The following is a 485,965-nucleotide window of genomic DNA, read 5'->3' on the forward strand; positions in this document are numbered from 1 at the left end:
CCTGGAAACATCCGTGAGAGGTCAATGCAAGTCCGTAGTGACAGATTTAGGTGTAAACGTCTGCGGCGACACTGTCATATTGAAAATAACGTGTATACGTGTAATGGGATTCTATACCCTGATTTAAAAGGATAAAGTAGACCTATAAATACAGACCTGAAAAAACGTCCACGCTATATTACTGAGTGAAAAATACAGATCACTATTAATAGCATAACCCCATCTTTGGAAAGAAATGGAAAAATGTCTTCTGCTGAGTATTTTCTAGAAACTCACGTGAAAATCTGGGTCTAGGGATGCCTGGGTGGCTCAGTCAGTTAAGCATCTGCCTTTGGCTCAGGTCATGATCCCGGGGTCCTGGGATCAAGTCCTGTATCAGGCTCCTTGCTCAGCGGGGAGTCTGCTTCTCCCTCTCCCTCTGCTTCTCCCCCTGCCTGTGCTCTTTCTCTGACAAATAAATAAATAAAATTTTTAACCCCCCCAAAAAAACCCTAAAACTAAAACTAAATAAATAAATAAAGCTGAGTCTAGATAAACTGGGCAGGATTTGAGGAGACTATGCCCCAACCTGGTAACTGGTTAGAATGGGGTAGGGGCGGGGGACAGGAGGGTGGGCAAAATGGAAATTTTCACTTCTTACTGTATAATTTGGGGTGGAATTTGGGGTGACTTTTGAACTATTTTTTTCCTGGTTTTGAGCATTAAGGAAAAAAACCAGGGACACTTAGCTCAGGCCCCCATGAGCAGTTCTGAGAGGGTGTGTGTCCAGGAGGGGCAGGGGATGGGCCCAGAAGGCACCCCTGTGGGAGCCCAGATCTCCGTCACTCTGCAGGACTGACAAAGGACTCTGGGTCCTGCCTACTCTGGAGAGCAGGCAGTGGGAGCCAGTTCCATGTGGGACCCTGGCTGCTCCAAGGCCCCCACGGAGGGTGGGCCAGGTGGTCCTCGGAGTCAAGAGTCCTGGATGGGAACAGGGGCTCCATGCCCCACTCTATCCTCTGACTCCTGACAGTCACTGGACCCTTTCTGCCTCAGTTTCCCTATCTTAAATGGGAATGAGTATACACAAAAAGAACCCCACTACATAAAAATATATATCAATTTTAAAAGTGAGATGCACACAAAGAAAAAAAACTAGGATATCTTCCAGAATATTCTTAGTGGTTCTCTCGGGAGCAGGACTAGGGGTGATATTTCTTTCCTCCTTTCCTTGTTTCCAACGACGAACATTGAATCCATGGTATCATTTTTCAACTGCCTAACTCCTAAGGTTAATGCTTTGGAAACATGTGTCCGGGGCTCTGCAAATGGGGGGTGGGGAGGGAGAGGGGAGAGTGAGCAGGCCAAACCGAAACAGCCACACATTTCCCTCGCCAGGGATGGAGAGCGTCTGGGCAATCTCTCTCCCCAGGCAGGCATGGCAGGAACACCGGCCCACGCGCCCCACGCTTCAGCAGCTGCTGCAGATCATGGCCTTGAGAGAGGACTGGCAGCCAAAGAGTATGGGACTGGGTCCTCAGGAGTTTGTTTCTGAGCTTCCCCAGGTCCCTCGTGCAGTGGCCGCATGACCATCTATCCAAGCCTGTGTCCACATTCACGGGCAGACTGGCAACCCGGACCAGAGCCCAAGTCCTCCTGGCGTACCTGCCTGCGGTGGGAACGGCGGGCCCGGAGAAGTGTTTGCGGAAGGAACGCACGATCCCTCTCCGTCATCTGTTCCTGAGGGCTGATGCAGCTTGCCAAGGTTGTTTGAGATCCTTCAGCCTGTGAAGGACCGAACCCAGGCCTGAGCCGGCGTGTGTGCTGGACCCTGTACCCCATATCGGATTCAGTGCTGACACTCGAGGGGTGAGCACTGTTATCGTCTGTTTTACAGGTGGGGAAACCAGGGCTCAGGAAGACGAGGTTGTTTGTCCAAAGTCACACAGCAAGGGAGAGGCCAAGTCAGACACTACCCCAGGTCCTCTGGCTTGGTGTCTATTGGACCATCCCAGAAAAGGTCGGTGATTTGCCCAAGGTCACATAGCTGGGGGTCAGACCTAATCCAGAACCAAGCCATCTGCTTCCTTACCAGAAAGTGGGCCCAGGCCTAGCAAGGTGAATATAAGTCCAAAATCCCCACAAAATCAACTCAGAACTACAGGACCGGGTATCGTGGCTTGACTGAGAACGTAAGAAAAGGTTAAAGGGCTCGAACTGGCATCAACTCTGTTTGGTCAGTAGTGTGAGGTGGCTTCTGGATGGGCTCCGTGGCTGCATTCACAGGAGCATGGTATGCAGAGCAAAGGAGGTGGCAGAAGCTCTCTGGCCCTCATCTCCCGTAACACCAGGTGGGCTGGGCACAGTTCCGGACACCAGCTCTTAAGAGAGGCATTGATAGGAACATGTCGGGGGGGGGGGCGTGGCGAGCAAAGGGATGTAATAGATCAGATAAAGAGCAATAAGTGGGACCAGGACGTGTTCAAGGGGATGTCAGGGATCCACAGGGAACTCAGGCTCCGACTTACACCGGGATCTTTGGGGGAAAGAGTGCAGGCTGCGCAGAGGACAGAGCAGCACCAATTTGCAGAAGGTGCAGGTTTCAGCTCAAAACAAGAAGTTCTTATCACATCAGAAGAGCCCCGTGAGGGGCGCCTGGGTGGCACAGCGGTTAAGCGTCTGCCTTCGGCTCAGGGCGTGATCCCGGCGCTATGGGATCGAGCCCTACATCGGGCTCCTCTGCTATGAGCCTGCTTCTTCCTCTCCCACTCCCCCTGCTTGTGTTCCCTCTCTCGCTGGCTGTCTCTATCTCTGTCAAATAAATAAATAAAATCCTTAAAAAAAAAAAAAAAGAAGAAGAAGAGCCCCGTGATGGCGGCGTGCGCTCTGTGCAAGGGGTGGAGCTCCTGTCACCGCCACGGATGAAGCACGGGACAGATGTCCGGGCTGAGTGGGGGAGTCTGTGTCTCACTGTCAGCTGACCCAGAGGCTCAGAACTCCTGACTCAGGCGAAGTCCTGGCAACGCTCCAGGGGGCAGTCAATACAGCGTCCTCCTCTGCCACGACCCTGCATCATCAGCTCTGACCTCGCTGTCATCTCTTTTGGCCAGGCAGTCAGAGTGGTCACATCGAGCCTGTCCCCGCTCAAGAGCTTGTCCCCGCTCAACCTTCAATGGCTTCCTCATCCCTGAGCAAACGCAACTCTTCCCTGCCTTCCCAGGCAAGCAGAACCTGGCTGCTGCCCCGCCCCCCTTCCTGGCTCACTCAGCTCCACACCCTGGATTCTTTTCTCGGGCTGAAATTCACAAAACACAGGCTCAGTCATTTCCAAGTGCACACGTCAGTGGCATTTAGCGCATTCACAAGTTGTGCACCCATCACCCCTATGCAGTTCCAAAACACTTCCATCACCACGGAGGGAAGCCCCACACCCATGAAGCAGTCCCTCCCTCTGCCCCACCTCATCCCTGCGATCTGCCGATCTGCCGTCTTCATGGATTTGCCTAGCCTGGATGTTTCAGAAAAATGGAATCTTATACTTGTGACATTTTGTGACGGACCTCTTGCGCTTAGCGTAATTTTTTTGAGGTTCATCCATGTTGCAGCATATATGACAGCTTCGCTCCTCTTCACGGCTAATATTCCAATGAAACCAGCCTCCTTCAGCTCCTGGAGGACGCCATGCTTTTCCTCATCTCCAGGCTTTGCAGAGACTGCTTGCTTTGCCTGAAACTCTCTTTTTCCCACAATCACCTGATGAACTTCTATTCTTTCTTTTTCTTTCTTTCTTTCTTTCTTTCTTTCTTTCTTTCCTTCTTTCTTTCCTTCTTTCTTTCTTTCTTTCTTTCTTTCTTTCTTTCTTTCTTTCTTTCTTTCTTTCTAGATTTTATTTTTAAGTAATCTCTGCACCCAACATAGGGCTCGAACTCACCACCCTAAGATCTAGAGTCACATGTTCCACTGACTGACCCAGCCAGGAGCCCCTTTATGTTTCTTTCTTGACTCCCAGGATAAACAAGGTCCCTCTCCCAGGTGTCCTGAGAGCACCTGTCCTCTTTCACAGGCAACTGCTGGCTCTTCTTCTTTTTTAATTTGGTCGATTTTGCTGCCGGTGTATCTCCCCCACCAGCTTGGAAACCCCATGTGGGCAGGGCCTAGGCCTTTCTTGCTCGTCACTGTGAACTCTGTGACTAGTATAATACCTGGCATTTTCCAGGTGCTCTGAGATTTTTTTCTTCATTAAATGAATGAGCAAATGCTTTTGTTAAGCACCTACTAGCAACTAAAAATTTTATATACATCGGATTTTCCTAGAGCCAAGGCAGTAGTGGCCAGAGTTGTCATCCAATAACTTTCTAGGTTTTTGCTGCCCAATTCTGCATCCTTTTCAGCCCCTCTGGGTTTAGGGGTCTGGAGTGTGCCCCTCCCTAGGGTCTTATGTGGAAGCTTATGTGGATAAGATAGTTTAGCCTGCTGATGGGGCACTTCAGGCATCATTACTGTGAGCAGCTCTATAAGGTCACTCTTGCCCCCGCCTGACTCTTCCCGGTCCCCTGTCCCAGTGCCTGTGCACCAGGCTGAGCGTGAGGTTTCAGATTAAGGGCCCCGTTTCTCAAGGGTTAGCCCGGCAACTGTTGTGTTCTTGTGTCCTCTTGTGGTCAGTCCCGGGATAGCAAGTGCCGGTTTCCTTGCCATCCGGATGCTATGCTACAACTGGCCGCCAGAGGGCAGGCTTCTCAACACTAACCCACATACTACTTCCCACATACAGCCCCAGCTTTTAAAAAGTAGATTATTTTTCAACAGCTTTATTGAGCTATAATTCCTATGCTGTAAACACTTCACCCATTCAAAGCATACCATTCAGTATTTTTAGTATACTCATACAGGTGTGCAACTGAAGTCAAATTTTGGAACACTTTCATGGCTTCAAAATAAATCACCCGTCCCTTAATTGTCACTTCCTCCATTCCCACCCCACCCCCAGACCTAGGCAACCACTGATCTGCTATCTCTATAGATTTGTCCATTCTGGACATTTCATATACACACTATCATCCGGTATATGCTCTTTGTGACTGGCTTCTGTCAGCACAATGTTTTCAAAGTTCATCCACGGTGTAGCATGGATTAGAACTTCATTCCTCTTTACCGTAAAATCATCTTCTACTGCATGGATATACCACATTTTACTTATGCATTCATGAGCCGATGAACATTCAGACTGTTGCTACTCTCGGCTATTATGAGTAATGCTGTTGTGAACGTTTGTGCACGGATTTTTATGTTGAGTACGTATCTTCATTTCTCTTGGGTATATATACTTAGGAGTGGGGTTGTTTCTCTCTCCGTTTAACAATTTCGGAAAGCGCCAGAGTTTTTCCCACAGCAGCTGTGCCATTTTGCATTCCCGCCCGCAGCGGATAGTGAGGGTTCCAAGTGTTCCACGTCCCTGCCAACACTGGTTTTTATTACAGCCATCCCGGTGGGTGCAAAGTGGTGGCCCTATGCATACTTTTCCAAAACAAACATTTTGAAATGCTCTCTTGCAATTTTCAAATTAGATGCATCGATTAGAGGTTTTCAAACTTGTGTTGGGACACCTCGACAGTCTTAAGAATTACTAAGGACCAAAATGCCTATTAATTCATCTAAAAATAACAATAATCCTATGCACGTAATAGGTTTCTTACAAAGAAACCAAAATATTTTTATGAAATAGATCCAAAATATATGTATGAAAAATGAACATACTTTTACCAAAACTGTCTGCATTTCCACAACGTCCAACAAATTTAGTAAGAAAAGTGGCAGTGTTCTTCACTTTTGGAAATCTCTTTAATGACTATATTAATAGAAGACTGCTGGATCCTTGTAGCTGCTTTTGCACTGTCCGTTGTGATATGTTCTGATTGAAGAAAATCTGCCCTCACAGATATGTAGCTGGAAAAGAGAGGAGTGGTTTTAATAGCCTTTTCCACAATTGTGGGTATTCCTCTTTGATAGGACACCAGAACTCAACAAGTGGCAGTTTCTTTCTTTCTTTTTTTTTTTTTTAATTAAGCTTTTGTTTATTTATTTGACAGAGAGAGAGCACAAGCAGGGGGGAGCAGCAGGCAGAGGGAGAAGGAGAAGCTGGACTCTCCCCGTTGAGCAGAGGGCTCCATGCGGGGCTTGATTCCAGGACCCTGAGATCATGACCTGAGCTGAAAGCGGACACTTAGCCAACTGAGCCACCCCGGCGCCCCAAGTGGTAGTTTCTTAAAGATTAGTTGCAATGTGGAATCTGAAACTACATCCATGAATATTTCATACACTCTTATTTTTTTAAAGACTTATTTCTCTTTTTGAGAGAGAGAGAGAGAGAGAGAGAGAGAGAGAGAATGCAAGGGGAGAGGGGCAGAGGGAGAGGGAGAGAGAGAATCCCCAAGCAGACTCCCCGCTGAGAACAGAGTTCAACACGGGGCTCCATCCCAGGCCCCTGAGATCAGGACCTGAGCTGAAACCAGGAGCAGGTAGCTTAACCGACTGAGCACCCGGGAGCCCCAGTACACTTAGTTTAAAATGCATGGGTCTATCTTGGACTTGAAATGGATCTTTTAGCTAGGTATGATCTTGCAGTATCATGCATCCATCATTTGGAAATTGTTGGTTTGCTGAATGGTGTAGGTCTTCCAGAAGAGAACCCATCACAAAACAACGTAAAAAAATCACATCTGTTAACATCTCCGCTCATCTCATCAGAAAACTTTTTAAATATTAGCAAGCTGTCAAGTTCACGGTGGTAGATACAAGTCTTCCAAAATTCTAACTTCTGCTTCACAGCTCAGATTCATTGACAACAAATGTGGTCAACTCTTTCTCCTCCCTTTTGAAAAACTGCCTGCCAGATAGCAAAGTCTGAATGCCCACAGTTTGTCTGTCGGTTGCTCTTTCAGGTAAAAATGGTGTTCTGTGGACCAAGAGGCTGGTTTGCCTCCAACTCAGATAAGTTCACAAGTGCAGTTCCCCACAGCCAGCCATGTAGGACCGGCCAAGCACTCTAGATACACGGCCGATCTCATCACACAGAATGTTAGAAGTCGGGTACTCGAGGGCTGAGACTCAGCGAAATTGATCATTTGTACTATTTCACCAAGGACACCCTTAAATGATGCTGGCATTTTTTGTCGCTGTGAGTATGTGTCTCTGCAGGATACCGTGGCGACCTCTCCAGTTTGGGGCCACTGTTTTGCTTCCTGCTGAGGTTCCAGCAGTTTCACCTGCCATGGCTTCCGCATCACCAAATGTCCTCGTGGTGAGAAAGGCAGTTTCTTAGTACCATCCCGATAGGGTCTCAGGGACTTCACTATAAAATATTCTGCACAGATCATCAAACTTATCTATCTATCTATCTATCTATCTATCTATAATTTATAAAAAAACAGTCTAATGCCCCTACTAATATGTAAAGGAAAAAGAAAGTCATTTATAATCACATATAAATTCATGTGCATCTCAATAGGTGAACACCCAGCAAACCCTTCCAGCAGTCGCAAGGTGAAGCGGGCGGCCGCCACACGCTCACGCCACGTGAAGCACATCACACACGCCCGGCTACAAGTACAGGCGGCTTTAAGGATCCAGTTTTGGGACTTGAATCCCAGGAGATGGCGCTGTCAGAGCTGTGATTTTCTGAACTGGCTAAGACTGCTAGTAGCATTGCCCCGAACAAAGTAGAGTCTTCCATCAATTTGCATTCTCAGAGTAGGACTCAAAAGGTGCAAAATACCTTGTATTTAAGGGCGAAATGGAATTTGGATTTTTCTCCTGACATGAATATCGGAAGGGACCCGTGAAAATCAGGAGAGGATTCTGGAAACAATTTTTCTGTTTCAGGGGCAGCGCTGAGCAGTGTAGGCTCAGCCCTCCCACCTTGCCCCAAATACCCGTAGCCCTGCCTCAGATCCAACCCCAGGGCCCTGAGGACCTGCTCTGCACCCAGAGTGTCTCAGTCCTTCGGGGCTGTTAACAACGTACCCGGAGTGGGGGGCTTATGAACAACAGAAACTTATTTCTCACAGTCCTGGAGGCTGGGAGCTCGAGATCAGGGAGCCAGCATGGTCGGTTCGGCAGAGGACCCTCTTCCAAGATGCAGATCGTCGACTCCCACTGCATCCTCACATGGTGGAAAAAGAGCAAGGGGGCTCTTTGGGGTCCCTTTCATAAGAGCATTAGCTCCATTCATGAGGGCTCCACCCTGATGACCCTCTTACCTCTCAAAGGTCCCAACTCCTCATGTCATCACATTGGGGGTTAGGATTTCAACATACGAATTTGGGGTGGACACAAACATTCAGTCCATCACGAGGGTGACTGAGGCCGGACGGGGGCCGTGGGGAGTCCCCCAGCCAGCAGCCCGGAAATTCAGGCTGGCTGCCTTGGTAACATCTGCTGTGTCCACAGCCCTGGGCTGGCCCCACGGGGAGGGAGCTGGCCTGGCGCTGGGTGCTTGCTGGGGAATCCAGGCACATCTGCTGAACAGCATCTGTACGAGCTTATCCGCAAGAAGCTGTGGAATGTCAGGGCCTCGAAGGACCTGGATAGCCAGGGAGATAGCAGGGAATGGAGCCCTTCCAAACTCCCAAACTGCTCCTGTCCTCAAGGTGGCCTCCCCCAGGTCCAGCCTCATCTCATCAGGGCCCTGCATGTACCATATTCTCCCTCTCCTCCGGGCCTTTGTCCCTGCTATTCCCTCTGCCCCCAAACCCTTTCCCACCTGCTGCACTGGCCTGGTAACTCACCCACCAGGTCTCACCTTAGATACTGCCTCCTCCAGGAAGCCCTCTTTGACCCTCCTAAGTCTGGATCAAGTGCCCTGTAGTCACCCATCAGAGTATTTATCTTTCACTCTCCCTATCAATGGGTCTGTCTCCCCACTAGAGCTGTGAACTCACAGAGGGCAGGACAGGGCTAGTTCTCTCTTTGTTTCCCCACAGGCCTGACACAGGGCTGGTGGCTGTGGTTAATAATATGTAGGGAATGACGCATGAGGCCAATGAATGGAGTAAGGTGGAAGGTGTGGCTGACCCCACTGAATCTGGAGGGAATTGGGGGGGGGGGGCAGGGAGATAGGAGCTGTGGAAAGTGGCATGGGCAGCCCAGAGAACAAGGTCATGTGTGTTTGGGGGGCTATGGGAGACTCAGATGGCCACCACAGGCCCCCTTTCTGGGAGGGCAATGGCCCAGTGTTCTGGCGTCCAGCTCCTGGCCAGCACAAAGCGGCCTTCTTGCCACGAGGTCAGAGTCCTGGGGCAGGCCTCATTACTATTTCCAGCACTAATATAAAATTCCTGAGCTTCTCTGACTCCTTTATTTTAGGGATGAATTTGAAAGGGAGACCCAATGAAGGGGTGACTGGGCCAGGAAGGCAGCAGGTTGGTGGCAGGGCCTCTGAGCAGGAGAGAGGTGGGGAGGGGGCGGAATTCGGGCCTCCCGCCTCCTTCCTCTCTCTGGTAGAAGGTGCCAAGTGCCGGGCCCGTTCTCAGCACTTCTGCAGGCCTCGCGTTAGCCCCATTTCACAGACCAGGAGGCTGAGGCCCAGGGAAAAGGGAGATACTTTCCCCAGGGGTCGCAGGCAGCGGAGCTTGGCAGAGAGCATACCTGCTCTAGGGTAAGGAGCTCCGGATAATTCCTGCGGAGCTGGGAGTGGGGGTGGCTTCTGGGAAGAGGTGGCCCCAAAGGATGGACGGGGGGAGGGGTGTGCGTGCGCGCGCGCTCTCGTGCGTACGTTCGTGAAATCAGTAAACACTCTGGAAAGGGGTGAAGTGACGAGTGAGTCCTCGGCAGGGGCCCGAGCGCTCGCCGCGCTTCCCGAGCGTCTCCGGGCTGCGTGGGCGCCGCGGTGTGGACGCGCGCAGGACTCAGCGCTGGGTCCCCGCCCCGCGCTCTTTGCGCCGCGGGGCCTCCCGGGGCCGCCCCGCCCCTCCCGCAGGGTCGGCCGTGAACGTGAAAGAGCTCGGCGCGTGCTTTTGGATCCTCTTTCGCTTCTCCTTCTTGGGGAACCTACAGCCGGGTCCGCTGGGATTGCAGGAAACTGCGTTTCGAAAGGGGATGAGGACTTGGGCGCGGGACGGTTTGCGCAAGCAAAGAGAGGGGGTGAGGGGTGTCTGCGGAGCGGCCCGGTCCGACGGCGGGGGAAGCTTCCCTGAGAGCCCCCGCCCCAGCCCCTGCCCCCCGGCGACGTGCCCTAGGAAAGTCGGGGTAACGCTTACTGCGGGGGTCGGGGGGAGGCACGGGGAAAGCCTCGTCTTCCTCCTGGGCTCGGTGGCGTGCCCCGTGTATTGAGGGTTCGGCCGTGCATTGGAGCCCAGGGATTTTCCGTCTCTGTGTTTTGTTCTGCAATCACATTATTTTTAAAATATTCAACCAATTAAAGTTGTAGAAGTGAAATTCCAACTCTAATTTTCTTCTTTCTTCCTTCTTCCTTTCTTCCTCTCAACAAATTTCCCTCCCTCCCTCTCTCTCTCTCTCTCTCTTTTTTTTTTTCTTTTTTTCTCTCCTTTCTCTTTCTCTATTGGTCTCTCTTTTAACAAATATTTCCTGAGGCCCCATCATGTGCTAGGGGATGTTCTGGGCTCCAGAGGTGTTGGAGAATAGACACGGTTCCTGCTTCTGGGAGCAGCTTACCGTGTAGTGAAAGCAGGTTAACAAACGGGAAAACACATAAATGCGTAACTACAAATTGTAGTAAGGATTCTGAAGGTGTGATGTGCACCGAATTTTTTTGCATGCGTAAACATGCATACAATTTGGTATATTGCACATATGTAGGCTTTTTTGGGTTTTGTTGTGTTTTTTTTTTTAGACTTTATTTATTTTTAGAGAGAGAATGTGCACGAGTGGGGGCTGGGGCGAATGGAGAAGGGGAGAATCTCCAGCAGACTCCCCAGGCTGAGCTCGGAGCAGGAAGCGGGGCTCCATCCCTCCACCCCAAGATCATGACCGGGGCGAGATGGAGAGTCCGCTGCTTAACGGACTGAGCTACCCACGCACTCCATATGTAGGCTTTTTTTTTTTTTTTTTTTTTTTAACACAAGGATCATATACAGTACTGGCTGTTCGGTACTTCTTTTTCTCACTTAAAAATGCATGGTGGGAAATTTTCCCAATTGGCACATGCAGGCTACCTTGTTATTTTTGGTGGCAGCGTACTATTCTGATCCATAGTTGTAGAATGTTATACCAAAGACTTGCCAGGGATTCTTGGAGATCCCGTGGTCCCAGGAGCCGCCTCAGGGGGGTGGCTGGAGAGGGGACTGAGTGGGGTTTGTGGTTGGCCTCTTTTTAGGCAGAGCAGCCCTCCTTGGATGTGTGTCCTCTACCCTGTCTGCATATAAGGCATCTGGCAGCTTTTTAAAGCATTGAATCAGGATCTCCAGGGTGGGCACGGGGAATGGGTGTATTCTTTTTTTTTTTTTTTTTTAAAGCGTTCCTCAGATTTGTCTAAAGTGCAGCCAGGATTGAGAAGCACTGTACTATCATGGGGTGGGGTTGGAGGTGGTCCACATGAAGAAGTTGAAAGCCCGTGACCTCAAACGAGGAAGGATATGAGGCCCTCCCAGCAGGTTAAGAGCAAAGCAGAAGTGGGGTGGGAACTCTTGCTGCCCACTCCAGGGCTCTGTCACTCAGATCACCTTTTCTGCAAATTTCCGGTGTTTCCCTTTTTGCAAAATTCTCTGTCTCCGGATTCAGAGATTGCAGGGTAAAGATGGGTATGTTTTCCTTCCTCTTTTTAATTAAGATTTATATTACTATTCCAATTATGAAGGCAATAAAGCTCTAATGAAGAAATAAGAATCAAGAGATGTACATAGTAGGCAATTCACAAAAGAAATCCAAAGGATGCATGAACGTGTGACGAGGAGTCCCAGCAAGATGAAGAGACAAACCAACCAACAAGGGACGTCTTCCCACGCACACCATGGCGAAGGTGAACGGGGAGAAGTGGGCACTCCCCTTAAAATCCTACCCATGCAATCTTCTAGAGGGGTTTTGGCAATACAGATTAAAAACATTAAGTGGCGCCTGGGTAGCGCAGTCGTTAAGCGTCTGCCTTCGGCTCAGGGCGTGATCCTGGCATTATGGGATCGAGCCCCACATCAGGCTCTTCCACTATGAGCCTGCTCCTTCCTCTCCCACTCCCCCTGCGTGTGCTCCCTCTCTCGCTAGCTGTCTCTCTCTCTGTCACATGAATAAATAAAATCTTTTAAAAAAAACATTAAAAAATACATTCTGTGTGCCCTAGCAAGTCCACTTCTAGGAAAAATCCATGTGCAAAGATATATGTAAAATATGTTATTTGTTGTGATTAAAATAATTGGAAACAGCATGATCCAGAAATAAAGGATTTGTGGCAAAAATAAATTATTCTGCATCCCACTGTGCAACATTCAACAGTCATCAAAAAGGATGAGTCTGGGGGTGCCTGGCTGGCTCAGTCGGTAGAGCACGTGACTCTTGATCTTGGGATCGTGAGTTCGAGCCCCACTATAGGCATGGAGTCTGCTTAAAAAAAAAGTTGAAAAAAAGTTGAATAAAAGGGTGAGTCTGATCTGTGGACGTTGATTTGGAGAAATGGGTATGTTACATGAAAAACCAAGCTTCAAATGGTGTGTGGCTATCGTTCCATTTTTGCATAAAAGTAAATACGTGTGAATTCGTGTATGTATGCGTATGTATAATTGTGTACATATGTACATGTATGAATATATACGTGTGTCTGCGCATGTGGACGTGTGTGTAGGTATGTGTATGTATGAGTATGCGTGTGTTTGTATCCGTGTGTGTGTAGGTGACTAAGGATATTAACAGGAGTTAGCTCTGAGCAGTAGAATTCTAGATTTCCTTTGTACTTTCATACATATATATTGTTAAAAAAATTTTACCAACAGAATGTATAATTTTAGAATCAGAAACATGTCTAAAATATTTTCCTTTTTTAAAAAAAATTACAAGGAATACAAAGTTATTAGAGAAAACTCAGAAAAGCAGAATAAAGAACCCAAGTTCCCCTTGGTTCTATCCCACAAAGACTGTTGCAGGACCACGTTAGCTCATTTGCTTCTGTTTTTTTTTTCCTGTGTCTTTTTTAGGGTATCTGTTGTCACTTGGCATTAAAAATTTCACATCCTGTTTCGTCTCCTTCTTGCATTTTAATGCAAGCATGTGGCCCACAATGCAAAGGCCTCCTCCAGGCCCCAGTTAGCGCCGGTGCAATATTCTAGAACTGTCCTGATTTTCTTAATCCTTTCCTTCCCGTCAGAGGTTGGGCTCATCTCGGACCTTCAGCTGTCATGACTGACACTGTAATGAGCTTCTTTGTCACCATGCTTTTCTGCCTCTGAGCTTCGGGTCAATTCGCGGCAGTTGAATTCGTGGGCTACAGGGAAGGAACACTCTTTAAGTCCTCGGCGCTCATTGCCAACGTGCTCTCTGAAAGGGTGGGCCTGTCTCCGCGACACCAGCCATGCATGGGCCCACCTCAAGAGGCAATTTTCTATTTCATTTTCGAGTAAGACCATTTCCTTTTCTGAATCCTTGCCCTGCAAACTCCGTTTTCCCCACCTCTGTCCTCCCTCCCTGTGGTTTAGTGGACAGAGCGGGTACTGTGGGTTCAGATCGTGACTGACCCTGTGAGTGGCTGTGTGACCTGGGGAAGTCGCTTGACCTCGCTGGGCCTCTATATTCTTCCTCTAGTTCCTGTCTTCCATCCCGTGTAGCTGGAAAGATAAAGCACTTGACCTTGGAAATTGTTATTCTCTGGGACAGCACCAAACCTTTTCCTCCAAGTTTCCCCCAGGGATCTGGCTGGAGAGGCTCCCCTGCTTTGTGAAGGCTGTGTCCTGGTGCCTTCCCTAGCGATTGTTCTCCTGGAGACCTTCCTCTCCTGGGAGAAAGAGCAGGGGCTTGTCGGCTCCCAGGAGGTTTTGTCTTTCCCTTTCTTGCAAATCAGTCTAGAGAAGCTGCATGTGACCTTCTTCCTCCCTGGCCTGCCCAGAGACCACAAGGTTCTTACTGAAGATTCAGGGAAACAGCCCCAGAACCCCTGGGTTCATTCACTCGTTCAGGCATGCATGCATTCATTCATTAGCCCATCATTTAGTCACATATTCCACGAGGGTTGATGGAGGCCTCCTCCTGGATGCCTGCCCTGATGCACCCTGAGAAATGCCATGGAGGGGAGGGGCCGAAGCCCCAGTTCTCTGCTCTGTAGAGTGACACGTTGAGGGAAGCAGGGTGGGACTCTCACAGGCTTCCCGCGGCCCTTTCCATCAAGTGCAGACTGCTTCAGCTTGCAGAGCTCTGCGGGATCCAGCCCTCCTCCACCAGACGGATGCCTGGGCTTCCTGGAACCTTGGCTTGGAAGGCTCCCATGCTCTGCCCTCTTTTCCAGGCTCTTACTTATCCTTGGGTCCCAGCTTAGATCTACCTTCTCCCAGATCCCTTCTAGGACTGTCCAACGTCAGATTGGGTGGCTCCCACGTGTTTCCAGGGCAGCCCCTCCCTTTAAATCTGACCACGCATTCTATGACCTTTGTCCCTTCTCTTGTGAGTCACCCCATCAGACTATAACCTCTTGAGGGCAGGGATTCTGTCTCTCTTATTGAACCGTGTATCTACTTTATCCAAAACAATGCTCAGCATAGAACAGGAGGGTGTATGGAGAATTAGGGCCACGTGAAGTGTAGCCCTCTGAAAGGTGCAGCCCTCAAGCATGCTGGTGGGAGCCCAGGGGGGTAGGATGATGATAGGACGTTTCCTGGAAGAAGTGGGACATGAACTGGCTTCACAGACTGAGCAGGGGTCAGGAGAGCAGAGGGGAGGAAAGGCATTCTGGGTAAAAGAAATGGCACTAGCAGAGACAAGATGGCGGCATGGCATGATAGGTGTAGGGCATCCCCTTGGCTGGATGGAGGGCTTGGACGGGGAGTGAGTGGGAAAGGTGGGCATTGCAGGTTGTGGGCACAGGGGCTGAAAGTGAAGGGGGCACTCTGGAGAGCAGTGAGGGACAAGGGGAGAAGAATTGAGTGTTGACTGCCAGGGAGACGGTTTGGCCCTGGTCCTGTGGGCAGTAGAGAGACAGCAAGAATTACTGAGCCATAAAGTAGCAGCAGAGCGTGGTGGTGTGAGGTATGATGGACCCAGCTCTGTACAATCAGCCTGGAGACCTGGGTTCAGCCCCGTCTGCCCCTAGCTCTCTGGCCCGGCAAATCTTTTCCGTTTCTCCAAGACTCATTTAGTCAACAAAAAATCTTGAGCTCCTTCACGTCAGACACGGTTCTGAGCCCTTGGAATTCAGTGACAGTCACAGCAGACCCAGCTCTGTTCTCACAGAGCTTCCAGTTTTCACAACTGTAAAGCCTGCAGTGAGGATTGTGCCATGAGCGTGGATGACGACTAATAAAATTGTTCCCTAATGTCTGTTTAAACAAACAAACAAAGAAAAAAAATGAGGGGCGCCTGGGTGGCTCAGTCGGTGAAGCGTCTGCCTTCGGCTCAGATCATGATCCCAGGGTCCTGTGGGGCTCCCTGCTCAGCAGTGATCTGCTTCTCCCTCCCCCTCTGCCCCTCTTCCCTCTGCTCATACTCTCTTGCTATCTCTCTCAAATAAATAAGTGAAATCTTTAAAAAAAAAAAGATGACAGATTTCGACTATATGGTCTTGGTAGTAGGAGATGGGATGGCCTATGTGAAGCCATTTGTGGTGGCTACAGAGGTGACAGTGAAGATGACTGTGGCCTCTGAGATGTAGGGAGTCCCCAGAGATGGGGTGGGAGGTGGGCAGGGTGGAGACAATGCATGAGAAGGTCATCTCTTGGTCCGCATGGGACTTCGGTGAGAATCTCTTGAAGGCGGGGCTCCCCCATACCGCCCTTCTGACATCCAGCGCTCGCCTGTAGTGTGCATGATGGCGGAGCCTTAGCAAAGGCGGTGGAGGGAATCATTTAATCTGTGTTAACACCAGCCCACGGCTGCTTCCCAGCCCAGGAAGAAGGCCTCCCTTATCTTTCAGTGAGTCTTGTTGTCCCTAAACCCAGATAAAGTGTTTCAGAGATAGGGAGAGAACAATGAGGATTATTGCTGAAGGAAGCACAGCCCTGGGCAGAGACTGGCTTCCTTCTGGCGGCCTCAGGACCCACCCCCAAGTCCTTCCAGAACGTCGTCGCTGGGCAAGGCCTGGCTTCCTAGGGAGTCAACCACCTCCCTGGCCTTCCAGGGAATGTAACGTATCTGCTACCCAAACTTGATGCAAACTATCCCACCTCACCTCTGTCTTTCTAGAGCCCCATCCGCAGAGACCCCTGTTCTATCCTGTTAAAAATCCAGAGGTGACAGTGCTCACCTGGTGACCAGGGAAAGGTGAGAGGTCAAGCTGCCTGGAGCTGGCTGTGGGCCAACGGGGCAGAGAGTTGTAGAAATGTATTTGTCTTCCTTACATTTTTCTTCCCGGTTCTCCACAAAATTTTCCCAACTGACTATGCTTGTGAGAATCATTTAAAGACGACATTTTTCATTGACAAGATGTGTAAATAAATGGGTAAAGAAATGAAAATATAAGGGGTATGGATTGTTCCCACATCATGGGGGCTGAGATTTGGGGCTTAGTGCCTGGCACATAGTAGGGGCTCAACGTGTTGGTTGAGTGAGCGACAGGGTGGCATAATGGGTCCCTCCTTTCTCGCCGCCACCCATCTGTCCACGAAGCACTTACTGAGGATTCCCATGCTCTGGGAGCTCGCGATCCAGGCATGCCCGGGCTCCCAGGCCGGAGGGGGAGGCAGCAGGTGTAGGCACTGGAGCCCAACCGAGGAGTGCCACATATATGGGGAGTGTGCTCTCCGGTGGAAGTGAGGAAGGTCTCAGAAAACTGGGTAATGCTGGAGCTGGGTCGTGAAGGGCGGGTAAGCAGTTTGTCAGACTCGGGACAGCGTGCAGACGTTCCGGGTCATGGACTCACATTCTTTTCTCCTTCATTTATTCACTCGCTTATCATCCTTCAAATAATGCTTGTCTGTGGCCCCAACTGGATCCAAACCATCACTGCTTCGCCTCTGCTTCTGGAGAGCACCTACTATGTGCCAGGCCCTGACTCAGTGGCTGGAGATCTGGCAAGATTGTCTCTGCCTCTCTGACACTTACATACAAATACGCTGGTGGAAAGTAAACATACGCTACAACTCCAAAGGTAAGGCCAAGAGAAAAGTGCCAACAGGTGACAGGGTGAGTGTGGAAGCCATTTTGGTTGGGGTGGTCAGTGAGCAAACTCCAGCATGAGCGTCTGGGGGAGGAATGCTCTAGGCAGAGAGGAGGACAGAGGGCAACCCCCTCCCAGATGGGAATAAGCTGGGTGTGTTGGAGGAAGAACAGCAACAAAAAACCACTGGAGAATTTTTTTTTTAAGATTTTATTTATTTATTTGACAGAGAGAGAGACAGCCAGCGAGAGAGGGAACACAAGCAGGGGGAGTGGGAGAGGAAGAAGCAGGCTCCCAGCAGAGCAGGGGCTTGATCCCAGGACCTCGGGATCATGCCCTGAGCTGAAGGCAGACGCTTAATGACTGAGCCACCCAGGCATCCCCAACCACTGGAGAATTTTGAGCAGATAGACGGACAGTATGATCGGATGGATATTTTAAAAGATTGCTTTAACAAGACGACGATCACCCTTTTTCCTAACAGGCACTCTTTAAAACACATTTGAAGGATGTGCCTGGCTGGCTCAGTCAGAAGCACATGCAACTCTTAATCTCAGGGTTGTAGGTTCAAGCCCCATGTTGGGTGTAGAGCTTAACACACACACACAAAACACTTTGAAACTTTTTATACCATAAATTAAAAAAAATTTAAACTTGCAAGTGATGCATTTTGTCACTTGCTATATATTGTAGATGTTTTTAAAATATCTTTTCAGGGGCACCTGGGTGGCTCAGTCAGTGAAGCGTCTGCCTTCAGCTCAGGTCAGGATCCCAGGGTTCTGGGATCGAGCACTGCTTCAGGCTCCCCGCTCAGTGGGGAGCCTGCTTCTCCCCCTGCCTGCTGCTCCCCCTGCTTGGGCTTTCATTCTCCCAGATAGATAAATAAAATCTTTAAAAATAAAGAAATAAATAAATAATCTCTGGAAATGTAAAAAACTGCTGTTGTAACTAACTCCTAAACATTTATGACTTACGTGTGAATTCAGGGGAGAATTTGAATTTCTTCATATAATTTATCCTTACTAAAACTTTCCACCCCTAAATGTAACTTTTGGATCAAAATGATCTTCCTTCTGAACAAGTAACAGATTGGCCCCAACTCCTGGTCCTTGGAATGTTTAAAGCTCAAACAGACTTCCCTTTTTAAATTCAAATAAGGTGCATGCCCATGACTGCCTCTTCGCTTCGGAGCTCCACAGTGGACTCCACAGGGCAGTGCTCCACAGAAGACTCGGTCGGGTGTGGGGTGAGGAGTGGGAGAAGGGTGTCCAGGAATTGGGACTTGAGAGAGCAGGACACATGGATCCCAGCCGAGTGGATGCCCTTGCGTTTGCCAGGATCGGGGGCACAAATGCTTTAAGATGCTGTCACTTTCGTGACATCTACACAGATGTACCCACATTCCTGGCATGGATGATGGAGAGCAGGGGGACAAGGGAGGGAACTGGGAGACCCCCAAGGCCACAGAAACCATCCCGTGAGTGAGTGCAAGGCGGCCTGGATTAGGGTGGTACCGTGAAGGTGGTGAGCCGTGGTTGAGTTCAGGAAATAGCAGGCTCCCTCCAGGTAACAGAGCCTGGCACACTTCTTTGGAAAGGTGACCGGTCCCAGGCCTGGTACAAGGAGCAGAGGTCTAGGGACTGAAGGCCTGATCCCACCACTAAGCGCTGTGTGACCTTGACACTTGACAAGTCACTTAACCTCTCTGGGGATCATTTGTCAAGTTGGCCCAGCCTTGCCTCACTGTCAGGGAGCTGTAAAGCTGGGACCAAGGGAGGTGGGCTTTGGAAGGGCCGGCATGCTGGCTTCCTGAGAGACTCCGCTGTCAGACTCAGCCTCGGACTAACCCTGCTTTGTACCTTCAAGGCTTGGGGTCTCAAAGATTCAAGGTGCTCAGGACCGGTGACTCAGGACCCCAGCTTGGCCGTCGCACCTGGTACTCTTTGAGCTTCCCACAGCCCTAGCTTACCACTCAAGGGCATTTCCTTAATCAGTAATATTGCTCAATTATGATCTGAATGGTCCAATTTATAAGGCAGGGGACAGGCAGAAAGGAAAGAGCTGTCAACAGGCCCCAGGATCTCAGCCCTGTTCAACCTGTTCCTCCCCCACAGAAGCACCTCTGGCCTCAGTTTCCCCTCTTTAGGCCCTGCTCTGTGCCAGGCTGACCTCTGAAGGCATGCTCCTGAGGTTCTAATGGGGAGACTGTAGACCCACAAGGTATCCAAAGCCCTACTATGTGCAAAGCCTGGCTGCCCATGGGGGCTGCAGGACTAGGAAGCCCCCTCTCCCCCGCCAACACACACACAGAGGCACATACTGTCCAGGGTAAGGAACAGTTTTCGAAACCCAGTGCTAGCAAGAGTTTTGGCAAGCTTCCAGATAGGGTGTGTGTGTGTGTGTGTGTGTGTGTGTGTGTGTGTGTGTGTGTGTTGCAGCAGTGGGGAAATTCAGGTACAGGAGCCTGAATGGCATAGTGCACGCCGGCCTGAGAACTGAGATTCTAGGTCTGAATCCCTTATCTTCTGGGGTGTGACCTTGGGCAAGGCTCTCAACCTCTCCAAGTGACTGGTTCCCCATTGGTACAAGAGAGGCAATAATCTAGATTGGTCTCGAGATCGCAAAGGGCCCTTTCAGCTCCGATGGTTTCTGTTTTACTTTCCTAGGTCACACGACTGTGTGCTACTCCCTGCTGGGATGGAGTTTTCCCAGGAGAGGGACTTCAGTTTCTCTTTCCTATCAGGTGTGGGACCCCCTGCCCAATGGGTCCCTAACCCCCATGTTGACTGACCCTCTAACCCACGATAAAACTGGGGACCCTAGTTGGGTGGGGTGACCAGATATTCCCGATCGCTTTCACAAGTGTCCTGGTCAGACAGATAGCCTCGCCTCTGTTGTCCTGCCCGCCACTCCCTTGCAGTGTATTCAATAAACTTCAGCCTCCTTAAAAACAAAATGTATCCTGGTCAGGATGATACCTCGATACATCCACTGTAGGTGGTAGGACCCACCCACAGCTCACCTTTGAAGGCCCACAGAAGGCTAGACTCCAGCGTCATCCTGAATGAGGAAGGGAAATTGAGGGAGTAATGCCAGATCAGCTGACTCATGGGGCACCCATCCCCCAGCACACCTGTGGGTCCTGATCCACCCACTCAAAGCCTTTTCCAGAAATACCAGCTGTGACCGGCCGAGGCACATGGCAGCTTCCCACCTTGCTGTGAGGCCTGGTATCTGTAAACTTCCAGATCCAAGCTTGATAATCACTCCTCTTTCCTTAGGCAAGATTCCTTAGGCTCTCGAGATTAAATAAAATCCCAAATTAATTTTTTGTTAGCAGATTAGACCTAGGGCAAAGTCCAAAGCACTGGAAAAAGAATTGTTCGGGGAGTCAGGAAACTGGGGTTCTGCCATAGCTGTAGAGCCCCTTACTGGATGACCTTGGAGGAATCACTCGTTCCTCTGGGCCTCAGTTTCCCCTTCTGTACAAGAAGACCATTGCCCTAGGGGGCTCTCTGAGGAATTGTAAATTCTATTTTAACAGGTTTTGGTGTCTCAGGGCAGGGTCTCCTCAGCCTGCCTTGTGCCTGCCACACACACAAGGGTCTGCTGAGCCTCTTGCTGATGGTCAGAGGCCAGAAACCCAAGGGAAAGGTAGTTTTGATTGTCTCTCATTTTCTGGAAGTGGTGACACTAGACCAAGATCTGTGGCTTAGTATGACCCCAGGCCTCCTCAGCAACCCAGATGCAGACAGTTTTATGGAGGGCTGAGCCCTGTGGCCAGACGTCCTACCCAAGCATGTGACCCAGACAGCTGCAGGCTGAGGCTTACAGTGAAGTTTCCCAAGGCTGTGACTCCCTGTGGGGGCCTGGAGGCCCAGGACGCCCAGGGTGGGTGTGAAGAGGGCCGTGGAGGGGCTGCATTTGTCCCAGGAGGGTAGGCACTGATCTTTCCAGGCCCTGTAAGTGAGGCCTTGCCTAAAGCGAGTGAAGGTCCCTTGCCTTTCTATAGTTCTCAGATGAGGTTTTTATGAAGCCTTAGAAGAAAAGGATTTTTACTTCCTTCTTTGTGCTTTTCCACATTTTCTCAATTATCGACTGCACATATACTGCTTTGGTAATCAGGAAAGAAAGCCAGACAGACAGCCAGCGAGAGAGGGAACACAGCAGGGGAGTGGGAGAGGAAGAAGCAGGCTCCCAGCGGAGGAGCCCGATGTGGGACTCGATCCTGGAACGCTGGGATCACGCTTTAACGACTGCGCTACCCAGGCGCCCCCCACCTGGTACTCTTTGAGCTTCCCACAGCCCTAGCTTACCACTCAAGGGCATTTCCTTAATCAGTAATATTGCTCAATTATGATCTGAATGGTCCAATTTATAAGGTTTTTAGTGCCATTCCTGACGCCATCAGCACCCTCTGCTTTGCTCATTTCAGGATTTGTTCTAGGGAGCCCAGCACTGGGTGGTGGACAGGACATGGGCTTGAGAGTCAGACAGACCTGGGCTGAAAGGCTGGCCCCACCATTTCCCAACTGTGTCCTTGGACGAGTCACCCACATTTTCGGTGCCCCAGTTTCCTTCTAAAATGAGAATAGGGGCGCCTGGGTGGCTCAGTCAATTAAGCCCCTGACTCTTGATTTCGGCTTGGGTCATGATCTCAGGGTCGTGAGATGGAGCCTCAGGTCAGGGTCTGGGCTCAGTGGCGAGTCGGCTTGGTGTTCTCTCTCCCTCTCCTCCTTCCTTCCATCCCCCTGCTCTCTCTCTCTCTCTCAAATAAATAAACAAATCTTAAAAAAAAATAAAATGGGAATAATAATAGCCGTCAATCTTAATGAGCATTTAGCAGGTGCCAGTCACTGCTCTAACCACATTACATGTATTTACTCATTTGATCCTCACGTCTCTGTAAGGAAGGCACTGCTATTAACTCTATTTTACAAATGAGGAAGTGGAACACAGTGAGCTCAATGTCTTGCCCGGGTCATCCGCTAGTTCATGGTGGAGTTGGGATTGAGCCCAGGCCGTCCAACCTCAGGGCCTGGAGGATCCTGACCTCCTAGCCACATGGGCTTGTAGGCCACGGAAGTTTCTGTGAGACGGAGTGTGCAGAGGGCACAGAGCCCTGCACGCGATAGGGTCACAGGCCCTCCTCTCCCTCCTTCCAGGGTCAGACAGAGTCCATGCGAATGTCCAGCCTCCTGGGGGTCTCCGACTACTGGGGGAGCACTGGTCTTCTGAGCCACTGTGTCACCGCAGGGGTCCAGACCTGGATGGGGCCTGGACGGCCTGTACCCCAGCCTCTCACCATCCCACCGTCCCATCGGTGATGGCGACAGCACAGCCAGGGAGGCAAGGCCCTGCAGCTCAGTTGTGATGGGCAGGAAGCAGGAACCAGGTCTCCTGAGCCCTACCAGGGGGCTTTCTCTGGGCCACAGCCTTCTAGACCAGGAAAAGCCCCTTGGGGAAGCAGGGGGTAGGCTCCCACCATCTTGAATCTGGCTGTAGTCAGAGGCTCTCTTACCCCCTGCTGGGCTGACTGGGATGGGGGATGGGGGAGCTGCGGGAGCACCTGCAGTGTGTAGACAGAGCAGAGGAAGTGAGAAAGCCTGCTGAGCAGCAGCTGGCAGGGCAGGGTTGGTGGCAGTGGGCTGGGGACTTCTCCTTCCCTTGGCATTGACATCCCCAGCCACTCCAGCAACTGCAGACCCCTAGCCCTGCCACCAGCACGGGCAGGGGTGGGGTGAGGTGGTGGTGACCATGGTGATGGGGCTGTGGGGTCAGTACATCTGGGGGGATTGTTGCTTTAAGTACGGGGAGGATCCAAAACCGTGGGGGCAGATATTGGCCCATCTGTGCGGGAAGGGGTGGGGGACAACATGCAGGCTCTGGGGCAGTTTCCCCACTTTCTTCGTTCACTTGAGGAAGCCTCCTCCTCTCGCTCTTAGTAAGTAATAAGGAAGCAAAACCCCACACCATCCCCCACGTGTAACATCCCCCTGCTCCTAGCTCTGTCTGCGCAGTGCTGACGCGGGCCAGGCCTGTGTGGGATGCTTCACGTGCCCCCTCTCATCCCATTCTCACAGCAGTCCTGGCATGCGGCTGCATCCATTCTCCCCATTTTCTGGATGAGGACACTGAGGCTTGTCCAGGCTCTCACGGTTGGGAGAGCAAGTGATGGAGCTGGGACTTGGACCTTGGTGTCTCTTCTCCTGGACATTTTAGAGCCAAGATTGTTTAGGCTTTTTTTTTTTTTTTCCTTTTAAAGGAAAATATTTTCTTAAACAATTAAAAGATATTTTTACAAAACAGCTTGAAGATATAATTCACCTACCATATAATTTACATGTTATGGTACATAACGTGTATGGTATACAATATCTGGTGTATCATATAATTCACCGGCTGGTAGTATAGACACAGAGCTGCACAACCGTCGTCACCGTCACCAGCTCTAGAGCAGTTTCAGGACATCGTTACTTGCCAAAGAGAGCCTGCTCTCCTTAGCTCTCATCCCCAATTCTCCCATCCTCTTCAGTCTCTGGCTATCACCGACCTCTGTGGATTTGCTTACTCTGGACATTTCCTGCAAAGGGAGCCATATAATACGTATGGTTTTAGGACTGGCCTTTTTCGACTGGCTGCTTTCACTTGGCCTGATGTTTTCGAAGCTCATCCATGTTGTAGCCCGTGTCCGTGGTTCCTTCCTTCTTATCGTTGAGTCACAGCATGCTGTATGGACGTACCACAAGGTGTTCACCCATCCAGCAGGCAGTGGCATTGGCGTCGTTCCCTCTTTGGGGCTATTATGAATAACGCTGCGACGAACACATGCGTGCACATTTTTGGGTGGACCTATGTTTTCAGTTCCTGCAGGTGTATCCCTAGGATCACATAGTAACTGTTTAAAATTTGGAGGACCTGCCAGCCTGTCTTCCGCCGCGGCTGCACCACTTCACATTCCCACCAGCAGAGTAAGAGGGTTCCGATTTCCCCACATCCTCCCCAACACTGGTTACTATCTATCTTTTTGGTAATACAACCCTCCTAATGAGTGTGTGAGGGCATCGCAGTGTGGTTTTGATTTCCGTTTCCCTGACGACTCATGATGTTGAGCTTCTTTTCTCATCACTAATGACATTGACCACTTTTTATAATAGTTTTCATCTTCTTTCTTTATGTTTTAAGAATATTTATTTATTTATTTTGGGGGGAAGGGGCAGAGGGAGAGAATCTCAAGACCCCAAATGGGCTCCATCTCACAACCCATGGGACCATGACCCCAGCCAAAATCTCTAGTGCGACCCTCAGCCAACTGAGCCACCCAGGCGCTCTGATCTTTGTTTTTTTAAGATGGACCCGAGCACCTGGCGGGCTCAGTCAGTAGAGCGTGGGACTGTTGATCTCCGGGTTGTGTGTTCAAGCACCATGTTGGGTGTGAAGTATACTTAAAAAAAAACAAACAAACACCTATTTTTTTTAAAAATAGGAAATGCGTTTATGTGGTTTCTCAATGAATTCTAAAGGAGGTTTAGTAAAAAATTTCCACTCCACTTGCCCTGAATTCCTCCAGAGATATTCTATGCAAATATGAAAAATGCGGACAAACTGTCTTTTCTTTACACAAATGGAGCCTATTAAACAACTTCTCTGTACTTCAATTTTCCACTTATATCATTCCTGATTTCAACATTGCTTTAGTGCCACCGGAACCATTGGAGATCCCAGTGCATCTGCAGGACCGTGAGCCTTTAATTTTCTTTGGGGGCAAATCAGGATCAAGCCCTTCGTCAGGCTCCCTGCTCAGCGGGGACTCTGCTTCTCCCTCTCCCTCTGCTTCTCCCCTGCTCATACTCTCTCTCTCTCTCTCTTGCTCGCTCACCTCTCTTTCAAATAAAAAAAAAATCTTTTTAAAAAGCACATTAAAAAGTCTTAAAAACTAAATTAATAGACTTCATTTTCTAGAGCAGTGGAGTTTCTAGAAACTCGAGCCCATAATAGAGTTCCCATATGCCCCTTCCCTCCCCTCCCACTTTCCCCACTATTACTGTCCTGCATTCCTGTGGTACCTTCGTTACAATGAATGAACAGATATTGATACACTATTATTAACTAAAGTCCGCAGTTTACATCAGGGTTCACTCTCTGCGGTGCCCTTTTAACAAATGCAGAATGTCACATATCCACCATTACAGTATCTTACAGAATAGGTTTACTGCCCTCAAAAGCCTCTGTGTTCCACCTTTCATCCCCCACCCCCCACTTCCCCCAGCCACCACGAACCTTTCTACTGTTGCTCTAGTTTTGTGTGACAAGGCTTTGAAAGGGAAGCCCTCCCTGTTCAAGTCCTGCTCCCAGCTCCAGGGAGGGGCTAGACCCCCCTCAAAGGCTGGGGTGGGGGCCTGCTGAGAACTGTCAATGACAAAACTGAAACAATTTAATAATGAGTCCGATGTCCTTTATTCAAGAGAAAACAGTGCAGGGATTGGGCAGCAACAGTGCCTCGCAAGCAGCGGAACTCCCTTCCGGAGGGATTTGGGAGAAGAGCTGGTTTTCTAGACTTAAAAGGGACAAAGAGGAAACAGGGCATGATTGGCTGGGAGGTTGGGATTTCTTTCTAAAGCTGGCAGATCCTGTTTCCTAGGATACAGAAAGCTAGCTAAAGTGGAGCTGGAGGCCCACGACTGGTGTATGTTTCCCCCACAGGTGTTTCCCATAAGGGCAGGCTGATTTAGGTTTCAATTTGTGACTTAGGCCTCCCTTTTGTGGGTTGCAATATATACGAAGTAACTTTATCAGAACTGACCTTGGAGAGCCTCTGAAGGAGTCAGGCACTGCACGGGGGTCCCCTTGGTGAAGGATTCTGGTCTCAAATTTATTTATTTATTTACAATTTTATTTAAGATTTTATTTATTTATTTATTTGTCAGAGAGAGAGAGAGCGCGCACAAGCAGAGGGAGCAGCAGGCAGAGGGAGAAGCAGACTCCCCACTGAACAGGATGCTTGATGTGGGGCTCGGGGTGGGATCATGACCTGAGCCGAAGGCAGATGCTGAACTGACTGAGCCAGCCAGGCGTCCCTCGGGTCTCAAATTTAAAAGTGTCATTACCAAGCATACCTTTGTGATCCTCCGTGGAGACGAGGGGAGAAGAGATTGCTCAGAAATTGCCAGCCCTGTCTCCTCTCAGAAAAGGGGGGTGTTCACCCATCTGAATCTCTACCCAGATTGCCAACTTCGAGGACAGAAAGACATCTGTGCTGTCATACAGTTGAATTTGTGCTTGAAAAGGCAAATTTGACCTTGAAACAGGCTTACGCCTCCCAGAGTCACAAGGATTCCTTCTGTGGGCACGGCTTTCTCCAACTGGTTGCACAGTGTCACAGTCTTGACGTTACGGTGGTCCGAGGGTCTTGGTCCACCTGGCCAAGTGAGAAGTTTAATATTTTCAGGGCCCAGAGTTGATGAGGGTCATGAACAAACTCATGCGTCTGATCGACAAACCAGACCAACAGTCTTCACCTTGAGAAATCGCCCTGTTACCTGAATGCGATCATCTCGCCGGCTGAGCAGCTCGTTCTCCTCTGCCGTCAGGCCGGTCGGGCAGGTTACCAAGTCTGCCCGGGGCGTGTGGCGCCTGAACATGGAAGGGTGGTTGCTTGATGGCATCAGGCCCTGACAGCCCTGCTGCATCTCTGTAGTTGGCGTCTGCCGGCCCTGGACGGGAACATGAGCGCTCTAGCCAAGGCACTCCGGGCAATTCTGGGCATTCTCCGCGGAGGCAGTGTGGCCTGGGCTTGAATCCTGGTTCTGCCGGAATCAGGGATATCCTAGGCAAGTCAGCCTCCCGAGACTCAGTTTCTCTATCTGTGAAATGGGCACAATTAATTTCTGATTTAAAGATTTGAGATCACGGATATAGACTGGTCAGTAGAGAGCCTGGGATATTACAGGCGGTCTATTAATGCCAGCTATTGTTGTTACTGCTATTACTCTCTAATGTCGGTTTGCCTTTTTGATTCTTCTCTCCCTCCCCTGCTAAACTCCAAGTTCCTTAGGAAGATTACTTTTTTTCTTTTTAGATTTATTTATGTATTTATTTGAGGGGGGGGGGAGAGAGAGAGAGAGAGTGCTCAGGGGGAGGGGCAGAGAGAGGCTACTTTGCACTGAGCATGGGGCTCGATCCCATGACCCTGAGATCATGACCTGAGCCGAAACCAAGAGTCCGGAGCTCAGCCGACTGAGTCACCCAGGCACCCTAGGAAGCTTTACTTTTTAAAGATAAGCTCTTGTAGTCAATTTGATAATAGCCCAGTTCTTGCTTTCCCTTTCAGGTTCAGAAACTACTCCGTCTAATCTCATCCTTGCTGTTGTTCACTCTCCAAGCCTGGCCCAGAGCAAGGGCCCAGGGTGCGCTAGAAGCTGGAGGAGGGAAAGGATGCCTGAGGCTAGTGGGGGCAGGGAGCGTCCCTGGAGGTGGAAGCAGCAGGTCCTTGAAATAAAAGGGAGGCTTTGGTGGGTGCTCAGCACGGAGAGATTAAGCTGGTAAATCGAGAGGGCTGGAATTTCAGAGAGCTGGTTCTGGTCCCAGTTCTGTTATTTCCTGGCCGTGTGACTGGCTAAGTCACTTCCTCTCTTTGGGTTTACTCAAGTTCTCATTCTGTATTCACTGATGGATGGCAGAGGTCTGAGAACCTCCTGAAAACAGTGCAAAATGTTGTGTCTGAGCGCTTTTTGGCCGAGTGTTCACGGCTCTCAGCAGATTCTCCAAAGGCTGTGACCTCACAGATGTGCGGATTTTTCTTCCAGTGACTCAGCACTCCTCGTGGGCTCTGCTGCCCACTGCTGACTCACCGGCACCAGCTCTTAGCAGCCCTGTCTGAGATCCCCAAGAGAGCATCTGATTGGCTCTGCCAGGCACAGGGAACCATGAGGACACCTGTGGGCAGAGTTCTGGGGCCTGGCCCTGTCCTGGGGGCTCGCCAGCCTCCAGAATAGACTGGCTGCCTGGGACTGTGCTCAGCCCCAGCCCAGAGGGTGGCAAGGCCTCGAGGTTCCCAATGTGACTCTGGCTTCCGCAGAGGGGGTAAGATAACATCGGGCCCCTTGTGAGGCCTTTCCATTCAGCCTGGGTCTTTCCATTCAGTGTCCTCAGCCCCTAGTCCAGTGCTTGGTAAACGCTAGGTGCTCCATAAAGACACTGCTTAACCACCACGAAGACGGGTACTTGACAAGCAAAGGACAGTGGGAGCAGTGAGGAAGGGGATCTTGGCTGTCTCCTAAACCATAGGAAAGGCTTCCCTCTGCGAGTATCATCTTAACTGGGTTATGAAGGTTAAATGAAAGTTCACTAGGGCAAACAATCTGAGGTAGGGAAGGGCCAAAGAGTTGTGAAACTGCCTGGCTTATTTAGGCCGCCATGAGAGTGGGGCAGTGGCTGGAACCATGGGGTGGAGGGAGGTGGAGGGAATGAGATTGCACAGATGGGGTGGGGCAAGGCCTTGCCTTCTGAAAGGAAATGTCAGCGTAGGAGGAGACATCAGACGCAGGGATGGAATAGTGGTGCAGTGTACAACCAGATCTTCCTTTCAGGGCTAAGGAAGTCAGCTCTCTGCTGCCTGGAGGGCTGCCTGCTGGGGTCTCCCAGCCGCGCACTCACCTCAGTCTGCTCAGGCTGCTGTAACACGATGCCACAGACTGGGGGTCTTAACAGACATTCATTTGCTCACCGTTCTGGAGGCTGGAAGTCTAAAATCCAGGTTTCTGCTAATATGATTTCTATTTTTTGTTTTAATTTTACTTATTTCTTTGGCAGAGAGAGAGAGACAGCCAGCGAGAGAGGGAACACAAGCAGGGGGAGTGGGAGAGGAAGAAGCAGGCTTCCAGCGGAGGAGCCTGATGCGGGGCTCCATTCCAGAACGATGGGATCATGCCCTGAGCCGAAGGCAGACGCTTAACGACTGAGCCACCCAGGCACCCCATCTGGTGGGAGCTCTCCTCCTGCTTTCTCACTGTCTCCTCACATGGTCTTTCTTCAGTGCGTGCAGGGGAGAGTGGGGGTGAGGGGTGCAGGAGCAAGCTCTCCAGTGTCTCTTATAAGGACAACAATCCTATAGGATCAGGGCCCCACCCTTACAACCTCATTAATCTTAATTACTTCCTCAGAGGCCCCAAATCCAAATACAGCCACACTGGGGGGGAGGGTTAGGCTTCAATATTTTAATATATGAATTTTGTGTGTGCGTGTGGGGCAGACACAAACATTCAGTGCATAATAGCTCCTCTTCAGGACTTGCCCTCGGTCAAACAGAACTCCTGGCTCAAGGTTACCCCTCTCCCGGGGGCAGTATTACGTTGAGGTATAAGGGCCGTTCCCCTTGCTTCAGTTGAGGACGATTCAATATGGGGTAGGCTGAGGGCTCTGTTGCAGTCACTGCCCTTTGATTTCCCCCTCTGCCCCAGCTTGCTGCCTTACTGCCTCAGAAGTGCGATCCTGAGAGCATGCCCCAGTAAACTTCGGCCCATGTATCTCCATGTCAGAGAGTGTGTCCCAGGGGACCCCAGCTGTGACGGATGGCAAAAGCAGGTGGAGTACTGAGTTGAGGAGGCTTTGGAGGTCACATTCTAGTAGTGATTCCTCCATGTGAAGAAGTGGGCATTGGGGGGGGGGGACACCTGCATGGCTCAGTCGGTTAAGCGTCTGCCTTCGGCTCAGGTCATGATCCCAGGGTCCTGGGATGGAGTCCCACACATTGAGCTCCCTGCTCAGAGGGGAGTCTGCTTCTCCCTCTCCCTCTCCCTCTGCCACTCCCCCTGCTTGTGCTCTCTCTCTCTCCCTCCCTCTCTAATAAATTAACTCTCAAAAAAAAAAAAAAAAGAAGTGGGCATGGGGACCATGGACTGAATGGTCAGCATCCCTGAGGGGTGGTGCTGTGTCACTGATGCCAAGGGGGGGGGAGTCGTAGGAAGGAGAAACAGACCAACAGTGTCAGAGCCCGAAGGGAATGAGAGGGGGGACCTTCCAAGTAGGAATTTACAATCTGATTTCAGAAAGCCATTCGGTGGAGGGCTGGGCTGGGTTAGAGTTAGGCCGGAGGGAGAGCCCGGGACATGGTGAGTGTAGGCGACTGTTTCAAAGAGCAGCGGAGGGGAGGTGAGAAAAAGCACAGAGCTGAAGTGAAAATCAGGAGCGAGAAAAGATTTCTTTTGGATGGGAGAGCCTTGGGTGTACTTGTAATCCGAGGATGAAGGGTCAGTGGCAAGGCGGGAGACTGAAGATAGAAAAAAGGAAAGCACCCTGATGGAGCAAAGTGCTAGAGAGGTGACATTAAAAATATGGAACAATTGCTAAGGCACAGGTGAGGAACAAGAATGAGGTCACAGGAGCTGATCGGCAAAAGCATAGGAGGGCTTAGCAGCTAATGTTTGGCCTCCTACAGAGAAGAAAAGGCATTTCCTCCTCCGAGATAGAAGGAAAAGGTAAATTGGAAATGAGCATGAAGCTAAAGATGAGGTATGGGCTTGAGCATCACTGAGGAGATCTAGAATGTAACAGAAACTTGAGACAAAGAAAGCTTAAACAAGATATGGGTGTGTTTACATAAATAAAGTTTGGAGGTGGACCGCATAGAGCAGCTGTAATCACCAAGCAGCGAGGCTCTTATCTTGTTGCTTTGTCATCCTTACGAGGGCTTCCACCTCAGGGTCCATGATGGACTCTTGGGCTCCTGCCGTCATGTCTGCAATCCAGGTAGCATGAAGAAGAAAGGAGTTTGTAGCCAGGACTGGCATTTCACTGGTACAAATCAGTAGAGCTTTTTCAGTAGTAAAATTATTATTTTTTTTTAAAGATTTTATTTATTCGACAGAGATAGAGACAGCCAGCGAGAGAGGGAACACAAGCAGGGGGAGTGGGAGAGGAAGAAGCAGGCTCATAGCGGAGGAGCCTGATGTGGGGCTCGATCCCATAACACCGGGATCACGCCCTGAGCCGAAGGCAGACGCTTAACCGCTGTGCCACCCAGGCGCCCCGTCAGTAGTAAAATTATTGAAATACTTCTCCACCAGCTGGTAATAGCTGATGACTCCCTCATGCCCACCTCCCTGTCCCCCCAACTCATCCCCTGGCTCAGCTGGGACTTTTCATGGCATTCCCCCAGCACTCTGGCCAGATGTGGCGTATCCATTGTTAAATATTTGCACTGGATGTGACTCTTCAAGAACAGTACCTAGAATTCAAAAAATGGGCACTTGTGCTTTTATCACATTGGCCAGAATCCTATGGTTGCAAGGGAGGTTGGGAAATGTAGTCTTTATTCTGGGTGGCCATGCACCTCGCCAGAAATGGGGGGGCGGGGTAGTTGACTACTAACTATCAAAATCAAGGAAAAAGAGCCGAAGGATACTAGGAGACAATAGCAGGCTCGACCACATGGGAGGGCTCTGTAGGTACCCAGTAGCACAGAGGGCTTGTGAGCCTAGCTGGAATGGTTGATTCTGCAGCCAGTATCTCAGGTGGGGATAGAAGAGAAGAAATCAGAGGCTGGGAATTGGTGGGTGGGTGGGTGACTGAAGTGTGAGGGGGAGAGGGGTGCCTGGGAAGGGCTGATATCTGAGCGGCTGCCTGAGGGGTCCAGAACAGGCAGAAAAGCAAAAGCAGGCAGGGGAGGCTGAAGGCTGCAGGTCTTGATGAGGGAGAGGCTGGAGGAAGAGAAGCCTGACGTGGTTGTTTGAGACACAGACGCGGTGGCGCAGGAGGCTTCCAGGGCAGGATGAGGTTCCATGGTGGCTGTTTGGGGAGCCGAGTGGGTGAGCTGGGCCTTCATGGCGGATGCCTCTGTTAAATCGGCTGTCTTGGCCATGGACCCTTTCAGGGGTAGAAACAGTAACAGATGGAAGCCCTCTGGGGCCGAAAGTGGAATCCAGGTGGATCTGGCAGGTGGGGGTCTTGACAGATCTCAGGCACTGAAAGTGGGGCCTCATGAGGAATTGAGACCCAGAACTGGAAAAACCATCGGGATCGCTGCTGAGATTTCCAGTATGGCTCACATTTCTGAGGAAAAAGATCTTTTCAGTTTCCTGAAAACTTGAGCTCAAAGGAGGGAGGAAATGAAGGGGATTTTCTTTTCTCTTTAAAATTTTCCCGTAATCTTTTTCTTTAAAAAATTGAGTAACACATGGACATCGAAATGAGTGAGGTAGTGCAGAGATGAGTTAATCCCAGTCAGCAGGCTCTCTTCCCACCTCCGATTCTCTGTTCCTTTCCTCACCAAAAGTCCTTCGTTTCAAAGGGAGAAGGGCAGGAGGGCCTCACTGCCTCACTGCCCCTGGGCACGCCTGGACCGGGGGACCTGAAGCTCCCTCGCCCGCTCTGCATTGCCCTCTGGGAAGTCAGTGGCAGGGCTTGAGGTGGACCACGGGGCTTGGACCCTGCTCTGCCGGTATCTTCCTGGAACCCACTGCCCTCCGAGGCCTGTTGCGTACCAGTGCTTGCTCCTTCTATCTCCTGTTTCAAACGCACTTCACGTATCAGTGTTTTGTCCAGGCCAGCTTCCTTAGTTAGCCATCATTGTTCAGCATTTGGGATCTTTCCAGTATCCACTGTTATAAAGGGTCCTTCTGTGACTAGTTTGGATAAAACATTTCTTAGTTCTGGATTATTTCCCGGAAGAGGGGGCTATACAGCTAGGAATGGTACTGCAGGGTCAAAGGGTCCAAACAGTCCCATAGCTCTTTGTTGCCTGTGCACAGATGGCTCAGAAGGTATTTTAAGAGATTTAAGCATCTACTGACTTGGTAAAAAAGAACAATAATCTGCTTACTGTTTTTTATATTCTTCATTACAATTCTGTCCTTACAGGGAGGGAGATGGATGCAGGATCATATTTTTGTGTTCCAGGCATGCAAATGAAGGTAACGAAAATGCATCTCAAAAACATTGACTTATCCCTCTGGTTATGAGAAAGGGGGATATTAAAAAAGAGTTGTGGTTGGTTCACTCTGTCATTAAGCAGCTCTGAGAGCTCAGTAACTCCACCAAAGTGAGAGCATATGATCGGAAGGTCTCTAAGCTTCCTTTTGGCGTGGAGTCTTGTCATTTCTGTATGGCACACAGGGATGCTTTGCTGGAGGTGAGAGACAGGGCTGTGTCCTTGAGCCCCACTTCCCCTGCGTTTATCTGGCTATTGGGGGTGATTGGCCCTGTGCTTGTGCCTGGACCGAGGAAGCCTGCAACTGGGGCAGCCACGCAACCATTTGGCCACGGAGGCCAACCAATGAGGCATCCAGTTTAGATCAAATCTTTTCCCAACTTTGCTCAGCCCTCTCACATCGCCCACTGCGGTGCACACTTCCCCATCACCCACTGTGGTGCATACTTCCCTGTCAGCTCCCCAGTGGGAAGTAAGAACCACAGTGTGGGGGTAGCGGTGGAGGAGGCCTACCAAAAGCTCTGAGAACTGTCTGTGGCCGGTTCCAGTTCCTAAAGGAGGAGTACACATTGTTGGAGGCAGATGGAACCCTGGGTTTGCCCCTCTCTGGTGAGGCGTGACCTTAGATAAATGTCTTTCCCTTTCCTGGTCCCCACTTCCGCTTTGGTATAATGATGGAATGGGACTAACTGACCTTTAAGGACCTGCCTGCCCTAATAGGCTGACATTTCCCTCCTATCTTCCCTTGGACTAGGAGGTACTTGTCCCTTGGGAGAGGGCAAAGGTGGGGTGAGACCTCTGCTCAGAACCAGACTGGGTCAGCCACAGGTAGAGGGCAAGTGGTTTGGTGTGGGCCACCCAGGCCTTTCTTATTCTGGAATGAGATGAAGGTTGAGGGCTGCACAGTGTGGGGCCACTTCCTTCTCCAACAAGGCCTCTGGCTGGTGCACAGCCAGGTTCTCAGATTCCAGCTTCACTTCTCCAGTGGCCGAGGCACTTCTTATTCTTCCCCATCTTGCCCTCCCCTTTGTCCAAACCCAGGACAAACCATGGTAGGACCTCGGGAGGGACTGTATTTAATACTGAAAACTTGTCTGAGGAGAAGCGGTTGTGGATATGAAATGTTAACAAGGGAAATCAGGGCCCAGAGTGAAGCTACACGCTGGCCCTAACTAGGTAACCACATATTCGTCATTTAGGAGACAATGTGGGCAGGGCGGTGGGCTTGAATAATGACCTTGAGAACTTAGATCAAGTCGTTAACCTTTCTGAGTTTGGATTCTCACCTGAAAAATGGAATAGAAATAATAATAGAATATTATTTCTATATAATTTCTATAATAACAGAAAATGGTAACTCAGAAAAAATGTGAGGCTTAAAAGATTATTAATACATATAAAATCTCTAATGTTGACTTATTCAATTACTAGTTTTCTTTTTGGACGACCTCTCCTCTTCCACCACACGTTTTTCCCCTCCCCGCCCATTCCCCCCCGTTCCCGTCCTCTCCCATTCACCGCGCCCCGCCCGCATCGCGTGCTCTCCTCCTCTCTCCTCGCCGCCTCCAGTCGCGCAGGCGCCCTGAGCCGCGCTGAGTCAGGCCGCGGGGAGAGCTCAGGCAGGCCTGGCCGGGGCGGAGTTTGCGCCTGCGCGGTGCACAGCTTCGGGGCGGGGCAGGTTTATAGCCGCAGAGGATCAGCTGACGCTCTGCATTGCAGACTGCGGAGTCGGGCGTCGCCATGTACACTCTCTTCCTCCTGGCCAGCCTTCTGGGCGCGGGTAAGCCCTGAGACCCCCCCCTAGTCTGGGGAAGGGGTTCCCCGCAGAACGCGGCCCACCGGACCTGGAGCAGTCCCGGGCGTCGCCCCTCGCTCCCCGTTGGGGTTGACGAGGGGCGCTTAGTGCGCAGGCGCGCGCGCAGCGCAGATACCTGCGGGGCGAAGGGGCTGTGGGAGGAGGCTGGGAGACTGGCCGCCTAGAAGCCCCCGGGCTGGCAGCTCAGGGCTGGGGTCGGGGCGAGTGGGCTAAGAGGGCGGGACTGGAGGAGTAGCGTTTCCCTCCGGGTTCGAATTGGTGCCGCCCCAGGCCTCTCAACATCTATGGGGGTGGGCCTGTAGGATGACCCCTCCTGCACCTGTGTTGTGCTTGTGCGGGGCGCACGTGATCGAGATGGACTGGAGCCCCATCCTAAGGGACACATTTTGGCTCTTGGCCTCAGTTGCCCTAGTTTTTAAGAAGGTTGAAGTTGCAGGAAGCACATAAGTATGTCATCTCTGTTGATGTTTATCTTTACCTGTATATTTACTCTTGATCCTACATCTTGAAGATAATACAGGGTTTTGTGCGGATAATTTTGCAGTGAAGTTCACGTTTCATCTCCTTTAAAAGGTCTTGCACAGCCGCTGGCCCGTTTTAGCCGCGGCCTTTATCTTGGGGGAAAATGTAAGTACGTGAGAAGCTGTGCACAGGAGTATTCTTACACTTGTTTGTTGCCCTGAAATAATAATGATGGCTATTAAAGTCGTTGCGGGCTATGAAGGCAACGGTTGGGAGCCAGCTGCATTGCCTTCCTGGAATTAGAAGGATCCCTCCTGCCCTCCCCATGTTACTGTGACCTTTCTCAGTTACTGTGCCCCAAACTCATGTCTTCACATCTTAAACCTCTTTTAAGTCATCATGGTAAAGGAAAATGAGTGAAGTTGAGTACTTATCAAACTTCTCTCGTTTTATAGTCGTGGAGCCAAATTTTAATTTCTATGCGGAGAGGATCCCAAGTCTGGGTTTTTTCAGGCGTTACAGCTTACTGAAAGGGAATAAACCGGATCGTTAGGGCCAGCCTGAGTTTATTTTTCTAGTTAACTGTAATTAGGGGCTAGCTTCCATTCTATTATGCAGCTATTCAGATTTTGATAATTAGTAATAAAGTGGATGGTGGGGTTGATGGAAAACCAAAGATACAGGCTACTTATAGGTGAAATAGATTTAAGATGTTTTTCTCATGTTAGAGCACCTCCCAAGAATGTGTCTTGACCTTAAACCACGCTCTTAAACTTGTTTTACTTGTATGCTGTGAAAGGTGATCTGCTTATAAACATTTTCGTTTTATAGTCAATGAAGAAAGTATTTCTCACTGGAGTTGATACTACTTGCTAGTCCATGGTCTATAGGATAAACTATTACTAGTCTCTAAATTTTCTGCACTGGTTGAGAACAATTTTTTATCCCTATCAAACAGTTGTTCTTATTGGCAGTGAGTCACTCCTCACAAGACCCTTAGGAATTCTGAATCACTCAGATCACCGGAAGGGGACTTGTTTCTTTTGAAGTGTAAAATCCTCCCGTGGTTTATTTGGAAGTACGGTTAACCAGAATATTGGGTTAACAAAGGGACCCTCTTCCCTTCCCTGAACACTTGAGTAAGTGGGAGTATGTTACAATTATAGGCCTTGTTCTAGCCTTGATACCGAGTTTGTTAGTGAACTTGCGTAGTGCCTGCAGCTGTCCTCTGCTCTCTGGGACGTGCTTCGAACTTGCCATTCCAGCATGGTACTGCCGTAGTACAGAGTGTCATCCTGAACCTAGAGATGCTTTGTTGTGTGTTTTAGTGACATCCTGGTGATTATAGAGACACTTGGTTTTGAGGGTTTTTGTGTTTTTGTTTTTTGGTTCATCCAGTGGTCCCTCCCTTTTCCCCACCTGATAAAGAAAGCAAAGTAATGGTATACTGAGAAAAATTGGAGGGCATCTAATCTAAACTCTTAAGGAATGAAGACACCGATGTGCCTCCAGAAGTGACTCTCCCAAATCACAGGCTGTTTACCGGGGAAGGCAGGATCAGAAACCAGGACTCCTGACTGTGCTTGCTCTTTCCATAGCCTTCCATCAACACTTAGCTTTTACAAACTGACTGGGTTGTAATTTATATACTGAAAACATACACTTTTTAAATGTACAGCTTGATGAGTTATCAAGAGTGAACGTTAACCACTGTAAGCAGCCCCCAGAGTCAAGGAACAGAGAGCATTAGTAGCCTCCAGAAGCCCCTGTGCCTCCCCCATTCACTACCCTGTTACACCTGCCCCAAAGGACACCACTTTGTTAGCTTCTAGCACTGCAGATGTAATAATAACTGTTTGTGAACTTTCTGCAAATGGAATCATTTGGTAAGGGCATACTGTTGGGTGACTCCTCTCACGGAAAAAGGCAGTGCCGGTGTTAATGAGGTGATACATGTAAAGCATGTGGCGTGGTTCCTGGGATGTAGTATGTGCTCGGTGAAGCTTAGGGGCCCTGTTACTGTCACTTGTGCGGTGGCTAACAAGTGAGTGCTGTGTGCCCAACAGTGAGGCAGGTAGGCTCTCTGGGGATGCTAGAATATATTACATATACACATATATTCATTTGATAGCTTATTTTTATGATGATTCAATACATGGATTTACGGCGCAGCCTTCTGAATATCAGCAGAACTTCCGTTCTCACCTGACAGGAGTTTTGGATAAATCCCATTTCTCAATTTTCAATCAATAATCAGTTTTATTCTGAAAGCATTAATGTAATTCACGAAGGGTTTATTTGTATAAACCAATCACAGATTTAGTAAGTGCTTGAATTGCAGTTGATAAGTTGTATCCAGTACATTTTTTATGAGTGGTTCTCTGAGTGGAAGTATATTGGGTTGAGTGGTGTGGATTTTTCTAGATCGGGGGAAAGAGAAGTTGTTCCTCCATTTTCTTGGTTTGTGAAACTGGGATGGTCAGGCTGGGGCTTGACTAGATGGGGAAGAGGGAGGATGGACAGGGTGCTGCTGACCGGGGAAAGCACCTAAGGAGGCATGGGAAGCTCTCTAAGCCAAGACCATGCCACTTGAGCAAGTGTGTGCCACAGACAGTCTTCTAGTATTCTGGGCATTCTAGATTACTGGATGCCAGGCTCAAAGCCTTGCTTTCTGGCTCCTATTTGGTTCTGCCACCAGGAAGGATTAGATTTTCTTTAAATCAGCAGAAGGGAATACTGATTATTTTACCATGCCTTTTTCTTTTCCCCCCTCAATAATTTTAAAATAATGGTGAAAAATACAGTGATTGGGATGAAGAATTTGGTTGTTGCAGAAGTACTAGTTGCTTTACTTTGTTGTTGTTCTGTGAAGTTCAGAAAATAGCTAGAATTATGTCCTTGAGTAATAATTATGTACCGAAAAATAATGTGTAGACTCCATGTTTTCTTTTGCAATTTGTAATTATAATGGGATTGAGAGGAAACTGGAAAAGAATTTTATCATGTCGCTGAGAGCTGTGGGCAAGTTACAGTGTCCTTTCCATCTGCAAAATAGGGTTACTGATCATTCCTATCTAATAAGGTTGCTGTGAAGCTTTTTAGTATTTTGCTGTACAGAGGGCGTAGGTAGCAGGTACTGTAAGGTTGGCTGCTGTACCACAAATAAAAACTGTCATGTCTGTCGGCGTCCTTGTTGTATCTGCACAAGTGACTCTCCTCTGCCCTTGACTTTGTGATATCTCTTAACTTCTTTCATTTCAAAAATCTTAAATTTAATAAAAGCATTACATTGACTTATAAGTGTGTGCACTGTTTGTAATTACTGGGTCAAGAAAACCAAACCAGGATAGGCAGTCAGCAGTTAGGAGGGGGTGGGAGTCAACTCTAGTTAGCCAGACTTGGTTTCGGATGAGATCAGCCTTTATCAGCAGCCTAGCAGATCAGGGCCACGTCCTGGTAATCTGAGTTATTCCTATTCTGGGGCTGTTGTTACTAACCGTGGTACCTGTTTTAAGTCCCCTCATCTGGTTTCTCCATCCAGAAATGGGGGTGAACTGTTGAGATAATGGCTGCACACAGTGAACAAGTCCAAGAGTGTAAAAATTAGGGCAAAAGTGTATTTCCTTCCCACCACTGTCCCCCAGGCCTTTCCCAGAGACAGCCTGGTACCAGTTCCTTTGGGAGCCTTCCAGAGAAACATATAATTGACAGTGTGTGGGATATCCCCCTTCTCTCTTTTTTTTTTTAAACCGCAAATGGTGGCATATTACACCAGCTTGGTCTTTTTTCACACATTGTAGACCTCCAAAAAAGTGGAAGAATAATTATATTGAGCACCCATGTATGCAGTACCCAGTTAAGAAACAGGGCCTAACATGGATGTGAGGGCGATCTGGCCACGACATCTGTTACCCCATTGATCTCCACGGTTGATTCGGCTGATCTGGCTGGCTAGGCGGGTGTCCCCTCCCTCACTGCTCCATGTGTGTCCCTCCCGAAGCTGCGCGCTCGGTCGAAGAGGACAACCTTCCCCGATAGAGGAGGACCGTTCTTCAGTCAAGGGTATACGAGTAGCTGCGCTCCCCTACTGGAACCTCCAAACAGGCTCTCAAGAAACAGGGCCTAACAAGCCCCCCTCCCTTTGTAAATAACCACCTTCCTGGGCTTGGTGTTTATCATTCCTCTGCAGGTCTTTATCCTCTCAAACATGGAAGTGTGACCTTCTGTGTATGCTGTTACATTGGGTATTTTTTTTTCCTTAATTTTTATTCATTTAGTTGCCAGAGAGCAATGGGGGAGGGGGAGAGAGAAGAGGAGAGGGGGGAGCTCGAGGTCCTGTGCACAAGCAGTGGGAGCTGCAGGCAGAGGGAGAAGCAGGCTCCCTGCTGAGCAAGGAGCCTGATGCAGGACTTGATCCTGGGATCAGGACCCAAGCGAAAGGCAGATGCTTAACTGACTGAGCCACCCAGGCATCCCTTGTATTGGGTATTTTGTGCAAATATTGTGTGTATTCTTGGGTTAATTTTTTTCTTTTGGCTAGTGAGGTTCATTGATGTCCATAACGTGTAGATCTTTTCACTGTAGTATAGTATTTCGTTTATGTCCGACTTCGTTGCTAGGCATTTAGATTATTTCTAGCTTTGTTTTTCTCTTAAACTGCTTCTATTCAGTTCTTGTGCACATGAACAGACCTTTCTCTAGGGGGTATACCTAGGAATGGACTTGCTAAGCTGTAGACTGTAAACTTTGCCATTTTTATAAAAGAGTGAATAGGTTTGCATTCTTCTTTAATTTATACCTTAGAGGCCATTTCATGCCTAGTACGGATAGATCTGTCTTTTAAAATTTGGAATAATTTGAGATTTACAGAAAAATTGAAAAGATAGTGTGGTGAGTTCCTGTATACCCTTCTCCCAGCTTCCTGTACTGTTAACTCTTGTATATCCACTGTATATTTGCCAAAAGTAAGGAGTGAACATCGGGACAGTGTTGTTAACTACACTGCAAACTTGATGGGGCCTTTACCAATGTTCCCACTGATCTCATGTTTCTGTTCCGGGATCGAGTCCAGGGTTCCACATTGCATTTAGTTGTGGTGTCTTAATCTCCTCCCACCTCCCAGCTGTTGAAAAAACAGTCGCAGAGGATTTCATTGTATGCATGTATCAGTTTAGTTAACCTCATCGATGGACATCTTTTTTTTTTTTTTCCAGAAAAAGTGCTGTGAATCCTAATGACACTTCTAAATTTTAAAATTTAATCCTGGCCATATTTGGACAGCACTGCTTTTGAAAAGGAAGTATTTACTTTAAGGGGGATTTCATAAATTAGATTGAAGGCGATACTATAGAAAGTTCTTTTGGCCAGTCTTCGGGGTGACACTTACTACAGTAAAGAAAAAAAAAACTTCCTTTACCAGTGGTGATGGGGTGCTGTCCTGCAAGTGTAGGCATCGATACCAGAGGGTCACATGGCCTCCTGTCTCACAAGGATTAAAACCCAAGGTTTGTCTTGCAGGGTTGCATGTTATCTGGCTTTTGGCTGCCTTTCAGAGCTCTTCTCCCTCTTCCTCCCATTTCCAGCCTCTGGTGCCCTGTTTATCCTCCGAGCCTTTGCATTCTGTGTGCCACCTGTCTGGAACATTTTCCTCCTGAGATGATCCCCGTGCATTCCTCCCTCCACTCAGTTGTCTGCTCCGTTGTTGCCTCATCCGAATTCCCCACTGCTCCATCTAAATGGCCATGCTGTCCTGCCCTAGTCTTGTTCTTCATTTGACTTGGCCTCATGTGTCTTCATAGCACTCACCGCTACCTGACATTCTGTGCTATGTGTATTTGCAGTTGGTCTGTCTGCAGTGTGTGTGTGACTGTGCTCGGCCCCTACTAGGCGCTCAGTGTTGCTAAATGGTGGTGTGAGGTGCTGCCAAGTGGACTTCAGCCCAGGCAGATTACTGTGCCTGAAACTTCAGTGTGGATAGTGCCAAGTCTTTATCACAAATAAAAAAAACATTGTATTTACTGAAAGCCGTTTTAAGATTTTGTGTCTTGGAGTTGACAAATCGGCAGTGACTTTGAGCTCAGGTGAAGTGTCGACCATTATAATAGTTTCTACATCCAGATTAGAGGGACCCATAAGACTGTTGGAGAGGGTTTTCTGTAGGCGGTAGAGACATTAGGAGTCTAACAGAACTTAGATACTCTGGTGGCTGTGATTTGTGGTGAATCTGAAAAGGGAACCAGCTATAATTTGAGAAGTTATTTCCCTTCCGTTGGGTTTCACAAATTGGCTCTTCGTAAATGGTGGCTCTAAAGCTTTTTCGTCTCCCCATCCTTATATACTCATGAGTTGAGGGACCCCAAAGAGCTTTTGTTGATGTGGGCCCTAGCTATTGATATTTACCATCTTATCAGTTAAGCTGACAATTTAAAAAATAATCTTTTAGAAATGGTAAGCATTACATAATTTTAGTGAAAAATAACGTTTCTTAAACACGGACATATTAAGTGAGAAGAATGGCTTGTTTGACATTTTTGCAGTTTTTCTAACACCTGGCTGGATTGTCTGCTGTGTCTGCATGCGGTGTGCTGCTGTGTCACGTGCCATATGCCTCTGGAAAAACTCCACCGCACATGTCGGACTGAATAAGTGAAAAAGGCAGCTAATGCCTTGGTATTACTATTATGAGAATTTTGACCTCCTGGATGCCCTGAAGGAATCTCCGGGACCTTCAGGGTTCTCTGGATCACACTTTGAGAACCACTGGTTATATAGCTGCTTTGCAGGAGCTACAGGCATCATAATTACCACTTACTTGAGAGTTTGTGTATCCAGTACTGTTCTGAGTGCTTTTTGCTTCACATTGGTTTAATCCTCACAACAGCCCTCTGAGGTGAGAGCAGCGGAATCAGAATGCTGGGGCATCCTGATATCCTGCCCTAATCTGTGCCGTGGTCTGAAGTTTAGATCTTGGCATTTCAAATGAAGGGCTGTATTCCTTTTATTGACGAAGGTGAGTCAGAAGTGCCATACATAGTTGACATATTTACACGTATCTGAAACTTTCTAATGATCCTGTGGGACAGGCCCAGAGCACTGTACTTCTGTATTAGTGGGGTTTGCATGAGATCCTTTTTTAGCATACTATTGCCTTCTCCAGGTGTGCTGAGACCACCCAGCCTGTTAGCAGGGATGGGGTAGAACCCATGGTGGCTTCTAGGTGACTGAGTTGACTTTGCAGCACCTGGGCCGGGACTAGGACTGTTGACGTCTGCCTGGACCTGTTCACCTGACTGGACCCTGGGCAGTCCGGCCAGGGGTTCATTTCTTCATGGTCCAGTTGTGGCGGCATCCTGTCTAAGGTGATTGAAGTTCATCTCTGATCACCACCTGATAGGTTGACACTCAGAAGAAGAGCTTTCTTTGTAGCAGTTTATGTTGCATTGAAGTGCTCTTGAATGAACTAGATAGGAATTTCTCTTCCCCAAATTAATTATGCCACATTGCATCACTCTTGTGCAAGGTTTGAGGATTGCACTCTTGTCCCTTGGTGTTTCAGTTGATTGCACAAGCCGATTTGCCTGACCACTCTCTTGCCTTCTCCACGTAGATCAGTTTTTTGTCCTTTTTTTTTTTTTTTTAAATATTTTATTTATTTGTCAGAGAGAGAGAGCGCACAAGCAGGGAGTGCGGCAGGCCGAGGGAGAAGCAGGAGCCCGATGTGCGATTCGATCCTAGGACCCTGGGATCATAACCTGAGCTGAAGGCAGACCCTCAACTGACCGAGCCACCCAGGTGTCCCGATCAGTTTTTTGTCCTGGAATGATCTTACTTGTGAGAAAAATTAAGGAGCAAGAGGAGGGAAAAATTGAGGGAGAGGAGAAACAGGGAAGAACCTTTGTCTTAGATAACAGAACTAATAGCTTATTGGGGCCAGAGGTGATGGGATGTCAGCCAGGCGAGCTCCAGAACTTTATCGCTATAGTTTCCTTTTGTGATAAGAGGAATTTTTGGACCTTACTTCCTTCAGATCAAGGCAGACCTTGGAGCATATGCTATTCTGAATGATGAAATGGGCAGTGTTTTTATTTGGCTCCGCAGAATGCTTCCCAAAACAGGATCCTCTAAAGAGGAGACAGGTGCTCCTTGCCGTAGAAGCCAGCTTTTGGATGGAGCAGTCAGTGTTGAGTGGATTGCTTTAATTTCCTGCAGGACCCAAGAACCTGAGTTCTGAGAAATGTCTTGAGTGCAGGGAGCCTGAGGTATTTGCTGCCCCTCCCCGGGGCTTAGCCTCTCCTGGTTTCCTAGCAGCCTGCCTGTTGCCATGGTGCTCCATTTCCCAGGCGGCAGATCCGTTGCCCGGTGGAATGTCTCCTCGGATCACTGGTGCTGCGAAGCTGCTTGCATTTTCTGTTACCCTTTTTTTGGTAACTAGACTCTGAACAGTATTTAGCATATGTTACCTAAGATATTTACAAGGAAAAACAATGGCTAAAATAATAAGACTGTTTTAACAAATGGAGCATAAGCTACATCTTCTTGGAAAGGTTGTCCCCTTCATTCTGAGAGTGTTTTTGAAAACCTTCGGTGATTAAGTTACGTATGAAGACTTAAAATATCCTTAGTGGAATCCTTTGGGGCTCTTCTGGTGAGTGAGGTAGATGATGAAGCTGGTATTTAGTTAGGCTTAGGTTTGACTGCAGACAACAGAGACCTAGAATAGTTTGGCTTAAATATAATAGAACTGCCCCTGTCCTTCCACAGGAAGTGCAGGAGCCAGACAGTCCAGGGCTAGTGTGGTGGTTCTACTTCCAGAAGCACTGAGAGACTGCATCCTTGAGGTCTAGCCCCTTTCTTCATGAGTGCTAAAGATCCAGCCGTCACGCTTGTCTTTCAAGGCCGGAATGTGGTTTCACGGCCAGACCCCGCTACAAGGGAGACTGGGAAATGTAGTTTTTAAATCTTGGCAGCCATGTGTGTAGCTAAAAATCTGTGCTTCTGCTCCCATGAAGGGAGTGGAGAATGGATATAGGGAACAATTTGTGGTCTCGTAACCAAACCCAAGTTCCTCTCTTGGGTGTGCAACAAAGCCAGTCTCTGAGACATCAGGTTTGCAGCAAGGGAAGCGTTTATTTGAAAGCCAGCCAAACAAGGAGAGGAGAGGGCAAGCCTCAGATCCTCCTCCCTGAAGGGGGACAGAACAAGTTTTATAATCAGGGGTTGAGATTACGTATGTGTATTGATGAAAAGGGTGGGGAAACAGGACTGTTCATGAGGAAAGGTGGAACATGTACGTTGAGCAAGCACGTATGTGACCTCTCCCATGTTCACTTTGGGGTGGGGACGTAAAATTAAAATGAGGCCAAATTGGGGTCCTGCCATCATCATCTTAAGTAGAGGGGCTATGTGGATGCTCTGAGAGCCCCTATAAACTGGATGGGGTTTTGGGCTCCTATCTCAGGTAAGGAATGCAGGGTCTTGCTTGCTCGTAGGCTGAAATCTTATCAGTAACCTTGAGCCCAGGCCTCTGCAGGGACAGCTAGTGGATTTGTTAGTGGGGTCTGAAAAGAAACAACAGCCGATTAGGGAGAAACAGGTCTGTGAAAAAACAAGCTTTAAATCCTCATAGTTTCAGCCTCTTTAACCCTGTAGGATACAGTTTCAGTTTCTGCCATATTGGGCAGTAATAATTGTTCCCTGAAACTGGTGGGTAATGTTTAACTTTTTTCTGATTTGGAAGGTAACATGGGAAGAAATTGTACCACGATAATACAAATCAGAACGTGAACGCTTTCCACTGGTGGTTCTTCCCTCAAGTCCATCATTAACAGTTAGGTGCACAATTAACTGAGCTTTGTAGATACCCGGCACTCTGTCCTTCCTCTGCTTTCTCATTGATTTTCACAGAATTCCCGAGAAAGGGGCGCTCTTTTTTCCATATTTTGCAGGTGATTGTGGCATAAGTAGTTGTCCAGGTCTTGGCATTAATCGCTAGCAGAGCAGGGGTTTCAGTCAGGCCAGTGTTCCCCCCAGCACCCAGGGCAGCCATCATTTTGTCATATTGCCTCCTCGTCCTTCCCGAAAAGGAAAGGTTTGGAGGGGGCTTTTATGAAAAAGGTGGGTTCCAGAAAGAATTTGAACTATGACAACTATATCAGGATTGGAGGCAAAGAAGCCCCTAGCTCCAGTGTCATGAATTATTGAGAGCATTTTGTCTGTGGTGTTGTTAGTGCCTTGCTGGGCCCCTCTCATTCTTGCTCATGCAAACCTCTTGTGTAGCACCTGTGTACATAGTGTCGACTCCTGGGCTTCTGCGTGGAGCCTGTGTTCCACTCTGCGTGACTAGCATTTGGGACATAACTCTTTAGGTCTTTAAGCTGCCAGTGAAGTACTTGATGAAATGCAGAGTAAACAGACACAACAGCCTGGATTCCACTATTTGTGGGAGCACCTGTTTTGGGCAGGAAGTGGATCAGAGAAAGTCCTGCTGTTGCTACTACAGGTGGTGATGAGGATGATGATAGCACTTGACTTCTGTAGTCCTGCCTTGTGTTTTACGAATACTGGTTACTTTTATGAACTTCTAGGAGTACTAGTAATAGGCCCATTTTGCAGATTGGAAGATTGAAGTTGTCAGGTCACCTGACTAGAATTGGTGAGCTGTGATCTGAGCCCTTGACGGTCTGATTTCAAAGCCAGTCTGGTAGGGAGTCGAGATATGTGGATAAATCAAAGTGCCAGAGCGAGGCTGGCAAAGGCGTGATGGCTGAGAGATGTAATCATTCTGGCAGTTGAAAGTGCATAATGATGTCGTCTTGATTCTCAGCAACGTTCCAGTGACCCCAGTAGCTGCATCTTCATTTTACAGATGGAGAGCAAGCTCAGGACAGTGAGTAGCTGAAGGTCATTTATTTGGGTGGGACGTGGAGGCAGATCTTGTTTTGTTTCGCTTTGTTTTTTTTTTCAATTTCCCACATTTGAAAAACATTTACTTTAGATGGTGGGTCACCTACCTTGGAGGTCTCATTTTCCAAGTGCAAGGGTTACTTTCTTTTTGCAAGAGGTCATCACACCTAAAACAACGTGGCTCTAGTGAGCTCTCCCTGCCTTCCAGGCCCACTGAGGTTTTTGTCTAGAGGCAAGAGCTGCCGCAAACCCATTTCTGGTCCAGCTCATGGCCGCCGTTCTTAGTAAAGGAAGATTGCATTACAGCCTCTTTGTTATAAATGACCTACATGTGGGTCCTTTAGAACATGTCTGCTTTCAGGGGCGCCTGGGTGGCACAGCGGTTAAGCGCCTGCCTTCGGCTCAGGGCGTGATCCTGACATTGTGGGATCGAGCCCCACATCAGGCTCCTCCGCTAGGAGCCTGCTTCTTCCTCTCCCACTCCCCCTGCTTGTGTTCCCTCTCTCGCTGGCTGTCTCTATCTCTGTCAAATAAATAAATAAAATCTTAAAAAAAAAAAAAAAAAGAACATGTCTGTTTTCTTTTAGGCCTGGGGAGTAAAAAGGGAACACACTGCACCCATTCCTTTGCTAAGAAAATACAATTGAAGTTCTTGGTCTTAGAAAACAACACAAAGCCTGTCTTTCCTTAATAAAAGGAAACTTGCCCGAAGGGTTTTAGTGTCTCTGAAGGGATGATTTCTGTAATCTCAGTTTACCAGTGTGTTGTCATTGAGGGCTCAAGTGGCAGGCCTTGGAACCCAGAGGGGTAGTGCCTGGTTCGCCCTGAGGAGTGTTTGTGCCTTAACATATTTAATTAGAACTCTCCAAGGGGTCAGGCACATGTTTTCTAAGAACTTTCTTAGAGTTCAGCATATTGCCTCAAAAGAAGGAAGTTGGTGTTTGGGGGCAGAGTGTGGGAGAATGAGAATAGAGATGAAAGCTTTGCTGGGAGCATGTTTCGAGAAACAACTCATCAGAAAGTGGCTTAGGGTAATTTTTATATGTTGGTTATGTATACCCACTGAAAATGTCGTTTGCCTCATTGTTACGGGAGTGAAGATGTGTGGCCCCTAAGAGGGCTTTTAGCGCTGCTCACCACGCAGGATCTCTCACACAGAATTCCTTGTAGGTTGGGCATTTTGTTTCTGTGTGGTTGCTTCTGCTTTTGGAGAGGTCATCATCTGATGAGGCAGCTCACTCCCTCTTTATGACCCTGCGGACGGCCCGTGCCTCGAGCTGTGGTCTGTTTGCCTTGGCCTCTACCCATTGCTCTCAGGTCTGGGTCTGAAACCTCACACAGCAGATCCGCTCCGTTGTGATAGGTGGAAGGCATCCTTTCCCTATGAAGATGGCAGTTTCTCTGAAACACTGTCTCTCCCAGCTGAACACCTCCAGTCTTCTAAGGGTCTCGGGAATGGTGTCACGTGCCCTCACCTTTCCGACCTGCTGTGCTTGGCACTGACTCGGGGAAGCAAAGCAGGTGTGTTCTGCCCTTCCTGAGGCTTGAGCACCACTGCCCCTCCGCGGGCTTGTGTTCACATTTGGTTTTTTTTTATTTTCATTATGATTTTTTTTAGATTTTACTTCTTTATTTGACAGAGAGAGAGAGAGAGAGAGCCCACAAGCAGGGCTCACAGCAGGCAGAGGGAGAGAGAGAAGCAGGCTCCCCGCTGAGCAGAGAGCCTGATGTGGGGAATCCATTCCAGACCCTGGGATCACAACCTGAGCCAAAGGCAGGTGCCCCTCGTGTTTACATTTAAGTTTAACCCTGTGAGTTTCATTTTTCTAGCTGTCCTTTTAGAATCTTTCTGGTAGCTTCTCTTTCATCCCGTTGCTACCACTTTTTGCTTGGAATTTTTGGTATGAGCTTTCCATTCGAGTCAGGTGCCCCATCATCTGAATCCCCCCCCCCCCTTTTCAGTTCTCCCACATCATGCCTGGGTTTTTAAGACCATAGCATGAGCTATTGCCCATGGTGATTTTTCACATAGGGACTAGTGTGCCAGATGAGATCTTCTCATTGGGCCTGAGGTCTGTCATTGCAGCCTGGCTCCTGAGAAGACAAAGATTTCTCTCCTTTGGAATGTTGAGGAATTCCCTTTCCCCCTCTCAGCCAGTCTTTTGTATTTCTGTCTTGCAGGGGCCAGTTCAGATTTCATTTTGAAGAAGCCTCCTCCAGCTGCCCCTGTGCAGCTAGTCTTTTTGCTGCTCCAGGACTTGTCATCGGCCCGTTTCTGTTAACATACCACCATTTCTTCGGGGTCTGTCCCTCCCACCCGTGGAGTCAGAGAGCCCAAGTCTGTCCACTTTTCTCTGCTGCCTGAGCGCAGTGTTCTTGGCCCAGTCAGTGGAGTTTGGTAATCACGCCTTCTTAGTTGTTTTCCCACTTGGGTGGAGAAAACCTATGTTTGCTTTTAGAGCCAGCCTTTAGTCCTCAGCTGGGGTCCCTGGACAGGGGTAGTGTCTGCGAGCTCCCTGAAATGGCGTGAGGGTGTTGTGTATTTAATACATTTTCCAGGAAAAGGATTCGCGTCTCAGAGTGTTCTGATCCCACCGTTTGGTTCCCTCACAGGGCATCAGGTCCTGAAATAAGCCCCTGAGCCGTCCCCGGGTAGCTCACTGGCATCACCCACGCTTGTGTGTCAGCCTCACGTTACGGATCCTGAGGACACACAGTTGTTTCTGTTCATAGACATTGGGTCATTTTAGGATATCAGATTTGTTGTATACCACAGACTATTTTTATAATAGGCACCTTTAAAAATTTGGCTTTAGGTCGGAGGACCATGGGAGTGTCTTACTGAGAATTTAATTTCTAGGAGCTGGGAGTTTAGTTTATTTCCCAGTGTCCATGAAATGTTCTAGATTTGACTTTGAGGATTTCATAGGTCTACCAGCTTGGCCACCATGCATAAATTCCTTTTACTTGTGAAAGTTCTGAGGTGGGCCATGGAGTGACAGTAACTGTTGGGATTGTGGAATGACTTGGGTGTTTGTTAGCTGGACTAACCTCAGATAACCAGCTACCCAAGACTACTTTTAGGCTAGAACAGTTTGGCCAAAGCTGGTAACAAAGTCATTATTGTACGTGATTACTGTTCCAAGTTCCTTGAAGGAGTAAATAAGCTACAAAGTATTCTTGCTTCGTGGGCCTCTGATAGTGCATCCTGTTCCTGAAACTTGATGGATTTTCGTCCTTGTAGCCAATTCGTGACTGGGATGGTTGGAGAAAAACCCCGGATCAAAGTTCTAGTTCACTGTTACTTGTGAGAATGGAGGATGGTGGTCAGGCCTTATGTAGGGAGGGCTGCTCCCTGGCCCTGCCTGTCTCTCTGAATCCTGTCTGGCTCTCATCTGTTGATGTCTAACCTCTTCTGGCTTCCCTTTGTATCTCTGTGCATTCTTTTGCCTAGAGACTCATTTTGTAGCTTCCTGTTATTTTTCCGGCATATTTTCTCCCAATTGGAGGTAGAACCAGTTGGTGTATCTTGGGTGCTTTTCAGGATCCCTAGGGCCCAGTGCATGGAAGGAGCACGGGAGGTGCTGCTGGAACCTGTTGGTTATGTGTGCTGTCTTTGTGGACCCCCCCCCCCCCACTTCCCAGAGCCCTTACCCTTGTGACACAATTGTTGCCCCCTCTCCTTTACCCGGACCTACAGCTCAGGGCTGGCCCCAGCCTCGCTTGGCTACATTACGGGTGCTAAACTTCTGTGAACCATCTGGGGATTAGTATGTACTGTTGAATCTGCTGCATGTTTCCGCCTGGAAACCAGGATCCAAGCCAACGGCTGTTGGAATGTGGCTAGTTCGGCTGCGTTTGTGAAATGGTTATGGATGCGATTTTTGCTGCAAAGGGGCATCGAAGGCAGTAACCTGGGTAGCAGATTAATAATTCATTTGCGGGTGTCCGAAAGGGTGCAGATCATCGGGCTTAAGCTTTCTGCAGACCTGTGACTCAGTCTTTTGTGAGTAGTTTGTGGACTATAGCTTTGGTTAAACAGCTAGTAATGACCGCATTTCATTGCCTTCCCTCTCCTGGAGCGAGAGCACCTACCAGCCTCCACGCTTTGTATACCGCGTGTGTGTTACACGTCTGTGGAATCGCTGCGCCTTCTCGTTGGCTTACAAACTGAAGCGAAGTGCCGCATGACTCCTGAGGTTCTCAGTCTGGTTCATGGGTGGCTGTGGGCTTTCTCCTCAGACTTGGGTCTCGTGTTTCCTTTTCACAGTAGAAGGTGGTTCTGCCCTACTGAGGTGTTGTTGGAGTCGGCCTCCTGCGCCGTCACCCATCTTTGTGTAGCCTGGTGGAATCTGTTGTTTTTTAGCGGAATTGTTGGCTGAGAGATGAGGTGCCAAAGTCAAGGTTACCATAGACCTATTGTAAGAAACATAGGTACTCTTAAGGTAGTTTATAAAATATTTTTAAAGAATTATTCGTATATATCATGACGTTGGGAGTTCAGCCAACCACCTGCTTCGTTCTGTTTTTTGTGCAACTTCTGTATAATTTCATATTCTTGAATTATTTTTCTACGTGACACATAATATTTTTATACTTAACAGCTACGTAATCTTTGTAGTAAGAGTATCGTTTTTTTCCCCCTCTATTTTTGGCCATTCAGGTTACATCTACTTTTATTCTTAGTATTGTGAACTATACTTCATAAATACAGTTATGCATATCATATTTTGCCTCTTGGATTGCTGTATTTCCTTAAAATCTATTTCTAGAAGTGGATTACTTTTTTTTTAAAGTAGGTTCCACACCCAGCATGGAGCTCAATGTGGGGCTTGAACTCACAACCCTGAGATAAGACCTGAGTTGAGATCAAGAGTCGGGATGCTTAATCGACTGAGCCTCCAAGGTGCCCCAGAAGTGGATTACTTTTTTGAAGAGGGTTCCCCCCCCCCCCCAGTTTTTGAAATACATTAATATACTAAGAAGTCCTTACCGGTCACACTTACTGGCCTTACAAATGCATATTTTATGACAAACTTGCCACTTTTCTTCCCCTTGGCTATTTAACTTTCAAAATATGACACCTTCTTGCTGTAACCTGCATTTCTTTGGTCCTAGGGGACTTTGTACCTTTCCTGTGTTTTTCCCTAGTTCCATTTCTGCGCATTGACTTCTGCCCTAGTCCTTTCTTCATTACCACATGCCGCCCCCCCAGTTTTGAGCGGACACGGGTTCACTGGGTGATACAGGAATGGATTATGGAGGGTTTTTTGTTAGACTTGTTTATGAGAACATATTCACAAAGTGAGCTTTACAAAAGGGCTCTTCTACTAGAACATTAAAAATCATTGTTTTTTGTAATAAGAATATGAATCTTGTTTTCCCTCCAGATTCAAAAAACCTGGCTTTGTCATTCTATAGAAGTTAAAATTCTCTCTAACAAAATCTGCCAGTGTTTTCCCATGATTTCTTTTATTCATGGAAGATTTTAAGGTTATAAAGATGAAAAAGCCTGATACTGTTTAACATAGTTCAGGAGGAAAAAAGCAAACCAGGTACTCCCCGCTCCCTCCCAGCCCCGTGACCTAGACTGACTTAGACGGTCACTGAGCTTCTGGACCCAGTGCCGCTGTGTGGTTTGTGTGGCGTGCAGTGCCTGGGCTGGTCCTTCAGCCTGGGTGGCTGAGTGGGGCGGGCCACCTTCTCATGCCGGTGTTTCTCTTAGCTCTGGCCAGCCCTGTCCTAGGCCTGAAGGAATGCACCAGAGGCTCGGCAGTGTGGTGCCAGAACGTGAAGACGGCAGCCGACTGCGGGGCCCTGAAGCACTGCCTGCAGACCGTCTGGAGCAAGCCGACGGTGGTAAGTGCCGTCGGGACCGTACTGATCTCCATATGCCGTCTGTAGCTGTTGCCATTTACAATGCGCTTTCTCTTGCCTCACTTCGTTTGCTCCTCACGGTGACCCTGCGAGGGAGGCAGGACCTGTTGCAGGGTGGATCCGTTTTAGCACAGTGGAAACAGGGTCTCAGAGGTTACCGTTCCATTCCCCCAAGGTCACTGAGTCTCTTGGTGGCAGTGAGGTTGAGGTCCGCCCATGGCCACCTCTGTGTGCACTCCACGCTCCTTCCGGGCCTCTGTGCGCGTCCCACCTCTGTGCTCCAGGTGAGGGACCAGAGGTGTGCAGCTTCCGTTCCTGGGGCTGGGTGCACGGGCACAGCTCTGTCCTTGGTCACTCAAAAAAGTAGATGTTAGGGGCACCTGGGTGGCGCAGTCAGTTAAGCGTCCGACTCTTGGTTTCAGCTCAGGTCATGATCTCAGGGTCATGAGATTGAGCCCTGTGTTGGGCTCTGCACTTGGCACAGTGTCTGCTCGAGTTTCTCTGCTGCTCGTCCCCAGGTGCACGTGTGTTCTCTCTCTCAAATAAATACATCTTAAAAAAAGTAGATGCTAAACTTTTGAAATCCTTCCGTGCTTTTTGGTATTTTCATTCTGCCCTTCTCAGACAAGCAGATCACTGATTCAGACCCTAGAGCTTAGTAGCTATTTAAAATTTTATTTCTAGCTGTAGCCAAACTGGAAAAGATGCTACTGATTTTTTTTCTTTTTCTTTTTTAATATGGAACACTTCACAGATTTGGGTGTCATCCTGGCATCTAAATGGTGTTAACTATAGCATACTAATGTGGGGCTCTAACACTCATGAGGTTACTCTGAGATGACACCGCTCAAATGCAGTCTTCCTGCCACCTGAACCCTCTCGGGAGACGCCTAAGCTTTGCTGGCTGTCCCACCTGACTGCAGAACGTGCGTGGGCTCGCTCTGGGATGTGCCACCTGATCGGGCGGATCCGGTTCCAGGTCTAAAACTCAGTCACTAGCGGCCACTAGTGCTGCTGCGTTAGGAGAACAATTAAAAACCCTGTTCTTCTAGAAATGCTTCTGAGTTTGCTAGATCACTACCCTCTGTGGCCAAAATTACTTTCTGATTTGGTTTCTAATTTGCTTCTCATCTTGTTTTTAATATGGCTTCCTCTTTTCAAATTCAGCATGTGACAAGGGAGGGCTTCAGCTCTTTCTCTTTTGATAGGGCAGCCTCACAGGCTCCTGAATCCGCTAGTAGCCTGACCAGGCCCAGAGGTTCAGATAGATTTCTTTCCATGTAGCTAAGTTACAGGTGTTCCTTCATTTGACTCAGACGTTTTAGTTCCTTCTTTCTTCATAGGTTGAAAATCAGTTGCCCTTGAGAAGGGAGCTTCCCATGGACCTCAAGAAGCAGCTAAAATCTCCATATCCCGGGCCACGTGGGGCGCTGGGTGCCCAGGCTTCTCAGGGACAGGCGTGCTGTCTAAGCTCTGGGGTGGTGACAAATGGCTTCCATGTGAGCATAGCAGCCCCTGGGAGCCAGAAGGTAGATGGAGTGTAGGAGTCAGTGCCAGTGTCCGGCTGGGCTTCTCTGCCTCACCACCTTTTACTCTGTGATAGTGATATTTGGCCCCAGGTGACCGGTTTTCTCGGATTTCTGCTGCTCTGATTTTCACCTTTCCAAGCCTCAGTTTCCTCCTGGAGCTGTTGTGAGCATTAATACATTTGGCCTGTGCCACGTGTGCTGGGGTGTAGAGGGTACAAGAAAAGGGTATCTCTCCCTAGAAGCACAGAGTGTTCTGGTCAGTCCCCCCGATCCTTCTCCCATGGCATCCCTGTGCTTCTCATCTAGGTTAGGGAACCAGAATGTGCCAGTGTGTCTGACATCCCTGGTTAGATAGGCCAGGACAGAGGCCGGGGGGGCTTTTTAGCTGGGTAGGGTGTGCATTACGTCCTGCAAATACAGATCTCTCTCTCTCATGTTCTGTTCTCCTAGAAATCCCTTCCCTGCGACATATGCAAAGATGTCATCACTGCAGCTGGCGACATGCTGAAGGACAATGCCACGGAGGTGAGCCGCCAGGAGTATGTGTGACCACGTGTGAGCAGCGGCCACATGGCCATGTGCATTTGTTCCTTGAAAGAGCTGTCTGTGGCTTTGGGGGTCTCACGAGGGATGGTCTAGGCCCGGGTAGGAAGTAGTTCAGCTCTTGTGAGCCACATACTTTTTCTGTCACCTAGTTTTTTTCTTTTTCCCCCCAAATCCTTAAAAATGTAAAACCCATCCTGAGCCACAGGCTGTACAGAAAGAGCCTGTGGGAGCTAGCTTGCTGTCCCGTCTCGGTGTTTAAGTGCCCAGGTTGGTGGGGGTTTTCATATCGCTGGTCGCTACCTTTAGGTCCGTTCTGGCCCTCTCTGCTCAGAGTTCCCTGTGCCCGTGAGACTGTGGGTCAGAGCAGCTTCATCTGGAGAATGTTTGCTTTTTGCCTCTTGGTGTGATGCAGCCACGGCCAGCCACTAACCCTCTCCCAGGGCTCTTCCCTGAGGCCGCTGTTTGCTGGGAGGTGTGGAGGTCCTCTGCTCTCAGTCGTTTGCAGAGCAGAAGTCCATCCTGACCCAGCCCTTGCCTGTATCCCCTTAGCAAGAGATCCTTGTGTACTTGGAGAAGACCTGTGACTGGCTGCCTAATCCGAACTTGTCTGCCTCGTGCAAGGAAATGGTTGACTCCTACCTCCCAGTCATCCTGGACATGATTAAAGGACAAGTGGTACGTGGTGGAGAATAGACTCTTCTTTTAGGGAACTTCTGGGGCCCAGGGAGGTGCCAGACCAGAACAGTGATTAAAGTGGAAAGTCTTTTCTCAGCAGCTCGCTAGTACAGTTCTGACATCTGAGATGGCTTTGCCCAGCAGACCACTCTGCTTGTAAGTTTCACGGCTGGGGGAGAGCACAGGAAATGGGACCTTGCAGAACACTGAAGGAGTTGTAGACTGCTTCAACATTTACACGTGCCCATTTGCTAACTCATGTCAGATCTTTAGCTCTCCCTTTGAGCATGCATTTCATTTCATTTCTGTGGTTTTTATCCTAAATGGACTGAGCTAGAGGGGTGTTCTGCTTGCATTCTAATAAGCATCTACCGTGCACAAACCATGTGCCACTGCACTGGTTGGCTTTTCAGCCACAAACAAGGAGCTGGGTTTGTGGAATTTGGAAAGACCCTAAGAAAGAAGAGGTGCTCAAAACACAGGGCCAGCAGGGTAGAAGTGTCCTGAGACTGGATGAAGGTTTTAGCGAGGATGGCATGGGTCACACCATGCAAGGCCTTTTCGGCTCTATTTAAGGATTGTAAGTGCAGTAAGAAGTCCTTGGAGGGTTCAAGGGGGAGAAGTGACATTAGAGGTGCCTTCTTTAAAGGGTTTGGTCTAGGTCCCACCAGTTGGGAGTTGGAAGAGGGGAAGCTGGCAGGGCAGTCCATGTGAGATGTGATGGGGCAGCGGAAGGGGACAGGTGCACGTTCTGTTTCAGAGGAGAAATGGGCTGGACCTACTGAGGGAGGGGAGGGACAAAGGGAAGAGTGAGGAATGTCTTCCAAGTCTCTGGCTTGAGCTGCTGGGAGCTGGGTGAGGGAGCCATTTGCTAGAGTGGAGATGGAGGGGGGAGCAGGTCGGGTAGTTTTGTGAGCAGGGCATGCGTATGTGAGGCCAGGAGGTGAGAACAGAGGCTCATTCAGGGGCACTGGGCGGTGGTTTTGTTTCCTCTGGAGAGAGGATTTCCAGCTAGACTTCTTTTCCCACTAGAGCCATCCTGGGGAGGTGTGCTCTGCTCTCAATCTCTGCGAGTCTCTTCAGAAGCACCTGGCAGAGCTGAATCACCAGAAACAGCTCGAGTCCAATAAGATCCCGGAACTGGATGTGGCTGAGGTGGTGGCTCCCTTCATGGCCAACATCCCCCTCCTCCTCTACCCTCAGGACGGCCCCCACAGCGAGCCCCCGCAGAAGGTAAGGCCGCAGGCCCAGCCACTGAGTGCCCCGTTCCTGGTTGGTTTAGAGATGAGACGTGAGAGGGTGTGTGTGTGTGTGTGTGTGTGTGTTCTCACACTGGGGGCTTATTCTTTCATTTGACCCTGCAGTTACCCGAACCATCCTTCAAATGGTTATGCCGTGGAGGTTCTGAAGAACTTGGGATATTTAAAGTATGCAAAGACTCTCTCCATTCCAGTTTTATTGAAATCAATGCCTTATTGATTTTAAGCCTATTGATAATTGTAGAGCCTATAAAGACACAGAACTGGGGCACTTGGTTGGCTCACTCGGTGGGGTGTGTAACTCTTGATCTCAGGGTTGTGAGTTCAGGTGCCACATTGGGTATAGCCATTATTTAAACAGAACAAAACAAAAACCAAACTTTTAAAACAGAACTGTTCAGTAAGTCACTGCCTAGTGCTTTGGTCATGAACATACAAGGACATTTTCTTGGGAGTTTGGATCCTCTTATCTATCATAGGAGTATGCTATGTTTACAGCCTGACACCCCCCCCCCGCCCCCCTTCTCTGTAGGCTGGTGGGGACGTCTGCCAGGACTGCATCCAGATGGTGACGGACATCCAGAATGCTGTAAAGACCAACTCCACCTTTGTCGAGGCCTTGGTGGACCATGCCAAGGCACAGTGTGACCTCCTGGGGCCTGGCCTGGCTGACATGGTAAGCCTTATCTCTCCATGCATGGGAAGGTACACTGGGTCAGGGAGCTTGGGGGACCTAGGAGCGGGGGACCCAAGAAAACTTCAGTTCCCGAGGTACTGTTTTAAGTTACAACCCCAGGGCTTTGAGGAAGAGATGGTTCAAACAACTGTTTTCTTTTTCCACAGAAAGCATCTGGAATAGTTGGTGGGTACTTAAATACTTTGTTGGTTAGTTGAATTTGTATGTGTAAGCAAACACTTGGGATAAGAGTGGAAGGGGACCGCTTTTGTGAGGATTTGTTTTCCTCCCAGTCACTGTATGTGTAAGAACACTAGAATCCTTTATAACCTTGTTTTTAAAATCCTGGCTGTTGTATATTCATAATCCTGAGTGTGCTCTCCCCACAGCCTGTGGGGTTTTCCATGGAAGCTGTGCAAGGACTTGCAGGATGATTCACGTCTTCCTTACCTTGGTGATGTTAGTCCTGCAGGCTAAGAAGCCCATTTTGTTAGTCTCTTAGAGGGTCTCACTTCTTGGACCCTATTCACATTAACTACATGTGTTTGAAATTAACCTGTAAAACCAAAGTACTAGTTTTGTACCTGGCAGCGGAAAAACCTTGGCCAGACTGGATGTAGGGAAGCTGGTTGTAATGACTCCATGGGTCTGGGATCAGAGCAGCCATCTTGGGTAGGAATGGCTGGTTCTGGGAGCTCTGGGTTCTTCTGTTGGCTTCCTCTGGGAGTCTTTTGGCCTCCTCGAAGTATTTTTGTATCTTGCTGTGTTAACTTGGCCTCCCCAGTTCAGCCCTGTCTGAGGGCCGTTACTACCCTTGGCTTTCTCACTGTGGAGGCACCCCAGTGTGGCCAGAACTACTCTGTGAGGGTCTACAGGAATTATCTCGCTGTGGATGAAAATAGATATGCTGAAAATCATCATGACTTGATTCCTCGTGGATTTTAGCTTTATAAGCTTGTCCAGGAATGCATGAGCGGGTTTGAAAAGTCACTTTGGGTTCATAGCGGCATGTCTCATATCCACATTCAGAACTGCTCCTGAGTGGTTACTCTGTGACCTTGGGGCAAGTGTGGGCTGTAAAAGGAGATTGGAGGACCTCTCCTCTAAGGTCCTTTGGGACACATTTTCAAAACACCCTTTGCACACCTTTTCCTATGAGGTATAGGATAAACAAATAGCCATCTTTATCTCGAGATGTTTGTAAGACTGCACTCTTCGAAGCTCTATAGTCACCTGTTGCCGTTGCTGGAAAGGCTGGGTTTTTGGTGTGTGTTTGCAGCAACGAGTGTCACTCACAACCGTTGTCTCTCTCCCCAGTGCAAGAACTACATCAACCAGTATTCTGACGTTGCCGTCCAGATGATGATGCATATGGTAGGTGGCAGGGAAGTTCCCTGTTAGCATTCTTTGCCTTGAACTGTATGATTCCCAGGATTTTGAACATTACATGGTTTAGTCTTCCTTTTCTCCCTTCAGATAATGAATTGGGTCAAAACGAACCTCGTTCGACCAGCAGACTCTCTACCCGCAACTCAGTACCCCCCCCCCCCCACCTTACCTTCCCCAGCCAGGGGACAGGCTGAGGCAGCTCCACCCCCGGGACGGCCCTGTGGCTTCCTGGCGGTTAGTTGGCTTGTGCAAATCGAGCTGGCCATCAGATTTCTAGTATCTGGCTCTTATCCTGGGACTCGTGGGAGTAGTCTGCTCTGGAGCTAGTCCAGGCCTGAGAATGGCTGCGTTGCAGCGTGAGTGTAGGGGTGCAGGGAGCCCCGCCTGCCACAGTTGGTCCTGCACCGCAGCGTCCTTAGCCGTAGTTGCTGCTTGAGCCCACGACTCCTGCACTTGCTTCTGACGCATCTAGCTGGTACGGGCGTCCCTCCGTCGTTAGAGGTAGAAGACCCTGATCGTGCGGTGGGCTGGCCAGCTCCGCGCAGTAAACTGTGGTTCAGAGCAGGGTGGGCTCAAGGAATTCGTACGTTGGGAACGTGCCCTGGCTTCCTGAGATCTAAGCTGCGGGGCTTGAGGGGGGGTGGGTTGCGCTTTTTGTGTCTCCATCCTGCTGGCTTTCTGACTGTGTTGTTGGTTCCCTCACCAGGGGTCAGCAGGCTGTGGCCCACTGCCTGTTCCTGTAGTTTTATTGGTGCGCAGTGATGCCTGTCCCAGTTTGTGCTGCGACGGCAGCGTTGCAGACCTGAGAGCCGACGGGCATGGTGGAAGCCGTACCCTGTGGCCTTGCTGTGACTGCTCAGGGGCTCTGTCCAGACATGAGAGGGCTTATTTGGGATTCTTAGACCGTGCCTTGTTCTAGAAGTACCTCAGAGGCAGCTTACAGAGACACACAGCTAGAGTAGGAAATAAATAAGCCTTTGATTTTGATTTGGTTAAGTGCTTTCTCATAGCTAACTAACAGTTTTCTCACTGTAAAAGATACACTACACAGATGTTTTTTGCAAATATGGAAAATACTTCCCAAATCAAAGATCATTTGCAATTAAAAAAAAAACAGTGAGGTAGTATGGTTATGTGTTATTTCAGACTCTGTAGTTTGCACTGTTTTGCTCATGAACGTATTGGCCATTAAACATCCTTGTAAATGATTTCTAAGCGGCTGCATAATCTGCTGTTTGGGTGGAACATACTTTCTGTTAACCCATCGCTCTGGGTGTTTAGGTTGCTTTGGAATTTGTCTTGGGATCAAAAGCGTGATGAGCCCCCGTACAGTTAGATAGATGTGCGGACCCCTGTTTCTCCCTTAGTACAGATAACTAGAACCGACCTTCCTTCGGCCTTCCAGACTGGCACCTGGCTACCTGGGGTAGTTGCCCTGCAGCCTGGGGAGCAGTGGGTGTGGTTCAGGATCCCTGACCCTTTTGGGTGTATTTTATATTCTGGCACACAGCCCTGATTCGGGCAGCCCCGTGTCCTGTTCCAGTTTGCTGCTTACCATCTCGCAGGCATGTGGGCCTTAGGCTTCTGAGGACGGACAGCTCCTCATCACCTGGCATTTTCTGGGGTCTGCTGGCCAGTGTTCTGAGTATGATTTGGTGTGTCGGGCATGGGGCCTGTGCACACACCAGCTGGACAGTGTGATCTGTCCCTTGGGGGCCAGAAGAACTTTCAGGGCCCCCTGAAGTGGTAGGAACAAGGTAGGTTGCTGATTTGTGACTGCAAGGTTTCCCCTGAACGTCTCGTGATGCACTTACACCTTCGTTAACTGATCGTTGTTGTTTTAATTTTTTCTTAACTGTTGTGTCCTTTCCTTTCTCTTGTTTTCATCTCCGATTTCCTGTTTTTGTTCAACAGCAGGATCAGGTATGTGGTGGGGCATCTGCTTGTAGTAGCGGTCTGCTGCTTGTTGTAGTTGTTTTGCTTTTTTTTTTTTTTTTTTAACAGCATGATCTGTGTTTAATAGGCTGGTGGGGGAGCTTCTGCATCTCTCCCCTGTGACTTAGCACTTGAGGTCCTGGGGGTCTCCTCTCCCCTTCAAGGGGCCAGAAAAGGAAGCCAGCAGGGCCTTGGACTCCAGTTAAAAACCAGCACTCAGCTGGCCATGTGCATGCCAGCAGTGTGATGATGGGGAACCACGGGTGACCCCCGAGATGCCTCGGCCTCCTTAACTGTAGGCCTGACTTCTGGTGGGACACTTTGTTTCTGTCATGACTCGGGGGAGCATTGCATGTCTTTAGTCCTGTTTTTCTTGACCCCAGAAATGCTTCTGCTGCATGAGCAAATCATTTGCAAATAGAGAGCAGACTGTTCCGTCTGTTGGATCCAGAGAGTTGGAAACAATCTCTTGATTTGTGGCTTCTGCCCCTCTGGGTAATGGGGTCCTGCAGCTCCTGGAGCCACATCAGATGGCTCAAGAGCCAGGCCAATGGTGGCATGATACTGGGACCAACCCCCCAGCCCGTACTTACTGAGCCAGCACCCCCTTCTGAGCGCTGGCATCTCTCTGTGGGAGTAACGATTTTTCAAATGTATTGTGAAGTCTAATGGGAGAGGACTTTGGCTGAAATAACCTGAATTTTCACCTGGGCTGCCCCAAGGAGGAAGCAGAACAAAGCTCATCTGAGACAAAGCAGCCACACTCCTCCTGAGTCTTGGTCTTTTTTCTAAAAAGTTTGCTGTGTCTTTGGCCCCATTCTGGTCTTCTCCCCATTCTTAAAGTGTGCCAAAGACAGGCTGTTTAGGATACTTTCAGACTTCCTCCGTCTTAATTCTAGAGACTTCTTGATATTAAGGTGAACAATAGCCATGGTCTAGCTCTCTTGCATTAACAGGTCTCATGTGAGCAGTCCTGTCCTGCTGCTGTGGTTTGGTGGTGGGAGGCAATGGCCGTCAGGCCCAGAGCTAGGCGCTGCTTGCATTTGGTTCCCAGAGTATACAGAGCATGTCTGCTCTTCTCACTCTTGGCCATCGTCATGGTGAAATGGTTAAGATGTCCATCTTACCCAGTTCCCTGTGGTTTGGTGTCTGGACGGGAAAGGGGATCAGTCTGGAGCTTCGGTGACCTGAAAGAATTCATCAGTTGGGGGCATTGGGTTTTTGTGTGTACTGTGTTTGCGCAATTGTAAAAATCAGAATGTGTTTTTTTTTTTTTAAGTCTGCCATTTTTTTCTTAAACAGTCCTGCCACTGAAGGATCTAAGACCTTTGGCTTTCTGTTAGTTTGTGGGCATGGTGGTTCCTCCTCTAGAAAGAACATGCAGCTTATTTCCTACTGAGAGTGAACCAGCTCAGCCACGAAACAGGTCCTAGAACAGAGCAGGGGTCCTCAGAGAGGATGTGATTGCCTGTGAAAGGGAAACAGGTGCCAAAAGCCTCACTTCCCGGGGGTGCTCCCTGGGGTGCTCCCTGGCTGGAGCAGGGACAGCCGTTCTGTCTGCTCTCCCTTCAGAGTTTTGTGTGGCCTCCTCCCCGTGTGAAACTGGTTCATCCGCATTTTCAGGAGTCCCTTTAGTTTTAACATGGAATCTTTGCCTGTTTGGGCAGTCAGACTTGACACTGTGACCAGGGTGCTTCCCCAGCACCCCGACCTTTGTGTGTAGAGAGTGGGACTGGGGGAGGGTGGGTGCGGGCCTGCATCTGACTGCTTTTTCTGTGCCTTCTCAGCAACCCAAGGAGATCTGTGGCCTGGTTGGGTTCTGTGAGCAAGTGAAGGAGATGCCCTTGCAGACGCTGATCCCTGCCAAAGTGGTCTCCGAGAACGTCATCCCTGCCTTGGACCTGGTAGAGCCCATGAAGGTACCTGGTGTCATCGTGTTGCATTGGCCAGGGCTGTGTCATGCCTGGGCCACTCCATGTGTACCACATTCTGTAAGGCACACGCTTTTTTGGTTCCCTGCCTGACTCCTAAAGGTGTTTGAGTTTGAGAACATCCGTTAGTTTGTGGTGTCCCTGTACGAGTGCAGCGTCCCGCTCCCAGCCCTGAGTACGTTTATTCCCTCGGTTACGAACCCGAGTGCTCCACGGGGTCAGCCTCCATTGTAGCATGTCTCCCACCTCCTCGGACACGGTTCTGCCCCCCCGCCCTGCCCACGGTCACTGCAGCGCAAACCTCATGTTCCCAGAACACCCGGGGCTCACGCAGAAGCCTCTCGGTGTGCTGCCTTGCGTGCATGGGGGTGTGTGTGGTTCCCTAGCGCCCTGCACTTGGTAAAGACGCACCGTGTTCCCGTGTCCGTTTCCGTTCAGCACTTGCTACGGGTCTGCCAGGGTTAGAGATCGAGTCCTGAAACTGTTCAGCTGGAGTGGTCAACAGACTTGTCCCGGTGTTCATGTGGCTCCCGGTTTAGTGCTTCAAAGGGCCCAGGCCCTGTGACATCTTACCATGTGGCACACGCACGTGCTTCTTCCAGAACTTCCTGTCACTTGACCTTTAGCCGTCTCGTCTCCGTCTGCTGCCCTCCCTCAGCGTGTGCAGCGTCTGGACCACACAGTTAAGAAGTCAGATGGAGTTGGGGAGGCAGAAGTGCCTCGTTTTGCCAACCGAATTAATAGCCAGAGAAGATGGAGGAGAGTTACAGCTTATATTCTAGCCGCACGGGACTACTTACGTTTAAATAAAATTACACCAAACTTAAAAAAAATTCAGTTTCTCGGTTACCCTGGCACATTTCAAGTGGTCCGAGGACACGTGTGGCCCATGCTGCTCTGCTGGACTGCAGAGATGGAGAATGTTTCTACTGTCACAGAAAGTTCTGTTTAGCAGTACTACTTTATTAAAGGCTGGCTCTAGGAAAGCAACCTCAGGTACTAGTGAGACTTGAAATTCAAGAGCAGGCCTGAAATGTGTTTAAAGCTCTGTCTTGTAAACAGTGGACAGGTAGTGAGTCCTCACTCTGCCCTGCGCCTCCACCCACCTTCCCAAAATGACTCCGGAACGCTGAAATGATGGTGACAGATAAGATACGTTGTGCGGACTGCTCTTTGGGGTCGGGGGATGGTTTCACTGCTCTGTCTTCTGAAGTGTGGATTCCTGGTCTGTCTGTGGGGTTGGGGGTGTGCGGCAGGAGGTAGTGGTGGTAGAGCACTGGGCAAAGGGATGGGTCTTCCGCCATGCAAAACCAGCAGGGACAGGAACTTGCACACTGGGAGGAAGCCACCCTGTGTCCCTTTGTTCTCCTGTCCCTGGCCATAGGGTGTCCCTTCCCCTTTAGAGCAGCAGGACTCGGGTGAGGTGAGGGTCTCAGCATTAAAGTGCCCTCCTGCCCTTCCCACAGAAGGACATGGTCCAGGCGAAGGCTGGGGTTTACTGCGAGGTCTGCGAGTACGTGGTGAAGGAGGTGGTCAAGCTCATTGACAACAACAGGACCGAGGTATGAGCATCTCTAGAATGCTAGTGTTTCCGTTCCCTAGTGGCAGAACCAGCAGAAGAGGGGGGCTTGGCCCTTGCCGGCATTGGACACCAGCCCTGGGAATCCTCACAGCCGCTGGCCACCGGCGGGTGCCTCTGGGCGGGGGTCGGGCTGCTTTCTGGGGAGGAAATAGCACCTTGTTGTGGGCTGGTTTCCTAGTCATGTTCGTATTTTGAGAATCTTCCCCAGCCCTGTCCAGCCTATTCTCTTCTAATAAGGATCGTCTTGTGTTGTGGTTCAGGAAGAAATACTTCACGCTTTGGATAAAGTGTGCTCGAAGTTGCCTACGTCCTTGTCCGAAGAGTGCCAGGAGGTGGTGGACACTTACGGCGCCTCCATCCTGTCGATCCTCCTGCAGGAGGCGAGCCCTGAGCTGGTGTGCGGCATGCTCCACCTGTGCCCCACCCGGGGGCTGCCTGTGCTGCCCGGTGAGCGGGTGAGGGCGTGGCCGGCCGGCCTCTGGGGCTCGGGGTGGGGGGCCTTGCCGGCGCTGAGCCTGTGCTCCTGTGTGTAGTCCGTGTCATTCAGCCGAAGGACGGGGGCTTCTGTGAGGTATGCAAGAAGCTGGTGAGCTATTTGGACCACAACCTGGAGAAAAACAGCACGAAGCAGGAGATCCTGGCTGCTCTCGAGAAAGGCTGCAGCTTCCTGCCTGACCCCTACCAGAAGCAGGTACGCCCTGGGCTGCTTTGGGCCAGAAGGTCAGAATCTGCCTGCGGAGCACAAAGCCTGGGCTAGCTCATTGTGCCGCCCATGGAGGTTTTTCAGGGAAGACTAGCCATTTCTTAGAGGGGTCTGTTGGCTCAAGGAGAGCCGAGGAGGGGGAGTAACAGGAGCAGGTGAGGGGGGAGGCGGAGTGTGGGTGGGTGGGGCATCTGGGAAGGGGTGCCGGGCTGGCAGAGCATGCGTAGTGCCCCTCCTTTTATGCCCCATCTGCTGGGCATGCCTTGACCTGGACCCGTATCCCTGTGTACTTAACAGTGTGACCAGTTTGTGACTGAGTATGAGCCCGTGCTGATAGAAGTCCTGGTGGAGGTGATGGACCCATCCTTCGTGTGCCTGGTGAGCTCCCGGGAGGCGTGTGGCCTGGCTGGTTCTGCATGGGGTGGGGGGGGGTTTACCTCTCAGGTTCTAGCAGAGTCCCTGGGGATGGACTGTGGGAGGACAGGGCTTCCCACAGCACTGATGTTTTGGAAATATATGTCCGAGCTCGAGTTCTGGCTGCTTCTAGAAACTGATAATCTCTGGTTTTGAAAAGGATCAGTAGGGCTGATCTGATTCTTCCCCCTTTTCACCACATAGAAAATTGGAGCCTGCCCCGCAGCCCGTAAGCCTCTTTTGGGAACCGAGAAGTGTGTGTGGGGCCCTAGCTACTGGTGCCAGAACATGGAGGCAGCAACCCAGTGCAACGTGAGTAGCTCGGCAGCTCTTCCACAGGCCTGCCTCGCCAGTCGGGCGGCTGCTGTGACAGTCCTGGGTGAGGGGCCCCGCGGTCGGTGCTGTGCCCAGTCTTCGTGTCAGAGGAGACACGGAGGCCCAGAGAAGCAGCTAGGCCTATTGGTGGCCGCCCAGCAAAGGCAGGAGGACTAACAACATTCTTGCCTTTGAGAAGTGAAGGGTGGGGGTGTTCTTTAGTGTTTTTTGCTTCTGCTTTCTTGTTTTTGCCTTTAGTTTCCATGTGACAGGGTCAGGATCAGATTTGCACAAGGCCACCCTAGAGATTGAACAGGTCCTCCTCTCTCTCGGGTCAGTCTGGGCTGGAGACTGGCCTGAGTCTTCACCCAAGGCCGAGCCGCTGTTCTTGAGTGACGCTGAGACTTGGTGCCTGCCCAGGGCCTGCGGCACTGTCCTGACTGGGCTGCCACCAGCGGTGCCCCACACTGCTTGCTTGGGTGGGGACGTGTGGACTAGTCGGTTAGGTAATGTTCTTTGGCGCAACCTTGTCTTCCTCGAGCGGGTTCCTCCTGACCAGTGGGGCATGACTGCCGGTCCGGGTGAATCAGGTTGGGCCCCTGCAGGGAAGGGGTGGTGATGCCCACCCGGCCGTGTCCAGCTCCTTGCTCCTCTGGCCCCAGCGCACAGCAGTCAGTGGACGAGTAGGTTCCTGCTGCCATCCTGGGTGCCGGGGCCTGTGGGGCCCTTGTTCTCAAGGCCTGAGCTGGTGTGCGCTCTCTTGGCTGAGGAGTTCGCCTCGGGCGCCTCCGTGCCACCTGCGGAGCGCTGGGACCCCGCATGCGAGCAGGGGGAGGGGCCCCGGACCCACCTGCAGGGGCGCACGGCGCTCAGGTGCTTTGCAGCTGCTGTTCTGGCCTCGTGCCTTAGGCGTCCCCGACACTCGGGGGGGTCACCTGCTCCCCAGTTTGAAGGGGGCTGCTGTCAGCTGACTAGGACAGGAGAACGGGTCCCATTTTTGCGTGCCAGGAGTAGAGTTTGTCACGTGAAGACTAAATCCAGCTTCCTCTCTCCTGTCAGGCTGTGGAACATTGCAAACGTCACGTGTGGAACTAGGACGTGTGGAACTAGAAGGGACGTTTCATCTTGGAGAAACTGCAGCATCTTTTCTATTTGTGTGTCTGGGGCAGTGAACACACTGATCTGTTGACTCTGTTATAAAAATAGGTCCCCTTTCCCTCCCTCCCTCTCTCCTCCCCCGTAGCCTTGCTGTCAGTGCGGAAGTGCCTGGCCCGCAGCCGCCACCACGGCTTCACTGTCCCTTTCTTTTGCCTGGACAGGTGGGCACGGACTGTGCGCTGGAGGGCGTTCAGCCTGTGCTTCTGCGGTGGCTCCCTGGAGGTGGCGGCGGGGGGCTCTGGGGGCTGGCGTGCGCCGGAGCTGCTTGACCAAAGGCTCTCCGTCCTCTTGGCCGGGGCCTTGTTCTGAGCCCTCCGCCTGCCCCTAAGCAGGGGCCTCCCCTCTCCTGGGCAGCTCGCTGTCCCGAGAAGGAAAACAAAGGCAGTTCTGTATGAAAGATTAGAGGCTCAGGATAATGAGGCTTTTTAAAACCACGTAGTTCTCACTGGAGGGGAGATTGAGGGAGCAGCTGCTCGGGAGACCTGGGTGCGTCTCGGGTTTGCTATCCCTGGGTCACCCTCCGATTCAGCTTTGGGGTGTCTTTCCTGGTGATGCCTTGGTCGGGGTTCTGTGGGTTTGGGTGGGAGGGGGAGAGCCTGCCTGAATGTCATCTGCTAGCTCCATGGGGAGGTCCCGTGGGCCTGGCTTGTGTGTGTGGACAGCGGTGGCCGCCTCTTGCTTGCTCTGTGTCCGCCTGGCTGCTGAAGCCTTGCTTTGTGCGTCTCTAGTGCTGCCCGGGGACCCCCTTGGCTCCGGGCCTCCCGGCCTCCTCACCTCCAACCCCCATTTCCTAGATGTTCTTTTTGACCTTCGGATAAACGTGGATGAGAAGCTCCTAAGCCTCTGGCTGTCAGAGGGGGTGCTGGGGGTGCTGTCCAGGGGCCTTGGCTGCTGCCCTGCCTCTCCCGTTTAGCCTGCCTCCTCTTCTGTCCCACTTCTAGTTGCCAGGAGACAGCGAGACGTGCAGTTGCTATTAAATGGACTTAATGACTTTTTTTGGTTTGTTTTGCACTAAAGTTTCTGTGATTTAACAATAAAGTCTGTTAACTAGACGTGAGCCTGAGTGCTTCTGTTAACACCTCAGCCAGCGTTTGGTTTCGGAGTAGCTCCGGGGCCGTGAGTGTCCGGTGGTCCTCTGGCCCCTCTTGGCCACAGAAAGCAAGCAGAGTGGCAGAGAGAATCCCGCCTGGCTCCTCTCTGGCCAGCCCACCCCCTTGCCCTAGGCCAACCCCAAGGGTAGTTTACAGGAGCCACGGTGAATTGAATTGCTGTTCAGTGACGCTGAGTTGCTTTTCTTATTTAAAATGCAGACCATTCCAGAAACGTTCAGTGAGTCCCAGTTAAACAAAATCAAGGGGAAAATGTTGAGGGAATAACTTAATTTAAAAAAGGAATACACACAAACACTCTACATTCAGAACCCAAGGGAACACCAGTCCTTTCTCTTTATGAGCTGGACACGTTTGGGAAGCCAGTGGAATGTAGAGAACGCAGTTCGCTGACATTGACCATGTCCATCTGGGGAGTCAGGGCTCACTCACTGCTCCCAGCTGGGTGTCTAGCCGGGGAGGGGATGTGCTAGAAATGCATTGGGACTTGAACTGAAGTCAGGGAGTCAAGGCCAGGTGGGGTATGCCAGCTCTGGGCCTCCCTCCCCTGGTGCTGGGCGCGGGGGAATGGGAGATAGATGGACAGGGATGTGGGAAGGGCCTGCTTGGCCTCTTAGAGCTCAGCCTGGGCTTCTGAGTTCATCCTCAGACTCCTGGGCCCCCAGTGACCCTCCTTACCTTGTCCTTAGATGCTTTTTTTTGTTTGTTTGGTTTTCTTAAAAAAATAACAAATTTTATGAAGGTAGAGGTCAGGTGCTGAATGGGCGTCTGGCAGAAGTGGAATCTGAGCGGCTGGGGCGGGCTCCCCCAGGCCGGCCCGAGGCCGTAGAGTTGGCCTGGGGAGGGGCCCCCACTGTAGTCCTGCTCTGCCCTGCCCTGGGAGGGATGGGGGACAGCAGCGAGGCCCCCCCGTCCGGTCATAGCTCTGTGATCTCCAGGGGGCTCTCAAGGATCACGTCACGGAGCTTGTGCAGGGGTGTGGATTTGGCCGACTCCGTGCGGGCGTTGCGCTCGAAGGCACTGGCTTCCGCGGTGGTCAGGGTCTCCAGTGAGCGACCTAGGCCCTTCTGGTCATCCTCGGGCAGGCTGTTAAGGTCGGTGGCCAGCAGCGTGCCCGTGCTGCCGTGTACCATGTGGATCCCGTCGGGCCCCTTGAGCTCTGCTGGTGGCTTGTGGCGGAAGCGCAGGCTGCCCTGGCCAGGGCTACGCTCCCCCGGCTCGTCCTCCAGCTCCGTCTGGATCAGCTGCAAGAGGCCAGGATCCCCCTGTGGCTCTGGGACCCACCCAGGCTCAAGACCATGCCCAAGGGCTGAGCAGTGGATGGCCCCAGAGTCCCGCCTGCTGTGTCCCTGTTTCCTCCCTACCACACACAGGTAACTGCAGTGAACTCGGGGCTCGTGCTGCAGCAGGCCTCTCAGCTGATGACGGGGTTTCTCCAGCTGAGTACCAAGGGGCACCACGGCCACTTAGGCGGTGCTACAGCTGTGTTCTTAGAATGTGGGCTTCCCAAGAGAATCTGGAGTTTTGTGTATCTGATGATATACAAAGATCCTATGATGCAGTTTTGGTATCTGGGTTTGTTACCGATCTGTCTTCCAGCAAGATCCACTCTGGCCAGGTAGGGAGTGTCCACAGCTGAAGTTGGAGGGGTGACAGGGTATAGTGGAAACTCAGCATGTGGCACTTTCGTCCCGTGTGGAACTGTTAGCTTTGGCCTGTTCCATGTGGGAATTGTTGGCCCAGCTGGAAATCTGGGTTTTTAAATAAAGTCTGAATTTTTAAGGTGTTGACATTAACTGCAGGCAAACAAACCTATTTAGACCCATTTGACCCCGAGCCAGTTTCCTATAGGACATCACTCCTTCAGGGCGTCTTCTGGGGCTCAAGTCTGAGAAACACTCCCCAGCACCCACCCTGGGAAAGCCCACTGCAGAGCCCAGAAAGGACACTTCCTGGATCCCGCCCTGGCTGCTGAACTCCAGACTCTGAGGAGGAGGAGGGGGCTGGGAGAGAGATTGAGGGAGGGAGGGAGGGAGGGAATGAGCACCCCCAGTGCTGGGGCACAGCACACAGCTCCGGGCCCGCCCGGCTACCTCAGAGACCGAGGAGTGGCAGGAGGCGGCTTTTTGCACCATCCGCTGTGCAAAGAGCTTTTTGAGCCGCAGGTAATCCTCCAGGACCACCTTGAGCAGCGAGCCCTGGGGGAGGGAGAGGGTTAACCCCCCACCGAGGCCCTCCCCTGCCTGCCGCAGCCCTCACTCCTGACACTGATGGGGGTGATGGGGGTGATGGGTGAGAGTAGTCTAGGGTACACAGGCTCCTGATCCAAGGCAGAGCCTGGTGACAGGGACCAGCCGGAGCCCACGTGGGCTCCAGGCCACCGCAGGCTGAAGCAGCTCCCTGTCCGCCCAGTGCCCGGGCCCCGCTTTCCGCACGGTCATTCCTGCCTAGTGGAAGGCAGATCAAGCCGAGCCTAGAGGTGGAGAAAGTTGTTCCCTGGGATCCTCCCCCATCCCTGTGTCCTCTGGAGCGAGTCACAGCGCAGTCAGAGGTCTGGGTGCAGGGCCCTGAGGGGGGTGGTGCGGGAGCCCGCAGGGAGGACTCACCTTGATGGGTCCCTCCCGAATGATCTGGCCCAGCTTGGCAATGTTGTCATACTCCTGGATGGCTGCCCGCAGGTATCGGTCATCGTCAGGCTTGGCTGCTGCCGGTTCACGCCCAAAAGTTCCCTGGGGAGAGAACCCGAGCTGGAGCAGACGTAGACTGCACGCACACACGTGTACATACACACGGGGCTATGGCTACAGCCCCCCGCCCCGCAGCTCTGGCCGCGGCTCACGTGGGTGCGGGTGGGGCTGTTCCACAGGTCTGCGATCTCGCTCAGGTTCTCGGGCAGGTCGTCCTCGTGCTCTGCCTGGGCAGCCAGCTCCAGGTTCCGGCAGAAAGGATCCAGCCACACGGGGTTGGCTCTGCGCATGGGGAGTGGGGCAGGGGTGGAGTGAGGAGGGACAGCCTGAATACACAGGTGCCTTGTAGCTTCACCTCTGACCCCTGCCCTTTTCCCTGGCCAGCAAGGGACTGGGGGTTCAGGGTCATGAGAAGGAGGCCCCTTGCCTGTGGCCCTCGGGGTGTACCCTCCCACACTAGGATCCTGCAAGAACCAGGACAGTGTGTCAGTCTGGATCAGCTTTGGTTTAAAGGCCTCACTCTGTACCTGGTATCCAAAGTCTGTGTCCCCTGGAACTGGGGGCCCAGTTAGGTGTGGATCCTAGCTCAGCCAATAGTTTGTGTGTAGAGAAGGGTGACTGCCCCACTAGGGGGCACCCCCACCCCAGGTTTTAGCTAGTCTGGTCCCTCAGAGCTTGAGGGGTGGTAGAGAACCTACTCCAGTTGGGTCCTGGGCAGGCCTCCCCAAAGTGCACCCTGAGGGCTCAGGGACCCCACTCACCCATCGAAGGAATACTTGTTGGTGTTGGGCATGTCCATGATGTCGATGAAACCACGGTTCCCTGGAGGGAGAAGCGCTGGGGCATGGAGGGCAGGGGTGCACCCTGCTGGGCCAGGGGAGCCGAGCCAGCCTTGTGAGGCCTAGGCAGGCGCTCTAGGCCCCTCGAGGCCCCTCCTGCGCTCTCAGCCCCGCCCCCCAGCCCTTGCTCACCTGCTGAGCCAGCCACAATGGCTTTGAGCTTCCTCTTGTGTCTGGAGGGAAGCAGAGAGAGGGGCTGGTGAAGGAGGCTGGACTGGGCTGACGTCTCAGGGCCCTGCCTGCCTCTGTGACCGTCCCAGGAGCGGGGCTGGTCAGCCTATCCCAGGGCAGGGAGTGGGGGTCACTCACACGGTCCTGTAGTACCAGTTCATGAGGATGAAGAGCATGGCCGCCAGGAAGAGGAGAATGGCCAGGACAATGATCGCCATCTGGGGGAGCAGGGCCAGGCATGAGTGGGCGAGAGCGCCCGGGGCAGGGGGGCGGCGGGGCTGCGTGCGCCCAGGACTACCTGCAGGGCAGACATGTCGTCGGGCAGCCGGACAGAGATGGCAGGCTGCACATCCAGGACGTTGTAGTTCCGGAAGAGATTCCGTAGCTGCTCCTTGTTCTCGTCAATCATCTGGATCACCCTGCGCGAGGGGCAGGGGCCTCAGCTCCCCTCAGCCATTCCTTAAGGGCTTGTCCCACGCAGAAAGGTCTGCCGAGCTCCTGCCTCCGCCTCCCAAATTCACTCCCACCAAGCCTTGCAAGATCAAATCCCACCCAGCGAGAAGAGCTTCGTGCCTTACAGGTTCACCACCCCTCACCCAAGATCCTGCTTGCTCCTCACGACTCATGTAACACTCCCATTTTACAGATGGAGAGAGTAAGGCTCAGAGGGATGGAGGACACCCCCAAACTATTCTCTACCAGGCCTGCCCACCTCTGGGGGGAAGCCCCCACACAGCCGGCTTGATTGTGTTATCTGCCTCCTTTGGGGGGTCCCCTCCCCAACTCCAGGGCAGGAAGGTGGGCCGATGGTCTGAGCACAGACCCCACCCACCGGTCCACGTCCAGGATGCGGTTGGTATCGCGGTTCACCACATGGATGAGCAGCTCTGTCTGTGCGAAGTTCACCCGACCCTTCTTGTCCACATGGAACTAGGCGAGAAGGGGCATCATGGGCTGTGACAGGAGCAAGGGATGGGATGGGGAGCCCCTCCTGGCCTGCCCTGCCACTAAACCTGTCACTGCTGAGTGCTCCCCGAGGACCAAGCGTGATGCCAGTCACTTCCCCGCATCGGGCCAGGCACTGTTACTAGCCCCATTTTACAGGTGGTGATACTGAGGGCCAGAGACGCGGAAGGACTTTCCTAAGGCCACGTGGCTTAGGGAATGACTGAGGCGGCACAGACCCCCTTACCGACCCCTCATCTCTCCGTGATGCCCTGTCCCTGTGGCCTGGTCCTCCTCCCCTCAAAGCTGCTAGCCCCAGGGCGGTTCCATGGGGCACCTGCACGTCATCAGTGTTGACAATGGCGCCAGTGATGTTGGAGAGCAGGCCGATGAACTCCTCCTCGAAGCCACGCACGCGGTCGGGGATCTCGTTAATGACGATCTTGACACGCTGGTCGTCCCTCAGGATGTAGATGCCGACGATGGCCGTGTCATTGTGGCCTGCCAGGTCCCGGGCCACGATGTCCACCACAAAGTAGCCAGGGCTGTAGGCCATGAAGAGGTCGAAGGTACGCAGGATGCCATCCACACTCCCTGCAGGAAGAGCCCAGGGGCAGGGGCAGCTCAGGGGCCACCCAGTGCCCCGAATCCCCTGGGGAGGGGCAAGGGCCAGGGCATTTGGACACACTGACGGGAGGCGGCATCTGAGGCCGCAAGTGGCTGCAGGGCCCGGGAGAGAGCAGAGATGACCGAGGAGGGGGGACAGGTGAGTGTGAGTGTTGATCGGAGGGAGCAGTGGCGTTGGCCTCGGCTCGGCTGGTGACGACCCTCAGAGAAGGCAGCCGGTGAGCAGGTACTTCTAGAGATTTTTTAAGTTTTTACTCAAACCCTGCGAGTTCCAACACAGCTGTGGGCTGCACTGACCTAAGGACGATAAGTTTGGGACTCTGTTGTCCCATGCTGGGGGACCAGGGGACACGTCTGAGCCCCCCAGTGACTCTCTCTCACACACACACGCACTTCAGAATTCCACAGCCGCACGAGAGAGACGACGAGAGGTGGTGCGGCGGTCTTCGAAGACCGTAGACCTGGGTTCAAGGTCTGCCACTTTCTAGCTGTGTGACCTTTAGCAAGCTCCGTAGCCTCTCTGTGCCTTAATTTACTAAACGAGGAGCAGTAGCAGATCAGAGGACAAAGGGATGGCGTCTGGTGGTGTGACTGGAGGAGGTGGCCTGTGAATTAGGCTTCAGAGGATGGCTGGAGCGCATCTGAAGGCAGAGGTCAAGGTCAGGATGGTGTTTCAGGAGGTGAAGACTGAGGGCGAAGGCCAATGGCGGGTGGTATTGAAAAGGCTGAAGGAGTGGTGAGGCGTTCAGCTCGGGTGGGCACGGGGCCCTTACAGGTAGTGGGGGCTGTGGAAACAGCAAGACGGACTGGGAGGAAGACCTGGTGAACCTTGAAAGCCAGGCCAAGGAAGGAGTCTAGATTGACTCTAGTAGACAAGAGTGGGGAAGGGGTGGGGTCTAGAAATAAGGTCATGGGACACCCACCAGGACACCTGCTCGAACCTGACCCAAGAGGCTCAGCTGTCCACACGGGCAAATGCACAAGTCAGCGTGCATACCTTCAGGTAACGTGTGCTCCCCAGTGCTCACCACGATGCCTGACCCAGGGGCAGAGAAGTGCGCAAACGGGAAGACAGGTGGACGTGTGGAAAGGAGGATGCGAAGGTGGATGGATGAGTGGACGGGGCAGATGGGTGGATGCGTGGACGAGAGAGGAAGGCTGGATGGATGCTCGGGGGTGCAGACTGACACATGGGTTGATGATAGATGGATGAGAAGATGGAAGGAAGGAAGGAGAAAGTGGGTAGTAGATGGAGAGGTGGAGAGGTGGATCTGGGACTAGAAAGGCAGATGGTGGAAGGGATTAACAAGGGGCTAGCTCTATGGCGGCTGGGTGGCTGGGTGGACAGAAGGATTCGCATGGCTGGCTGGCCAGCTACTCATACCCTGTGGTGCCCACACAGACCCCATCTCCTCCAGACTACAGTCCATGCAGTGACCGAGGTCTCGGGTGGAGGCTCCTACCCATGGTGAAGACCTGTCCCACGTCCTCAGAGTCATTGGCGAGGGCCCGGAAGTAGTGGACGGCCAGGATGCCGTAGAAGACGAGGCTGTTGTTGCCAATGTCTGCATCCAGGGCCAGCACCTGGATCAACTCTGAGCCCACCTTGGCGTCGGTGGCCACTCCTGCGGAACAGGCGGGCGGGTGTCAGCGGCAGGGCAGGGGTCCCCCCGCAGCCCGGCCCCGGGCCCGGCCCCCATACCTGCAGTGTATTCGGCCTTGGTGAAGCGCGGGGGCTGGTCGTTGATGTCTTCCAGCACGACACGCACCTCCTGCAGGGTGAGGTCAGTGACCAGGTCGAGGGCCGGGGAGGGCCCCCGCGGGGGTGTCCAGCTGCGGTTGCTCGAGGCCTTGACGATGAAGGAGAAGACCGCTTCCCGCTCCCGGTCCAGGTCCCGCAGCACCAGCAGGCGCCCGTCAGGCCGCAGAAGGAAGTTCTTCTCTTCGTTGCCGGCTGGGGGCGGGACCAAGGCACGGGGTGAGGGGATGGGGCCGGGGTGGGGCACGGTGGGGTCGTCTCCAGCCCCGGGCCCTAGGGCACCAGCCCCTGCAGGCCCCACCTGCAATGGAGTAGTACACGACGGCGTTGGGGCCCTCGTCCGCGTCCACGGCGCCTGTCACGTTGCCCACGAGGGTGCCGCGTGGAGAGTGCTCGGGCACTGTCAGCAACTGGTACTGGGGGCTGCCTTTCTGCGGGGGGAGGGGGAGGTCACAGGAGGCCAAGGTCGGAGGGCCCTTGCAGTGCCTTTGGCGGGTGCTGAGGGAATTCACTGCCCAGGCCCTGTGCGGTGAGCAGAACTTCTGGAACGTCAAGAAAGCATGGGCTGGGCCTGGCCTGTTCTATGAAGCATCCCGGCCCCTGACCGGATGTTTGAACAAGGGGGCACACTCACAGACATGTGCATGCACTCACACCCCTGCACTCAGCGGTCTCCGGGGAACCTCGCATCCCACGTGCACACGAGAAAACCCCCGCCGAGCCGCAGAGTCTGAGCGGACAGGCGGGGTCAGCCCCAGCTCTGAAGCGGAGCTGAAGTTAGGCTTCCCGCGCTTGTCTGCAATCAGGAGAGCTGCGGCTGCACCAGTCGGGCCTGCGTGCTTTTCTGGCTGCCGCGTGTGCCCTGACAGAGCTGCTCAAGAGACAGTTGTTCTGGGAGGTGCGGGCGACTTCCCGTGCGTCCGGCACACTACGCTGTGTGCACAGGAGAGTGAGCATGTGTGCCTGCAGGCAGGTGAGTCCCTGTGTGGGTGTGGCTGGTGCCCGGGGGCGGGGGTGGGGGGGCTCACTGGAGGCCTCACAAAGAGGGGTTCATTGTCGTCGATGTCCTCCAGGGCCACTTGCAGCGGCTGCATGGTCTCATACGGCACTGGCTGGCCCAGGTCGCTGGCCACCAGGATGAGCTGGGGACAGAGGGACACAGTCAGAGGAGGGCACTCCCGGCGGGGCCAGCTCGCCACCCTGGCAGGCATTCTAGGTGGGGAGGGGGTGGCCCTTGCGCCCGGAGGAAAGCCCCGCCCTCGGCCCCACCCCACGCTCCGGGCCCCGCCCCCTTACGCTGTACAGGGCCTGTTTCTCGCGGTCCAGGCGCTGAGCTGTCTGGATGAGGCCGCTGATGGGGTCGATGGTGAAGTACTCCCAGTCCCGGTTGCCCGCCGTCTTCAGGAAGCTGTAGCGCACGGCCCCATTGAGGCCCTCGTCCTTGTCCGTGGCATAGGCTTCGTATACATTGGAGCGCAGCGGGATCTCCTGCAGGGGGTGGGGGGGTTGGCAGGGAGGCTCCTGGGGCGTCTGAGAGAATCCCAGCTCCCGGGGCCTGGTGGCGCTCTTGTTCTTTGTCCTCACTCAGCAGAATGTCCACGCCACCTTCCAGCGTCCTTAGGAAACGTCTGCCTGCTCAGCTGGACTCGCCTGGAGTCTTGAGCACGAGCTAGAACATTCCTTCACCCCACCCCCACTCCCTGCCCCGAGATGGTCCTGCCTGGTCTCCATCTGTCCTGCCTGGTCTCCATCCACCGTGCTTCAAACTCTCTCAGGGTTATTGCCCTTCCAGGGACTTCCATCCCTTGGGTCCCACTGGAAGGCAGAAGCGGAATTCAGAAGCTGAGGCCACAGCTACCCCTCTGTCCCTGAGTCTGTATTGCTCTCTGCTACCCTAATCACAGGAGCCCTAGGTGTCCCCAGACAACACCGTCTACCCAGTGGGGTACCTGACAATGAGGGACAGGCAGGTAGGGTGACATGGTAGACAGAGACAACAGCTGGGTTCTAGTCTGTTACGAATTCGCCGTGTGACTTGGACATGCACCCCACCTCTCTGGGCCTCAGGCTCCTGATTCCCTTGAGTTAAGTCTGAGATCTCAAGAAATCTCAGGGACATCATATACGGACCCATAATATGGCTGCACAGAGCACAAGGAAAAGAGCACGTTTCTTGGTTTTTACTTGAAAAATTACCAGCTCAGCATAGTTTTACTGTGTATCTCACTGGTCATGACAATGACCAGAAACCCCAAATGGCAGTTGCACCTAATTAAAAGCAAGTACGATGGCACAGCGAGCGTTACTTAACACACGCTGGCGTTGGGGAGACACGGATCTTTCAAAATACGGTGTCTTGTAGGGAAAAACGCAGCAAATGGGGCCTTTGTTGTGGAAAAGAACTAGATTATTAATTTATATCTTGCCTCCTTCCACAAAAAAGATTTGAGATCACTGACAAGAATGTATAAATTATAGCAACAGCGAACAAGTTAAAAAAAAATCAGGGTAAAGAAAAAGAAATGGTTGGCAGGAAAATGGAAACTGAGGGGTGGGGTGCAATGTCTGTGTACTACGTCCCTGCAGGGCCACTCAGCTTGGGCTGGCTGCTCCGAGCTCCCTAGTGGGCAGCGCAAAGAGGACCACTCCCTCATTGACGTGGGCACCAGAAAAAGCAGCTCACAAGGTAGGAGCACAGCGTGTCCTGGTGCTCAGCCCTGGGAGATATGTCTCCTGTGGGACCTCAAAGAGGGGACAGAGTGACAAGGACCCGATGTTGACATTCTGAGAGGTGGAGGCATGCTGAAGTTCGGGGAACAGAGAACAAGTGGGAGACCTCCCCCTCTCCAGGAGACCAGCACCGAGCAGGTCGGGCCTGGGTGCTGAGAGGAAGGAGGGGGCAGGGCAGGAGATAAAAGAGTGCTCCCTGCCTTTACGAGGCAATTTAGAGCAAGGGATGAAAGAAGGATTGAGGAATTCTGGAACCTCAGCCACTTCCCCTTGTTTCTTATTTGGATGCCCATCCCCAATTCCTAGGGCTGGTATCAGCAGGAACAGCAGACAGACGGAAGGAACATGTGTGTTTATTTTGGGACACAAATACGGGGGAAGTGGGTGTCCGGGGAGGCTGCCTTTTTTGGCAGACGTCTAGGAGCAAGAGCGAGGGCATCTACTATTCTTAGTCCCCTTTGCAGATGGAAAGCCACTCAGACAAGTCTCTTTCTCAAGGTCACAGTAGTGACCGTCAGACTTGCGCCCGGGACCTTGTGGTGGCATAGCTCATACTACTCCCCACTCTTCAGGACTGCCCTGTGTGTCACTGAGCAAGTCTGTCTCCCTCTCTGGCCTCAGTTTCCCCACCTTCCCAGTGGGACCCTTTCACTCTTCCAGGAGTGACTGTGGGAGGGAGACGGTGGTGGGCGGGAGGCCTGGGGGACGGCGGTACCTCTCTGATGTGGAGGACGGTGCCGTTGGGCGGGCGCACGAAGACAGGTCGGTTATCGTTGACGTCGATGACCTCCACCAGGAGCATGGTGGTGCCCCAGAGTGGGGGCTGTCCGCCATCCGTGGCCACCACGGTCAGGTTGAACCTCTCGTAGGACTGCAGCGGCCGCTTTGTCGTCACCAGACCTGAGTCCGTGTCCACGTGGAAGGCCTCTGGCAGGCGGGACAGGAGAGCAGGGCCTGGCTCTGGCTGAGATGTCCCTCCCGTCCCTCCTCCTCCTCCTGGCCCGGGGCTGCATGCCGGACCACCTGCTCCTCCCACGCCCAAGGCACCCCGGGTGGGGAGCGGGCTACTTACCCACGCCGGGGCCCTCGAGTGAGTAGGCCAGCTCCCCATTGGGGCCCTCATCCTGGTCTGTGGCCAGCATGGTGATGACTGAGGTGCCCGGCGGCTCATTCTCATACACGCTCGTGCTGAACTGGGGCTTGGAGAACTGGGGCCGGCAGTCGTTGACGTCCAGCACCTGGATCACCACCTGGGGGGGGGAGGTCAAAGGTCAGGAGCTTACTGAGGGGCTGCTTGAGGCAACCCTGTCACACAGGAGTAAGCCCGGGTAGACAGCACCCGCTACTGGAGTCTGACCTCAATTTCTTTACCACCTGCCCCCCCAGTCTCCGTTTCCAGCTGTACACTGGGGACAGGATCTCATCTCTCAGGGGCCGGTAAGGCTCACCCATGATGCACAGCGCCTGGCCCCGGTACATGCTCTCCAGCTAGTCCAGTGGTTACCAGGTGTCTGTGTCTGGGTCCTGAAGCAGGAGCCCTCCCCACCCACCTCCCACTCTGTCCTTTGCTCCTTCCCACCGGAGCCCTCTACAGCTGACTCAAATCTCTGGACCTTAATGCCGGACTGTGATTCCTCCACTCTCAACTTTCCCTCTTGATTGGGATTTGTGTCTGGCTTGGGGCTTGGCTCCCTCGGCTGACCGCTCAGCCCAGGGCGGGGCCTACGGACACACCAGGACGGAGGCTGTCCCTCCCCTGGCTGCGGAGGCCCTGGCGGACCGCGTCCACATGAGAGCCCTTCACAGCTGTGATTTTAAGAACGCTTTTCCGTGCACAAAGCACCTTCCAACTCCCCATCTCCCTGCCTCACCACTGCCTGGGGCAGGAGGCATCTTCCTTGCTGACCCTGCCTCCCACCCACTGCAGAGTTGACAGCTGAGGCTCAGGGGGCTTATACGCCAAATGCAGAGTGCTCAGCCAGGGCAGTCTTAGTCTTCTGACTCCGAATACTGTGCTTTCCCCAGCACAGCAGAGTGATGGGGACGGGATTCAGGTGTGTGAGTGCTCCCAGCCCCTTCCCCTACCTGCTCACAAGACTTCGTCTTTGCCCACCCAGCTGCTCCCCAGCCCCCGTGCTCCAGGAGAGTTTTCCTTGGATGGTTAGGCTATTGTGGGGAGAAATGGCAGGACTGTGTACAGAAAGACGGGACTGGAGGAGGCAGGAACAGGAAGAAGAAAGAAGAAGAAAGCAGAGCCTCAAGGCGTGGGCCTTGGGACAGAAGTGGGGTAGAGCTTAGAAGGTGGCACGTTGGCCTCAGGGGAACCCTGTTGTAGCTAGAGCCTGAAGGGGCCCGGGGCTGGGAACTGGAAACCCCCTTACTGTCCTTTAAGGGACATAAATAAAAATAACCGTGTTACAGTTATGTTTGGTTGCTGGGCTGTGTTTCTTTCACTGGGACACCGTGGGCAGTGGGACCTGTGGAGCCCCAGGCTTTCCTTGGGTTTCACTTGGGTAGGTTTAAACACTGTCTTCGCAGGGGGTTGGCACAAGAGATCTCTCTTAGAGAGTCTCCATCTCCCTAAGCCACCTGCATTTTGACTCACCCAGCTAAGCTCCTGCTGGCTCCTCCTGCCACCATGCCTCCGAGGGGACAGGGAGGCTCTGCCCCCGGTCTGCCGCATTCTCTGGAGGAAACGCTTTGCTTGCTGCCTCCACCATTCCAGTCCTTAGGGTCCCTGGCCCGGGCTGGTGGCCCTTACCTGCACCGAATTTTCTCGACGGTTGCTGGCTATATCCCCAGGGTTGTCTTTGGCCAAGGCCGTCAGAATATAGTGGTCCTTCTTCTCCCGGTCCAGAGAGGACAGCACATAGATGTCACCCTAGGAGGGGGAGGGTGGAATCAGTTCCTTCATCAATCCAGCTGATATTTTTTGAGCATACCCTCTACAGCAGACATTGTTCTAGGCTCTGGAGATGCGCCTCCGAAGAGACAACAGCCCCTACCCCCAGGGAGCTTGGATTCTAGTGGCTCTGCTTGCCCCCATGACTCCCATCCACCCGGAGATGGGATGGACAGCCCAGGCTGGAGCTCGCTACCCGGCCAGGTATAGAGCAGTAGTCTGTAAGTATTTGCTGGTCACAGTGCCAGGCCAGCAGCATGACCGATTGTTCTCACCGAGCAGGAAGCACAGAACCCTGCTGACAGGGCAGAGTGCAGGGGGATGTGGGCAGTGAGGCGGTAGGGGGAGAGTCCAGTCCTGGCCCCGTCCCTGGGGAAGGCCCTGCCTGGCCGCCCGCCCCCAGGCCACCGCGGTCTCTCCCTGCGCGGAAGCGGCAGCTTGGAACCAATTTAGTCATTTCAAATCATCACCCATCCTTTCTCTTGAGTTTCTCCTTTCCCACAAGTCTGAGACCCATGGCAGCGTGGGGAGGCACCCGGGGGGGGGGGGCTTCTTCCCTCCCCGCCCCCAGCACTGATGTAGGGCCACGTATACAGTAGGTGCTCAAACACTGTGCCCACTTTCTGCAGAGCTTCCGATATCTTTTGACGGTTCCAAAAGCAGTTGCATGGACTCGAGTCCAGTTTTCTAGTCTGGTGGGGACACATCTCAGAATTTTTTTTGTCCCACAAAGGCTAGCTCCAAAAGACTCTGGCCACAGAGACAGAAAGGCCACAGTCCACAGGATGTCTGGGACTCTTGCCAGGCTTGCTGACTTGGTGAGAAAAGCTCTGAGACCACAGACGTCCTGATGGCAGGACCCAGAAACTGGGACGACGATACTTGTGGTGACTTCTCAGCCTCTGACCCCGGGCCCTTCCCACCGCCAGTTTGCCTGCTTACCGTGGTGGGGTTGATGGCAAACTTGCCCTCTCCATCCCCGAGGCTGTACTCAATAAGGGCAAAGTTGCCCGAGTCGGCATCCGTGGCGGTGACAGTCAGGATAACCGTGCCCACGGGCGCATCCTCAAAGATGGCTTCCTGGAGCCCAGCAGGCAGTGAGAGAGAGCGGGCTCGGGTCAGTTCTAGCGTCTACACCCCTGCCCTGAAAACTCACCTGGTAGACAACCCAGGGCACCAAGCTGCTCCTGGGGCGGTTAGGCCCGCGGGGCGCAAAGGCTGGCAGGGTAGGGGTGGAAGATGCCCAAAGGCCCCAAGGCCTGGGCACGGGTCCTGACCTGACTTGTTGCCCGGCTGCCCACCTGGTAGGAAGGCTGGTCAAAGATGGGGTTGTTGTCATTGATGTCCACGATCTCCAGGTAGACGGGGATCTCAGCTGCCCGGGGTGGAGAGCCGTTGTCCGAGGCCCTCACGGTGAAGTTGAGCCAGTGCACTTCCTCATAGTCCACCGTCTGGTTGGCAATGACTTTCCCTAAGACACACAGGCACCCACTGCTGGTTTGGCCGCTCCTCACTCATGGAAGCTCTTCAGAGTATAAAGATCTGGAACTCTGAGGGGCAGGGGTCGCCCAGCAGCACTGCCCAGGGGCAGGCAGGCCAGAGGTCTCACAGCAACTGGTATCAGCTCTTCCCCTTCCCGGAGGGGTGAGAAGCTTCTCCCAAGTCAAAGGGATGAGTACCAGCGAGCCCAGGACCGCCTCGGAGAGAGTCTTCCCTTGGCCTTCTCTCTCCCTACGTGAGACTCATAGTGGAAGCCTGGGTGCTAGAGATGCTGGTGGGGTATCCCAGGGGTCCAGTAGACCTCCGAGGGGGCCTCCACCTCACCTGGGACTCGGTATTCTCCTTCCCTGTAGTTTGGGCATCGGGGGGTGACAGCAACGCTGGCCAGATTGGATCTGGCCCAGCCCACCGAGGGGCTAAGGTAGGGCCCCAAATGGAGGGTGACAAGTGGGCCATGGTTCCCTGTGGAGGCTGAGCGGGCGCAGACACGGGTCCCCCAATCCTCTTCTGGCAGATTTCCCACCCACCTGCTGAGGGGTCTTCCAGCTGGACATAGCCTGGGGGCATCAGGTCCAGCACAGTGTAGGTGATCAGCCCATTGAGGCCCTTGTCCGGGTCCACGGCGGCCACAGCAATGAGCGTGGTGCCTGGGGTGGCCCCCTCCATGATCCGCTCTGTGTAGTGGGTGATCCCGAAGGGCTTGAACTGGGGCGTATTGTCATTGACATCCAGGATGTTGACTGTCAGCTTGGCTGGGGTGGAAGCAGGGGGTGAGGGTGATGTGAGGGACACCAATGTGGCTAGGCCTGGCCTTCCTAAGCGTCAGTCAAGCCCGGAAAGGGTGGTGGCCTTTCACTGTCTTCTTGGGACTCCCTGAAGCTCGACCCAACCCTCGCGCGGTGGCATGTGACCTTTTCCTCTGGTCTGGTCACTCACTCTTCCATAGCGGAAGGGGTTTGGGTTCCACCAACTGGTTGAGTGACCTTGGCAGAGCCCCCGGCCCTTACTGTGACTCAGTTTCCCAACCTGTCCAATGAGGTAGGGCTGTGATGGTCTAAGGGTCGAAGACCCTTTCCATGATTCAGCCTTCTACTTCCTGTCTGAGGTGTCCCCTCTATGTAACCTGCCTGGGCCCTTCCCCTCTGAGCAGGGGACATGTAGGCAATGACCAGGTCTGCTCTTCCTTCCTGAAAACTTGGACCTCGGGCCTGTAAAGACAAGCAGCCAATATCTGCCAGGCCTATCTCCCCATCTCAGCAGCTGTCCGTGCCCTCTAGGCAGGGGTGACTGGAGGCCACCCCTTCACTACGCCCCCTCCGCTTCCTGCTCTGCCCACACAAAATCCACTCCTTTAGCAGCCCCTCCCGGTCGTGCCTCAGGCCGCGGGCAGGGCAGCGGCTGGTGCCCGTCTCTGCTCTGGCACCCTCACCCTCCAAAGTGGTGTCCCGGTCCCCACGGACATTCGTGTTTCCTCGAGCTTTCCTCCCTCTGGGCCAACCCCACAGTTTGCTCTTGGATCTGAGGTTCCTGTCACACGTGCCAGCCACACCCTCCTCACTTGCCCTGACCACGGGACTCAGGCCGAAGTCTCCGCTGGCCGGTCAGTTTCTCAATGCCCATCAGCCTCTACGAAGCCTCCTTCCCACTCTGAGCCTTCGAGTTCAAGCTCACACCCAACTCTGGGCTTCCGGACCCCCCGCCGTTGAGCTCTCACCACTGGGACACAGGGCGACCCTGAGCTTCCCTGTAGCGGCCACCCTTCATGCCGTTCGTATAGCTTGACGACTGGCAGCCCCTGCAGTGAGCGGGTCCCGCTGCTCCCTCCCTGGGGCCAGGCCTGTGCTTGCTCCCCATCTGCCCTGACGGGCTCTGAGTAACCCACAGGAGATGCCGGGGGGAGCCTTACCATTTGGCACACTGACAGAGCGCTCTGGTAGGTCACTGGCATTGTCAATCACTGACAGAGTGACCTCATAGGTGGCAACCAGCTCCCGGTTCAGCGGGGACTTCACCATTACGGACCCTGCAGACCAGACTAGGTTCAGTCTGAAGGGAACCCCCTAACATCTGGGCCTCCCGGGGGCTCTCCTGACTAGCTCTCCCAAACTGCACCAAGAGCAATGACCCCAGTAGAACGGGGACTTGCCGGTGACATCTTTGGCTGGGATGAGACCACAGCGACCTGCAAGTTGGGGGCCCCTCGCTGGCCCCTCGCTCGCTGCTTACTAGCCAGGTAAACTTGGGAACATTATTTACCATCTCTGCACCTGTTTCCTCATTTATAAAATGAGGATAATTACAGTCTGTACCGCAGAGCTGTTTTGAGGATTATAACCGTAAAATGAGTTTACATTTGCGAAGGGTTTAGAACTGTGCTTGACACATCGTGCCATGTAATTGCTGGTTTCAAATGCTTATATTCCACAACCCTGTGCGTATTCTGACACTACCGAACCGTATGCTTAAGTATAGCTAACATGGTAAATTTTATGTCGTGTGCATTTGATTACAATTTAAACAGTGCTTGTATTCTAGGGAGACCAAGTTTAAAGGTCAAGGCAGCTAGAAATCCCTGCGGGTGTTCTCTGGAGGGGACAGTGGTGGGGCAGGCTGGGTAGTCAGACCTATCTCTTTGTCTTGATCAAGTGGGGAATGGCAGGGCCTGATTGTGGGAAACGAGCACTGTCCTGTGTTAATACTAGCCAGGAGCTGTTTTCTTTCCTCCTGCCCCCCACCCCCACATCTCCTGCCTGCCCCTGAATCACAGAGGGACCCTCCAGAGGCTTGAGCTTGAACTGGACAGACCTAGTTGGGCCAATCTCAGGGCTGGCTCTGTTGGAGGGCCTGGTGGCCTAACCCTAGGTGAAACTTTCTGTCTCTCTCCGGCTCCCTCTCAGGCAGTGTGGCCTCTGGGATTCCCTTCCCCCTTGGCAGATCCCCTGCTGGGCTTCTGTCTTCCTCGGGTCCCCAGCCATGGGGCAGTCACTTACCCTGGGCCGCTGCCTCCTCCTCCTCCTCCTCTTCCTACTCTCGCTCCCCGTCCCCGAGGTTGGGGAGCGAGGATGGGGAGAGGGTGGCTGCATTCAGTCTGCAAAGGCTGGGCCATGGCCTTGGCCTGGGCCCCACAGGACAGGAAGGGTGGTAGGGGTGTGGTATGGAGGAAGGCAATGGGGTGAAGCAGAGATGAGGTGGGAAGTGACAGAGAAACCGAGCTCAAACCTGCAGGCCTGCCAGCCATGAGGAAGAGAGAAGAGGGTTAACATCGGTTAGTTCAGGGTGCAGAGGGGATGGAGCAGAGCAGGGCATGGGGGACAGTAGGATTCAGAGCAGACCAGGGCAGGTGGTTTGAGCAGGAAGGGAGTGGAAGGGAAGGGGGGCGGTTTAGGAAGCCAGGGGAGCAAGTGGGAGCCCCATTGGATAGGAGAACTCAGGGAGCTGAGGCTCTGGCAAGAAGAAAGGGGAGGAAAGGTAAGCCAAGGGAGGTAGGGAAAGCACGAGGAAGAGGGGGTAGAGAAGACACTGGAAAGAAAAATAGAGAGAAGTGAGTCAGTTGGAGGGAGAACAGAGAAGAGAAAAGTGGTAGAGGCCTCCGTGGAGCATGAAGGGGGGCTGGGCACCGAGCAGCTCTCCACGGTCCCGACCAATCACCGCACAGGAATTCTGCTCACCTGGGGCGTGGCTAACCCTTCTAAATTCTTCTAGTGCTCCCGGTTTTCCTGTCTTCTTTTTTCTTTTGGGCCTCAGGTGCATATTGAGCGAATCATGCTCTCTGGTTTATTGCAGCCTGTGGTCACTGGCACCACTCTTGTTTTATGTATGTATCCGCTCCCTTTTATTCCCATCCTCCTCTCCCCTCTTCTCCCCTGGTCAATCACTGGAATGGACCGAAGTATATTTTTCATTTGAAAGTGTTCCTGAAAATCATGTGTTGTTTCTTGTATGTGTATTTACATTTACACAAATGGGATTGTGAGATGTATCTATCTCCATCCCATTCTATTTCTTACTCTTTCAGTAAATACTTATTGTTAAGGTCCTCCCACATTTCTCAGCGAATCTAATCTATTGCTTCTGACGGCTGCGTCGTGCTCATGGTGTATACCCACCATGTTTTACTCTCCAGTCTCCTAGGGCTGGATGACCAGGTGGCCTCCAACTCCCGCCACCAATAACGTGGCAGGTAACATGGCATATACTGCCATTACTGACCTGAGAATGTCCTTGGGACATACACCCAGGAGCAGAATTACTGAATCGTGGGGTCCGAGTGTACTTTGGATGGTGGAAGCCTACACTCCTACAGTAGTGTGTGAGCGTCCTCATGTCCCCACATCGTCACCGTACTCAATACTGTCCAGCATCTTAATATCTGCTAATTACATACAGAAAACTGATATCTCATTGCTGTTTTACTATGCATTTCCCTGAATAACAATGGTTTTTAGAATTTTGTCATGGCCATATTAGTTTTTCTGTCACTCTTCTGGGCCTTTCAAGAGTATACCTGTAGGGGTCCAGTGTCCCCTCTTGGGACTTTTGGGAAAATGGTAAAACCATCAAGATTGTAATAAGCTGCATAGATCAGGAAAGACAAGCCACACTTGTTTCTTTTGTGATAGTGTAAGAAAATCATCAAGGGTGTATATATATATAAACTTACAGATGACTTAAATGATTAGCATATGCATGAAGAAAGTGTTCATTAGCATATGCATGAAGAAAGTGTTCACCTGGTTATTAAAGAGAGACCTATGAGAACAAGGTATGTTTTCCTATATAATTACAAACATGAAAGCTCTGCAGTATTTAGTACTGGCAAGAGTGTGTGAGGTGGGCGTTCTCACAGAACACTGGTAGAGTGAGGGAATCTGAAAGAGCTGGAGCTGATGAGTGGAGGAGGAGGAGCAAGGAGAAAGGGAAGGAGCCAGGGAAGAGAGGGAAAAGAGAGGGAATAGTGTGGTGCTGGGGGTGGGGGAAGAGAGTAGTAGGAGCAGCTGAGGGAAGGGGAGGAACAGAAAGGAGGATCAGGAAGAAAGCGGAGGCCAGGAGACTGGGGCAGGGAGTCGGGAGTGGGGCGAGAGGGGAGCAGGCCCTTGTACCTGTGTTGATATTCACAGCAAAGGCTTCCTCCTGGTCGGGTACCAGGCGGTCAGTGTCGTCCTTGGCCACGATGCCAATGATGTGGTACTCTAGCTTTGGGTTGAGGTCACGGTCGATGGCGGTGATGTTGGCAATGACGGTGCCTGGCTCCGCCGACTCCAGCACACTCACCGTCTGGATGGGGTTGAGGAACTCGGGGCGGGAGTCATTAATGTCGTCGATAAGGATAGTGATGGTGGCCGTGCCCGAGAGAGGGACGGTGCCCCTGTCGGTGGCCACCACTGTCAGCCTGTAGGATTCCTGCTCCTCCCTGTCGATGGTGGCATTGGCGACACGGATGACCCCAGTGACTGGGTGGATGAGGAAGCGGTCCTGAGCCCCAGCTTCTATTCGGTAGATCAGCTCCCCATTGAGGCCACTGTCCCTGTCCGTGGCTGTGACCTGAAGGACTGAGAATCCTGTGGGGATGGGAAAGGGGAGTGGTTGAGCACAGTGGCCTCTTCCAAACACCTTACACCAGGATACACTTGGTGGTGGTTCCCAAGGGCGCCATCTTGCCAGTCTTACCAGTGATTATCTTTTATGCAATTTGCATGTTTGCAACTTTGTAGGTAACTCTCGTTTTCTTTCACATTTTAGGATTATTTGAGAGATTGAAAAATCTTTAATAATTTAACAATTAGTAATATCTTCTGCAAATTGTCTGCTTTTGACCTTTGTCCACTTACCTGTCAACTTATGTAAATTATGTAATTATGATAATTGGTGACAGATAGCTTTCTCTCTGTTTGTTTGCCTTTCAATATTGGTTGTTACTGTCTGGTGTAAAGAAATCTAACTTAGTATGCATCAAAATTTAATAGTTTTCCCTTTTTGAGTTTTATTTCTCATATGCTTAGAACCTCTTTATCAGAAATCAGAAAAACATTCACCTAAAGTTTCTTCTTTTGTTTGTAAATGTTTCTGTTCTTTTGTATTTTCTCTAGAACATCTTTAGGTTTCATTTTGGTGTCTGTTGTGGGGTGAGAATCTGCACTAAATATTAATAGATATTTTGCACATTAAGCAATTAGTTTTCACAACTGATTTCATTGTTTCCTTATTTTTTTTTTTAAGATTTTTAAGTAATCTCTAAGTCTAATGTGGGGCTCAAACACAGAACCCCAAGAACAAGAGTCCACACTCCACCAACTGAGCCAGCGAGGCCCCCTTGGTTGTTTCCTTAAGCACATAATATTACTTTTCTTAATTTATCCGTGTCCGTTGCTGGGTACTCTGCCCCAGAGGCTCGTGCTCCTATCATGTGGTTTTAAATACGGCAGCTCTGTACCATGTTCTGATACCGGGTAAGGCCAACCTGCCTTAGTTATTACCTTCTATCTCAAACCGTTCTTACTCTCCCAGACGGCCTGTAGAGACAAATACACCCTCCAAATCACACTTGACTTTGATGGGAATCACGTTCATCCCCATTTTGACTTTAAAACAGTCTTTCCGTCCAGGGACATGGATGGAACATATCTTAATAATCTCATTTTACAGATAAACACTGTGGATCAGAGCAGGGAGGTGAGGGCCACCTGGTTTTTCTGACTCCCTCTCCAGTGCTCTCTCTGCCCACCCTACTGCCCTTCTCCCCCCCCCACCCCCCCGCCGGGTGAATTCTGCCTCCAACCTGTGAGGCTCCAATCCCCGTGGACCACCAAGCAGCTCCTGCCTGGGGCCTGGGCCCTGCTTACCTGGCGGGCAGTTTTCTAGCAGGTGGACTGTGAGGGTGGGAGGGCTGAAGGTGGGCCAGTTGTCATTGTCGTCCAGGATGGTGACCAGCAGATCGGCTGTGCCATTGAGCAGCCCGATATCCTCAGCCAGCAGCAGCAGCTCCAGGACCGGGGGTGAGAAGGCCTCCCGGTCAATGATGACACCTGACCTCACTGTCACCATGCCTGGCACCCGGCACCACCAGCCGGGGAGACACAAAGGAAAAAGGGTACAGTGGGGAGACGGGGCAAGAGCCAGCCAGGAGGGGATCGAGAGAGACAGGGGTGAGATAGGGGAAAGATGAAAGAGGAGCGGGGAAGACAACACAGTGACTTTCTTCCCTAAAAGGCTCAACAAGCAGCATTTAGGGAGGGCCCCCGGCGGCCAGTTTCCTGGGATGATCTCTCCCCAGGTACCCTCTGCCGTGCTCCAGAGTCTTGCCTAGGACGAGGGACCCAGGGAGGAGCACTGACTGGCTCGCCAGCGTATCCCTCCCTGTTGTCACCTGTCACCAAGCTGGCCTCCTGTCCAGGACCAGACACGGTCTCTGGGGAACTTTGGATGTGGTCTGAGGATAGACGTTTGACTGCTTCTGTGGACTAGGGGCCTGAGCCTCTGCCCAGGACACGGCGGATGGAGGGAGCGCATTGGGGGGCCCTTTGCCTGGGCGGAGAGCTCATGCACCAGCAGGTCCCTTGGGTTGGCTCCAGGCCTCCTGCTGGTGCCTCCTGCCTGGCGCCAGGGGATTTAGTCCAGCTGCAAAATTGGGTTGTGAGGCATGGGGTCCCCCCGGAGAGCCAGGATCTAGCGCTGAGAAGGGAGGCCCTAGGTCTAGGGGCCGGGAAGCCTGGCGCCAGGCTGGGGGTGCTGGGATGGCACAGAGGCCTCACCGGTGGTGTTGTCGATGTCGAAGAGGCCACTCTGGGAGCCCAGCAGCTTGTAGGTCGCCACGGCGTAGACGTCCAGGTCTGCGTCCAGGGCCAGGATGGGCCCGTTGAGCACCGTGAGGGGGGTCCCTGGGCCAGGGGGAGAGGGGTCACTGCGGGGCCGACCTGGCCCCCTCCCGCCCCCTCCCGCACCCCGGCCCCGGTGAGCCATGGCTGACGATGGATGAGAGGGAGGGAGGTGAGGTGGACGGGGTGGGGAAGCCCCGGGCCGGGCTGCGGCAGCCTTGGCAGACTGACGCAGATGCCTGGGGAGCAGCCTCAAAGCCCTGCTGGGGAGAAAACACAACAGCGGTGAGCAAGCCCCTCCGGCTGGCCTGGAGCGCGCCTGCCTTCCCAGCAGCCTTTGAGGATCACTCCGTGGGAGGGTCGGGGGCTCCCTGAGTGTGTAGGCCCTGTCTAGCTATGCGCGTCCAGCCCAGTCTGTCCACAGGGGTGTTCAAGACGCTCTTTACAGGGCTCTGGCTGCGCCTGGCTAGGAATATGTGACACCCGCATGTGCACAGGACCCCATGTTCATGGTCGTGAGCACACACACAGGTGCACTGGCTGGCCAGGGATCCCCCTGGTTGCGCACCTGTCTGCCGCTGCGAGCGGGCACATGTGCACATGGAGTGCCCTGTGTAGGCCCCTCCCGGCGTACCTGTGTGTGTCTGTGCACACGAGCAAGCCCACACCTGTACCTCGACATCGGCATGTGCTAGCATGTGCGTGTGTGAGCACACACACGGGCGGGATTAAGAGGCAGAGTGGGGGATGCCCAGCCAGAGACCAGGAGCATCGTAGCTCGTGTCTTTCTGAGTTAGAATCCAAGCTTCTGGGGCTGGGGAGGCTGGAGGAGGGGTGAGGGGGCCTCCCAGGAGCACAGTAAAAAGGAGGTTCTGTTCTTCTGGAGACGGTGAGGCTGGTCAGGGTACCTAGTCCAGAGAAGGGGCTGGGCTGGCCTACCTGGGGCGCCTTGGCCCCCCCTCCTCTGATTCTGTGTGCTCCCTGAGCTTCTGGAAGTCTCTAGGATGCCCTGTGCTCCTGGGGTGAGGGAGCAGGGAGGGATGAGCTTACCCCCTTCCTGGATAGTCTTCACGCCTTAATTGTCTCTCTTGGGGGATAATGGGGACCAATTACCACAGCTGTCCACTTTGGGGACCAGTGACTATAGCTGTCTTTCCCAAGCAGACCTATGGCCTCTTTGGTTGGCCTCCAAGAGGTGTGGCAACCTGGGGCCCACCAGCCCTTCAAGAGCTGTGCCCCTTCCTTCCCTCCACATCCTTCTACAGCTGCTGGGTCTCTGGTCAGCCATGCGGTGAGGCCTACCCAGCCAGGCTTCAGCCAGGCCCCTATCCAGCACAAGGAGGTCCTCAGGCATCTGGGGCCCAGGTGGGTCTGGCAGCAGCAGAAGCCCTCAGGTGGCTCTGGCACCTACCGGCGGGAGAGTTCTCCATCACCTCTGCCTGGTAGGTGCTCTCGGTAAAGAGGGGGTGGTTGTCATTCTCGTCTGCCAGAAAGATCAGCAGCAAGTCAAAATCCTGAGGGAGGCACAAGGGAGGGTTCGGTTGTAGGCCATGTTCTAGCAAAACGCTCCCGTGGGAGGAGGGCTGGGAGGGGGGCGGTCGGGGTACAGACGTAGAGGATTAAAAAGCCCACACTCGGGGTCCAGAGACCAGGGTCCAAGTCCCTGCTGTGTTAGCAGCTCACTTGGTGACCTTGGGCAAATCACTCCCCTGACTGGGCCTCAGTTTTGCAGCCTGGTGAATGGGAATCCTGACTCCTTCACAGAGGTATTGTGACGTGAACAGGATGGAGGCAACCAGCCTGTCATCGTGGTCCATCTCCTGGTAAGGAAGGACTTCAGGCAGGAAGACGACTCTTGGTTTTCAGACCCTGCATGCCTGCCTGATACCCCGGTCTGGGCCCAACCGGACTCTCCCCCCGTGCTGTACCTCGTGCCTTGCAAAAAACACAGTGGGGTCCTTATCTTAGAACCTCTCCATGGCCCTGGATGCTATCTGTGTTGCAGAGCTGAGCAAACCAAGGCCCAGAGGCGGGGCGGTTCTCCAGAACCACAGGGCGAGCTGGCAGTGGGTGGGGACCAGCCTCCCAGCTTCCCGACTCCCCCACTCAATGCTGCTGTTCGCGGGCATGTTCAGCAGCACGGGGCCATTGTCACTGATGTCCAGCACCCAAATCCCCACCAGCATCTGAGGCGTGCTGGGGAAGAAGAAGAAGGGATGGGCGCGAGATGGGGCAGGCGAGCGTGACGGGTGGTGAGTGCCCAAGTATCGGTGGTTTGGGGAGCAAAGAGGACAGCTGGTGCTCATTGAGTGTTTGCCACGTGTCAGGCACCGCACTGACGACTGTATATGTATTGGCTCCTTCTAGTCCTTTCCACAACCTTGGGGTAGGGGTGATCTTCATTTTGCAGGAGAGAAGGAAAATGGGGTAGGAGAGAAATCTGCTTGTCAAAGCCACACACCCAGTGACAGGTAGAACTGGGATTTGAACTCGGCACGGGCTCACTCTGAAGCCTACGCATCTAACCCCCAGGCATGCCGCCCACCACCTCCAGTGTGCAGCCCTGCTCCCCCATGTCCTCCGGCCTCACCCTCCTGGCTATGCGTGGGTTCTCTGGGTTGTCCTTCACGGAAATGGTCAGCTTGTACTCTGGGATCCTCTCGCGGTCCAGTGGCCGGTTCACGGTGATGACCCCTGTCTGGGACGTGGAGGGTCGATGAGCTGAGCAGTGACCTGGCCCCCGTGTTGGGCTCTGCTCCACAGACGCCCAACTGCTTCGCCTGCAGCTCAAGCTGTAGCTGTGAATTCTCTCCCTAGATTGCCACAGAGATGGTCTAGAAGGCCATCATGGGCTGGCAGGGTCTTGCCAGGGCAAGAGTGATCCGCCAATGCCTGGGTCTTACTCTCTGGAAGAGGTGGGCCCCCTGAGGACCCTGGGGGCTAGAAGCGGGTAATACTCCAAGAGGACAACGAGGACTTCCTGGTGCATCTTGGTAATAAACCAAAGGGAACTGAGGCTCTGGGCCCATCGCTACACATGGCAAGCTTGGGGGTGATGGGGACCCCCGAGATGGCTCGGCTGGAAATCCATGATTCCATGCTACCCAGAGACTCCCAGGTCCCAGCAGAGGACAGAGACTCTGGGAGGAAAGTGAACCCGAAGACGCCCAGACAGCAGAGCAGGAAGCCTCTAGGGCTGCGTCCTCCCGTTCAGGAGGAGCCCTGGGGCCTCCCTACCGTGGCATTGATGGCGAAGGCCCGCTCTCGGTTGCCTGCAGTGATGTTGAAGGTGAGGAGCGCGTTGCGGCCGCTGTCGGCGTCGCTGGCCAGGATGTGGGCGACGATGCTGGAGACAGGGCTGTTCTCACTGATGGTGATGTTCGCGGGCAAGTTCAGCAGCACGGGGTCGTTGTCATTGATGTCCAGCACCCGAATCCCCACCAGCATCTGGGGCGTGTCAGGGAAGAGGAGGAAGTGATGGGCGTGAGGTGGGGCAGGCGAGCAAGTGGGGAGGGGGGTGATTGACGAAGGAAAGGTGCAGGCGGCCATGGAGAAGGAAGAGGAAGAAGAGGATAATAAAAAAGGCACGAGGATGAAAGTGAGGATAAGAAGCGAGCAGAAAGGGCAGAGAGGCAGAGCGGGGGCAGAGGATGGAGGGGCATGGCAGAGTGACAGGTGCAGGGGCTGGCTGGCTGGGTGGGGAGAGCTCTGAATGGCCATGGCTGCCAGGCCCCAGGGAGCCTCTAGAGGCACTGGCCGGCCTGTTAGGGGCTCTGCAGGTCTGCACTGGCTCCAGGTCAGCCTGGGGCCTCTCTGGGCACAAGAGTGGGCATATAAATAGAAACCTCTATGGAGAGTTGGGGGGGGGGCAGTGAGGGGAAGCCCCTGGAATGGAGCCCCTAGACTCACCGTGGAGCTGAGTGGAGGCACCCCCCTGTCGCGGGCACAGATGGTCAGGTTGTAAAAGGCAATGGTCTCCCGGTCCAACTCCACATCCTTCTGGACCCGCAGCACCCCCTCCACAGGAGAGATCACAAATTCCCCTGGGTGATGCCCAGGGGAGGCTCGAGTGAGCTGGGAATGGCCGGGAGCTGTGGAAAGCCCTGACTTACTCACCAGGGGTGGGGGACAGCTAGGCGCGGGGCCTCCCGTGCCCCTAGCTTCAGATCCTCAGGGAGCCTGCCAGGGGCTGGGCAGGGCAGGAACGAGGGGGACAGATAGCTGCTCGGGGTGCAGGTGCTCAAGGGCCCACTTATACCCTGGCGTGCCCGAGACACCGGTTTAGCTCCCTTCCCTGGGTCACGCGCACGACAGGGACTGACCCTAAGTAAGATGGTTATGTCCAAGAAAGGGGGGGGCCCTTTCTACACAAGCACCCTCTCACCACTCTTGATCAGAAACTGATTAATGAAGGTCTCGGGTGCTTTGTAACGTGCGATTCCTTCCAGATACCACATCTTGGAAAACGGGGCAAGGGCAAAGCTTACCCCCAAGGAACGGTTTGCTAGTGGTGACGCACCAGGGCAGGACAGAGCGGGAGTGACTGAGGGCAGGGAAGCCCCCAGCTGCCCTCCATACAGCCCTGGTCTTGAGCCACAGCTGGTGTGTCAACAGGGTTCTGCCAGGCCCGGGGCCACCTCTTGGCCTTTAGTCAGACCTGACTTCTTTTCTTTGATGTTTTGGAAAGCCCTCAGCTGGCCCTTTGGCTTCAGTGCTTATTTCAGCCTGGCTGAGGGGGCCGGAGGTCTGAGAGTGTCTACAGCACCTCAGATTCTCAGACTGGCCTGGAAGGGGCCTCAGAGACCATGCAGGCCCTCGTGTCCTTTGGAAAATGAATCAAGAGTCTGGAGAAGGGTGACACCTTGTCTGAGCTCTCACAGCAAGTTCATTCCAGAACCAGTGTTCAAATCTGGGGCTCTGGGTCTCAGCCCACTGCATCCACAGGACGGTGGTCTTTCTAGAACCACCATCGGAGCGGACCAGGGCGGGAAGTTAGGGAGAGAAGGGTGAGGACAGGGAGTGGGTGGAATGGAACAGATGGGAGCCCAGGTGGGAAGGAAAAGGGCAGGGAAAGCGAGGGAGGGAGGCGGGGTGGATGTGAGGACGGGGGCTGCCTCTATGCACTCCCCCAGGGACTGGGGCTTCCTTTGCTTTCCGTCTGACACCTGGGGGAAAGGCCCAGAGTGGGGCACTGACTTGCTCGTGGACACCCAGCACACGGGCACGGCAAGGGTGGAGGCCCTAACTGCCCCCGATTTCCTCTGCCTGCTTCTTCCCATCCTACCTCACCGTCCCTGCCCCGGGCCCTGCTGCTCTGGCTACCCAAACAGCCCTTCTGTGGCCCCCGCCCTCAGCTGCACCCTCCCAGAGGGGTAGAAGCTGCTGAAGCAGGATTTCCTGAGCCTGACACTCCAAGGTCTCACAAGAACTGGGGATTCCCTTTCTCGGGGTTTCCCAGCCCTGTCTGGGCCCCTGACCATGTGCGAACAGATGGCTTCCAGCCCTTTCTCCAAAGCCAGCCACCCTCTTGAAGGAAGGAAAGGCTCTGGGGGACTGGGCCCAGGCTAGACCCCCATAAGATCAGCTCGAGGACTGAAGATCGGGGAGTCGGTCAGGCCGAGAACCCCATGACACGTTATCCTCTGCAGCTGGCCCCCAGGGAACTCCCCAGCATTCCACTCCTTTTGGAGATAGGGGTTAAAAACAGAGGCTTTCCATCTGCATCCTGACTTCACTCCCATGTGCCTGTGGGCATGTGACTGAGCTTTGCCTCCATGTCCTCATATGGAAAATGGGCCAAAAAGAGGTGCCGTTGCACAGCGGCGCTGGGACTGGACAAGGTCCGCCTCGCGGGTGCTGGGTCTGTGGCACGTCTTGGTATCGTTAGAGGGACCCAGAAAGGAACCCAGGCAGACCTCTGAAGGAAGTGGGGACTTTCAGGGAGGATAAGGATGGATGAAGGGTCCCAGGAGTGGGCTTGGCCGGAAGGGGCAGCTGGAGGTCCCGAGAAGGCTGAGGTGAGAGGGAGAGGCTCCAGGGGTTAGGGCCTGTTTCCCAACTATTGCTTGACCACGCATCTCCTCTGCAGAGCCGAGTGGGGCTTGCAGGAACCCTGGCGTCCCTGATGTCTCCCTCCCACAGGAGCCCCTCCAGGCTCAGGCTGCCGTGCTGGGAGCTGGGTGGCCCAGAGCACGTGCCTTCCCCTCTGGTGGGTCCGAGCTGGCTCTCCACAGCAAACAGTCCTGATTCGTAGCGTGTCGGGTTTGCAAGTTACCGCCGTGGTGGCACTGAACCTGGAGCGGGGAGCGGAGGCTGCGCCCTGTGGGAGCCAGTCAGGCTCGCCCCCGGGTTGCCCCTCCCTGCCCCCAGTTCCTTCGTCTATCCTGAAATGGGGCCATGCTCCATGATTCTGAAGTTATCTTTGGGCTCTTCCTTCCTGGGGGAAGGGGACCCCAAGCTTCTCTTACTCCTCCGGGCGGAGGGGGGTGCCTCTCAGTCTCCTGGGACGCCCCACGAGACCCTAAATCCCTTCGGCTGTGATCATGTGTCAGTTTCACTGGGACGTTTGGCTCCAGACTCTAAAAGCCATGGCGTGGAGCTGTCTGCAGTTTGCTAGATACAGTGTGAGCCCTGTACCCCAAAGCTGGGGGCAGTGAAGGCCTCTTACGGGGAAGGGGCTCAGTCGCCTGCCCAGCAGCCGCCTCTCAGGGACGCTTCCGTAGCCTTCCGAGCAGGCGCCGGGCCTCCCATGAGACGGTGAAGCCTCTGTGTTTGTGAGAATAACAGAAAGTCCCTTGCTCTGCTGGTTTGGGGAGAGGAAGGCACAGTGCTTGGCCAGAGAAGGGACTTTTGGGGCATGAGAGGGTGGCATGCCAGAATGGATTGACCTCATGGAAGCTCAGGATAGCAGGGCCTCCAAGTCTTGCCCTACAGAAGTGGCGTTTTGGCATCTTGATTGCAAATACAGCCCAAGTTCTGTGTTCTGTCCTCGGACCTCTCGTTTGTCTACTTCCCCGGCAAGGGCCTCTCGTCTCGTGGCTTTGCATATCTCTGGGCTACAGCTCCCCGTTACCTGCCTGCAGCAGAGATCTCCCTCCTGAAGCCCTGGCTTGTGCATCTAACCCCCATCTGACATCTCACACCTCCCTTCCCCTACCTCCCTTCCCCTCTTCCCCCACATCTGCTCCTGCTGCAGCCTCCCCGCCAGCTGACGGTCATGCCCTCTCCCCAGTTGCTCAGACTGAAACCCTGGTGTCATCTTAGACTTTCTCCACATCTAGTAAGTCAGCACATCCTGTTGGTTCCACCTCTGAAACATACCAGAGCTGTCTACCTCACTGTTACCGCCTCCGGCGCGACCAGCCTGGTCCCAGCAACACCGTGTGTAGCCGGGGTGATGGCAACAGGCTCCTACGGTCCCTCCCCATTCCTACTCCTTAACCTCAACGGTCTGTTCTGAGCACAGGAATCAGAGTGGCCCTGGTAACGTCGAAGTCAGATTGCGTACCTCCCATGCTCTAAGCCCTCCTATGGTTCCCCAATCACTCGGAGCCAAAGCTGTGTCCTCCTCATGGTCAGCAAGGCCCAAGAACATCTTAACGACTACCTCTCTGACCTCATCCCTTCCCGCTCCTCCTCTCACTCCACTTCACACCAGCCGCAGGGCCTTTGTGTGCCTCTATGAACAGTCAGGCATGCTCTGGCCTCAGGGCCTTTGCACTTGCTGCTCCCTCTGCCTGGAATAGTCATCCCCACATATCCATATGATCCACTCCTCCTTCCTTCAGGTCTTTGCTCCAATGTCACCTCCCTGGACAGGTCCTCCCTGAGCACCCTATCCAAAATTCCAGCTTTTGCGTGGTACGCCCCATCTCCTGGCTTTATGTCTCTCCATAGCACTTAGCACTCCTGATACACTAATTTATCTACTCAGTCACCTAAGTGAAGCCTGTGTCTTCCCGCTGAGGGCAGGGATCTGTGTCTGTTTTGTACCGTTCCGCATCCTCAGCACCTGGAATACGACTGGCATGTGGTAGGCGCTCAGTAAATACAGAATGATCAAGTGAAAATCAGGATGTTTCACAAAGATCTGGGTCTCTAGCTTTTGTCCTGAAGGTGGGAAGACCTAGCCCCTCTGGGCCTGCATGTTGACACAGCCACACTGGCAGGAGCTGAGTGTGGCCGGCACAGCCCCCACTTCTCCCTACTGTCTTGCCTAGACCCCTTCCCCACGTGTGTACCCGGCCTGATCCTGGCAGGCCTTTGAGTTTGGAATTCTGACTCTGCAGAAATGAGTGGAAACTGACTTGAGGAACCGCTCTGGCCAGGGCCAACCCTGCTCTTCACCCGAGGACCGACACCGAGTAGCTGTGAAGGCTGTTCGTGGCAACAAGCTGTGCAGAGAATCCAGGTGCAGAATGCATCTAGGGGTTCCTGGAGGGTTGGGGCAAGGGTACTCATCCTCCCTCTGCCCTGGAGTCTTTCCTCTGGTATGACACAGGGGAATTTTCTACCTGATTCTCAAAGGGGTCTCTGACCTTCCAAGGCTACCAGTCTCAGATTTCAGAATGTTCTCACATATCCCTGTGAAGAAGCGTGGAGAGAAGAGTATTTCCATCATCTTGTGGGTGGGGGAACTGAGGCCCAGAGAGCGCAAGGCCACGGCTCCTAAGTGGGATGGGGGAGAGGCCCCTAGGTTGTGCTGCCCTCCACGCCCGGCTCAGTCCCCACTCACCCAGAGGGTCTCCATCCACGATGCTGTATTCCACCTGCCCGTTGGGGCCTGAGTCCTGGTCGTGGGCCAGGAAGGTCCACACTCGGGGCCCCGGCTGGCCCTCGGTGACATCAAATGGCCCCTCGTAGTCTCGGGGGAAGGTGGGCACGTTGTCATTGATGTCATTCACGTTCACAAGCACCTGAGATGGTGGACAAGCTTAGCTGGGGCTGCATCCCGGCTAGCCCTGTGCTCAGCCCAGTTCCCTCATCTGTGAAGTGGGTCTGATGATCCTGTCTCATGGTGCTGAGGCAAGAATCCTCAGGGATCATGGATGGGGAGGGCCTTTCAGGCTATGCGTATGGAGAAGTTATTGTCATTGTCAAAGCCTTTTTATGGGCATAAGCATTGTATTATAAATAATAATGCTACAAACTTCTATTTATTGCCACACTATGGTCTCATCTGCTCTGCCCACCCCTGACAAGTCTTTACTCTCTCCCTTTCATGGAAGAGGAGAGCGAAGCTCAGGCAGGCTAACTGACTTGCCTAGAGTCACACAGCTAGGAAGCGGGAGAGCAGGGATATGAGCTTCCGCTGGTTTGACCAGAGTTCGTGCTTTTCCCATGAAGGGGAGGAAGGCATCTATCTGTCTGATAGACGCAGCCACGCAGAGAAGTTCAGTAACCTCCTCGAAGTCACACAGCAAGTTTGGCTGCGTTGCCAAGACCAGGACAGGGCTCTTGGATTTAGGTGTTTCTCCTGGACAATCTTCCCTTTTCCCCTTCCCCATTAGAGCTTTCTGGGCCCTGTCCTCCCCCATGTTGAGGCTATGTCCCACCCACCCACCATGGTGGTAGAGGTGAGGCGCTGAGACAAGATGGGGCACTGGTCCGTGGCAGTGACGATCAGAGTGTAGCGGCCATTGCTAATCTCATAGTCCAGTTCCTTGGTGGCACTGATGACGCCCTGGGGGATAACAGAGGGGACAGGGTGGATTAACGGATAGTGGGTCTGGGGCACCCCGGAGACCAGCTTCTTCATGGGGTACCCTCAGACCACCCCAGGAAGTGTGCTCTGATATCCCGGCCATGATGGGGAGCCCCTGTTGCCATCCCACCTGAGCTTTGCTTCCTCTGCACTGGCTGCCCCCACGCTTTCCTCCCAGACTCCATCTTTGTTCTGCTCCCACCTCCCATGATGTCATTGAAGTCCCTTCCAATCCCCTTAGCCAGCTGAGGCTCCTTCTAAACCCATCAGCTGCTGACCGTGTGCCTGTCGATACGGAAGGTGTTGATGATGTTGCCTGAGACAATGGCGTAGTTAACTGTGCCATTGGGCCCCTCGTCCAGGTCTAGCGCCTGGATGGTGATGAGGCTAGCGTTGATTGTGTCTGGGCCCTCGTCCAGTAAGATCTCGTAGTGGGGCTGCTGGAACACTGGTGCGTTATCATTCTCGTCCACGATGGTCACGTACACGTGAGTGGTGGCCTGTGAAGAAGAGGGTGGTCAAGTTCCTTGGTCAGCTGGCTAGAGGGGTTGAGGTGGAGCTGGCTGGATAGCCTTCTAGGCTGGGATCACTCAATGTGATCCAATAGGGTGAGAGAAAGAAGAATGAGAATGTGGGGAGTCACAGGCTGGTAGGAAAATCACAGAGGTTCCTCCAAAAGCCAAGCTAGGTCACTGTATAGATCCAAGATGGCACTGGTACCACCACAGCTTTGTGTATGCCCATGGCAGACATCACTAATCAATCGTGGCTCTGCTGAGGCTAGATACAGCTCTGTGATCCTTGTCAGCACAGGGATCTAGTGATTCAAATTAGCATATGAGATGAACTCCAGTAACTACTCCCAGCCTATAGCTTTGGTTGGGCCGGGGCCTTATTGACCCTGGGCCTCCTGCCAGAGCACCAAAGGCATGAATGTGGTGTTCTCAGCCTAACACAGTATTAAGCTTCACCCACTGTTCATGTAAATGGAAGAAATACCTATTTTCGGCATTTTTAAAAGGGAAGACATTGGGTTTGGAACAATTTAAATCTGCAGAATTTGTTGAACCATGAAAAATAAAGCTCACAGAACATGACTTGACCGCAACAACATTTTCTGCAACATGTTCTCCTGCAATTGGCCAGTTCTGGCTGATGCTTGGTCTCATCAGACCACATGAAGTATCTAGCCAGTTGGAACTCAGGGATCGGCACTCAAGAACCATAGAGAGATGATGGATGTGGCACTTTACAAGCAGAGTAGATAAATGGGAGAAGGAAATTAGCCCTGTGCTGGTATTCTCTGTCCCTCACACCTCTCCCCTTCCATTCTCTGCTTCTCCACCTGGGAGGACATCCCCTGAGGACCACCTCCTCTGGGCTCCTTTGCCATCTGGCTTCCAGATGGGTTTCACCAACAGGAGGTCCTGGCAGAAGCCAGGAGGAGGGAAGAAAGAGAGGTGGGGCATTTCTTCCATACTCCTTCCTTTCCTTCCTGCAGTTCTGCCAGTGGCTGTGTTTTTCCTGCTGAGTGGCCCTTCTTCCATGGTTCCAGCTCCCACTGGGCTCATGCCACCTCACCTCCTCTTATTGTCCTTTTGGATGCGTGGGTGGTAATGGCTTCCTGCAGTTGCTAGTCTAGGGGTGCTTCACCAGCCCTCCGTGAACAGTCCCCCCATTAAACTCTCTTCGGTGGAGCCCTGAGTGTGCCATCTGTTTCCTGCTAAGACCTTGACTAATACAAGCCATAATTAGTAACTAATATAAGATAATAAGGTTATAATAACCATAAAGATATCTGGGTAGAGAGAATATGACTAGACTATTGCCAAGGCCACAGAAGAGAAAGCAAGTAATACAAAAAGCTGGATGTAGACAGCTTGTGCACATCTTTTTCCTGGGGCTTTGGAACACACCCCGGGTGGCTCTAGAACCACCTGTGGAGGGACAGATGGACAGCAGACCTAGGCCCAAGAAGATTTTCATTGCCCCTGAGGAGGCAATGAGTCCACCGAGCTACAGCTGTGGATCTTGGAGGGTTGGGTGTTCGGTGGTTGCTAACGTTGTTTCCAAAGCAGGTAGGGTTGGCACCCTGGAGAAGGAGCTCTGCGACCTTGCGCATATCACATTTTCTTTTTGGACCTTTTCTGTTAATAAAGAACCTGACTTGATATCTACAGTCCCTTCCAGCTCAACATTCTGGGGTTCTGGTCTACTGTCATCAGTCATGCGGCCTAAATCCCACCACCAGGGAGGGATTCTTTGGAGTCTTAGAATGTCAATGAATCTTTATTAAAACAATAATCACACAGAGAAGGAAAATGTATTATTTTAACATTGTTCAAACTTTTCTACCAGAGAGGGAACTTGTACAAACTCTGAGGAATACTCTGAAGTGTCTGTCTTAAGAAGGAAATATCTTCAAAATCTCTCATGTTATCCTGAAAGCTCATATGAATTTTACCATCTTTTCCATAATGTGTTTGTGTTAGTTTTCATTAAAGATAGTGGCGGGGATTTATGCCAACACACATCTAAATATACAGCTTGTGCACGCGCATGTGTGCGCGCAACCTCCCCTCCCACGTATATAGCAAATGTTACCAGACATAAAGGGAGAGATAGACAGTAATACAATAATAGTACAGGACTTTAATGTCCCACTTACATCAATGGATAGGTCATCCAGACAGAAAATCAACAAAGAAATATTGGCCTTAAACAACACATCAGACCAGATGGACTTAATAGGTATATACAGAACATTTCACCCCCAAACTACAGAATACACATTCTTTTTAAGTGCACATGGAACATTCTCCAGGATGAACCACGAGTTAGGCTATAAAACAAGTCTTCATAAATTCAAGAAGATTGAAATCATACCTTTTCTGACCATGATGGTATGGAACCAGAAATCAATTATAAGAAGAAAACTTCAAAAAACACAAATATATAAAGGCTAAACAACATGTTACTAAACAACCAATGGGTCAAGGAAGAAATCAAAGAGAAAATAAATACCCTGAGATGAATGAAAATGAAAACACAACTTTCTAAAATCTGTGGGGTAAAGCAACAATAGTTCTAAGAGGAAAGTTCATAGTTATACAGGTGTACCTCAAGAAACAAGAGAAAATCCCAAATAAAAAAATTAACTTTATACTAAAGGGACTAGAAAAAGAACAATCAAAGCCCAAAGTTAGTAAAAGGAAGAAATAAAGATCGGAGTGGCAATAAACAAATAAAGACTAAAAAAACAACAGCAAGGTCAATGAAACTAAAAAGCAGAAGCATGTAGCCTTCTGAGACAGAATTATGAAGAAACAGAAAATCTGAATAGACTGATTACAAGTAATAAAATTTAATCAGCAATTATAAAACTCTTCCCCAAACTAAAGTCCAGCACTAGATAGCTTTGCAGGAAAATTCTGCCAAATATTTAAAGAAGAGTTAGTAGTTAACCTTCTCAAATTATTCTAAAAAGTTGAAGAGGAGGGAATGTTTCCAAACTCATTTTATGAGGCCGGGATTACCCTGATACCAAAACCAGGCAAAGATGCCATGAAAAAAGAAAATTACAGGCCAATATCCCTGATGAACATAGATGCAAAAATCCTCAACAATTAGGAAACGGAATTCAACAATACATTAAAAGGATCGCACACCACAATCAAGTAGCATTTATTCCAGGGATGCAAGGATGGTTCAACATCCACAGAGCAATCAACCTGATGCACCACGTTAGCAAAAGGAAGGATAAAAATCATACGATAATCTCAATAGATGCAGAAAGAGCATCTGACAAAATTCAACATCCATTTATGATAAAAATTCTAAACAAAATTGTATAGAAGGAACATACTTCATCACAATAAAGACCATATCTGACAAAACCACAGCTAACATCATCAATGGTGAAAAGCTGAAAGTTCTTCCTCTAAGATTAGAAATAAGACAAGGATGTCCACTCTCACCACCTTTATTCAATATAGTATTGGAAGTCTTAGCCACAGCAATTAGAGAAGAAAAAGAAATAAAAGGCATCCAACTTGGGAAAGGAAGAAGGAAAACTATTATTTGCAGATGACATGCTACTATATATAGAAAACCCTAAAGACTCCACCAAAAAAATTATTAGAACTGAGAAACGAATTCAATAAAGTCATAAGATAAAAAACTGACATACGTGAATTGATTGTTTCTATGTACTAATAAGCTATCAGAAAGACAAATTAAGAAAACAATCCCATTTACAATTACATCAAAAAGAATAAAATACTTGGGAATAACTTTAACCAAGGAAGTAAAACACCTGTATTCTGTAAACTGTAAGACATTAATGAAAGGAATTGAAGATGACGCACAAAAAATGGAAAGATATACCATGCTCATGGATTGTAAGAATTAATATTGTTAAAATGTCTGTAATACCCAAAGGAATCTACAGATTCAATGCGATCCCTATCAAAATACCAAAGGCATTTTTCACAGAACTGGAACAAAGAATCCTAAAATTTGTATGAAACCACAAAAGACCCCAAATAGCCAAAGCAATCATGTAAAAGGACAAAGCTGGCAAGATCATAACCCCTGGTTTCAAACTGTACTACAAAGCTACAGTAATCATTATAGTGTGGTACTGACACAAAAACAGACACACAGATGAACAGAATAAAACAGAGAGTCCAGAAAAAAACCTCAGGCATATATGGTCAATTAATCTATGACAAAGGAGGCAAGATATACAATGGGAAGAAATTTACAATGGATTAAAGACTTGAATGTAAGATTTGAAACCACAAAATTCCTAGAAGAAAACATAAGCAGTGAGCTCTTCGACATCAGTATTAGCAATATATTTTTTTGGCTCACTCTCTTGAGGCAAGGGCAGCAAAGGCTAAAATAAACAAATAGGACTACATCAAACAAAAAAGCTTTTGCATACAAACTATCAACAAAACAAAAAGGCAACTACGAAATGGGAGAAGGTAATTGCAAATCATACATCCAACAAGGGGTTAATATCTAAAAAATATAAAAAACTTACACAACAACCAAATAACCTGAATAAAAAATGTCCAGAGGCCTTGAATAGACATTTTTCCAAAGAAGACACACTGATGGCCAATAGGCACATGAAAAGTGCTCAACATCGCGCACCATCAGGGAAATGCAAAATCAAACCCACGACAAGATATCACCTAATACCTGTCAGTATGGCTCTTATTAAAAAGACACACACGCAAAAATCACAAGTGTTCTCGATCAGTGGTACAGAATAGAAGTCCCAGAAATAAACCCACAATCATATGGTCAATTGGTCTTCGACAAAGCAGGAAAGAATAGTCAGTGGGAAAAAGACAGTCTCCTAGACAAATGGTGTTGGGAAGACTGGAGCGCTACATGCAAAAGAATGAAACTGGATCACTTTCTTATACCAGACACAAAACCAAATTCAAAACAGATGAAAGACCTAAATGTGAGACCTGAACCCATAAAAATCCTAGAAGAGAGCACAGGCAGTAACGTTTTTGACATCAGCTGCAGGAACGTTCTTCCAGCTATGTCCCCTGAGGCAAGAAAAATGAAACCAAAAATAAACTACTGGGATGACATCAAAATAAAAATCTTCTGTACAGGGAAGGAAACAATCAACAAAACTAAAAGGGAACCTATAGAATGGGAGAAGATATTTGCAAATGACATACCTGATAAGGGGTTAGTATCTAAAATATATAAAGAACTTAAACAATTCAACACTCCCCAAATAATCCAGTTAAAAAGTGGGCAGAAGAAGTGAACAGATATTTCTCTGAAGACATCCAGATGGCCAACAGACACGTGGAAAGATGCTCAACATCACTCATCATCAGGGAAATGCAAATCAAAAACCATGATGAGATACCACTTCACACCTGTCGGAGTGCTAAAATACACACACACACACACACACACACACACACACACACACACAAGAAACAAGTGTTGGTGAGGATGTGGAGAAAAAGGAACCACTGTGCATTGCTGGTGGGAATGTAAACTGTGGAAAATAGTATGGAGGTTCCTCAAAAAGTTAAAAATAGAACTACCCTATGATCCAGTAATCACACTACTGGGTATTTACCCCAAAAATACAGAAACACTAATTCCAAGGGATAATGTGCCCGGATGTTTATGGCAGTATTATTTACAGGAGCCAAATTATGGAAGCCCAAGTGTCCATTGATAGATAAACGGATAAAGAAGATGTGGTGTGTGTACACACACACACACACACACACACACACACACACACACACTGGAATATTACTCAGCCATAAAAATGAAATCTGGCCATCGTGAAAACATGGATGGATCTAGAGAATATTATGCTAAGTGAAATAAGTCAGATAAAGAAAGAAAAATGCTGTATGACCTCATTTACATGTAGAATAAAAACACAAATGAACAAACAAAACAAGACAAAACAGAAACAGAAACAGACTTACGGATACAGGAAGCAAACTGTTGGTTACCAGAGTGGGGAGGGGTGGGGGGACAGGTGAAATAGGTGAAGGGGATTAAGGGGTACAAACTTCCACTTGCAAAATCAATAAGCCACGGTGATGAAAAGTACAGCATGGGGGATACAGTCAATAATATTGTAATAACTTTGCATGGTGATAGATGGTGACTAGACTTATCACGGGGATCACTTCACAATGCATAAAATATTGAATCGCTAGGATATCCGCTCAAAACTAGTAGACTATCGTATGTCAATTACATGTCAGTAAAGGGTGGATGCCTCAAATGTTGGAGAAAAGACGACCATCTAGGAAGGCCCCTGTGCTCATTTCATGGCTCCGCACGGTCCTGGATGCAGCTGTGAGCACTCATCTCCCGCCAGGAGCCCCGCATGGAGTCCTCCCGAGACCCCAGAGATGCCAGTAGAGCCTAAGAGTGCTACCTTGCAGGGAACGGGCTTATTCCAGCCTCATAGATGGGAGTCGTGGTGCTGGCGTGTCCCACTGCCCCAGACACCCCGAGGTAGGTCTCACCATCACGCAGGATGCACAGGCTGGGAGAAGGGGCTGCCCCACAGAGCCCCTTCTCTCTACGACCTGGCCTGAGCATGGGAGGGAAAGGCAGGTCTGACTTCCTGTGGCCTCTGCAGTAAGGAGGAAGTTAGGGCTCCAAAGGCCCTCTCAGCTGAGTCCTTCCTGCCCTGGCACTGAGGAAACTGCTTGAGGTTTCTGGACCATGCCCACACCTTGGGCAATGCCTGTGTGTCTCACTCTGAAGCAAACCCAGGAGGTTCACTAGTGGGCAGTGTGGCAGGGAGGAAGGAAGTGGAGGGGAGCACCACTGGGCCCCGCTCAGGTGTTCTAGCCCACTGGGGGAGGGGATGGCTGGGCAGTGGCTTCCCTCCCGAAAATCCCATGCCCTCTTTATCCACCTGCTAGGCCCTGGGGCAGAGGGAGTCTGGTCTCAACGGTGGTCTGGGTGAGGCCCGGTGCTCTAGGGTCTCACCTTTCGGTGACCCCCACCTCACCTCTGTCAGAGGCTGGCCAGGGATGGAAGAGGGCCTGATTTCAGTTGGCTTTCTTCCTTTTGTGGGTGGAAGAGTTCACACTCTGCCTGGGCTGTTTCCCAAAGTCGAGTCACAAGGTCAGGTTCATGATGAAGGACCCAGTTATGTCCTGGCAGTCTCTGGCCCATCTCAGGGGGCCTGGGCCTGGGCCAATGTCTTCTAGTAATAAAAGCATGACGCCCACCTTTCCTCTGTATAGCCTTTCCATCCCAGGAATGAGGACTGAGAGCTCCCAGAGAGCCTCTGATTAGGATGAGGTCACCCCAAATTCCTGGCTACCTTTCAGTTCCACTACCTTGATTCCCAGCCTAGGTGGACTCTGGCTGTCCTCTGTTCTTCAGCCTGGGGTCGCGTGAGCTCAAGACCCCTAGTGGGTCAGCAAAGCCCCTGGAAGCTTCAGTGAGGCTGGGGTAAACAGTACCATGGCTGCACCCCTCCCTTCCTTCCCCTGACCCCTGGCCCTAGCCACCACCACCCCCACTCCTTCATTTAGGAAGCTACTTGCTCACTTATCAGTGTATCCATTCAGGTAACAGTGCTTTAAACACCTTCTCTGTGCCCACTTTTGTGTCAGGGACTCAGAAACCTCAGGCAGGGGCTCTGGTCCCCCCAAAGTGCACAGTCCAGCTCAGGCGGGCAGGTACGCCCAGGTGCAGATCAGCTGGTTGGCCACTTGGGTGTGACAGTGGAAGGGAGTGTGAACAGTGAAGCCTGGAGGGGTGCCTGCTGGGGAAGCTCAGGACCCTTGGTGAAGGGGAAGGACTTGAGCCCTGAGGGAGAGGGGAGGCGGGAGACCCCACCCATGGGCCAGTGCTGGGTGGGTGTGCAAGACTAGAGGACTTGGGGGGGGGTGCATGACTGTCCTGTGGCTATCCAGGGCACAGGGAGCTAGAGAGGGGGCAAAGTGGGAAGTGATGCTGGGGCCTAGCAGGAGAGGAGCCCTGATGGTTTCCTGCGGGATATCTACCAGACGCACGCACGCATGCACGTGCAGGGATGTGCCAAGCCTGTTGTGTATCCCTGCACCTGTGCTCTGTGTGTGTGTGTGTGTGTGTGCGCACAAGGGTTTTGCAGGCTCTGGGTCAATCTGCTCCTACGTGCCTAGCCCTTTACAAAAGTTAGATTTCATTCATTCACTCATTCATTCCACAGCTGGGATGCCTACCACCTACCAGGCCCTGGGCTGGGTTGGAGGATGCTGGAGACAAGTGCTTGCCCCCAGACAACTCAAAGGCTGGTGGGTGAGGTCAGACACCACCTCTGATGCTTGTGCAGCGGCTAAGTTAGAGGCAACACCCTTCTCAGATTGTGCGGCAGTACCAGTCCTCTCCGGAGGGGCCCCGGAGAGAGGAGCAATCAAGCGGAGAGACGGGGACACTTCGGCTGTCGCCCCTACCTAGAGGGCCCGGTGCCCAAGAGTCAGCGGGGAAACCCCTCTCGCGAGCCCTCGGCGAGGCAGTTCCCCCCACGGCCCCCCGGGGGCGCTGCGGGAGAGGGGGGTGGGCCCTGGAGCCGCGGCTCTCGGGCGCCCAAGGCGCGCACTCTCTCGGCACTCACTCAACCGGAGGTTTTCCGGCCAGCTGTGTGCTGCCGCTCCCGGAGCTCCAGGCACTCCCCCTGTGCGCCCGCGGTCCCGCTCCGGCCCCGGGGCTCCAGACGCCGCCACCCCACGGTGACATGGGCGTCCCCCTGGTCCCGGAGGCCGGCGGCCCGCGCTGGGGGCCTGTGCTCCTTGCTCTCTTCCTGGCTGCCTCCCGAGGTAAGGTCGGCAGGAGTCCTGCCCGGGTGCTGGGGAAGCGCACTGGCACAACACGGCGGGGGAGGGGGTCGCAGGGGGAGGGGGGCGCTCCCCTCCGCCTGCCCTGTCTCCTACTTGCTGGGACCGATTGGCAGGGGCCAGCAGCTCTCTGCCAAGTGCCCTGTCTGGGCGGTGGCCCATCTGCATGTTCTGACAGCTGCCCCAGCTGCTGCCTGCCCGACCCTTCCCTGCCCAGAGAGACCCGTGCAGGAGCAGCTGCTGCAGTACAGGAGAGGTGGACATGGTGGGGACAGCCCAGAATTTTCTAGTGGATGCCACGGGCTTTTGACACCTGGGGCATCTCCCTGCCCCTCCCACCTCAGGGCTCCAGGATCTCACTGGGCGCGGGGGGGGGGGGGGGGTGTGGTACGCTCTGTGTCCTGTTCCGTGGTGACACTCCTGGTTGAACCTTGGGGGGCACTGTTCCACTCCCAGATGTGGGCGCCCACCTGGTCCTTATCCTGAGGGTCTGGTTCCTGGCATCCTAGCAAGGCTGCAGCTCGGGGACGGGTGTGGGGTCCCGGGGAGCATGTGGGCCACTTTCCCTGTTCAGCCATGAGCGCCATCTGGGTCCCAGGATAACTTATGGCATCTTTCTGGTCTCGGTTTCCTCAGCCCATGCTCAGAAGCCCTATGCCAAGGAGGCACCACTTTCTTCTTCCAAAGTCCATACTGTCACAACTCCAAGTGGAATCCTGGCCAGGACACAGGGGCTCCCAGTGCAGGGCAGGGAGTGGGGAAGGGCAGAGGCTGGGGTACCCCCAGACTGGCCCCTGGTTCTTGCGTGCCCAGCCCTGGAGCAGCTGGATTTCAAGGGAAGAGGAGGCCAGCAGGCAGCCTGTGAACTACACTTCGTGGGGAGGGCCCAGGGAAAGCTTGAGTCATGCAGGGAGGCAGGGAAGCAGGAGGAAGGTGGGGCGCTTGGCACAAGGATCCAGTGGGTGGGTCAGAAGATGAAAGAAGGGGGAGCACGGGGTAGGAGCAAGAGAAGGGAGTTGAGAGAACCTGGAATATGCCTCAGAAGCAAACTGGGTGCCTGCAGGCAGTGTGTTATCTCAGCGCTCGGGGTCTGGCCTCTGATAAAGAGGACGGAGCCCACACCCACACACAGAGCTGCCTAGCCCTGGCCTGGATTCTCCCAGGATGGGGGAGGCAGTCTCGGCACCAAGGCCATGCTTCGTGACAGGACATGAGTTCCAGAAAGGTCAGGGGATGGTGGCAGGCAGAAAGGCCAGCACGCCCCCACCACAGAGCACCTGCCCTTTCCCCTTCTCCCCAAGTGACCCCGAGAGGCCCTTCTGCTCTCTTACCCCTTCCCCTGCCATCCCCTGGCCAGGCGGCCCTCTGTTCAGCAGCCCTGAGTTGGGAAACAGAGCCCTGGAGAACTAAGGTGCAGGGAACCACCTTGCAGAGTAGCTGGCTGCAGAGAGCCTCGGAGCCGCGCTCCGTAGCGTCGACATAGCCCGAAGCCTTCTTCCCTAGAGGTCTTGGCCACTCTGACAGCTAGGCACTCTGAAGGGCCAGCTCTTCCTGGGCCCAGCTCTTCCTGGGCCCAGCTCAGGGACATGGTTAGGGCTCGAAGCAGCTTGCCACTGAAGGGGGTCAAAGCACTCTCTTAGCTTTGAACTCCTCAGTATTCTTAACTGTGATATGGGCATGCTGGCGAACATCACACTACCCAGGACAGTGTGTAACAAGGGGCTAACAGACGGGAAGTCTGCTCGCAGGCACGGTCAGGAGGGTCTGTGAGTTGGAAAGACTTACTCGCCGGCCTGCTGAGGTGCTGGGTTGCCTTGGGTGGGATTTACGTCTGAGAAGGTGAGATGGAGGTGGCTGGTGTAGGCCTATCTTTTCTAAGCTCCTGAGGCTGGGTCAGCACCAAGGAGAATGGTGGTGGTGAGTCGGCACTCAGGAGGCCAGTAACAGTTGAAGATGCCCCTTTCCTGGGCCCGACTCAGGCTGAGATGGGTGGAGGGGGGGAAGCACCTACAGGGCCAGGCCTAGCAGACCCCAAGGGTGGCAGAGACTCTTCTTCCCCTATAAGCACTCCTAGGACCTGGGGAAGTTCTTGTCCTCACCATGGCCTTATAGGTTGACCCAGGAGGCCCGGACTCTGGGACTAGTGCAAGGAGGTGCACTGAGGCTAGGGAGGGGAGACCCCATCTTCCCTTTCATGGTAAACAGGACTGCAGGGCCTTGTTGAGTAACCCAGTGGCGCAAGCCTCTGATGCAGCAAAGGTCAGCTCTTAGGAAATCCACTATCTTCTGTGCAGAGCCCCCGGGGTGGCCCTTGAGGGCAGCGCACGGGCGTGACGGGGCATCTACCCAGTGCCAGGGATGCCCAGCAATACCAGGGAGTCCCTTGCCCAGCTGGGCTGGTTGTTCCTGTCCCCCACCCTGTTCCATGCAGGGCAAAGTTTCCCTGCCCGGGCCTGACCGTCCTGGGAGTGGTGGCTCAGGTGGGAGGGACAGCGGTGGGAAGCTGAAAGAGGCCACCTTCCTATAAGCATACACATACGGATCTTAGGCTGCAGCCTCGGAGAGGAAGAAGGAAGGAAGGAAGGGCTCCCCGGTGTCTGTCCGGCCTATTGGCACTGAGGCCTTCAACCAGCACTGAGCTTGAGGCCCCCCGTTTTAGGCCAGCTACTCATCCAGAAGCAGCGTGCCTTCACCTGGGCAGGGTGAGCCTGGGATGGGCAGCGCAGCTTTCTGAGGGACCCCTGGGGCCCTTGGCAGCAGCACTGGCAGGCCCAAGGCCTTCCTGATGGCACCCTCTATGGGAAGGGTGATGCAAGGGACCTGGGGTTGTGAGCCTTGCATGCTTCCCCATACAGTCCTGTCCCTTAGCAGTCTGGTCTGGGGGTCGGCAAGGTAGACGTAGGTTCATACCCCAAGATGGCCATTTACGGCCATGGCTTTGGGCAAGTTACTCAGCTTCTCTGAGCAAGTTCCTTCATCTCTACAAGGGGGACGATGATGGCCCCTCCCTCAGGGGGCAGCGGGGAAGAGCCCGTACAACCTCAGCACCCCGCCTGGCACCTGGACGATGATGTGGAGCGTTAAGCTGCTTCTTGGCTTTCTGTGGCCACGTGCCACCGGCCCTCCGTCTAAGTTCTTTGCTGCCTGCAGAGCCGGTGGAGAGCCCGGGGTGTGGGAAGGCACGGACTGATTTCCTTAGGACTGGACTCGAAGAACCCAGAGGTCTGGCCACCTGTTGGTACCTGTTGGCACTTAAAGTGTGACATGTCCACGGAGGTGCCTGTAGATTGTCTCCAAGTTCCCCAGAGATGGGGGACTTTGCAACTTCAAGGCAAGCCCGGCTCGGGGTTTGCTGGTGGAACTGGGATCTTTCTTGCACCGCATCTTTACGTTTCGCCTAGTTGCTCTGGCTGCGCGTTCCCAGAGAGAAAGGCCGTGGCTGTTACGCGCATCCATCGTTCAGCCATGAGCCCGCTGTGCAGACCCGTCCTTTCATGTTCTACATAGGATGCTATTTCCTGCGGGGACCTGCGGTTGAATCGGGGATGGTGAACAGCAGAGGCTATTCACTCCCTGCGGGACCTTGAACGCACATTCTCTCTGAGCCACGGGCAGCCTGGGGGACATGGCCTCCGGCCCGCGGACCGCCCCTTCTGAAGGGCAGCTCCAGCGTAGCGTTCCTGAGCTTCAGCATTCTGCTCATGACCTTTGGGATTTCTGCAGACGCATCTGCCTATCATATGTACTTATTTTTTTCCTCAAATGGACTCATTCTTTTACTTAAGTAAATAGATTTTATAAGGAAACTTTCTATCACTGCCACCGATGGAAAGCCAGTATCATTGCCATAAATAGAACAAAATCATACAAGTACACAATAAGAAAGCCAAATAAGGGTATTAAATTCTAGCTGGAAACTATAGCCTGGGGAAGGCTCTGAGCCTGAAACCTGCTGTCCCTTGTTAAATAAAAGGGCGGGGGGGGGGGAATAAGCTTCTATGTGATTCGATGGCATTTAGTGCCATAAAACTAAAAGTAGAACTGTCTGTGTTATAGTCACCATTGGCTCCTCCCCCCGTCACTGCAGAAGCCAACCCACCACTGTGAAGAGCGATAGCTGGTGGCAGGGGACAGGTCAGCTCTCCCAGAGGAAAAGAAAGAGAGCAGTAGTCCCCATCCTAAGAGGTCAGGGCAGGCTCAGAGGGCCTCTCTGAGCTTCTTCCAGCCCCCAATTCTCCCAGCCCCTGTTGCCTTCCTCAAATAAATACAGTGTCTAAGTAAATACAGTAGCTTCAGCAGGCTCCTCTCTTACGTTGGGGCCAACTAGCTATCTCAGTGATGATGGGGTGGGGGGGAGAGGGAGAGAGAGCGGACAGCAAACTGAGCCCTCATTGGCCAGGCCAGCTGTCCGTCTGCAGGAAGGACATGGGCCCTCCAGTGTGTCCCAGGCTACCTCTACTCTGTCGGCGACTACGGGCTGCCTGCACCGAGGGCAAGGCACAGACTAGAACCTGGACCTGGGGGAAGTCTTCACAGCCCAGAGCCTTGAGGGAAGCCGGCTAGAGCTGGTGTTCTGGGCTGCACACAGTCCCCTTCAGGGAGGGCCTGGGCGAGTCTGGGAGGGAGGCATCCAGAGAAGTATCCACTGGTGGGGCGTCTGGCCAGCTGCCCAGGCCCTCTCCAGGGAGGCGTGCTGGCCGGCAGCCTCCAGCGCCGGCTGCGTGGATGCTTTCCCAAGGTGCTGGAAGTGCTGCTTCCTCCAATAGAGCCTGGCTTCCCCTTCCCAGACTCCCTGGTCTGATGTGAATGGACACTTCCTGCGGGGGCAGGTATCAATAAACACATCTGAGATGCCCTTTGTCCTTGCTGGCCACAGACCCCAGGGGCAGACCTGCCGGCTCCGCCCCTCGCACTGGGGGCACTTCCTGGAACTCAGCACTGGCAGACTCGGTCCTGATTGGTCCTTGACTCTGTTTCCCTCTGTGCTCTGCAGCTTGATAAAGACAGAACTGAGCCTTTCCCTACACCCTCCACAGACTGCCCTGGGGCACAGGACCCGGCAGGGAGCTGGAGACCAGTTCCATGTCTGTCTGGCGCTCCTTCCGAGGGTGAGGTCCTGGCCTCTCGCATCTAACATCGGGCCAGCGACAGCAGATCCGGGACTGTTTGACTGTTTACTTACAACCCCTAGCAGCAGCTGGACAGAGTTCAGCTGTTGGTGGGGCCTCCCAGGCCCGACTAATCAAGCTGGGGCCCCACCTCCAAAGGCTGGGGCGTTGCCTTGGCAACCGTGGGCTAAACTCATGCCCCGTCAGGGAAAATACACAAGCCTCTCCACACCCACACACACACCCATCCCGTGCACACCCACAGGGTTTCACGAGGTGCCTGCTGGGTGGAAAGAGGTGAGGTCATGAAAACAAGCATCCCGAGACGGAGCCAGACAAGAGCCCCTCTCCCCGGTACTGGAACAGAAGCTTCTCCAAGGGGCCGAGCCCACCTTTGGCCGGGGGTCCCACAGGAGCAGGACTAAATTCTGAATGGCCATCCCTTAGAGAACTCTGCACCCCCTTGGCCTCTCTGCCCTGGGCCTGGCTCATGGTAGGACCTCGGTAAATATTTGTGGAATGAAGGAATGGTGTTTTTGGTTTAGGCCTGAGGCAGAGCAAGGATGATTGCCTGGAAGTTGGGGTCAGTTCCCGCTCCACACTGGTGGAGGCTGAGGTGTCAGCCCCACCTGCTTCAGGAGCCGGGGGGCTCTCCTTCCTGCAGTGCTGGTGTGTCCAAGGTATGGGTTTCAGCTCGGCCACATAGGGTTGGGTGGTCTTGGGGAAGTTGCTTGACTTCTGGGTCTGTTCTCTTATCTTTTTTTTTTTAATAGATTTTATTTATTTATGTGACAGAGACAGCCAGCGAGAGAGGGAACACGAGCAGGGGGAGTGGGAGAGGAAGAAGCAGGCTCCTAGCGGAGGAGCCCGATGTGGGGCTTGATCCCAGAACGCCGGGATCACGCCCCGAGCCGAAGGCAGACGCTTAACGACTGCGCCACCCAGGCGCCCCTGTTCTCTCATCTTTAAAATGGGGATGATAATACCTACACCAGGGGTATGAAGTGAGAGGAGTATAAAGTGCTAAGCAAGTCCTGACACGTAAGAGGTGGCCCATTTCGTGCCCCCTTCCTCTGCGTAGGGAAATACAGCCCTGTCCTCCTGCCCCAGGCTCTCAGAGTTGGAAAGGCCTAGGAACATGGGGAGTCTCTTGAGATGAAGAGAGGGAGACACAGGGAAGGATGGGACCTGCCCAAGGGCACACAGCAAGGACGTAGCTACGTGGGGCCTGGGGCCCAGGGATCTGTCTGACCAAGGTTTTAATCCTGAGACCTGGAATTTTCCAGGTTCCTAGCAGTCTTCCTCCAGGGGCTTCTGCCTTTTTACCAGTGACAGGGGGGGCCGGGCCCCAAGAGGAGCACAATGACTGGACCCCCTGGGCACAGGCTCAGGCCCAGGCCCAGGGCCATTTTCCTGTCCCACATGTTCTCGGCCACCCTGGAGCCAAGGGCTTTCCTCCCCACCCACTCCCCAGTCTCTGACAATGACCCAGGTGTCCAAAAGGATCTGTTCCTGACAATAAGCAACATCCTCCTGCTGAATAATTATAAATCCAGCTGTGCTAGATGTATCCCCGATAACACACGTGCATGCGCAGTTGTGGATGGCATGGGGGGCGTGTGTTATTTTCCCCAACTCTGTGCCTTTGAGCATCCTTCCAAGGACAGGCTGTCCTGGGCTTTGACCTGGCTTGAGTCTTAGACACAACAAAGGGGATGTTCCCACCCCCCCTCCCCTGAACCCCCTGCTAGGACAAGATCCTGTGAACCCTTGGTCCACTGCCATCTGGCCCTTTTGCTGAAATCGAACACTGTCCCCCATCCCCCAAACCTGAATCCCACTGCAAGCTTCTCCTTTTTCTAAAAAGGGAAGAGGTCCTCTGGGGTGTGTAGGGTGTTGGGGATTGAGCAATGTTCCCTCCCCATGCCCCCCACCCCCTGCTCTCAGCCCAATTCTGTATCCCACTGTTGGTTTTCAAGGAAATTGCCTCTAGGGCTGAAAATCTCTCCCCAGTGCTGTCCAGGCCATTCTGTGCTCACTGACACCATTGCTTGGACCCTGAGGGCTGGGGCCTGAGACCCTGCTGGCAGCCCCAGGGCTGGTGTCCCACTGGAGGCCCTGCTGCTTGCGCCCACCCTGGTCCGCCCCAGCCACAGGCTGGCCCCAGCTTGGCTACATCTCGGCCCCACCCCGTCTACACCTCTGTCCACTCCGCAGCCCCCAGCCCAACCCAGCTTAGCTCTGTGCTCCACTTCCTGCTTCTGCCTCCACCCCTGCTCCGCCTGTCCCCCCACAGCTACCTCAGACATCGCCCCGGGCCTCTACTGCGCCAGCTCTGCCCCCAGCCCCCAAGGCGTGTGCGATCGGGGCACATGCTGCTGGGTCTGGATCTGGCTCCCAGCCTTGGGTTCTCTGGGGTGGATGTGGGTGGGGAACAGGGAAGACGGGCGCTGGTTGGGTGAGGTGCTGGTAGGACCTGCCACTAGCTGGGGCCTGCTGGGGAAAGGGGGAGCGCCTCCGTCTGCTCTCTGGGTGGGGTTTTGTTCTTCCTGGGAGGGCCTGTGAGGGTCCTTTCCCTGGCGACTCCCCCTCCGTTTACTGGCACATGTAGTTCTGTGGCCACGGCCGCTGCCACACAGGCCTGTGAGGGGAGCCGAAGTCACTTACTGTGATCTTCAGTGAATTATTTAGTGTCTCTGTGCCTCACGTTTTCTCCTCAGTGAGACAGGAATAAAACAACAGCGACCTTATAGCGTCGTTAGACATGCCCCTAAAGGAGTTAGCACAGCACAGGACATAAGCTCTTCCTTCTAGCTCTAACTAGATCTGGCTTGATCTGAAACCCCGCGCTCCAGCTTCCGAGTCCATACCCTCCCTCTGGGGCACTTTAGGAAAATCACTTTCCCCTTCTGGGACTCTACATTTCTGCCTGAAAAGGAGACCAGCATCTTGCCAGGAAGTTGTGAAATCTCTGCTCACCTTGGCAAAGATTTTCCACAGATCTGGGGCTCCCAGACATGGTTCCCTCTCACATGTGGGTACAGTGAATGGAGGGATCTGGTGTGTGTGTGTGTGTGTGTGTGTGTGTGTGTGTGTGTGTGTGTGTGTTCTTTACTTTCTAGGGGCCTAAAACACCACCTTGCAGACATATTCTTTGGGGCCATGACTTTGCTAACCCCCCCACACTAGGCTTTAAATATGCAGGCACTCCAAGATCGGATCCCCAGGTGCTGTCAGTCATTCACACCTTAGTGGGAAAGAGTTTGAAGCTGGCTTCTCCATTCTTTTCTGCAGAACTACTTTCACTCCTAGGAAATGTTTCTGGACTTGCCCAAACGAATGAGCGAGCTGTCTAGCTTCCAGTAGCAAGCACCAACTACTCGCAGAGTAGCTCCAGAGCATTTCATGGAAATTATTTGCAATCCTTGCCTCACCTCTGGCAGGCGGATGTTTTCATTTCTGTTTGACAGTGAGGAGTCCGAGGCTCAGAGTCGAACTGACTCCGAGCTGTTGGACTCCAATGCAGGCTGGTCTGGTTCCGAAGCTACACCAGGCTGCCTTCCTCCTGACTGGGTCCCAGGCTCTAAAGGCAGGGAAGGGGGTGCCTGCAGGAGGAAGTGGCGTTATCTCGATTCGCTCAGTGGCAAGGGAAGAGACGTGCTGGCTCAGATTCTGTGCCCATTTCCAAACTCTCCTTCCCTGCTTACGACAGCCTCTGAAACGCCAATGAAAATTCAAATATCGCCAACGTATAATAACCATAGCTATCTTCCCTACGTCTGTAGAGGGCATGAGAACTCACATCTCGTGTTCTCAGCTTTCCCTCGCTCTGTCCTCTCACAACCATGCATCGTAGGGAATATTTTCTCTCATTGCACATGTGAGGAAGGCGGGGGGCTCCCACAGCTAGATAGGAGCCGGGACTCCAGCCCCAGCATTCTGCTCTTAAGGGCCAGTGCTTGTGGGGGTCAACATGGTTGAGGGCTGGCGCGTTGGGGTAGGTAAAGACGACCAGGGGATGGCTTCGTTTGCTTACTGAAAACAAAATGAACTAGGAAATATTTCTAAGAAGACTCGGTGGCAGCGGGTGCATGGATGAGGTGAACTTTGGCCCCAAGACACTTTGGGTTTTCCTGCTTCCTCACCCCCTGGCCCCATCTACTTGCTGAAGTCTTATCTGTCCATCAACCCCAAAGACACTTGCTCCTTCGAGAGGTCTCCTGACCATCCCCAGGACGGCTATGTCTTCCCTCCTCCAAGTGCCCTTAAGGCTGGCACCAGTCCTCCCTTTAGCCTGTGGGGTTACTTTGTCTACCCAGCTGGGCCAGAGCGCCCAAGGGGGACCCATGTGCTCAGCATCCAGGTGGCATGTAGCACCTGGCACAGGCCTTGAACACAGGTGCTCCATCAGTGCTCACTGATGAGGTGGGAAGGCATGGCCAGCCCAAGGAGTGGGAAGGGCCCAAGGTGCTCATGGCCCCTGAAGGGCGGTCAAGGGCAAAGGGCTGCTGTTCCCAAGTAGTCTTTGTGTGCCTCATCCCGCTGCCCACCGGACGGCACAGGGCGTGGAGGCTGAAAGTGCCAGGGGCCAGTGGTGGGCAGAGAGCCCCAGTGCCTGCCGCAGCGGTGTGGGGAGACAGACACACTGGCTGGGCCTGGTCCGCCGCCTGCCAGAGTCTCTCCTACACCTCGTCCAGCTTCCTGGGAGTCAGGGGAGTCCCTCCCCCGGAGAAGCTCCTCCTCCCACGCGGCCCGGGGTGGAGGCAGGTTCAGGAGCTAACGAAGAAGCTGAGGCCTGGGGAGGTCAGCTGACTAGACTGGGGCCTGTGGCCGGGGAACCCACAGCTTTGGAGCCCCAGGTCAAGGTTCTTCTCACTCTGGGGGAACTGGGAGTCGTTCCGGCTCAGGCAGGTGACCGTCTCTTGTCTCTCTGAACAGGTCTGGTGGCAGCCTTCAAGGTCGCCACGCCGTATTCCCTGTATGTGTGTTCTGAGGGGCAGAACGTCACCCTCACCTGCAGGATCCTGGGCCCCATGGCCAAAGGGCACGACGTGACCTACTACAAGACCTGGTACCGCAGCTCGCGGGGCGAAGTGCAGGTGTGCACGGAGCGCCGGCCCATCCGCAACCTCACGTTCCAGGACCTCCACCTGCACCACAGCGGCCACCAGGCCAACACCAGCCAGGACCTGGCCCAGCGCTACGGGCTGGAATCGGTGTCCGACCACCACGGCAACTTCTCCATCACCATGCGCCACCTGACCGCCCTGGACAGCGGCCTCTACTGCTGCCTGGTGGTGGAGATCAGGCACCACCACTCGGAGCAGAGGGTCCACGGTGCCATGGAGCTGCAGGTGCAGACAGGTGAGGGCCTTCTCTACGGGACAGCCTTGGGCTGCCGTCGCTGTGGGGATGGCGCACGCGCCCGTCTGGAAGCAGGGCAGAGAGGACGGTGTGACTCTGGGGCTTGGTGCTGTGTATTGTGTGGTGTGACCGTGCATGATTCTGTGTTGGGAAGGTGTGTGGTCCCAGGTGGGTGACACGGACACTCCAGGGACATGTGTGGTGAGACGGGGTGGCCACGGGGTGTAGGGCTGCGTATAAATCACTCTGGTCAGTGGGTGTGGTGGAGAGGGGGGTGTACGGGGTTCTGTGTAGTAAGAGAGAGGGTACAAACCTAGGCCGGCAGGTACTGCTCATGACAATATGGCGGCCATGGTATGTGACCTGGGTGTGAGCCGGTGCACGCTTGTGGGGGAAGATGTATGTGTGTGTGTGTGTGTCCAGGTGAGAGTGTGAGGGGCAACAGGCTGGGCAGACGTGTGGGTGCTGGCAGGTATCCACACCCCTGGGGTGAGGTGTGGCAGTGAGCCAGGCACGCCCAGCCATGCGGTGAGAAATGCGTCTGTGTCTACGCGTGTGCCGGCTGCGACAAGCCTCCCTGGCCTCAGGCCCACCTAACGACCCTTCTCTTTGCTCCCACAGATGAAGCGGCATCAGGCCGGTGCATCGCGTACCCACCTTCACCCAGGGAGAGTGAAAGTAAGGCACCGCCCTTTTGGCCCTTCTGGGTTCTCTGTTCTCCTCTGCCCCCATCTTGGACCCAGGCCCCACTCTGAACTCTGACCTCATCACCCTGAGCCCATCGAACCCCCATTCTTCCTCCTCTGCTATTGCCCCTCCCTTTCGCTTCCCCCTTCCCCGGAGCCATTGGGCTGCAGTCCCCAGCCCTCCAAGGCTCGAAGTCCAGGGAAGCTGGATTGGGGGGGGGTGCCCTGGCAGTGGTCTCTGACCAAGTGCCCCCAGGACAGGTGCTGAGCGCCACAGGCTATTTTCCGTGGACGCTGCTCTTGCCCACCAGCCCTCCGCCTCATGGGAAGATTGGCAGACTGTGGGGGGTTCTCTTGGCTTGGACCCACCCGCTTAAAACTTCCTTGTAGCGTGCATGGGGGAGAGAGACTCAGTGAGGGGAAGAGAACTGCGTTTCCTAGAGCTCTTCCTGGGTGCAAGGCATCGTGCTAAGGGTTTGCAAGTACTGGCATCTCCATGCATTCTGTTAAGAACCCCCTGAAGTACACAGCACCGTCTTCACTTCCTACACACGGACGCAGAAGCCCAGAGACGTAACATAACTGCCCAAATTCACACAGCTGGGTTGTGCTCAGTTCGCCTTCTTCCCATCCTGAGGAATGCATAGGGTGGTGGGTGGGTGGCAGTCAGCCCCCTGGTGTTTGCCGCGAGAGGCATCCTGCAGAGGAAGGGGGGCACTGCTCTGAGGGGTGTCTGGGTACTCAGAGGCCAGGGCAGAATGCCCAGTAAAGGGGAGATGGCTCAGGGGTGCCCCATTCTTTGGAGAGGAGAGGGTCTTGGCTTCCAGAGCCTTCTATCCATCAGTATTTACTGGGCCTCTAGTATGGACCAGCCCCTGCCCAGGCCCTGGAGATACAAGAGGGCAGACCTTCCCCCCTGCCCTCCCAGAGCACGAGCACAAAGACTGAAGGCAGGAACGGGAACAGCTAAAACTACAGCCCCAGCCAAAGCCCCGCTCAGAGGTCACGGTGACTTTCTACTCCAACTACTCTGTTTTGAACCAACAAACAGCTTAGCCAGGAATAAAATTAGAACACACATTTCAGTCTGAGCCAGACCCACATGGAACTAAGGAACTCTCTGGTTCGAGCCCCTGCTCCTAACACCACAAACCCGACATGTCGCCTCTGCACCAGGCCACTGCTGTCCTCACTTCCTCCAGCGGCAGCTCCCCGGTGAGCGTGGACGGCCCTGTGTGCAAGCCTCCAGGACGGGGGGGAGCCTCACCTGGCGGGGCCCACGAGTGTTCACTTCCCCATTGCTCCTTCCACTCTGAGCAACCCTCCAGGAGCTCCCAGAGCTCCCTTAGAGACTGTCACCTCTGCCACTGCCCACATGTCACTCGTGGGGAAACCAAGGTGCAGACAGGTGCAGGGATTGCTCCCAGTCTCTCAGCCAGATCGCCTGATTCTCAGCCACAAACCCTGCCCGGGTGCCGAGCTGCCCTCCCCTCTGACAACACCGATTTTCTGAAAATTAGTTGTATGACTTGAAGTCCTGGGGACAGAGACGAGAGGTGCCAGTGGAGACAACAAAGAAACCAGGTACAAAATAGTGAGGGAGCAGAGATTTAGTTCATGTTTCCTGATCTAGACTCTAGAGCAGTAGTTGCTGGAATTAAGCAGAAGTCACCTGAGAAAGCCTAGGAGTCTGGCTGGTAAGAACCCGAGGCTGAGGCAGAACTTTGAACTTGACCGTCAAGAGTGGGTCAGACTTCCCTCGCTGGGCACCTCTGCTCTCAGGTTTTTGACATTTGCCTTCCTCTCCAATTTACAAGGACACGCAGCCTCACTCTGGTCCCTGCTACCCTGAGCTACTGTCCACAGTGACCTGGTTCCCCAAGGGCCAAAGGGATGTGTTTACTTCTATCCTAGCTGTTGAGGGCAGGATGATGACTTAGGTGACCTCTGGAGTCCCTTTCCAGTCCCTTTCCAGACTTGGTTCTGGAGGTCTGGAGACTACAGCTGTGGTGGGGTCTTATCACTAAGGTGGTCATGGTGTCCAATGAAAAGAAACGCAGCTATGCTTTTGGGTGGGGTGTGGGGGTTTGGGCCAGCATTTCCATTCTCTAGGTATCATGGGTCCACTGAGAAGTGGGAGCATGCGTGTGTCTTCCCCACTAAGGGAGACAATCAGTGTTACCCAAGAGGCTGAATCAGGGATCAAAAACTCCAATGCCCCCAAAGCCAGGGACCTGGGGAGGAAGACAGTAGGGAGGGGTGGAGACTGTGGTGAGCAGCCAGCTGCCAGCCTGTAAGTGCAGCTCCAACTGCTATATGTTTGGAGGGGGGCTCGGGGCTGCCAGAGCTACTCCATTTCCTAGCAAAGTCAGAAGTCCAGATCTTATAGAAACTTTCGATTTTAAAATGTTGGCCCCCCTCCCAAAATTACATACAGTGTGCAGGCATGACAGGATGGCAAGCAGATGGCCACAGACAGTGGACACACATCTGTTTTTCTAATGGTTTAGAAACATTTGCCTGGTGACCCCTGTGCTTAGTGGGCCTCAGGGCAGGCTGCTGGGTCCTGTCCTCAGTGCTGCTGACCTTTGGAAAGACCCCAGTCCCTGCTCGCTCTAAGACAGGTGCCTCACAGCCAGCCTTGGTACCTGGCCGGCTAACGATACTTCCAGCGAAGTGGTTCAGAGCTTTTCTGTTCTACCTGCAGCCCCGTCTCCTAATGGTCTCTTTGGGAAGTAAGAGGGTGGCCAGCCTGGGAAATCATCTGAAAGCCCAAGTCAGTCTGAGGTTGGGGGAGGCAGGAGGAGGGGAGAGAGGCTGAGGAAGTTGGTCCCCAAGGAGCCCCCAGTTGCTGAGGGGCTGTGGTTTTTTTCACTGAGCCCAGGGAAGGGAGCTGGGCAGCCTATGTCTGGCAAAGCAACCTCCTTATCCCCCTACAGGATGTTTGGTTTGCTTTCACCCAGCCCCTTCCTGGGGGAACCAGGCAGCCCAACTGAACTCCCTCCTCCCCTCTCTACCTACCTACCTGCCTACCCCCCCCCACCCCCCGCCGCCGCTCCACAGGGTACTGGCAGGCTCTAGACAAGGATGCAATGCTGAGCGGGTTAGGGTGTGGGGGAGCGCCCATCCCAGCCTGCTGTGTAAAGGCCTGGCAGCTGTCTCTGCCAGTGCCTGGTCACCTTCCCCATGAGCCTGGCTCTGGATGGCTGCCAAGCAAGACCCCCCACCCCCTCCTCCCGAGGTGCTGGCTAGCTTGCAGGAAGGGGCGAGGAGCTGTGGCCAGGCTGGGTTCTGCAGAAGAGCCCACAGCTTCTAGGGTGGGTGGGCCCACAGACTGTCCCCAAACTCCTGACTCCGTATCCCGGCCTCAACTCTCAGCCCAGGTTGTAAGGAAACCAAGTACTGACCCCCTAGAGGGGCTGCAGAGGGGGATCTCTGCCTGAGGACAGGAGTCAGGCTGTGAGGGGGACAGGGAGCCACAGTGAGTGAGCACCTAACCTCACTGACTGTGGCTTAGTAGCAGTCCAGAACCCTGCTCTGATGACCAGAATAGAGCACTTTGCAACCCCCTTCTCAGTGCCCACAAGAAGGTCCTATGATGGGGAGTCAGAAATCCTCAAACGTCTGAATTACAGAATGTGTCTGCTTTCACTATTCCACGTCAAAATGCAGCTCTGCTGAGATCTGCAGGGAACCTGCTTTAATGTGGACTCGAACTTGCTTTGTAATTAGCACAGCAACGGTTCCTGTACCAGTGGGTAGGTCTACAGTGCTGTGAACAGTTTGTTCTCTTCCGTGGTATGAACAAACCCCCCGGAAAGCCCATTTACACCATCAAGTTGTTTAGCAATACTGAGATAAAAACAGCCTAGATTCCCGAATACATAGCGCAAAGGCAACACGGAGACCACAGCCCATCCACCTTCCCCAAGCTCCCCGGGGGCCACGGGGACGCAGGGCCAAGGTATCCCAGCCCGGATTTTGTATTTTGGGAAAGGCTGAAATTGGGAAGGAAACGCATTTACGCTGGTTGTGGTTCTGAGGGCACGTCTGTTCCCAGCTAAAGTCCTGGCGTCAGCAGATGGGCTAAAACAAATCAAGCCTGTCATGCCGTTGGTGGCATGGTAAAGCGGCACAGCCTTTGCGGAGGGCAATTAGCAGCCTGAAGAAAACGCACATACTCTTTGGCTCAGCACTTTCACGGCTGGGAGTTTACGTACAGAGGTAGCTGCCTGAGCGAGCGAAGATGTGCACACGAGGAGTTCGCCGCTACGCTCTTAGTTACGTGCAAAAATGGAAGCAATCTGCATGTCTACCAATGGGGGACTGTTTCAATAAATGTCGGGGTGAGCCCCACGACAAAGCCCTAGGCAGAACGAGCTAGCTCTGTGTGACGCACAGAGCTGTCCAAGCCACGCTAAGTAGGAGAAGCGATCGTCGTGAAAAGCACCTGTATGCCGCATACGCAGGGAGCGCATCTGGGCCGCATGCGAGAAAAGCGTGGACAGCGATGATCTCTTTGCAGGGGCCCCGGGTGGAGGAGGAGAAGCAGGAGGAGGAAACTTGTGACTATATTTTAACATATATATATATTTGGAATGTAGAAAGTTTAAAATTTTTAAATGCCAGATACGGATTCACATTTTTCTGGTTCTCACCCACGACTCCCCCCGTGACTTGTATGTGTGAGATCACTTCCAGAAGCTGTGTCCACAGCTAACGGGTCTCTCGGGATGAGTGGGGCCTTGGTTCATTTTGATGTTTTTTCTTTCTTATTGTGGTACAACATCTATAACATAAAACTTGCCATTTCGACCACTGTGAAGTGTGGCATTAACTCTGCTCCCCGTGTGATGCAACCACCCAAACATTTCTCACCACCTGGGTTCCTTTTGACCTTGAGCTTCAGGGCACAGGGTCCGTGAAGGACCTGTTTTCCCTTTCCAGGGAACACCCTGTGGCCCCAGGGCAGCTGAGCGGTCCCTAGAGGGCTGGGATGAAGACCCTGCTCTCTCGTCCGCAGAGCTACCTGTGCTGTAAGCGCCCGGCTCATTTCTGCACGCCCTGGACCCACCGGCACAGGAGGCAGGGGGCTTGCTTTGAAAGGGGCTCCCTGGGCCTTCTGTGCCTCTGCAGGTCACTGAGGGTCTGACTCTGGGGCCTGGGTAAAGCTGGGTCCCTCGGCTGCCTGGACCTTCCCTCTCTGGGCTTCGGTTGCCCCTCAGGCGCAGGAAGGGAACGGAGTCTCACCGCGGCCGTCTCTCTGCCCTTCCAGGTATCACGGCTGCCGCTCTGGCGACGGGCGCCTGCATCGTAGGCATCCTGTGCCTTCCCCTCATCCTGCTCCTGGTCTACAAGCAAAGGCAGGTGGCCTCCAACCGCCGTGAGTATCCCCGCCTGCCTGGGGTGGGTGAGGGTGCGAGTGATCTGCCCCAGCCCCCAGCTCAGCCTCTGGGGTTAGCAAAGGCAAGAGGCAGGCACATTTCCTCTCTGTTCCAGAGATGGGAGCCGCTGTAGTCCCTGCAAGGAGCTGGGCTCAATGGTGGAGATAGGAGGGGACCCAGGTATGCCATTTGGGGGGTCTGAGTGCCTACCAGCCCCAAGTGGTCCTGGCCTGGCACCCAGTAAATATCTGTTGACTAAATGAATGATTGCACGGAGTCGTCCAAGTTGGTGTATAAAAATGCTGCCCCTTGGAAATCTTTGCGGACCTGCTTTAACGTAGGGGTAGGCTTGTTTTGTAACCAGCATCGTCATTGTCGGGACAAAAATGACCTTTGGATTATCAGAACTGGAAGGGATCTTGGAGATAACTTAGTTCAGTTCTTTCAGCATATAGCTGAGAAGCCGAGATTATTACCGGGGTTAAATCATTAACCGAACGTTACATAAGTTAGTAAGTGGCGGAGCGGACACTCATGCTTTTCCCAGGGAATACAACCCCCCCGTATCATCAGAATGCTCACGGCACGAGCGTCCTGGCCACCGACCCCAGTCTGGGAAGGTTGCCGGGCTGGGTCCCGTGCCAAGTTGGTTATATACCTTCTCTCACTGAATCCTCATAACGATGGGACCACTTGGTCCTACAATTGTGCCTCCTTTACAACTGAGCAAACTGAGGCACAGAGAGGTTCAGCAACTCGCCGATGGAACCTCACAGTGAGTCAGCGGCGGAGCCAGGCTTCAAGTCATGGCCACAAACACCATTTCACCCTCCTCTGTGGTACAGAGCCTCTTGCCCTTCCTCTGACCCCACCCCTGAGCCTGGGCTAGCCCGAGTCCTCCAGGAGCAGGAGGGTGGGGAGTCCTCTGCCCTGGCCCTTGCGTCACCTCCCCTGCCTCTTCTCCTCCGGCCAGCTGCAGAAGGTAGTGGAGAGAGGGCTGTTCTGCTGCCAGGTGGCTTTTGGCTCACACCTGATTTCCTCTGGCTGGACTGTCACACCTGGACAGCCCTCTCTCCTGGGGGCCCAGGCTGGAGCCCCCACAGTGGCTCACTCAGGGGCTGTGGTCACCTTTCCCTTACTCTCAGGACATCCACACTCCTTTGGCAAAACCCACCATAGCCTACCTCCAGAAATACCCGAGGTTTGGGGTGGGGTGTGGGGCAGGCAGGTCAAGGGCTTGGAGCAGAAAGAGGAACCCAGGCTCCAGCAGGGAGAGTTGTCAGCATGGAGCTGCCGTGAGCTCGTGCTCATGTGTGCAGTGTTTTCACGGAGGTGAGGAAGAGACGAGGAGGGAGACACACTCAGCTCCCGGTAAAGAGGTACTTCCCAGTAAAGAGCTCCCAGTGCTACACACACCCTCTGAAACGAAACGGACCCCGATTCTGTGACGTGCAGCTGCATACAGCTCCTTATCCCCAAATTAAATATATGCAGCCACAAAAAGTTGCCAATAACTTATCTTCTAATAAAAGTATTTTTGAGGCCAGTCTGCCCACCCCTTCAAAAGAAAAAAGAAGAAGAAGAAGAAGAAGAAAAATGAGTTGTAGGGTCAGAGTCTTTGAGACAGACCCAAGAGATGTTGGGAGAGAAAGCAGGTGCGAAATGGAGAAGGAGGGGCGATTTGGGTCATTTCTTCATCTAGCCTTGCGAGAGGGGCTGCTGCCAGAATTATGGGAGCAGAAGTCACTGGAAAATGTCAGGAGTTCGGCTGCAGGACAGAGGCTGAGCGCCCGGGTGGGGAGGGAGGGGACAGGGAGCGTGTGTCAGGTGCTGCGGGCAGGGCAGGACGCTGGCTCAGAGAGCATGCTCTGGGGGTGAGCCACCCTCGGGGAGGAAGAGGGAGAAAGGGTTGGGAGCACCGAGGCAGGCAGCCTCCTGCAGAGGCTGATGGGTGCGGAAACCAATCTAGTTTTAGATGGAGATTGGGTTCCTCCCCAGCTCTAAAGTGGGGCCAGCCATCCCCCCGCAAGGGGTGGAGAGGATGAGCCCAGGGAATGCTGGGCACCTGCACGAAGCCTGAGGCGCAGAGCCACCCGCTAAACGGTCGCCATGATTCCTCCCGAGAGCAGAGATTTTAGGAACCTTTGTGCAACTTCCCATGTGTTCTGTGTGTGCCCCTCCCGCCCACGTTTCCCCACAGTGATCGTGGTAAAGCTCTTGCAAATGAGACGCGTATGGGGAGCTGCAAGGAAGAGGGAAGTAGCGCCACTGCATCTGGTTGGTGGCCAGTTTGGGGGTGGGGAATCCCAGGAGGGGGGCAGTGTAGCAGCAGTTTGGAGGAGGAGCGGAAAGTGGTGGAATGGCTGAGAAGTAATGGGGTCTCAGGCCCCTAAGGTTCCTCTAAGAGATGTCACTGGTAAAGCCACCCTCTAGGCAATGCGGAGGGTGGGCCAGAGAGGACCAGGAACCCTCCAGTTAGGAACTGAGCTCGCGGCCCTCCCACTCAGTAAATCCTGGCGACAGACCAGAATGTGGCAAATGTCCAAACAGGAAACAGTCAGGCCTTTGGTTGATGCTTAAATCCGGAAGGTCTCACAACACCTAATCGAGCCATAGGAGAAAGCACTGGCTGCCTTTGGCCTCCTGGTGACAAATGCCATCCTTCATACACGTGAAATGCGGCTCGAGTTTCATTTATCACTGGTGAAAACACCAGGCTCACTGAGGCCTTGCCTGCAGGATACATGTTGCCGTGCGGGCCTCCTGGGTCAACAGAAGGGGAATCCAGGGCTGAGCGTGGCCCAGCCTGGACTTGCTCTCCTTCCCTGAAGGGCGTCTGCCAGTGGGGGCAGGGATGTGGTCTAGGGAAGCCTCTCCTTTGTGACCAGCTTCTCTGTCTGTATGTCCCCAGGTGCCCAGGAGCTGGTGCGGATGGACAGGTAAGGCCCATGGAGATCTTCCCGAGAAAAATTCCTGCCGCTGCCGCTGCCCCGGCCCCAACTCCATGCTTGGCAGGCTCTCTCTCTCTCCTTGCCTCTCCCCGGGCCTGTGGCTGTCAGGCAGTGTCTACACTCAGCCCGTAGCTGGACTTAATGCAGAAGAGAGAGGGGTCACTCTTCTCCTGGACTGACTCCCCTTCACCAGAGTCTTTTCCCCTCTGCCCCTGCTGATAAACTTGTCCTGGGACAGGGCTCAGAACACAGACGGCCTCCCAGGTCCTCCCCGGGCCCTGGGTCACCTGCCAGGAAGGAGAGCCGTGCAGGAGGCTCCCTGTACAGCCCCCGGGGCACAACTGCTTAGAAAAGCATCTGCCAGCTGCCACCGAAGCCTACACATCTGTGCTCTCCCTGTACCCCCTCGCCCAGTGGGCTGAGCTCTGACACTGCTGGGATGAGCCTGGCACCTTCCTTCAGGCCTCCATGTCAGCTGGCCAGGGTGGGGCGGGGGGAGGAGGAAGCAGCTGAGCTGGGGACAGACACTGAAACATGCAAAGGAGGATGGCACACCCGGAGCCGCGGTCCCTCCCTGCAGAGCACTCCCAGGAGAAAGCAGTCAGGCCACCGCAGGCCACCAGGGGCTCCGCGTGGGGCAGCGGGCTGGGCATGCGGTGGCCAGGGAAGTGTTTGTTGGCGCGCTCGGGGCAGGAAGCAGACGTGGTGCCCGGCATGGAGGGTGGTCTCAGGAATGCGCCCCGCTCAGGAACTTGGCCTGGTTACCTTTACCAGCAGACCCAGAGCTCCTCTGGGTGTTGGAAAGGGATGCGTTTCTAGCCTGGTCAAAGGAGGTCCTGCCAGTGATCCTGCCAGGATCTGAGTTGGTGGCAGTTGGCTGCGGGGGAGGGGAGGGGTCTCTTTCGAGGCCGTCCCGCTCCTAAGCAGGAAGAGGGAGAGAACTGCCCCTGCAGCTTACTACAAGCTGTGGCCACAGTCGATCCTGATGCCATCAGCTCCACCGACCGGAGGGAAACCTGTCGCAGATTCCTGAATCTGGTGTCCTCAAAGCGTCTCTGACCGCAGGCTTCCCGGCTGCGCCCAGGGCGGAGGCCAAATAATAGCATGCAGCCCTGAGCTCAGGGGAGACGGGAGAGTGCAGGCCACGGCCTTTTCTCTCTGACCCCACTCCTCCCTTCCTGCGGGAAGAGGGTGCTGAGGCCTGGGCTGTGCAGGCAAGGGAGGGGAGGGAAGCAGAGGAGTGGGGCAGGCAGGAGGGCAGAGGCCCAAACCCAGGCAGCAAAACCCACTGAATCAGCTCTCCTCTTCTAGCAACAACATGCAAGGAATCGAAAACCCCGGCTTTGAGGTCTCCCCGTCTTCCCAGGGCATGCCGGAGGCCAAACCCAGGTCTCCGCTGTCCTACATGGCCCAGCGGCAGCCTTCAGAGTCCGGGCGGCACCTGCTGTCCGAGCCCTGCACTCCTCTGTCTCCACCAGGCCCTGGGGATGTCTTCTTTCCAACCCTCGGTGAGTACTTCCCAACAACCCTCAACCTTGGGGCACCACAGCGTGCAAGGTCATGACCTCGCATAGCCTGCAAGGTCATGACCTCCTCGTGGCCTGCGGGGCACCAGCCTCACTCCCCTTCTGAGGCCTTAGAGCCTCCCGGTGTGGGCTCAGGGGATGAAGGACCGAGGAGCGCCACCCCATCCATTCTACTTCTTTGTTTTGCAGACCCCGTGCCTGACTCCCCGAACTCTGAGGCCATCTAGACCGGCTGGGGGCAGCGGCAACTGTGGCTGGGCCTGGGGCAGGTGCATCTGAGGCAGAGCTGGCCCTCTGAGTGGTCCCTTAGCCTTGGCCCTGGTTTCCTCCCTCCTGCTCTGAGCCCAGACTCTGTGAGATACCTCTGATGGCCAGGCCCTCAACTCCTCTGGGTGCTACATGGCAGAAGGGAAAAGGGTCCGCCCAGCCCCTGTCTCAAGGATGGTGGGGTGCTGGGATCCCACCCCAGAGACCTGAACTTCACCAGCTACAAATGCCAAATGGCCTACGTCCTAGAAGCTCAAGAGTTTCCAGCCTATGGCAGCTTTTCTCCCTGGGATGTGAGCTTTGTGACTGGACAGCCCGGATGGGACAAGATGGGCACTGGACAGAACTCCTCTCCCCCTCGCCCCCACCCAGTGCCATCCTCCCAGGCGCGAGACACAGGACCAGCTGTGGCAGACTCTTCCTCGCTGCCGGAGAGCCAGTGCTGGTCTCGCCTGGGGCCGCTCATCTGTCAGACTCCCGCCTGTAGTCTTGGCGCTCTGGGGCTGGGCCTGCCTGCCTGCCCCCGGGGCCGCAGGAGCCTTTCCCAGCGATCCGCTGCCAGCAACCTCTCCCAGTAGCTGTCCTCTGGTTAAGCAAATCTGGGCTGCCACTGCCTGCCCTCTGGTCCCCAGAGTTCACTGGCCAGGGTCCCCGAAACAGGAAGTACACCCCGAGGCACAGTGGCCACTGTGGGCCAACTGGCATCTTGGGCAATGGGGGCCAGGCCAGAGGTTGCATTGCCCGCTGCAGGGCCGGGGGTGGGGGGGGGGAGAGCAGGTGGAGCCTGCTGGGAAGGTGAGTGGAGAGGTTCCACCTCCTGCCCCCTCCCCCCTCTACTGTGCAGCGTGCTCAGTGCAGAAGGCGACCGCATACTGTACTGCCCCAACTGTGACCCTCCCTCCAGTGGAAAGAGGGGTGCTATTAAAAACTCCACGGGCAACACGTGCTAACCCTGTGAGTGGACTGCAGGAGCTGGGGTTTAATCCCTGCTCTGGGAGCCCCCCAGCTCCTCCTCCCCCCCCACCCCCCGCCCCCCGCCCCATCTTTGGTCTTCCATTCCATTTAATCTGTGCCGAGTCTTCACCGACCAGTGACCCTGTCAGGAGGTGTGTCCATAGACGGCTCTGTGGCGCTCTGCTCAGGGACCTCAGCTCCGTCCCCTGCTTCAGGGCCTGTCCCGGATTTGTTTTTATACACCATATGCAAGAGAATCCTTTGTGGAATTTTGATTAAAGAGTTTTAAAACACGGAGAGGACTGGGGGGCCTCTGTGCACGCTGGGGAAGGGGGGCCCGAGAGGGGAAGGGGTGAGTTTGAGCGGGGTAGGGCCCAGGCACTGCACTGAGGAGGGCATTCAGCTGCCAGCAGCGGACGCGGACTCTGCTGAGCTGGGCACCCCGGGGCGCAGAGCCTGGACTTCAGGCCAGCGTAAGGACCCAGCAGGCAGGGAGAACCCTCTGGATGGCCTGGGGAGGGAGAGACAGGAGTTGGGGGTGGAAGAAAGCAGCTCTAGGCTCTCCAGCAGCAGTGAGCCCCCAGGCCTGCGGCTAAAACCAGGGAACCCCCTGGATACACGGCACTGCTTCCAAACTCCCCTGTCAGGCCCAAGGGGATGTCCTGCTGTGTGGGTGTCCTGCTACGCCAGGGGGCAGGGCGGGGCAGGGGCGGGGACAGCTTGAGGAAAGAGCGGGCCTGGGCCTTGAGACTGTGTGGACACCTCTAGTGGCCAGAACACCAAACTCCTGGCTCCTGCTTTGTCCCTGGGGGTCCCTCTTCTATTCCATCTGCTGCGTAGACACTCAGTGCTGCCACAGAAAAACAGTGCCGTTCTAACAGCTCTTGGGGGCCTATGTCAGGGATGGGCAGGGCGACACTTGCTCAGGGATGGGCTGGGCTACCCCTAGGATCGAAGGCAAAGCCTATAGACCAGACCCCTCCCCCATCCCCCAGCTCAGAAAGAGTGCTCCTGCCCTAGGGGGAGGCTGGCCTGGCCCAGCCCTCAGCTTCTGACCTCCAGGCAGATATAATTTCTAAGAATTTGGCTGCCAGACCCCAAGCCCGGCTGCTGCTGTGTGGAGGGCGGGAGGGAGGAGGCCCCAGAGCAGAAAGCCACCACACTTCCTCCCCAGCTTCCTCCTGCATGGCCTCGAGCTCTTCTTCTCTGGACCCTTACAAGTGAACACGTCTCAGCTTCGTGGTTTCCTGTTTTCAGTGAAATTTACTCTGAGCTCCAGGCTCCATCTTCATCCATGACCACACGCTCCGCCCCCAGGGGCCCGAAGGCACCCTCCCTGCCGCTCACGAGCTCATGAGGCGGGGCAGCCTGCAGAGGAGCCCTCCACGCTCGCGTGGGGGTGGCCGGGCCTTTGGAGGCACCTGCCCCGAGGGCTGGTCCCTGTGGGCCCTATAGCTCAGTGCCTGTGGGCCGGGGTGCACAGAACGGAGCAGGGGAGTGGGATCATCGTGCCTGCCTCTAATGGGGCTGGGAGGAACACGGGGCCTCCAGAAAGCCAGCTGCCAGGCAGGGTGGGACTGAGGCAGGAGGCTGATGGGTCATGGCACTGTCTGAGGCCCTCAGGAGGCAATCTGTGCTTTGAGGCACGAAGTAATTGTTAAGAGCTGTATCAGGAATTATAAGGGCCATCATTCCTGTAACGTCCTCCCGATGCCCACGTTTCATAAAGAGAGCCTGCCTTTATTCCCTCCAAGGGAGAGGCTAAGGGAATGGAATGGACGCTCTCTGAACACATGCCATGGGGGCCGCCGGAGATGCTGCTGTCGGATCAGGCTGGCCCTGCCGCGGGGCGTCTGTGACGAGGGGCACTGGGGTAGGTTTGCAGGAACGCGGGGGCCTGCTTCTCAAAAGACCAGCCCTAGGGCCAAGGGGCCGAGGCACTGCCTTCTTTAGGGAATGTTCTGTGGTTAGGGCCCCAGGAAGACGTCGTGGAGAGACGACCTGCAGAGGTGTGGTCACTCTCCACCCCAGCTTGGGCACTGCCCCCCAGAAGGGGCCTTCCCGGGTGTCAGCTAGAGCACCCCAAGGCTGGTCTGACTGTGATTTCTCAGGAAGTCCAGGGGCACGGCAATGGGCAGCAAGGGACTGGGGTTGCCAGCCAGGATGCCAGCGGCAAAGGCCTCTCGAGAAGTAGACGCTCAGAGCCCAGCTTCGCAAGTGTCCCAGCGCACAGAGGGCACCCTGGCCACCCAGCCCTTCCACTGGGCATTCACTGGGTCTGCTTGGCACAGCGCCTCTCTTTCCCGTACAGACGCTATGTCTCCCTAACTATTCTGGGAGCTCCAAAAGGGCGGCGGGTCCAATAACAGCCTGTCCTTTGGACCCGGCTGCAGAGCTGACAACTGGAGCATGGCCATGGGGTGATGGGTTGAACTGGGATGCCAGGGTCCTGCTCTTGGGACCACTCACAGGCCAACCCCCCCCCCCCCGCCTTTCCACCAGCTCTAGTTCTTAGCAGCTCGTGCTTGGTGGGATCTCCCGAAGGGCAGTATGATGAGCTCGTGCAGAGCCTGGGGGGGGGGGGCAGAGGATTCATTCGGTCTCGCAATTCTCATCTGGTGGCATGACTTCCTAAAATGTATGTTGGGAGGGGTTCTGAAGTAGCAATAGAGCTTAATGAGAAAATGCTGCCACCAGCTAGCCCGGGCACACGATGGAGAAGTGGTAGCTCGTGGCCTACCTCTTGGCCTTTTCTGTTACGATACCACGTGTTCCAAAACACACACGTTATTGCTTTTTCGATTCCTCCTCCCCCACCAGAAAACCCTGGGAGGCTTTATGGCGTCCATTTCATGCATAGGAAAACCGAGGCTCCAAAAGACTTGTGTCTTGTGACAACAAGTGAATGTGGAACTGGGACTAAGACCTGGCTCTTCTGCTTCTCAGGCTCGTGCTCCTTCCTCTTCACTGGACTGAATGGCACCAGAGGCCAGACTTAGACCTACTTACAGTACAGACAAGGGCCGGCGGGGGGGGGGGGGGGGGGGGGGGAGGGGCGGTGCACCTGTGCCCACAGGCCCAGGGCTCCATTTCTTTGGCATCGTTCTCATCACTCCCCTTTCTGCCTGGCAACCCTGAAGCACAGGACTCCTGCTGAGCACAGTGGCCTGTGCCCCCCGACTCGCTTACTGTGGGGGAGGGGAAGGGAGAAGCTCTCAGCTGACCACAGAGCCCCACGGTCTCTGGGACGGAGATGTGTGCATGGCATTTGAGCAGCGGCAGGACAACCCTCAAGATGCAGGACAAGGGAAGGATCTGGGTGTCATGCTGGGCCGGAGGAGGCTGGCTTTCTGGGTGTGTGGCCCAGGGAAGGGGCCAGGCTGGGGATTCCTGCGCTTGAGCCAGGGGAAGCAGGCTTCATCCACAGCAGCAGAGGCCACGTTTAATACACAGAAGAGCTCTTGGCCCTACAGATAGGAGGTCCGCTGCCAAGAGCAATGTCCCCAGCTCGCAGACTTTCTCTGGGCTACTGCTGGGCTACTACTCTTGGACCAGCAAGTGGGTGGTGGCGACCTCTGTCCCTCTCCCTGGACAGGTGACTTCTGTAGGTCCCCACCAGCCTGAGATGCCAGAGCTGACTGGCTGGGATTGTCTAACCTGCTGCCTGTGATTTGTGTGGCAGGGAGGCCCCCGGTCAGGCCCCCCCTCTCTCCATCCTCCTGTCAAGGTGCCTCTGTGGCTGGGGCTCAGCTCCTGACCTCCCAGTTGCCTTCCGTCTTTCCTCCCCAGGCCCAGCCCTTCCTCTTGCAGGGGCCTCCCTGATGGCCACTTCGACCCCTCCCCCCAGCCTGGCCTCCCTTGCCTGTGGCCCGGAGCTAGCCAGAGAGCAGAGGCTGCACAATGATTTCCCCTGGCTGGGTGGCACACCATTGTGTGACCGGCCTGGGCTGGCCCGGATGCCCCTTGCTGCACAGCTGTTCCTAGCTCGGGGTGATACAGGGCTGAGAGCTGGGTGGGGACAGGAATGTACAGTTCTCAGGAAATTGGGGGGAGGGGGCCCAGGGTGAAATGAAGAGATAAGAGGGCTCAGATACAAGATTTCTCTTGGTGGCTGAATCCCAGGCCCCTGCTAAGAAAGCTTCACTCCGTAAGTCACAGGCGCAAATGATGTCTTATCCAGAAAACCTTCCCTGGTTCCTGGCTCCAAGTTCCTGGCACTTCATCACATCACAGACTGGCAACTCTCTGTTATGTGGCCATCTCCCCTCTAGTTTGGGGGCTTCTTGAGGGCAGGACTGTACCCAACTCATGTCTGACTTCCGGGCCTCTAGCGTAGGCCAGGCACGTATTTGGTGTTGAACGAAGAAAGGAAGGACTCTTACTTGCCCTTGGGGGTTGGTCCTGTGCCGGTGAGGGCTGGCTTGGGCCAGGCAGATAATTGCAGGCGGAAACAAGAGGATGGTGTGTGGGTCGGCCGGGCATCTCTGGACGGATATGTGCAGGGTGACATCCACCCGTAAGACCATGGCGACCTTTCCTGGCACCTTGGAATGCTGCTCAGGGCTCTGGCTGGTGAAGGAGGGCTTGGAACGACGCTATCCTCGAACACCAACCAGGAAAATCCGCCCAACAGCAGAGAAGGGACCTCCTCTGGTCACCTCTGGCTTGGCCCTCAGTTTTGTGCTTGACCCTGGGGCTGTCTAGAGGGGACAGTCTGATCACTGGAAGCAAATCTTCAAGGATCCAGTGCTCCTTGGAAGCAGATGCCAATCATGGCCGAGCCCTGGCCTCAGGGCCCTCTCTTGCGGCTTGTGCCCTGTCCTCATCCTGGCTCAGCTGTACTGGGAACGGGCGGAGGGGGCCCGTGAGAAAGTAGTGCGATCAGCCCTAGGGCAGGCCCCAGAGATGATGTCACCGGGAGGATATATACACAGAGAGCCGCACTCTTGGCTCTGAATCCTGCCACGGGCCTGAACTGCGCCGCAGCAACTCGAACCCACCCCTGGTGATTGCTCACTCTTAGGCCTTTGTTCAGGTGGTTCAGGGGTCCAGGATATGCTTTGTTGTGCTAATGATGGCTGAGTGACAAGACAGCCTGGTGTCACCTCCTTCGAGAAGCCTTCCCCAAGCCCTTGCTAGCGCTCCTGAATGCAGGCCCATCTGCACGTTGGCCCCTACGCTTGGACAGCCTCACTGCCTTCCCTCCTCGGCTGTGTTTTACCACGGCAGGGACCGACACTGCTTCCTCCCTGGACCCTGGTGCCTGGCACAGAGAGGGCACTCAGGGAACACCCGCTGCCTGAACGAACGGACGGACACCTATGTTCTAGTGCTCAGTTCTCAGCTACTCTCCTGCGGTCACCGCAATTCCTCACCGTCGCACGTCCCTTACGGAAGTCAAATACCAGGGATCTTTCCTCAACCTGAAGAAACAGGAGAACAAGTTGAAAGGATAGATTCTTTTTGACCTGAAAAACGTCTGCTGTAAATCTTTGCCCAGCTGCACCTGACGCTGTTTGTCTGTGTCATGGTGTTACAGCCCAGGAGCCATACACATATTTCCTCAGCGATGGCCTCAGGGAAGCCCAGGCCTGGTCCGAGTCATCTGGAAGGTGCTTTCCGGGGCTCGAGCTGATGATGGCCAGAATGAGGAAGGTAGAGAAAGGGAGATTATACTTCTCACCACCCAACTTCCCATAGTCTTACCAAGGGGCTGGAGAGCCTGAGATCTCCTTCAAGGCGGGGCCAGAATATCAGCGGGGTGGGGCGGGGTGGGGGGTGGGGTGTCTGTCAACAGAAACTCTTTCTGGCCATGGGGACCGGCCCTAAGTTCTGCAGGAACCGCTTGAGTAGTGGCCCACCCATTCCTGGTGGTTAAATGTGGCTGGGGTGATTTCACGTTTCCCCAATTGTCCTTTCTTCTGAAAACCAAAAGGAAGCCATAGGTCACCTCCAACACTCAGGGTCTCAGAATGTCATGGGTGTCACTGACTGCCTCCCGAGGAAACTCTAGAACTGTGGGATGCGGGGGATGGGGGAGCAGGGGTGAGGTCCGTGTGCTCACTGGCCTAGGTCGGGATGGGGAGCAGGAGGACGGCACGTGCTCTCAGTTTCCCACCCCAGATCTAGTCTCTATCCTTCCCTCAACGACAAACTCTGCTTTTGTTTGAGGCGGTGATGTATCTGGCTCCCACGTAATGAGCTAGTCCCGACAATCCTGTCATTTTTTCCAATCTCCCTTGCAGCGAGGGTGCCCCTATGAACATTTTCTGGCCAAAGGCAGAGGTGGAACTTTAGAGAGTAGTTCTGGAAAAACTTTTGCTTTCTTGATAAAGGGGCAGAAATGGCTTGCATAGCTCTTTGTCTTCTTGTTATTTCCTGCCTCATATGCTGACATGATGGCTGGTGCTTTAGCAGCCATTATGCACCATGGGGGAAAGGTCAAGAGGCATTAACTCTGACATCACTGAGTACAAAACCAACATTTGTAATTCTCTCCAGAGGTTTGTTATGTGAATAAAATGCATTCTGATTCATTGATGACTCTAGAGTTAAGTTTCTGTCACTTGTAGCCAAACACATCTCTAAATGCCATTGGTGAGATGACCAGGATGATGCCTTGCCCTGAAGCCGGGTGCAGTTAGGGAGGGATTGTCAAAACAGAGTCCTTCCATGTCACCACAGTAACTGATATCCCAACCTGTTCCCCCCTCAGGTAGTTGTATGTGTCCTGTAAACATGCCTCAGTTTGGCTCACTGGGTGGGAATGGCTGAAATGTTAATGGGGACACTGGCAGCTATGGAGCTGAGGATGCCCAGGGTGTGCCCAGAGCCAGTCCCATCGCCTCAGCATCTCAGAATGTGTTTTCCCGGGATGGGTCAAATTCCACCATCCTCCCCAGAGACACTGCAGATAAACAGCCCAGCCCAGGCCTGCTCTGACCCCACAGTCCATAGTGCTGCTGCCAAAGGGGAGGGTCTAACAGGGTCACCTGTAGAGGGCAAAGGGACAGGGCTGAGACCTTATTTACGATCGGGTTCCCAAGGTGGACAAAGTACAAAAATGTCCCCAATCCTTTACATCTTCCCGTATCCACACTTTTTACAACTCACTTGCAACTTGTTCCTTCAAAAGATAGAGTGTATTTCTCCACACTTTGAACCTGTACTGGTCTTGTGACTTGTTTTGGCCAACAGAATGTGCTAGAAGTAACCTCAGTCCAGTTCCAAGCCTGGACTCAAGAGGCCTTGCATGCTTCCACTGTCTCTCCTGGACCCTTTCTAGCTCCGTATGAACAAGCATGGGCTAGCCTCCTGGAAGAGGAGAGACAGGTGGCCCTGTCACCCCAGCTGAACCCCAACCATCCAATGACCCACAGCTGCCCCTCCCCAACCCCGACACAGGTGGGAGCCCAGCTAAACCAGGTCTCACTGCCACTGGGCAGAGCTGTCGCGAAGTCAATGGTTGTGTTCATGTCTCCATTTGGTTCGGTTTGCAATGCCGAATTACCGCAGCCATACGTAGCTGGAGAGCCATACGTAGCTCTCCTCAGGGCTTACTGAGCACTTCCGCAGACATGAGCTAATTCAACTCCCCAGACACCATCTCATAGGAGATATCATCTCTCTGTACGGATGACGAGACCCACATTCTGAGAGGTTCTGACTTGCCGGCGATCGCACAGCCAGTCTACAGGGCTCCTTACTCCAAATTCCCCACCCTCAGTGTACAATGGCTCCCACCCCAGCCCGTCGCCCCCTGACCATCTCGCCATCCAGTCCTGCAGGCACCTCCTTCTCCAACCTTGCATGTTGCCTTGGGCGGAGGCTCTGGCCATTCAACCACCAGCGGGACCGAGGACATCAGTCCCTTCCAACCAGAACATACCGCGACAGCGTGTCACAGCAACGTGACAGAGGGCAAGAGGCCAGAGAGCACCTCTTCCTATCTGGCATGGAGTGTGGGTGAATGCAGTCTCGTGGGCACACAGCTTGACCAGTGGTGTGGCGGCTGGCCAGGCCCGAAGGGCTAGGCTCACTCTGTACCATCCCATAGAATTGCTGTGTAAGCAAAGAGGGCTGAACAGAGGCTCTGAGCGGCTGTGGGTGCAGGACAACTAGCACGTGAGTTCTGCACACGCGGTCCTCATAAATACACACGCGGGTCCTCCATAAATACTCACAGGCAGACCTTCTAAAGGCACAATAGAGGAGCCATCAAAGATTCTCCCAGGGCACATTCTGCTCCCACCCCTCTTGTTCCCAGCCCCACCCCAGAAGGTGGAGCTGGTCCTTCAAGCACCCTCCCCTCCCTATTACTCACCGACAGGGTGGGGGTGCCTTCGTCCTCCACGGTGACCACCAGGTGGTAGAAACCCTGGCGCTCGCGGTCCGGCGGGGCAGGGCGTGTGGCAATCTCACCACTGATCCGGTCCATGCGGAAGGTCATGTCCTCATTGCCCTCAGTGATATAGTAGGACAGGACGCTGTTGATCCCGACGTCACGGTCGGTGGCTCTCACCTGGACCACAGCAGTACCCCCACCCACGTTCTGCGGGGAGAGCAGGAAAAAGGTCATTCTGGATGCAAAGCCCCCCCAGGGCAAAGGCTAGCACCTGCTCCTGGGAGCCCAAGGGCTTCACTTGGGCCTTTAGAAAGCTTTGCTCTGTCTACTGTGGCGCACCGAGGGGGAGGATGAAGCTGCTGGTGGTGACCATGCTGTGGGCACCCACTACAGGCCGGGCTGCGTGAATTCACCGACGCTTCTCTGGAACCCTATGGGGTAGGCATGACATCATTCCCGTTTACAGATGAGAAAATTGAGGTACAGAGAAAGCATGTATGCCAGTCACACAGCCTGTCAGGGGCAGAGCCCGGGTCTGAATCCTGGGAGCCTGGCCTGAGACCTGGCCTTTAAAGCCCCCTACCACCCTGCTTTCATGGACGTCCAACCAGGTCCGATACCCAGCGGTGCTGCAGCAAAAACTTCCCTCGGGGCTCAGTCTTAAGAATGAATAGTAAATGCTTTGCTTGTTTAAAAGCAGCTCTCCTGGGGATAAATCCCATTTCCCTATCGGTGGTGAAAGGCCACTTCCTTCTTTCTCTCTCCTCTTGTCTCCTCTTCACACCTCCCACAAAAAGATACTGTGTTCCGGGAGCCGGCATTAGGGTGGGAATTGTGAATGAGTGCGCCAGGCCCCCACCTGCCAGACCCGAGAGCCTCGCGGGCCAGACAGACACTTAAAACAGTTGCGTCATGGTCACTCACACCCACTGCCCACCCTGGACATCCAGCTGTACGGACTCGAGAGCTGCCCTCACCTCGTTCACACTGACATTGTACCCAAAAGGGCTCTCGATCACTGGAGGGTTGTCATTGACATCCAGGACGGTCACCTGTAGGATGTGGTCCTTCTTCCGTGGAGGGCTGCCACGGTCGGATGCTACAACCTGGAGGAGGGAGAGGACTGGATTCAGGGCTAAAGGTAGGGGAAGGATCGGGAATATGGAGTCTGAAAGGGCAGTCTGCCCAGTGGGGAGGATCAGGAGGACAGAGAGGCTCGTGGGTCCATACCTGACCCTGTGTGGCCTGCCAGCCCTGGGCTCTCCCCAGGATTTTGCCTTCTGCCCCACCATTTGGAATCTGATTCCGGCGTGCCCAGTCTTTACCTCCTGATCCTACCCCTGACTGTATTCTGGGCTGTGCCAGCCCCTGACCATGACCTGGGCCTGTGACTAGATCCCGGGCTCCTGCCTCTAGCTTCAAACACCTCTGTTCCACGCATGCCTATCTGACCCCTGGCAAATAGAGAGAGCCTCCTATAATCTTTTCAGCAGTGACCTGGAGTTCTCCCCATAGCCTGAGCCTGTCCCTGGGAGCCTGGATGCTTCCTGGGTGCCTGTGGGGCAGCAGAAAGTACTCTCCAGGGTCAGACCCCCGCAGAAAGGCAGCCCTGGGTCCCCCAGAGTCCTCAGGAAATAGGCCAGCCGCAGCAATTCAGCAATAATGGCGGCCTTTGTGACTCCTCACACCTGCGCTTCCTTCCCAGCTAGGCAGAGGCAGCCAGAGAGGGGTTCTCCTGCCCATTGTACAAGAGGGGAAACCAAGGCCCAGAGAGAGTAAACAACTTGCCCAAAGTCACACTGTTTCTGGAAGAGTCAGGGCTCTATCAGCTCTGCCAGGCTTTCTCTCCTGGCTCCTGTGGCAGGGACAGACACCTCTGCTGCTCCCTGCTCTGGGCCCCCTGAGGACCAGTGACACAGGAAGCTGACTGCCAGGCTGTGCCAAGCTCTCTCCTGGTCAACAGAGACCCTAGGGCAGGGCGGTTCCCACCTTGAGGATGTAGTGGTCTAGCTCTTCTCTGTCCAGAGGCCTGGCCACAAACACTTCGCCAACGGAGTCATTGGTGGTGACAATATCAAAGGCCCTAGCGATGTTGCCAGAGGCCAGGGAGAAGACCACCTGTCACGGAGGAGGGAGGGTGAGGGGTGAGAAAGTGGGGAGGACAGGCCACCAGGTCAGGCCAAGGGTCTCTCCCCTGCCCTCCCAGGCCCTCTGCTCAGTAAGGGCATTTGGAAAGGGAACATTAGACACAGAGGTGATGGCACCCTTCAAAACGTGTGCGGCAGGCCCACCGAGGCAGCGCAGGACCTGTGGCAGGTTCCTGGGGGCCTCTTCCAGGTCAGCATTAATGGCCTGGGGGCCAGAAGAGTGGGTGTGAGTCCCACGGCGTGGATGTTTCCCAGCACAGGGGTGGGGAGGTACTGAGACTTCTGGGGGCCCCGCTAGAAGCAGGCCCGAGCCGTAGTGTGACATGGGTTCCACCTGGCCCTCACAGCAGCGGTCAGAGGGAGATGCTCTTTTCAGTTTGCAGACAGGAGGCTCAGAAACATGTGACAACTGGCCTAGGTCACACAGCTTGCAAATGACCAAGAGAATGAAGATTTGAACGTCTGTGCTTCTGACCCCAAAGCCAGCCCCCCCCCAGAGGTGTGCAAGCCATCTTTGCGGGAGCAGAGGCAGAGGGAGACAGGATCTTAAGCAGGCTCCACGCTCGGTGCAGAGTCCAATGTGGACCTTGAGCTCATGACCCTGAGGTCATGACATGAGCCGAAATCAAGAGTGGGCCACTTAAGCAACAGAGCCACCCAGGCGCCCTGAGCAAGCCATTTTTAAATGGTGGAACTTCCTCAAACATACCCCCTGATTCACAGGACAGATTAAAGCAGCAGGAAGACTAGTATCCCCGGTCCTCCTTGTGCGCCGGGTCATCCAAACCCGGCGTGTGTGTGGAGGGAGCACCTCCTGCCGTGGGACAGGCCCCCCAAAGCAGGAGGGAAGAGGAGCAAGTCCTCTCTGAGACCTGGGGCCACATGGGAAGGGCTGGCACACAGGGCTGAGATCCCGAGTGGTTCGTGGCTCTGGTGACGAAGGAGTCAGCGGGAAGGGTGAACCCCTCTGCTTTCAGCTTGCTGTGGGGGGCGGAGCTGTGACCGGCCTTCGGGCTCCATGTTCACTTGACCCAGGCAGGGCCAACAGCCAGCACAGCTCTGCCTCCTCTCCTTGACCACGGACTGGGGTGAGGGCAGGGCGGCGCTGCCTTGGGGCCAGGTGGAGCCTGACTGCCCCTCCTCTGGTGGAGGGAGCCTCCTACCGACAGGGAAGAGCCAGCACTTTTACTTGCTGCCCACCTGCCCGTTGCTGCCAACGTCGGGGTCCCGGGCCTTGACGGTGGCCACCTGCTGGCCCACGGGGCAGTCCTCGGGCACGCTGACGGCCGAGTCGGAGGTGAAGTCAAACTGGGGACTGTTGTCGTTCTCGTCCAGCACCGTGATATAGACCTGGGGGGAAGGCAGCCAGAGACCTACCGCCTCCTTCCGCTTCCTGGCTCCAAACACCAGGCTCCCACCGTGGGCCGACTGGGGCCCAGAGCTCTGCCAGTTCCAGAAAGTCAGCTAGCATTCAGAGCCTGCCTGGGCCGACTGGGACTTTACACGGAGGTGTTGAGGACATTTTTCCTCGCAGTGCGATGGGGGAGGGCTGCACACACTCAAATGCTGGGGTCAGGACAGCAGGGTGGGGGTCTGGGGGGGACTCAGAGGTGGTGGGGCTGAGAGCTGGAAGGCATGGGCCTTGGCTAAAGAGGACAGAGGCTACTCAGCAAAAAAAAAAATCCAGTGAGGAATGCCAGCTTGGCATCGGCAGAGCTTCCTGTTTTTTAAGAGGAACTCAGAATCCAGATTTTCATGAGGAATTACATGGTGATTAATAAAAATTAAAGGAAAAACTTATGTGCCGGCTGGTCAAAACACATCTGGCAGCCAGATCTTGCCCGAAGGCCTCTCCGTCGGTACATCTGGATTAGAGGGACAGAAACGGGGCTTTGGAACAAGAGGGGGCCCTGAGGTAGCCGGGTGGTCCCAGTGGGGAGAGGAGAGGAATCTCCCAATGTCAGATAGAAACTGGAAACTTGCAACTTGCACGCAGACTGAGTATTGTTTTGTGACTGTTGCTTCCAGCCCACGGATGGCCACGAGCCCCTTCAGCTCATCGAGGGGAAGGTTCAGATGGGGTGGGAAGGGCTTGCTCCCACCGCCCTGCCCCAAGCCAGACCTCATCCCCTCCTTCCCTGGGCCTGGGGTACAGGGCTCCCAGGCCTGCCTGCCTGTCTTGGGCATACATAGGCCCCCATGGAGAGCCGGGGGACACCTCCCGGCCACAGAGGAAACCCCCTACGTCCTTCCCCTCCTATCAGGTCTTCCTTCTTCTCCATCCTAGCCACGCCTCCGTATCTTTAGGGAGCTGTCAGAACTGCAGGGCAAGAAGCCCAGGCTTGGAGGCAGGGCCAACTCCCCCATTTACTAGCTGTGTGACTTTGGACAGAATGATTCAACCTCTCTGATTTTCCACTTCCTTAGCTGAAAGTGGGGACAAAACACATATAGCACCAGGATGCTTTGGGGAATGAACGAGCAAACAAGAAGTTCAGGGGTGGTACAGGGTGATCCTCGTCCTGCTTCCTGCCTGGCAGACTGGCATGAGCTCACGTGCCAAGGCTTTGCCCATCCATCATGATTTTGGCCAGGGCGTTCTGCGAAGTCCCAGAGCCCCAGTCTGCTCCCCTGTGAAATGGACTCAGTAATGCCCACCATGCTATTCTCAGGGCAGAACCAAACAAGGCCTCTGTGCTCTGATTCCCCCCAACTCTCTCGCTCCACTCGAGGCTTTGTTCAGGCTTCCTGCACTGTTTCCCACCGCAGAGTGTTTGCATATGCTATTCCCTCTGCCTTTATGCTCTTCCTTCTTGGCTGGGTAAATCCCTATGCTTTCTGAGGATCTCAGCCTGAGTCACTTCCTCAGGGAAGCCCTCCTCGATTTCCTTGACATCTTACTACAGACTCTCTCCTATAGCATACGTTGACTGGTGGGATAATTTAATCAACATCCCTCCGCCGCTGTAGCTTATGTTTGTGAAGGCAGGGGCTATGTCTGACTTTGGTTTCCTGTTGTACCCTGAGCCCAGCCCAGAGCCTGGCACACAGTAAGTGCTTCCTCTAGGATGACCACTGTGATGTTGTCTGTGAGGTGCTCCCAGCAGCAGAGAGTCTGCCTCAGTGAGGGAGAACGAGGGCAGGTGTCAAGGTCTATAGAATTAGATCTGGCTCTCTGTTCCCACCCAGGGCCTCATGGTCCAGATCTGCTTCCCCCAGGCCCCAGAGGCCTGAAGGTATGATGCAAGAGCCTGCCCCCGTCTGCCCCTTCCTGCTGCCTCCCCACCCCTCCCAGGGCCCACGGGGGCTGCCGGGGTCAGGGAGGAGTCAGGTATAGGTGAGCTGTGGTTTGGGGGTTCCGGCCTTGCAGAGGAAATGGTGCCACCTTTAAAAGGCCCCTCAGCCTGCCTCCACCCTAGCACCTCCAACAGTGCCTGGGGCCTACAGGGCTGGTGTTTCTGGGGCAGTGGGCCCTGGGGCCGGGGAGGAAGCCAGGGCAGAGCAAAAAGCCACAGGTCGTGCTTCCTGGAAGACGGTGAAGCGACCGTGGAAGTCCGGGGCCTGCATAGGAGTGTGTGCTTAGGGTGTCCCCCAGCCCGCGTGGGGGAAGGGGGCTGCCTGACTACAGAAGGGCTCTAGCGGCCTTGGTGGGGAGCGTCCTGGCCACCCTGGCTGCTTAGCAGGCTCCGCCTGGCTTCAGGTCCCAGACTCCTCATAAAAATGAGGGGCGAGCTGCAACTGGGCCCATTTTATAGATCAGGCTGCCGAGGCCCAGTGAGAGGGCCCCACTTAACCCGAGCCTCAGCTCCTCTGGCTGGGGTGGCCAGGAGCCGGAGCTGGGAGGTGCGGGACATGGTACCTGGCTAGAGTTCACCACTGAGGGTTCTGCTCACCGGCTGCTGTCTGGGAACACTGGGGAGCCGAGGCGAACCATAGAGCTCACGGCTACTCTTGGCCTCATTACCCCAGGCTGGCCCCGTGGATGGAGGGGGCTTTGGGATACAACTAGTCACAACCAGGGCCACTGGAACTGAGCCCCTCCAGGGAGCAGTGGGGCGGAGAACCCCAAGCAGCTGCATTGGGCTTTTAGCCTGGACAGTGGGTTGGTGTCTGTCTGTCTAGGCTAATGTGATAGCGACCCAGTGGGGAGTGAGAATGTGGCTATAACCAAGGCCGTGGATGAGCTGGACGCCCCATGTGGTCGACAGATGCCCTCAGACCAGACTGGCTGGGGCCTGAGCCCAATACATTGTTAATATTCTCGTTATCCCTGCAGGACGCTCCCCTGGTAGACCCTTCCCTCTGGGGACCACCCCCATTTCGACCCCCAGCCTGAGGTCCCCTGCCTGCCTCTCCCACCTGTCCTACCCTCCTAAGACCCTGGCCCAACACCTCTGGCCTCAGCGGTCATCCTCAAAATTCTCCGAGCACGTGGTTCTGCCCCAGAGTCCTCGAGGGCAGTGACTCACACTGTGCCCAGCATGCCGCAGGCCCCAGCCCCGTGGGCCCCACCTCCCACCTACCGCAACACAGTATGCTCCTTCCCTCAACCCCCAAGAGAAGGCGAGGTTCCCCTTTACAGACGCCACTCCCATCATATGCTCCTTGGGGCCTAGTTTTCAAAGGGCTGCTTATCCGCCATCCCCTGCCAGCTTCAGGCTGCTGGCGTGATCCTCACTTTAGACCCAAGGAAGAGAAGCACAGAGAAGTTGAGCAACTCGCTTGCATCACACAGCAGAGCTGGCATGAAGCCTCCGGGTTCCTTCCATTGTGTGTTCTTCCTCCTCCTTGCTAGGGCCCCTCCCCCGCCACGGGCTGGCAGGAAGAGCAAAGCTGGATCTGGGGAACGTGCCCGAGAGGGGCCGGGACTGGAGTGGTTGAGAAGGGTCTGGAAAGGAACCTGCTGCGGGCCTGTCCATGTGTCTGTCTCCAGGGGAGGCAGGAAGGTGCCTGCCACACAGGGACAGAGCTGGCCCTGGCCACAGCCCACAGTACAGGGGACAGCCCCAGTCCACATGCCACTCACCTTCTGTGGGCAGAGCCGGCAGGATGCCAAGAGAGAGAAAAGGCAAGGGTGCCACTGGTTAGCAGTCTGCAGCTCCCCCAGCCCCCTCCCTGCAGGGCTGTGCTGCGCCCCCCCCCCCCCACAGGTCTGCGGTCTCATCCCCAGCCCGGGCTGCCCGGGAAGGGGTGGCATGACGGCCACAGAACTGTCCTTGGGTGGCCGAAACCCTCACCCACTGCCTGGCCCGTGTGTGGGGTGGCTGGTGAAGATGGATGTTTTGGGGTGCCTTGGGCGGTGATGGGCTCTACCTGTGGGGCTCTCACCCGGGGTCCCACTCACCACAGTGGAGTCCACCTTGGGGCCCCCATCGTCTGCCACCACTGTCAAGGTGTAGAAGTCGCCTTTTTCCCGGTCCACCAGGCCCTTGACCGTGATCACACCCTGCAGGGAGGGGCCCAGATGGGAGAGTGACAACATCGTACCCACAGGGCAGAGGCCGCCCCGCCCCCAAGCAGACACCTCCCTAATCCCCAGCATTCTGCCTACTTTCCCACTTCCACGTCGCTCCCTCTGCCCAGCAGAACATCTCCGCAGAACTCTGTTGGCGCAAATCCTACTTCTTTCTCAAATCCCGCTCAGGTGCCCCCTCACCCGTGTAGGCTGCCTGCTTCCCCAGCCCAGTAAGATTCCTGGTGTTCGGGCCCCAGGGAGTTCCATTACACCTGTATTCTAGCTCTTTCCACATCTTCCCCTGTGGTGCTCGGATGTACATCCCTCATTATTCCCACTTCTCTTCCCAGTCTATGAACTCTTTGGGGGCTGGGAAGGGTCTCATTCATCTTTGGGATCCCAATATTCCCTAGGACAAGACCTGCACGCTTCAGTGATTCACATCTTGCCTATTTCCAAAGAAGGGACTCTGATAAAAGACACACCAAAGCAGAGATGAAAGTACGATCCAGATAGTAGATAAGAGACTAGCTGCTACTTAACTAAGACTAGCTATTCTGACGAAGCAATTTATATCTGAGCTTCCTAACAGCCAAGGTAAAAAGAGAAATGTGATGACTTGCATAGCTCTCATTGTCTAATAACAAGAAGGTAACCAGGTTGCCTAGGTAGAAAGTTTATCTTACCCCCGAATATTGAGAGGGATCATTACAGGGATATTTATCTCAAAGACACTCTGTGACAGAGAGGCCAGTGCCGTGCATATAGATGGAGCTCAAGAAATGTTGGTTAGCTTTAAAAGGACTGTGCTTCCCGCCCCTAAGGAGAGCCCTTGCTGTGCCTGCTCCCAGCCTCCCTCACCGTGACGGAATCTATCTTGAACAGGGCTTTGGCCTGGGCGCTGGTATAGGCGTCGAAGCGGTAGGTGATCTGATTGAGGTTGTCAATGGAGTAGGCCTGGACCCGCATGATCTCAGTGCCCAGTGCCAGGTTCTCCAAGATGGCCGCCTCATAGGAGGTGTTGGAGAACTGCACGGCCTCGTCCAGCTCATTGAGCAGCGTGACGTAGACACTGCAGAAGCCCTGGTTGAAGGGGGGGGCCTGGTCGGTGGCAGACACGTTCATCAGGTAGCTGGTTTTGGTCTCATAGTCCAGGTAATCCACAGTGATGATGAGCCCCGTGCTCTCGTCAATCTCGAACTTCCCCTCCGCACCAGATAGGATGCGGTAATTCACCAGGCCGCCGTCCCCTGCAAGAGGACACAAGAGTGTGCAGTCCCAGATGGGGGTGGGGCTGCCCTGTGGCTTCCCAGGATGCCCACGACACACCTGCTACTGGCCCCAAAGGACTGGGTGAGGGGCCCTGGCTGGCCTGCCCAGTGTGTACTGTCCCCCCACCTCTGGGGGTTGGGTTGTCCCGAGAGACGTGGCAGAGGATGGGGCCAAGGTCCATGTGGACAGCAAGGCCCAACATCACAACCCCTCTGGGGCTTAGCCTTGGCATGAGAGATATGCTGGAGGGACTTAGTTCTGCTTCTGGGGCCTCTAAAGTTAAGCTCAAGTACCAACCCCTCTCCCCACCCCGCCTTGGGTATTTGGACAAGTAGCAGTGGGGAAATTAGGGATCTCTTGTACGGGGGAGCTTTCATCTAGAAAGTGTGAGACAGGGGCAGCACCCTCAGAAGTGGCCAAGACTCTATTTGGTCCCTCCAGCCAAAGGGTGCTAAAACCAGGGACACCTTCCCCCATCCTCCCCACTCCTCCACATCAAATCCCAGGGCCTCGGTACATTCTTCGACCAGGAGCTCAGTTGGGATTCTTTAGCTAAGGTCCATAGACTTCCAGGAGAATGGCCATAAAACCACTCAGGAAATCTCAGACTTTCTTGAAACCATTTGCAAAACTCAGAATGGATGTGTATTCTTCTAGGGAGGGACACATAGCTCTCTAATTTCTCAAAAGGATTCCTGACCCAGAAAAGGCCATGAACCATCGGGCAACAGTGACATAGGTGGCCTGAACTGTATAAATGCACCATGTAAGGCACGGCAAATCTGAGAGTTTTCAGACCGATCTCCCCGTTACCCCATCCTGTGCCTCAATGGGGCTGGGGATGCCGAGAGGGGCTGACGTGAGGGAGGGGCTGGAGCTGGGAAACTGGGAGCAGCTCAGGGAGCCTCTCCAGGGTGGGCAGTGGACCCCTCAGGAAAGAGCTCCTCTTTGGCTGCAACCCCGGCTTGGGGCAGAGGCCCAAATAGCCAGGCCCCATGAAGAGGGCCACCGTGACCTGGCCATGTTCTCCTTTGTTTCGCACTGCTGACTGTCGCTGTCTCTGGGGCTTGGGGTCCTCGGTGAGGGCCGGGCTGCCTTCAGAGCACTCCAGAACACTGCCCCTTGTGAAGCCTGCATGTGTCAGGCCCCGAGCCAGGCCCGCAGGACACGGAGGCACCACTGGCTGGAGGGGCAGGCCTCAGCCAGCTGTGTGACAAGTCCTTTACCTCCCCCAATCCTGCCTGGCCCCCAGCCAAAGGCTAGCCAGGAGCTGCCGACTCCTCCAGTGACCAGACTTTCCAAGCTTGGGACCTCCCCTCTCTCCATCCAGAGATTGGGACAACTCCCCCACTCCAATCCTTCTAGGCCTGGGCATCTGGTGGGGATGCCACCAGGACTGTCCCCAGAGCCCCTCCCCAGCCTGGGAGCTGCCGAATGGGGGAGGCTGTGGCATCCCAAGGATGACGAGCCCCACAGGAGTGGGAGGGACGATTTGTGGAGGGTGACTGCGGAAAGCCGGCCTCACCGGTGTCTCGATCTGTGGCTCGGACTACGATGACTGACGTGCCGACGCCCGCAGTCTCTCTAAGCCCCAGGCGGCTGTACTGCTGCTGTGTGAACACGGGGGCCTCGTCATTGACGTCCTCCACGTACACGATCACCTATAGGAGCCAGACCAGGGGTGGAAGGTCAAGGTGGGGCGGAGACCGGAGAAGTCCCGGGCTGGTGCCTGCATGTGTGGTCACTGCTCTCCTGGGCCAGTGGGGAGCTCCAGATGGTTGGTTAGCATGGCCTCCCACCTTGCACGGTACCGGGCATGGGGCAGGTGCTCGAACGTCACTTGATCTTACTCTTGGCACTGCTACTAACCCTGTGGGAACCTGTGACTAATTAGTGACTCTTTGGGGCCATCAAGTTGCTCAGCCATGAAATAGTAACATATCAGCCTGATAACTCATGCTCTGTGCCACGGCCAGGGTTGTGCGGAAGACAAAACCAGCCAGACTTTGCGAAAGTGCTTTAAAAGGCTGAGGTGACCCCGTTCAACTATCAAAAGCTATCTGGGAGAATAGACACGAAAACGTTCACTCTGATTGCGTCAGAGGACTTCGGCGCTAAGACCCATCTAGATAATCAGGCATGTTCTCTGGGGGCTCTCTCTGCCAGCAGCCAGCCCCCGCGGCTCTTGACGGAGGACTCACCCCACCCCGCCCAGGCTGCTGGAACACACACACACCCAGAGAGCCGGAAGTGCCTGGGAATTATGTCCCCTGGGGCAGCCCTTACCAGTGCCTGACAGGTGTGCAGTGTAAACACTCCCGCTTCCTCAGCCCTGATTGGGTAGTTGGAGAGATTCTCGCCAGAGCTCCCCATGGGGCTGAGTCAAAGTTCCCCCGGCTGCCTTTCCTTCCCTGGTCCCACGCCCCTTCCAGCTTTTCCTGAGGACACTTCCTACTTAGCATCTTCCTATCAACTCTTGTCCCAGGATTTGCTTCTGAGGAGCCTGGCCAAGACAGCGGCTCTATCGGAACTGTGCCATTAGCACCATTTTCACCATTGCTTAGCTGTCCTTTCTTTAAAGAACACATAGGTCTTGCGTAACAGAAGAAAAACAGTTTAAAAGATGTTTATGGAGAGAGACGTATATAGCTAGAGGTCAAGGTTACAGCATGTTTTTGCTACACCACCTGCCCCTGCCCCCTCACATACACACAGGAGCACAGGGAGGGTCTGGCCCAGGGACGCGCAGGACCAGGTCTGTGTCCAGAAGGACCGGGGGGGAGGGGAGGGGGGCACAGACTGTTGGTGCTTAAGGAGCCACAGGGAGGCCCAGGGCCCCTGCCTCTTTTCCCAGATGGGGGGACTGAGGCTCGGGGGCGGGGAGGGACCTACCCAAGGCCTCATGGTAACTGAAGGGGCAGGAAGGAGAGGGGGAACCCTCCTGGTTCTCAGTCCATCGACCCCGACTCCTCTTTGCTCTATGTTGGGGGTGAGCTGGCCTCAGAACAGGAGACCACCTCCTTCCAGGCTGATGGAACCAGGGTCAGCAGGAACTTGCCAGCAGAGGGAAAGCCGCAAATGGAGCGTGGGCAAGAGCGTGCAACACAGACGTCACATGTGCTCACCAGCACTCACGGCGGGCCGCAGCACAGACAATCTGATGGCACTAATGTGGGGTTTCCGATTGATCACCGCCCTTGGGATCAGCCCTGGCTTCTCTCCTGGGCTTATCTGGGAATTTGCTGGAGAAGTGAGGGGACTTCTGTAGCAGAAATGGTGGTCTGACCAGTGGAGGACTTTCGTGGAAGGAGGGGGTAACAGGGGGAGGAGAGGCATATGGGGGTAAAGGTTTCTCTATCTTCCAGCTCTTGGGGTTCCTTGCAGCCCTGTTGCGTCATCACATTTTCATGTCCAGACACCCAGAACCCACTATGCAAACTAAAGTGCCCACCCCAGAGCACAGCTGTTCTACAAGCCGGAACCTTCTAAGTTTGGCTTCACCAAGAACTTGGCTGGGAAGATCCTGGGTGGGGTGGGTGTGGGGGAATTTGCATGGATGAATTTCGGGAACTCTCTTGCTGTAAACAGAAACTAACCATCCATCTTTCAAAACTGTGAGCCTTCCCCTTCCTGAGTCTGCTTGTCCAACTGGCCTCTACTCCAAGGGTTGAGGGGGCACAAACAGGGCCAGTCTGTCAGGATGAGAAGGAGGAGGGGGGTGGCATGGGGCCTGGCCGTGGCCCGTGCTCCGCGGGCCGGCTCCACGCCACTATCCTCTTGTCAGTTTCAGCCTTGTTTTTAGCAGCAGAGACACAGGAGGCATAATGGTGTGTGGTTTGCAAACCTGAGAGACACAGATGTACAGGAAACGCACAGGTCTGCCAAGTTCTTATAAGCGGGAGGGCTCAGCTACTGAGCTCCTGGGCCCCCTGGAGAAGCAGCCCCACTGCCTGTGTCGTGCCATGCCCTCCAGTGGGGACAGGGCAGGAGACGCGTGTGCATGCACATGCATGCTTGCAGGGTGCACGTGAGGCCCCCAGTTTCTAGGAGGGCCTTTCACGCCATGCTCCTGGGCCCTCATCTGTGCTGTCCCTGGTCTCTAAAGCAGGAACTGGAGGACGTGGATGGTCCCCAGAAGCCATTGGCAAGTGATGCTGGGGCAACGCTGGAGTCCCCACACTGTCTTCGGGGAAGTCCCCAAGTTTCTTGGGGTTCAGAGATGTGTGAACTGTGTCCTACAAAGGCTATGAAGCCTCTGCCCTGGGTGCCAGCTCCTAATTTCCCATCTTAAAATGACTCGGGGTGGTAGACAGTGGACTCTGGGCTCTGAAGGGCCTGTATGTGGGGCAGCGGAGTGTAGGGATTGAGAGGGCAGACCTGCGTGGACGGCTTGGGTGTGAAGTCCAGCTCTACCCTTACTGCTATGTGACCCTACACACGGTGGCCAATGCCTCTCTGCTTCAGTCTCCTCCTCTATACAATGGGTATGAAAACAGTGCCTACCTCGTAGGGCTGTTATGAGGGTTAAGTGAGTTCAAGGGCATAAAACACTTAGAAAATGCCTGGCAGAGAGTAATTACCATGTGAGGATTTACTATCCTTCAGGGTTCATGGGGAGAGGAGCAAAGGAGGGTGGGCAAGCAGGTATGCTTCCAGCCCCCTACCCCCACCGACCCGCCCAGCCCGGCTTCCATCTGTTTTATGCTGTATCCTGGCCCACTGCATACCATTTTGTTTCAAAAGGTCTGTGGTTAGGGGCGCCTGGCCGGCTCAGCGGGTGGGGCATGCTGCTCTTGATCTTGGGGTTGTGAGTTCGAGCCCCACGCTGGGTGGGTGGAGAGATTACTTAAAAATAAAATCTTGAGGGAAAATAAAAGTCTGTGGCTAAAAAACGTTTGCAGTCACAAAGTCAAGGCTGATAGGAGCAGGCCCTGGAGAGAGGTGCCCACCTGCTCCTGGGAGGATGGGGAGCACAGGGGCCCCAGGGAGGGCTATAATTAGGAAGCTTAAAGTCTAGGTAGCCAACCCAAGCTACACTGACGTCCGTCCCTCCGTGACCTGACGTGGGCCCCACAAAGAGCGTGCTCTGACGTGGGCACACTCATCAGCAGGTAAGCAAAATTCATGGTCGTGCGGGGGAGCGGGGCGGTGTGGGGATGTCCCGGCGCACATTCAGGTAACTGAGCATGACCTGCCGTCCCCGGGTGCCCCCGAGTCATCCCAAGCAGCCCCAAGGTGTCAACGCCCCAGGGATCTGACCCCCCTCAGCCATCCCGCCCCGGCACATCTCACTCCAAGGGGCAGCTGTAAGGACCCAGCCTGCTCTTTCCATCTCCTTCTGGGGCAAAGCTGAGGGGGTGCCAGCAGGAGATGGGCCAAGGCTGAGTCACCTACTCTCCAGCACCTCCTGTGTGATGATGACCGGGCGGGCTTCTGTTCATTGTTTCCAGCCTGGGGAAAGAGTGGGGTAGAGATGGGGCTGATAAGCAGCTCGCTTTGCTCCACTCAGTCCTGGGTAAAAGTCCCTGCTTGCTCCCCACCCCGGCTTTTCCTATCTTCCTCCTACTCTTCACCTCTGGGGCCTGACTCACTTTCCACCTGGTTCCGGGGAGGGGGCTGTGAGCTGCTGAGTGTGCAGTGGGGGGAGGGTGGGGTGACCTTGAGAGGTTACCTCAGCCAGCCCCTGCCGCTGGGCAGAAGAGTGCCTAAACCAGCCCAGCCAGTAAGCGGATCTGTGTGTCTACTGTTGACCCATCAGGAAGATGAAGGGTTAATTTGATTTCAGCCACATGGGGCAGAGGCGCGAGGTAAGTCTTGGTGGGCAGAGAAGAATACATTTGAGGGACAGCTGGGAGTGGTAACTGGAATATTCTGGGGGCACTTTCAATGGAAAGTGCACTGAAGCGAGACTTGGGAGACCGGGCTCAAGTCCCGGTTCGATCCCCAGCGACCCCTCCGTACTTCAGTTCCCTCATGTGTAAAACCCAGTTGGCACCATCTCTGTCTCCAAGGTCATACTGGTGAGATTTCCTTGTGAATGGCGTGGGTAGGGGGGTTCATTCTGTAAGGACACCTCCCTTAGGACAGACATCGGTATCACTGACCCCCTTCCACATCTGGAGAAACTGAGGCTCAGAGCAAAATGACACGGCCAAGATCCCAGGCTGGGCTTTGGCATCCCCTCCCGCAACCGTAGCCCCAGGTCAGTCAGCACCTAAACCAGTGGTGGCCTGCCCCCTTCGGGCCCCTGCTGGTGGCCGGCTCTGTGCCAGCGGTGGTCTCGGCCCACCTCCGAGGCCGCCGCTGAAGCGTCTGCAGGGCTTCTCATGCTGCTGACCGCTAGACGCAAGCCCCACCCCATCGCCCAGCCTCTTACCCTGACAGAGCTCCGCATGGGGCCCAGGTCATGGTTGTAAGCCTCCACTGTGAGCACATGGGAAGAGTTCCGCTCTCGGTCCAGGGGCCGGGGCCCTCGCATAAGGAGCCCGTTGCTGACGTGGATCCGGAAGTTGTTGCCATGGTTACCTGCGTGGAGGGACAGAGGAGATGCATGGGCTCCGGCCTGGAGGAAGACATAGGGGGCTCATGGCATAGTGGGGGGGGAGAAGTGGGGGTGCCCAGACCCCCAGAATTCTGACCCTGCCCAGAGGTCTTGGGAGCCTGACCGAAGCCCACGATGGCAAGAAGTCATCTGTCTCGTGTTGCCCTGGCCTGCGGGATTTGAGGGAGAGGGCAGGAGCCCACCTTGTAGCCTCCTTATGGGAAGGCTGGGGGTCCCCTGACAGCCCCATACCCACACGTGTCAGGGGATTCAATATTTCAGAAAGATCTGGGGCACCACAAAAAGAGGAGCCAAAACCCAATTCTTTGGGGGGGGGGTTGAATTGAGGGTTTGGGGTATGTCTTTGGGCTAGTCCAGTACCCATTCTGTCATCTTGGGGTAAGAGCACTCTGATTTTCCTTTGGGGATCCAGCCTGCTCCACTCTCAGTCCAGGGGCTTTGTGTCAGGGTGATCTGACCCTGATTCCCAGGGGGGCAGTTCAGCAGATTCTAGTCTCTGGCCAACAGTCATTGGTTCAGGGATGGTCCCACGCGATATGATGGGCCAATGACCATCTCCGGGGGGCTCGCTTCGGGGAGCGGCCCTACCCCAAGGCCCCTCGGTCAGGGTGGTATTCCATATGAAGAACATTAAGAGCATAGCAATCAAATGCAGCACGTTCACTTAAACACCCAACTTGGTGCGAGTGATCGGAGAACGTCCGTTTCCTCCCCTTGCCCACCCGTGCGTATGGCGCTTCGGGCTCCCTTGGCCTCACTGCCCAGACTCCTGGCAGCCTGGAGAAGCCCCGCCACCCTGAGGGCAGGAGCGCCGGCCCTCTCTGTCCTAGGGCAGCCCACTCACCGTGAAGGATGCGGTACCACACACGCCCAAACTCGCCCTCGTCTGCATCTGTGGCTTTCAACTGAGGGAGAACGAGACACGCGGTCACTCCTAGCATTCCACCCCACAGGGAGAGAAGACCGTGTGTGAAGCCCCTTTCCTGCCGCCACACCACCCCCAGCCCACCCGGCACAACCCAGGGTTTCCCACAGAAGCTGGGGGTCTGAGAGAGAAGGACACGTCTGTCTGTCTCGTCTCCCACGAGGACACCCGTTGATGGCAGGGGACCTGCCATCTCTGCTCCTTGATCCTCCGCCAGGGTCCTGGGGAGGATGGGGGAGCAGGTGGAGGATGGCATGGTAGCTCTCCGGATCTGGGCTCGACGAGGTCAGCCCATAGGAACCCACTTTCCTCCTTCAGCCTTTTGAGATCCCCGGAGCCTCATCTGGGGGGCTGGATTGGGTGGCTGCTTCTTGCCCACACTTTCCTGGTCTGAAGCCATTCTGGCCACACTGAGTCCCAGGGGGGCACTGTGTACCATAACAGCCACTTCGCCGAAACCCAGAAATCCCACCTCCCACCGGGTCGCTCTATCTTCAATCACCCACACATTCGCTCCGGTCTGGTTTCAGGCCACTCTCCACCCCGCCCCCCCACCGCCCGTCTTGCTTGGTTGTGCCTCAGGCTCACGCACGGTCTCTGATGGAACTTGGGGGCATGCTGTTCTCACTCAGAGACACTACGCGGTGTTTATCCCTCTTCATACGGAGTCCAGCCTTGAGGCTGCTGGCAGAGTCAAGGTTGGCCCCAAGGCGAGTCCTCTTAAATCAAGAACCGACCACCTACTCTCCCCGCTATACACCTGAAGTGAGTAGAGAGATTGCTCCCCTGGAAGGTGATGCAGGAAGTCTTGACACCGCGTGGCTGGGAAGTCCCAGGGCCTCGGGATCTTGTCTCGATTGGTGGTGAATTGCTTTGTGATGCCCTGGACCCCACACTTCTTCTGGATCTGCCCTCCTCTCACCACCTCTCACTGCGACCCTGTGGTACGCACTGGGGCTGCCATGTTCTTACGGACCATGGCCAGCAGTGACTGGTCCGGGAGAAGGGACCTGATCGAGACTGGGTCAATCTCACCCTTCGCTGCAATTTTGGACCTTGGGCCCAGAGAAAGAGCAAGTCCATCTTCCTACTGGTGAGAACTGAGACTATGTGAGCTCATCTCCTCGCCAGCTCTGCCCCAGCCGCACGGATCTCCTGACTACTTCTTGAATGCTAAGTGCATGCTGTTTCCCCCACTGGCCAGCTCTCCCCCAGGTATCGGCATGCTCACTCTCTCATGTCCTCCAGATCTCTGCTCAAATGCCAGCTTCTCGTCCGGCCTTCCCTGAGCCTTCTCTGTGGAATTGCATTCCCCACTCCAGCACCTAGGCAGTCCCCACCCCCACCAGCTGCTGACATACTGCATCCTTGCTTAGTGTCTATATTCCCACAGAAGACGGGCCTTTGTCCACTGCTATCTCCCCAGTCTCCAGAACAATGGCCCTGGCACTGTGCCCACTGTGTTGTATTTCTGGGGCCTTGGAGGAGTTCCTTGAAGGGGAAGCTGCTCAAGACTTAGGCTCCTCTGCAGGGAGCTGGCTGCTGGGGAGGCTGCGGGGACACGCTGGCTTCCGGGAAGAAAGAAGGCTGGGGGAAGGGCATGCGTGTGTGGGTGTGCGTGTGTGTGTGTGTGGGGGGGTACGTGGGTGTGCGTGCGTGTGTGTGTGTGTGTGTGTGGTGTGGGGAGGGCTGGAAAGCCACCACCTGGAGGGGCTCCAGGAGCCCACCCAAACTATAGGAGCAAGCCATGGCTGTCCCTCAATCCTGTGCTTTCTGCCCTAAGATCTCTCGGACCTTTGAAAATGTCTCTCACCCCTCACTTCTGCAGCCAGACACCTTCAAAGGGCAGGTGCTTTCCTGGGAAGCTGAGGGCAAGCCTGGAAGGTGAGGGGCCCAGAGACGCAGGAGGGGAGGAGGGGCCCGGGGGGTTGCCAGGGCTTCTCCCTCTGCTGCTGGGCTGCAGCCCCTCTCCCCTCTTCCCTCTCCCGGGTAACCCGGAGGCTGGCAGGCACTGAATAGCAAGCCGTTGGCTGCCGACCATACCATTCAGACACCCGATGGGGGAAGGTGAGAGCTGCTGCAGAGACTGGGAAACCCTCCCCATGGCTCCCCAGTGCCTCCACCCTGGCCCCTTCGAGGGCTCCAAGGAGACAGGCTGGAGTGAGGCCCTGGGAGGGCTTGGGAGCGACCAGGCTCCTCTGCATGGCTCCCCTCTCCCTCTGCCCGGTCCAGTTGCCATCCCTACCCTCTTGGCTGTCCCCTCCCCCAAGGCAGGGCCAAAACTCTCCCAGACAAAGCCAGGGCTAGCTGAAGAGTGAGTGAAGACGGCCCGCTCTGCCCGGCCTGGTTGACTGAGGGGCACAGGGCACGGCAGAGTCCAGGGCAGGCTGGGGTCACGGTTGGCACCTGCTGCTCCTTGGCCCTCCCGTGGACAGCTAAGACGACCTTTCTACCCAGCTTGGGACTGCTGAGCGCTGGCTCTGAGGTCAGTGCTCGGGGGACTGCAGGAAAAGCCTTGGTGAAGAAAGTGGGGCCAGACCCTTGCTGGGGTACTCTGGGGAGGATGTGAGTGTGCGCTCAGACCTGGGGAATCCCTCTGCTTTTGTAGAGAGTGGAAACGGCCCAGTGAAGGATAGTGACTAGCTCAAGGCCACACAGCAAGATGTATTCTGAGGCTAGTCCCTCTGCTCCAGCGGGTACTGCACTATGGAGTTCCAAGGAAAGAAAGAAGGTTCTAGACTGAACTTGCTATGTCTAGAGCAGGGCCTGCCAGTGTGCCCTGGGCTTGTGGGCAGGGAGAAGCTTCAACTGCCCTTAAGACTATCCTAGCACTGGTCTGATGGAGGCCTCTTTTCCCTGCAAGCAGCTGGCCCTTGGAGGATCAGAGGGGCTGCAAAGGGACCGGTGTGTTCCAGGGCGGGTGGCTTGATATTTTCAAGCGCTTTAGACTCTCTTGCTTCCGAGAAAACTATGAAAATGCTAATTATAACCTCATTTATCTTTTTATTAAAGTGCTTGCCCAGGGACCGAAGACTGGACCAGCTTTGCTAGCCCGATCGGATCTCCAGATCCATGTGAGGGCCTTGCGATAATATCAGGGCTAACAGGACTGAGACGCCTCCCACTTCTGATTGTCCTTTTCTCACTCCCTGCCAAATACTGTCCAGAGGATGATAGAGGGCCAGTTTTCTCCCTGTGGGAGATGGTGGTGGGCACACCCCATCCCTCTCCATGCTCATATTCAAGGGCGGGCCAACCCACGTATGGCTGCCCAGCCAGAGCGCTTTCTAGGCCCAATGCCTGAAAGGCAGAGGCCGTGGGCAGCTAGACAGGCATCAAAATTTCCAGCTGGGAGCTGGGAGGGGTCGTGTTCTGTCTGGAAACGCTGGAAGGAGTGGTGGCAGGGAATGGGTGGGAGGTGGGGGGGAGTGCCCTGGATGCCCTAGTTGGCTGGGCAGAGGGCGAGGCTGCAGGCAGGAAGGAGGCTGAGCACAGGGAGCCGGGAGTGAGGTCCTGCCGCTGCTGGTGAGTGCCTGGGGTGGGGACGGGGGGCTCCAGGGGGCGGGGGCAGGGTGGCCCCTCGCTGGTCCCCACTGCCTGCTGACACAGACTCTGCAGCCCACGTTCAGAGGCTTGGCATGACTCCGCTGAGCGCCATGCTAGAAACTCAACTGAAAGCTTATTCTAAGCTGCGAGCTGGGGGAGAAGGAGGGCAACTTGCCGTCCCTCATCACAGGAAAGTCTCCAAGGTCAAAGAGAAAGAAATGATGGTTTTTTACTAAGACCCTCTTTGGGACTTCCTGTCCTGTGTCTGTAGAAATCAAAGGTCATCCACGCTGGCCTGCGACTGGAGGTATGCCTGTCTGTTTTGTGTGGCTTGTTCTAGCATTTTAAATATTTGAAAATTCATTTCAAATTTTTGGGGGGTCAAGTTTGTTTACTTTGCAGTATATCCTCCCTCCCCCGCCCCTCTCTTGCTTTAACCAAATTTGAATCAGTTGTCAATATTTAAACATCAGGGACATTTGCCTGAAAAATCCAGATTTCTGGCTTCTCTTGGGAAACTGGAAGGGCTGACCACACCAGGCCAGCGTTTCATCAGCCTGGCCGAGGCACCCCCACCTCTGCGAGGGGGCTCTCTGCGTAGACCTGCCACCAGCCCTCTGTGGTCACACGTTACCTAGTGGTCAGGCTCCATGGGTATTTTCATCTGCAACCCCAGACATATTGAACCGGAAGCTCAGTCGGATTTTCCATCTCCAGAGATGCTCTGCTGAGGTCCCTTTAGTGGAATAGTCATGAGTGATAACAGGTGACTGGTGTCTGGGGGGCGTTTTGAGCCCCACCTTGTCAACTCTGGAGCTCTCTTGGTGGATTATTTCTCACCTGTTCTAGGAGCGGCTCAGTGATCCCAGAGGACTGGGTGCCATAGGGCCAGGAGTCTGGAAACCTGGTTCCGGCCTTTGCTTGGCCATGGCTCACAGTGTGGGTTTGGGCTTGGCCTTCCCTTATTTGGGTCTCGGTTTCCTTACTTGTCATGGGAGCAGGCTGGGCTGCAGTGGGAAGCACTAACAGGAATGCCCAGGGGACCAGGCAGGTGAAATAAGGTGTGTAGTGGACCTGTGGGGGAGTATGGTGATCTGGGGGCCAGATCTGTCTGAAGGGGGCAACTGCTGCTCGGCCTCAGCTACTGGGTGCCAGGCGGCAACTGGCCCTGTGTTGCCATTGTCGAAATTCTGGAATTTCAAGAGAAGCCAGATATCTAGATATTTATGTGAAATAGCTTGGTTTTAAAAGTCTGTGACTTAAAATATTCACAATTAATTGAAATTCATAAAAACACTAGAACGACCGAAGAAACACACCTGTAGGCCACCAGTTTGCAGCCCCGACGTTAGATAATTGTCAGGGTCCTTGCCAGCTGCAGCATCCTGTAACTGATGACTTGTTCCAGGTCAGAGAGCAACCAATTGATGGAGTTGGTTGTATGTTCCCAGGTTTTCAGGTGTAAGACTGTTGTAATTCATGAGAACTGATTTTCCAGGCCAAGAGGCATTACCCTCCCATCTCCTCTGTGGCAGGTGGGCAGGGGATATAGAAGAAAAAGGAGCTGGGTTCAGGCCCAGCTCCATCCCTTTCTGCTGTGTGACCTGAGACGTGTCAACCTCTCTGGTCCTCACTGTTCCACCCTGTAAAATGGCCATGATGCTGTCCGCAGCTCATTGAGCAGCATGCGGCTCCCATCAACGTGCCCTTCCCTTGCCCGCCCTGGGTCCAGCTGCATTGCCTCTGAGCTCCCGTCCCCTTCCTGTTGCAGAAGCCATGAGCACACAGCGTCCCAGCCCCCTCGCCTTCCTCACGGCTCCTGTCACGCCCGGCAGCCCCACAGAGGCAGCTGACCCCCTCCCCATGCTCATCGCCCTCGCCTGCATCTTCCTCCTGCTGGCCAGCTGTCTGCTGTTCATGACCCTCTGCAAACCGGCCGCGCTGGACCCGACCCAGCGCCGGGCTAGGGAGTGCATGCCCCACCACCCCGGGAGCTCCAGCGAGCCGCAGCTCAGGCTCTGGAAGCGCCTGGGCTCTCTGCGCCGCTCCCTTCATAGCTTCCGCCGAGGCAGGCCTGCTCCGCGACGCCCCCTGCCGGGCTGTGATGACGGCCGCGACTGTGACTGCACAGAATCTACCAAGATGTGACCGGGTGGCCCTGCCTGCCTCGGACAGAGCCTGGAACCTGGGGCTGCCGAAGGACGTGGGCCACACGTTCAGCCCCAGTGGTCCCGTGTCCCTGGGCCCGTGGCCTTTCCCAGAGACAGCCCTGGGAGGAGAACCTGGCTCTCTGCGGACCCTCTAGTGGCTGCCGGCTGAAAGACTGCCGGGCCGACTGCGGGGCCAGAGGGGACAACGTGGGGCCCCCAGTACCGCCCTCTGGCAACCAGGCACCAACCACCCCCGGGAAACAATGCCCCTGCTTCTCAACAGAAGTCCCGCTCACCCTCCCAGGTGCCAAAGCCCAGCCTGGATTCCAGTTTGAGCTGCCAAATGGCCAAAGGTTCCCTCCAGTCAAATGAAATACTGTGCCCACATGGGGGGCAAGGTACTGTCTTGCCCTCTGTGCCAACTCAGTGCCCAAGGCAAGAGGAAAGCCAGGGACTCCTCTCCTTGGAATTCCTGGGCCCCACCAGCATTCGCCTAATAATCCCTGGGAGCAGTCAGCACCTTCGTGGTGGGTGAGATGCCTGGGTGCCTCCTGGGAGGAGGGCAAGCAGGAGGCTTCCAACGCTGCCCAGCCAATCGCCATCTTGACAGCCATCTTGGTGGCCCCCCTTGGAGGTGCTGACGTTACAATGGACCAGGAAGGGGCTGAGAATGGGTTAAGGAGCTCCTTGAGATGTCAGGACCCGTGCTGTGTCAGAGTGGAGGGAGGCATTGCCAGAAGCTAGAGGTGATGCCGCCTGGGCTCTGAGGACACGCCATAGTGCTCCTGCCCCACCCAGGGCAGGAGGCATCCTCCCTTTGGGGTAGGAGGGTCCAGACCTCTCCAGGACAGCACCCCAGGTTTGAAGCACACGAGGTCTGCTGAGTTTTTGGCAATTACATCATTGACTGGCTACCTGTCAAAGCAATCCCACCCTAGAGCGGACTTCTCAGCATTCCAAACCCCCAAACTCTACCCAGGGCCGTGGCTGTACATTCTGGGTCCCAGATTTGGAGAACGGACAGAGTGGTTCTGAGCTGTCTACCTCCTGCTCCCAGAGAGTCAGCTTGCCAGGGCCGCCTGGTGCCCTGCCACAGGGCTGCCCCAGCCCCCCTGCTGTGACTCATGGTGCGGCCAGCCAGCCAGGTCTTCTCAAAGAGGGAGCTCCAGCTTTGCCACTTCTTCCCAACCGTTCCAGCTCCAGAACCATCCCTGGTTCCCAACTGCTGGCTAGAGAAAGCCAGAGCTCTCTAGTCTGACGTTCAGTGCCCTGGGAGCTGGCTCCAAACTATCTTTCCAGCCTCACCTTGATCCAAGCCTCCAGACAAACTGAACTTCCTGCCCTCCCCAGGCTGTGGCTTATGCTGCGCAAGGCACCCCCTCCGTGAGGCCACCTTTGCTCCCCGGCTGAAAGCCACCTCCCACCTGGAACCAGCCCTACTCTTTCCATCTCTCAGAGGGAGGGCAGGGATCACTTCCTCTCAGCGGTGTGGGCGACCCACATCTATGTCCCCTCCTTCCTACGGGCCTGGAAGCTTGCACGGAGTGAGACTACGTCCAACCTCTCACGGGACCAGCTCCAGGCACAGAAGTATGAACGTCATCTCCATCTCCAGAGTGAAGGGTGGCCCCACCTCAGTGTGTCCCCACTCCCAAAGCTTAAGGAGTCCTGGGGCGGGGGGCATCTTCTTCCCTCACGTGCCCCTAGACAGAATCTTTGTCTCCGGACATGGTGGTGAGGTGAGGCTCACTGTACCTTCAAAGAGTGAGGTCACCTTGGCCAGAAACTTCCAGGGCCTTGGAGAAGTCACTAATGTCTGAACTTCTCCCTTAGAAATGGGGAGAATCTGGGCTGCCCTGTCTCACTCCTGGGCTCTAGGATTTCAGGCTGTGTCATGTCAGGTAAAGAGAAACCAATTCTTCAGGTTTAGAAAGAGGGGCAGGCCTCATTCCACAGACATTTGTTACCCTCTCCCCTTCCGGCTTGTTAACTTTGTCCTGGTTCCCCTCCCAGGGCCTCCTGACACACCCCAGGATGAATCTGGCCTACAGTCACTGGCCCAGGACTAGGTGCTCTCTTCCTGGAGACCAGGGTTGGGGGCAAGGCTTCCCGGCGGGACTGAAGGAGATGCGAAAGCTGGGGATGGACAGGGGGACCCTCACAGTACTGGCCATACTCCCAGGCATGTCTCCACTTTGGTCCTGGGAGACAGTTGGTTAGTGGGGTGGCCGGTGTGAGGCTAGAGGAGAAGCTGAGCCCCAGAGGAAGCTCAGGGCTTACTCCTTCTGGAACCGGCCCCGGCCTCTGGTACATCCCTGCAGTTTCCTGGACTCTCCGGGCCTCTGGGAGTCAGAACCCTGCTCCCAGCCCATTCCCTGCCAGGCCCCCGGCTCCGACGCAGGGAGCTGGACATGCTTCCAGCCCCTCCCGATCCTGGGAGCCTGCCCCAGTGGACAGGCCCAGATTTGCTGCGTTTGGCTCAGCATCCGCCTCCACAGCTGGCGAAGAGGGTAATCCCGGCCTCCCTGCCCACCCAGAAACGGAGGCATCCAGGGCCAGCTGGGGGAGGGCACCCGAACCTCCTTTTCAGGTCCTCCCCTTTCTCCCTTGGAGACTCATAGCCCTCGCTCCTGCTCCCTGGGCAAAGGAGCTCTTTCTTCTCGTGCCTGTTTACTTCCCAAGAGGGGAGCTTTGGCCAAGGGCCCCATGAAAGCCTCTCTGTTCCGGGCCTCGCTGGGCCCTGGCCATCTCCCCTCACCTCCTTTCGGGAAAATGTGACAGCTCCATCCCCTTGCTGCTTTGAAAGGCCCTCTGGGTGGTGTAGGGGAAGAGGAGAGGGCTTCCTTCTGTTTTTGGGGGGAGCCGGGGTGCTGTCGTAGGCAACAGAAACTAAAGGCCTGCTCTCCCCAGGAGGGAGGACGGCGCCTGGCTACTTCCGGGGCAGCCGCTGGACCCTCTCCTGTTTCCATCCCTCCACGTGGCATCCGGGCCACGATGACACCGAGCCTGTATGCAGCCCTGCCTGCCCCCAGCCCACCAGCTGCCCCAGGGGGCTACGGCCACCTGCCTGCACGATGCTGTGTCCCTCAGGGATGTCCTCGGGGACGCTGGCCTCATAGCTGCTCTGCAGAAAGATGGGCCGGTTGTCGTTCACGTCCAGGACGGTGACAAACACGGTGGCCGTCCCCGTGCGCCGCTTACCTACGGGGCCGTTGTCTGTGGGAGTCGAAGGCGGACGGGTCGTTAGCAGCTGCCTGACGGGCAAATTCCCTGGGCGTGTATCCTGTTCATGCCACCTACTCTGGCCTTTGTGAGGGGTGGCTCTTTCCCTTTTTAGATCGAGAACAGCACTAACAAGGCCTACCATGTCCCAGGCGCTCTTCTAACTCGTTCAGTCCTCACAGGAAGCATGTGCAGTAGGTGCTGTTATTATCAGCCCCACTTTACAGAGAAGGTCACTGAGGCACAAAGCGGTTCCTTGGTGGCCCCCAGAACATAGACCCATGTCAGGTCCCTGGCATCGTCGGAGTGCAAACTCATTAGGAAAAAGTGTCTTTGAAGATGTAACGAAGTTAAGAACCTGGACCTGGGGTATCCCGGACTGTCTGCGTGGGCCACAGACCCAATGACAAGGGTCCGTAAGAGGAAAGGGCAGAAGGAGATTCGATTCAGAGAGAAGGTCATGTTAAGTCAGAGGCACGGACTGGATTTTGCAGGCACGAGCCAAGGAATACTTAGAGCCACCAGAAACTGGAGGGGTCAAGGAGGGGATCCCCTCTAGAGCCCCTCAACAGCAGAATGCAGCCCTGCTGACACCTTAAAATTTGAACTTGTGGCCTCCAGAGCCATGAGGAAATAAATTCCTACTCTTTTAAGCTACCTAGTTTGTGGTAACTTGTTGTAGCTGCCCGAGGAGAAGGAAGCAGGTACGGAGGTCACCAGCCAACGGCTCTCAGGGCCAGGCGGGTGAGACCCGCGGGTGCACACGTGGGAGGGCCGACCCCGACAGGCAGCTCGGCTCTCTCCAGCCCACAGTGGACAGGCAGAGGGTAGACCCAGTGACCCAGTGACACGAGGTCTTCTGATCTCTCCAGAGAAACTGAACATCTGAGCTTCTTCTTCTTCTTTTTTTTTTTTTTTAAGATTTTATTTATTTATTTGACAGAGATAGAGACAGCCAGTGAGAGAGGGAACACAAGCAGGTGGAGTGGGAGAGGAAGAAGCAGGCTCCCAGCAGAGGAGCCTGATGCGGGGCTCGATCCCATAACGCCAGGATCACGCCCTGAGCCGAAGGCAGACGCTTAATGGTTGAGCCACCCAGGTGCCCCTGAACATCTGAGCTTCTACATAAAATCTCCTGGTTTTTCAATGTTCCCAGCTAACTGTCATTCTGTATGAAACAAGATACAGGTCAAACATGCCTACAGGACAGAGTGGGCCTCTGGGCCCTGGGCACTCAGGGACATAAGTCCTGCTCGATTTCTAAGCCTAAGGCGTCCAGGGGTTCTGCGCCTTCGGTTCCCTGCAGGACCCTCCCAGGGCTGGGGATGTGGCTCAGCCCCAGGGGCGGCTGTCAGGTTGCCGTCCCTGGAGGAAGGAGCGTGTGCCCTGTGCTACCTGTCCGGGTGAGGGTGGTCAGCCCAGGGAAGAGTACAGGTAGCTGGCGTTGGCTGCGGAAGAGGGGTGACTCCGTCCTTCTTCCCAGGCCAGCTGACCACATGCTGGGGCACAGTTGCCTCTCCCGCGGTAGGTGATCTTGCCGTCCTAAGCTCCTCTCCAAGCCCAGCCTCCCACTGCCCTGGAGGTCCTGCTTCCTTGGCCCGGCTGAGGACAGTATGCGCTGGCAGGCCCCATCCCAGGCCTGAGCCTGAGTCCTCTCCTCCTGCCAGATGCTTGATGCAGCGGGAATGAGGGGTCTGGGCATGGGTGGGCTGGGAGGGGCTGCTGGCTGGAAAGAGGGAGGCACAGAGAGCTCACTCCCTCTCCCCTGCAGCTTTACTGCAGATGTTGGACTGGGTGCTCCTTGGGGGGGAGGGCACAGGCCTCCTCACACCCTTCTTCCCATCCAGAGCCTTCATGGGCTCCCTACTGCCTAGAGACCAGAGCCCAAGTTGCTGGCCCAATGTTCAGGCCTCTAGGAGCGGGCCCTACCTGACTGCAGCCTCCTCCGACCCAGTGTACGTCACGCCATGAGCCGGCTGCTCACACACACGCACACACATGCACGCATGCACGCACGCACAGCTCTTTCCCACAGCCAGCTCTCTGCCTGGGCTGGCTCCTCTGCCTGAAAGGCCCTCCCCGCTTCTTGACTTACTGAAACCTGACCTGGCCTTCAAGGTGGTGACAGGCAGGTATCTGTCCAGTCCTGGAGAACCCTCTGAGAACCCTACCTTCCTCACTCTGAGGCCTGGGCTTCGGGGCAGGTCTGCCCATCCCCCGGCACCAGAGACAGGCATGTGATTAAGGTCTAACTAGCACATCTCTCCTCCCTTGGCCTAGATGAGGGCTTCAGGGACAGGCTCTGGGGCAGATGAACTCCTTAGAGCTCCTTGGGGGCTTCAGCTGGGAAGACCAGCAAAGAGACAATGCTCTCTCCCTGCTGCTGCTCTTGAACCCAAAAGGATTAAGGCCAGGGCTGCAGCAACCACTGGCCACTCCGTCAGCCAGAGAATGAGGGCAACACACGGAGGCAGAGCTGGCCACTGCGGAGAGACTGAGGCCTCATGGTACCACCCGGGCCCCAAATCCAGTCCTACCTGAAGCTCCATCGCCCTATTGACTGGTTTTGTGAGCCCATATTGCTTAAGGTAGCTTGTTTTAAAACTTGCAACTGAGGGGCGCCTGGGGGGCTCAGTTGTTAAGCGTCTGCCTTCGGCTCAGGTCATGATCCCAGGGTCCTGGGATTGAGCCCCGCATCGGGCTCCCTGCTCCTCTGGGAGCCTGCTTCTTCCTCTCCCGTTCCCCCTGCTGGTGTTCCCTCTCGCTGGCTGTCTCTGTCAAATAAATTAAATCTTAAACAAACAAACAAAAAAAACAATAAAAAAAACTTACAACCGAGACTCCTAACTGATCCAAAGACATTCCCAGCTGCCTCTTCCTCTAAGAAGGCTTTCTTGATCACACCCTTCCCCTAACATGTTTCTACATCCCTTTGTGCCTGATATTCTGGGCTTTCCCCTCCCCCTTTCTGCCTCACTTGGCCTGGTGTTGCAGTGATCTGTCTACACCCCACCATCTGAGCGGCTTGCATGTAGCACTGCAGGCTAAGCCCCCGGCCCGCCAGGGCTCAGTGATACGCTGGATGTCCGGCTGCCCTTTCTCCACTGACGTCAAGACACAGCCTCTGCTCAAGGCCTGGCTCCTGGGGTCAGGCCCGGCTGGCCCTCGAAGGGCACCCCACTAGACTGCCCAGAGCCATGCTGGTGGTGTGCAGGTAGGGTTGGGGCATACCGATGGCCTCCAGGACAAGTGTGTATGCGGCTGTGGTCTCCCGGTCCAGGCTTACTACTGTTCTCACAACGGCGTCACGGTAGCCAACGCTGAACTTCCCATCCACGTTTCCACCTGTGGGCCAAAGACAATGAAGCCTCTGTGAGGAACCAGGGAAAGGGCGGTGGCACCCCAGCTCTGCTCCTGGGCCAGGACATTCCAGGGGTAGTCGGGGAAGAGAAGGCCATGCTGCCCGTTTAGCCCTGCCTGAGGACAGGGTTCAGGGGTTGGGGGTGGGGCTCTGATGAGGGTGTGGCTTGTGTGGGCTCAGGTGGGGGTGCCAAACGCCTGAAATCATAAGGGGTGAACATTCATTAAGCACCTTCTGCATACCAGGCACTTCATGTGGATTCTTCCATCTCATTTGTACTATCATAAGACCACTTCGCAGAGAGGGAAATCAGTCCTTTAGTGAGGCTATGTGTGTTGCCCTGGGTTACAGTCACCTAGTTTGGGTGTAAGACTCCAACCTGGCATTCTGATTCCTGAGCCTGCACCCTTCACTCTGCCGCCTGCCCATCAGGTAGGAGTGTCTGAGCAGTTAACCTGGGTTGAGGCTTTTATAGGTGGCCGGGGACTTTGGGTCAGCTAAGATTTTTCCAGGTCCCTAATCTTGGACTCTCTGAGTGGGGACTCCTGGAGGCTCCATGGAGTGAAGAGTAGGGGCAGGTGGCCAGGGTGGGATGTGGGAGGGTCTCCTCTCCAAGGTGGACAGGAAAGGACTCCATCTGAACTGTGAAGACCCCTCCTCAGCCAGCTGGCAGGCTATGTGGCATTCTGGGCAGCAGAGGGCGCTGAGGCACCGGCCTTGGGCCAGCTTGGTCCAGGACCCTGCTCGGCTCCTTGAAGAATGAGCAAATTAAAATCTAAGAGTCCCAGCTGGGAGGGCTCTCAGCAGGTCAGCAGGAACTGGCCACTTTGGGGTGCTGGGAAATCATCCTGGGAGCTGCCAGGTGCTCTCTTTTCCTTACGGGGTTTGCCCCTGGGGAAAAGCCCTGACCCCTTTGTGGATAGTCTGAAGCACCATTCACATGGACAAAATCTGGATCCTAGGGGGTGGGGGAGAAACTGAGGCACCAGTGGTGCTGGGTGCTGACCCGTGACTGGTCCACGTGGGGGGGGTCTTTTCTTGGAGAAGTGTTGAGGACTAGACTGTGAAGAGGCGGCCTGAGGGTGCTGGGGCTCTTTAGGGAGGAGAGGGAGGGAAAGATCTGGAAAGGAGAGGCTGAGGGCTACTGCAAGCAGGGATGGGCTGTGAAGCTGGGATTCCTTGCTCCAGGGGCAGAGGCGTCAGGGAGACTGGTGCGTGCACTGAATGCATGTGCAGACACCTATGTGCATACAAGCTGGTGGGTAACGAGGCTGCAGGCAGGCCATGGACAGAGAGAAGACCGAGCCAGTAATGTGGCCGAGGGACAGCTAAGGAATGTGAAAGAATTGCCCCCCAGCATCCCAGCATCTCAGGTGTGTCTGGGACTAAAGCATGCTGGGCAACCATTCTAATCCAGGCATGACTAATACACGGCATGTTTACCACCACCTCCCAAGCCTACCGTCACGGCAGATATCACTAATTGATCATGACCCCCCATTCTCCTGTTGAGCCAGGACATGGCCTCATAGGACTTCTCCACAGCTCTCTACTGGGTATTTGTGAGCTAAACCCATTTTATTTAGAAATACTGAAACCATCAGTCTCTAAACAGACAGGAATTCTCATGAGTGAAGGGTCCCTGGGGAAGGACAAGACCACAGTCTTCCAGTCACGGCTTTATCACCTTGACATGAGGGTGGAGGGGGGCAGGGCTCCTCCCCAGGAGTCATGGGCTCTACCTCCCTCCAGACTGAACCTCGGTAAGTTCCCCCAATTTCTGAATAGGTTTGGGCGGCCCCCAGGGAGCCAGGCCAGAGGAGGGTGGCGGCAGGGCACCTGTGATGAAGTAGCTGAGCTCGGCATTGAGGCCCGCATCACTGTCCGTGCAGTTCAGCCAGACCACCCGGAACTCGCGCGGCACGTCCTCGGACACGGACACGTTGTATGTGGCCGGGAAGAAGGTGGGCGTCTCGTCGTTCACGTCCAGCACTGTGGGCAGAGTCAGCGCACGGGGCTAGGCCTGGCTTCTGCTCCAGGGAGCCCGGCGCCAGAGGCGGTGAGTGACACGTCTCGGTGGTGAGCTGAGGGCCCCACGCCTGCCACGGTCAGGGCAGAGGTGACCAGAGCTCCTCAGCCTCCTACGGCCCTGTTCCCCGGGCGGTTCGGCGCTGCTGCAGGCATCCAAGCCAGGAGAGAAAACCCCAGGGCCTCTCTCCAGTACGTGCCTCACAACAAGAGCGGTGAGGACGACGGCGAGGACCGTGACATCTCAGCTCTTCCCCCGCGTCGAGCCTGTGCTAAGTGCTTCCCAGGCAGCACCCCGTGTGCCCCTCCTAACACCCTCAGGAGGCAGGCATTCTTAGACACAGCAGATCGGGGAGGGGACAGGAGCTCAGAGCAGTTGAGTCACTTGTCCAAGTCACATAGCAAGTGGGTGGCAGGGTTGGGGTCTCGGGGAGGCCCACCCCTAGTCTGTCATGAGGTCCCAGGAAAACAGCTGGCTTTGAGGGTTACTCCCACCCCCCTGCAAGAAAAGTTTAATTTCCCTTAAAGATTTGTTTTCTCAGCTGATGGGGCTTGGGACAATCTTCACAGTGAAATGACCTTACGTCCCCACTTTGGCTCCTCGTTGTGATAACACCAGGGGAAATGATGGGCTTGTTTAAGGACCTGGTTTCTGCGGAGGCGTGGAGAAAAAGCTTCTCTGAGAGGACTGAGCACCTCCCTTGCAGTCACTGGCACACAAGCGGGTCCCCACACTGGCACCGGGAACCCACAAGGCAAGCGTGGGACCAACAGATGAGAGAACGCCTGGGCATAGCCTGTGACTAAGGAGGGCACACGGTTGTACGGAGCTAACCCCCACCGGCCCCGAGCCCGCGGAGGCCGGCAGCAGCCAGAGAACAGGCCCCATCTTGCCCGCCACGCTCTGTACTTAATTTCCCTGTGGTTAGTGCTGCCCCTTTGGCAGCAACTTGAGCCAATGTCCCTGCTTTGTCCCAAGGATTAAAGATACGACCAGAACAGAGGAGCAATCCTAAGTGGCCTTGGCCCTGCCCCTCCCCTGCCTGCAGCTAACCCCGAGGGCCCCACCCACCCCTGCGCAAGTCCTCTCTGCTCTTCGCCAGGTTCAAAGACGCTGGGAGGGATCGGGAACCTTGGCAGTGGGTCCAGGCCCCGGGGGGTACTGAAGGCAGTGGCTCGGTGGGGAGAAGGCTCTGCTGGCATTTTGGACTTGGTGGAAGCAAACACTGTGCTGAATGGCATGGTTGAGGAGGTGTCCTCGTTAGCAAGGCACCCTGTGTCCCCATAGACAGGGACAGCAGCAGCGGTCGTGGGCTCCCCAGCCGGCCCGGCACTGCTCCAGGGCCCAAGCGCTCACCGCGTGGTAGGAGGCACCCCCGCCCCTCACCTCGGATGGTGAGCGTGCTGGTGGCGCTCTTGGTGGGTGTGCCCGCATCGCTGGCCACGACGCGCAGCTGGTACTCGGCGATGCGCTCGCGGTCCAGCTCCGCGCTGGTGACCACCGCGCCACTGGTGCTGTTGATGAGGAAGTCCATGCGGGGCATGCCCACCTGCATGCGGTAGGACACCAGCCCGTTCAGGCCCTCGTCCAGGTCGACGGCCACCACCTGACGGAAAGCAGGGGCCACGTGAGGGGTGGGGGCAGGAGGACTTTGCGCCTGAGCAGGACCCCCCCTCCTTCCCACTGACCCACGCTCAGCTCTAGCCAGACACGCCCGCTTCCCTCAGCGCCTTGGGCCAGGCCACTACTGTGCCCAGTGCCCCTCTCCAGATGCTAAGAGCGCAGCACGTCAGAGCTGAAGGCATCCAGATACGTCAGGTGGGACCAGGGGGCGGGGTGGGGAAGGCACTTCCTAGAACGAGAGCCTCGCTCCCCATAGCCTTCCCCTTCAACACCCTGTTCTCCTCCTTGGCAAGCCCCCCCAGTTGGACCCTGGCTGGCTCAGGGCTCCGAACTGCATCGGGTTCTAGCAGGCTTCCTGGCTGCTGGTCAGACAATAAGATGATGGAAAGGCGCAGTGTTTAAGTCACTTGATGATTTATTATTTTGAAAGCGTCGTTCGAGGCCATGTGTAGGCAAGCACCTTCCAGATCCCTACACTGTTCCCATCTGCTCCTCCAGTCCTGAGGAGAGCTCTCCTGACTCAAGACCCTGATACATTGAAAGTTTCACAGAAGATTCAAACCCTTTGAGCAAATGTGAGGAACAGTTAAAATAGAAGCTTTGGATTAGGCCAAGATCTAAAGAGTGAAAGACGTCAAGGTCATCTACTCTAACTCACATCCAACAAGCTGGACAAGAGGGTGTCCACTCAGCTTGAATGCTTTCCAGGATGGGGGGCTCACTACTTCTAATTTACCTGCATACAGTGCTAATTCCTGGAGAAAGTTCTAACACCCATCCAACGGAAATCACTATCCGTCCAGGTTGTGGGGGGGGGGGGGGTTGGGGAATGCATGGCTCCTGTCAGAACCCTCTTCCTGTATCTGAGGACGGTTCCCAAGCTAAATGCTCCAGCTCCTTCAACCGTCTTTCCACGCCTGAGCCAGTTCCTCTGTGAACTCAGAAGCTGCGCTATCTGCACTGTCTCTGAGCCCCTGGAGAACGGGCTGGGAGGGGGGAGCCCATTGCTTCTCTTACCCCCCCCCCCCATTTGGGGACTGCTCCTCAGGGACTGGCTGCAGTTCCCTGGCTTGCAGCTCCCCCTGCTGGGCGTTTGGGAGAATGTCCTGCTGGAGAGATGGCTCCCTGGGACCTTCAAAGACCGCTGCTAATCTCCTCTCACAGATGAAGAAACTGAGGCACAGCAGGCCTGCAGGGCATCGCCAAAGTTACCCACTGTGGCATCCCGACAACCCTGTCTTCTTCGAGTGGGATCAGGCTAAACCTTTGCCACTGGATCCCGCTGTGCCTCAGGTATAAACCCCCACGACAGACACCTGACAACGAGCACGTCAGCCACCCTGGATCTCCCGCAGTCCAAGTACCACCTTGCTGGACATGCGTGTCTGGCTGAATCCCCACGGCACAGCCAGGCAGGTACGAGTAGGAGCCCTATTTCGCAGGTGAGAAAACCGAGGCCCCGTGAGGTTGTTTGCTCTAGGTCACACAGCACACGAGTAGAGGAGCTGGGATCAGCGCTCATGTTGGGTGCGCTCCAAAGCCCATGCTCTTAATCACGAGGGCCTTCCGGCATCTCTAAAGGGCACCATCCTTCCGGAATGAGCCCCTTCAGGGCCTCCTTGACAGAGGGTGATGGAGCAGGAGGCAGAGGGGCCGGGTTCAAGATCAGGCCCTACCTCTTCTTGGCCCCAAGTCTCTTTAAGTCTCCTGCCAAGTGGGGTGAGTACCCCCCCCAGCTGTGTGGAGCTGCCTTGGGGCTGAAGGGAGAGTGACCTGCCTACAGAGGCAGGGCACCTGGGTGACACCCATCAACCTTCTCTGTGTTCTAGAACCAGCTACAGGCTTGGGGTGTTGAGGCTCTTGGGCCAGACTTTCATAATCAGTACCTGCTTGACTTGGCTTCCCAGAATCCTGTCATCTCCCTTGGCACTTTCCCTCCACCATCCAAATTCACCTGTCCTTTAAGACCCAGCTCAAGCCCCTCCTCCTCCAGGAAGCCTTCCATCACATCTCTCAGAGCACTGGCTCTCCAAGCCTGGCACAGACTGTGTCCTGTCTGGTGATCTCGGCTGGCATCCCCTGCTAGGTGCCCAGGGCCTCCTCTGCCCTCTTGTTGGCTGGGTGAGATGAGGTGAGGGAGACAGATCAGGAGCTCAGGCCAGGAAGGGGAAACTCACCTGGTAGACAGAGACCCCGGCTGGAGTGCCTTCCAGCACCTCAGCCACGAAAGGCAGGTTCTGGAAAGTGGGGTCGTTGTCGTTGAGGTCCAAGAGGTTCACAAACACCGTGGCACTGCTCGTGGCTCTCAGAGGGGGACTGCCACCTGGGGGCGCCGGGGAGAGGGAGAGAGGGGTGCAAAAGAGACAGGGAGAAAGGGGAGTGGGGAGAGGGAGGCAGGCTCAGTGACGTTTCATCCCAGGGTTCCCTCCAGGGAGCAGCCCGGGCCTTGCACCCCCAGCCACCCCCACCCCCTGAGGGTACCCTGGGGGCCCCGCCACTGGCAGGTGGGTGTTACCGCATCCTTAGTGATCATGACACAGCCCTCCTGTACCCAGGCCTCAGGACCCAGGGAGGACAAGTCAGCGGGAGAGGCCCCCAGGACCTTGAGAGTCAGGGGCCACCGCCAAGGTGTGTGGGGCTGCGGGGGGCACGTACAGTCGGTGACGGCGATGATAATCTTGCGCATCAGCTCCGCCTCGCGGGGGTCGGGGTTCTCCCGATCCAGCATCACGTGCGTGGTGCGGATCTTGCCCGTGCTGCTGTTGAGGCTGTAGAACTCGTTGGGTGGCTGGATGCTGTACACCAGGGTGCCGTTCTCCCCCAGGTCCGGGTCCACGGCCACCACCTGCCCAGGACGGAGCCCATCCTCCACTGAGCCCGGCGTGCCCGGGCTGCCTGCCCAGGTTGTCTGAGCTCACGCTCCAGTCCCTCCCTCCCTCCGGGCTCCAGTAGGTGGGCTGCTGGGGGATGGGAGGCAGGACGTTCACAGGATGGGTCAGCAGTGGAAGTCTGGAGCTCCTGGGCTTCTTCACCCCCTCAGTCTTACCCTTAGGCCAGGCCCTTTTCCCACTTAAGCGCCAGCCTTCTGATGTGTAGCAGCGGCCCCTGGCACGCACCAGTCTATGGGAAGCGCTCCGCAGCTCACTCAGGCCGGGCCCTCCTGTACGAGTACCCCGGGGAGGGGGCAGCCCCGTGAGGAGATCTACAACGATGTGCATTTCACGCACGAGGCTCAGCGAGGCTCCCAAGGTCTCTTAGCCTGAAGCGGCCCTGCTGTCCCTCCGGAGCCCACCCCACGCTAGCAGCCAGCAGGCCACGCCGTCCACACATGTTCGTGTCACTGCTTTCCAGACATGTGGGGTAACACGTTCGTGGGCTTTGGGAGAAGCAGGGGGTGCCCAGTAGGTCCCTGATCATGGAATTCTTTGGGGATTAGGAATTCTTCGGGAAGCTGGGAAGGGCTGAAGAGGCTGAACCTTTGGCTGAGCTTTGGGAAGACTCTGAAACCCTGGATTTGGGGAACCGGATCCTTCTCAAACCTTCTCTTCCTTCCTTTGAACTCTTCAGGAGGCAATTTGAAAAGAATTAGGCTTCTGTGACACCAGGAATGACAGGGCAGGGGAAGGGAGCCGTGGACAAGCCACCCGGGTTTAGAGGGTAGGTCCCAGCAAGTTGGGGCTGTTGTGGGGCTGGGTGGGGGGGAAGGCTGGAGGAGAGAGGGGGCTGAGTCTCCCTGCCTGAGAAGGGGGAGGTCCTTTAACTCTCCAGGCCCCCCACTTGGCTCCCCACCCATAAGTGCCCTCCTAACCCAGGGCAACGGCCATAACCCCTTCTCTCTCCGTCCCCACGACTGCCAATCTCCCGCTTTGCAGAAAACCTCTCTAGCATGTACCACTCCCAAGGGGAGGCAGAACTCAGGGAGGCACGGGCCAGGCTCAAGGTCACACAGCACGGGCCTTGAGGCTGACCCAGCTCCCACCCTGGAGGCCTCCCAGGGTCCCAGGACGGCAGCAGTACCCGCTCTACAGCTCATCCCTTGTCCTGTGCTGCAGAGCTCACTGTGGCACCAGAGGTGGACAAGATCAATGGCAGGGGGGTGGTGACCGCAGTCCCCAGGGCCGCATCAGGACAGTGTCATTCTTAACTCCAGGATACTCGGCGATGACAGCCTGGCCTCATCAGCCCCTTCATCTTACTTGATGTGGGGCATTTTGTGCTTTGGCAGCAGAATCTGTCCCTCCTCTGGCTTAGTCCCCTGCCGGAGGTGTCTCTGGGGCCACCAGACCAGAACAGACAGATGGGCTGTCCTGGCCGAGGGCCCCCATCTAGCCCCCGGATCTGGAGTGGCCAGGGAGAGAGGCCCGAGCTGGCACTGAGCCCTGAGCCCCACAGGGCCTCCTCCTGCCTCAGAGAGGTGGGAGGGGAGCGGGTGCACCAGGCTGCACCAGGGAGCAGGGGTGCGGGGAAGGCCCGAGGGGCCCTTGCTGTGCTATGGGGCAGGTCACCTTAGTTTCCCCAGTCTCTAAAAGGGGACCCCTGCATTCACAACAGGAGGCGGGGCTCTTAGGCACGTTGGGTGTCACTTCAGCCAGGCAAGTCATTCCACTGTTGGACAAAGGCAACCAGCAAGCCTTGCATTTCTGCAGCGCGTCTCTGGGGGGGGGGGGGGCTTATTCCCATTTTTCCGGATGGGGAAACTGAGGTACAGAGCAGTTAAACGACCTGTTCCTGGCTAGCAGCTTGTTGCTGAACATGCGGAGATCAGTTTTACATGATTGGGGGGGGGGGTTCTCTTCTCTTCCTGCCCCTGAGTGCTAGTGCCCAAGGGTGCCTGGGGTAGCTGCTTCCAAGGGACCCTAGGTGGGGGCTGGTCCCCAGCTTCCACCTCTCGGCCCACTCCCTGGCAGGGTGGGGGCACAGGAGCAGGCTGCCGGCTGTGGCCCCTCCTGCAGGCTCCCCCTCCCGGGGCAACTGTGCAGAGTCTCAGCACTCTCCCTCTTCATTTCCCGTGTCACACTGTCGTTTTTCTCTCTCCCTCTCCCCTCTCTTATTTTGCTGGAGGGCTTTGAAAGGCTCTAAATCAATGCCCATCAGCCAGGTCCTTGAAGGAGCCTGCAGGAGCCAGGAGGGAGGGGTGGGCCAAAATCTCACTTGCAAACGGAGAAGGGCCACGCTGCAAGCTCACAACGGGGCAGGTGCATGCCCTGGGTGCACGGACGTGCATGCCGACACACGCGCGGGGACAGCTCCTAGGGCACCAGGATGCAGGCACACGCTTGTCTACACACAGCTCTCACAAGTCATTGGCATTTGGGAGAGTTGTGGGGCGCACACCCTGATCTCCCTCTGATAAGGAAGACCCGACCTGGCCTGGCAGAGCTGGGGGGCCAGGTAAAGTGAGGAAGAAAGGTGAACAATCCCTCAAGGACTAGCATTTGCCAGTGCTTGAATTCCTACAATGCACCTGGCACTGCGCTAGGCACGGGGGTTCAACAGCAAGCAAGACGGCTCTGATTCCTGCAGGGGAGGCGTGGTGACCACCACTATCACGAATCTATCACTCACCTATCACTCACCGGGTGGCTGGTTAAATACGGACCGTAACTCTATCAGGGGACTTCTACTAGCCCCATTCTCTAGGTAAGAAAATTACAGCACAGAAAGGTGAGGTGACTTGCCTAAGGTCGCAGAGCTGGTAAGGAATGTGTCTGGGATTAGACCCTAGACATTCTGGGACCAGAGGCTGCCCGCTTAATCACTAAGCTACAGTGCGTCAGAATAAGCTAGCAACCTAACAAAGAAATAAACGCAGAGGTGGGATCAGCTCCGGAAGAAACAGTGTAGAGAGCGGGCAGGGCTATGTGAGGCAGGGTGGTCAGGGAGGGCCTCTCCGAAGAAGCGGGATTTTAGGCTGGGACAGGTAGAGGAGAAAGAGGTAGCCCTGGGAAAAGCAGGGGTGGGGGGTAGAGGGAGAGGAATGCTCTGCAGGCAGAGGGAAGGGCTTGTGCAGAGTGTCTCGGGGAGGAAGAGTTTACTGGGTTCCGGAGGCTGAGAGGCCAGCATGCATGGTTGGGGGCACTGAGTGTGGGAAAGGTGGTGGGACAGGTGTCGGAGGTGGGCAGCCCCTATGCAAACATGGCCTCCTCCTTGACGTCACCTCTGGGTCAGCTGCCCCTCCCCAACTCCCTTTCTCCATCTCAGCCACAGCCCCCACTTCACCCAGGGCCACTGCGTGGCCTTAGAAGGCTTCACAGAGCCCCCGTTGGTATTACAGCATACCCACATATAAATGCCTACAAACCATAAAATTTAACCAGATTTTACGACTATTCCTTTTGAAATTATTTCGCCATGACAAATTGGACTAATAGATGGGCTTCTTGATTTCTAGTTTCCTGGCCACCATTCAACATAGCTGGGAATTCCAGAGAATTCTGAAAATTCTTAAGAATTCTAGAAAATCTAACCTACAACTTGTCTTTAAATGCAATGAAATTTTTTCAAACACTAATTGTCATAATATATTTGGCAGATGTTTGATATAACAAGTTCTCATTTTGAGTTCGCCCTTTTCTGTTTGAACTTCTGAGTCACGATATTTTGTTTTCAGGTCTCAGACATGGAAACACTTGGGGGTCCCCACCCTGTAGCCGCCCCACACCAGGGGAGGAACGGCCCTGAGATGCCCTTACTGAGTGGTGGGTTCACATGTCCGTCTCCCTGGAGGTAAAGGAGGGGCATGTCCCTCCGGAAGAACTGTGGCTCTAACACAGGGTGGGATGGGAACCAGTGGTGGGTTCAAGCAGAAAAGTGACAGAAAGCTCCCTGAAAATGGAAGGGAGCCTTGCTGCTCCCTGTACTCCTGAGCTTGGCGGAAACAGGGCCTGGCACACAGCAGGGGCCCACTGAAGTTCTGCTGAGGTTCCTGGAGAGTGACAGCCCTGGGTAGCAGGCCTCCGGCCTCTTGTCCACACCTGCTAATGGCTCAGAAGGCTGTGAGGAAGGCTGGAGACCCACAGAGGGCCACTGGGGACCAGATCCTGGGAAATGCCCAAGGTCAAGTGCAGTCTCAGTCCAGCAAACCTCTTGGTCTGGCAGGTGGATTCTTCAAAAACAGCTGGTGTCCCATGCAGCCATTTTCTCCCAGAGACACCTGTCTCAAGTGACACCCCCCTCAGTTCCTTCTGCAAGGACTTTCACAGAGACATAAAGCAAAGGTAGGAGTTGACCAGAAAGGTGTTCCGAGGTAGGCTCTTTTGGGGTCCCAGAGGGGGAGTTGTCTTGGCTAAACCCCAAGTGCCCACGAGATGGCAGCAGAGAGTACCCACAAGCTCTCGAGCCCTAGAGAGAGCGGAGGAACCAGCCTAAGGTAGTGGTTTCCACACCCGGTCCTTTGCTTGAAAGAATCCTCACCCGGGGCCTTTGAAAACCAGATTCCAGGCCCTACTGGAATCTCTGGGAGAGGACCCACTCCCCAAGTGAAAGTCATTCAGATCTTGAACACGTGGAAAGGAGGACAGGAAGCTCCCTTTGACACTGACATCCTCCCCCTTCTAGACTCTGTCCCTACTGGCTGTGGTTGGTGAGGGGTCGGGGTGGGGAGGCTAGGCCTCACCAGGGTGGGGCAACCTTCCTGAAGAGCTGGATGTGAAATTTTCCCTCCCTTCTCTCATCCCACCCACGTTCTCCAGGTACTCAGGACCTCAGCCACCTGTCAGGACACCCTGAACCAGCAGAGATGGAGGGCTGGGCCGGGTAGTTTCCACATCAGACAGACCCGGGCTCAAGTCCTGACACAACCTCTTACTAGCTCTGGGACCCTGGGCAGACCCCTCAAACTCCAAGACCCAGTTTCCTCCATAGCCCAACGGGAGCCCTGAGTCCACCTGCCCCGTGAGATCGTGATGAGGATGAGAGCAAATGCAGGAGGAGGCCTCGGGCAGTGCCCGGCACACTGCGGCACTCAGTACGTGGGGTTCCCACGGACTATCAGGTTCACGTCTGTCACAGCTGGCTCAGTGGCTCTGGGGCTGGACCCTGGGGAAAAACCACCTCAAATGAAACCAAATGGGGCACAAGGGTGAGGGGAGACGACCTCACACGTGTGAACCCCAGAGCCGATCAAGGGGGGTGCTCAACCCTGGCTTTTCTCATCTTCCCCAGGACGCTGGCTCCAGTCCAGACTCCTGAGACTTTGGCCAAATCTCCCCTGCTCCCCAGTCTGAGTCCTATCCCTGCACACAGCGTACACAGGGGCATGGGCAAACCTGGAATATTCCTGGGCGAACTTCAGACACCCCACTGGGGTGGCCCTGGGGTCTGCCTTTGGGGACAGTAGCGGTGAAGGAAAGGTGGGGGACAGAGCCTACATTGTATGGCTTGAGGAGGTGGCTGGCACCTTGCCAGGGAGGGTGGGGGCACTCCTGTGGGCACAGACGGAGACACAGCCTTGGCAAGTGTGCTTACTAGCTGAACCAGCCCTAGCTGCCTCAGCGCTGTCCCTGAGCTGCTCGCGCTCCCTTTGACAAAGCCTGAAGAAGCCCACTGCCTCTGAGGACCAGGCGAGGGCTTTTCCCCAGCCTCTGACTACCTTCCACTACGCAAGAGAGCTTCCAGAATTCTGCTCCGTGATGCTGGCTCAGAGGGAAACAGGAAGTCCGTCGGTCCCACATGGGCCGGCCCGTAGGGCTCACGCGGGAATGGCAGACACCCCGAGCAGGGCAGCCTGGCAGTTCTGCTGTCCCACCACCACCACTTACCGTGGTCACATCGGAGTCTGGAGGGGTCATCTCCACCAGGTTGATGTAGTAGGGGGCATCCTTCCAGGTGGGGTGGTTGTCATTGATGTCCAGGAGGGTGATGTTCACCTGCAGGGCCACGAGGGACAGAGGGGGAGGAGCCTGGCTGAGCAGTGCGGAGGTGGGGGGACCACGAGAGAGCACACTCTGGGGCCTATGGGACATCTCAGCCAGAATTCCATGGGCTCCACCCACTTTGGGGGCCTCGGGGCAGGCCCTGGGCTTTCTAGCAGCAGAGAGCCAGTTCCCTCCAGGAGGAGACAGTTTAGCAGAGGGATGAATGCCATGACCCCTGAAGTTCTTCCTGTAACCGGGGACATCTCTCAGCCAATCCAGGCTTGGCAGAAGGTGACAGACAGGGTCGGGGACCTGGCAGGATCCCTTGAGATTCCATCAGTCTCAGCCAAGAGCCAAGCAATTTCCCTGCTCACTTGCCACCCAGGTAAATTATTTATAGGGCTCAGAATCCTATTAGCAGCGGTCTCCCAGGATGAAATGGGGTTCTGGGGATTTTTCTGCCAAGTCCCTGGCCAGCCGACACCAACCCCCACCCCTCTGGCAAAGCAAGGATGGGGGACAGCTGCTGTGGGTAGGGTAAGGGCCAGGCAGAGAGGTCAGGGAGGGCTCCTGAGGGAGAGCCAGAGAAGTCAAGTAGGATCAAAGAGGGGAGGTGGCTAGAGGGACTTGTCAGTGGGTCTTCCTACTTCCTCTCCGTAGGTGGCTTCCTGCTTCTCACTGCCCCCTGGACCCCCTATCTCTTCTGCAGCCTAGAGCTCAATCAGGACCCTCAGATATCCTTTCTCTAGCTCCTTATATCTGAGGCACCTTGGTGGGATGGCAAGGCCTTGGATGGGGGTTCTGGGCCTTGATGGGTCCTACTTACTCATGGGAGGGAAACCTAGGCATCATTTCAGCACCAGGTCAGGGGCCCTGCTTCCTGTTCGGATCCACTCCTTCTGGCAGGAATACCTGCTCCTTGTAGGAGCCCCGAGGGAGGGGTCTCTGGAGCTCATCCAGACTTGCCCAGCTGGTCTTTTGGGGACAGGGGAGGAACATTTGTCCCTCCTGGGCCCCCCCATGTCCCAGGTGGGAATGCCTTTCTGCCCCCTAGCTGCAGTGGCCCTAGGGCTGACCTTGGCTGACGGTGAGCTGGGAACTGTCACCCTCACCCCGCTCCCAGTGCATCAGGACACAGGTGCAACCTGCAGATGGGCTGGGGAGCAGCGCCTGGGCGGCAGGTGGGGAGCAGGGGGCACGGGAGGGGTGGGCACTCACAGTGGCAATGCCGGTTTTCTGGTTGTGGCCCACACCCCCGTCCACGGCTCTCACAATGAGGATGTATTCAGACTTGGTCTCACGGTCAAGCAGGGAGGTGGTAGTGATTTCGCCTGCAGGACAGAGGGATGGGGTGGGCCGGGGAGAGGGCAGGGAAGGAAGGAGAGAGTGAGGGACATGGGCACGATGTGGCAGTGTGGGTGCAAGTGTGTCTCCGTGTGTGTGCACATGCTGGGGGTGTGGGGTGGCGCTCTTGAGGGGAGAGAAGGTAGCACGCATGCCCTGGGAACCGGAACCTCCGAGATGGCAATATAACCCCCCGACAGGGAAGCATTTTTGTGTGGGGGACAATGTAGGCGGATGAGAGGGCTAAGAGCTGGGGAATAGGGAGGGAGCAGCCTGGCCTCAAGCTCGGTCACAAAAGACCTCTTTTTCAGACTTCTGACATGATCTTACTGGCGCTGTCACTTGGGACTTGTTACTTAAATCCTCCGTGCCTCAGTTTCCTCATCTGGTCAAAAGGGAAAAGTAATAAGGGGCTGTCGGGGGATTAATCTGGTCGACATCACAGAAGGCTTAGAACGGTGCCTGGCACTGTTTGTTCAGAAAGTCACAGAAAAACAGAGACGACACCAAAATGGATGATGTGTTTTACACACGTTCACACTGGTGACTCATTACTGGGCAAGTCAACCCATAACGCATTCAGAATAGTCATAATTTCCGCAGTGACCTTATAACATGATTCTCTTGCCCTGAGGTGTTTTTTTTTTTTAGTGTATAAGCGAGTTGTTCCATTAACTACAAACATTTAAAACTGACCACTTATCGGTCTGTTTTGGCTTTTCTTTGTATTTTGGTGTAACTGAAACACGGAGGTCCCCCTGGTAGCGTGGAGTGGTGTGCTGGTGTTTGATAACTGGCTCCCCAAAGGAAGCAAAAATAAATAAATAAATAAAGCAAGCATTTGCTGATTTCCATGGTGTTAACAGTCCCACCAGGGCCACTGTAAGTGACTTGATGGCCTGGAACAAGGAGTGGAGGAGATGCTTGAACTTGGCTCTCGGGAGCAGGTGTGAGCCGGTCCCTGCCAGCCTCACACATGGTAGGCAGGCTGTGTACCTTTGACCTGGGCCGTGGCAGAGAGCTATGCTTTGAGGACAGTAAGGCCCAGATCCGAATTCCGATTATGGCCCTTTCTATACGTTTGGCCTTGGAAAAGTTAATTTCTTCGAGCCTCAATTTTCTCATCTGTAAAATGGAGATTAGTATGCCTTCCAACCAGAGCTCTTGTGAGGATTAAATAATTTAATAATCAACAGAGCTATGGGTAAAGCTCCCAGCACACAGAAAACGCTTACTGCCTTCTCCAGACTCTGAGAATTCCCCAAGGCAGGGAGTGGATACCATCCATTATTTTTATCCCCCTTGCCTGAGCTGTGCCTCCTGAGGCAAGTTACTCAACTTCTCTGTGCACGGTTTATTCTACCATAAAATAAGGGAGCTGCACCAGATGGCCTCACATCTCCCTCCCTGCCACTCTGGCCTGTCCCCTGACCTGCGCAGGGCTGAGCGGGGAGCTGGGGGTGGGGACAGGGCCGTGAAGTCACTAAGGCCAGAAACAAAAGACTGGCAAAGGTCGGCCCACCAGGCCATGTTCCTTGCTGGGGAGGTGTCGATTAATTGGCAGGGCGAGGAAGAAATTAATCTCTAAAAAGTTTTAAACATGAACTTGTCGGCATGATAGATGGCTCCTCCTGTCTGGGAAATTAGATCCAATTAAGGCCACCTTTGTGGAGCGGGCCTGGCTAATTTGACCGAGGAGCTCAGAGGAAAACACTTACACCTTCATAGCTGAAGGAGCTGTGTTAAGGCAGCAAGAAAATGTCCATGTCATTATTAAAGGCCCCAGGGTGGAGATGTGGTCCCTGGCTGGGGAGGCAGCCGGGTGCTGAAAGGTCAGCGCGCCCATTACCGGATGTGGGCGGCGGCGTGCTGCTCTAACGTGGCTTATATTATGTAGCGCTTAAAGTCTGGGCTCCGGACTCAGAAGTTCAGGCTCTCCAAGTCCTCGGTCAAGTTACTCAACTTGCGCTATGTACCAATTTCGCCATCTGGAAAATAAGGGCGATGCTGGTACCTGTCTCCGAGTGGCGAAGGCGGTAAACCAGCAGGATGCTGCTCTGAGCACCTGCTCATGGTCATAAATGATATTATTCTGGGCCCCCTGGAAATGCGGGCTCACCGGCAGCAGATACTCCCGAGAGCAGGGAGGAAGGCCCCCATTGTGTCAGGGGTGGAGCGAGAGGCTCAGGACGGCCCTGGACAGGTCTCGCCCTGTACATGTCAGAACCGTCTGCTCCCCTCGCTTCTAGGAAAAGGGGATGAAAGAAAGCCTGAAGGCAGACTTGAACGGTGGGGTGCATGGGTCACAAGAAGACTTAATGCCTCCCCCAGCCACCTGTAGCAGGGCTGGCCAGCGTCCACCAGACCCCTGCTCTCTTTCTCAGGCTAGAATGCCTGCTGCAAAGGGGCTGTCAGGCCAGAAACGACTTTCCCAGGCTGCTTTCTGTCTAGGTGGGGCTATCGCCTGGTTCTGGCCAAGAGGATATGGGCAGAAGTGATGCATGTCACCTCCAGTCCTGGCCTACACATCTCCTTAGACAGCACTCCAGGCTCTCTTCCCCTGCAGTGACCTTGGAGCCACAACATGGAAGGTGCCTGGGTCCCAGAATCACCATGTGCAGGGCGGTCCCCTGAACATGACATTGAATTGCTGGGAATTTCTGTTGTGCTGAGCCACTGAGATTTCAGGGTTGGCCAGCGTGGTACCTTCAGTGCCCTTACCTAATACAGAAATGGGCATTTAGAAGTGGGGGGCCTTGCATGCCCACTAAGTAGACCGGGAACCCTATGAGGGCAGGTCACATCTAATTCCATCCTGTGCCCCAGCACCCGGCACCCGGTGGACAGCAGGCCCCCACTGACACCGAATGAATGTATGAATGAATGTCCAGGGGCCTCCTATTCCTTCCCAGCTTCTGACCTGGGGTCTCTTTTTGCTTTTTTCCTCCCTCTTCCCCCCGAGCTTCTAGGGAGAGAGATCAGGAGGGAGGCACAGAGAGAAAGGAGAAGAAAGCTAAGAGCTCCACTGACTGAGCCGGGGGCCGGGGATAGGAGCCCCTGGTGAAAAAGACCAAAGGGAATGATGAGGAAGACATCACTGTGTCAGCACCTGCTGGGTGCCAGGAACTACTCTTGGAGTGCTCCCTCTAACAACACACGTGCTCCACACTCCACCCCTAACACGACCATCCTTGTTCTGCAGGGGGGAAACCAAGGCATACACTGTGTTAAGAAGAGGAGCCAGGGTTCAAGAAATACGCCTGCAGCTGACGGAGGGGGACATGGAGGCTTGAGGAAAGAGATCCCCCGTGGGGTGGTATGTTAGCCAGCTGTTTGTAAAACGGAACACATTTTAAACATAACAGGCTCTTCACCATTGAAAGGCATCCTTCAGTGGATACATTCATATCCCAATTTTTTTAGGGGGGCGGGTAAGATCACTAATCACACTCAAGGTCATATGTCAGGATGAACCCAGGTGCTCCAAGCCGGCATGCTCCAGACGAGAGCTTCCTGGGAAAGGGAGGGAGAACTTGGCTCCGGGGCGGGGGAGTCGGCCTGAGGTGGGGAGGATGGGGACCACGGGGGCTCACCTGAGCGGGCGTTGATCCGAAACTGGGAGGAGCCCTCCAAGGAGTAGATGATGGACTCCTGACCGTACTCCCGGGAGCGATCCAGGTCCGTGGCGTTCAGGAACAGCACTGTGGCTCCTTCCGGGAGACAAGGGGGGTAATGCTCACCGTAGGCTCGCAGCTTCCGGCCCTGGGAGCAGGCCCTGGGACCTCCTGCTGACCAGGGTCCAGGAGCAGGAAGCCTGCCCCTGGGGCACCCAGGGATGAGAGTGGGCTCAACACCAGAGCTCCCTGGGCTGCATGGGGACAAGGCTCCATGGGAGGGGGTCCCGGAGCCTGGGGTGGATTACACCTGCCACTCTTACCCCCTCCCCCCAGAGAGTGTTCCACTGCTCTCCCCCACTTCCCTCTGGCTGCTCGCCAGAGAAAATACACTCAGATTGAGCAGCTTTGACTCTGAGTCAAAAAGAAACGAAGCCTACATTAAATTATCCCACGTTTATTGTATTCGATTTTGGTCTTGTTTCATCTTGTTCACAAGCGGGAATTTATAAGGGTTTTTATTTTCTCTTTAATGTCTAGTTAAGGCCCTCACCTTCATGTCCATCTCTGTGAAACCCTGGGTCAGGGGACCAGCCTTTCCAGCGGCCTTCGCCGGAGACCCTGAGAGCAGCCTGTCCTGAGGCCACATTTGCTGGGCTGTGGCCTCCAGCTCCCTCCTGTCTCCCACGGCCACCTAACGGCCACACTGAGGAGATTCAATGTGTGGACTTCTAGAGTCATGGCGGCCAGGCTGGAATCCCAGGGGACCTCTGGCAACTAAGCCTCAGCTTCTTCCTCTGTCAAATGGGTCTACCTAGAAAGCCAACTTATGGGGTTGTTGGTGGGGACCCCGGGGGAAAGCATGCAGGGTGCAGGCCCACGGCAGCTCTCACTGAGCCACAGACGGGGGTTACTACTGTGTGGATGAATCAATAGTTCCGTGGGTATCAGGGGCCAGGCAGGGGGCTGTGAGATAGTCAGGTCATTCTGGCTCCTTCCGGGGAGTGTGGGGCCTCCGACTCTCAGTCTTACCCTGAGCAGGGGGACAGGTACATGGGCCCTGATCCACCCTTTATCTAAGCACGAAGTAGAAGAGCATTAAGCGCCGTGGTGAAGGCCTCGCCTACCAGAGGCCGCGGGGACGGTGGGGAATGCAAGGGGTTGCTTCAGCGCTGACCCTCTCCAGGGGATGCTTGACTGGCACAGGGAAGGGTGGGCTGGGCACAGCCTGGCACCCACCCAGGAAGTCGTCAGACACCAGGAAAGTCCCATGGTACCACAGAAGGTCACCCTCCAGATGCAACGATTCCTAATCTGGGGGTTTGCCCCACTGGAATAGTCCACCCTGGATGTGAGGGTGAGCTGTCAGCCTGACCCAAGGACACAGCGGGTCCCCGGGAACACAAATGTGGAGCTGGTGGTCCTGGGTCTGCAAGCTGGGCCCTGCCGCCAGAGACATGGCTGTGAGACAAGTGTCCCCTTCTATTTCTCACATAGGAACATAGGCCAGCCTGGCCTCACAGCACTGTGATTCAGTACTCTGTACACGCTCGCTTAGTCAAGCCCATTCCATCACTGGTCAGTGACCCCTCTCTCCCCTGCTAGACTGCAGCCGAAGGAGAGTGGGGACCCAGTACCCAGCCGAGTGCCTGCACATAGTAGGTGCTCTGTAAACAGTTGCTGGCTGGCGGATAACTGGGCTTGTCATGGGTGTGTCTGCTGGCTTCCTGGCCTAACGGCCTCCCCGCTGGGGCCCGTACCTGCCATGACGTTCTCCACCACCGAGACGAAGTAGGCAGGCCTGCTGAAGGTGGGCGGGTTGTCGTTCTCGTCCTGGATGGAAGGGAAACAGACAGGTTGTTGGAGCCAGGGAGGCCGTCAGGGCTGGTCAGCTGCCCAAGGGGAGGCTGGGTGTGGCTGGCACGGAGGAGCCTCGGCCTTGGCGTACAACCAGAGCCAGGTGGGGTGTCACGGGGGAGGGGGCTGGGTGCTCCCCTGGCTGGGCTACAGTTCGGGGAGGGAGGACAGGCCTTGGGGAGACACGTAAGGGCCAGGAAGATGGAGAAGGAGGGCAGCAGGTGGAGCTGCCTATACTCCCAGCTTCCCTGCTCTCCCGCTGGTCTTCCAGTGCTGCTCCAAACGTACTCTGTTCCATCAGCTCGCCATCCTCCATGCTGGGGGTGCCCACTCGAAACTTCCCTCCCAGCTCCCCAAGATGACGGTGGAAGGTTCTAGGACCCTCCCCACCAGAAGTGAAGGGAGAAAGGAACACCCCGGCCCTGAAGTGTGCAGTGGTGGGCAGACGGGGTCAGGTGGCTCCCAGAGCCCGAATTCCAGGCCCCTCTGCACACATGAGACCATGGCTCCAACACCCACCGGGGCAAACCCTGGCCCACCCTCCCTTCCAGCTCCAACACCTCTGGTTCTTGAGCAGTCCCTCGCCCTGCCTAGCCTCCACCAGAGACCAGGTCCGAGGGACAGTGGCCAGGGGCTGGTGCAGGCCGAGGGGCTGAACCGGCACAGCCTCGGCCTCCTCCTGCTCTCCCTGTTCCTCTGTCTCCCTCTTCTACACTCGGTGCAATTTCTACACCCTTTAAGACTCTGGTCCTCACCCACTGCTTTTTGTGATCAGTCAACATGAATTTCTTCCTGTTTGCCTCTTGGAGGAAGCCCCACTGGCCCCCTGACTCAGAGCCTTCTCCTCTTCCCCTGGAAGCCCTGGGGGTGGCGGCCAACGGGAGTCTCCAGGCTGCAGTGTTCATGGCACGTGTTCTCACAGGGCCTCCTTCCTCATGGACCCAGGAGCTTGTTGAGGAGAAGACTCCCGTAGAAGCCCCCTTTGCTGGTGTTACTTATAGCTGAGCAGCAATGAAAGAGAGGGAGGCACGACAGCTGGCCGTCCACGCCTTGGAACTTTAGAGAATCCCATCCTGCTGGATTGCGGGTGCCCAGAAGGGAATGCTGCTCTTCTCCTTCCCCAGCCTGTCCCCCGGCTCTGGACTGCACACCAGAGCCCCCCGCCTCAGAGAACTGGCAGCATGAAGACTCTACTGACATCCAGGGTCCCGACAGCGTGCCAGGGCATCCCCCTGGTGCAGGTGCGAGGGCCCCATATATGTATATATTTAAGCCTTCTGCTTGGCTGCGCGAGACGGCGCTGAGAATGTCAGTGACAGAGCACGAGGCAGAAACTTATTAGCGGTGATATTTCCCTGGGTCCTGGCACTGCATTCGCTATTAGTTCTAACTCAGCGGCTCCCTCTACAAAAGCTTATTGTTCCCTAATGGGAAATCTACAAACCAAGTTTGACTTCTTTATTAAAAACCAACAAGCAGTGGGTGAACAGGAGTCACCTGGCCCCTTTCACCCGCCCCTTCTTCCTCCAGGAGCCTCGTCGCCCTGATCTGCCTCTCCCCACCCCCAACCTGTGCCGGAAGGGCTGCCATGAACTTCTCATCTCTCATCTTCACTGGGTTTCCCCGCCTCCCCGCCCTCAGTTGAGAGAAAATCCCTTCGGTGGACGGAGGAGGCAGCTTAGCCACGTGACAGCTACTTAAAAATCACCCACGTGCAAAATCAACCCAAAGGCGGTGACCTTTTCAAGTGCGGTCCTTAGACACAAGTGACTACACCATCCCAAAGCCCTGCTCGAGAGATGTTCACTCACAGCCAAGGTGGCACCTGTCTTTGTTGCCAGACCCCTCACCCCCTCCTCCCTGCAGTCAGGGCCAGAGCACACCTGGAGGGAAGCTGGGGGGCCCCTGCTGATCTGCAGGACAGCTTTGAGGGAATTTGAAAAGGACCCTTTCTGCTGGGCTCTGGTAGCTCCAGGCAGAGTGGATCCCCACCCCCACCCACCCCTGCACGTGGAGACCCTGCTGTCTGGATTCAGGGAAGGAGGCAAAGGCTGCTGACCACTCTTTTATCCACAGTGAATGAAGAGTTAGTTTGGCTCCTTGGCCACCCTCCTCCTGCTTGCGCGGGCTCCCCTGGAGAAGCTGAGGCAAAAGGAGAAAGAGGCCCTTTCTGGGTTCCTTCCCTGAGCCACAGGCTGGGAAGCTGGGGTTTGGGGCAGTCCCTGGGTTTCAAGATCCCATCGGGACAGACCTGTGAAGGCCTTGCTACTCCAGGTGTGGTCCCCTGACCTGAAGCATCAACATTGGCTGGAGTTTGTTGGGAACGCGGAGCCTCAGCCCTTGTTAGACTCACTAAATAAGAATGTGCATTTTAAGATCTCCAGGAGATTCACATGAACCTTGAGGTCCACTGGTCTCAATCGCAGGAAGATAGGGATTTCTAAGGCTTCAGGCCTAGGACTGTAGTGGAAAGGATGTGAACTCAGGAATCAGGTCAGGATTCAAATCCTAGCTTACTAGGACTGGAAGCAAATTCAAGTGCCACTTACTAGCCAGTGAGCGAGGAAGGCACTGGGAATCCCGGACCTGCTCTGTTGGCTCATCTGTGGCATGGGATTGGGAGCTACTGTGTAATGTGAAAGCACCTGACATGTTAGTGGCGCTCAAGAAGTTTTAACTTCCATGTGACCAGTTCTGCCTGTCCATCCCTGGGCTGGTGTAGAACACCTCAATTATTTCCCGACACCTCCCCTCTTCTCACCCTCTCCCTCATCCGCTTCCCCCAAACTGAGAGCGAGTTCCTTTCTGGCTGAGTTCTCTGGAATTCCCATGTATAGTGGAGATAGCCTGGAGCACAGATGCTGCCGATGGTATGCACGTCTGTCTTATCAGCTGCGACAACAGCCAACATTACAGGTGCCAAGTGCCACCTGCGTGATCTCACTTAATCCTCACAACGACACCATGACGCAGTACCATGATTATCCCCATTTTGCAGATGAAGAAACTGAGGCTCAGAGAGACAGAGAGTTAAGGACCGCAGGTCACGGAATTAGAGCGTGGCAGAGCCGGGTGTCAAAGCCACACACCTCCAAAACTATGTTCCTTCCTCCATTCTTTGAGGAGGGGGGCAGGTTTCACAGACACCTTTGCATACCTCCCAGCCCTACTGCCGCACCTGGCGCACAGGCAAAAGCCACCGTGCCTGAGCAGAGAACACCAGCTGGTTGACAATGATGGGTGGGTTGCCCGGGCATAGGAGCATGACCAGGACTGGGGCGCTTTGGGGCTGTGTTTAATCAAGATTGCTAAACTAGGGCTGGGGTCTCGTGGAGAAGAATACCAAGACATGGTCATGATTGGCAGGGAATGCACTCTGGTTCTTTGGTGCCCCCCACCTCGGTGCTTCAAAGCGGGGGGCTGTGGATAAAAGGAAGAGTGTTTAGGCTCCCGTGGATCTTCTCTTTCCCAGCCCCCCACTCTCCCCAGCCTCCTACCACTCCCTGAAACCTCCCAGACTCTCCGTCCCTTTGCTGGGTCTTCACAGCCTCACCCTCCAACGCCACCCCTAAATCCTGTTCCCACATGCCCACCTGCAGGGCCCCCCCAGGGCATCACCACCCACCTCGTCACTGCCAGCCCTCCTGTGCAGCAAGCAAGAAAGGTTCCCTGCCCGGACAAGGACTGTCCCACTCGGCAGCTGGCTCTGGAGCCTCTGCTTTGGGCTGAGAGGACGGGGCTTGGTAAAGCCTGGTGTGGGCCGGTGCCAGAGGCTGCTGGTGAAGCCGTGTGGGACAGGAAGGTCACCCAGCACGCCTGCTCTGGAAGGGATTTTCCTGACTGTATGTCAGATCACGGCATATCTCCTAACCTGACAATCTGATCTAATCCTCCTGGAGCCATAACGCCCTAACTCTTCCATCAACACGCATTCACCCGCTCCTGCAGGCAGCAGCCTTTATGAGATGGGGGCGGGGGCGGGGGGCATGCTTGTGCATGCACAGTGGGGAAAGGCCCACTGGTGCCCGGTCGGACCATGCTCTGCATCCTTGGGATCGCGAGGGGCACGGCATGGGGCAAATGAACCAGCGTGGAGATGGAGACCGTGACTGATAATTTCAGACATGGAGAGCACTAACGTGTGCTTGACATTCATGTCAGACAAGCTGTGGTTTGGTTTCAGGCCCCTTTAGATCCTCAGAGGACTGGACAAAGGAAAAGAAAAAAGGAAGAGGGGGATATAGAGAGAGGACAAGACAGAAGAGAGATGACCTCTCCGTAATTCCCTTAAACATCACAAAGTATGGCTCTAAATGAGGGAATCCCACGACATTTCCTCCTGCTTGAGCCCCAGTTCCTGTTCCCCATCAGCAGGCATCCTGAGTCCCCCTAATGAAGTTACAGCAGGATGATGGGGCTCTTCTCACATTCCAGGGCCTGACCTCCCTGGCTGAGCTAGGAGGCAGCTTGGCCGCCGCAGCACTGGCAGAAGTTTGCGGGGTGCAGCCTTTGGGACAGTCTGCTGGGTGACTCCCAGAGCTGCGGGGACAGCCAAGGAGGTAGGGACACAGTCTGACACCACTGGGTTCAGGCAGGGCCCCCAACACTCTGGGAAGCACTCACCACCCCTTATCTTGAAAGGGCAAGACCAGCAGCCCCGAGTACTTACAAACACTTCGATGGTGACGGGGACAGTGCTGTTCAGAGGTGGGTTGCCAGCGTCCTTGGCCATGACTGTCAGGTAAATCAGCCCGTTGGGTATCTGTTCATAATCCAGGGGACGGCTCACGCTGATCACTGAAATGACAGGAACAGGGCCCAAGGCCCCGTATAAGCAGACTTCGGATGTCCATCCAGCCAGGGTCTCCTTTGGGCAGAGAGGGTGTGGTAGGCGCAGGCTGGCCAGCCCTGCCTCCTCCCCCGCCCCTTACTCTGAACTTCTGGAGCCTCATGGTCTGGACTTCGGTTTACTGACAGCCTGATATGTGTGAGGCACAGTGCTGAGCACGGCAAGCGTTGACTATTTTGGTGTGTAAGCACTGCTTGACAGGTGAAGAAACCAAGCTCAGAGAGGCTCAATAACTTGCCCAAAGTCACACAGCTAGCACCTTGATAGAGGTGGGACTTGAGCCTAGGTTTGTCTGAATCCAGAGCCCCGTCTCTTCCCCAGTAGGTGCTATGGCCTGCTTATCTGTCTGTCTGTCTCGCCCACTTATCTGGCCCTCTCCTTCAGTCTGGAAGCTGCTTGGAGGATGGGGTCATGCCTCAGGCTCTCTAGTTTGCTCTCTTACCAATTCTCCCTCCAGATACTCACAGAGTTCACCCACTTACTGCCCAGCCTCAGGGCTGCTGGGGTGATGCCAACAGTGGGGTGCAGATGGCAGCTCCTTCCTCAGTCTCCTGTAGCCGTGCCCGTTCCCTCCCATGGCCTCTGTCCCCTTTACCCTGGGGTTTCCATGCCCATTCCATCCAGCAGCCTGCTCTGGGCACCGCTTAGACCCTTTGGGGGGGACACTCAGGTGCTGCCGACTTTACTGTCAGAACTCTGCTTGAAGGTGGTGAAGACACCTCTACAGCCAGAGGCAGGCAGAGGTGGAGAGGAAGGATTTGGGGGGAGCTGAGAGATGCCCCCCACCCCGAAGTCCCCACCACCCCGAAGTCCCCACCACTGCATGTGCCTGAACCCTCCCACGGATCCTCTCCTGCCTGGGGAGGGAAGGCATATCGGCTCCCGCATGGGGGTCACAGGTGGTCTGCCAGGGCATTACGACAATATGAAATCACCACTTTCTATGCAGAAAATGGAAGCAAAAGCATTGCTTTTGGTGGGTCTAGTCAAGAAGAGGCCAGGCTGTGCCAGTGGGCAAAGACACTTCAGGTCTTTAAAGTGTGTGTGTGTGGGGGGGGCACAGATTTTATAGAGAACATCAGGCTCTAGCCTCTGGAGCCAGGATTGCAATTTCCGTGACCACGTTTCCTTGACCTAACTGTGGGGTACAGGAGGAGGGAGTGCTGGACTCAGAGTCACCCAAAGCGCATCCGTTCTGCCTTGGGGGCACCTAACCCATCTTCAAGCATTCGGGAAGTTTCCCAGAGGAGGGGGTGTCCAAATGAACCCTTAAAGCCAGCCGGAGGTTATCGACTTAAAGGCCAAAGGGAGGCAGAGCAAAGAGACAGGGAGGAGGGGTTTTCCCGGCAGGAGGAACAGACTCTGCAAAGACATGGAAGTGAACCCTAAGGGAGACGGAAGGGCTGAAAGAAGAGGCTGGAGAGGCAACCAAGAGCCAGATCACACGAGTGTCGTCGGACCCCTTTGCTGTATGACCTTGGGCAAGTCACTCCCTGTCTCTGGGCCCTTGTCGCCCCTCATCTGAAAAACAAAGTTGTCTCAAGATCTTGGAGCTGAAGGCTGCTGCTGCTACTCCCTGCCTGGGGTCTGGGGGTCAGGAGTCACAGAGGGCTGGCGGGGCAAGGCGCGGAGTCTGGGACTGCGCCCGGGCCAGGCGGGGAGTGGCCGCCGCCTGCGAGGCAGCTGAAGCCAGCCCAGGGGGTCAGGAAGCACGCTGACAAGCCTCTACCTTATGGACCTGGCCGGGCGGCCTGGGTAAGGACGAGGGGCCCTGCAGACAGTGGAAGCATCAGACGTGGGGCTGCCCACAGCCTGAGACCCAGGAAAGATGGAGCTGATCCTGCAGAAGGGCCATCCCAGGCCTGTGTCGCTCGCCCCAGCTGATGGGCTGTGGGGCAGCTCCCTGGGTCGTCCAGGTGTGTCTGGGAGACAGATGGCCACCCCCCCCCCGCCCAAAGAGAGGCGTGAGCGTGCAGCCCTGCTCTGGCCCGCCGCCCTCCTCCCTGGGCTGAGCCCTCCTCCCCAGCACGCTACCTCCATAGCCCTCGTACACGCTGATGTCAAAGTGGCTGCCGAAGATGGAAGCGCTGACGATGCTGTAGGTAATCTGGTTGTTGGGAGGGGAGTCTTCGTCCGTTGCCTGGAAGCAAGAGTACAGACAGGGCCCGTGAGCCCTCAGAGGCGGGGGCTGGACGAGGGTGGGTGGGAGGGGAGCACTGGCCCCCTCGGGGTCCCTGCTTTGGGTGATCCGGGCCCTCCTTGCCCCTCAGCTGGATGCTGCCCTCTGGCTCCCCGCAGACACACCTCATGTCGGGGTGTGGAGGCAGCATGGGAGTCTAGAAGGTCAGCTGGAGGCCTAGGGGAAAGGGGGAAGGTCGGGGCTTACCCCGAGGACGGAGAGGGTCACCGCCATCCCAGGCACGACCATCTCCTAGACTCTCCCGTCTCAGTTTGAACCCCCCACCCACAGAGACCTTCCCTGACCTCCAGACCAGGTAGGCCCTGTGCTGGGCACCCCGTTAGTCCCTCCGCACCCAACTGTGGCTTCCTGCTCCGTTTCTGCTCGCCTCCCTCAGACCGTCAGCTCTGTGCCAGCAGGAACCTTACACTTCTTGATGGCTGCTGCATACCTACAGTCCAGCACAATCTTTCGCACACAGTAGGTGTCAAATAAATGCACATGGCCTGAATGCAAGGTGGGGGGAATGCCCTGGAATGAGGTCAGAGATCCCTCTTCCCCTTGACGGTCTTCTGGAGTGACTAAATGAATGCACTTCTTTTCAGAGGTCTCTGTTCCCAGAGAGCCTCCTAGGGCATCCCACCACTCTGGTGTACCGGGAGCTGAGTGGGGCGGGACGGCATGGTGGGTGGGTTCTGCCGTCCCTGCTTCCCCCTGTGCCCACTCCTGGTCTCTTGCCTTCATCCCTGCCTCCTTCAGAATCCAGTTCTAAAGGGAGGCTCTGGGTCCTGTCACTCTGGGTGGGCACAGTGGGGGAGGGGAGTGAGGACATCAAGAAGTCTCTGGTCAGAGTTACTATGCATGGGGGTGGGGAACTCACTGCATGAGGACACTGGGAGTGTGGGGTCCCGAGTTCTGGCCCCAGCTCTACTACTCCACTGCCTCCTTGTGCCCTGGGAACTGCCTCTCCCCTCCCATTTCCCCTTCTGGGACATTGGTGGTGCCCCATGGTCTCTGGTTCCTTCTCGCTGGGGCAGTTCCAGATTCCAAGCAGCCACCAAGGGGCCTGGATGGGGGTCCTTCTATGAGATCCTGCTTGGCGTTTGCCAAAGGAGGGGGGGAGGACATCCCTTTGCTGAAGAGTGACCTGAAATTTAAGCTGACCCAGACACTTGCCCCACTCGGTTACCCAGGACACGAGGGAGTGCTCAGAGGCCTGACACAAATCGGGGCTGAATTTTTGGTGGATGGCAGGTTGGCCTCTCTTGTGGCAGTTTCCACAGGGCAGTGGCAGGCCGAGGGTGCAGAGGGGAGCGTGGGAGCGGGGCTGGACTGCAGGATGTCCTGGCATCTTACCCGGAGCCGCACTAGCTGGGTGACGGAAGGCTCATTCTCCCTCAGGGCCCCCACATAGGCATCCTTCTGGAAGGTGGGCACGTTGTCGTTGACGTCCAACACGTTGATCCTGACCCGGCCGGTGGTCTCCTCACCACCCCCGTCCCGGGCGATGACTGTCAAGGTGAAGCGCTGGATGAGCTCATAGTCCAGTCTGGCGATCAGCAGGACGAGTCCTGTGTCCTTGTCCAGAGAGAACCTGTGTCAGGCAGGACGGGGGAGAGAAAGGGACCCTGGGGTGAGGCAGCTCATAGATAAGGCCTGTATTTACCAGCCTGTCCTTGCCCGAGCTGATAAACACAAATGAGGTCAGAAATCTGCCATCTTTTCCCTTGCCCTGAATCAGAAGAGCGCCTATTTCTAACGGGGAGTGGGGTGGGAGGTGGTGGGCGGGGGTGAGGACCACATGGGGGTGGAACAGTCAGGTACTGAGGGGGCAGGAGCAGGTTGATTTCGTCAAAGAGGAAACTCAGGCAGACTGACCCTCCTGCGCCGTGAACAGGAGCTCCTGCCTACCGTAGGCATTTTCATGCTGGGGAACAATGATGGTCAGAATTCTGCCGTCCCCGATGGTTTTGCACCAAAACGTTTTAAGTGGGTGGTAAAGCATGTAGCTAGGGGAGGGCTGGCTGGTCATCTCTCGGGAGAGAGCTCTTGTCTTCTGCTCCAGGGCACAGCCTTGGCTAAGAGCCTGGCAACTGGCTCCTGGGGAGGACCAAGGTCCAGCGAGACCATCCCTCCACCCGTCTCCTCTGAGCAGCCCCTCGGGAGCCTCGCTCGAGTTGGAAGTTGGCACACGTATGCCCGGATCTGGTTCCACAGCTGCCAGCCTCTGAGCCTGAAAGGTCCTGGCTCCAAGACCAGGAAAGAATATGGGAAGAGATAAGAAAACCTAAGTTGATCAGGACAAGGCCGTGTGGACACGGGTGCCCTGAGGCGTAGAGGTGCCCTGTGCATGCCTGCTGCTGCTGGCTCCTGCCTCCCCTCTTGAGGCTCCATCCGGAGTGGCCGAGAATGGCCAGATGCACCTAACAATGTCTGTCTCTTCCTGATCCCTCCCCGGAATGCAAGCCGACAGCCCCTCTCCTCCTCAGCCTGTCGAGCTTCCAGATGCATCAGACACTTCGTTTTTAGAGGCACACCTGCTGTCTGACTTCAACTTGGCTTTTGAACATGTTAAAAATGAGAGGGTTTCGCCTTTGGCTTAACTGAGGACAGGGAAAGAGATGGCCCAGAGCCATGTGCGTGACAGGGCGAGGTGGCACCGGCTGGGCAGTGAGACAAGCCACCCACCCGATGGCCGAGGTACGTGGTGGGCCCTCTCCTGCTGGACGCCATGTGTCCTGGTGGTGAAGACCACGTGCAGAGGCCGGGCCCTAGTGCTTACCAGCTGTGTGACTTTGGGCAAATGACTCAGCCTCTCTGAGTTTCCTCCCCTGCAAAGCGCAGATGATAACAGTGCCCAGTGCTGCGCTCCTCCCGCACTTGTGGGGATGAAATCAGATCACGTGTGGAAAGCTCTGGGCACAGAGCCTGACACACAGCGAGGGTTCCCAGATGCTAGCTGCTGCTCTGGCCTTCGCTGGGCACTGTCACTAGCGTTTCTGAACTGCTTCATTTCCAAAGCTAAAGGCTGTCTTTTGAGGGTCAGAGAAATGATGCCTCAGAGAGTTTGGAGGACTTGACCAAGACTGTGCTACGGCTAGGGCCACGCCAGCAGTGGCGTCCGTGGGTTCTGACTTCCCACTCAGAGCTCTAGCCATGGTGGCATGGCACCCTCCCTGGGCACTGAGAAGTTTCCTGAACCTTGCGAATAGCACAGTGCCACTGCTGGGGTGGGGGTGAGGGTGTGCCGGGGCAGGGTCTTACCGGTCAGGGTCATCACTGAAGAAGTAGTTGACTTCCCCGAAGGTGCCCACGTCATTGTCTGTTGCCTGCAAAGGTGAGAACAAGAAGTCGTTGCTGCCAGACCCAGCAAGCCTCCTGATCTCACCGGAAAATGTCCATGGCCAATCCCTGGTCCTCCCAAGCAACTCCTCTGGCTGAATTTTCTAGAGGTGCGTTGTTCAGTATGGGTGCCCGCAGGCACCAAGCGCTATTAACAGTGGGGAGCACAGTTCTGGAGGATCGGTCTTCCGCCTAGGTCTCTAACCTGGGGAAACCACCCCTTCTGGGCTCCTGTCAGGCAGGCTTATGCTCTGCAGAGGCTCAGAGGACTTGGGGGAGAGGTTTTGGACCTGTGACTTTGGGTCCCAACGTGTAGGTTTGCAAAGTATTGCAAACAAAGGTGGAAGTGGGTTCCACCATCTGGTGGATTCTTCCAGTCCTTCTCTCCTAGTCCCCAAAGCCTCCACATCTGATGTGCTTCCCGATGGGAAAGGCCCTTTGGGGGGGGGGGGGAGGCATTCTAGAGTCCTGCCCCTGACATTCCTTCCACCCTCAGTTTGGTTTGTGAGTCCGGCAAGACCTCTTTTATCCTGTCTGGTCCAGCTTGGCTTCTGCCACTTGCAGTCGAAAGAGACAGGGGAGGGGGAGAGGCCTGCCTTACGCGGATGACAGTGGCAATGACGGTGACCACCACCAGCCTGTCCTGTCGTCCCGCCTTTTACATTTTCAAAGACCATCCATGTTTATCATGACCTCATTTTATCCTCACAACTATCCCACATGATGAGGGAGACAGACGTTTCCACCCATTTCACAGATCACAAAACTGAGGCCCTGACCCCGGTGAGGGCCATTCTAGGTCACAAGCCGGGTTATGAGCAAAGGGAGGCAGAAACAGGGATCCTGACTCCTAGCCTGTGGTTCCTTTTTTCAGGCCATCCCAGTGGGGCCCCGCTCCATCTCCTGCCCTCTCCAGGACAAGGGCAGTTTTCAGCGGAGGTTTGGCTTTTGTGGGTGGGACTTCCGGCTTCGGCCTCATTCTCGGCATGGCCGTAGTCTACAGCGTAGGGAAATGACACCATTCATTCGTTCGCTCGTTCCTTATTAAGCACGCGCTGTGTGCCGGGCACCGGGACTCTGCTCCTTTCCCAGGCCACTCACTGCCCTGGAGCAGCCCGCTGCCACGTGCCAGGAGCAACGGCCTTGGGCTGACCTTGGGGACATCTGCTTTACATTCAGGGCTTCTCCATAAGACTGTGATTGGACAGAGTTTCTGCTAATAAAAATATGTTTCATTACTTTTATTTTTTAGCTTTAGTGAGGTATAATTGACAAATGAAACGGTAACATAGCTGAAGTGTGCGATGTGATGATTTTTTATACGTGTACGCTATAAAAGGATGTCCCCATCGAGTTAATCAACACAACCATCACCTCCCTTATTTACCATTTTTTTTTTTTTTTGCTGAGAACACTTAAGTTCTACTCTCTTAGCAAATTTCAACTCTACAATACAGTGTTAGCAGCCGTAGTCCTCATCTTACACATTAGAGCTTCAGACCTCATTCATCGTACAGCTGACAGTTTATACCCTTTTACCAACCTCTACTTCTCCCGCCCTCCGTATCTTCGTATTAAGTATTTTTTGAGGTTCTCTTTCAAGTTCCTAGATTCTGTGAAATCTATTAAATCCCATGTTATGATACAGCTGAATGTGTGAGAGACGTTTGTGTTCGGTATACTTAGTTGAGGAAGGCAGATAAGTGAATAATAGATTTCTACACCTAAGGATCCAAGGGAAGGGTTCAGATCTCAGTTACCCAGAAAGAAGCCATTTCTGGGGCTGAGGGCAGCCTCTGTGCCAGATTCCCATTCAACGTCCCCACTGTGTGTTCTGGCAGACGGTGTACAGACTTCCGCTCGGCCAGGCTCCGAGTACATGACGGGTTCTTAGGGATGCATATCGAGTAAGTGACAGAGATGACACTGAGCCATGGAACCCACCCTCCTTGGCAGGACTGACTCCCAGACAGACAGACCCTCCCTGGTGCCCTGAGCCACTCCTCACGACCACTGCCATTTACCGAGCAGCTCACACTTGTCACACGTTCTATCTCTGTAACCACCCTACAAGGTAGGGCCTATCATCAGCACCACCTCCAATTTACAGACAAGGAAACTGAGGCACAGAGAAGGTAAAAAGCTCCCCCAAGGCTTCACAGGGATTTGAAGCCAGTGCTGTCTTGCCACGCCCTTGGCCTCGGCGTGTTACTGATTCTGAACCGAGGGGAGAGCTTGCTCTCAGAAGAACTTACACCTGGGGATTCCAGGGGAGAGGAGACAAAGCTCCTCAGAATAAGCCTGCCTCTCTCCTCCCGTTTCAGGGACCAGAGGAGAAGCGGGGAGGAGCCTCTAGTTTCCCTTTCGCCCCACTAATCACCACCACCATGTGTGGCAGTATTCAACTAGAGTAAGGGCAGCTTGGTCTGCTGAAGAACTGACCAGATGCCATCAGGCCCCTGCGTGAGGGGTCAGCGTGGCCTGAAGACCCCAGTTCCAGGCCGGTGTCAACAGCGCAGGTCACTGTGTGACCAAGCATCACCCCCCTCAGGCCTCGGCGTCCTGGTGGGTCAGAGGAAAGGGTCTGGGGGAGCAAGGGAGGCCGGGCTCACCTCCCAGCACACGGTGCCTGGCGCAGGGCCGCTGCTGCAGGAGTGCTTGGAAAAGGAATGAATGAATTCCAGGAAGAAGGGGTGGAGAGATGGGGCAAAGCCAGGGACGAGAGAGGACTAAAGGGGATGGAGCAAAGGGGCTGAGAGAAGGGGCCAGGAATCCGAGAGAGCAGCTAGGAGGTGTGGAGGGGATCAGGAGGAGAGGAAGAGAGGGCTGGGCTATGCAGGAAGTGAGGGGGTTCCTGGCCCCAGGGACAAAGCCCTTCGTATCTGGGTACTCTGTGGAACTGCACTCAGACTATCAGGGCAGGAAGGACCCTGGAGGTCCCCCTTGTCCAGGCCCTTCCACCCTGGGACCTGGAACAGCTGAGGCCCAGGAAAATGAGGTGACAAGATGGGCCAGTCTTCTCTTCCTGGGAGACACTGGCCTCCAAACCCCCAGCCCCAATCGCCACGTCCTCCCCTGGTGGGCTGGGCACGGCCATGGCTCCCACAGTGAGCCCTTTCCTCTGGGGCCTCTCGCTGCCTGCCCACGCCACTGATGCTGACCAGGGAAGATTTGTGAGTCCTTCAGTGCCACCGTCTAATGACCATAGGAAATACGTACGCCCAGTGAAGAGGGGAGGGAGAACTTTCATCTTTCAAATGCACGAAGCAGAATCAGAAGAAGATGAAAAGCTGCTTTTGTGCCCCTGCCAGGGTGGGGACAGCTGGCACTGACACAGAGGGCTCAGGCCAGTGGCAGGGGGCCCAGGTCAAGTGCTCTGGGCCTGGGAGGAGGCAGCAAGTCCCATCACTCGGCGGCTCTGCCAAAGGCCTTCTGGGCTGCTGGGTGCCCTCAGGAGATGGTCCCTTCTCCTCCACACACACTCACGGCCCTGCCCTCTGGCCTCTGCTGTCAGCTCCAGCCTCACCTCTGACCCAGGCCAGCCCATGTGCGGTTCTGGGCCAGGCTGGCACAGCCCATCTGCTCCCTCTGCCTGGACCGATTCCTTCCTCTCCTGCCTGGCTCACCTTCTCTCCTCCCTGGCTCCCCAAGGCTGGGTTAGAGCTTGGCCCTTCGGGAAAGACTCCCAGCCCTGAAGGTGCTGTGGAGAGGAAGCGGTCAGCTGCCGTGTTTCCTCCCACCGGGCTCTGGCTCCCTGGGGACACGGCGGGGTCATGGTGCCTGACGGGAGGGCTCACGCTGTCCTCTGTCCTCTATAGCGACATCTGCATCCACACCTCCACGACATGCATTCACGTACGCGGGTTTCGTTCCGGCCCCCGCCCTGTGAGCTGGGTACTGTTACAGCCCCCTGCTCCTTGCTTTTACCGAACGACCAACGAGGAAGCAGACAGGATCATCAGTAGGAAAGTTGCCCAAGAGCTCACCGCTGCTAAGTGGCAGAGCTGGCCTCCAAATCCCCATGTTTAAAACCATTTAGCACCTCCAGGGCCAAGTGGCCCTTGTGTCGGGCCTGTGACAGCCAAGGTGCCGCTCAGCCACGCTGGCTAGGCCACTGGAGGGCGCTGCTGGGCCTGCCCCCTCTGTTCCTCACGCACTTTTCAATCAGCCTCCTTCATGCCTGCACCACTGAAACGAATCCAGTGCCACACAGACAGCGACCCTTGGGCCCACTTTAGGAAGGAGGGGTTGGGGAGTGAGCAGGGTCTGTGCACAGAGGACACATGTCCTCCTCGTGCCATGAACACCCTCTCTCCTGCCACGTTAGCCATTGGTTTTGACTTCTTGCCCCCGGTCCCTTCTGACCAGTCCTGGTAAGCACTAAAGCGTACCAGCATGTACCTATGGGTTAGATCCTAGTCCTGGGGGATGGCAGTGGGTACGCGGAGATGGCAGAGGGGAGGCCTGCAGTGTAATTCAAGTGCTCATCTGGAACCCTGGTTTGGCGTTGTTTTTAGAATTCTAGGAATGAGTGTCTCTGTTTCCCTGCAGGGTGATGTCCGGGGTCTCATGGGCCGGTCAGATAGCTACAGGGATGGGAGAAGGGGACGGCCCAGCTGGCCAGCTCTCACACCATACCTGGGAATTCTAAGAAATGCCAAGCCAGGGTTCCAGGTGTCCCCTCTGTGGTCTCTGCGTACCTACTCCCATCTCCCAGGGCTAGAATCTTACCCACAGATACACACTGGTACACTTTACTGCTTACTCAGGGGCAAGAAGTCAAAACCAATGGCAAACATCATCTTCCTCTGCTCAAAAACCTTCGGTGGCTCCCCTTTGTTGCGGAATTAAATCCAGACCAGCACCCTGGTGTCGAGGCCTGGCTGGCTTTGGCAGTCTTGTACTCGCCTCTCCATGACGCACCCTCTCTGTTCTGGGTTCTGATGACCTGGTTGTACCTACCCCTTCATTCTGTCACTGCCATCCAAACTCCAGCCCAGCCCTCAGGACCCACCCCAAATGCATGCTCACGGAAGGAGCTCCCTGACTGCTCAATGTTCTTGACCTGAGAGCCCTTGGCTGTACCTCTTTTGTTTTTTTGTTTTTGTTTTTTTTATAAAGATTTTATTTATTTATTTGACAGAGAGAGACAGCCAGTGAGAGAGGGAGCACAAGTAGGGGGAGTGGGAGAGGAAGAAGCAAGCTCCCCGTGGAGCATGGAGCCTGATGGGGGGCTCGATCCCAGAACCCTGGAATCACGCCCTGAGCCGAAGGCAGACGCTTAACGACTGAGCCGCCCAGGGCGCCCCTGGCTGTACCTCTTTTGGAACAGGTGGTGCAATCTGCCATTTCTGAGAACTGCCCGTGTATGCCCCGTGTCCCCCCTTGATAGAGAAGTCTCTAGTTAACTCATTTTTGTATCCTCCGTTGTGTCGGGCACAGGGGTCAAGATCTTTGCCAAATTTAGCAAAATCTGGGATTTCTACTGCCAGTCACTGAGGGCTGGCATGACCTTCCTTCCAGGGGGCTGATGTCTTCCATCAGCAGATACCACAGTGGGCAGGGAGCTGCCAGAGCCAGGCTGTTCAGCTCACCCAGGGGGCGTAGCTGATGTTTTTAAAGCCTCTCCAACGAGTCTCTCAAGCTCTGATGTCCCCCCTGAGCTCTGCAGCCTGAGTAGGGGGACTCAGCAAATGGTGCATGCAGTCAGCCTGCTGGGGCCCACGCAGAGCAGGTGGGAAAGGGCAGCATGGAGTGGGTCTAGAGGGGCAGATGGAGGACACCTGGCACACCACGGAGAACCTTCATGAAGACAATGACCAGATCCTTAGTCGTGTATTCAGTAAACATTTTCTGGGCTTTTCCAATGTGCTAGTGATCGTACCAGGCACTAGAGTCATGGTTATAGGTATGCCAATGCCCTTGCTGGAATGTGACTTACAGATGGGAAGGGGAGAAGATGAGAATGCAGGGGAGAAATAACTAAAGAACTTAATTTCAGACAATGGTAACAACTGTGAGGAGAGTAAAGCAGAATAGGGGCTAGCAGGTGATGGGGCTGCTATTTTAAACTGATGAGTCCTGGGAAAAACCTCTTCCGCCAGGTGTATTTGGGTCTATGGGACAGCCACTGGCTGGACACCAAGAAGCCCTTGGGAGCTCCTGGGGAGAAGGGCCCTACTGCAGGCACGGAGCTCGGAGGTGGCTCACAGCACCAGCCTCCTCTAGCACAAGTGTGTGCAGTTCAGAAAGAGGGGCCCTCACGCAGGGTCAGCAGCTGTCCCCACCACTGGCACGCGGGCAGAGGGTGCGGCTGGGATTGGCTGCTGTCCAGCGCCTGATTTATAAGACATCTTCTCTGATTCTCCCCAACACTGGCATTACCAGCAAAACTAATTCCCTCATTTGGGCCTTTATAATTGCATTGCGAGTGCTTATTTCCGTGATGGACAATGCTGGCAGAAGTGTAATTTTCTTCTGCTGACAAAAAGGAAAAAAATAAATACGCATGGTGGGGGGAATTCCAAAGGTTAAGACAAGGTGAGCCTGCAGTGGGGGAATAGCCAAATTCCCAGACTGGCCAGGCCTGAGTCAGAAATGCCCATCTTTCCCTTGGCTATGGGGCAGGGGGAGGGTAAGATGGTGCCCCTTGCCATCTCCCTTTGAGCACATACTGTGAGCTATGCACTATGCCCAGTGTTTCCCACACCATATTTCCTTCTATCTTCCTGACAGCCCTACCCTGGTGGTGGGGGGATCAGAACCAATGTTATCCCCATTTTACAGACAGAACTGAGGCTCAGAGAGGTCAACCAACAATCAACTTGTTCCAGGTCAAATGGCCAAGGTACAAGATATGAACTCAATTGTGCTCTCATGTGCTATTAACTACTCCCCGCCCCTGTTGGTGGGGCTGGGGGAGAGCTGTCTTCCTGCAGTTGGAGAGCTCAGCCATGAGATCCAGGGTGCCCCTACCAGGTCACTGTCTCTGCCCTCTAGAAGCCAGATGAGTCCCCACAGGCAGACTCCTCCTTGCCATAACGGCTCTGCCCCCGCCTCTGCCTGGAAGGGGTAGGCACCGGCGCCTCTGGCCATGCCCATCAGCAGAGGAAGCAGGGGTCTCTGGCTGTGGTTTCCCTGGAGGCAGGCCCTCAGCCAAGACCCCTGGCCCTCAAATACGGCCCCCCCACCTCTGCCCAAGCTTGGTCTTTCTATGTGCATGTGGCTCAGGACGTAGACTGGGAGAGGCCATGGCCTGCTAAAGGTTGAGGCAGATGGACTGGCTGTGGGCACCCTTCCCAACCCACCCAGGTCTCTTCGCCGAGCACCCTCCGGATACAGTGCTCCCTTTAACTTGTATGCCAGGGCTCTGTGCCCAGCCCAGCTCATCACGACATCTCACGCCCACTCCCAGGACCCACCACGTCACGAGTGGTCAGGTCCTCCCCTCTCCTGGGGCCCTCCCAAGGGCCCCCTTCTGACCCAGCCTATTTTCCTGACAAGCCATCACCATCTCCCACCCTCTTCCATTCATTTGCTCTGGACCAAGGGCCTCCCTTGCTGACACACTGTCCCCATCATGTAAGTCTGCACCTCACTACTGTCCCTCTTAAGAGCCTCACAGAGGCCCATCATGGATGCTGGGCCTTCTGCCCGCTCTGGCCTTCTCCCAGGTCTCCCTCCAAACTGCCACCCACCGGGTGCTGTACTCTGACAGCGCTGACCCCTCCCTGGGGACAGACGCCATCCTCTCTCACGGTCGCAAACAGCCTCCACCCTTCTCTAGAGCCTGAAAGTCCTGTCCTTGCATCTTCTCTCCTCTGGTATCCTCATGCTTCCCCCCACACACACGCCCTCTCTCTCTCTCTTCCTCTCCCTGTGGCTTGGGCAGCCCCCACTATATACCTGTCCTTCTGCCTCCCACAGAAATCTGTCTGACTCAGATGGACCCCATCCCACTACACAATCTCACACACACGTGCACACACTTGCACCCACCCTCAGTCTCGGGCAACCCCCACCCCACCCTGGTTTCAGCCCCTGTGGCCCCTCTACACCCCTTCCCCGCCACCTGCATGCCCTTCCCTGCAGGTTGGCAGCTGGCAGGCACTCACTCAATCACTCCCCAGCAGCGCCCGCACCCCCGTCACGCATGCTCGCCCAGACACCCCGCACGGGGCTTCTGCTCTGAAGCAAGGCGGGCCCAGCTGCCTCCCCAACAGCCCTGGGTCCCAGCGATGGTGGCAGGCGGCGGGCGCCGGCGAGCAGTTCTGCTCCCGTGCACAAATCCGCAGAGAAGGGCACACAGTACAATTTGTTCAGGAAACAATAGCAATGTTTGACATGTCATAAGGATTGATGGAGCAGAAATTTACATGGGAGAATGCATTTTTAAACAGCTCCACGGAGCCCCGGTGCTTTGCTGGTAATGCTTTCCACATTCATCATTCGCTGAGCCTCTCTGAATAACTCCTTAAACTCTGGGAGATTAACTGCACTCTTGCAAGCTCTGGGAGGCTGGTGTGGCCGGCGCGAGGCAGGAGGGACTCCGTGGAAGGAAGCCAGGAGCCCAGAGGCCGGGTGACCTCCACTTGGCCTGATGGGGCCCATGAGGCCTGGTCCTCTTCCATGTTCTCGCGCTCCCACCCACGGTGCTCTGTGAGAGGATTTCGGCTTCTTTCTAGGACACGAGGCAGAAGCAATGGCCGGGAAATATTTAGTCTGCCCCACACTTCTGGGGACATGCTAGGTGTAGCAGTTCCGCTCGTCATCTAAGAAAGAAGCCGGGGCTGACGGGTGAGCACGCGGCGGTGTTAGGTGGGCAGAAAGGTTTGGCTGGAAGCTGCTGCTCTAAGCACTTCCATGGGGGTCCCGCCCGGGGTGGTCGCACTCCTCGGAGAGGAGATGCCAGTAGCTCTAAGGAAAATGCTGTATAGGGGATGAGAAAGGAGTGTTCAAGGTGGACAGGCGTGCCAGGGAGTGAAAACAGGGTGCAGGAGAGATCTCGGGGACACTGTAGATCCTAGGAAGAAAAATATATTCAGGAAAACTCCTGGGTCCTGCTCTTGGCTTTCTGGGCATGCAGGAGGCCTTAGGACAAGAGGGTGCCGCTGGGGAGTCTGGGGACAGAGGCTCAGAGCACATGGGACAGTGGAGTCACTGATGGGAGGGTGAAGTGACAAAAGTGTGGGGGTCCAGCTGGTGGTGGGGAAAGGGAAGAGGGCCTTTCCTGCCTCGTGTCCCATTATGGATCGGGGACGGACAGCCACGACTCCGTTACCCATGGCCATGGCAGACTGACTCACCATGGTGCTGAGTGCACGGAGGTCCTCGGGATCTCTCAACACTGTCTTCCCCACAGCCACTAACAACCAGTAGTTATACCAGTCGTGTTAAAGCCTTGCTGCTAACTCTGCTGGGCTCTCTGCGCCTTGAGGGTCAGGATGCGGTCTCCTTGGGAGGCACCGTAAAACACCAGGCGCCAAGGGCCTCACAAAGGATTTGGGCTAAGTGAGGGGTCATGAAAATACCAACAAAATGGCAGCGTGAGAGCTGGGTTCTGGTCCAGCTTCTGCTGCAACCATCTAGCCACGGGATCCTGAGTAAGACAGCAGGCTTCAGGCCTGGGTGCTACCCGGCCTTCTGACCCACCTGCCTGCTTCCGCTCTGGCACCAGCAGCCCATCCTCCGTCCGAGCCAGACTGACAGTAGGAGACCCCACGGGCCACCTTAGAAGGCTCCCAGGGCCCTGAAGACAATTCCAAACTGCCTGCCATGACCCCTGAGGCGGGCCAGGCTCTGCGGCCTCTGACCTCCTCTCTGAGCCGTCTCTGGATCACTCTGCTCCTGCCACCCGGTCTTCGGGCTCCCGACAGGGCAGGCTTGTCATGCCCGCCTCACAACCTTGCACGCCACGGCCCTGGGCCAACAGGGCTGCTCCTCACCCCCGCGGGCTCAGCTAGCAGGACCCATTTACATCTGGAAAAGCTCTTGCAGCTGCCCATTTGCTGCTGTATGCACTCGGAGCTGGGGTGGTCACGGTGGTCAGTAGTGGTGAGGCCATGGACTTGGACCGGGGTGATCGGGGCCGTGCTGGGAACTGGCTGGACTCAGCTGGGGCAGACGGGCCTGGCTGGTGGCTGGATGCGGTGGGGAGAAGGGCATGGTTTCGGCAGGAATGGTGGGGTGAACGTTCACTGGCTATCTCCTTCCCATAGACTGTAAGCTTTCTGAGGGCAGGACCTGTCTTGTTCAGCACGCATCCCCTGCATCCAGCCCGCGCAAGGCACCCAGGAGGCCATCCACAAAGTAGTGGATGAAGAGATTTTATAGGAAGAAGGACTTACGAGGTCTTCCTACCAGTGACAAGCCAGGAGTCCCTGGTCTGAGTAGATGGACTTCTGAGGAGGCAAGGGCACCAGAAGGATACGATGGGGTCTGGGGGGAAAAGGAGAAAGAGAGGAGGGAGAAGGGGGGAGGAGAGGAGGAAAAGGAAGGAGAGAAGAGGAGTAAGAGAGGAGGGAGAAGGGGGGGAGGAGAGGAAGAAAAGGAAGGAGAGAAGAGGAGGAACCACTACAGAAACATGTACTCTAAGCCTCAGCTGTCTCATCTGTTAAATGGGCCTGATACTAGTACCTGCCTCGCGGGATCGTCGTGAGGGTTAAAGAAGGTGTTGCATGTAAGGGGCTGTAGGTCCCTGCCTGGCAGGGGGAACTGCCTCCAGGGGAGCAGGCATGAGTTTTCTACCCCCAACTCGAACCGCTCTGGGCCAGCTGCAGGTGGGGTGCGGGTGGAGGGGACGGGCGCTCAGCCTGTCAGCCCCCGGCCCAGGTCTGGAGGCGTCTGTCTGTGTGTGTGGGGGAGGAGGGCTGAGGATGGGGCTGACAGGTGCTCTCCGGGTGTGAGGGGTCCCCGGCGTGTTTGTTCTTGCAGACACGGTATTGTTCTTGGGCTCCCTCACCCCCTTCTTTATTTCTCTTTATTTTAAAACCTGGAAATAAAAATTGATGGGGAGCAAATTGCTCTGGCCAGCAGCTCTGTGCTTAAAGGAGTCTCCCTGGGAAAGCAATTACGGGATGTCAGAGGCTGTCAGGGTGGCAGGCAGCTGCCAGCGGCCCAGGGCCTGGGCGGGCCTGGTGGGCCCTGGGCCTCCTGCTGGGGAGATGCAGGAGCTGGCGCCTGGAGGAGGGATGGGGACCCCTCAGAGGCACGGGGATAACCGAGATCGCTGCCTTGCTGAGCGTCACCCGTGGGCCAGGCATTGAGTGAGGAACTTGACACAATCTGTCCCAAATCCTTAAAACCACCAGCGAGATGGGAATCGAGTCCCATTTTACAGATGAGGCAGCTCCAGCCGAAAATAACTAGAACCCCAGTCGCAGCAGCCCCGCCTGGCATAGCCCACATTCCACTTCCACTCCCACCCCGCAAGAGAAGTACTAACGCCGCCCTTGTCCTATGGACATGGAAAGCGCCCAGCCGGTGGAAACTTCCAGCGCCACGCACAGCCCCCTGCTGCTCACCTCTGCCCAGCAGAGGCTGCTTTACTGACAGGACCTGGGCTTCTCTAGGCCTGCAGGCTCTTTTCTCCAGGAAGCAGTTGGCATGTCAGGGTACCCACATCCCCAGAAGCTGCCCTCACGCCGTGGGGGCTGGAGTGGCTGGATCAATACCCCAGCCTCCTTGCCCCAAGGTGGACTGGCTCACCTCTCCCCTCGGATGTCTCGGTGGACAGAACTCCCATAGCCCCCCATGGTACGTGGCTTCACAACGCCCCCATTGGTGACCTCATCTCACTTCCCAGTCCTGGGTTACCTGGGGCCACCTCTCCCAAGTAAACTGCCTGCCCGCGAGTCCTGTCTCAGGGTCTGCGTCTGGGGGAACCAGGCCTGAGACACAGGCTGGGCGAGCCAAACAGTACGTCCCTGTCCTCACAGCTGCCCACGGCTCAGGGTCCCACAGCTGGTCCCTGGCGGAGCTGGGATTTGAACCCTAGTCTGTCTGACATTCACACACACAAAACGAAAAAGAAAAAAAAATTCAGCTCCTAACCCTTCTACACTGCTGTCCATTCCCTTATGCCCTTGGCTTTGAGGAGGACTCAACTGAGTGACTTTAAAAAAAAATCACATCTGACCATCAAAGAAAACTAGGATACAGAAAGCCATTTTCCGGGGATGCAGGAGTGAGGGCAGCTGGCTGCCTGGGGGTGAACGAGACATTCACAATCAGGAGGGACGCAGGGCCTCTCCGGGGCCAGTTATCAAGCTGGGATTGTGTCGTAGAGGATGGGAAGGGGAGGGCGCCGGAGAGAGGTGGGGCCAGACACCAGGGCTGAGCCTCAGTTAAGTGAGACCTTATGTGCAGAGGAGATGGAAGGAGGAAGAAAAGACAGTCTAATCAGCCCCCTGGCGGTGCAGTCAAACCATGGTTCCCCCATTACCGGATCTCACCATACACCCCTGCCCTGCCTATGACCCTCTTCTCCCCTGCCCCTGTGGGATGCAACAGGCAGCTCGAGGTCTCGTGAGAAGGTGGGGAGAGGTACCTGGGCTGGGGCTGGTCCCACCCACACGCCAGGACGTGTCCTTACCCCAAGGTGACTTAGAGCCCGGGTGGCACGCCCCCCATGCCTGCTGCCATTGGCGGGCACTGATTGGGCCAGTGCGTACTGCTCGCTAATGAACCGTATTGACTCCACATTCTCTTGTTGTCTCCCTAAATGGCAAGCCACACATCTGATAGATTAAATACCCACATGATTGCCCGCCTGACATCTCCATCACGCCGCCTGCGGGTCCCTAATGAATTTTACAGCCCCACAACGACAGAAGAAATTAAGGTCAAAGTCCGACGCAGGAACTATAAATCACCGTGGTCTCTGAGACCAGCCGAAGCCTGCAGCCCTAGCCCTCACTCACCTGGGCCAGTTCAGCCCAGGGCTTGATGGCAAGATGGTCACATTCAGTGAGTGCCGGGAGCACTCATGCCTGAGAAGCAGCCCCCACGCACAGACGTTTGGGTTCCCTCTCTCCCCTGCCCACCCCACCTCCAGGAGTCAGAATTCTCTCACACAGGGAGGCTCCCTGATAGGAAAGCAGCGTATCTCCTTTACAAAGACTTGTTTCCCAAGGAGTTCAAAACATGCTGGTTGCACTGTTCTAATAATGTCCCCAGAACAGGAAGAGGGATGAGCAGCATTCGTCCGTTTTGCAGACGGAGAAACTGAGGTTTGCACAGAAGGACTTGCCCAGGGTCATTCAACAAATTGAAGATCTTTATCTTCCAGACCCTACGTTTACAGGTCTTGTTACAAGGGGAGCTTAGAGGAGCCTTTTGTCCTGGTCCTGTCTTGCCTCTGGGTAGGAGGTACCAGCTGCAGGTGGCTGAGCAGGCAGAGGGAGCCCTGGCCTTGGAGTCAGCTTGGACATCGGCCGGTCAAATGCAGTGTGCATCCTGTCAAGCCTCTGGCCCTGCAGTCTCACCAGGCTCCCAGGGAGGGATTCTGTCTCCGTGAGGAGCTGTGTTACTAGAAACAAGGGTTCATGCCTCAGCTCTGCCCCTTCCTCAGGTACGGCCTCAGGCAAACACCTAACTTCTCTGAATCTCAGTGCTCTCATTGATAAAACAGGGAGGCTAATTTCAACCAGGTTGTCATGGGGGGGGGGGTTCAACGTGGTAACGCACATAGCTGCTGAGCTTGGCGCCAGGCAGGCGGTAATAGTACCTGTCCTTTGACACAGACCTGTTCTGTGCCAGGCACTATGCTAAGTTCTGTCTGTGTATTATCTCACTGAAGCCCCACAACAAATCTGTGAGGAACGAACCTCATCACCATTTTGCAGAAGAGAAAACTGACGCACACGAGAGGTAATTCGGCAGAGACTAAACATCCATGCTCCCTTTTTCAAACGAACAAAAATTGTTATTTTTAGGTGGTATGACACTATCTGCCTAAAATACTACATTGGCCAGCTTCCTTTGTAGACAAGCACGGAGAGACAGAACTCTCCAAGTTCTGGCCAAAGAGATGAAAGCAAAAGTTTGCAAGATATTTCTAGGAAGTCTTCTCAAAAGGGAAGGAGAGTATCCTTCTTCATTTCCTTCGTTCTGCAGCTTGAACTATGGATGTGATGGCTGGAGCTCTAGCAACCACCTTGGACCATGAAGATGAGGGCCACATCCTAGAAATGGGGTGGAGAAGAGAGCTTAAAGGAGCCGCCCAAGGCTGCTCACCTCTAAACTGCTTTTACATGGGAGAGAAATACACCTCGATTTTGTTTAAGAAACTATTTGGGGGGGTTTCTATGACTGGCAGCTGTACCAGGTCACTGCTGATACAAGTAACCTATTCACAGTCAGATAGCTCAGAAGTGGCCGAGTCAGGATAAACTTGGGTGGTTTAAGTCTGGAGGTTGGGGTCTTTACCACTCTGCTTCCTATGGTGAGCACTTGAGGCACATGAGATAATATCACCACCACCATCCTCATCCTCATCCTCATTGCATAGTAAAGTAGAGGAGGCTTCTTCTAGAGATGTTCAAACTTGAATTAGTTGGTCACGAAATCAATTTAGTGGGTCATGACTAGCATTTTTTAAAAATGAAATGTGGTGGAATAAAATAGAAATATACTAAGGTGAAAATTATAAGATGTGAGGAAAGAAGTTGAAGACGACACAAACAGAGATAGTCCAGGCTTATAGATTGGAAGAATGAATATTGTTTAATTGTCCATACTACCCAAAGCGATCTATAGATTCAATATAATCCCCATCAAGATTCCAATGGCATTTTCCCCTACAGAACAATCCTAAGACTTACATGGAATCACAAAAGACCCCAAACTGCCAAAGTAATCTTGACAAAAAAAGAACAAAGCTGGAGGCGTCACGTGCCCTGACTTCAAACTGTGTCATAAAGCTATAGTCATTGAAACAGTGAGACACCAGCATAAGAGCAGACACGTAGATCAATGGAACAGACCACAGAACCCAGAAATGAACCCACGCATACATGGTCAAGTAATATTTGACAAGGGAGCCAAGAACACTCAATGGAGAAAAGACAGTCTCTCCAATAAATGGTGCTGGGAAAACTGGACAGCCACACGCAAAAGAATGAAACATTTGAAACCCATAAAATTCCTAGAAGAAAACATAGGTGGTAGGCCCTTTGACACCAGGCGTGGGGATGCCATTTTGGATCTGACTCCAAAAGCAAAGGCAACAGAAGCTAAAATAGATAGACGGCACAGCCTCAGATTACAAAGCTTCTGCGTAGCCAAGGAAGCCACCAACAAAAAGAAAAGGCAACTACTGAATGGGAGAGAATATTTGCAAGTCACAAATCTGGTAAGGGGACAATATCCCAAATATATAAAGAACTCCTGGAAACTCAACAGTAGAAAAAGATCTGATTTAAAAAATGGGCAGAGGACCTGAATAGACGTTCTTCCACGGAAGACATCCAGGTGGCCGACAGACACATGAAAAGGTGCTCAACATCCCGGACCAGCAGGGAGATGCAAATCTGGACCCCGAGGAGCTACCACCTCACTGTCGGAATGGCTATCGTCATAAAGACAAGAAGCAGCACGCGTTGGTGCGGATGTGGAGCAAAGGGAACCCTGGGCACTTTTGGAGAGAACATAAATTGGTGCGGCCACTACGGAAAACAATATGGAGGTTCCCCCCCAAAAAATTAAACATAGAAATACCATATGATCCAGCAATCTGACTTCTGTGTATCTATCAGAAAGAAAAATGAAAACACTAACTCGAAAAGTTACGTGCAGCTCCACGTTCACTGTAGTTTTATTTGCAACAGCCAACGTAGAGAAGCAGCCTAAGTGTCCAGCAAGGGATGGATGGATACAGAAAGCGTGGAGCATGCTTACAACGGATTATCTGGCCATAAAAAAGAAGGAAATCTTGCCATTTGTGACAAGGACGGACCCTGAGGGCATTATGCTAAGTGAATTAAGTCAGAGGAAGCCAAATTCTGAATGATCTCATATGTGGAACGTGGAAACACAAAGACCCTGCTCACAGAGGCGGGGAGGTGGCCAGAGGTGGGGAGTGCTGAGGAGGGCAGAACAGGTGAAGGGGATCAAAAGCTACGCACTTCCAGTTATAAAATAAATAATTCATGAGGACGTAATGCCCAACGTGGCGATTCTAGTTAATCACACTACATGGTACATTTGAAAGTTGCTAAGAGAATAGATCTTAAAAAGTTCTCATAAAAAAAAAAACCCAAACCTAGAATACTAGAGCGTGTCATTATATGTGATAAGGAAGCACTGTTTTTGTTCTAGATACGGAGGTGTGTGTGTGTCCCGAGTATGAAGTTAAAGATAGTGTTTATTACGGATTATAGTAAAAGTTTGAACAACACGAAACCAATAGGCATAGGGACTTTGAGCCCCTCCAGAAAGCAGCTGGCAGGAACCACGGCCTTCATTCCCTCCTATGGATCATGCAGCAAGATTAAGCTACCCCAAGGGCATAGGTCCAGCTCAACTGCTCCCTAAACCTCTGTGGGCCCCCCTCCCCGTTCCCTTAGCCTTTCTCCCCCAGCTGCTCTCTGGACAAACTCTCAGGCCGAGGCCCTGGGGGCTGCTCTGAGCCCAACCCACCGCTGTCGTCCCATCCCAGGGCCCATAACCTTCCCAGCACAGGGCACAGGTGGATTCTGGGCAGGCCGTCGGCTGACTGCATTTATGAACTCATTCTGTCTTGGCCACTCTTACGGCGACCTAATGTCCCTTCGCCCAGGGGCTCCATTTTCTCTGCTCCGGCGTCCTGGGAGCAACTGCTCGAGCAGGAACAATCAGTAGCTAACCTACAGAAGGCGGACTCTGACAGGCAGCGTGCAGGGGGCCGCAGGCTCCGGGCGCGGGGGGCCGGGCTCTCTGGGCGGCAGGCAGTCACATGTTGTTAGCGCGGGGGGCCTTAGAAAGTGTTCAGCACAACCCCTTCATTTTACAGATGAGGACACCAAGGTCCCGGAAGCCAGGGACCTGCTCAAGGTCAGCCGGTAACGGAACAGCTCTGGTGTCCCAGGCCCGCGCCCTGCCATCTGCCCGGACTCTGGAGTATCCCCACTGCAGCAAGAGGCTGGGGCCCAGTGTGTGGGGGGCACTTGATGGAGACCAGCAAACAGGAGAGGGGCCCCGGGGGTGTTGGAGTTGGACAGACCCAGGTGTGAAACCTGGCTTGCGGGCTCACTAGCTGGCCGACCTGGGGCGGGTTCCTGATGTCTCTGGGCGTCCGTTACTGTCAGAAGAGGAGACTAACCTACCACTCAGGGTTTATCATTTGCCAAACTCACAACACCCGCTCACGAGGCCTGGCCTTTCAGTTTCTGGTCAAGGGGCAAAGGTCAGTGGCAGAGCTGCTGTGTTCAAGGATGGGGAATTCTGGAGGTACCAGTTAGGGAAGGTTCAAGGCCTTGACAGGCAGTGGGGCTTTCCATCAATTGCCACAAGTCAAGTAGCTGAGTGACTGAATGACCCAAAATGGTTAGACCTTAAACAAGGTCCAGGGCGATCACTTCAGTGGCGGGGGGTTGGGGGGGGGGGGCGCAACTCTCCATCCTCACACCCACCCTGCCATGAAGGGCTCCTTCCGGAAGTTCTGGATGGTGGTGGGCAGGCGGCAGCCAGCTGTGTGCTCTCTGTCTCTCCTTAGTGCCTGTCCTACTCACCCCATCCTAATTTGGTTTTACGGATATTTAGATCAAAGAGATACACACACACAGCCGAGGAGCACTGAGGCCTGACAGACGGAGGAACCCGACCCGTCAATCACCACAGCCAGCTCCACTTCCTCGGGCACCTGGTAGGCACCGCGGCGGCCCCTCCAACTGGAGATGAACCGAGAGTAGATTAAAGGGGTCCAGAAGTACAGCCTGGACACGCCCCAAATGGGGGAGGGTGTGCCTACAACCTACAAAGGCCGGCCAGCTTGCAAGGGGGGCTGGGGCGACGGGGGTACATGTGTGTGTTTCACCTCCCTCTTCCCCTCCCCAGGCTGCAGATATTCAATTTTCTTTTAAACGGTGGGGAAATTGGAAGAGATTTTGTTCTGTTTAAGCACAGCTGGAGTCTCCGTCTCAAGGGACCGGAGAACAATGAGATCAATTAAGATGCCCGCTGTGAAGGGTGTCAGGAGGGGGTGGGGAGGGATAGCGCCAGGTGGGGGGCGGAGGGGGCTCTTCTCAGGAAGGGGAAGGTGGAAGAGGTGGCCCAGGCCTGTCGGGAAGTCCAGCTTTGGCTCTTCTCTGCTTTGACCTGCCTGTCTCCATTGGGTCTTGCTGATGTACCTGGATGAGGGCCGCTCGTCGGGTCATGTTATCTCCCAGACTTACTAATAATTCATTTTGGCAACTTCTGTCCCCAGCTTTATACGATGATAGAATCAAGTTTGAACGGCTGCTATCAGAAGCAGGGAGAGGGCCACCGTTCTAGAACAGCGTGGAGAGCCCTGGACACTTGGCGTGCAGTAGCTGCTGGTACTAATACCAAAGCCTCGGCTATGCGGGGACCCTGGACCACCGCCTTTCCATACCCTGTCCTGCAGCACTGCCGAGATGGGGATCCTTCTCCCCGTTTTATAGAGGACAAAACTGAAAGCCAGGGAAAGGAAGTTATTAGCCCAAGGCCAACCTGCTGGTAAGAAGCTGAGGCAGGACTCCTTCCCAGTGTCTGTCCACGTCCGTGCTTGCCAAGGTGCAGGCCCCACCTGGCAGTCAGGTGGAAATGAAGATGGATGATGGACCCTGGGGCCTGGGGGGAATGGGGAAGCCATGGCCCAGACCCAAGCAGGAGCACCGCTATCACCTCTCACCTGCCCTGCCAGCCTCCACCCTGGAGCCTTCCACACCCTCGCTCTTCCCCACCCCCATCTCAGCCTATTCCCCACATGGCAACCACAGTGATCCATCAGACTTCTCTGGCTGTCCCCTCCGATGGGCTCCCTGTCCTCGCCCAGTCACCTCCTGACCACCTTGCCTCCACCTACACCCCCAGGCTTTTGTCTCCCGGTCTCTCCCTGCAACTCCCTCAGCCTAGGGCAGCTTTTCCCAAACTCTACCCGCCTCTCCTGTCCTTAAGGCCTCTATCCACTGTCACCTTCTAGGACAGGTCTGTCTCCCCTAACCCCCTGAGAGCACACAGTAACACTGCCACCCCTGGCGCTCCCCGCCGGCCCACTTCTCTTTTTCCCCATGACACTTCTCCCCACTTGACATACTCTGCTTCCTTGTTCATCCTCTATCTCCTGCCCCTGGAATGGACAGGGATGTTTGTCCGTCTTGCTCACTGCCATCATTCTAGGCCCTTGATAAATAGCCACTGAATGCCTCTGGGGGCCCCCTGTGCCTCAGAGAGCATGGAGTCCTGCTTTGGGAGGGACGGTAGGTAAGGCTTCTGCGGTGGAGACGCAGGGGCTCACAGAGGGCATCCAGCTCTGCCCAGCAGCAGCCAAAAAAGCAGGGTCAGCTTCTGTTCGCCTGTCCACAGAGCCAGGCTGAGAGGGGCTGGGTGCATTTCAGCCTTGACCTTGCAACCACATGACCTGATTAGGACAAGGAGGCCCCGGGGGATCCTGGAATCTGGTGGCCATCGTACCTCACAGCCCCCTATCTTTGTTCCTAGGTGAGGGGTCTGCATCCCCAGACTCTGCTTGCCCTAGGGAAGTTTCCAGTGCAGCAGGGAGGAAAGGACACGAGCCACAAAATCCCTGAGTGGTGAGAAGAGCCAGGGAAAAGGAGGTGCAGGGCACACAGGGGAGCTGGGAAGAAGGGTTACTGAACTGGAGCTCTTATGGTTCCAAGACATCTACATTTGTGTAAATGCCTTGACCTTCCTTCCATTGAGAGCTGGGGGTGTCTCCATCCCCTGCCCTTGACGTGAACTTGCTTTGGTGACTCCCTATAACAAGCAGAATTCAGTGTCAAGGACTATGTGAATTTGAGGCTAGGTCAGAAATGGCCACACAGCTTCCACCTGGTTCTCTTGGGACTCTCTTTCCCCAGAGGCCTCCGCTGAGGGTCTCCGGCTCCGAACGCCTGTGTCTGCGATGCCTACCCTGTGGGGAGAGGCCCTGTGTGGGTGCTCGTGACAGTCAGGCTGAGCCAGTCCTTCGGTGGCTCCAGACAAGGGAGAGAGACGCCTCCAGCTGCTGGGGTCACCCCCACACCCGCAGGAACAGAGAAGGGCCCCCTTGCTGAGCTCTGTCCAATTCCTGACCTACCCAACCCATGAGGGTCAGAAAACGGCTGTTGCTTCATGCAGCCAAGTTCGGGTGGTTTCTGATGCCACAGAAACCCAGCTCTGAGGGTCCTCGCTCAGAGCACGCCACAAAGCAAGCCTGAACCTAGCGTGTGCTGAGCGTGGGACCGCACGAAACCAGCAGAGAAGGGCATGCCTGTGGGCTGCTACAGCCAGGACAAGCTCTGTAATTTGCAGGGCCCAGCTCAAGTAAGCACACAGGGCCCCTTGTTCAAAAATTAAGAATTTCAAGACAGTGACAGCAGCACATCAGGCCAAGTACGGGGCCTTCTGAATCCAGGTCCCTGAGCACATGCCCAGGCCGCACGCACACCCTCTGAGTAGGCTGCTGGCCGGGCTCAGCGCTGAGTGCCCTCCCACGCTGTCCCACTCCAATCTCACAGCAGCCCTCCCGGGCAGGACCTCTCAGCGTGCCTCCCCAGGTCGGGGACGACACAGGCTCAGGGGCCTGTCAAGGGCCCATCTCAGCAGAGCTGGGCTTGCACACAGGCTGAAGGGGAAGAGGGCAGCCGGATCAGGGTCCCTGAAGGCCACTCATAATAAAAACCACTGTGGACCACTGTAAGCCCTTGACCCCCACTGGGGTCTCCCAGCAACCTGGCCACGTGTGCTGGGCAGGTGCGACTTTCCTCACCTCATGGGAAGGAAGTCAAACCTGGAGAAGGAGTGGCCAGCCCACAGCAGAACCGGATTCACGACCCTGCCCAAGACATTACCAGTCTCCTAAGGACAGGCTGGGAAAAGCAGCAGGGAGGAGAGAGAGGAACCATGCCTGTCAGCCCCAACAAGGCCACCCTGGAGCCAAGGGGTAGCACTCTGCCCCCAGGCTGAGCAAACTGGGCCCATGCCTACCCAGTCGGGGTGCTTACATGCCTCTCCTTCTTGCTTTGATTTCTATGCCTAGAGAAGAATCCTGTCTTGTCTGACAGTCCATCTTCTGCCCGTTCCTGCTGTGCCCTAGCTCTCTGGAGCAGGGACAGAAGGTCCCGGAGGGCAGTAAGCTCTGCCCTAGGAATAACCTCCTTCCCGGCAGCTGTTCCTTCTCTGCGTCCCTCTCTGATGGAGCTAATAAATCCGGGACATGAGCTCCCTATTGCAGGAGGCTGGGCTGGCTCATTGCATATCCCAGGTACAGCCTCTCTCAGGGGTCTCCCAAATGCCTGCCATAGGCCACCACGATGGAACAGGTATGAGAATGGAGATGGTTTGATACAGGATTTCTTCACTATCAGAATAGCAGCCCAATGATTATATTTGGGATGGGTAGCAATTCAGGAGGGAGAGAGCGAGCTGAATCCTACCCATATCATAGGAATGGAACTCCACCTCCCTACAGAGCACATCCCCCTCTCTATATTTCAGCCACAGGGCCTTTGCACATGCTATTCCCTCTTTGTCCAATGTGCTTCCCTTCCATCACTCACCTGTTAAGGCCTATGCAATTGCTACTTCCTCAAGGAAGCCTTCCCTCACTCCAGTCAAGGTCAGATGTCCTGTTACAGGTTTTCATCCTTCCCTGATCTCTCCATCATGGCAAATAATAAAGATTCATTTCTTAGTATTAACCTCAGCCTTTCCCAGGAGACTGTAAACTTCACGAGGGCAAGACTCACATCACTACAGTCCTCACGGCCACATGCCTAGCATACACTAGGTATTCAAAACACATTTGTTAGATGAATGAATGGTCGGATTGCTTTCTCACTGCCCAGGAAAACTGCTAGGTGCCAGGTTCCAATTGGACAGGCTGCAGAGCTGCCCCAAGCCCAGGAAGAAGACACCCCACCTCCTGCCGCCTGACTCTTGTCAGGGCAGGAGGCAGGATGGGAAGGTGAAAATCAGAGCAGCCAGGGATAGGAGAGGGTGACAAACCACACAGCCTAGAGGATGGGGTGCCACCAGCAGGATACAGGAAGTTTTACGTGTTCACGGACACAGACACGTGTTATATACACACGCCCCTGAGCGCATGGAGCCGCATACACACGTGCGTGTATGGATACGAGAGCACGCCTCCATGGCGCACAGACATGCCCCACAAGCATACCTCATGTGCCCCCCAAACATATGTGGGTGCATGTGCCCCTGCACATCCCTCCCCTGAGTGGTCACCCTTCAGAGGACTGGCTCCGATGTCTGTCCTGCGTCCTCCTGCCTTCCAGCAAGACTCTCCTCATGAAGACAGCGCTGGGCTGCCTTGGGGTCTGTGCTTCCCTAGGCGAAGTGCTCCAGTCTCCCTGACTTGGTCTTCTCATCAGTGAGAGGAGCTCCCCCAGCTCTGACCCTCCAGGGGCTGGGGGACCTACGGAACCGGAAATTCACCTGATGGTGCCAGAGACTCGTGTGTCACCCAGAGATACAAGGCCTGTCCACCGGGTCCTGCAAAGAGCGCTCCCTAGCACCTCTCTTACACCTCAGCTCTGAGCGCTACTGAAAGGACAGGCTCAGCAGTCCAACACAGAACCTTCTGGCCGGGCAGCCACGGTGGCTAAGAGCCTGTGGCTTGGGGTCAGGCGGCTTCTGGTGAATTTCAGCTCAATTGCTTGCTAGCCTGGGGGCCCTGAGCAAGCGGTACAGCACTTAACCTGAGCCTCCGTTTCCTCAACTATAAGACGAGAAGGACTGCTTGTGCGGGGGTTAGAAACCGCGCGTGAGGTGCCGGTTTCCAACCAGGGCTCACCAGGGACACCGCGGAAACGATTACCGCAGTGGCAGCGGCGCCCTCAGAGGTCAGCTCGGGGCGTGACTGCCCAAGGCACGAGGTCTGGAAGGGACTGGGGACACATCTTAGTCCATCTTGTTCATTTTACAGATTAGGTGCAAGAAGAGAAGCAGCTTCTGCCCTAGTCACCCAAGGTTGGCCGGGAGCAGAGGTGCTCAAGGTCAAGCCTCTGCACCCTGGGTCCGCACTCTTGCCCCTCCACCAGTGGGCACCCCTTTTGCTGTAACTGGGGGGCTGTAGGGGCCTCAAAACCTGGGCTGGGGGAGGTCCAGGGAGCGGGGAGGTACAAGGGTCCAGCCCTTCCACCTGGCTGGGAGACCAGGCTGGAGGTGATGGCCCCTCCTCTCCCAGCTTCCCCACCCAGCTTTCAAGCTGCTGCCTCCCTCTAGGATGGGTGGCGAGCCCACAGAACCAGGCCAGGGCCAGGGTGGGGGCTGGGGACGCCCCTCACAGCAGGCTCTGCCCCAGCCATCGGTGCAAATTAAAACATTTTCCTTTTTCTTCATAATTTTTTTTCCTGACACAACTGCCCATGAAACATTTTAATAACATCCTAGAAAAGGTCATGGAGAAGGAATTTCACAGTCCCTGAGCAGGCAGCTATAACTTCAGCTCCTCCTGCAGCAAAGGAGGTGGAAAGAGCAGGCTGACCCCTGGAAATGGCAGGGTGTGGGGGGCGGCCAGGTCAGGCTGGGCAGGGCGCCGGGTGTGGCCACGAAACACTCCCTGCTAGGGCTCTGGAAGCGCCCTGGGGGAGGCTGGGAGAGGATGGTGGGTAAGTAGGGTTGCCCAGGGGATGCCTTCGCCAACATTCACACCTCTTGACAGCAGCCTTGGGGGGCCTCACACCCACTTTGCAGACAAGGAAATGGAGGCCCTCAGAGGCCACGTGGATGGACCAGCACACAGCTGAAGCGAGGAAAGCAGGGCCCACGGTTTCCCCAGAGGTCCTGGGCTCCCGCAGGCACACAGTCCTGGCCCTGGAGCTTATTACTGGGTAAAATGGCCCCTCATATCTGCACAGTCCCACAACCCTGGGGGCAGGGGGTGAGAAGGAGGTGGGCAAGGCTTAGACAGACTCAGGAACTGGAGGCTGACCAAATGAGCCAGCCCTGGGCAGAGACACTCAGGAGGCTAAATGCATCTGTTAAACACCCGGAGAGGAACTGGAGAAGGGGTTGTGGGCAGCAGGCAGGGGTCCATGCAGGCCCAGGAACTCCTCTAGCGCTTGAGAAAACCTGGTTTGAGGACCTGCTCTCCAGTGGTAGCCCCAGAGGAGACTGGGCCTCACGCATTGTCCTTGGCAGCAGCAACTGGCCACCACCAGCCAAGAGGTGTGCCTTCTGACCCTTCACACCCCACCCCTGTTCCCTAGGTTCCGCAAACCTTCCCCAGGGCCACGGGAGCTTGCGACTGCAAAGTGAGACCTCCGTCCCCAGCAAGAATAGCGGGGAGGAATCCCTGGACACCCACCAAGCCTGACACCCAAATTCGTTGCCATGTGGGCCCTGAAGCACAGGTGCTTGGCTGTCCTTCACCCTGATATTTGAAGATAGCTGGGGGGAAGGGGTCCTGCGGACTCACTTTGGGTCCAGAAGGCCAAAGCCTCTGGCACTTGCTCTCTGGCTGGGCCCCTAGAGGCTGCAAGAGGGTCCATGGGGGGGCCCCCAAGCACCAGGTGACTAATTACAAGGAACACCTTGGTGGAAGCCAGGGGGGCCACAGTCTAGGGAAGCAGCGGGGAGGAAAGCAGCCACAGCAGACTTGGTGTTTATGTCTGTTGGCCCGCCTAGCTAAACATCTGTTTGAAGTATTAATAACTGTCAGATGGGAAAGGCCTGGGGCTCAGGACGCCTTCACACCATCTGTCGGTACAGTAAACACACTTCGGAGTAGGGGGCCTGGGATCAGCAGGCAAGGTCTTGGCTTGGAGTAAGGATGGAGCAAGAAATGGAAGCGAGGACCCCGAGGCCCTCAGAATGCGCAGAGAGCTCAACTCCGTCACATTTACTGAGCACCTATACCGGTAAGAGCTGAGCTTGTGTCACACTTTGATTTAAGGGTTTGTGTCCCTTGCCATCAAGAGTACCGACTGATACAAACGGACACTGGGAGGGCCCCCTGTCAAAGGCCCAGCCAAGAGGAGCTGGGGATGGCCAGGCACCCTCAAGGAGCCCATTCTTCCCTGGTGCTTAGAGGGAGGGTGGCCCTCCTCAGAGACGGCTGGCCTCTATCCTGATTAGAGGACACTTCCAGGGCTCCTGGCCCACCTAGGCTCAGTGCCTCTCAGAGACAAGGCAGAAAGCCAGTGTCCTCGGCCCAATCCCCTCCTCCCCGCGGTTGGTCCTCTTTCCACATTGTTGCCCAGACCATGGAAGTCCCATCATAAAGAATCCAGCTGCTTTAATATACAAACACCACAGCTTCTGGGGGCTCAGGAGCACCCCCTTCCCTGACTGCCCAGGTTTCGTGGACCAGTCCCTCTGGCTGCCTCCCCATGGACTTCCCCAGAGCTCGGTGGCCCTGCAGAAGAGCGGGACTCACCAGGACTGTCAGCACAGAGGTCCCCACGGTGACGTTCTCATGCAAGCTGACGTTGTACAGTGGCCGGCTGAAGACGGGCCGGTTGTCGTTCTCGTTGATGAGGGCGATCTTCACCTTGGCATAGCCCACATGGTCAGGCACACTCTCGTTGGCGAAGAGCTGGGTGTGCAGAGCGGGGGATCAGGTGAGCTCTCACATGCTCCCAGAGCCTTGTCCCCCTAAGTCCCCCTGGGGTCTTTGCAGGTCCTAACCCAGAGTTCCTGTCTGAGTCACTGCCCATCCCAGGTGTGTGCTGCTGGGAGTCTCTCCAGCAGTGCTCCGAAGCCAGGGTGGCCATGGATTCTGCTGGGGGCTGGGCTGGCAGGGGCTGGGCAGTGAGGCTCCTTATGGGTTTCGGGGCTGTGCTGCTCATTTCCCAAACACTTCTTTGTCCTCCTTAAAAAGGGGAGGCTCGGCCCAGCCTCTGCCATGGGCTCAGTGGGCTTCCTGGAGTCGGATCCACAGGGGAGGACTGGAGAGAGGCAGAAGGGGGAGTTTAAGGAGAGGGTGTTCCCCTCTGCCTCCCTTGAAACCCTCCCACCCGGCAAAGAAATATTGAGGGGGCCTTACATCAAAATCGTAGCGGTCCACAGTCTCATAGTCCAGGGGGACAGCCACCCGGATGCGAATGTCTGCTTTCCCTTGGACAGAGGTGGGGGAGATGATGAAGTGCTGGGAATTGTTCCCCACCAGGTACACCTCGAACATGCTGTTCAGGCCCTGGGGCAGAACAGAGAAGAAACCAGTCAGAAAGGGCTCAGGAGGCCGAGGGTCCAGAGCAGAGTGGCTTTGGTGGACAGAGAGGAGGGGCAGGGTCCAGAGCAGGGCTTGCCTGCACCCCACCCCAGTGTGGTCTGGCCTCCTCTGGGTCACCCTGGCCTGGCTCTCAGACCCTGCCTCCTCCAGTCTGGGCCCACTGGAAGTCTCCATCAGTCCTTTTTGCCTTTGTTATCCCTTCAGATGCCCCAAATATCCCTTCCAGATGGTTCAATTCACGTCCCACCTTGTGCTCCCTTCCTCAGTCCCAGTGACCTCAACTGGGGGGGGGGGGGGGGATCTGCAGCTGCACGACACAGCAGGGAGACAGGAAAGAGGGCCAGAGGGGAAGGGAAGGGAGAGAAGCAAGTATGTGTCCCAGGCAGGCTTGGGCAGGAGAGGGCATGAAACACAGAGCAGGACACGGCTTCTTCCCCTCCCCAGCCCCCCCCCCCCCCCCGCCGAGGTATCAATCTGGGAGAACACTGGCTTCCTTACACATGGAATGGGAGTAACCCGAGCAGCTGAATGGCAAAGTGAACCCCCGTGGGCCCCACACTGTGGCCAGCTAGTGGTGGCCCGGAGGACACTGGATCCCGGGTAGCTCAGAGCTGCCGTGTCCTCCACGGGCTCTGCTGCGGCCCAGTAGAGGAAATCCACGGTTGCAGGTTGGGGGGTAGTGCACCTCCCTCCCGGTCAGGTGTTTCTGATCATTCTAACAGGGCCCGAGCTCAGAGCCCTCAGACGCCACTTAGCTCGTTCTGACGTAAAGGGTGTGAGGTCTCCATGCTACCCGAGACCTCAGATCCAAAGAGCCGCTGCTGAAGGGGGGGACACGGCTTACGGACTCCCCAGAGTCTGGCCTGCTCAGAGATGGAGTCAACTCCCCCGGGGGGGGTAATTACCCCCAAATAAGCCTCCTTCAACCTAGGCAGACAGGCTTGTGGTTTGTCACCAACCTGTGGAGAGCCTCTCCTGACCCTTTACTGCAGATGCTCACTGGGTGACAGACCTGGGCTGGGAGCACCAGCAGGGAATGTCCTCCTGCCCAGGCTGCTCCCCCGGCCCAGTGCCCAGCACAGCCCCTGTGTGTACGCGTTTCTTTGGAACCGAGGGCTGGCAAAGCATGCCTCTCCTCTTGGTTGCCCAGGGATCCCTTCCAGAACCCGTTCCTGCTGTGAGGGGGGCAGCCAGGCCATCTGGAAGCCTTTCCATGGTCAGAAGGGGATGGTCCTGGCATGGCTGGAAAGGATGCCCCCCCCCCCCACCGTGAAGCCTGAGAGTTCACGAGATTCTTCCAACCCTGGACCTGTCCCACAGGTGGTCGAATACGTTTGGGGAATGAATGCATATTAATGTTTCCATTTACCCCTCACTCTCTTAAATTTTTTCTATTTGTAATTACAAATTGGCAAATCAGGAGCACTGCCAATCTTGGGGTCCAGACCAGCAGCAGGGCCTCCAGAGCCCCCACCCAGATTGGCTCCTGCAGACGGTGCGGGCAGTGCTCCCTCGGCCCTGTCAGCGTGTGGAGTCCTCAGTTCTCCCTGGCATGGAATCCATCCGTCAGACGGAGGCCCAATTAAATGCCCGAAGGGGCACTAATAGCCCAAACCGGCAGAGTGTGACAGCTCTGAGCAGGTGACACGAACACCGCTCCCTCCACCACAGGACCCGGAGGTCCAGAGGCCCGAGGAGGTGGGGGCGGGCTGCCCTCTGGCTGGACAGGTGGAGCAACGGCCCCTCTGCAACCCCTTCCCCATGATGCCCACCATCCTCCCCAGCCCCTGCCCCGCCCGGGCTCACTTACCAAGTTCTGTCAGTGGGAGTCGGTCAGTCAAAGGGTATGGAGACAGAGAAGGAGCCGGAAAGGTACGGAGAGGAGGAAGGAACGGGAAAGAAAAGATGGTGAGATTGGAGGTCCGGGTGAGGGAGAGGGGCTGAGTGGACCCCAGGAGCACACCCTGCTCCAGAGGAACAGCCCCTTTCGTGTCTGATGGGCCCCACACCCAGAGAAAGGAGAGGGAAGCAGAGGACCACGTACACTCCTGGACGCTAGCACTCCGTCCTCACGCAGAGGGAGGTCGGGGAGAGGCGTAGTGCTGGGGGGGGAGGGGGATGGGCCACATCCCTATGTCCTCCCAGGAGCCTAGACCACACCCCTGTAGAAAAGGACCCCAAGCACTGTCAGTTTTTATCTTCCTAACACAGAAAATGGGAAGACGTGATAAATATAGACATGGAAAATTTTCACATAGTTCAAAAGTGTAAAGGGCACACTGCTGTCTCCCTGTCCCAACCACTGGAGAACCTTCTCTGGAGGCCACCACCACACCCCGTCCAGGGGTCTCTTCCCCACCAAATCCACGCAAGTACCATGAGCTCTACGTATCTGTGGCTCCCCTCCCTGACACAAACGGCAGCGCACTACACGCATTGCTCTGGGTGGGGTTTTGTCACTTCGAACCGAGTCTCGGAGATTATCCCGTCAGTGTACAAACAGGGGCCGATATTAACAACAGCACAGCACACAATTACCGGACACCTACTCTTTCCCAGGCACGGTTCAGAAGCAGCACAGAATCATCCTCTGTGGTTACCGTGGAATGCTGGGAGTCCACGAGGCCCCTGAGCGTGCCTCGGGCAGTGTAAACCCACAACAGAGCAGGGACAGTGGGTGCTCAAGAGGCCGCCGGGTTTGAGCAGCTTTTCCTCACCCTGTCGTCTGGGTGATCCTCTTCCCACGGGCCATAGGGTGGAGATGAGGAAACACTGGAGCTTGGAAACCCCTCCAGAGGAGATGGACTTCAGAGAGGTTGAGTGAGTCACCCAAGGTTGCACAGCTTGTTGGCCCCAGAGTGAGGATAAAAGCCCAGGCCAGGGTGCCGTCTAGGTTGACGGAAGCGGGGTCAGGGTGTCCCCCAGTACAGTATGAGTTCCCAGAGCAAAGGGAGGTGGTAACACTGAGCACCCCAGGGTGGAATCTGAGTGAGCACCAGCAGATGAGGCCAAGCCAGGAAGGGTGCCCCAAGAAGGGGAGCTTTGTACTGGTTTAGGAACAAAGGAACAGGAGCTAGAAGAGGAGGGAGTCCGTCTGGAGGAAGTGGTTTTATATGCTGAGCTCTGTCCTTAGCGTGCATCGGAAGGACCTGGATGCTTTGTTAAGCCAGAGGCTGCTGCCCACCGCCAGGACTCCCTGATTTGGGGCCTGTGAATTTCCACTTCTCACAAATTTCAGGTGCTGCCTTCCTTGCCACTGCTGGGCTGGGACCCCCACTGGCCTCAGCAAAGGCATGGAGCCGGAAGGAGGAATTAGTGAGGAGGCAGACAGGGAGCTGATCTGCAAAGGGTGCAAGTGGGGAAGAGCTGGAGAGATTGCTGTGAGAGAAGGAGGCGGGGGGGGGGGGGTCCCATGGCAGGCACGGTCTGGAGGGCTTTGGCACTGTCTTCGTGAGCAACGGGGAGGCACTCTAAGCTCTGAGCACATGGATACTGGTGAAAAGCAGGCAGGTGAACTCGGCAGTGAGTGCGAGTCACACCTGCAGGTGTAGCCTCCTGCCCAGGCTGCACACCGGAGCCACCAGCAGAGCTCTAAAAATCAGACACAAAGACGCCCACGGCCCCTGTGTCAGAACCTGTCGGGGTGGGGCCCAGGCAGCTGCAGGTTTTCCATGCTCGCTAGGGAACCGCACTGTGCAGCTTAGACATCAGTGTGTTGCTTAGACATCAGTAGGGGCAGGTAGGGGCTCGGCGGCACCCACAGGGGTCCAGAGGGGTGAGCCGGGGAGAGGCAGAGCGGGAGTCCTGCATTGGGCCACCCAGCACAATCAGGGAGGGGGTCTTTAAAATATCCCACTGCCTCGGCTGCACCCCAGATGTGGGTGAGCGGGAGGAGACCGGACCTCAGGACCTCGTAACACTCTCCACATTATTCATTGTACTGTGCGTCCAAGGGTGAGAACCACGGAGGCAGAGCGGTGGTTCTCCGAGTGGGGTAAAGGGACAGTAGCTCAGCTTGACCAAAAAAACATCGTTAGAAATGCATATTTTGGGCCACGCCCGGATCTACCCTTCCCAGAAACACCAGGGGCGGGGCGAGCACCCTTCAGCCAGCCCTCCAGGTGTCCTGATGCTCCCTGATGTTTGAGAACCGCCAGGACAGAACAAGGCAAGGCAGGGAGTGAGTCTGAGAACAGGGAAGAACTGGCCATCAAGGAGTGGTGGATGAGCAGCTGGAGAGAGCCCAGTAAACACCTTGTGGGGGGTGCGGGGGTGGGGGCTGGAGCTGCCACTGGTGCCCGGATGGAGGACCAGAGAGAGGGACAGAAGATGTGCCTGGGAATGTGGGGCTGAGCTCAGTGTGGACTCAGCCCCTGTAGCTGGCCGGGCAGGAGCACTGGCCCCTCAGACCCAGTTTCTGGGTCTCAAGGAATGAGGTCCCCATCCTTCTAGATTTGCCATCAGGGGCTGGATGTTCACTCAGGCCTGCTGTCCTGAGACCCCAGGGCAACTTCTGGCTAAGTCCCATTAAATGCTCGGCTTGCCCCTTTCAGAACCTGCCCAGATGGCCAAGTCCTGCTGGGGCTTGGCTTGTGACTGTGAGCCCCTCGGGATGGGATATGTGTGTGAAGTTCACCCAGTTCACTAAAGTGCGGCAAAGCCCTGATTTACTCCAGACAGCTTCTGTTTATGAAGCCCCACTGTGTGCTGCATGTGACTTAACCACAATCTTTACCGACATCACCAGTGAATCCCTTTCCTGGAGAAGGAAAGCCAGGCCCGGGAGGGCAACGCATTCAGGTGTCACAGCTGCCAGAGAAGGATTTGAAGTTGGTCTGTTCTGTCTCCATCGCAGTGTGGGCTCTCAACCAGCCAGCCCTCCAGCCCCTCCCAGGGCACAACAGTGCTTCCAACGCAAGCAAAGAACTGGCCTGAGAGGGCAGGGGTGGGTTCCTCCCCCATTCTCCCAGGGGCAGGAGTGAGGAGGCCCAGGGGAAGGCTCCTCTGCAAGGTCGGGGACCCAGGCAGTTGGAAGGCGAGAGCCTGCCCTCGCTCACTGCCTGGTCCAAGGGAGGGCGGTTCACTGGGGCTGGAAGGGAGGGAGCGGGGCGGGCAGAGGCAGGAGGCCCTCTCGGAGCTGTTGAGGGGCAATTTTGTTGGGAAGGGAGATAAAGAGGAACATCAAAAGGAGTCCCAGTGCGTGTAGAGAGGAGGCCGGTGGATTAAATTCTCTTCCAGCTGGGAGAGGCGATGAGAAGGCTGATAGCCGGCAGCCGGCAGCCGCGGTTCCCCGGAGCCAAGCGGCAGAGCTGCCTTCCCCGCACCAGGCTGGGGCACCAGCAGCGGCCTGCGGGGCTGCGACAGCTCGGCTTTATTTGTTTAGTGGAAGGGGGAAGGACATGGGAGGGAGATCACTCCTCGCTCCCCACTGTGCAGCCAGCATGCTTTGCTCCCGGTGACTGAAGGCTTGCCACCTCCCGCGGAGGGCAGCGAGCTGGTCCCTGGCCCTTCTTATCAGCCGCGGCCAGAAGGGGCTGCCCCCCACCCTCGGCTCGCCTCAACCTTGCCCCCCACCTCCCACTGCTGGAAGTGGGGGGTGGCCTTGGGAGCGGTTGGAGCAGGCACTGCCCAGAAAGGACACCCTTCCTAGTCTCCCTGCAGCTGCCACGGCCAGGGGTCACCTGGCTCCGTGAGGTGACCCAGCCGTGTTTTCCCAACTAGTTGCTGAGAGCTTGGTATGTGCTGGGCCCTCTATAGGGCGCCGGATGCTCACAGCTCTGGGGGGGCCCAGGGCGGCATTTCGTTAAGGACTGCCGGGCACAAGGCCTTTCCCTCCTCCAGCAGACGCAGGTTCAGGCAGGCCCCTGCCCTGGGCTCTCTCAGGGTCTGCCCCTGACTTCTTGTTTTATTTTATTGTTTTAAGATTTTATTTATTTGACTGAGAGAGAGACAGCCAGCGAGAGAGGGAACACAAGCAGGGGGAGTGGGAAAGGAAGAAGCTGGCTCCCAGCAGAGCAGGGAGCCCGATGTGGGCCTCGATCGCAGGACCCTAGGATCACGCCCTGAGCCAAAGGCAGACACTTAACGACTGAGCCACCCAGGCGCCCCTGACTTCCCTTGGTTGTCACCTGGAGGCACTGGCACGTCCCTCCGCAGACGACCTGGTCTCCAAAGGGAGGAAGGTCTGGCCTGGCCCCCAGACTCCTTCCCTGGACCTGAGGCCCGCAAAGGCCTCCTTCATAGCTCTCACTTGGCTCTCCACCCCACCCCCCTCAGGCACCTCCCTGCCAGTTCGGCCCTTGGAGAGGCTCATCTCCCTGCTCTAGGTCAGGGAAGTGGCTGGCTGGGGACCAGTGATGGGATGTGCAGTGGAGAGTGAGGGTCAGGTTGTCACTTTCTAGCTGTATGACCTTGGGCAACGCGCTCCCATTCCTGGCGTCTCAGCTGCTTCATCTGTGAAGTGGGGAGAACAAGGCATACCTGCAGGATTAAAAAGCAGCACCGTCTCTTTGCCCCGTCTTGTTTTGGTGGGTGATATAGGAATTATGTTTTCTTACCTAAGACAGGAGGCTCTCTGATAGGAGCTTCGTGGGTTTTTTTTTGTACCCCAAATGCTAGGGGTACCAACCTCACCTTACCCCGTGAGCTACAATATATCCTGCAAGGGACCTTAATTCCTTTCCACAGAAGAGGAAGGCCCAGGGAAAGGCAGCAAGGCCCAAGGTGGTCTTTATGTTGGGAAGGGTGGGCAGTGTTGGGAAGCAAGACAGAAGAGCCAGGGAGCTCTGTGGGCTAGTGGGCGACCCTTAGCTAAGCTGGGAATGGGGCTGCGGTCTCGAGAGCCCAGATGTGCCCAGAGAGTCAGCACCACCCCCACAGAACAGAAACCGTGTCTAGGACTCAGACCCCGTAACCAGTGACTCCAGGGTGTGGGGCCCTAAGCTTCAGTGGTAGCTCAAAGCACGGCCTCTTGGGGTTGGACCTGACTCCAGAGGGAGGCAACTGCCCTTCTCGGCTGTGTGATTTTGCACAAAAGCTCTTCCCTCTCTGAGCCTCAATCTCCTAATCTGCAAAATGGAAAGAATAAAGCCCCCTGACCACACTCTCACAGGTGAGCTACCAGATCCTGGTCAAGTGCCCATGACTGAGTGTTCGGGAAACAAGAGTTGTTATTCTTGTTCTAGAAGGGAGTGGGGGGAGGGGAGGAGGTGGCCCTGGGGAAGGGCTGATTTCTAGACCTTGGCCAGGAATGAGGGTGGCCAGGGAAGGGCAAAGGCTTGGATGTGTGCAGGGGCGAGTGGACCCCCCCCCAAATGCTGGCCAGGGGCCGTAGGTCTCCCTTCCCCCCTGTGCTCTATTGGTCTCATCCCTGCTATGGAGTGGCAGAAAATCAAAGTCCACTGGAGACAGATTCTTTACCACCCCTTTGTCCAGCCTTTCACTTAATTAACCCAATCAGACATGCCAATGCGGACCTTGGCAGGGGGCAGGCCTCTCGGCACCCCTTCATGTCACTGCTTCTCCCACCTGTCCCCTACCCCTAAGGGGTCCTCTGGCCCTGCTGCTGCCCTGTGGGAGCGTCCCATGCCCAGCACACCAGGCTGCCACCGTGAAGGCAGAGGCCAGAGGGCCACCAGAAGGAGCCGTGCGGTGGCCACTGTCTCCATCCCCTAACTATGCCTCAAGCCCCAGGGACCTTCCAAGTTGCAGAGTCCCGGGGAACTGATGCTGGCACCTCCTTGCAATTCCTGCGTGTAGGACCACCTTCTGTCTCTGTCTCTTCACGTTCCCTCGACCCCACGCCCTGCTCCTGGACACACAGTCCCAACCCAGGGCCCCAGCAAAGGCCATAGCACAGGCTTGGTAGCTCAGCCTTGTCTTTCTCTCCTGCATTCCAAGCTTATCCAGCCCAGAGCCTCAGTTTCTCTGCTTCTCAGGCCTGCATCAGGTGAAGGACGCTGCCCTGGTTTTAGGCTCTCAGCCCACCCACACCCTCCTCCCCAAACTCCTTTGTGGTTTGGGCCCTTCAGCAGTGTGGGCAGGAACCATTTTCCCTGGACGGGCCATTTGTCACTGCGTGACGTCGGCAAGCCCTTCATTCTCTCTGGGCCTCAGTTTCTAGATCTGCAAACCGGGGTGATTCTCTAAGGGCCCTTAATGTCTGCTATGCTCTCTTGGATTGCTTTCCACTCCTACTACTGCTCCAGGCCTCCTCGGCTGCTGCCCTCTCTTCCGCTCCTTTGTGTTTCTTCATCTTTTCCTCCTCTCCTTTCCTCTCCCCTCCTCTTGCCCTGCTCTCCTCTTCTCTCCCTCTTCTCCTTGCTCTTTCTCCCCCCATTCTCTTTTCCATTTCTCCTTTTCTTCCTCCTTTTCCATCACCCCTCCTGTTTCCCCTCCCTCCTTCTCCTCTGCCTCCGCCCCTCTCTCTGCCAGACTCCCCCTCCTCCTCTCCCCAGGTTATCTGCTAAATTCCACACACGCCTGCACAGACGGGGATCAATCCAAGGCTGCCTTGCCTTCAGCTTATCTCTGCTCCAAATGATTGATTTTCCCTCTTTAAGAGTAATTTGCTGGTGAATTCCATGTATTGCAAAAACCCCTGTGAAATCTAATTCAATCCGATCGGCAGCTGGCACTTTGGGGAAAGAATACTAGAGAGCTGTCAATTTCATCGCGCGGACGTGTGTATTATTTTGCTCACAGACGAGGGCACGAGGCAGGCAGGTGCTCCTCACCTGCACGTGCACGCCTCCCCTCCCTCCCTCAGAGGGATCTTGTCGCTGGCCCTGCAGCCAGCCCCAGCTCTTCTGGGAAGTGAATTATAATGTGCTATGGGGTACTTGCATTAAGGTAAATGAGGGACAGGTGCTTTAAAACTGCTTTCCTGATTTGCAGCCCACTGCCCTCGTGCACGTGGGAATCTCACTCGTCCAGAGCCCAGCTACCCCTGACCACCTCTCTTCTGCATTCCAGGCTTGCCTGGCTCAGAGCCTCAGTTTCTCAACATGTATAAGTGTGTGGGTGTGAGGAAAAACCAGGCCACCTCTCAGGCCTGCCCCTAGGTGACCAGCTGTCCCAGTTTGCCTGCGATGTGGGACTTAAATGGGCTAAAACCCAGGCAGTCACAGGCAAACCAGGAGAGCTGGGGTCCAACGCCACGAGGCGTGTCTGAGAGCCCAGCAGGGTAAGTTGTCCCCACTGCACAGGGGTGACCATCATGCACTTGGAATGGAAAATAAGGCTCTGAGCATCTGACACACCAGTCCCAGGGTCGGATAGGTGCTCCCCAAAATCGGCACCACTTCGGGGGCTCCAGCCCTCATGCGGCTCAAACACAGGAGCTGGTCCTCTGCCAGTGAAGATGGCCGCATGGTTGACCAGGGGCTCTTGCTCAGCCCCGGTGACCTTTGCTCTGGGAGGGTCCCATCTTGGAGGGGTCATGGGTGCCACCTATGTTCACCGAATACAGCAGACCTAACTGTGCCTACCCCCAGAGTTGGAACCAACCACTCTGGCCTCATTTCTGTGCCCCAAGTAAATAGCCATTTCTGGTGGGATCCAAATCTTTGGGCTGCCCTGGACCTCTAGGCATCAGACCAATCAGTCCAGGGGTTACTTAGAGAAATGACATGGCTTTAGGGGGATTGGCCAGTAGGCTGGAGGCTCACCTTAATAGTGCTTGTGGGCATGGTCAAAGGGCAAAATTTATGTGGAAGGCCCAGGTGATCTCGGGGATCTTCCCAGGCCACATGGAAATTCATGTGCACAGGACAGGGGGCCATGTAGGATTTATGAGGCCAGGGCTCTGAGCTCTTCATTCCAGGATGACATGTTTCATCCTCTACCCCCAGATCTCAAGGATCCCCCAAGCCAAACCCCCTTCCTCCTTCCTTCCTGCTCTCCTGCAAGGGACCCTGTTTGAAAGGCACATGCCCCAAGTGGAAAGCTCAACAATGGCTTCCTTGTGGTCCTGCCTGCCACCTGCCATGCCTCCCCGCACAGGTGGCCTTTAAGGTCTTCACTTTAAGGTCTACCCTGATCAGAACCTGCCAACTTGGACCTCACCCCCATACCTGGCGTCAACTCCTTCCCTCCCTCACTCCACCAGCAGACCCTGCACTGGAGTTTTGGCTGGGATTGGGGCAAGGGGCCAAAGTGGGGTGTCAGTGCTCTTAGAGGTGCAGGAGAATCCAAAATGCAGGAAAAAAAGGGTGTGCATCCTGGTCTGCCCCAAGCCCAGAACTGTCCCTCCCTTTCCTGTAGGGTCTTGGCTGGGAAGGATCGTGTGGCCTGAGGGGCAGGATGGCTGCAGGAGGGTGAGCCTGGCTGGCCTGGTTGGGGAAGGATGGCATCCAGCCCTCAAAGGGTCTCAGGAGGAGGAGCAGGGGGGTTGGTGCGGAGCTGGGAGCTGGGCTTTGCATCCAGCCACTGCCTGGCTCTGTCTGTTTACCATGCTACAACGATTTCCCTGTTCCCACAGAGAGAGAAATGTGTGGCAAGGCGGAGAAATCTAAATGCCTTATGGAAATTGGGAGGGCACACTGCCGGCCCTAATCACGCCACTTTGCATTCCTCTGCCTTTCTGACTGTGTCCCCCTCCCCAGGCCTCTGGCGGGCGGGGGCAGGGGGCTGAGGAGGGGGTCCCGGGGCCCCGGAACTGGCACGCTCTGTGACCTCAGGCAAACTGCCCTCTCTGGGCTGCTTTTCAAAATGAGAGATCCCTTTGCCTCAGGAGGCCCGGAGGGCAGAGCTCAAGACCGTGTAGAGTCCAGGCACCTGGGTGTCGGGGAGCTGGGAGTGATTCACCTCCCTCCCCCTGCTAGCCCTCTGCCAGGGAGGTCCGCCCAGCTTTGCATCCCCTTGCCATGAACGAAAACATCACAAATGCCCTAGGGGATGGGTGCTGGGCTGGGACAGGGTGCTGGGCTTCAGGCAGATGGGTGATCATGCCTGGGGACAGCCCTGCGTGGCAGCCACTGTGGTCCCAGAAGTCTAACCCCGGGCACAGCTATCCAGGCCTGCAGAGAGCCTCTCCTACTTGACACATTCCACACCTTGCAAGGCACTCACATGGGACACACAACAACTACAGTTGAATGGACAATGGGATACATGCACGAATGAATGGGCTACACGTGTGTTTATCTGTGAATGTGTGGGTGTGAGGAAAAGCCAGAAGACAGAGGCAGGAGGAAGGCTGGGAAGAGGGGCGAGAGAGGATAATCAGACTCAAAGAAAAACAGACAGAAATGGAGGGAGTGGGCAAGGGCAGACGATGGCAGCTCCCATCTTCTTTCCGCCTTCCAGCCTGTACTTCTGGGTTTTTGCCATTCCCGACCCTGGGATTCCAAACCCTAGCTGCATTCCCACCCTACAGACCCTGCATCCAATTCCTGCCCTTTCTGCCATCATCCTCTGTCACTGTCCTCGTTCTCCTGGTGTCCAGATTAATCAACTTAAAGTACAGCTCTGAGAATACCACTCATGCTCAAGAACCATCGATGGCTCCCGCTTGCCTGCTGAATTAGGTCCAAACTCATCTTGTCATTCAAGGCCCTCCAGTCTATCTTTCTGGCTTTATAGGGGGTGCGGTGCGCATGACATACTTGCTGAATGAAATGACAATGGAGAGAAGCATGGTGCTGAGTCCAAAAGCTCACCAGTGCTGCTATTTATGCTGCTACCTTTGACTTCATCTTTTTGGGGGGTGCGTGGGGGGGGGGAGAGGTTGTCAATAATTTAAAATTTTTATAATTAACCTGCAGTGAAATTGACATTTTGAAGTATTCAGTTTTATGAATTTTAACACATGTATAAATTCATGTTACCCCAACACAACCAGTCCCCCAGACTCCCCTGCGCTTACTTTTCTGGTCAACTCCTCTTTTGCCCCTAACCCGTGGTAACCACTGAAGGGTTCTCTGTCACTAAAGTTTTGTCTTTTCAAGGATGTCAAATAATCACACAGAACATAGCCTTTGAGACTGGTTGCTTTCACTTCCTATAATGCCTTTGAGATCACCTGATTCTCACTTCCCCATAGCGGTCTGTTTATTTAAGCCCGCCTGTCCCCAGAGGAGGAGTGAACATCTGCACGGATGCACTGAGCGGGAGGGGCAGTCCCGCATCCCTCTAAGAGGTGAGCCTTCCAGTGCTGGGGGAAGGGCTTTGAAGGCGGGGGAGCAGAGGGTCAAGTGGATTAAAAAAGAAAAAAAGGCCTGGTTGGCCTGCTCTGTCAACGTTAGCGGATTTGGACATTCCCTAATGAGGGCAATTAAGAGTCATTATGCTGAAAGCAGAAAAGTAAACACAGATCCATATGCTAATTGGCAAATATTGCTGCGCCTTACGGCTGGCTGCCTCCTCCCTCTCCTGAGCGCTGTCCCTCTTCCTGCACAGTGCCTGTCCCTGCCAACCCCCCACCACACTCCTGTAGTGCTCCCTCTTGGTCCTCCTCCTCCCTGGGAGGCCGCTCCTTCTCAGTCGCCTTTGCTGGCTCAGCCCCATCTCCCTTCACGTGAACACTGGGGTGCCCCAGCCCCCCTCTTCCGACACCCACACCCCTTGCCTCAGTGAGCCCAGCTGGACCTGTGGCTCTAAATATAGTGCAGTCTCCATGGTGGGCTCCAGAGAGTCAAGGGCTGGGTTTCCAGGATCCGGGTGAGCCAGCTGCGGTCATGCTGGCAGCTTGAGGTCGGTGTGGTAGGAGGATTTCCCCCAGAGAGAATGCCACGTGCTACAAATGAGGGGCCCCCAACCTAGAGCTGCTTGTTGGACACTTAGCACACCCCCTCTGCCTTCTCCATGTCTCCATAAGGATGACCGACAAGCACGTCAAATGTAATGTGTTGAAAGCTAAACTACAGATTCCCCCTCCCCCTCACTAAACATACTGCTTCACTATCTCAGGAAGGAAGGACGCCATGTTTCTAAGTGCTTGGGCCAAACACCTTGTGCAGTCATTGTAACACACACCCCTGAACACACACACACACACACACACACACACACACACACACCAGCAAATCCTTGACTCTCCCTTCAAAATGGGTCCAGGAGCTGACCCCGTCTCACTCCCCAACAGCACTCCCCTTACTGTCCTTACCTCCCAGTGATGGCTCTGCCCTGGGTGGTCTCTCTACCCTGGGCAGCCAGAGCATCCTTTAAAATGATTTTGTGATTAGATTCACCATTGTAACATTTTAAAGAGTATAATTCAGTGGTTTTCAGGATAACTGCAATGTTGTGCAACCGCCACTTCTATACTGTTCCACATGTCCATCATTCTAAAAGGCAACCTTGTACCCAGGAACAATCACGCCGCATTCCCCTCCCCGCAGCCCCTGCAGCCACGAGTCTGCATTCTGTCTCTACGCATTTGCCTACTCCGGACATTTCATACAGATGGCATACAGATGGCATCGTACACTATGTGCCCTTTGTGTTTGGCTTCTTTACCTAGCATAAGGTTTTCTAGGTTCATCCATGCGGTAGCAGGTGTCAGGGCCGCATTACCATCACGGCTGAGTAATATAGTCTGTTGTGGAGCTACCATGTTTTGTTGATGCTCTCAGCAGTGGATGGACACTTGGGTTCTTTTCACGGACTGTCCTTCCAATACTTCAATCTACAAGACCCTCGCTGCCTGCTCACTACCCTTAGGGGACTTCCTGTGTCCTGCCTCCCTCCGGTACACAAGCTGAGCACTGATGGCACAGCTGCCTATCTGACTGCCTCCACCAGCCCCGGGCCTCCCCGCTCCTCCCCAGTCCTCCTGCACCGTGCGCAGGCCACTGCTGCCTACAGCCGTGTGCCTGCCGTGCCCTCTGCCTGAAATGCTCTTCCTCCAAGTGTCCACGTGGCCAAACGCCTCTTCACTGAGGTCTCTCCTAAATGTCACCTCATCAGAGAGGCCTCCTCCGACCCCTCTGCCTCCCCGGGACTCCCCTGAGCCCCTTACCCTGCTTTATTTTCCTCCATGGCTCTGGTTGCCGTCTGCCATAGATTTACTGGTTTCTTCAATTTTCCACTGCTGGAACGGATGCTGCGTGAGGGCGGGACCTTGGCTGCTGCGTTCACTTGTGAACAGTACCTCGAAGAGCATCTGGCATGCAGCAGGTGCTCAACAAGTATTTGTCAACTATATAAACTAATGAATTGATTCCCACCCCGTTCCATGCAAGAGTCCCAGCAGGACATCTCTTACGCTCGCCTGCCCCAGGCCCGCGGGTGCCCGCTACTCTGCGCTCTGCTGGCTGGTGTAGCTATGGCACTGCTCTGACCTCAGAAGAAGGTTTCCTCTAGGCTAGTTTTGCCCACGTGAGAGCAGCAGAGATATCATCTGCCCGTTGACCCTGGACTCAGGGCATGTGTCAAGGACCAAGAAGAGGAAAACCTGCACCTTTTAACCTAGGATATAAACATATGACAACCTTGATTTTGATAATTTAGTCTCACTCTCAATTCCTTTTCAAATCAGATGGGTAACAGATGGGGAAACGAAGGTTTGGAGAGAGAAGAGGGAGTGTCTGCCCTGTGCCTTCCTGGGTAGAGTGACAACACGGTCATGAAACGTTGCCTTGCCATGAAATGCGTCCTGCCCCCGCCGCACCCACCCCTGCACCATTCCCCCTTTGCAGGGGACAGAGTCTGCAGCAGCTCAGGCGAGCAGCGCTGGGTGCTGGCTCTGGGGAGGAGGCTCCGTGCCGCCCTTGGTGGCCCATCCTCACCATCGCTGCCAGCGGGGCTCTGCCGTCCCTAATACTTGTTAATTAGGAAGTTTTACCACCGTGTGCACAGGGATGGGGTTAGGCATGCAGGGACCACTCCCAGCTGGGCTGTGCTTGCCCCTACTCTTCTGAGATGGGGATAAACAAGACACACTGTCTACGGCTGTCAGGGGTGTGATGGGGGTGACAAATGGGGCAGGTGGGAGAGGGTGGAAGGAAGAAATCACGTTCTAGGGTGAGACTGGGCTCACTGGTGCCCACGGTAGAAGGGGCACCGTAGTGGGCATGAAGCCGTCAGGAGGTCCTGGAGAGGAAGAGGATGGAGGATGAAGTGCGTTAGTTCTGCTTCTGATCCCCGCGGGGGTGTTCAGGAAGACCAGGCTCTGCCTTGCAAAGCGTGACTCCTAAGAACAAAATGACTTCCACTACTTTCCATCCTAAGTGGGGGTGGGGTGGGGGAAGGGTCAGCTGCCAGGGAGGGGGGTGAAGGGGTACAACCCCCCACACCCAAGATGAAAGTCCACCTCTAGCTGCGGGAGGGGACTTGGCCCAGCAGGGGAGCAGGCACTGGGGAGGGGAGAGGCTGAGGAATGGGGCTGCCTGCTTTACACCCCTGCCAGGGCTACTGGGCCTGGTGTAAATAGCACGCTAATTAGATTTACGGATGAGACTAAATTAGGAGGTGTCAGAATCACACCGAGGACACCCTCTGGTCCCTTAGGGAGGCTGAGCTTAGCATGCTGGGAGGAATCACACCACGGGACGCAGCCATGCACAGAAAAATCCTAATAATCACCATCGTCATAATAAGAGCCTCAGTGAAGGCAACTGGGGAGAAATAAATAGGAAAAAGAGCAGATGGGGCTGCCCTGCTCCCTCTGGCTTCCCTTCCAGAATGGCTTTGCTTTGAAGTCCACAGATAGTCTCCTGGAGAACCTAAACCTTAGGGAAGAACCCCGGAAATGTGGGCTGAAGACGTGACACAACAGAGGTCCTGCCAACAGACCTCTGCCCACTGCCAGGCCAACAAAGCCGCAGAGCGATGCTCACCGCAGCACCGTGGATTCCAGGTACCAGCTGTGCGGACATGGCTCTGGGCGGACGCTTACCTGGCTGTGCAGCCAGATCACCAGAGAACCTTTTAGAAACAGGAGCAGCCAAGATGGGCACCTTGGCCTGGGGAATGGGGACTGCGGGAAGGCAAGTGCTGACCTCCACTTCTGGATGTGCCTCAACTTGGTTGCTCCCTGGACCAGAGCCCTCACTCCCTACTTCCTCTAGGCTTTGTGTCACTGATGACATCACAAGCTGGGTGAGGGACAGATGTTGGAGGCAGTCTATGTACTTCCTTTATACCCCCCAGGGGATTCAATGGGAGGTGGGTGATTTCCAGCCAGATCGCACTTATGTCCCTAATAGGGGGGAAACAAGAGTCTGGATAACTGGATAATCACACACCCACAGAAAGTGCAAAAACTCACGTCTGCTGCCACGGATGCTGGCAGCCTGCCCCTCCCTCTCTTCCCCATCTCGTCACTACTTCCAGTGTTTGGTTTCTGGTGCAAACTGCTTTGGAAAATAGGGAAATGGAGATCGATGTTCTGGGTCCCATCAGCAGGCAGGGAGAGTTTAGGGCAACGGGGATCACTCCCTGGGGTGGTAGGGGCATATATGTCCTGTGTCTCTACTGTACAGCGGCTGCTAGTGGATGGATATGGGGGGCCCAGTTGAACAGCGGCTTGGAGAATCCAGAGCTAGAAAATGGACCCTCCGTTGAATGTGTGCCATGGAGCCCCCCTGTCCCCGCACCCCCCACCCCACGCTCCAAAAGATGTAAGGCTCAGGATGCGGACTCCACCAACCAGCACACTATCAGCCTTACAGCAAAAGCCCAAGAAGGGAGCTGGGCTAAAGGGTGGTAATTCACGAGCATAGGGATTAAGGAGGGTTTTTCATCTTTTTTTTTTTTTTTTTTGGCACCAAGGACCCCTCTGACAGTCTGGTGAAGCCCATGGAGCACCCTTTCCTAGAATAACATTTTTAATTGCAAAAAAATAAAATACACAGGACCACAGAGTCAACTCACTATGTTGAAACAGAGTTACCAGGTATGTTAAAAGGGTGTTAAAGAATTAGGTGCTTCCTGATGCATTAAACAATAACATTTGGCAGGAGGGTTAACGTATGCTGTAATTTCAAAGTAGTGATAACTGTAAATGGTATGTTGAGATCCCAAGACACTTGAAATGGGATATGAAAATGTCTAAGGTTTCTCTTGGGGTCAAAGCCCCAGGTACTACTAATGTTTGTTTCTATTTTCAGAAATGGAGTACTAACGGTCAGTTACAGGTTAGTGAAAACAAAGATGCAGATTTTCCTCCATCCAGAGTCATGGATGCCTTGGGGAAGCAGTGGGCCCTCACTTCTGGGACTGAAAGGGAGCCTGGCCGAGGCCCCTGGGGCCCACAGCCACAACCATGCAGGGCTGCCTGGGGAGAGAGGCCAGAGAAACCACAGGCTGGACAGACTGAGGAATAAGAACAAACAGGAAAATAAATTTAAATAAATACAAGGTTGCGGGCTGGGCTCCCTGACAGGCCTGGAACACATGTGGAATGGAGAATGAGGGTGACGGATAAAAACAAGGCCCAGATTAGCAGGAGAATGAGAACAACCTCCCCTTCTCACTGCCCCTCCCCCCAATCCCTATAAGTAAACCCAGTATTCTGGAATATGGCTTTTTCTCCCTGTCATTTGCTTTCTTTTATTTATTTATTTGGTGATGTTTTCTCCTTGGGGAGGTGGGTAATTCTGTTGTTTTTTTTTTCCTATGCCCCTCAAACAAATGAATCGTGTCATCTCCTGCCTGAAATAGGAATTAGCTCCTGCCAGATGTGTCCCCGTTCACCTTGCCTTACCTCCCCCCTCGCCCTGCCCACAGCCATGCTGGAGGTGGGAGACCCACCTGCTTGGGTGGGATCAAACCTTCGAGAATGGGGAGCCACAGCTGCAAATGTGGAGCTCCCCAGTGCAAGCCAGGAGCACGGGATTGAGAGTTCAAGGCCAAGCTCTGTGACCCACGGGCTGTGTGACCTTGGGGAAGCCCCTTAACCTCTCTGAAGACTGCCTCCTCTCTGAAGAAACACAGTAATACACCTCTCTCTCTCAGGGTTGGTATAATAAAACTGGTTAAAATTTAAAGAGTGCTTTTTACGGGGCAGGCATGGTTTCAAACACACATATTAACTCATTGAATCCTTGTAACAGCTTTGCGAGATAGGTCCTATCTCTGTCTTCATTTTGCAGATAGGAAAACTGAATCAGAGCGGATAAATCAAGTCCCCTAAGGTGACCAGATCAAAAGCAGCACAGCAGGACTCGAACCCTGGCAGTCTGGCTTCAAAGCGCTCATGTTCCACCATGCCAGCTGCTTCTCTCTCCCTAACCGGTGAAAGGAGGCTCCAGTAACGGCAAATAAGCAAGCACGCGGGCAGGCTGGGAGAGGACAGTGGGGGGACGGGGCCCTCAGCGGTGCCAGGTCCCTCTGCCCAAAGTGGGGAGCAGAGGTGGCCAGAGCAGGGTCGGGAAGGGAGGAGGGGCCCACGCTGGGGGCAGGAAAGAAGGAGGAAGCTCAGGTGGCACCCTCCCCTTCCCACGCAGGTCCTCTTGGACCAAAAGGTTGGCAAAGTCTTCACTGAGACCGACCGGCCCAACCCACGGGTTTCCACAGGTGGACGCTGAGGCACAGAGTGGGGACGTGGCTTGCTGGGAATCGCTCTGTGGGTCAGGAGCAGGATGGGGGTGGGACTTGGCTTTGGGGTTTTCTCTACCACCTCCCCTACACAGTTGGGGTCGGGCTGGTAGCAGAAGGGTTCAGAACCCTGGGCCGATTCTGACAAAGACCAAAGTGGCCACTCCCCTCCTCCTGGGCAGAGTTCTGAAGGCGGTCTCCATTGGACTTTCTGGGTATCCTAATAAGGGGCCTGGGGTTCTTTGGCTTCTTGCCGCCCTGAGAGGAAAATGGCGAAACTGTAGGAGAGCCTCCAGTCTGATGCTGGAGACACTTGCTGGGTGGAGCAGGTGGCTGAGGGGAGGGGGGCTCCCATGCGGCTTTGCTACATTGCCTGCTTCCAGCCTTGCCTCCTGGCAGCCCATTTTCAACACAGCAATCAGAGGGCTCCTTAAGAAAGGCGACTCAGAGCATGTCACCCGCCAGCTCCCCACTGGGCTCGTGGTAACAGAAAACAGCCCGGCCTGGCTCCCGCTGACACTGCCACCTCGCCCCCTACAGCTCTCTCCAGCTCCCCCCACCTCCGACCCATCTCTTTACTGCTCCTTGAAAATGCCCAGCCTTTTCGGGGGACTTCTGGCCTTGCGGGGGAGCATCTGCTGCCAGAATGTTCTCTCTCTGCAGATCGGTGCGGCTGCCTCTTTTACACCTCTTAACCTCAGCTCTAAGGGCACCTGTTTTGGAAGGCCATCTGGAACCGCTGAGTCAAAAATCGTCCCCCATGGCACCCCATCACTCACCCTGTTGATTGACCTCTTGACAATCATTTATTTTTACCTACAGTGGTGTTGGGGCCTAGCCCTCTAGCTTCCCTGCTGGGATGAAACAGAACTCTCGAGGGCAGGGACCACATCTTCAGCACTAATTCCTCAGTGGCGGGCACATAGTAGGCTTGCAAGAATGATCGTTGAGTGAATGCATACATCATCCCCCAGCTGTGTGGATTTCCACAGAGGCCCTCAGAAAGGCCCGGGGGGGCCAGCACATTGACGATGTCTGAAGCCCATTCTCAAATGATTCCAGTTCCCAGAAAGAGCCAGAACCAGGCAGTAGAGGCCTCTCCAGGGGGGATACTGGCGCCCCACTCCCCTGCAAAAATCAAGGACAGCAGGAAACATGTTCTGAGAAGCTGTGCGTCAGAAATGAGACTGAAATGAAGTGGATGAAAGGCCCCCAGCTCCTGAGAAGAAAGGCGCAGGGCGGGTGAGGGGTACTGCCAAATGTCAGCTCTCCGAGTCCGCTGGGCGGGGTCGCGCACCATGCCAAACGGTATTTAAAACCAAAGCCCTTTGCTGGAATTTGTAAAGCAGCGGGCAGGGGCACGGATGATCCGCAGCAGAGGTGGGATGACGAGCACAGAGAATCTACTCGAAGGAGAAGAGTGGATTTTAGGACAACTGAACAGAAACTTGCAGCCATCCTAAGAACGTCACCCCACGCAGGTGGGAAAACAGGACAGGCCAGCTCAGCTCTGGGCAGGACTGGGGGTGCGGAGGGCTGCAGGCTTGGTCGGGCCAGGAAGAGCTGACCGGACTGGAGAAGACACAAAGAACGTGCTGCGGCCAAGGGCGTGGGAGAGGATCCGGTAGGAGTCCAAGTGGGTGAGTGTGCTGCTTATTTCTTGTGGCTTTCCAGAACACGGAGGAAGAGACAGGAGAACGCCCAGCAGCCGGGAGGAGGGGAATGAGGCTGCCGCAGCCTTCAATTCGAGAAACTCTGAGAGGAGTTCCACACCAAGGCTGACTCCTGGGGCCTTTGCCCTGAGATTTTGTTGTTGTTGTTGTGATTTGCATTACAACCATCTATTTGCATCTCAACTGTCATGTAGAGCAAATGGGTTGTTGGTGGTTTCAGCCCATCCTATCCCTTCCTTCTGGGGCTTCTGTGAGTTTTCTGTAGCTGGGCAAAGGAGAAGAAATTACTCAGTGGGACTTGACAATGAGGATGGAGTCCTTGGGAGATAGAAAGGGCTTCTTTCAAGTACCATTGTTGTCTTGCATTTTCCTGCAGAGGCGAGATTCAGCAAGAAACTGGGCAGAATCTTCCGTCTGGTGGGGATGCCAGCATTGCCTAGTTTTTGTGAAGTAGATTAACATCCTTCTTGGGAGTAACTGCCACAAAGTGCTACCCGGGAAGTTAAACTGCTTCCTCTTTCCCTTTGTTTTCCATCTGCACCCTCTGCTGCCCCACTGTGGACTTCTGAAGTCACTGTCTTACACAATCGCAGGGGAACTGAACTTTCGCCCAGGGGCACGGATTGACGATCAAGTTTGGACAAAGCCCTGAGCCACCTCATGGCTACTTTTATCATTCAATCGTGCTTTAATTCAACCAGCACGCATTTCTGCAGTGCCTCCTAGGTGCCAGGCAGAGTGTGAGGCTCCGGGTTACACCGGCGGCAAAGGCAGCCCTGCCCCAGCCCTGCCCCTGCCTGAACCCTTCAGCTGAATCAGGGAGATGGTATGACTGAGGTCATCACGCTAATACCTGCAAAACCACATGCTCTCTGACTCTACCACAAAGTGACTTCACCTCTCTCAGGCTCCTTTCCCTCCTTCAACTCTGCTTGATGAACACATTTTTGCAACACGCCCAGCAAATCCAGCCACCTTCACCCCAGACACAAATCCCAACAGATGTATCCTCCCCTCAGAAAGAGAACCGGAAGAAATGACAGATTTTTAAAATGTCCTTTCACAAAAGATGTCTGATTGCTCTTTGAGGTTCCCTGGTTTTTCCCAGATTCCGGACGTTGGCAACGTGGCTGAACTACTCCACGCTGGGAACCTGGGGCCTGACCCTTGGCACCCAAGCCTGGGCCTTGGCGGCATTTACCCCCTCCAGATCCGGATCCCTCCAAAATTTTGGAGAGTAGAGAAGAGATGGGACACATAAAAAACCAAAACAAAACAAAAATTCCAAAAACAAAAAAACAAAAACAAACAAACAAAAAAACCCAGGGCAATTTAGAAAGCAATTGATTCCTCCCTCTTATTTAGGACTCGGCCCAAGACCACGTCTGGGATGTTTGGGTGCAGCTCTACCAGGACGCTGGGTTGTGACCCAGAGGACCTTAGGGTGGGGAGTCTGGGCTTCTGGGCTGTCTTTCTTCATCAGTAGTTCCCTCTCTGCACCTCACTGTGCCCTGGAGAAGTGGGGCCCTGCAGGGAGGAGGCCAACCCTTTACTGTCAGAGACACTGGCCAACTCCCTGGGGCAAGCAGTGAAATGGTCTCCGGTGGTGTTGGGCACCCCGTCCACAGCGTGGATGCCTATGTCTGGGCGGGGAGTGGCCACTAGAGGCAGGCTGGACCCAGATAGCCCTCAGCCTCCCCGCAGACACTTCCAACAGGCCTTCCAGCAAATTAGGACTGAGTTTAACCCCAAGGAGTCAGAGTGACCCTGAAACCCCCCAACCAGTGGTGGTGAGAAGGCCCTGGGGGTTCTGGCCCTGCTGGTGGGGATGCTCCCTGGACCCATCTGGTTAACATCTGGGTGTGTGCCAGGTACTGTGCTAAGTCCTACAGACTAGAGGTCTGGTCTCCTTCTCTATCCCGTGTTGGCATTCCCTGTGGCAGACCCAAATAGGTAGCTGCTTCCCCATATTCCACAGCCTTCTGGCAGTGAGGTGGGGCCATGTCCCTAGTTCTGGGCAGCAGTCTCAGGATGAAGCATAGAAGAGCTGGTGCTTGCCCCCATAGCTGTCCCCTCCCTCCTGCAGTGACTGATGTGACCTCAGAGCATGCACCTGAGTGACTACAGAGTGGGGTCTCCCTACCCACCTGTGCCAACGAGTAGTAATAAATCTCTGAGCAAGAAATAAACCTCTGTTTCAGGGTTAATTTGTGACTGCAAGAGAAAGATACATTTTCACACAGATGAGCAAAGTGACGCTTAGAAAGGGTCAATGACTCACCGAAGGTCGCGGAGCTAGTGAATGGCAAGGCCGGATTTGAACACAGGCCCCAGCTGATTCCAGAGCTTGGGCCATGAACCACTACACAAGCTGCCTCCCCTCTGGGTTGCCTCCAAAATCGAGCCCCGAGTCCTTGGTTTGGCGTTCAAGGCCCTCACGGCCTGTGTCCCAGCCCACCCTCCCACAAGCCCACTATGTAAACCCTGCTTCCCTCACACGGTACGGCCTGCTCCCTCCTCCTCACGGGTTCCGCCCTCCGGGCCTCTGTGCGCCACTGCCCAACCTGCCAGCCCTCCTGGCTGCCTTTCACCATCTGATTTGTGCCCCAACGCTCAGCCCTGGTCTCCCTTTCAGCATAGAGCTTTTGTTGTCCTCTGGCCCCTTCTTCCCCCTTCCTCAGCCGAGCTCTGGAGCCCTTGCTGCCCGTCGTCACTGGCCTGCATGCGGGGACCAGCGTCTCTGTTCTCTTGGACATTCATCATGGCCTGAAACCAGAGATGGCCCTTTCTCCCCAGGCCCTCACTCACACAGCAGTGTCTAAAGGGGGCGCTGCGCTCCCGGGGGACCAGAGCTGACCCACTGGGGTATGAGAAAATCTTGGAACTTGTTTTTATACCTGTTTATCTCCACCTTTTAAACTTCCCACATTTTTGCACAGGTTTAAAAAGTATCCACTACACGTGTGTAGTCACACTTGGTCCCATGGGCTACACTCCCCCAAGGGACCAAAAATAGCTCCTTGTAAACAGTAGGTGCTCAGTACATACTTCCCTTATCTCAGACAGATAGGTACGAGATGACTTAGCAGGAGGTGGGGGCCCGTGGCTCACGCACGCGCACACACTGTGGGGCTGACCTGCCCCCACGGACCTGCATCCTTGGTGGGGGCAGGGGCTGGCTGGGGCGGACGTGGACGGTGCGCAGTTAGGAGAAGCTGAGGGCAGGCAGACGGGTTGGGTCATGGCAGGACTGCTGGCCAGGTGTGCTGGTGGCTTGCTGAGCAGCCCCAGTAGAGAGGGGCAGGGGGAGCGAGCAGGAAGCCAGGCCTGGAGCAAGGCCAGTGAGGGAGTCCCACACTGTGAGGAGTAATTGCAGAGAAGCCCCTCAGGCTGGAAAACCGAATGGAATTCCTGAGCAGAGTGGACCGGCAGCAGCGGTGGTAATAAATAGAAGTGCTATTAAGGACTGTGGCTGCTGACAGGACTGTGGCTGAGACCGGCAGGGGCATGGGAGGGGCGGGGGGAGGCAGGCTGAGAGGGTCTCCCCAGCAGCATGGAAGCCTGTCCCATCCAGGCCTGGTGGGGCTCGGGCCCCATCCCGGAGCCTCCTCCCTCCTGTCGTTCCGGAGCTCTCCTTCCCTCGCGGCCCATGTCCCTTCATCTTAAGACTGGCCTCAGCCAGGGAGGCCCTGCAGGGGGCTGCAGGCTTCCCGGACCCCCGAAGTCTCCTTGTGGCCTGGGATCCCCTTGAAAGCACTTACGCTACTCACATGGAAAAGGAGTCATTACTACACCAAAAGCAGAACTAAGACTTTTTTCCAAGGTCGTATTTATACAACAGCCTCCAACTTTTAAAATATCTATTTTTTGGTGTAGTTTTATAATGTACATACTAGACCAACAGGAGGGGCATATATTTCTAAACAAATTCCTCAGTAAATCACTAACTGAAGAACTACTCGCTGCAGGCGTGTGCTCCAAGAGTTTTTGCAGGGGTGGGGGGTAGGCTGAGGATTAGAGACTGCTGATTTCTGCAGGGGACGAGGGCCGGCAATGTTTGTTTCTATGTTACAGATGGGTACTTGGAAGCCTAGAGATAGCTTGTATCTTTCCCAGGGTTGGAGGGCCCGGGAAGGGCAGGGGTCTGGACAGGCCACGCGTTCCCAGAACTCACCTCGTCCTTGTCCACCACCTGGATGAAGAGGGGTAGGGCAAAGCCCACCTGTGCGAGCTCGGTGATGGCCACGCTGTATTCAGAGCTGTTGAACTCTGGGGCATTGTCATTGATGTCAATGACCAGGATGTTGAAGGTTGTGGTGACTGTGGCATTGGAGGGGGTGCGGTCATCATTCAGCTCTGTGCCCTGCGGGGAGACGACAAACACCCCAGAGATGAAGGTGGCCATGATCACAATACCATCATTGACCAAGGCTTTCTCAATGCCAGGTCCTGTGCTTTATGCGGATGATCCCATCCCCTCACCACCATCCCGGGAAGAAGATTCTATCGTTAGCGTCCCCATTTTACCTTTGGGGAAACCGAGGCTCAGAGAGGTTAAGTAACTTGCATAAGGACACACAGTCAGAGTAGGTGTCAAACTTAGGCAGTAGGGTTCCAGAACCAAGGGGACAAGGCGGCGTAGTGATGACAAGACAGATTTGGGGGCTCATCAAGGGGCAAAGGGAGACTCCTTATTCAGTTTGGCAGATGATAGAGTGAGGTCAAGAATTTTTATGCTAGCAGGTAATCAAGACTTAATTTGGCATCTGCTATGGCCCAAACGCGGTGCTAGGTGCTCTGAGGGCCTGGGTCAGACTCTGGGAAAAATGGGCTCAGATCCTTGGGTGCCCGGTCTCTGCACCACAGCGCCCTGGCCCCCGAACACCCATTCCCAGTTTCCACTCAATCTTCTGAACCCAAACCTCCGGGCAGGAGGCGCAGGACTAGCTATCTTTTACCAGTTCCCTAGCAGATTTGGATTCACAGCCAAGTTTGGGGAACTCACCCTCACATTTTATATAAAGATGGAGGAACTGAGCTCGGGGTCCCGCAGTGAGCTGGGGGTGGCGCTGGGGTCAGGGCACAGTTCTCTCTGACTGGAACTGCGCCCCTCCACAGGAAGCAAGCAGAGAGGAGGGGAGGCAGAGAGGGGCCCCGTGGCCTGGTGGCTTGATGCTGGGTGGGCAGGAGGCAGTGTTAGCCCCCCTCCCCCTGCTGGCCTACATGTGCACCCTAGGTGGCGACAGAGGAGCCAGCTGGCAGGGGAGGGCTAATCAACAACCCTCCCAAGGTCAAGGAGAGCAATCAAGGGCCAGGCTGGGCTGCTCCATTCTCTTCAGGGTGGAAGGACCTCCTTCCCCAAGCTGCTCTTCTCAGGCCTTGTCCCCTCCCCAGCCTCCATTGATGGGTGGGCTGGGGAGGACCCCTGTGGACTAGACACAGTCTATACCCTAAATGGGTTTTGGGGGGAACGGCTCTGCAAATCAGAGATTTTAACTAAAACCTGCCATCAGTGGCAGGGGCTATGGGGGCCAGAGGGGTGTGGCTCTACCATACCTCGGGGGTGAGGACCCCAGCGGTTTTCACCTCTCCCCACTATGCTGCTGCTTCCTAACCAGGGAATAGCCCCCAGGAAGTGGTCAGAATTAGAAATGGGACAAACCCAGAAACGGGGTCAATATAAGAATTTGAGGCGGCTACAACAGAGAACTTGGAATCATGGGTAACAGTAAGTACCAAGGAGGAGCACCTCCCATATGCCCCCTCACTCCTCACATGGGGATAAAAGTCCTAACCCTATGTGATTGTTGAGAATGGCTGTGAGGTGCCCAGCACCAGGCCCTGACGTGGCCTACGCCTGGTAAGTGGGGTTCCTTCCTGACCGGGGCCCTGGCACGAGCCCCGGGAATCATGCAGGGTGAGAGGCCGGGGGCTTCAGCGGGGGCACTGCTGGAGGCTGGTACCACAGTGTGGGCACCCCTCCCCCCAGGACGCAGGTGCCTGCCACCTGGTCCTCACCTTCACGGTCAGGATGAAGCCGTGGCTGTACAGGGGGTTCTCCCGATCCAGCAGGCCGTTCAAGGTCAGTGCTCCGCTGATGTAGTCCAGGGCGAAGATGCTGTTGGTATTCCCTGCAAGAGAGAGTACCATTCCAGGTGTACCTGGGGCCCGGGGCAGGTGGCATGGGCTGCGCTCAAGGCTCCTCTCTGTGTATTAAGGACGAATCAGTAACTTAACACGGATGCTGGCCCAAGGAGTAATGGGAAGTGTTCTGGAAGACATGGCCCAGGCAGAAGACAGCACCGATTCATGGAGTGAGGACGTTCTGCTCCTCGGTCTTCTGTCTCTTGGAATGAGTCAAGGAGAAAGTCTGGGTTTGGTGCTAGTATGCCTACAGCATCTCTCTAGCACTTGCTTGTTTTCCTCTGTAACAGAGAGAGAGCAGGCTTCAGGCTTGGAAGCTTCCAGAGGGAGTGGTACTCAGCAGGGACTCAGTAACTGCTACGATCTGAACGCTTGCTTCCCCCCAGAATTCCTACGGCGACATCCAAAACCGCACAGTGGTGCTAGTAAGTGGGGCCTCTGGGAGGGGCCTCGGCCACGAAGGCGGAAACTTCATGGATAGAATTAATCTCTTGTAAAAGAGACCCCAAGGGATCCCATGCCCCTTCGGCCATGTGAGGACACAGTGAGGGATCACCATCTCTGAACCAGGAAGAGGGCCCTTACCTGACCGTGCTGACACTCTCGGTCTTGAATTTCCCAGCCTCCAGAATTGTAAGAAATAAATTTCTGTTGTTTATAAGCCACACAGCCCCTGGTGTTCTGATAGCAGCCGAATGGACTCAAGCAGAAACCTAGTTTGGTTTCCTTTGTGCTTATTTTTATGGTCATTTTCAATTCCATTCCATTCTATCCTATTCTCATTTTCTATTTAGCCATGATACAAGTTCCTTTTATAATAAATATAAGTTAAAGACCTAATTCAATCTCAAGAATAAGCATTTATTTTAAGTACCTCTTAAAACTTGAAGTACATATTTAAAGTACTGGCAAAAATCATACACAAGTGACACCAGCTCACATGGAGGCCACTGTGCCACCCGTCTCCCCCACTTCATTTCATGCTTCCCCCTATAGGCGCCCCATTTCCCATAGAGGCTTCCCCAGCTCCCCCAAATCACCAAGTTCATTCCCGCCTCCTCTTCTCTCTGTGTCCACCTTCCTCTCTTGGCCTCCCCTCTCATCTTCCCACCGAGTGCCACTGGTCCTCCTCTTCCTCTCCTCCTCCTCCTCTTCCAGGAAGGCGGCCTGACTTCTCTGGCTGACGCTCCATGCTCACAGGCAGCAGCCACTGTTCTGTTGGCTCTCCCGTTGCTCCCTGTGTGTTCATGGGAACTTCCTGGCCAGCCTGAAGCTGGGGGACCTTTCATGGGTCCCTCAAGGAACCTGGCCAGTGCTGGGCACCCTGTGGCAAGCAGGTTGCTGAAGGATCACTGCTCCCGGCCCACCTGGGCCCCCCACCCTTATCCTTGTGCCCTTCCCTCCAGGCTATGGATTCACTTGGGCAAATCCCAATTCCACTCTTCTCTCTTCCTCATAACCAGTTTGTTGGTTCAGTCACATACACACGGCCACTCCTTCACAGAGTCAGCGATCTCCGGGGCAGGCATCCGCTGACCGGGCCCTGTGCTTGGTGTCGTGGGGGTGCGGATGTCAGTGTATCAGGAATCCTCACACTGAAGCCCCTGCAACCTGCTGAGGGGGCTTCGACATGCGCGAGAATCATCATCTCTGAGCTCACGGCAGGGACAGACTGTTTCCACATGGGAAGGCTCAAAGAAGGAAAGCTTCACAGAGGAGGTGGCAGTCATTCCCTGCACCGCCGTGGAGCCGCTGTGTGACCTTGGGCAACTCACGTAACCTCTCTGTGTCTTGGTCTCCCCATTTGTAATATGGGGATAATAACGGATCTACCTCATAAGGTCATGAAAATTCAATGAGTGTGAAACACACGCACACACACGCACATGCACACACACAGGCTCGGAACAGTTCCTGGCACAGAGTAAGTACTCACTAAGTATTGCGTGAGTGGGGCCCTGCGATGGGCAGGGTTGGGGAAGGGACGGAGGGACACTGGTTCCACAGGTAGGAACTAATCAATACCCAGGCCTTGACACACACAGGTGAAGCTACTGTATCTCCCCGCTCGCCCCCTGCCCTGTCACCCCTGCCCCGGCTCCAAAGGGATCTGTGCACAGTCAGGGGCTCATATCATCTCTTGGATCAACTGGGAAAAGAATAGAGCAGAGACAATGTCGTCTTCTAACTTTAGACGTTGGGACAAGGGCTGTTCTCGGCTAGTCCCCTGCTGGCCAGCCAGGGATCTGCTTCTACCTGGCTGGTAGCTACAGGCTGTCCTCCCCTGTCCTCCTGGTCCAGTGCAGGGGTTGGCTCAGGCAGGGGAGAGACAGCTGATGCTTACAGAGCCCGTTCAGGTCTCACATCAGTCTCAGACTGTGGGCTTTGGGGACTCTGACGTGCGGCCTGGCCAGGGAGTGGACATCACTCCAGCCTCCCCCTTGCCTGGAGCTTCCTCCATGGCCATAGAGAGACCTGGACACCTTCCTGCTGAGTAGGTGTAGTTGGGGGGGACGGGCTGCAAGGAGGCATAGACACGCATGAAGGGAAGGGGCTGTCTTTTTCTTTAGCCAGGAATTCCACTGCTGGGAAAACAGGAGGATGGATGCTTTCATCGGTGTGTCCGTTCAACAATTACTGAGCTCCTACGATATCCCAGAGACACATTCTAGCAGGGGATGCAGGCCTCAACCAGGTATTCACATCACAGGGTAATCAGGGTTGAGTTGGGGTGAAACATGGACATCACAGGGCCCTTTGGGGGCTGGGTTCTCTGAGCCCCTAAATGCTGAGCTGAAGGGCTGCCCTGAGGCAACACCTCCGAGCCTCTTGCCACCCATCACCCCCCATACCAGCGTGGGCCCCACTTCCTCAGCCCCCAGGGCTAGCATCCCATCATTCTGAATTTTCATAAAAATTTATTCTTCCCAATAAAGGAACCTATCAAATGTTAAACTAAATGTAATTCAATTTTTATCTTTGCAAGATTTTTCCTATAAATCATTCACAAACCAGAAGCCCCTTGTGGAATGGTGTGCTTTGGGTTTTGGCTTGAAAAATGGGGTTATCAACCCTGGTACACTCAGCTGGCCTCCCCACTCAGCACCTTTGCCCTGAAGATGGCCCTACTGCCCGGCCCCAACCCGAAGTCTGTCTCCAGCACATAAAATATCCCCTGACCCAGGCATTTTTCTCCAATTGGTACACATTCAAACTCAGGGACTCTCTCTCTCTCTCACACACACACACACACACCCCACTTCTCCTTATCTCTACCTGTGTGGAGTTCACCTCTCAGCCTCTTGCCAAGTATGAATCACCAACTCCCAGGGCCAACAGCCAGAAAGGGTTACACCCAGGAGCTGACAGGACCACCTGAGAGCTGCTGGCTCTGATGGTCTGTTGCCATGGCAATACAGGACCCCTGGGATGCTAAGCCCTGAGTCCCAAGCAGGGAGGGCCAAGGGCAGGCAGGACTCTTTCAAAGACTGATGGACTGATTAGATCACTCATCCATTTGAGTTCGTATTGAGCACCTACTGTATGCAAGGTGCTAGAGAATCAGTAGAGAAAAGCAGGCCAGGTTCCTGTCTCGGTCTCGCAGTGAAGGGCGACATTAATGATATAATCATGCTATTGAACCCATAAGTAAGGACTTGCTGAGCTCAGGTCCCTGAAGGAAAGCAACATGGCGCAGAGAGGTGGTTAAGATTATGCCCTTGGGAGGGCGACTGTATGGGTTCAGAGAGCTCTGCCTGTGGCTGGCCGGGTGAGCTTGGTCAAGTTACGGAACATATCTGGATGATTTCAGTTTTCTAGTCTGTAAATTGGGCTCACAGTAGTCCCCACCACAGAATGTTGTGGTGAGACGGGAAGGAGCGAATACAGCGCCTGGCACGCAGGACATTCTCCACACAGTTCGGCCACCTGTGCTTCACCGACATGATGCCGCCGTGGACCTCCTGCCCCACGCCCACCCCCATCCCACCAGCCTTGACTGAGCCAACCCTGTCCTCTTGCCAGGAGGGCCTCACAACCAAAAGCCCAAGTGTAGGAGTCGGTAGCCCCAAGGCCAAGGCCGAAGCCCACAGGGCATCTCATCAGGGCTCTGGCCTAGGGGTGGGTCACCATTTCCTTGCTCCTCTCCCTTAGCTCCCCTCCCACCATCCTCCCTTCCCCAGGGGGCTGTGGGCTTGGCAGCCACACAAACAAGTTTCTCTGCTACCCTGGAAGCTGATACCACCCTGTCAGCCCTCTGGTCTCCCAGACATTCTTTATCCTAGTCCCGTGGGGACTAGGGGGCCAGGGGAGGCTTACCCGGGACGCCTTTCACCTGTTCATCCCCCATTGCTGAGCAGAAGGGCAGCTGCTTCCCCTGGGTTGACAGGTGCTGTCCTAGGTGCGTGTGGATATACCTGGTAGGGGAGGGGTTCTGGGGTGGAGTGGAACTGCACCTCAGTGCCCTAAGGGTTCTGGGAACTGGTGACTTGAAGCTTTCACAAAAGAGAAGCAGCAGGTCCTTATCACCCTGCTGGTTCTCTTGGGGACAGCCACCTCTTCTAGGAGCTCTAGGCACCCAGACCTCTTCAGATTCCCAAAGGAAAGGCTGGGGGAATGTGGATTGAGTCTGCGAAAGCGTGAAAGACTGTCAAGGGGGCATCCCAGCCTTCTTTCCCTTATTTATTAAAAACAGTAGCTAGTACTTATCGAGAAGTTCCACGTGCCAGCACCGAGCAAAGCCATTTGTGCAGCCATGTTACTCACTCCTCACGATAACTTAGTAAGAACACAGCCTGTTCCCATGCGAGGAAGCAGCTTCGGAGACGTCAAATAACTTGTCCAAGGTCATGTGGCTACTAAGTGGCTGGCTTACAGCTCTCTTTCTTGCTGCACCGGCACTGGCCCTGCACACGTTTGCACCCACTCTGCACTTGGCCCCGTGCTAAGGGACAAGGAGATGCGGAGACACAAGAGATCATTGTCCTACATAGAATGGAGTGGTAACAAAGTTGCTTTTTTCTCAGGAGGGAGTTCTAGGTAAAAACACAGTACATTCTGGGAAGTTCTAGATCAATTCTTCCACAGCAGATTTAGGTAGCAGCAGAATGTCCAGGTGGCGATGTCCTCCAGGTGGTGGCAGGAGGGCCCACGATGGGGACTAGTAGGAAGGCAGGGCTGTGGGCAGGAGCTCTGAGCAAGCCAGGTGTTGATACACAGAAGGTGCTGGCAAGGCTACCTTCAGGGCAGACCTAGGGCTCCAGTGAGCATGAGCATGAGACTCTAGGGAGACTGGCAGTAGTCTGAGATGCAGGGGGACACTATATAGTGCCAGGTGCCTGGAGGCAGGAGAGGAGGAAGTTCTGAGAAAGAGTGGTCAGTAGGGTCAAGCAGCGCCGAGAGAGAGGCTCAGGAGAAGGAGGATCCGGCAGAGGCCAGTGGTTGGATCTTCAGATGCCCCCAAAGGTCAGACTGTGAGACACTGCGGGCAGGTGGGGCACAGATGCAGGGACAGTGAACAGATGCAGACCCGTGGGGAGTCACACACAAGGAGGGAGGCAGAGTGGCACTAGAGGGCGCAGCAGAGTCAAGCAAAGGGCTTCTGTGCTTTACGGAGGTGGAAGGCAGAGGGAGGAAGTGGGAGAGGGAAGGTGGATGGAGGGAGTGCGGGGGTTGGGGGAGAAGGTCAGCCTTGGGAAGCAGGAGGTGCAGCTCTTTTTGGGCCATGGGGACTAGCGCTCCCGCCGCCTTGTTCCTCAGAGGCTGAAAGCCTCTCCCCTTCCCCAGGCGCCCCTCCTCCTAGCTCCTGCCAAATCCCATCACTCCCACATCTTGTTCCTTTGTTATCTTGCTGGCAGCATCTTGACCCACAGCGAGCCAGGTCTGGGAGGAATGCAGTTAGCAAGTGGCTGATGGTGCGTGTGGGAACACAGGCACGACTTTCAATGGCTTTGTCTGCTCCGCTGGGCTAACAGCAACCCGGCCTACTGCCCTCCGAGTTAACGGAAAACCAATGGCTTCCACCCTGGTCCTTCCTATTCTTAAGATCCACGTCCAGTGTCACAGGCCTCAGGAAGCCAGTCCTGGGGGCCATGGCATCTCACACTCCTCTGAGCCCCAGCGCTGTGCTGCACTGTGGGGATGTCCCTGGTCCTCATAGCAAGACCCAGGGTGGCCTGGAGGATAGGGCCAGGGTCTCACACTTCTGTCCCCTGGGGGCACTCCCCCAGAAGGACGCCTGAGCAGCGGTTAGGAAGGGTCACCAAGTACACACTGGGTGGGGGCATGCTCCTGGCTGGTCCTGCCCTGGGGCTGGCGAGGGGAGAAAAGAAGAAAAAGTCCGTGCTTATGAGGAGTTCATGATCTGGTTTGGCTTCTGGGCCCAAATATCCATCCGCTCCAATGCCAGTCCCTGAATGGAGAACGGGGGCTACAGGGAGGTGACCTGGGGGACGCTGAACCCTCACCTGGCCTCTGACTTGCTCACTCCGCCCTCCTCAGGCCCGGGGTCAGGGACCCTTCCCAGGGAAGAGAGAACTGGGATTTGCACCCCCTTCTCTCTGGGGGTGTCTGTCTGGAGCCTGTTACGTCAACACCCAAGCGAAGACTGCCTACTGCACATAAACTGGCGTGATGAAAAAAGACCCAGGTGCCAGCTACAGATCTGCCACGTACAGGCCGCGAGACCTCCCGCAAACTGCTAATTCCTTCGAGCCGAAGTCCTCATCTGTATCGCGTAGATAACAGCTCCCACCTCACCAGGCTGGCTGAGGACCGGGCGTGATCACGTCAATAGAGGACCTACTGCACTGCCCGGTGCTCAGTGGGTGCGCGTTCTGGTCCCTGTTCCTTCTTTCCCTGCTACGCCTCCTGAATGGAAGAATCAGACGAGGGCGTCCCCAGGCTGCGGCGCATCTCATCCAGAAAGAGCTGCGAGGGGTCTCCCTACGACAGCCGACATGACTGTGTCTGGTCCCGTGCAGGGTTTTGCGTGCCTATCTTTTTCAATTTTCACATCCCACCCTTAGGAGATAGATACCGTCATCCCCATTTTACAGATAAGGAGCCTGAGGCACAGAGCAGTTAAAAACCCCTGGCCCCCAGTCATCCAGGTAGTGAGGGGTAGAATACAGAGTTAAACTCAGTGCTCACGAAACTAGAGTTCATGCCCCCCTCCCCGCCATCCACGGGCCCTGGATTTTCCTTCCTCCCGCGCCAGCGGTAGCCCGTGAGACAGCTAGCTGTATGTGTGCTGCTTTGACCCCCGGGGCCCGTGGGGCAGGCTGGCCTGTGGGCCCACCCTGGTCCTGTCTGGCCGTGTCACTGCATGATGAAAATTGGGAGTCAGTCTGGGACACGGGCTTTGGGCAAGATGTCTTATGAATTAAAAATTGTTACTTAGCCGCCTGCGGACAAAAGGGGCCGGCGTCCTGGGGGGCCCCTGGCTGGGCTGCATTCAACAGCTCTGGGATCAACATATGGCAACCGGCGGTGTGGGTTACCTCGGCTCTCAACCAGGGGAGGGGACACAGGCTGAGACCTTGCTGCCCCTCTGAAGGACCCTCGAGGAGGCTGGGGGTGTGTGTGGGGTGATTAGACCTACCCCCTCTCCAAAGCTTCTCCAGAAGCCCCTGGAACCCTCTCCCTGCAGATCTCTGTGGGATGCATTATCTGCTCCAGTGTCACCTCTGCAGGGAAGCCCTCCCTCATCCCCCCACCTGCCTCACGCCCCTCACTCTCCACTCTGTTAGCCTGAGCCTTCTACTTTCTGAACCTCTCTTCTCACCTGTTCGTGTGTTTGCTGCTTGTCTGTCTCCCCTCACTGCCACATAAGCCCTGGGAGAGTAAGGGTTTGTTTCCCCAAATGACCAGCGGATGCACTGTAGTGCTCGACAAACGGGGGACTGAACCGACGGACTGAGGCAGGGATGCCGGGGGGCCGTTCTGAGGCTCGTGTCAAAGGCAGGGCAGCACGTTACCGGTGTCACGTGTAACGTCGCACATCAGAGAGACCACAATGCTCCGGGGCTCTGAGGAGGGACCAGCCCATTAGCCGTGCCACCCGGGGATCGTCTGCTCCTGCTGCCCTCGTAGCAGTACGTCTGCCCGAGCTGAATGCATCTCGCCTAATGACGGTTACTACCGTCCGGTCAGGGAAAGAACCCTCGAGCCCCTCAGCTAGGTGCGAATGGCAGGCTGCTTGCCCTGCAGACGCTTTACAGAACGACGGTTTTCACCAAGCTCCCTCAAACCAACCAATGATGACCCCTCCTAGTAAGACCACGCACTGGACTCTGATTAATTTGTGAATAACTGGCTCCAATGTGTGACACGGTAACCTGAGTAGCCAAGGTAGTAAAACTGATCATATTAGGGCTGCCGAGGGTCACGCAACGGCGCTGTCGCCCACAGCAGTGCCTGGCTCCCTGCACGACAGGTGGCCCCAGGCAGGTGGCCCCCGGTGCTCTGAGGATACTTTAATGGGGATCCACAAAACAGCACCAGGGGTTAGAGCTGGGAGCAGAATCTCCCCCGTTTCCTAAAAACCTTTCCTCTCCAACCCCACGTGCCCGCAGGGGCGGCCACCAGGCTGTCCACCACGGTGCCGCTTAATAAAGAAAATCCGGAACAACCTAAGAGTCCAACAACAAGGATTAGTTAAACAAGGTATTATACGAGATTCGGTCAGCTGCTAAAAATAATGTTGCAGAAGAGAAGTTTCTGTCCTGGAAAGATGGATGTTTAAGACGTGTTTGTTTCTTAAAAAGGAGTCACCAAATAGCATAGTTCCAGCAGATACTTCCTATTGTTAAGAATACACGCTTAGAGAGAGGCATGAAATGCTAAAAGACGTTCACCGAGATTATCTTGAAGTGGTGACGCTAGAGCAGGGTTCCTCCCTCCCGGAAGTGGTGGCAGGACGCTGGAAATCTGTTGTTGTGGGGGCTGCTCCCAGCCCTGCGGGATATGCAGCAGGACCCCTGGTCTCCAGGGTGCCAGTAGCATCCTGTCCCCGCAGGCGTGACAACCAAAATGTCTTCAGACATTTCCAAATGTCCCCGGCAAGGCAGGGGGAGTGGGCATGTGTGTGGCAAAATCACTCCAGGCTGAGAACCACTGCTCTAGAATCATTTCAACTTTTTCCTTTTGACTTACTTGAATTACAGGTGTTAAAAAAAGAAAAAAGTAAATGCAAGTTCCTTTAAAGAATAATCCCCAAACTTCTAGACAGAGATGATGGTTTTACCACTGTGAGCGGTCTTAATGCCACTGAATTGTACACTTGAAACTGCTGAATTTTAGGGGCGCCTGGGTGGCTCAGTTGGTTAAGTATCTGCTTTTGGCTCAGGTCGCGATCCTGGATCCATCCCTGCTCAGCGGGGAGCCTGCTTCTCCCTCTCCCTCTGCCTGCCACTCCCCTACTTGTGCCCATGTGCTCTCTGTTAAATAAGTAAAATCTTAAGAAAAATGAAACGGTGAATTTGAACTTATGTATATTTAAGCACATGCAAAGACCTCCCAAGGTTTGATGACGCGCGTCTGTGTGCGCTAAGCTGGTGGCAGATGTGGGCTGCCTTGTAAATGGATCTGCTCTAAGGAGCGACGCTTCCTCTACCCGCTTTAGCAGCGTTCTGACTACGATTTGGGGACGTTAATCTCCCCTAGGGTAGGGGCCTCTCCTGCCTTGGCCGCTGCTGCATCCGTCACAGTAAGGAAAGGAATTTGCTCACAGAGGAGTCTGCAAGACTCCAGAGAGGTTGAGCAGCGCATGATGAAGTCTCTGCTCCCAGGTGCCACCAGTGCAGATGAGGAAATGGGACCTGGGCGCCAAAGATGCCTGGCCTTGGTGAGGGCAGCTCGTGGGAGGCTGGTGTGGGAGAGGCTACTTCCGCTAGGCCTTGGAGGGCAGATTTGGGTAAGCATGGAAGGGAGAAGGCCTTCCTGTTAGGGGTCTAGCAAGAGCAGAAGGGGGAGAGGAAGCCCTCCTTTCACAGTGTGGGGGGGACCGGCTGGAGGAGCAGCTTTGTTAGGAGCTTAGGGGCGGCTGACGCCAGGAGGTGGGAGCCTTGAATGCCAGGTAAGCTGTTTGGACTTCTGTCCTACGGGGAGTCCCTGGAGGCAGGAAGGCCTGCTGGTGATGTTCACGTGTCAGGCGAGGTTCTAAGCACTTCGCATGTATCTATCCATTATGCTTCATGGCAACTCCATGGGCAGGGGCTCATCACCTTCGTCATTCCCATTTTTAGTGTCCTTAGTGTCCCATTTTACAGGTGAGAAAACCAAGGCACAGAGAGACCAAGTGATTTGCTCGAAGTCACACCACTGGTAAGTGTAAGTGACTCCAGAGCGTGTAAGACTTAGTGCACACACCAGGCAGCCCCCAAGAGCTATGTGTGAGCTCACTGGATTCTTAGAATGCCCTGTGAGGCCAGCACTGCTACCCCAATGATCAGATTAGGAAACTGAGGCTCAGTAAAGGAAGTGCCCCCTTTAAGGACTTGTGGTAACTTAGCGACCATGCTGGGATCAGAACCGGGGTTATTCGGGTCTTGAATGTCCCCCACGCCTGCATGGTCTCTCCTGTGTGGGTCTGGAGACTGGCCGCCGACAAGCAAGGTGAGGAGAAGGAGAGCAGAGGGCTGCTGATCTCCCAGGAATCCACCTGCTCGCTTGCCCTGAGCCTGGTTGCCTCCAGGGCCTGTGGCAGGTGGGCCCGGAACACCCACTCCTACCCTCTACTGAGGCCCTTCCTCCGGCCAAGGGCGGGTGCCAAGGTGTGCCAGGTCGCTTGGCTGTGTTCCCCAGAGGGCCAACTGCTCTGCCCGCGGCTGGGCCCGGCCCACATAACTCACCCGAGGCTTGGCACTCAAGAGGGCGTCAGGGCTCTGGGAGATTTACGGGCTCCGATAAAGCCATCTCAGTCCTCGCGTAAGGAGCCTGTGATATTTGATGATCTGAAAGGCCTTGTCCCGGAGTGGGAGTGTGAGCGGGAAGGAGGAGGGGAGACACTTAAGAAAACAAAAAGGACAGTGATCAGATGCCCAAGGAGATGGAAGTGGGAGGGGGGTGTTTGCACTGTCATCCAGCGAGCCCTCACCCCCTCCTCCAGCACCTCTGAGCTGCCCCAGCAGTGGGACGTGGGAAAAACAGGTGCAGGGAAGGGGCTGTGTAGGGAGCAGGGGCCCCAGAGACCACCTACCACACTACCGAGCCTCTAGGTGCCAAGCACAGGTCAGGGACACAGGTAATGCCCCCAGGTGCCTGCCCCCCAATGGGGAAGACGGGTCCCCTGGAGAGGGACAAAGCTCTGTGTAAAAAGAAGCTGGCTGGGGAGTCGACATGAAGTCAGGGGACTGGATTCATGCTCGTGGGCTTGTGGGCCTTTCTGAGCCTCAGTTTCCTTACTGTGGGTGAGAATACCTGTCCTGATCACAGCTATTTGGAGGTTCAACGAGATAAGGATCTGAAAAGGCTTTACAAACTGACGTACTGAACCTATGTCAGATATGTGTCAAGGCCGATGATCCAAGCGTCTAGGGCAGGTGGAGCTAAGCAGTGCCCGGAGCTGGATGACGTTAGGCAGAAAAGACTGTGGGAAGGGGGCAGGGTGGGGTGCCAGGCCAGCTGTAGGCACACACCGGAGTTTGCGGAATGAGGCAGCGTGGCGTCCCTGAACCTTCCCTTCCAATCCTATTTCCCAGGGTCTAACCTCGTCCTCTAAATGTCACTTGTTCCGTTCCTTGTCTCGTCATTGCCATGATCACGTGGGAGGAAACTCTGGCATCAGGGAGCCCTGAGTTGGAATCCTAGCTCCATGTGACTTGGGGCAAGTGATGTCGCCCCTCTGAGCCTCAGCTTCCTCGCCTGCCAGCCAGAGACAGTAACAGAATTTGCCTCCTGGGGTTGCTGCGAGGATTGATGGAGCCCACAAGCATGAGGCTGGCTCGGAACAGGGCTCCCTGAGTCGCCGAGTCCTCCCGTCTCCCCTGCCACTTCCCCTCCGTGGCTGCTGATCCTGACAGCCCCACAGCTGCCCCCCCTCCGGCCCCAAGTACTGCAAGTTCTGGAGTGAATGACTTTCAAATCTGGGAAGGAGAGCCCATCACACACACCTTGAGCTGGGTAATTTATGAATCAAATTGTGCTCCGTCAGGGCTCCGCGGCCCAGAAATAGATGTGGTCGGACGAGGTTCAGGGAGCCAGCCTCAGACACAGTTATCTTCATACAAACTGGCCACCCGCGGGCAGAACCAGCCTGGACGACTGACCTTGAGGGGCTCCCCGGGGGGCTGCGAAGCTCCCCCCTCAGCCTGGCTCCTGCTCCAAGTCCTGGAGAGAGGACAGAGATCTGCCTGGAGCTCAGGAGGAGAGCTGGTGACCCTGGGGCAAGTGACTTAACCTCTCTGGGCCTCTGGGTCCTCCGTTGTTTAAAAAAGACAGGCTTTCCTTTGGCAGTGGTTTTCCAAATGTCTTTCGTTTGGTAGCAAATCCTTTTGTCGGACAAAATCTTGCACAAAACCCCAGTATAGGAAACAGTCAAGAACAGAGCCAGCTGCCCTGGCTGAGGTCGACGATGGGGGGAGGTGACGGCATCCAGCACATTCTGCACCCTGCACAGAGGGGCCCCAAGGGATGCACTGTGGGCTTGGGGCCTCAGGGAACTTGGAAGTCCCCGTGGACTCTTTTGGTTTTAAGATTCCATGGTTGTCTACGAGCACATACCCGAGGGTGCACAGGGCCTGACATTATGCCAGCCAGGTCATCCTAGGACCAAGAAACGCTGACCAGACTGGCAAAGTTCCTGAGGATCAGAGGATTAATGTCTTCTTCATCCGGATCTGATCTTTTTGAAAGGGGTAGATGTTGTACTGCCTAAGATCACTTCCCTCAAGCTGTGTGACCATGGGCAAGTTAACTACCCTCTCTGGGCTTTAGTTCCCCGGCTGTAATAGGGGAGGGATAATACTTATCTCACAGAGCTGATGTGCATGCAAAAGCCGGTAATGCATCTATTTAGTTCAGCACAGTGTCCAGCACATAGTAAGTGCTCAATAAATATTAGCTATTGCTATAAATTCTTTCAGAGAAGGAAGGACACTTGGCACTTGGTACATTCTATGCTGCTTAATCCTCATAGGAACCCCACTGATGAGGAAACTGTTGTGACAGGCTAATTTGTCTCAAGTCATTTGGCTGGTAAGTGGTTGAACTAAAATCCGAACCCACAGCCTTTAATGCCAAAGCCTGTGTTCTTTCTCCTACTCCTCCCTAGAAACATTGCTTCTAGAAGGCCCCACCAGGAAAGCCCCAGACTGCCAGGCATAGTTTCCCAATGTTGGAGGGTTTTCCAGCATCTGGTCAGTGACTCAGAGTGTAACATCAAAGCAGCTATTTCTGGTCAGGGAAGACTGGGGTTAACAACTACCAATTTAGCTAAGTACAAAACCCACCCAATGATGTGGAAAGCAAAAAAATCTTGTGTTCTACTGAAAATGGGTCAGAAATCATTATGTTCACAAAAAAAGATGGTGAATTTGTCCTATGGGGTAGGATTCCCCCTAATTTGAAAACAAGAAGGTCAGGTTTTCCCAGAGGGTTATCTCTGGGAACTCTGATGCATGGGATATAGAAAAAGACAACTTTTAAAAAAGTTCTGTGGTCAAGAAAATTTGGAAACACCGAGCAGGTATCTTCACTGCAAGACTTGTCAGAGCCTTTAATGTGCTAATGTGCATTGTGACCTGCCAGGAGGAGGATGTTGTGATACAGCATCTCTCCAACTTATTTGGCCACAGAAGCCTTTCTCCAAAACTCTCTTCAGACGTGGTGTGGGAAACCCACTGAGGAAAGTGAAGGTGTACAATGGGCTGCTTCCACAGTTTCCCTCCCGTGGGGTCTCTGAGCACACAAGTTATATGTGTTCAGAGTCAGAGATGGAAAATAGATGAGTGCTCAGAAGCCCATCAGGTTCGAACTTCTCCATCGCCCCGGGGAGCTGAGGGTCAGGGACGGGGAGGCACTTGGCCAACATCACATGGCAAGTTAGAGGCAGAGCTGGGTCCGCTGGGTCAACCTCAAGTCTGGTTCAAGTCTGGGTGCCCGACGGGGCCATGGTCAGATATGGGTCCCCCATGGTCAGATGTGGGTCCCAGGCCAGTGGTGGGTCCCCTGGCAGCTTTGGAGACCATACTTTTAAAAAGAAATGAGCTCTCACTGTGGACAATTTCAAACATACACAAAGGTAGAGATAAGAGCACAATGCAGCCCTATCTCCCCATCACCTAGCCTCGAGCATCATCAACATTTTGTCCATCATTTTTAAAACTCCCCCCTCCCAACAGTTTCTAGAGTCATTACAGCAAATTTCAGTTCATCCTTAAGGACTGTATACATATCCAACAAGGACTTCTGAAGTGCACGGAACCTGCCATTGCCGCACTGAACAAAATCAAGGATTCCTAATGTCACTTGAGACATAGTCCTTCTTCAAGCAGGGACCCCCTCCCCTTTTTGAAGCCACATTCAGATTAGAGACCTTAACCCTTTCTACTTAGTCCTTAGACAGCGGGCCTCTGGGATTATTGAAAATGAAAGAAAAGGTGTTGCCAACATGGTAAAGTTTCATTTCCCAACCAAGGACAAAAAAAAAAAAAAAAAAAAGCAAAAAAGATCAGAAGCAAATAGGGCAAAACGCCAAGCAGCGTCCTCTGGGTGGTGAACACTGGTGGGGGGGGGTTGTATCAGGTTCTATACTTTTCTAAATACGTAATAGTTCACATTTGCCAGTGATCCTGGCCCTGCTTCTCTGACGAAGGCCAGGGTCCTGGACAGGGTTGTGGTGGGGGAGAGGGGTGGCCATTTCACCCCGGCAGCCCAGCCTCCAGAAAGCCCTCATCCTCCCTGGTCCAGTGTCAGTCCTAGATGTCACATTGTGTCCCCAGGTCCTGGCCTGGCGCCCCACACCGAGTGTGTGTTCAGAATGCTTGATGAGGGAGCCCGGCCAGACAGGGAGGGGTGTCCTGAGATGTTCCCGCCCCCTTGGCTCACACAGGGACTTCTGCTGAGCAAGCGGGAAACGGGAGAAAGAGAGACGTCCTTGCCTTTTTGGCCAAGGAGGAGGGTCAGCAACCAAAATCTCCGCAAAGACTCTGAACACACTTTCGAAAAAGAGAGCCACAGGTCAGAGTTCAGGGTCCCTCTCCCTGGGCCAGCCTTGGGATAGGGGGCCGGGGGGTCCTCTCTATTACAAGGTCCGATCTGGGCTCCAGACCCCTACTCTCTTGGAAGGAGGACAGTTTCTCTGGGAAGCTCCCCAGCGCTGTCGAGGGGATGGGCACCCTATGGCACCCCCACTCCCAGCTCTGTGAATAGACCCTTCCGGAGGGGGAAGAGGAGCACCGAATCTTGTGGGAGACAGATGGTATCTTTTGGGGGTGTCTGCAAGTTTGAGACTCAGCGCCCAGGGGACAGAGGAAGTCCTTTATCTGTGGAAGGAGCTCGGGCACTGCCCCGACCCCAAGCAGAGCCTCGGAGTCCAAACAGCACCTCGCCAAAGCCAGAAAGGAGGGCAGTCTTGGCTCTTCAGCTCCCGACCTCCGCCCACATGTGCAGGTCACTCTCCCTCCCAGCACCAAGCCCAGAGCGCTGCCAGCTGTGAGCCCCAGCCTGTAGCTCCCCCGACGGAAGATGACTTATGGCTTTAATTATGGAGCGCCGGGTAGGAGCCTCAGGAAGGGGCCAGCCCCACCAGGCTCCGTGCCTGCTGACAAGGGGCTGCCAAGTTGGCGAGTCCCGTCCTGCGCACGGCCACGCTGTCCCCCACTGTCTGGGTTGTGAGCAGGCTCTCCCTTCACTCCGGGGGTGACTGCAGCCTGGCCCCCTGCTCTGGAGTGCAGATACGGCTGCGTGTGCAGGAGGAACAGCTCAAGGCTGGCCCAGGAGACAGCTTTGCCTTGGGTTGTGGGAGAGACTCAGGGGGGATGAACTGGGGCAGGGGAGAGCAGGCCAGGCTCTGGACAACGAGGGAGTTCTCTGAAGGGCGGGGGTGGTGCCAGAGAGCCTAGGGTGGTTAGGAAGAGTTGTGAGTGGCTGGACCGACAAGGGACAGAGCCCGGATGGTTGACAGGAGCACTCCAGATTCTCTCGCACCTGGTCACCCCAGTGGCCTTCCAGCTGTCTCCCTGCTTCTCCTCTTGCCCCCTCTCCAGCCCATGTTCCACCTTTCTCTGATCTTTTGAAGGACCGACCAAGGCCTTTAAGATCAAGTAACTCCATTGCAATTTCCCCAGGGCAAATGGAATAAAATCCCAATTACTCATCCTGGTCTGCAAGACCCTAAGTGCTCCTTCCCAGTCCAGCTCTCTGAATTTCCTGTAGCCAATCCTCTATTCCCCACCACACCCTACCCTCATCGAACCTCTCTTTCTGGGTTCCTGTTTCTTAGACACACCCAGCTCGTTCTTACCGCAGGGCCTTTGCACATGCTGTATCCTCTGCCCGGAATACTTTCCCCCCATAGCTCTAAGTCGCTGCCTCCTCCATCGTTGCTCAGGCCTCTCTCAAATGTCACCATATCGAAGAGGCCTTCCCCAACCACCCCAGCCAAGTTGCCCCAGCTCAGTCACTCTCTAATTCACCCCCAACCCACCAGTGTTTTATTTTCTTACATGTACCTGTCAACTCTCTAAAATTATCTCATGCATTCATCTGTCAGTTTACTTTCTTTTTTTCTTTTTTCTTTTTTTAAAGATTTTATCTATCTATTCGACAGAGACAGAGATAGCCAGCGAGAGAGGGAACACAGGCAAGGGGAGTGGGAGAGGAAGAAGCAGGCTCATAGCGGAGGAGCCTGATGTGGGGCTCGATCCCATAACACTGGGATCACGCCCTGAGCTGAAGGCAGATGCTTAACCGCTGTGCCACCCAGGCGCCCCGTCGGTTTACTTTCTATTTTCCTCACTAAACTGTAAGCTCCATGAGGTCGGCAGCTTTATCTGTCTTGTTCATGGATATATCCCCAGAAGTGGCACAGGAGAGGTACCCCATAAATATGTATAAGTAATCAACTTAGCTCAAACTCTGTGTTAAAAAGGGGGACAAGCTCCCCAAACCACCCAGCAAGCTACAGGCAGGGCCAATAGACCAGAAGCAAGCAAGGGGAACCATGAGCTCCAGGACTGTGTCCCCCTTCCTTGCTCTCCCTTTCCCTCTTTGCATGGTGAGTGAACTGCTAACCTCCCTCCCCTCCCCACCGTAAAAGCCCCCTTGGGAAGCAGGCTCCAAGGACGCCCATGGGGGGCTTTGAGGAGCTTCCACCAGTGATGGACCCTGACTCCTGACCCTGACACCCGAGGTGGCTTCGCGGCAGAGCAGGGGAGTGGGGCTGGGGGAGAGGTAACTGTGGGGGAGGGCTGGGGCTGAAGAGCTGGCCTGGGAAACAGGCCCTTCCCTCACTGCTCAGGGCCTTGCTTTTCCCATTTGTGACCTGGAAGGGTTGGACTGGATGCTACTGGGGTCCCTGTGGCCTGTGGCAGGTGAGCCCCCATGACACTGGGCCCCCCGTGTTGGGAGTAGGATGGGGATGGGCAAGGGGACAGGAGGCGGTAGCCTGGTGCCTGGTCTGCTCCCCTCCCTGCCCGACCCCAGCACCGTCACGGGTCCTCAGCCTGGGTTATCAATCTCCTGCACCTGGAGAACTCCCCTAAATGAAATTCCTGTTGGCGTGGGGCCTGTGATACAACAAGTCACTTGCTTTGCCTGGGAAATGAAAGATGGTGAGGCAGAGCTCCCGGGACAGAGGCGATCTCCATAAATCTGCCGGAGTGTTCCAGGGATTACTTTGTGGGATTAATGATCTGTCCTTCACACAAAGACCTGACCTCAGCGGCCTGAATGTCGCCAACCTGCAGGGGCAGGGGCACCGGGCGGCTGGGAGGCGGGCTTGGGTCGGGCTGCACAGGCGTGCGCTACAAGCTCCCAGGTCAGCACTTCACTTGTCCTGTAAGACCCTAAACAGCTCCCTCATGCCCAACACATCAGGTCTGCCTAGCTTCCAGCACTTTCTGCAACTTGGCCCTTCTTGACCCCTTTCACAACCGGCCTCCCAGGACGACCCTACCGAGTTATGCTTCTATTGCCCGGACTCGGGGCAGTGGTTTCTGGTACAGATGAAAAAGCTACGTGTACATTGGACAGAATAAAAACCAGACCAGGAGCCAGTTCAGTATCTACCGCTTCACCAACCATACGACCTTGAGTTTCTTGAGTCTCAGTTTACCCATCTGTGAAACGGGAACAGTGTGGGAAGGGTCTGTACACGCTGGTGTTGTCATGACAACCCAGTGGGGCTGGTGGACTTCAGACTCACATGGACCTGCCACTTCTTTTTTTTTTTTTTTAAAGATTTTATTTATTTATTTGACAGAGAGAGAGCGAGAGCACAAGCCAGGGGGAACAGCAGAGGGAAAGGGAGAAGCAGGCTCCATGCCGAGCAAGGAGCTCAACGCGGGACTCGATCCCAGAACCCTGGGATCATGACCTGAGCCGAAGGCAGACTCTTAACCATCTGAGCCACCCAGGCGCCCTGACCTGCCACTTCTTGACCTGGCTGACCCTACATGTTCCATAACCTTTCTGGCCCTGTTTCTCATCTGCAAAATGGGGACAGTAGTAGTGCTCGCCGTAAGGCGAAGATACAGCCTCTGTACAGGGCCCTGCACAACATCCTTGGGGGGCGGGTGGGACTCCACTGGCATCTTAATTACAGCTACAGGACAAGCGGGCTCACAGAAGCTTTCTGTTTTCTGCCGTCAGTCTGGCCAGCCCCTTCTCCCTGCTGAGCCCACATTATGTGCAAATCTTCCACTGCCCCTGAGTGGAGCCAAGCAGAAGGCACCACTCTGGGAGCCAGGAAAAATCAGCGCTAATCATAGGAGGGCTGCCCGGAGCCGCCCGAAGTCAGCCAAGCCCCAGTTAGCTGCTCTGAGTCATAAGGGCCGCAGAGGAAAGGCGGCTGCTGTGGTCTTTGGTTCCCTGGAGAAAAGGGAAGGGGGGGGGGAGTTTCACAGTAGAAACGTGGGTGTCAGATGGTCCCCTCTGAGCAGAGGTGGCTGGGGAGCGATGTGGATCCTGCATATGGGATGGGGTCCTGGATATGGGATGCGGATGGCTTGGCGCCAACCGCTGGCCACGCCGCACGTGAGCTGGGCAATCCCGAGCAGGCCACACTGGGTCGGCCTCCACGTTCTCAGAGGTAAAGTGGAAAGGCCATTCCTCCCTTGCAGTGTCATCCTGAGGATACATAACTTCGGTGAAGGCCCCCGGCAGCTGCTCAGACCCATGTGAGTCCCTCAGCAAAGATATGGCTTCTTTCTGGGTTCCCAGGGCAATGTGGTTGGGGCCCAAACAGGACTCAGGGTCAGTGACTCACATCCAGGGGGCCTGATGGACATGTGGATTCCAGAGGATTCCATGATCCCCATGATGGGGAGGGAGAGAATGAGGCAAAGGAGGCAGAGCCTTGTGAACTCCTGAGCCCAGCAGGTAGTCACAGCCCAGAGGGGACATGGTGCTGGGTACGCGGTGGGAGGTGACAGGTCAGAGAGAAAATGGAAGCGGAGCTGGGCAGAGGGCATGAACATCCAATGAGCAATGGGATGGAGCTGACCAACCTGCTTCCATCAACTGACCAGACCGCGCGAGCTGGGGAGTCAGGGGAGGCTTCTGGGGCAGTGAGTGGGAAGATGAGGTTTAAAGGAGGGGAAGGATATAGACAGATGGATAGAGGGACAGGCAGACTTGGTAGTAAATAGCTAATGCAGGCGCCTCTCTTCTCTCTCTTTTTTAAGGTTTTATTTTTATTTTTTTGAAAGAGAGAGGACGCACGGGTGAGTATTGCAGGGAAGGGCAGAGGCAGAGGGAGAAAGAGAATCTTAAGCTATTTCCATGCCCAGCACAGAGCCTGATGCAGGGATTGCTCTCATGACCCTGAGATCATGACCCCAGCCGAAATCGAAAGTTGGACGCTAAACTGGCTGAGCCACCCAGGCACCTCTCCTCTCCACTCCTCTTGACTGTCCTTCTTTCAAGAACATGCAACGGGAAGCAGTCACCCTCCTAGATGAGGTTAATGAACTCGGGAATGATAGCATTTTACTGAGCATTTACTGTATGCCAGATATTGTGCTAAGCATGGCTGCCTCTGACGCAGGTTTCACCTCAATTACAGAAGCGATCTGTGGAGGTCCCACAGGCTGTTGCACTGGGAGCCGGGATTTGAACTCAGACCTGTCTGATCCAAGGCTGCCACCTCAGCACACCAATGCCGGAGCCACTTCTCAGGGAACATCGGGGCAGTCATTTCGTCCTGTGCATAGCACATCCCATCACTCCCGGTTGGGTCAAGGCAGTGACAGCATCCATACCACCTAACTCTTTGGTCCTGTGCCTGTAGGATGGTCAGCATCTAAGGTGGGTGCTCAAATTCTGCAGAAGCAGGATGAGAAAGGAACAGCAGGGGTTTCCTGGGCACAGAGCAGGTTGGGATTGGGGTAAAAGGGTGGAGCCAGATCTGTTGGGTCCGCCTACATCCCTTTGAGTTCCTCCTAGCTTTCCCGACTTCAGATTTGATCTCCAAAGCTGGAGCCCAAACTGCCTCAGTCCAATCCCGGCTCCAACGCTGACAAGCTGAGTGACCTTGGGCAAGTTACTTAACCTCTCTGAGCTCTGTTTCCTCATCTGTGTTGTGGAGACAATGACAGCGCCTTCTTCGCTGGGGTGCCATGAGGAGCAAACGCGTTAATACACATAAGCTCCTTAAAGCAGTGCACAGGGCGATACCCCAAACACTGGTTTCCCTGCACACACACGTACTATTGTTAAATACCTCCTGTTGGCTTGTTTTACTTACATATATGGTATCGTGCTATTCCTTTCTACTTTCACCACTCAACGCTAGGCTTTCAAGATTTATCTCTTTTGCTGTTTGTACATCTATTAAGTTGAACCATATGAAATTGCTGACATTCCACCATTTTTGACCTGTAAGAATAGTGATTTCATGTGATTTAACCTCCGAGTTTGTGGCTTCTAACTGATACAAAGTATTCTCTAGCATAGGGGTTGGCAAACCTTTGCTTAAAAGGCCATCATAAATATTTTAGACTTTGCAGGTCAAGAGGCAAAATTGAGGACATGATATTGGTACCTTTTAACGAGAGAAAACAAATTTCCACAAGATTTTTGATGAAATTCACAACACAACAATAATTGAGCACCATTTTTGTAATACAGGCTACTGGTGAAAAGAATGGAACTTTGGGGGTAAGAGATAACATTTCACTTGAGTGGAGTTCAAAGATAGGATTTACTACCATTAAATCACCTGCAGAATGGTTCTCTAGAATCCATTCTCAGCTCTGTGATCACACAAAAGCAGGCAGTGGGGGGGGCACCAGGCCCACATGCCCACGTCGGGGGTGTGAGGGGATGGTCACTGTAGTTGCCACTTGCAATGCCCTGACCTCGACTCAGCCTCAGCCCTCTACACTGGGGTCCCCTAGTCGGCAGGCTTCCCCATCCTGGTGAATACACTTTGCCTATTTTTCCATTGAATTTCCCAGCTTTTCCCTACTGATTTGCAGGGATTCCTTATACAGTCGGTTTTAATTGCTGCAGAAATCTTTCCCCACATGTCATCTGCTGTTAGTTTTGTCCATATATTCCGACTGAACTGGGAATCCTTTGATGTAGACCAATCTTTCCTCTCCGGCATCTGCTCTTTGGGTGCTAAGTCCTTTCCAAGCACAAGGTCATGAAGATATACCCCCACATTTCCTTTTATGAGCTTTATATTTTACCGTTCACATCGACGTCTTTAATCCATCTGACGTCCACCTTGGTATACGGTGTATGATGGGGATCTTGCTTTATTTTTCTCCACACAGTGAGCTGGTTTTCCCAACACCGGCTACTAAACAAGTCATCTCTTCCCCATTGATTTGTGGCACCGCCTGTACCATATGTCAAGTTCCCATGTTTATATGTGGGTCTAGTTCTAAGAGCTGCATTCTGTCCCATGGGCCTATCTGTCTGTTGTTTAAGATGTACTAGACGGATTAGGGCTCACCCTACTCGTGGCCCGTTGCCCTCTTCTGCGCTGGCTAACTTGGGTGATACCATCTCAGGCTGCCAACGGCTTGTGGACACTGCTTGTGATGATGAGCTGGCCAATCTGACCCCCTCTAGGAAATCTAGAATTGAAAACTAGAACATGAAGATGGTTGACAGTTGAGATGGAAGCCAGAAGGACCATCTAGGGGCAGCCATGATGGAGAGGGGGCGGGACGGCCATCATGGATATACTCGGTGAGATCACGAGGGAGCCAGTGGGGTAGAGAGAGATGAGCGGGGCAAATGGCCAGAGCAGGGCAAAGATGGTGTGGTAGGCTGAATAACAGCCATCAAAGGCAGCCCGCTCCTGATCCCTGGAACCTCTGAATGTTATTTCACATGGCGTACGTGATTCAGTGAAGCATCATGAGATGGGCAGAGTATCTTCCGGGCTCTACATGTCACCACAAGGGTCCTTGAAGAGGGAGGCAGAGGGAGATTAGACCACAGAGGAAGAGAAGGCAATGTGGCCCCAGGGAAAAGAGATTGGATGGTGCAGCCATGGGCCGATGAAGGAAAGTCTACAGTCACCAGCAGCTGGAGGTGGCAAGAATGGATCCTCCCTGGGCTCCCCAGAAGGAACCAGCCCTGCTCACACTTTGATTTTAGCCCCATAAGACTGACTTTGGACTTCCAGCCTCCAGAGCCATAAAAGAATACGCTTCTGTTGCTATAAGCCACAGTTTGAAGTGGTCTGTTACCACAGTCATGGGAAACTCTGTAAGAAAGGAGAGTGTGTTCAAGCTTGCTGTCCCGGTTCCTCTTCCCAGAAGGCCCCACTCCCAGAAGTGTCTGCCCTGGGTTCCCGCAGGAACCAGCTTCTTAAGTGCTTTCAGATTCTTGGAACCACAGATGCCCTGGAAGGAACACACCACGCCCCTCACTTGACCCTCAAGACCCTTCAAATCACGTTTCCTCTTCTGCAGCCTGGCTGGTCTGTCCATCGCCTTGTAGACACTTCATGAATAGTCCTCTCCCTCTAAGCCTTTGCTCCGGGCAGCCCCTCCTGCCCAGGATGCCCTCCTCCCTACCTCCCCCCACCCACCCTTCCAACCCAGCGATACAGCCTCATGGGTGCTAGCGCTTCCCCCCTTCCAAGGTGGCTTCCTTACGCGACCCCCTCCAACAGAGCGCTCGTGTGTGCTGGGTGCTTGCCCCGTGCCAGGCGCTGTTCTGAGCACTTTCGTGTGTCGATGGGACTCTTGGAGCCTCCACCATCCCATCTCTCCATTTGACAGCTGGGAAAAGGGCCAGCTCAGGTCCACTGCCTGTCAGGATGCCCAATCCTCAGCCCTTTGGATGCTACCCTCCCAATTATTACCATACCTGCATGTCCCTTGTATTATTATTTACTATTTTTTTAAATCTGACTGAATTTTTTTTCTTCAATAACGCATTCTAAAAGAATCCATTTAAGAGTTTCACAAATGGAGAACCAGTTCACTGACCATAAATAGAGAGTGATTGTAAAATGGGTAATACGAGCCTACGTGGCTAGATTTTTAGCCACACCAGCTTGCCATCTGAGGGCTCCGGCCCACTCTCTTCTCCTTAAATGGGAAGATAAGCCAAAGGGGAGCGAGGTGTTAAAGGTGTGAGTACCCAATTGGACTTTCTCCTGGACAGAACTGACCGAATTAGAAATTCTGAGGGAGAACTGGGAAGGGAATAACCGTTTCACTGTGTGGTTCAATGTGATTTCACGTCCCACCCGTGAGCCACTTAGAATCGTCTCTCTGGGAATCAGCATGCTGGTGAGGCTTCTGCCCTCAGGCCAGCCCTAGCCCCACACTCTCGGCCTCCTCTGAGCTGCCCCAGGGCCTTCCAACAGCTCTTGCTGCTCAGTGAGTGCTAGGTGCATGTTTGAGCAACTGGTCATAGGCTTCCCTCCCCTCAAGTTCTCAAGCTTCTGGATGGAATGGTTTTCCATATCTAATTTCCATTCTAGAGCCTGTTTCCCCAAGACCACCAAGTAGGGAGGCTGGTTGGAGACCTTGCTAAGCATCTGAGGAGTCATGAACAGGCAACGCTCCTGTGCCTGCAGACTTCTAGAGGACCCACAGCACCCAGGACCTCAAGTCCTCCTCTGCAAAGCGCCCCCGTAAGTCTCAGCTAAATTGCTCTCTAGGACAGCAACGACTCCCACCATCATCATGAAGAAAAATCAGTCCCTGACTCCTTTAAAATAACCCTTGAGATGCCGGACGCTGCTGTGAGGTGCCCTTCAGCCTCAGCTGGCCCTGATTCAAAAGCGCCTCACTGCTGTGGCCCTTCGGAGTGGGGTGTCCTGCCCTGGTAGCAGGGGTGGCTGGGAGGGGCGGCGGGCTGGGGAGCAGAGGCAGCCTGATTCCACCTCACTTCCCCCACAAAAGCGATGCCTTCTGGGGGGCTGGGATGGAACACCACGCAGCAGAAGGAGACTGTGGAAGCAAGAAATTCATTCTGTGCCAGAATGTTTGCTCACTTCAATCAATGTCTGAAGGTATCAGCTCTGAAATCTCTGTTTCCAGGATATTGGTCAAATATTTGAATGGGGCGGCTGGTTAATTGACTCAGGCAGAGCACTTGACAGAGAGGCAGAGGGAGAGGCTGCGGGGCACTGCACCACAGTTGAGCCCAGAAGTAGGTCTGGCTGGGAACCTCAGCAGTGCCAACAGGTGCTCAGGATAGGGCAGGGGAGCGTGAGGTCAGGGGTCCTGCAGAAGCGTGCGTTCTGAAGCCATGTGACCTTGGGCAACTGGACCTCAATTTCCTCATCTATAAGAGGACGACCACAATAGTACCCACCTCATGGGGTTATTGGCAGGATTAAAAGAGTTGAAGCATCTGGATCAGCTCCTACGGTTCTCGAAGTGCTAGCGACTCTTACTAATGGTGATTGCTCCTTAGTCTGGCATTCAGAGGTCTCCAGTGGGAGTCCCATGCTGCAAGAGGGTGTTAGGGCTGGACAGGAAGTCCCCGGAATGTGTGCTCACAACCTACCCTGGCTGGTGACATTTCCCTTCCTCAGGGTCTCCAAATCAACCCCCGGAGGACTGCTTCTGAGAACAAACCCTTTCCTGACCTCCTGAGGTCTTTGTTCTGTATGCTGTGCTTTAAGCTTTCCAGATGAATTACTTGTGCATTTGGGTTCTCCCGGGGGCCTATATGGACATGTCTAGTGAACTGGTGGGTGGGCTTTCAGTGGCTGACATTCTGGCTGGAAGAAAGGTCCCTTCTCCTCCCTTCCCTTTCTTGTTTTAAATTGCTTTTAACACGGGTTCTGTTGGAGAGATGGGAGTAGGGAGGGTGGCATGGTGTCTCCAAGGCCCTGTCTGGGCCCTACAGAGAGAAGGACTGCAGGCTGGAGCTGGAGAAGCTGTATATGGGGGGGTGGAGACAGTGCACAGGGACTCAAGCAGGGGTGCCATGGGGTCCAAGCGCAGCTGCAGGAGTAGGGGAGAAGCAGCCCCTGTCTCTTCCCATGATCCATTTCGGTTCCAGGGCTGTTCCGGTGGCTGTGGAAGGTGTTGACAGCAGGGGCCCCGGGGAGTTACCCACCTCCAGGAGCTTGGTGCAGGGGATACCCTCAAGGGATTGGGGCAAAAGACCAGGTCAATCATATAGCACATGGAACTGCCTCTCTTTCCACGCCACAGGGGCCCCTGCAACACTTGGGGATTTTACAGAGAGCCGAAGTGCTAGGTTTTGCCAGAAGAGGGGCACGAGCCAGTGACTTTGATGTTTTCAGAGACTCCAATCCCCCCTCCATGCTGAGCAACCCTAGTATCTTTCCTGGTCTGCGCCTGTCATCAACCAGATGATAATTTTTTGGTTAGACCCTGTTAACACTCCCATTTTACAGAGGAGGAGACTGAGGCACAAACAAGAGAAGTCACCTGACACTTGAGCCCTCTCCCTGGGGTGCCCTGCTAATGGCTGGCACACAGCAAACACTGAAGACAGGGATCTGCGGACAGGAACATAGGGGCAGATGCCGGAGTCATGAATCAGAGCTGTGTGGGGGTGGGAGATGCTGATGGGCTGAGTTCCTGGAACTCCATCTGCTTACTTGCCCGGTCTGCAGGGAGCCTAGGGCGGCCCCCTCCTGCGCCCTCACCCCATCCGCTCCTTCTCCCTCTGCCCCTGCCGAGCTGAGCCCAGAGAGACAGGGGACTGCAGCGTGGGGTTGCTGGGTGACTTCAGGCTTAATATCTTTGTAACCATATTGCAAAAGGGCATGCCTAAGACGGCGCCTTTCGCTTAATCTTTCTCTTTTATTGCTTTTTCTCTTGTATGATTTAACCTTGCACCAGGTATCAAGCTAGATAAATAAAAACTTTTATTTCAGATTAGCCCCGGCTGGGGGCTGCCTTGAAAGCTGAGCAGTCATCCAGGGAGTCAGATGAAAAAGGGAGCTGGGAACCTGAGCTGCTTAGAGGGGCTCATCTCAGGTTCAAAGCCCCCAAAAGATATTTGAGACCTTTTCTGAAGGGAGGGGCAAAATCTCCTCCACTGCCCACAGCCTGGGTGGGGGAGGGGGCTGAGGCCAGCACAGCAATCTCCCCAGGGCAGCCCTGCCCGCCCCCTCCAGGACGCCCTCCCCAGCTACCTCTCCTCAGCCCCAGCGCTCAGAGCAGCCACCAGACACTGCCTCTGTAGACTTATTTCCCAGTGGAACGTGGGCTCCATGGGGGCAGTGATAGTGGCTTTCATGTCACCGTTGGTCCCCAGGGTCTAGCATGGAGCCTGGCCCACGGTAGGCACTCAATCAATATTAGGGGCCAAATGAAGGAAGGAAGGAATCCTGGGATTCCAGTCCACACAGAGACCAGTGGGTTGACATGAATCGCTTCATTTCCCAGTCAGAACAGTAAAGGGTGGCAGAACGAATGTGAGTTTTGGAAGCAGGGAGATCTAGAATGGAATCCCACGTCCAACACTTAGGTGCTGCGTGATCCTAAGCATGTTTCAGGAGCTCTGTGAGTTTAGTTTCCTGGCCCGTGAGATGGCTCTGGCCAGCCACATCCTGGGCTTATGGTGAGGGTCAGAGAGGATGTCCAGCCCAGGCAAGCGCGCGCACGTGTTCAGAGACAGGCATACCCTGTTTGGAGCAGCAGAGTTTGTAATAGCAGAGACCAGTGCCCGTTCCCATCGGTGGGAAAACCCACTGCCTGTGGCATTGTCTCACGATGGAGGACTGTGCCGTAATAAAAAGGAACGAATGATGCCTACACCAAAAAAAAAAAAAAAAATGAATGAACCTCAGATATATAATATTGGGTAGAAAACACTAGTCCCAAGAGACCATGTATAACATGATACTTCTTAAATAAGGTTCAAAGACAACTAAACCCAAACAAGATGTGATCCATAGATATGTGACAAAAGATTTCGTAAAAGCAAGGGAATGAAAAAAACACAAGATTCAAAGACGTGGCTACGGGGATGGGGCGGAGCACAGCCAGATGGGAGGTATGGTGACAGTCTAGCTCTTGGGTTGGTTGGGGGGTTCACGGGTGTCGGCGGTGTTATTAAAAATGAACAGTGAGGCTAAAGGGGGTCAACACAGACCGATGTGGATCGTGACCCAAGAATTATGTCTCCATCAGTTCTGTGTGGCTGACGTGCAAGCTAATGCTGAAAGAGAACGCAAAATAGAAGGTGGCTAATTTCATAATCCTCTCAAGAGCTCCAAGCCCTGGAAATCCAGTACAAAGCGGTTACCTGAGAGAGGAGGAACAAGTGGGAAAGAGCCAAATTTGTTAAAAAGACAGATGCTTGTTGACATGGGAAACCGGACTAGAACCTCCCTGCCAAACAACCTCCAGCCACAAACTAGAATAATCCCCAGCCCTGTGAGCAACCTCCAGCCGTGACTGGTCTGCCAGACCCCAGGCAGGCCTGAAGAGAAGTGGTTTCCCTAGCCGAGCTGAGGGGCACTCCCTGCCCGGCTCGGAGGAGGACCCGGCGCGTAGCAGAGGGGGTCTAGTTGGGCCTGAGGGGGAGTTCCTCGGGGGGTGCTCCCACAGTACACGGGACACATAGGAGGCTCTACAGCATCCTGAGCAAGGGACAGAGACTCCTGCCCATGCAGAGGGTGTGGAAAAGAGGAGAAGTGGGAAGGGAGGGTCTCAGACCGTGTGGCAGTGAAACCTCTCAAAAGTCCGCTGACAGACGCAGGGGGCAAGCTACTGCTGTTGACAGAGCGTACAGGGCATCCTTAAAGGAGGGAGAAGAACAAAGACTCCTCTGGTTTATCACAAAGGCAAGGCACAGGACAGCGTTGGGAGCAGGAGCAGACTGGCTGAAGAGAGGAGGGAGAAAGATCAGGGGGAGAAGGAAGGGCAGGCTTTCCTGAGGTTCATGGGGAGAAAGTAGTGTTGGTGTGAGAGATCACTGTCGTTTAGTATGGTGGGGGAGGACCATAAATAATATGCCAGTGCACCTGTTTCTTTTTTTTAATATGTATGTATGTGTGTGTGTGTATATAAATATATACACACACATATTTAAATTTTTCCCAGTATATTTGTATAATTACATAAAAAATCTACCAGAGGCACTGTCCCAAGGTATTTTCAAACAAAGAGAGCCATGGGCTGCAAGTAGAATAAACCTTGGACACATTTGTTCTTGCTCTAGAGAGAATGCCTACCAACTGCCAGTGGTTTCTGGAAGGCCCGGTAAGGCTTGGCGGTCCGTCCAGACTAATGGGAAAGTGTGCTGGGATCAATTAGTGATGTCTGCCTTGGTACGGGATTGGTAAATTGGGGAATGCGTGCTGATGCAGGTCTAAGGTAGCAATCGTGGGTATAAACAGATCAACTTTCCTTATGAATATGCCCCTTTTGCCTAGGCTACCACCAAGGCCCCAAAAACCTAGACTCAGAGGTTAGAAGCCACTTTGTCTCCTCCTTTTTTTGGTACTATTTATTTTAGTATGTCACCAGAGCCTGCAGCCTTCTTTCCTCGGACCACCCCTCCCAGTTGGGGTGACAGCGTAAGGAGACCATCCTCGTCCCGGTGCTTCCTACTCTGATTCACCTAGAACTCCCATGAGATGAACCTTCAGATGACCCCCTGCTCATCTCTTCACCGCCAGCCTGGCTCAAGAACCCTCTTATTTTGCCTTCGAGGCCTTCTACCAGCTGGCCCGCTGCCTGTCTCGGATCTGCCCTTCACTTCTCCCTGGCCACCTCTTGGCTCTGGCTGGGTGGATCATTCCCCCTGTGCCCAGCAGATGCTCTGAAGTTTCTGGCGCTTCCAGGGACCTGCTGTGCTGCCCCAAGCCGGGGGCTGTGGCGTGCAATTCCGATGTCTACAGCATCTGATTTTCCCAAGTTTTTACTTCTCAGGGTGGGGGAGGAAAATGCCAAGTGGCTTAATCACAAGAGCTCTAATGCATTTCAAACGCTGGTCTCCTGTGACAGCTGCCCCCCCACCAGGCCATGGCCAGGGGCCTATTTAGTTACTGGCATATGTGTAAGCCCATGCAAGTCTGACTGTATCTGCTTCTTCTCTCTCCACACATACATGCACGCACACACACACACACACACACACACACACACAGGCACACTCGCACATGCACTCACACACACGCAGTCCTCACTTCAAAGCACTCAATGCATTTTCAAAGAATTACCTCACTTGTTAATATTAAAGTAAAATCCAGGAAAGGCTGGCAAATGAGGGCTTTGTCCTTCACTAACACAGCTGGGCAGGTCCCCAATGTGGCTGGTAGGGAGGCCACTGCCTTTCAAGCTGGGGTGAGGGGTTTCGGCCCTGACACTGCTCCCGATTCTTCATTCTAGGCCAGTGTTTCTCAGCCTTCCTGTCATCGTCCCCACTACTGGCCACTGAAGTCATGTTTTTGGAACGGCACCCCCCATGAAATCCCAACACCACAGATATATCTGCCGTATATATCTGTGCTTTATAAACAAAGTAAACACTTTTCACCCCTCATAACAAATGTTGGCCTCCTGGAGGTGCTATCGCCTCTGTTGACTACATAGGCTTTTCCTGACCAGCGCTTCTCAAAGTGTGGTCCCCAGACCAGCAGCATCAGCATCGCCCGGCTCCCACTCCCAGAGGTTCCCGTTCAGTAGGTTTAGGGTGGGATGCAAAATTTTGAGTTTCTAACAATTCCCATTATTGGGTGTTGATGCTGATGCCGCTGGTCCGGAGACCACATTTGGAGAACCACTGTCGTCATGAAACATGGGCGTATTCTGGAGCCTGAGAGACTTGGGTTCAAATCCCTGCTCTTCTACTCAGTAGCTGTGACCCTTGGCCAGTCTCTGTACTCGCCGAGCCTCGCTTTCCCGTGTGCAGGCTGGAGTAACAATGTCTCCCTCACAGACCGCTGTGCACATGGCAGGTGCACAATAAATGGGCTTCCCTCCACTCCCCCTGGGGGACACTCTGGAGCTGCAGAAGGCCCAGGCAGGCAGGGCTGCGATGGGTAAAGGGATGTGGGCTGCAAGGCATGGGCGGTGGGAGAGCTGGGGCCCCCATAGCCTGTAAGGCGGTGTGTGCGCTGAGAGAGGCCGTAGCACAGGACATGGTGGAAAGTGCTAGTATGGGCTGTTGGCCACACCCTCACTCTCCAGGTGGTAAAGGCCCTTCTGGCAAAGGAAAGAAGGCCCTTTAGCATCAGTGATGGGAAGGAGAGAGTCAAATGACAGAACTCATCAGTCTAGCATGTGTGGGAAAGGAAAATGCTTCCAGAAAGGGCTCAGACAGAGCCCTGGAGGACTCTTTAAGACAGTTTTGTGGGCCCCCTTCCCTGGGCCCCGAGTCAGTAGTTCTGGGGTGGGGCCTGAGAACTCGCATGCCCAACAGGTGTCCAGGTGCTGCTGCTGCCCGTCTCAGACCCCTGTGCTGAGAACCGCTGTTCCACAGCCTTCTGTAGATGGGTTCCCTACCACAGGGGACGGAGAACCAATGAAAAATCTGGGTGCTTGCAGGAAGCTGATGGCAGGACAGAACCCTCAGTGCCCTTAGGGCTGACTGAGAAGTCTTCAGCCTTGGCTCCTGGCCACCGGGGGAGCCCGGCTTGCTGGCACACGAGAGCGGCCTCAGCTAGCGATGCGGGTTTCAGACTGCATGCCACATGGCTGTCTCTACTGCATCCTCACGGGAGGCAACAGAGGAGGGAAATGGCTGGCGTCTGCCGAGGGCCTACCATGCAGTGACCTGTGGGACACTTGCCAAATGCCACTCACTTTAGATAGCAGACTCACTTATTTTTATTTTCACAACTCTGTGAGAAAGATACAACTGGCCCTGTTAAAGGGTGGAAAAACTGGTCCTTCGAGAGTTTTGGTCACCCACTCAAGGGCACTTAGGAAGACAGCGTTCCTCTCTGGAACACACAGTGGTTGGGTGTTAAATTAAGCAACATCCCTGCTCAGGGGGCTCTAAAGCCATCTCAGGCCGTGGGCCAATCTTATGCCACCTGTCCCAACAGCCACCTGTCACCTTAGCCTCCTCACCCTCTTTTGGCTCTGCTGTCTCTGCTCCCTCACTGGGATGTCCAGCTGGGGGACGGACACCACAACAGCCTCCCCTTGGGCCTGCTTATTCCTGCCTGCCCTCCCGCAGCCCAGTGGCTCCAGTCTGACCACAGTGAGCTTCCTGCAACGCACCTCAACCATGCCCCTCCCCTACTGAACTGGCTCCTGGCGACCCTCGGGAGCAAGGCCTGGCATTCTCTTAAGTAGGGCATTCCACGCTGCCTGGCTGGGCCCTGCCTCCCTCGGTGGCCTTGGTCTCCCCAAGGTCTCTCTTGCACGCTGCGCTCAGCCATGCTGAATTACTGCAGTTCCACGACCGTGCACTCTCTCCTGCTCTGGGATCGTGCTCTGGTACGTGCAGTTCCCTCTGCCTGCAACACCCTGACTCCACCGTTCCCGGCCAGTTCCTGCTCATCACTCAGTGGGTGGCTCAGGTGATCTCTTCTCAGTGAGTCTCCTCATCCTAGTGACCACGGGGGGAGGCGCCCCCTCCCATGGATTCTTTCTCACGTCCTGTTACAGATGTTTTCAAACATATACAGAAGTAGCGAGAACAGTCTAATGGGCCCCCCGGGGAGCCATCACTCCATGTCCACACGGCCCATGCTTCTCAGTCTGCCTCCCCACCTACAGTACAGGTTCCTGAGGCCGAGATGGTGCCTCCAACCCCACACCCTCTCACAACATTAGCGCAGCTCTTGGCCCAGAGAAGTCCCTCCAACCACCGTGGGTGGAGGCCAAGAGTCCACATTTGCTGAGCACCTGCTATAAAATCAGGCACTCTTCTATGTGCTTGCACACCTTACTCACTGTATGCACGTAGCTTCCCTGTGAGGCTCAGGCTACCTTCCCTCCATTTCACAGATTGGAAAACTAACAGCTCAGAGGTTACACAGCTGGTCAGTGGTAGCAGACCAGCGAGGCAGTCTAACCCTGGAACAGAGCTGCCCACAGAAATAGGATGCGAGCTGCATGTGGTATTTTAAATTCTCTAGTAGTTGCATTAAAAAAAATAGATGAAATTAAGTTTAATACTATGTCGTATTTAACTCAGTGTATCTAAAATAGCACTTTAACACGTCATCAGTATAAGACATAATTAATGAGATGCTTTATAATCTGTTTTGCATACTAAGTCTTCAAAATCCTGTAGGTTATCTTACAGACTAGCCACAGGTCAAGTGTTCAGTAGCCACAGGCAACCGTACCAGCCAACAGAGCTAGTGGTCAGCACCCTGGACAGCAGCCCCAGAGCCCGCACTCTCAACCACTTCTCTGCTTGAATGGATGAAGGAGGAAACGAATGAATAGAAGTCCCCAGGACCCTTGGGCCTGATCTTTCCTTGATAATTAATAATGCTTAATACTTTATGGTCCTTTAGAGTCTCTCTGGCACCACTTTATCTGCCGTAGAAATTATTAACCCTGTACCATGGATGAGGATTATGGGGTGAAGAGGGGTCAAATGCCTTTTTTTGACACAGTGCTGCAGGTGGCAGAGCTGGGCCTTGAACCCACAACTTTGGACTCCAAGTTCAGTGCTCTGTGTGGGGTGGGGCACAGCTGCTCCTTGAAGGAGGACTGCCTCCATCTGGCAAAGGAGGGTGTCTGTTGAACCCCAGGTTGGGCTGGCCATTGGGGATGGGAGCCCCATTTTGTTTGGGCCCTGGGAGAAGTGATGCCCTTGGTGAGTGGCAGGGCAGGCACAGGCTGAGGAAGCAGATGGGGCCTGTGCCAGGTCCTCTGAGGGAAAGAACCTTGTCATTCTTCAGTCTCAGTTTGGCCACAAGAGGCTGAGAACAAATTGATGGCAATGGAGCCATAACTTACCTCTGAAGGCCTCTTTGTTCTTGGCAAAACAGAGGGGTCATTAGTAATGGCGAAAGCGCTGGTGTGCAGACATAAATCCCCCCAGCTTCAGGGCTGATAAACAGCCCAGAGGGGACGGGGGCCTTAAGGAGCCAAGCAGGTTAACCACGTGCCATGGATCACTCATGGGTTCAGACCTGTGTCTACCCACATGCAGACAGAGTCACCCCCTGCCCAGGCTCTGGAGGTGCCCAGAGACTCAGTCACCCACAGTGGCCATCAAGACTCACATCTGGCTCCAGGAGCCCCTGCAACCTGCATTTTTTCTTTCAAATGGAAATGGTTCCTTAGCATCCAGGGCAGGAGCAGGCTCCCATGGGGTACTCAGGGCCAGCTTGGGCCAGTCAGCGTGAAGGTGCCCTTGTGGGCATTCCTTCTTCCTGCTTCAAGGCAAACAGACACTGGCTGAGCCTCCCAGGAAAGGGCTGAGACTTAACGGCACTGGAAACGCATGTGTGTGAGGCCAGATCCTTGGCAGACAAAGTGCTTTGCAGCAGTGTCTACTGGTCGAGAGAAGTAGAGATGAGGCCATATCCTAGTTTTCTGTCTACCTGCTCCCCTGGGGACTTCACTCTCCTGCCTGTCTGCCTGCTTTAGGGAGACCATGCCAGCCCAGGGCCAGAGAGAAGGGCGGGCAGGAACAGGTGGGTGGGCAGCTAGGTGAGCCATGTACTCAGGATGGGGAGGGAGGGGAATCCCGGGAAGCGCTGCCCTTTCCTCAAGCTACCTAAAAAGAATTTGGGTGGGGTTTGTGGCTTGTGTGGTGACAAACACCCATGAGAGAGTTAAACAACCATCAAGGCCACCCTACAAACGAGGTCCAAGTGCTCTCTTAGCAAGGACGGCAAATACTTGCAGCAGGTGCTGTCTGCCCTCTCTATTTCTGCACCCATAGCAGACTCTACCAATTGAATATTGCACTGAGCCTGTTTGGATTCATGGTCCTCTTCAGCCAGGCATTACCAATCAATCACAGTTGGCATGTAAGAGGAAACTCATTTGTCATCCTTTCTCAAAGCCCTCAAAACACATCTGTGCTGGCAGTGGGACTCCTAAAACGCTATGTTAAGTGCTGCAAGCTTTCTGGAAGTTTCTGCCTCCTGTTCCCACCTTCACACACATCGCCTACCTGTAGTTTCACATCCTGTGTCTCCCTTCTCATCCTGCTGTTTACATTTGGGGACTGGCGCAGGGGAGTATGCCCCGGAAATCTCATAGTATGCTGCCACAGGCAATTGTCCCCAGACTCCAGGCTTCAGAGCCCAGCCCAGACACCAAAGGCTCAGCATCTCTACCCTCCTACCTCCTGCTCCCAGGGGAGAAGGTGAGGAGGGAAAGCTGGCTGGGGCCATCTTTGAGGGCTGGAGAGGGCCTGAGGGTCTGAGGCTGGTGGCCTGGCACCCGGCAGCAACTTGGAACAGACCAATGCCCTGGAGGATGGCCTCTCAGTGTCACGCAGGAATTTCCATGTGGCCACGACCACGGGCTAGCTCCTGGCTCCTTGCTCCCCACCTTCATCTAGGCTGGGGTATGTCTGGAACCAGCCCACAGGCAAGGGGATGAGGAGACAATCCCCCACCCAGCCAGGTGTCCCCTTATGCTGCCGCCTTCTCCTGGCTCCTCAACTCTATCACTCTTGGGGCTCACCGGTGTTCCCTTAGGTCTCCAGGACAAGCCCCTTGTCCCTGGGAGGCACTTGCTTTGCTTCCCAAATTGAAAAAGTCACGAAGGAAACCAGCACCAGCATGGGCCTCCCTCCTTCTCTGCTCAGCAGGAGAGGGCCCCCTAATTCTCTGGGGAGTCTGCCTTCCTGCAGAATGGCTTCCCTCCCCCGCACACCCTGGCCTAAGGAACATCTGCACCCAGGGTGCTGTGAAAAAGGACCATTCCGGGGCTCCACCCCAGTTTCACAGAATGAGAATCTCTGCGGGCGCCACAGACTCTGCATTTTGGTAGGAGCTCCAGGTGATTCTTGGGCATACTGGAATTTGAAAGGCCATGACCCTAGAGTCACATTCCTTCTCTCCTGTCTTTCTTCATTCCACAAGTACATATTGGGGTTTACCCTGCTGAGTCCTGTGCTGGGCACCAGAATGGGGAGGAAATGGGGTTGGGAGGAGAGGCCTGAACCCCTGCTGCTGCTGCTGCTGACCACAGGAGCCGGTGTGGCGTTTGCTTAGGGTCCTGGGGTACCCTGGGCTTAAAGACACACTAGTAGTCATGCCGGCAGCTGCAGGTCACAGGGAGCCCACAATATCCCTGATTTCCTGCATTCCCAAGGATGGGGGGGGGTCTTCTTCCCACCAGCTAACTCTCAGCTTCCCAAGGTTATTATTAGCTGCCAGCAATAATAATAATAACAGCAACTAACACATATGAAGGAACTTACATCCATGAATTAGGTTCTTTACATATACTAAGTCTTCTGATCCTTAACCACCCAAGATACGTACTCTTATTGCTCCCATTTCATGGATGAGAAACTGAGGTAGAGAGACCCACCCAAGGCAATATGCTCATGAGACTCCATCCTCTATGTTCTTGATCATTACACCTTGGTGTTTGTTGAGCTTTAGGGGAAAAAATGTCCCCTAAATGTCACTCCTTGCTGTGGGGGTGTGGTCGGGAGAGGCGATGGGGTAGACACCAGCCTGGTGGTCTGCCATCCTCCTGGCCATCAGTCCGGCCTACCCAGATGCATGAGGCTGACCCTTCACTGACTGTTGGGCGGGGGGGGGGGGGGGGAAGCCACCTGTGGGGTGGGGTGGGGTGGGAGCACAGGGACAGAGTGAGAGTCTGTGTGTGAGGGAGCAGCTCCTCATGGGCCTCTCACTGACTCCCTCTCTCCAAAGCCACCCAGTCCTGGGACAGCCAAACGGAGTTACTTGGTCTGTCTTTAGGTAGGGACATGGGATCAGGGATCCCATCGCGCAGAACCTTCTCTGCAGCCAGTCACTATTCTGTCACTATTCTGCTTAACCAAGAGATGGGGTGGGAGAGGAGGGGGCTCTGTGCTTCCCCTGCAACATTCCCGACGAGACATGAACTCATGGTCAGAAATGTGAAAAGAGCATGAAATCAGCTGAAGTTGCAGTTCTATTCATCTTAAAATGATGTACAAACTGCCACCTTTTCATCAAGTCAGAAAAGAAAAACAAAGAAACACCCACAGCACCAAAGGAGCTAGATGGGGTCCCCAGTGACCCAGGCTCAGAGCCCCAAAGTGCTCAGATGCCTCTGACCTCAGACAGTGGCACATGCACCTGTCCCCCAGTGCCACCCAAGCGGCCCCCAGTATGTTAGCCTCAGTCCCCAGCTCTTCCCCTCCTCCCCGGCTCTTCCCTCCTTTAGCCACTCAGTCCCCTTCCAGGCCCTCTGCCCAGGGTTGTCCCTGGGGGCGAGTCCCCTCATACCACTGTCCACACGCTCAGACTCTGCTCAGCCCTGCAGAGCCCGGCACTCCTGCAGTGAGGGTGGAGGGCCAGGGAACCAAGGCCTTACCTGAGACGATGGTGTAGCCAATCCCCCGGGGACGTCCTTTATCCTGGTCAATGGCTGTGATAACACGCACCGTTGTGCCCTGGGTAGGAGAGAGGACGAAACTAATTTGGCTGCCGAGTCCCTGGGTGGTCATCTCTTTTTGTAGCTGTCTTGGCACCTGCAGCTTCCCTCCCCAGGTAGTGGACTCCCTGCCACAAGGCCAGCCTAGGAAGTAGCTACTGAGGGCTCGGGTCTCAGCTTTCCCCATCAACCTGGGGACATAACACTGAGGCCTCAGTAAACACCTCAGAGTCCCTTGGAGAGGCCCAATCTCACTGATGCTCTTGTTCCCCCTTCCCCTCCCCATCTCGCCTCGTCTGGTACAACCACCCAGGAAAGAGGAAAAACAAGCTGGGGGACAAGAGATCTGGCCTCTATCTCAACCACCCATCAAATTGCTGTGTGAATTCAGGAAGGTACATTTCTGATTTCAGTTTGCCCTACCTTAATATGAATAACAGCAAAAGACCCTGGGATCTTGCTTTTACTAGGACTTGAGTAAAGGGGAACATCCTGGATCAATCACTCTTCTAATGAAAGTATTGCAAATCCTGAAAGTGAGAATCTCCAGGGATGAGCCTGGAGGCCACCATGGCCCTATGAGCTATGCCCTATCCAGCACAGCAACCAGCAGCTCCTGCCTCATATGGTTCTGTCCCTCACCTGTTCCTTCTCCCTGCAGCACTCGGGAAGAAGGGACCAGGATCTGGGAATATCAGGATGGGGATTCAGGGGTCCCTGCTCTTAGGGCGCACACAGCCTGTGGGGGAGGGGCCAAGGACAGATTCACAGACACTGCTATACACATCTAAGGGTGCTTAGACGCAGAAATGTACTCCAAAGCACCGAAGTCCTCCTGGAAGACCTGGCCAAGGGTTGTACAGACAGCAGCATTGAGGATGGGTCATGAAGAAGGAGTGGGAGTTTGCCAGGGAGAGAAAATGATACAGAAGGCAAAAGATACAGCACAGGCGGGGACTTAGAGGCGTAAGTCTCTCCAGAAAGGGATCCTGGCATGAATGGGCACATTCAAATATCAGCTGATGGACTGGTTGGTTGATTGAATAACTGGATGCACAAAAGAGGATTCTCACATCACCGCTGCCACCGCTACCACCTGCTGAGCGCCCCTTGCCCACGGAGACGTTCACCTTACTCTCCAGGCCCTAGCACGCCATCGTCCAGCCAGCCAAGCCTCTCCACCCGCCTCCCTGAGGTTCTGGCTTGGGCTGCAGTTTCCCCTGGTTAACAACCAGCAGGAAAGTCCTGTCCCCATGCCCTAGGGAAAATCAACCCTGGCATTTACATGTCTCAGGACAATCTCTTGTGGCTGTCCATCAGCTAGAGGGTGAAGTCTGCAGGCTGCACCCTCCACCCCTACCTGAGCACCTCCTCCTGTGGAGAGAGTCCTGTGCTCTGACATCCAGGCCCTCTGATCAGGACGGTGGGGGCGAGACACACAAGGGGTGGCCCCAAGTCACCCTCCCAGAGCAGTGCTGTCCCTGTGTGGCTGTCTCTCCGTCCTCTCCTGGGCCCAGGTGTGCAGCAATCTGGAACACCTCTAGCTCGGGCCGAGGGAAGGTGAGAATGTTCCAGGAGAAACGGTTCCCGCAGAAACATGGACACAGCCCTGAGGCCAAGGCCGTGCAGAAAGCAGGTCTGGCTCCCTCCTTGGGGCTCCTTCGCCGGGGAGACAGGAGCTCTGGCTACATCCCCTGGGGGAACAGACTGTTATGAACTCAGAGAAAGACACCATTAAATGAGCCTCTCCCCAAGTGGGTTCTGAGGACCTGAACCATGCCAGAGACCAGAAGGTACCAGCTTCGAGAGCCTTGTTCTTTCCCGAGCACTGACTCTGTGCCCCGTGCTATTGCAAATGCCTTCTAGGTACGAACTCATTCCACCCTCACGCTTATCCCAGAAGCCCCGTCCTCTAGATGGGGAAACTGAGGAATTCGAGTTAAGGGGGACCTTGGCAAGGTCCCACTGCAAGGAAGGGATGGTGAAGCCAGGGTTCAAAGTCAGGTACTTTGGCTCCAAAATGCTCTTGCCTGCCAAGCGATGCCGCCTCCCTCCCAGGTTCTGTTTTAATAATGGTAACTGTCATTTGTGAACGTCCTTGCTATGTGGCAGGCACTAATCTAAGCACTTCACAAGGTTTAGCTCATGTCAAATTTGGGACAACTGACATATCCCACTATTCCCTTCGGCTTCAGTGTAGTAACGGCTCCTCAAAGTAGTAAAGTGATTTAAAACCAAACCAAACCAAACCACACCACGGCAACCCTGTTAACCTTTGTTCTCCAGGGCTTTCTGATCTGAAGACTGACTGTCCCCCTGGAACATCTGTTAATGGCCCCAGCCCCAGGCATCTGTGGAGGGTCATCGCAGGGTCTGCACTAACAGTTTCCTCCAACGTCACCCCTCAAGGGGCTCTTTTTGTGTGTGGCGGGGTCTGCCCCTGCAGGGGCCACTCCTCACATAGGAGAGGCCTGGGTTTGTCCCCAGGAGGAGGTCCCAACAGTGTGGGGCTCTGGTGTGGGCTCAGGTGCCAAGACAGGCTTTCTGGCCACGGAGACCACTCCCTCTTTTAGAGTCTCATCTGGCCTGGGCCCTGAAAGTGTCCCAGTTTGAGGGTCCCCAGGCAGCCTCTGGTCTGCTGAGGGCAGGGACAAGCCTGCCAGGTTAATTGGGCCCAGAGCCACCAGAGCACCTTTCCGGAAAGTCACTAAATAGTAAACCTCTAGGGACAGCTGCATGTCCCCAGGCATACAAACCGGAGTGGCTGAGCTGAGCTGGGCCTACAGATAAGGACAAGTATACCTTAAGAGGACTGAAAGGGGGGCCAGTGCTGGCCTGTGCAAAGATGGGGACCTAGTGGCCAAAGAACCCTCAGGCCTCAGAGCCCTGCGAGCATCTCCCCATGGAAACCCCCACCGTGGGCTGCCTGGAGGCTCGTGGGCAGGCGGGGCTCATGGGGGCCGGTGGGCAATCGAAGACCAGAGGACAGGGAGGCTGGCTCTCCCCAGGAAGAGCCACACCTGAGCTTCTGGGAAGTGAGAGCCAACAGGCTCCTGACAAAGTTTGGGGTTTCATCTCTTTTTGGGTAAATAAATCCATTTTTAATAAAACCCTGAGCTTTTAATACAAGTGCAGCCACAAAGACTGGAAATGTTATAAGAAGGAATTAACGGGGAGGAATGGGGGCTCTTGGGATCCCACGGCTCTTGTTTCAGAGTCTTAGTAATTATATTTTCAATATACTGAAACTTATTTCCAAAGACGACGGGATGGAGAAGCATGGCCCCTGCCCGGACCAGAGCCAGGCCCCTTACTGGCTGGTTCCCCAGATAGGGGCGGGGGTGGGGGTACGCACAAGCACGCGGCAGGGAGAGCAGGTGGGCAGGCCCAGGAGGCTCAGAGAAGGGTCCACCCTGCCATGGGGGTCCTCCCATCCAGGAACCCACGTTGTAAGGAAATGAGGCTCCCCCGAGAGGCTAACGGTGCGCAGGCCTCCAGGGTCCCTGCTCCTTGTGGTGGGAAGAACAGTATGGTGAGGGGGTTAGAGGGTCTGATTCTGTTGCCAGACTGTCTGGGCTCAAATCCTTTGAGTGAGTTACTGGATCGCTCACTGCCTTGTTCTTCCCGTCTATGAAATGGGTACAACAGCCCCACTCCTCAGCACCTGATACGTGTGCAATACTTGGACCATACCCAGTACACAGCAAATGCTGTAAAGGTGACTGTCGCCGTTCACTGGGACCCCTGTGAGCACCTGATGAAAGTTCACGTGCCTCTTCCCAGACAATGCATGCTCGTGCAGTGCCCAATTTCAGCACATGCGGACTCCCCAGCACCCCAGATTCACACTCCGTACCCTGGAGCGAAGGCGTCTTCTGAGTATTATAGCGAGAGAACAGCTAACGGCCTGGGGAGAGCTCACACTGGTTAAGCGCCTACTGTGTGCCAAGCACTATGCGGGACACCCAACATAGGTACTCTCACGTTTTCCTCACAAGCCCAAATGCGAGGAAGTATGGGAGGAAACAGGTTCAGAAAGTTCCAGAATTGGCTTCAAGTCACAAGGCGTGGTGAGTGGGGGGGAGGGCTGAGGGTGACTGGGGAATGCCGGCCTGTGTTGGGGTGGGTCTGGGGGACTCCACTGCTCTGTGGCAGACGGGACAGGCCCGGGGCTTCAAGCCCAGTGGGTGTGCTGAAGACGGGTGGGGGAGGGGTGCGACACAGCCCCTGGCCCCTGAGCTTTGGGTCCTGGTGGGGAAGTCCAGGCAGATTTGAGAGGAGCCGAGACTCCCCTAGAAGGAGCTTGTGTCTCCCCTTCTGCCACCTGCCATTTTCAGAGCAGCCGGCCGGGACAGGAGCTGCAGCTGCAACCCATAGGGCCAGGGCTTCAGGGGTCCCAGCCCACCTCTCTCCCCTGGGTCCGCGGTCCCCATTTCCATGACAGGATTACGGCCTTGAAAGGTGGACCGCAGTTTGCTTCAGGAGTGGGAGGCGCCTTTTGGGGGGCGGGGGGGGCGCTGGAGGGGACTTCCGACAAGAGCTGCCACAGCAGATTCTGAGGCAGAAAATCCTATTTCTCAGTCCTTAATTCCAGTCAATTCCAGTCAAAGGGCTGATAGGCATCAGCTAGCAGTAATTTGTGCAGTTTATCCGCTCTTTTCACCTTCTATCGGTCCTTCACTGACGGGCAGGCCGACATGCCGCTGCTCGAGTGAGGAAATTAAAATTTGATGCAATAATCCCAAATAAGAAGGATTTTATTAGGTAATATATACACTTTAGATGAGGCATGCTGGCCCGATACACCGATAGAGAGAGGCAGACATGCTGGGAGCCGCAGATAAAGAGGAGGAGCGAGGCAGAGTGGGCAAGGGTCCGACCGGAGGCCCCGGGCCAGCAGCGGCAAGGCTGGGAGTGGGGACGCCTGGGTCCTCAGGGCGAGGAGGCGGCACAGGCCACGGAGCTCCTTCCTCGGCCTTGGCTGGCCTGGGAAGTATGGAGTTAAGTCAGGGTTCCACACTGTAAAGCGACATGCAGGGTCTGGATCAAGGCATGGAAACCGATTAGAAGCCTGGAAAAATCAGGCTTGGAGCATAAGGGAATTGGCCTGCGGTAGAAAGAGCTGTCCTAGAGACATGGAAATGGGAGCGCTCCTTTCAAGTGTGGGCACAGGGAGGGGAGGCCAAGCTGGTGCACGCGAGACGATTCTGTGGGTGCCCGGGAGAGTCCGAAACCACCCACTTACTTCCTTGTCTGGCTCCCCCGGAGCCCAGTCATGATCTAAGTGGTGGGGCTCAGACCTGCCCCGTGGGAGCGCCTGAGGCATTGGCTTTAGCGGCCTCACAGCGCCCAAGGGACAACCAACTCATAACCACTGCCAGTGAATGTCTTGCTGGGCACTCTACACGAGGATGTGATCTCCAATCCTTAAAACCCTCAGGGAATGGAGGCAGGGCTGCAGACATTACCAGCCCGTTTCCCAATGAGACAGTGGTCCACAGTGTGTGGGATCTGGCCAAGGTGAGTGCAGGGACCTGCTCCAAGTTTCTCTGGCCGCGTGGCCACCATAACGTCCTCACTTCAATCAACAAGTTAGCTTTGAGCACCTTCTCTGCATTCAGCCCTGGGCCCGATGTCCTGGGAGATCCCCTGGAAGCTGAGACCAGGTCCTAGAGACTCAGGCACCTTGATCCCAGGAACTCCAAATAACCCGCTCACACACTGGTGAACGTTACAGGTGCAACTATAATTCACTAATACATTATGCAATTCAGGGAGAGGCCACGCTACCAGAGCCGGGGGAAAAGAAATGGCGGGCTATGTCTGTGGGCTGGTGAGGATGAAGCCGGGGGAAAATTCTAAGAAAGGTGGCCAGTAAGTTGGGAACGAGCAGATGGGCAGATTTTGGATTGGTGACAGGAACAGGCATGGGGGTGATGAGAATGGTAGGAGGGTGAGAGGGCTGGTCTGACCAGAGCATTGCTCTGTTGATTGTTCGCTCGTTCATTTATTCATTCATTCATTGCACACACACACCCTTGGCACCCCTGATGTGTTTTGCCCACAGCAGACCCCATCCCTGCTGAACTACACTTCCGGTCCAGCGGGAAACAGGCTGAGCAAGCTGTCCGAGAGCACTGAGTGCTAAGAAGGGCGCGTCCGGGGTCAGGGGCAGTTGGCGGGGCCCACCTCCTCTGAAAGGTCAGGGAAGGCCTCCCTGGGCTGAGAAGATGTGGGTGTAGCAAAGAGATTTTGGAAGGAGATAGCCTTTAGTCTCAAAAGCTAGAGGTCCTGCTGTCCATGGACCACTAAGAAAGAGCAGGTTGGGGTAGGGGGCATTGAAATGTCCCCCCCTACCCTAAATGCAGCTTCAGACACCTGCAGCAGAGGACCAAAGAGCATCTGGCTTGTTAGATCCTCCAGCCCACACCTGGCCCGAGAAGGAAGTGGCCCACACGCCCAGAGACAGAAGCACAGTGCTTTGAGGATGCCATGGTCAGGATGGACCACGGTCTCCAGATTGGAGGTCAGGCTTCCCTGGCCTGTGGTGGCCTACAGGTACAGTCTGCACCCTGGCCAAGGGAAGCCTGCGTCTCACTTATACCCAATTCTGTGAGCCTGTGCAGATGGGCGGGTGGGGCCCCTACCATCCGCATGTTCAGGTGGGTGCCCTGCTTGGCTCTCACAGTTGTGCGTCCTTCCTCCAAGCACACGGAGTTCCCTCAAAAGGAAGGGCACGTTCTTTCCACAAGAGCGGCTCCCCAGACTGCATGTCCAGGGGTTGCAGCTGCCCAGAGGAGCCAGCTTTTCTTAATTTAGAAGCGCGGCATGTGTGCTTGATTCTACTTTGCACGGAAGCACGGATGCCTACCAGGCAAGGGACGGGTGAGCAAAGCTGCCCACCCCCAGCCCCTGCCAAGTGGGCAGTAGCATGTTTGGTTCTCGAAGACTCCCGGTCACAACTGACTGGACCAGAGGCAGACACAGGGCCCAAGGGCAGCCAATTTATAGCCTGGCTGGAGATCTGTGACCTTGTGACATGGCACAAAATCAGGAGCACAACCAATCAGATGCCTCTTTTAAAAATGTGGGACTTGAGAAATCCAAAGACGGAGCCGTTAGAGGGGCAACTGGAGCTGTGTGCCCTCAGAGAAGAGCTGAGCCTGAGAGGACTGGGGAGTGGAGGGCAAACTGCCGCCATCTTGGGCAGCGCTCGTTGGCTGAGAGAGGCAGACTGAACCATGGGGGATGTGGCTGAGCCCAGATCTGTTACGGTAAGCCTGGCTGAGTCCAAATCTGCTCTCCAGACCAGGCTGGTTCCGCAGGCATCCCTATCACCCCACATCAATCTTTCTGAACTGCTCCCCTTAGTTTACACTTGTAAGTCTTTGTGTTTTTGCCTCTTGGAGCCCTCTGGGGATGAAGTGAGAGGGTGAGGACACAGGGCGTGGTGGTGTGGTAGGAACAGGAGGTTAGGCTTTCACTGGGCTAAGACACCCAACCCTGACATGCACAGGGATTGAGGGGAGTAAGAAATGCCAAGGAAGCACCTGTCCGGCCAAACAGGGCCCCCTGTCCCTAATAGATGCTTAGAGGGGCGTCCCATGGGGGCCAGAGAGCGTCTTACCGGAGGAGAATGCTCATAGATGTTAGTGCTGTACGGCAGGTTGATGAAGACGGGGTCCATGTCCTGGACGTCTGTGATGATGATGGCCAAGTTGGCCAGGGTGGACAGAGGCCTGGTCTTGTCTTGATCCTTAGAGGACAAAGAATACACAGCCTTAGGTGGTGACATTGTTGACACGCACACACATACACACACACACACCTGAACACACATGATACCCATGTCCACAAACATGGACGCATGTGCTCCCACTGTCCTTCAGGAAGAGCATTAGTACGCAGAAGTTCGAGAACTCGAAGAACCCACAGTGATCTCTGACCTGTACAGGAAAACACAAACAGGGCCCCCCAGGCCCGGCAGAAGGTGGCTTGTCCAATGTCACAAAGCAGGGCTAGCGTACAGCCGGATGTCCTGCCCCCAGCCCAGCCGAGGCCTCATCACCCCGGACACGTCGTGGGTGTGGGATGACAGGCTTGGGGTAAAGAGGGGGTGCTGTCCTTACCAACTTCTCTTCATTCAGGCAGAGGGCCACTGGCCTCCCCATGCCCACTTCCCGCCCCTCTCATCCCAGGGCAGCACGGGAATGACCAGGATGGGCGTTCCTCAGAAGAAAGGCCCTCTGACAGCAGAGGGGGCCACTCTGAGACCTGCACCCCCCACCCCTGCACGGAAGAGTTACTGGTCAAGCAACTTTTCTGACAGAACCAGCAGGGGGAGCCCCAGGGCCTGTGACATCTGGGGGACTCCAGGAAGAAATCCTGAGAGGTCATGCGGGCCATCCCCCTGTGGCCAGGCAGGCCATGTTTAAACCCTCCTAGTCAGTTGGAAATTTAGCCTTACGCCAACAAAGGAAACCAAAACCACAGCTTGTATAGCCCTAAAATACACAGGCCACCATGATCAACTGGTCCATAGCCGTCTGCTATGGAATGACAATAACCCACCGGAGCAGACTCCGCTCAGTGCAGATTACAGATTCCGTAGTGGGCACGTGCTAGCACCTTGCTTGCTTTTGAAGCTGCCATGTGCCCGTTATTCAGATGGGAGACTCACAGACGTGGAGTAAGTTGCCCAGAGTCCCACAGCTGGTAAGTGTGCAGCCAGGACCCAACTCAGATCCTTTCGTAATACGAGCCTGCCCTAACTGCTCTGATTTCGGGCCCTAACATTAGCTCAGGCCCTGACTTGCTGGGTCACTTCAAATAAATTCTCTTCCCTCTCGGGGTCTCAATTTCCTTCTCTGTCAGATGAAGGGGCTCAGCGCAAGGACCTCCAGGGACCCTTGGGCCTGTAAAGTCTCTGGTCTGGGAGCTGAGGAGTGACTGTGCTCTGATTAGGTCTCCCTGGGTCTGGGTGACCGGCGCGATGCAAAGCCTTCCCCCCATTACAACAAGCCTGGAGCCTGCTCCCGCGCTCCAAATACAGAGGTGCGGCGGAGCCTCTGGGAAGGGACGGCAGGTTGTCCTAAGAGTCCTCAGGGGCACCGTGGAGAGGGCGAGGGACTTCGGGGACGAGGACTGGGTGCAGCAGTGAGGAGAGTTTGACGCGGGAGGGGCAGAGCAGAGGGTACACTGGGGAGACAGCCTCTTGGGCTCCAAGACAATGGAACCCACAGCCCAGGCTTCGGGGCAGCCCATGGTGTGAGAGCTCTCCGTCAGGGGCCCGAACAACCAGGCAGACAGGGCCAGGGTGGGAGGAACAGAAAGTCCCTTGACCTTTGAGCAGGGGAGGCCAGTGGTTCTCTTTTGCCACTACCAGGCTTTGCGCGTAGGTGGCTTCGTTCAGCCTGGCACCTGCTCTCCCCATCCCCCAGTCTCGGGGCCCCCAGCCCTGCTCCTGCCACAGATCCAGCCTACTTTGGACTCCGTGGCTGGGGAAAGGGGATGGCAGTGACATCCCTGGCAGGGCAGGCACCTCGCCAGGCTCCCAGCTGGCACTCTGGGGCCCGCAGCTCTCAGCAGCCACTCCCAGGGAATTCCTCCTGTTTCCCCACCTGGTGCCCACCCAGGGGTGGCTGGGAGCCCATGCTGCTCCCTGCGAGGCCACACAGGAGAATCTCCTTGGGGAAATGTCCAGCCGCCAAGGGTGCAGTGCCAGTCCTGAGGGGACCGTGCTACAGGTGGGGGAGCCCTCCGCGTGGAAGGGCCCCTCCTGTCCCACTGCTCCAAGGCCTGATCGCGGGCAAGATTAACTGTATTCACCATCTCAGCTGGAGCCCAGGCCTCTTGATGGGTCCGGCCACCCAGGTTCTTGCCTGCGCCCGGCTCTGGTCTTTTCCCTGCCTGCCCAAAGCCATTTTCATGGAAGACAGAAATTACTCGACAGGGACAGGCTCATAGCAAGAAAGAGCGCAAGCGTCTGTGTGTCTCTGGGCCCTGGTATGAGCAAATGCAGAGCGGCTGGAGGGGCAGCACGGCTGTGTGTGGGTGTGAGGCGGCGCACAAGGGCACAGGTGCATGCAGAGAGTGGGTTCTGGGCTTGCACGCCCCCTTGATCCCAGATGTCAGGTTTACAAAGAGCCAGACACACGACCTCCCAGGAACCCCCACTTAATCAGGGGAGAAGAAAAGAATGTGAATGGCACCCGCAGTGGCCTCCCCAGGAAAAGTGGGCATTTCCTGGTTTCTGGGGACTCTACATGTTGCCCAAGCCTGGGGGAACACCGTCTTTCAAACCGGACCTAGTCCATGTGTCTCACCCCAGGATCTGGGGTCTCTGACTTGCAAGTGGAGCCCCCAGCGTCCCTACTGCTGTGACAGGGGGCTGGGGTGGGGGTGCTGGGGGTCAGGCAAATGGGTCCTGACAGGTCAAGAGGGACTCCTATAACTTGTTTCACTCTCGGCCTGAGCTTTTTAAACAGAAACTGAAGGGACAATAGGCCTGCTGCCTGCTGAAGGTCCCAGCTGTGCCTGGAGACAGACAGAGGAGCCTGCAAGGGAGGAGTGCAGGACTAGGAGCCCACTTGGGGTGTCACCTGCCTGTCCCCCAGGCCCTCGTGAACAGCAGGCAACAGAGGCCAAGCGGCTGTGATGATCTGCAAACTCAGAAACTCCCGGCCGCGGGGCACTGGACTGGTGTCAGACAAACTGGGTTTGCGTTTTTGCTCCCCGCTACTCATCGGCTTGTGAGTCTCAGCGGTGTCAGCCATAAAATGAGACAATTATTCCCCTCTCACTCCTCCCTCTTCTGACTAATCCCAGAATTCCCAGGACCCAGCATTATGGTTGGTGCACACGGGTGGGCCCTCTTGTGTAAGCATCACTCACTACTCAGGACCCTGTGGCATATAGGGTGGTGTCAGGACACCGCTGGGCTGCCACCTCTGTCTGAGGTTCCAGAGAGTGAGGGGACACCCACACCATGAACGTCCTGCAGGGTTTCCAGTGCAGGCTCTGGAGTGCAGCGGCTGGGTTACCAGCGGCAATGACCTGAATTGCTCCTGGACCTCAGTTTCCTCATCTGTAAAATGGGTAACAATATTACGTATGAGACAGGGCTGCCATGGGGTTTAATGGAGACAGTCCATTTGAATGCTCGGCATAGCACCGCTCCCGTTCTTATTGTGACTGTTGCCAGCATGGCTATTATAGAGCTTTGACCAGCTGGGAAGGACGCTGGTGTCCCGTGGCTCTCTCCCAGGGTGGGAGGAGGCAGACATCCGGCGCGGGACTCACCGTGGCATTGACGGTGAGCTGGTAGGCCTGCGTGGTCTCGTAGTCCAGCTCCCGGACCACGGTGACAATGCCGCGGGCGCTGTCGATGGCGAAGAACGGGGAGGGGGGCTGGAAGGAGTAGAGGACGCTGCCCCCTGCGCCCAGGTCGGGGTCCGTGGCGTTCACGATGAAGATGGGCGTCCCCACCGGTGTGTTCTGGGGGTGAAGCAAAGCAAACGAAAGGGTGAGTGGTGCTCAGATCAGCTGCCTTTGTCAGTGACTATTCCCCCAAAACCCATTAACCACGTCCCTCCAGCCAACCAGACCCGCGGCTTTGTCATTTTTATTCTAAGAGAGTTCAGAGGAACTTAAAATGCAGTATCTATTTTTTTTCCCTTTTTTTGATGGCCTCCTGGTGGCTATAACAGCACCCGTTCTAAAGATGACCTGCTCATCCTGGCGTTCTGGATGAGGGCCTTTTGGTCCCCAAGCCCCTGTTTCTTGGCGGTGTCATTTCCTCTGTTCAGAGCCCTTTGGCTGCCCAAACCCCAGGCCTGGGGCTGCTCTGGGGGGCACCCGAGAGTCTGCATGTCAGGAGGCTTCCGGGGCGGGGAGCTGAGAGGTGTGTGACACAGGCGGGTGGTGGGGGACCCCGAGGGCTTTGCCTGGCACCACAGAGGTTACCTGGATTGCCCTGGGGTAGGGCATCCACATACTATCCCTGGGCCACGGCAGCCTTCCACGAGAGACCCACAAGACCCACTCGAATGGTACCACCTCCTGGGAGCCTACCACAATTCCCTCTGCTACACACCGTGCATAGACTCCTGCCCTTTTCTGACTTGGGGTCTCTGGTTAAATGTGAGGTCCTCTTGGAGTCTTCTCCACTTCTAAGGCAGGTCAGCCCCTACCATGCCCCCACCCTCCACCACGGTTTATACTAAGGTTCCCACCTCGCCCAGGGGATTTTCACCACCCACCTATCTTCCGTAATTCCTTGGTCAGTGCCTGTCTTCCCTCACAGCACGTGTGCCCCACGGAAGCCGCAGGGCTCCAGCTGCCTTGCCTAGCACAGGGCCTGGCACATGGCAGGTGTTCAGTATCCCTTTTGAAGACACAGACGAGGGGCTTTGGGAGCACTCAGCGTGGGCTCAGGCTCGGTTTGCCTCTCTGCCCGACTGCCAGCTCTTATCACCGCAGCGCCCACCACAGTGCCCGGCACGGAAGCCGTGCCAGTGGAATATGGGGCGAGGGAATTTATTCATAGTTTAGTGGGCTCTGGGCACACCTGGAGATAGGCAATCGAATGAGGCTCTTCCTAGAGACAAAAGGGTACAAATAATCCCTGCTCCCACTGACTGACTGTCCTTTGAAAAGGAAGCTAAGGCTCAGAGAGGTTAAGTAGCTTGCCCAAGTCACACAGCCAGGCGGTGGTAGAAGAGGGCCTGGAACTCAGGGCTGGCTAAGTCTAAGCCAATGATCTCAGGCTCTGTAAGAAATACTTCTCTAAAACACTGATGGCAGATCTTTCCCTACCTCTTCGGTTATGACGCTGAGCTCAACTGCCCCCAGGAGTGGCCCCTCCCAGCCAGCAGGGTGGGACTAGCCCGTCAGATCCCTGATGGCACAGACAATATTCCTGGTCCCATGAAGATGACTGGGTCCCTTCTGACACCTGTAGGGCTCCTTTGCAGGAGGGCACCCACACTGCTGCCTGCTCCCTGTGCTGCTGGCCATGACTTGGGCCCTGTGTCATATTGCTTGGAGCAGCTTCTTTCACTGGGACATGCTGGCAGCTCTTCCCCAGGACCATCCGCTTGAGGCAAGGGTGTTTTGTAAGACCCCCAGTTGGGCTGGAAGGGGCCTCTGGAGGACAGGACTATGGGGCAGCCACTGTTTCTTTCTGAGTGTGCTGACCCTCCCCCATCACGAGGCAAGTGCCAAGCTGAATGGACAGGCTCCTAACCTGTCCTCCCGCCAGCACAGAGGACAGGAAGCAGACAGGGAGGCCGCTCTCCTCCACACCATCCAGGACTCCCCAGTGCCCTCTGCACAGAACACAGGCCCTCATGGTCCGGCCCTGTCCCTTCCTTCATACTGTATTTCCTGGCAGGCATCCCTTCTTGGCCTTCTGGTTAAGATCACGTGTAGCGTCTGTTCTTATCGGTTTAACATTTTCTGGTAGGTAGAACTATCTGTACTTCTCAAACCCAGCAGGCTGCCTCACACCTCGGGGCTTCTGAACCTCCTATTCCTTTGCTAGACCTTCCCTCCTCAGCTCGGTGGCTTGGAAAACAGATGCTCTCTTTCCCTCCAGAAGAGAATCAAGTGTACAAGGGGGCAGAGCAGACAAGAGCCAGGATTTCAGGGATCGACAGACTCTGTCGGAACCCCAGCCTTGCTGTGTGTCTTTGGGTTACTTAATCTCTCTGATCCTTAATCCCCTCTCTATCCACTGAAGTTAATAATATCCCATAGGGTTAGGGTGAAGAGAACATGAGCTCCTGAGTGTAAATTTCCTGGCGTATAACAAGTGCTCAGAAACGGGCAGTTGTGATGTTGTCGTCTTGTGTCTTCCAGAGGACTGCAGACAAGAATGGCTTCGAGGGGAGGGCAGGCAGGTGTCAAGAAGCACTATGGATATTAATGGTGATACTGTGTTGGGCATTCCCTGTCCACATGCACTGAGTACCCTGCTCTGTCTCCCCCTCCCCACCCCAGGGAGACCTCAGTGGACTGCCTCCAGCCCCAGGCTCCCTTGTAGGCTGGCTTCTGCCTGGGGAGGGTGCTGGTAGGAGCTCAGAGTTTGGGAAAGAGGCAGGAGGAGAGTTTGGGTATTACTTTCCCACTCCTTCCAGCTCCAGGCCAGCGGCCCCTCCTCCCTGGCCGCAGCCTTCAGGGGGTTCCTCAAGCCCCATTATCCCCTCGCCTTCCCACTCCAGCCTGAAGGGCTGCTGCTGGTCCCAGGTGCCTCCACATCCCGTAATGCCCCCTAGCCCTGCATGCCCTCTGTCATGGTCTCTTCACTGAAATGCCTTTGTTGTAACGGAGATGAACTGTTTCCTGGGGGACTTGATGGGTGCAGGTACTCTGCAGACACACACCCTGGGCCACCAGGTGCAGAAAGAGCCCTGAAGTCTGAGCTCCCCTGGTGCTGGGCTTGGTGGAGCCGCCCCTGCCCCCGACGTGTTGCCATGATGGCACTGGTCTTGAGGAGATCTTTAAAGTCTCTGAGCTCAACTACGGTTCTCCCACGGTCCCCCTGTCCCCTCGAGTCCTATATGCACATCGCACGTGAGCACGTGAGTCAGCCCCACACTCCAGAACAAAACATTCCAACAGGGCCTGGGGTTTCTGCCATGAGAGGGATGGACATGTCCTGATTTCTGAGCAGGCAGCCCCCTGGGAGGGAGCTCGACAGCACTTCAGACCACTCCCCACAAGGAGCCAGTGCCCAGAGGAGAGGGATGGCTCCCTCGAGAATGTCAGCTCTCCGGCCCCCTGCCTCGGGGAGGAGGGGACATCTCACCCATGCGTACCTCATGGTCCGGGGCAAAGGCTCTCTGGGCAACTGATCAGACAATTTAAAAGCAAGATCCAAGAAGACAGGGGAAAAGGGGGAAAAGAAGGAATGGTCCTGTGTCTGACCTTCTTAGATTATGTCTCATGCCCTGCAGTGAAAACCCATTTAATTTCTGCATAACTTAGAAAAGGTTTTAAATGGGCCTGGCAAAGAGCCATTCATATACTTGGAAGGGACAAGCCATTGGAGAGAAAAGACTGCTGACTTCCCGCATTTCAGGTCCTGGGCGCCATGCTCTATCAGGGATATGGGGGGGGCGCTCATTGGCACCTATCCTGGGGGGCTTCTCCAGGCACCCAGCTGCCGCTTCATGCAAATGTGCAGACGCGCCTCTTTAAAGGTCTACACTTTCCACGCAAGCAGATTTCCTCTACGGTGCCAGGGGTATCTGGGCTTCCGAGTATGCTGTAGGCAGTAAAACTTGGTGGCTCACATGGCCTGAGTCAGACTCCCTAAGTTTGAGTCCGAGCCTCTCCACTTACTGGCTGGAGACCTCAAACATATGCTCCCAGCCTCAGTTTCCCTGTGTAAAGGAAAATGTAAAAATGGAGCTGTTAATAGTACCTTCCCCCAGGGTTGTGAAAAAAATTATGAGAGACAAGGTGTAGGGGGAAAAAAAAACTTCTCACCGAGCCAGGCACACAGCAATATTGAGCAATACTCAATAAATGGTCGTTGCAATTATTATTATGGTAATAAAGTACCATCACAAGCAGCGTGAGATGAGCTCTATTTAAAGGGGGGTATTAAAAACAGCCAATCAAGCTCTTTATCATGAACTTAGACAAATGGGCATTTTAAAATTCAGAAAGAGACCATCTCTGTTGATGAGTTCACGGCTGCTGCAGAGGGGTTCAGGGTGCGGGAACTTTGGGAGACCTTCCCCTGTGGGACTGGAGGGCCTGAGAGAGGAGGTCGTGGGAAGGGCTTCTGGAGGCAGCTCCTGAACGCGGAGGCCGGGCCAACGGGGCACCACTCAGGGACCGCTTGAGTGGAGGAGCAGGAAGGAGCCTTGGGGATTATCCAGTCCTGTCTCCCCAGATGACTGATGATAAAAGCGAGGGACTGTGCCCAGCTCTAGGTCTCCCAGGTGGTGAATGGCAGAGCCACGACCGCAAATGTGATGCCTTGTCCTATATAGAGCGCTTTACTCACGCTGCCCAGAGACGCTAACCACTGCCTCCCTGCCCACACTTCCCAAGGAAAGATGCTCTTATTACCCACAGTTCCACTCAAGCGGAGGGTCTAGGCAGCCAAGTTTGTAGGCCACATCTGATTGGCCCAGGGGTAATCACCTGACTCAAAGAGGCCAATCAGACGGGGCCTGGCCCGTTAACTCCATCTTCTGGATCTGAAAAAGACTTGAAAAAGACTTGAAAAGGACTTCTGGACTTGAAAAAGAAGGTTCTTGCTATCTGGTTAGGGCTGGAGTGGGCAGCATGACCAGCCGAGCGCCACAGAGAAGCCAACATTTACAGGCAGAGACGCCACGGGTGGGCCGAGGAAGCCCCGCTGAGGTGATGGTAATGGAGCACAGTGCGGGAGAAAAGCAGAGACAAGCCCCTCTGAGAGCCTGCCCTGCCCTGGTCTTCACAGGTCCTGTCTGGACTTCACTTCCTGTCGCTGGCTGGGCTGCAGAGACCCCATCTGGGCTGTCCTTCCTATGGCTACCCCCTTGGCTGACACTGTCCTCCAGAGTCTCGGCTCCTTCCTCCCCCACGGTACCCCCAGAATGCATCCAGCCCCAGGCAAGGCTTCCTCGTTCCTGCAGCTCTGCCCCGGGCTCAGCCTGACTCCTGCCTGCTGGGATTCCGTCCTTTTAATGCCCCGGCTGGGCCACAGAGAGCAAAGCTCCCTTCTACTGCTCCTAGACTGCTGGGGGCAAGGGAGGTAATAAGGGGGAGAAGAATAAAACAGCCTAGATGAACGAATGCTGGCTCCCTCTCTTTTTAAAGTGTCCCCAGACACTCCTTTTAACATGCAAATCCAGTCAGGTCACTGCAGTGATCAGCATGAATGTGGGGGTGGCAGGGGTGGGCAGGGGACAGCTCGTTCACTGCTTGACACCAGCAGTGTCAAGACAGGCTGGGGAGGGATGCCCTACAAAGCTCGGCTCTGCCCACCTGGGAGGTACCCCTCTGGTGTCTAGGCTTGGGGCTCAGGGGTCTACAGAACCGTTGCCAGGGTGGGCCTGGGCTGCAGAGGCAGGGCCAAAAGGCCCATTTCAGCTGAGGTGGGCTGCCCCATTCTAGGAACTTCTCCCTGCAAATTTATGGTGGAAACTGGCTCTGAGTCCAGCTTCTTGTTGAAAAGGAGCAGCTGGTCTTTGGAGGAAAGGTTCCAGGCCTCTTGGCCTGCTTCTCTGCCCCAATTCTGCTCCCAGCACCCCTTCTTCCATGGCCATTCCTCCCCTTGCCCAGTCCTGCCCACTCCCCCAGAGCTTCTGGGCCCTTTCAAGGGAAATCTTCCCAAACACCCGGGCCCCTGCCTCCTGGGAGGCGGGGAGCAGCATTTTGGCATCAACCCCTGCAAACCGCAGGCCTGCCAGGTGGATTCTCTCAGAGGAGATCCCCTCTGGGCAGGTCGCAGACAGGGCAGGCCCCTGCCTCTTCCAGTTCCCGTTTAAGCTCCACATCACTTCTGATGGACCTGCTGTAAATGGGCCACCCTGTGCAATTCAGAGACAAATAAATCTTTTTGCTACTCCTGGGGTGACAAGGGAATAGACTCTGGGAAAGTTCTGCTGTGCAAGGGATCTTGTTCGTTAATAATAATGATAAATAGCTCACTTCTCACATGCAGTGTGAGTTACATTACACTCCAGGCTTCTACAGAGGTGGCTCGGGGTGCTCACTGGAACGGTGGGGGTGCAGGCAGAAGGGAGGAAGATGGCCTGACAGACAGAGAGGAGGAGAGGGAGGGTAAGGAAGGGGGTGGGGGAGGGAGAAGAAGGTGACTGGGCGTCAGGGACAAAGGAAGATAGGAGGGGATGGTGAAAGGGCAGAACTGGGGAGCAGAGGGAGATGGGGGTGAGCGGGAGAGCACTCACAAGAAGAGAGAGGGAAGGAAAGAGGGAGGAAGGAACTAGAAGGAAGAGAAAGACACTGCAGAGGGAAAGTTGTAAAGAAAGGAAAAGAAGCATAAAAGTTCGCAGCGCCAAGAGAAAGGAAGATAGGAGAAAGAGGAGAAGCACCCCATCCCCGCTCATCTTCACTGTGTACCCTCCTCAATTCGATTTATTCTGTATCCTTGACCAAAACTCCGCAACAAGCCCTACCATTTCCACCGTAGGTGCCATCTCTAAAGGCGTTATTAATATTTATGGAATGCTTGCTGGATGCCGCCACAGTCTTTAATATCTTATTATAAAGCCTGTTATAAAATGCATTAGTAATAAATTCCTGACAGATGGAGTTCTGACAAGGTGCAGGCACCTCAGTGGATCTGAGCTGGGAACAGACGCTCCTGGAACGCGCGTGTGCTGCTCAGAGGCTGGGCTGCTGGGCCCCCGAGGCCAGGTTGGGGGGGGCTCAATTCTGTACCCTCAGGCCTGGGGGGGGTCAACAAATCTTATCTCATCCCTTCCTTTTGGGGGGGGCGGGAGTTGAAAGCTCAGAGAAATGGAGCAACCCGTCTCAAGTCACACAGCTTGTAAATAAGTGGTGGAATTAGGATTCAAGTTCAGGTCACCTCTGTGTCCCCAGACCTCAGGGACCCCAAAGAGAGGGTGGAGAGTGGGCTCAGGGCCCCTGCTCAAGCAGGGCTGATTCATTCACTTTCCTCTCTGGAAAGGCTGGGGTGACATGGGGGCTGAAGACGGGGGGCTCCAGGTAGTCTGCATAGAGAAGGGAGTGCTAATGGGGAGTTTAAGCCGCCCCAAAAATTCAGAAGGAAGAGAGCATCTCAAAATTTGCACACTTCCACTGGGAATCAGGAAATGGGCTCCCACCATGTCAAGAAGTCGAGTCAGAAGTAAAGGCCTCTCTGACAAGGGGGCTCCTGGGGCAAAGGGAGGGGCACCCGTGTTTTAGTTTCCATGGAATGCCAAAGCAGGTGTCACTTCTCTGGTGACTCTGGAGGCAGGGGCCTGCTACTGGGTTCTTGGGGAGGGTGTCATTCCAAATGTAAAGTTTTAGAGGTTTTGTGGCATTCCAGCTTAGGGAGGGGGAGAAATGGGGGCTGTGGGAGATGTGGGCTATATTTCTTTCTCAAAGAGGCAAGAAAGAGCATGTGGGCTCCAGCTGAGAGCAGGTCCAAAGAGAGCAACAGTGCTCTGAGGGGAATGTGGAGAGGCAAGTACCCACCAGGCCTCGATGGCTGTCTCAGGTGGCCCCAGTCAGTCAGGGAGAGGGCGGGCACGCCAGCTCGTGCACACGCCCGCATGCATACAGCACACTCTCCAGCACCTCCCTCTGCAGAGTCAGGGAGAGATCATCTCGCAACATCTCTTCTCTCCATTAGCGTCTGCTCTCTGTTGGATGATGTGCGTGAGACTCCAAAATGTGCTGGGTCTGCTGGAGAGCCGGGCAGGCTGCCAGGTGGAGGCACCGGCTCTGTGGGCAGAAGGAGCCCCAAAAGCCTGAGCTCTGAGTCCCACACACCCTGACATGAGTCGAGTACTTTCCCAGCTATTCCACTTCTTAGAGCCGGCTCAGTGCTCTCCCACCGCTGAGTCTCTCCCTCCTTCTCGGCCCCCCGCTGTGTACTGCCCCTTCTGAATCCCAGGAAGACACGCATTAAAGTGCTGACTTACGGCCCCTCCTGACTTCTCCGTGTCTGCGAGGGTCTTCACCTACCAGAGTGATCTTGGACTTGCCCCTCTCTCTCTTTTTTTTTTCAAGATTTTATTTATTTATTCGACAGAGATAGAGACAGCCAGCGAGAGAGGGAACACAAGCAGGGGGAGTGGGAGAAGAAGAAGCAGGCTCCCAGCGGAAGAGCTTGACGTGGGGCTCGATCCCGTAACACCGGGATCACGCCCTGAGCCGAAGGCAGACGCTTAACCACTGTGCCACCCAGGCGCCCCTTGCCCCTCTCTCTTGCCCCCCGTTCTTCATCAGGCACCTGTACCTATCAATTCTTCCTTCCATATGCCCCCAGTCCTTCCTTTTCTCTTTGTTATTTACCTTGGCCACCCCTGCGGTGACACCTAGTGCTGTCACTAGCACACAGAAGGCATTCAATAAATGTTTTAACAGAATCGGGATTTCCCATTCAACAGAGCAGATTGAACACATTCATTTATTTCTGTTTTTGTCCAAACCCCTCACCAAAATGACAATACGAAAATTAAAAATGCATAGATCCACAAGGACAAAAAGAACAGGAGAGGAGGCAACAGCAGATGAGAGATGCTGACAAAATCCTGGAAACTGGAAACAGATGGAACTGAGACTGCCTCAGGAAAGAGGGGGCAGACCAAGGCTCAGGCTGGGGACTCAGAACCCTGGAAAATCTCAGGAGCTGGAGACGCCAGGTGAGGCTAAAACCAGGAAGACCAACTGCAAATCTTTAAAGAGGAGTCAGACTCCCAAATGCCTTCCCCGATTTGTGAAGACAGGAGGTTTACTTTCTTGAGGCACTGAGTTAGTCGGGCTCTGGACGAGGCACTGAAAACAGGGAGGTTAAATGAAAATCTGCTTCTCCCCTCTACTCCCATCCCTGATCAGGCCTCTTTAGCCAGTCAGCCTCCTGAAGACTGACAGCCAGGCAGGAAATAGGGAAACTGGCCCAAGAGAAAGATAAACACAAATGTTAACATGGTAGAATTCTTGAAAAGAAACAGCGAGGTCCTCACCTAATCACCCATGGTGAAGTCCACTGGTCAACAACAGCACTCCACCTTGCCCTGCCCTAACACACAGCAGGCTTCTAGCTGGCTAAATGTCAACTAAGCTTAAATATAAACAATCAACTACGGGTCATGAAACATCTGAGAGGAGCCTCTAATGTGAAAGACAGAGATGGGGGTGGGGGGGCAGTGGGAAGGAATAACAAAAATAAGTATCTTTGACATCCTTAGAGAGACAAGACATAGCATCTCTGAAATAAGAATATTCCAAGAGGAAGAGATAGTAGAAATGAAAAACTTAACAGAAGAGTTGGAAGATAAATTTCTCCAAAAGTAGGACAAAACTTAAAGAGATGGAGAATAGGGGAGAAAAATAAGAAAATCAGAGAAGCAGTTCAGAAGATCCAACACCCAACTAATAGGGGGTCCAGAGAGACGAAACAGGGTAAGGGAAGGAAAGGGAATTATCTGGGAGGAGAGGTAAGAAAATCTCCCAGATCTGGAGGACATGTTTCCAGATGGAAAAAGGCCACTATGTGTTTGGAAGAGAGATCCACACTGAGGCTTAGAACTACGAAGTTTCCAAACACAGAGTCTTTAAAAAAAAAATCTCAGACATTTTCAGAGAGAAAACAAAAGACTACACTCAACGGGTCAGGAACCAAAATGACACAGAAGTTCTTAACAGCAACATTATAGGCAAAGGAGAAATGATGTCACATTACGAGGAAAACTATTTCATTCTAGAATTCTATACCCAGCCAAACTATCAACAAATATGCATATAGAATAAACACATTTTTTCAAACAGAGTAAAAAAAAAAATTCCCATGAATCTCTTTTTAGGAAATTACTGAAGGGTGTTCTCCCACCAACCTGAGGGTGTAACCCCAAAAGGAAAATATGGGAACCATGTAGAAAGAGACAAAGAAATTCACTGGGTGATTCCCCTATCCCCCCCTCCCCCATGCCTATTCCACACAGGCCTCTTCACCACTCAGCCTCCAGAAGAGCAGCCAAACTGGACTAGAGCAGGCAGATGGACGCTCCAAGGTGAATGTTGCCAAGAGAAATACAAACTGATAAAAAATCAGTATACTTTTAATAGACCAAGAGGAGGTACTTAATTATGTCCGACTATTTAGAATAAGTGATAGCTTCACAGAACTCTAAGCAAACAAACAAAAAGGTGGTAATTATTAATCCTACAAAAAACAGAAAAGGAAATATAATTAAGGAACATGCTGTATCAGCTTGAGTAATATTTGCACCAGCACGATGCTGTATTCACTAAATGCTGTGCGAGCTACGGTTAAGCTGGGGGGATAGGTGGAGCACGTGACGGGGGTGTGTGCACGTGCAGCAAAGACGAGGTCAAGGGTGGGGTAAAAGTGCCTCTCACCCTTCAGAGCTAGAAGTCAATGTCTAAAGCGACAATGTCTAAAACTGAAAAATGTGTATGCATGCGATTTGGAAATAAGAAGGTAACTATCAGCAGTTGAAAGAGGTTGTCTCAGGGAAATCAGGAAGGGGAAAGGGTGTTTTTATCATAAACCTAGCTTTACTCTTTGACTTTTCCACTCGTGCAACCATGACCTTGATAAAAATTAATAGAAAGGTGGAAAAAATGTATCTCCCCATGGCTGGCCCACTGCAGCCCTTCCTCTCTTTCGGCCATGACCCTGTAATTGATCCCAGAAAGTCACTGCCTTAAAGCATGGCTCTCCCATCTTGTTCTCTTTCTCAGACACCATCACTGGCTCCTTTTCCCTCCAAGGCAAGGTTTCCTGGACGTCGAACATCACTGCAGTTTGACCAAAGCTTCCTTCTCTACACTCATCTTTCATTTTTGCCCCACTGAGAGCCTCTGCTTCAGTTGGACTGTTCTACTTGGCAGCCCCCAGAGTGTGGGCCCACCTCTAGCCTTTGCTCACGGCGCTGTCTTTCCCACCAAATTCCTTCGGATAGTTTCCCTGGAGAGCAGGCATCACCGTCCGGCACACAGAGATGGACACTCCCTTCCCAGAAATGTCTGTTGGCTCCCTGGGCTTCTAGGCACATGCGCCCAGGCTGGGGTTGAGACATTCTCTCCCTGCCCCCCACACATGGGCCATGGCCTTCACAAGACACTGCGTGTGCAGGACTGGGAGAAGAAGCCTCATCCAAGAGACACTTGGGGCCTCCTTCCCTTCTTCTCAGAAGCTTGCTTTTTAGAGCTAGGTATGATCCTCAACTGTGAAATGGCCCCAGCTCCTCCTAATTCAGAGATTTAAGGAGACCCCAGGCAATTTTTCTCACCCTTCACTGCAGCAAGCCCAGCCCAGCCCTGTGACCTTCCTGTATAACGAGTGGTCACAGAGTTCCAAGACAGTCCCCTCCGCCACCAAGTGCCACCTCCCATTAGCACCACGTTCCAGGGCTGTCCATGACCCGCCCTCTCCCAGACACCACCCTCGACACCCTCTCACTCACTGACCCGCAGGAGCTGAGGAAGGGAGAACGTGGCAGCACAGAGCAGGACGCCTCCTGGACAGTGCACCGCTGGCTGACCAGCCCAGCGGCCGGCTGAAGGCCACATGCAGAGAGAAGGAGACAGAAGGGCCACCATGGTGGGGGAGCCCCAGTCCCTGCAACATGCAGCTTTCAACACCAGGCAGCGCCACCCCCTCCCTCAGGGAACCGGCTTCAACTTCTCTCTCTGTGGCGTGGGAGGAGTGAGAGCGGAGGTGCGGGGTTCCAGACCTCAGTGTTCAGCCTTACTCTCCCACCCTTCCCCAACCTGAGAGTTAGGCTGATTGGCTCCTGGGAGCCTCCCCACCTCCCTCCCCCAGCAGGGACTTAGAAACCAGCTTCTGGAGACCAGGAAGCTTCCATTAGGTGATGATTACTCCCCATGCCTGTTGGCCTGACTGGAAACAAAAAAAAGAAAAAAGTCCAGAAACAATCCTCAAGTGCTGGGTCACGTTCTGTCTTGCCCATAACAATCCACAGGACTTCCTTCTCTGTTGTCACAGAGCATTAATGCAAACACTGATTGATGCCTCAGTTTTCCCACCTGGTAAATGGGTATAGCAATTCCTGTACTGCCTCCCACATAGAGCTGCAGGGGAGATCAAACAAGCTAACAGTGCAGAAAGTACTCTGAAAACTCAAAGGTCAAAATAAAAATCACCATCTTCTGCGGAAGTAGACAAGTTAAAAAAACAACTAGGGAAAGGTATGATGTGACCTATAGAAGAGTCCTCTCTAAAAAGCTCCCCTGGAGTCCAGAAGCTGGGTTGTCTGGGTGCTAGGACGCTGTCCCTGAGCCCAGGACTGCAGGCGGCTGAGTTCCAGACACAAATAGGGTTCAGCTGAGGCATGAGGTGGTTTTGAGACTTGGTAGATTCTGGAAGATGGCAATCAGTAGATGCAAGGAGTCTCCTGGGATTTTTTTTTTTTTTTTTTTTTAGATAAGAAAAAGACTTCCATGGGTCTAAGGTAATAACGCACATCTACTGAAGACAGCCTATATGTCGGACCCTGTTTTAAACACTTTCCACACATTATATTGTACAATCCTCGTGGAAACCTTGAAGCAGACACTTTTACCACCCCTTTTCCAGATGTCTAAGGCCATGTGGTAATAAGCAGGAATCCGGGGATTTGCACCCAGACAGGCTGCTCCAGGGCCCAAGCTCCTACCCACCATGCTATATTATTCTCAGTGACAAGCGAGCAAAGTGTACCAGGGTCTAGGACGCAGGCAGATGGCCAAGATGACCTTGAGAAACTGGGACCCTGGCATTCTGGCTAAGTGCCAGGGCCTCCCGATGACGTTTAAGGAGGCTGCCACGGAATGACTTAGGTCATCCGAGGTTCCAGGTTCCGAAGTTGACAGGTGTCAGAGGTCACCAGGAAGGGGCTGGAAGTGGGAGAGTGAGTTATCAGGAGCAGTCAGCTTCTTCCATCCTTTGATCCCAAACACATTTATCGGATAACATAGCGCACACTCATACTCTTCATCGCTCCGGCAGAACTATGGTCATGAGCAATTACATGTGGTCATTTATGCGGAGGAAGACAAACATAATAAAGGGAGGCTTTGAAGGAGCAAAACCAACAGGGAAACTGTGGTTTGAGTCCCAGTTCCAGCCCTTATTTGCTGTGTGACTTCAGGGAAGTTAGGCAACCTCTCTGAACCCCAGTTTCCTTCAGTGAGATGGGCATACTAAGAAAACTTGTCTCACTGATTATCGTGAGGCTTACAGAAGATAATGCATGAGGAGTACTTAGTGCAAAACAGGTGTTTTTAGGCTCTGTCATATTGTTGTTACCTCTTGGCGTGGGTGTAAGAGTCTATAAACTGTAAAGTGCTTCGCAAACATTACTTCTGGTGGAGAGGTCTGGAAGGGAAGGGGATGCTTCTGAAGGCTGAGGTCCTTGCTCTGGTCTCTGCAGAGACAAAAGGTCTGGATAAAAGGCCAGGGGGAACCTTCCTAGTGGCATGCACCCCATCTGTGTCCCAGTGGAGCCCACCGGGTGTGTCGTGCCTCCACTGGTACCCTGAGCTCTCTGTGCACAGCTCCATGGCTCACAAATGGGGCTCCATCTCCCAGCCCCCAAATTCATTCCCCTGCATGATGATGAATCATGTTAAACAAAATGAATATGCAAATCTCCTTAGGGCAGGCCTTACATCTATGGGAAGCTGAGGCTAATAAATGGATTCTGAATAAGGAGACAGCTCAAGCAATACAACTTCGGCTCATCTCTCCTCCCCCCCTTTCAGGCTCCACCCACCAGTGTGCCCCTTTGTCCCCAGCTGGGGCGTGCTTTCTGAAGGGGTGGATGAAGGAGGCAGCAGAGGCCTGGGCAGGCATGAGGAGTAGGTTAGGCCTGGTGCGGGTTTTCCCTCTTAGATCCCTGATCCCGATCCCAGTGGCTACTGTTGCTGGGCGGTATGACGCGATAAGTGGAACCTGTCACCTGGAGCCTAGGGGCTTAAGGGCGGACAGGCAGTGGGGATGGGGAGGGGGGTGTGCACACATGGCTGTAGGGGAGCTGAGGGCTGATGAGGGCTGGAGAGAGAGAGGGTGGCTGTGGAAACTCACTGGCCCTGGGGTTGGGGGGAGGTGTTAGTGCTGGGGAATGGCTTCAGAGCCAAGAGGTAGAAAGAGACTGGAATTGTTGGGGTTTCCAAGGACTTGAGGACTCACCCAGGCCAGGGCCTCACTCCCTGGGCTGCACAGCAAGATAACTGGGGAGCTTTGAAACAAAATCAGTGCCAGCCCACCCCAGCCACTGGGTTTTTCGATTCCCAGAGGACTTGTCAGGTCCCTCTGGGGTGGAGCACTGCCGCCCCAGCCACTACTCTACAGATGAGAAAGCTGAGACCCAGAGAGGGGAGGGGACGTGACGGAGGTCACACAGATGACATTCTCCTGCTTGGGTAAAGATGGCCCAGGGAGGCCCAGACACCCAAGGAACACCTCTGCGGAAGGAAGATACCCCGCTCCACTGTCCTTGGGAACTTTCCCATGGTAGGGGACCACGAGGGCTGTAAAGGCTGGGGTGGGATGGAGCATGTGTTTCCACAGATCTGGGGAGATGGGTGCCCTCTGAGGGACATGTGGGAGGAACACGGCAAGCGGGTCCCGTTCTGTAGTCTTCTGTGCCTGGTAGACCAAGGCACACGGGCTCCACCACTGGCTTGAGGGACAGTCAGAAGTCCTGGCACACAAAGCCCAAGAGAAAGTCCACTCTAGACAGACCCCGAGAAAAGATGGAGACCCCGAGTCCCCGAAGCACTCTGCTCGGCCTCGGGAAAGGCAGTCTTAGGGTAGCCACGGCCTCATCTGTGAAGATGGGACTTGACCAAGGCACAAACCAGCTTCCCCTTCCCTGACAGAACCCACAGAAAGTGGCTCCACACACTGCCTGGGTACTTCAAGCGGATGACCAACCTGGTTAGGACATTCCCAAGGTCTCCCCAAGCCCCTCCGGGAATTACGAATGTGGAGACCGATTTCTACGGAGAAACAGAGAGCTCCCCAGCTCCGCTCCTGCTGGCCCCAGGGTGCCCACTGAAGGGCTTGCCGGCTCCTAGGGCACACCGGCCTTCCCGCGGGAAGTAAGAGAAGTAAGAGTGATGACGGAGGGTAGGAATTGCAAATGACTTTCATTAGGCAGGGGTGCTAATACCATGAATTACAAATGAAACCCAGATGAAGAGGACCCTGGCAGCCTTACCTCCATTTGATATTAATTGGGCGACACTTTGTTTTAATGGTACATTAATTAATGCGGAATTTCGACGGAAGTCCGCGTGACACTCACATTAATACAAATGAATTCATTACCGTTGGTGTTATTACAAGAAATGACAAATAAATCTGTAACAGTGGGACCCTTCAAATAATAATCACGAATCATTAGGTTTACCGCTCGTTTGTACTGTAGCTTGCAAATATGTGTGTATGTTTTCTGCTGCCTTTTGGCTGGGGGAGGCGGCCGCGCGGGGCTGGCTCTGCGGTACTGAAAGGGGAAAGCCTCTTCCAGACTTCTCTGCATCTGCTTTTCCTCTCTTTCCTCCTCCCACCTCAACCCCCAGACAACCCCACTCCCCCGAGCCCTGCCCCAGGCTTAGTGACTATGTCAGGGGTGTGATGGGAGTTGGTCCCCCAAATCCAGCACGCCCAGTGTACAATCTCTGTCCCTGAGGAGGGGGGTTGGGGGAAAGAATAAGAGCAGCAGGGCCGGGGGTGGAGCCTGGCTTGAGGAATGGGTGCAGGCCTAGAGCTATCTGTTGCCAAAGGTTCCCCACGTCAGATTGGTCTTCAAGCCTTGGAGGGTCCTGGGGACAGAATCCAGGTGCCCAATGACCGGCATTGTGCTGGAAGTTTTATCCATTTACCCCATGGTCAAGGGCACTAAATAGGGTTTGAGAGCTCAGACTTGAGCGAGGAAGGGCCAAGCCTGGGACTCAGCTCCGCCTGGCCCCCGAGCTCCCAATACGCAGGCTCTTTCCAGGGAGAATTGCTGTATGCCTGGTGGGTCAGCGTCCTGGGGGAGACAGGTATAGCCGGCATGACCCTGGTAAGCCAATCCCTACTCACTCTCTATTCCCCTGCTCAGGGCTTCGGGCTGTAATCGCACAGGGGCCAGCAGGAGACCAACGAGCTGGGTCTACAGCTACCATCCTGGCGTTCCTCAGCCCCTCTCCGTTCCCTGCAGCTGAAGCCAAGATTTCTGGCAATAAGGGAGGCCCCAGGAAACCACAGTGGGGGAAAGCATCAGACGGGCCTGGGGGACTCGGGTGGGTTTGAGTTCTCCAAATCCTTGGCACACAGGCTGCCTTGCCTCCATTCTGCACGCAGGGCAGACTGTGTGGAGAGATCACAGCGCTGTTCCGCAGCTTCGGGATTCCCAGCCCAGGGCTCTAAGCAGCTTCTAGCCATCGACTGGTGTTGACACGTGATTTGAGAGCTGTTTGCTATCCCTGTTTTAGAACATCTCTCCCTGGAGGACTTTAAAATAGGATCCATTCTCTGACGGGGATGCCGACCAACAGTTCAGCTCGGTAGCCAAGAGGTTTGTTCAATGACCTCGTGGGGGGTCCCTCTAACCCAGGGAGTCTGGGCCTCCATGAATCAGTTGCTCCCTCCCCGCCTACGAGAATCAATCAGCTGGTCTGACTTCAGTGTACAACAGTGTTCTGACCTTTGGCTAACAGTTTAGACAACATGGAAGCCAAATCCAGCTTCTCCACCCGTGAGACATTGCTAACATGGCCAAGCCCTGTTGGCCCCTGCCCTATGCCCTGCCCTCCACCCCAGCCCTAGGCATCCTGGCTGTCGGAGGTTAATGTCACTTGGCTATATACTGTGGACTAGCAGTGGGCCACGCAGCCCACAATTAGATGTTTGGGGGACTCCAGCTCCCTCTCTGGCTCACGTTTGCCCCCATTCACACTGGTACTGAATGAGCCAATTAATCACCTAAGATTGTTAACTGCACTAATTACGCTCACTCTTGAAACTTGTGGAACAATTATATACTGTCTCTGCCTCATGAGCTATCAATTACAGTGATTGCAGGCAGGCTGTCACTTCTCCCAAGCCAAGACAGGGGCGGTCTCACCAGGCTCAGAGCTGGTTTCTCAAAAACTCCCAGAAGGCTTTGTCTGAGCGGAGCCTACACTCAACAGAAGTGGCGAAGGCAGAGACCTCTCCATGGGACTAGGCTTTGCCAGTGACTAAGAGCCGCTCCACACTGATCTTACATGAGGTCTTCATTCCACAAAACTGTCCCCTTGTTTGCTTAGAAGAAATGGCAACCACAAAGTATTTCCCTGGGAGCTGTACTGCTTCCTTCGTCCTTGTGTCCTTGGCCAGACTTGGCATGGTACCCCACAGATCTCCGCGGGGGCTGCACGTGCACACTGGGTTTTCCTCTGGTTCCCCAGGGGCTCTATATTGCCTCTTCCCAGCCCAGCTCAATGCCCATCCCACATGCTGCTGCCCCCGCTTCTCAATCCCTTGCCTGGTGGACAGTTGGTGCCTCTGGCCAAGATCTTTGCTAGCCGCAGGAAGACAAAGAAGGGGGAGAAACTGTCAGTCTCTCTTCATTTTACCTGGCCCTTGAGATATTCCTGTCCTCCAAGACCACTGGACTTTGGAGCACATACTCACAGGCCATTACCACCCCCACACGGACACACTCTCCCCTCTCTGCCCCCAAACACCCCCCAACTGGCACCAGGATGACAGTTTGTGATGTGGCTGTCGGGGAAACATGTATTTCTTCAGGCAAGCAGCAGGCCCCAGCAGGCTGTGGCTCCCATCCCCTGGTCTCCCTCCCCCATCCCAGCCCTCCCGCTGCCCAGAGCGCTCATTTCCACACGTCAGGGCAAAAAGCACTTAGAGCCAACTGCTAAGCTCACATCTATTCTGGTGCGGAGAGATGCACTCCGTCACCACGCAGCTGACAGGCTCCGGGCAGGCTGGACTGTGGTGGCCAGGCTCTGACTGACCCCAGCCTGCTGGGCCTCCCTTCTGGCTTCTCTTACTGGCAGGGGTCAGACGGGCTGGCCCACTCCTTAACCCCAGCTGCAGCAGCCAAGGGACCCCCAGCCTCCCTGGAGGTCCCTAGGGGTTCTGAACAAGCCACTGCCCACTCCACGTGAATGTCACAAAGATGCTTTTAGACTCAACTGGTCCAAGAACAAACTCTAAATCTCCCCTGGAAACCGTGTCCCTGGCTCTGTGACTGGTAATACATTCCCTCTGCATTTAGTTGCCAAGCCAGAAACCAGAGTCCTCCGTGCAATTTCATCTCCCACACATCAGTCCCCTGCTCTCTGTCCCCGCTCACCACCAGCTCCCACGTGGACTGCTGCAGTGGCCTCCTGACTGGGTCCTGCAGTGGGGACCCCCTACACTCCCCACCTGCAACTGGTATGAACTCTTTGAAACAGTCATCTGACTGCATTGCCCCTGCTCCGACAACTGTCCAGTGGCTCCCTGCTGGCCTTAAGATCAATGTCAGAGAATCCCTTCCATGACCCTGCTTGGCCCGGCCCCACCCAGGTCTCCAGCCCCTCCCTTCACCGACCCTCCTGTCCCTGCTCCAGCCCTCTTTCACCTCCTCAAATAAACTGGGTGCTTCTCTGCCTCTGAGCCACCTGTGTGTCTATCCACCAGAATTCTTTCCTCATCCTCACCCCCATTAATGCCTACTCAGCCTTCACATCTCAACCGAATCCCATTTCCTCCAGAACTTTCTCTGACCCCCAGTCTGGCTCAGGTTTTGGCTACGCTTGCCCCCTGGGACTTTCCTGGGGGCTCTAATCTCATCTTATAATTATGTGACACTTCAATTCCCACATGTTCCCCCACCAAGCCCTTTGAGGCTGGGGGCCCTGTCTGGTTCTGCTCTCTGATGTGTCCCCAGGGCCCAGCACGTGGCTGGTACCGAACAACATTTGTTGAACGAGAGACACCCCCGGCATCCTTCTCCTGACGCTCTCCTCATTCTCCTATCTGGTGAGACGGTTGGGAGACACCAGCTCCAAAGTCTCTCCCATGCATTCATTCAACAAACATTGACTGAATACCCCCAATATTCTAGACTCTGCTGGGTGATCAAGTACACTGATCCGTACTGTCGGGAAGGAAATCTGAGGGTGTCGGTGACAGGCAGATGTTGAACCTGAGTTCTGGCTTCCAGCTCCATCACTGCCTGGATCTGGCCCCTGCTGGTCTGCCCTCATGCAATTTTCCTGCCTGGAACATTCTTCCTCATTCACCCATTCATCCAACAAATAATTAATTACTGTGTACCCAGTAGGTATCAAGCAGTGTTCTAGGTGCAGGGGAAACACTGGTACACTCCTATGCATTTTCAGTCTCAACTTCGTTATTACCTCCTCCAGGAAGCCTTCCCTAATTCCTGAACCTGGGTTGGATGTCCATCCTATGAGCCGCCAGAGCCCCTCCCCGGACTGCCCCTTGCCTAGCCCATAGCAGCCATGCGATATCTGTTCTCTGCACCAACGGATGCCCCCCTTTGTTACACTAGTGTCCCCATGAGCTTTAAAGGCAGAGGGGAGACACTGGACAGAGTTGTGGCTGGCTGAGGTAAACACGGAGAAGGGGCGCCTGCAAGAAGGCCATGGTCACTGCTGAAGAGGTGGAGGACATGGCTCTGCGGGAAGGCACGAGGGAGGATATGAGCTGGAAGGCTGGGATCTTCCTGCCTTGAGTCCGAGAGCCCCACAGCCCTCAGGTCAGGGGGACATGAGCCTGCAGGGCCAGAAGTCGTCAGACAGGCAGGCCTGGACACCCCGGCTATCCGAGACCCCAAACCCCTCCACGTTTGGGCCCTGGTGCTTCCCTTGGTGTCCAGTCCTTTCCAGAAGCCCTCCTGGTGTGGCCCTGATGCTGTGAGGTGCCGGGCGGCCCCTGTCTGGAGTCATCACCCCTGAGACAGTGTGTGCTTCAGTCTCTCAATGCCTCTGCTTGGATGTCCTCGGAGACTTCCCTGGCCACAGATCTTGCCAGAGCCCCGTGCCTGCTTTATTTTTCTCCATGGCCCTCATCACCAGCAGACACGGATTTCTGTGTGGGTTTGTTTGTCTCCTCCACGAGTGGACACTGCCAGCAGGCAGGGACCCTGTCAGCTTTGTTCAGCCAAGTCCACAGCTCTGAGGACCCATACAGTAGGCCCTCAAGAACGGGCTGACTGAGCGCAGGGAGAAGGAAGGCGGCACGTGGCATCTAACTGTTACTGAGGCAAAAGGCACAGAGCCCTAGAGAATAAGGTTCCCCAGTGGGGCAAACAGAAGTCACCCGTCTGCAGCCCCCACCCCGGGGACCAGCCGGTGCTGGCCAAGGAGCTGACGGCCTCAGATGCACACGCGCCAAGGCACTCCGGTGGAAACACAAGGGTGGATTTGACCGGCCTCCTGGGGTTCTCCCCAGGCCGCTGACCTCTCTGTTGAGGACAACGCTTTATCATCCCCTCCCTGTCCCCCCTCCTTTCCCTGCTGGCGGAGGTCTTCCTGGGGTATGAAAATACGGCCTCGGGCACCCATGCCTCCATCCTACCTCTCCTCTCTGCGGCCAGCTGCCTTTCTTCCTTCTGGGAGGAACTGAGGTGATGAAGGCATCTGTAGCCCGGAAGGCCTCGGGAGGAGAGGGGAGGGGAAGGGAGGTGGCTTTCCGGCTGTCATATCTGGTGCTTCTGGCTACGGGCTGTGTGCGGAGGCTGCCAGTCCCTCCCTGTGGCGAGGGGGGTAGCCCTGACCCTGGCCCCAGGCTGACACAGGCCAGTGTGCCAGTCATGAGTGCATACCAGACCCTAGCCACTGGCTACCCCCTACTTGCTCTAGATTTAGCGAATCTAGCCATAAAATGACTCCCAAACTATGAAGAAATTAGAACAGCATTCGCCAGCCTGGCTGAGAAGTCAACTCAGAATGACAGGACTCCCTTTGAAGATGGAGAGAGTTGGAAGAAGGTAATGAAGCACTATCTTTTCCCTCCAGAGAGCTGTGGTCAATGGTCTTTCCCTTGGGGCCTTATCTGTGGCACTGGTGACCCCAACTCAGGCTGGAATATGGGCAAGGTGTTCGGGGTTGGGGGCAATATGCCTGTGCCCCTGGGCCTCTCCTTCATCTGGTCACTCACTGGTTAAGCTCTCTGCTGGCACTCCCACCCTGATAGCCAGAACCCAGAGGAGAGGGTGGGGGCCAGGACCCAGGCAGGCTCCGACCCAGGCAGGCTCCGCTCCCAGGGCTCTGATTGCCCGCTGTCCAGCCCCCGCTGCCCCCAGCTCTGAGCCTCTCCATGTGGCCCTCCCCTTGGTGGAGCTGGGGGTGATTGGCACCCCTCCTGCTAGGGCTGATTAGGCCTGATTTCACCAGCCTGCTCCCACCTCTGGAAGCTTCCCCTGTTATTAAAGTTGTTTTCCGTCCACTCTCTCGGTCGGCTGGGTGAGGCGAGTTTATTCGACTTGATTTCTTCCCCCCGCCTCCCTTTTTTCCACTACTCTTATCCACCCGCCTGTGTCTATGGCAGCCCCGGAGACCAGAGTCCGGTAAAAATCAGGAACATTAACTTCTCACCTTAGAGTAAAAATAGCTATAATAAAGGCAGGTGGAAAAGAAAAGCTCCAACTAGTGTAACTTTGATGAGTGCTGAGGCTGTCTCCTCATCCTACTGCCACCCCCACAAGCACGAGGCTGGCCCTTTAAGCCGGAGACGGTTGTAGGGATGGAATATGCAGCCAGCCCTCGCCTCCAGTTTGCTTTTTCTCACCCTTTTTTCTTCTTCTCTGCTCTCCAAGAGGCCCAAGGATCCCATCTGCTAGTCTTCACTCTGCCCTCCAGCACTTACTAACTTGGGAAGAACCAGGTCACTCAGAACAAAAAGCTGCCGGCAGCTCTGGGACCCTCCCCTCTCCGCTTCATGGGGTGGGGGTGGCTGAGGACAGGATGCTGGGAGGTTCAGTTCCCCCTGGCCCCTAAACTCCTCTAAGGCCTGGGGGTGATCAGAGTAGACCTCTGGGCCTCTATCTGCCCATCTGTCAAATGGAAAGAGAGAACCTTTTCCCTTGCCTGAGTGGTCAGAAGTGCGAAGATTCATGAGAAAATTCAGGTTACTGAGAGAAAGATGGTGGTCTTTCCCTGAGTTTGCTCACACTGTTATAACCAGAACCATCTATGAGGAATTGGTTTTTACAGGAAATCACCCAGCACGGGCAGCATCCTTGTATATGGACCCTAATAAGCATGCAGTTGGCCAGCTTCCCCAGCGGGCTAGACCCTGGAGAGGTCATTGCCAACATCTGTCCTACCCTACTGGCAGGGGGAGAAGAGAAGAGAGTTGCCCCGGGCCCTACCCTCAGGCCTATCATTTCTTTCCAGGGATTTTTGGATGACAGAGTTACACAGGGCGGAAGACCAGGAAGGTGACAAGTTCTGGATCACCTGAGCTACAGAGGTGAGAGCTCTGCCCCAGGAATCAAGGACCTGGTCCCCCACCTGACTCCCTGTGCACGTGGGGCCACACACTTAGCTCTCTGGGCCTTGGCACCCTCCCCTGTGGACTGGGGCCTCCGGAGGAGCATTCCAGGGTCTGTGCATCCAGGCTGTCCTGAGAAGTTCGGGGGGGGCATAATTTCACAAGGGCAAAGTCTACCTACTCGCCAATCCCCTTCCCTAGTGACTCCCTCTTCCATCCAAACCCAAGGGGCAGCTATGCCCCCTAAAGCCCCCAGGCCCATGAAAGCCCCCTCCAAGCCACCCTGGAAAGGGACACCCTGCCCAGAGCCGCTGGCAACCTCAGAGAAGCCAGACATAAAAAAACCTGTTCTTCCTGCACTTTTGCTTGGAGGAGGGGCGAGGGGAACCGAAGTGTGGCAGCTTGGAGCCCAGCCCAACGGCCAGGCTGGGGGCGGTCGCCTTTCATTCACCATTCCACTCTCCTCTCACTCAGGGCACCGGGCTGTGGAAGCAGGAGTCTGGTGCTTTTCAATTTCACGCCAGGTGTCAGTGGCCAGGCCCTGGCTGGCCTTATCTCCTCGGCCTCCTGCCCAGCCGGGCGCCCTCTGAGCTCAGCTTCCCTGAAAAGCCCAGAGAAAGGCTGCTCCAGAGGCAAAACTTATAGGCAGGGGGACCCTGGCGAGCTGACTTCTGCTGGACAGACAGGGAGGCCGGACCCTGAGTCCCGCTGCAGGAGGTGGGGCCTTAGGACCACGAATCACAGAGCACACTAAGACAAAGGAACGGGGTCCTGAAAAGTCAGTCCTAAATGAATCATTGTTCGCAGAGCTGGAAGATCCTTTGGGACTATTTCATCCTCTATTCCACTTTCTCCCATTTTCCATACAAGGGAAACTGAGGCTCTGGAGATTTCAAATAACTGGCCCAAGTTTCCACATAGCTGAGCTCCCACCCCAGGCTGTGCTGCCCAGATTCCCCACTGCCCAGATTCCCCACTGAGCGGTGCCCCCTCTCCATCCACAAGTGAATACGGGGGAGCTCCCGAGAGGGTCTGAGTAGGCCAACAGATCCCTCATGACCATGAGCCCCCCACCTTCAGGTGGCCAAGAGCTCAGCTTCCCTCATCTGGAACACAGGGAGAGGAGTGTTGAGTCAAAAATCCCTACAGACCATTCTCCATCTAAATCGAGGGTTAGCAACCTATGACCCATGGGCCAAATCTGGCCCACTGCCTGATGGTTAGCTAGCCCACCAGCTAAGAGTGTTTTTTCACATTTTTCACTGTTCAAAAAAGAGTCAAAAGAAAAACCGTATTTCGTGACATGTGAAAAATTACATAAAATTCAGATTTCAGCATCCATAAAGTTGTACCGGAATACACCCGCACTCATTTGTAGTCCGAAAAACAAACGGCTGCTTCTGGTCCACGACAATGCTGAGTGGTTGCGACTGAGACAGCAAAGCCTGAGATGTTTACCGTCGGGCTCTTTACAGAACATGTTTGCAGAGCCCTCATGTAAAAGGCTGAGTCAGGTCCGAGCTCCAGACCCTCCGGAGGAGCCGGGGTGGAAAAGCTCCGAGACAAAGCTGAGTGGGGCCACTCCTGGCATCTACTCACAGGGGCATGCGCCAGTCACACCAAGTGCTGGGTCACACCACGTGCACACTGCCAGGGCCCCCTCCACGTCTGGGGTGCTGGGAAGCTGCTTCCCACCTGCCCTCCAGCCCAGAGCCAGGCCCCAGGCCTGCCTTCCCAAAGCTTCTGCTCCCACCAGCATCCCGCGGCTCCCGGGTGTGAAGGGCTCCCTGCCCGGCCGGCCGGGTCGAGTATGTTGTCAGTAAGCGGGTGGCTGTGTGGCTGGCGCCGAGGCCCGGAGGAGAGGAATCAGAGCGGGTAACTGCTGCATGAAAATGACAGCGCAGTGATTTACCCACCCCAAACTGGGCCTCGGCATACCAAGAGGCTGCCGGCGGGCAGGAATCAATACCACCCCAGAGGAGGGATTATTAGGGAGAAAAGGGGGTTTGAAAGATCCATAAGAGCCTGATGACTGTCTGTTTCCAAGGGGACCATCAGCTGCATGAGAATTGTACACGGGAGACGCACAGCTCTGGCTGCCTGTGCGAGGGAAGGCCGTGCCCGGTGGCAGAGCTGGGGCCCTATCCTTGTACTCCTCCTAACCACCTGGGACATGGGGTTGGGTGGGACCTCCCTGCCAGGAATCTGAGGCCCCAAGAGTCAGGCATTGGGGTGGAAACAGTGGGGTCCACGAGAGAGACCATCCATCCCAAGTATGCACCTGGCCCAGGGACAGCACGGAGATCACCCTGTCCCAGGCCCAGCTACAGCCTGATCTGCCGTGTCATCTTGGGCAAACCCGGGAAGGCCCAAGGGCATGAGAAATCCCTGGGGAACTCGAGATCAGCACAGAACTGGGAGGCTGGAGATTCCCGGGCTGGGATCTAGTCGATACAACTTGGCAAAGGTAGGAGGAGACACTCGTTCCCGAAAGGGTCTTCTCTGGCCCATCCCAGGGCCTTCCTCTCCTCTCTGTGCAACGGGGGAAGGGAAGGGGTAAAGTGGGGGTCATGCCGCCCCTCGTCTCTTGGGGCAGTGACACCGTGTCAAGTCATCACCCACAGCACGTTTATGGTCTGCGCAGGCTGATCGGAGCAGGCCCCACTCCTCTGCCAATCTCAGGGGGTTATGAGCCCTCTGAGCTATGAGCCTGAGCGGCCGGGGTGCGCAGGGTGCTCGACCACCACGCTCGAGTACAGAGGCCCACGTAAGCACCGCCTGGAGGATCCCCGGCTGCTTGGCACCACGCACCGAATAACCCCGGCGGGCTGAACTTGCCCAGTGAGCTGTGGGGAAGGTGGGGGGGGGGTGAGGAGCTGCTTTCTGCTCCAGCGTCCGGGCTGATGCAGGGGTAGGTTCCCAGGGCAAGCCTGGGAGGGTCGTGGACTCTGGTCTGGGAGGGACCTCGGCCCCCTCTGGGCCCCATCCCACCACCCTGGGTTTTGGGAGTGGGGAGACAGGAGAAAAATCACACCACCCCATCACTTAACATCTGAGATGGTTTGGGGGAGGGGGTGTTCCACATCCCTAAGGAGTAGAAAGTCCCCTTCCCAGAACTCCAGGGGTTCCTGTTAAAAGAGAGGCCCCTGACTCCCCAGTCAGGATCCAGGCAGCAAGGAAGGTTATGAAGCCAACCTGCTTCCGGCCAGCCATGCCACCAGCCACGCCGCCACCCACTCTGCCGCGAGCACACCTGCTCTTCTACCAGTTAACAGGCTCATGGAAAGAAGGCAAAGGCATGCAGCTTGTCCCCAAGGAGAGAAAAGGGAAAATGGGGGGTGGCAGCGAGCAAGAGAGGGAGAAGGAAGGAAAGGAACAGAGACACCAAACGAGTCAGAGAAATGGATAAATGTTTGGAGGGCGGGGAGGGAAGGGGGAGAGCCGGCTGAAAGCACGGGGATCAGGATATGCAGAGTTCCTGAAGTAGGGGAGAGGCTGGGTTTGTAGTGCAGCCCTCAGGAGACAGCAGGAACAAATTGGGTTTTGAAATGAGAGATAAAAGGAGCTGTTACATCTCTAGCTTTGCATCATTTAGTTCTTCAGGCTTGACATGTGTCTAACAAACAAAGCCACAAGGCAGCAAAGAAAGACAGAGAAGGGCTAAGGAACGGGGAGGGCAGGGAGCCTGGCCCTCCCCTGGCTCTGAGCACAGCTGAGGCTCCAGATTTTTATTCTGAGTTGATGCCCTGCTCGAAGGAGCAGGAGTCGTGAAGAGCAATGCTGCGGGCAGGCAGGACAGGCATGAGAGGAGTCAGTCCTGGCCTGGGGGACACCATAAACCGAGGTGCTCACTCTGAGTTCCTGGCTGGGGTGCCCAGGGCAGGGGACCAAGGAAGGGACATGGGGAGGACAAGTGAAGGCCTCTGCCCTCAGGAGGGCACTGTCACCTGCTTGGCCTGCCAGCCGGGGGAACAGAAATAGGGAGAGGTTGAGTGGACAAGGGACACGGGATGGGGGTTGATGTCTGGACCTGAGGTACAGGCGGGCACTGGAAACTCTCTAGGTTCCCAGGAGACAGGCGGAAACAGCCCTCCGTAACAACGGCACTCACAGAGTCTTGCTCTCTGACTCCCACGTCATCTCCTGATTTCCGATCCTTTCTCTTTCCCTTGTGAACCCAGCCTCAGTTTCCCCCCCTGTCCTGCAGGGATTAAAAACTCCTGTCCTGTCAACCTCACAAGGCTTGGGCAAGGATTTAATAGAAGAGGGCACACAAAAACACCTGGTACACTTTCAGAACCCAAATGCGCCCATTTAAAGAAAAGGAAATACAAAGAGATATGATTGATAGCTAGCGCCTGGGAGTTTATCAGATGCTGGATCCACCAGCAGGACAGTCCTTGTAGCTGCCTGTCACTTGCCAGAACATACATGTCTCAGCATCAGAGAGTTTTGATGCACTTGGTTTTGATTCTGTTTTCACTAAAATCAGATTAATCTGAAGAACAGAAAAAAAATATGTTGGACATAACGGGGGAGCAGGACGAGGAATGGTTTTGGGGGCGCCGATGGCTCTGCGAATCATGTACCTTAGACCCTGTCGCTTCGGTTTTCTGGGCCTCAGTTTCCCCAAATGTCAAGTGAGGAATGGGCCAGACAGGCCAGTTGAGGCCCTGGAATTCTGGGACGTTGGCAGCGGTCACAGTACAAACCAGGCAAATGGCTAAGCACCAGACCAACTTACTCCCTCCTTGTCCCAGCTCCTTGGGGACCTGGTAGCAAGTTATTAGCACGTGTGGAGGGTGTGAGAAGCTCACAGTTTTGGGGGTAACCCTTAGTGTATTTGAAAATTAACTCACTTATCACTTTCCCAGCTGCTCCTCCCTAAGCAACATGACCAACGGAAACTCGTGGGGGTGGGTGCCGGCAGCAGGAAGACAGACTGTTTATCTCTTCCCCTGCCTGCTGCAGAATGTTGGCCCTGACTCTGGGCCTCAGTTACTCCTATCTGTAAAAAGGACAATGCTGGCGGCTGGATCACACTCAGGACGGCGGTGGGAGAAGACACTTATTGGGCGCCTACTACGTAGGGAAGGAGGTGGGAAAACCATGGGCTTGACTCCCAGCTTCGCTCTATGCCACCAAGTGAATTCCAGGAGTGGATTTTTAAGTTTTTAAGTTTTCTCATTTGCGAAATAAGATCATAACACTGACATCCTCAAAGAGTCAGGAGCAGGAAACAAGCGGGTGTTTGAGATCCGTCACCACAGCGCTGGCCCACGCTACGGGCTCCTTCCACAGCTGCTGACGCGGCCAGCTCGGGGCCCCAGGAAGAAACTGCACCAGTGACTAAGACGGCAGGCAGCTGGATCTTTTTGGGGGTGGGCTGGGGAGACAGAGAGCCAGACTGAGGCCCCGGCCCAGGAGAGATACACACAGAGTTCATTCATTACTGGGCTCCTCTGGGGCATGCAAAGTGGGGGAGGGAGGGGAAGCAGAAATTGCCTTGATAACACTCAGTTTTTAAGGAAATAAAAGAGCCACTTGGAAGAAGCGAAGCTATCGCGGGCTGCATTGTCCTTGGCATCACGACACCAGAAAAAAAAAAATCCTTTGGATTAATGTGCTTTTGTGAATCTTGACTTCTGGGGGGAGAGAGGAGGGTGTTGGTGACATTCTGCCAGCTAACGAAAATGCAAATGGAATGACTCCCCCTCCCCACTGTGTCCTCTGTCAGGCCCCTGACGGATCCTCTCTGCTGTGTTTATTACTACTAATGACTTTCTCGTTATGATTCGGCTCTGAAACATAACCTATGGTTCTGGAGAAATCCCATTATTTCCACACACCATTCAATTAGAAAGCCGAGCTGCCCTTTTGCTTGGGGAGTAGGGGCTGTGGCCCTGAAGGGTGACCACTTGCTTCTGGCTCCTACCTCTTGGCCCTTAGCTGCGGACCAGTGGGAGCTGGGAAGATGGGGATGGAGTAGGAAGCCGTTGAGTGGTCAACACTGCTCCTGCCGTGGTCCCGTCAAATGTACAGTGTCAAAGGAACACAGAACCTTCCAGAACTGTCTTGCAAACAGGGGCGCCTGGGTGTCACAGCGGTTAAGCGTCTGCCTTCGGCTCAGGACGTGATCCCGGCATTATGGGATCGAGCCCCACATTAGGCTCCTCCGCTATGAGCCTGCTTCTTCCTCTCCCATTCCCCCTGCTTGTGTTCCCTCTCTCACTGGCTGTCTCTATCCTGTCGAATAAATAAATAAAATCTTAAAAAAAAAAAAAAAAAAAGAACTGTCTTGCAAACAAATATGCAAATAGCTTGAATTCTTGTCCCAATTTTATAGGCCAGGTTACCCCCTTTCCAGGGCAATGGAGCCTCCTGTGGCACGAGGGGCGTGGCTGAGATGCTCACATTTAGTGACTAATGGGCTCTGCTGAGTCCTTTCACCACCTCAGACACATGGGCTCCCAGCCTCTTTGCCTGTTGTGACCGTGGCTCATGAAGACCTTTCCCCTGTCACATCACATGCCCTGCTCACCCCTTTTGGGTCTGGATGGAACAGAAGGCCTGGGTGGACGATCAGTGGTGGATTTCCATGACCCACTGTCTTGAACTCCGCCTCACCCCAGAGTGGGTCCCGAGCTTCACTCCAGACGGAAGCTGCAGTCCACAGCCCTGCGGCCTTTCCCACTTGCTCTGTTTCAGGGCGGTCCTCCTCTCCATCCACTCCCAGGGGGCATGCCATCACCCCAAAGCCTTTAGGGGCTCACAATTTCCACTTCATGGAAAGAAAATGCTCTGTATGCCCTTCAAAGCCCTCCAGAGTGCTCTTTCCACTGGTTCCAGCACCCCCTTCCCTGGATGCCTTCCCCCATTCGGTCACGCCAGCCCCTCCTCACTAGCCCCAACCACACCATGTGTGCCCCACCTCTGCTCCTCTGCCCACTTCCCACAGTGTGCCCCCATCACCTCAGCTTCTGTCCAGACCTCACCCCATGTTCAAGGGAGCCTCCAGTCCTCCTTTCACAGAGGCCCTCCTGCCCCCACAGACCCTCAAAGGTCGGCCCAGCAGCACCCACAGCCTGCACCCCACAGATTAATCCTTCCCCTCTGTCTCCCTGTCCCTGTGCAGTCCTTCTATTTTAGGCTCTCTTTCCTATGATGGGAACGTGGGCTACTTGAGGGCAGGGGCCATGCCAAGGCTGAGAGGACCTGCTCTTCGGCTTGCCCTCTCCACCCAGCAGCCCAGGGCAGCCAGTCCTTTGACAGGCAGATGAAGGATTTCAGCTGAGAGCATGTGTCTTTCCTCAGTGACTTCCCAGACTGTCTGTTTGGGGTTAACAGTGTCTGTTTCAGTTACAGGTACTTTCCTCGGTGTCCAAACTCAATGCCACATGCACAGAGCTGCGTGGTCAGCACTTCTGGGTGACGAAGTGGAGATGTGATGCCCCTCGCCTGGCATAAATCACCACGTTCCAGGCCATATGGGCCCCAGCTATGCCCTGGCCTGAGTAACCAAGTCTCATTATCCTGCCCTGGAGAGGTGACATCAGGGGTCAGTCGCCTCCGGCTAGCCAGCTCCAAGGCTAATGCCACTGGGCATGGAGAACACTCAAACCCTTCTACAGGCAGAACGCAGGGCAAAGCCTACCCCATGAGGCTCCACACAGTAAAAGCCGGTTATGATGGGTGTCTGCCCATCAACCGAGCTTTCTTCCTGTTTCTCGCGACCCACTGAATGGTCTCAACATGAGGCAGTTTTCTGGGGCTCCCAGGATGTGGAGCAAAGCCTTCTGTGGTGCCATGAACCCCAATATATTTGTGAGTCAGGCTCAACTTGAAAAATGAGCAGACTCTTGGTCCCTGTGGCTTTGAAGACTCCTCGTCATCTAGAACAAGACCCAGGAAGGCAGGAGGGTCCTGAGAGCTCACCCCCTCCCAGCAGAAAATGATGATCTGATCAGGAATGCAAAATGGGGCTGAAGGAAGACACGGGCCATAATTTACACCATGTCTTTGGGCTTAACCAGAGGTTATAAGCACCATCCACCCCGCCCCCAACCAGTCTGCCCTTCCTTCAGTTCTACTGCTGTCTTTCTCCTGCTCCATAAACCACCAGCTCCAAGCCATAAAAAGTGCAATGAGCAGTCTGGATGGAAGAGATTGGGCATGGAGCAGGCAGTCAGCCATGCTTCCCTGAAGAGCCTCAGAGGACAGAGGCCGGCAGCAGAGTGAACCCAGCCCCCAGGGGCCCTCTCCTGGCAGCCCTGGCAGGGAGGGGAAGACGGGGGCTCTACAGGCATTAGGCCAGGGACTATGGGCTTTCTGGTCTGAAAGGGACCTTTTGCCTCTGCCTGTCCAAGCTGGGGGAGGGGATGCCCCGGGATCCTAGAGTTTAGGTCCCCAAGCCAAGGAGCCTAGGACAGCGTCTATCCCTGCCCTACCTTCGGCGTCCAGCAGACTCGGTGATCACCACCCTCAGAACAGAGCTAATGGGGGTGGAAATCAGAGCAAGGGAAAGACCCCCAAAGTGCCACTGGGGTCTAACACTTCAGGTGACCCGGTCTGACCACCCCAGGAGTTTATCGGTTCTGATGTGGCTGGTGGTGACAGCAGCATTTTGGGGGGAACGGACACGCGTGTGCTTATCCAGGTGGCAAGATTCTTCTGAACAGTAGAAATGAGACGCAATTCAAGAAAGTACTCAGCTCAGAGGGGTTTAAATAAACCTTATTTCATTTCTCCATCAGCAACAAGGGACTGAATTGGGGTCAGGCAGCAGCCAAGCCGGGGTGGGGGGATTCCCCGGCGCTGCACCGTTTGCTGGGCAGAGTGGGGGCACTTTAGGGATTGCCAGGGACAGCCAGTCCTTCCAGACGTGGAAGTGGCAGGAAAAACATGAAAATCAGGACAGATGTCCCTTGGCTGAGTTGAGGGGGCCTGTTCTGTGGGTCAGTTTATGAGCCGGGGTGACCCAGATTCAGCCTGAGATGATGGACACTTGCCCCCAAATTTTATGGATCTGGGGTGGGCTGGAGCTCTGCTGGCCACTCAGAAGGAACCAGTGGGGTCTGGGGACAATCACGTATCCGAGCGGGGACGAAATTGGGCATCTCAGAGCAAAGGGACGCCTCAGCGCCTTGAGGGACAGCCTGACACACTTAGGGAAGGCGTCGGAAAACATGGGCTGTTTATCATAAAATCGGTAAAGAAAATAGAATGGTTAAAATTCAGAGCCTGGCCAGGAATGAGGAGGGAAGAGTGGGGAGCCTCAAAGGAGATGTTTTCTGAAACCTCAGGAAAAAATAATGCAGGGAAACGGGAAGTGGGACAGTGCCTTTTCTAAAACAGGGGGTAAATAGATTTAGACAGTTTGTGATGAGGGTGGGTGAGAGCAGAGACTATCTGCCCACCTGGCTCCGCGACCTCCATCCAGGCTTTCTGCAGCCACCAGAGACCCTGCCCCGAGGCTCAGCCCTGACAGCATCCTTCCCTAGCACAGAAACACTTCACCCCCGTCCACTGCCTCAGAGGAGAAAGTCCAAACCACAGACTGGGAGATTTGGGGTCCTTTATACTGTGGCTCCAGTCAATCTGTTTTTCACTGATGTCCACTGGGTCTATTCCAGAATCTTCTCCTTACTGTTCCCCAAGCATACCTGGCTCTTTTTAGCCTCCAGGCCTTTCCTTGTGCTGACCACCCCCCACCCCCCATCCTCTGCCTGGGCTGCCCGTCCCCTCCAGCTCAGCCCACTTAGCAGGGTGCAAAGCCTGCCACCCCCCACTAAATGCCTTTCAGCCTCCGCAGCCCCCAGCGGTGTTTGCACGTGTCCCGTGCAGCCGGCCTGGGCTCCCAATTGTGTGGGTTTCTACGTGTCTCCCTCGTGACGCTGGAAGGTCCCAGACGGCGAGGCTATGTTGCGTACGCGTGTCTTCCCTATCCTAGGAGCCAGTCTTTGTTGAATTTACTACCCATAAAATCGAAGGCCAAATACAGCACAGCGGGGCCTAACCCTGCGAGGTGGGCAAGGCGGTAATAACATCCTCGCTGTGCAGAGTCCAGTAGTAAGTGACACTTAAAGTCACCTGGCTGGTGGCAGAGCCAGGACTAGAACCGGGGGGGTTGGTCTTATGATCCGGGAGCACGGCGTGCTGCTCCTCGGCACATTTGCTCAATCGCACACTCACGGAGTGTCATCGAGGACTCGGGCTGCACCAGAGATCCGCACTCTCCCAAGAGCTGGAGCCCCTAGGAGACGGGGAGCATCAAGATGCGCCATGCCCGGTGCTGCTGGGTACAGCGCTGGGCACACGCAGACAATTAAAAATACTCGCCAGCAATCAGAGGTGACACTCCTCATCTGAAAGCTCCGGGGCTTTGCATGAGGACAGCTCGGGGTTACACATGCAACAGGCCAGGCTATCTGAGTCTCAGGCCAGCCCCTCGGGGTTCCAGGTGACCTCAGGGGGGCAGGGCTGCGCCCACGGGGTGCGCCTGGCTGTGGCCCCAGCCTCCAGGTTGGGATGGCCAAGGGTTAACCACCTCAAGCTACCCCCTCCCCCACCCCTGTCCTGACACTCAGTTCCCCTAAAGAAGGACCTGCCATTACCCTGATTGGACTCTCCAAGATAATCACAGGGCCTCAGATCCCAGCTGCTCTTGTCGCGTGTGCTCTCCCCCTCAGACCAGCCGGGAGGCTGGCAGGAGAGCAGCCTTAGCGAGAGGCAGATGGGGCTGTAATGAACTGAAGACGTGTGACAGCTACGGAGGAACAAGTTCATCAATTAGAGCCTTCCTGCCTGAGGACTTCTGGGAAGGGCTGGAGTGGGGGACGGAAGGGGCTGACTGGCTTCCCTCCAAAAGGTCCTGATGCCTCTAACTGCTCAGCTCCCCAAGTCTCAGGACCCCGGAGGGGTCTCCGCCCCGGCTCCCAAGCAGCTCCTTCCTCCGTTGACTGTGGATAGCAGGGGTCAGTGTCTTCCTGGGAGGGGCTGGCTAGCAGTTTCCCTGAGGACTAAGGGTCTTCTGAACAAGAGTGAGAAATAGATAGTCCAGTCCCAAACTCTTCAAGTCCTTAGAAACCGAACTTGTGAGCAGAGTACAAAACTTAACCACCGCTGCTCCCCTCTTTGGCTCTGACTTGCACACCCAGGGGTCAGAGGATGAGGAAAATCTTGGTCCAAAGGGCCTGGTATTGGGGTACCACACTATTGCGGAAGCAGGCCAAGATTAAGAGTCTAAAATGTCGGCACTTCCTGCCTGTACAGGAAGTGCCAAATGTAGGTGTCGTCTACGGCTAAGAGAATCAGAGCAGTGATGGCCTTTGGAGACTCCCTGGTCCTCAACCCCTCCCTCAGCTCCCACCCCTACTCAGCCTGCCTTTGCTGAGCCTGGGAGGGGTGTGTCATGCCCATGTTTCCAGGGCAGGAGCCTTAAGTCATTTCCTGGGGAGCAGAGAGCAAAGGGGCAACACAGCAGTCACACTCAGGCGAGGTGACTGTGGTCATTATTTATGCAGGTCAAGCCTGTAGGCGGCTAACTCAGATGAATATTCCAATTCCACATATTTTGGAAGGAGGGGCAAATGAGTATCTTAGAATGGAAAAAGTGCAATATTTTTGGAGATGTGTTAGTACCCATGGTGTCTGGGGACCCCTGACAAAAGGGGTTTAAAATCCTGAACAGGGGACACTGGGCTTATGACCTCCAGGGGGCAGTGGTACTATTTCCCCTGTCAAAATGCTAGAGGAGATGAGGCCCAGGGATCTACGACTAGGAGAGTTCTGTAGAAGAAGAGATTACTCAGAGGCCCCCTTGCACCTATCAAGCACGTCACAAGCTGGCCAGAGGCTCACATGTGGTGCTAATGGGACCCACGAGGTGGGTTCAACCCATGGCAGTCTCCCACAGTGGCAAGTTCATACACAGACCCTAATCCCAGCCAGCAAACCTGGATCAATGGGGTGCAAGTGGCAGGCAAGCATATTTCAGCTTGACATAGGAAGAATTTTCCTACAATTTTGAGATGGCTGAACTTGTCCTGCATGACCCCGGGAAGCTGAGAGTTCCGTGACACAAGAGAGCAGCCACACAGACACACTGTATTTGTCGTGCATGTTGTGGGGTGTGCTAGCCCTGGGCAGTCACTTAACATCTCTGGGCCTCTGCTTCCTCACTGGCATAAGGAGCAGAGTGAACACACCTTTCTCCAAGGTGGTCTAAGAATGAAGTAATGCCTAGAAAGTACTAAGCCCTGTCCCTGGCACAGGGGACGTGCTTTGATAAGCATTAACTCACTGTGCACATTATTCACCGGTGGGACAGAGAGGTGAAAAAAATGAACATTTGGACTCCTCCCTCTTCTGATGGTCAGAGGGGCAATGAACGCCAACCCAAATCAGCTGGATGTGAGATGAGAGGCCATCAGGCAAGGCAGGTGCTTGGGAAAGATGATGCGCTGCCCACCTGCGAGACCACCAGAGACCCAGCCTCATATAGCTGCCCACCGAAGACACGCCACCAGGCAAGAAGAATGACACCATCCTTGCGACCCTTGGCATAACAGGACGAGGGAAGTCGAGTCTAAGGCGGAAAGGGGGCCCTTCAGGCTGTGTTGGGAATGGTGGGAAATGGGCGTGGCAGCTGCAGAGGTCTGCCCTGTGATTGTGGCTCTGCGGCCACGGAGAGGCCCCCTCACTTGGTCTGCAGGCACCACCAGCAAGAGGCAGGCCTGTGCTCAGCTGGGAGTGGGCAGGGCGGAGCTGGGAAGGGGTGGGCCTCTCTCCCTTTGCTGGGCCTGGCACTCAGGCCCAGAAGCCCCCAAGGAGGGCTAGATATATGCCAGTGGAGTCCTGTGCAGGGAAAACCTGGCTGGGAGAGATAAGCTGTGGCATCCCACCAAAGGCCCCAGCTCCTTGAAGCTGCTAGAACACATATTGATGGGGCCCATTCAGCTCAGCCTTCATGGCAATTAATAATGGGCCAAGCGGAGAGACTGAGTATGGTATGCATGCGTGCGTGCGTGTGTGTGTGTGTGTGCGCGCACATGCTGGGGGGAGGGCATAGCCTGGGTTGGGCTGAGCCAGAGAATCTTTCAAGGACATCCCCTCCCTACAGCAGACTTGGTCCCCACCCCAGGCTGGGACAGAGGGGCCTGTCCTAGCCTGACCTCTCCAGCTGACCTCTCCTGGCACGGAGGGGGCAGGAGGCTGGAAAGGATCTATTTCTTAGGTGTCCGAGGCTCAGAAAGGCCTGAGAAGGGACTGGATGGACTGGAGGGAGAAGCGGAGTCTGGGAGTGTGAATGTCTCCCCTTTCCTTGGACTTCTGGTTCCTCCGGGAGAAGCTGTGAGATCACAGCGGTGTGATGTGGGGTGTGATGGAGGAGGATGGGGGTGTGCAGAAGCAGGCAGATAGTGAACGGCTTTAAGTCTGCGGGCAAGGCCTATATGGTGCCTTTGTACAAAACTAGAAAAAGCTGCCCCTTCAGCGTGGACCTTGCCCCGTGAATACATAGCTTGGTGAGCGAACCACTCTCTGTGCCAAGAGAACTACTCCTTTCTTCAGGCAATGCCACCCAGCTCCAGGGTACCCAGTTTCAAGAGCAATGCTTGGGGGTGCCTGGGTGGCTCAGTCAGTTAAGTGCCTGACTCTTGATTTCAGCTCAGGTCATGAACTCAGGGTTGTGAGATCAAGCCCCAAGTCAGGCTCCATGCTTAGTGCGGAGTCTGCTTGTCCCTCTCCCTCTGCTCCTCCCTTCCCTTCCCCCTCTCTCTCAAATAAATAAACAAAAAAATCTTTAAAAAAAAAAAAAAGAGCAACGCTTGGGCTGGGGTTCACCAACCCTCCCCCTCCTTGCTCAGTGCTCTACCTGCACCACCACAGAGGGCAGCCCTGAACAGGAACTCGTTGTTTTCTCCCTGGGTATGTCCTCACAGCTGGGCCCCTCACTGAGAATCTGGAGCATTCTTGCTGGACCCATGCCCTGATCTCTTCCTAGAACCTTACTCCTCAAAGCCAGGTGGGAGGACCAGCAACGGCATCACAGGGGAGCACAGTAGAAATAGAGTCTCAGGCCCATGCCAGACCTACTGAAGCAGGATCCGCATCTTAATTAGATCCTCAGGTGACTCCTATGTGCATGAAAGCAGTTTGGAAGACCCTGGGGTTGTCCAAACCCTGGAGGAGGTAGGGTAGCACGTGGAGGGAGGGAGAGATGCAGAAGGTACAGAAATCCCTCTGCAGAGCAGGGGCCGGAGAGGAGCCCTGTCAGAACGAGACAAAGCAGTGAGGGGGGGAGAGGCTACAGGCAATGGGCTCTTGTGCTGGTTTCAGTCTGATGCCCAGCCCTCTCCTCATGCACCTGTCACCGGAGACCCTCTGCCTGTGCCCAGCACCCCGAGGCCTCGGCCGTCTCCTCCAGGCACCGAGCTGCCGGGGAGCGCATTGCAGGACAGGCCTCGGCCTCTGGGGAGAGGAACAAGGATTCGGGGGACCTGGCCGCACTCCATCTATCCTCCCCAACTCTGCACAGACCTTTCATCAGGATTCCCAGGCTGGTGCGCAGGCCTGGGCGCCTCAATCACTCCTATCCTGCCGGTCACAGGAAGAGAATAGCTTTCAGCTCAATTACCCTTCACATTCCAATATCATAACGCTCCAATGAGGCTTTTTAACCAAAAACAAAAAAGCCGTGTCTGCTGCAGGCCGGCTGCAAGGCCAGCCGTGCAGAAGGGACAGGCCTGCCTGGCTACAGGCTCTCCAGGTGAGGCTCTGGGAAGGGACCTGTCCCAAGGCATGGCTGCCCAGTGCTTGGGGTCCCAGGCCTCAGTTTTACAAATGCCCCCACCTCTGCTCATCAACGGCTGGGTGGCCCTTGACCTTGGAGAAGGAACACTGAGCCCCAAGTCCAGAGAGGCACCACGGAGTGACCTGTTCTATGATGGTCCTCTGTGTCACAACACTGGCTCTGCCGTCAACTCCCGGGGCAGGAATGCCACACAGAACCCCCCTCTCATGCAATGGCCCAATGGCAGCCTTCAGCAAGGCCATGACCTGGCGAGATGGGGCCATGGTTTGCATGCCATCCCATCCCTGGCCTGTCTGTTCCTACAACAGCCCGGACTAGCTGAGGAGCTAGCCGGAGCTAAGGTGATTAACCCCACTGTAGAGGTGGGTAAACTGAGACCCCGGGAGATGAAAGGGGAGGACCAAGGACGTATGGAAGAATCCCAGTGCAGTGTTTCTTTAAGATACACTGCTTCCCCCAGGAGGGTGGCAGGGGGATGGTCTGCTCTAGTCCAAAGCTTCTAGGAAGAAACCAGCTTCTCTCTTCTCTCCACTTTACACGTGCAGTGACTGTTCCCATCTGCAAATTGGTCTCATGGGAAGGCATAAGCAAGCGTCCCTGCCATGAATCCTGCACGTTCAGTGATTCCCAGGGAGCACACATGTCCACGTATGTGCCCTGTCCCACGTCACATCTCAGAGGGCTACAGAACAGGGCCCAGAGGAGGCTGGTCTGCTCGGCCCCAATCAGCTGTGCTTTCGTTTGCCTGGCCAGCTCGATGCTAATGGCTTTGATGGCAGTGTCCCCTCCTTCTGTCCTCCTGGCCTCCCACTGGCTGTGGCCGATTTGCCCATGATTTAGCACTCTGGGGCGCTGACCCGTGAGGGAGACACACGGGACAGGAGGAGGCAGGGCAGACGTCACGCCTGAGGTGTGTGCACGCGTGCGTGCCCTGGCGCAGGGTGAGAAGGCTGTCATTCCAGGAACACGGTCCAGCCCGACTCTATAGGACTGGGAGTGGGGTCTGCACTGCCCCCCTCTCCGGCCCATGCCGGCCATGGCACTGGGCACTGTCCTGGGGAGAGAAGGATGTAGGGAGACCTCGGGAGGGCTGCAAGGAGCCACAGCCCGGAGGTCTCACACTGGTCTGCTGGCTGTCAGAAGCCCTGAGTGTCCGGGCACTTCACTCGATGTACAAGACGGGACCCCCTAGACTCACTGTCAACAGAGGGGCAACAGCATATGGGGGCGCTGGGGGGGGGCACACCTGGACTCATATCCCAGCTCTGCAACCGACTTAACCTCTCTGAGCCTCGGGTTCCCTGTCTTCTAACTGGGAGTAATCCTAGTACGTACGCCTCAGATAGGCTACAAAAAGCACACATGGGAGTGCACGCACGGTCTCCTTTACTGTCAGCTGTTCCGGGTGCTTTCCCTGTGCCCAGTACCCCCTGGAGCTTATGGGTTCAAGGACTTGTAAGGTACAGACCCTAACTTTAATCAGATCATAAACCCTGGAACTTGGGACCAGGAGGACCCGTGTATCAGGCCAAGTGGTATAAAGGAGGCTGGAGTAGGACGTCAGAGGAAAGTGCGGTCACTAGCCCGTGCTAGGCCTTCTAGGAGGCCTGTGCCCTGCCCCTTCTTCCAGAATGTCCCTGAACCTTCCAGAAGGGCCTGTTCTATCTTGTGGGGTTTCCACCCACCCCAGATATAAGGAAGCAGATGGGGCCCCAGAGATGGAGTGGGGGTCTCTCTGCTTGTCTCAGACCCAAGGCAGTCCCTGCTTCCTCCCTCCCCAGGCCACATTGAGAGCAACTTTCGGGGAAACCCTGTGCTGCTGCAGGGCAGGGTGGCGAAGGCGTGGGACAGAGCAGAGAGAACCAATTTGCCAAGCTCATTTAGAGCTCATTTGTCCAATTCTGTTGCCTGGAGAGAGCTGCACTGGTGTTTACATGTATGCCGCACGCCGCAAGGGGCTCGGGAGCCAGGACGGGGCAGGTGGGAGGCATGACCCAGGTTTGCTGTAGCTCCGAAGATGGGATGGGTGGATGGCCCTGCTCCACCCCCTCGGCCACCTAGACAGAGCCAGCCTTCGGGTGGTGGCTCCCTGGGTCCTCAAGCACTGGCTTCCCATTCTGTTTTACAGAGTGCCACTGTGGGTGAGCAGGGCCCAGCCAGGATCTCCTGGGGAGGCGGGCACCATGGCTCGTTCTCCTGTGTCCCAAGCACCCAGCATTGTTCGATGAATGAATGCAGGTGGGGTCAGGCACGTGGACACAACACGCCTACATTCATTACTATTTTGGTAGCAAGCCAAGCTGAGACTCCTCTCTCTCCCTGGTCTCTGGGCTGGTTGGCACCCAGAGGTCAAGTTTTCCAGGGCGTTCTCCAGCACTCTGGTGCCTGCTAAGTCCACTTTGGTGCAATGGGAGGGCTCCCTGGGGCCCACCAGCACGGTGGCCAGTTCTGGGGTGCAGCCCTTCCAGGACCACGCTCTCCCACTCATCTAAAAGCTCTTCTTCTCGGGGCGCCCGGGTGGCTCAGTCGGCGAAGCATCTGACTCTTGATTCTGGCTCAGGTCATGATCTCAGGGTGTGAGATGGAGCCCCGTGTCAAGCTCCGCACTCAGTGGGGAGTCAGCTTCAGGATTCTCTCTCCCTCTGCCGCTCCCCCCTGCTCATGCACTCTCTCTCTCTCTCTCACTTTCAGATGAATACATAAATCTTAAAAAAATAAAAAAATAAAAGCTCTCCCACTCCACACCCACGACATGGGCTCTCAGGCTCGGCCACCTCACCCCTCCCGGTTCCTGCAGGGCCCCTTCCCAGCCAGTTGCGCTCCCCAGCTCCTGGTGCCCCTGCCCCGTGGCTGGCCCTCATGACCATCCCCAGCGACCACCGGCCTCACACCAACGTCTAGACAGCCCACCTCCAGGGACGTCCGTCCTCCTGCCTGAAGCGCCCCGAAGGAACCAGTGAATTAGAGTTTGGGGGTGCTAGGGGTGCGCTGGAGAATGCATGCTCCTACTGTCCTGCCTCCAAAGCACACACCGTGTCAGCTTCCTCCAGCCGCTCTAACGAATCCCCGCAAGCTTATCATCTTACAGTTCTGGGGGCCAGAGTCCAAAATGGGTCTTACAGGAACAAAATTCAGGGGGTTAGTGGCCTGCACCCCTTCTGGAGGCTCTAGGGGAGAGTCTGTTTCTGTGCCTTTCCCAGCTTCTCAAAGCCACTCATGTTCCTTGGCTCATGGCCCCTTCTTTCCATGGTCAGACCAGCAGCATGATGCCTTCCAACCTCTCTCTCTGACCTCTGCTTCTGCTGCCACTTCTTCCTCTGACTCTCCCACCTCCCTCTTACAAGGACCCTTGTGATGATGTTGGGCCCCCAGCAAAACCAAGATATCTCCTCACAAAGGTCCTTCATCACACCTGCAGAGTCCCCTTTGCCATGTGAGGAAGAGTCACGGGCTCCCAGGATTAGGATGCGGGGCTTTCCTTTCTTGGGGGCTGTTCCTCTGCCTACCATACCCCAGCCCCTTCAGCGACACCCCTTCCTCCAACACCCCTGCGTGTGGTGCCTTCACCACTTCCCACCGGCTGCCTGGGAAGTCTGGTGAGACCCAAGGCCTTGGTGGGGAACTCGCCCTCACTTCCGAGCTGCCTTCCGCAGTGGGCCTTGGGAACAGAGCACACCAAGGACGGGTCCGTGGCAATTCTCACTGAAAGGATAGGCACTGCAGAGGAGAGGAGGAAGAGAAGCTCCCAGAAGACAAGTGGTATCAACTGCATCGTGCAACAAATCTCTACTAGGTCCTGAAGGTCCAATGATGGGGAAATGGTCACATGGACATGCCCCTGCTCTCAAGGAGCCCACCGTCTCACCTGGGAGACTAACAGAGATCAAACAGTCCTATAAATAAGGAGTCATTATGTCCCAAGGTCATAGCTATGGTGCTCTGAAGACCCAGAACATGAGCATCTGTTTTGTACTGGGAAAAGGGATCATCAGGGATAGAAGATCTCAGGGGATATAGAGAGCTCATGAAGAAAGGGAGGGTACCGCTGTGCAAAGGTCCTGTGGCACGGTGCTCTCAGGGACTGGAAAGAAGGCAGAAGTGCAGGAAATCAGAGAGTCAAGAGGAGGCTGGCATGAGGGGGCTGGGATTAGACCCCGCCAGCCTGGGGGACTCTGGCCACTGACAACAGAAAGGTTCTAGCAACATTCCTGGCACCTTCCAGGGACTCACTACAGTGGAATGAATGGATGGATGGAGGAATGAACGAATGAGCCTGGCTATCTTCCTTCCGCTCTCCCCAATAACCTGCTGCATCCCTTCCTTCCGCACAGCAACAGTTAACGCGCTCTCCGACGCTGGCTCACTTATTTATTTATTTATTTCCCCACCACTGCTGGCACCGACCCATGCAGCCTGAGCGTGGCTCCGTGGAAATGTCTGTAATCGCCAGCACACTTTAGACATTATTTCCACACCATTTAGGGCTTTCCGCCCCGATAGCTGCGGCTGCATTTCCCTCCATCCCCATCTTTTGGGTTGTGTTGGGGGGATTTTTTTTTTTAAAGATTTGGTGGCCCCCTGTATTTGGGGGATCTGATGGTTTGGGGACATGGGGAGAAAGACAGTGCTTTAGGAGAATTCATTATTCTTCTCCCATTGCCCTGGCCCTGCCCCAACCATGACCAAGTAAGGGAAAGAAAAAACAATCACAAGCTGCTAAGAAGCCTTTAAAGATTTTTGTGGGTTTTTTTTGTGCAGACTTCAGATTGGGTTGCTGATACAAGCTGCAGCTTTGTGGGAGGCCCACGGTACTGGAACACAATAAAGGTCACTAAAGAAGAATCCCCCTCCGAGCCAAACAACCCCCTCCTTCTGCCTTCTCCAGACTCAAGGCTGGCTCCTCTGAATGCAGCGGACACTGACACTAAACCCCAAACCCTGAGCGGATGTGCTGGCGGTAAAAGGCGTTTGGGCTTGCTTTGGGGGCAGTGTAATGAGGACAAAATCCAGGACCAGCTGTGTGACCTTGGGCAAGTCATTTAACCCGTCTGGGCCCATTTCTCTGGCTCCAACATGAGGATAACCAGACCTTTCTTACCAACCTGAAGGACTCCTGTGGGGCCCAGCAGAGGCACTGTGGGGAAAGGGACCCTCCTGCTGTGTTTCTGACTCTTTCCTCTCAGTCCAACTTTTGCTCGCTGCATTTAGGTTCCTGTAACTCCCTTCCCTGCCCCCCCCCATCCTCCTGACCCAGCTGCTGGACAGCTGCATATCCACCTGCAGAGACGAGCCTTCCTCCCCACCCCCCCACCCCCCCCCCCCCCGCCCCGGCAGAGTCTGCGTAGAGGTGATGCCTGCAGGGGAGGGTCCTGCCAGGCTCTCTGGGGCAGGCTGCCGGCCGAGCACACGCACACTCCACACTAGCACACTCGGTCACGCCCCGGCAGAGCAGCGCTGCGGGAGGAACACCGTGGCAGCCCTACATGAGCCACACCCATTTCAGCAGAGACACTTCGTTTCCGGGGACTCGGAAATGGAAGCGGTGAGCGCAGCACCCAAACCACTAACCTTAGCACTGATCCTAACCCCTGTGGGAAGTGACCTCCCAGAGGGAGCTGCCTGTTCCATAGTGTAGGTGGTAATAAAAACCAAACAGACTGCAGGCAGTAAGATGAATACGGACAAACATACTCCGTGGGGATAGAAGCCAAGATAGAGGTTACCCATAGGAGGAGGGACTGGGAATCACAAGGGGGCTTCTAGGTGCTGGAGAGTTTCTGTTTCTTGATGCAGCTGTGATTACACAAATACATTCACTTGGCAATAACTCGTAAAGCCGAACACTTATGACTGTTCGTTTCTCTGTACGTATACTTAAATAATATGTAGACTCAAAAAAAGAAAAAAGGAAAGAAAACTCATAAAGCTGGGAGGGAAGGAGGCACTGGAGAAAATACTCCAGGGGTTCATCTGTCCCACTTGCATGAGGCTTTAAGCTCAAGGCCATCCTGTCTGTCCTGTCCCTGATCTCCACGATGACATGGACAGACCCAGGATTACCAATCTCATTTAACAGAAGGGCATATTCAGATCTAGAAGGGGGGGGGGGGTCCCTCACCGAAGTCTCCCAGCTGCAGGTGGTGGGGCTCCTGTCTCCTCCAGGGTAGAGCTCTCCCCACTCTAACTTGCTGAGCTGTACAGACAGGTGGCCAAGACATGAGGCGCTGCCTCTGGCTAAGCCAGCCCCAGGGAGGCTCAGCAACCAGATTTGTACCCGGTTAACCTCTTCTGCCCGCAGTAGTGGGAAAGGCCAGGCCAGGGTCAGGAGGCAGCGGGTGGGTCTGGGAGTGGGGTTTCAAAGCCAGCATCGAGTGGGTATAAGCAGCAACTCCAAGGGCAAGGGGTAAAAGAGGCCTGTGCCTTCAAGCCTAGCAGAGAGAGGACCAGGTGAAGGACCTGGGGTGGGACCCCAGTCAGCCACTTCCAGAGGGAACGACCTGGCAAGTCTGACTTCGCTCACACTTGGCTTGCCTGTCTGTAAAATGGGGACAGAGTACCAACCTCCCCCACTTCATTTTTTCCAAGGAAGAAAGGAAGACTAGGATTTAGTTAAATGGAGGGAGGAAGAAGAAGGTGCAGGGGGCATGAGTGAGAGCATCTTGGGGGAGGGCACGGCATGAGCAAAGGCAGGGCAGCAGGAAAGCAGTCACCCACAGTGAGGATCTAGGGTAGGAAGCACAGAAAAGCCCAGAGCTTAGACCTCAGGCAAATGGGATGGATTTCTAACATGTAGGGTTTGTGTTGGGAATGGCAGGAGGTGTGGCTCTGCTCAGACAGGGAGATAGAGGGGAGGGGTCCGTGGGAAAAAGGCCTTCTCAGAGGCAGGACTGGGAGAGGGACCGTCCTGAGCCTGTGACCCTCCTGGACAAGGACGCGCCCGGACATTTGGCTCTTTGTGGCTGGCAGTCCTCCACGCCTGCAAAGTGGGCCGGCCTACTGGTGATGAAGACAGTGAGCGGGGAAGATTACATCGTACCTAGTGATTATGCCCTGGGTGAAATCTCTCGGCTGTATTATTGCATCTGGAGAGAAGAGCCGGCGTTTTCATAGACGGACGGGAGGCTTCCACTTACGGTTATTATAAAGAGGGAGAGCCCAGCCCCTCCCAGCTTCTAGCCAGTGCCACAAAGTTGCAAAGTAATTAAAGGCTGCTGAGGAATCAGAGAAATTATAATAATTCCATCAACGAAGCGCCTGCTCGCTTTCTCTTGTATTCCCCCCTCCTGATAGGAAACAAGGTGGGTCAGGCAGCCTGCAAACATACCCACACCGGCCTATTGTGTGGGGGCCTCGTTGTCAAGGGGGGCTGCAGGGCCTGTCCCCACGCTGTTCTGACAATACTCCAACTTGTTTGGGTAAATCAAGGGGCTGAGGCAAAATTCCAAAGTCTCCAGAACAGGAGAAACAGCAGCGGCATGCCAGCGGTCTGCCAATACACTCACACGGCCCCTGCGCCCTACATCGGAAGGCAGCCCACCAGGCCACCGCTCCTGAGCTCTGAGCTTGCGGGGGGGCGGGGGGGGCTGTAGGAGTCCACAAGGCAGCGCCCCTCCCCTCTCCCCAGCCCGGCTCTGGACATCAGACCCCACCTGGGCGAACAGCGCTGCACCTCCAGTGGAGGGATGGGCTCAGGCTCATGGGTTCTGGAGACCATGTCCCTGAGAATCTTCCCCAGTCACCTTAGGTCTTCAGCGGTTTGCCACTGACTCCTGGGGGGACCCTGGGGAAATGGTTTCCTCTGCCTGGTTTTGTCGACCTGTGCAGAACGTGTGGTTAGATTAAGTCACCTTGATGGTCCCTCTGGTGCTGGTTCCAAGGAGCCCGTTTGGAACGCTCTCAGACCATCATTACCAGTTATTTCTCGGTGACTGCTTCCTTTTTTCTTTGTCATGTTTTCATTTCATGTTTTCCACATGTTTCCTGTCTCCCGCTGGACCGTAAGCTTCTTGACCACTCCCACCCCAATATCAACCAATCCAGCCATAGCAATAGAGCCCATCTGTCAAGCTCCTTGGACCCCAAGTGACTTTCCTGAGGCTCTCTGAGAACTCTTCATGACGACGGGAATACCCATCCTCTACCCCAGGAGTGTGGTGCTTCATACATGGGCTCTCTTGGAACTTTCACCCCCCCCAACATACCCCCATTTTACAGATGGAGGCACTGAGGCTCTGAAAGCCCAAGCATCTTGCTCGTGGCCTCCCGGTGTGGAGTCAGAACCTGTGTGTGCATGGCTCCATCACCCTGAGCCACAGCAGAGATCAGGGTCCCCATGTCACAGGCGGAGCATAGGTCCTTCCATCAGTGTCCTTAGCCTGCTGACCACCCAGGGTCTGAGGAGACCCCACTGTCTGGAGGAAAAAGGTGCAGGCAGGAGACCTGACCCCTCTGGCAAGAGGCCCCACCACGGGGGAGAGGAGACCATTTAAGAGAAAGGGGATGAAGACGACAGGTGGCCTCCGGGCGCGTGGGGCTGGCAGCCCAACCATGCGACAGGAGCATCTCCTCACAGCCGGCTCTCGTCTCCTTCCGTTTAGACGGTCTTTACTCATAGGGCGGGGGCACAATGAAAGGTGTGCCGGCTTGCGCCAGTGCACCCATACGGCTCGCGAGCCGGGCTCTGCCCCTGGGCCCCTGCTTCATATTCATGGCAGCGGGTCCTTCAGCCATTGCAGCAGAATTATAGGAACCCCCGAAGACTCCCAGCTAGAACCGGCGAGGAAACCGGTATCATGAAGAACGTTATTACTGTTCAAACAAAATAATAATTTTAATTACATCTGGGCTCCTTCTGTCCCCTGCTCCCATGTTGCCCTCTTTCCTTGTGCGGAGAGTGGCGGAGGGCGCTCACAGCCCTGGCCGTGCCCCCGTGGGCATGGAAGGAGGAGGTGTCACGGAGGTCGTGGGGGACCCCAGGGGAGCAGGCTGGCGTTCACCTGTAGGGATGGGTCTTCTACTTCTCACAGAACAATGTTGTATGCACATCCGGGGACCCAACTCTTGGAGGCGGGGCACTCTAGGTAGTGGTGTCACTACGAGCATGGCAGGATCCTGTCCTCATGCTAGAGAGTGGGCAGCGGGCGCCGAGTGGAGCTTGTCCACCAGATTGCTACCGCCTGTGTACAGGGTGCGTGTGACGGCCCTCAGCCTTGGACGGCGGTAAGCCTGTGCATGAGGCCCCGAGCTCCCCGCTCGTCTGCCCCCATCCTGGCTCTATCAGGGTCTCATCTTTGCGACTTTGGTCAAATTATAAGCAGGTCATGGCAAAGCTACAAAAAGACGCATGCGAAGATGCTGGAGATAACAAAGAGCAAGACTATGGCTCTAGTTGAAAGTATGCTTGACTCGGGGGACTCGAGGAATCGTGAAACTTCTCTTGGCCTCAGTTTCTCTCATCTCTAAAATGGGAAGAAAAATTCTCCCCTAACTTACAGAGTTGTCACGAGGCCAGATGAAAGGGAAAATACTCGGATATAGACAATATTACTTCAATAAGTACATACTCAGCATATCACCCACGTGTGTGCATGCACGCACACACGCACACGCACACACACACACACAATTGCACCTCAAGACTATGTAGAAACAAGTGGCCCTGCTGCTCTGCCCATGTGCGTATGTCACTTCATCGCTACAAGCCCAAAGCTCAGTGCCCTGGCTGCTGCAGGCTGTGGCACCTGCCCGCTGCTGGAGAGGACGTACCTGTCATTGTGCAGACAGTGGGGGACCAGAGGACCAGAGCACCTCGGGGTGCTCACTGAGGGGCACAGAGACATGGCATAGCTCGGGGCTGCCGCCCGGCTAAAAAAACCACTCTGGCTCTGGCCAGCAGATCCAGGGCCCCTGAGATGATGTATTGGTCCCCCTTTCCCAGATCAATAGGTGGCTGGTTAGAGATGCAGGGGGGCCGCCAGGCACCAAAGCCCCAAGGTATAAATTATATGGTCTGTCAAGGGACTGCCTTTCCTGGCGTGGGAGACGACACTCTCATGAGCAGAGCTGACATCTCAGGGGGGAATGGCCGGCCCAAGCCAGTGGGAGCCCCCCGACCCCCCACCTCTCGCTGCAACCCAAGGATGCAGTTTATAAATCATTCAGCATCTGATGGGCATGCCGTGAGGAGGGCAGCTGGGGGCACTGCTGTCGGCCCCAGTGGGTGCTAATAAGTCTGGTCATGCCTACCTCTGCAGGCTCGGGGCCTTGTCTGGCCACCCCTCCGGGGCTCCCGTGTGCCCACCACACTGAGAAGAGCATGGCCAAGGTTCAGGACCTGGCCGGCTCCAGCAGTGAGCTCTCAGGAGTCCTGTGAGATGCAGGCACCCCCTCCACCCCGGCACCGGCACCGGGCCTGGCTGCTCTCCCCGGGACACTGTGAGCAATAAAGGACCCCTCACCTGGGTGATGAAAGCTGGTGGGGGCAGAGCCCTTCATGTGAAGGCTCCTGCCGTCCTCCCAACTGTCCAAGAAGCAGAGGGAGCAGTGGGGCTCCGCCCATTCTTGAAGTTCTGGTCCATGAGCTGGACCCCAGGCTGGGTACGGAGGGCACACAGTCCCTGCTCAGGATGGCGGGGGAGACGAAGGTACCAGCAGCTACAGCCTCGACCGTGTGCTGGACACTTGCTTATGCTGGGCCCTGTGCTAAGCACTTCCCACACACGGTCCCATTCACTTTAATCCTCACAACAATTTTGCAAAGCAGGCATAATTATCTCCATTTTGCAGGTAGAATCAGGCCTGTCTCCTAATCCTGGCTCCATCCTTGACTAGCTCTGGGCAAGTCATGAAACTTCTCTGTTCCCACGTCCACACCCGTGGCATGGGACTAACAACGTGGCTACCCCGTGAGGTGGCAGTGAGCACTCAGGGAGCTCCCACGTGCATGGAAAACACGGCCTTGGGCACAGAGGAAACTCTCAACAATAACAACGGCTTATTATTATCATAGAAATGAATTACTTTGTTTCACTGACACATGCTCACCAGGAATCTCCTTCTCCCTGCTTTCCTGTCTCCAGTAAGGAGCTCCAGGGAGGAGTGACTTTCATCTGTCCTTGCTACGTGATATGGAGAGATGGGGTGGCCTTGGGGGACCCTGGCTTGGACTGTGCCTCCAGCCAGGGCAGGGGGCTTCAGGCGCCTGCTGTCTCATCCCAGTCTACCCTTCCCCTCTTCTGGCCTCCTCCCCACCTCACAGCTGGTCACACAAAGCCATGAGTGACAGACATCTTTGCAGGACCTGTCCATCACAGTGACACAGGGAGCCCACTTCCAGCCCAGCTTTATTTCCACAAGGGAACACTCGGTACCAGTGAGGGACACGCATATGCCACCTGCCACTGGCCCTCTTCAACAGGATCCCTGGTCAGTGGTTAGAGTTCACTTCCCTCTTTTGGAAATTCCAATATATGAAAAGAAGCCAAAGGACAGAGAGTATATGACATTCAGAGACACCACAGTCTCCTTCTATGACTACCAAACTTCTACACACCCTGTGAGGTCCCAAACAAATAGCCCCTGTGTAGAGGCCAGGTCACTCCTTCCACAGTGCTTTCCTCCTGCTTTGCACACCCTAAGCTACCATGGCATTTAATACGTTTACATGTAGTTAGACATCCTCTTGTCTTTCTCCCTGTAAAATGATCTCCCCGGAGGACAAGACCTTGGTCTTAGTCCCGAGCATTTTACTGAATATACAATGAGCTACAAAGAGGGCTGAGGGCTTTACCCACCTGCATTATTCTTTCTCTCACAATGACCCCACAAGACAAATATTGTGGCTTATCTCATAGATAAGAAAACTGGGGTCCAGAGAGGCTAAGTCACCATCTGAACTTGCACAGCTGGCAAACGGGAGAGTCCTTTTGCTCTACCCTACATGTCCAGGTCAGCTTGGGATCCCTGGGCCTTGCTCCATAGCTGCTCAGCAAACGTTTGCTGTGTTCGTTTAAAAAAAAAAAAATTGAGTGGCTCAGGGCATGGTGGGTCAGCGCTGGGCTTTGAAGGACCGGCAGAACTGAGTCAGTTTGAGAGCAGAAAGAAAACACTCCCGTACCAGTTAGAACAGCACAACGTGTGTGTGTTGGGGTGAGAGAAAAGAGAGACGCAGACCCAGGTTCACAGCCACTGAATCGGCCCCTGGGCTGACAGGACGATCCATGCAGAAGAAGCCGGCAGGGAAAGCAAGAAAGGTAGGTTGAGGCCAGGTGGATAACAGCCTCAACTGTCCAGCTATGGTGGCTGAACTTGTCAGAACTTCAAGGACACAACCGTGCCTGAGATTACAGAAGCCCTCCTTGACTCCCTGATTCGAGGAGCCACCTGGCACCATCTGACTTCTAACCTCACGCCCACCTTCCAGCCTGAACACCCTGGCTCCAGGGTCACCTCCCCGGGGCGCACCAGGAGGACTGTGGGGGGGGGGTGGCCCAGGAGGACACAGGGGACAGGGCAGCGCTGAAGGTCAGCGAGGCGGACACACACCCCTAATGGAGGTAGCGGAGCGGTGCCGCTGGGCACAGACACAGGCAAACACGTTTGAGCAAATTGGAACGCCATAAAAGTCTATTACAGCAAATCAAACAGCAGTCAGCATGACAGCCATTAGCCTGAAATGAATACACGGGGGCTTAATGAGGTCTGTCGAGGCTGGCTTGGGGAATTAAGTTGCCAATTCTAGCAGGATTTCCCTTTTCTTTACGGACTTGAAAGCATCCACGCTGCCTCGTTAGGGCTTCGACAAGTGAATTGCAGGGCCTTTCACCCTGATAAAATGGATAATTACATGTAGAACAGCTTAGTGAGGGGAGAGGGCTGGGTAGGAGGGGAACCAGGAGCACAGAAACCCAAACACACCTGTCTGGCTTCTCCTGAGCAGGGGCGGAGCCAGGCAGGAGGTCTCGGGAAGGAGAGGGGCAAGGCTGCGGGGCAGGGGGCCAGTGAGCTTCTGCTGGAGAAAGGGGCAGGGCCTGGCCTTGATCCAGCCTCCCACCCACTCCTATTCCAGCCCGAGGACACGGGTCCCCATGGGCCATGTCTCCAGGGCTTGCTGTCACCAGGGGAGTTTGTTAAAAATGCAGCTTCCTGGGCTGGCTCTTTCCAAACTATGGATTCAGAGTCGGAGGAGTGCAAGAGTATGCACCCTAACTAGTCCCCCAGGAAATTCTGATGGGTATGTTCAGGGCCTTCTGATTCATCCCTTCTCTAGCACTCAGTTCTGAATGGCTTCTGAGACACGTGGTTCTCCTACTTTAGCTTGCATCACTCCAGGGCTGGGAAGCCAGTACATCCTTGGGAGGGTAGGGGGTAGACTGTGCACTAGATTTCAATATTAGAAACGTCTTTGTTATGTAGACCTAGAATTTGTATGTATCCCTGTAAACTTGCTCTTCACACCCATTTTTGGGTTTTGGGCCCAACAGACCCCCAACTTATCAGGGCCCCTAGGGCTGGGGACAGTGGATGCTGAGAAGGTTAGGGAGAGGGGGCAGGTGGCTGGCACGACCCGAAGTGGAGCTCAGTAGATGGAAACAGCCACGGGAGCTTCTCTGCCAGCCCTTAAGGAATAATGAAGTACTGAAGGAGAAGTAGGAGCTTCTCTTGCTGGGATTCATCTTTAGATCACAGGCTCACAGCCCTAGAAGGAACCTGGTCCAACTCCCCAGTTTAACAGCTGTTGGAACCAAAGCCAGCAGGGGCAGTGATAGGCCCAGAGTCTCACCCAGCCAGTAGCTGGAACAGCCAGGACTAAACCCCAGGTGTGTTGACCTACAGGAGCTCCTCAGCTCACCTTGGCAAGAGTCAGCTGGAAAGCCACCTCCTCCAGGAAGCCTGCTGAAATTTCTCTGGTCACTCTGGCAACCCCTCAGCATGACACCTCACAGGGTCTCCAGGTCCCCCCCTCTTTCTCTCGTTTGCATTCTCACCCTACTTATTTCCATAGGGCCTCTGCCATACATCATGCTTCTAGGGCAGGGGCCTGGGGTTGCCAGGGTGACCTCAAGGCCAGCAGGAGAACCCAGACTCAATTCTGGGCCAGGAGCCAGCAGTCCCTTTGCTGGTACCTCAGCTGGGGCCTGAGCCAGGCAGCTAAGTCCTAGCTCAGGTGACCACACCAGGCCAGGGCTGGTCGGTGCCGAGCCACCTCGGGTCAGGAGTGGCTAGGCCTTCATGCAGCTGACACCACACCCCACCGGCCACATTGAGCAGCCCTAAGTAGGGCATCACGTATCAAGTCCAGGAGGTGGCCTGGGGATGTTTACAGGTGAGCACCCACACAGGCTGTCCTCCAAGAACTGTATGTCCTCGTAGCTGGCCCCTCTCAGCCCACCCTCTCCTCATCAGATGGGCAGCAGGCAGGCCACTTTATCCTACCTGTCCTCTGTTTTTATTAGATAAGGACTGTGGCCCAGAGAGGGTAAGTGGCATGGCCAAACAGACTCAGCGTTCTGGAAGCAGAGCAGGGGCTGGACCTGGGGTCTCCTGGGGCTAGTTCCGGCTCCTGTCATTGCGCATTCTTCTGGCCTTCCAGGTCTCTGGGCAGCGAGAGCCTGGCTCAGCGCCAAGCCCACAGCAGACACTCAATAAATATTTGTTAACTAGATGACTGACTGAAGAGGCTCTCTCCTTGGAGGCAGAGGCCTTCGGAGAATCCCAGGGGATTCCGACAGGGAGGCATTGGAGGTCATATCTCCTGGCAAGGTAGCGAGGCAAAGGCTGGCCCTGGCCCAAAGGCTGGGGAGGAGGGATGTGACCTCTCATCCCCTTGCCGTCGCTGCTGCCTGCTGCCCCCTGTGAGGGAGGACAGAGGGCAGCCATGCCTGCCAGGATGGCAGCTGAGCAATGGGTCCAAGGCTCATTAACTCGGAGCCGTGCCCTTGGTTTCTGAGCCTGGGCCCAGAGTGCAGGCTGGCACGTAGAGACCCTTAATTAAATTAGGGAGACTTCCAAATGAGAGGGGGCCCAGAGCCAAGCTGCAGTCCCAGACATGCTGGCCACAGCTCAGGGCACTGTGTCCCCATGCTTGGGACTGCGGGTGCTCCCTCCGCATGCCCGGCCCCGTCATGGGCAGGGCGCGGGAGCCTCTGGTGTGTTCTTACCCACACACTTGTCCTCACTTTCTGCCATCTGGCACAACCATAGGACCATTGGCTCATAGCTGAGTGAAGAGGGCCAGGAACAGGAATGGGGGAGAGGGCATGAGACAAGGTCTTGTCATCTTGGAGGGAATCTGAGGCTGCCCTGGGAGTCAGGAGGCTCAGGGGCAAAGCTGTGTGACCTTGGGTAAGTCACTGTCCCATCCTGAGCCTCAGTTTTCTCATCTATAAACAGAACAGATATTTTCTAAAGACTCTTCCAGTCTCCTGATCCAGTGACATATAATATAAAGGGGCTGACCTGCCTCTCCCTAGTGGATTCCATCTTCCCTGGTTCCCAGGCCAAACTTTTACTGCTGCCATTCAACCCAGAGCCCTGAGGGCAGGCCTGAGGGACACCCAGCAGAAGCTCTTTACCTACCACCTTCAAGGTCTTTGAATGGCTAACTGCTAGCCCAGAAGACTGTCATCAGTCACTGGGAGAGGGACAGTAAGCCACGAGAACCCTAGTACCACTGGGAGCCGGCAGCCAGCTTATTAATGAACCGTTTGTAATGCAATAATTTGTACTTCTCAATTACCAGCGATGCTTGGTTTTACATGCATGCACTCATGCAAACACACTCAGAGTACACAGACGACCCAAAGGAGCAGAGGGCCAGGGAGACAGGGGGGCAAGCATAAGGCTAGGGGAAGATGTCCCTTCCTGGAGCTGTTTGCTTCCTGTGTCCTGGGCGGGGACGCGTTCTGGCCACAGCTGGAAAGTCTGGGATCGGGCCTGCTGACCCATGTGCCCGAGGCCCACCCTGGCTATGAATGGAAGGAAAGAGGCCATAACACCTGCCCCTCCCAACTCCTGTCCTGCCACCTCCAGCTGGACTTGTGGGGCTCATCCCAGGCAGGCCTTCTACCAGACCCGAGGCTTCCACCGACCCACTCTCCCTAAGCGGCAGGCGGGCCCCTACCCTCAGAGGTGTTGGCACGGACACCAACCTGTCCAGAGCTGGTGCTTGGGCTGCGGTGTGGGCAGGAGAAGCAGAGCTGCAGCTGCCCTTTCCCCAGCTTCAGCCCACTCCCAGGTGGCCCTGGAGCAGCAGCCCACCCGCCATGTCCGTCAAGCGTGACCCTGGGGGCTCCTACCTCAGGGATGCGGACGCTGTAGGGCTGGTTGTGAAAAGTGGGTGCGTTGTCATTCACATCCCCGACCTGTATGTTCACCTTCCGTGTGATCACCTGGCAAGAGAAGGGGGGGGGGCGGGATTTAGTGTTGGCATCGGCCCCTGGCCTCTTTCTGCCCAAGGGCCCAGGACCCTGCCTCCCAGGACAGCAGGGGCCTCAGGAGACACTCACCCCCTGATGGTCGCTGACAGAGAACTCCACTGTGAACTCAGACTTGGTCTGAAAGAGAAGGGAGGGAGGGAGACGGCAGAGTTAGAGGGAGGCACGCTGATGTCCTGAGTCCTGGGCCCTGGGCTCTAATCTGGCCTCGGCCTCTAAACTGCTGTGTGATCTTGAGCAAGTTGCTAGACACCTCTGTGGCCATTACTTTAAATGTAAGGAGAAAGCAAAGGTTGGGGTTTTCAAACTCGTACCTTAATTTGCTAAGGGCTGCCATGTCACCAATTCCTGTGTCTCTGGAAAATGTCCTTTAGGGGAACACTGTTCATGGGGATCGACTTGTCTATACCATGGAGCCACCATTCTATGGCGGATAAACCCTGGGTCATCGTCCTTCTGGTGGGGACACCCCACCCACCCAGGGACACCCCACCCACCCCATTCCAATCCCCAGTCCAGATATCAGCACTGATCGTGGAGGAGGGACTCCATTTAGGCAGGAAGATGCTACTTCAGGGTCAGAATGGGGCCTCAGAGGAAGCCCCTAAAAGAGGATGAGCCAGCCTCCCTCAGTGTCTGCCTCTGCCCCCAGGAAAGAACTGGGGCAGGGTATGGCCAGCTCGTACCTCTCTGTCCAGCGGCTGCCGCAGCCACACCACGCCTGTGTCGGGCTCCACGGCAAAGAAGCGGGAGGCCTCCTCCCCAGACACGCCGAACACCAGGGGGTCATTGTCCATGTCTCGGGCCAGCAGCTGCGTCACAGAGGAACCTGGAATGGCCATGGGAGAGGTCAGAGTGCAACTATGGGAGGTTGGTCCACTCCTCAGCACCTTGCTCAGGTGGCGGAAGCCCAGCGGGAGCGCCACCCCATGGACTGCCCCCAGCTCACTGTGCACCTCTGGGCTCTGACCCAGGCTCCCTGCCCCAGCCTGGCCACTTGTCACAGCGTGTATGTGCCCGTCACAGAGAACTGTGGCTCACCATGTTTTAGGTGGCTAACAGACAGCTGAGACCTGGGCCTGTCCCCCTTTCTTCTGATTTTAATGTGGAGACCCCCTCCTCCAAGTGGCTCGGATGAGGGCAGGCCCCTTCAATTCTTCTGTTCCAGGGTGGGCACATAACTCAGCCTTAGCCAATCAGAGCATTCCATCTCCCTGGTCACAGCGATTGGTTCAGGGATGAGCACGTGTCCCAAACAAACCAGTCAAAGCCAACCCTGGGGCCTGTGCTTGAATGGGAAAGAGGAGCCCTCCTTCCACGGGGTCACTAACTTGGCCCTGCTGGCAGCCACCTGTGGCACCCCCCCGGGAAGGGCTGGCCTGACAATGAGGCCAGCAGGGGGCAAATAGAGCCACATGGGGCACGGGAGAGACTCCTGAAGGTTTGAGGGTGGGCGGCCAGCTGTGCCCGAGTTTAGCTCCAGCCTCTGGACTTCTCAGCTACATGAGCAAATAAATCTGCCTCCCCTCACGTTTTTCTCTTTGGCCTGAGTCCACTGAGTTGGATTTCTGCCTTTTGCAAATGGAAGCACCCTTTCTAATTCACAACATACTACAATACTTGGCATTCGCCCAACAGTGACTAGGTGCTGGCCTTGTGCTAAGTGCTGGAGAACACAGAGGTTAGGAAGATGTGGCCCGGGCTCCAGGAAATCGAGGCCAGACTGGGTGCAGGGGGTGGTTTCTGTTCAAAGGAGAGGACTGAGGTGTCCCTGTTCCCCAGGAAACACAGCCCTGGCCAGAGGCCCCCAGGATGCCTGGCCTAGAGCCCTGCCTAAGAAGCCCTAGTGTAGGGCACCTTCCCCCGGGAATCACAGCTCTCCCTAGGTAGCCTTCGGGCAGGGTGACCAACCCCCTGGTTTGTCTGGGACTGAGGCAGACATACTAAAACCAGGAGGTTGCAGACAACTGGACGGGCTGGCTGCCTTAGCTCCGGGAGGCCCTTGCACCTCCAGGAACTGTGCAAAATGTCATGGGCACACAGTGTCACTTTCTGCAGAGCGAGTCTATAGTCTTCACCTGATTCTCAAAGGGGTGGTTAGATTAGAATCACGGCCTTGGGCAAATCACTTCTTTTAAAGCCTCAGTTTACCCTATAAGATGGAACACTCTTCCCCAAATACAGATTCTCGTGTTTACTGAGTAGCTCTGACGATCAAGCTAAGTAAGCAAGGATTCCAAACTCTGGGACTATTATCTAGAAAAGAACACTAATGAGCTTTTCTAAGTGAACTTCTGACAGTTTTTTTTTTTTTAAAGATTTTATTTATTTATTTGACAGAGAGACAGCCAGCGACAGAGGGAACACAAGCAGGGGGTGTGGGAGAGGAAGAAGCAGGCTCCCAGCAGAGCAGGGAGCCTGATGTGGGGCTTGATCCCAGAACTCTGGGATCACACCCTGAGCTAAAGGCAGACGCTTAACGACTGAGCCCCCCAGGCGCTCCTGAAAGGACAGTTCTAACATGACAATGATAGCTAATATTTCTGAGTGCTAACCACACTCTCGACACTGGGCTAAGAGGTTTCCATGTACCGTCTGATTCAATCCTTACCATTATTCTCCCCATTTAATAGATAAGGTAACAAAGAGTGATTAAGTAATTGACCATGGCCCACAGTTAGTAAATAGCAGAGCTGGAATTCAGATCGCAGGCATTCTGGGTTTAGAGCCCTTGTATCCACAACCCTACACATCTCAACACTTGATATGTGAACTCAAGATTCAGGACTTCTATGGACATGACCCTCAGACCCTGACCAGAAGACTAACACTTGGAAAAGGAAGATACCGGGCAATCACTGGGCTCTGTGGATATGCCAGACAGAGTAGTAGGCTCATTCACCCAGGTTATGTCATTAAATCATCCCAGCTACTCTGTTTGGTAGCCATTATTCTACCCACTTTACAAATTAGGAAATTGAAGAGCAGAGAGGCAAAGTTCCCTCTCCAAGGTCACACAGCACAGCAGGATACGGCAGCATCCAAGGTGATGGGAGGAGGTGAGAAGCAGGAGGAAGAAGAGTAAAATCATGGAACAGAGTCGGAACAACCTCGGAGACCTTTTGGAGAGCCCAAACTTTCCATTTTAAAGATGGAGAAGCTGAAGGCGTTTTGCTAGTTGTCCTTAGTACAATGGTGGGGGAAAGAGTCCACAACTAGTACCCAAATTTCCAGACTCCCAGCGCAGGGCTCCGTCTGGATGAGGAAGGAGGAGGATGTGAAGTCATTGATAAACCAAGAGCATCTCTGCAAAGCATCTGTGTTGTTCAATGGCAAGCGATTGTTTTTTTTTTTTTTTTTTTTTTTTTTTAAAGATTTTATTTATTTATTTGACAGAGAGAGAGACAGCCAGTGAGAGAGGGAACACAGCAGGGGGAGTGGGAGAGGAAGAAGCAGGCTCATAGCGGAGGAGCCTGATGTGGGGCTCGATCCCAGAACGCCGGGATCACGCCCTGAGCCGAAGGCAGACGCTTAACCGCTGTGCCACCCAGGCGCCCCAAGCGATTGTTTTATACTAAAATTAATAGGGTATTTTGGAACACAATGTAACAACTTATTTTTTAAGACCGAACCTAAAGCTATAAAAGAACTTCCAGCCTCCCCTGGCTTCCAGGGGTGCACATCTCCTTTCTGTTCCCCTCAGGTGTGCTGGAATGGCAAAGTTTGAAAGGCTACATCCTAATGCATTGGGGAGAGTCCATGTGAGGAATGTGAGGCCCCGAGCGGCCCCGCCTGCCCACAGCATAATGAGCCCGCGGCGGCCCCCTGGAGTGAACGCTTCACCTGCCAACCACCGTCAGGGTCCAGCACAGGTGGGGGATATGGGACCAAGCTCTCTGCTGGCCGATGGGATTCTGGAAAAGACCACCCTGGCCCTCTAGCCAAGGTCATATGACTTGGCCCGATATTCCAAATGGCTCTCTTAGGCCCGATACTCAGGCCCTTCCAAGAAGGGGGGCACTGGGCAGGACATGGATGGGGCCATCAGCTGCTGTCGCCCACCCTATAATTTCCTGGACTTTTATCCATTTTCCCCTCAATTATGCGCTGCTCAAAATGGTCCTTTTCGGCTTCCTCACAGGCTCTTGCCTGCTTACGCCTTCTTTGTGTCCCAGGTAATTGCTAGTGACCTTTTCTAAGTGTACTAATTAAAGGTGCCGATTTAATATTATATTTAAGACAAGACGCCCCGCAATTTTCCAGCTGGGCACAAACTGGAAATCCCCCGCCCAGGGCTGTTCTGTCACTCCACAGAAGCTGGGCCTCACTTTGGCTTCTCCTGGACACAGGGCTTATTTCTCCACCAGGAAGCCTTCCAGCAACCTCTGTTTGCACCATTCACACAGGAACGAGGCCAATCTGTGAGGCCCCACTCCAGCCCAACGGTCCTAGAAGCAGCCACTCAGGAGAACCATCCCTGACTGTGGGGCCCTGGGGTACACATATCACACTGCACGTTTGCTTCCCACCTGAGACGCAGATAACATGCCCTCCGACTCAGACCGCAGAATACCTGGAGTTTAGTGTTTTGTTCTAAAATTGGGATAAAATGCATGGAATACAAAATGCATCGTTTTAACCATTTTAACATATGCAATTCAGCCATATTAGGTACGTCCACAGTGTGGTGCAACCATCACCACGATCTGCTGCTAGAATATTTCCATCACCCCCAAAAGGAAATCCATACCCACTCAGCAGTCAGTCCCCATTCCTCCCTCCCTCCGCCCTGGCAACCACGAAGCCACTGCACCTCTCTATGAATTTGCCTGTTCTGGATATTTCCTATAAATACAATGATACGATGGGTAGTCTTTGTGTCTGGCTTCTTGCACTCAGAATAAGTCTTCGAGGTTCATCCATGTTGTAACGTAGTATGTAATTCCTTCCTATGGCCGAGTCACATTCTGTTGTATGGAGAGATCACATTTTTTTATATCCATTTATCTGTTAATGGATTTTTGGGTTGTTTCCCCCTTCTGGCTATCGTGAATGGTGCTGCCATGAACATTTGTGGGCAGGAACAAGGAACGAGGAGTGGAATTGCTGGGTCCCAGGTAATTCTACATTCAACCTACTAAGGAGCCACTGAATTGTCTTCCACAGCAGCCACACCATTTCTGTGCCTACCAGCAGTGGATGAGGCCCGGAGCTCTTTCCAAGGGTAGGAAGGACACTCAACGATTGACCGGGACTGGACACCCCCTTGCACAGTGCAGAGGTGGGAGCTGGCAGTCCTCCATTCCAGATGCTTCTGGTACCTGGCCCGCTAGGCCTCAGCACATGCCACTGTCACACACACCAGCCCGACCTCCAGTGCCAGCCTGGCACTCTCTGCTGAGGGTTCTGGCCATTGGAGACTGCCTCCCCCACCCCGGAGAGGCTGACGTGCCAGGGACTAAAAGCTCTAGCGGCAGTGCTCAAAGAATGACTGAGGCAAGGTGGCGAATAAAGAGGTGGCAGATAACCGCTTCAGCTCCCTCCCCTCTTGGGGGGCTAACGCAGAGGCGTGTTGTACCCTGGCTCTCAGAGCTCCCTGCTGGGACTCACCCCCATGGGGTAGACGTGATTGGTCATGTGTCTTCACCTCCCTGTCTCACCTCCTCAGTCCTCACCTGCGTTTTCTGGAACCCTCTTTCCCACAAACGATTTGCACTTGAACCCTCATCACCAGGCCTGCTTTGGGGGGAACCCACAGAAGATACCCCGTAAAATTGTGGCATCAGAATCACCCGAGAAGTAACAGAATAGGTTCCCAGGCCTTGCTGACTCAGGTGGCCCTGGGGGACGTGGGGAGAGCCCAGGGTGTGAACTTTTAACACAGCAGCCCTACTCTCCCTGCGAGAGAGCCTGACGCACAGCCAGGGTGGGACGCCCTGAGACTGCTTTATAGCAGGGAGAGCTTCAAATATTTAACAATGGGCATAGTACAGGCATCAACCAATCAGAAAGGATGCCGGCCGTAAACAACCGGACGGGTGCGTGCCGACTGTAAGTCAGCCTGGTTTATGGCTCCCATTTCAGATGCAGAGAAAAGCTCCTCCGGCCCCAGGATGATTTAAAGGCTCAGTCTTAGGGCTCTTGGCTCAATCAGTGCGGCAGGAGGACTCTCTGTTCTTGGCCCCTCCACCTCTACCCTCACGGGGAAGGGTAAGTCCACAAGGCTAGCCCCCTCGGCTCTGTGCCAACCGGATCCAGGCGGGGGCCACGCCTCGCCTCATGGGTGGAAAGTGGAGCTCTAAAGAGCTTGAGTCCCCGCCCACCCCTGCCCATAGCAGCGCTACTCCCAACAGCCAAAAGGTGGAAGCAACTCACAGGTCCGTTGATGGGAGAAAGAATTGACAAAACGCGGTCTATATCTATAATGGAATATTATTCAGCCTTAAAAAGGAAGGGAGTTCTGACACGCACTGAAACAAAACATGATCAACCTTGAGGACACACTGCTGAGTGAAACAAGCCAGTTACAAAAGGACAAACGTGATATGAATCCCCTTACACGAGATATCCAGTGTAGTCAAATTCACAGAGACCAAAAGTTGAAGGGTGGATGCCAGGGGCTGGCAGAGAGGGGAGAATGGGGAGTTGCTGTTTAATGGGTATAAAGTTTCAGTTTTGCAAGATGGAGAGAGTTCTGGGGATCTGTTGCATGACGACATGAATGTCCTGAACACTCCAGAACTGTACATTAAGACATGGTTAAGATGGTAACTTTTTGTTGTGGTTTACCACAATTAAAGAATTTAATGCCCAAACTTAATCGGATTAGGTCCAAGGCCCTAGTCATCTGGCCTGAGGCAGCACCTCCCACATCTCGCACTGGCTCCCGGGCTTCCCCTCCCGGACCTGGACCTTCTTTCTGTTCCCGAACAGTTTGTGGTTGCCCCAGGGCCTTTGCCCTGGTTGTGCCTTCTGCTGGGCATGTCCCTACCCTGCCAGCTTCCTCACTATTCCCCTCTCAGCCTAAGAGTTACCTTCTCAGAGAGACCTTCCCCATACTTGATCATACACAGAGAGTCTATCTAAAGGGACACCCCATCACTCCAAGTCCCTGCATCCCGTGTCACTGTCCTCATGGCTCTCCTTCTTCTGAGCTGACTGCGTTTGTTCACCTGACTTGCAGACAGCCTGCCCCAGCCCCTGCCCGGCATGCAAGCACACCTTGGTTAGCTCCACGGGGGCCAAGGCCTGGCCTGTCGTGTTCCCTGTTGTGCCCCTAAACCTAACACAGGGGCTGGCATTCCAGGGGTGCTCAATAAAGAGCCACTGGGTAAACAAATGGGTCCCGCCAACTGTCTAGAGGTGCTAGGCGACAACAGACCCCAAAGTCATGTTAGATCTGTGAGCCACAGCAAGGGGAAAGAGGATAGCCAGTTAATTCCTAATTATGTATACTAATGGACAGGAAAAAGCATGGCTAATCGAATCCTAATAATGCCCAAACCGTAGTGCTTGCTTTGGGATGCAGGCAGCATCATAGCTGGGTACTGGCTGGGGGTCCAATCTCTCAGGAACTAGAGCCCTGTATTCCACTCTTGGGCAATGTACCCCAACCTGGGGCCATGAACTCTATCCTGTAGCTCTGTACCCCATCCTGGGGTAATGTTCTCCATCCTGGGGTATTTATTACACCTTATCCTGGGGACCATCTACCCCATCCTGGGCCATTGACCCCATCCCACGGACTGTGGACCCATCCTTGAGGCCAGGTACCCCAACCTGGGCAATACATCCCATCCTGGGTGCCATGTACCCCATCCTAGGGCAGTGTACCCCATCCTGCAGCCCAGGGGCCCTGGTTGGGATGGGGATCCACTCAGTAGGCTGCAAATGCCCCTGAGACGCACAGGGCTGGTGACACATCTCCGTGGTGGCCTCAGCCCCTCAGCAGCAGGCCCCGTCCGTCTTCCAGGCAAGGGACGCACAATCACAGCTTTCCCTGCAGCCCTGCTGGGCCCACGCTGATCGCTAAGATGACTGCTATTACTATTATTGTTGTTATTTGTGCTGAGGAGTGAGGGCTGGGATTGGCGTGTCATGCTCTCCTGGAGAGCTGTGTGTTTTGCCCGCTAGACGAGGGGTGGGCCAGAAACTCAGGCAGGGCAGTGGCGGCTACAAGCCTTCTTATTTATTCTGGATGGGGGGAGATGAAAGCTGTTTGCTCCCCAAACGCCAAGTGGGAATCACAGAACGAATGAAAGGGCTGGAGAACACGCTGTGTCCTCCTGGGAGCTGCGTCTTCCTACAGCAAACCTCCGATTGTGCCCACCCCACTCAGACACCTCTGTAGTGCCCACAGATTTCAACCCAACTCCTTCCTGAGCTGGCCAACGCCCCTCCCAGCTTGCGCTCGACTCCGTGGCGGCTCACATTCCCACCGCGTCCCTGGGCTGGGACGCCAGCCTGCCAGCAGCCCTTAGGCACACCGTGGCTCTGCGTGGCGTGGGCTCCTGTTGCTCCGAGGGCCTGGAAGGCCGCTCCTCCTCCCACCGCCTCTCAATCCCACTCACCGGTAAATGCATGCCTCAAATGCCACCCTGGTCACAAAGTTCTCTCCCCTCTGCGCTCCCTGAGCCACTGTCCCTACCTCCGTCCAGCACAGAGAGGTTATTGGAGGCTGATGTCCTGGGACATGATTTCAAATCTTCCCACTGCTCCAGGAGGGACCGTGGCTCCTCTCTGGGGCCCAGGAGCCAACCGGTGCCTTCCCTTGCCAAGCACAAATGGCTAATCCATCACAGTTCCCTTTTCCATTGAGTCTATACTCAACTTCAGATTCCTTCGCGATGCTGGGTTATACACTGCCACTACCAGCCAATCTTCAACCTAAAAGGACTTCACGTCAGCCTTGACCTATTGTCCCTTCCCATCCAGGGACCAAGGATCTTACCATCCGCCCCTACCGGGCTCAGGGCAGTTGGAAGGGAGAGAATCAGGCTTGGAGTCTATGGGCAAACTCAGAAACACGGGCTAGTTATGGCTGAAGTTGAGACAAAGCCCCATATTGTGCAGAGGGAGAAGCAGGGGTCCTGGCTGGGAGACAGTCGGGTGCTTGGGACATGCGGATTGGGAAGTGCACTGGGAGTGGCTGAGTCAAGGAGGAGCAGACGGCGGCCCCCAGACCCAGATGAGAAGCCATGGCTTATGACCAGGTCTTTCTGAAAATAACCAGTCCCTGCTCCCCACACGCCCCAGGCCCACCCTTCTCCTCCTGGTCCCGAGGGGCCTAGCTGCACTGGTCTTGGTCTCTGCCAGAGCCAGGGGCTCCTGCCCTCCCCCTCTCCCCAGGGATGAGCCCCCCAGAGCCAGGGCTGGCCTTGGAGCCTGCAATCTCATTTGTCTCTCCTCTGGGATCAGACAGGCGGGTTAAGTGCCTTGATTCCTGCGGATAATCTCATTTGTCTCAGGTTCACCCTCCCCATTCTCCTGCCTTCAGTCAGGCTCCTTCCTCCTAATCCCCCTCAGGGGCTTGAACTTGGTTTGACCTCAGAGGGGCTGATTTTTGTTTTTGGGTTTTTGTTGTTGTCCTAGGCGGCTTTCTGGGCCTGGGGGAAACCAGAGTGAGTTCTGAGGTGGACCCCTCTCTACTGGAGGCAGGTGGAGCCGAGCCTGCCTCATTACCCTCATCAGAAAACCCTCGCTCTAATAAAGGGCACTGGCTCTGAGCCGTCTTCATGTCTTCTCTCTCCTGTAGTTCGGTCCACTCAGAGTAGATGGCATGAACTGTCTGGGGGAAAGGAAGCTAGTATTCATTAAGTGTCCACTGTTTACCTGGCACCGGGCTCAGTGGTTTTCATACATTCTCACTGTCATCTATTTCTCATCAGGACACCACAGAGAGGGGTTAGCATCCCCACTATACAGACGAGAAAAGTGAGGCTCAGAGGGGTAAAGTGACCCACCTAAGGTCACACAGCTAGGAGGTGGCAGAGTGAGGATTTGAACACAAGTCGGTCTGACTCAGAATTCGTGTTCCCTCCCCCATCCTCATGGCTTTTATCACAAAGCCTGTTGTTATCCAAGCCCTAATCTGAGCAGCTAAACACTGCCCTCTCCTCATCCCACAGAGACTGACCCCCACAGACATCCCCAGACCCCCTCCATGTTTTAGGCTCCTGCATACTTTAGGCTGCTCTGGACCCCCGGGGTTACTTGGCTGGGCTGAAGGTGAGTACCCTTGGGGCAGGGACTGTGGGGACCCACCCATCACCCTGGCTTTCCACCACCCACTTATCACATGCCAGCAAGATGGCAATTCCCTCCTGAGAGTCAGAGACGGGTGGCTGGCTCACTTGAGCACACAGGTGTCTGATGGCCAAGGGGACAAGCTAATTCAGCAGAGAGGAAGGAGACATTAAACTGAGCAGGAGGATAGAAACCAGGGGGTTTGGTGGCAGGGCAGAGGATGAGCAGCATGTTACTGTTCTTTTAAAGTAATAAGCCCAAGAGGAGACATCGGAAATCAAATACTTGAAGGACCTGGACGAGAGTCTCAGAAACTCAGAGTCGTTCCACTTTTGGCACAACAGACACATAAAAAATCATCATTGCCAAGGGCTGCCAGGCCCAGCCGCAGACACTGACGTGCTCTCAGCCCCTATAACCTTATGAGTCACAGAGAGGTTGCGTTACTTGCCTAAAGTCACACAGCTAGCACGTGACCGAACTAGAACTGTTCAGTGACTCCTCTGATGCCCATGATGCCATTACAGTCCTTCCCTCATTCATTCAACAAACACGGCCCGAGGCCCCGCTCTAGGCACTGGTGATACAACCACGAACAAAGCAGACAGAAGTCCATATGCTCCTGGAGCTGCCATTCCAGTGGGCACGCCTACACACCTGTTAGGCCACATGCTTTTCGTGGCTGTTCCCAGGCACACGGGGGAAGCACGAGCATGGGTTGAGGGTCTCGCCACTGTCGAGACAGATGTATGGAGAGCTGCAGCCCTGCCCTCTGCCCTGCTTCATGGACTGTGGCCCCCAGGATGAGCACTGGGCAGGGAGGTGAGGGCCGTGGGATGCAGGATCAAAGGGCACAGACATATTTCAAGAGGAAGACAGCCTCAGTGAAATCCCTTTATAAGAAGACACAAGTGGTCAGGCATACGATTGACAGGGCTGCACGGAATGGCGCTCAGTCATAACTTCCTGTGTGGTCCTGTGTGACCGTGAGGGAGTCACGCCCTCTCCGAGCAACCATCCCCCATGGACACCATGAAGGGGCTGACATCAATGGCCAAAGCACAGAGGTCCTTGGGGAGAATCAATTCCAAGCCTGGCAAGCGGGCCTCGGTTCATGTGCTGGGCTGGTCCCCAGGTCGTGGTTCACGGAAGGATCTTGAGGCTGCATGGGTTCAGTGGGACAAAGCACTGTGACCCATTAGACACCTGCTGTGAGCGGGGGACGGACCACACTCTCATTCTTGAGGAGGCCAGCAAACTAGGGCTGGGCAGCTCCATGACAAGTCCACGGCCGCCCAGCTAACGGCTACAGGCAGCAGAGCTGACACTCGATCAGTCTTGGGCTCCCAGTACGCCTTCTGCCTCACAACATTCAAGTCCCATCTGGTTCAAATACCTCCAAGACTATGGTCCCGTTTGCCACACCACGTACAAGGCTCCTGGCTGGCAAGGCTTCCCAAACTAGTGGAGACACCCGGGGAAGCAGCCTGACCTGTACGGCCGGGGTCCGGGCTGGCCTGGACACTGTTTTCTGCACAGGAATAGCAGCCTGAAGAAGAAACAGCCATGGATGAAGAGGCTCCAGAAGGCTCTGTTTGACCTTCCTGAATCCTTGCTGCCAGCTCCCAGGCCCAGGGGGGCTGAAGTCCTGTCACAGGGGCCCAGAGAGCCAAGCGGTAGTTACCAGATTTAATAACAGTGATAATAGTGGGGTGGGTATTTTTTTCCCTTCTCCTGAAACTTTTCAATTCATTGAACTGTTCAATTAACTTTACAAAAGGAAATGTGGAAAAATGTCGGCAAATTGAACTTGACATTATCATTAAAATAAACAGAGCACTGCAGGCCTTTAAAGGCTCACAAAGAGATTATCCAAACACTTGCAGGGCGTGCTGATTCCTTCCTGCTCACGGGGACCCTGGCCCTCCCCTCCTGCCCGAGCTTGTGCCCTGGTCAACACTCACATTCCCCCAGCTCTGAGCGAGGCCCTGCCAGCATCACCCATCATCACCACCCTCCCCTCGCTGTGAAAGTGAAGGAGGGGGCCAGGCTCTGCTAACCAGCTGCCGTCCCCAGTGAGTCCCTTTCCTCTCCGGCCAACAATGGAGTGTTTTAGTCCAGTGGGTCTCGGGCCTGGCTGGACATCAGAGTCCAGATCCTAGTCATCTAAAATTCTTCTCAAAGGGAATTTGGACCTAAAGGCCTGACTTCAGAATCCCAATCGCTCCTGTGCCCCCAATCCCTTAGCCAGAGCCCAAGGCCCAGGGGCTGCAGATTTTCACCTCTCAACAGCAGGAAAGGATACTACTACTAAGAACCTAAGAAAGGTGTCACAGGGAACCAGGTGAGAAAGACACCCTTCCCCTCACCCCTTCTCTCCCTCCCACTCTCCACTGCCCAGGAGGCCAGAAACGTCCCTCCAGAAATCACTTCCTCTTTGAGGAGACTCATAATTACCCACAATGATCACAGCACCATTCATTTTGCCCTAAAATTAATACATCACGTTGAGAATGATATCGTACTAATTTATCACAAGATTTATGAAACTTGCACTTTTTCTAATGAGATTTATGCAAATGCCGCTCTTGACACTGTTTGTGTTTTAAAAAGTTCTGACAGGGAAGTGGGGGTCCAGCCCAGCTGGCAGAGGCCCTGCCCCCTACTCCAGGGCCAAAGGGGAGGGGCTCCATAGTGGTTCCTGCCCTTGGAGGGCCCCAGGTGAGCAAGCCCCTGGGCCTTTCCACTGGGCTCATCCCTCAGTCCCATCTCTCCCCAGATATACCCTTATTCATCTGGAGCCAGCCCTCCGAGCACGTGTACCTATTGCCTCAGGTGGGGAGGCCGTTACAGGGGGTGGGGCTGCTTCTCTAGGTGAGCAGGGTCTCTCTCGCCCAATCAGAGAACTTCCAGGCCCTCGGTCCCTGAGAACAATCACAGGTGACAGCATCCCACTAGCCAGGGCGTGAGACAAGAGCGGCACACAGAAGGCAAGGGATAAGGTGGCACTCACTCTCGGGGCTGACCCCATACTTGCATAAGCCTCAGAGTGTCCCCTAAAATATTGTGCCCTGGGTGCCTCTCCTGCCTCACCCTAGTCCCCACCTTGCCACTAGCTACCATTCACTGAGCACCTACCGTAGGACAGGTACTCTGTTAAGAACTTCACACACACGATCTCATTTGATATTTACCACACACCTGGGAGAAAGGTATTTCCCACACTCAAGGGAGGAGACTGAGTCTCAGAGAAGTTTGGCAATTTGCTCAAGATCACACAGCTAGGAAGAGGTGGAGTCAGAATTCAAATCCAGGCCCATCTGACCCTGAAGACAATGTTTTTCTTCAGAACTGACCCCAAACAAGTCACAGGGGACTTCCCTCTTCTGGGGGTTTAGTAATACCAAATACCCAAGAGTCATATCCCACATATTCCGTTATCTAGAACATGGATGAAAATCAGGAAATTAGCCCCAAAGGTCTTTGAGCAGCTAAAAGTCATAGCACAAAACCCATACACTAAATTTCAAGCCCATGATGAAAAAGAGAGATATGGTCAGGTCCTCACTCTGAGCCTGTTTACTCCCACTTTACATACAATTATAATTAGATTGGTTCTTTGTTTTTTCAATTCATAGAAATGTCAAACAGTAATGAAAAGCAATAAACAATAACTTTCACTGTTCACAAAATGAAAAGATCAAAGCTCTCTGAAAAGTGATCACTTAAAATAATCTGAATCCCTCCACGAGCTCCTGTCAATGACAATACATCATCAGAGCATTCTATCCGTTCAATCCGTCCTGATGTGTTCAGTCCTGTGCCACGTAAGTGCTAAATGCTGAGTCATTCCTACGTAAGAAGGCAAGTGCATATGTAAGAGATCTTATGAATATTCCGTGCAAGTCATTCTAATTTAAAAAGATTTTATGCTTAAAGGAATGCTCCCCAAAGTGTATTTCACGAATCCTTCATTCTCTAAGATGCTAATGGCTACTCCATGAAAACGCACTCCTTGGTCAAAGAGGTGTAGGAACACTGCCTTAGAGAAATGTAAACAGGGTTCCTTCCTGCAGAACGTCCAGAGCCTTTCTTACATTAACATGCGTGCTGAAGCTCCACGGGTGGTAGAGAGGATAGAGCTTTCCCCAGATTTATTTGGCCAAAAAACCCTTTCTTCTAAGAGCATCTCAACGGGAAAAGGGTATAAGTGGTTCAGGAAATAATAATTGAGGAAACACTGGGCCAGGAATTTTTCTGGTTATATTTACTTGAGGCATATCTTTTTTTGGGAGGTGAGGGTGGGTGGGTGAATGGATGGATGGATGGATGGAAGGAATGATGGGTGGATGGATGGCTAGGTGGGTAGATGGATGGGTAGATGGGTGGGTGGGTGGGTGGATGGATGGATGGATGGTGGATGGATGATGGATGGGTGGATGGATGGATGGGCAGGCAGGTGGGTAGATGGATGGATGGATGGATGGATGGATGGATGGATGGATGGATGGGTAGATGGGTGGGTGGGTGGGTGGATGGATGGATGGATGGATGGATGGGTGGATGGATGGATGGATGGAATGATGGGTGGGTGGATGGCTAGGTGGGTAGATGGATGGGTAGATGGGTGGATGGATGGATGGATAGATGATGGACAGATGATGGATGGGTGGATGGATGGGTGGATGGGTAGGTAGGTGGGTGGGTGGTTAGGTAGGTGGGTGGGTGGAGAGATGGATAAATGGATGGATGGATGGATGGATGGATGGATGGATGGATGGATAGATGGACAGATGGAAGGAATGATGAATGGGTGGATGGATGAGCAAATGAACAATGAGTAAAGGAATAAATAAACGAATAAACTGTTTTTATCCAAGGAGCATATGAGAATCTCTGTCATTGAGGGGAACACATGAGTACAAAGTCTGGGACCACTCCTCCATATGAATCAGCCCATTTCCCCACCAGGTTATAAGTCACTGCTTCATGAGGAGGGAACTTTGGCCTCAAAGGAGGACATCAGGTGAGCTGCTTTTCACTGGAGCCAAATCCTAAGCACCTGACACACTGAACTAATACTCATAATAACTCTAAACATGTGGATGGTGCTCAATACTTAGAAAGTGCTTTCCTGGCCATTCATTCCAGGTCCTCTGCCACCACACCCTCTGGCAGCGGGCTGGCCAGTGGCTACACACTCTCTTAATGGGGAAGGAACTTACAGTTCAGCACAGCTGAGTGAGGAATCCAGAGTCATCCAGGGTAGGTTCCTGGAACTGGAGTCAGAGGCCCAGGTCCCACTCCTGGCCCCATCTGTGTAACCTAAGCAAGTCTGGCCACCTCACTGACCTCACTGCTGCCTCAGAAGCTTATGGCAACAGTGAAGCCAGAAAACATAAGAAGAAACACGTCATAAATCCCAGACATCCTCAAAAGGCTTCAATTCCCCCACAGCGGATCCCAACCAAAGCATTTCGCACACTCTGTCCTAACTAGTTGCCGACCTCTTCTGAATCTACCCTCTGACCGTAAGCACCCCAAGGGCAAAGACTATGGCTCCTGCTGCCTGCTGTACCCCAAAGCTTCACACAGTCCCTGGCACAAGACAGGTCTCTGATCAGTGTCTACTGAACAAATGAGTGAGTGAGTGAAGGAATGGATAAATGAATGAATGAATGAATGAATGATGAATTACTGTGTAAACACAATGTGATTTGATTCTAGAATTTGCAGGAGTGTGGGTTTTGGAATGCTAAAAGGATTCCATCCCCAGTCTCTACTGGGCACATTCCAAGGAGTACCTGCTGTTTTTGTTTTGAGGGGCACACAGCTTTCCCAGTGGGCAACCTGCCTGGTGCCTGTCTAACTGGGAAGGATGTTCTTTAATTAGGTCTGCTTAGTTTTTAATTAGGCAGAGGACAAACTTGTGGAGTCCTTGGAGGTCCCCTTTCCGTTGGAATGAGGATTCTTCTTCCTAGTCCTCTGTGAGGAGAGTTGGAAGTGCTCAGGCCCCACATCATTGAAACGGTGTACACGTGGGCGGGAAGTGGGAAGTCGTAAATGGAGAGTTAGGGTGGACTGCGGAGGGGTTCACTTGCCTTTTAGAAGGGACTGCCTGGAGATTGGCTACCTACATACCTTTTCATGTATACCTGTCACACCATGGTTTATAGTACCCCCATTCTCTAGATGGGGTTATAATTCACTTTGGAAACTTGTGGGCAAAACTCAGGCCCCTTTCTTTTCTCTTTTTCTGGGTCTTCTCTTTTAAATTGTTCTGGGAAATCTGTGTCAAGAGGCCTAGAAAGGGAGGTACAGGATATGTGCTCCATTCCTACTGGGTCCTGCATTTCACTATAGACTGTCAGGGGCCAGGTGATCATCAGTGCCTAGCAGACCATTTTCCCCCCAGAGCAGGTCAGAGAGCATGGCAGGATGCCAATGAAAATATCCTACTTCCCACCGGGCAAATACAGGAGGCACTGGCTGCCTTCCTAGCCCCACCTAACCAAGGCTGACGTGGCACTGTGGGGAGATGTGCCCAGTGAGCCAAACAGTCCCTGAATGTGGCTTCCTGAGGGGTGTGGTGGCCAGGACTTGCCCATGCCCCAGTGGAGAAGGGGGTCCTCTGGCTCCAGTGGGAATCACAGAATGTCAGAGCTGGATGGGCCTCAGACATCAGGAAGTGCCCTCATGTTGCTTACAAGGACACAGAAGCCCAGGGTGAGTTGGGCTGGTCAAAGTCCCATATGCAGTGATGAGTCAGAACTAACGTTCTGCTCGCCTCTGTCACCAGTAAGTGCTTTTCTACCTCTTCTCTTCCAAAATATAGCCCTTCTCCAATCATCAACTTTTCTGCACACCCTTCCTCCCACAAATTATACTGAATGTATTAAGACAGTCTCAGAAAACAAAATGTAATGTTTCTGGCTACATCACAATAGAAGGGCATAGACTGTGACCCTAGGTTAGGTTGTAAAAGAAAACCCAACTCCTCCAACAGCAACTCAGTCAAGTCAACCACCACCACTAGGGTTCAGTCAAAGCGCTTACCTGGTAAATGGGTGCTGAGGCTAATGTCAAGCTTGGAGGATTGGACTTCAGCTATGTGCCCCAAACTGTGCATGTCTGTTTATTTGACTGGGGACCTCGGGTAACTGGTGTTTTCCTAGGGGTGTGCCATGGACAGGGAGCTGGTGAGTTCGTGGTGTTGGATGGAAGGCAGGAGAAATCTAAAGGTGCCCAAGTGATGGCCTCAGCCAGGGCCAGCACCCCTCCAAAGTGGCTCCTGCTGAGGAAGGGGTGGGGGAGTCTCAGCAGCCAGCACACTCACAATAGTCACAGCTAGGCCTCACAGACAGCTACCCTGGAGGTCAGCCCTGCCTACCAGTGTGGCTGCAGCAGCTGTGGCCCAGCCATAAGAGGAGCACACTCACAGACCACACAGGAAACAACCCTGGAGCACTCGGTTCTGGTGACCACAGGACCCCTTCTAAATAAGGCCACTTCTTCAAGACCAGGAGAAGTAACTGATCTGCCTAATATATAGAAATAAACACAGAAAGTGAGGTGAAATGAGGAGACAGAGGAATAAGTTCCAAACAAAAGAATATGATAAAATCTCAGAAAAAGAACTAAAAACAGAGATAACCTACTGCATAAGAGTTCAAAGTAAAGGTCATGAAGATGCTCACTGAACTTAGGACAGGAATGGATAAACACAGTGAGAAGTTCAACAAAGAGACAGAACCTATAAGAAAGAACTAACCAGGGCTGAAGGGTACAATAATTAAAATGAAAACTATACTAGCTGGAATCAGTGGCAGATTAGAGAATGAAGAAGAATGAATTAGTGATCTGGAAGACAGGATAGAGGAAATCATCCAAGCTGAACAGCAAAATGAAAAAAAAAAAACCCACATTTTTTTTTTTTTAAGTCAGATAGGTTAAGGGACCTTGGACACAACATCAAGTATACTAACAATCACATTACAAGATCCTAAACGGGGAAGAGAGCAAGAAAGCAGCAGAAAACTTACTTGAAAAGATAATAGCTAAAACACTTCCCTAACCTGGAGAAGGAAACATCCAGGCCCAGGAAGCACAGAGAGAGCTCCAAATAAGATGAGCCCAAAGAGGTCCACACCAAGACATAGTAATTAAAATGTCAAAAATTAAAGATAAAAAGAAAGAATCTTACAAACAGCAAGAGAAAAACAAATAGTTATGTACAGAGGAACACCCATAAGACTATCAGCTGTTTTTTCAGCGGAAACTTTGCAGGCCAAAAAAGAGTGTCATGATATACACAAAACGCAGAAAGGAAGAAACTTACAACCACGAATACCCTACCCCATTTTGGAGCTGAAGGTTATCAACTTCAAAACTGAAGGGGAGATAAAGAGTTTCTCAGACAGAAGTTAAAGGCATTCATCACCATTAAATTGGCCTTATAAGAAATGCTACAAAACACTTTTTTAAACAGAAAAGGTCATAACCAAAAGTAAGAAAATTATGAAAGACAAAGAATCTCACTGGTAAAAGCAAACATATAGTAATGGCTGTGGATCAACCACTTACTAAGCTAGTATGAAGGTTAAAAAAAAGATATAAAATCAATTATATTTACAATAATTATCTAAGGTATACACAAAATAAAAAGATGTAAAATATGACATTGAAAACATGAGACATGGGGGGAGGTGGGGAGTAAAAATGTAGTGCTTTTACAATGTGTTCCAAGTCAAGCAATCATCAGCTTAAAATAGTGCTATGTATGGGGTGTTATACATGAACCTCATGGTGACCACAAACCAAAAACCTATAATAAATGTACATACACACAAAAAGAAAAAGGAATCCAAACATACACTAAAGAAAGTCACCAAATCACAAGAGAGCAAGGGAAGAACAAATAGAGAAGAACTACAAAAACAACTACAAAACAATTAACAAAATGGCAGTAAGTATGCAATTGTCAGTAATCACTTTAAATGTAAATGGACTAAATGTTCCAATCAAAAGACACAAGATGACTGAATAGAAAAAATGAGACCCATCTATATGCTGCCTAGAAGAGATTCACTTCAGACCTAAAGACACAACACAGACTGAAAATGAAGGGATGGAAAATGAAAAACATTTCATGCAAATGGAAAGAAAGCTGAGGTAGCAATAATTATATCATACTAAATAAGCTTTAAAACAAAGATAATAACAAGAGACAAAGGAGGGCATTATGTAATGATAAAGGAATCAATCCAACAAAAGGATATAACAATTTTAAACATCTATGGAATGCAACCAACATGGGAACACCTAAACATATAAAGCAAATATTAACAGACATAAAGGGAAAAATCAACAGCAATACAATAATAGTAGGGGACTTTAACACCCCACTTACATCAATGGATAGATCATCCAGAAAGAAAATCAATAAGCAAAGAGTAGCCTTAATAGGCCAGATGGACTTAATAGATGTATTAAGAATATTCCATCCTCAAACAGCAGAATACACATTCTTTTCGAGAACACATGAAACATTCTCTAGGATAGATCATTTATTAAGCCACAAAACAAGTCTTAATAAACTTAAGAAGAGGGGTGCCTGGGGGCTCAGCTGGTTAAGTGTCTGCCTTCAGCTCGGGTCATGATCCCAGTTCCTGGGATTGAGCCCATGTCAGGCTCCCCTGTTCAGCGGGGAGTCTGTTTCACCCTCTCCTTCTCCCCCTCGTTCCTGCTATCTCTCTCACTTGCACTCTGTCTCTCTCTCTCAAATAAATAAATAAATCTTTTAAAAAATAAACTTAAGAAGACTGAAATCTTATCAAGTATCTTTTCTGACCATAATGCTATGAAATCAGAAATCAATTACAAGAAAAAAAAATTGGAAAAAAACACCAACACATAAAAGCTAAACAATATGCTACTAAACAACCAATGCTTTAACAAAGAAATTGAAGAGGAATTTTAAAAATACCAACACAAATGAAAATGGAAACAACATTACAAAATCTATGGTATGCAGCAAAAGCAGTTCTAAGACAGAAGTTCATAGTGGTACAGGCCTACCTCAAGACACAAGAAAAATCTCAAACAATCTAACCTTACACATAAAGGAACTACAAAAAGAGAACAAAGTCCAAAGTTAGTAGAAGGAAGAAAATAATAAAGATCAGAGCAAAAATAAAATAAAGGCTAAAAAAAATAGAAAGACTAATGAAACTAAGAGCTGTTTCTTTGAAAAGATAAACAAAATAAAAAAACCCTTAGCCAGACTCATCAAAAAAAAAAAAAACTGAATAAAATCAGAAATGAAAGAGGAGAAATTAATTGACACCACAGAAATACAAAAGCGGTAAAAGAGACTATTATGAAAAATTGTATGCCAAGAAACTGGACAATCTAGGAGAAATGGATAAATTCCTAGAAACATATAATCATCCATACTGATCCAGGAAAAAATAGAAAATCTGGATAGACTGATAACAAGTAATGAAATGGAATTAGATATTAAAAAAACTCCCAACAAACGTCCAGGACTGGATAGTTTCACAGGTGAATTCTACCAACCATTTAAAGAAGAGCTCGTATTTACCCTTCTCAAATTATTTCAAAAAATTGAAGAGGAAAAAACACTTTGAAATTCATTCTATAAGACCAGCCTTACCCTGATACCAAAACGAGATAAAGACATTACAAAAAATAAATTACAGATCAATATCCCTGATGAACAAAGACGCAAAAATCCTCAACAAAATATTAGCAAAGCAAATTTAACAATACATTAAAAAAAATTATTCACTGTGATCAAGTGGGATTTATCCCAGGGATGCAAGGGTGGTTCAATATCTGCAAATCAATGTTATATACCACATTAACAAAAGGAAGGATAAAAATCATATGATCATCTTAATAGATTCACAAAGAGCATCTGAAAAAATTCAACATCCATTCATGATAAAAACTCACAAAAAAAGTGGCTACAGAGGGAACATACCTCTATATTATAAAGACGCACATATATGACAAATTCACAACTAAGTTCATACTGAATGGTGAAAAGCTGAAATCTTTACCTCTAAGATCAGGAGCAACATATGTCCACTCTCATCATTTTTTTCAACTTAGTACTAGAAGTCCTAGCCACAGCAATCAGACAAGAAAAAAGAAATAAAAGGCATCCAAATTGGGAAGGAATAAGTAAAACTGTCACTATTTGCAGATGACATGATACTCTATATAGAAAACCCTAAAGACTCCACCAAAAAACTATTCAAACTAATAAATGAACTTAGTAAAGTTGCAGAATAAAGATTAACATACCGAAATCCATTGCATTTCTATACACTACCAGAAAGAGAAACTAAGAAAACAATCCCATTTACCATTGCATCAGAAAAAAAGAAAATACTTAGGAATAAACTTAACCAAGGAGGCGAAAGACCTGTACACTGAAAACTATAAGGCACTGATGAAAGAAATCAAAGATAGCATAACTAAATGGAAAGACACACGATGCTCATATATTAGAAGAATCAATGCTGTTAAAATGTCCATACTACCCAAAGCAATCTACAGATTCAATGTAATCCCTTTCAAAATACCAATAGTACTTTTCACAGAACTAGAATGGAGAATCCTAAAATTTAGATGGAACCACAAAAGACCCCAAACTGCCAAAGCAACATTGACAAAGAAGAACAAAGCTGGAGGTATCAGATGTCAAACTATACGACAAAGCTTTAGTAACCAAAACAGTATGGCACTGGCCCAAAAAAAGAGACACATAGATCATTAGAATAGAATAGAGAACCCAGAAATAAATCGATGCATATAAGGTCAATTAATTTATGACAAAGGAGGCAAGAATATACTTTCTGTCTTACACCATATATTAACATAAGCAGTAAAGACTTTGACATTAGTTTTAGCAATATGTTTTTGGATCTGTCTCCTCAGGGCAGGGCAACAAAAGCAAAAATAAACAATTGGGACTACATAGAAGGAAACCATTGATAAAATGAAAAGGCAACCTACTGAATGGGAGGAGATACTTGCAAGTGAAATATATGATAATGGGCTAATATCCAAAATACATAAAGAACTTATACAACTCAGCATCAAAAAATAAATCCAGTTAAAAAATAGGCAGAGGATCTGAATAGACATTTTTCTAAGGAAGACTTACAGATGGCCAACACACATGAAAAGATGTTCAACATCACTAATCATCAGGGAAATGCAAATCAAAGCCACAATGAGCTATCATCTCACACCTGTCAGAATAGCTAGTATCGAAGAGACAAGAAATAACAACTTTTGGTGAGGATGGGAAGAAAAGGGAATGCTTTACACTGTTGATCAGAATGTAAACTGGTGCATTCACTGTGGAGAATAGTATGGAGGTTCCTCAAAAAATTAAGAATAGAAATACCATATGATCCAACAATTCCACTTCTGGATATTTATCCAAAGCAAACAAAAACACTAATTCAAAAATATATATGTACCCCTATATTCATTGAAGCATTATTTACACTAAGCAACATATGAAAGTAACATAAGCATCCACTGATAGATGAATGGATAAAGAAGATGTGGTGTGTATATGTATACATACACCCACACCCACACACAACAGACTATTATTACTCAGCCATTAAAACTAAATGAAATCTTGCCATTTGCAATAACATGGATGGACCTAGAGCCTATTATGCTGAGTGAAATAAATCAGAGAAAGACAAATACAATATAAGCCAGTTATATGTGGTATCTAAAAACCAAAACAAATGAGCAAACAAAGCAAAACAGAAACATACTCGTAAGCACAGAGAACAAACTGGTTCTTGCCAAAGGAAAGGGGTGCAATAGGGAAGGGAATTAAGAGGTACAAACTTCCAGTTATAAAATAAATAAGTCATGGGGATGTAAAGTACAGCATAAGGAATATACTCAATACTATTGTAACGACTGTACAGTGACAGATGCTAACTAGACTTATCATGGGGAACATTTCATCCTGTATATAATTGTTGAATCACCATGCTGTACACCTTAAACTAATGTAATATTTTATGTCAATGGAAGGGAGGGAGGGAAGAGGGAGAGAAGGAAGTAAGGGACAGAGGGAGGAGCGAGCCCAGCGAGCCATGGCCAGGCCACACAACAGGATTGAATGATTCTACAGTAGGGCCCTCTCAGAGGCCCAGCCTAGAGCAGAAAGTCTTGGCTCCCTTGAAACTTCTATACCCAGTCAAGGGGCTGGGCTCTTCTCTAAGGCCTCCATTTCCCTCCACCTTCTAGCCTCACAATGACAAAGATGAAGGGCAAAGAAACAACTCCAGCACGGTCACTGTCTAAGGGGACACTTTAGTAAGTGAAATGTGTGGGGCTGCCAGAAAGAGAGTTATGGAAGCCTTCCCCACAACCTCACCACATGGCCAGCCTGGAGGGAACCCCCTGGAAAGACCTCCATCAACCACTTCAACCCAGCTGCGACCACATGGCCTGAGGGGCTGGCAACCTTACTTTCATGCACTTAATCAATGCATTTGGCACTCCTGGCCACTTGGAGTTCCTCGTGGTGCCAAAAGTCTTAGTTGATGGAGGTTGGTCAAGGATACGGCATCTCAATTATGCAGGATGAGTTAGCTCCGGAAAGTACAGTACGTGATGACTAGAGTTAGCAATACTGTACTGTATTCTTGAAGTCTGCTATACATATATCAGAACATCTAGTTGTATGCCTTAGATACATATAATTTTTATTTGTCAATTATACCTCAATATAGATGGGGAAAAAGTCCTGATTGCTGGGGAGGGGCCAAGGCCAGTTACGGCCACTCTTAATACACATTTAGGATGGGGAGCTGTGAAGCTAGATTTCCCTGGGTGCTGGATTGGCACTTTCACTAGCTGGGTGACCTGCGGCACGTTACTTTGCCTCTGTGAACCTCAGTTTCCTCATCTGTACAATGGGAATAATGACAGTATGTGTCTCCCAAGCCTGTTGTGAGAATGAAGTTAACACATGTAAGAACTCGGGAAGTGTGTGGCACATTAAGTATGTGCTCAGGAAATGCTGGTTACTAATACCATTCCCAAAGCCACTCATAAAGATTTCTCAGCTGCCTGTTCTGAAGCAGGCCCTTGGCTGTCCTTTATAAGCCTCATTCAAGTAGCCCTGGCTCAGCTATCAACCCCTGTGTGGAAAAGTCCGTTGGCCTCAGTTGCCTGGTTTGTAATATGATGATCTTCCATTCTATCAGCGAATCTACCTGCTATTCACTTAGCGACTCATTCTTTCCTCAATAAACATTTATGGAGGGTCTATCATATGGCTTTTAGTGTGTGTGCCAGACATCAAACCAGATAGTGAGAATTAACAAAAGTCATAACACAGGGGCACGTCTGGCTGGCTCAGTCAGAAGAGCATGTGACTCTTGATCTCGGGGGTCATGAGTTTAAGCCCCATGTTGGGCATAGAGCTTACATTAAACACACACACACACACACACACACACACACACACACACACAAAGTCATAACATAAATAATAAGAAAAAATTCTACTCTCAAATAGGGCCATAGTTTAAGTGGTCTTGGTTTTCTGGTTCTGGCAATATGGTATAGATGTCCGGGTCAAGCTGAAGTTGAAAACAACTACAAATACAGATCAAGTATTTACAACTTATTAAGTGGATAAATAAGTATAAGTTGATAAGAAAGTAAAGATGACTCAGGCCAAATACTAAGTTAAAGGAAGATACTCAGAGAGGCTGGGTCATGCCTCCAAGCCATTTACTGAATCAGGCAAAGCAGACTTTTCATGGTTACAGTTCCCAGGGCTCAGAGAAGAGAAAGGGCCCGGGGCCCACTGTGCTCCAATCAGAAAACAATCCCCACCAATGCAAGGATCCCCAAGAACCACATCTTTAGCATAAGGGTGAACCAGAAATAAATCTGTACCTCCACATGAACCTAGAGTCTTTAAAAAAGCATGTGGAGCTGAAGAGAAAAAGGAGTACAGCCCTCAAGGATTCATAACCACACGATGGGCCACATATATATTTGTAGCCCAAGTTCTTATCACCTGGGTGTTGAAAAATCCATACACAAAATAAATTTGATTTAGAGTGGGCCCAGACAAGTAGTGAGCTAAGTGATTCATAAAAAAAACACATATAAATCCTCTCTGGAGTAACCCAGCCAAAGGTCTCGGGTCTCACAGAATCCCTCCCCTCCCCTGCCAACCAAATGACAAGCTCACAGTCAAAATCGACACATGCCCTAAACACGATGACTGAAAATCTAAAGGAAAAACGCACAATCAGACCCTTCAACACTCCAGATACTGGAATTATCAGGCACAGAATATAAAATATGTTCACTACGCTTTAAGAACCAAAAGAGAGGCTTCCCAGTATGAATAGGGAACGAGAAAATTTAAAGAAGAGATCAAATAGAGCTCCTAGAAACCCAATTACGATCATTACAATTTCAGATGCACTGGTTTTACTGAGGATTAGACATGGTTGCAAAGAACTGGTGAATTAAGGACAAAATGGAAGAGCTGGTCTAGAATGCAGCACAGAGAGGCAGAGATAGAAAATGCAACAGAGATGCTAAAAAGCATGGAGGCTAAAAGAAAGATTCCAGAAGTAAAGAATGTGCAAAAGCAACAATATTTGAAGAAATAATGTTCCAGGATCACTCAAAGATCACATCTATAGATTCAAGAAGCCCAAGGAAACCCAAGCCGGATAAATACAAATTCACACCAGACAGGTCATAGCAAAACTGCAAGACAACAAAGAAAAATAGAATACCTTAAAAGCAACCAGAGAAGAAAAAACAGACTCCCCTCAAGGAAGGAACATTTTAAACTGGGAACGAATTTCTCATGACAACAATGGCGGCCGTGTGCTGAGGAAAAAGCCAATGCCAACCTAGAATTCTCTGTGAAGCAAACATATCTTCGACACAAAGACACGTTCAGCTGTTTGACTGGTCTCTTCAGGAATTGATGACGTCACAGCTTAAGGTCACTAGGAGCTCAGGGAGAAGTTCGGGGGGGACCGTGCTGCTCTAAATGGGGCAGCTTCCTCCGTGACAGCAGGTTCTCTCCTGATCCAATCAACAAAAACTGGAAATCTAGATTTTGATACAAAATCTCCCGGTAGGAAGGAAGGAAGTCCAAAGGAAGCAAGTCCAAACACCAAACACGGTAAGCGCATCTGTTATGGGGGGTGGTGCAAAGGACCAATCAAAAGACAGGGTCAGGGCTGTCACTGTAGGCAGGGCAGTGCTAGGAAAAGGCTCTGCAGACAAATCCAGCAGCCCTGGGGGCCCCAGGACTGGAGGGCAGCCCTCCTTCCTGGAGGAAAAGGTCCCCATCTTTTTCTCTGAGTGCTTCTGCCCCACTCACGCGGAGCTATCCTCAGAAGAAGGGCCAGGCCGAAGCTTGTCTGTCTGCGAGGCCCTTCGCTTCCTAGTAAATGCCTTCTTCACACGTCAGTGCGGACATCCCCGGGGTGGGGTGGGGGAGAGAGGAGAGCCTTCCCCAGCCCACCCCAGAGCTGCCTGTGTTTGCTGCCACCGGGGGCATTCATTATGTGTCTGTGCTCCATCCCCCCACTCCCTTGAGAGCTTGACCCTGGCTCTCTTGCAGGGCGTGGGGTAGGCACCCAGGGGCCAGTAGCTGAGGTTCTTACAAAGGTAGGGACAGTGACCGGAAGCGTGACCCAGGGAATGCAGAGTCCCACACGTGCATGCAACGACACTCCACCCCACGCACGGGGTGGGTACAGTATACAGAGGCCTCTAGGCTGGTTGCATAAGTGATCAGAGAGCATTAATGGGCAAAAAGTGGAAAGAGAGCAGTTTGTTTTAACGCACGGAGTGGGGGGAGGAGAGAGGTCAAGGGGAAGCAGCAGCCTGCCTGAGAATGTAAGACTGGATAGCCTCAAGTGCTCACTGTGGGTGTGCTGGAGACCGGGTTAGTGTGGTGGACGAGATGGCCTTCACCAAGCTTCTGATCTGGGGGTGAGGACAGCCCTCGATGAATCATGACACCCTGAATTATCTAATTACAGTGGCGTTAGGGCCTTATGGAGAAAAGCGAGCGGCTAGGCCCTGCCCTACCCAATGATTTAACCATTCTTTTCCTTCTTTGTGTTTTTAATAACTATTTATTTTACTTTTACTAAATCATTTATATCATTCAAAATTCAAAAGGCATAAAAGCTCCCACCCACACAGTCCTCACCTTACACACCTGCTGCTTTCCAAAGATATGTTTACGTTACTCAAAGGGGAGCAGATCTGAGTGCACAGTACATATATGTATATTTATGTATACTCTATTTCTCTCATGTTTTAAATACAGGTAGCAGTCTTCTGTCCTGCACTTTGCTGTATCTCTGACATTTTAAAGGTGTAGGAAATGACATGTGAACCTGGACTTGCAGGGGAAGCTGGAGTTCTGTAGGTAAAAGGAGCAAGGGGACTGCTCTAGGCAGAGGGAACAGAATGTTCTAGACACACCTAGGCAGGTGGGGGGGGGCAGCCTCTGCCAACAGGGGGAGGGCATGGAGCACATGCCTTGCCCAAGGTTATGCCCCCTCCCAGGATGGCCTGTGTCCCACGAGTGACTGAGGGTGGGCATAAAGGCCTGGCCCCTGCCTTAGTCTGGACCATCCCCGCCCCAGAGGCTTCCCCCCCCAAAGATCAACTGAGGCATTGTTGGGACGACAGCACAGTCCCCCTTCTCCCTCTGCCCAATCCTGCTCCTCTCCCCCCTTGCACACCCCAATAAATCTTCTGCATGCAAATCTGCATCTCAGAGTCTGTTTCTAGGGAACCTGGCCTCAGATGGTCCGAGAGCAGGAGAGCTGGAGTTCAAGGGCAGCCATGCTGGGTCCAAGTGCAGCCTCCCCCTTCACTGACTGTAACTGTGGCGCTGTCCTGAGCCACAGCTGTTACCTATGAAATGAAGACTATGACGTTTGTCCCGCGCTGCGGAGCCTTGGTGTGAGATGATGTGTGGGGACACCCTGGGAGCCACTATTGTCACTGAAGCCACTTTACCTGCATTAGAGCCCCAGCCTTTGTCCCATCTGTCCCCCCCTCCCACCCTGGGCTCCAGGCTGGCCCACGCTACAAAACACCCTGCTTCTTTCCCCTCCTCCCATCCCACCTTTTCCAGCGACAGGCCCACCTCCTCCAGGAAGCCTTCCCTGATCATCCCACACTCTCTGCCTCCTCCTCTGTACTTTCAGAGAGCCTGGAGTCGCCACCAAACAATCAGTGAATTCAGGGCTTTGCACCACAATATCCCTGGATGCAGAGAAGGGAACGTATGTCTCAGGAGGCTCGTGAGATATACAGCCTGCAGAAGCGGCCCCAGAGGCTGAGCTAATCCAAAGTCTTGTGTTTAATATTTCACTGGTGTAGTTAAAGAGCTCACTCCTTGGGGCACTCAGTAAATCTGCAGTGAGTACCTACAAGACAATGACCAGGGCAGACGTGGCTCCTGTCTTCATGGAGCCTAAAGTCCAATGAGCCCGCCTTAAAAATCTATGTAACTTCTGCACTCTACTCCAGAATGCATTTGTGTTTATGTCAACATAAAATCTGTCTTGCCTCATTTCAGTATCAAATAGTACCAGCTCCCCAGGAAGGTATGTCAGGTTTATCTGTGGCTTCTTGCGTGCCAGCTTGGTCCGTGGATCCCAGCACGAGAAGCCCAGATGGCGCGTCCCTCGCCCACACAGCTTGGTCACAGAGTCTGAGCATTCTGGGGGCAAGCAGGATGCAGGGTCACCTGGAGATCAGCCTGGAGCCATGGTTTCCATCGCAGTTCCTGGCACCCAGGCCAACATGCCCAGCATCCATGCTCGCTTGTCCACATACTGCTTCTCTGCCCGCACAGCCTCTGTGGGTTCAGGCAGCCAGTGGAGGGCCCTTGACTCCAGAGAGGTAGGCCCGTCACTGGCCTCAGAACCAGGACTGAGCTAACGCAGCCAAACAGTCTCACTCCCCTTGGCTGATTCTGGCCAGTGAGAGTAAGGGGAGGCCTGCTAGGGTGCCTGTGGGAACATCTTCTCAATGGCACATCAAGGAACAAAAGCCCTTGTCTCCCCCCTTGCTCCATCCTGGGATATAGAGGTGGGCCTGCAGCTGTGACCACTTGAGGATAGAAAGTCACCAGGGGAAGGATGGTAAGAAACAGAAAGATCCAGGCTTCCAATCATTCAGCCACTAACGAACCCACTCCAGCCACTGCCAGCCTTCAGACCTTGTGACAAGGCAAACACCAGCCCCTGCTTGTCTACATGACCGTCAGCCAACTTTCTATCATGTGCAGCCAGATACACTCCTGGTCAATCCACTCCTTAGAGTGTACAACAACTTTTATGTGAGTTTTTCGTTCTGTCCTCATAATGTTACGAGATGTTCATTTTCCAGATAAAGGGTCCACCCATGTATGTAACACCAACGCCTCTTTTGTAATAAAAGCCCAGCGAACTAGGAATAGGAGGGAACTATCCTATCTCCACAGAACCCATATACCAGACCTACAGCATTATAAGGCATTCTGCTTCACAGAGACGCCAGTCATGGGCCCTCCAAGATCGGAAACAAGACAAGGATGCCGCCCATCACTGCTAGTGTTTACAGGTGACACACCGGGTGGTCAGGCGGCAGGGTCAGCAGGTGGCAGAGCAGAGCCCAGCTCCGACCTCAGACTCTCAGTCCTGCCGTCAGCTGAAGGAGCTGGCAGACAGACAGGCAGATGTCTCTCGGACAGAGGACCCGCTGTGAATGCCACACAAGCCCTGGGGCCCAGAGAGGCCAGGGTCTTGCCGAGCCTGCCCCAACCCAAGACTCCTCCGTGCCTGGGAAGAGGCAATTCTAGAGCCTCTGGCCAGGCTGGAAGGTGCCCCGCACTGAGTTTCCTGCCCACTGCCTCCCCTCTTTCCTGCTGCCCTGGAGATGGAAGAGGAGAGGGGAAGATACTTGGCAGGTGTCTTGCAAGCACCTCGGCCCCGTCTGCTTATCTGCGTCCCTGCCACCTCGCCACGGCAAATTGCTTGTTGATAAATGAGGCTATTTAAGAGCGAGTGATGCTGGCATTACAGTTATTAATGAGGACGACGTGGAGAGACGTTTAAGAGCGGCCCGACTGTTCTCACGTCCTCCTACCTGTGAGTAATGGGGCTGCTGTGCCACAGGCCCCTGGCTCCCTGCATCCAGTGACAGGCCCTGGGAAAATGGCAGCCACGCTCTGTGGTCATGGGAGGTGTGCAATAGCGGAGGGCCCCAGAACTAGGATTTTGACAGGAGCGCTCGGGCTGGAGGACAGCAGCCAGCACATCCTCTGGGAGCTCCAAGCAGTGAGGATGCAAGAATGTGCATGTGACAGTGTGGGTGTGCACGGGTGTGCATGCGTGCATGGGTGTGTGTGTGTGTGTGTGTAGGCGCATAAATGTGGAATTATAGGTAATGTGTGCAAGTGAGCAGATACATGAACAGACTGATTTTTGCTTCATCTTCTCCGAGGACTGGAACTTAAACTTGCTAAGCTCAGTGTCCTCATCTGTAGAATGGGTGTGAAACTCATCCACCATACAGACGGCTGGGAGGATTAAATCAGATAATCTACACAAAGGGCTGAGCCCGGAGACTGGCCCTGAGGACCCAGAAGGCCCAGGAAAGGGTGGGGAGTTTCTCCTGCCCATTACTGGAATTCTTTTTTTTTTTTTTTTTTTTTTTTAGGATTTATTTATTTATTTTTAGAGGGCGGGAGAGAGAGCATATGCAAGCAGGGGAAGGGCCGAGGGAGAGAGACTCTCAAGCAGACTCCCCACTGGGCATGGAGCCTGACTTGGGGCTTGATCCCATGACCCCAAGATCATGAGCAGAGCTGAAACCAAGAGCTGGACACTCAACAGACTGAGCCACCCAGGCGTCCCCCCGCCCCCCGCTCCAGCCATCACTGTAATTACTAAAGCAAACTTGCTCATGGGAATGAGTGCCAGGAAGAAAGTGCGGAGTGGAAGGAGAGAGTGCCCATCTGGGTTTATGGGGATGCTGGGAACAGAGCACAGACAGGAACAAGAGGAGGCGCCAGGCTCCAGCCGGGAGACCCAGCTGGGACACCCCCATACAGCCATGTTGGTGGACAAAATATTGTAACACTAGGTACCAGCCGATAAGGAGCTGCTGCCCCAAGTGCCAGCAACCCCGCTGCCCCAAAGAGCTCCGGCCTCCCACTAGAGGGTTTGTGGGACATGCTCCAGCCCCATGGCAGGCCAGCGTCTGTTCAGCTCAGCATGCCCCACGCCGGAAAGGTTAGGAAGCATCTTGAATGTCACCCGTAGCAGGTGTGAGGGTGTGATTTCGAGCCTGAGCAGAGCAAGGTTATACCAGGTTGGGTCACTGAGTCCTCGCACTACCCTTCATAAAGGGAGCCTCCTAGAAAGCGAGGCCTGGGCTCCAGCCTCATGTGGAATCGGGGCTGCCCCCATGCTGTGATTTATCATGAGGCCCCTGCGTTAGTCCCCTGTCAACGCCAGCAATGGGGGCAGCATTTCAGATCTTCTTTTCTTTTTTAAAGATTTTATTTATTTATTTGACAGAGAGACAGCCAGCGAGAGAGGGAACACAAGCAGGGGGAGTGGGAGAGGAAGAAGCAGGCTCCCAGCGGAGGAGCCTGATGTGGGGCTCGATCCCAGAACGCTGGGATCATGCCCTGAGCCGAAGGCAGAAGCTTAGCGACTGCGCTACCCAGGCGCCCCAGCATTTCAGATCTTCTGCACATTTCAGAAGGCACCGAGGACTGCGTCCCTCAGTGTCCTCTGTACTTACGCCCAGATGATCCATTCCTGCTGGACGCTTCCTTCCAGGAAGAAAGCGGGCTCTATAGATTAATGGGCATGCTCCCTGCTGCCTGGAAACACCTCAGTGTGGCTTTCTTTTGGATTGAACTCTCAGGATACTTAGGCGCAAACTCAATGCCCAAATATCGTAATCTGCTCAATTCAGGCACCTGAGACTACCTAATCCCTCAGCCTCCCCAAATACGCTGTGACATTCCCCCCCGCCCCGTGTCCCCGGTCACACTGGGCTTTTTGTGTTAAGCCCCCAGGTCCTTGGGGAAGTAAGAAATCTGAACTAAACCAGCCCAGCAGCACGGGAGGCAGAGGGAGAGAGAGAGAGAGAGAGAGAGAGAGAAGAGGCCCTTCTGCCCAGAAGCCCAGCGGCTACTAGAATGCCCTTGCCGATGGGAACACACAGAAAGGGGACTGTCAGGACTCAGGCCCTGGTCCCCATTGCAAAGGGCCTCAATCAAGCTCCTGCTCCCCTGGGGAGGGTGAGTGGACAGAGGACACAAGCAGCCAGACTCCGCAGGCCCTTGCCGGGAAGGGCAGCCCAGGCTCTGCGGGCACCCCTTAGCCACGGAGCTGCCAGACCCCCAGCATCCATGCCGGCCACCTGGGGAGAGCATCCCCGTCCTGCTGCGGGGCTGGCAGAGGCCGCTCACCCCATGCAGGCAAGAGGACCTCCCCCACACAGCCAGACCCAGGGCTGCCCCACAGCTGCCTCCCAAAGCTGGGCTCAAGGGGGATGAGAGGGAGCCCTCGGGAGGTAGGGAGCCAGAGGGAGCTTGCCTCAGCGTGCCATTGCAGAGGAGAAACTGCTCCAGGAGCTCCTTCCCTCCCTATATGCCCCCTCCAGTGATGTCCCTGCTTCCGGTTTAATAAGCTTTCCTCCCTGGCCCTAACTGCCCATTGTTTAGACAGAAGCTGGTATTGATTCAACTGTCTGCTGAATGGTACCTGTGTGGACGGACGTGGCAGGTCAGGACGTTGGCCCGGGGTGCCCCAGGACCCAAAGACCCTGGTTTATCTAACATGAACCCCGAGAACAGGCACCACTCAGGTACTCTCACAAGCCTTCTCCCTTCCTTGGGGCGCTGGGGGCCTTCTGCCCCCAAACACACACCCCTTCCTTCTCCATTTCCTGACTCCCAAGGGGGCCCGCGGGTGGGCAGCTGGCTGTCTACCACAGACCTGTCTCAGGTAAGCCCCCAGTTCAAGCCCTCATCCCTCCACTCATTCCCAGCGCTCCGCACCCTCTGGGGACACAGAACTTTCTCCCTTTCACTCTATAGGTTCATCAAGGCACGGCTTTGAGGCATGGCCCCGACTGTGCTGGGGCCCGGCAGACAGCCAGGAGAAGCCAGCGCAGCTGCGAGCCGAGCTGAGGTCCAGGCCTCCAACGGAAAAGATGGAGCTGCGGTCAGGGCCACAGCCGGACAACGACAAGGCTGGGAGACAGGGCTCCCCAGGAGTCTCGAAGTTCCCCACCCCTCACCTCAGCCCCAAACCGAGGTTCCCGTGCTGTCAGGCTGCACATTTCCACAAAGCCATCCTGACGTGTCCACTTGGATACCCAAAGGCTAAAACTGACCCCCGATCTTTCTCTGGGGGGAGGTTCCCTAGGAGGTGTCACGAGCTGTAAAAGCCATAACCAGGAAGCCAGCCTTGAGTCCATCCCTTGCCTTACGTATCGCCCCACCAGGCAGCCCATCAGCTAGTGCGTAGAGTCTACGGCCAGATACACCCCATCCACGTCCTCCCCCCTGTGTAGGCGAGCAGCCCCCCCCCAAATTCTGTGCTCATTCTGCTCCTCCAACCTGGCCCCTATGCCATATCCTACCTCACCCTTTCCCTCACCAAACCCGGTGGTGGCTTCCTGGGGCTTGGAGGACACAGACGTCCGTCCCCACATGCCTTGTGCACGTGAAAGCCCTCCCCAGCCCCGCCTCTGTGCCTTTGCTCCTGCTGCCTTCCTCACTGAGAGCGCTCTTCTCCGTCCTCCCCTGGTTTGGGTGCACCCCAGTTGTCCCTCCAGCCCTGTCCCTCCACTCCTGGCTCACACGCTATGTCCCTGCCTACAGAGCAAGCTGTCCTCTCCCTGAGCGCGCTTTCAGGCGCTGTGGTCGCACCCTCACCACGGTCGTTCTCACCAGACCGGCCCACCCAGGAGAGCAGAGTCGTGTCTTGCTCACCACTGTCAGCCCAGCACAAAAACCGGCGCACAGTAGGATGTCATAAACACCTGTGGGACACAGCACGGCAGAAATGCCATGGCACGACGAGAGAACTATGATGATAGGCAGACATGGGGAGACACACTACAGAGGGAACCCTGTGTCCCACCTGGCCATCTGTGGCAGATGTGGGCTTTACGACCCTACTAGTGGTGCGCTCCCTTGTTTCCCAGCCCCATGGCACCTGCGTGGGCCAGGTGCTGAGTCCGGCCAACAGGACCCAGGAGGCAGTGCCATGGGTGACCTCCTGGCCAAAGCATGGAAGGGGGGGCACGTCGTCCTCACTCTTCCTTGCCGGGGAGGGCCTGTGGAGTCCACAGGTTGAGACAGCAGCAAAGGCACGAGAGCAAAGCAGGATGATCACTGAATTACCGTGTGGAGGCCACGTGCCCACCAAGTCATGTCTGGCACCCGACAGGTCCTCATATGAATTGTGACCCAGTAAGTAAGGTGTGCCCCTCCTCAGGAGTACCTTACCTTTGCAAGAATCAAAAATTTAAAGACCCAAAGAAATGACACCTTAATGGTAGAATTTCTGGTCCAGACAAGAGCAAGTACACTTTCCTGGCTCAAACCTATCCTGGTCCCTCTGAATCTCCTCTGCCCCCTCACAAAGGTCCCCCTGCAGAGGGGCAAGCCCACCCTTGGCCTCACCCCATCCCCCTTACTCCTGCTTTCTTAAGGCATTTAGCTCATTCCTCACCTCTAGCTCCTTAGACAAACTTTCCAAAGACTTCCACCCTGAAGGCTCCCTAAGGAACCTAGAGGAACCACTCCTTGAGAGAGGGGAGAGAAAGGATGGAAGAAATGAGCACAGGAAAACCCCAAGGACAATAGCCTTGCCTTCTCCCCTCCCTTCATATGGGCAGGTTACAGATCCATCCTCACCCCAGGAAATGGAGAAGCATATGGGTTTGAATTCTGCCCCCCTTTACTTACCTGCTGTGTGACCTTGGGCAAGGCACTTAACCTCTCTGAGCCTCATCCTTATAATGAGAACACTCATTCCTGATTCTTAGGACATCTCTGAGAATTAAGTAAAGAAACACATCTGAAAGTGCCTGCTTTGAAATGGACACTCCGTAAATGCACATTCCTTTCCCTTCTCCAGCCCAAAGCCATTAAGTCTCCATGTGACCAGCGAACAGACATAAGAACCAAGGGGACAGATATACCAGCCCACGGCCTGCCCAGCCTCTCCATTCTTAAAGAAGAAGAAGAGAGTCAAAAAAGAAAAAAAAAAAGACTCCTTCCTTTTTGCTCAAGTCATTTGTTAAGGAGAGGCTCTAAGAAAATATGAAAATGTTTGACTTCTGTATTTCAGGCTTTTGGGATAGGCTCTTAGATTTCTCTCTCCACAGCTACTGGGGTTACTCATGTACTGTGGAACACGGGTTGCCCCTCAGCTACACAGAGCAGCACCGGAGAGCAGGGAGGAACATGGAGGGAGGGGGAGGCATGGCATCCCGAACTCTGCCCCAACAGCATCCAATGGACTACCTGAGGCCACGTGTGCCGGGCACAGCACTAGGTCCCAGAGAAGTCAAGATGGGTCAGATGCAGTCAGAATAGCAGAGACCCTGTGACAAGCCCTCCCAAGCAGGGATATTCAGGACACTCCAGGACAACAGAGAGGGGCAGCTCGCTCAGATGGGGTAAGGCGGCCATGGGAGTCCAGGAAGGTAGAGCCTTGAAGGATAAGAAGGAAGTAGCAAGAGGTGGCGCTGGGGGTGGGCAATCCTCGCACTAAAAAATGCAGGTGCAAAGGCCCGGAGGCATGGGGTTGTGTATCAACAGAACCGTCAATCCCCAGGAGGCAGGGGCAATGAGTCAGAGGTAGGAGGAGAGGATGAGACACGGAGGGGCAGGCGGCCTGAGTCACAAAGCGCCCTGCATGCCTGGCTAAGAAGCTTGTATCCTGCTGGCAATGAAGACCTATAGAAAGACTTCTAAAATTGTGGTAAAAGATATGTAACTTAAAACCTACCATTTTAAACATGTTTAAATGTAGGGTTCAGGAGCATGAAGTGGATTCACAGTCTCAGGCCACCTCACCACCGTCATATCTAGAACTTTGTCATCACCCCGCACTGCCCGTAGTTATAAAGCAGGAACAGCACGCCCCCGCCCGCGGCCCCTGTGACCACCGTTGGACTCGGGCTCTGTGCAATTGACTGTTCTAAGCACCTCGCATAAGAGGGATCACACAGTATTAGTCCTCTGGAGACTGGCTTATTTCACGCACTCTGTGTCCTCGAAGGCTCACCCAGGTAGGGCATGTGTCAGCCTTTCATTTTTCTTCAATTTTTTTTTTATCACAGTAAAACAAACGTAACATAAAACGCATCGTCTTAACCATTTGTAAGCGTGCAGTTTCCAGCGGTATGAAGCAGGCATGCATCGCCGAGTGGCCATCAGCACCGTCCATCTCCGCGCGTCCTCACTTCGCAAAACAGAAACTCTGTGCCCGTTAAACAACAGCTACGGAAGGATTATTAAAGGAGACGCGTAACCTAGCTTCATCGGTACGGTGAAAAAGACCCTTCTGGCAGTCATGTGGAAGACAGACAGGTGTGGGCAGACACTGCAGGCAAGGAGACTATGGGAGGTTATTACGAAACCCAGGCCACAGAGAGCAAATCACTTCCATCGCAGGCACCAATTCTGATAGATTGGTTGTGGCTGTCTGGGGCTCTGTGTTGAGAAGAGAAAAGGTGCGATGATTGACTAATGATGTCTGGTGCGGGCACAAGACACTAAAATGCGGTGTGAGTGCTAGGGATTTACCAGTCCTAGGCTAAACAGAGATTTAGGGACACAGCACAGAAAGAAAGGGGGCAGACAATGTGAGCGACGTTTCCGGAATAGAAACATCAAGACTGAGTGACTTACTTAGTAAACGGGCTCAGGTATAGGCAGGTGGACTTGTAAAGCTCTGGAAAAGACAACTAACTTACCACCACTCACTACATTTTGGAAGATAGGTGGGAGAAAAAATCTGGTGTAGACCTGTGATTGTGGCACCTGAGGACTACTTTAGGTAAGGTCCAGTAGGCTGAAAGCAGAGGCCCGAGGAACACCAGCAATCAACGAGGAGCCAGAGAGGGAAGCCAAGAAGGAATGGTCAGAGAAGCAGGAGCGGGGCCTTGGGAGAGAGGATGGGACGTGGGAGAGGTCGGCCATGAGGGACGCTGCGCGGAAAATCATATTCAAGGTCAAGGGTGAAGCAGCCCGATGTTTTCAGTGCCCCTCTCTGTCAATGTGTTCTTTCTAGGCTCTTTCAGAGAACGTTCTTAGAGGAGCGGTATCCCCGCCTCTGAGGACTAGGGAACAGGCCACGCAGGCATGGGTAGGGAGGGTGCTCTGAGGGTCCTGGCAGTGCTCAGGGTGAGATCACACAGGTGTTCACTTTATTTCTTTAACCTGTATGTTCAGGTGCTGTGCACTCTTTCATCTATGAGATTTTCGCCACAACCGAGGTCAAAAGTAAAAACATGAATTTTAAAACAGGCACAAACGGGACAAGGCCTAATAGACAAGCCCTGTGCTGCCCAGTGTCCCCTCCCAATGCTGTGTCTGTCCCCTCGGCCAGGTCAGTGGTTTTCCGTTTGGCCATAAGGTGTTCCGGCCACAAATCTCTTCAGACAACCCCGCAGGACAGACTGGAGCTGGGGACACATGCCCCCCCTTCCCCACTCCCCGTGCTGTCACCCGCCATGTGTGCTGTCGTCTGTGTGCAGTGGTCACCAAACAAGTCACCAAAGGTTCACAAACCCTAGGGGGGTGGAGGTGGGGCTGCTCCAGATACACAACGAGAGGGCGAGGACTGCGGAAATCTCCCTGCCGTTTGGAAGAGCAGAGACTGGCGCCCAGAGAGGGCAGCCAACTTGCCCAGGCTCCACAGTAGACTGAAAATGGAACCAGAGCTAAACCCAAGGCCCGGCATTCCAGGCTGATCTTCCTCCCACCCACCCCAAGCTTCTGGAGCCCACGCCTGGAACCGGGGCCTGACCCCCCTGAGATTCCAGCCTCTGCCCCTCAGGTCCCCCACTCCTGGCCAGCAGCTACCCCTGCCTCCCGCCCCTGGCCATGTCTGCTCCACCTTTTCCTTCTCCTTCTTTCCCCTGCCCCCAACCCAACATCCCATCCCAGGCAAAGCCAGCGGGGGGTGGGGACCCCTCGGGTGACGGATGGGCCACGCACTGTTTTTGCTTGTCACGCGGGCATACAGAATGACAGACCTTGGGAACCAGCATTAATACTGAAGATTTATAGTCAAATCTGTCACGGCTGAAGGCACTTCCCCCAAAGTTGGCTCGGCCTGAAGGTCGCTTTTCCGAGGTGATAAGTGCAAAAAAGATGTCCTCACCCGCCCTCCTGGGCCCTCCCCCTCCCAAGTAAGAGATCAGGCTGCACAGAAGGAATCAGAGAAGAGGAGGCAGGAATGGAACTCCTCCAAAGGAGTCTGAGCCATCACCCACACACTCCCTTCCCCCCTCCCGACCCCCTCTCCCTGGGATCCTACAATGGGCTCCAACTTGGCTGGGGGTGTGGAGGAGGGCGAGAGGATGCCCTGGGGAGATCACCGTGTGCTCAAGAGCCAAGCCCGGTGAATCACCTCTCCAGCCCCTGGAGGTGACGGCAAGCCGGTGGGGGGGGGGCGGGCGGGGGAGATGTGCCTTGGCCTAGGCAAGGTGACCCCGCTCCAAGGCTGCAGCTTACACCAGCATCTGATCTCAGGCCCCATCAGAGATCTGGAAGCCGCCCTGAGGGGCCTGCAGGTGACATAAATCACGGCTCCAGGCCTCCTTGTGAGGGCCGAGGTCAAAGTCTATCCGCTCACCAAATATTCACCAAGAACCTCAAAGGATCACAAAGCAGAAAGGCCGAGAGGGCCCTTAGAGACTGATCTGGCCAATGGCCCCATTTTACAGATGGGGAAACTAAGGCTCAGGGAAGAGATATTAAGAGTCTAAGTCTGTTCATTCATTGGACAATCACTGGCACCACACTGGGGGCTTGGCCCATCAGCCAGGGCTCTTGACCTGCCTGCTTGCTCTGAGGAGAGCCCTGTACTATGCACAGAGTGGGGCATGAGGACAGATCAAGAAGAGGCGAGACGTAAGCCTTCCCACGGCAGCACAGCGGGGAAGAGTGATGATGACGGCTGATGCACTGGTTCTGCTCACCATCACAATGACTCTGGAGTCATAGGTTATTTTCCCCATTTTACCAATGAGGAGACTGAAGCATAGGTCTGACAGCCAATAGTTATCAGAATTCAGGGCCCATCTTCGGACCACCATGGTCTATTGTGTCCCAGGAAAAGGCAACCTGGCAGACACTGTCATAGACAGGCCTTGATTAGCTGCCAGTGTTTGGCAGGTGAGGACCAGGCTCTCCAAGAGGGGAAAGGGCTCTCCGGGCTGCGGCGGTCTCCGAAGGCTTCCTGGAGGAGGCAGCAGAGACATCAGAATGGAGCCAGAGCCTTCCTAATAGGAAGCCTCCCAGACTTGGGGCTGGCCGGGCACACATACTAACCCATCCCTGAGGAGGTCACCGTTGACCCTACCCGGACCCCCTGGAGGCAGGGCCACGGGCCCTTGGCACAAGCTGGCTGGACTGGCTTGGCAGTGCAGGCTGCACTGGCAGCTGGTGCCCAGCGCACGGAGAAGGGGCAGGGAGGCAGTGGGTGCCAGCATCCTGGACTCCAGAGCCTGGCGCGAGAGCGGCGCCGTTCCTGGGTTATAGATGAGCTAAATTAGCTGTGACGCTCATTAGTGGCAGCTCCTAATTAGTGAAAATTAATATTGGCTTTGATAAAGACGTTGGCACCAGTCTCCAAGGCAGAGGCATTATCGACCTTGTCAGCAGGGCTAAGGACTGGGTAAGTGGAGGTGACAGGGGGCCTGGGAGTGGGTAAAGGGTCACTGGGAGGCAACATAAGGCCCTGTCCCTCTGCAGCTCTCAGCCCTGGGGGCAGGGCCACGAGCGTTCCCTCCCAGGGCTCACCTGACCCTCGGCAGTCTTTCCCACAGGGGCCCATCCCCACACCAGAGCTGCTCCGGGAGCCCGGGACAGACCAGTCCTGGCGGCAGCTGGCCCCGGGGGCTGAGGAGACGTCACCTATAACTACCTTTAATGTTGCTCGGCTACGAGATGCCCCAGGCAGCGTTTGAAATGTTTTCACATATATTTAAAGTTCCCCAAATCCCTGCAAATAAATCCTTCCATTATTTCCATTTTACGAAAGAGGAAAACTGAGGCCCAGGGCGGGTGAGTCACTTGCCCTGGGACCTATGGGTAGCAGGACTTGGACCCAGGCAGCCTGACTCCAGAGCCATGCTCACCCCCCTCAACCCCAACCCCAGAAGAGAGGACTGGACGCCAGCACACCACAGCGCACCCAACATTTAACACCGTACCTGGCACACAGCAGGTAAGCAACACACACTTACGAATGAACAAACGAATAAGCAGAGGGAGCTCTTAGTTCTGCCAGAGTGTCTATATTTACTTACCTGTTACATCTTCCTCAATCTATTTAGTACAATGGAGACCCTGAATTTCAATTTGGAGCCACCGAGATGTTTCCCCCGAAACTTCCCGGGACCGTCTCCAGACACTGTATCCTAGAATGCTGCCTCTGTGGCGGGGGCCGGTGTGGGGGGAGACACAGGGGGCACCCCTGCTTCCCAGGCAGCGACTAGAAGCCTGGAGGTCTCAGTGCGCCCAGGCCCCAGCCAGGCTGTTGCCAAGTGACCAGCTCTGGGACCTTGTCCTTCAGGCCCCCTGGGAGGTGACTCGGCAGATATGGCTTCCCTTCACCCACGTCCCTGCTCCCCAGCCAGGGATCCTGAGGCCCTCCCAGGGTAATGAGGGGAAGTAACAGATACATCTATTTTTAATCCAAATAAAGGAAAAATGTTTGCCACCATGGAGCTTATAAAAATAACAATGCATTATTCGGGCATTAATAACAATAAAGATGTCAAACTGTCAGATAAGAAGTTAATCTCATTCAAGCACAATTAAAAATGCTATTATCCCACCACCTGGGGCCACTTTGGCTTTTACCACTCAGCAGGCTTAACAGATAAAGGGGCCACGCCAAGCGCACGGGAGGCATTGGTCCAGCCGCCTGCTCCTGCTTGACCCAGCACTCAGCCGCCCTTTCCTTGACCCCTGCACAAGGACACAGGCCCCGTTCAGCTGTGGAGGACCTGGCAGGACCTTCAGGGCGGAAGGATGGTGACAGGATGACCTGGGGCCTGGGCCTGCGTGCCTGCCATTCACTGAGCGTTTCTTGGATGAAGAATTCCTAAGCCGGTCCTCGGTAAAGGCAGAGGGGCCCCTGCTTCCTGCAGTGTGACAGGGTCCAACCGGGAGGAGAGAGCACTGTTAGTATGGAACAGAGAGGAAATGCAGTGTTGGGAATCGGTCACAGGGTGACGGAGGACGGTGCGGTGACCCAGGGATCAACAATAGCAGGAAGCCACCCCTTGCCGGCTCTGCATGGGCAGGATAAGGGAGGAAGTGATGCTTCCAAAGCCGAAGGGCCGTGGTCACCTGGTGGGAGCGGGAGCCACTGGCCAAGGGGAGAGTGATGGGGACAAATACCCTGGCCCCTCCCTTCTTCCCGCTGTCCAGTCTTCTGCCATGGCCTCCCGTTGGCTAAATCCAGATGGGAGCCGGCTGACCTGGGAGTCTGGGTAAGGCAGCCCACAGGGTCAGCTCCCTGTGGTTCCGAGGAGAGCTGGGGAAGGCCAAGAACAGATCCAAGGCCAAAGAGACCAGGGTCTAGCCCTGAAATTTAATCACCCAAGGTTCACTGAGCACAGATACCGTTCCAGGCACACCTGTGCGTGGGGGGATACGATATGAATCAGAAGTCACATCGGCCCTCTGGTTACTGCCCAGCGCAGGAAATAAACATAAACAGATCATTTCCAAGTACTATGACAGGTGCTAGGCTGCATTATGGGCCGTGAGAGGCCCAAGGACAGACTACAAAGAAGGAGGTCCAGGAAGGCTTCCTGGAAGAGAGATAGCTATGTCGGGGAATGGGAGAAGGACAGAAAAGAGGAGAGGAGACCAAGAAAGGGTGCTCTGGGCAGCAGGAACTCTGCAAACAAGGCACGGAGGCAGGAGACAGTGGAGCGTGGGCAGGTTTCGTGACAAGCACAGCTGCCCCTGGCCTCCTCCTGTGGCTGCCAGGGCACAGCTGGGTTTGTGCAGTCTGTGCTTCAGTACTCAGGACACAGCAGGGCTCCAGAAGGTGACCTGAGTATCGCAGATTTGGGGGTGATCATGGGATGAATGGAGAGGGAGGTCCCACTACAGAGAGCATGTGAAGGGGAGCAAAGGGCACATTCCTAGGAAGCACTACAGTTAGGTGGACGGAGACCAAGAAGGAACAGTCCCAGAGGTAGGAGAGAAGCAGGAGGGTGTTCGAAGAGCAGTGAGTTTGGTCTGAGTTCCCACAAGGTCAAACACAGCAGAGAGTCTGGGAGGTAAGGTCCGAAAGCCACCCACTGGGCTGGGCAAGGGCAAGACCACTGGGTGGCCTTGGTGTGAGCCCCGTCAGTGGGGTGTGGGGGCAGCAGCAGGGCTGCAAAGGGCAGGGGGATAACAAGGGATTGAGGTCAAGAGCAAGCCAGTGTAGCCCACCCTGTCAAAGAGCCTGGCTGCACAGTGTATAAAATCACAACTACTGCTCTTCAGGAGACACTTAGTGCTAAGAGAACGGAGACAAGCCGCAGCCTGGGAGCGAATATTTGCAAATCCTACGTTTGATAAAAGACTCTGATTCAGAATATAGAAAGAACTCCCAAAACGCAATAATAAGAAAACAACTTGTTTTTCAAAAGTGGCCAAAAGAGTTGAATAGTCACTTCACCAGAGCAGCAGGCAAAGCGACACTCACCATCATTAGTTATTAGGAGAATGCAAATTAAAACCACAACGAGAAACCACCACACACCTACGAGAATGACTAAAATTAAAAATACCTCCCATAGTAGAGGCTACTGAAGGCTGGAAGGAGGGGAGAATGGAGAATTATGGTTTAACGGGGACAGAGTTTCTGTCTGTGGTGTTGAGAATGTTCTGGAAACAGTGGTGATGGCACAACACTGAATTACTGCCACGGAATTAGTACACTTAAACATGGTTAAAACGGGTGAATTTCGTTATGTGTATTTCACCACAACCAATAAATAAATAGGTAGATAGACAGACAGACCGACCGACCGACCGACCTCTCTCCCATGCTAAGTGCGGGAGAGCGGAGCAGCTGAGACTCGTGCACACTGCTGATGGGAGGGGGCGTGGAATGGTACAACCGCAGTTGGGCAGTTTCTTGGGAAGTTAAACACACACATGACCCAGCCATCCCGCACCCAGATGCTTCCCTGAGAGAAATAAGGGCGTATGTCCATCCGGAGCACACAGATTCTGGCAGCCTTATTTGGAAGAGCCGCACACTGGACACCACCGAGGTGTCCAGCAACAGGTGGATGGAGAAAGACATTACTGTGTATCTTTGCAACGGAACACGACTCAATGCTATAGAGGAATGTCCCATGGATGTGCGACAGATTGAATGGCTCAAACGACGATGCCGAGGGACAGAAGACAGACAAAAAGACGACACACGGTACGATTCCATTTACAGAAAATTCTGGAAGATGCAAACTAATCTTTAGTGACAGGTGTAGTTCAGTGGTTTCCCGGGAGTGGTTACCAGGGTGGGGAAGGTGGAGAGGAAGGATTTCAAAGAGGTGAGAGGAAACTTTGGGATGACGGATGTGTTCCCTATCTTGACGGTGGTGATGGTATCAAGGGTAGATAATGTATCTCAAAATAATCCATTATACACTTGAAATGGTGTTGTTTTTCATTTATGTCAATTATCCCTCAACAATGTTGTAGAAAAGTTCGTTCTCCTAAAGGCACCTAGGTACAAAAAAGGAAGGAGAGTTGGTGGAGGGAGACACTGGGTCCAGGAGGGCTGTGTTTTCGGAGGGAAGGGACATGAGCCTGCCTTGGGGCTCCTGGAGGCTGCTGGCCTTCCTCAGAGCCACAAAGAAGCACCCTGAGAGCCAACGTGAAGGGAGAGGACGTCCTGAAGGCAGAAGGCGGCCTCCATGAAGACTGTTCAGGAGGAGGACATTCTGGGAGGGTGAGGAGCAGAGGCCAAGCACTGAGTTGTCTGCCTCCCTGCCTCCCTCCTGCCTGCCCCTGCAAAGAGGCTTGTGGCAGCTGTGTAAGGAACCAGTGTTCCGCGTAAGAGAAACAAAAACCACCATGAACAAGGGAGGGTGTGGGCACGCCTCACAGGGAGGGCTCCCGGAAGCCACAGGCAAGGAAACCACCCCTGGTGGTGGATCGGGGAGGGTTTTGATCAGGAGAGCCTTGCAGGGACAACATGAGCGGAAAAGCGCAAGACAAGTGCAGTCCCGCCACACTGCACAACCGACATCCTCTGGACTTGTGGGACACGACAGCCCAGAAAGCACGTGGGGAATGACGACAGATCTTTTTAGGGGAACCAAGGAGCCACACAGGCTGGAAGGTGGTGAATCCAATCACAGATGGCCTGGTTGGGTAGACCGAGGGGCCTGGGATTGATGCGTGGGCAGTGGGAGCCACTGATGGTTGTGGAGCTGAAGAATGACACCAAAAGAGCAATGCTTCAAAGACCCTGCAAGTATCACGCTCAAAGATCAGCCACAGCTCACCATGACCTAGGCTCCAGGCCAAGTAATGAGGATGTGGCCTCAGGGCCCCCTCAGTGGGATCATGCCTTTTCATACCATCTTTTCTGCCATGACCCCCTCTCCTACAGTTGGACCAGCTGACCTACTCTCTCCTGGGCACAGGAGGCCACTCGCTGACTCTGCTTACAGTTTCCCCCCACCCAAATGCCATCGTTTCTCCTCTAAGCTAAAGATATATCCACCCTGACATTCATTCATTCAGTCAATCAATCAATCAATACCTTTTGAAGTCGCATTGTGTGCCAAGACCCAACTAGGCACCAGGGACCCAGCACTGAAGAATAAAGTTCTGCCCTCGTGGAGCCAGCTTTGGGGGGTGGGGAGGGTGGGAAGCAGACAATAAACACACAAACAGTGAATACTTTTGGGTATTAGGTGTCAAGAGGTAAACAAAACAGGGTAATGGGAGAAAGGGAAGGAAGATAGGTATGGGCCATATTAGAGACGGTGGTCAGCAAAGGCTTCCAGAGAAATGAGCAATGAGGAGGTCCCAGTTTTTGCAATCTCTGTAAAGACCCAGGGTAAGAGTGTTCCAGATGGAGGGAATAGCAAGTGCAAAGGCCTTGAGGTGGGAAGATGCTTGGCTTGTTCAAAAGACCAAAGACAAGTCTGGTACCTGGAACAGAGTGAGCAGGGAGGAGGGTGATAGGAAAAGAAGATGGGCAGGGGTCAGGCCACGTTGCTTTGCAGGCCAAGGGAGCAGTCTGGGGTTAATCTAACTAGAATTCTAGGGGAAGCTCGGGGAGGGCCTTAAGCAGGGAAGGGTTGTGCTGATCTATATTTTAAAGTGACTGCTCCAGCCGCAGTGTGGAGGGTGGACTAGGCGACCATGGTGGGAGGGGGGCAGCAGGCTGACCTTCCTCGTCCCTTCTGGAGGCCCCTATCGAAAGACCTCCTCATTCAATCATTAAGGTGACACTCGTGGACTGCTTACCACATGCCAGCCCCACCCAGCTCCACCTCCCCCCCGGGCACCAACCCGGGGGCATCATGACACTTCAGTCTCCTGGCTTGGACCACAGAGAAGTCTCACTGTCTCAGCGGAGCCCTGTCCCACAGTACGTGCTCAGTCACTGCTCCGTACCATTGTTGTCATTGTTACTCTGTGTCAGTGATGAGCCCTGTCTGAATGTCTTCACTGTGGCTGCCATTTATTTGGGGCTCCATCATTAACCCCCGCGACAGACTGTCTTGGTTACTGAAACCTTCACATGCAGGTGGATGGCTGTGCCTCCCTCCAAATTGAAAATTCCTTTTACTATTAACAACAAACTTAAAACTCCCTTAGTGCCAAGTGCCGAGCTCTGCTTGTGACATTTGTAGGATGAAGCACAGAAGACGGAGGAGGGAGGAGGGAGAGGGAGGAAGAGAATGGAGGGGGGAGGAGGAAGGAGGAGGAATAGAGGGAGGATGGAGGAGGGAGGCCTCTGCGCTGGGCCTGGCCTGGCTGGCAGGGCTGGGATGAATGCCACTGCTGGGGGCAGAGGACATTGTTCTTACAGCAGAGCACACTTTCTGGGCGACAACAGCCCTCTTTTCCCTGGTGCCACCAAAAGGGGTGGCCAAAGGTCCTGCGGAGCAGGGACACAGGGCCCAGGGGAAGGTAAGGACATCTGGGAGAAGAATGCTGAGCAGTGACAGGAGAGGGGACAGGGGCAGGAGGAAAGGAGCATGGAGGAGGAAGAGGTGAATAAAACGGACTTGGGTCAGGGATAGCAGAGAGCTGAATGACTGGGCCCAGCTCTGACCTGGGAGCAGGGGGACCAGGAGGGTGGAGTCATGGTCCCTCCCTGGAGGACAGACAAGGAACTCATGGCTGAAGCCGAGGCTCTAAGTGTGACACAGAGGTCATGCAGAAGCAGCCCAGAAGTCCAAAGGAGGAGTGGCCGGTGCTGCCTGACGGTCACCCCACAAGAAGGGTGTCTGCCAGGGGGCAGGCAGCGAGAGGGCCCTGGGCTCTGCAATGACCCCCAAGCAGTCCTGCCTCCGAGTGTGCTTCTCCTCTTCCTCTCTGCCTGTTGAGGCTCTGCCCAGCATCCACCAAGACCTCCTCAAATCCCCCTCCTGCCTGAGGCTGACCCGGGACAGCGTTCCTCCAAGCGCTGGGACTGCACACTGAGCCACACGGTGCTCCTGTCATCTTCAGGAAAGACCCATCGTGCATCCCAGCAGCCTCTGCGGACGTGTCCAGCAGAGATGTGGGGAACTGCTGGTCCTGGGCCCCTCCCCGAGGGCATGCCTCTCTCCCGCCCCACCCCCACTCTCTAGGTGTGCGTGCTCCTGGGTGGCCAAGAAGGGTCTGACCTTCCCACTCCGACGGAATCCCTGGCAGGCCGGGGCCCTTGGGCCCGCTGCACATCTGCAGGGCTCGGGGTGCTCAGGAAACACGGCGGAGCCGAGCGCAAGCCCAGGGAAAGCTGGAGACAGTCACTTCGAGACCACACAGTTCTCCTGGGAATCTCTTTTCCTCAGGGTGGAGACTCACTCTCTAGTTTGGGTTCCTTCGCTGCAGTGCACGTCGGCAATGTGGGAGAACCTGCCCTAAATTCCCACGTTCAGGACCATCCCAGACACGGTGCATGGGAACCTCGGGGCACCTGCGCCTCCACGTCAGCTACCTGCCCTCCCTGCTCCTCCGGCAAGGATGTGCTGCCTCCCAGAAAGGCCCCAGTCTGTTCCCCAGAAGGTCCTGCGGGCAGTGAGGTGGGCTCCAGAGGCTGGGCAGAGGAGGCGAAGACCCGCTCCAGCCTACAGCTGCTGACCACCTGTTACAAGCTCCTCCAGCGGCTCGCTCCCCTGCCCGGAGCCCGAGGCTCCCGAGCCACGGTGGGGTGGGCGCGTGCGTACAGGTACGTGCACACACACAGAAACACACATGTGCATGACGATTTCCCACGCCTTTCTGCCCTCCATCCCCCTGACCCAGCCGCCCGAGGCCAGGCGCAAGTTCGGCACGATGCAGCCGCAGGGCTGGGCAGGGCAGGGAGCCGCGCTGGCAGAGCTTGGGGGGCAGTGGGGAGCAGAAGGGCTGGGGCAGAGGTCAGAGCTGTCAGGCAGGCTTTGTTCAGCCCTCCTTCCTCTCTGATGGGGAAGAAGTAAAGGTCTGCCTCCCCCTGAAAGGAGGCTCGGGAAACAAGCCTGCAGGGGCAGGACCCAGCGGCTCTGGAACCAAGGGACCCCAGTAAAGAAGAATGGAGGAGCACAAAGTCAAGTCAGACGGACTGGGTCTCGTTCCCGCTTCTCCTTAACTCTCGGTGTGACCTTGGGAGGCCACATGCCCTCAGTGTGCTCATCGGCAAAGTGGGGAGAAGAACATGAGCCAAGACAGACGGTGCTGGCTGGGTACCAGGCACTGTTCTAAGCTGCTTCCTTACACCAAGCTTCTGCACAGCAGCCCGGTGTGGTGGGTAGTGCCATCATCCCCATTTCAGGATGAGGAAGCCCGAGCACAGAGAGGTTCAGTCTCTTGCCCAAGGGCCCAGAGGCGCTAGGTGGCAGAGTCAGGCTCTGAACCCCAGCAGTCTTCTCCCACACCCCTAAGCACTGTATATACTACCTCCTCGCCCTCGTTGCACGCTTGCGGTACTGGGGGTAAAGGACTCTGTGAACAGCGTGCCTCAGTGGTTCTCGGAGAGTGGTCCCCAGAGGGGCAGCGTCAACCTCACCCGGAAGCTGGTGGGGAATGCAGATTCTCAGGCTCCACCCAGACCTGCTGAATCAAACTCTGAGGCCGGGGTCCCATCATCTGTTTTAGCAAGCCTTCTAGAGGATTCCGGTGCCCACTAAAGTCTGAGAATCACTGGTGTAATACATTTTCTACCCACAAAATTTCTTTTCAAGTTCACACTTTTCTGTTTATGAGCTTCACTTGCTGAAATGAGACGACTATTCCTGGCCGCCCAAACCCTGGGGATCGTTCTCGCTCTCTCTCTTCCTCTGGGGTCTCCAAAGGGGCTCGTTCAGTCATCTTGCCTTGAGCCAGCCTCTCCTCACACCTCCTACCATCCTCCACAAAGAAACACCTTTGGCTGCACAAAAAAAAAAAAAAACACAGCCAATGTCCTCTAAGTAATAACCCCAGAGCGCACGCACCCCTACAGGGCTGGCAAGCCGTCCTTTCGCTGTCCCCCAGATTCCAACATTGTAATAAATAGCAGCTTCTAGGTGGTCTGCAACTCTGTGGGCGTGCACACACATGCGCACGCACGCACACACACACACACAACCTCACTCTGCCTCATCCGTGGGCTCAGATACTCCATGCAGGTAGCTACAAACACACAGAAAAAGCAAAGGATGAAATCAAGATGTGGTCACACACTTACACAAACACAGCACACAGAGACAGGTGTGTTCACGTGCAGAACACTACCTTGCAAAGACACATCGATATATGCACGCATGCATTCACGCACACAGAGGCCGGGACACGCGCACAAGCACACGTATGTGGGCAGGAACAGATGCACGCACACACACGCACGGAGCTGTCTCTGCAGGGGGTGGTCCCTGACGGCGGTGGGGAAGCCAGGCCCCTCTTGCTTGATGGACCATCCTGCTTTGACTGTCCCCGGGGTGTGGCAGCGGGAGCCGGCCAGCAAGGCGGGGGCGACAGGCAGCCTCCACTGAGATGTTGCCTTCTGAACAGCCTACTTCTCCCACCCTTGGGAGGAAAATTATGACTTTCTCAGGGAGGAGGTTTTTTTATTTTTTGTGTTTTTTCCTCTCCCCTCGTTTGGCACATGGCACTAATTTATGACTATTTTCCCAAGTCCGCTGGAGTAAGAGGGTAATGGCTTTCAGCCGTTTCCTTTCTCTCACCTGTCATTCACTGCCGGCTACCTGACAGGACTGCAGACAATGTTCCAATCACAGGGGCTGGTTTTTTTTCCCAGGGAAGCGAAGAATTCATAGTGGCCATGGGGAGAGTTATTTCACTCCCGGACGGAACGACGTCAGGTAAACCGCTGTAAAAATTCATAAGCAGCGGGGCTGCCTCTGGATAGGGGGTGGGCACATCGCCCACGGCTCAGGCTCGGAGCTGGCCCAGCTGGAGGTCCGGAGAGCTGGGGGGGCACTCAAGGACTCAGGCCCCTCAGCTGCCATTACCCCATGGACTCCAGCCTCTCGACCTTGAGTAGGTCACACTGCTTCTCTATACCTCAGGTGCTCCAGCCGCTCCCTGGAGAGAATATTCTTTGCCCTTAGAGTCAGGGGGGTGATGACCAGGCATGGGTGTTCCCTTGTGGGGGTTGCCTGTCCCCATCTGAGTGACAACTGGCAGGCTGCCGAGTCTCAGTGGCTCACGTGAAAAGCTGAGACGCTCTATCCCAGTGCCATTCGACCAAATTCGCAGGAATCACAGAAACGTTCTCTCTCCTTGCCGTCCCGTACGGCAGGCCCTCCGCACGTGCCTACCGAATGGTCTCAATGTGGCCAGTGTGGATGAGACAGTGAGTTTCGTGTTTCCACTTAGGTTGTAATTAACGGACCTTTGAATAACCACGTGTCCAGTGGCTGCTGTTTGGGATAATGTGGTGTTATACTTGCATGCTTGTAGTGTCTTACACTGATTATAGGCCCTCCTCAGATGTTGTGAAGACCGAATGAGATAACACATAGAAAGTCTGGGCACCTAGTCGGCCCTCCGTAAGTGACCGCTCTCACTAATACTATGGGACGCAGTCAGGACAGGAGGGAAGGGGGGCTGAATTCGGGAGTGTCAGGTTAGAGCAGCCCTTTAAGTAACTTACCTTCCCGTCACTGGTTTTCAGTGTAACTGGGGGGCACATGGGACACATGACCAGGGCCGACCATCGATTGTCCAGGAGAGGTCCTGTTGTCCCGCAATGTCACCCCCTCCCCTTCTGTACTCCCGTCCTCCTCCCCAAGCCCCATTCCTCACACTCGTGGCATCACCCGGAACTATAAGGAGGAATCCTCCACCCAGGCTCTGGCACAGTGGGGCTGAGTGGAATTGCTTTTGGATGGGAAAAGTCCTCACCACAGACCATCGGTGGGGCTCAGAAGACCCCCTCTTTTCTGGAGCCAGAGCATTCAGGGGATACAGCAGGACCAGCTTAGGGGAAAGACCCCTGGACCATCTCCCACAGCCCTGCAGGGCTGTCCTGGGTCGGTTACTACTTCTGTGACCATGGGCAAATTTGTTGCTCTGAGCCTCAGTTTCCCCATCAGCTGCATAGAGACCTAAATACGCCCCTGATGGGTGATCATGAAGGTTGGATTGCAATAACATGTACCAATTGGTACCTCATAGGCACTCAATAAACAGAAGTTATTCCCACCATCACTACCTCTTATCCAGAGACAGCAGAGCACACCGAGTAAGACAGAGGCTAGCCGCTGGTGCTGGTGCCAGACCACCAAGTTCAAGTACTAGCTCCATCCCCGCTCACCGGCTGTGTGATCTTGGGCAAGTCACTGCAACCGTCTGCCCTTTCCCCCACCTATGAAGCAGTAATGATAATGACAGCACCTTCCTCCCAGGAACGTTATGAGGATCGAAGGAGCTCACAGCAGTCACGGACACAGAGTAAGTACTACGCGTTGGTTAAAGTAAATATTCCGCGAGGCCTCTAAAGAGGCCTTCCTCATAAAGAAGGGGCCAACGGAAGAGAGCCCAGCAGTCCCGGGTTTTGATCTGCTGATGGCAGGACACCGCCCAGCGAAAGCAAAGGGGCAGAGAATGAGGGACTCACCACAAGAACTTCAGCAAAACAGAGCAGTTCTAACATCACGATGCCTCTGACCTCAAGGATCCTGGCTCTTGGACACGCTGGGGAACTTTACCCCCACTGACACTTGCTCACAAGAGCGTCAACATCCTGATTTACAGACAGGAAAACTCCGGCAGCAGAGCTGGCTGGTAAGAGAATGCACACTTCCTTCACCTTTAGTCCTGCTTTCCCTGCCACTCACCCTCCTCCCCCCGAGCCTGAGAGGGGAGGCTGAGAAAGGGATGCACCCCAGGTGAGGAATGGGGTGAGGGAAGGGAGGGAGAACCACCCTGTCCTTTGTTCCTCATCGTTCTTTTCATGGCATTGGACTAGACAGAAAACACCTGGAAAGGAAAAGGCACTCCTTCTTGACACGCGGGTGAGGGCAGGTGGGGGTTCACCAGCCTGGACAGTGGACCAGGCCCTGTGCTGGGCAAATGTCACACATCGTATGTCACAGCTCATATGTCATCCCTCCAAATGAGGGCACCAGGCTGGAGCAGGGACAGCACCTGCAGCAACCAGGCAGCCGGTCTTCCCGATGTGGCCCCTGGTCTCATCTCAGGACGCAGGCTCCTTACTGCCATTTCTCAGATAGACTCCGGTATTTACATTTTTCGGAGCTGAAAAGCAGTGCCACTTTTCCCACGGCCACATTTCTGGTCAGTAAGGTAGGTAATCCTATTGTAAAAATACACATTCTCCTCCCCCACCCCTCGCCCCCCACGATGAACCTATTTTCATTTTGGACAGAGGGAAATGCAGCTGGGAAACATTTTAATTCTCCTGAATTGGCCTTTAGGCAGAAGGAGAGGTATGCACCCTCAGATCTGATGCTAAGAGCGAGGCAGGGACTGAGCCAGGCTCAGGGGGTCCTCAGACTGTCACCGTCTGAATGGTCTTTTGCTTTTAGAAAGCACCTGTGCATGCAGGGACAGGTGAGGTTCCCCAGGTGGGACAGGAGTCACCATCCCCGTCCCCGAGCACCTGGTGGGGGTCAGGCCCTGTGTTCACCATATTCAGAACTTCCCTCGACAACCGCAACAGCTCTGCAAAGTGCACGGGACCAGCCCCATCCTAGAGATGAGAAAACGGAAGCTCCCGGAGGTGAAGGGGCCGCTCGAGGCTTTGGCAGGCCTGCCGTGGAGCCAGGGCTCCGTGTTCCTCCCTCCACGGCTCACGGGTCCTCCCACCACGCTGAGAGTGCTCAGCCGAGAGCGGGTGACCGATGGCTTGGCTGCTGACAGCGAGGACAGGGGGTTCACCGGCTCCAGAAGCCACGCACCCCTCTTCTTCCTTCTCCTCCCTGCTGGGCCCTGAAACACCGGCCCATTCCATTGGAAGCAGGTGGTGGTGGTGGGGTGGGGGCACCTGAGGAGGGAGCAGTCCCCTTCTCCTTAATTGACTGTAAATTGCTCCAGAGCTTTTAATGAAGGCCGTCAGGAGTAATTACGTCCGCTGCTGTGTGGCCACTCTGTAAACACCGGAGGCAGGGCTGGGGGCAGGCCGCACGGGGCATCTCACATCTGGGCTCTCCTGCTCCTCCCTCCCCCGTGGGTCCCTCTCAATTCACACCTCTGTCCCCCGAGGAGGAGCCACAGCAGTCCCAGGCAGGGGCCCTGCTACACAGGCAGCCAGGCGAGGGGAGGTACCGGGGAGCCCCACACTGTGTCCACGGGGTGGCTGCCACCAGGGCTGTGGGACAGGGCAGGCCTAGATGGAGGACTCACACCAGACTTGGGAGCCAATTCCAGGGGCTGGGAAGCAACATGGTGAGGGCAGCAGTCTCAAAGTGGGGTCCCCAGACCATCAGCAGCATCACCTGAGAGCCTGTGGAAAATGCAAATTTGCCGGTCCCACGTGGGCCCACCTACTAAATCAGAAACTCGGGGGTGTGGTAACAAGCCCTCCAGGGGGTTCTGAACTGCTGGGGAGGAGGAAAGAATGATGGGAGACGCCTGCTAGCCTCAGTTTACAAGATGGGGAACCTGAGGCCTGAAGAGCTGAGGGTGTTTACTTATGGGCACACAGCTGGGAACGGAACCAAGTGCGCCCCGGGGATCAGACTGTCAGGTTGCAATCTTGGCACTGACATTTCAAGTCAGGGCATGAACTTCTCCTCATCTATAAAGCGGGGCCCCATGGGTCTCGTCCAGGGGACCAGATGTGAGGGAACCCGGCACAGGCTCTGTACGTTGGTCCTGCCATCACACTCCGAGTCCTGTGATGTGACGGGGTGCAGAGAAGGGCAAGAGTGAGATGTGGACTGTGCTAAAAATAACAGAATGCTGGTGCCAGCACTGCCCCCACCGCCCGCCACCCAGGGCACTGACTGTTAATTAGTACTGTGCACCCCTGCCACGGGGAAGTCCCTACCACCTGGGCTCTCTCGTCCCCGAGCTGTCCCCGAGCTGTGCCATGTGTCTCCCTACCACTGCCTCTGGATGCCTCTCCCTCAGAGAAGGCTTTCCTGGCCTAAGGCTGTCAAAGCCTAGGATGAATGTCTCTTGCACCAGGACAGACACAGAAGACATTACACACAGGAGTGCCACCCGGGGCCAGTCCCCGTGCCATGCTCCAAAGGGGACACCAAGAAAGGAAGGTCCTCGCTGTCCAGCTATTGCACAGTCCAAGCAATCCCACCTACCTGCAGGGTTTTAAGACATGGTCCTTGCCCTCAAAGAGTTTACAACTTGGCTTATTCCCTGGCTGCCCCCCAGAAGGTCCCCTAGAATACCAAGGTGCTGCAGGGGAGGGTGATAAGGACAAACACCCAGGGTGACCAGGGCTGACCCGAGTGGCCAGGACCCCACAAGGGGCTTTGCGCCCCCGGCCTCATGCCCTCGTGTCAGCGCTGAGCAAGGCTGAGCCCACGAGGTCACCTCCCCAGTAGCGTACTGAGTCCTCACACTACAGATCGCTTTGATCTGCCAGGGACCCCGCCAGCCTGCAGAGGCCATGTCCCCGGCGATGAGGCTGGGCTGAGCCCCGGGCAGAAAGACTACCAGAAATCAAGCTGATCTGTCTGCCGGCTCTGATTCACTCACCTCCGCTCTACCCGGCCTGTCCGAGCAGCCTGGAGCCAGGGGGCCACAGAGGGACCCAGCAGGTGGTCACCACGACCCTCACCCCCCGTCCTGGGTTGGCCCTTGATGAACAAGGGGGGAGGGACGATGACCTGCTCGCAGAGAAGCTGGAAGCTGCTTCTGGGCGACCAGACAGGGCGAGCTGGGTGCCTGGGCGCTGCTGGCATTACTCGCTAAGAGAATGTAGGAGACGAATGCCGCCTCCCTGCCCGTCAGGCTGAGTTACCCACAACATAGGGTTTTTCTAGAGAGCTCATAAAGCAGCTGATGCGGCGAAGCAGTCTGCTCAATAATCCCTCCATCTCACTCCAGTCGGACGCCGGCATATTCATCTTGAATTATCCTTTTCAAAGGCCAAATCAATCCTAGGAAGTGCCGGGGCTCGGGCCGCACATAGTCTTGCTACCAAGAGAGCCAGGAAAGTAGGGTCCGTGAGCTGTGCTAGGACACCAGGGGGTGGGGACAGAGAGAGGTGGGGGAGGCACGTCCTCTCCCTCGCCCGATGGCAAGGGGCCCGTGGGGACCCGAGCTGAGGCTCTTGTCCCCTGCGTCCACTGTGGCATGCAGAATGGGGGAGCGCAAGAGAGGCCGGAGACGGCAGGTGAGCAGCCAGGACCAGCCCCAGGGATGGAAGATTCTCCTCTTCACCTACTCTGATCTACTCACCCCGCAAAGAGGCTGAAGCGTTGGTGACGGAGGGAGAGAGATCTGAGTTTGAATCCAGCTCTGCAACTTCATGACCACGAGCCTTGGGGAGGTGGCCACCTCTCCAAGCCTCCGTTTTCCTCATGGGTAAAATGGGCTTCATCACCATCTCCTTCACAGGGTACTGTGAGCATGAAATGAGCGGGCACGCAAAGCCTTCGTGTGGCACCTGGCAGACAGGAGGGTGACCGGGAGGGAGAAGGTGGGCAAAGTCCGTCCCAGGTCAGAGGGCCGGCCACAGAAGCTAGGGACCTCCAGAATCAAGCAAAGCAGACTCAGGGGCAGCTGTCACATGAGGAGGGACAGGCAGACTCCAGGAGCTCTGCGCAGACCAGGACGAATGGGGAGCAGCAGCGGGAGGCAGACCACCCATTAGCAGGCGGGTGGCCCTCATCACCCAGGGAAGCAGGGAGGTGCCCACTGCTGCAAGCCCCCGCCCCCGGCACCTGCAGCACCTCTTAGCGGATAGCTGCACCAACTGGGTTCCTGGTCAGGCTGGGAGGGGGGACCAGGGACCTCTGGGACTCTCCCGCCTGGAAAGGGAAAACACCCTTTGGGAGAGTAACACATAAAACCATAGCAAATATTTATGTGGCAGACACAGTGGGTCTTGGCCACTCAGGATATCATTCCTGTCCCCAACCTGCTTCTCATCTGCTTGGGAAAAGCACTAGTCAGTGATGACAACAATGGTTAGCATGCCAAGCACAGTTCTAAATGTCTGCAGTTAATTTATTTAATCCTCACCACTATTCTATGAGGATATATAGTGTGTTCATCCCATTTTCCAACTGAGTAAACTGAGTCAGAGAGAGGTTAAGTAGCTGGTGGTTCAGGCCACACTTGCTGTAGATGCAGCAGAGGGCTTCTTGGAAGAGGAGGCACTAAGGACAAGCTGCCCAATAAAAACAACATCCATCATTTGTACAGGAACTTTATTTTCCAAGCTCTTTCATGAAGCTCCCTGTGAAGTGGGCTGGGCAAGGACGATCATGCCTGTTTCCAGAAGAGGAGAACGAGGCTCAGAGAGGCTACAGGCCCTGCCTGAGGTTACACAGCTAAGAAGTGTAGAGCTGGGATCAGAAGTCAGGCTTTGTGCCTCCCCTCCCAGTGCCTGGAGCACCACCTCGGGGAGAGGAAGGGAAGGCGCCAGGTGAGGGGACCAGCAGGGAGACCCCTGCACCAGGGACAACTTTCCCGGGCATGCATACCCTCTCTGACACAACACCTTGAGCTCCTATTCCAGGAGAAGCTGCAGTTGAACAGTCAGGCTCGCAGGTCCCCTGAGCCATGTAAAGAACAGTCAGGGCCAGGGGTGTGATGACAGGTTCAAAACCAGCTCTGCCTGCACAGTCTCCCCAACCAGCTATTGTAAATCACACCTTTCGGCTGGCTCCCAGGGAGCCCAAGGGTCCCCAGGCGGCTGCAAGCTCAGCACATCCTCGCCTGATGACACGTCTGAGCCCGGCTCTTCTGCCAGCCCACCAGCTCCCCACAGAGGGAGTGCCTGCCGCCTGGTCACAGCACAGCGGGCCGAGGCCCCCACCGCCTCCCTTGCCGGCCACTGGGAAAGGACGTGGGCCCAGGAGCAAGCAACCTGGTTAATATATGCTCATCTATCTCCCCCAGTCATTTTTTAGCAATCGTTCCAACTCTGCGTAGTATGTCCGGCAAGGATTAGCGTCTTTTGAGTAATGCGGGGAAGTGAGGCCTGGAGGGGGAATTGACCCGCCTAAGCTCATTCGGCTGCATGAGCAGAGCCAGGCTGGGACCCAGGCTCCTCCCCAGTCCTGGGCCCGTGTGTCCAGGCCAAGCCGTGCCGGCCATTGCCCCCTCCCTGGAGCAGTTGCTCCTTCACTCTATGTGGACCCTTGGCCACTGACACCCTTTCCCAGGTGACAGGCTAAGCAAAGGCCCACACTATCAGAGAGGTAGCACGATGGGGTATTAAGTGTGGACACTGGAGCCTGAATCTTTGGATTCAAATCCTGACTTTGTTGTGGGAGCCTGGGCAGGTTGCTTGACCTCTGAGTCTACACCACGGGGATCACGATAGAACAGACTTCCCATCACTGCTGAAAGGATTCAATAAGACCACGCAGGTAACCTAACGAGTAAGATGCAAGTACTAAATAATTACTGTTATTATTTTTATTTTTAACCACAACAACCTATTTCTGCCATCCGAGACACAGTACAAATTGCTTGTTCCATGGTTGGTTGGCCTATTCCATCACCTTCTGAAATGCCTCTCCTATGGCTTCGGCCTGTCAAAACCCAACCACTCACTGCCCCCTTTACTATAAAGCTTCCTCGTCCCTGCACCCAGGATGAATTCCTTCCCACTCTGAGCATTAGCACCATCTGCAGCTCCTGCCTTCCACCTGCCTGGGGTGAGCTGGGCATTTACCAGGGTTCCCTCCTCCACTCCTAATGGGGGCTCCTTCAAAGCAGTGACCCACGTACAGAATCCCAAAGTTGTGGTTAAATGCACAAGCTGGGGGTCAGGCAGCAATAAATTCAAGCCCAATCTCCGGCCCATACAAGCTGTGTGAGCCTGTGTGAGTTACTTATCCTCTCTGAGCCTCTGCCCCCTCAGCAGTAAGATGGGGGCTATATGGCCCACTTTCTGGGTTTGTTATAAGGATTCAATGGGCCGTGTGTATGAAGTGCTTCCCTAGACATGGAGTAAGTATGGAATGAAAGATAATTGTTGTTTCCCCGGCTACCTTGAATGTGCACGTCCCTACCCCACCCCCGAGCACGGCCTGGCACAGGTGTCCAGTGCAGGCCATTAACGGCCTGCCCACACGACAGGTGGCACATCATCGTTATCATTAGTGTTATTATGGCAGCATCCAAAACACCCAGCCCACCTCCACCCATGTGTTGAGGGGCAGTCTGTCTATAGCCGGGGCTGCCACAGGCTCCAGATACGCCCAGGGACGGGTCTCATGGGAGTGGCTACAGATCACAAGAACCCCCCTAGAAGGGTTCACCCTTTGAGGGCCTATGTTGCCCTGAAGAAAGATGGAGAGGAGACAAGGCCACAGAAGTTTCCAGGCCCTTCCAGGGATTCTGTGATTCACCCTGCTCCCGCTCCTAGAAGGAATAGTAAAATCCCTACTCTGAGGTCACCAGGAACCCAGGGCCCCAGGTTCTTCGGTCCCAATATCTGATCATCTGGATAGATAGTGGGTTACCTCCTTCCCTCCAAAATCTCACACCACCCCCCTTCCAATGCCAACAGCCCCAGGGAGACTCGGGGCTACCTCACTTTCTCTCCTTAAGCACTCTACCCCAGACTGTGGAGCTGTGAGGCCCCTTCAAACCTCAAGTCCCAAGCTCCCAGTTCCCTTCATCCACAGGCCTGCAGGAGCCACGTGCCTGCCTGGGAAGAGTCCCCTCGAGCCCCTTCTGCTGCTGGGGTGTGGAGTCAGGGCAGGCTTCAGTCTGGAATTCAACAGTAACTCTCTGGAGCCCTTGGGCAAGCTCCCCACCATGGGCCTCAGTTTCCCCATCTGGAAAGGTGGAGTGTTTGACAATGACAGTGGTCATAGAGTTACCTGGCAGGAGGCCTGAAGCTGTTCATCCCAGGCCTTCTGAGGGTCCTTCAGGTGGGGGGTAAAAGTGAATATGGCTATGACGTCTCCCCAATGTCTACCTCTGACCCTAACTTCACCAACAGATGATTATTTCCCCTTAGAATTATTGTCTAACACACTGTAGATTTTCTGTATTGTTATTAGCTAGCAGGCTACATAGCCCTGTACAGGTGGCTGGCAGAAAAGCCCAAACACGCTCAGAGCACACACCCACCTGATATCGGGGACCCTCTCACTGGACTCCCCACATCTACATCCCTCTAGCCCGTAATGCCTGCGACTTTGTCTCCGACCCTTGCCAAGGAACTGCTCTGGGGAACCATGACCTCCTCTCTTCTGTGTCAGTCCTAAGGAACACTTTGGTTAAAAGAAAAACCATTCCCACCCTGTGATTCCTTCATCCTCTCCTGAGACATGATTTCTACCCTTTACAGAATGGGAGAGGGGCTCAGCGAGGAGGGACAGCCTCCTCTAGGATCTTAGGTACAGAGAATGGTCCCAGGAGAGGCCAAAGCCCCTCCCAGACTCCCCTCCTACCCACCACTCTCCACATCTGCTCCGGAGCCCCATGCCCGCAGGTCTGGCCCTCCATTCACGCCAGCCCTCCCGCAGCTCGTGCTCCTAGCTCTGTAGGAACTCCCTGCAGGAGCCGTTCCCCACACTTGCCGGCACTCTGCTCCTCTGTCTAGGGAGACGGCTAGCGCGGGGTCAGCCCACCTGCAAATTGCTCTCCGTGGGTCCAGACGGAACAGCTGGGCGCTGATGGAGTTTGCAGGGAAATTCATCAGCGCCGACTGGCCGCCGAGCCAGGCGCTGCCTGGGCCCGAGCCACCCTAATGAATCCCGAGCTCCCGCCTTAATGGCTCCTGACAAGACTAATTTGGTCGCGCAGGTGATTAGCATTATCACCTGAATCGTGGTTCAGGCTGCTTTGGGGGTACTGAGGGGTCTGCTGGGGGGAAGTCGGCTCCACGTGCAGCGACCTTGGTGACCTATGGCGGGTCCGGGAGCCTAGGGGAGGGGGCTCGATGAGACGTTTGGCATCTACTCGTCCTCCTGCCTCCTTCGCTCGTCCCGCTACACTCATTCTGTGTCTGCTGAGGCCCCCTTGGTACCCCGCACTGTGCTGGGCACAGAGCACCGGCAGGCCCGTCTTGCTCAGCGGCAAGATGGAGACAGTGACGCCTCCCCAAGACACCCCTGAGGTCTACAGGAGGCCAGGTGATGAGAACCCTTATCAGGGGCCCTGGCAGAAGGCTGGCAGTCAATAAATGCTAGCTAAGAGTACCGCTCTGCATCTTATATGATACATAAATACTAAAATTATAATTAATTGTAATGTCGATATTAATAAAAGTAGTAAGTAAAAACGAACTGCCGATGGGAAGTTACACACAAATAACCGTGAGAGAACTCGCGGGCCCAACAGAGCAGGTGACATCTGAGCTACCCCTAGAAAGATGAGTAGGAAGTCAGCAGGCAGGAAGGGGAAAGAGTACTCCCTGCCGAGGGGCTGGCCTGGGAAAGGCGCAGCGGGGAGACAGAGGGGAGGTGTTGGGGTGCTGAGTGTGTCCCCATGGCTGGAAATCAGGGTGCCTGTGGGAGAGGTGGGTGACAGGCCATGACGAAGCGTTCTCACTCCTTCCGTTAGGCCCTTGGGAGGCTTTTGGCTGGCGGTGTTTAGAATCGGGATAGAAGGAGTGATGTTGGGCCCCAGCCCCCGAGAGACACCAGCCCCTTCCAGGATCTGCGGCATGAAGATCAGGGTCACAGCCAAGGTAGATGGACTGGATGTCCTCACCCCTCACAGAGCTCCTCCGTCAGCCCTGTGCCTCCAGGCCAGGCCTCACGCTGCTGCGTGGCACCCTGAGGGTCCCCGGCAAATACACCCCATGCGGCCCTGACAGGCTGCTGGGATGAGAAAAACACGACCCCAGCACAGGGCGAGCTCCATCATTCACAAGCACAGTCACGCACGGCGTCTGTACCATCTGGGGCACGTGCTCTCCTGGGCCCACTTCCTGGGCAGCCATCCCTGTCATCACCAACACCTCGCTTCTGACACCCTTGGGAGGGGAGCGCCTGGCTTGAGACTGCGGGAGGGGGGACGAGCAGGTGCGGAGCCAGCTCCAGTCCCTGCCAGGTGGAACCCCCCCCCCCCCCACGCTCATACACTCCAGACTTCACTCCTTACCCGAGGCGCCCTGAGCCCCAGGCACAAGTTGGGCCCTGGGGACACGGAGACGGTCCAGGCCCCCTGGAGGCATTGACAGTGCAACAGGGGAGGCAGAGGAGCAACGGAGCCACAAGGGCCCCGTGACAGGGACTAACGGAGAGGAAAGAAAGCAAAGGAAGCAGCGCTTGAACCCTGTCTGGAGAAACCCAGGAAGGCCGCAGGGAGGCGGCAGCGTCCGAACTGACCAGACTGATCAGCGGAGGTTCCCCATGTTCTAAGTAGCAGGAGCAGCAAATGCAAGGCTGAGGTGGGAAGCCGCCTCTCACGCACACGGAGTCGCACCGGGTGGAGTGAGCAGGGGAGAGGGGAGGAGACGAGGTCTGACAGGGAGCTGGACAGCCATCAGCCTTCATGCTGCTTTCATTCCAAGTGGGATGGGACACTAGAGCACACCGCATGAGGGGCTCTGTCTCGGGTTCATAAGCACCCCTGGACCCCTCGGCTGCGGGGGTGGGGAAAGGCTGTAACAGGACAAGGGGACAGGGGAGACCACGGAGACCATTAAGGAGCTGCTGGGATAATCCAGGCCTGGACTGTGGTGGCGGGAGCCGAAGGGGTGAGAAGTGAGAAGATTCTGGAAATAGTCTGAAGGTGGAGCCAACAGGATTTGCTGAGGAATCGGATGTGAGGTGAAGGGGAAAGGGAAGACGCCAGGACGACCCCAAGTTTCTAGCCTGAGCAACCCGGGGTGGGGGGGGTAGTGTTGCAGGTACGGCTGAGACAGGCAAGGCGGCAGGGGAAGCAGGGTCTGGGGAAAGGGCAGGAGTCCGGCCCGGGTGCCCTGAGGCTGGGAGCCCTTCAGAAACCCAGGTGGAAACGCTGAGCACAGAGGTGGGCACACAAGTCCGGAACGTCTTCTGCGAGGAGGCCCAGGAAGGAGGTAGAAGGCTCCGACTTGTCCTCATGCGGACAGGACCTGAAGCCATGAGTCCAGAGGAGATAGCCATGGGGCTAGAACATGCGGAAGGCACACAGGAGCTGGGCTGTGCCTTCCGGGGACTGTAGGAATGAGGGAGGGTGCGGGACGCTTGGAGGAGGCAGAGGTGGAACAGCCAGAGAGCCGAGGCCCTGGAAGAGAAGACCAACTGCCGAAAGGCCACAGGTCCGAGAATTAAGGACTGGCTTTAGCCACCTGGAGGCTGTTGGTGACCTTGACGTGCGCCATACCGTTGAGCGTTTGGAGTGGATTCCGGAGGTCACCTGGAGACAGCACCCAGGAAGCATCCATCCCTCATCGTAAAGGTGCCATGTGGCCATTCACTGCTGACAGTCAGGGCCAGTGTGGGGGCGAGGCTACCAGCCCAACCAGACATTGAGTCCTCGCTCTGACCTTGCTCTGCCCCTCCCAGGCCAGCTCGGCTGCCAGAGACAGATAGTTACGTCTGCAGCGAGACGCACAGCGACAAGGGGGCCTGAATGTTAATAGGATGGGGGCGGCGGGAGAGGCTGGGCTCCTTAATGACTCCATTTTGCTCCTGTCTTCCCTGGCGGGGAGACGGTCCTCAAAAAGAGCATCAGGCAGAGGGAATTGGAACTGGAGATGGGTGAGGAGATACAGCGACACAACATGTAGCCTCCGCAAGGGATCTGGGACGGCCGCGCTTTGCCCTCCCACTCCGCTCCCCAGCACGCAGCTGCTGGCTGGAACTGCAGCGGGAGCGTAAAGGATGGAGAGGCTCAGAAGGTTTGTGGTGAATCCAAGTCGCAATCTCTAGCCCAGGAGAGAACATTCACAGAAACTAGCTACCAACAGAGCCTGCAGCCACCTCTACTCCGATTCTTAAAAAGAATGTGAAGACACATTAGTTAAAACACTTTGTACACTACCTCGAGCACTCAATAAATAGTTATAATAATAACATGCATTATACATATGTAGTATGTCGTATATTATTATTATTAATCTGTAAGGCTCCAGTGATCAGAATTAGGCTCAATGGGTGGGAGTCCCAGGGACAGATTTCAGATTAATATTAGGAAGAATTTTGCATTCCCAGAACTGTTCCACAGCACATCTCTTATAAGATCATGAGCTTCCCATCATCGTGCCTTAAGCAGAAGACAGATAATCAGCCCCAGAGCTGGAAGCTGGTCTGCCCACAGCTCTGACCTCTTGCCACTTTCAGACTGGCTTGGGCTCTGCCTCCAAGCCATTGGTGTTGACCAGCCCACTAGACCCAGCTCCTCTCTGTACTTGTCTGTCCCCACTGCAAAGCTGTGGCTGGCAGGACAGCTTAACCGGGGCCACACACAGGCTCTCCTCTCAGTAACAAAACTTTCCAGGTATGGAATCCAGAGAGGGGACTCTCCCATCCCCAGTTTGCAGGCTGGAACACTGAGGTTCAGAAAGCAAAGGGCAAGTGAGAGCCAAGCCTCCAGGTCAAGTCTCTGGGCCACCCCATTCCACATGGCAAGCAAGGGGCCAGCCCCTTGGACAAGCTGTTTCAACACGACCCTCACCCTGGCCTCTCCTGGTCCGAGGCTTGCACCCTGCCACAACCGTGTGAGTCCACATCAACCTCTGGATGGCCCAGGGCCACAGAGGTGACAGCACACAGGAGAGGTCCGCTGGGCCAGCAGGACTGCCCACGTCAAAGCCCCCTGGGCCCATCTTTCCAGTGCCCTCTCGTTGGTGAGATGGGAGGTAAGGCCCAGGGCGCGGCAGCGCTGTGCCCAGCGCCACACGGGCCAGAGCTTGCTGCCCCACCTGATGCCAAAGGAAGGGAGGAAGCCAGGAGGGTAGGGGCCAGCTCAGCACCAGCCCCTGCCCGGAGAGAGGGACAGAGCTGTCTTCCAGCTCACCGAGCCCTCCCTCATTCCTACAGTCCCCCAGAGCCAAGAATCAATCCCCATTGCGCCAGACGGACGCCCCTGCTGTGACTGCAGAGTGCAGCCTTAATGGGGCCATGTCCTAGGAGTTGCTCCTGGAAGCCGATCGATGCTAGCATTTGCAGAAGACAATCAAGAGCCAGAGCCCAAGGTAGCTAGAGCAGGGCCTGCTGGAGGGCTTACTGGGGGGTGTGTGGGGGGGTCCCAGCCTAGGGCTCATCACTGTCAGCACAGCAATATTCACCCCACCCCACCACCTTCCCCATACCCTAGGCCTCTGAGAACCCCACACTCAGGGCTGGGCAGGGTCACAGATGGGGTGACGGAGCCGGCACCGCTCACCTGACAGCGCCCTTCACCTCTCCCGGCCAGCCTCCCTAGTCCATTAGTGGCCGGCCGCACGTCTGTCTCAATGGCCCACCTGTCCCAAATACATTCCCTCCACCACAAAGCAACGTCTGGGAGGATAGGGTGAGAACAGACTCTTCTAAATAATCAGCTGCAGGAAATAGTGTGTGAAGAAATGGCAGGGGAGCCTTTCGGGTCGCTACTCAAGGGCCACCACCTCCCCAAAACCTCTCCTGCTCCCTCCTGCCTCTGCTCTGTCTCCAGAGGAACACCCCTTCCTCCTTCCATCCTTCACTGGGACTTGATCAGACATCCAGGCCAGCCCCCACCAGCCTGACATTGCCTTCTTTATCCCTCTGTCGAATTCCGTGCTGGGCGCACGGCGGCCAGGCGTGGCACAGAGGGCGGACACCCTCTATATCTGACAAACTGAGGAATGAACCGAGAGCCTCTAACGATGATAAAGGCTGCTAACAGTCATTCATTTACTGAGTCACATATACTAGGCACCAGTTCCCCCTCTGCGCCGGCCCCATGCTAGGCCTGGGTGTGGGGAGAAAGCCCAGATGGATCCAGAAGCCCACAAACATGCCCTGACACAACCCCGAGGGGAGCAAACAGCTCAGCAGCATCCCCAGGAGACTTCCAGGTACCCACTCCACCCCCCACCAGAAGGTAAGCCTATGCAAGAACATTCCAGAGAGGCAGGCAGCCTTCCTCTTGAATGACCCTTTAAATACCAACACCCACAGATCAGCCTTTCAATGCGGCCCCATGTGGGCTGCTAGTCACCAAAAGAGCTGTCACATTCCATAGAGGCCCCCCCATGGGTCCTAGAAATGAAGTGCCACTGGACCTTGGGGACATTCTCCCCAGTAGTCAGAAACACACCTGCTATGCCCTGCACCCACCTGGAAAAAAGCTTCCACCAGGAAGAGTGGAAGGAAAGACTTCTTCAGGGGCTGCTGTCACGACCCCCCTCGGCCCCCACACCAAAGAGCAGGGAGAGTCTGGGGCCTGCTAAGGCACCCCTCTTCAAGCAGAGATTTTCTTTGAAGAATTTTGCATCTCCTCTATCACACATCTACATTTGGTTTTGTACAAATGAGTGTTTAAAACGACCTATGAGATCAATATCAACACCCCTCCCCCTCCACGCCATCCCACTTCATTTCCAAGGACAAGCGATTCTCCAGAAAGATGCACCATGCCAACCCCAGACGTACACTGCTTCTGGTGTGCAGCCCCACCGCAGACCCACAGAGCGGGCGGACCTGAGTTAAAGAAGCCACAGATGGCAGGCACTTTCCCTAAAATGACACCCACAGGAACGGGGACGGAGGAGGGCGTGTGGGTGGAGGCGGGAGGGATCTTTCCAGGCACCACCGTTTGCGTGCGTGCTCCCCGGAACGAGAGTCCTCCCATCAGCACAGCGACAAGATGGGTTTGTTCCATTCAACCCCCACTTCCTGAGAAGCTGCTGGTCCCCAGAGCCGAGCGAAGGCCGCAGGGCTATGTGTGCACACGTCCAGCCGCAGGTGTAGAAGCCAGGCCGTCAGGAAGGGGGTCATGAGCACAGAGCTGGGTCATGAGGTGACTCCGGCTGGCGTGGAAGGGGATGCTCGTGATCACCTCCTAAGTAGTCCTTTTTTTTTCCCTCGTGACAAAAGCAGGCAGACTCTGGGCAGAAAACTCCGTGATCACAGCAAAGTACAAAAGGCCACAACAAACTCTATGACAGCTGCCATCTTTAAAACTTCACAAGGAAGAGGAAAGAGCCATTTTGTAGAATGAAACTAGTGCAGAAGTGGAAGTTAAGCAAGTTGGGCTCAACGTGGTAAGTCCCTGGACACTTAGAACTTCCCTATGTTGGAAGGAACCTCCCTGGCAAGTACTGAGTGCCCCATCCCCGGGAACAACCAAGGAGAGGTCACACAAACATCATGGAAGAGCCTCCAATAAGGGGAAAGATGGCCTCCATCTCTAAGATCCCCTTCATTTGAGGGAGAGGAGCCCGCCCCACGCTTCCCGGCGTGCCCAGCAGCCCCCGTGCCAACTCACCCACAGGCGTGTCCTCACTGATCAGCAGGTATGTGTCGAAGAAGTGGTTGGTGAAGAAGGGCAGTCGGTTCACCTGGCCTGGAAGTCAGAGGACAAGAGTGTCAGTCAAGTACCCTCATGGCAGCTTCTGGAAGGAGACACAGAGTGGGGGCTGCAGGGGGCACTGAGCCTGCATCCAGTGCCACAGCCACGTTCCCAGGACCTCAGCGAGTCCCCATCCTGCCTCAACGTAAATGGGGAATGATGCCAGTAGGGAGGTCATGGGGTCAGCGAGGCCACCAGTCCTATGCGGCCCTGGTATCCTGGCCACACGGAGACGTGCTGGAGCATAAAATATACGCAGGATTGCAAAGACTTGCTATGAAAAAAATGGGTGTAAAATATCCCATTAACCTTTTATACTGATGACGTGTGGAGATGAAAATATTGCGCGTCTATTGGGTGAAACGTATTATTAAAATGAGTTTCTTTTCTAATGTGGCTCCTAGAACATTTCGAGTCACACATGCGTCGCATTCCTACTGGGCCTCCTGGCGGCACACGGCGCGTGAGCGTGTCGAGGCCCCGGGCTGCATGCCCGAGCAGGGGCACGGCAGTCAGGAAGCCCTCGCACTGGGAGGAGAAGGGGGCTTGTGGGGGATCAGCAGTCACTGGCCCAGGGTCACACAGCAGGTAAGTGGCCCAGCCTTACAGGGCCCCTGGGTGGTTGGCCCCGTACCACTCTGTGATGGCCTTGGGGTGAAGTCCGGGTCCGGAAGGAGTTGGGGCCCCTCGTACCACAAGTCCCTCACATGAGGCCTCCCCAAGGCCAGCTTTACCTGTCCCCTGAGCCCCTCCTAATGGTCTTCAGTAATGTGGTATAATAAAAAACCTATTTGGTCTTCGTCCCAGTTCCTGGCACAGAGCTCCAAAACTCCTTAGAAATTCCAAAACGAGAGGAGTGACATTTGTCCTTTAAAAGGAGCCCCTTTTGAGCACAGCTGGGTTTATGCGAGCGAGGGGACCTAGGGTGGGGCTGGTGGGCAGGAAGACCGACTGGTTAGAAGGTGGCACTTCTAGCCCCACCTGGACCTGCAGGGAGGGGAGGGGGCTGGAGGTTTAAGAGATCTGAGGAGTTTCCAGGAGGTGAACATAGCCCCATGCTGGGAAGGGGGCACCCCTGGAGAGGACAAGGAAGCTCCCCGCTGCCCTCATCCCCACTCTGTCTGGCCGCCCCTGAGTTGTACCCTTTGTTTAATCCAGTAAATGAAAGCCATGTGGCTCCCTGAGTTTTGAGAGTCATTCTAGCCGATCAAACCTGAGGAAGGGGGTGGGTCACAGGAACCCCTGACTTATGGCTTGTAGGTCAGAGGACAGGGGGCCTGGGACTTGTGGCCGGCCTGTGAAGTGGGGGTAGTCTCGTAGGCCTTAAATCTGTATAATCTGACACTAACGCCAGATAGAGTCAGAACTGAATGTAATTAAATTGTTAGACACCCAGTTTGTATCCGGAAAATTGAAGAATTGGTTGTTAGTGTGGGAAGACACCCCAGAAGTAGGCATGTGAGGAGGGCACTTCCCTTTCCGCCCCTGCCAACCAGTGGGTAGCGGGTCTGTCTCACACGGGGCTGACATTGTGCCGTGGTAAGCAGCTCCTGCTGGGTCCTCTGGGGATGTCCTCCATAGGGGCAGGCTGCAGCCCTCCCGTTCCCTGTTTCTGCTGACCCGGGGCTCTCTCAGGGCCTGTGGCTGGCTGGAGAACAGAGGCCAGCTCCCAGGAAGTGAGAAGGCGGGGGCTGAGGGAGGGCACTTCCCCCTCCGGCCTGAGATGGCTCCTAGTTGGGGGGGTGAGCAGAGTGGCATCCTTTCCTCCTTCCCCTAAATCTGCTCAGAGTGATGCCATTTCTGATTCCTCAAACATTCTGGACTCTCTCTCACTTCCTGGCTAGGACTGCTGACCCTTCTGTCTTCACCTGTCCAAGTCCTTTTCATCCTTCGAGTTTCATCTTAGGCACCCCTTCTTCCAGGAAGCCCTCCTTGATCACCATTACTAAAACATGCACTCACACACATTCCTCCACCCTCTCATACCAGGAACCCCTCGCCCCTCGCACCTGTAACAGCCCCAGAAAGCGGCCAGTGGTCAAGGGCCTTGCGTTTGTTTGGGACTGTGCTGTGCTTCTTTCTAGCCACCTGGTCTTCCCATGCCTCAGTTTACTCAGGTGTAAAATAGCAACAATAAGACTGACTTCATGGTTGTCCTGAGGATTAAGTGAGATTACATACATAAAGCGCTTAGGGCCGTGCCCCAGCACACAGCAAGCACGGGATAAATGGTAGCTACTATTAATATTGGTATTAACAACAGTGCCACCCGCTCAGCCAGAGAGGGCTGCTCTGGGTCACTAAGAGGAGCCCTGGGCACTGGTATGGGAAGCAGGCTGAACGCAGGGAGAAGGCTCAGGGAGGCCAGAATACAGCGGTGGGCAGCTGGGGGAGGGAAACCAGCGAGGAAAAAAATCGCCTGCAGCAGCATTATTCATTTTAAAATTCTCTTTTACAGGACCTGCCGATAATCAGCTGCGGAGAGCTCTGCAAGGGTAGCTGGCAGGGCCTCGGGGACATGTGTCCCCTGCCACATACCAAGCAGGGCCTGTGTCCTCAGCACCCGGGGACTGGGAGGGGGCTGGTGGGAGGGGGTGGGGAAAGGGGTACGTGGACAGGTCACTTACTTGTTCTCTTAAAAGCCACTTTCATGGCACAAGGCTCTGTCCTCCTGAGGCAAAATGGCTGCCTCGGGAGCTGTGAGACCTCAGCCAGGCTGGACTGCGAGTGAATGTACAAGGGGCGGGGGGGCAGGGGGCTTCGATGATGGACAGTCCCCGCTTCCCGTGCCCAGGACCCGCTCCTCTGGCCATGCCCCCCCCCACACACCTGTTCCCCCACAAGCCTACGTCCCTGCTCGCTCTGCCCTGGTGGTATCACCCCACCTGCCCTGGTCTCCCCCGGCCACTCACACCGATTGTTCCCTGCACAGCGGAGAGGAGTCCACCCGCTTTAAACACGGCAGCCAGCGCCCAGCATCCCGCCGCCCGCCGCCACAGGCCCGAGGGGAGAAGGAAGCAGGGAGGTTCGCAGAGACCACGGCGTTCGAGCTGCCGCTGCTGAATGACAAAGACTCGGGAAGGGCACAGAGGAGCGCAGCGTCCTGGCCCGGGACACCTGATCCCGGGAGGACCGGCGCCAGGCACAATCTGGGGACGCCTGGCCAGGAAGCACTGACTTTATTCAGGGTCGTAGGGGGGGGGGATTCCTCTTCGGGCTTGACCAACACGGGGCAGCGGCAGGGCCTTGAACCAGCGGGGCCTGGATCCACGCCTGTCTCCCCGGGTCTCGGAGGGCTGTTGGGACGCTGGAGGCACAGCGGCTCACCCTGAGGTCCATGTCGTGGGGAGCCCCCTGACAGGGGAGGAGCACTGGGCAGAGAGGACAAAGCTAGAGGCCTTAAATGCTCTGCCCGTCGCAGCTGTGTGGCCGCGGGCAAATCTTCTCTCTCTGGCCCCCATTTCCAAGCGTCAGGAGAAACCCTGCGCGGCCCTCCCAGCCTGCCTCCATGCCAGAGGTGTCCTGTGCGCTGTGTCACGGTCACAGTGGCCGCAGTACGGGCCCTGGGCGTCCTGGGGGTCCGAAGCCTGACCTGCTGCCGTCGGGCACGAGAGCTGGTAGCCCCACCGTCAGGCCCCCTCGTGCCTCCTGCCTGGGGACCAAGGGCAGGACCCAGCAGGATGCTCAGGGGCCAGGCCAGACAAGGATGGGGCAGGGCAGGCCTTCACCTCCTGCCTTCCCAACTGGCCCACAGGCGGAGAACACACTGAGCCCAGAGAGCAGGAGGGAAGCAAGCTGCGGCAGAGAGAAGATGACAGGCTGACAAGGGGGGCTGACATCTTCGGGGGTTAATCCGTGAGTCTGGCCATCTCTGACTGCCCGGGATGGGAGGAGGGATCCCCTGGGGCTGTGGGTCAGATGAAAGCAAAGTGGGGAGAGGTAATGTGGGATGGTCTGGGGGACAAGGGGCAGGTGTCGGAAGAGCAGGGTGGGAAGATGGTGTCCTTCAGTCCCTAAGGCAGCCACGGTCTCACCATGCCAAAGCAACAGCACCGGCCATCTCAGACAGGGACCAGAAAGAGGGGACTGTCCTCAGCAATGAGAGAAAGAGCGCCCCTCATACACACAAAGCAGACTAGCCCCCAAGCAGACTGGTTTTGCCACAAAGTTGCTGGTGGTCTCAGGCAACTTGCTTAACTTTTCTGTTTTCTGTGCCCCAGACGGCTTCCGCCGGAGAAGGATACAGCTCATAATCAAAGAGCTAACACGGATTTAGCACCTGATATGTGGCAGGCGCTACTCTGAGGGCTTGATACATGCATTAACCCACCTGATCATCCCACAACTGACGGAGGGGAGTCCGACGGTCCTCCGGACTTCGGAGATAAGAAAGCCGAAGGACAGAGAGGCTAAGACACTGCCCCAGGGAGGCCGCTGGAGAAGTGGGGCAGGAACCCCGGAGTCCTGGCTCCGTGCTGCTCCCTTGTGCCCACTTGAGATGCACGAGCGTCTTCCATCCCCAGAGCTCAGGAGGCAACTGTCACCTCTGCTAGGATACAGCTGAGCTCTGGGCACCTGTTTTATTTTCACATCGGTATTTCTTCTTCACAGCGGGGGCGGGGGGGGGGGGGCGTGTGCGACCAAGGTCATAGAGCCTCTGGGGAGACTGAGGAGAGTGTCCTGACTTCTACCATCCAGCAGAGCCAGGGCGCCAGAGCTGTGTCGGGGGCCCCCACAGAGGCCTCCCCGAATGGGGCTCAGAGGGCAGGTGGGGGAGGGCTACCCTGACAGAAAATCCCGTGGAGGATCAGAGACCCTGACTGAGGCTCGGCCATGCCCTGCTTTGCATGACCTTGGGCCAGCTGCTTCTCTACATGTCCTTTCCCTGCCAAGTTGGCCAGGAGCTGAGAGAGGGTCTAAGAGCCCCTCCGGCTTTGCCCCCAGAGTCAGTGAGACTCCGTTGTAATCCCGGGCTGCCTGGATGGGAGTGAGCTCCCCATCACAGAAGCACTCCCACAGAGATCCTTCCAAACTCAGGGGCCAGGAGAGGGGACCTTCAAGGGACTCTCGGGCAGCCAGCGTGAGGCTGGCTTCCTCCAGAGACTCCCTGGCTCCCTGGAGTTGTCGAAGGAGCTGGCCTCACTCAGGAATGTGTTTGCCCCTGTCACCAGGCACGCCGTGCCCACAGCTCTTCCCTGCGGACACCCTGGCCCCAGGAGACACTGCCAGCTGCAGTCCTGGCCTTATTCCTTCAGCGCAGCCCAGAGCTGCTTTGCTCCTTGCCACCAGCTGGCCGGGAGCCAAGGGACAGGCACATGCCCAGGTCTTTCCCAGCCTCCTCCAGGGGCACCGGAGCTTACACGCTCCGGCTGCTGCAAGGGCAGGGGAAGGAGGGCTGGTCCTGCCTGCAAGCGGAAAGGGCTCCTCACCGCCACACCTTTGCTCAAGCTGCTCCCTCCTCTGGGATTCCCTTCCTCCTGCTCCCCTGCTCTAAAACTCCTACTCAGGCTTCAAAGCCTAGATGAAAGATTTCCCTCTGGCTGGGTCCCTCCTGTCCCAATGAGTCTTTTCTCCCGATGGGCTTCTCTGGGCCGTGTCCATCCTTTATTACCACGCTGCTCACCTGCACTCCATGTAGTGAATCCTCCCCCCGCTAGGCTCTGGACTCCTCCTTGCTCGCACACCCCAGAGCCGGGCACCGCAGACACACACGGTGTCACACAGCAGGCACTCACACAGCAGCCGTGAAACTGAAGAGGACCGTGGCCAGGCCCTGTATCCCACAGGGACAGTTCGCGGCACAGATGCCTCCTGCCCCTAGAGCTCCCCTCCTTCCAAGGCTCCTCCCCTTCCCTCACAGGGAGGCTGGTATTTCCAGCCCTGGAAGTGCAGCAGCAACGGAGGCCCAGAGAGGGAAGTGTGTGCGCGGTCACACACATAGTAAGGCAAGGTCTGCAGGCCCAGAGCCGCCCTCTCCCAACCCCTGCCCCAGAGCACATACCCCGTGTGGCGGGAAGGGCAGAGGGTCGGACTTACCCCGGCATCCAGAGATCAGCACAAACAGGCAGGCCGCGAGGCAGCTGGTGGCAGCGTGGCACCCCATGGCTCCTGGGGACACAAGGAAGGAGAGGGTGACAAGCCTGCTCTTGGAGTCCCTCCCATACCTTCCCACGCCCGCAGCTCCAGGGCGAACTGGCCTGGGAAGAGGAAAGGGAATCACCTCACTGAGGGGGTGAGGAGAGCACACGTGGGAAAGAAGAGAGGGTCTGCATCACTGGGTTTCATCCTCGTCCAGGGCTGGGTTGGGCTGGCGGCAGGGGCATGGGGCCGTCTGCCCTCGGGGGGTGGGCTGCACAGGCCCACGAGCAAGCAGCCAGCACAAGAACGCATGACTGAGGCATTCTGGGCTTGGGGGGAGGAGAGGGTTGTTGCCTTGGCAGCCCCAGGAGTGACGGGGCTTGCTTAGTCCGGGGACAGGGATAGGGGATGGGTGCTGAGCGGGACGTCGGGGGTCTAAGAGAGGGCCTGGCAGGCCCAACAGCCCGGATCCCCCAACCTAAGTGCCCAATGGGCGTGTCTTTTGCAACTTTTTATATCTACCGTATTCTCTTAAAACCTTGGGTATGAAAGGAGGCAGCAGGGGACAGTGTCCAAAGAAGCACAGAGAGGGCAAATAACCGCACAGGGCTCCACAGCAAGTCTGCAGAAAGCTGAAGCCAAATTCCCAGGGGCTCAGAGCGAAGCTCCAGAGAGATCTGGGGCCCAGCCCCCAGAGGCTCAGCGGGTGAGATCCCACCTCCAAGGGTGTGGGGACGGTGGCTGTGCCTCCCACCACAGCAGCAGCCCCATTACAGAAGAGCCACGGTCCTCTGGCTCCTTCTTACCCTCGTAGCAGCTCAGCGATGGGCTTCCCAGAGACCGGGAGTAACACCAGGAGGGGCCCACGTGTCTCAGCTGGGAACCCCCGCCTCTCTCTAAAATGCCAGCCCTGTTAGTGCAGGGACACAGCCCACACATCGCTGAGTCCCCTCGGGCCCCAGCCAAGGCCTGCACGTCATCCTCTAGTTCAGCAATTTGCTCAGAGACCCCTGGCTCGTGGGTGCCGGGGTCAGAATCCGGACCCAAGTTGACTTATCACCTCCCTCGTGGATGGGCGATCAGGAAAGACACGGGGAGGTGGCGGGAACTGAAGGGAAGGGGTTTTGGAGAGACTTGCACATCTCTGCGGGATCTAGGGACAAGAGATTCCAAAAGAGCCACAAGCTCAGATCCCATCATCTCCAGACCTGGAGCGGCCTTTGTCAGCCCGGACCCCCGAGTGGCCCATGACATAACCGGGCCGGGGTTCCTGACACACGCAACCAGCGATGGCCCGTGATGCCCTTTCGTTTCCCTTCTAACACTGTACTTAAAAGTCCTGATTACTAGGCATGCAACAGCAATCTGAAGAACAGAACATTCTAAGGTGTACTTAAATAATAAAAGACGACCCCCCCCCATAGATGCCTGTATTTCCACCCCCTTGAGCTTTGGAATGTTAACAGCCCATCACAGGGGTACCAACCGATCTGCTACAGGGGCCAGGCCGGGAATATAAATGAGGGGGACGCCAGGTGGTTGGGGGTGATGGCCACTTAGAAGCCACGGACTCTGTCCAAAAGTGGCAGCCACTGATGTGGTCTAGCCCAGAGGGAACGTGGGCCCCGTGTGGCCAGAACTTCTGATTTTACTCAATGAAAAACTGGCAATGTGGCTTTTTCTATGAATTCGATTTTTAAATGTTGGCAAATAATTCGATTTTCATGAGCCTACCAGGACGTGTCTGACGGCCCAAGCAGGCCAGCTGGGCTAGGCACGCATCCTACCAGGCCCTGCTCCGCACCGAGGCAGACACGTTCGCATTACACACACGTATGGAGCAGTGCGGCTGTGTTTATCTTTAGAATAATGGAGTCTGCCTCTACACAAAAGAAACTAGCTTTTCTCACATCATGATATTTCACGGATGACCCTCCAGGTCAACACTGCTCCATCGACACTTCTCTTTAGGGGCTAAGTCATCGTTGAGAGAGTGGATGTGGTGTGAGCGACACGAGCGTCCCCTGCGGCTGGGCATCTGGGTGTTCCCAGGGTCCCACCACCACAGGCACCGGCACGATGGCCCGCCCTCTGCACATAATTGTGTGGGGCCTTCGTTGCTCTTGAACGTGGCTCTCCAGCTGCGGCATTACCGGGTTGATTAAATACAACACCGAGCATGTATGTAAACCTTTATTAGACATCGCCATATTACCTTCTGGAAAGGGGGTGGCAATTCCCACTCCCTCCGGCAGCGTCGGAGAGGGCCTCTGTGCCCACCTGGAAGTGATCCCTCTTTTAAATGGCTGCCAATCGGATGCATGAAAAATGGTATGGCATTGCTGCTTTCATTTGCATTTCCCTAACTACTAGTGAGGTTGAGCACGATGCCTTTTTCTAAATGTTCAAACCACTTTCCATCTGTTATCCTGCGTTAGCCTACCGTATCCTGCGAAGAAGCTAGCCAGCATTGCTGGCATTATCCCTGATTTACAAGTGGAGAAACCGAGGCACAGAGCAATTAAGTGACAACCTGACATCTCCTGGTGAGTGAGTGTTTTTTAAAAAAAAAACAACTCCAGCCCTCTGCCTTTCCAAACCAGATGTTACAAGAATCAAACAACATCTGCCGAGAACATCATCCACAAATAGGTGGGGAGTGCAGCCATTCTGTGCTGGGGGCTGCAGGAAGTTTGCCGTGGAAGGAAGGAAGGAAGAAACCGAACACTTACCGGGGGCAACGCCCACAGGCCAGGGATTTTCAGACGTATTATTTTATTCCATCCTCCCAATTGTCTCTATAATGTAGATATTATCGTCCCCATTTCACAGAGGAGGAAATGAAGGCTCGGAGAGGTGCCTCCAGGGTGGGAACTGGCTCCCTCATGCCCTGCTGCCGTCCCCCAGCTCCGACACACCGCCCACCCCGCTTCCTAATGGAGAAAAGGGAAGGCACGGCCCTTCCCTCAGGAGTCCCACACACAACACAATAGACACAGGATGCATGTCTGCAAAGAGGTGCGCACATGTGTGCAACACACACGTACAAAATGCATCTCATTTCCACAACACTGGCTCAGGCTATGACACTGCCAGGCACACTGTCCCCAACCCGTCTCCTGAAATCACACGGCCTCGCTGCCTCTCTTCTGTGGGTCAATGGCAGCCAAACACAGTCCTAACCCTGCAGGGCTGGTGGGGCCGTGGCTGAAGCAGATCGAAGCAGGGGCGATGCTGGCTCCATGCTGACTCTTCATCCTCAGCTTGGGGCAAGGTAGCCTGGACAGTAGGGCGAGGGGGGACACAGGCTCCAAAGGGTGCAGCCGAGCAGCCAGGCAAAGGAGGGTCCATCCCGCTACTGGGTTTCCCCTGAGCTCCCAGTTCTTGCTCTTCCTCCTTCCTTCCCCTTCGGCTATGGGAAGGAAAGCGAGGCCCAGAGAGAGAGGCTAATGGCGGTGGGAAGAGGCCCCTGGGCCCCAACCTCCAGCCCAGGTACCGTAATGGATGCTGCAGGGTCTGCAGGCATGCCCTTGACACTGGGGCTGCGAAAGAGGCCCGCGTCCCCCAGGAGAGCCCGACCTCGCCCTGTCCCCTGCAACAGCCTCCCACCTCCCAGCCAGCACCGGCTGCACAGGCCTCCTCCATCATGTGAGGCTGTACCGCCCTCAGGATGGGGCCTGAGATCCTACCAACCCTCACCTGTCCCCACTGGGCCAGGAAACACACACACAGCCTTTTGTGCTGGGCTTCCTCTCTAGGCCTGGGATAAGTGCCAGAGACATGCCCCAGAGGTATAAGCGGGCTCTGGGCTGGCCACACCCCAAATCTTCAGGTGCCTGGCTTAGAGCCCATTCTTGCAGGAAGACTTCTGGAAATCTCTCTGACATACCCACCACCAAGAAGACATGGAACCAGGCCCCACAGCCCTCAGGCTGTCAATTCCCAACCTCCTCCTTCATGCAAAGCTCTGTGCCCAGTCCTGGAGGAGGATAAAGCGCCATGAGAATGGCTGGAAGCGTGAGCTAGGTGTCAAATAAGCCATCGAGACTATTGCTGCTCGGGGCCATCAAAAGAGAAGTCCTGAACCTCGTAGAGGAGGTGAGGCGGGGGGCTGCACGCACTTCAAGGATTCGCAATGCTGACATTCACTGAGCGCATGTTTCGTGCCATGTGCTCTACATGCTGGGGCTCAAAGAGTTTGAATAACTTGCCCAAGGTCACACAGCTAGTAAGTGGTTAAGTCTGGATTTGACAGCCGTTCTGATGGCTATCAGAAGTTGGTCTCCCAGCCTCAGACCCAACCTTTACTGAGCTCAGAAATGTGCCCCAGGGCAGGCCCAGGTTAAGGGCCTGGTAGGAAGGCCCTGGGCAGGACTCTGCATCTACCAGTGAGCTGGGCCTGGGTGAGAACTGCAACCTACTTCACAGCCACAGTGTACAGGAGCAGCGGCCAGGCCAAGTGCACGGGCCAGGAAGAAGGGGAACAGCAAGGGCTGGGGAATGTGCTCCTGTTTAGTCTGCCTTTCTGGGCTACTGGCATCTCACAGGCCTTGGCCCTAGAACCAGTGCCAGCAAGATGATGTATACACCATCAGAGGTGACCAAGCCCCCCACCTCCTCCGCCATGGCTCCCTCAAGCACCATCCCCAAGAAGTTGATACCTTTGCCCCTGGAGGGAGCAGACTACAAAAATCACCATACTCAGGGCAGCAACGCTACCCACATTGGCCTCCACCTTCTCCTGTGCTCAATCCATAAACACCTGCTACTCAGGCAGGCCTGAGCTGAGGGCCACAGGAGAGGCTCTGGCAGGTGGCAGTTACAGCACCCAGGGAGTCACCCCACATGGGAATCACCTCCCCAATCAAAGCAAAGCCTCCACTTACACCCCCGAGAGCTGGTGAGCTGCACGGAGAGGCCTCCACGCCAGGTCTGGCCACACGGCACATGTCTGCCCTGACATTGCTTGCTGTGTGTCAGGCACAATGCTAGATGCCAGCACACAGAAGGGAACAGGCCGAAGACCTTGCCGTGGGGGAGGTGCCACTCCCAGAAGAGACCAACAGGGACTGAGTAGGTGGACAAGTTCTACAGTGTGTTTGGAAAAAGGAAAGGAGAAGGGTGAGGGTGGTCTGCCTATCGCTGAAGGTGCTATACAAACAGACAGTGAGGAAGCAGGAGAGTTAGCCATGTGGTTATCAGGGAGAAATGTCTTCCAGGCAGAGGCCACAGCCTGTGCAAAGGCCCTGAGGCAAGAGTGTGCTAGCGGCCAGCGTGGTTGTAACTGGGTACGTGGTGGGGAGTGCTGCAGGAGATGAGGCCACAGACACAGTGGGCTCATCACTGATATGAGTAAACTGGGAGTCATGGTCTTCAGCCAGCCAAGAGTAACATGAAGGAGTCAAGTTTTACTGGAGCACTTGGCTGCTGTGTTGGGGACTGACGGTAGGGGCAGAAGAAGGCCGACCAGTGTGGAGGCTACCATAGTGATGGAGGCCAGAAACATTTGAGGGCTCTGTCCAGGGACTGGAGTAGACGGTGTGGGATCTGGAAGATTCTGGGCATATGTCAAGGTACAGCTGAGTGGGTCTCCTGCTGGAGAAGATGTGGTATGCTAGGAGGACCTGAGCCCAAGGGTCTGGCTGAGGCCCCTGGAAGGACAGAGCTGCCATTAACCAGTTGGGAGAAGGCTGCAAGTGGAATGGGCCAAGAGTCAGGGGCAGAAGTTCAGTTTGGGGCATGGTGAGTTTGAGAGGGCTATTGACAACCAAGCAGCAATGGGGGACAGGCAGTAGGACACCCCCAAATAAGCCTAAGGCCCCCGGGGGGGGCTCTAGAGATATTTCGAGCTACCCAAGGGACCACCAAGATCACCAAGGTCCTACATCCTCAAGCTGAGGCAACTTGGCTACAAATCGATCGATATCTGAAAACTGTATGAAGAGCCACCCTCGTGCATGGCCCAGTGCTTCCACTTCCAGAACTCTGGCTAAGGAAACCGTCATGGCCGTGCATGCGCACTAAGCCCCAGAGATGTTCCGTGCAGCCCCGCGGGGCAGCCCGACAGCCAGAGGGAACTGGTGTGACTGTAGGACACGCACGGGAAGCAAAGAGAGGCTCCCAGATGGATGGGTACGTGTGTGAGTGTGCACAGGGCAGGGTGGGCACCCACGGGACTATCAGGGGAAACAGTGTTATCTGAGTACTGAGGTTATGGCTGATTCCAGATTCTTCTACACATTTACTGCATCCTCCACATTTTCTATAATAACACTCAATATTTTTACAACCAGAAACCTAGCTTACATCCACCCTACCAAAACAGGGGCAGCAGCCGATGAACAGATAGCTCTGATGAGAAAGTTCTTTCCTGTGCACTACTGAGCCTCCCTGAAGCCCTCAGCCCAGCCCAGCTCAGAGACCCCCTACCTCCCAGCCCAGCCCTGTTACCTTTTCAGGCTGGGGCAGCATGGGGGCGTTCCGATGACACCCGCCCTCGGGAGGACTTTCCTGTGCTCCAGCCATGGGCACTCACCAGCACAAGAACGGGCTAAACCTGACCTTGGAGATGAGGCCCTGGTCTGCTGCTTAGCCCTGTGCTGTGGGCTCTCCTTTCCCTGGGGGATGGGAGGGACTAACAATTTAAAAGAGAAACAAATACCTGAAGGTACTCACATGCTCCCTCACACATACACACAAACTGGGTTCAGGGAACCCCTGCAGGAAATGCGCCCACAAGATGCCCCTGGCTGAAACTTGGAGGGCCCCTCCTCCCTGTCCCCACGGCTTCCCCCAGGCTGGAGGAAGCCAGGGTCTTCACAAACTCCTCCTGATCAGTAGGGGGTGTCACCAGATGCCTCTGGACCAAACCCAAGACAAAGCCCATCACAGCCTGGTGTCTTGGACACAGACCAGAAAGCATGTTCCTTGCTGCCGCCAGAGCAAAGCACACTCCCCTCCTCTGGGAAATCAGCCCATTCTGGGCTCAACCCCCTGTCAGGGTCCTCATGGTTACCATCTCGCACCTCTCCCTGCAGCCCAGCCAGGGGATGCAGGAGCAGAGAGTGCACTCGGCAAGGCGAGAGGCAGCGCCTTCGTCCCAGCAAGCAAGGGGACAGGAAGGAACAGAGCAGAGGGGGAGGGAAAGGTCAGGAGGGGACATCTGAGCAGCTTTTCAGTTTCTCGGGAGCGAGAGATTTTCACAGCAGGGTACCACAATTTAGTTTGAACTGTTATGAATTCCCATAAAATCAGATGCACTCAACTTTGAATAGAAATACAGAAATACACGGCAGAAATCAAATACAATTTGGGGATTATTCACCACCACTACACACGGAGGGGTTCATGCGTGCAAGGAGGCGCCTGCAGACGACACCATTAGGGCCACTAATGGACAAGCCAACGTCAGCTACTGATGGCCACGCTTCAGAGCCCACCCTATCCAGGCCACTGGCAGGGAGGCTGCTGTGATAGAAGGTCCCTAAGATGGACTTTTCCTGTAAGGAAGGAAAATACCACCTGGGGCCATTCTGTTCATGCCCCCTCCATCCCTCCCCAGAGTTCCCACTGACTGAGGCCCAGGGACGGGCAGGGAGCCAGGCAGGACTGAGAGGGGCATGACTGAGACCCCCCCCAGGGCGGTATCTCTGAGTCCCCTTGACCTGTACTTTAAAAAAATTATTCAGTAGGCAATATATTTTAGTTTCTTCACTTTGGAAGTAATGCACAGACGTGGTCCATAACTGTATAAAAGGGCGTGTAGCAGGAAGTGAGCCTCCCCTCTACCCAAGCCCACAACTTCCCGGAGGCCACCCTGGAGGGAGTGTTCCTGAAGTGCTATCTGTATATACAAGGATACAGCACGCAGGTCTCTCCCTTTCTTAAAAAAAAATCTAAGCAGTGTCCACGCTACCCTGTTCCATTCTGTCACGTGACACTCTATCCGGAAGACTGTTCTGTTTCAGAACACACAGGGCTTGCTCTTTTTAGCGGCTGGGGATATCCTATAAGGGGTGGGGGCAAAACTTAATCCCCGCTGATGGACATTGAGGTGGTTTTTAACTTTTCACTTCAAAACATGAAGCTGCGATGACTATCCTTGTTCCTGTATCTAGACAGATGGTATGAAGAAGGAAATTTTCAAGTTTTTATAGCTGCTGACAAACTGCTCTCCAAAGAGGGGGCACCAAGTTGCACTCCCCCCAATTCTGAGAAAAGGGCCAGTTTCCCCCATACCGTTACCAGAACTGGGCACTCGCTATGTTTTCAAGTTCCAGAAAAGGCAGCTGAGGCTCGTCATCCTCAGATCCCCCAGCCCCGTCAGGGAGTTAGGACGGGGTTGATCAAGGTCGGCTTCCTCCTCTCCCCCCGGCTCTGTGCCCTCTCCCTCAGTGGGGACGCTGCCGGTCACCACACCCTGTACTGTCCCTATGTGCCTCGGCCAGGCTGTTCTCTCCGCCTGCAGCACCCCCGGGGCCATCTTGCACGTGCAGCCCCGCCTTCAAGGCACAGCCCTCATACTACGTCTTCCATGAAGTCATCCTGCATCCCGGCTAGAACTTGGATCCTCGGCTCCCCTTGTCTTTGGTACATTTTTGGAGGCAGCTATTCCAGCTGTGGGGGAGAGACTTGTACACATCCTTCTTCTCCCAGAAGACCCTCAGCATCTTGCAAGTAGAGTCTACTTTATCCCACAAGCCATTTGCCCACTTAATATCTCCTCCTGGGTTTGTCCCCCAGCCAGGGCACGCAGGAGCAGAGAGTGCACTCGGCAGGACGAGAGGCAGCATCTTCCGTCCCAGCAAGCAAGGCGACAGGAAGGAACAGAGCAGAGGGGGAGGGAAAGAGCAGAAGGGGACATCTGAGCAGCTTTTAACAGATTCGGCAGTGCCTGGATTTTTTCCCCCAAATAGGTTCCCATTCTCACCTTTCCCACCTCAGTAAATTCACCTCCATTGATACACTCTTTTCTTTTTAATTCAGTTCACAAATAGATTTCATATATCCAGTAAGTGGCACTTTCCTCGTTACCCTCTTTTTTTTTTTTTTTAAGATTTTATTTATTTATTTGACAGAGAGAGACAGCCAGCGAGAGAGGGAACACAAGCAGGGGGAGTGGGAGAGGAAGAAGCAGGCTTCTAGTGGAGGAGCCTGATGTGGGGCTTGATCCCAGAACGCCAGGATCACACCCTGAGCTGAAGGCAGACGCTTAACGACTGAGCCACCCAGGCGCCCCTCCTCGTTACCCTCTTGATCACCATATTTCAACCGGTACACTAGCCCTCTCTCGACCTCACACACCTGCCAAGTTCATTCCCAACCCTTGACCACCACTGTGGCTGATCAAATTATTATTCCCCCAACCCTTCGCTCTGCCTAGAATGATGCATCTACAGCCATGCCGGGGTCTCATGGTAGGCACAGTGAGCGCACTGAAACCACACGTGGCCCAGAAGCAAGTTCAGGCCCACCCAGCCTAGATTTGCTGGCCCTCCAGTTGACCCAGAGACACAGGAGTGAAAATAAATGATTGCTGGAGTGGTTTGATGGGCAGCTTTATTGAGGTAATAAGTAACTGATGCCAATACTATGAATTATATATAACCATACAGAAACACAGAGGGAAATCTTCACAACATTAGATTTGGCAATGATTTCTTGGAGATAACACCAAAAGCACAGGCCAAAAAAGTTAAATAAGCTGGATTTCATCAAAATGAAAAATTTCCATGCATCATAGGACACTATCAACAGAGCAAAAGGGCAACCCACAGAAACTATCTGTAAATGACATATCTGAGAAGGGATTAATACCTATCGTAAATAAAGAACTCTTAAAACTCAACAGCACAACGAAAGATTTGATTCAAAAATAAGCAAAGGATTTAAATACATATTTCTCCAAAGAAAATATCCAAATGGCCAAGGAGCACATGAAACAATGCTCAACATCATTAGTTATTAGAGAAATGCAGATAAAAAATCACAATGAGAGACGACTTCTCACTCACTGGGATGGCTATTATTTCAAAAAAAGAAAACATAAAATAAGTGTTGGAGAAAAACTGGAACCCTGTGTATTGCTTGTGGGAACATAAAATGTTGCAGCCATTGTGGAAAACAGTCTGGTGATTCTTCAAGAAATTAAGCACAGAATTACCATATGATCCAGAAATTCCGCTGCTGGCATATATGCACAAGAACCGAAAATGGGTACTTGAACAAATATGTGTACAGCAATGCTCACTGCAGCATTATTCACAAAAGCCAAAGGTGGAAACAGTCCACACGTCCATCAATGGCTGAACGGATACACAAACGGTGGTCTATACATACAATGGAATATTATTCAGGAATGAAACTGTGACACGTGCTATGACATGGATAAACCCTGAAGATGCTACGCTGAGAGAGATACGCCAGTGGCCAAAGGACAAATACTGTCTGGTTCCTGTTATACGAAGTAGCTAGATTCATAGAGACAGAAAGTTGAATGGTGGTTACCAGAGGCTGGGGGTGGGGAGGGAGAAAGGAGGAGTTATTGTTCAACAGGTGCAGAGCCTCAGTTTGGGGTGACGAAAAGTTCCGGAGATGGATGGTGGTGATGGTTGCACAACAGTGTGAGTGTACTTGACACCACTTAAAAATGGCTAAAACGGTACATTCTGTTGCACATATTTTGCTGCCAGAAAAAAATGCTAAAAATGATTAAAATGGTAAAATTTACATTTTGTAAATCCTGCCACAGGAAAAATATGTAATATAAAATAAATAAAATAAAAGGTCACCACTCCTCTCATATTACTACTCAAAAAAAAAATTAATAAGCCATATGTAGAGCCGGGCACACCAATCACAGCAGAGGCCAGCCCAATCAGAAGAAACTCATGGGAGCCACCAGCGGCAAATCAGCCCAGCCACCACATGCAAAATTCCCCCCCACACCACACACCCCATTTTGCCATATGTCGCCCTAATTGTCCCCTGCTGGGGGAGGCCTTCCCTAACCAACTGTTACAGTTGGTCCTTGTTTTTTTCTCACTCTACCCTCTTCTTGCCTTCCATACCTCTCAATAATTTCATAGCTGCAGAGTAGTCTGCTGGTTGGTCGTCTCCCCCACACCATTAAGGTTACAGGTGGGTGGGGGACCCAGACACGTAGCCAGGTGATAGCCAAGGGGAGAAGGTGGAGGAAGGTTCTTGTAGGGTGGGCTCCCTTTGACAACCTCTGTGCACATTGCTCAAGCCCCGCTATCTCCTCTGATGTAAAAATTGGAACAGGAAAACAGGAAGAGGCCCTAAAAGGCAAGAACAGTGAATCCTTCTGCTTTTGAGTCAGACTATTCCACATAGCAATTTTTTGTGGAAATCTCCTCTAGCATAAGTGGTACGACTTTGTGGGAGGCCTTTTGGCACAATAAAACTATAGCCTTGGAAGCGTTCATACCTTTTGACTTAGCAATTCCACTAACAGGAATTTTCCCGAAGGAAATCACCAGAATTATGGCACAGAGATCTGTTTTGAGGATGTTTACAGAACACTGTTTATAACAGTAAAAACAGGCAACTCATAATCAGTGAGAGTAGGGTCTCTCCACCAACCAGGCGGGCAGCCGGCCCTGCCCCCCACGCACCCACAGTGGAGGCACCAAGTCATTGCCGACAGCCAAGCCACAGGTCAGGCCTGCCCATAGCAATCAAGGCCCAGGCACAGCAGGAGGGTGCATGCTGTCCACGGAGAGGACACCCCTGGGACACATGGTTGTGGAAACCAGGGGAGACTGTGCTACCGGGCCCCACAAGACTTCTACAACAGGCCCCTACTTTCAGCATGAGGATAGGTAGCTGGCCTACCTAATGCATGGAAACAAACACATGGAGTCAGATAAAATGAGGAGCCAGGGAAATATGTTCCCAATGAAAGAACAAGATAAGACCTCAGAAAAAGAAATAAACAAAATGGAGATAAGCAATCTACCTGATAAACTGTTCAAAGTCATGATCACGAAGATCCTCACTGGACTTGAGAGAAGGGTGGAAGAGTCCGTGAGAAGTTCACCAAGGGATAGAGAACACAGAAAAGAACCAATCAAAGCTAAAGAAAACAGTAACCCAAATGAAAAATACACTAGAGGGAATCAATAGCAGATTATAGAATGCAGAAGAACAGACCAGCAATCTGGAAGACAGGGAGTGAAGAGCAGCCATGCTGAACAACAACAACAAAACCTTTCTTAATGAGGATAGATTAAGACCCTCCGTGACAACATCAAGCATACTAACATTTGCATTATAGGGGTCCCAAAAGAAGAAGAAGAGAGGGAATGGGACAAAATTGTTTGAAGAAATAATAGCTGAAAACTTGCCTAACCTGGGGAAGGACACAGACACCCAGGTCCGAGAAGCACAGGGAATTCCATACCAGATGACCCCAAGGAGGTCCACACCCAGACACGTAATTATTTAAAATGACAAAAATTAAAGATAAAGGGAATCTTAAAAGCAGCAAGAGAAAAGCAAATAATTATATACAGGTAAACCCCCTGGGCTATCAGAGAATTTTTCAGCAGAAACTCTGCAGGCCAGAAGAGAGTGGCGGGATATATTCAAAGTGCCGGGAGGAAAAATCCTGCAACAAACACTACTCTTCATACTGTGTTGTACTCTACTTGGCCAGGTTGGCGTCCAGAACTAAAGGAGAGAGACAGTTTCCCAGACAAGCAGAAGTTAAAGGAGCTCGCCGAATTCACTAAATCGGCCTTACGAGTCATGTCAAAGGAACCTCCTTAGGCAGAAAAGGCCATAATTAAACGTAAGAAGATTATGAGAAGAAGAAAGTGCACAGACAAAAGCAAATATATACTAAAGGTACACGTTTGAATCACTCATAAAACTAGTAGGAAGGTTAAAAGACTAAGTAGTAAAAAACCAATTACATCTACAATAATTAAGGGAGACCCAAAATTTAAAAAAAACCACAAAACATGACATCGTATTCACTAAAATGTGGAGGATGGTAGTAAAACTATAGTGCCTGCAGAATGTGTTAAAAAGGGAGAAAGTGACAGTAATACAATAATGCAGGGGATTTAACACCCCACTTACATCAATAGTCAGATCACCCAGACAGAAAATCAATAAGGAAACAATGGCCTCAGATAGCACATCAGACCAGAGGGACTTAACAGATGCATGCAGAACATTCCATCCCCAAACAGCAGAATACATATTCAAGTGCATGTGGAACGTTCTCCAAGATAGATCATGCTAGGCCACGAAACAAGTCTCAATACATTTGATAAGACTGACATCATATCAAGCATCTTTTCTGACCACAATGCAATAAAGTAGAATCAATTACAAAAAAAAAAAAAAAAAGTAAAGAACACAAACACATGGAGGCTCAAACACATGCTACTAGAAAACCAATGGGTCAATAAAGAAGTTGAAGAGGAATTCAGAAAAGACTTTGACACAAATGAAAGTGGAACCACAATGTCCTCAGATCTATGGGACACGGCAGAAGCAGTTCTGAGAGGGAAGTTTACAGCAGTACAGGCCAACCTCAAGACACAAGAAAAATCTCAATAATCTAACTTTACACATAAAGAAACTAGAAAAAGGAGACCAAACAAAGTCCAAAGTTAGTAGAAGGAAAAAAAAAACATTAAATTCAGAGTGGAAACAAATGAAAGAGATTTAAAAAAAAAAAACATAGAAAGACTAATGAAACTAAGAGTTGGTTCTTTGAAAAGATAACCAAAATTGATAAACCTTTAGCCAGACTCATGGAGAAAAAAAGAGAGAGGACTCAAATAAATTATGTTAGAAATGAAAGAGAAATTAACTGACACCAAAGGAAGGCCAAAGGAATATAACAGACTACTACAAAAAAGTATATGCCAACAAATTAGACAACCTAGAAGAAATAAATTCCTAGAACCATATAATCTTCCATGACTGAATCAGGAAGAAATAAAAAATCTGAATGGACTGATTTCTAGTAATGAAGTTGAATCAGTACTCAAAAAACTCCCAACAAACAAATGTCCAGGACCAGATGGCTTCACGGGTGAATTTGCCAAACATTTAAAGAAGAGCTCATACCTATCCTTCTTAAACTATTTCAAAAACTGGAAGCAAAAGGAACACTTTGAAATTTATCTACAAGGCCAGCATCACCCTGATACCAAACTAGACAAAGACAGCAGCAAAAAAAAAGAAAAAAGAAAAAAGAAAGAGAGAAAAGAAAAGAAAAGAAGAGAAAATTACGGACTAATAGCCCTGATGAACACACTTGCAAAAATCCTCATCAAAATATTAGCAAATCAAATTCAACAATACTTTAAAGGATCATTAATCCTTTAATCCTTAATCACCCTGATCAAGTGGGATTTATTCCAGGGATGCAAGGATAGTTCAATACCCACAAAACAATCAATGTGATTCAGCACATTAATAAGATGAAGGATAAAAGTCATATGATTGTTTCAATAGATTCAGAAAAAGCATCTGACAAGATTCAACATCCATTCAAAATAAAAACTCACAACACAGTGGGTGTAGAGGGAACATACCTCAACATAATAAAGGCCATACATGACAAGCCCACAGCAAACATCATGCCCAATGGTAAAAAGCTGCAAGCTATTGCTCTAAGATCAGGGACAATACAAGGATGTCATTCTCCTCACAGTTATTCAACATAGTACTGGAAGTCCTAGCCATAGCATCAAAGAAGAAAAAGAAATAAGAGGCATCCAAATTGGTGAGGAAGAAGTAAAACTATCACTATTTGCAGATTACATACTATATAAAGAAAACCCTAAAGACTCTGCCAAAAAAACTATTAGAAGTAATAAATGAATTTAGGAAAGTGGTGGGATACAAGATCAATATACAGAAATCTGTTGCATTTCTATATAGTAGCAGAAAGAGATATTAAGAAAACAATCCCATCCACAAGTACATCAAAAACAATAAAATACCTGGGAATAAATTTAACCAAGAGGTGAAAGAAACTGACGAAAGAAATTAACGACAACACAAATAAATGGAAAGATATACAATGGTCAAATATTAGAAGAATTAATGTTGTTGAAATGTCCATACTACCCAAAGCAATCTACAGATTTGATGTAATCCTTATCAAAGTATCAATAGTATTTTTCACAGAACTGAAACAAAGAATCCTGAAATTTATATGGAACCACAAAAGACCCCAAACTGCTAAAGCAATACTGAGAAAGAAGAACAAAACTGGAGGTATCAGATGTCAAACTGTACTACAAAGCTATAGTAAACAAAACAGTATGGTACTGTACAAAAACAGACACATATACCAATGGAACAGAATACAGAGCCCAGGAAAAAAACCACAGTTATATGGTCAGTTAATTTATGACAAAGGAGGCAACAATATACAATGGGAAAAAAACAGAGTCTCTTCAACAAATGGTTTTGGGAAAACAGTCACATGCCAAAAAATGAAACTGGACCACTTTCTTCTTTTTATGATTTTACTTATTCATTTGAGAAAGAGAGTGCACAAGCAAGGGGAGAGGCAGGAGAGGGAGAAGCAGACTCCCTGCTGAGCTGGGAGCCTGACATGGAGCTCAATCCCAGGGCTTGGAGATCATTTCCTGAGCCGAAGGCAGACGCTTAACCAACTGAGCCACCCGGTTGCCCTGAAACTGAACCACTTTTTTTTTTTTTAAAGACTTTATTTATTTATTTGACAGAGATAGAGACAGCCAGCGAGAGAGGGAACACAAGCAGGGGGAGTGGGAGAGGAAGAAGCAGGCTCATAGCGGAGGAGCCTGATGTGGGGCTCGATCCCGTAACGCCAGGATCACGCCCTGAGCCGAATGCAGACGCTTAACCGCTGTGCCACCCAGGCGCCCCACTGGACCACTTTCTTACACCATAAACAAAATCAACTCAAAATAGATTAAAGACCTAAATGTAAGACCGAAAGCCATAAAACTCCTAAAAGAAAACACAGGCAGTAAACTCGAACATCAGCCTTATCAATATTTTTCTAGATATGTCTCCTAAGACAAGGGAAACAAAAGCAAAAATAAACAACTGGGGCTACGTCAAACTTAAAAACTTTTGCACAGGAAGGAAACCATCAACAAAACAAAAAGGCAACCTACTGAATGGGAGAAGATCCAATAAGGGGATTATATCCAAAATACATAAAGAACTCACACAACTCAACACCGGAAAAACAAATAATCTGATTAAAAATGGGCAGAGGACTTGAACAGACATTTTCCCAGAGAAGGCATACATGGCTAACAGACAAATAGAAAGACGCTCAACGTCACTGATGATCAGGGAAAGGCAAATCAAAACCACAATGAGATAGCCCCTAACACCTGTCAGAATGGCTAGTATCAAAAAGACTAGAAATAACAAGTGCTGGTGAGGATGTGGAGAAAAGGGAATTCTTTTTTTAAAAAAGATTTTATTTATTTATTTGAGAGAAAGAGAGAGCACAGAGGGAGAAAGAAAGAGAAAAGAGAGAGGCTGAGCAGGAAGTCTGATGTGGGGCTCAAGCCCAGGACTCAGAGATCATGACCTGAGCCGAAGGCAGACATTTAACCAACTGAACCACCCAGGTGCCCCAGAGAAAAGGGAATTCTTACACACAGTAGGAATGTAACTTGGTACAGCCACTATGGAAAACAGTATGGAGTTTCCTCAAGAAATTAAAAATAGAAACACCATACGATCCAGTAATTCCACTTCTGGGTATTTACTTGAAGAAAATGAAAACACTAATTCAAAAAGACATATGCACCCCTATGTTTATTGCGGCATTATTTACAATAGTCAAGACACGGAAGCAAGCAGCCTAACGTCCGCTGACAGATGAATGGATAAAGATACAGCGTATACACACAATGGAATATTACTCAGCCATCAAAAAGAATGAAATCTTGCCATTCATGGTGTACTGTGAGGCAGCCATGGAAAATCATTTTCAGAGAGTATTTATTGACAAGGAAAATGTTCATGACAAATTGTTAACAGAAAACACAAGCTACAAGACTGTGCATAGTGTGTTCCCATGTTAGAAAAAAACATAAATTATATATGTATATATCTATACAGAAAACATATAGCAACATACTGATATCTTTATCATATCTCCAAACACGGAGATTACGGGTGATTTTGTTATCCTTGTGTTCTGTATTTTCCAAGCTGTGTGCCTTGAGTAACAGATAACATTTAAACAAAGTAGCAAACATGCATTTATAAACAAACTAGTAACCCAGATATAAGGTCCTGGCATACAGATAGATATATAGATCAATGGAACAGAACTGAGAGTTCAGAAACCAAACCACGTGTCTATGGTCAACTGATTTTCAGCAAGGACGCAGACCACTCAACTGGGGAAAATCAGTCTTATTTTAACAAATGGTACTGGGACAACTGGATAGCCACATGCAGAAGAATAAAGTTGGACCTTTCCTCACTCCACATACAAAAATTAACTCAAAATAGATCAAAGACCTTAATGAAGAGCTAAAACTTAAAAGAACTCTTCGAAGAAAAACAGATGTAAATCTTCATGACCTCGGATTAGTCAATGGTTTCTTAGGACACCGAAAACACAAGCAACAGAAGAAAAAATAGATTCAACTGGACTTCATCAAAATAAATTTTTTTTTTGCTGCAAAGGACACTATCAAGAAAGTGAAAAGACAACCCATGGAATGGGAGAGAATATTTGCAAATCATACATCTAATAAGGGACTTACCTAGAACATAAAAGAAACTTTTACAGTGCAATAGAAAGAGACAACTAGAAAATGAGCAAAGGATCTGAACAGGAAGATGTCCAAACAGCCAAGAAGCACATGAAAAGATGCTCCACACCATTAGCCACGAGGCAAATGCAAATCAAAACCACAGTGAGACAGTCCTTCGCACTCACCAGTGTTGCTATAATCAGACAGATAATGACAGTGTTGGAGGGGATGTGGAGAAATCAAACCTTCCTACACTGCTGATGGGAATATACAGTGTTGCGGCCACTTTAAAACAATCTGGCTATCCCTCAAACGATGACACAGAGTTAGCATGTGACCGGGCACTTCTAGGTACATACCTAAGAGAAATGAAGACCTATGTCCACACGGAAACTTGCCCGTGAATGTTCACGCAGTGTTATGCATAACAGCATAAGGGGACACAGCCCAAATGTCCCTCAATGGACAAACGAATAAACAAATCGTAGTACGTCCATGCAATGGGATATGACTCAGGCGTGAAAACGAAATCCTGACACGTGCTACAACACAGATGAACCTTAAAAACATGCCAAGTCCAAGAAGCCAGGCACAAAAGACCACATGTGAGTCCCTTTATATGAAATGTCCAAAAAAGGAAAATCTACAGACAGATGTAAATTAGAGGATGCTTAGGACTGGGGGGGACCGAAGAATAAAGGGTTGATAGGGTATGGGGTGTCTTTCTGTGAGGATGAAAATGTCCCAAAATAGACCCCGCCCGCCGTTGCACTCTGCCGTGAATATACTAATAACCACTGCCTTGTACGCTTTACATGGGTAAGTTGTATTTTATGTGAATTCTAGCTCAATAATGATGTTTAAAAATTTTAAAGTAAATTCAGAAGTCAATAGATAAAGTTAGTATAGAAACTGAAGCTTATGGGAATTAAGCGAGTTAGCCTGTCCTGTTCAACCCTCTGCTCACCTCCCTCCACCCTGCGCCCCACCACGAAGGAGCCTGGCAGCCGCACCTTGAAGCCCATTCTTCACGGTGAGCCCGTCTGGGCCAGGCGGCGCACTTTCCTAAGGAAACCGAGCGCCGCAGAGGCTGCCTTCCTTCTCTTCAGACCTTCAGGCCATGAACCAGAGATGGAAACAGACCCCAGGGCATGAGCCTGTCCTCGCCATTCGCCTGCTGCACGGCCTTTGGAAAGTCGTGGCCCCCCTTCTGTACAGGGCAAGGTGCATTTGGGTTTCCTGGCGTTCCCACCTCTGCTGTTCTCTGCCTCCCTAATGCTGCCCACCCTACTCATCCCCTTCCAAAAAAAAAATATGTCAAGACCATTTACTCAGGAGCCATGCAGGTAGTCAAGGGAACTGTGGATAGGACCAAGGCCACTCCTGGTGGCTGCCTGTTTGATCTCCACCGGCTAACTCCCTGGTACCCCCAAGGCTGAGGGGTGAGAGGGAGGCCAAGACACCACCAGACAGATGGGGGGGTTCACATCTATGCCGAGTCCCTACTCTTCTCTCCTTTTGCTTATGCCACTCTCACCCTCCTGCACCCCAAAACCTGCCCCAAAGGAGTCCAGAATGCGGGACAGCCTTCACCCAGAAGTTTCCATTCTGTGTCCTGAAGCATAAGCCCCAGACTCCAGGCAGCTGCCAGGAGAACAGCTCTGGTGACTTGAACTCTGGAAAGGCTTTCTGTAGGTGCTGTGAACCGGGGCAAGCAGGTGTTAGCCCATTTCATAGATGAGGAAACAGCACTGGGAGGATCAAGCTGATGCCAAGGCCGGACCAGGGGATCGGCGGCAGAGTCCGGGCCTACCAGCTGAACAGCGAGCCGCCTCCTCGGCCTAGGGCCCTGGGGGGCAGGGGGGTAGGTGAGAGAAAGCGCATGCAGGTGCCCACTTCCTGCTGTGGCCTCTCCCACACAGGCTGACGAGCCCAGGCCGGCCACACCCAGGCAAAGGCCCTTCCCAGGCTCTTCGTCCCCGTGCCTCCTCAGTGACCCGGGAGCCCATTCTCCACCCCCACCCCCCCGCCATCTCCCTCTCTCTCTCACTGTGATTTCAGCCAGACTGGTTCCCTCCCTTTCCACCCTCACTCTCCCCAGAATGCCTTCCGTGACATTCCCCAGTATCTCACGGACACCCCTTCGGCACTTAGCCTCTGCTCTGAGTCCTTCAGCACAAATGCGAGTTCTTAGACGCCGAGCAGTCATAAATTGCTGGGTGACCCTGGACAAGGCATCGGGTAGCCTCAGTGTCCTTGTGTGCAAAATGCCACTGAGGACATCACACGTCATGCCTTTGCTTGGGCAGAGGTCCTTCGTCCCCCGTGGCCATGACAGGGACTCACCTGTCAGGAAGAGGCTCAAACGTCACCTCCCTTCAGCCCCTGGCAACCCTCGGCCCAGGGAAGTGGTCCCTCCATCCCTGCCTAGGATCCCTAACACGTGACCCGTGCTGCTTTCAAGCGCTTGGCACGGGGCAGCAGGAGCCCGTGTTTACCTGCTGGCTTCACCGGCTGCGCTGGGAACGCCTCCCGGCCCGCCCCGAGCCAGCACACAGTGGGTGCACAGGCCACACCCAACGACTATACGGCTGAACGAATCCACACGTGTGGTCCCTTCTAGTTCGAACTGCAGGAGGCTGTGGTGCAGGGGAGGCCCAGGCCCCACCCCACCAGCCGGCAGGAGGAGGCACTCTCGGGTAGGGGTACCCATGGGAGGGGCGTCCCCGCCTCGGGGAAGGGGAGGAGGGAGGGCGGGGTGTGCCCTCTGTAGCAGCAATCTGATAGTCCTCTCTGTAGTTAAGTGATAAATCTTTCCCAAATTGCCTGTGACAGCCACTTCATCCCCACGTAATTGTGTGAGATGCTGTTCGATTGTTTTTATGCTTATTAATATCACAGCTCCCGAAGGAAGAAAGGGGGACCCAGCGGGGCCCGGGGGGTAGGAGCTTTGGACCCTCCACTAAGAGCTCAGTGAAGAAGCTGGCTCCCGCCAGGTGGGCAGAGAGGGACAGTTCTATACGAGAACCATCAGGAGGCTGCAGCGAGAGATCTAGGTTCAAATCCCTGCTCGGCCTCAGTTTCCCCTCTGTACAAACCATGAGAATGGCACCTCCTCAGCAGGGATGGTGGGAGGATGAAGTGAGAGAGCCCAGAAGTGTGCCCAGCACCAGGGGAGTGTCCTCGGAATCAGACGGCCCCCTGCCTTCCTCCCTTGTCAGTCCCTCTCTCTTCTGCGCGATTCACAAGGTGCGAAGGACCGCAGTAGCAGCAGGGATGCCCGGTAACCCTCGCAGAGCACGTCACCGCCGTCATGCTCATCGCACACCCCCTACACACACACCCCCCACACACACCTGGACTGCAAGCCCTGAGAGCACAGGCTGCAGACCCCAGATACACACCTGGTGGTCGGGAGCAGAACGGAGAACACCACCGCCCACCCCCTCCCAGCTCAGCGCTGTGCAGCCTTCTAGATCGGCTAGCTCTCTCAGTGACTTGGAGGCGGGTGCATCACCCCATTTTCCAGACAGTGAAACTGAACCGCAGGGAGGCTAAAAGGCATGACCCTAAAACCATAAAGTGCTTGGACCTCAGGATGACTGACCCACTAGGAGTGTGACGTTTAGGTGAGCCTCAAAGCTGTCACCTCCTGCCACAGCCCTACCTGCCTCCCCAGATGCCGGTCCCCAGCAAACACCACCCATGGTGACCAACTCACCGTCCTGGAGCTGCTGGCCGGCTCTCTCTCTGCCTGCTCACTGCTAACCTCTGCCTAGATGTGCTCCTCACCAGCCAAGGAGGGCCATCCTATTCTTTTCCCTCCTCTAGGGGCAAAGGACTTGCCAGGAACCAGGAGCAGAAGTGGTTTCAAACTCAGCCCCAGGGTTGGCCATCTGGTGGTCCCTGAGCCCCAGTTTCATGCAGACACAAAGCGCACGGCAGTTCCTTCTCCTCCCTGTACAGTAGCTTGGCCATCACCTCCTCTGAGAAGTCTTCTCTGATTTCATCTGCTGGGCTTTGGCAGGCCTTCCTCCACACCACTGTGCCCCTGACAGACAGATTTCCCTGTTTGGGTACTCCTTTGTGCACACATGTCTGTCTCCTTCACCAGACACTGAACTCACCTGGAGTCAGGGCCTTGTTCGCCTCGGTGGCTCCAGAGCCTAACACAGTGGCTGTCATAGCATAGGAGGGGTTCACTATGACGCGCCGAAAAGATAAGGGAAGCAGGAGAAGGAAGCGAGGGAGGACAGGAGGGAGGGACAGCAGAAGACCAGAGCACAACTCCTCCCCCAGAGACCACAGCAGGGGTGTCCCAATGCCAAACGCTCCCCAGAATTCTGAAGGCTTTTCTCTCTGCTCCCCCCAGTCCACAGAGCTCCACAGGAAAAGGAGTCAGGGGTGGGGGCTCTGGGGGAAGCAGAGGGGCATGCTATTCCTCTTCTCTCTGGGCCTCCACTTCCCCACCTACGAAATGGGGATCCAGTCTCCCAAAGGCAAGGCACGCACACGGAGTACTTACAGCCGGTGCTTTGAGCAGATAAGCCCCACATCAGCGCAGGCAGCCATGACAGAGGTTCAACGTGCTGGGAGCTGCTGGACAGGCCTGTGGAAGCCTCGAGACCCCAGGGGTCTAGCTCCTTCCCTCAACCACCTTCCTTCCTCACACTGAAAACCTGGGGCAGAAATCTAGAGCCAGAAGAAACCCAGAGAACCTCTGCAGGCTGTCCATTTTGCAGAAAGTGAAACTGAGGCCCCAGGATGGAGGCAGGCAGAGCATTGGCACATACTGAATATACCCACTACGTGCGAGGCTCTCTGATTTCGTAAATCACCAGCACTATCCGTGAGGGGCCTAACCGACCCATTCTGCAGATGAAGAAACTGGGACTCAGGGAGAATCTGTAATTTGACTGTAAGACTAGGGTCTCAAACAGCAGAAAGTGAGAACAGCTGGACTTGAATCCTGGAGACTCTCCAGAAATGGAACTCCTTCCCTGGTGCCACAGAGCAAGGGCTGCCTGGAGCTCAAGATAAATGTTCTTTAACACCCAACCCAGGGCTCTCTCTCGTACATGCTACAGGGCTGCCCCGCCCTGACCTACCTTCCAGATCCACTGTGTGCAATTCAGAGCATCACTGAACACCAAGACTGGACTACAGTTGCTCTTCATCTGACCGCTCTACTCTACAGCATCCTCCCGCATAGAACTTCAACTGGGACTTGTATACCCCCAGTGATGGAAAGCTCACTACTCAATGCAGGATACATTCTATCTTATGGATCGCTTGGTTAACTAGGGTGCCCTTCCTCTTACGGGACCAAAAGCACCTTCTAAAGGCCTGAAGGCATCCTGTGACTGCAGGTCACTCTGTCCACCACTGCTTCCATTCAGCCCCTCACATACCCACTTCCCCACCATCCCCCACCCCAGCCACTTTCAATTTATCTTTTGACCCTACCGCCCTCTACCCTTCCCCAGTGACCACTTTTTAACCTTTACTAAGGGCAAGGATATCTTTTTAAAAATACTCAATTTAAGAAAAAGATATTTCACATCTGTATGAGCAATACACAAATCATAATTCTTAAAAATAACAAATTGCAGGCCAGAATAATCATAAGTAAATTGATATTGATAAATAAGCTTTTCTCCAGAGCAGTAGGTGGTTTATTTTAATCTAATGAGTTTTGTATTTTCCCAGCTTTCAGATTCCATGATGAAGGGCTGTCTGCAATAGAATTACGACGCTCTCCGAAATATTGTAATTTAATGCCTCATTTTGTCAAGACTTTCTTGAAAATGAGATTTGTTCCTAGTGAAGAATTTTACTCAGCTCTTTCCTAGATGCCCCCCACCCCCCCTCCCCAGGCACACAGGTTGTCCTCAGGCCGGGCGTGGAGAGGGAGAGCCGGGCTCAGCACGGGTGCGGGCAGAGCGCCAGGAACACCGCCCGGAGAGCCAGTCCTGGCGGACCTGGGCTTCCTGTGGCTGAGCAGCACCCTCTGCCCACTCCGAGCCTCCCCACCGCCTCCTGCCAACAGGCTGGGGAGGGCAAACCTCATCCTGCCTCACAAGATGCTGAAAGGACTCCTCTTTGGGGGTTCAAGGGAGCAAGGTGAGCACCTGTGACCCCTAAAAACACGAGACGTGACGGACAGATGTCGCAGGCAAAAACCAAAGCTGGGGGAAAACATAACAACGTTATTTGTGGAGAAGGCTTTAGGAGTCATTTGGTTGAATGCCCCCCAGGGACGGGGAGCTCACCACCTACTCAGCCAGTCTGGTGCACTGTTAAGTATACTTCTGCCAGGGGACTGGAGGGAACTTTTGCTAAAGCTGGGACCAAGAAATGTGGAAAGGAGTAGAGGAGGAGGTCAAGAGAGCAGCCAGACGAGCAGGACACACCATGACCACCCAGAGAGGTGTGTGAGCTGGTCTGAGATGCTTCACCTCTCTGGGCCCCAGCTTCCTGCATCGCTGAAATGAAGATAAGAATAGTACCTCCCTTACAGGGTTGTTGTGAAGAGCAAATGTAATGCAGGTAAAATACCTGGAATGCAAGCCCAGATACTGTAAGCTCCCAAGAAATGTTATTAACACTGGTAGTACCATTGTCATCGTACGACATGAGCGCGTGGACTATTGGAGAGGACACTAAGAAAGCAGAAAGTGACAGCCTCTGGGAGGGAAACCCAGGTGGCTGGAGGGGCGAGGTGGGAGAGAGATGTTTCACTATATTCTGTTTGGGGCCTTTTGAATTTTCTACACGTGCTATATGACTGACTCAAAAATACATCTGAAAAAATAAACTGCAAGATAATTTGGTATTTCAAAAAAGAGAAAGAAAGACAAACTTCTTCTAATGGACCCCAGGTTGCCTCCTAGAAACTTCTGCTCCCTGTTTGGGCTTCTGGCCTCCAAAGCCACACAGCGTCAATGCTGCTTTTCCAAGCAAGTCATTCATTCACTCAACAAACCCCTCTTGAGTGCCTCAGTTGAGCTGCTGGGTGCGAGGCATCCAACTGAGGCTGGGACAGCCCCAGCAGCCCGGCTGGCGAGCGGGGCCGTCAGCCTCACCATCCCCGTCCTGGGTCCTCCGGGTGAAACTCTTATGGTGACACCACCTTCTTCCCTTCTTGGCCCACTTTCCCTTAGAAAGCTGTTCTCGTGCCTAAATTAAAAGTTTCAGATCCCTACTTTTGATTTGAAAATTATGTGAGTTGACCACTTAATGGTACACATATTCAAGTGTTGAGAGGTGAGGGGCGCCTGGGTGGCATAGTGGTTAAGCGTCTGCCTTCGGCTCAGGGCGTGATCCCGGCGTTATGGGATCAAGCCCCACGTTGGGCTCTTCCGCTATGAGCCTACTTCTTCCTCTCCCCTACTTGTGTTCCCTCTCTCGCTGGCTGTCTCCATCTCTGTTGAATAAATAAATAAAATCTTAAAAAAAAAAAAGTGTTGAGAGGTGAAGTGAACTAATGCTCCCAGCTCACTTTGAAACACATCCCCCCAAAAGTGATCTGATGGGTGTTTGGGGAATGGATAGAAGGACAGACATAGAATAAAGGAAATTCTACAAAATGTAAACTGAAGAATCCTGCTGGTGGGGATACAGGTGTTCACTGTACAATCTTTTAACTTTTCTGCATGTTTGGAAATTTTCATGATAGAATGTTGGGGGGAACATTAGGAGAATTAAAAACCACACAAAACTTCAAATGGCTTTACACATCTGGGTGGCCTCCAACGCTCTCTTCCTATGGGTTAGGGGCTTTCCCTGGGGAAAAGGTCTCTGCCAGGGCGCAGTCCCCAGTGCCCTTCTCATACCACCTGCCACGGGGGTGGGCACTCTAATGGGCTGAGGATGACACAGAGCAGGGGCAGGGTGGGGGCAGCAGGGATGCCTCTTCATTTTCATCCTCCCTCGAGTTCACTTCATTCTCCCGAGAGCCAATTCCAGCAGCACCAGCCACCCGAGAACCAGTCCTGCGAAGAAGAAAGCTTTGCTCTGATACTTCGGGGAGAAGACGAGGAAGCGGAGGAGAGTGTGGGCACGTCTGCGGGGCAGGGGGAGAGGGTGGGTGGCTGAATCCATGCTGGCGCCGCAGAGAAACACTAACCCTCAGCGCCCTCAGGTCATACTGTGGACCCCAAGACCCCTCCCCGGAGTTTTTACTCACTTCACGGTACAATAGCAACAAGGACAAAGATGCTGGTGGTGATGATGGTGAGAGTGGGCATTTATTGAGCACATACTATCCAGCAAGCATTGTGCTGCTTATTTAATTCTCACGACCATCTGATAAAAAGGATGCCAATTACTACTACCCCCATTTCACAGATGATGAGATGGAGACTAAAAGAAGAAGTCATGAACCCAAGGTTGCTCAGCCATTAAACAGTCAACAGGGATTCAAATCCCAATTGGGCACCGTTCCGCCTTGTCCTGCGAGGCACAACATGGAGCAGATCGATGATCCCAATGTGACTGGAAAATCGGGACCCAAAAACGTCTGAAAGCACGAGAGAGGTATCAGGGCAGACGCAACCAGAGACGCAAAAGTCCAGAGACAAAGGAAATTCCTGGGGATAAGCCCAACATTCTAAGAGCCTCCTTTCCACTCCGGGCATTGGCAAGAAATGAGAGTGGAGAAGCCAGCAGAATTTTGGCCATCCTGTGAGTCTGGGGAAATAAAAACTGGGCTTCGGGGTGAAAAAGGCAGCCAGCACTTAAGGAACCAAGATCCCAGAGAGAAGGGAGGCATCGAGAAGTGAATTCAGCACTCAGTACCAATTTTCCCCTCAAAGCGTTTGCTATTTCTTAAGCTTTGGAGAGAAGAAGCTAAGGAGCCAAGCAGAAAGCAGCTGAACAGTAGAATGGAGTGTTTAGCTGACTCATTGTGGAGACAAAAATGGAGTGTAGAAGGAGTGGCTTTAGTTAACACCCAGGCTTCGGTTAACAGACCCCTGGAGAGGTGCTCCAGAAGTGTCCGTGAACCACAGGTAAAGCAAGCGTTAGAAAGACTTCGATCCAGCCTGAGTCGGCTCCGTCCTGACCAGACTCGGATGACGGGCTGCTCTGCTGCCTGTGGAGGATGAGGTGAGTCCTCTGTGAAAGGAAGCAGCAGCACCGGAGCCTCTGCAGGTTTTCATACAAAACCACCGATGTTCATAAAAACATTACCAACCATTCCACAGACAGGACCAAGAGAGAAAACGGAGAATAGAAACAAGCCCACAGGTAACCCAGATACTGGAGTTACCAAATATGAGCTTTAAATTTTATAGGGATCGATAGTCAAGAAAACAGTTGACTATATGGATGATTTCATCAGAGAATTCAAATCTATAAAATAAAGAACAAGAAATGCCAAAAAATGAATAAAGTAATGAAAATCAAGGCCTTAATGGTTGGGTTCAACAGTGAATTAGACACTGCTGAAGAAAAGACGAGTGAGAGAAAAATACACACAGAGAACTGATTTTTAAAATAGTTTATGAGATACATCAGATACAGTGAAAATATCTAGCACATGTGTAATTTGCCAAAGAAAAAAGAGAGAGAGAGTACGGTAGAAGCAATAGTTGAAGTGATATTGGCCAACAATCTTCTGAAACTGATTAAACATATCAAGCCACAGATTAGATAAATGCTACGAATACAAAGGAGGATAAATCAACATAAAACTGTTGAAAACAAAAGGCAAAAAATTTTTTTAAATAAGTCAGAGAGAAGAAATATTAGTTTCAAAAGTGCTAATAAAACTTACACCTGACTTTTCAAAGGAACTATAGAAGTCAGAAAACAATGAATGGATTGACATCTATAAATGTGACAAGAATATTTCATATTCAATACAAATACCCTCTTAAAGTGATGGTATAATATATACATTTCCAGATGAACAAAGACAGAAAGTTAAACAACATATTTACAGTAAGAGGAGTGATCTGTAGGTAATGGGAAAATTATTCCAAAGGAAAATAGGAAATACAGTGAAGAATAAAGAACATCAAAAAGGGTAAATATGTAAGCAAATGACTACTGACTAACAGGAAAAAAAATAATAGTGTCTTGTGGAATGCAAAATATACACACAATTAAAACTCATAGCAACATTAACAGAAAAGGAAGAAAGGGGGTAAATGGAGTTAGTGTTCTAAAGAGCAGCATTGTCCGAGAGATAGTAAAAAGCTGACTGCAGTAAGTTAAGGATGCAGGCTATAATCTCCAGAGTAGCTGCTATGTGAAGACTAAAGGACTGTGTATATAAACTAATAGAGGGGAAAATTGAATAATAAAAAACACCCAAGGAATCCATAAAGAAGGCAATAAAGTAGTAAAAAGGGGTAGATAGATAGGTGGGCAAATAGAAAACAACTATTAAGATAGTAGCCATAACCAAAATATATCAGTAATTACATCAAGTATAAATGAAGTAAATATTCAAATTAAAAGACAAAGATAGGGGCGCCTGGGTGGCTCAGTCTTTAAGCGTCTGTCTTGGGCTCAGGTCATGACCCCAGGGTCCTGGGATCAAGCCCCATGTTGGGCTCGCTGCTCAGCGGGGAGTCTCCTTCTCCCTCTACTCCTCCCCCCTGCTCCTGCTCTCTCTCTCTCTTTCATGCTCTCTCTCAGATAAAAATAAAATCTTTAAAAAAATAAAATAAAATGTTTAAAAGACAATCAGACTAGATTTTAAAATACTACATTATGCTTATAAGTGATACACCTTGAATATAAGGACACAGAAGCACTGAAAGCAAAAGGATAAAAGAAGTTATGGCTGTGCAAACTCAATCGATAGAAAGCCAGCATAGCTACTCTAACAGCAGACAAGTAACACTTTAAGGAAAAAGCTACCAAAGATTACCAGAGATGAAGATAGATATTTCAAAGACAGACATTTCAACATAATGGAAGGATAAATCCACCAGGAAAGCAGCTGAAGATAAGGAAAGTAGGAAGATAATCCAATTCTAAATTTTTTACTTGCCTGATAACACAGCTTCAAAATACATAAAGCAAAAACTGACAAAACTAGAAAGGGAAACAGACAAATCCACAATCATAATGGAAGACTTCAATGCATCTTTCTCAAAAATCAATGGAAAAAGCAGACAACAAATCAGTAAGGATACCAACATCTAAACAACATGATTTACATACCTGACCTCATTGACAAAATTAAACAATGCACACAGTAACAGAATAAATGCTCTTCTTGTGAGGCGATGGAAAACTTACCAAAATCCACCATGCTGGGCCATAAAGTAACTTTTAATATGTTTCAAAGAAATGAAATAATTCAAAGTATGTTATCTGGTCATAACAGATTAGGTTCAAAAACAACCATGAAAAAAAAAAAAAGAGGAAATCCCCAAATGTTTGGAAATGAAGCAATGCACTTCTAAACAAAACAGATCAAAACCCATTAATCAACGAAGAAACTACAACAGAAATTAGAAAATGTTTCGAACCATACAATAATGAACATGGGACATATAAATTTTGTGCATAGAGGAAAATGTGTACCCTTAAATTCAGATTTTAGAAAAGAAGAAAATCTTAAAAACAATCATCTATGTATCTAATTACATAAAAATTTTAAGAAATAAATTAAACTCAAAGAGAGTGGAATTTTTTTCATCTCCTGAGGAGATGAATAGAAATTGATGAAATAAAAACAAAATTAAATAGACAAAAATCAGTAAAACTAAAAGCAATTCTTTGAAAAGACTAACAAAATTGATGAATCTAGTGACCAGCAAGATATCAAAGAATATAAGAGAGAAGACATATATTTCCAATATCATGAATGAAAAAGAAAGTATCACTATAGATTGCACAGAGAGTACAAAATAAGAGGACAATTAAAGAGATACTATGAATATCTTTATATCAATTCATTCAAACATTTATATAAAATGGATAACATTCTCAAAAATATAATTTATCAAAACTGACACACAAAAACATAGAAATATAAATAATCCTATTTCCAAACTGAAGTTGTAATCAAAAACCTTCCCACTAAAAAATCTAAGTTCACATGGCTTCTCTATTGAATTTTTCTAAAACATTTAAGTTAAAAAAAAATAAAAACCTACACAAATCTTATCCAGACTCCTGCAGAAAAACAAAAAAAGAAGTAACAGTTTCCAATTTGTATCATGAGCCCAGTATAACTTCATGACATCATCTGACAAGGATATCATAAGAAAGGAAGATCACAGATTGATCTCTTTCATGAACAGAGATTAAAAAAAAATCTTAAGCAGAATAGTAATAGTTCACACATACCATGCAAAAGATAGTCAAAATAACATGCTGTTGTAGCTTTTCTATTAGCAGCTAAAGGATTATGAAAAGAATAATACAACACGACAAAGTTGGATTTATTTCAGGAATGCAAGGTTGGTTAACTTTTGAAAGTCAATCCATGTAATTCGCCACAAAGAAGAAAGGTAAAAACTTGTATGATCGTCGCAATAGATGCAAAAATGCATTTGATAAAATGCCATGCACATTTATGACAAAATGCTGAGCAAAAAGGAACGGAAGAGGCCGTCTGTGGAAAACGCACAGCTAACATCACACTAAATGGCTGAAGACTTAACTTATGATCAGGAACAAAACAAAGATGCCTGCTATTACCACTTCCATTCAACATAGTATTGAAAGTTCTAGTCAGAGTGATTAGGCAAGAAATTTCCAACTCCAAATTGGATAGGAAAGAGTAATCTCCATTCACAGATGACGAGATCTTTATGTAGAGAACTCCAAAGATGTCATTAAAATGCTGTTAGAGGTAATGAATAAATTCAGCAAAGTTGCAAGATACAAAATAAACATGCAAAAATGAGTTGCATTTCTATACACTAGCAGTAAGTAATCTGAAGAGAAATTTAAGAAAACAATTGCATTAACAATAGCATCAAAAAGAACAAAAGAGGAATAAATTTAACCAAGGAGACAAATGACTTGTATGCTGAAAACTACAAAACATTGCTGGAAGAAGTTAAAGAAGACATAAATAGGCGGAAGACATTACATGTTCATGAACTGTAAGACTTAATATTGTTAAGATATGATACCACCCAAAGCATTCTATACATTTAATGTGATCCCTATCAAAAAATCCCAATGGCGATTTTTTGCAGAAGTAGAAAAACCCATCCTGAGATTTATATGGAATCTCAAAAGGTCCCTGAATAACTAAAACAATCTTGAAAAAGAAGAACACAGCCATTAGAAAGAATGATTACCCAATATTTGCATCAACATGGATGGGACTGGAGGAGATTATGCTAAGTGAAATAAGTCAAGCAGAGAAAGACAGTTGTCATAATGGTTTCACTCATTTGTGGAACATAGGAAAGAGCAGGGAGATTGGTAGGAGAAGGAAGGGAAGAATGAAGGGGGGGGTAAACAGAAGGGGAAATGAACCATGAGAGACTATGGACTCTGGGAAACAAACTTAGGGTTTCAGAGGGGAGGGGGGTGGGGGGATGGGCTGGCCTGGTGAAGAGTATTAAGGAGGGCACGTATTGCATGGAGCACTGGGTGTTAGGTGCCAACAGTGAATCATGGAACACTACATCAAAAACTAAGGATGTACTGTAGCAGTTCAATAAAGTCTCAAAGCATTAAAAAAGAAAGAGAAAGAAAGAAAGAAAGAAAGAAAGAGAGAGAGAGAGAGAGAGAGAGAGAGAGAGAGAGAAAGAAAGAAAGAAAGAAAGAAAGAAAGAAAGAAAGAAAGAAAGAAAGAAAGAAAGAAAAGGAAAGCAAGCAAAAGCAGAACAAAAGTGGAGTACTTAGACTTCCTGATTTCAAAACTTGCTATGAAGCTACGGTAATCAAAACAGTGTGGTACTGGTGCTGTAAGGACAGGAATATAGACCAATGGAACAGAATTGAGAGCCTAGCAATCAGCCACTGCACATGGCTAATATATTTTTGACAGGGGTGTCAGGACACTTCACTGGGGAAAGAACAGTCTTTTCAACAAATGGTGTAGGAAAAACTGGATATTCACATGCAAAAGAATCAAGGTGGACTCTTACCTTACACCATATTTACAAATTAACTAAAAACCACAAAGACCTAAATTAAGAACTAAAACTATAAACTTCTTAGGGGAAAATCTTCATGACATTGGATTTGGTGATGATTTCTTGGCTGTGACACTGAAAGCGGGGGCAACAACAAAAAAGATAAATCAGACCTCATCAAAATTGAGAAACTTTTGTGTATCTAAAAACAGAGTGAAAAGGGCAACCTATGGAATTGGGAGAAAATATTTGTAAATCATATACCTGCCAATGGATTGAGAACACATAAAAACCTCCTACAACTCAATAACCACCACATCACAAACAACCCAATTTAAAAATAAGCAAAGGACTTATATTTCTCCATAGAGGATATACAAATGTGCAATAAGCACGTGAAAAGATACTTACATCGCTAGCCATTGGGGAAATGCAAATCAAAACCATGATCAGATACCACTTAAAACTCATCGGGGTAGCTATTATCAAAAAGCAAGGGGCACCTGGGGGGCTCAGTCGGTTAAGTGTCGGCCTTCTGCTCAGGTCATGATCCCAGGGTTCTGGGATCAAGTCCTGCATCGAGCTTCTTGCTCAACGTGGAGCCTGCTTCTCCCTCTGCCTGCTGCTCCCCCTTGCTTGTGCACTCTCTCTCTCTCAAATAAATAAATAAAATCTTTAAAAAACCACAAGTGTTGGTAAAGATGCAGAGAAATTTTAACTCTTGTGCAGTGCTGGTGGGAATATATAATCGGGCAGCTGCTATAGAAAAGAGTATGTCAGTTCCTCAAAAAATTCAAATGCAGAATTACCATATAATCCAGGAATTCTACTCTTTGATATACTCAAAAGAATTGATGGCAGAGACTCAAACAGATACTTGTACACCAATGTTGATAGCAACATTATACACAGTAACCAGAGTGGGAACATTCCAAATGCCTGTCAACAGATGAGTGGATAAACGAAGCATGGTGTACATATACATATAACTGGACAATATTCAGCCTTAAAAAGAAATGAAACTCTGACGTATGCTACCACATGGATGAACTCTGGAAATATTATGTTAAGTGAAATAAGCCAGACACAAAAAGATAAATATTGTATGATTCTACACATATGAGATACCTAGAATAGGCAAATTCATAGAGACGGAAAATAAAATAGAAGCTACCAGGGCTGGGACTGGGAGGGAATGGAGAGTTATTATTTAAAAGGCACAGAGTTTACAGAGTTACTGTTTGGGATGATAAAAAGTTTGAAAATGGTGATGATGGTTGTAAACATGATGAACATACTTAATACCAGTGAATTGTACACTTAAAAATAATTAAAATGGTAAAGCTTGTGTCAATATTTTACCACAATTTTGGGGAAAAAAGAATAGAAGGAAATTTCCCTAACTTGATAAATGACATCTACAAAAAACCTACAGCAAACATCACACTTAATGGTGAAATATTGAAAACTTTCTCCTCAATGCAGCAATCAAAATAAACATGCCCACTATCACCACTTCTATTCAATATTGTGCTGAAAGTCCTAGCCATTGCAATAAGACAAGAAAAAAAAAGTATTGAAAAGGAAGATAAAACATGGTTATTTCTGGAAAATATGATTGTATATGTTAAAAAATAAAAAATGCTATAAACAATTAGAACTAATAGGTAAATTCAGCAAAGATTGTTGGATTCAGGGCAATACTGTAAAAATCAATTGTATGTCTACATGCTAGAAATAAATAACTAGAAATGAAAAAATCTTTAAATATCATTTGTTATGGGATTAAAAAACGTAAAACACATAGAAATCATTCTAGTAAAAGAAGTGTAAAGCCTCTACACAGACAACTAAAAAGCCTTCTTAAAAGAAATTTATTAGGACCCAGGTAAATGGATCAGCTTATCTTGTCTGTGGATCAGAAAACTCAATATTGTAAAAATGTCAATTTTCCTCAAATCGGCCTACATATTTTTGATGCATCTCAATCATATCTCAGCAGGGATTCTGTGGAATTTTGAAAGCCAATTCTAAAATGTATATAGAAATGCAAAGAACCGAAACAAAAATGTTAAAGAGGAACAAAGCTGGAGGATTTACACCACCAGCTTATCAAGACTACATGTATAAAGCTATAGGAATTACACCGTAAAGTTTGCGTTGGTACAAGGACAAAGATGCCCAACAAAACTGCATACACACATATGTACGTCAAAAGACACATAACCAACAATCATAACAGCCTTTCCTATAATAGCCAAAAATTGGAGGCAACCCAATTGTCCATTAACAGCGGAATGGGTAAACTGTGGGACAGTCATACAATGGAATACTACAGAGAAATGAGAATGAATGAGTGTAAGTATACACAACAGGATGAATCTCACCAATAAGCTGAATAAGAGAAAACACCACAAAGAGAATAGACTGCATGATTACCTGCATACTACACGGACGAAACAGACAAAATGAATGTATGGTATTAGAAGTCAGGGTAAGAGTTGCATTTGGGGACTAATGACAGGGAGATGGCTTCTGAGATATGTAGATAGATAGATAGATTTTTTTTTTTTTTTTGGTTTGGGTAGCAGTTACATGGGAGTGGTCACTTTGTAATAATTGAAGCTGTACGATTTGCACACTTTTCTGTATGTGTAATACTTCAATTAAAAAGTTGACTAAAAAAGTCCCAGTTGGTTTGGCACCGTCAGGGCTACTCACCACCACGCTGCCCTGCCTCTCTTCCTATCATGGGAGCACCATGCCGGTGGGCACAGAGAGAAGCCACAGGCTCTGGGCAAGGGGGCCTCCTCCTCCATGAAGCCTTCCAAGACTGCCCACTTCCCCCATCTCCTTTGAACCTACAGAGCCTTCCTCATAAGTATGAGAGTTACTCCTGGCACCCCCAGGTGGCCTGAAAGACTGTGAGCCTCCAGAATGTAGGAGCTGAGAATAACAGCGGCATCATGACACCTAACTGCAGCATCTGTTGAGCCTTTACTATGCGGCCGGCACTTTTTCTAAGGATTTCCCTGCAGTATCTCACTCCTTCCAGTAACCCTGTGAAGTAGATACTGCTGTTATCCTGATTTTCTGGATGAAAAAAACAAAGAAAAAATGATTGATTAAGTTGCCCAAGGCCACAGAGCTAAGAACTGGAAGAGCAAGTGCTCGACCCTGGGTAGTTTGACTCAGAAACATTCCCCTTGTTTCAGCAATAGGTCCACCTATGAGGCTGGTGCCCGGAGCCCCGGTTCCACCACAAAGATGCAGCCCAAATGAAGACAGGCTCCCCAGCTCTTCCAGGCTGGCAAATGCGTCTACGTGTGTGTGGACAGGGATGAGGTGTGTAACGTCTTGAAGGCCCAGTTCTACAACTAAAGAACAGCAGGCAGGCCCGGCCTCTGGGCCTGGGCTCCTGAGCCTGGGGAGGCCGGCTGGGGCCGAAGCGTGGCTTTGGGGGCAAGTTCCGTCCCTATCCTGTGGAGGAGGGCCTGGGCCCTCCTCAGAGATCGGACCCCTGCTGACCACACTCAGGACAAACAGAAGGTACAGGATGAGGGCCCCTATTCCCCTCCCAGGCACTGGCCAAGGGTCCTCTGCTTCCAGGGCTCTGGAAAGGATGGTTCATCTGGAGGCAAAGCCAGCCTCCTCTGGGAAGGAATTGTACCGTCTCAGACGCTCCGCCCCTCGCCTGACACATCGTATAACCAGTTTCCTCTTGAATCAGCCTTTGAGCTCTCCTGCTGCAGTTTAAGCACGGGCCCTTTGCTCTGTCTCGAAGAGGCCCTCCTCCTGCCAGAGACGTTCTTTGTTTTCCTAGGAGGTATGGGGGTCCAGAGGCTCCTCTGTGCCAGGTCTGGGTGGCTGTAGCCGGGTCCAGTGGTGAACACTTAAAATGACAGGCCCCACAGCACTCGAAGATAAAGTCCGAGTTACCCGCCCCCCAACTTACATGGAACAGCGCTTCCCTTGTTGGAGGCCAAAGCCCGGGGAGACAAAACCATCGCGTGTCCACGGCAACCAGAAGGAGCCCAGAGAGGGGGCCACCCTAGCAAAGGTGACACAGCACATCCGTGCCAGAGACGGGGCCAGGCCTGACGCCCGGTGCAGCAAACAGCGCTGGAGACCAGGCCTGGGGACAGGGCATAGGACACGGCCCACCCCCACGTGCGGCCACTGCTGCGGGCTGTCCAGGTGCAGAGCATCAGCACACCTGTGTGTGAGGACGCGCGCACACGCACAGCCCGGGCCATCTGGGCCCAAGTCAGGACAAGAGGGCGCTGTCAGTAAAAAATACTTCTGAGCCGGACAGATGAAAGGGAAACAGAAACGCTGGGTCTGCAGCTGGCCCTTCCCATTTCCCTCTGCCCTCCCTGACACCCAGGCCCTCCACGCCTCACCCCGGGGGAAGCTGTGAAACACACCGGTGCAAGCAGGTCACCTAGTTAACAGCCTCCCTCCCGCTGTATTATTCATGGGCTCCCTTCTTCCGGCCTGAGCTCCAATTTCCAACAGCCTTCGGGCTCGGCTTGGCAGGTCAAGCCACCTGGCAAGTCTAGCCTGCGGCAATCCCCACTGTTTACACCCCATGCCCTTCCCGTCCCCCCGTTAGGGTGCAGCTTTCCCCGTGCGAACTCAGCCCCCGGGTGTCATACCGTACTTCAGGCGAAGGGGAGTGTTTTGGGGTCAGTGAGCAAGAGCACAGAAGGAGCACTTTGGCTGAGTCAGGCATGAGATGCTAAAATTTCCAAAGGGCACTGCAGGCCCCCCCCTTCCACCCCTCCCACCCACACACCCAGAATCGGCTGTCCCAGATATGGTACTCCCAACAAGGGTGAGAGCCCATGGGAGGAAAGGGCCCATGCCTTCTCCACGTCTGTACTTGAGTGAGCCTTGCAGTGCGTCCTGCAAACAGTAGGTGCTTAATCAATACTTGCTGACTTGTACACTCTCCCCAAAAGATGGGTATCAAATTGATAAGGTGGGCATAAGTCAGTCAACTATTTGAAGATACTGCTGTTGGGTTTAGAGATTTTCGTGTTATTTCAATAGCTATCCGCGCAGGTCTTATAAATCCCACATAGTTTAAGTCATTCATTCCTAGTGATAATAAATAAATATTGATTGATTGATTGATTGCAGTTTCTAGGTATCACAATACATTCCGCCAAGCATTTTCACGCATCTCTCGAGAGTCCCCTACCTCCTGAGTGCAGTGGACTGGCCTAAAGGATTTTCCCCCTACTTCACAGATGAGTAAACTGTCACTCAGAGAATTAGAGCCCTTGAATCCGCACAAGGACCATGACGGAAGTCTTCACACACTCACTGGGGGTGTCTTGCTTCACAACTCTGCCTCACGGTTCCCGGGCACACACCAATATAGGAGAGCTGCAAGGTCCCCCCATGGTCCCCCAGTGAGGCTACGCAGGCTGAGAGCAGCGTCTAAGCCGAGATCATTCTAGGACTAACCCTCGGCCAGAAACACTGAGGGCAGCTCGTGGGCCAGCCCGGCCAACAGCAGAGGGAAAATGTGGGCGGGGATTCAATCACCAGACTTACTGCATTTGACCCCTGGCTTTACGGGCAGGGAGAGCTGGGGGTCCGACTGGGGTGGCCAGGTCCAGGCAAGTGCAGAGACCACTGAAGTCATGGCCCTCCCCGATGGGGGCAACCTGGTCGGGCCAGATGACCTGAGCTGTGAGAGGCTCTGTGGGTCATGCCCACGGATGCTTAAATCCCTGCCCGGCCTCACTCTCTTATAAGCCTGTAGACACCTGAGTGTCCTGCCCCAAAGCGCGGGCACTCATAGGTGAAGCCCAGACAGTACTGAACCCACACATAGGCTGGACTGAGAGCGCAGCCCCGTCACCGCCTCTGTGCAGACCCGAGGTGGGTCACGTGTCCTTTCTGAGCTTGGTGTCCATCTAGATCGTCGGGGATTTGGCTCTGGGCTTCTCTAAGTGCAGTGTGGGGCCCAGAACAGGCCGAAGCTGAAGGAGTCAGACTGCCTTGTGCAAATTCTACCCCACCACCTGCCTGCTGTGTGACTTTGGGTGAAGTGCTTGACCTCTCTGTGCTTCCGGTGTCTCATCTGTAAAGTTGGAGTAACGGCAGTGCTTATCTCACAGGCCGTTATCAGGAGCAAGGGAGGCCCTTTATGTGAAGCACTCAGACCAGGGCCTGGCACATGGTAAACGCTTAGTAAGTGTTTCTAGTTATTACTCTCAGTCCTGACACCCTAAGTCTATGACAGAGGTCACACATAAACTGTTCGTGCATAGGCCACAGGCAGCTTGCTGAAGGGTCCTCCCTACAATATGCAGTCCACAAAGGCAGGAGCCACTCCTGGGCCCCAGGGGCCTAGAACAGATCCTAGCACCCAGTAAAGACTCCATAAATATTTGATAAATGAATGGCCTCGTGGTATCTTTAAATGTTGAATTAGTTGCTAACATTTAAAATAACAAAATTTTGCATTTTTAAAAATCTGCACTTCTAGATAATTTTTGGAAGTCAGTTGTGGCCATACCTGTCCTGTCCTCCTGCTTGACAAGCTCTGGTGAGAATGGAAGCGGTGGCACCCCCTTCAGACAGGGGGAGCATGGGCACTTTGCCCCAGCACCTGCCCAGCCAGTCTGTCTCGTAACATCAGCTGTCTAGATGCTGTAGGCACCTGACCGTTCACCCTGGCCCAGGTCAATCACAGCTGAAATCCAGACAGCAAGCCCCAGGATCCACCCCCCAGCCCTCCTCCCACCCCAAGTCCAGGAGAGGAGACAAGCCTCCAGGTCTGCAGAGCACCCCGACCCCACAGCATCCGAGCCCCCCTACTTTGGATAGGCCAGCCCTTCTCCTCCCCCGCAGAGGACACAATCCCTAATGCTCCACAGGGCAGCAGCTTTCCAGGCTGACACCCTCCTTGTGTTGAAAACTCTCCATCATAAAAAGCAATGGGCAGCAATGAATTTACTCCTTATCTTTCTCATGGAAAGCATGCAGAGAAGATGTGTGTGTGTGGGGGGGGGGGACAAACACATACACACCCCAGAGATAAAGTGCTTTTCTAAAATATTAGTAACCATCCAGGCCCACTCCACTCGGGTCTTCTATGGAGAGGGGACATAGTGTCCCATGCTCAGTAAGTATGGGGTTTGGCGTGCTGTGGGGGATGGGGGAGGCTGCCAGTGGACACATGGATCCCCCCCCTTTCCACTCCTCCCCCCCAGCCTGCCAGGGCTCAGGTCCGTGGGGATGGACCACATCTTCCCATCCTCTGAGAGGCTTCCCCCAATCACTCTATTTTCTGCCTTTAGCACGTCAATTGCCCCTTCTGTCTTCTCTGCAGCGCCCAGGACTATCTGTCAATGCCTTGGGTGTGTCTTTATTATTCGACTTTCTCCCCCAGTTCAGTGCAGTAGCCACCAGACACAAGTGGCCTCTGAACACTTGGAATGTACCCAGTTCAAATTGAGATGGGCTCTAAATGCAAAGTACACACCAGATTCCAAAGACTTGTACAAAAAATTAATGTGAGATATACAACAAATAATAATCTGTTATACTGATATGTTGAAATGATAGTATTTTAGATGAACTGGGTTAAATAAAATAGATTATCAAAAATAATGTCACCTGGGGCGCCTGGGTGGCACAGCGGTTAAGCGTCTGCCTTCGGCTCAGGGCGTGATCCCGGCGTTCTGGGATCGAGCCCCACATCAGGCTCCTCTGCTAGGAGCCTGCTTCTCCCTCTCCCACTCCCCCTGCTTGTGTTCCCTCTCTCACTGGCTGTCTCTCTCTCTGTCAAATAAATAAATAAATAATCTTAAAAAAAAATAATGTCACCTATTTCTTGTAACTTTTTAAAGTGGCTACTAGAAAATTCCAAGCCACACCTGCGGTTTGCCTTTGTGGCTCGCATTATATTTCTAGTGACCAGCCCCGCTGTGTATTCTCGGCATGAATCCCCAGCAACTAGGTAGAGCCTGGTACACTGGCGATGCTCAACACTGGCCAACTGAATGGCTGAATGAAGGGCCTCCCGCACAGTGCACGCAAGACCCTAAAACACAAAGGAGGATGGGGCCACAAGGACCTTCCACACCACTGCCCAGTATAGGCTGGTTTCCTGGTGGCCTTCCATCCATAGATCCCCTTCTAATACGAAGCCACAGGCCTCCGTACAACGGGCAGAGAGGTCTGGCGCAGAGTTCTGTCACCACAGCTTGCCTAATTAGAAGCCAGGAAAAGCCAGCATCCCCTGCAGACAGGACCAGTGACACAAATGGATACCCAGACATGGTCCCAGCCACCCTGGGGGTTTTTCTCTCTCTCTTTCCTCCCCCTCTCTCGCTGTCTCCTCTACTTCCCTCCCTCCCTCGCTTTCACTGGCTTCCAAATTACAGCCTTCTTTCAGAAACAGAGACAATCAAGGTGGTACTCAGGGCCCTTGTCACAAATGGCATCTCAGGTCCTCTCCAAATGGAGCACGGCCTTTAAAGACAAAAGCAGCGCCACTATCTGCCTGCCTGGGGGAAGATGTATTTCCAGGAAGGCATGGGCCAGAAAAGGCTCCCTCCCTCGTAGGCCGATCAGGCCTAGGGAGGCTCTGGGTGACTGTGATTGCAGAGCCCAGTGCGGGGCTGCTAGGGTCCCAAGGGATGACAGCCAGCCTGGCCTCTCCCACACCTCATGCTGGGGCAGGAGAAGCAAGGCTTGGCCCGACTGACCACCACCCAGATCTCCGTCACCAAGGGAGAGGGCCTACAATAAGCCCATTCCCCGACTCTGAACCTCAGTTAGTTTCTAAGAATGCTGCCAGTCTTTGGAATGGAGGTCCCACACTCAAATGGCTAAAGGGGCCAGGATGGAGGGCAAATGAGTAGGGGGGTCAAATGTGAGATAATAGGGAGTAGTGGGGCCTGTGGAGAACCGAAAGCCGTAAGCTCGCCTAAATCTACAAGGAGGAGGCCCTCAGACAAAACTCAGATGTGTGACCAAAGTCTGAGTGAAGTGGGGACGGTGGTCGCTTCCAGAGCGGGATGACCCTGCCTGGGAGGGGGCGTGCGGGAGCCTGCCAAGGCCCCGGGAATGCACCTCGTCCACGTGGGGTACGCATCTGCGAAAGTCTGCCACTTCTACTTAAGATCTGCTTATCTTGTCGGAGGCATGTAATCCTCCGTCAAAGAATTTTTAAAATAAAAACGTAAGTAAACAAAAGGGGCGGCCGTACGTCGGCACCAACCAGCAACTGCCAGTCGGGAACACGGACCCACCGTTGCCAGCTCCCGTCAGAGATGCCAGAAATCTAGGTTTTTATGCAAAAATGCTGTTGTTTTAATGTTGTTAGTAACTAATTCAAAATTAAAAATCACGACCACACGCGCACACACACCCCTTCAGGCAGAATTCAATTTATGAACTTACAGATTGTCAAGCTCTCAAAATAAGGGGAGGTTTCACCTCTTGGCTAGAATACAGAGTGCCTAACACATGACTAAATCAACAGGGATAATAAAAGCTACTACATTTTGCATGTGTGCTCTGTGCCAGGCATTGCACAAAAGGCTTTCTACATAATTTTCTTCTTATTCACGTTGAGAACAAGCCTACAAGGTAACTGAAAATTATTCCCATTTACCAGATGGGAAAACTAAGGCCCGGGCAAGGCTACATGGCAGACCAAGGCTTCAGAGCTCAAGAGCGGACACACTGGTGTATAATCCCAGCTCTGTCTGCCTCCGAGCTGCCTTACAAAAATTAGGAAGGGAACAGCTTTACAGTCATAATAATAACCAACACTTGCATGGGTTTTAGACTACACAAAGGAAATGTACAAAATACGAATGCGGAACGTAAGCCTGCCATGTTCCCCTTAGTGACACAGCTTGAGGTCCCTGAGGCCGAGGACAGTGTCTGCTATTCCCACTCCCCTTGTCAAAACACTGAGCCACACGGACATTCACTGCTGGTGCGAGACTGTCGCTCACGAACACCAAAGCCGAGACCCAAATATACAGACCAGCAAGGAGGAGCAGTGGCCGGCCCCATTCCCCGTGACAGGTCCGGATTAAATTTCACAGTGAAAGACTAGAACACTGTCTCCATGTGGCTACTTCTTAAATACGCCAAGTTTCCCACAGACACCCTTCTGGTCAATAAAGTTGGTAACAATATGCATTCTCTGCCCTATGGGATTCAATAAAGCTATTTCCATATTGAACCAAAATAAATCTGGCCCATAAATGCTCCAATTTTTCTGAATTGACTCTTCTGCACAAAAACAGTCACCACTGTTGCAGATATTCAGCTCAAGATATGGAAATTTCCAGCATTCCGGAAGCACACCTTGAGTCTTAGTCATGACACCCCAGGGCAACCACGATCCTGACTTCTGTGGCAGAGATGGGTTCTGCCCACAGTGGCCCCTTTCCTACGGTGCCTGGGCTCTTCTGTTCTTATGGTGCCCACAACTCCCTGTCATCCCACATTTGGCGCTGTGGTTCTCTTTGTCTGCCTCCTAGCCCCCGCAGGCACGTGATTTTGAGACCTCCACTCCAAGGGCATATGCCTGGAGCCCCAAACACAGCAAGACTGGCAAAGCCGCCCAGTCTTGAAAGTGATCAACAGGAAGAGTGACGACTGGTTATGAGCGCACCAAATGCCCAGTCTGTTAATGATCAGTTAACAATGGGGCTAGAGAAGGCAGTGGAACAATCACCTGGCAATTGCGCATTCGGCCAATGAGCCCCGAGTCTACCAGGGTGGGGGGTCCTGAGGATTCAAGGAGTAAGAGACAGCCCATGCTGTGGGAGCTCACTGCCCAGATGAGGGGTCAGAACCCCACGGGTGTGCTCAAGGGGGCACTCCACCATCTGGGAGGGACAGATGAAGCAGAGGACAGCTACTCAATTCCTTCCCTTTGAGGGACAACACCTCCGCAGCCCCAGGCCACCTAGAGGCAGAGCACCAAATCCGGCTTCCAGAACCGCTGCCCTGTGCCCACTTTCTACCAGCCCATATGCAGCACACACAGCAACATTTTAACCGCACAGAAGGCTGAGCTGCTACTTGAATCTGTTTAAAGGTCCCCCAAACACAGACACTAGCAGGGGATGGCCCCGAGGGGCCAGCTTCCGTGAACTCTCACCCAACCCTACCGTGACTGTCCAGGAAAAGAAGTTCCAGTGCGTTCTCAAACCCACATTCTTACCCACTGCCCTAGGTGATACTCCTTTGGCTCCGAGAGGTTGTGAAACACTCATTCCCTAGAAGGTACTGTGGACCAGGGCTTCACAAACTTTACTGAGCACCCAAATCACTCAAGGATCTTGGCAAACACACATCCTGATTCAGGAGTTCTGGGATGGGCCAAAAGCCTTTCTTTCTTTCTAACAAGCCCCCAGGTGATGCGGATGCTGGGTCCACAGGCCACAGCTGGAGCAGCGAGGCTCCACCAGGCCCTCACCTCCCAGAAGTGCGTGCAAGTACAGTAAGGACTTCAGCAAGATGCCCTTTAAAATATTAAGCTCAAAGAAATGAATGTCAAATGGTGAAACTGCAGGTAAGGTAGCTTGTTGGGTGAGGGAGCTATTTGGGAGGCAAACAGGACCATCTGCCAATATAACCCTCTAACCAAGCTCTTTAGTAGGCAGATGTGAGGAGCCCAGCTGTTTGAGGCTCAGGAAGGCCAAGGCAGACGTGTGTCCGGGGCCCAACCCAGACCAGGCCAGGCTGCCAGCTCCGGGCCTCCCACTCCCTCACCATCCTCCACCACCTGGTTCACACCAGTCACTTCTGTAGGGCTACCTTTCCAGCCCAAGGGGTACTCACGCTCTGTGCCGTGCAGGCCCTGTGCTTTCCCACCTCCCCAGCCCCAGGGAACAAGCGGCAAGCATTCCTATTCTCAGCGGAGGGCCCTCCTCCTGGCCCCTCCAGGGGCAGAATGACCTCTAGTCCCCCACCCCCACGGGTGCTGCCCGCAGTGCGCCTTCCCCGGGCACCATGACCCGAACATTAACTCCAAGCCAGCTCTCCCCACCGTGGGCTGACTCATCAGCACCTCGCATCTGGCTCCAAACACGGCTCTTCAAGCCCACCCCAGCCCAGGGAAGGGTCTGACTCCACCCAATATGCCCGCGGGGACACACACACAATCCTCATGTGCCTCTCCAGCTTATTTCAAAATACACGTTGGGGTGGGGGCTCTTGCTAATCTCCTGAACGGCAAGGGTCAATGCCTGCTCCGGTCCAAGAGGGCAAAGTACTTAGAAGAGGCGGGAGCTGCTTTCTGAATTACTAGGGAGGGTAGGGGCGTGTTACTACTCAGAAAAGGCTAATCCCCCCCCCCCCCGCCCAGTAGGCCACTGACAGCACCAGGGCTGGGGGTTGGGGTCGCAGTGGGGCGGTGGCCAGCGGCGATGGCACCGAATCTCCGCTCCGAGCACAGAGGCAGCGACTAGCGACTCTAGGTGCTCGCTTAGGGAAGGCAAGGTACCAAGAGCTCGCCGGCTGATGCCGCCACCACCTTGGAACACGCGGGCTTGGCACGCGCCCCGGGCTGACCTGTAGGGGAGATGGGGGGCAGCAATCCCGAGCGCAGGCCTCCAGGGCCAGCCAGCACCGTCGGTGGTGGGCCTGCCAGGGGACCGACTGGGGAAGCGAAGTGCAAGTCGCACAAGGCTCCCTGCTCCGCGAGGGGTGCGTTTTCCCAAAGCAGGATCGGTTTGGGGAGGTTGCGGGAGTCCTCTGGGGTCTCTCGCGGGCACCGAGAGATGATGACGGTAGGGGAAAGCTACGTGACTGTAGGTTCCTCCAGCGCCAATGCCCATCCCGCGGTGGCGGTGCGCCCCACCCCATTCCACTGCCCAAATGGGACCCAGAGCGCAGAAGGGGACAGGATTGGGACCCCAACGCCCTCTTTACCGCCGAAATTCTCCCCACCCCAGACCCGACCAGGCCCTCTCTAAGGCGCGGAGAGCAAAGCGACCGAATGTCCAGGAACGGGGCCGGGAGTGCAGTGCCTGTCCTCCCAAGGCCAACCCGGCGGGAATTCGAGTTCCCGGGAATCAAAGTTGCCGCGCGTCCGGCCGCTGGCTGCGAGCGGGGCGCCTGACCCGGGCCAGCGGCCGGGGATGGAAGGAGGCCCCGGGCGCTCGCCGCGGGCGATGGCCGTGCCGGGAACAAGTGGTTCGGCGGCTGCGGTCGCGACCCCACGGCTCCAACTTTCCCAGCGCGTGGCGGGCAAACGGTGCGGAGAAGGCGAGGGAAGCGGGGAGGGAAGGGGCGGTGCGCGGCTCTCGGTACCGTGTGCGTGTGCGGAGAAGCGCCGCGTCGCGCCTCCGGCTCTGCTCTCCTCCGGGTCGGCCCCCACGGGCCGCCTGCTCAGCTGCTGGCCACCGCCGCGTCTCGCCGCCGGCTCGAAGGCTCACCCGCGGCACGCCGGCCGCTCCAGCGTCCCCTTGGGCCGGCTGCCCGCCTCTGGCCGCTGGCCGCCTGCAACTTCAGGCGCGCCGCGGGCTCGGACGAGGCGCGCCCCAAACGTCCAGAGGCTCTGCACCCCCGCGCTCCATGCCCGGGGCCGGGCCGCCCCGCCCCGCCCGGCTTAGCGCCCGGCCGCCGTCGGACGCGTCTTCTCGCGGGGCATCGCGCAGCACAGCCCGCGCCCCTCTCTCCCGAGCCGCCGCCGCCGCTCAAGTCTGCGATCAACTTTCCCTCGCTTCCTCCGCCCCACTCGGCCCCCGCCACCCAGACCCCGCCTCCTGACGCTCCCTTCCGCGCTCTCTCCTCCCCAGCCCCCGCCCGCCCGGCAGCGCCTCGCCGCCCACCCCCTCCACGCTGCGCGCGGGGAGCGCGCTGGCCGGGACCCGGCCACGCTCCGACCCCCGGGAGCTGCGCCGAGCCCGGCCGGGCGCTCAGGCCATGAATATTTCAGCGCTGGCGGAGCTGCCCTCTGCCGATGTCATGGCACCGGCTGCTGTGGCAACTCGACGAATCCCCCCAAGGGGCAGGGAGGACGCCCGCGGAAGCGGCCCCAGGTGCGCGCTGGAGCCTTGGCCCGCAGGGCCGCCCGCCATCCCGGAGAGGAGCACGCAGAGGGGTGGGGTCCGGCCGGTCTCCTGCCGGCTCCGCGCCTCGGGCCGAACCGGGAAAGGCTCCTGGAAGCCCGAGCGAGCGAGCCGGCACACGGCCTAGGTGAGCCTGCGCCATCTGTTGGCTTTAAGCGCCCCCTCTCTGCTCCCAGAATCGCGGAGCACCGAGCGGGGCTCGGTCCCTCTAAGTCCTTGAGGCTGCTTGGCCACGCTTGGCTCAACCCGCTGCCTTTGCCCATACCACTCGCGGGGTATGGGCACCACTCCCACCTGCGCCCTCTCCCTCGTTCAAGTTCCGAATGCCCCCAGGCGCTTACAAACGGAGGACCCCATATTGGAAGAGGGCCTTGAGGTCACCTGAACACCCTCACTTGTGTACTACACCCTTCTGCAGTAGTGATCTCCCAGCTTCCTTTTGCACACCTAAGGGACGGAGACTTCATGACTTTTTCAGACACCTGGATTGGGGAAGAGTCCTACTTGATTCAGGAGTTGTGGCTGAAGAGGGGCATTCCTTGACCTTGATCTCTACTTCACCAGACTAAACATTCTGAATTCCTTGAACTGTTTATCATATGACACGATTTCTGGACCTGTCACCATCACAGTCAGCCTGGAGTCAGGCTCTGGGCTGAGACTCAACTCCTATCCTCAACACAGCCTTTCTGGCAGGTCCTGTCATTAGCCTGGTTTTACAGTAAGAAAACAGGCTTTAGGGAGATGAGTGACTTACCTGTGTGGTAGAGTCAAGCATTGAACCCAGAATCTTTACCATTCACTCATTCACTCACAGTTGCTACTCTCTGCTAGCTAACTGAAATAGGTTCTGGGAAAATGATGGGGAACAAAGTAGGCTTGGTCCTTGTGCCTGGTGAGGGAGCTCCTCTAATGGGGGAAACAGACATTGGTCAATGAAACCCAGAAACAAGTAAAATCACAGCCGGCATCAGTGCTTCCAAAAATGAGTGCTTTAATGGCACCTGGCCTTGGAGATCAGGGAAGACTTCTTGGAGGAGGTAACACTGAGCCAAGATCTGAAGGATGAGCAATGGAGAGAGAAAGTCTTAGGCAGGAGAAACAGCACGCACAATGGCCCTGTGGTGGGAAGGAGCTGGCCTCTGTGAGAGAGTGGAGGAGGGCCAGAGAGCTGGAGTGCTGAGAGCGTGAGGAGGGCTGAGTATAAAGCCAGAGTGGGAGCAGGGGCCAGACTGTTCGGGGCGCGCTGGCTGTCATCGGAGTTTGATGTTTATCCTAAGAGGAGAGGCTTTGAAGCAGGTGGTTGGAGTGGAAGTTGAGGGATGGGAGTGCCATGATCGGATTTATGTTTGGAAAAACAGGGACTTAATTGGGAGGCAATAGAGAATAAGAGACCAATTAAAAATATTTACTTATCATCTACTATGTGCCAGGAGCTTTTCTAGGTCAGGGTAAGTGAACTGCAGTCTTCAGGTCAAATCCATCTGGCTACCCATTTTTTGTAAATAAAGCTTGAGTGAAACACAAACATGCCCATCGAATTACGGCTCCCTTTACACCACAGCTGCAGCGTTGAAGGGCTGGACAGAGACGGTGCAGCATGCAAAACCTAAAATATTTACTATTTGGCCCTTTACGGAAAAGGTTGGCTGGCCCTTGTGAATCTAGATACTTAGGATACGTCAGTGAACCAAACACACACGTGCGTGCACGGGCATACACACATATCCCTGCCCTCCCAGAGCTCACATTTCTGTCGCCCACCGCACTGTCCAGGTGACAGAGGCTGGGACCGGGGTGATAGTGACAGAAGCGGAGAGAAGTGGTATTCAGGAGGTAAAAAAAAGAACCCCACAGACCCGGGAGAGGGAGCCATCCTGGGGTGGCATAGAGGGAGGTATCAAGGAGACCCCAGTTTCTGGCTTGTGGAAGCAGGCAGACAGAGTGCTGTTCCCTGAGATGGAGATTGCTGGAGGAAGGCCACCACGGGGGGCTGGGTGCGTGGGGAGCGAGAGGCTTAGGCCATGATGGAGCCCAGATGTCGAGTAGCCCATTGGACACGCGAGCCTGGGGCTTGAGGGGAAAGGGCGGGACTGGAGTTGTGGTAGGTCTCAGGTGTCACGTTTTAGACAAGGTGATAGAGCCAGAAAGGGGGGGGGGGTCTGGGTTCCGAATGCGAGCCTGCTCACTAGCTGGCTGGACACTGGACCCCTCTTCACATCACGTTCCTTACTCATAAAATGAAAGGGCTAGAAGAGGTGGTCTTCAGAGGTTCTTCAATCCTAAAACCGTCTTTCTTTCTGGTTTGCCACCATCTGCCTTAAGCTGACTCCCCCAACTGTCTGCAGTCATTTTATACTGAACCAAAACAGCACTGAGCTCCCAGAGACCATCACCTCCTTTGATGTGGGCACCATACTTCTTTTCATAGGACCGCTATGCTAGGAATGGGGTGTCCATCAGGGTGCAACCAGCCCATAAAGCGAATTTGGCCACATAGTGATGAAAGAGCTGAGAATTCAGGGGGATGGCAAGGTAAGACAGAGGTCAGCAACAGCAAGAAGTCGCTGTACTACCTCTGGGCTGGAGGGACAAGAGGAGGAAGCAGTGTTACCAGGCTCAGGGTCACATGGTGGAAGATGGAACGGCGGTGGACACGTCTGGTGGGGGCCGAGGATGCTGCTACTGTCCAAACACGGCTTAAGGCCCAGTGTGAAGAAGAGATGCCCCGGCTTCTCCCTTCCTCCAGCCCTCTGGCCTCCCACTAGGGCTTCCCTGTGGTAGGCCCCAGCTGGAAGCCAGCAGACCAGGGGCTTGAGGGCTGCAGCCGGCAGTGACAGAGCGTAGCAGAGAAGAGCGGGGCGTGGATGCGAGGGGAACAAGCCAGCACCGCACGCTGGGGACACAGATGCGAATAAAATCCAGCCCCTGTCTTTGAGGCCCTCCCCGTCTAAGAGAGAAGCAGACATAGAAATCAATGATAATTGAGCGAGGCAAGTGGCGAAGCAGAGAGGTAGCCCAAAGGGGAGCAACGTGAGAGGCTTCCAGGAAAGTTGAGTCCAGAAAGGCTGCCTGGACAAGGACACCTCAGAGCTGGTTTTGCTGCCATGATCAGGAGCTCCTCAGGCAGCAAACGCGGAAGGGCATTCCAGGTGGAGGGAACAGCAGGAGCAAAGGTGATCCTGGAGGTAAAGAGCAGTCCTGCTGTTCTGCACGAGAAGCAGCCAAAGGCAGGCTGAAGCGTTGGCAGGAGACTCAGTGCTGGGGAAAGAACCCACCGGCCCCGTCCTCTGGATTCTGGGCTGAATCCATGCCCGGAATGTTAGCATTTCTCCCTTGCTGGGGTGCCCCTCCCTCAAAGCATGTCAGGGCTGCCCACCCACAGCTCTTGGGGTTCTTCCTGCCCCCCTTTCCTCAAAAAACATCTGCCCCTCCCCAAGCACCTGCAGCATGGAAAAAGGGGGATGAGTGTGATTAAGAGACACTTCGCGCCATCTTATGTGGTTTTGGACTAATCGCTTACCTCTCTGAGCTCAGGTTCCTGGAGCCTGGCCAGCCTTCCTCCAGGGGCCCAGTGTGAAAGGTTGACAGCAGTAAAGAACGACACAGATGTTCACTGCTCAGTCCCCAGCATCGGGAAACCCCTCTCCTACTGGATGGGGCCTGGGAGTGCGCCCCCCCCCCCCCCATGAAGTAAGGGAAGGACCAGACTCAGCTTTAACCGCAAACAGCTAAAGGGTAGGTTCTCCAAGGTCCTGCCTCCTGGGTGCAGCACGTGGCCCAGGCTGGCCAATCAGAAGCGCCACTCTCTACTTCAGCCCTTGACAGAGTCACAGAGTTTAGACATAGTTTAGAATAGTTTAGACATTATGGAAAGCACCAAACCCCAAAGAGACAGCTCCTGGGGCCTGACCTGGGCTGCATTCTCAGCTGCGTTCTTGGCCATCAGTCTCTTTTGGTTGCTGTTTTCTGGGCCTATCCTCCAGTCTTTTGGTTGATTGTGCAATCCCACCTCCCCGCCACCTCATCTAAGCACGAAATTCATTTTCTGCATCGATTAGCCAGAGTTCATTTCTGCGGGGGGTGGGGGGCAACCATGAGAACCCTGCCCGGTACGGACCATATGACGATTCTGCCAGCGACTGTGGGGGATCCCAGTGCAACACGGGCTCAGCATAGGTGAGTTCCTCTACCTCCTGTTTTCCAGATTTAAAAAAGGAAGGGAGGGAGGGAGAGAGGATGGATGACATACTGGCTCATTCCATATCAGAACACTTTGTCCAGGTGTTTCCTTCCAGAAGTGACCACCTCTCTGTAGTGGGTTCCAGTTCATCTTTAGCTCAGAGACAGTGCATTTTAGGATCCTCAAAGGCAGGGACTGTGTCTTTGTTCTTTCATGTAACAGGCATCCCTAGAATGAGAGGATGTCATTCTGGTCCTCAGAGAAGCTACAGTCCAGCTGGAGACACAGACACGGAAACAAACAGGAAGCGTGAGATAATGTCATTCTTGAGATCAGGCCCAGGCTCAACAGCGACAGAGGGCCCCCGAGACGGGTGCAGTCCCCCCTAACCGAGCAGTCTGACAGGACAGGGGGATCCCTTGAGCAGGGTCTTGAAAGATGAGTGTGCCTGGCAGCATAAGGCCACAAGGGCCTCGGGGGTGTGCAAAGGGGGAGGACTGAGTGTGTGCAGAGCCACAGAGGCCGCAAACAGCAGAGAGGCTTCAGGAGATACGGCGGGAGGGCTGGACTGGGGTGTACCGGGCAGGGGTAGGAGAGGAGACGGACCAGGGCTGGTCAGAGAAGGGCCTGGCCTGCCACGCCGGGCCTTGGGGTCACTCAGCAAGCGATGCTGATGGTGGAGGGGTGAAGATGCCCAGGAGCAGAGGCAGGCAGAGACTGTGTGCTGTCCCAGGTGGACCCGGGCTGGCATCTCGGAGGAAGGGGCAGTGAGCCTCCGCTGTCTCTGCATCCTCAAGCACCAAATGATCAGCTGGCCCACGAGCACTCTGGATGAACAAGAAAGGGAAGGGAGGAGGGAGGGAAGGGAGGAGGGAATCCAGACATGCTGTTTTAAACCTGTCCAGCCTATTAAGCCACCTGGCTTGGATTGTAGTTGGCGTCTGTCCCTGCCTCCACTGGGGAGCTTTGTGCCCCTGCTTCCTCCCCGGGGACGGAGGTAGGGCTGAGTGGGATGAAGCGGGACTCCCAGACCTGGGTCGTAGCCGACCTGTCTGAGCCTCAGTTTCCTTGGCTGTACATGGGCAAGATAGCCGCTAGGCTTCCTGAATGCCTCCCCAGGATGCCGTTCAGGTGGAAGGAGAAAACACAGGCATGCGAGTGCTTCATAAAGTGTGAAAACAAAACAACACTTACATACAAGTCCCTCCTCCCCATGAGGGTCGATTATTATTTTTAAAGCACATAAACACCTCTCCTCTGGGTGTCCTCCATAACAGCTTCCCTTTCCCGCCTCCCAACGAAGCCCCGGCTCCTACTCCCTTTCTATTCCCAGCCCTGAGCTGCTGAAAAGCTGTTTGTGGCTTCCTGTCTGAGTCCCCAGCCTGCTGGCCCTCTCCCGGGGGCAGTGCCTGCCACCATAAACCAAACATGTGTGCTCCTGAGTTTGGTTTGTGGGCCCCCCGAGCCTGGCACAGCTGTGGTGGCTCAACTCAGCTCGTGGAAGAACGAGGCCGGGAGGCGAACAAGGTGGGCTGGGGCCACCCATCAGCGAAGTCGAGGGCCCCAGGAAACCCCCAAGGGCACGGCTTCCCCCGGCCCCACCTTGGAAGCTCACCCCTCCCCAGCGTGGCCTACAGAGTGTGGCTCTTTCCCTCACGTTCCTGCCCTGCTCCCTGCTCCCCTCTCCTATCATTTATTTATAAGGTGTTCATAGCAAAATGAATGACGAAAAGTTAGAAGCTAATTAAAGCTGGCACGGATTGGCACACGGGCATGAATTATGCATTGGTGCCGAATGGCGCATGGTGGCAAGGACTGGTACCAAGTGCCCTGGGCGCTGGCAGGAAGCGGATACAGGACCCCCAGCTTCAAGAGGGCCCCCTACCCTGCCTCTCTGAGGGACCCTCCATCTGGGCCCTCTGTCTTTCTCTGGGGGCAACTGGAGACTTATTAGCCACCACCTCCCCAATTTCTCTCTGCACAGCCCAGAGCGTCCTGGCTGTGTGAGGCATCGACGCCGCAATCAGAGGCTAGACTCGTCCCACAAAACACATCCCTGGTTCTCCAAGCACCAGCCTACTGCAGCCCCTGCGCAAAATGGGCAGGGCAGGGCTGGGCTGGGCTTCCGAGCGGGGGGGGGGGGGGGGGGGGGGGGTGATGGGAAAGGCCTGAGATCCAACCAGCTAATCGCTGACGTGAGCACATCAGAGTTGAAGACACCTTTCCAGACCATGTAATCTACACAGCATGATGCCTTCAGATGGTGAACCTGAGGCCCAGAGAGAGCCAGGCTCTCCACCCAGCTACCCAGCAAATAATAATGAATAATAATAACAATAATCATCTTGCTAGCATTTATTTAAAGCTGATTTTGTGCCAGACACTGTTCTAAGCTCTTTGCATGGATTATCTCGTTCAATCCCCCCATGAAGGAGACACTGTCATGATCCACTCTGGCAGATGAAGAAACTGAGGAAACACAGAGGGTAAAAGCACCTTGCCCAAGGTCACTGGAGCAAAGCCTGAATTAAACGAATCCTGCAGGCCAGGGCAGCAGTTCTCCACCCTGGTTACACTTCAGACGTTCTTGGGAGCTGGGGCAGGGGTGTTGAAATAAAAGCCGAGATTCAGTTTTGATTGGTCTGGACTGACATCCAGACACTGTCCTCTCGAAAGTTCCCTGTGTAATTCTACTGCGCAAAGGAAAACCACTTGTCTGGGACAGGGGCTGGGGGTTGGATTCTGATCCCAAAAATCACGGATGTGAGTTCTTGCTCTGCCACTACTGACTGTGAGTTTGAGTATATGGCTCAACCTCCTGGGGCCTCAGTTTCTTCATCTGTAAAATGGGCTTAGTAGTATCTTGAGCTCCAGAGTTGGGCTGTTTGGGCTCATTTGGAATCCTGGCTCTGCCTCTTAGGCAGCTTATCTTACTTCCCTTTGCCTCGGTTTGCTCATCTGTAAAATGGGGACAAGAATTGCGAAGTTTGAGTTAGTGGCTGAATATAGAATGGTACCCCAGAGCCGTGGCCGTTGGCTGTCCTGGGAATGGAGAACCTGGCCCCTCCTGGCTCACAGGGCTGTGGCCTCGATCAAATGAGGATGTGGACAAGAACAGAGGGACAAGAACACAGTGTGCACTGTGGGGCATGGCGAGAGGCTGTCAGTCAGATAGACCGCCCTCCTGGTTACCTGTCCTGGGCCCCGACTTTCCTTTTGTTTGCAGACAGGAGACAGGAATACATTATCATCGCAAACATCTCAGACCACATAGACAAACCACTGCGCTCAGTGTGGTGTGTACCCTTCCAAGTAACGTTCCACGCACATATGGAAATACATAGTTTTCGGCTGGGGGCAGGGGTGGAAGAGAGAGACATCTATCATGGTACACTTCTGTACTTTGGAATTTTGAACCATATGAATGGCTCAAATATAAAACTAAATATAAAGGGTATGCTTCAGGCACAAGGAAAGTGGTCCCAGATGGAAGCTTGGATATTCAGGAAGGAAAGAAGAGCAATAGAAAGGGAAATACGGGTAAATACAAATGAATCTTGGTTGTATAAAACAATGAAATGGATGTCTAAAATATATAGAGAGAATTAAAATACATGACACAATAGCACATGAGTCAGGAAGGGGGTAAATGGAGTTAGAATGTTCTAAGGTCTTTGCATTGTCCAGGAAGTGGGTAAAAATGGGAACGTATGGGAAACGTTAATAAATCAAGGATGCCCGGTCTATCTCTAGGCTCAGCCTGGAAGAATGGTAGACGGATGTTCAGCCAGTAGAAGGGAAAATAGGACGATAAAGTTATGCGTGCGTGCATGTGTGTGTGTTTAAAGAATTATTTGTTGTTTATAAATTGAGTCATACTTCACATATTGTTCTATAACTTGACTTTTTCTGTTTAAATATGTCCCGGAGCTCTTTCCACACTGGTACACAGAGGGTCAGGCTCCTCTCTTTAATCTGCCAGCCCGCGTTCCACAGAATCATGGCGACAACAGTGCATGAGACTGAGGGGCCCTTCCAAGCATGGGGTGCTGCGTGACTGCACAGGTCCCACGGCCGCAGAGCCAGCCCTGACCGAGACGATGGTGCAGAGAGAGGGCAGTGCCCATGGATGTGTCTGCAGCCCGGACCAGGGAGCCACAGGCGGGCCCTGCTCTGTCCGGACTCTGAGCCCCCCCAGCTAGCACCATTCATCACACACCAGAAAACCTAATGTCCAGGAAAGAGAGAGGCAGCCTGTGATCACCTCCCACCTCAGGACCCACTGGAGTCAAGCCGCCCCAGAAAAGATCTTGTTCCCGCACTGCTGACAGTCTTCAGGGATGGGGGTCCCTTATGGGATAACCCGCGAGTCACTTCCTGCTAGACACAAGCTTTCATCAGGTCATCTCTGGGAATCGCATAGAAAGTTGTTTCGTTGTCAGTTCTGGGGTAGTCTCTGCAAGCACGCACAGAAGATCGTCGCATTTGTGTCCTATATCTTTAAGAGGTCCCAATCCCTCTTCCTTGAACCGGAAGGGATCAGACTTCCTCTCAGCCTTGAGCCAGCAACTCTGGCTGGCTGTATTTAACAGCAGGGTTATTGCTGGGTTTATTTTTATAGTTATCTTTCATTTATTGCAAATAGTACTGTTTTTTTTTCTCATTTATAGTGATGATAAATTTTTAAAAATAGACAAGCTGAAAAGTGAGGGATTAAAATTGAAATGGAGGGGCGCCTGGGTGGCACAGCGGTTAAGCGTCTGCCTTCGGCTCAGGGCGTGATCCCGGTGTTATGGGATCGAGCCCCACATCAGGCTCCTCTGCTATGAGCCTGCTTCTTCCTCTCCCACTCCCCCTGCTTGTGTTCCCTCTCTCGCTGGCTGTCTCTATCTCTGTCGAATAAATAAATAAAATCTTTAAAAAAAATAAAATAAAATAAAATAAAATTGAAATGGAGTTAATATAGTGTAGTTGGCACACGGATGGGCCAGAATTGGTCAGTGTGGCCAATGAATGGTTGAAATTGGAGGTTTTGGCCTGAAGAATGACGTGGAAGCATTGGTATAGCATTCAGTGCCCCCAGGCCTCTCGCCCTAAGAAATGAGGCCCAACATCCCTTTCGGGCTTCACCCCAACCTTGCTTCCCTGCAAAGTCTCTGTTTCAGCCAGCAAAATACACAGATACACAGAGGCTGGTACGAAGATGTTCGGTGCAGTGCTCTTTATGATGGGGATGGGGAGTAACCTACATGTCCTTCACTAGGGGATTGGCCAAACAGGCTGCACCTTGATTCATCTGTCCTAGGGGCCACTCTGCTCTTTGGACCTCCCTAGGTTACACTGTCCTCTCTCCTGCCATTGCTCGCTGTCCTTCCCTGATCCCTGCTGAAAGCCATTCTTCAAGTCCCACCATCTCCTGGAAGCCTTCCCTACCCACCTCCCAGGCCCTCAGGTCCACCGCCGACCTTCAGAATCCTCCCTCTCTAGATGATTCCCCACACCTGTACGTAGTATGGAATCTCCAGTGATCTTTTGGTATTCTGTCTGTCTGTCTTGTTTCCCATCAAATCGTAAGCTCCCAGAGAGCAGGGACCAAGGTGTAGCTGAAGGAGCGCCAGACAGAGGTTGGAAGACCCCGGCTTCAGCCCTGACTCTGCCACTCTCTGTCTGAGTGACCTTGAACAAGGCATCTCTCCCCCTGAGCCTCCGTCTCCTCATTTGGCCAAGAAGAGTGAGTTCAAGATCACGGGATCCCTCCGGCTCTGAGAATCTAAGGTCATTTCACGTTTTCCTGTATTTTCCTATAGAAGTGGTAAAAAGTCAGATTTTGCATTTTAGGAGGGTTGCATTCACGATCTCATTTAATCCTCACAACTCCATGAGAGCCATACTATTGTCGCCATTTCACTGATGAGAAAATGGAGGTGCAGGAAAGCTGTATCGGAGAACTTACACTAGGTTATAGGGTGACATCCACGAATCCTGAATTCTCGGCGGCAATAACAGTTTACTTCTTGCTTATATAGAGTGCAATGCCGGCAGATGGCGCTCCTCCAAAGGTTGCTTGGGGACCCAGGGCACTTCCATCTTACAACTAGACTATCTGCACAGCTGTCCCCACGGCCACACCCAGGTCGCTGTGACAGGGCAAGAAAAAGGATGGAAGAGGTCTACGGGCTCTTCACAGCTTTAGTCTGGAGTGACACACGCCACTGCCCCCATTTCTTTGGCCAGAACTCGTTCATCCCATGGCTCCACTCTAACTACTCGGGAGGCGGGTTTATGGAGCGGAGAGCACTAAGAATCTGCCTACAGAAGCTAAGGAACTTGACCAATGGGAGAGGCAAGGATCTGAACCCAAATCGTGAGATTTTAGAACCTCTGTCTCACCACGGTTCTATATGTTCTCTGAAGAGGTACCAGGTCCACAGGGGACGGGCAATAGAGGTTGGTGATGGCGTGATGGGCTGGCGTCACATGGTAAAAAAGACTGGGAAGAAACAGCAGCCAGACAGAAATAACATCAGGCAGCCACTGTCCACAGAAACAATCCTAATAGTTCCCATCTGTTGAGCACCTGCAACAGGCCATAAAATGTTCCATCTGATTCTTTCAATATCCTGGAAATACAACCCACTTCCACTCTACAGACGAGGAAAGTAAGGCACAAAGAGATTGAGCACACTGCCCAAGGGGGAGCACATGGGAAGCGTCCGGATGCCCCCCCCCCAACCCTCTGGAAGTTCTCACCCAGGGGTCCTTGGAAGGCTGGCAAGGGAGGACCTGGTTGACATGTGAGTTCCTGGTCTGGGTCCTGCCAACCCTTCATTGCCAAAGCCCTGGCAGAGGCGGCCTGGGGGAAAGGGGGAGCTGTTTTCCCCTGGGAATCCTGAAAACTATGGAGACAAGCCATCGCCCAGGGACAGACCAATTCCCGGTGGCTTGGCTTCCAGAGGGAGTCCAGATCTGCAGTGCGGGGCGCCACCTAGAGGCCGAGCGCCGCGCGGCACCTCCCGCCCTTCCCAGGCCTTACCCTCCAGCCTGGCTGTGAAGGGAAATTGGCTCCTCTTACAGACTTGGACGAAAACGTCCAGCTCCCTAATCCCCAGCCATCCTAGGTCTCTTTCCCTAGACTTGCTTCTACCACAAATATTAACTGATGGGCCAGGTGCCCTTACAGGCTCATTTTGGGACTGAAAATCTAGACTTTTGGGTTCAGTATCTGCTCGGCCACTAGCTGGCTGTGTGACCCTGGGCAAGGCACTGCCCCTGTCTGGGCTTCAGCTACCTGCCTTGTAAAATGCAGGTTACAACTAGAGTAACACATTGGGGCCTGGGGCCAGGCAGGCCTGAGTCTGAATCCCAGCTGTGCCACTTCCTTGCTGTGTGACCCTTTGGGGAAGTTAATTAAGTTCTGTGTGCCTCCAGTTAATATATCTGCAACACATGGGGTATAACCCATGGTTGAAAGATAAAGATCTGGAAAGTCCTCTGTAAACTGACTAGTCCTGTTCAGACACGTTATTCCCATCCCCACCTGACCAAATTCATTCACGGATCCATTAATTGAGCACACCGCTGGGCAAAGGGCTTGGGATGTGGTGGTGAGCGCAAGGCTCAGTTTCTGCCGCCGTGCACACCTTGAGGGAACAGAGGAGAAAAGACGTCATGGCACCTTCCAGAGGGCACCAGAGCCTTCTCCTTCTCCTGGCTCCACCTCCTTGTGGGAATGGCAAGAACATCGTGTACAAGGCGCCCAGCACTGTGCCTACCCAGCATAGCACAGACACCTAGCATGTGGTTTAATCTTTTCAGGAAACTCTAAAAGGTAAGGTACGCACCGTCATTCCCATCTTAAGAGATAAGCCGACTGAGGCTCAGGGATTTATACTTTAAGTGGAGGAAGCTGGATTCCAAACAAGATTGGTCTGGCTCTCCGATGAGAGTGCACCCTTGAGTTACGGCGGGAAAAGGCCATCATTCCTGAGTGTGTCCCCTGTGTTGTGGGACCAGCGCTTTACGTGTTTCATTTTACTCAATCCCTATACCAGCCGTGTGGGTTACGTATATCAACCTAATTTTACCGATGAGAAAACCGAGGCTCTGGGTGGACTGGGGAAGAGGTCCTTCCCCTGCCATCCTGGCGGACACCCTGGGAGTTAGACAGATTATAGTAATCAGCTAATGCTTGAGCAGGGCTCTGAAGATGCAAAGCTCTTATTGAGAGTGCTAAGTATGATGATTAAGTCGGAACATGGAATTAGCTGCGCAGGGGGAGTGGCCCGCAGCCATCGGGAGAGGATTAGTCACTTGCTGCCCGATTAAACCGAAGGCAGGCTAGGAGTGAGGGAAACTGAGAGGCTTATGGCTCCACGGTGCTGCTCACCCAGAGCGGGGGAGTGAGGCTGGGGCTGCAAGGCCCCGATCGCACCCAGTGTTGAGGGACAGGGGCAGTATCCACAGAGAGCAGGCTGGGTCCCATCATCCTTGCCTTTCTCCCATCCATCCATCCATCCATCCATCCAACAGATGCTTACCCACCGTCTTCTAGGTCTCAGGCACTTTGGATACAGCCCCCTGCCCAATGGAGGGAGACAGACCTTTAACAGTAACCACATATCAAGAAATTGCTGTTCATCTTTCTAAGCGTAATAATGGTATTGTGGTTATATTTCATTAAAGAGCCCTAATTAGTCAGAGATACATATCAAAATATTTATAGATGAAATGATACGATGCCTCAAATTAATACAAGGAGGGAGGGAGGGAGTGGGGGTAGAAATGGAAAAAGGTTGGCCCTGAGTTGGTGACTCTTGAAGCTGGGTGATAGGTACAAGCTGTTTTCCTTTGTACATGTTTATAATTTCCCATTGGGGAAAAATGTTGAAAAAACACACAGGCAGGTAAATAATTGTAACATGGGATGAGTGCCATGAAGGAAAAGCAATTGACATGGTAAGAAATTCTCCACCACTTGACTCATTAGGAACGCAGACCATCTGGGTTCAAAATCACCCAGATTTCAACTGGGGAGTCAGGGGAGATCGTTTTTGACAGGATGAGATACTGGGGCATCCTTAAGCCTAGTGATCACCAAAGTAATCCTTTCTATCTCTTCCCACCCTGAAAGGTGGGCTGGCAGGGTCCTGGGGAAAGGGCTCTAGCTTTTGGGCATCAACCACAGCCTCTGGCTGACCGGGGTCCTGGAGAACCCAGGACCAGCCCCCAAGTACTCTCATCCTTGTAATGGAAGGAGCAGAGGGAGGTTGCCATTGCAGACCCGTAGCCCTCGCTGTTCGTGCTTGTGTCCTATGTGGGCATTGCTTGTCTGCCACGAGCAGCACATCAGTAGAATAATCTTCAGGGGAGTGGAGTAGGAGTCCCCATTTACAGATGAGAAAAACAAGGCTCTAAAGGGTTAAAACAAAAGGAATGACCCAAAGTCAGCAGTAGAGTCAAAAATCAAAGCCTGCGTTCCTGTCAGTGTCCCTCCCATCCACCTCCTACTTGGAAACACACCCCTCATTCCCAGATCACAGGAATGGGCAGGTGACGAGGCACTAAGAGCTGTCATTTCCTGAAAATGTGCAGAACCAAGCAACCTTTGGGCTCTGAACATCAGGGAAAGCAGAGTTCAGAGGTAAGTGCCACCCCCCCCCCCAGGCAGCTCCAGATCTGGCTCAATTTCCCGGTGTTTGTGACAGGAGAGGCCCCAGCTCTGGGGTCTTACGGGCATATGCGGTGGGTGCAGAACCCGCCTTGACAGTACTAGTGTGGAGGGACCTCAGGCACTGGGAAGGTCAGGAGTCCCACCGCAGTGTCCCGCACCGGGCACTCTGGACTTCTCCGAAGTGCACAGACTGTAGCCTCACAACAAAACTGGATTCCTGCCTGCTGAGAGAAGAGCAGTAATAACAAGGGACCGTGGTGTGGGCCAGTCCTCTGTCCTCACTGGTGAGGAGCTTGCCCTCGGAACTCAGGCAGACCGGGGTTCAAATCTTTGGGCAAGCCACTCAAATCCTTCAATCTCCAATTTCCTCGGGGTCCAGGGATGAGACAGTGAAGGCAAAGCACTTAGCAGAGCATTCAGCCTTCAGTGGGCACGCCAGCCCCCACCCTCTCCCCACTGGGCAGTGACATCTCCTCCTGTTCTCATCTAAGTTGGTGTTTCCCTAGAAGCAGACCTGAGACAAGGATTCAAGAACAGGTAGGTTGTTGCAAGTGATCCCAGCAAGCCCCCAGGTGAAGAGTGAGCAAGTGAGGCAAGCAAAGGAAGGAGAACCAAAAAAAAGTGTGTTACTGAGTAGGTTACCATTGTAGACATCTGGAGCTCCAGCCCCCAGGGAATGCTGGGAAACAGCGTGGTGGAAGAGTAGTTCTCAAACTCTCCTGTGCATGGGACTCACCTGGAGGGCTTATTAACACACCAATTGCTG

General features: G+C 53.8%; 4 protein-coding genes and 1 pseudogene across 11 annotated transcripts; 4 read left to right on the forward strand and 1 right to left on the reverse strand.

The window, feature by feature from the left end:
• The first annotated feature begins 34,774 nt into the window (after positions 1-34,774).
• Positions 34,775-67,361, forward strand: PSAP (prosaposin). Its single transcript, XM_045783606.2, has 14 exons — positions 34,775-34,920; positions 52,046-52,179; positions 54,177-54,251; positions 54,822-54,947; positions 55,980-56,180; positions 56,739-56,882; positions 58,200-58,256; positions 61,994-62,125; positions 63,604-63,699; positions 63,980-64,166; positions 64,253-64,410; positions 64,720-64,800; positions 65,041-65,148; positions 66,211-67,361. The coding sequence occupies exons 1-14, from the start codon at positions 34,881-34,883 to the stop codon at positions 66,244-66,246; spliced, it is 1,575 nt and encodes a 524-aa protein (XP_045639562.1). The 5' UTR covers positions 34,775-34,880; the 3' UTR covers positions 66,247-67,361.
• On the reverse strand, positions 66,374-470,986 carry CDH23 (cadherin related 23). Of its 8 annotated transcripts, none has more exons than XM_087863050.1 (68): positions 470,586-470,986; positions 425,402-425,473; positions 419,282-419,359; positions 353,205-353,347; positions 352,591-352,638; positions 352,381-352,473; positions 298,416-298,610; positions 294,742-294,870; positions 287,055-287,133; positions 249,889-250,001; positions 248,045-248,233; positions 223,532-223,681; positions 222,923-223,081; positions 197,284-197,348; positions 195,376-195,613; positions 193,875-193,980; positions 191,661-191,788; positions 186,895-186,967; positions 185,114-185,230; positions 181,395-181,507; positions 180,081-180,188; positions 173,977-174,166; positions 173,499-173,644; positions 171,085-171,304; positions 169,509-169,661; positions 167,540-167,653; positions 164,154-164,302; positions 155,310-155,370; positions 154,280-154,428; positions 149,429-149,564; positions 147,493-147,881; positions 146,521-146,622; positions 142,377-142,526; positions 141,019-141,147; positions 140,007-140,135; positions 139,009-139,236; positions 99,371-99,592; positions 98,952-99,071; positions 98,124-98,304; positions 93,299-93,432; positions 92,627-92,836; positions 91,980-92,087; positions 90,801-90,903; positions 89,327-89,452; positions 88,418-88,621; positions 86,678-87,136; positions 83,485-83,601; positions 82,106-82,330; positions 81,380-81,549; positions 81,021-81,158; positions 79,938-80,057; positions 78,249-78,426; positions 77,892-78,103; positions 75,743-75,934; positions 75,475-75,588; positions 74,748-74,877; positions 74,390-74,641; positions 74,151-74,312; positions 72,398-72,654; positions 71,948-72,045; positions 71,414-71,534; positions 71,254-71,333; positions 71,077-71,117; positions 70,867-70,927; positions 70,258-70,387; positions 70,025-70,147; positions 69,512-69,616; positions 66,374-68,662 (listed from the first exon to the last, which is right to left on the reverse strand). In XM_087863050.1, the coding sequence occupies exons 2-68, from the start codon at positions 425,466-425,468 to the stop codon at positions 68,336-68,338; spliced, it is 10,056 nt and encodes a 3,351-aa protein (XP_087719176.1). In that variant the 5' UTR covers positions 425,469-425,473; positions 470,586-470,986; the 3' UTR covers positions 66,374-68,335. The 8 variants fall into 8 exon arrangements, with proteins under 8 accessions (XP_087719176.1, XP_087719172.1, XP_087719171.1 ...); XM_087863046.1 differs by lacking the exon at positions 69,512-69,616 and adding an exon at positions 153,298-153,354; XM_087863045.1 differs by lacking the exon at positions 69,512-69,616 and adding an exon at positions 153,298-153,354 and having other exon boundaries at positions 70,867-70,942.
• Positions 108,198-130,982, forward strand: VSIR (V-set immunoregulatory receptor). Its single transcript, XM_045783607.2, has 7 exons — positions 108,198-108,427; positions 118,492-118,917; positions 119,539-119,595; positions 124,879-124,986; positions 127,899-127,926; positions 129,250-129,446; positions 129,654-130,982. The coding sequence occupies exons 1-7, from the start codon at positions 108,346-108,348 to the stop codon at positions 129,689-129,691; spliced, it is 936 nt and encodes a 311-aa protein (XP_045639563.1). The 5' UTR covers positions 108,198-108,345; the 3' UTR covers positions 129,692-130,982.
• Positions 158,800-162,808, forward strand: C6H10orf105 (chromosome 6 C10orf105 homolog). The gene is made up of 2 exons (XM_045783608.2): positions 158,800-158,915; positions 160,708-162,808. Exon 2 carries the CDS (start codon positions 160,713-160,715, stop codon positions 161,082-161,084), a length of 372 nt encoding a protein of 123 aa, XP_045639564.1. The 5' UTR covers positions 158,800-158,915; positions 160,708-160,712; the 3' UTR covers positions 161,085-162,808.
• LOC123783142 (U2 spliceosomal RNA) lies at positions 300,510-300,626 on the forward strand (annotated as a pseudogene).
• Positions 470,987-485,965: the final 14,979 nt, after the last annotated feature.

The sequence above is a fragment of the Ursus americanus genome, chromosome 6 (genome assembly GCF_024610735.1).
Source record: "Ursus americanus isolate L20-20 chromosome 6, mUrsAme1.1.p, whole genome shotgun sequence".
NCBI lineage: Eukaryota > Metazoa > Chordata > Mammalia > Carnivora > Ursidae > Ursus > Ursus americanus.

What these genes read in the sequence shown, in the direction of transcription:
- PSAP (XM_045783606.2), top strand. Translation starts at nt 34,881, where the DNA reads ATGTACACTCTCTTCCTCCTGGCCAGCCTTCTGGGCGCGG. An exon ending in TCCAGATGATGATGCATATG is followed by an intron (nt 58,257 to 61,993) that starts GTAGGTGGCAGG and finishes GTGCCTTCTCAG; the next exon opens with CAACCCAAGGAGATCTGTGG. An exon ending in TTGACAACAACAGGACCGAG is followed by an intron (nt 63,700 to 63,979) that starts GTATGAGCATCT and finishes GTTGTGGTTCAG; the next exon opens with GAAGAAATACTTCACGCTTT.
- VSIR (XM_045783607.2), top strand. Translation starts at nt 108,346, where the DNA reads ATGGGCGTCCCCCTGGTCCCGGAGGCCGGCGGCCCGCGCTGGGGGCCT. An exon ending in GCAGGTGGCCTCCAACCGCC is followed by an intron (nt 124,987 to 127,898) that starts GTGAGTATCCCC and finishes GTATGTCCCCAG; the next exon opens with GTGCCCAGGAGCTGGTGCGG. An exon ending in GAGCTGGTGCGGATGGACAG is followed by an intron (nt 127,927 to 129,249) that starts GTAAGGCCCATG and finishes CTCCTCTTCTAG; the next exon opens with CAACAACATGCAAGGAATCG.
- C6H10orf105 (XM_045783608.2), top strand. Translation starts at nt 160,713, where the DNA reads ATGAGCACACAGCGTCCCAGCCCCCTCGCCTTCCTCACGGCTCCTGTC.
- CDH23 (XM_087863050.1), bottom strand. Translation starts at nt 425,468, where the DNA reads ATGGGGTGCCACGCTGCCACCAGCTGCCTCGCGGCCTGCCTGTTTGTG. An exon ending in AGCTCACCGTCAATGCCACG is followed by an intron (nt 294,871 to 298,415) that starts GTGAGTCCCGCG and finishes TTGTCCTCTAAG; the next exon opens with GATCAAGACAAGACCAGGCC. An exon ending in ACAGCCCCACCCGCACCCAC is followed by an intron (nt 70,148 to 70,257) that starts GTGAGCCGCGGC and finishes TTCTCTCCCCAG; the next exon opens with GGAACTTTTGGGCGTGAACC.